This window comes from Strigops habroptila, chromosome 13, assembly GCF_004027225.2.
Source record: "Strigops habroptila isolate Jane chromosome 13, bStrHab1.2.pri, whole genome shotgun sequence".
NCBI lineage: Eukaryota > Metazoa > Chordata > Aves > Psittaciformes > Psittacidae > Strigops > Strigops habroptila.
Window position 1 is genome coordinate 9818923 of NC_044289.2, and position 504506 is coordinate 10323428.

A 504506-nucleotide genomic window follows, 5' to 3' on the forward strand; every position below is an offset into this window, starting at 1 on the left:
TACCTAAGCCACAAATAAGTGTCCTTTGACACCAATGGTAGGGTGCCACAAGTATTCATATCTGTAAATACTACTCAGAATTTTGCTTTGCTTGATTCTGGCTTCATCGCACAAGAAGTTTTCAGTCTAGCGGCTTAGAAGAGAAAGCTTCATTTTTCTTTTAAACTAGAAATAATACTATTGATATTCTGTAGGACTGAACAAGGATTAACCTTTGACATTTTTAAAGGGGTCTTTTCAAGACTGTAGTGACACTACCTTCAAAAAACAACAATCAGGCTGGGCTCAGTACAAAGACCCACCCAAACTAGAGCCTTGTGGAAGCCAGGGAGCCAAATTTGCATGAAATGCCAAATTCTTTGCTGCTGTAAGCAAAAGCCCACTGAGGTCAATGGAGCTGTGCCCCATTTAACCCACTAAAGAATTTGGACCCATATCTCTAAAAGCTAACAGAAAACTAAAAGCTCTGTATGACCTCAGGGCTGGAGGTGTCTGCCCACAGCACCTATGAGGAAACCAGTGGGGTGAGGGAACTGGGAACGGAGACAGGTCAGTGAAAGCCTGGGAAAGGAAAGAATCCTTTAGGCAAGGAGATGATAATCATGTCATCCCAACCTTGACTGAGCATCCCTCCATGTCAGCTCACTCTTCATGGGCTTGATGCCACAAGTGGCATCCCAAACTCACAGATGACTGTCCCTACAGCAGGACCACAAGCTCAGCCACATGGTTCAACACTCTCAGCTCTCAGTCCAGCCCTCAGCTGCAGGGAGGACACTATTGGCAGAGGGGCCATCAGTTATCTTTGATTGTGAGGCAACCTCTGGACCTACTGGTAATCTCCATTTAACACCATTTTAGAATTCCTCAGTTCTTCTCTACTCTCTGTATTTCATTTAGGAGCTCTGCCCTTTCTGCCTCTTCTTGCTATTATGTGTCACTGCCTCGAAGTACCATTAGCCACTCATTGGCTCACACGACCACTGGGATTTATTGTTTGTATCGGTTTTGTTGGCTTGTGGCAAAGATGGAGAACATTTTTTTACCCATTCTTTCTGGCTTTTTGGTGGTGGATGCAGAAAATTGCTTTTGCATTGAAACATTCCCCACTGGTGGGTTTGGGTGGGAGGGTGGGGGGAGAACAGCATCTCCATGTTATTTTGAACTCTGAAGCCATGATACTGCAATCAGAAAGGCCAGCCACAGCTACCAACCAAACTCACTTTCCAACTAGATTAGCATTAAAAAATTACACCCCAACTTACTGCAGCAGAATCCTGCTTTCTAATCCGGCCAGTGAAGCAGTTCCTGAATGGGGAGAAAACACTTACTGAGGCACTGTTGAAGTGCTGTTTAATAACAACTCCATGCCCACAGAAGGATGCCAGGCGGTGTGTCGCTGTGCTGCACATTGTGGCTGCTCAGCGCTTCACAGGGCCAGGGAACAGCTCAGGTCTTCCTTCTCCAAAAGCACAGGATGGCTGCTGGGCCTGAAGAGTGGCCCCTGAGCCCTGAGCAAGGGCTTCCCAGTGCCATCTCCAAAGGGCAGCAGTGAGCATCCATAGTCACTGAAGGATAAGAAAGCTGTGGTGCTCCCTTTAAAAGAAAAATGTGATATTTAACAACAAATAAAAAACAGGAAAATGTAAGTTGCCTGTGGCTCTGCTAGTACATGTTGATTGAATTGCCTCTGTATCTGGAAATTGAAACTGACTGTGACCCAGCTTGAGAAAGGGCAGAACATGACAGGTTGCCTCGCACTTGCACTTCAGTTAGTTTTTAGCCTGTGCAATGGGGAAGCAATGGGGAATCCAGTTCAGTGTGTCTGTAATGAAAGGCAGTGCTTCATGCCTCTGCCCAACAGCCCAGCTGCTCCTGCACGTCTTGCACAATATCTTCATTGGGTTATATTGGATCAACCCAAGGTGCAATGCGTCAACAGATGTTTTCTCCCCTTTTAAGCAATGTTTCAATACCCTGGCACTTTGGGGTGATTACAGCAACATTAGCCATATACTAGTGTACTTAGAGTCTTACATTTTTTGTACCTTTGATTTAGTCATTCTTTGTTGGAGTTTATTGACCTCTCCACTTGTTTCTGTAATCAAATTACTAAAAAAAAAAATAAAAATCAGTGTCTTTATATGCATGTAGTAGTATAAAACTGTGATCAATGTGTGACATTCAGAAACTGTACTGTCTTGTAAAATATGTCCAAATGTCTAAGGATTTTAAAGCAATGGTCCCTTACTACAGACTACAGAAATAAATAAAAAGGTATGGATAAAACCAAAGCCTTTATTTGCTCTGTTTCACGGTCATATATACTGGCCAAAAATACAACTACCATCAGCTGGCACTGAGTTTCTGCTTTAGCTCATTGCAATTGACAGCAGGTTTAGACATATGTTATTTGCTCACGGATAAGACCATGATTCAGGAAAGCAGTGCCAAGCTTGACACCTCCTGTTTTGTCTAATGGATTCAATGCATGAACCTGTGGGCTTCAGCCTGCACCTTACACAGACAAAATCTACCTGCACCTCCCATGGCCATGGCTGGGCTCAGGGATCGGGACACCTCCCAGCTTCTCTGTGCACGGACCAGAGGTGTGTTGCACAGGGAGATCCCTGTCACACACACAGCTCCTGGAAATCAGCATCTTCATCATGTGATTGTGCAGATGCAGAACCACGTGCAGATGAGAGAACAGGCAAGGTTTGGAGACAAAGAGCTTTGGGTGTGAAAACTAGACAAACAGGCTGCTTTTGCTGCTACTTGAGGCAAAAACTTGGGCTTTCTGCTAGAGCCACTGTGGTTTTCTTCTCCTTTAGATTAAACATTGGGTTGGTTAAAATATGTAAGTCATCAGAGCAAAGGTATTTCAACTGCTCAGGAATATTTTCTTTGAGTCGATTACATCAACATCTTTTTATACTGGAATGTAGCTTATGTAAGAGTCTACAAAGCTCTAATCTGAACCCACTGATTTGTGGAGATGTTAGTTTATGGCCATTTAAAAACGAAAAAAAGAACAAATAAGCACAAGGTTCTTCCCAGACCAACCACTTGTTTGTGTGGTTCTGCCTTCCACGGACCCTTACAGGTTCCTGCGCATTCAAATCAAATGAAAAAGATGAAGTACACAGTTCTATATCTGATTTTACACAGCCACCACATTTGCAAGTGGAAACTAGACAGTTAAATGCACAAGTGGACAAATCTCACAGAAGTCCTTGGCATTTTAACAGAATGTTTCTGCATCTACTTGTGTTCATTTTCACTTCAGTAAGATCTTTTTAAGAAAAATCTAAATGATCATTAGAGTGTTTCACAGCAGTGACAATGACATCTAATAAGATTAAAGCACTGAACTTGAAGGGAAGTTTACAAATGAAGAACTAGAAAGTGGAGAAATTCCTATGCCATATGTCTTCCACTTCCGCTTTCTGCTAATGACTTTTCTTGTTATTTGCCTGCCAGCCTGAGCATGCAAGCTCCTGAGTTATAATCTGGTATCTGTAATTATACTGTCCAAGGAGGTATTCTCTATGAATTGATTTACTTTATCAAGTCAATTAAAATAATGCCTATCTCCTGAGGCCTTGTGGTTCATTATTGTGTACCAAATCTATAGACATGAATTATTTATGCCCTATTTAACATATACTACAGAAACTTTTCTTTGCCTTACCTAGACCCTAACGAGCAGGTTAAAGTAAACCACAAGGCAGAAGCACCATGTGGAAAGCAGGATCCCCCGAGCCTATGTCACTGGTGGTCACTGCCTGCTCAGCACCAGCCTCAGCATTACCTCAGGCGCCAGCTGCCAGATGTTACTGGGCCAACATCAGTAGATTCAGGTTTCTACCAACAACATACAGCATTTTCCGGACTTTATACAAATTAATGAAATCCAGCAGCTTTTTCACATTTCTAGTCTCCCTCATCTCCTCCAGCCCATGATGTCCTCAGGCAATCTCTCCTCTCTGGCTCCATCAGCAATAACCTCACTATTGCTTCCTTCCCACCTGGATGGATTTTCCTGTGATTCTTATTTAGGCTAAACTATGCACCTTTCTGTTTCTTTCTTTGTTACACACCATCCTCTAGAGCACCTACAAAACCACTGTATCTGTTTTCCAAACACCCAGAGCAAGCCAATGCCCGCCTTGCACCGAGCAACACAACAGCCAATAATTCCAAATGTTCATCAAACAAAACCATCTGGTGAGGGAGTGCACATCCTGACTCAGGGAAAAAGAGCCCCAGGGACACCCCCCCGCAGTGCTGGTGGGGCTTGTCCAGCCCCACCACCTGTTGGGCAGAAGGACCCAAGAAGAGCAGCAGGGCCACAGGGACACACCACACCAAGCACAGGCAGCCCTCACCAGTGCCTGAGCGCTCCTTGGTGTGTCTACGCAGCCTCATGCCACAGCACTGTGTAGAGCTTTACTTCATAGTGTTAGACACAGGTGTTAAATACGCACTAGGCAATGACTTTGCAAGTGCTTAGGCCACAGGCATTTTATCGGGTTACTTTTAGTTCTCTCTTTAATAAACCCAGTGGAGTTTTTCCAGAGTTTAACTTGGCGTGCAGTGCTGGAACCTGTGCTGAAAGCACAGATGGTGCAGCATGGCCCTTGCTCCTAAAGATGCCACTGCCTTCTCCAGGGACTTCTCTGCTCCCATGTAACGTCATGTTGTGGCACCAAAACCAAGGAGGATGTTTAAGCATTTCAACACAGATGAACATGAGGAAAGGTTCAGCTTTTCAGTAATCATTTCAGAAGAGTAAGTAATAATTTAAATCATTTACAAGGGGTTTTTGCACGAAAAATCTCTGCTTATAAAATACGGATTAGATTCTTCCATACTGTCTCTTTCTACTTACTTATCTTCCTTCCTACTTTCTGTTAGGAAATTGAGCTACTAAAAGAGATGTGACATCATTATTATTCAGCAAGCAAGAGCATTTAGAGGTAACTTTGCCCCAGAGTATCATCTGCAACCATCCAGGCAGAAGCTGAGACTAATGTGTCACAGCAGTGAAAGTTTGTGGTTTCTGGTTAGAAACACAAGCACTGGGCATTAACCTTGGCTTTGGAAAATAAGAGCAAATTTGTGCAACATTGCATCATTCAATTTAATCCCTATATAATTAAACAATGAGCCCACATCTCTAATCTAAAGGTAGGCCCATGTTTTGCTATACCCAGTGCTGTTTTTACAATGTTGGCAGACATGTGGTTAACAATAATTGACGCTAAAATGAATTGGTCTATGTGCTGAACATAAAAAATACATAATGTAAACCACTGTTTTCACATCTTGATGATAATTAATCTTAAAATGAACTGCACAGTAATGAAGTTTCTAGCACTCTCCTGAGTGGTGGAGAGGCAAACACAAGGGGACAGTGAGATTAAGACTGATGCAGTCATGAAAAATGTAAATTTAAATTATTTAACAATAATTAATTCCCATGGATATTCATGGTCTAGTTTTACTCCTCTTTACAGACAGATTTAATAGGCAGCTGATTGATACAATAAATTGCAGACATTATTTTCTGAATTATGAGAGACTGGCAAAACCAAAAATGCCTTAAAAAAAATCAAGTCCCCAAAGTGCAGGAGTCTGAGACTGAGCTTGTCAAATGCCTACAACTCTACACAAGCATGTGCTTACCTTCTGAGCATATAATAAGACTTAGTGCTTGTGTGGCTGTGCAGAAACTGCTGCCTTTCATTGCTGTGACCACAGCACAGCCAACATGGTGCAGATGACACCAGGCATCTAGCTGAGCCACAGAGGAAGGTAATAGCGGCCAAGCCAAGGGGAAAAGCAGATCACAGGGTTTACCATTGGAACCTCCTATCCCCAGCACAGCACCTCACGCAACATTAGTTAGGAAACAAATCCCAAGAGAGCGTCTCTCTCTCTTGGCTTAGTTAAAGCATGGGAGGATGACCTCTTCTCTAACCTTCATGGCTAAGGTCCAACCCTGTACAACGGTAACGAGGGGCTGGGAAGGACATGCCACTCCTGCTATGGCCAGGTCATTCATTTGCATCGTTATGCAAATGTGCAATCTGCCTGCCGTGAGGATCCAAGCACAGGGTCCCATTCCACCTTCATGCTGACAGCGTCTCTCCAGCCTCAGACCAGCTGTGCCCACCCCACTAATGGGAAAGACTGGATGTCCCAGGAGCTCCAAAGAGTTTAAACTCTAAATGGCAACTAAATGGGGAAGAAAATCGTAGTACAAGACAAAGAATAGAAGATATATAAACCCTTTGCCTAATGGTATAAAGCAAAAATTGTTCATTTTCCTCCATGAATATAGCAGCCAGTAAGTTGTCCCGTATAGCTTTTCTTATACATCTTCCCCAGACAACCAGTGCTGACCAGCTGGGCTGGGTAAGGTAAGTTGTTATAGCAACTACATCCAAACTCTGAAATACAAGCTCCTGGCAGATGATGTGGCCATAGCTTTAACTCTGGTTTGTTCTGTTTGGGTGTTCTTTTAATGATTAGTCATTAAAAGCCATGAGGCTGTTGGAAGACAGCTATTAAGTGCTATCTAACAGTATACAAAAGATTGAACTTTCTGAAGGTCTAATTGACCAGAAGAATCTGTGGTTTTCTCTATTTGTTTTTCACATCAGCAATATTGGTTTCCACTAACATCTTCTAGCAAACAAATATTTTTGAGGCATTTCAGTGAGGAATAGGATGGCTGCATGGAAAAAGCAGACCACCCGCTGCTCCACTGGGAATCCAGCAAAAAGGAACAGTTGATTTTCCATTAATATAAATGAGCTTGTTAGCTGGGTTGATTTCAGACTGAGTTCAGCAGTTTCAGGAAATGTAGAACTTATATAACAAAAATTAAGAGAAAGTGAAGGAAGGATTTTGCAAATGCCTGTTTCCTAACTCCATGCTTTTGGCATTCTGGTGTCAGCGTGGATGCATGGAAGCTGAGATGGGATACTCTGCTGACTGGACCATACCCAGAGCTGTAGGAAGACTTTATAGACATACTGGAGTTCCTAAAGATTTCCAGGACAATAAGCATCTTGTAATCTGTTGCAGTTTTCTTAATATATGCCTACATCATGGTTTGTGCTATTGATACTCTTGTAAAGATCCAGAATAAACTCACTGAACAGCATTTCTTGGACTTCTTTATGTAAAGCAAAGACCTTGAAGCATGAGCAGTCATTACCACCAGTGTTGCTACTATGAGCTTCCAGGATGACTTGATGGCTTTAGCATAATGGTGAGGCCTGAGAATGCCTGAGCTCTGGTCCTATACTTAACTCTAGCCCTTTGTTCCTGAGCATCCTTCAATGGGGAGAAAACTCATATCTATTTCATAAGAGTAACTTACTAACATTACTTAGTGATCTGAGAACTATATAGTGTATTCAGCAAGATAATTAAGAGTGCAGTAGGAGGTAGGAATACAGTTTCATGGGGAAAAAAGTGCTCACAGTGAGAAAGAATAAACAAAAATACGTTACTTTTGCCATATCTCATGTTAGTCAGGAATTACTTTTCTGATTTTATTCCCTAGCTCTTTTGTTAGGGAATAAAACCAGAAATATGTTGCTCTTTCTTGCTTAATCACTTTTTCTCATCCTGCTCCCAGAACATGTACCCCGTTCCTTAAACAGACACCTTGCCCTCCTATAAATAGCATGCTTCAGTACACACTGTGCAGTTCACCTGCAAAGCAACACCAGGACCAACTGCAGGGCTGCAGAGGAAGAAGAGATGGCTTTGACAGCAGATCAAGCATGTGGAAGTTAGAAAGATCAGCACAGCAGTCGTGCCTTTGCCTGCTCTCCCCGTGGCTGGGCACGACTCGGGACAGGTTGCAACAGTCATGCTCCAGCATAATGCATCAGCAACGCGATGACAATGCAAGAATCACACAGGAAAATACAAATCGGATGTTTTCTGAAATCCAAGGTTTTCATTTTGCAAGTTAAATAACACCCAGATGCACAAATGGGTTGGGGAGGGGAGTGTTTGCATTTTCCCCCCACCTCTGGACACATAGAGCTGCCTGTTCAGAACAGTTTCCCTTCCACAGTCACTGTCCCAGCTGGTTTTGAGTCCAGCATCCCCCAAGCACTTGCTGAGAACATGAAATGTGCTTTTTTTAGCCTTGTCATCGTCTCTGGACTCTGAGAGACTGTCCATTGGCTTTGCCACCTCGCAGGGAGGAGCGTTGCCCTACGTGCTAACACCCTTTGGTCCTCTCACTGCAGGGAAGCGCTTGTCACCCCTCTTCAGAGGCCATGAATCACACCACAGCAACTCCTGACATACCCAACCCCTCTGAGCTGGTGCCTGGCCCCTCTGCACAGTAAAAACTTTCAAACTCTGTTTCATAGATGAGGAATTCTACATCAGTTGAGGCTGAGAGGTGCTGGCTGCCCATTAGCTCATGCTAATGCTCACTGCTTCTGAAAATCAACTTCTGAATGGCCAAAACAGGGGTGCAAGTTACCCCAATGGCACTGGGTATTTATGCCAGGAGGGGCTGGGGGTATTCCCAGGGGTAGGATTGTAGACTTCCAATTCCCAGGCTGCTGTCTTAAATATTAAGTATCCTTCTAGGAGGGGAAATGTAAAAAATACTCATTGGAATAATGAGCCCACATTCTGGATATATTAAGTCCATCTCCCCTATTGTATCTCTCTTACTCACTTGCCCTTCAGAGAATAATCTCTCAAAAGCTTTGCAAAAGCTTTTTTCAACATCATTCTCTGCCTGAAACAAGAATTTTCCCCACCATGGGTGAAAAAGCTGGGTGCCTCTTTTCCTGGCTGCTACTTAAGGTATAAGATCCATATCCCTACCACAAACCATGCTGGGACTTCTAATTGGGTTTTCCTCCCACTGTAACTCCCTCTACCATCTGTTTCTCTTTTTCTCTTGGATGACACATCCCTCAGTCACTGAGCAGTGCCACTGGGATGCCAACCCAGCCCTGGAGACTCAGCCAGAGCAGCACCTTCCCTCTTTCCCATGCCCCCGACGGCCAACAGCCTCAGCTCCAGGTGTGAGGGAGGACTTCAAATCACCACCTTTCCACCTGGGACACAGACAGGAGCAGACACTGGTGGATCACTGTATTCCACTCCATGTTCCTGGCTGGGTTTGAACTCCAGCTTGCCCATAGGTTTTCTTTGAAGAGGAGGCAGAAACCCTAGGGTCTCTGAAGCCCAGAGCAAAACTTGCATTGCTCTCAGCAGGGCTGGCATCCCACCCTGCTCTTTTTAATAGCAGCAGAGCTGCTTGGCCTGTGACACAATTGATTTTTCTGCTTTGCTTGAAATCACCGTGGTGCTTGCAGCAGCCAGAAACTCCCCAGTGCTAACGAAGGACTCTGGAGCCTCTCTGCTGAGATAATTGGTTGCCCCAGGCTTCAATAGGATCTGGCCACTGTTTTCTACTGCTGCATCTAAGGAGATTACTAAACTGTTGGAAACATGGCTACTTTTTCTGGCCTCTTTCCAGACCCCCAGTCATGTTAGAGTTGAGCTACTGCGAATGAAAATACATTAGAATTGTAAATCAGTACATAAGTGATGCTTGCTCATTGGGAAACTGGAAATTTATGTTGCCTGCAGCTATTACTAGTGTTTTCAGAAATAATTCATTAACTGCAAAAATCTTCTTTCATGTCTCAGGAGATGAAACAAAAATTAGCTATTTTATTTTTCTTGTTAATTCTTCCTTTCAGTCTCCCTCATCACCCTCTCCTTTCCAGGCTGCAAAGTTGAGACGCGAAGTCTTAAAGATAAAGACCATGGAGACACATTTCAGATGAGCTCTTGGCCGGATACCATAAGGTGGCAGCTTCCACTGGTTCCCCTAGTAATGCTTACTCATGATAGGCTTTTCTGGGCAGCATTTCCCGAACCATCAGTCCTCACCTAACAGGAGCAGCAGCTACTTTTCAGTGGTGGCCTCTCCGTATCTCAGCAGCTGAATATGAAAAGGCTGGTTGCATCAGCCAGTCTATTCTGCTAAAGCCAGAGTCACATATCCTAGCATTAAGCCACAAGAGACCAATGCAGAGGGACTTCTTTTACCTGCAGTAATTCTAACTATTCAATTTTCCATGCAGTGAGGAAGAGAAGGAAAATTATTTTCTCTTTGCACTTCAGCTCCTCTGCTTTTCATCCCAGAAGAAAAACAACACACATAAATGAACGATAGAGGGAGAGCGCAGAGTTTTGTAGATTTTCTTTTAAAGAAAATACACCAAGGGTTGAAGTCAAGTCCTATTGGTTACTCTGCCAAAAATGGGGGGTTTAACCTCATAATGCCTGAGGAATGTGAAGTTTACTTTCTTGCAATTTCAGGGCTCTGAAGAATTGAAGGCTTTTCTGAGAATCTTAGAGAGCACCAAAGGGTTCTGAGCTGGACTTACTCTGCACCCACCCAGGCTCCTTGCTGCAAGCCTGGGTGAACCTCCCTCTTTCTGCACAGAAGGTTGTCTGAAGCCATGCCTGTCTAAGCAAGAGAGGGGAACAGCCACAGAGTTCATCTGTCTCTCTCATACACATCTCAGCTTTGCTGACAAATTCAAGGAACACCTTTTTTCCCAGAACATGGAGTTGCTTTAACATCTAAGCAAAACGAGACAAAGATGCGGGTGATTCACTTATTGTCCTGGAGGACACTTGGCTGAACTGCTCTTCTCTAGCAAACTTAATGCACTTAATGCCATCTGCAAAGAGCATCATCATGTGCTGTTCAGCGTACCTGTCATATCTCCATCTCAGAGCAAGGCAGCACTGAGGGGTAACAGATCAGGCAGAGACCACAGCCTCTGCTCATCTTTGGTGGGTGCCCACCTGCATGCTCAAGCACTCCTGTATTAGGGCTGCTTGTCCCACCCGGTCCCATCCAAGCTGTGCACACTGCTTCAGGCTCCCGTTTCTCCCTTCACACACAGCGGCTGTGCCAGGTGGCATCTGGAAGGGAACTCATTTTTTCTCCTTAGCGGTTTGACACCGAAATTAGGTTGGGTTCAATTGCTGGGACATTACCACCTGTGCTAATAGCCAAAATTGCTTTCAAAGATAGACCACAGTGTTTTCCATTTGGAGAAAGATTGCTGTCCCTTTTAATTACATCTTCTGTCCATAACGAGACAATTACAAGCATTTCAATAGCTCCCAGTCATCAGCCTTCCACTGTATGAGAGTGCAGGAGTAAAAGGCAACCCCACCTCCCCCCTTCTCTTTCCTCTTCCACCCACTAATTTCTTTGAGCAATTCACAAGCATGTCATGTATATTCATCTCCATTCTGGCAGAGATCCTGGCAGCACTTAGGCTGCCCAGAGCATCTTCATGTAGCCATTGCACTACTCCAGCAGTGGCACTTGAGGACCAAACTCCCATTTCAGTGACCTTCAGTGGGCAGCACATGTGCAAAGTACAGACACAGCCCACATACTCCTCTTTTTTGGCTGCCCCATCCCTCGCAGGGTTCAAGGCCAGGTTGGACAGGGCTGGGAGGAACCTGCTCTAGTGGAAGGTGTCCCTGCCTGTGGCAGGGGCTTGAGACTGGGTGAGCTTTGAAGTTCCTTCCAACCCGAACCATTCTAAGGTTCTATAACATTTACCAATCAGGAGTGTTGAAACCAAAGATTTCATTTATATGCATAGAGAGAGAGAGAATATTGTCTCAGAATTAAAACACCACAGGAATACAGAAGCTGCCACATCAGACCAGTGCTGGGCTACCCACTCTGGTGGTCTTCTCACAAGGGTCAGTAGCTTCAGTGCTGGAAATGTTACTGGAAAATGAACTGTTAGCTCAGGTCTGTGCTATATGGTATCTGAGCACTGGAGAGCTGATACCTTCCAGCTAGAAATCCTTTCAGTTCTTGAAACCTGAGCCTTTTAATCTTAAGCAGCATCAAATGTTATCACGTAAGATTGTATAGCACTGCGAATAAATACTGCATTTAAAATACCAATGTAATGAAGTACAAAGCTCTGGTAAAAAATGAGAGCTTATTTAAGGCAATATAAAAATATTGTCTTTATTCCAGGGTTCTGGTACCCTACAAACCAGGATGCTGGAGAGCAGCCACTGTAAGCAGGATAAATTTAAAGGCCTCCCCACATGCAGGCTGCCATGATAGCTCTTTGCTGAGCCACAGGGCATCTTAAATGAAGAATGAAGATGCTCCCGCCTCCCATGGGTCTATCTCAAAGATCCCAGTCAATCAAACCAGCTGAATGGGGGGGGGGGGGGGGGGGGAGGGCAAGTTGTCTATATGGATTCATGAAGCCTTTGCAGAAAGTTGGAGAAATTCAAAGGAGGAGGCGAATTTCAGGTGCAAATCTGTAATAAGAAGCATTATTAACCCAGAAAGACATAAGAACCTTGAAGAGCAAGACCTGATCAGGGCCTAACCTTCTGCCAGATCATAGGCTGAGCCCCTTTCCTCAGCCCCAGGATTTCCAAAGGCCAGACAAGACCTTGGGGCACCTTAACGTAACCCTGACACATGCCCAGCCATCCCCAGGATCTTCCAGCGTCTCCCTAATGGTAGGGTCAGCAGCGTACAAGAAGGAAAACAAGTACTTGCTGGCTGGATGTTACCAGCTGTTTGGGAGCTGGAATATATTGAAATATCAAGGACTGCAGCTGTCTGGTTACAACAGATTGAATGGCCATGCATTGGGTGCATGGAGGAAAAAGAAACCCTGCTAGGAAAGCAGCCACACTAAGCAGACTTCAAAGGAACTCAAGACTGGTTTATATGTGGCTGATGCTAGGCTTTGTGATGCTGAGAGACTGGGGAACAAAGAGCTGGGACTCTGGGAAACAACGAATTTCCAACCAAGCTGGAGGGCTCAACCAAAATAATCTCTTTAATGTTTCTTTTTTTGTACAGCTTCTATAAAATAAGCCTGAAAAGAATTACCAGGGCTCAGAGCTCCCCAGCTACAGCTCTGACACAATGACAGAAAGTGCATATTAAATAGTTCCCATCAAACCCCCAAGTGGTGGGGCCTAGACAGTCGTGTAAAACTCTTAACAACAGCCTGTCCTTGGGGAAACTTCACTGTGAGCCAGCTAGACCTAGGACTTACCATCTACCCTGTTAAATATGAATCACCGTTGTCTGATTAAAGATGATGTTCCCAGTACTTTTCTGCTTCAACCATGATGTTTTGACATACTAGTTCAAGAGCTGTCACTTAATTATGAGTAGTGGTACAGAAAACCAGCAGTAGCAGCAACAACAACAAAGAAATTATAAATCCCCAACTCATAAAAACAGACTTTTAATGAGATTAGTGGAGACAGCTGGAGGAGACTGCACACTCTATATATACACAGGAAGAAATGAGCATGCTGCCTGCATCCAGAGCATCTCGCTGAGGGACTCCGAGCCCTTCACAGAAATGGTAAAGTTTACAACCCCCCTTTGGCAGCTGAGAAGATGAAATGGCGAAGAGAAGAGCTGCAGTCTCAGGGGTGTGCAGGGGGCCAGGAGCTAAACCAGGATCACGGTTCAGTTCTCCCTGCCATGCTGCAGCTGGCAGCACTTGTGAGATACCAAAGTGCTGAGGCTGATAACAAATTATTGACATTTCCAGCTAAGGCAGCAGGTAGCAATAATCAAGATTTGTTGCTCAAACTTTTTTGGGGAGAGGAGTTGCTCTTTTCAAAGGAACTGGCTTCTTACTAGAAATAAACTTTAAATCTCCATTTATCCTTCAAATTTCCTTCAATGCCTTTATTTAAGGAAGTCTTCACAGACACCAAAACTACCCAGTTTTTGTAACACCTTTCAAGCTGACCCAAGATTGTGCATTCAGGTTGGGGGGGGAAAGCCTTGGTTTCGTGATTTGCATTTAGAAGAAAATGAAAAACATTCATTCCCACCAACCTTTCTCACTTAGGAAAAACCTTCACCATGACCTCTATCCAATCCTACTTCCTAAAAACAGAGGTGAGAAACAGAAGTGCCCTGTACCCATATAGCTCTGGGTTTTTAGAGCTCACCTCTCTTATACCACCATGACCCACCACTTGTTTTATGATAGTGTGATTCCTGCAACTTCAGGCAGAGAACACACAACCAGACCAGTGTCCCTGGTACTCTAAAGCTAAACCTGTTACCTAAGTGAATGAGCTGGGGAGGGGGGAAATAAAGAGGGGCCCTCACAGCAATGAGTTTGTGACACCAGGGCTCAGTGACAGGGGTTTGAAACCCTCCACAGCTTTGAGTTAAATTTATAATCCAGAGCTCGTATTCTCCCAAACCTATTTACTAAAGCAATAAGAAATTGCACTTCCCATGGCACCCTGGGCATATTATTATACTATGTAATTTCCTTCTGTGAAAACCCAATTAACTGTACATGTCTGTACCCATTCTGCCAACTATATCATTTTATAATTTCAGAACAGCAGCACAAACTGCCTGGGAGTTATCATTAAGAACTGTTCTGCAATAATTAATAGATGCAAAGATTAAAAAAAGGAGCAAAAGAGGCACACAAATTAAGACAGTCAATTATAACGTAGCTATCTACAGGCGCAGGATCTTGTGTAAAATGGATTTCCTTATTAAGCTTTACCATCTCCCCCCCATGACAGAGGTCAAGGAGGAGACTGAACATGAGCTGATTTGAGAACTGGTTTTGATTTCACTCTGTTTGTGCTCAAAGGACAGGGATCTGTGAGCAAGCAGGGTTGTGATTGTAGTTTGGGATCTTAAATCATCTCTGACCCCCTTCTCTCTCACCTTTGATCAATAGGTATTGAGTCATGATGACAAAAACTTTCCATAATTGATGTTTCTCTCTTATCTCTTATGAAGTCTTTTGTGGATCTGGCCATTTTATACCCTTACAGCCCCCTTGTGAGTCCACCAGGGTGAACACTACTGGCCCCACCGTGAAGCCATCTACAGCCCCCTTGGAGACCACTGACTTCCATTGGGTTCTTGCCTGCACACCACCAGCTGCTTGAGGCATGGAAGACAGTTAAACGTTCAGCTTTATCTGACTTGCCTCAGAGCCTTTGGAAAATCCATTCCTACCCCATTTTGTGGAAAGCCTTTGGTCTAAGCAATTGAGATTCTTCTGAGAATGGTGGGGTTTGCTGTAGGATGGGAACACAAAGCAGAATACAGACTATTAAAGAAGAAATTCTGCCCCACTCGAGAAACTTCTGCAATTAGTGCAGAGTGTGAACATCTACTTGTCACACTGACTCCACATTAGACTTCCACCCCCCCTATTTCAAGTAAAGGGCTGCTTCTCCTAATCTTCTCAACCTCCTCTCCAAGACCACAAACACACTGAAGTGATAGGCTTTTTAATCAAATCCTGCACACAGCAAGAGAGAAGGCAGCCCAAAAGATAGACCAAAAAGGGACCTCTTCATGTACATTGTCTCTCAAGTTTGGCCCAAGGCCAAGTTTGTGGAGAGAGTGAAAGGATTTGGCTGGTTTTAAAGACACCTCAGCCTGCCATGCACTTTTTCATGAAAGAGGCTACTTTCCAGACTAAAAAGAGAGAAAACTGCTTTTGCATATCCATGAGCTAGAAGGAAAAGTCTGTATCTATGCTACCTCTACCCACTTCTTACCAAAGGCCACAGGACTGAATAAATCCATTGCAGGCATACAGAATATATTAAAAACTTGATGATCATAATCCTGGAAAATGCATTCACTTAATTGCATAGCTTCCACATTTCCCAATAAACAACTTTGATACAGTCATTAAGCCATTTTTACTGAAATGTACTACCATAAAGCAAACATATTTGCCACTGCATTCACACAATTACAGCTGTTTAATAAACCATTCCCAGTATGTGAACGTAGCAACCATTCCAGTTTGTTGCTTTGGAAGCCAGTGCTTGAAATGCCAGTCAGAAGTGCATTTGGAGATACATTATAGAGTGCTTCTCTTGCTACATATTAGCAGAGAAGCTCCTCTCCTCTCTCCTGCCCATCCCTACGTGCCTCTTCCAGCCAGGCATACTTCCTACCCTCACCCAGCAGGCAGACAACACTGCCCGTCACTCCTTGTGACACTTCTGACTTGGTGGATGAATTTACTTCCATGATTACTTATGACTCGGTGCTGCTCAGTGAAGCTCAGGGCTCATATGGCAGCTGTGTGGTGAGGAACCCCTGAACGCATTTGTTGTCTGTTTGTCCCATGCACCAGGCAGTCAGCAGACGTGATGTCCTGCTTCAGCCCCAGCTCTGCTCCCTTCTCCTTCAAGGATGCAGGTGACACGCTGCAATTTCACTGCTTCCTTCAAACTCCAACTCAGGGCAGCTGTAATGATGCTGACATGTCAATGTCTATATTAGTAATATCAATTATTATTGCAGTATTATTATGGTAAGCACTCCCTCTCTCTGATACCCACAATCACATCAATTTCATTGTACTTCGGTTTTTAAATGTCATCTCTGTTTCCAGGAAACCTCTGTTAACCACCATTAATATTGCAATTCTAAATGTATAGATAATAAGTAAATAAATCTTAATGAAGCTGAATGAATGCTCAAATCCAAAAGCTCCCATCCTGCCATCAGTCTGTGGTTTGACACAGAAATTAAGCCATGCAGCTGATATACCAGAGAAACCACCACACGTGCCCTGTGAGCCTGCGACAAAGGTTTGATGTTAGATGTTCATCATGCTACACAGGTAGGACCATTGTTCACAACAAGCAGTATCAACCCTGGGGATCATCTGCATTTGAAGGAAAAAAACCCATCCACATTACGAATAAACCAAAATCACAGCTATTCCTGAAAAGCTGCTATCATGATAGGAACCACAAGAGATATAGATAGATACAAATGCAGCTGCACAGCCAAGCAGGGACAGACTTGGGAGATGCCCTGTGCCACCAGCCCTTCGCCCAAGCTCAAATACAGCTTTTCCTCTCCCACCTTCAGCTGGATTCTGGATCCTTCATCTGTTGAGTTTATTACTAACTTGCAGGCCAGCTGCTCCGTATGTAATATGAGATGTACACAATAAATTCTGCCTGGTACTTTATGGATGAAGAGTAATACAAATTTTGAACTATTGCTGGCAAGTAGAGACCAACTAAATTCAGAATTGAGCTAGCTCAGATTTAGTTACCTCTGGCCACTCGGGAAGGGCATCTGCTTCGTCCTCTGAGCTGCCACCAGCCAGGGCTGTATGCACAGGAGATGCTGTCAAAGATGGACCTGTGCTTCTGTTGATGCCTGATATATGGTTACCTTTACCAGTGTAGGCAGTCCTGTTGAAGTCAAGGAAACTGCTCTTAAGAACTGTTCTAGAAATTCCATTAGGTTCAAGGCCTTTATCATCAAAATTGAGACCTTCAAAAACTAAAACCAGGTAAATATCTACTGGATTATTAAAACAATGACTCTGGAGTAACAAAGCAGGAGTGAACACTGGTTTACAGGACACAAAACTGATCTGCCTCTGTGTTCTCCAAGTATATAGTATTTTCAAAGAAAATGCTCATATAAGGAAGCGGTGTAAGTGGGTAACGAAGACTCTGTGAAGCCCACAGGGGCACTGCTAGGGCTGGCTGTGCTAGCAGATATATATATATACTCACTTCTTTGTTTTGACGTTTGCTGTTTGACTGCAAAAGCTTAACCAGTTTTTGGAAGCTGAGATGTTTGTGTTCACCAGGTCCTGCAGTTCACGCTCCACTCTTCTGTGGCAGAAGGTGGAGATTTTGCAGATTCTTTTCCATGACTTCCTTCTTTTTCCTGCCTTTTTCTTATCAAGCCTTGTCTCGCGGGCCGGCAGCCTGCCAGGGAGGTTTTCTCAGGCCTGCCAATAACACCCTGCCCCTGTCAGGACACAGGGGCCATTTCACGTGCCTCCTAGCAGCCAGACAGCTCTGAAGACAAGAAGAAGAAATTATGTCTTACATCAAAAGTGTTAATATCTCATAGACCCATGCTGGTAGCAGGCTTATGGCTACAAAGGGTCATTTTGTACAGAGAAGACTGCAACTCACTTTAGCACCTCCTAACTGATAAGTTCATTTTTAGGGGAACCTATTCCTGCATAAAGCCCTGATATACCCCCACTGCCTGGAGATTCTGCCTTTCTCACAACACAGCTCCTTTCCAATGTATTTAGTTATTAGAGGTACAAAGAGGCAGCTTTATGCTGCACTCCCCTGTATACAAGTGTGCTGCCTGGGTGGTAGCTGTGCTCCAGGGGCTTGTGTGCTTATGTCTTTTGGGGTTAGCTGTCAGTCTTCAGTACACGCTGTAACTAAGACTTTCCAGCCTAGCCAGCATAATAAACAGTGGTGCTTTTCTTGGAAATATTTAAGCTTTTTTCCTGCCTTAGAAATATGAATGACTTATGACTTTGTTCCTAAATTCATTAGCAATGATTCCTAAAAATCCTAAAAATATTAGGCATTAATACTCAGAGCGCAGCATGCAGAAGAGCTCAGCACATGAACTCATGTACCTGTCACCTCAAAGAGACAAACCAAGGCGGAAAAGCCCGGCAGAACACCAGCTCCATGGCTGTGGGATTTCATAACTCCCTGTGATCAGCTCTTTCCACCAGTGATCACAGGCTGCATTTTCACACTGCTGTGCCCAAACAAGCACAGTCCCCGGCAGGGACCTGAGGGCAAGAGGTGGGTGGGGAAACTCACGTGGTACCTGAGCATCGCTTGTGAAACTACTCACTCCTTTATGCCCTTGAATTGAAATTGAGCCTTAAGCCACCCTCCTTGTTAAAGCATTTCAGGGATCTGCGTCCATATTGCATCCAGCTGCTAAGCAGAGCTAGAGAAAGGAAAAATAACAGCATCCTATTGTCACGTCAGAGAAACCCAGTTTCTCCAGCTAGTATCCTTCTAACACAATCATAACTGTTCCCTGAAGATGTTCTCCTACATCCCACCGTTTGTCCCAGCAGTCAGGATGCTGAATTGGGTCACGGGTGCTGCTTGAGGGGAGCCCACATGGATACAGACAGTAAAGTCTCTCTTGGAGGTGGAAGATGTCCAGTCACACTCTGTGCTCTCAAACAGGAGCTCTGAGCGTTTACAGATCAGCCTTAACTTGTGGGTGAGCAGCAAGGCACCCACAAGTAAAGATTTGGATTAGGCAAGCCAGAGCAGCATTGGCTTTCACCAATGACATGACATTGAATGAGCTGAGCAATTCCCATTTTTTAGACAGCTGTTGCTCCACCTGTTAATGGCTGAAATATGGCACAAGGAACAAACCAAGAATTGGTTAACTCGTCTTGAGGATTGTTACGAAAGTGGAGGAAGGTGGAAAGCCCGTTAGCACTGGCATCTCCCTGCAAACACCCTTCCAGTAATTCAAAAGCACACAATCAGTAGTATGAAAGGTCACAACAGAGCTCAAGTAACAAGCACTGAGCACAGCAATAACAGCAAAAAGGAAGATGCACAGAAACATGGTGATGCTGACCTCTGCATAGGATCAGCTCTTTGATCCTGAACATTTGGGAATTGTGATAAAAAGAAACCTTGCATCTCCTTTCCAGCATTAATCAGGGTGTGGAACTCATGGTTTTGGGGGGGAGCACGGGAACAAACGCTGTACCTGAACTCATGAAAAAAAGGTAATATTATGATATTTATCAGCAGTCATGGACAAACTGCACTATGGTTCCACCTTCACCCTTTCCAGTACCAATTCAAGATGTTTACAAGATGCAGCCAAGCACATCCTGCCCTGAATACATGTCTCAGTCCCACTAGTGTCACAGCGAGTTGTGCACATGTGCGACAGGAGAAGAGCAACTGGGGGTACCATGAACCAGAGCCTGAAACCCCTGCATACCCCTGTGGGTTTAAAAAGGTGGTGATTTGCAGAATACCTAGAACAGTCTTTAGTGCTTCACCCAGCTTGAGAATGGGAGAACCAGAGTATTTAAAAATGAAAGGGGGAAAAAAAGTATCTTGCTAATATTTGGGTTTGTAGTTTTAAGCTGCAGGAGACATATTTAGAGAACAGAATAATCTCTGCTGGTTCAGACTCTCCTCTCCTTTCTCACCTCTACTCCTCCACTTGCAGTATCACAACTATCACCAAGCAACTAATGTTATAACTGGAATAGAATTAAAAAAAAACTTAAAAAAAAAAAAAAAGGAAAAAAGAGTTGATGATCCTCATATTTAAATGGCTCAAGGATAAAAAAAAATAGGTTTGAAAAGCTAAAGATAACAGAACAGCCTCATTTCTAGGGAAGTATTGCTAACTCCTACCATTCAAGAAAAATGTGCTCAACAAGAGCAGCAAAGCTATTTCAGAAAATGACTTTTTTTGTTGTGTTCTTTTCTTTACCCTGGTTCCTGGCTTTCTGGGTGCATTTTATCTCTTTTCTTTTCTCCAAATGCACAAGTGCTTTCTCCTTAAGAAAGAAGCAGATCCTCATATATTCAGATGACTGATATCCCAGCATCATGACACTGCAGGGAGCTAATAGGCCTAATGAAGATCTATGGTAAACAAATGGTTTTTCACCACCTTCTATTTCAAATGCAGAAGAAAACATTTGAATCACAGGGTGGACACTACAGGGTTAGGATAAAGAAAAGCAGAATTCACCAGGGCCTCCCCCTCTCTCCATCCCATGACAGTGAAAGATTTCTCTACAACAGGGAAAATCACATGGCTTCTTCAGCAGTTTGTAAAATGGCCTGGATTTTTTGCTTGGCTTTTCATCATTAAAAATTGAGATCCTCAGCTGAAGAGCAGAGGGAAGTGCAGTCGAGCTTAATTTTCCTTTTACATAAATCCAGCTTACCGGCGCTTTGGCTTTATTTGCTCTTCCTTTCATCTGAAGCCAGGCTGGTGCCTAGAAGGTGGAGCTGCATGTGCACAACTGGCAGTTCCTCATTATCGGTCCCCGACAGAATGATTTATGGAAGATGAGGACTAAGCTCCTGGCTTCATGTACTTGCTGTGGGAGATGTTCTCCTGTTGATACCCAATGGTGAAAGGTTTTTAGCGTTGTCATGGGAACGGCTGTCATCTTCAGTGAACAGCCTCTCCTCAATGTGAGCCTGCCTTGCTTGTTTACTGAACAAAGCCATTTTTCAGGAACATTTTGCCTTGGATTTCCAATAGTCTTATATTTCCCAAAACTCATAGAAATTATGGAGGTTAAGATAATGGACGGTAATAAAGCCCCTAGAGGGAAACAGGCAGGACCCAGCATGTGTCTACACCATGAGCTAATCTTCATTCACAGGGAAAGTGACCTGACAGCTTCATTATCTTCCTCTACTTAAAAGGCTGACTCATGCTCTCTCTCACACACACTTGCATCTCTCCTTCCTTCCCCCAGGAATTTACCAATAGGATTTGATTGAACAGTCACCCAAGGTGTGGAGGTGAAGCCAGGACACTGCACAGCCCTTTTTAGGATGTGCTGATGCACTGAGACATTTGCAATGTCTTGTTTCATAGAGTGACATAACCTGTGTAGAAGTATAGCTGCTATAAGGGTCTTTGGGGGCTAATTCTTTCATTACTCCTGCATCCCCATGCTACGGTGACAGAAGCAAAAGACTGGAAGTCCTACCATGCCACCATCATCAGCTCTTGTTAGGACCTCATGTTGTCAGCTCTCAGGGATGAGGCAGCAGCAAAGAAAACCCTGACCAACAAGTCGTTGGCCATAGGAACAGACTGTTATGTGCTTACTAACTTAGTATCACAGCTGTCTCACAAGCAGGACCCAAAAGAGAAGACTATTGATAATACATCATTCTGATCAATTCAAAATGAGGTTTTTCCTCAGCATTTTCCACGAAAGAGAAACTTGAAAACAATGAGGGGGTGAATGAAATATTCTGTTTGACTCAGATTGTTTCAGTCTTGAAAATAAATCCCCAAAATCAAAAAATCAAAACACTTTCACTTAGGAGGTTATAAAAATGCCATTTCACCACTTCTGTAAATCCCCCTCTTTCCTCTGTCGTCCATTACGAGGACTAATCATCAATGTTGGATGAATTCACAAGCAGCTTCAGTCAACCTATAAATGCGTTTTAGCAAGCCTACCCCCAAGGTCTTCAAGAAAATAATCAAGCCCAGATTTCTGTAATAAACTGACCCAGAATTACTATTTCTGAGCAGCCTATTCTCAAACTTTTCAACTCTCACAGCTACCTTCACTCGAGAGACTGATTCTGCAGAATTCCTACACATCAAATTTGTATCAAAACTGGCCCAGAGTTTCCTGCTGTTTCTGCCAGAATAGGACCAAGTATTATCCAAAAAGAATCCTCTTAAGGCTCCCTTATTCTCCAGACAGTTGAAGCAAGAGGGCAGTCTTCTACCCTGAAAGGTTCCCAACCGGACTGACTAAGTATCTGTCAGGACTAAAGTATTCTGACAGCAAGTGCATTTAATAAAAGTCTTTTCACATAAATATAGTACAGCTAAACACTTAAGTACTCAGTAAATTAAAAGGATTGCAAATTGAGGTTACTTTAAGGTGCCACATCGTTTCATTGATGACAATAAAGGCTTTTTCCCACTTGACTATCATTTATAACTTTGCAATACAGCCTTTTCCTACCTGACTGGTTCTGATGTTGTAGGAGAGGGGCACTGAGGTGAGCACAACTTGTAGAAGACTCAGTTTTTAAAGCATTATTAAGCAAATTTTATAGCTTCAGTATTCAACTCAACTCTGAAAGCACCTGACAAGAGCAGGGTTTCATGTTGTCAAAAGTTTGAGCAGATTTTGAAAATGAGAAATGTTTCCAATAGCTGGCTGCATTCTGCTCCTGAAAAGAGCAGCCGCCTATTTACAGTCCTGGTGCCTAATATGGGGCTCCTGCAGGACAAAGAAAACCTTCCAATGAATAAGTGCTACTATGATTGCATATCTCCACCAAGAAAATGAAACTGGCTTCCAGCTTGACAGAAATTCCTCACTGCAAAAACTGAAATGGTGAACACTAGTTATTTATTCCCAAGCCATCTCTCAGAGGATCGCATCCCTCTGCTCGCAAACCAGCGAGTACTCCTGAGCAGGCCACAAGTTAGTGACAGATTATGTCAGACCATGAAGCACAAGCCTTTTTTTTCCTTTTCTTTAAATCTTGTTAGTCTGGAATGACATCACCCCACTGTGAGTCATTAATCCACAGAGACAGCTGGTAGCATACAATGAAAATCAGAGCCTTGCTCTCAAATCCCTACTGTACTGGCTAAGAGGCATCAGACACTTTCTGACCTCTCATCACTGCACTACACACACCTCTGAGCATCTCAAGCATGTAACCACAGCGCCCTTTAATGTTTCTGTAAAAGACCCTCAACATGGTCACTAGATGGGTTTCATGATCCAAATCTAGACAGACTTGAGCATTAAAACTCTCTTCTAGAGCCACCCCCAGCCACTCACCTGGGTTTTGACAAATCTAATTACCTAGCTGCTCACCACTGCAGCGCTCTACCACAAAGTACAAGTCCTTTCTGTAACTTTGCTTAAGCAGATTCAGAAGTATGTGTATATTAAAAGAAATACCACATGCACTTCTGCATAGTGGTGGGTCATAGTGCTGGACTTCCACCTGTAAATCTGGATATCCTGGAAACCCACCTGTAAGTTCTGGATCTGGACAGCAGCAACTTTTCCTCTAGTCTTACCTCCTGGAGCAGAGGAGTCAGCTGCAACATTGGCTGGAACAAATTAGGCAGGTTCAGGAACTAAAGAGATGGAAGTACACAGATTAATCAAACAGATACACACTGGGAGAATGTCTCCAGCCTCCTTTATTTTCATTTATAGAAAAGTATGAATATAAATCAGCAGAATATAAAGAAAATACTTCAAATATTTTCCAGTCAAAAATACAAGGCTATAGCTAGCCCTCCTGGTGCAGCTGGGATGACCTCCAATTCATAGCCCCAGGACTGCACTGTATTTTGGGGCAACTCAGAGATGCTGCTTGAAACCTGAAGTCCAAGTCCAATTTATCCCTGGTACCTTCTATTCTCACAGATTTGAACTGGCTCATTGCTAAGTTTTGCCATTATCTCAGCAGCACAAAATCAACCATCAACCCTCTGTAAGACTGAGGATCAATATGAAATGATGAGACCAGGGAGCATGAAAACAAAAGGCAATGACATCTCAGTACAAGCAGGAAGCATCCATGAAGAAGTGCTATTGCCATGAAAAGAAGGCACTTGAGTTAACTTATTTTGCATTGTTGATTCTTCATTGAGACTTCAGAAAAATAATAATTAACCCTGGGTTCATACAGCCTTTTTTGTCCTTATTCTTATTTGGTGAATTCTTGTTCTTCTCAAGAAAGGGGGAATTTGCAAGATGTCATCAGGGTCAGACAGACCTCTCTCAGGGATGCGTGGGCACAAAGAGATTGGCACTTCACAGCCAGTCCGATTTCTTTGGAAACCAAGGAGTATACACAGACAGAAGGGATTCAGGGTGCCCCAGTCCAGACAGAAATCTCTTGAAAAGTAAGAGGCATAGCCTCTGACATGGAGAAGTCATTGTTTTGGTTGTGGTTCCTAGTGCTGCCGCATGCTGGTGCCAGACAAGCCATCACAACACTCGCTTGCTGAGACTCTCAGGAGAAGTTAGATGAACAAGAAGCTGTGACAGAAAGGACAGGAGCAAGTGTCCAGCTGGCGAATTCTCTTCCAGGTTCCCTTGCACCGAGGGTTCCCTACTGCCTGCCAGTGCAACAGCTGATTCCTGAAACAGTCATAAGAGGGGAAAAGTTAATGTGCTGCACCAGCACTGCAGGGCAGTCACTTGTACTTAAATCTGGCTTAAATCACCCAGTAAATCCCATTCAGTTTGCTAACATCCATTTTCACTCCATGGACCCAATTCTGCGTTTCTACTGCTGTAAAGAAGCAGCAACCACAGTGACCCCCATAGGATTATAATAGTGTAAAGTAAAGCCAGAGTCAGTCAAGAACATTGGAAGAACCCAGAGCAGCGCATATTGTAGATGTCAAGTCCAAAAGGATTCCACAGAAACATCCACTCGAGGTTGCACAGCATTGCATGAGCAACTCACAAAGCACATTGACATCCCCACAACTCCTGTATTGAAACGCCTGACAGGTTGCAAAGTGAGCAAAACACCTCTTTCTCCCATTTTTCTTTAAATAATACCATTGTTTCATCTCAGCAAGGCAGAGCTTCTATTGGCCACCCATTGTCCATTTGAGATTTGCTGGAATTATGCAAGCAGGCCGGCTAGACATACAATAGCGCCTCTGGCTAACCAACGTTAGTGAAATACTTGCCTAAGCTTTTCCCACTTGCTGAGGCTACCACGCAATAACACATGTTCTTGGATGACAGGTTGGCCGGAGGTTACCAGACCTCACAAGCCACTGGAACAACCGTTACTTCACTAGGCCTCTGAAAGCCAAAAGGCAACAACCCAATCCAACACCTCTTTTGCTCCGATGGCAGTCCATCTAATATATTGAACCAGAAACTGAACAGAGAAATATCTTATTAAAACCAGCAGATCCACAGGCTATCTTTCACAATCAATGGCTGTCCAAGCAATGGTGGACCTAACAGTGGGACAGAAAACTGAAATTTTGCTACAGCACTGCCAGATTTAGCATTAGTTGGGTTGAAGGGAATTCCTCACATCACTGTGACCCAGCCCTGACCTTTGGAGAAGCATAAATACCACAACTGGATCAATTCTTGCCCTGTGCAGAGACCCTGCTCATAGAATAGCCAACAGACCTCTGACTTCTGCTTGTTTTATAGTTCTGTGGAAACTGGAATTATTGATCTAGCTCCACAAAGATAACCCTGCCCTTGGTTTAATGAGATGTCATACTCCAGAGCAGGGGTTTATGCATCACACATGGTTGGAGAAGGCTTACTGCATTTTTCTTCTGCTGGGGTCATTTCAAGATACCAGAATGTGCACAGAGAGGATTAAGATCCCAGATAAAGCAGGCTGTGCACAGAGCAGTCCCATATCCTTCAAAGCTCTGGACTGCAGTTTTACCTTTAAAGAGCTTTGCTCCTTGAACACATAAGCTAAACTTGCATATTCTCATCTTGCTGGTGGGGAAGGCAAATAATGACTTTGCTTGCTATAAATCAAGCATCCTTTCTCTCCCTCCACCCCATGAGCATGGGCATAAACTGCTGCAGTCTGGATATTCTTGTGCTACAACCACTACATCTTGCCCCAGATGATGTAAAGCAATTGATGCTCCTAGACACAGGCTGAGTAACAATTCCACAGATGTCAAGTCTGTGCTTTATTTGTAGATCTTTCAGAAGATGATCCAAAATTAACAGATCCCTTTCCCAGCTCAATGCTCTGCCTTGTTTAATCTCATAACCTTCTGGAAGAAAGAAGCCAATACAAGCTAGATTATCCTAGTGCCCTCACTTGATGGCCACAGATCTGGCCATAAACCAAGGTCTTTGGTAAACCTCCTGCACTTGCATAGCAGGGGTTAAAATCAACTAGCATCTTCTACAGAGTGGGAGACAGGTGGAAGGCACAGATAACAAGCATCTCTCTTTAACTTGGAGCATTTATAAAGCCAGACTCCACTTAGACACAAGAAGATAATTAGGAAATACTCATCAAAATATACCAGCATTGCTGAGTTTATTTTAAACTCTGTCAGATGTTTTCCTTCCTGAGAGTCACTCTTGGAACAATATCTCAGGGAACTAAATGCTGGCACAAGCTGCCAAACTGACAGGGTGAGAAGCAAAGCACAGGCATGGTGTGAGTGGGACGGCAGCAGCTGTCTATGCTTCCACACACAGCCCCAGAGAGCTGGGGTCAGCAGCATCACCACTGCCCTGGGGCCACCACAAACTGTCCATGTCTCCTGGCAGAGTTACACCAGCAAAAATTCACAGTGAGGGTGAACCGAGTACACAGCCAGAGACTTGTGAGCAGATCCGGGCAGCCTCAACACACGCTGCATTCTAGGCTCTGGCACCATCCTCTTTTCTCAGGGGCAACAGCTGCATTCCCATCCTCTTCCATCTTTCTTTACAAACATCACATTTTATGCCTTCCCTATCTGGCCAGCACACCCCAGCCTGAGGAGCTCACCATGCAACCCCCTCAGAGAACTGCTCCCTTTGCAAGGCTGCATGCTCAGATATGGCCACTTACTCTAACAGAAGGTAGAAGCCTTTTCACAGACATTTCCCTCATCCCACTCAATGGCTGTTCCCACCAACAGTACAATTATTTCCTCAGAGATCAGAGAGGTCAGTTTTTTCCTCCATGCAACCTAATGAAAAAAGATTATTATATCTGGGAACAAATTAGGGGATAGCTCTGTTCACATAAAAGAATACCTATAGTAAATACTTGCACTTGAGATGTTCGTATCAAGAAAATCAAGCAAGATACCCAGCCCTGGACAACAATCAACCCCACCACAGTAAAGGTCAAATAGTGATAAAGAACTCCAGACCATGCCCTGGAGGTTACCTATTTAGGGGATATGTGGGGAGTTATCCAAAAGATCCATGTGAAATGTAAGGGGGGCTTCACACACACACATGATGAGAAAGCTGCAGACCAGAGATATCATTCCTGTTCCACCTGCCAGTCACTTACTCATCTCTGACAAAGCTGCCCAGAACTGCTGGTTCAAGGAAGCTTAAAGTGCATCTCCATTGCCTTTTGTAGATGGGAGCTTTGCCCACTGCTCAGGCCAGCCCAGGCCAGCCCTGCCTATCCTCCAAGCCTATGTTACTCCCCTGACAACGAATCCAAGTGAACACACACAGTACCTCAGCTTGGCACAAACATAGAAAGCTCATACCTGCCTAGAAAATGACACAGACATGACTTCATTTAACATTACAGGCAGTAATACAGGAGGGATAAAAGCTCACTGTGTTAAAGGTTGGCTTTTCTGCTGGTTTTCACATGCCTGTAACTAAATGGATCCAACAGTTCATCTTACAGACGTCCGGCAAGGCTCTGAGAACTGTTTCTGGGCTCTGCTCAATTGGGATGGATTTAAAACATCTGCTGAGATGTGGGCTGAGTCCTGACTTCAGTGAACCAGTCACCACCCAACTCCATTATCACTACCCATAATCCAGCCTTCAGCCTGCCAGCACCTGGTGATCAGATCATCATTCCTAAAGGACAGAGTCCCATTTCCTTTGTGCTTCCATTCCATGTGCAGTGCTGTTCACCAGATCAGGTGAATGAAAATGCCTCCTCTTTTTGCAGTCCAATGAGGAAACGAATTCCTGAATCTATTTTTTTATTTTGCTTAATCTGATGTTCCTGTCTGGCTCCAGGGTTTTAGTAAAATAACATTACTGTAAGCTATTATAATTATTTATACATTGAATGCAGGTAAGAGCTACTCCTGGCCACACCAGCTAATTTTTTCTTCGTTATCTTAAAGCTTTTGGAACATTTGCAAGTAACAAGCTGAGGCAGGGAAGGAAAAGCCTCTAACATGACTTCCTCTTACCAAAAGCCTGAGAAAAGCCCTGCCTAAAAAGGCCATTATTGGCAGTCCTGGTAGTGCAATACATTGTGAACTTGAGGCCTGACAATCCTAGTTTAGTTTCTAATTCAAATGAATGTGCTTGTTTCAACATTTATATAAGTTTTAAAAATATTCCTGCCTAGACTGATTGGCAATGATTTCTCAGGCAGGGACGCTAACCAGTTTCAGAGGATGTCTTTAATAAACTAACAATGGGGTTAAAAGTATCAGGATAAAAGCAGTGCAGAAACTGTGCCTCCAGTGACCACAGCAGAGGGTTGGGAGCCAGAACTCTTCTGTTGTAGGCTCTATCACAGGTGTGTTTCAGAGCTTCAAGCCATTCCCTTCATCTGTGCTGGAGTATGCCCAATATGTACAACCTGTGTGGTGCCCATCAATCACCTCAAAGCTTCTTCAGCTTCCCAGGGAAAGGATGCCGAAAGTGCAAAGATTTAACAGTACTTCCATCCAGCCTCAGGTGCCAGCACATACCCCAAGTCCCTGAGCCAGCTGCCACTCACCAGAAACACTAATAAAGGGTCAATTGTAGAAACAAAATCCCCAGTGCTTAAAAATCAGAAACAGATTTGGTTTTATTTGACATCTGACAGAACTGCTAACCTTAGAAGCATTGCTGGAGTGTCTTTAAAACAAAAATGCTCCACAAGTGTACCACTTAAAACTCAGTGAGATTTAGCAGACTAAGCGCAGGTACTCCCACATTTCAGTCCTGGCTCTGCCACTGGCTTACTGTGTGAGCTTCACCAGGTCATTTTATCTCCCCAAGAAACTCACGGTATGCAACAAAGACCAGTTAATATATGTAGAGTACTCCAGAGACCTGTGTGCTGAGCATTACGAAACTGGGACAGATCAAGAGAGAAGAATTAAAAATTTTACATGAAAACAAAAGCTAAAACTCTTACTTTCTGCTTCCACTGCCATCGCCATAACAATGTAGACTTCTGGAGTCTAAAGCTGGGTGCTGACACTCCACGCAGACAGTGTGGCCCTCCCTGAGGTACTGCATCCAGTGAGTGTATGAGTGGTGGCTGTGCAAGCACCCTGGCGTGATGGCCACAAGCTGGAATTCAACACAGTACCTGAAACCAAAATAACCAAGTAGGTTAGTTCAGTAACCGGATTAGAGCCCACCCACCCACAGGACTGGGTGAATAAACTGGGTGACCACAGATCACTAATTAAGGAAAACAAAAAACAAACTAACCCGCACACAAGGTCATAAAAACCAGAACATATGGTGTATCTGCATTTGACAAGGTTAAATGGGAACTAAACCTACTCTGTTGGTGTTTTCAACTAACATATCAAAAAACATCAGGTATTACTGGCATCTGTTTTTACAAATAGAGACAGAGTGGTCAAGCATTTGACTAAAGCCAAGAAAATCCCACAGATAGATTTTCTGATTCCAAGTCTGGTATCCATTTGTTGCACCACTTTGTCATCTGCTCTGTTACTTGTAATGGGTTTTGTGCAGCAACTTGATACAGGAGCTAAAATTCAGGTTTTCCTTGTGATGATCTCCCTCCTAAAAGGCAGAGTAACGTCGTCATATTTCAGTGGGAGGACTACCAGATCACATAGCACTTCTGCCCTGCTCAGACTTGTTTGTGCTTCTGCCTTTAACCAAACCAAAACCAAAGAGGACAGCCCAAAAGAACTGGCCTTGTTTGGAGGGGAAAACCAAGGAAGTTCTGTAATCATCTGTAAGCCCAGCAGAGAATCGGGTTCTAGTCTAGACTGGTTCTGTATCAATCATCATGAGGATGTCCAAACACCTTCAAGGAGCACACTGAACCATGTGAGCAGTTTGCTTCCTTGTCTTATCTGAGGGAAGGACAGCAAGGATGAATACACATGCAATAGAGCTGTGCTCACATTTTTGAATTTTAGAGGGAGAAGGCTCAACTAATGAAGAGTACAAGGGAGGCTTAGGTTGAACAGATGTTCTTCCCTTCAGACACTCTAGTGAGGGGGATGGATGCATCCAAGCACTATGGAAATGCTTACCCATACAACAGCATGTGGGAAAATAAATCAACAAATGCATGGCTGCTTCGTGCTGCAAGAGCAGCTCTGGGAAACTTCACACAGTGTTTACAGGAACGGCAGCTCTCAGCAAGAAACAGGCAAACCACCAGGGACTGCAATAAGAACCCCTGGGAACATCTAGCTTGCAAAGCTGTGTATGAGGGGCTACAGGGTGGAAGATAACCTTTCCCATCACCACTGTGTCACTGCTAGCAATGACCCCAACTGGGAAAGAGGAGAAGAGGGAAGGCTGATGCCAGCTCCCATGTGTTTGGGGCACCAGTCTGGACGTAGAGCAGCCCACACAGAGATGGCTGTGCCTCACAAGATAAACTACAACAGAGCTTTCTGCACAACCCTGCCTGTACATGTGCTGTGCAACAGTGCTGCAGGGGAAAACAGGCAATGTTACAGCAAGGGGGGTGAAATGGGAAAGGTGCTTCCCATGCAATCAGAGAGCAAATTCTGCCCCCTGAGAATTCAGCCCATTTATTTTAAAAAGTGCAAACTGCACCAGATTCCACATTGGGAAGAGCTGAAATGAATGGTCTTTGGCTTATTGATCACACAACCTTAAACAGCAGTGATGCCATGAGCCAAATCTCAGCCTTGTACTGGCCTTACATCAAAGCAAACCCACAACCTTCAGACACACTGCAGGTCCTGCTGTGCCTGAGGGGAGAGCAGCATCCTGCTCTAGTGAAGTGCTGCCCTTCTTCTGGGGAACACAAATTCTGACCAGCAAAAAGCTGGACCCAAAACTGCAACCACAGAAACACTGAAGGTGGAGTATAACTGAGCCCCTGTGCTGAGCCTCTGACTTACCCTGCTCTTTCGTTGCCATCAGCTGCAGCTCTTTTTTTCCTCGCTTTTCCAAACCCTCCTGTTGTTATTAACGCTGGGACTGTGTATATCAAAGAGAGAGTACATAGTATAAGTGGTAAACACTAAGGCTATTTACGCCTGCAAAACAGCAAAGATGGGCCTTTAATGTCATATGGTTTTATCTTCAGCAGGAAATAAAAACAATGATAACTTTGTATTTTCGTATTATCCATGACGATCAACCGTTTCACTGAAAAAAGAATGTTTGTTGCCAAATATTTGCATGAGCAGTGTAAGCCTACTTAGCAGGCACACTAAAAAGACAGAGAGGGGAGACAATATTCACTTAATACCAACTCTCAACAGATTTGAAGTCAGTTGTAGCCAACATCCAGACTGGACAGATTTTGACCCCAGAACAACAAAAATGACAAGCAGTTCTTCTAAAATTATTACAGGTGTGTCATGAAAACTGGATTTGAACAAACTGTAATCAGGCTTTTTCTCCAGAAACTAGCTGGGAGTCCCATCTGCCTGCACTCTGCTCTAGAACAGAGAAGTCTTATCATGCCTTTGATGGGTATTGCTCCTTCCTGACTTTTTGCAGGTGACTGATAAAATTTAAAAAAGACATTAAAAAGTGCTCAACACCCACTTAAAACTGCCAGAGATTCACACTTGTATACAAGAGGCCTGTAGTATAGGCCTCTACAACAGGCCTGTAGTATTTCACTTTTGAAACACAGCAGACCACAGCAAACAGCAGGCACTGCCTTCAAACACTGTCCTGGGAAGGACATCTGTAAGCCTCAGTGTGAAAAGCTCACTTCTCAATTACACCAGACAGGCCCAGAGCAAACATGCTGATGTCTGAAGACAGCTCTTTTCAAATACAGTGAAGAAAGATCAGCTCTGCTGACCCAAACAAGAGTCCTTCCCCTCATTATCCAGACACTTACGTTTTCAGTGGACTTACTCAGGGACTGTTTGCACTCTGTTCCTTGCTGAGTCCAGTACTCCACGCAGCCAGCCCTCTCCTCCAGAGGAGGGCATGCCTCTCCTCCATTCCTCGCCTCCTGGATGACATGTCTCCTTCGAACACGATATGTTGTCTTGCAAGGCTCTGCACAGCCACTCCAGGCACTCCACTGGGACACGACACAGGGGATAACTGGAGGAAGAGTAACAAACAGGGGTGTGGAAGGTTACAGAATTGATACCAGCGACATGCCTGCTCCAGAAATGATACTTTTCAACATACCTCAGAACAATCTTCATCATTTCACACCTGTCCCACAGTTGTATTGGGCAGCTCCCAGGGGGCTCTGCTCCCAGAAAACTACCTGCCCTGAAGCTCCAGCCATCCAGGGGCCAGTCACCTCCTTCTCCTATACCACTGCAAGCCCCCCCTGCAAACTGGGACTTCCACTGGGTGAACTAAGTTTTAGAAGTAAATGAAGTCAAATCCATTAAGAGCCACTATGCCCAGCATCTTACAGTAACAGACATTCACACTTCGATTTACAAAGGTATTCAAAAGCCTGTGTCCCACTGATTTCACTGGGACATAAGCTCCTAAATGCTGCTGCGAATCCCAGCTTTTCTGAGCAGCTTAATACTTGTCCCACAGGACACAGATAACCCCTAATTACTGCATTAACCTCAACTGAAACTGCCCTGGTCTTCAGAAACTTTAGGAAGATCTTTCAAATGCTATTGCTCTTTGTCTAAAGTAACACAAGCAGCTTTTTTAACCTATTCAAGTATTAGGCATTAAATCAATTATCTGAGTAATTGAGATATTTCTTATATGCAGCAATGCACCACAAAAATATAAAAAGCCTAGGGCTGTAGGCTACCCAACACTAGATTCTTCTTGTGCATCTGATTTATTTGGAATGTTCTCCTCTCTGCAGTTTTGTTTGGTGTCAGATATTAATGTCTTTGCCTTAGTATTTTGGTTTACAAGTCAGTTTATTAAAGTAACTCTTCAGTGGTGGGAGAAAGAAAACTACCAAAAAAAGGCCAGGTAACGAAGGCAATACAAGGCAAAGCAGAACTATGTCCCTTACATCCAGCACAACGAATCACAAGAAATAACGCAGAAATATCTCCTTCTGCACAAACCCAGCTTCCCCGCCTGATCTCCGTAAGCAAGATGCTGCTATTCCCCCGGTGAGCCACAGGATGGCACCGGGCTGAGCGAGCACAGCCAGGGCTGCAGCTGGGACACTGGCACTGCTGCCAAGGTGCCCAGCACAAAAAGGGATCAGTGACTGCCCTCTGCCAGCCCCTCACAGTGCGCAACAAGGGCCTGCGAGCACGTTTGTCTTAGTACTCTTCCATAACATGAAGAACAGACACGAGGAGTCCCTGTCTATCCCAGTTATCCCTGATGACTGCCGAGAGCAGCAGGATTCGGACACAGTGGTAATGAAGGAGTACCCAATCATGTTCCGATATTAAAGGCTATGAGGCATCCAGCCCCAGCGGCAGGACAGCCACGCTGCACCCCTGCACCAGGACAGAGGTGAGGCAGGTTTATGGGATCCCGTGGGCACCCCTTCGATGCTCTCTGCTGCACTTAGGAGTTGTTGGTCTGCAACCTGCCAGCCTGTCCTCATTCACAGACACAGCTTGTTGAAATCACTTTGCAACAAACTTATTTTCCACCCATTTTCCAGCTCTCTCTTGAAAGGAAAAATGCAATTAAATCGCAGGAATGTCTGCCCATCTGCCTACAGCAAAACTGTGCTAAGGCACAGCTTTGTTTGAAAAAAGATGCATGTTCGAAAAAAGAGAAAAAACCATTATGTGAGCAGGTAAGACACTTTGAGGATGCTGTTTGTGGGAAGGGAATATGCGATTGTACCACTCGCTAAAATAACTCACCTCCTCAATTCACATCCACGCTTTAACAGAAGACGCTTACGGAGGGAGTGCTGCTGTGCTCCCGGGAAAGGCAGCGCTGCCCAGGAACCCCGGCACTCAGCTGCACGGGCACTGCTGTTGAGGCTCTGACCACATGAAACGCTGTGGCTGCTGCTGTTGATGCCTTTTGCAGGGAAGCATGGACTAACAGGAGCAGCAGATCTGATCCGATCCACAGTAATTCAATCCACAAGAGGAAAAGGGATTGAGAGACTCTGACTCAGCCAAGAAACGTCCTGTTTCACTTTCTGTCCTGCACAAACACGCTGCATCCTGACGTTACGGGGCAGCTACCTGCTGCTGGGGACCTCACATCCCTGAGAGCCACAACCCAGGGGGGAAGCACAGTGTCTGCAGCATCGCTCTCTCTGCCACCTGCACGCTGCCTGCCCCTCTGCTTCTCCCGGCAGCTAGGCAGCATGAATACAGCCAGAGCCCCTGGGCAGCCCCTGGGGACGGTCACAGCCCCGCCGGCCACTCACCTGGGCAGGCCTCGGCGTAGTCATGGCAGCAGTCGAGGGTGCGGGCGCAGGCCTGGTCGCAGTAGCAGGGTCCGTGGGAGCCGTCGGGCCGGCGGCCGGTGCTCAGGCAGGCGGGGTCGCGGCCCGGGCAGCACAGCCCGCGGGCGGCACAGCCGGCGGCGGCGCGGCGGGGCAGGGCCGGCAGCACCAGCAGCGCCAGCACGGCGGCCCAGCGGGGGCAGCCCGCCATGGCGGCACGGCGCCTCCGCCCGCCTTCGCGCCCCGCCGCCCGGCCCGGCTGCCGGCTTAAAGGCGCTGGGTGTGGGCGCTGAGGGGGAAGGAGCCGGCCCGCCTACCCCGCGCCCCGGGGGAAGGCGGCGGAGCCGACCGGGCGGGGCCCCGGTGCCACCACCCGAACGGCTCCTCGGGCCGGGCCACCGGCGCGCCCAGCCCGGGCAGAGGCAGAGCCCGGTCCCCACGGCTGTACACGGGCAGGTGTGTGAGCCGGGCGGCCGCTCACCCCGGCGCTGTGCGGTGCGGCAGCTACACCCTGTGCCCCACGACGGGCTGACAGCCACGGGAACCCTTCACACAAATAAATGCCCCTTGTTCTCCCGACCACAATGCTGCTTTGCCTTAACCCTCGTGGCATCGCCTAGTGCCCGTGCATCAAATAGTTCCATTTCTGCAGACTTTTAAAGCTAAAAGGTATCATTTCCTCACTGCTAGCACTTACCAGCCAAATTATCACAAAGATTACCATCAAAAACAAATTATAAGAGACCATTTTTTGCCAGGTTTGACTTCAGCATGCCTCAGGAGCCATTCAAAACCTGAAAGTACTTCACTCCCAGTATAGCAGCTTTTAAGAAACACAATCCAGCTGGCTATAGTGCCTCTCTACAGAATTACTCCAAATTTTTTGCTTACATTCGAACACAAGAAGCTTAAAGCGATTAGAGCCACCTCTGTGAATTATTTAGCTATTCACTAGGAAGCTGAAGGCTTTACTGAAACTTTTTATCAAACAGGCTTACTCTAAAATATTGATCACAACAGATGTTATACCTTGCTCAACGCTGAACTGGGATTTATAAAACCCACCCACCGATTTTTTTGCAACTGATGATGCTATTCTACTAACAGTGGGTATGGGCAGAGTGTTCCCACTTCAGAGAGACTGCAGCAAAGATGCTTCTAGAAAAAACACAAAATAATATTAGAGGACAGGCTAACACCATCATGTGCAATGCTGGAGGCATGGGAGCAGAGGAGACCTGGCACCACACCAGTTCAGGCATAACATGGTAAAGTATTTCAAAAAGATAAGAAATAAAAGGAACTTTAGCTTCTGAGTATGTCAATAGAAGTCTGTAGCAAAGGGCATACGTCTCATTTTCTTGGCAGCCGTCAGATATTGTCACCTTGGAAATCGCACATGTAACAAATCCTGCAGTGGGCAAGAGGCAAAAGGGCCAGGAGAGGAAAGAGAAGCGTACTTAGAAATAAGAGGCAACGGGGTCTGGGAAGCAGGAATTTAACAATACCAGGTGTTAACTCCTGCCTCTGCCAATGAGTCACTCACTATGTGACCTTGGCTAAGTCATTTAATCAATGTATGTCTCATTCTTGATCTAGAAGAGAAAGAACGTTTAAAAGGAGATTGCATTACTCAGCTAATTAGTCAATGCAAACCAGAGGCCTGTGCAGCTCTTGTGCAATTAACAGAGGGTCAGTAACAGAGCCCCAAAGCACGTTTCCCAGGTGCTTCTGTCCAACTGCCATGCTCCAAGTCCCCCTGCCAACAATGGTTAAGGTAGGAGGAATACCTTCACATCATTCTGAGTCACAGAGAATTGACTGTATCAAAATTAACTTTAGAAAGCAATGTGTCCACATAAAGACTGCAATTTTGACTGGCCCTGTGCTGTTTGGAAAATTGGATCTGGGTCCATGCATCTCAATAGGGTTTATATTCAATCCATCCACACCTAAAGGTCTTGGGAGCAAACTTTGTTGCTCATCTTACATTCCCAGCCTGAAAACAGTTCTCCCTTGTTCTGGTTTGACATAGCCCTATGGGATTTTTTAGGGTTTGTTTGGGTTGGGTTTTTTCCCTGACAGGCTCTAAAGATGGTAATGTTAAAGAAGCCAAGGAAAACACAGCCTAAGCCATGCTGGACCACGTCAGCCCAGCAACAGATTTCTTACAAGACAGTTGCAGAGCCTAAAAGTGGGACTGTTGGCCCTATGAGGAATACTAGAGCCAAGCAAGTGTGCTCTGCAGAAAGGAAATGTGGCTAGTCCATCTTACAATGAGAGCTTCAGAAGTAGAACAGCTTACAGGGCTGTCCTCTGCAGTGGAGATTGTGTCTTCCAGCCTTCGGGAACATCGAGAGGCAGCTTGGTAGAGCAGGTGGAAATGCAGCTTTATCTGCTTGCTCCAACGCAGCTGCTTTCCTGGATGGCCACATAGGGGTCCTGCCCTCTTGCTTATTTTCCTTCGCTTAATTAAGCTGCACTGTGCTGGAGCTGCCACTGACCCAGTTCCCAGAGGCCCTCCTACTCCCTTCATTAACTCTGAGGGGTGGGAGGATGTTGCAGATGGAAAGTCCCTTCCAAGGGACAAAGGGAACCTTACTCTCACTTTCACTATGGATAGTTAATCCGTGATGGCTGATCCACCCATCTGTGGAATGGGGAATGCTGTCCAATACCAGCCCCTTCTTAAACGTTATTTTGCCATAACTTTCACGCTTCCCCTCATCCCCCCCAAAAAAATAATTATGTATTTGGGGCAGGATTTAACAGGTTTTTAAGTAGGATTTACCCTATTCCCAAGTGTTCACCCCTTTGCCTCTATGCAGGACTTGGATTCCTGTGCATTCCAGCACTAAGGAAACTAGCAAAGCTATCAGTATGGAGGATCCCCCCAAAACCAAAAAAGATTCTGGTTTAGAGTGTCTGATTTTACTTTCCATTGTCACAGCCAAGTCTGTAAAAGCATCAGAGGAAAGCAGCCAACCAAGTGCTCTGATTTCTTGGAGCTGATTTCTACAGATACGTGAAGGCCACAGAAGAGCCGGCTGCCACTTCATTCAAACCCTTCTCCCAGGCTATCACAACAGCTGCTTTGCTTGTTCATTATAATTCAGCAAGAAGCACCACCAGTTCACGCAAGTTTTCCAGAACATGACGCAAATCAACAGCAGTGACAAAAATACTTGCCCAAAAGAAGGCAAAGGTCAATATTTCCACCTACACTTCTGCTGCTGTGAACAGGTACTAACTTGAAAAAACAATTTCTGCAGCACAGTCTGTTCTGTGGTCTGCTGCCTTTCCTAGCTCAAACCCAGACCGTGCAAGGACACACTTTCCCAGGCTTTACTGGTGAGAGTTTTAGCACACGTGGTCCTAAACCAACAAAGTCCTGCTGGGCATAGAGGTGCACAGGAGGAATTCCAGTTGCACAGAGCAGCTTTGTTCTCAGCTTCTAAATATCATCACGGAAGTAGAGAAATCCTCAGAAACTTTAATGTTGTCAAAGAAAAGCTAGGGCAATGCTCAAGCTTCTTACAACTCACTTATCTAATAAAAGCAGCAAAATTCCAACACGAGGAAACCCAGCAGATGCTTCAGCATCCTCTGAAACAGGTCGTTGCATTTTCAACAATATTTACATTGACACAAGCCCTACATTTCCTCTTAGGCTGGTGCTCTGGGTAAGCAGCAGGATTTGCTCTTATGCCCTGCCTGCCTGAACTGGAGACAGTGCAGCAGAGGAGAGGACCACCAACATGCATCCAGAGACGGAACTGCCCTACATTACTCTTAACTAACTCTCCCTTTCAGACTGTACATTATGCTTGTGCCTGACTGATCAGGCAGCAGAGGAGTAAGCTGGCCTCATGCCAAGGCCAAGGGAACTGCTGTGGTTTTGTGTTCACTGCACTTACCCGATTCTGCAATTTGCTGAATGTTTTCCCATCCCAGATCCTTCCCTCTGTGTGGCACATAGAAAAAGTGCCTCCAGCACAGGAAAAGCAGGGAACACGTGCAAGAAACACCTGGCTGTCTCTGAGGATTTTACCCTGCCTGGCTATTCCATTGAAGCCATTCAATGGCTCCATTCAAGAACATCCACCTGAGGTTTTACTGTTTGTTTCATTCAAGTGCTTAACTCCCTTCCCCATGCCTTGGCAATAGGAAATCTTTGAAGCATCTCAGCCATTCATTACATCCAAGACCCAGAGGATTCTGCTGTCTTAGTCCTGCCAGACTCAGCTCTCAACAATCGATCTCAGTGCACAGCTTTTTCCTAAGACACGTCAAAGATGTCCTTTGCACAAGCTAGTGCAAAGCGTCGTCTTACTCCTCCTCAGAACTGATCTAACCATACCAGTGCAGAGAGCAGAAACTGGGTTTTGAACTCAGACTACAGCTGATAAATGCTCAGCTTTTTTTCATCCACTAGAAAAGCTGCATTGAGTCAAAACAAAGACCTATCTCCCCCCAGCATCTGTTTTCAATAGCGGCTAACAGCAGATGCCCAGGACAGAATATTAGATAGGATAAATGTAGAGTAGTATTTCCCAGAATACTTTCACATTTCTGGTAATTTCACCTCCAGGATTTCCTAATAGGTGATACCTTTGCCTCAGTCCATGTCTTACACAAATTCTCTCCCATCTCATATTGAGCCGACGTGAACTTTCAACACCCACAGTCTCTCATGACAGAATGCCACAGAGCACAAGGCACAAAGTTGTTTTGAACCTACCATCAGCTAATTTAATTTAAATCTCTAGTTCTTGTATTGGAAGAGACAGGGACCGATCAATTCTCATTTACTTTCTCAAGGCCACTCAGGATTTTATAGATCTCCATTGAACTGTCCCTTAACCATCCACCCTGCAAGCTGAAGAGCCACCCTGCCAGGAGGGGCTGCCTGGCCAGTGGTTTGAGTCACAGAGAGGTTGGCTAACCTTTGACAACAAAAGAAATCACTGCTGTGGATGTGCTCTTGCTTTCTCATGCACCCCACTCACAGTATGAATTCATGCACTTAAGGCCAAGATGAAACAAATTCACACAGGCAGATAACAAGCTCTTAGTGATGAGAAAAAGAGAAGAGTCTCATGTATGAAAATATTGTAATACAAGAATTCAGTCTTTTCCTTTCTTTTGATAAACTCAAAATAATAACAGTAAGAACTAGAGGAGCTGGCTTATTTACTTCCATACCTGCTCCAGCTTTCTTAAAATGCCTGTCTGCCTGCTTCCCCAAGGCACCCTGTGCAGAAAGCCATCATTAAAGAAGTGTTGGGAGGAAGAGGGATCAGGAAAGGGATGAAGGTGGAGCATTGAGTCTTAAAAAAGGCTTATTTAAGAAAAGATTCAGGTGGAATTTTCTTTTGTCAAAACCAGTAAGCACAGAATACATCTGCAGGGGTCCTAACACCTCTTTACTTGGAGGAGTTTCAAACTCTGTACTGTGATACTTTCCTTCAAAGTGTTCTTTGAGATCTTACAATAGAAGTGGAAAGACCTTTTAGCACCATTCCCCTTCTGTGCACATCTGCTAGTTTTTAGAACACAGGAACATGGGAGAAGAGTTGATTCCAAACAAGCTTCAGATTTTCCTAAAGAAAATTTAAAATAAAATCAGATTACAAGCCCATGTATTTAAGATTTTTCTGTCTTTTGCCAAAGTAAAGAACCAAACAGTCCTAAACTCCACCTAGGAACAGTCTTATACTCTGACAAAGGGATGGGATCGCATTAGGACTCAAGGGAGTTTTGGCCAGCACACCTGAACTGAGCTATTGACTCATGGACCAAAAAGCATCTCATCGAGAAAAAAAAAATCCCTTCTTGTTAGAACTGAACTTTTCTGCATCAGGAGGCCAGCAACTGCTGCACACCTCTTCAGATGTGCCATTGGCACCCTTGTAAAACTCACCCTGAGCTGGCTCTGAAGAGGAGAACCACATCAGCTTTGCAGAGGGACCGCAGAGAGTGCACTAGCAGAGGGCAGCAGTCTTCTCTAGAGGCCCACTGAATGACCAAATAGGTCCAAAGCATCTGCTGGTTTTCAGGTCACCAGTTTTGTCCCCAAGGTACTGCCAAGAGAATCCACACCTTGGCAGAGCAGTTATGGCTGAGCAAACACCTTCTTGGATTTAAACCCCAATAGCATTCACCCTTGATAAAGACTTCATCTCGACACAGCAAAACTAGTGTCTCCAGCAGACTCCAACACATGGAAAGTGTGATCTGCTTATTCTGCCTTCTCCTCTCTCATATATAATGCTGCGTTATAAGACCATGGGGGGAAGTCAGGCTGGAAGAGAAGCTGGGAATTCCCACTCATTCAGATGAGGCCATATGCACAGAGAACACAGGTGTTGCCTTCTCTCTTCTGCCAAAAGCCACTGCACAACCCCATCACATACTGCCTCTCCATAGAGAGCAGGGCTGTGACTCATCCCAGGGCATAAAGGAAACAAACTTGTTGTCATTAAAATGCTATTATCTTTAATGAAAGCTGGAGAAGGTTCAAAGTGACCAAAAGTCTTATTTAGAAAATAGGAAAGATAAATACTTTAATAAAAAGCTTCTAGTGGTTTTCTCTCTGGGTCTTTTGTTTTCCCAATGAAAGAGAAAGAAAATCAACCAACTTTTATGAACCTGGTACTTTCAGTTAATCTTTTTCTTTTCCTAAGAGAAAATAAATGAGTAGTTTGTGAGAGTCTGAGCCATGAGAGGGGACCCTATGAACAAGATAAGGCATATTCCTTTCCCAAAGCGGAAGAAAAGCCTTTAACAGGTTTGCATTCAAGTCAGACCTGGAATTTTTCTCAAGTCTTTGAAGGCCCATTCCACAAAGCATTACTGGGAATCTTTTAAATCCAGAATGACAAGGCACATTCTCTAGCAGAAGGAACACCATGCCTAAAATCCTCTATCAATTCCATAAGCTACATGACCCTCTCCCACATTAAATCAAAACCAGTGCCTCACTTTTCAGATTCCTCCCAAACTAGCTCCATTCTCATGCTTTCACCAGCTGCCTCCACAGACAACTGCCTCCTCCTTCAGCCCTTGCACCTTTGCATCCTCCTCCAGCAATGCTTCTCCTGCAGCCCACGCCATGCTGTGAGATGGCTCCAGGAGCAGCAGGCAGCAGCAGCAGCCTTCCCTCCCTTCACTGACTTGGGCTGCAGCTCAGTGCCTCCTGCTTCTGTAACCTGTGGGATTTTGCTGCTGGTGTTTATGGATGAAAGAGATAAACAGGAACATGTATAACACAGCCAGAGACTTCTCTCAGCAGGCATTCCCTCACTCCAAAGAACCTGTGGCTCAACAAGAAGATGAAACTTTCTATCTTCTTTAACACAGACTATTTTATTCCCTTCCTATGAGGAATCTCCAAGTGTGCATGAGATGCTACTCCAAGAAACAAGAAGTGCACACGTACCCCACAAACAGCAGCCTGGTTCACAGCCCACAAGATCAGTCTTCCCAGTCACCATCAGATCGTTGTCTCACACAAGTTGATCATTTTGGCTAATGTGTTCTCAACATAAGAGCCTGGCACTCCAGGAAAAATCTCCTTCTCTTTAGTCACAAGACAACAGTTACAACTGTACAGGCAAGAATCCAGGCCCCCTGATTTTTTCACAAGTGGCTATTTATAAGATTAAGATGAAATGAAGAAAACATCTTAATTTTCTGGAACTGATAAATCTAAGAAAAACAAATTATTTTTTTTTTACAATGGGTTTCCTAAAAGAGACATAAAGTGGATATTGTCCTTCCATGCAGCATAAGACACCGGATAAATGAATCCACCCACAACTAAAGGAAGCCGCATTTATTTGCTGAAGTGTCATGTCACTCAAGCTGTTCTGTGAGTCAGCAATTGCAAATGGGTCATATGCAAGTTGAAGCATTAGGCTCCAATGTGTCACGGCACCACTTGTCCCCTTGTGACCCCGTACAACACAGAAGAGTTGGGAACAGTCTTCAGTACAGTTTCTTCAATGCAGTTATCCAGGCCACACATTTGCCCCTCTGCTAAATCTCTCCCCAGATTTTAGAAAGAAAAGCAAAGCAAATCTTGAAGTGGCATATATGCTGCTTAAACAGGATGCTGAGAGGTCTCTAAATTCAAGAGCATGCTTAAATATGGTACTTAAAAATATTACACTGCACCCAGACATAAACTGTTCTGACTAATCAGGCTCCGTAATGAGCTATACCAGCCGCAAAAGAAATCAGATACACTTACTATAACTGGTCCTTAAACTACCAGTTTTCTGCACATCGTAAGAAACCTTGGCTTTAAATGAATCTCTCCAATAAACTGAACATGCTTTAGGATCTGACTGCAACAGGTGAAACTTGAAACACAATTGGTTTAGTACCAATATACATTTCAGAAATTTCAGTTGCCCAGATGGAAAACAGATTGACTATTGCCAACATTAGCCAAGCTTTTAGCTGACACTGGTAACAACATTAAGAGAAAAAGCAACTGATTTTTGATTACACTGTCTGGATCTCTTCAATCCAAGTGCTGCCTGTATCACACAGTCACACTGACTTTGCTTTATACATGGCAATTATCAAGAAGCCAAAGAGGTCAGAGAAACAGACCCCAGTTTAATCTCTGCTGTGCAGAGTTCCTGAAGTCCACAAAGGGGAAGACTCCTGGTCTGATCCACACCTCTGCCTGCCAGAGATAATGTGAGTGCATTACAATCTCATGGATGCAATGAGTCAGACACATCTGGTGCAATCTGACTACCAAGTGGCACAGAAATCACTGTTCCAGTGTTGTAAGCAAAGCCTGGTCCTCCTAAGTCCTATCTACCAAATAGGACTCATTTGTGCTGGCAGTTCCTTGTCCTCACTGGGTCTTTTCACTTGACTAAGCATTTGTAGGACTAGACCCAGAACAAATGAGTCCTACTTTCTGGGCCCCTCCTCAGCTTTGGAACCACTGAATGTGGTTCCTGAAATGTGCCCATTTCCCCTTGTTTTAACAGGAAAAAGGTAATAAATTGACACTTGAAAATTAATAAAGTCACAGCTAATCTACAAAGCTGATGTTTATTTGCAGTTGGGTATCACTTAGGTGATGAAACCAAAGGCCTTCTCTACAATTAATATATTTCCACAAGAGATGCAAGGTCACCCATCTGCACAAATCCAGTCTAAACACTTCACAGAACTTAAGAAGCAGCACAGAAATATGACACAAAATAAAGCTAAAAACCAAAGCACTGACCTAACCTGTCAGAAGTCAACTCTCGGCACAGAGACTCCTTTCGTGCCTGGCATTTCTGAGTGCAAGTAGGAAGCAGCATGCAGCAATACCAGGGATTACAATAAACAGAACCTGTAACTCTGCCTCACCTATTTAACAGCTTTATTCAATTGATGCAATTTACATGACATAAATGGTCACATTTATTTTCTTAGATGAGAGCAGAAGCTGTCATGGGCGTGGAGAGGCATTGACCAGTCAAGCATTCATGTTCTGTGGGCAAAACCAAGCCACAGAGTGCTCTGCCCTTTGCAATGCAGTAAATGCAGAGAAAAATAGTTTGCTTTGTTTTACTTGGGATAAGGTGCATTGATTTTTTTTTTCCCCTCTCCTCTAGAAATTAACTTTTTTTTTACTATTTCAACACTATTTCAGCTATACACAGGTTTGAGTTATAAAACTCTGGGAGAAACTTAATTTACATCCTTAAAGCACATTCCTCTCTTCAGCTGAGCTCTTCAATCTTTCAAGGCTCCTACTCAGATCCTTGAAAAATGATGCAGTAAATCAGAACATGAAGAAAAATCTTGTAAACAAGATAAAGAAATTAAGTACAGGAGGAAAACGTTTTTCCCCCCTTCACTGTTAAAGTGTGTTTTATATAAACAAGCTGTAAAACTCCACCAAGGTATTTCCACTGGAATTTAGTTTTCATTGCTCAGAAACGTGCTGTATTTTTCTTATGGTAACTGTAGGAGGTAGCGTATTGGAGACTTGATTACTAAAGACTAGTGGCTCCTGTAAAGATACAGGGTAAAAGAAGTTTGATCTCAAACAATTCAGCAGATGGAGATGTTTCTAGACAGCCTGTTCAGAAGACTGCAGTGTGCGAGTCCTTTATTTCTTATCAGTAAGAATAATTGCATAAAATAGGAGTTTCCTGTTATTCTCTTATCAGGAGGTGCGTTCTTTTGTTGATTAAAATCACAATTAGTCACTGTGGAAGCTTTGACAATGATACAAGCAGAGGATGCAAAGATTTGGGAAGAATGGGTTAACTGCATCTTCTCCTTTTCTTTTTTCCTGGATTGTTTTTGCCCTGGGACCTCACAGCAAGTTTACCCAGGCAGACTCCCAAGTCCAACTCTCCAGGTCTTCTGTTAGGATCTGCCTTTTAGTCTATTGCCTGCAGGATGTGGGCCACAAGTCTACAGTGTGGAGATCATTAGTAATTTTTGACAAGTTAGATTAATTGTCCTATGGATGGTAAAAGAATGTGTTTTGCTGAATGACCAGAGCTGCCTACAGACCTCACAGCTATTTTTCAGTAGCCAGACCAGGATTTTATCCTGACACATTGCAGAGAAACAAGTTAAGAGCTTTTTTGGTTCCTTTTCCTAAAACTTTATTTCCACAGACCTGTGTGACCCTGCCAAATTAAAAATTAATAGAAGTGCTGTACATTTCTGTTCCAACTGCAGCACAGCATTGCTATTAACACTGTCTGACTCAGAGCCTTCAAGAAAACAGGCAGCAGCTGACATCTGGATGACAGAAAAGATCAATAGGCTTTAAATAACAACATTTTGAAGGGACTTTTAATAACATCTCTAATGAGTCCAGGAAATTGACATTAAAAGCCCAAATATGACTATCACTGAATATTCCCTTTTGTATCTCTGCTGATAATGAAAATAATGCTTAATAGTACATTGGCAAAGGGAGCCACAAAAGCAGCTCACAAGCACCAGAAAGCTAAATCTTGCGGAAACTTCCATGTGTGAAATTCAGATTTTAAAAATGATAATTGTGTTGATATTCATGTTTTAAATCCAGAGAGTTTTGGAAAGGGAGATGGGTGAAAAATGATCCACAAAAGCTTTTCCAATGCCTGGCCTCATCCATGCAGGCAGCTCATAGCCACTGGACATCAGTCATATGCCATCCCCTTGCTGAAGGGGGTGGAAATGGTGATTTGGATGGCTGTGGCCAAGACACTGAGGAATCCTTGCTTATGGCAAAAAAAATCTGACAGTTTCTGCCAGCCCTGATGAACTCAATCGTTGACTTCAACTCAGTTCTTAACAACTACACAGCTCCTTCCACCTTCATATACCCTCATGACAGAGAGCCTGATGAAGCCTCAAGTCACCCTGGATGTCAGTGCTACATCATCTAGAATTCAAGGTCCATTCACTCCCATTCCAGGCAATGAATATGGATTATATTTTTGGAAAGACATTGCATTCTTTTGTTTCCCTACCTGTAGGTAAGATCTCCACCAATACAGAAGGAACACTTTCAACAAACTGGTCAATCACAGACACTTAGAACACAACTGGCTTCAACTACTTCTTGGTCAACCTCGAAATCACCCTTACACATCCCCTTTCCAGGTAGGTCTTTCACTTGTGTACTATGTGCTCACATTTCATGCATAAATACATGGACAATCAAACACCTAATTCACTTGAATTATTGCCAGCTATGTGTATGCTGTGTCAAATAATTTGGTTGACTCTGCGATAGCAAACAGACTTACAATGCATGTTAGATGTACAATAGGTGACACCTTTCACTAGGCAATATTTGGCCTATGTGGTCAGTCTGTTGGATAGGAGTTGTCTGATGCTCAGTTTTGCTTCTTGCCTTATAATTTATAGGACTCAACTCCAGACTACATAAAATCATAGAATGGTTAGGGCTGGATATATTCCCGTTCTGAATTGACTTACTGCCTTGAACTCTAAAAATTGAAAAGAACTGAAAGCACAAGGTGTTACTGTTCAGACTAAAAGCTACAGCTTATTTGTACCCTCAGTGGACTAGGATCAGACAGAAGAAGCCACCACAGGAAAACCCCAGGGATTATATTTGCCCAGTAAAACAGATTATCAGCATTCAGCATGAAACCAACCCTACCTACAATCACTGCCTTGACTTAGGTACAAAAAGCTCAGCTATGGGAAAATTGTGTAACTGCTGTTTATTTAAGCACTGTCTTGAAGGCAAAAACAAAGCAATGACATCTTTCCACCTCCATATGTTTGGTGCTATGATAATAACAGGTCTCTGAATAAGATGACCCAAGTAACATCTCTTATGAGGACTACACAGTCCAGTTGCACAGTCTTTTGCAATGTGGTCCAAAGGGAGCAAAACCAATTTTTGCTTCTGCAAGAAAAGTTAGACTGCCAACTGATCTGCTTTAGACAACTCACAACTAACTGTGACAGCATCTTGGATGAGTTACAGCTGCAGAAGCCAAGAGCCAGAGCACCATGCATATGCCTACAGATCTCACAGGACATGGGAACCATTCCTACTGTTTTAGCTCCCAGGGTCTTAGCTCCCAACGTGAGGGAAATGAAGATGCATAAACCCTGTGATGATGAAGATGAATAAATCCTCTTACCACTCCCATCGCTACAATTCTCTCTACAGGGCTACTAGCTGATCTCTCAGGGATCCTATGCAGGTTTAAGGATCAGGCAAACCTACAGGGAACCACAACTCACCAAGCAGCCTCTCACCTGTGGCTGAACCCAGTGATGCATTCCTGAAGGCCTGAGAGATTCTGTCTTCTGTTAACCTTGTGGACCTCCCATACAGCTTTATTATCTTCCTCCTTTCAGTTCTTGAGCCACAGTCAGGGAAACAACAATGATGTGATGGATAGACAGACTCCCATCATCAGACAGAGGGAATATCTGACAACAGCCAGATAAGGGTGAGCTTTCCTCTTCAGTGTGAGAGAAAATCATTAGGCTCATCCATGGATAAGTGCCTTTGCCAGATTCCTGCCACAATTCAGACAGGGAGAAGGCAGCTCATGGAAGACTGTGACCTTTCCGTTACCATTTTGGTACCCAGCCTATCATCCAGAATCAGAGGCAAGACTGGCAGGGAGTATGTGCCATAGTTCAGAAGAGCAGCAGAGAGGGTTTACAGATGAAATCATGACCAGGAGCACAAGGTACGTGTGCTCTCATGATAACAATAGCTGTTGCGAAGCATGTGCCTGATGTACAGGTTTAGGGAAGCTAGGAACAAGAGATGCACATTGCTCTTGGCACCTTTGGCAACCCCCTTTTTCTCCAGACAGTTTTCCCAAGCCCTACTGAGGTGTTTCCACAGCAACATAAATTGCTGACTAACAAATTTTCAGACACTTCCAGTTCTCTCTAAATTTCCAAGAAAATTACACCTATAAATATCCTGCTGAAAAAAAGTGACAGTGAATACTCAAAGTCAGTTTTGAGCTGCTGGTGTCAAGGGCCTGATCCACATCCACTGAAAAATGGATTCACTCTCAAGATAGACTTTCCCCCATGAGCGCTATATCTCAGGGAAAAATTAAGTTTTCATCTCCTCTTGGTAGATGAAATTCTTGCAAACATGAATGAAGACTAAGCCAGTGTAATGTGTAACAATTACAGCAACACTCTCATGAGCCTGCAGATGGTTTGCATCCATCTTTCTTCATCAGCAGGCCATTAAATTCTCCAGATTGATTTGGAAAAATTGGTGAAGGCAAGGCAACATCTACCACTGCTGCAATTACATACCATAAAGGAAGTGCTCCAAGCTGCTAAACAAGGGCAGAGGTAGAGCTTAGTATTTCTCCTCATTGAGGAATGGTATCTGGAAGTTAGCTGCTGCCTACAGGCCAGGCTCTACCTTGGACCAGTATGCAAGCATTCCAGTATATGTGGGAGGATCAAAAGCACAAGCCTCACCCTATCAATTAAAAAGCAGCCCTGAACCAGAAGCGGTAAGCTGTTGAAGACATTATGACCACCCACAGTGGGAAATGCAAGCATGTGTGGAGCAGAAAGCATGTGTGCTACTCTGGGCCAGCCCCTGGGTGCTGACATACCACCCTACCTTCAGAGAGCTGCTTTCAGGAACAGGCTTCAGGGAATCCATCTGAGCAAGCAGCAGCACATGGGGCTGCATCTGCTTACCTACCACCCTCATGCACCAGATGAGCCTCCTCAGCCCTCTGGAAGGACACCTGCCACCCTGCTGGAGGTGGAAAACATGCCTTGCTTCTTTGTGCAGCCAGTGCTGAGCCCGCATCTCCAAGTATTTCTGGCCCTGGACATCCTCACTGAGGAAGGTTACATGAACTCAAGGGAATCTGCATAAAGTAGAGAAATTAGGAGAGCCCCCAGCTTTAGTATTTGCTTTGAGAAAAGACTAGGGAAGTCAAGCTTATTCTCAGTGCTAGAGGGAAGACTTCGAGGTGACCCAGCCACAGCATTCAAAACTGAACAGAGCAAATGACCAGCGCAGTGAAGTGTAGACTATCCAGTGGAAACTTTTCTAACTCTAACACTGAATAAATCAGGCAGATTCTCAGCTAACATAGAAATGGTCCTGAACCCATTTCCATGAATGCAAATCAATCTTAGAGAATAGAATGGAATTGCTTTGAATCATAGAATAGTTTGGGTTGGAATGTTCCTTCAAAGGTCATGTAGTCCAACCCCCCTGCAATGAGCAGGGATATCTGATGTACACCATGAACATGGTCTTGCATAAAGAACATTTTTACTTATCACCAAGACAACTCTGTTACTACCTGCAAGCTGCCAGGTGTTTCCCATCTGCTTTATAAAAGACTTGAGCCCATTTTAGTCACTGGAAAGCCTGCGATGGGGGCTACATCCAATCCTTGGCACTGAGCAGGGAAACAGGTGAGGAGAATTTCTTTACCTGTTTCTGTAAACATGAAGAGAACCATCTCCAGCACTTTTCCCCAGTTTAATTTACTGTGGCACAACCTAAAAGGCTTTAGCACCAATCTCTGATAGCAAATCTCTGGGGCAAAGGGGAGATTTTGGTGGCGTGTGCTGGGAACCTCAGCAGAAAACCAGAGCTCTCACTGTCCCCTCTTTTCACCCTGTTGAAAGCACACTTTCAAGTCCTCCCTTTACAGTGAACTGAACCTGAGCATCAGCCAGGTGGTCTGAGCAAGAAGTCATAGCAGCGAGCAGAGGGACATAAACTGCAGTTTTCTGCAAGATGAAGGCTGCCAGAAGACAGCCAGTCAGTGCCCAAGTGCCTCAGCCCTACGTGCACCCTGTGTCCAACACTTGGATGGGAAAGTGCCTGGGAACCCTACGTGCTATAACAAACCAGCATTTCCCACAGCACGAAAACAGAGACTCAGGCTGAACCAAGACACTTGGCTTCACCCCACTACTGCAAGGGATCTGGCATAAAGGGTGGAAGAGGAACAGAAGCCTACAGCTGCAGAACATCCCTTTAAAACACTGGATGCTGGAGGAGAAAGAAGCCCTCTGCTTCAAAAAGAAGTCTTCCCCTTACTACCTGTGTGGCAGCCCGAGTGCCCGGAAATCTGGGCCTTGCTAGGGCGATCACAAAACCATGCATTGCTTTATTGCTATCCATGATAACATCTAGCCTGTCAACACAGCTGATGTGTCAGATGACTTAATCCATCACTGAGCAGAGAGGGAGGCAGAGGAAATAATGCAAAGAGTAGAAGCAGCAATGAGTAAATGGACCATGCTATTTCATAAGCTAATGCAGCCGCTTAACAGATGGATCTGAAAAGAAAAATCACCATGCAGTCAAAATGATGCCTGGGTCTTTGGGAATATAAATGTTAAACCTCTCACTGTGTATGAAAACATGTCTATTAAAAACAACATCAGACAGAAATAATCTGTGCTATTTTCCTCTCAGATGCTCATGGCACCAAGAAACAGAGCTGTTTGAGAAAAGTAAACATTTGTTTAAACATACCAGCCCAGCAAGTGACTCCAGATTTCAGTTTTAGAAAGTTACACTCAAGTATGTACAGCATTGTCTGTTCCTGCTAGAACTGATGGAATTGACAATTCTGCCTTCATCCTCACTGCCCTGATCAGGCATTTCACAGCAGCAGAATATGAGCTCGGGACATGCTGTGATAACCCTTTGCCAGCCTCTGAGAGCTAGCAGGGAGCTCTCAGTGCAGAGAAAAAGCTGTGAATCAGCCTTTGTCCAAAACATACCTTCTGGCCTTCCTCTCCTACCCATGTCAGGAGTTCACCAGTGCCCGCAGAAGCCACGCAAGCAATGGGGCAACAAATGCCAGACAGTTCGAAGGAGGAGAGCTGCAAATTACTTTAAAATTCAGTGTTAACACCCTCCCCTCTCCATCTTTTATCAAAGGGCTATCTATGTTAAGAGATCTTCAAATGGGGTGATCTTGCCTTCATGCTTGGTATAGACAATAAAGTTCATATGGTGGTTTCTATATTGACTGGGAGGCCTACTTCATTGCTTGGCTGTAACACAGTTGTATTAGGAAGTCCACTGCAGCTCAAGTTTTTGAATAGATTATGGTTACACACAGAAATCATACTTTCGAGCATGGTATGTGGGAGTTTGGAGCAAAGGTGCCTAACAAGTGTCAAGGGATGCTCTCTAGACCCAAACTAGTTCCAGAAAAAAACACCATAGAGACAGATATAAAATGAAGCCACATTTAAGGAGCTCAACTGTTTGCAAGTCTATCAGCAACTCCAGCAGATGAAAGCTCTGAAATGAAAGCCTGTCAGTATGGAAGACCTCATCCACCTCTACTCCTCTAAATAAAAGACTTGGACAAGTTCAGATGGTACTTCCAGGGTTTGTCTCCACTTTGTCACCCTTCTTACAGATAAGCTAATAACCACTGGTCCAGAGGTTTATTAGAGCACACTGCTATAGTCACAAGGTGAAAGCAGCCCGACTATGTATACACAGAACAACTCAACAAGCAGAGTTTGATTCAGAAACTCCATCTGGCCCTCAGCTGCGGGCAACGCATGCACACAGCACCCCCTACAGCTGCCAGGTCAGGACAGATCGAGAGTCGCTCCTTGTCATGCAGTGCAGCCCCCGCATCCAGACGAGAGGTTGCCTACAGTGGATCAGCTATCAGACAGTTTTGTCTTCCATCCCTATGCACGTATGCAACAGCAGTGCTTGAATCCTGACCTGAGCAACTCTTCTAGGAGAGGTAATAAAACATGCAAAAAGCACGTTCCAGCTACATCTGTCCTTACAGCTCCCACTGCACAACCAGCACTCTCCATTCCCTAAAGCATGCTTGCTGGTAGGTATGCTCATTAGATTATGAAAGTAATTATATTAGCAGTTCTGGTCCCTCATCAATATGTTTTTTCAAGACATCATGCTGCTTACATTAATTGAATGAGAAAAATCTCTACCCAGTTTAATAGAAGACTGCTTTGAATGCTAATAGCTAATTTTCCATCACTGCTGTTTCCTACTAAACAGACATGCCAAAGGCCACTATCAGCTCAGTTTCCCTCCCCTAACTACCGAGACTGTTATTTATGCTTTTAAGTAGCAGAAATACCCTCTAAACTTGGAGTTGCTGTAAATAATCTCCAGTCCACTACAGTATTAATTAAGCTGTTCCTATCAGGCAGTAAAAATAACACAGCAATACTTCAAATGCTGCAGGACATCATTCCTTAAACATTTCCTCAGCCTATTACCCATGCCTCACTTTTGCTCTCCCACTACATCAAGCCCAATTGCCCCCGTTGGTGTAGCTAGTTCACCGCACCCCCTGCTGCTTCCAGGCAGCAGCCCCTTGGTAGGTATTTACCATGTATGACCCACCAGAGAAAGGCTTCCACAGGCTCAGAACTAGCAGCACAGGAACCTTCAACAGCTGCCAGATGGCCCTACTCCTCAGGAACCTAAGGAGGCTGCAGGGGAATTGGGTTTTAACCCCTTCCTAATGCACATACCTGCTTGTGCTGCTTCCCTCCAAGAGCACACGGGGAACAGCTACTTCCATCATTAGGCCCAAGGTTTGAATCTGAACCCGCTGTCTGAGACACCGCAGGTTAATGTATATTCCAGTTCTTCACAACAGCTTGATGTGAAGGGGCCATTTACTCCATTTGCATTGCCAGTGGGGTCTACAAATGCTACCAGACCAGGACCTGCATGAGACATCTGCCAAGGTCCATTTGTGCATCAGAGACATCACTCTCGACTGCCAGGCTAATGGGCACAGCAGACTGAGAATGCCTTCTCCCTCCCTGCAGGACAGACTCACACCATTCAACACCTCTATGTGTGCAGACATCACACAAAACAGCTACATTTACACAGAATTTTCACCCCTGCTGAGGCCAGATGTGTACAGTCAATTGATCTGGGATATGGAAGTCAGAGGTACAGGAAGCAATGCATCTTGGGGCTCTTGACTATCTCTCTGGCATAAGAAAAATCTTTAGCTTCCTCCTATTCAGTGGTTCCCTACTTGAAGCACATATGTGCAGTTCATATTTCATTCTCCTTCTTCGCAAACCTGGAAGTTTGCCAAGGAGCATCCAGGGGAATGCTGCAGGATCTGGATGAACATCTGTCACCAAGTCTCTAGCCAGCAGCAGTCACTCCTGCTAGATGAACACATGGCACAAGGGAAACGTCCAAATCCTCACAGCAGCTGACATCAGCTTCCCTTCCTTCCTAGACTGCTGTCACTTCTCTGTAAGACTTCTGTATGGAAAAACGTGCAAAGCCAGTGACTCACCTGGGAACACACTGACCTACACCTTTTACCAGGCCAGCTAAAATCACCACTGAACCATGTTCTACTCTAAGGGAGAGCCTTTGTGCAAACATAGTGTGGACTATACCTCTCCCTCTGGTCCAGAAGACAGACCTGTTGTCAACCTTTCAGCATTCAGCTGTTATGTGCAGACAACTGTGCCCTCGTGATGCTTCCTGCAGCACAGCAGCAGCCAGAAGTCCCAGCTAAGCACTTGTACTTCAGGGTATGTGAAGCTATACTGCCATGAGGTCATGCCCCTTTCCCCTAGCTTGAGGCAGCAGACACCTCTATGTAAGCAATGATTACACGAAGCATTTTTGCCATCCAACTCCCAAAACCAGTTAGGAGATCCAGAAATTGGCTGTTAAAAGCACATAAAGAGAATTTCAGTCACCAGCTGAATTCATCTAGTACTCAGATTTTATTAAAAACAGGTTCTAAACAGTACAGAAATGCACACTGTGCTGCAGCATCCAAGTGCCCCTTCCCTGCTTTACAGGCTGCCAATGATACATTACTAAAGTGTCCTGGATGACAAGGGAGAGCCAAGACTTGAATCCCACCCCTCCATACACATGAGGCCATCCTCCCCAATTTGACAACTGCTCTCTAAAGAAAGGCTTCCTTACTTTTAATGGTTGTGGTAGGGTAGCATTAGCTGTCAGGTGGCAAATGCAGCCCTTGGAGACAAAAGCATTCAATTATATTAAACATGCAGCAAGTTTCAGAATCCATGACAGTTAAATGCCTCATACCAAGAGAAAGAAAAATGTAACACTCTCTGTCTGTAAGTTGGCAGGACACCAATTTATCACTCCTGCTAGCTCTGAGAAAAGACCAGAGCTGCTGGCAGGGTGATGTGAATGCTGTAGCTTGGACAAGTGATCACAGGCAGCAGCATGGAGAGGGGCATCATTAGCAGAAGACAGCTTTCTGCTAGTGCACTGAAATCACAGCAGGTCCCAGGACAACTTCTGACAAATCTCAACCTGTCAAGAAAACAGCCAACATTTTGTCAGTCCACTCTACTGCAAACAGCAAACATACAGCTTTCAAATAGCCCCACAAAACCAGACAGCAAGCATTCCTCTGCAAAATCAGCAGAGGAACAGCAAAAACTTCTTCACAGCCAGGCAGCCCAAACAGGACACACTTAAAACTGTGGGAGCTTTTATAGTACTTGATAAAAACCTGGGAGAGCTGAGCAGAAAATGCCAGAGTACCATATCTGGTCAACTCTACCAGCTTCACCACCTGACACAGACCACTCATACTCTAAAACTTCTGAATTCAACAGTGCTATATAGCTCACATTTATACTCTTCATAGACAGAGGCTACCAAAGAGACTTTGAGATACAACAGCTGCACAAGAGGCACCTAAACAGCAATACAAGGCTGTAACTGAATGAAGCCAGTGACAATAGCTGCTTATCCAATGAAGGGAAGTTCTGTTAAGCACATTTTCTAGAGCATTAGTGAAATCCTAATCAAACAGCTAAGTTTTCAGATGTCACATCATTGATCTTCTATTAAAAAGAAAACAATAACAAAAACTGAAACAAAGAAAAACACCAAAAGCAATCCTCCTGCTGCAAATAGACGCACTGCTGGAAGCTGATTTTCATCCATGCTTCTGCAAGGCATTGAGAATCTTCTACTGAAGGAGGCAAGGGGAATACATCAAGAAAAGCTCCCTGGATCTCTGTACGAAGCAACTCATTTAAACACTGCTTAAATGGGGCAAAAAAGCTGTGCCCTTAAAGTTAAACTGAAGCCTGTCAGAGCTCTCTGCCATTTACTTAAGATCTTTTGAAAGAATTCTTCCACTTTTGATCCTCTTTTACGCATGTCAGATAGCGTTATACAATCAGTGTTACTATATGTGCAGACAGTACCCTCCAGTGCTGCCGACCCTCAAAGCATGCAACGTATTTCCTTGTGATAGGGGTGCAAGTGCATGTAGCCTCAATATACAGCCACATGAGGAACTGAAGCATCCTGCATCTGTGGCATCAATCGATCTGGCCAAAACAGAAGATGCATCAGCACTGCCAATCTGGTGGGGTAAAAAAAACCCACAAAAAAGCTTGAAGTCATTATGACAGATGCTCTTCAGCTGAGCATTAAAAGGCAATCAATTACATTGTGAGAAGCCCTCCCCCCCACCTTTATTTTTATTTAAACCAGTGAACATAGGTGATCAAAGACTTACCATTCAATCCCCCTGCTGCAGGGTCACATGTGGTGAAGTAAACCAGGCAACTCATCACACAATTCATCGCTGCCAGCTACAGCCACCACATCTGGTCTCCAGGAGGTTCAACACACCTTCTGCCTTCTCAGCACCCTACAAGTAAAACCAAAGGGAACAGTTAGCACCAGGCCCTACCAGGGGTGTGGGACACAGCCAACACTTCCCCACTGGTGCATCAGACATGATCTGGCTTGGAACAGCAAGAAATCAACACTGTCGCTCTGATGGGGAAAAAATTTAGTCATCATTTACACCAGCAGGTCCCATGGGGTTATGTGGCTGCACACCCACAGCAGGCGTGCCACACTCCCACCTCCTGTGGCAGATCTGCAGGGAGGGAGGTAACTTAGAGCAGAGGAAGTGGCAAAGCCATGCACACATATGGCACCACTGAGTGCTGAACATCTGCAATCCCCTCACATTCCCTCAAGTCAGCCAGCAAGGGACAGAGCAGAAAAGACTTAACAGCACCTCTCTTCCAAAGGGACACACTTCAGCCAGGATGATTCCTTCCTGCCCCTTATGGGGGCAGCTGCTCTGAGCAGCAGATCATCCCCAGGTCTCCATGCAGGGTGTTCTTAAAATGAGCTCTCTGATCTGAATGCATCAGGGAAAACAAGACAGACCTGTACTCCACCATCCTGCTCCAGCTCAGCCTGCACTGATGCAGCTTGCAGATTCCTTGCCCTCCTGATTCCTGTTCACTAGCAACACCTGCCACTTTGGGCATGCTGAACAGGAGCAACACAAGGCACAAAGGACCTAATTGCAATGCTTCCAGATGAGGGAAACCTCTATGCTTTTACTTCTACAGTATCTAGGCTAATGCTCAAATTTACGTATCAGCCGAGTCTCTAGTGAAAAACTGGAAGCAACTCCCTTGCAGAAAGGTGTATCTCTTTTTTTATTTAATTTAAACCAGCAGTCAACAGTTATTCCAAGGACTTACCATCCCTACTTGCTAGCGGTTCAGCCATGGTGGAGCAAACCAGGCAACTGCCCTCATGACACACTTCATTGCTGCCATCTACAGCCACCACATCTGGCATCCAGGAGGTTCAAGGCACTCTCTGCCTTTGCAGCACCCTATTAGAAAAACGAAAGGAACAGTTAGCACCAGGCCATACCAGGGGTATGGGGCACAGCCAACACTTCCCCACTGGTGCATCAGACATGATCTGGCTTGGAACAGCAAGAAATCAACACTGTCGCTCTGATGGGGAAAAAATTTAGTCATCATTTACACCAGCGGGTCCCATGGGGTTATGTGGCTGCACACCCACAGCAGGCGTGCCACACTCCCACCTCCTGTGGCAGATCTGCAGGGAGGGAGGTAACTTAGAGCAGAGGAAGTGGCAAAGCCATGCACACATATGGCCACCACTGAATGCTGAGCAACTCCCTTGCAGAAAGGTGTATCCCCCACCCCCCTCATTTTTTGTTTTATTCAATTTAAACCAGTGATCAGTTACTCCAAGGACTTACCATCCTTACTTGCTAGATTCAGCATGTTGGAGCACACCAGGCAACTGTGCTCATCACACAATTCGTCACTGCCAGCTACAGCCACCACATCGGGTCTTCCAGAGGCTCAGCAGCCCCTCTGCCTTTGCAACACCCTATTAGAAAATCAGAAGGAACAGTTAGCACCAGGCCCTACCAGGGATGTGGGACACAGCAGCACTTCCCCACTGGTGCATCAGACGTGATCTGGCTTGGAATAGCAAGAAATCAACACTGTCGCTCTGATGGGGAAAAAATTTAGTCATCATTTACACCAGCAGGTCCCATGGGGTTATGTGGCTGCACACCCACAGCAGCCGTGCCACACTCCCACCTCTCCCAGCAGACTCATGGGCACTGAGTGAATTCATGCAAATCCTTCCCCCAAAAGAGCTGGCTGATTGGCATGTTTAACAGGCACATGGGATGGAAATACTACAAAAACCCAGAGAAAACAGTGATGTATGGGGCTTCAGCAGCAGAGCACAAGACAGATGTAACAGAAAAGGAGGAGGCAGGAAAGAGGTAAGAAGTTACACATTCCTGCAGGCGCAGCCTTTATGGCCATGTGAGGCTTCCACCTTCCAATGCAAAGGTAGGTCAGCTGGGCCATGAACAAGGCACAGGCCATACAGTGAACACTACTACACACCTACCAGCAACGGGCAGGGCAGGAAAACTCCAGAAGCAGCCCCTCCTCCGAGGGCCCACTGCAAGCAGCCCAGCTCTGCCCCATGCCAGGCCTGCAGCACAGCCCCATGTGCTTCCAGCAATGCCTGGTCCCCAGCTCGCTGGCCACAGGGCACTGAGCACTCAACCCACTGCCCCTCCCAGGCTGTGGACTTCTTGACCTGCTGGATCTGCCACCTTGCACACAATGGGAGTGAGACGAAGCAAAAAGGGCCTGGTGGCAAGGCTTCTGCAGGAGAAAACCCTCTCTGCTCTCAACTCCACAGAATATGCGCTAGTGGTCATACCTACATATCTAAAAGAATCACATTATCATTAGGGCTGGAAGAGACCTCTAGAGATCATCTAATCCAACACCCGTGCCAAGGCAGGGCCACCTAGAGCATGTTACACAGGAACGTGCCCAGGTGGGTTTTGAACGTCTCCAGACAGGGAGACTCCACAACCTCCCTGGGCAGCCTGTTTCAGCGCTCTGCCACCCTCGCCATGAAGCAGTTCTTCCTCATGTTGAGGTTAAACTTCTCGTAGTTTAGTTTATTGCCACTGCTCCTAGTCCTGAAAAGAGTCTAGCACCATCCTCCTGGCACCCACCTTTGAGATATTTATATGCATTAATGAGATCCCCTCTCAGTGCTCTCTAGACTTAACAGGCCCAGAGACTAAACGTCCCCAGGGACACCAACCTGACAAAGCATTGCAGAAGCAACTCATTAACTCTTCTGAAAAATAATTTAAGAAGTACCTATTTTTAAGCCAGTGAGGCACAGTTATTTTAACGACTTACCATTCCCCCTTGCCAGAGGCTCATGCATGGCAGAGTAAACAAGGAAACTGCTCTCCTCGCACGCCTGACCCTGCGGCATCAGGTCTCCCGGAGGCCCTGCAAGGGAAGCCGAAGGGAACAGTAAGCACCGGGTCTCACAAGTGCCTGGCACCCAGCGGCGCTTCCCGCCGGTGCATCAGACACGACCTGGCTTGAACAGTGAGAATCAACACTGTCGCTCTGACGGGGAAAAAACTGTCATCAGCGGCACCAGCGAGCCCCCGGCCCGGCCAGGGGAACCACCATCACCTCCCCGCGAAAGGCGGCCAGGCGATCGCTTACCGAGAAGCGCCGCAGGAGCGCGGAGCAGAGCCCTTGGGGACAGGGCCCCCGAGGCTGGACGGGGAAGAGGCGGCCATGCCACTAGGCCTTGCGGCCCCGCCGCTCCCTCAGCGGGTGGGCATGGAAACGAGGCCGGCGGCCGCCAGAAGCCCGCCCAGGCAGGATAGGCTACCAGGAAGGGGCAGAAAAGAAAGGCCCAGGACCCACCAACCCGCCGACCGCGTCGGGAGCCTACCCACGACCCACAATCACCTCAGTCACGCCGGAGCAAGAGGGCGACAGGCCCCACGCGAGGCACTTTATAGGGTCCTCGGGGCCCGCCCCGGCCCCGCCCGCGCCGAGGCAGGAGGGCGGGCTCCGGCGCCATGTTGGGCGGTGCTGCCCGAGCTGCGTGAGGGGATGGTTTCCTTTTTCATCTTACCTTCGTCTGCCCGTGGATGGGTTCCCGCTCCTCTGGGAGGCCGTGGGCAGAGCCGTCCGCTCTCCACTGCGGGAGGCTCGGAGCCGGTGTCCCGGGGTGCGCTCGGCAGCGCGGGCGGCCGCGGCCGCCATTTCGCGGCGAAGGGCAGGACGGGTGCGGGGCGTGCTCGGCCGCGCCGCTGCGCCCTGGCCCCGCTCGTCTCATGGCGGTGCGCGCGTGTGGAGTCTGCAGGCCCACCCCGCTGTGCCCGGGCTTCATGTGGGGAGACGGGCTGATGCCGGCTTAAACAAGTATTTCATTGTGTATAAAGATGTGGACAAGGCTACAAGGTCAGGCGTGCAACAAGAGGACCACATGTTTTCTCTCAAATAGATGTGGGCCTTTCTCCTGTCAATAAGGCCCGAGAAATAGGTAAACAGCTGCAAAAGGAAACAGCTAAAGGAGCTTTTCAGAGTTATAAACTAGCCTGTTTGTAACTGTAGTTAATTGGCAAGACTTCCAGTGTCCTTAACTAACAGATTTCTATAAAAGGGTAAAAATGAGTAGGGGTATTTCTCACCAAGTGACCCCCAAAGACCATTCCTCAAATTCACAGCGTTTGCGCTATGGCTTTATCTACCAAAATTACCATATGCTATGAGTAACAAGAATTGCGTGGGCATTTTCTGGAATTATGATGAATATGCATATAATAAAGGTATATAAGCTGTAAACTGTCTCTTCTGGGTGTGCATGGTAGGCAGAGCGATCCCCTCTGCACCCAATACCATAATAATGTTGGCTTTCTAACCTATCGTTCTGCATAGAAAGTTTATTTCCGAGATTTCGGTGACAGGGTGAAGGCGGGAGGGTGCAGCCATGTGCCTGTCCCTGCACTCGGAGTTGGGTCCTGTGGCTGCAGCCTCCCACCCAGATCTGGCACCAGCACCACGGGGCAGCCTTGGGTCCTGCTTCAAGTGCTGGTACACACCATGTGTCACACTGCAGGGGGGTCCAGAGACAAACAGATGCTTGTGGCATCAGTACATGTAATGTGCTTTGCTGGGATGGGCGGGTATAGCTTTGGAAATTAACTTTTTTTTTATTTTCCTTTTAGAAAAAAATTAGGTTCAGAGGCGTTTAGTGACTTGTCCAAAGGCATGTGCAAGTGCAGTGGCAACATCAAGCCAGTGATCCAACCTTAATCCAGAGCAGGAGCCCCCAAACAGGTAACTGAAGGACTGGCTGCTATACCACTGTCCCTCTCCCAGTTCAGGCTCCTGCTGATGCGCGACTGGTTCTGCTCAAGTTCGTGTCACTTAGAGGATGCCCACTGCAGTTTGGAGAACACAGCACAGCAGCAGTTACCTTGCTTTTAGGTGGCCATAGACAGGCAATTTGTGTTGTGTTAAATAGGTTGCCACTGAGTAATGTGAGGAATGGAACAGAGAGCAAAGGATGTGTCTTGAATGAGAACAGCCTGGCTTGTAACCCAAGCACTGCTGTGCGCTGCGATTTTATAGCTATAAATTCACCTCGGAAATGGGGCATGAAGGTCAGCCAAGCACAGCGTTTATCCCTCACCAGAGTCGCTGCATAGTAGAGGGTGCCACCGTATGATTCAGAAGTGTTCTCCAGCCATGGGCCCCCCTCCCAGCACCTCCTGGGGAAGGTAGGAAATTTTGTCACTAGAGTAAGACCAACTAAAGAGATGGAGTTGAAATGGAGTCAGAGTGCTAAGAGGCAGGAGGACAGGCAAGGGAAGGCACAAAGCCATATACCAGTTTTCCATTGGCAGGGTGGTCTTTTGGGGTGAACACAGGAGTTGCAACAACCCTGAGTTACGCAGTAAGCAGCTCTGGTCTAGACTAGCTCAACATCATGTAATTGCTCCATGCTTTAGTTTTTTCTCTTTGTAAAATACACACTGGTTATGCTGAGGCACCAGGCATAGCAGTTCAGTTGCTCACTCGCTCACTCGGAGTTGCATGAAATGGGATGTGGGATTTGTCACCTCAGTGCTTCAGCAAACCAGCCCTTACTTTGGTATCAAGCTTCTACTAACTGAACAAGGATTCAGTGGCAAGGGAACCAGATCAGGCTGATTGCAAGGTGAATATGTCCTCCGGGACCAATGGAAGGGGTAGTTCAAGGATGGTGCTTGAAACGTGATGAGAACAAGAAAAGGCACGTGGTCAATTTGTTGGCTAGTTTGCAGGCGTACAGCTGAGGCTCTGCAAATCTGCCAAGAGAAGCCACGTGAGGTATTTTAGACACTCTGAAATGAGTAAGCCTATCTTGTTTAATTCACCTCCCTGTCTAGTAGTATCTACAGACATAAATACCACAAGTACATATATAGGCCTTACAGTGTGTTTGGTGTAACACTGCATAATTCAGCTACCCATTAAAATGCTTTTACCAAATTAAACGTGCTTGTAGGCAACTAATTCTTGAAAGCAGCTTATCAAACAGGACCTGTGGAATAAATCTCAATCCCATTAATCCAAGTTCCAGAACACCAAAAGATGAAAAGACAATCATGAAGGACATTTTAAGAGGATTACAGGGAAAACTAATCTTGTTACGCTGCAAACCCATGTCACGTGCAAGAGGAACTGTGAATGTGATTTGTGTTGCCTAGCTTGGCAAGGAAGGAAAAATGGGAAGATCTGGGATGTTAAACAGCTGCAGCAGAGCTTAGTATCAAATTTACTTGACTTCACTGGGTTTTATTCTCCGTGTCAGAAAATGTTGAAAATCTCTTTAGCTAGATGAGTTCTTCAGCTCAGTCAGGGCTCGTTGTAGCGAGACTCATTTGAGTGAGGAAGTTCCTCAAGAGGCAGCAAAAGTCAGAACATACACAAGTCCCAGTTCTCTTTATTACTTACTTGGGGAGGGACCTCTCCTGTGGCGCATTGCTGGCCAGATCAGGCAGCACATGAAGGCTTCACAGCCGATTAGCAGGACTTCTGGCTGCAGGACTGCTCTGTGCTTTTCTTGCACAGGCTGGTTATTCCCAGCAGTTATTCCCTGTGCGTGCTCTGGTAGGAGTCACACACTCTGCCTAGCCTTACATGAGTGGCTAAAGCCAAGGAAAGAGGTTGAAAGGCAGTTTAGTCACGTGCATTGTTTTAAAAGTACCACGACTTCTGAAGAGTGCTTTTGCATTGTATGCCAGCCTTCACAGGGACATGTTTTCAGCTTCTTCTGAACGCCAACACTGAGTGCTAGCAGAGAATCATTCTTTTCTGTAGGAAGGGGAAACCTGATGAAAGAAGAAATGTTTCTGAATTGCTAAACAAGACCTTGTTAATCTCATGGGATGATTAAATATTTCACATGCCGGCATCCAACTGCTACATTGTTGCGATTCAGGGTTTTTCTTTTCAATCAGAACTGAATATTGCAGAAAGCCAAATTTTAATTGGGATGCAACCTCTGACTTCCCAACATAATAACCTGAACTGAAACCCCCGTACCAGATGTCTCCAATATTCAAGAAAATTCTAATACAGATTGTAATTTTCTAGCATAAAGTTTTGTAAGATAATAAAAATAATAACAAAAAACAAGCTGTGCATCACAAGCCATGAAAAGATCTCTCTGAACTGTTGTGTCAGCAACTTCACTGTGGAGTATTATAGTAATAAAATAGTGCACTGACAGGGTATTGGGAAAAAAAAAGTGTGAGCATGTGCCAAATCTCACACCCTGGTCTTCTGGACTATGAAAAATTCCAAATACAAAATTCACAGAATGGCTTAAAGGGCAGTAAGAAAGAAACTGCCATAGTTTGGTTGTGGAGCCAGAATTTTTCCAGCCTGCAGCTACAACTAGAAACAAATGAAGACTCTGAATGACCCAGCTGAGTTTAAGTAAGAGACCCAACAGGGAGATGTATTCAGATTTACCAGTTTAATAGGCCTAGTTGCACAGACATTATGTTCTCTTTTTTTCCTTTCTCCAGACTGTCATGGGTTTCCATCCAGAAATGACAGAAATGGATCACAGCTGCAGTGCGACTGTAGCAGGATCTTCAGGCCAGTTTGCAGCAGCAGGTTTAGAGGTCAGTAGCTATGGATCACAAGAGACACAAAGCACTCATATGGAGAGATCCCAACATTCATTTTTTCATGAACACAAGTCTTACCTAGGGACACTGCACTGAGTCAGGGTCAGTGCAGAGCACTACACCTTGCAGGACTAGGTCCTTTGCTGATTTTTATGCATCTGCTCAGGTTTAGTTTTGTTCAAAATGTTATAACAGTATTTCCAAGCTCAGATAAACCATTTAAAACGTGGAAACAATAAATGCCTGTTGGACAAGCAACTGCCTTGTTAACAGCTTTGTACTGAGGATACAGCAATTTCTGATGCTGCATGACACCAGTTAAGATCTTGCAAAATTACTGGCTAATCTCTACAGAAAACATTTTTGGAGGGAGAAGGGAGCTTTGTTGGCTTACAGATTACTTTGTGATTATTAGCAAATGCATTTTACATAGGCATCGATGAAAGACACTGCTCTGTCAGAAAGAGATGGAACAAAAGACAAAGGAAATGGTAGACTAATATGGTACTACTTAAAAGTTACTTTAGAAATGTTTATATCCTTCTTTATGTTGCAAAAATAACTAAGTGGTTTTAGTCCATTTACATGGGAGAAGTGTTTCAACTGCAGCATGTTGAAAGAACACGTGCAAGAACACATTACAAGACTTTTCAGCTTAACACAGGTGGAAATGCTTTGGCTCAAGAGGTAAACAGCAGTTTAGTTCATCTGAACAGTGTGTTATTAGCTACGATCAGAAAGGCACCACATGCCTTGCTAGTGGCTTCTTGAGATCAGGGGGTGTCAAAATAAGCAGTACAGAATAAAGAGAAAACACATCTAGAAACTGAGTTCCCAGAGCAGAACCTGGAGCTATCTTCAAACAGCTCTATTTTTTGCACTGAGTATGACAACACTCCAAGGTAGTCAGGTGAGGAGCACAGGACCTCACGCAGCCCTTATGGCGAGTACAGCTTGCTCTGTTTCCCGAGTTTGGAAGAACACCTCATAGAACATTTTGTTGAAATGTGTTTCTCTCTAGGGAGAGGAAAGATACTTCATATGCTTCAGAGATGCAGGAATCTGTCCATCACAAGTGAGGTCGTCTTAAAGCCTGCTTTAACAGATGTTACTCTTCTAGGAGTAGCAGGAGTTCATGGAGAGGAGAGGAGGGGAGGGGAAGAGAGTAAGCATCTATAAAGTAAAACCACTAGTAGAAAGGGAGGAGTGAACATACCATATAGCTAAAGGCTAAAACAGGTTTTCAGAAGAAAGGGCCAACAAAAAATACTGATAGACAAGAAACAAGGAAGTAATGTCAGCATTTACAGGGAATTTGGAAACGCTTTTGGTCCATTCCCTTGCTGGATGGACCAGAGGACCGTGGGCTCAAGTGTGTGGAGTTGCAATATGTGCAAGCCTGTGCATATTCACGGTTTGAATACTGGTTGTGTGCCTGTTTGAAGGCGGACTAGCTTTGTTTAATGTCCAGCCTAAACACAAACACCACACTCCGCATGCGGCACAAGACCATTAAAACCAAGAAAGTTACATGCAGCTGACTGATGAATGACAAGACGTCTGCATTTGACCCAGTTTAAGTATCACTTTAATCTAGGTACATCTTCCCTGTCTGCATACAATAATGGACCAGCAGAATGGGGAGGGGATAGACAGTAAAAGCTCTTAAATAACATTTTTTTCTCTTTTAAACAAAAATCAGCTATAATTTCTACATCAGTCCTTTAGAGATGGAAATACAAGAAGTTAAAACGCTCACTGAAAACACCACTTAGCTTTGAAGTCAGTACAGTACAAGAGAAAGCACAACAGAGTTATTGCTAGAATGCTTAAAGAGACAATTATTTGAATGTAATTAGCCTTTGTGAGTTTGAAGTAGCACATTTTCTTCAAGTTTTTATCCACTTTAGTAATTAAAAGAACTTGGTGGCTCAACATTTTAGTAAGCTCCTCTACCTACTTACGCTTTAAAAGGAATTCACAAACTTCTTATGCAAATGCAGTGGCAGTTTGTAGGACAGTTACACGGAATCTTATTTATGGCAAACTACTGATGGATTTATTTTTCCAGTGATGCTTTCCTTTCCCAGTTGTTTTTTCTAGGCAAGAGCTCAATGTTAAAACCAAACTGCTGCGTGAAGCCAACTATGAAAGCAGTGCTTAGCAACCAGACACAATACATATCTGTACTGTGATGTGCTTGGTTGTGGCTTTAAAATGGGAGAACAGCAATTTGGGAGACTGCACCCACAATAAAATAGGGACTAGAAATTAGCATCTCTTGTCCCAAACAGATTTTGTATTTGGGCTTTGACATAAAACATATCAGAGGTTTTGTCCCTTAACATAGGGTTGGGATTGCCGCCTTTGGGAGCACTCATCTCCCTTCTGAGGGGGGGACAGGGAAAAAAAAAAAAAGAGGCATTTAAACATAAAAGACTATCTTTTGATTGGAAATAGTAAAGATAAATGAAAGAATGGTAGCAGAGGATGAAAGCATTGAGAGCATACTCTGAAGAATATTTTCTGCATCATTAACACAGGACACTTAAAATCTAAAGCATCCCATATTAGCAGGTTGCTAAAAACACTGACATTGGAAGTGGGAGAATGACTGAAGTTTAAAAGCACTATAATTTTTTCATTGCTAATCAAATTTTATTTTTTTGCATTAGGATACTGCCAGTGGTATAACAAAATAGTTATACTGGAGAATAGAATACACTCTTGATTAAGGTATTATTCACCATCTGTGTGCTTTTATTCAGTTCTAATCCACAGATTAAATGAATACCCTAGAGATTTTCATTTGCTCCAACAACTTATTTTTTTCCCAGCCTCTTTCCACAGGATGTTCAGTTCTTGCTCAGAAGTTCCTGAGTTTTAAATAAGTGTACGTGTCCATTTGACAGGTAAAGGGAAGCAATACGGGATGTCACAGCCACAGAGATAAATATGAGTGTTTTCAGATTTGTAACCACCTCTGAAGCAGCATTCCTTTGTCTGAGCTTAAACAAACAGTCTAAATAAAATCACATAAATATAGAAGCCCTTAAGGAAGGTATTACATCAACTCACACTTACTCTGTTGGTTTCTATCTGCAGACCTTCAAAATAAAAGAGCAAACAATTACATGGTTGCCTCACAAAAGATGATCCGTGAAGTGGTATACACACACCCTCTCCCTTCCTGCAGTTAGGCACTTTTGGAACCTCCACCATTTGTCTTCATACATTCAGACAGAATAAAACAATTTTTAACTTTGATCAGTGGGTTAGAACAGAATTTTGGTTTCATCCTTCAGCAAGGCAGTAATTGCAGTGGAACTCCATGTACAGCTACATTTTGTGTTACTGAAATTTGGCCAGAGAACTGACAACACAGATAACTGCCCTGCTGGCTCCAGACTCCCTAGCTGACTCCATTCACATAGGACTTATCCTAAACCAAAACAACAACAAAAAATTACAGGAATGTATTTTAATGTATTATGGAATAAACGGGTATCACAGTGAATCCAGGCTAATTCACATTCTATAGGCACATTATAGCTATCCTACACGTCAACGTTCCCCAGAATAAATTTTCCACAAATCCTTCTTTTCTGTAAGATCTCCATCCTGAAACCAAGAATGATGCATCATGAAAAGTCATATTTCTTCTTTTGGGGGGTCAGGACTTCCCACTAGTGAATAAAATATTCTGCTTTAAAAAAATTCCCTGACCAATTTTCGTTATTCCCCTTTAACTTTTATGTAATGCAGTTGTTTGCCTCAAGGACAGTAAACTGACCCATTCAAGAAAGATGATACTCCAAAATCCCTGGATGAACATGGACTACCTTCCTTCTGGTACACCAACTTCAGCATGCAGCATGTTACTTCATACAGGAGACTTTTGAGCAGCAGTCTTCAAGCTCAGTAACAGAGCACTGGAACAGGCTTCATTTGCAGCACCATCTACTAAGCCACTCTTCATGTTCTTATACAGGGCATTAGGACCAGACATTTGCCTGCACCTCTTCAAAGAATAGTGGCACAGCACCATTCTTCTGACAATTACATGCAGCTGTATAATTGTATGAATAAGAAAAGGCTTGAAGGAAAGCAGTGCAAAACCTGATAGAATTTAGAGGTTGCCTTAAGGCTTTGAAATCTGAGAGAACAGTCATAAGTGCTTTCTTTCCAATACCAGAAGATAACATGCAGACTGGAGTCTGTCAAAGTCTAGACATGTGAGGGAGTAGAGGCAGACAGGACATTTTCTTTGGTGAAGGAAAATGTATTACCTACACTGTCAGGTCTCTGCTGATCTTAATTACAAGCTGACCTGCTGGAAAATGAACATCAGTATTTCCAGAATCTGGTTTCCAAACTCCTCAGCTACTTCCTTTGAGCCTGTATTCTCCACATGGGGAAGTAGGATGGGCAGGCATTAAGAAAGGTCCAAATGAACCTTTCAAGTTATATATAAGGAAGAAGTTCGTTACTGTGAGGGTGCTGAGGCACTGGAAGAGGTTGCCCAAAGAAATGGTGAATGCTCCATCCCTGGCAGTGTTCAAGGCCAGGTTGGACAGGGTCTTGAGCGACATGGTCTAGTGTGAGGCATCCCTGCCCATGGCAGGGGTGTTGGAACTAGATGATCTTAAGGTCTTTTCCAACCCAACCCATTCTGTGATTCTATGAACAAGACTGAAATGCACTGAAGTTCAGTCTCATTCTGCCATATCACATCTTCCGTCCCCCAGTGACCTGCCTCCTCAGGAATCACCCTCACAGTGCTAGCCAGCTGGACTGCTGCAGTCACAGAACTGCACCTTCACCTCAGATTTCTCGTATTTGTGTTCTTTGTAGAACATTTTAGTATCTGTGGAAGAAGAGTGTCATATAAAACCTTCAGGGGATTACATACCATACCATAATCATTCTTCCTAGCCTTTGCTGCATCAAGCACAGAGGAGACAACAGAAAAAGCAAGTGGTTGTAGTGCTCTAGAAATAACACATTTTATCTAGAACTCCCTTTGGCTTACCTAGAATCCACACAGTGACCTGAAGTCTTCCATAATGCAGCTGTGATTACAAGGCCTTTGACAAAAGAACCTTTTCTGATGAAGCACCTCTAAGATGACAGATGCATGTAAGAGTACTGAAACAGAGGGATCTACAGCAAAGTACCTTAATTCAGGATCATAGGAAACAGCATTCTCAACAAATGAATGCTGCAAAACAGTCAGAAGAATAGGCTTTAATCCCATCCGGAGAGAAAACTAAGTAGCAGCAGGTAAAGCTAGGGAGACCATTTAAACTGCTGTCCATGTGGTACCTGTTTTCCAGTATAAATTGTTTTGGTAAGTAGTAAGAATTTGCAATACAAAGCCTCAGCCTAGCAAGTTTCTTTTAATTTTTAAATGTACAGCATTTTAGTTCTACAAATGTAAAAAAAGAAAAAAAACCAAACCAAAGAACCCAAAACCTTTACAATGTTCTTCTTTTTTCCGCTTATAATGATCAAACCAACCTGATTCAATAAAATTTGGTATGCAGTTAATGTGGCCCAACTGCTTTTGATAATGCAAATAAAATAGCAGAGACATTCAGCTTTGAGACACAGCGTATGCAGTAACTGCCTTCTGTGACAGGCACTACCACACGCACTGCAGACGGGTGCTTACAAGTGCTGCTGTAGGTGACCAGTTAAGCACACACAGAACCTAGTTCACATCCAAATGATACACTGTCACGTCGTCAGTCTATGGTGCCAGTTTCTGTTGTTAGAGGGAAAGTTCTGTTTTGAAAGTACTACCCTCCAGAAATTACCAGGTGCAAGGCAAGGTTGTGACTCAAATTACAAGCAAACAAGGAAACTTAAAAGTAGAGACTTAAACTTCGAAATCATACCAACCTGTTGTGCCAGGTTTCTTGTCATAATCATAACTTTAGTTTAAGCTCCCATTAATACAGTTGCACTAACACACTGTGGCACAAGTAACAAAATGTACCCACGTTACTTTTGAATTTCCTTGACCCTGCCAGGTTTTCACATCCTCCACATTACTAAATAGTAGTTATTTATATGTAATTGATACCCATTGTACAGTTACTCCATAGCTTTACAATACTGCCCATACTATATCACAAGCATTACAAATCCTATAAAAAAAGCAGCCCCTGTAGTGGCATACAAGAATAAATTAACCAAAAAAAAAATTTAGTATTACCATTTATTGGTGACAAACACTACGTTTTACTTACATTCCATGGGGAGAAAAAATTCCAGCGTAAACAATGAACTGAAGCAGTACTTAACTTGCAAGGCTATCGTGCTTTACCTGGACCATATGCAAAAACTTTATTGCGCACAGTCCGGTGCGCAATAACACAACATCAAAAGCAACACAGTTTATATATAAACATAGGTAATTTTTTTCAGCCCTACATGGAGATGTAATTAAACAGTATAAAGCACTCAAGGAAAATCAATCTGCGGTTTTATATGCACTACACTGAGATCATATCCTGTAATGTAGTGAGCTGTGCGCCATCTATACACACAATCTTTAAAACATAGATCAGAGATCATTTAAAGTCACGTTGCATTCAAGTTTCCCGCCCCCCCCCCCCCCCGAAAACTAGAAATTAACCAAAAATGATCAAAGTTTAAAATTCCTAAAGTGTTTTAATTCATTCAGCCGTTGGATAATTAAGCTAAATGCGAAAATCCTGGACTTTTTAAAATGGTGGGCACACAATTTGTTTCCAGTGAAACTTCGCTATTTCAATAAAAACAAAATAACCACATACATGGATATGATCTTCCCAAGTTAGTTCACAGATAACATGTCAGTCTCAGAAGACAAAGTTTCTAAACTGTGCTATTGTTCTAGATACAATTAAGAAACTTTTAAATGAAAAATTTATAGTGTCATTTCAATCAAAACAACATAATGAAACTAAAAATTTATCACTGAAGAAAAAGCAACGGTTATGATTTAGACACTACAGTAGGTTGTAAAGACTGTAGCACTCTAAAACAGTTAGGTTACATTAATAGGAAGCATTTGATTTTCTCTGGTGCTTTCAGGTTTGGGTCCAGTCAAAAGCCATTTTTAGGCAGTGCTGTCCAGTGTTTGTCCCAAAGTGTTTGAGTTAGCCGGTTTGAGAAGAGGGTCACTTTCCATTTCTTGTTTCACACATCTACAAATGAGAAAACACCTGTTACTTAGGAGATAAAACACTGTTGCCATGAATAAGGTGCTTCTAAATCACATACAAAGAATTTGAGAGGCATCTAACAATTTGTTTCCACATAACTTCTTTCCATTTTTAATCAATTAGCACATTGTTAATTCCACCATTTTGACAGTTTATTATCTAAATGGGAGGTTAAGCTTTTTCTTTCCCCATGGTCAAAGGGAGTAATTTGCAACCCCTCCATGTTTCTGCTGAAAGCAAGCTGTGAAACCTACAGGTTGTTTACATGTTGCATACAGATTTCTAGAAAGAGAAGAGCAGCTGTATCACTTAAACACACCGAGGAGTCACACTATTTACAAATACACATAAATGAATAGGTGAAGAGAGGGATCACAGGCAGAACTGCTCTGTGTCACAGCCATCACATATTAACTACTTGCTTCTGCTTAGTAATTTGCATTTGACAGGTGAAAATGACAAGCTTGATCATAAAACCTACCCTCTGATCCTTCTGAAGAAGGTAACAGCCTTTGGCATTTTAACTTTTCTGTCAAAGGAAAAAAACCCTCACATTTTATTTGTTTCTAGAACATCACAGGGTTAGAGGCTTCCGTTAATGCAAGGGAAAGTCAATGGGTCACACTCACACAGACATTGGTCCATTTCCCGTTCTTGGCATCTCTGTGGTTTGTTGGTCCAACTCAGACAGCAATTTTAAAATATTCAATGCAGCCTAAAGAAAAGAGAGAGCACTCAGCAACGCAACCTGAGCCCCTTCTGTTAACTCAGTGAAAGGACCAGGGCTCACTTAAAGTAAATATTCTGATTTTGGTAATATATTTCCTAAGATGTGTAATTATGGTGGCAAAAAAATGCAGTGGTGTAGTTTCATCTTGCAATATTAAACAATCAAATGGTGCTGTGGCTAGGGCGTTCCTTTGTGTTTGTTTTAGCAATGGGGAAAATTAATTACTATTACTTATATATAATTACTACTAACATCATAAATTAAGTACTACTAACATCAAGGAAAAAGACGCTAACTTAGTAACGGCTCAAAAACTGTACAGAGCTTAAGATAAAGGACATTAAAATACATAGAACCAAAAAGTTCTTTGCAGAAGAAGAATATAAGTTACACAAGAACCAAAACTACAAAACTAATAGGGCATGTGTGACTGTGTAAAAGAGTCAATGTGACGTGACTACTGCAAAAGTAAGTCACCTCCTTTGAGAACTGAAGTTTTGTCACCTTTATTCAGATCAATTTCAGGTTTCCCTTTTCAGAGCACGCCTGATGCATTATGGCATGGGCATTAGCAAAAGCTGAGTATCTGAACAGAGGCAGTTCTCACACTTACAGGAGCTCTTTACAGCGGGATGTAGAGATGGGTGGGAAAATGTCAACATTAAGTGGCAAAGATCAAAGAAATTTGTATCAATTATAGCCATTAGAAAACTGCTGCAAATTTTTTTTAGTATAAATTCAGCAAACGCAGGTTCTCCTAAGTGCATTTATATATTGGAAACTATTACTTTAGCCCACAGTCGGGGCACCACTGGATACAAAAAAAAAAAAGAAACTCTGCTACTGTTAACAAAAGATGTTATTTATAAAGGGGGCTTAACAGATGTAGAGCGTCTCCTGCTATTTAATAGTGAACTGCATTTCTTCCATTTTTGGATTCTGACAGAAAGTCTGGTAACATGAACCCAGGTGTTACAGTGCCCAGTGAAATATCAGCCCATTTTGTTACAGAAAATAATCTGATAAGCTCTTCCTTTTTATACCTTTTCTTTAACATGTGCTCATGCAGATAATATCATGATAAAGCAAATGTATTTTTAATAGACAAAAATTGTGAGCATGTGTTAAACATTTTAAAGGTTATTTAGATTCGATTTGGATACTGTTAATCAGTTGTTACAGCAATCTGTGAAATATTAGACAAAAATTAGCCAGGGAATTGTACAGCATTTAATTCACTGCTGTGCAGCAGTAATATGAAACCTTGGTCTATCAGCTGCATCCCTCAGTTCACACTGAAGGGCAAAGAAAAGCATTTCAGCAATATTCATCATACCATGTCGTGGCAAGATTCTACATCCTTTCCAATCCCATGGCTGATCAGTGGTGGCTGAGAGGAACAGTTTATAAGAGATACAAACTCATTCTTGTTATTTTTTGGAAAGTCTTTATATTCAACCTGAAGAAAAGAGAAGGATTTAGCTCTTTTAAATTAACCACGTACAGGAAATATACCACAACTGCTACAGATTATTTACCCCTATATGAAGCTGAACCTTACTTTTAATCATTCTGTCAGCCTAACTAATCATTTTGCCAGCCTAAACTTTGTATTCACCTGCAATGTTTTTTTAGTAATCAGGAGAGCTTTGCAAGTCTTCTGATTACAAGTGGCTACTTAACAATGATTGTTGCTGGGACCTTTTTTCTTATTATAGCCACCTACATTTAAAGGTTTCCTCATTATACTTTTTAATCCACTGAGCTCATTTAACATATCAATATAGGAACTTACACACAATTCTGATTAAAGGGACCAAACACATGAAAATATACTGCTTACAGTAAATGTTAGTGGAAGAAAGATTATTTAAAAAACCTTGATTTCAGATCAGCCAAGTTCAAGTTCATACTATGTTCCTACATCATGACAATCAGAAAATGCTGCTTTCAATTTTGTTCTTCCAAGACTTCAGAGTAGAACTGAATTAAGGCTGAGGATGCGGTACAGAAGCGCACAAATGAAAACTATATAAGAAAGCTGTGAAATTCAGTACATTTCATAGGTAAAGTAAAACATTTACACGAATTTCAGCTTCACAGGCAGCCTTGGAATACGTCAGCCACCAGCAAAACTAAAAAGCTTTAGAACAAGCAACAGGCTGGACCAGTTTGGGTAGCTTTGGAAGAAATCTTGCAAAGCCGAACGTTTACCTGGATTCCTTGAACATTGGAAAGATAGTCCAGCTGCTCAGAGGGCCGAGTAAGTGGTCCGTGGGGTACGTGGCCTGATGAGTTGTTGTTCTTTAGTATGGTCTCAGCGGTAGGAGAAGTGCCACCATACAACAGCTCTCTAGCAATCATGGCTGTTACTGTAGCCTTGGCAGGATTTGGGGCTGCCCTGTTGAATTCTTTGGTGTGGTGTCCTTGATTGGCTCCTACAGCTTGTGCGACCTCAGGGACCATGGGAAGAATTCCAGCAGGAAGCTGCTGATGGCTGAGATAAGGCATCCTAAACTCATCTTCTTTATTACCTGAGAAGAGAGAGGTGCACACTAACCAGATGCTAGCCATTTCTGTGAGGCCTCCTGCAGGCACGCAAGGGGCATAGATAGGCATCAAAAGCCACTTCCAAAAAAACCAATGTGTTTCTGATTACTTTTGAAACACTAACAAACTTGGTGAGCTTGATTTGCCTTTGGTGGGTCAGAGATTCAGCATCAAGGCACAGTTTTCTTACTGAATAAATAATTCAACTCCTGCTTCTGCCAAACATTCTTCTGAGCCAGAGGTGGATCTCACGTCCTCCCCTTACCTTCTTCCCCCCACAGGAATTTCCCCCGCTTAAATCCTGCTGTTGGTTGAAGGAGCCTGGTCCCTGGATCAGAACCAAGCTCAGTCCTGAACATTAGTTCTTGTACACCTCTGCTCATTGCAGCGTGTTAAATGACATTATTGGTGGGACTGAGAACCATATCTTACACAAACATATGCCAACAGGGCTGTGCTTAAGCTAGGTTACTTACTAGTTGAAGTCTCTTCAGATCCTGGCTCAAAGAAGGTTACTTTTCTTCCATCACCTGGTTTCTTCACTGGTGTCTTTAAAATAAAAAGAAAAAAGCCAAACACACAATATCCCTTTAAAACTTTATCCCTCCACCCCAGGTTTTAAAGTTTTCAAGACGTAGGTGATCTGACTAGTCAGAATTTTACTGAAAAATTTATTATTCAAAAACCTCAATTACTACACGGTTACTAAGGAGAGACAAGTTCAGTGATTCTTACCGACTGAATGACAAAAACTATCTACAGAACAGTGAAGTGGTATTAAGAACACATACTGAGAACTAGATACCATAATAAAGCCGGTTAAACTAACATTAGTTATTGGAATTCCTGAGGACAATATACTGGACACAAATGAGCATATACGTGAAAAGGATATAACTAAACCCAAACTTGCTATTTTAACTCCCTGGTAAGATATGCTGAATCAACAGATTCACACAAGGTTCTTTCCCCCTTAAGGGCCCACTAAAGGAAGAGATCTGTAACAAACTTTCAACTGCAATTGCTGCTGAGCCTATGTAAAACCTATTGCTACCACAAAGTCCTATAACCTAGGTTATCGGCAGGTTTCTAAGAGCAATACATCAATTATCACAGGTTCTGAGCCATTCTATAAAGAAGAAATACGTTAATTTAGCCTTCTTTGATTTACTTGCAAAATCACACCCTTAATGTATCCAAAACACACTACTTTAGAGAACAGTCACCTCAATACAACTGCTTCCTGGCTAGGGGAGGAGGCATGAATTTACAACACTGTTGCTGCCTTGCTGTTATTTCAGTTCAACTTTTGCTGTAGTATTAAGCAGCAGCTGATTCTTAAAGACTCTTACCTTCTCTTCTGTCTTTAATGCTGGCTTTGGAGGCTGAGGTTGAGGGATTTTGAAACCTAAAATTTCCAACATGTTTTCAGCTGCATTGCGTTTAGCAACTTTTTTGTTCGTGCCCATTCCTTCAGCTGTGTGTACCCCAACTTTCACCTAGGCAAAGAGGAAGAAAAACCAAATAGATTCTTAAACAGTAGTGTAAGGATTCACCTATTAGTGGTCTGTGTCTCAAGCACTCCATGAGTCACAAAATAGTTCAAGTGATCATTATTCTAAGCAAGTTGTCATTTATTATCAATGATCACTGGCTTCCAAGCACAAAACCCCAAACAGAAGTCACACAAACCACTACATTTCATCATCTCGCCTTGACAACAGCTTAAAGGCTCAAAACTGGTAACACAGCAGATATAAATTTTCCAAGCTGAAGTTAGAGGTTTAGAAGATTTACTAATGTAATGGAAAGAAATAAACTGTCTTGGCCAGGATAGGCGAGAGGTCTGGAGAATGCACTTAATTATTAGAGGCTAGTAGATACTCAGTATTAAAACCACTGCTATGCTATTGGGATTTGCAGTACTATGATCAGAAAGCACTGCACATACAAAAACTCAGGGGAAGGAGGAAATGAGGGATACTCAGGTTCATGTTAATAAATACTACATTACAAAAGGTAAGAAGCTCAGTATTTCTTCACAGAATATTAATACTCCTGTTAATTAAAAGATTAGGCAGTTATAACATAGACTTCTGGTGCCCTATGCCATTTTTCTCAAAAACATGACTCAGATCATCTTTCTTGAACCTTTATCCTCTTTGAATGTAGCCCACTAAATATTTTCTTAATAAATCTCATGGGAATTTGGCTCTAATACTCTTAACTTTGTATATCATTGTGACAACCTGATTACCATAAGCCAAAACCCAAGACATCACAGCCATGGAACTAGATTTCTCAAATCAACATACAAACCTGCATGACAAACTCTCTGCGCCTTGGAAGACCACGTTCTGTGATGAGCATGTACTCTGGTTCCTTCTCTTTCTTGGCCTGCTGTATCTGGGCAAGTCTGCTAATGGGATTCATTCCTTGACCATATTCTGGACTTGTCTGCAGCTACGTAGAACAATGTTTAGGAAATAAGCCAAAAATTCATGAATATTTGGTTTAATAAACAAAATGCAGCATGCCACTAAATTCATTCATCTATAGAATATAAAAACCCTACAATAATAGTTGCTTAATGAAACACTGTCACAGCCAAAGAGAAACACTGAATTTATTTGGCTCTGCTGTCACAGCTGACCACATTTAACCTACCACTGGTAACAGTTTTACAAGTCCTAATCCTGCTATTTTAGGAGGGACAGGGTTACGGGAGAATTTGCACAAGCAATACCATGCAAACCCGAAGCTGTAAAGTCTAAAGCTTGAAAGTCAGAGCTTGATTTTTTTTGTGCCACTCATTCTTTTATAAGGTTTCTCTTTCATCCTGAATTTACTGATAACTGTTGTAAACGTGGTGTCAGAACCCCATTTAGAGTGGGAGCAAAAGATCATCTCATATGTAGTATCAGACTGCTGATTAACGCTGAGCAGTTGAAGAGTGTTTATAATTAACTCAGAAATGCCTCTCCTCTGCTGATTATTTATAACAGGCAGATTTCCAACCTGTTTGTCTCTTACCTTCACTATTGATTTCGTTTTCTTTTTGATTCGTGGCTTCATTTTCTCAACTGTAGGAAGGGGTGGCAATTTTTTCAGTTCTTCTAGGACTGCTATTGCAGCATTTTTCTTCGAAATCTTCTTGCTCTTTCCTTCACCTTCACCCATAAATTCTCCAACCGACACCTTGGTTACAAAGCTCTTCATATGGGGAGGACCACTTTCCTTGGTCACCTGTTTCAGAGGGAAAAACTGAGTGAAAGCGTGATAAACACTTATTAAAAATGGTAGGGTACGTTGTTTATAGCAAACTTCTCTCAAGAACTACAGATCATGACATTTCAGATTCTCATACAATCCATAAAGTAGACATGTAAATCATACTCATTCTAATAACATAATCCCACCCAAATAAACAGATACTTTAAAAAGATCAGATGCAGCAAGCAGTAAACAATATTTACATGCAAGTCATTAACCCATCTCATTTAATTTACTGATTTACTCCTTCGGTATTAAGATATGACTGTTCTATCTCATCAGCATGTACTTTCACACAGTTAACATCACCTCATTAAATACACCATCTTGTGGTAATAGAACATTACAGAGAATGCAATTCTTTAGGATCCAGCATTTTAGTTCAGAAACCAGAAACTCTGGAGACATCTAAGAGATAGATGCCTACTACAGATTTAGTCTTTTAAGTCCACTCATAACAACACATCATACTTCAAAATAATCATAAAGTCAAAAAGTAAAATCAATTAAGAACTTCCACCCACAACTGGCTTTGTGTGACAGTATATTTTTTATCAGTGATGCTCAAGCTAATCTGCAGTAATTGAAAGCTTCATGTAAAATTTCATAGAACAGTTTTAGAAGCAATTTAGTTACACACAATTGCATTTTCTTACTATAATAATTCAGATAGTCGACTTAAACATTACTCTGCCAGCTCAGGAAAGCAGCATGATAAATTAATATTTTAGTGAAACAGAGATGTTCCTATGGAAGCTATTGATTTAAGATAACTAAAATGATCAGGGAGGGTCAAAGAGGCAGCAAGCAGCCAGGCCAAAAGGAAAGGAAAGATGCACATGAGGTCACTTCATGGCAAGAAAAGAAACCTATTTGTGAGATTCTGCACCTTGTGGGTAGTCCATATCAGTGCTTAATTAAGCAAATACTTCCATAAATGTCTTTTAGAGTGAGCTATCCTCATTTGCCTCAACTCTGCACTTCAATGTTCTAACCATTAATGTCGGGTTCTGTTTTGTTTCTCCACTGTAATACTGATTTCTCAAAAAGCTTGGAAAAAAGATTGCACAGACAACCACAGCATAGCTGTTCACTCATGGCATGGTTTTAGGGCATGAATTTGTGAACAGGTGAGTTTTTCTTTTTTCTTCCCTTTACCATATAAACCCCAAGACAATCAATCAGTGTGACTGTCAAAGGTAAAAGTGTATGCACAACTAACAAGACATGTTAAAAGTCAGTTGTTTGGGTTATCTAGAAGAGACTCAACTTAATGTGTACCCTTAATATTCTAACAAAAACAAATCTAGAGCTTGTAAAATAAACATACCTCAAAATTCACAGGCAAGTTCCTTTTAAGTGCAATCTCAAAAACTTGGCTTATTTCAGATTTATTGAGATTTTCATCATCTGGTTCTTTTCCGTTAACCTAAAAGAAGCATACTCTATTTAAAATAAAGATCCTATTAAATTGAATTTTATCCATCCAACCAGTTTACTGAGCTGTCAAAAATTTTAAGTAGTCTAACCTTGACTGCCATTTTACGTGAATGTGTAGAAATGCAGCACACATACTACGGAATTGAAACTTAGGAAGCTCATTTAAGGTGTATGTGTAAAAGCTAGCAAACCTTCATATTTTCATGTGCTCGTTACAGGAAAGAACAAATGGCATAAGGGCCAATATAAAAATCTATTTATAGAAAAAACAAACTGAAGTGTTAAATGAACTGATTTCCAAATGGAAGTACCTTTATGAAATGCAATTTTCATATACTGATTGGACATTTGTACCAAAAGCACTAAGACAGTATCAGATAAGAGAAAGGGCAGGAAAAATAAAGAATTCTGAGAATGGGACCAATGTGAATAAAGGATGGCTAATTAGAATCTGGCATCGTCCTGTCTTTAATATGCTCCCTTGCAAGTGCTTCATCTACAGACTGTTTTCTCATCTGAAGAACACACTATCAGGAACTTGCCTTAAATCAAATGTACGTCTCTGAAACTTACACCTGCTAGGAGGACAGCAGTGCCAGCTGAAGCTTACCTACAGGCACTTCTATGTACCTCCAGGTAAAATTTTGATTGTGATCCCAAAAATGTCTTCACTGATATTGGGATCAACATGAACTAAGAGGCATGGTAACAGCAACAGAGAAATTTTAAGACTAAGTGTCCAGCAGTGATACTGGAAAGATTATGATAAAGATGAACAGCAACAATTTCACCAATTATATCATGCCACAACACTAGTTATGCAACCAGGTGACAAAAATTATTGAAATATTTTATTGGAGCAGCAGAAATATGCCAGAGAGCTCTCATTGATTGAAACTAGTTTTGATGGTAACAAGGATCCCCAATGTCTGTTACTAACAACTTAGATTAAAACATGAAGGATTTTTTTTTATCCCCCCCACCACTTGAAGCAGCCTCTTCCCATCTCAGAAAGAAATACTAGTAAAATCAATCTGTGGTTTTCACTTCTCCCACTGTCCCATCAGATTTTACACTGTACTTATGGGTTGACCTTGTATTTCAGTTCGAGTTGCAGCCATTTCAGAAGAGCGCATATAGCCCAACGTCCTTTTACAAAGATAACATCTAATACTTCTGATCCCACTACTACATCCAGTCTCCAACCTCGACGTGGAGGTGTACTTAGGGCAATCTTCAGGTCTGTGAAAACTGAGACCACACGATGGCACCACTCCCATGGGAGCACGGTAGATGCACTGTGACTGCATGAGAAACGAGGAGGCAAAACCTACACTAGAGGAACCATACTATACCTCAGCAGAAGGAACGACGCAGGTAAAAATTGGGAAAACCAAGACTGAATACAGGAGTCAAAAGTCTTGAGCATCATATTCTAAAACCTATTTCAAATGCAATTGGTAAGTTCAAAAGGAATAGCATCATATACCTGGAAAAAAATATGTGAACTACTAAGGTCTTATTACGGTCTAGGTGTTGCAGCAACTTTACCACTAGCAGCTCTAGGAATAATCTGTCATTACCCTTACTGTCAAAACATTAGCACAATTACTTGAATTACAAGTATTTTTCCCCTCCTTCTAATTTCAGATATATCCTAGTTTTTCAAGTGCCATGTTTTTTCCTTGCAAAGGTGACAAGGACTTCTTTTATGGGATTAGATTTTTCCCATTTAATATCCTTTCAAAAGAATACAAATAAATAGTATGGAATGCTTTGCTATATTACAGTATGTATTCTTGACATATTCCAATTCTGTTCACACGGTGTTAAACATTGTACTTTTCTTCAATACCTCTATCTAAAAAGAGTAAATCGATAGCAAAGTAACAATTAACAGACCTTTGCTATTTTACCAATTATTTTAGTAGAGACCTCTACTTTGGAGGTCTCTACTTGAGTTCTGGATCAGTTTATTTTATAAATCAAAGCTAACTATACACACACGCTCTCCCTCTTTCTCTTTCCCTGCACACCTCAAGCCAGATGACCTATAAAGTTTGCTTTCAAAGTAGTTTGCATGTGTGCATAGACTAAACTCACCAAGGACTAAATTAGAACAAGACCACAGCTATAAGCATTTACCAGACTCAGCTCTAACCAAATTGTTCAAATCCATCTCTAACAAGTTAAAAAAAAAAAAAAAAAGTCCCAAAGGAAACAAAGCAATAGATTCAACAACTCCCAAGCAAGCTGCAGAAGTAATATACTCTTTCAAGAGGGATTTGCCCTTCTAGGAACGCCTTCAACATGCACTTCCTCAAAGACTGCTTATAAGCAAATTATGAAAACCAGTACAGTTGCTGATGAGAACTACACTGATATCAACACAGCAGTCAGTGTGACTGCTTTCTTCCATGTTAAGGGTATAAAGAGCAGCTAAAATTTACCAAATAAGTTTGCAAAACACAAAGAAGCAATTCTAGTTTTAGTATTTTCAGGCTAAGGTTAGAATTTTTGACTAAGAATTGTGCTAGAAAGCATAGCTTTCTATGTTTTCTAAGTGTTAAAATCGATGCTTTATCATCTCTGTCTTTGAATATGCAAAGTAACCCTGTTCTGCAACTTTGTCAGTGTATCTTCAATCAGACTAACTGAGGTTGGAAGGGTCTTTTGGAGATCTCTTACAACAGCCTCCCTCTCAAAGCAGAGCAAACTTTTAAACTAAATTGGAGTTTTCAGGCAGGGCTTTGTCCAGTTGAGAGCTAATATTACTCATTTTTTTCCTGCCACTTGCTTCTAGATTTGCAGTCTGAGAAGGTGTGGGAAAAGGTCACATTATCATAAAGTCTAATCATTTTATTCAATGGTTTCTTCTTAGAATCATAAAATCATTTAGGTTGGAAAAGACCTTTAAGATCATTGAGTCCAACCATTATTAAGCACTGAGTAGTTCCTATTTTGAAAATACAAGAGTAAAATCCTGTAAATACAAAAATCTGTAAAATAAGAATAAAATAAATAAAAAGAAAAAAATTACTGCCCTAAATACAAGAGTTCAAGCTTAAGCATATTCTGTTCACACACACACAAATGGGGTACACAAAAGTAAGTAGATTTAAAAGGAAAATTACTGGCAACATCAACTGACAGGTAGGAAGCATCAAGGATTATGTCTGCTTCTGAAATCCTAATTTGCCTCCTCTGTATATGCCCCTTATAATAGCATCTCTTATGATCTGACACTACTGTATCCTTCAAGGACCTTGCCCCACTGAATGCAAGAATGAACCGTGCTCGCTCTGTGTTAGAATCTTCCTTATATTATCTTCATCTTTTCTAGTGCAAAATGCTGTTACAAAATCAGCAATTCCCTCAGACATTTCTAAAACTACAATATTTGAAAGCCATTTAAGACCTGATTTATCCCAGTACAGACTGTACTCTCTGTTCAAAGGACTGCTCTCCTTAAGCATAACTGCAGTTCTTACTGTTCTTTTTGTAGACAAGTTAAACAAATAGAAAAGTAAAATGATAAATGCATGTTTCTCATGAAAGTGTAAGTGAAATGCCCAGCATATATATAGCAGGGTCAAGACAGCATTCAGTTCCCAGTGAGCTTGCAACTGGTTTCTTCATGAAGTAATTCTCCCTTCTTCCAATGTCCTGCATCATTTGCAATAGTGTTTCCCTTATGATGTCCTTACAAAAGAGAGAGACTCTATAGGTTTTCTTCCTTTTCCTCCTGCTTTACACCCCTTACACTGAAGTAGACATCCTACAGGAAAGGATACGTGGTCATATAAAGACAATTGCAGTGTTTGTTCTGAAGACCTCACATTACTCAACTTTAAACACAACTCTACAACTATTCAGAAAGTCATTTGTACAGAAGCATTTCTGAAACAGTGAAGAGAATTCAGTCACATGTGATCCTATTATGTTCCTCACAGTTGGACTGCTTGGGTCCAGTACGTGGAACTTTGCTATCTGACATGAAAAAATGGCTGATGATGGCATGTTATCTTTTACAAGGGTGAGTGCAAAAAGATGATGTTGTACATCACTGGCACAGAACAATACTCAAGAATTTGGGGTCCCCCTCAGGCTTGACCTCTCCTGCATGAAGGCTTCCAGCTTGTCTTTGACCACACTCCACCTATCACCAGTTCTAGATCTCAGTGCAGAACTCATCTCCACTCTTTCAGCTTTTATTCCCTGCATCATTCTCTTCTCCCAATAGCATTTGTAATCCCTGGGCTCTTGGTACCCTCCATCATTCAATAATCCACATTCCTCCAGGAGAGCTTTCTGTTACCCAAAGCAATACCATCAATGCCTCCTAGGCCTCTTCCCTGAACCATCAGATGCAGTGTTTTGGCTTAATTATCTGAGCAATACTCCCTCCCACAAACACACTTGGAAGTTTTAAACTCAGTCCCTTGGATTTACAACGCATTTCCTCAATCCTTTTGCTCTGCCATTCCTGGTAGTTCCCAGCTATTTTTTGTTCCCAGTCTGAGATCCCTTGTTACCTTCTTGCCTAATTCATGTTCTTTCTTTCTCAGCACACAGCCAGACACTATATCCATGCAAGTTCTCAGGATTGTAAGTTACCAGTCTGACCTCCACTTCCTCCTCACCTCTCTGGCAGTGTCCTAGTCTCTCTTGCTTCTAGGTCTGTATAGCATGTCCCCCACCTCCTCAACATGATCTAGATGCCAGCATGGAGTACATCAATGGGTCTCTTGCTCTTAGCTCTAACATCATGCCCTCATAATTCAGGTATAATGAGACCATAAAGGAAAGACTAAATATACTTTTTGTAGTAGTCTCTGTCCAAAGCAGTCAGCCAACACCTAGAGAGAGGTGCACGCAGTCAGCCAGCCCCAGAAGCTGTAACTCGTGTGTGCACAAGACCTTCTGCCTAAAGCAACCTAACAAAAAAGCATGAAAAAACTCCCAGTGACAGGGTCTTGGAATGGAAAGTGCTGGACAGCCACAAATATATTGAGAGACAAAAATTTGCTGCTTATATTCATATTAAAATGTGTGAACAAATTTACTACTTCCAATTTTAGAAATTCCCTCTCTTCTAGAACTTCCATGGTTCTTTCAAAAAAATCATGTAGGAATTTTGCCCAGGAAGCAAACTCATGCGTGACTTCTAGGAATGCAAGCACCCCATTTACACACTTCTTCAGAAGGTTGTATGTGATCTGTACCTGATAAGAAATTAGTTCCTATCTATGCTTCCAGTGCTCATATCTGACAGAAGTCTATAGCATTGCTGTAGAAAAATGACAGCAAAAGAATTAACATAAATCCATTTAGAAGAACTCTAGTTTCATAGAAATTTATGTTTTTAAATCAAACTGTTTCTATTGTCACAAGTAGGTCAATATTACTACACAGAACTAAATTTCACAACTGTCATTTTCCTCTTAATAAGGAAAAAAAAAAAATCTACAACAGTATCTCAGTTTATCTGAGTAGTTTATGCTTACAACACTAGGATTCATTCCCACCTCTGGTTTCTCAGGCAAGGGCTCATTCTGCAGAACTTTCAGTGCTTTTGCAGCTGCGTCATGTTTAGCAGCTTGTCTTGTTCTTCCTTTCCCGTGAAACTGCTGCCCTCCGATTGAAAGCTCAACTTGATAAAGTAAGGGCCCAACAGGAAATGGGTAAAAGTACCTGCAAAGAGAGGGATTTAAATAAGCAAATAGTTTGGCCTACAAAGTAAACAGAAACATAAGTTATACGTGGATGAATCTCTCAGATATTAGTAACCATGACTCAGCACTGAAGCCCAAGTTTTAAAAAGCCAAATTTTGACTTAAAAGTCTATAAAAAACTTTAGGGAGAGATTTCTGAAACAAAATATCAACATTTCTTGGTTTGAACAATTGTTTAACCAACTAGAACAGAGAAAGACAATGTAACCACGCTTTTATAGACTTGGCAGGCCAGGAAGTTTGGAATTCTCAATTCCTATGTCCATATAAAATTCTTTAAATGGAAGCTTTCATTTAAATAGCTTTAGAAATAGCATCAAACTGATTCCTTTACTTTTGCTTTTACATAGAAAGGAAATACAAGAAATATTTAGCTAATATGTGGCTATTCATTTCATGTAGCTGGCTGTATCTGAATGCCCTCAAAAAAGCTTCATCCTTTGGCTCAATTCCCTTTTTCCTCCTCTTGCCCTACCGTGAAAGAAAAAAACCCAACTTAAATAAGACAAATTACAGATATTAATGGGGTGTACTTATCAGAACCTTTGGCCTCTTAAGATGGCTGTGTTTCAACCTGAATATCCCCTTAAGGGACATGCTATTTTTAGCTACTTTTGAGAAGATAGCATCGAAGCACTCGGATGATGAGAGTGGAAATGAGATTGCAAACCCAAAAACTTAAGCAATACATACCGTGGAGGATAAGTACCACCTCTCATAGTATAGTTGTAAGTGGATCTCATCCCCGTGTAAGGATCGATGGGTTTGTACATAGGTTTCTTTCCCAGTTTCATGCAAAGTGCATTTAACTCCACTGTGGGGGTTACGCTGTCTAAATAAAAAGGAATATAGAGTTGTCCAGCTGTCACAGGAACTGAAACAATCTAAACTCTTATGCTGTCTGAAAGCAGGGAAAAATAAGCCCAAGTTTTGCCGCATGCAGTATCTTAAATTAATGAATTCTGAATAGAAATGCTAATGAACACAAAGAAAAAAGTCCATTTGATGCATATTAAATTAGCAGTCTGGAATTAGTTGTGATCAATCCTGATACAGAAAAGTGAATTTGCTGGAGGCTTGTTTTATTTGTTTTGCTTTAAAGTTGTGAAGCTACCAATTAATTGATTTTTACAGGGTATCTAACAACGTGGTCTGCAGAACAAAAACTTCTTTCCCCCAAACTATATTTAAATTAAATTAAGAGACATGCTACATACCCTTTGTGTCTGTTGTTTACCAAGAATGATCAAATGTTTCTCTTTGTACTTTATGACCTAACAAAGGGGTTTATGATTCTTCACTTTCAAATTGCAACTGGCCTATTCAAAAGGAAGGTATATTGCCACCGAGGGCTATAAACATTTCTCTCACTGCAGATATCATATGGATGAAGAACTGGCTCCCTGGCTATTCTCATTTGAGAAAGAACAGTCATGTAAATGGTCATTTTTTTCTATCATAGGCCTCACTGGATCAAAAATCCATGTGTCCTCAAGTATAACAGCGCTTTGTTGTAGGGCAATTGCCAAAAAAAGAAAATGAAATTATGGGACAGATTCACACACAAAACAAGTAATTGCTAGCTTCTAATATTTTCACTGTTGACCGTACAAAGTGTTTCTAAAGAAAGAATTTAGGTAATATCAGAACACAACTGGCACAAAAGATTAAAGGTTTGAATCTCTGCTGAACATGCTAATGCTACCCCAATAGCTTTGAATTCAAGTTACTAAGAGTAGAATCATAGAATAGTTAGGGTTGGAAAGGACCTTAAGATCGTCTAGTTCCAACCCCCTGCCATGGGCAGGGACACCTCGCACTAAACCATGTCGCCCAAGGCTGTGCCCAACCTGGCCTTGAACACTGCCAGGGATGGAGCATTCACAACTTCCTTGGGCAACCCATGCCAGTGCCTCACCACCCTTACAGTAAAGAACTTCTTCCTTATATCTAATCTAAACTTCCCCTGTTTAAGTTTGAATCCGTTACCCCTTGTCCTACCACTACAGTCCCTAAGGAAGTGTGCCTCCCAGCATCCTTATAGGCCCCCTTCAGATACTGGAAGGCTGCTCTGAGGTCTCCACGCAGCCTTCTCTTCTCCAGGCTGAACAGCCCCAAATTCCTCAGCCTGTCCTCATACGGGAGGTGCTCCAGCCCCCTTATCATCCTCGTGGCCCTCCTCTGGACTTGCTCCAACAGCTCCATGTCCTTTTTATGTTGAGGACACCAGAACTGTACACAACACTCCAAGTGAGGTCTCATGAGAGCAGAGTAGAGGGGCAGGATCACCTCCTTTGACCTGCTGGTCACGCTTCTTTTGATGCAGCCCAGGATATGGTTGGCTTTCTGGGCTGCAAGTGCACACTGAAGCTGGCTCATGTTAAGCTTCTCATCAACCAACACCCCCAAGTCCTTCTCCGCAGGGCTGCTCTGAATCTCTTCTCCGCCCAACCTGTAGCTGTGCCTGGGATTGCCCCAACCCAGGTGTAGAAAAAAAAAAGTCCAAGACAATCTCATGTGCAGCCGAGATGTGAAGCTAGTTCATACTGAATTTTACATTTTAAATATCTCTTGAAAGCAATCTCAGTAAACTAAGAAGTTCCCTAAACATAGCAAACTACAATTTAAATGCCTTTATACAAATCAACATCTATGTCTCTTTAAAGAAGTACAAATGAAGCAAATTCCAAAGTTCTGATCCAATCCCTCAACACAAATTTAAGAGGTTGGGGTTTTGTTGGGTTGGTTTGTTTGTTTGTATTGGGTTTGGGTTTATTTTGTTTGTTTGTTTGTGTTGTTGGGGTTTTTTTAACTAAACATTTCCAAAGAAATCTTTACTGTCAAGCTCTTAAATCATCATATCAGAATTACCAAACACATTCATCTGCCCATGCAAAAGATGATTCTTTGCTGTGACCGAATCTGTCATGTGTGGTTGGTTGGTTTGTTTGTACTTAGGGTTTGGGTTTTTTTTAAGATGAGGATAATCATCTTTTCCAGGGTTTCACCAAGTGTTACAATACAAAGCAGTAAGCTAAGTAGTGGGTTCTTCAAGCCTGAACGACTTGACGGAAAACTCCTATACATTCATTTGTTAATGTGATGATTTATATCATGTCGCCTACAACTATCAAAGATTAAATCAAGAAAACCTAACAACTGCCATTGTTAAATATGCAGAATTGCTGGGTTTATTCATCCTTATGCAACTTTTAAATACATACCAAAACCAGAAAGGTGTATTCTGTGCACTTTTTTTCAAACCAGTTTGTTGTGGCACATTACCTGGATTCTTGCCTTCACTCCGAGATGGACGAGCCGTAGGCTTAGGGAATTTTGTCCCTTCCAAAGCTTTGGCAGCTGCCGCATGTTGCGCTTTTTTAATACTAGTTCCTTCAGCTTCCCAGTGCTGGTCCCCAAGGGTCAGTTGCACTGTAAACACCTCAAAAATAGAAAACATGAGTTTTATTATGAACTGCTTTGGAATTCACGTAACTTACTAGACCCTCTTACACAAAACAGTGAGTCTTTTGGTGATGCAAAAATTAAGAATATGATAATTAAAGCTTTTTTCCAGTACTATGTCATCTCCAGACTTTAAACACCTTGGACAGAGACAGGATTTTCCTGATTCTGAACTAAGAATTTCACAATAATTGTAGCTAGCAACTATCCTTCATATACTGCATGAGATCATACAGGCTAAAAACCAAAAGACACTGTGTGTATAGAAGTGACAACTATGTGGGCAGCTGGCATGCCAACATTACTCTGAACAGCAACCTTGAAATTCAAACTTTTGTATTGCACATAACTCAATTCTTGCTTTAATACTGTGTTTTGGTTGGGTTTTTTTTACTGTATTTTTCAGGAGTTTGGAGAAAGATAAGTTCCCATTGCAGCATTAAAGCTTCTACATGCCCACAGGTGAGCACAAGCCTATTTGATTACCAAGCAAAGCTCTGTGGCACTTTTTAAGTATGTGGGATAAGGAAGAATATATATTGCCCTATATTTTCACAAATTAATCAGACAACAGCAAGCCAAGGTCTCCCTGGTAATTAAATGAAGTTTAATTTCAATCAGAATGAAAACACAAGTGAGCAGCTGCTCTGAATGTTATTTCAATACTTTTTTAAATGCAAACCTTGTCTCCTTTGCACATTGACACTGACATTTTGGACGAAAGGTTTTAGTTCTTAATATTATTCAATTCCAAGTTACTGGAATCTAACATACAACAAACACTGTTCCAGGTAACACCTTAAAGAGACAATGTCAGATTAGACAGACACGTCCCAGGCTGATTTTCCTCGTATGCCTGGACCTCACTTCTCATACAATAGAGCTCTTCAGTAAGAATTTAAAAGGTTAGTAATGCTAAAACTCCCTTCCTTCAGTGTTCTTTAAACTAACACAAACTGCTTGTGTATTTGCTGTATTCCTGACAAGCTCTCCCTACATAGGAACAGAACACCAGAGGAATTGTATATTACCAAGATTTTTACACACTGTAAAGGATACGCCATGATATGGGATGAACAGTGCATGCTGATCTATCCTTGGCATTCTTATGAGAACTAAAGATTCTTTTCTTAAAGTAACTGTTCCAGAACAGATGAATGTTCAGAGCTGTTCAATCATCCTGTACTTCAGGCATTAAAGAATATATACCAAGATCCTTGTTTCCCAAATATCAGGCAATTAGGATAGAAAGATTCATTTTATTTACAACTAAACCAGAGCAACAGCAAAGCAACATTCAGTTAAGACGTGCACAACATAGAACAACTCTTAAATACTAAAATTTAATCCAGGCATATCAACAAATACAGATTTGTACCTTGCCAGCTACACAGACACAAAACCACAATACCTTACATAGCATTTTTCCTAAAGAAACATAACTGCCCTAAAACTTCCTGCATCTCACAAGATAATTTGGACGAATAAACCATTTTAATATTTTAAAGATTGGTGGGATTAATCTCAAAACATTAAAATGCACCACAGGAATAACAGAAGATTTGCAGAACAGGCAAGATGTAGAATAAAAGCTTAACATCGTACTAGAAAATGACTGTAAAACATCATCTATGTTTAATACATTGTTTTTTTTAGTAAAGAGTGCAAGGGACAAACCTTGCTTTATTTAATGAAACCCAGGCATCTCATAATGGAGCTAACACAAATAACTCTTCAAAAAAGCTAAGCAGTTTTAGGTAACAGGTGAGTTCAACCTCTATGGACTTTGGGAAGCCAACTTTTTAGTACACATGTGACAGCTTCACACTTCCCTACCATCAATACTTTGGTGAGCTTCCCATTCTTCTCTATTATTCTGTATTATTCTGTATTATCTTGCACCAAAAACATATACTTCCCTTCTCCACTTATGAAACTGAAAGAGCACAAACAGCAATAAGAAACTTCTGTGACTATTTACCTTAGAATGAGCTGGACCTTGCTCACTCAAAAGCTTATACTCAGGCTGAATCTTGTTGAAACGGGCTAACTCATTCACAAGACACATTGGGGTTTTCTCTTTGGGGTTTGCCATGTTTGAAGGAGCTGAAAGATTACACAAATCAGATGAATGAACAGGTAGCTACGAACTCTACTGCAATTTTTTAGTAATAAAAAAATCTCATTGGCTTAGAATTTAGTTGTCTGCAACACACCACTTCTCAGAAAAGACGTGCTGGATTGGGATTTCCAAGCAAATCACATGCCTAAAAGACAGCATCATTAAATGTAACATTTTAATGCAAGCCGTAATTATGAGGTTAGGATTGTCCTGCATTTAGCTTGCATTTTATGTAGAACATTTCAAGGAGCAAATCTTCTAAGTATTCATCATGGTTACTTGCTTTGTGTAATTTCAAAAAGTACATTAATTTCTTTTTCCTTCTATTTTCCCCCAGTATCTACTTTTTATCTATTACTTTTTACTTGCTTTATTATATTTTATTGGCACAATATATTTATCGCTACACTGCTCATAAAAGAACTAAAGATAATAGAACTAAAACGATTTCAAACAACATATTTTTTACATTTAAAACAAGCCACTTGTAGAAAAGATGGATAGCAATGTTTTAAAAATTTAGTGTTATACAATGTTAAATCTTCTTTACTATTACAAACACTTCAACTGATTATTAGTACTTCATGGAAAAGTATGCTTGATCTGTCTCAAACAGATTTCATTCAATAGGGAGAAAGCATTACAAGCTACTGCATTTGGGCAAATATTAAAGTATTTGTAGATGCAAGACATCAGGCGTATATCATGCCAAACTATGAACACTAAGAATACAGAAACTTATTAAGAGACACTCGATCTTACCTGCAGCTGCATTGGTGGATGTAACTGATGCAGAGGGTAAAGCAGAGTTTTGGATAGGTCTACCTGCGTTTTCAGAGGGCAAAGAACTAGTAGTAGAAGGAATACTCAAAGGCTGTGAAAGAGATGGGTTTTTATTCAATATTTGGTTCCCTGCAAGGGCAGCAGAAGGATTCTGAATTTGAACTTGAGACATGTTGACTTCCAACCAGAGCAAATTACTGTAGGTAAACAGCTTTGAATGCAGGCAAACTCAGTGTGATGAAGCCGAATTGCTGACCTAAAATGCAAACATGAAGAAAAAAAAAAATATACTAAATATTCAGCATTCTCTAGCTATCAATCTCTTGAAATTATTTCTCCATCAGCAAAACGGGGAAGAAGTGTTCAATCAAGCATCCACTTTCCATTTTGTATGCAGTAAGTCATGCATCCAGTTTTAACAGTATATTCAACCTATACATCCTATCGTCTAAGTTTCTTTCATTTATAAATGTAGTATAGAAGCTTTATTTATGCTTGTTCATTTAAGAAAACTACCCATCTGTTTTCTCTATCATTGAATCCACTTACAACACAAATCCGGGTACTTAAACTGATAGCCACAGCTTATATACTAAACAAAGTGCAACTTTCATGAACAGATTACATTTTAGGCATTCTACCACTTGAAGTTAAAGTTCTTAACTTGGAATGGCAAGCAATAAATGCAGTCTTTACAAGACAACTATTTAGAGCATGAATCTTTTATTATAATCATATACTTCCCCCTGCCCCAGGATGACCAAGAAGAATGCCCAGCCATTTCTGAGGGGAGCACAACTGATGTCCAGCAGAAAATGCTGAAGTAGCTACGACTGGAAAAAGCAAAGGTGCAAGGTTCATAAGTTTTATGAACTACATGTGTGTTTGAAGGTTACTTCAATTTAAGTCAGAACATGTCTCAGTGACAGTTCAAGCATCAATTCAGATTTATTTGGCCTTGCAACACCACGAGCAAGTGCTGGAATTGCTCATAGGCATCTATGTTCATTTAAGAAAAAACACCTCCAAGCCATGAACTTGCACCAGTCAACATGAAGCACTGGGATAGGTCCTTCCTCCACCAACAAATTAGTGTTGGATTTCTCTTCCACATGGATGCAACAGTATCTTCCTGCTCACACAGTTATACCTAAATATACACTAACAGGTTGCTGTTTTGAAGGCTGCCAGAGCTCAGCTGCCCATATCTGCTTACGATCCACATATCAATTTATTTATTAAAAATAAATTTTACAGCCAATTAAATACATTTCACACACAAACACACACACACGTGCACACACACACACAGGTCACTGACAGGTTTTACTGGGGCTGCAAACAAAGGTTTATTCTCTCATAATTTGTAGATGAAAAGAAGAAATCACTGCTCCAGATACCACCAGGGAGCTATTAGTAGCAACACAACTCCACTAGTGCTCTGTAAGCTTCAAATTCTGAACCTGTGAATGGACTTCCAAATGTAAGAGGAGCAGCAATGAGTCAGAGTGAAGTTTTTAGTTAGTTACTGACAAAACAAACCTAAGAGGAGAACCTAGGCTAATGCATTCATGGATACAAAGATTGATGTATTTATTTACTTAAGAGGAAAGAAGCTATAGGGAAACAACAGATACACCAACAGATCTACCATCTAGAATATTTTTACTTTGAAAAAACATCATAAACGTGAGGCTTCTCCTACTACTGCTTCGGTAACTCTGTACTAGAGCGCAAAATCAGTTCAGATCTCATTTGTTCAGAAGACCTCTATGTAGATTATACTCAAAACAAATCTGCTATTTGACTACTAAATTTGCAGAAATTACACACTGGGTGCATTGTAACTGTGAAAACAGTATTAGGGAGTCAATCTAAAGGAACTCCAAGAAGTTGTAAGGCAAAGATGAGAGGGATGTAGAATAAGACTCCAGGGTAATAATTTTATAATCACCAAGTTTCATTCCCAGGAGCATCACTAGAAACACTGAAAAATTTCAAACATAATACAACAATAATAATTGCCTGGAAAAGACTATAAAGTCTTCCTGTGCAATAAAATAAAAGCTAATTTCCCTTTCCTGCTGAACTGCAATGCCCTTCAAAGTAACTGAAGTTAAACAGCTTCTAACCCACATGTTTTGAGAAGACGACACCAAAAGTTTTTGTTTTGAAGCCAGTAACTTCAGGATCAGGCTGGAAAGGAAGTCTGAAATTCTTTTCTGAAAACTGCCTGCCAGAGAACATGGAATTTCTGCTCAAAAATGCATACATTAAAGTGGTTTTCTAGTCATACAATGCAGAGAACAGCACACCAATCCCTAGTACGTTTTCTCCCCCAAGAAGGGAAGTCCCTGACAAGGATATTGTTAGTTCACTTTCTATATTTATGGCAGATCACTACGGAACCTCACAGCGGTACAGCTCAGACCCCTCTCTACTCAGCTCTCTCTCCATCAAGAGTTACAGCCATCAATGTCCAGCCTGGAAAAGCTTTTCTTTAAACACCTCTGGTTAGAGTAATATTCAGGATAGACAAGTCAGCTGTTAGTCACAAAAATCTGTGGAGACTTGAGGTCACATCCTAGTGCTTGAAACAATAAGGTTTTGGAAATTGATCCAATTTCTAACAGACTTCAGCAATGCACATTAGATGACCAGCCCAGAAAACATTGCTACAGACACATCCATAGCTCATAATCTCCTTATTCTCAACATAGAGACCAATCACCCCACTTCTTCAGCAGTCTGGCTGCTTGGTCACATCTAAACAGACAAGGAACGACCCAGGAAAGTGTTTGAAGCACACCTCGCTGGAACCCACCACGTGCACTCCCCAGCCCTTCATCAAACTGAAGAGGTCAGTCCCCAGGTACCTTCCAGGAATCCAAAAGACTTCCAACCTCACAAGGAACCAAGTATGAAGAGTTTAAGCTCAGCTCACTTCATGCATCTGTAAGATAGTAACAATCCCACCCATCTTTCTTTGCAAAATGCTTTGCAATTAGAAATGTAACCATGATTTGATAACCAAAATTACTGTATAAATATGTGGCCTCTGGAGCCATTAATTTATCACGACAGAAAAGACGTACTCCAGAAGATCTTGGGAGTACTCCTTTCTATGACTGTTTCTAAAGGTGGAGGAAAGATAAGCTGCAATGCCTAACCAAAAGAAAGTTGTAGGGAATTGGTAAGCTGCATCTTTACTTGAAATATTAATCTGAAACCTGTAGAACACACTGCTGTTCAAGTTTTGTCCCCAAGACATTCAACTAGCTGAGTATGTGGCCATGCACAGCTGAAGAGAAATTTTTTGTCAGGGAAAGAGTCAAACTGCAATGAAAGTAAAACTTCCCCAATGAAGGTATCATTTTTAACCTAAGCAAATATAATGCTTTTTTCTTCATAAATTGCTACATCATTTCTACATAAATTGCTGCTACATCATCATCATCGTGTTTCTCTCTCCTTCACCAATCTCACATGTTTTTATATTCATATCAGAAGTTGGAACCTCCATCCTGTAAGTCATCAGCAATTCAGAACTATTTCAGATTATGTTAGATTGAAATCAGGAGGAACCAAAACAGAGTAGGCATTAAAAGCATCTTGTGAATTGCTGAGATTCCACTTTACAAATTTCTGCCAATTTTACACACCACATAGTAACTTACAAGATTATACCTTGTAAGTTTATATACACAAATATATGTTTTCTTTTTCAAAACATTCAGCTCATACTTTAACAAACATCTTCAAAGAACAGGCTGACAAGACAAACAGGAATTATGTTTGTATTTTTTCAGCTACCTGTGAAGTTTATTGCACTATAGTTGACTTGTGTGAAGTGTTTCATTAGAACACAAGAACAGTCCATCCTTGCACATTTAAGTATAGGTCGTTTGGGGATTCTATTTTGGGTTTATAGTGCTTTTAATGAAGTAATATGCCTTCTACCTTACAAAATCTTAACTATCCAAGAAAAGTGGACCATAATCTAGAAAGCTGAGCCTAACAACTTATAAAGGCTGTTTCAGTGGGTATAGAGAAACAGAGATGCCAGAACTTTGGGTGGTTTTCCATGTAATTGGGGTTAGCTAATTCAAACTTAACAAGACAAATACTAGTACAAGTAAGTGGCCCCTATACTACCCTCAAAGAATGGTTGGAACTTAAAACCACTCACAAACATCAAAAGGTAGGTGAACAAACAAATGTTCTACTCACACCGTCTTAGCCAGCAACTAATCACAAAACCTGCTCCTTTCCCACCTTCCCACACTTACTTTTTGCTAACTCAGATGTTAATATTTTAAATTTTATTGAGACAGTGTTGCACTAGAGCATTATCCTCATGATGGTAATGACTGCATCAAACAACTCAATGAGCTATGGAGGGTAACAACCTCAGAGAGATGGATTTTCAGATGACAGAGCACTGTTCCCCACTCCAGTTTTTAGATTTCTATTTTCTTTTGGCACAGCATTGCCTGGAACATTCCCAGAAATGTTGAATACATTAAAATACAAAGTTTGGAAGTCATTAAGGTAACCAAAAGGCAAGCAAAGAAATGCACAAAGACGTGAACATAGCCTCAGTCCACTCAGCCAAAAGTAAAATCTTCCTGTGTAAAAGCAAGAATCCAGCATTGTCAGATAAAAGTTCTCTTGGGGCTTTTTTGCGTTATAATTCTCAAAGGTGTTGCAGATAGAAGCCAGAGGATCAAACAAAAACCAGACACTTCCTGTGGATAATCATGTTTTACCACAACTTGTGGTTTATTTAATATGATGCAAATAAAAGGTAAGAAACTTTAATGTTTTAAGTAAGTTTCCTGTACCTTTAGGAGATCCGGGGAGTGCAGATTTGGATTTAGTTCTGAATAGGATATTTATGATGGAGAATGCCTAAAAGGAAAAACAGAGAGTTAGCATTTTGCTTCCTAAAGCTACAAAAACATCTGTATCGATGTCTCACCACTACATCAAGTTTGCCTCATCCATTCGGATGACAAGAATTTGTCTGACCATCAAGCCCTCACTGACAGACTGCTCAATGGAGCTGTGTTTTTCCAAGCAGAATTTCCAACCTGATCCAACAATCATCTTTCCTTGCTTTTTCCCCAAACCCAAGTCTTTTTTCTTACACAAACAGTGGCATCTCACAATAGTGCTCTTTGCAGGATTTTAAGAGACACTGGCCAGTTCTCTTTCTGTAGTAAGGCTTCCAGTTCTGCTGAAGTTAACCTTCTTCCTAACAGCCCTAGAGATCAGCTACTGAAATCAGAGCCAGACCTTAATTCACAAAGCCAAACCAAAAGCAAGCCACTAACCTGAGAAACTCTGGCAGCTATTAACTGCAAAAATCTGATACAAATTCTACCTTCTGGCTACATTTCCAGTCTAATGATTTCACTCATAAACACGCATATAAAAAGAAATCAACCTAGTTAAATCTGTTTTAGAATAAAGTTGTTTCAGTACTGAGTCTGAAACCTGTCACTGCACGGACTGCTCTAAATGGAAATCAAAATGTATTTTATTCTGCTTACAAATATAGCACAAAGTGTTTAATCCTTCTTTTCCATGACTAAAGCCAACTGCGCGCAGATGCTAGCAACATTACTACCAGCAACAAAATGGGCAAGATCTCAGTCTTGATTAAGGTTAGAAGAGAAGACAGACAAACAAGCTCTTGAATTTCCTTCAGTCATTTCAAAACCCTACAATGAATCTTAGAACTATAACCAGTTATCTTGGAAGAGTCCTGAAGAACAGATGAGGACAGAGAGCCTGCAAAAGGCAAACATGGTGCCTAACAGTTAAACAGGAGACTGAAGAAGGAAGAAATGAGGATTATAGTCCCATCAGTTCAACTTTTCTCCTGTAAGTTTTTCTGGAGGCTTAATTAAACATCAGGAAAGCAAGGAAATGGGTAATATTCCCAGGCAGAATCAAAACCAAGTTGTATAGAGAACTGCATTTTCTCCAGCCATCTCTGGAGGTTAAATCAGGCTCAAAAATGAGTCACTTGATGTCAGCAGGAACAAGTACAAGGTTCTGGGCAGGAGCTGTCTGCAGATCAAACACAGGACAGAAAAAGCACCGACACCAGCAGAGTGGGAGAAGAGTTACAACCAACATAACACCATTACCTAACACAAGCTCTTTTAGAAAAAGTGATCATCATGCTGAGATGCAGAAATGGAAAAATAACCTGAGAGATACCTGCAGAAGTCCTCCTACTCTGCACTCAGCATTACCAAGCCCTCGGCTGGAGCACTGCATCCACACAAGCATCACACCTCAATACAGATGTGGACCCAGTTAGCAAAAACAAAGTAGGAAAAGCACAAGACACTCAGCTTTAGAAAAACACAACCTTTAAGGAAAACAGTAAAGGATTTGAGCTTGTATATGCTGAAGAGGAGAGGGCTGGCTGGGGCCTGACAACCAGCAGTCTTCAAGCACATAAAAGGTTTTTGGAGTGGAAAGGAAGAAACTGTTCTTCATGCTTATAGTGACAGAATTAGAAGCAAGAGGCTCAAAAGTGCATCAAGAAAATGCTTTCCAATAGTAATGGTCACAATAAACTATACTGCTTTGGGTGATAGAAGTGACTTCACTGTTGGCAAACTTTAAGTAATTGATAAACATCCATTTAGGAGGAGGGTGGCATACCTGACCCCACAGAAGGATGGACTGCTTCACTCCTTCGAGTCCCTCCCATCCCACATTCCCATGGCTGTGAACACACTGTTGTGTACCTGACTGTAACAGCACGTTTCTCTCTCTGACCAGAGGAAGACAATGGCCTTGTTGTTAAGCCAAAGGTTTGGTAAAAAGGGGATCTCACGTGGGTCCTACCACAGACTTGCTCGGAACTCCGATAAACCACTTGAAAATACAAAAGAGACTAAATCCACAAAGAAATACATCCTGGAGACATTCCAAACCTGCCTGGACGCGTTCCTGTGTAACCTGCTCTAGGTGGCCCTGCCTTGGCAGGGGTTTTGAACTGGATGATCTCCAGAGGTCCCTTCCAACCCTAATGATTCTGTGATATAGGTTTTATTCATTGTCAGGACGAGAATATGGAAAGGTGTCCTATTCCTTAGGAGGCGCAGGTTCGGAAGAATAGAAGTTACAACCTTCTCATTATGCTACTTGTTACAAACTTGCATGTACCCCATTTAAAGCCTTCTCTGCATTCATTCATGACTCACCTGCACCAAGCAGGGAGGGCTTTTTATGGAACGAGAACAAAGCAGAATGAGAAACAGAACAGATACCAGATAAACCCATCAAGATTCAAATTACAAGGACTTCATGACATCACCAACTAAAAACCATGTCATAAACAATACCCAAGAGAAAGTTGTAGCTATAGGAAATGAGGTTTTAAATTAAGCATTGATTTCTTTCTGAAAAGCGGATTCTTCCCAACATAGTGCATCTGAACAGTTACTGACCCTTCAGTCACATAACAAGGAAGATTAATTGCTCCTCATCAACAACAAACTCTGTTCCTAAAGCAGGGAAGTTCATTTATCCCTGTTTCACAGATGGGCAACTACAACACAAACCCCAATCAGCACAAAAGGATTTAGGTATCTGAGGTGGGAGCTAGGCAGTACTGATATACCTAAACAAACAGTGGAATGCACAACATTGACTCATTAATCCCTTTGTCACCTGTATTTTTACACTCCTGTAGCTCTATTGCCACTCGGTATCAACCGACCCTCATCTGAGCATCACGGCAGCGCTTATCTGCCATGCAGGAACAATCTGCTGAGCTGGTCTGACAGAGGCCAGCCCCCCCCCAGCTCAAATCAGAATTTACAGTCATGGCAAAGACAGACCCACTGTTCAGCAACAACAGTTTCACCTGTTGTCTGCAGCCTGTGCAATACTACAGAGCATTCATCACCCAGACAAAAGATTGGTTAGAGATTCCCTCTCTCCTCTCTTTTTAAAGGGGGTTTTAAATAATTCAAATCTGGTGGCTGAGTCTCTTTTGTCCCACACTCAACCATTTTGGAGCACGAAGAACAGATTTCCACAAATTCCAGGAGGCTTGTTGAGATGGTCTCTTTCCTAATACACCTTAAAAACCCTCACGTCAGTGGTAGCTTTGTAATATATAGCATAAAATAGTAAAGTGTTTGGCTGCTACAAGAGTGTCTAAGAACATCATCGAACTATTTACAATTGGAAAGACTAAATAAATATTCACTACAATCCAGAGAAAAAAAGATGACAAATTTTACAGACTTGAGGCTATTTACATGACACAAAGCACCAGCTGAACAATGCTTTCTTCTTAGATAAATCTTTTTCTACAATATTTGGGCAAGACAAGGTACATCTCAAAGGCAACAATCACTGCAGAAAAAGATGATCTTTTCAAGTACTGGTAAGATGAATTCTGAAGGGTGGAAACACTAAATATTAAGCAAATTAGTGGGGAGCAAAGACAGGGATTATTAATAAGAACAGGTGATGAAAAGCTAAAATTTGAAAGTAAAATCTGAAGGAAAAGAGGGAACTAACAGATGCACACACAAAACAGTTCCAAACATAATGCAAACTATGAAACCAGAAAGTGATAAGTCAGTCATGAATAAAGATAAATGCTTCAGTGCTTACTTCGAGCTGAATTAGTTAGTACTGTGACAAAACACTTCACGATTTAGGGTTTTTTCCTGCAGTAGAACAGGTCACAAAGCCACAGCTACTGATCACAGCTACCACGGCAATCAGTGCACGGATCAACTCTGTTGTTGCAGTTGCATCTTCAAGAACTCTAATAAAATCATCAACCCCTTGGCAAGGGCTCTAGATGAAGCAGTTACATTTGTTTTGTAAGTTCCTATATCCTCAGAACAAAGTTGCTGTTCTTCAGCAAGGTGTGAGAGGCACGGAGCAGACTGCAGTTTTGCTCTGACTGTACAGTTACATCACCCCAACTGTATTTCAACCTATGAATACTTTAATTTTGCCACAAAGTACCTAATCCTGATACTGAGAGTGATGAGATGATTAGTGATAAATGTTATGGAAAATTTCAAACAAAGAAAGAGTGGCTGCTTACAATAATAAATGCATCTTGCATGTATCCTTTAAGGACAGTTCTGAAGTGAGATTCTGATCCAGCATCAAAGAATCAAAAATAGAGTAAAAAATTCAACCCATGAGTCCTTTAAATTTTCATCTCTGTAAGCCTGAACGTACAGATTTATTACGTACATGAGATGATCAGCAGATAAACCAGAGATCACTTTATTATCTTATAGCTGCAGCATTAAAACTCAAGTTTTGATGTTCAGTAGTATTAAAGAAAAATACACTTTGGGCAGGTTAAGCAAGGGAACAAGAGAGTGCACTTGCATGGTCTAGTTAGAAGACTTTATAAAAATACTATTCCAAAAGCAGACAAAGGACTTCATTCAGATATTTTATTGCACTGCTATATATACACCTAGCCTTCATTTACATTCCAAATGATGCTCCTCCCAGGTTTGCCTTAAACCTGCCAGAAAAGCAACGACCAAAATACCCAACAGATAAATAAATCAGAGAACTGGCTGTAGTATCACCTACACGGCTAACCCAACCAAACCAATCCCTGTATCACCTCTAGGACAGACAGAAGCAGTGTAAAGATTTAAAAGGAACTTGTTGCTGTTACATCTCCTGAAAAACTAGTGTTGTGCTCAAAAAGCAGTGAAAAGTGAGCCCTGTGCAGCAATGGCTGCCGAACCCAGTGGGCAATGAGGAGAAAGTGGGATGATGCCAGTGTTCAGAAAGCGAGCTAAGGCTGCTAATGCCAGCTGTCTCAGTGTTTGCACTGTAAGCCGTGCAGGGAGAAGGCTGGGGGTGTCTCCTGCTGTTGTCACCATACCTACACCTCTCATCGGAACAGTCAGACAGTTCAGTCGCGGGAGTTTTGCTACCAAAATCATGTGCCCCGAGACTCTGCAGCCTGTGACTGCTGCCACCCGCTCTGGGCAGCCTAGAGAAGTAGGACGGCTGCAGCCACCTTCTCCGCGGGGTTCAGAGAGCCTGACCCAGCTGTGCTGGCACCAAGCCCTGCTCCCGAGGCGCCGGAGCCTCCGAGCTGAAACGGGCACACCGGGCAGAGAAGGACTACCGGCATCACCTGCCCGGGGACCGGGGTGCCGGGTGCTGCCCCGGCCCCGTCCCACAGCGCCCGGGGGGCCGGGCCCCGCCGCCGTCACCCCCCTCGCGGGGGCCGGCCCTGCCACCTGCCGCTCCCTCCATTCGCCCCAGGGGCTGGGGCCACCGCGGGCGCTCGGACTCGGATGGCGGGCGGGGACCCCGCGCTGCCCCCACCAGCGGCCCCATCGAGGCTCGGCACGGACGGCCCCGCGGCTCGCCCACCGCGACCTGCCCCGCTCCCCCCGCGCCGGGCGCTCCCCCGCACCGGGGCCCACCGGGCGGAGGGGACAGGGCTGGGGGCTGCCCCGCCACCGCCCCCGGGAGCCGGGCTAAGCCCCGGGCGGGGCGGGAGCGGCGGCGGGAGGGGAAGCAGGGGGGGCGGGTCTCCCGCCGCGGGGGCTGCCCCCTCCCCACAGCCCCGCCGGCTCGGCCCCCGCTAGGCCCCGCCACCGCCACCCCCCGCCCCGCCGCCTCGGCGCCGGGGGGGAGCCCGGGCCGCCCCCCCCTCACCTGGCTGCCTGGGCTGCGGCTCCCGGGCCGGCGGGTGGTGCGGGCCAGCGGGCGGCTCAGTCCATGGGCCGGGTCCCGGGGGGGGGCCGGGGGCGACCGCGGCAGCGGAGGGAGGCGGCGGGCACAGGGCAAACACTAAAGAGAATGAGCGGGGCCAGCTCCGGCCGGGGAGGAAGTGACGGCACCGCGGCGGGGAGGCTGGGCAGGCGAGTAGCCAATCGAGAGCTGCCGAGCCCCCGTGGGCACCGCCCTCCTTGCGCTCTCAACCAATGGGCGCAGGGGCCGGCTGGCAGCACCGCCTCCTTCGCGGCGACTACAGGTCCCGGCGTGCCCGGGAAAGAACCGCAGCCCGGCAGGGGGCGGGGGGACTACAACTCCCGGCGTGCCCCGCGCCGCGCCGGCCTGCCCGGCAAGATGGAGGTGCGGGGGGGACCCGGGGCCCGGCCCCCACCCGCTACCGGCAGCCGCGGCTCTTCCGCGGGCCCCGCAGCGGGCGGCGGCGGGAGTGGGGCCCCGCGGGAGCGGAGCTGCTCCCTGCACCTCGGTTGTGCTCGGGTAAAGCAGAGACACGCGTGAAACACCCGCGTTCCGGTGGCATCGCTGCGTCCATAGCAGGAGAACAGTCGGAAGCGAGAGGAACGCAGGACCCGGCTGGGTCCCCCGGGAGCGGGCTGAGGAGAGGGGAAGGGCGGAGGGCGAAGGCGCCCTGCGGGCAGCAGGGGAGCGCTCAGGTTCAGCGCTGGGTGAAGCTGGTTCCAGTTAATGGCGAACGGCAGCGGAGTGGGGGTTTGAATAGAATAAGAAATCCCTAATTTCAAAACACGTGTGAGCGGGGAAGATACACAAGTAAAACCAGTAAGCACACACGTACATGTCCCTTCAACACACACTGCGCAGGAAAGCATTCCACAACTTGTGTGTAGAGCTGCACACAACAACGTTTTTAAAGTCGGCAGCTGACTGGGGGATGCTTAAATTCGAGCTCTGCGTTTGAATCGAAAGAGGGTATGTAAAAGGTAACTCTGGTTGTTCCTGTGCACGGCTTTAGTTTGCCCCCATTGCATCTATCCCCCAGTTTCCCAAAGTCCTCCCACAACTGCCAATAATTAAGCGCCACTATCTCAACCCTGGGATTGTTCCTGCTGGACTCTTGGAATCACTGCCCGGAGTGAATCAGTACATCAGTGAAGTCAAAGCCAAGATATGAATGTGTGTTTTACATTAGGAAAGCAAAAGTTCCAGCATGCCACTACTGACATCTGTAATTCCTAATAACTGTAGACTTCTTGTACAAAATGAGCCTTTCAGTACTGTTACATTGCTTCAGACACCACAGCTCTTGAAAGAAAACTGGAAACTACATTAACAGTAGTGTTCGGCTGCCCTGTTCACCTCTGACACAGCGGGAAGTTTCCCTTCATGGGTTGCTGTAACAATGGAAATGCCCTACAAGATTTAAATAAATGGCATCATTAATTGTTTTAAAGTTAAAAAGCATTAACTAGATTAAAGACACCACTTTTCCTGTATGGTTTCTTAAAGCAATACAACTGCTTTACTGCAAATCTGCACTTGCAAAGCAGCAGACAAAAATCACATTGCAACATTCAACAGTTCCCATTGTGCTGGAATAGGTCGGTCCATTCTGTCAGAAAAAGATACTATGAGAGCTTTTTGGTTTAGAAATACTTTATCTTTCTTAATAGGTAAAAATACATTTTAAGTCACAAGGTTGCATTTAAACCCTATGGCATCATTAAACTGCACGTTGGTAATTTCTGGCATTGTTCAGCAAAACAAAGTGGCTTTCACAAGCCCACAACATTTACTGACCAACACATGGAACTTAATTCTACAGAAAACACAAAAGCCTTCAGTCAGTCAGTGCAGAGAATCACAGCGACAACATTTCAGCAAAACAAATCAGAAATAAAACCCAATATACCTAAAGCTCCATATCCACTTCTGTATTTAACACTGATATGGATTCCAAAGATACCATAAAGAAAATACATCATACACTTAAAATCAATTGACAATAGAGCATTTAGAAGACATTCTCCAGTATATAAGTATATAGATATATATCCCATATCACATTTACACACCTATTCATATGTTCTTGTGGTCTGTTGCATAACAACGTGTGCTGTTAGATGCTTTAAGTATTCCAAGCCAGCAACAGTTATATTTCAGAAGGAAATGAAATTTCAACTGTTGTGTAATGGTTACTGCAAAGGCTTCAGGTTGTCTGTAACAGAAACAACATTGGTGCAGGTTTTGTGTTGAAAGTTCAATGGAGACAGGGAAGCCCCAACTTCACTTTCTGTTCCCAGATTGAGTTCCCAGATTAAAAGTTCAGGTTTATGTTCTCTTTTTCCAGAAAACTGTGAACTTCTGGGTTAGTGTAAAATCTGCAGGATTGGGACAAAAATGTGTCTGCAGCCAGATTACAAAATTGAACATAATTTAAACAAATACCTATGTAATTCAGAAGTCCAAGGAACACTCAAATACCCAACGCATTTGTCCTTTCATCTGAAGGATATTTGCTCCTCTATTACATGTATGATTATTAATTATTCAAAAGTGTTACAGAAGACTTTTCCACTCTTCTCTATGCAGCAGCTTAAACAAGGACAGAGACTTATTTCTAGCTAATAATTAGGAAAATATTTGAAACTTTCATTGTCTTTTATGCAGCAGTCTGCAATTACACTAATCTCAGATGTTCATGTAGAAATCTGCTATTTGTTATTAATATATTTTCTTTGTTAAATACTTACTTCAAAATACCCCTATATCAGGCACAAAACCAGTGTGAATTTCTCTTCACAGCTTTTGAAAATGACAACTTTTTACTAGGAAGCTAAATATAAGAACTAGCTGTGCTAAACCCCCTTTATTTTGCTTTTCTGACACATTATTCACTTGTAACAAAATATCTTTTACCTTCTATTAAGATTTATTACTTTATTATTAAAGCATTTTCTTTTATTCTCATCTTGAATACAATACAGCAAGTCCAGCATAAGCTTTGACCTCGCGTGAATTAGATTATTGACAAGTTTTAAGCCTGTAGTCACTTTGCAACTAGCTGTCAATGGAAGAACTGAGCCTTTCATGTACTAGCTGGTACCTGGTATTACTGCCCACATCCCCCAGGAACACCTCAGATTTCCTCTAAATTATGTTAAAGGCAATAATGACTTCATTTAAATAAGTAAGTGTAGAAAGCAAAGGGAAAACAAAGCATTTACCCTACTGTGAGAGCTGGTAAGTTTATAGATAGATTTAAATGTTCACAGAGAACTCACACCCGGAGCCTGTCTTTGTCAGTTCACAACTGCACGATTCTAAAAGCAAACACCTGAAGCAGGAGAAGATGCTTTGGTAATACTTCTGCTGAGGGCTAAAAGCACAGGCATGACTCTTAGCTTTATTTTGTTGATGGAATCAGCAATACAGGTAACAGCTTTTAAGCAATCCTGTTGTTCCTATGAAGAAAGGATTAAGCTGTTTTAAGACAAATGTCAAGGTTTGGTGCTGAGGAGCTTTGGCACAAGGGAAGTACGAGCCATTGCAGCGCACGGGGTGTAGCTGTACCCAGACCAGCTTCCCGTGCAGCGCTGTGTGCAGCCTGGCAGAGGCAGCTCTGTTTGTCAGGTGAGACAATTTACTCCCCCAAAGGCAGCTGGATGCTGACATCCCCATACTGCTGCAGCCAAGCTGGTTTCATTATCCAAGCTCGTGCAGGTGCATGGATCCCACACTCCAACCTTCTTCCACAGTTTTGTCAAAATGTTTTCCAAGTGATTCACCAGCATTTTTGACAGTTTGAAGCGTGCAGGGTTGGGACTGACAAAGGGAATGACAACCCTTTGCTGTACAAGGATGAGTGAACTTCAGGGAAAGGTATAACTGAACGAACTGTAAACAAAGATTGCTGTGACCAGCATTAAGCCAGAATCTTACACGATGCCTTATGGTTACAGTACAAAGACATGCTCTGACAGCTTCATTCTGGCCTACCCTCCACTTCTTGACAATATTACAGCTCTCAGGAAGGCTGTTCCTGTAGGAAAGGTGGTGGAATGAGTACAGAAGTACACACCACAGTCGAAGAAGTGCAGCCCAATAGAAGAGCCTAAAGAAGATCAAGTTTTCTGAAAGCAGAAATCAGCTGAAAGAGTGTGCTCTGGCCTCCTCAGAGAATTTTCAGAATGAAACATCTGACTCACTGAGAGGATGACCCTCATCTTAGCATGTATTTGTATGAAGAAAAATAGAACTTTGCTTTAGTATGTGCTGCCACCACTGCAGGAATGCTGGTCATATCGTGGCCCAATTATGACCCAAGAAAACAAGAATATGACTCGTCTTGAGGGTGGTGGTGACTATCTTCCCCCCCACCTTAAACCAACAATAAGGTATTTCTTCTGCTACAAAAGCCCCAGGACGTTATCTAGAAGCTGACAACCCACAAGTCAGTCAGTAGGCTCCAGAAAAGGACAGCAGGTTATAGAGTTATGTGGCATCAGAAGATCCCAGAATAGGTGTCCCTTTGCCCATTTCATACTCAAAAAGGAGCAAGTAATCTTTTTCCTCTTGAATTTGAATAATCTGCTATTATAGTTGCAAAGGAGAATTGGCTACTTATTTTCAAAAGTGTTTCAGAAGATGATCTCAGGTGATGGGCAGGAGTTAACGGTCTAACAATGAATTAGATGCTCCCAAGCCTCAGAAGATCCACTGACACCAGGTTGTTTCCAGCCTGAGCTTTGTAAAGAAACTCGTATTTGCCCAACTACTTAACAAGGAATACACTGAAGGGTGGCCTAGAAAAGTTCAACAATCGGCAAAAACACTGTCATGACATTACTTGCACCAGTTCCCACTAAAATTAACAGATCAATGTAATCAGAACATTGTGTTGCCTTCTGAATCTTGAGAATGGGAGGTGTCAGAAGCAGCAGTAAGGTCTCCACCTAAATGAAGACGAGGGCGCAGCCAATACCATTTGCCTGTACCCTGAAGCAGAGATGCATCTGCTTGCCTGCATTACACTTGAAAAGTTCATTTCCCTGAAAGGGTCAGTGCTCTATACAAACACTTGCATGCCTTACGAAATGTGCAGAACATGTCAGGACTAAATAACATGTCACTAACGGTGCCACAGCCACGTCTACAAAGTCTAAGTTACTCTGAGTGAACTAAAGGACAAGTATGCCACTAGTATTTGTTGATCTGAAGTCACTTAGGCACTTACTCACACAGAATGTCTGTCCAACAACAAAAAGTCACACGTTGCAGGAAGTGCAAGATCGTGAACATCGAGATTCACCCATATGTTTCCATTCAGAAGAGCCAATTTTTCTCTGGCTGCCTTTCAAAAAGGTTCTGGGTTGTTGCTGTAAATCCTGTCCAGTTCCATCTATGTTGCTACTGGTAAGATAAGAAACGTCTGTTAACTTGCATATCTCAGCAACCTGACCCTTACAGAAATCTTGCTTAGAACTGCAGAACTAAAATGGCCTAATACAAACCCCTTAATAGTGCATCATGCTGAAGAACTCATTTCAGCACAAGGTTGTCTAGCACACACGTGTAATAGGCTGTCTGCTTGAAGAGATGCAAAGGTAACATGTCACAGCACTGTTACAGGACCACCAGTACCAATTTAATTCTGGTTTTTCAAGGCTGACAGGAAAAAAAGGTCTGCAAGTTCTCTGTAGAATTGTTCTCCCCACTATCCAAGGAAGAAGACAGAGCTGCAGAGCAGCTTTCTGAGTATCCTTTCAGCTTGCAGGTTTTGAATGACCACAGCTCAATTAACACTGACATTCGAGGTAGGCATTCAGTTCCTTGCAAATGTCACACATCTCCCATGTGGTTTCAGCCTGTCTATTGACATTCATTCCACAAGGCGCTTCGGCAAACTCGTAACACACATCACAGTCTCTCTCATCAGCATTAAGGCAGATGTTTTTCTGATCACCACTGTATTATTTCACTCTTGAGAACTGCTTTCATTTCATACCTAGGAACAAAGAGGGTCTTACACTGCATGACAGACCAGATTCAAGAAAACCTGTTGACACTGACTCATTCAACCCATTTTTAGGCACTTAGTAGTTTAAATCCATTGTCTAACAAGCAACTAATTTCTTTATATATTGAGATATGGCCAGCGTGTGCTCTCACATGGCAGCCACAGATACTAAGAAAGAACAGCTGATTCTGCCCTATGGTTCACCCTCAGTAGTTTCAGTAACTTTCTTGATACAAGGCCCAGCTTCAACATGCATTTTAACTACAACCAACCAGTCCAGATTCAAGTCACCTGCAGCATTTCTGTGGACAAGTAACTAAAATCTGTCATGTAGGACATGGCTTAATATGACATTAAGCCTGAGACTTCACTCTTATTCAGGAGTTTTTCAGTCTCTATAATTAGATCTATTTACACCCCTGCAGTACCAGTGCTCTAAAAGCCTGTGTGGTCTAGTAGCTTGCTGCCCAGGCCACCTAAGAACACAGTAAAGCTCAGGCATTTAGTCACTTAAATAGCCATAACTACAAGGTAAACTGTTGCATTTAGAATTCAAGGTACCAAAGCTAATCAGTATATTTATGAGGAGGCAGAGAGAACATCTGAGTTAACTCTAAAATCACTGCTTCAGCTTTAATACATCACTAAAAATCCACTTGGAGACCGATACCCACTCTAAGAGGGTGTATTACTTGCTTTTACTGCACTACACTGACATATCTTGTTCAAAGGAGAAGGGGTGCACCTGTTGGTGGGTATCAAGAGCGATAATAGCTTTGGATCTTCTGCCAAAGTTTAGATTTGCTCCGTATGATCCTACAATGTATTTAAACTATTACTTAAGAGATTAAGAAAAATCCTCACAGTCCCACTATTCTACATTCTATCCTAAGTTTAAAACATTAGCCTCTTTTTTTAAACCAACTACATTCCTCTAAAACAGTAAGCGCACAGTGACAGGCATTTTAAACAAGTACTTCTTATTTATTCACAATTTAGATAAAGTTTAAGGAAAAGACAAAAGAAATACAAAGGACAACATCAAAATGAAAAGGAATTTTAGTGACCGAAGTGAGTTTCTACAGCCAGTGCTCTCCATACATTTCAAAATGTTATCCAAACACTGCAGATGCAGATTTCAAACAAATCCCATAACAAACCGCTATGACTATTCCCTTCAAAATTAAACTGGGAATGGAAGTTAGCCACCTTTTATCTATGAGTACACAAACCACCAAATTCTTTCCATTTCAGCTTAAAGCCACATTTATCTTGTACAAGATGGATTCTGCAATACATTTTCAAGTAGCATTTTTCATTTTGTCTGAGCTCTGCTATAAAAAAGTCAGTGTCAACCTTCTGTATAACAAAACCGCTTTTGATCTTGCTTGTGGAATATATGCAACTCAGAGCAGTGTCACACTTGCAGCTTGGAGGTATCCTTGGAGATACTGCAACGCTTCTGCATTCAGACTAGTACTCAGCATTGATGGAACCTTAAAACATACGACAGAGCAGAAGTGTCAATGTGTGTATACATTAAACTACTGCTACAGCCTGTTAATCACTGTGTCAACATACGGCATGAAGTCAAACGACATCCTGAGAGCAGCAGTTTTTCCACTGTGAAAGCAGTTGCTGGAATTACAATTCCTGATGCTGACAGTTTTATGTACTACTTATCTGAACCAAATCCAAAAGAAGAGTAGAGAATACCTTCAGTTAGTAAAGCAGTATTTGGATCAAGTGAACATCAGATCTCAGGCAATCTTTACTTACCAAAATCTTGACAAAACAAAGGCACCTCGGGTTAAAACAGTTAACTGCAAACTGAACTTGTTTAAGTTAACGTGAGTTGCCTGAAATTTCCCAAGTACATACAATTGAATTGGAGACAAGTGTTAAATTACATAAAAGTGGATCAATTTTCATTTAAGAAATGGCATATTTAAAGCTTATTGCTAAATTAGGTAACGTGAAAATACTTCCTAAGATTACTAGGCAAAAAGCCTTACAAAAGCTATATTCCTGTAAAGAAAGAGCAATACCTTGCATTCTGGTTACGATATACTTCGTTTTGGTGATTATCAACCATCAGTAAGAGAATTCCATTATCAAAAAAACATTTATTCTCTTTAAAATTTAGCATTAACATGCATGTATAGAAGTCACCTACCCTGCCTGGGCATGCTGTAGACAGTTTGTGAAGAGACTGTGCCAGATGGATTCTAGGATTGTTCACCATTTGACCTACAGGATCGTGTTCTTTTTTTCCAGCAAAGGCTAGCTGAGAGAATGCAGTCTGATATCCTGGAGTATCTTCGATGTCAATGAAGTGTTCTTCATCAGGGATAGTGTCATCCTCAGGCAGTTCGAAGAGGCCAATGAGGGCCTGCAGCAAAGGAGTCCTTCATGGAAAGAGGGGAGGATAAAATTAGAGTGCTTAAAATACAGTAGGACAGAGGGTATTTTACAAGAATGTTCAAATTACTTGGAACCCTTTACAATTTAGCCCTTGCAGGTACTTGCTTAGCTAATGAAATGGTAAGCTAAGCTAAAAGAATTCTGAATCTATGTATTTTACAGGCATAATGTGGGCTCCTATTAAAAGCAGGAACAATATATTTATTTATCAGGTTCAATTGTCATGAAGTATACCTAAAAAACTATTTTCCAGATTATATCTTTTCTCTTGGTACATTAAAAAATAAAGTTCCAATTCAGGGATGCAATTACTGTCATTAAATTCAGGCTGCCTGACATCCCAGCCAGCCACACTGGCTTACAGTATTTCTAGAGAGCTTTCCCCAAAACTCTACTTTCAAGCTAAGATCTTGCTGTCCCTCTGCCAGATTGTAAGAATGCTCACGTCTTTTGACTAGTAGAACAGGAAGCAGTATGAAAAGCCTGAAACTCAGCCTCATAGCAATAGCAGGGGTGAAGAAATCACACTGGAGTTTATTTGAAGAATATATTTTGATGATAGTTTACATTTTCAAAACCTCAAATAGCCTCCCTAACAGAACTTGAAGAAGTGTTCTACATACCAGAGCTTGGTGTACTCGGTGTCCATCATAGCAGGACATTCTGTTAGTATTTTTGTAATGCCAACAGCACAGATTTTCTTTTCAACTTGCCCAGAAACTTTCTGGATTTCGGGAATTATAATTTTATCCAAAACCATTCCAAACATCCTATTATGACATTAAAAGAAAAAGTATTAGAAAGCCTTATCAGACTTATGGTGAAAAAGAAAACCAGAAACAATATGAATCACTAGGGAAAAGGGAACACCAGATCACTTGTTAAGATGCTGCCCTGCTGCAGTGGATGCCTAGTAGAAATTCGAGCGTACAAACTTTTCACAAAGGGAAAGGAATAGAAACATCACTCTTTGCTTTTTGTGACTTGCTTACGAGATTAATATCTTGAACTATCAATGAGGAACTGTGGGCAGCAAATCAGAAAGAAAAACTGCAAGACAACCACATTGGAAGCAGCACTTGGCCAGTCAAATCAGTGACATGCAGTTTGCAATTTCATCTGAGAACTATTTCCTACTTTAACAGATAAAAATTACACAGCAGACTTAAATTAAAAAAACAACCATACTAACTTTGGCTGTATGCCATCAAATATCTCCTGCAGAGCCAATGCCCCGTATTTTATGCAGTATAAGTTAATGAAGACTAGGAAACCTGTAACAAGAGAAAGGTCAAATTAAAACTCAACATAAAAGCAAAAGAACAGCTTCAGAGCAAGCAGCAAAATACACTCTAACAAGTTTTTCAAGGGGATAGAAACAGCAGTCTTTATAAATGTTCAGTGAAGTACATTAACTTGCTACTTTGAAGTCTGCCTAAAAACTGCTGATCTCCTCACATACTGTAAGGCAACTAAGTCAAGATTCAGTCTTTTTTCCCCTTAGAGCCATTATAAAGCATTAGAAAAGCCATTTACAATTTTGACCAAAAGAACTCTTCAATACTTTCAGCCAAAACCATAATGCAATGCAATTTTTCAGATCAGTTGTGAATTGCTTTGGTTGGCCTTTGTACCAGAGCACAGATGCAATGCAATAATAGCACCACTTAAATTCTGTTTGTGGAAGACCATTAGAAGCAATCCTATCGTTCTTGCTGCTATCAGGTGGCATTAAGTAATAGGATTAAGTAATAGACATTGCACAATTTGTGTAGTGATAGTATCATTACATTAATCAGTATGACAATAGTTCTCTTGTTAGAGCAGGAATAATCAGTATATATATTTCAATCATTCATCACAGCTTTGCTAGTTTACCATAAAATCTTATCAATAACTTAAGTAATATGAAGGCAAGATGACACAAAAGGATAAAATATTTAACAATAATAGCACACAACTATACATAACAAAGGAAGTGTGGTCAATACTACTGTGTTGTGTGAGTTTGCTGGTATTAGTGGAAGATTAAAATGGAGACACTTCCAGATAATTGATGATATCAAAGAGTAAGAAAGTAAGAGGAATACAGAAGCCTTTTTCTGTATTTTAGTTCCATTCCTTCAGTTTTCATGAAATAAGTGTCACGTCCTGTGGCAACTGCCCTATATGCCAGCCTTGATTACACAAGTCGAACCAAGTCATTGATGTTAAGAGTCACTAGTATCCCTCCACCTGCACAGTCACAGAACACAACAGGATACTTATCGAGTACAGCGGCACGTTCAAAACTGTTGAAGCTATTTATATAGCGAGGAACTTACTTTTAATAAATTTTGTTGTTTTGGAATTTTGAAGTCTTTGGAATAGTAGAATGAAGATTTGTTTCCTGTACTGGTCAACTGATTCACTGGAAATGTAAAAGAATAGTTATTCAATCCATACCAGGATTTTACTAATGTCACTTCACAGAAAATGTATACAACTGAACAAATCTATTTTACTGATGTACCATTTTTCAGTTGTTAAACATTAAATATGAAGTGTACAAACATACCAAATATTAAACTCTACAGAAATTAGTTCTGAATGTAACTTCAACTCATACTTACGGAGGCATATGCTCTATGATACTGTTTAGGAGATAGAATCCTTGATGGTCGTTAGCTTTAGAGGCAATCAACTTCTGGAATACACCTAACAATCCAGGCTGTAAGCAAAGCAAATATAAAACTCTATGCAACAGTTCTTTATATGTGACCTTCCAGAAAGTTGGCTTTTACCATCTAAGGCATACACCAAGGCAAAAGCTTTCATAACCTAAACCGGGATTCTGTTCCTGCAGTTAAGGACGTGGGCGGCAGATTTCTATAGGACCAAGTGATGCTGCTTTCAGCATTAAGATTAACCTTGATCAAATGAACACCAAAGCCAATTTGAACACGCATGTCTGCTTCATCAATGTCATGGTCTAATCAAGTCTGACTATAGCAGATCATGCAGCAGAAATAACAGAAGTTAAGTACGCAGAATAAATCTCCCACTGAATTCACTAATCCTCAGATCTCCCAAATTTTGGTTCCTCCTCACTCACTCAAGACTGTTCTGAACAGAACCTCTACGAGCTTTCCCAATACACAGTGTTCAACATGAGGCAAATGAGGTGGGAAAATTGTGGAAACTTACCTGCTTGCAAAAACCAAGTGCAGGAATATTACATCTTAATTGGCAAAAGCATGACAGTCCAGGATTTACCTCATCCACATAAGGAAAAAGCATCCAAAAAAAGTCTGCATGCATTGTGGTTTTTGTCTTTCCATGTAAGCACCATTCATTTAAAGTACAAGTACAAATTCTGCACAAATCCAGCTATTCACTAAAGGAAATAGTTCCTCATAATTCTAAATCTTAAATCAACATGTGACTAAGTCAGTCCAACTTACAATTTTGTCAGCAGCAGCACTTGCTATTGTATTGGCACCCCGCTCTAAATAAGCCTGCAGGAGCCGGACCAAAGGAGGAATGTTTCCTGTCCTTTCCCATAATACTGGCTGAAGTAGATGAGGAAACAATGCCATATAGGATGATGGGATTTCATTTTTATGCATTTCTAGAAGTAGGGACATCACTTGAAACACATATGGAATGAACTCTGGAAAAGAAATTATGACATTTACAAATTCAGCAAAGAAGTCACTGCCAAGTCCTGGGAACCACAGATCTATTGACTGAACCTATAGTTTTATGATATTAATACAAAGATTTCAACAAATAAAACCCTGGAGAAATGTATCACTTCCCAAATATAATTATTCCCAAAATATGCAAACATTGTATATATACAATTTCTATTTCCTCTATTTGTTAATGTTTCAGAACATGGAAAACAAACTACTAGAAATAAGGCAATATAATTAAGAATAATAAAAGGCTTTGGAGTAGTGATCGTTAAGTATTTTTAAAGTAGTTTGTTTTAAGAAGAAGTTAATACAGTTGATGTACTCTACAGAACAACCCAGATGCTTCCTAGAAGTGGCTGTGAACATGCTGTGTTCTCACTTGAATTTCCTGTGTTACAGAAAATCTGCCATGAGGTAAATCATAGCAATCAATTATAGTAGAGAGAGAGAGCACAAGCACTTACTGATTTTAATTTACCTTGCACATCATTCTGTAGTATCTCAGTGAACACCATAAACAAAGCCTCTTCAAAGCTTCCAACTGCATCAGGGTTTGCTTTGCATGTTATCCTTATCGACAAGCATATTGACTCAAACATGTAATGGTTAAAGTGAGGTTTGCTTGGATTCTAAAAACAAGTCATAAAGAGATAATTGACCCAAACTTGCAGCCAAGTCACTTATTTCACAAAACACATTTTTTATTTCAACTGAATTCTAAGTTAGCCATTAAGAATAAGGATATTTATGACTTATTAATATGCTAATGACATTAATTTCATAAAAGCAAACATAAAAACCTTTAAAGCATAAAAGAAGGGTGGTTTTATAAATATTTTCAAGACAACAAATGTTTTTCAGAAGCTCTACATAAACTAGCAAACACTTAAAGTAACACAAAACCTAAAAAATTATTTTTTAATCCTGTGTCTAGTCAAACCTTTGTTGAACACTTCTTATATGCTGCAGTGAAGTTTAATCTATACATAGTAGAAGGTTTCTGGATAGTTGATAAAGGTATTCTAAAGCATTCCCTAATGTCAACATCGAAGGCTATGAGTCCAGTCTGAACAAAAAACTAAACTAAGAATTTTACCCACCAAAAGTAAGAGGGCAATTTATTTAATTTAATGCCACATTTCAGTACCTACATTTAATATTCAGCTCAGAAGCTTCATGGACAAAGGAAAAAGGAGCTGTGAGAATGACTGTGAGATCATTGTAAAGGTGGCCTCTGCACAAGCAAACATCCATACTAGAACAAGCTAGTACTACAAAAAGATTTCATATGCCGTTTCCAAATTTCAGATGAGAGCAAGGGAGAATGATTTGAAAGTATGCCCCAGAAGCAAGACAATACTTCACTGAAAGGCTGTTTTAACTTATTTTAGCCAAAAAATATTGAACAGCATTCTAAGAGAACACAAGCAACAAGGTATACATAAGTCTGTAGAAAGACTGCTCTGAAAGGTAAGAAGTGAACACTTTGCTCAGCCTGTTTCTTTACCTTACTGACAGCCAGCAGTTTCTGTGTAAGCTGTGTGATGACAGAAGGGATGTATGGAATTATGGTTTCCTGTAGCAGAGAAAAACTCCTCATGATGGCTGCAAATAAATCGAAACTATTATCTTCTGAAGACAAACATATACTTCTGCCATCCATCATATGCCTAAATCCTTTACCTTTTACTATTAAATCGAATCCCAAGGAATTAGGTACAATAAAAAAAGAGCACTTGCTGCAAGAACAATCAATCTATAAGCATGATAAAGGATAAAGCAGAACCTCATTATCTCCATTCTACAGACAGAGCACAGAAGATTAACCGACTTTGCAAAGACCATCATTTGTCTAGGGCTAGTCTCAAATCTTGGCATACTATTAGCCATAACTCACTTGGATCTCCTACTGATGCTGCTCAGGTAGCTGTCCTAACTACAGAGAATACCATTTGAGAAATAATTTGTCACAATACTGTTATGTTTAGTGTTTCACCTTGGTACCATAAATTCAGTCAAAGATGACTTAATACAGGCTGGTAAATAACTGTAGGCTGCACAAACCTCTTTAGCATGTTTATATAAATTAAGTTTTTTCAAGCAAAAATTTCAGCAGCCCGTAACTGTAAGCCTTTACCTCAAGTTAACAAAAGTTACTCTTATATTGCAGAACACAAAGCATTTACCTTTCATAATGTATTCATTTTCAGATGAGCCAGGAAGTGTGAGCGCTTTGAAAAGGTTTGTTAATAGCACTTCCACAAATGGTGCCATTTCTGCAGCTGTAATGCTGTTAAGTAAAACACAGCTCTTTACTGATGAAAGATATTCACAAACTTCAAGCATTTTACAATATTGTAATACTAAGAAATAAAAGATCCCCTGCAGATATTTCTCTGTTCTTAATGGACAAAACCTATGCAGCAATGAATTTATTTCTGCTTGAAAACTTACAGGGTGGTATTATTTGTCCCCCTCATGGTAAACAGTCTTTCAAGAGCATGGGCTGCGTAAGTATGGACCACAATACTTTCTGCTTGAAGATGATTGATTAAGAGAGGAATAGATACCAACAGTTGTTCTTTAGGTACCTACAAAAATGTAGCAACAAATTATACATATGTTACATAAAAATACAGATGGTTCAACACTAGAGCATAACCACACTGAGCTCATCAGCTACAAACTGAAAGCTTGGCAGAGGAAGAAACCTTAGAAGGCTCCTCCAGTTGCTAAATCGCACCTTGACAACCAAGAGGTACCTATTTCTGTCAATGCTTGTATATTTTCCCTGAACATCAATGTTACATTTGTTCAACAGTAAGTGCATATATTCCAAATGTATATTTCTTTTTTTACTTTGTCTTAACAAGCAATTAAAAAAAATAGCAAGCTTAAAAAAACCCCACCCCAATCCACAGATATTTCATAAGAGATGAAAAAAGGTGATCTACCATTTAGAACTAATATTAAATTTTCTTACTGCATCTCACAAATGGTAAAGCACAAAGTTGCTGTACTCTCTTTAACAACTCCTGCAATGATACGAGCAATCAAGTATATTTAGACTAACATTCACTTGGAAAAGTCTGAGTGTCACAGAACTAAGCATGCTAAGATGTTCAGTGCTCCCACAGCATATGGACAGCATATAGACTACATGTTAATTGGATATTTATAACAATATCATTCACTTTCAAAACTAAAAATGCATCTTGAAGTGTTATATATGACTATCAAACACCTGTTGAGTTAACATATGGCCAAGTAAGATAAATTAGGCTTGGCAAGTATAAAGTAACAAACTACAATATGTTTTTATCATAAGAGTAAAGGAGAAACTTACTTGGTTTCTAAAAATCATGATATATTTGATACCATCTGCTTTTAGCACAGGGAATTCATTCACTGCAATAGAAAAAAATGAAAATTTTGTTGATACTTTCATATATATGTGACTACTGAACATAAACTATATATAGAGGTGACATTAAGGCATGATTTTTCCCCTAAAAAGTAATACACACAGTGTTTTTCAACGTTGCTTAGTTTCAGCATTTCTGCATGGGCGCTGTTAGGCAAAGTCTCAGCTTTAGGTACAAACCATGCCCTAGTAACAGTAAGCGTACAGTCCAACACTCTCACATGACATTTCCCCTTCTGGCTCCCATTTTAACAGCCTCCTATTACATACTCCAAGACAACCCACTACATTCCAAATATGATAATTGCTGAAGCATAAAATAAATCATGTGGCTTAAATCTAGACATCCATAATCTCATCAATATGGGCTGATACAAGCTACGACCTAAACTTCAGTATTTTAACTTCTCAGGGTTTTGTTTAGCACAGAAGTTTGCCATAGTCTCTGATACAGAAATCAAATCACTTTGATTCAATTAGTTTAAACGTGTAGCTAATAGCAACCATGTGTGTGCATGCTCTGATCTTGAAGATAGCATGTGGCAATCCACCTTTGTTTGAAAGCTCATTCATTGCTCACCAAGCAAATCTGAATTACATCTGTGTGCCAGGTGACACAGCCTTCTGTCTCAGATTATGCTGATATGAGATCTTGAGCCTCAAGAAACAATGGTCACTGTCAAGACTGTAGCTGTATCATAAAAAATGCCATACCAAAATTAACATAAACTTACCACTTGCAGACTTTAAGTCAGGTTGAATGTGATTCACAAAGAATTCTGTCAGATTTACAAGTTCGTTGGCTTGTGTTATTCCATGCTAGAAAAGCAAAAAACAAACCAACTCTGGTTTTAGATGTTGACATTCAGCTAGGTTTCCTACTCCTTTTTATGTGTTTTTAATAAAAGCATTCTAAAGTGTGCACGCACATGATGAGCTCATTCAAATTGCACCTATGGCAGAGAGCCATCCAATTTCTTTTTCTTACTGTTTTTAATGTCTAGGTTTCAGCTATAGCACTACTGAGGTTTGAGGTTATCAGCTCTGAACTGAGGAACAGCAGCACTTAACATAGCAATAATCAACCAAAATTTTAGGTAGAAAATATCGGCATCTTATTAACTTGATACTTCTTTTTAAGATAGGCCTTTTAACACGGGAAAATTTAGGAGTCCAACTCCAATTCTGAATTACAGCCACAAAACAATGACTACTTAGTTTGCTCTGACAGAAAATGCAACTAATTTTTAAAACAGGGTTTTCGGATGGATATTTATCAATCAAGTGTTCTAAGTGATGTTATCTCATGTTTGCCACTAAATACCACAGAAAATGAAAGTTGTCCAAGTTAGCAGTTCACTAATTGCTGGGAGACTCCGGTTGCCAGTACGCAGCACTATTACTGGCAACTGCTGTGCAGTGGTATGTAACGACAGTTTCAAGACTGATAACCTTCAGCAAAACTGCATAACAATGCAGTGTAACAAGTTTTACTATGTTTGCCTCAAATCTGTCTTGTAAAGCCACTAAGATTTGAACTGTAATAACATTTAAAATATTTATTTTATTTGGTATTATTTGATGCTCTGAGGGCTAGAGCATATCTCCTATGGAGACAGGCTGAGAGAGCTGGGCTTGTTCAGCCTGGAGAAGAAAGGCTCCAAGGAGACCTTAGAGCAGCTTCCAGTGCCCAAAGGGAATGACAAGAAAGCTGGAGAGGGACTTTTTACAAGGGCCCGTAGGGACAGGACAAGGGGGAATGGTTTAAACTGACAGAGGGGAGATTTTCACAGGAAGAAGTTCTTCCCTGTGAGGGTGCTGAGGCGCTGGCACAGGGTGCCCAGAGAAGCTGTGGCTGCCCCATCCCTGGCAGTGTTCAAGGCCAGGTTGGACACAGGGGCTTGGAGCAACCTGCTCTAGTGGAAGGTGTCCCTGCCAGTGGCAGGGGGTTGGACCTGGATAAGCTTTAAGGTCCCTTCCAACCCAAACCATTCTATATTTCTATGATTTACAGGTGTATTAAGATCTGTCCTGTAAGGTATTTGATACAATGCTACTATTTCCAAATACAGTTCAGCTCAGGTGTGGCTTTTCAATGTATCCAGCCTATTAGTTACGTTCTCCCAAACAAGTAGTGAGATCCATTTCCAGACACCATTAGCATTCACATGCCATTTCCAAATCATAAACACTCAAATAACAGGAAACATCATGACAAGAACTCTAAGAGTCACTTACTTTCCTTCTAGTCTGCTTAACACTTCTGATCATCTCCTGTAAAGCTAAATTTGGCCATCCATGGCTTGCAAACTCTGGCTCAGTACCATGTAAAAGCTCAGAGATTCTAGACCCAAGCTAATTGTGCTGCATTGTATAGCTGCTTCATACATGCTAATAAGACCCACCAAATGGTCACAAATGATTGTTAACTTTGCCCAATCGATCTGAAGATCAGACACCAACAAATTAACAACTGTAATAAGATTGTATAATGGGCAACTTTCAGTCTTATCAACATTAAACTACTAGAAACACAGTTACTCCCATTCTGAAACAGCATAAAACAAATCACAGTCCTCATGCACACTGTAGTATTTGAATATGGATTAAAATGAATAGAATGTGAAGGTACCTTCTGTGTTTGAGCTTTGGATGCCAAAGACGTAACAAGGTAAATAGCTGCATCTTTGTGCTTCCAGTTAACAGATGGATTCTTTGCATATTCTTGCAGCATAGAATTAACATATCCAGAAAAAATCCCTGTCACAGGTCCTTCAAAAAATCTGCACAAGCCTCTGACCAGATCACAAGCTGCTCTGCGCCTGGTGTCAATATCTGCATGAGAACCAAAGATTCTTTGGATATAAGAAATACACAGCTTTTCATATTAATAAACATAACAATAATAATAATAAACAGTATACAGATTCTCAAGTTACAGCCACACCTTATGTTTATTATTGCAATCCTCCACACTGATATATAAGACATTAAGTCTTCTTACTGTCATAACAGGGACTATATGTACAACAAAGAGAGGAATGGACCCCCCCCAATGCTGCCTCTGTGTTCACAGGTTTTACTACCCTCTAAAGAACATTTCTGTAGGCATGCAGGGGCATGACAATTACGCACCAGAATGTACTGGGTCTGGTTGGGATGGAGTTAAATTTTCCTCATAGCAGCCCATATGGTGCTGTGTTTTGTACTGGCGACTAAAACTGTTGATAACACCCCAGTGTTTTGGCTGTTGCTACAGAGCGCTTGCACAGTGTCAAGGCTTTCTCTTTTTCCCTGCTCTGCCTTCCCAGCAAGTAGGCTGGGGGAGGGCAAGGAGTCGGAAGAGGACACAACCTGGACAGCTGATCTGAACTGACCAAAGGGTTATTCCATGCCATGTAACACCATGCTCAGCAATAAAAACTGAGGAGGGATGTTTTTTTGGGTAGGTAGCCATTGCTCAGGGGCAGGCTGGGCATCAGTCTACTTGTAGGAGGCAGCGAGCCATTGACTTCCTCACTCCCCCCTTGTTTTTTCTTCCTCTTTCTTTCACTCAAACTGTCTTTATCCAGGAATCTTCTCACTTTTACTAATCTTATTCTCACCCTAATCCCACTGCACCAGAGTGGGGAATAAGCAAGCTGCTGAGTGGTGCTTTTTGCTGGCCCACAACACTGAACCAGTGCATTTTTGAAAAGAAAAAAAAAAGAAATAAAAATCTGTGAAAATTTCTTATTTCAAGAAAGGGGGGGGAGAAGGGAGAAGTCAGATGGCCTTTAATACAATTTACTAACAGAAGGGAGAGAAGGAAAATAAAGCAAGTCAGTTTAAATGCAGCAGAGGACATTTCTAAATTAAGCTCTGGAGAACACAAATATTCCTTGCCTCAATTTTCTTAAGAGCAGAAGTAGCTAACAAATAAAACCTTCACGAACACCTAAAATGCAGCTAATCCTGCACGCATACATCTATTCGTAAGAACAGATTCTTAAATCCATCATGAAGATTATTAAAGTGTCAGTCAGCAAACTATTAGCAGCACAGAACAGCATATCCAGAACTGTCACACAGATCGAGATTGGGTTCGTTTGTGCTCTGACCTGGCTGAAGCCCAGACAGCTACACTCAGAAGATCAAGTAGCTCTGTTAGCAGAGCAGTGTGTTTTCAGGGTGGTTACTGTATTGGTTTGAACACAGTGCCTGTGTACAAGGCCTGGCTGGTGTCCAGCTGGCTTGATCACAGATTTGCATGCAACACCAGTCAGAATTTCAGTTTAAACATGATAGACTACTAAATACAGGCACAGTCTCTCCACGTTATTTAAAACTCTATGCATAGGAACTAAACACACAACTGTGGCTACTATTCCGTGTTGACTTACAGGCTATATTTGCTGAAATAAGAATGTGTGCAGTGCAGGAGACATACCAATCCAATTAAGGAAAAAGCCCTATAGGAACACTGATCAAAACAAAAAGACACTGTGATGGGAAATCCTGACAGCAGACTTGATCAAAACCTGGATAAAATCTCTTGTAGGAGGGGAGGGAACCTTCCCAATTTAAAAAATAAGTTATAAAAGCTTCAGTAAATTGCTTCAACTCTTCAGAGCTATATTTAAAGACCAAGTATTCTTAGTATAAATCTGTGGATTACCAGATCCTTCCAAATCCCTTCTTATATATTCTTCAGAATTATCTTCAAATGCTTCTTCATCAGCCGCTGAAAATATAAAATGCAGAGAAGTTTAAGTACTGAAGTGTCTAGTGGTTTTTTAGGATAAAAAGGTGTATTATCATCAACTTGCTATTTCTTCCAAGTACTTTTCTATAACACTAATAGAAATTAATCAGAAGTATCAAGACTAGCCTGTTTAGCTTGCTGCTGCCTCACAAATTAGTCTTTCATACTCTTGAGCTGATGCATTCCAGATTTAAAAATTAGGAAAAGCACAGATAAAAAAGATAAGACATATTCAACACTAAGTGTATTTAAAGACGCTTCCTGACTCACAGACTTAGGAAAGAGGAAAGCTTCTTATCACTGCAATACATTTTCACAGCATTTTATACACTAGGATCAATGGGATCACATCAAAACTTGGATAAATAGATGTTACAATTTAGTAGGCTTGATATCCACACCTATTTACACTCCTTGATACTCACTTTAAGCATGAAAAGTTACTGGTGGTACATGAGCTAGACTTCCTATACTGGCATCTCAAATTGAAAAGTAAGACAGAAAAATTACTAGATATATTCATACAATTCTACAAAGCACATAGGACAGCAATCAGTTACGGAATCTTGGTTTTCAATCTCGTATTACAGTACACAAGAGGTAATCCTCAATTCTTAGTCCAGCAAAGCAACATATCATAATTAGTTAGATTTTTTTGTGTCTTTGAAAACTTAAGTCTCAAAGAGTTACCTCTAAATTCCATATTGGGAACAATAACTTTTTCACAGATGCTTGTCAATGTATTCTGGTCTTCAAACAGATGCTTGTAATGGGGTCTCTCACAAACAGAGGCCAGAAACTGGATTGCATTACTAACCAGCTAGAACAGCACAAACAGAACACACACAGTTTTAGCATGGCTGACCAATTTATAGTTTGCTATTAAACTTGACAAAATCCGTTTACAACAACTTACCAAGTCATATTTCACTTCCTGGCCTGTTGTGACTAACAGATTCCAGATTGCTGTCACAAAACGTGGCAGGTAAGGCTGGAATTCTTCATCGTATTTTTGAGCATATAGAGCAGCATTATCACAAATTTGTGATTTCAAGAGCTCCAGTAATCCAGCTTCCTCTTCATCCTCACATAAAACAGAACTAACAACTTAAACATCCAAACTTCAACACTACTTAGATAATAAAAGTATAAACATATTTGAAGGAAGTATTTACACTATAATTTTACCATGTTCTAAGTAGGTGAAAGAAATCCCTCTCACGTCCCTACAATTACTATATTTTGCTGATGTGTACTGGAACTGCACTGCAAGTTATAAACCATACCTACATTTCTAATGAAAGTACTATGCACTTTAAACCATTTAGACCTGATACAGTTTGACATGAAATTAATTACAAATCTAATAGGAAAAAAAGACAACACAAGGCGCTGAAAACAATACGCTGAGAGAACACTGTATCTTGCTGCTTCAAATGGGAGTAGTTGTAAAGTACTCTCCTTCCCCATACCAACACAGGTGCCCATGGAACCACAAGGCAAAGTGAATTGGGAAACTGAGCTGGTATCAAAACAAACAAACAAAACCCCAAAACACTGAACAACCAACCACCACCCTAGTCCCCACCTTTCAGTTTTAATGCCTACCACTTCCTGACTCAGTTCAGCACACAGCTGCATGAATGTCTGTGCTGGGAAATGGCCCACAGACACCAGAGAAAAGAGCAACAAAGCTGCTCTCAGCAGCAGCGTTAGACTAAAACAACTGTGAAACTGTAGCACAGGATACACTTAACACGCCTCTTTACTGTAAAGAAACTTACAGCCTTGCTTTGTCTCCACCACCTGGCAAACTATTGTACTGCATCTCGAAGACATTTAAAATGGAGAAAGCTTGCACGAAATTCATTTGAGCTTTGATGACTTGGTATCATCTTTCACGTGTAAAATTACTATTTCTTATAACTAGACAGAAAACGCTAAACTAAAGTACTTAACGATGTCATGCCTTCTATGTTCAACTGTTTCAAGTTAAGATACCCTGTTTTCTAAAACATAGTGCATTGAAATACCTGAAAGATAAGAGAAAACCTGAGCACTCTGACTCTAAAGATCAGGTTACTTCAGCAGAAGTCCCTCAAATAATCTACTCATTGCTGAGTATGTGTAATTTGCTTTCCATGCACAGCTGTGTATACCTGTAACTGAGATACAACTTCAAGAACTGGACTGCAAATTTCTTAGACAACGGAGCAACTTCTCTTAAACCCCATCTCCTTATCATCGTTCCATTCCTTTGTTTACCCAGCAAAGGAAACATTGCATTATTCAGAGTTAAACCTAAGTTCTCCCTCTGCACTACACAGAAGCAAACCAGGAGGTTTATGCAGTACTTACATCAGTCTGCAAAAGTTTATTATCTAAAGTTAAAAGACTGTGAAAATTTGTCATCCACGTTTCCATGTTATCTTCAAAAAACTCAGGAAGATCCTGTGAAGGAAAAGCATAAATCTACATTTTAATTTCTGATTGCATTCCTCAGATAACATACCTACATTGTAAGCAGTAAGTATCCACCTTATGATCTAATGAGGGACAACAATGTGTGGAAAACAGTCTGCAAAACAAAACACTTCTCCCTCCTCCTTCCAAATGAAATCCCTCCAGACAGAGGCTTTGGAATACAGTTTTTCCAAATAAACTAGTTGCTCACACCCAAACAGCCTACAGTTTTGTAAAGAAGGAACATTATTGCCTCTGATTCTCTGAGCAAGAAAGCACAAGCCTCCCTTTTAACTCCAGCTTGCTCTTTTGCCCAATATGGAAGAACAGCCCAAGCAATCAAGGCATGATTACCACACTTCAGAGGCTTATGTTCACGTTGAGACACTACATATATGTCATCTCAAAGTAGCTTTTTACCTTTTTTCATATAGTGCATTTATTTAATAATGTTAGAAATTAAGATCCAGTTTCAAAACAAAAAACCCCACACTGCTACCAGAATTACTTGCTGTTACAGTGCTACAGAGCTACTAGTTTTTAATTGACTTTCAGCTACATGACTGAGTTAATGTCAGTACAGACATATTTATAAAGGAGCACAGTGAGTACAAACTCAGGCATTTGACTTCTGTCCTTCACAGCTCATACTCTGAGAACTCCTTGTACAACACCTCCTTGCTATGACACCAGCTTAGACTCTCTTGAACTTTTGTTCAGATAGGGCCAAGCTAATGTGTTAATTAACCCCATCCTTACTGTGCCTTTACTCCATCATTGATGCAGACAGTCAACTGTTATTTTTGTGATAAAGCATGGCCTTAAAAGCTGCCTCAAACGGTTCCTATAAATAAAAGCATAAAAGCTTCCTGATGTCAAAGGAGAACTATTAGAAGAACAAGAAAATTCACCTGAAAATTTAAACTGTAGAACAGCTTCGCAATTAGAATGAGGGAAGAAAAGAGAACCTTCAAAGCACTAGCATCATTTGCATGTGTGCTGCAAAGTTCAATAGTTGCCTGGAAAAAGACATAAGATTCAGTCAAGTAACACACACAAACCACATTGACAAGTGCATTGAAAAGTGTCATGTAACTTTATTTCTTTTTTAAACCAGAAAACACAGTTCTTTTTCCTCCCCTTACTTTATAGTTTGAACCTCATTAAAGTTTCAAAGCAATCATTCCTAAGTTCTCATTTTACAGACATTCACAATAAGCATTTCAGAACTTTAAACTTGTTTTAGAAATGACTCAACAAGAAATACCTTAAAGAGATTTGTCAAGGGCAAAGCAAAGCCATCAAGGACAAGTTTGATCTCTGTCCATAATTCGTTTGACTTAAATTCATGGCGGTACCTGAGAAGTGGAAGAGAAATACATGAGAAAATAGAATAGAGTCTTCACATGCAATACCAAATTAACTTGCATATGATTCAAGTGCTGAACCTTGAAACAAATACTGTCAAGTAAACAAGAACTAAACAATATAGTTCAAGACCATGCAAGGTGTAAATCTGTCAAGCACTTAAAATCTTACTAAAAAAATCAGTACGAGTAGAAGCCACAACTGTAGACTTTGTAAATCTACAAAATTCTAATGATAAAAATATAGAGTTGAATAGCAATTTTACAATCCACATACTAACTCCCTTATTTCTAATACCTTTTAAATAAGGAGTGAGCAGTGCGAAGTACCCCATTGATGACATAGAAATCTCCACTTTGAAAGCGGTTCACCATTTCTGTCAGCAAGTCTGGCCATTTCTGAGGAAAGTCTTCCCGACCAATAATACTAATAGCATCACTTAACTGGAAAGGAAACATAACCATTACATGATGTAAAGAGTGGGTCACTCACAACAAAAAATGCAGCAGTCATGCAAGATGATGCAAATATCTGAGAAAATGCTTGTTATTCTTGTCAGATTCAAAAATCACTGGGTTAAATATCTACTACTTTTCACCTCAAATGATGTATTTAACTGCCTAATACCAGAATTTAGCTATAAGATTATATTTTGATTGCCTTTTTAAAAAATAAAATTAAAGCAGGTAGAGGTAGCTACGATATACACCAAATTATTTGGATCAGGATGACCTCATTGGTAAGAGAACTGAGCTCTGCTGATAATCAGAGCCTCCAGACGTGCTTAAAATACTCAAAAGCCTCATGAACACAACCAGGAATTGACGTATTACCTGCTTTTGAATTTGTTCTGGGCTGCTAAGCATCAAGGGCACTATGTTGGCTTTAATGGCTATCCTGTCTGATTCACATATTTTGTTCGGTTCATCCTCAACCTGAAATTAAACCAGTAATCAAGTCAGTATACTCCAGGCAACGAGTGAATATCAGCATTTCAGAAACCAACTGCTCATACTGATTTATGTAACTATTACATTGTTAAAGAAGATCTGTTTAAGACATTGCCTACAATGAATCTGTAACAGTAGTACCTGAAAAAAGCTGGAAAGAATTAAACCCTTCTGTAAAACTTTGAACTAGTTTTTTCTCCTTCTCTAATGGAAACTTTTCAAATCAACAATTCAGCAGAAGCAAGGGTGGGTGCATATGCCATTAACATACATAAGTTTAACCAAGTCTCCTCTTCCACCACAAAATCACATCTCTGTCCTCACTTCTGCTGACATCGAAGATTTATTTTGTGCAAGCTGCCTCAAGCCATGCTTTCTAGAAACTGTACATGAAGATGCAAGTTACACAACCAAAACCATAACATTGACTTTAAGAGTTATCCAATCAAAGTATCAACCAGGCAGTAGTGCCAAGTGGTAGTAAATTACAGTCCCTGCTAGGGAAATCAAATAAGGAGGCTTGTCACCAACCAGTGACAGCCATGATAGCCACATTACTTGTGATGACAGCACTGAAGTTTAGAAACCTCGTAATTATCCAGCAATTAAAAGAGGTAAGCGCCTCCAGAGAGCAATTCAATGACCTTAAGATGCCTTAAACCAGATGACACTACTACCCTCTTTGTCACCCCCCTTTCATCATCTTCCTGTAAACTTAAAAAATAATGTAGCAATTTCAAAATTTCCAGTTATGCTCTGGCTCTAACACCAGTCACAAGTGGTGTTCCCCAGGGCCCAGTGCTGGGGCCAGTTCTGTTTAATATCTTCATCAATGATCTGGATGAGAGGATCGAGTGCACCCTCAGTCAGCTTGAAGACAACACCAAGCTGGGTAAGAGTGTTGATCTGCTGGAGGGCAGGAAAGCTCTGCAGAGAGATCTGGACAGGCTGGATCCATGGGCCAATGGTATGAGGTTCAGCAAGGCTTGGTGCTGGGTCCTGCACTTGGGTCACAACAATGCCATGGAATGCTCCAGGCTTGGGAAGAGTGGCTGGAAAGCTGCCTTGCAGAAAAGGAGCTGGAGATGTTGGTCAACAGTCAGCTAAATATGACCCAGCTTGTGCCCAGGTGGCCAAGAAAGCCAATAGCATCCTAGCCTGTATCAGCAACAGTGTGGCCAGCAGGACTAGAAAAGAGGCTGTCCCCCTGTACTCAGCACTGGTGAAGCTGCACCCCAGATACTGTGTTCAGTTTGAGGCCCCTCACTACAAGAAAGACATTAAGGCGCTGGAGCATGTCCAAAGAAAGGGAATGAAGCTGGTGAAGGGTCTGGAGCACAAGCCCTGTAAGGAGTGGCTGAGGGAACTGGGGTTGTTGAGCCTGGAGAAAACGAGGCTGAGAGGAGACCTTGCTCTCTACAACTACAATATCCTTTCAGCTAACAATGTGCGGGTCAGTCTCTTCTCCCAAGTAACAAGCGATAGGACAAGAGGAGATGGCCTCAAGTTGCACCAGGGAAGGTTTAGATATTTAGATTGGATATTAGGAAAAATTTATTTACTGAAAGGGTTGTCAATCATTGAATAGGCTGCCCAGGGAAGTGGTGGAGTCCCCATCCCTGGAGATATTTAAATGATGCGTAGATGTGGGACATGGTTCAGTGGTGGACTTGGCAGTGCAAGATTAACAGTGGGACTCAATGATCTTAAAAGGTTTTTTCCAACCTAAACGATTCTATGATTATATAAACAAGCAATTATAACAAGACACAGAGAACTTGCTTTTCCTCTTCTATCACATTGCACTGAATCAGAAGAATGTACAGAATAATTATATATACATTAAAAACCACAAAAAGATGATGATCTTTAAAACGTAAGGTTTACAAGTTCATATGATGTGAAAGGCAGCAGTAAGAGTACAAGGCAAGCTCCAAGCAGAGAGGCAAGGCTCACTGTTATGTATTCTGATAGACAAGGACAGAGAAAGCGGAGAGATCAGCAACAGCAAATCCTACTCTGCAGTTCTGTATGAGATTTTTCAAAGAAATGAGACCTTTTAGCAGGACATGAGAGGCAGCACAGAGCTGACTGTTCTGTACATCCTTAAAAATAAATTTAAACAAAGCAAACTCTTTTCTCTCCCCAGAAATGCCCTGTCCCTCTGGCTCTCCAGGCTCTACCAAATTGAAGCCCTTGAATAGGTAAGACTCTTTTTTCCACTGGGCTTTGTATTAGTCAGGTTCATGGCTGCTGAATTAAACCACGTGATCTAGGTAAGCCAGCCTTACAGCTGTGTTTTATATTCATGCAGCTGCTCTTGAAATGAAAGCTTCAATTTTGGACAAAACAATGTGCTTGAAGCCACATAGCAATCATAACAGCCCTCTGGATGCGCCTACTGCATAGCGTATCCACCTACTCCAAAACATCTCATCCTGAATTGCATCAGCAATCCATAAGAAGGAAGCCACTTACAGATTTTTTCCATAACAGAACATTATTTCTACTTACAATGTATTACAGATAAAGATGCAATCTAGGGGAAATGACTGAGAATAAAGGATTACAGGGACAAAGCTCTAGAAATTTCATGCCAGACTGAATGTGCTGATCTTATCAAACATCACCAGCTCTAGAACTGCTACAGCTTCCTAATGTTGGTATGAGGGGCAGGGGAGAAATCACCTGCAAATCTGTAAGTAGGTACCAACTAAGATGTAATGACAAAATAACAGTTTCCTCACAATAAAGCAAAGTTATACATTTGCTATTTTCCAGATGCAAACTGTACTTTCAGTGAGACAAAGCATGAACAGAATATTAAAACCTCTTATTGCTGACGGAGCTGAGCTCTTAAACACAACACTTTCTACCACAAATTAGATTTCATGAATGTTAAAAGCTGAGTCAAAAACGTTTCTGAATTCTTCAAAACAAAGGATAAAAAAGGATTAAGCAGCAATACTTCTGTTTGATGTCTACAAATACTTCTAAGTGTTAAACTGGTAAGGCCACCAAAATAAACTGTTCCACACTATTCTGTGCCCCAGAAGCATTAACATGAAAGAGAAACTAATATCATCACATTCAGCTGCAGGGCTGGCTTGAAATCTTTGTAACACCAGAACAATAGATACAGGCCAAATTGGCCAGCTCCTCTACACAGACACTTCACAATCATTTCAGTTTAAATAACACTATTGTTAGTTAAATGAGCTTTAAATATTCTGCTTCTGCAAGATATACACATAATATTAGCGAAAATTATTTGTTCACCATTTTATCACACAGCTCTAGTTCTTTTTAATAAAATGGACTCCAATAGTTCAGGTTTTAGTGCCTCATCTGTAAATTACACCTTGTGTTTGTTCTCTGCATGATCTACTTTCTTTCAGACTACAGACATACACACATTCTTCAAGGTTACTGTAGAATATCTTATTGTACCTTAAAAGGATTATTAAATCTTAGCACAGTTATTTGCTAGGATACCTACAATTCTCCAGTTCCTTTTAATATAATTCTTGAACGTTACAGATGCACAAACTTTGATGACATTTTCCTGTGATTTCTCCAGCAGCGTTAAGAGTAACAATGGATAATTCTGGTTTCCTTCAACTGACTCCAGAAACTTTTCCGCTGTAAGAGGAATATATGAAGGTTAGCAAAAGCTGAACTGATTTTTCTAATGGGAGTCCTATGATTCCTCGAGTGTCTATTTAAAATAATCAATACATCAACACTTCCCCAGAGTTTCACAAGAACAGAAACACAGAGCAAGTCTGACACGAGGTACGGTACCTTCTTTACTAATAAGCTCTTTATAATGCATCTGCTATTAACAAAAGCTCACTTCAAAGCAGGATGTGGAAATATTGCCTCCCCACCGTTTTTAAAGGTCATAACCTGGTAGAAGTAAACCTTGGAAGAGGCAAAAAGAAACCAAACCTTGTTTGGCCAGTCATGAGAATCACTTACCAGGACGCCTTATAGCAGGATCTGGATCTAGTGTTTTCTTTAGATACTCAGTTAAAGTCTGTAAATTGGCATCACTCAGCTCCATTTTGGCAGAACCTAAAACCCACAAGTAGTTTAGTTACAAATACAGATCTGGAAATCTATCCTATAAGCTACATCTATGTACATCAGTTCTTTCTGACCACACCTCATAAAGCATGGCCCTATCTTCCCCATCTCATGCACTAAAACAACAGTTAGCAGGCACCAAGCACAAACCAGAACACATTCCATTTCTTCAATGACAAGTAACTGCTATTTGCTAGTTTACTGAAACCAAACTCCTAGAACAAGATCACAAATAGAGCAAACCAGGTACAGCCAAAGATGATCTCTTGCCCTTTCAGGACAACAGGAGTTTGGGCTTGCTTTTGAGAACTACTGTCAGCTACAGAATCATATTCTTGGTTGAAAAAGCTGAATAGTCCTGCCCTACATAACTGTAAATAGAACAATTCAAAGTGTATTGGAGAGTCAAGGCTTGTTTAGAATTAAGTACTCATTATTAAAGAAAACACTTAACAGAAAATTAATTTTTTATAAAGAGACAAAAGACTGTGCAAAGCCAGAGGGTTTGTCCACCCTCTAAAATTAACTCAGAGCAGGGCGGGAGTTAATTTAAACTGCAATTCCTATTACAGAATAACTGTGTGCAATAAGTCTAAATTACTCCTCTCTAGTAACTCTCCCACACATATTCTCACACTAACCTCAGTGATCTATTTACTTCACAGCTTTAACTGGAATAATTAAACTTACAGTAACACTAAACCAGCAGCAAGACATGCTTTAATGGACATGCTCAGGATATCCTCATCAATCTGCCCACCAATCTTACCACCAGCAGCACAGTTCACTCTCTACAGAGGCAATGAGGAAGCAAAGATTTCCATTTTTAATCTGGAGTTTCTAATTAGCAAAACAGACTGAAGTTTGCCTGTGCCACTTTTGATTTGTTTAATGTTGATTATTAGTGCAATAAATACAGTTTCTATTTAAGCATGCTTGCAAAGGCAGTGAGTTTTAATGACAATTTTCATTTGAACTATGGCTTCTGCATCAGCAAAAGCATCCTGAAATTAACTGAATGTTAAACGAGCAATTCAAATACCAACATATTTTGCAAAAAGTCAAAAATCTACCTAAAGAGTCCTGTCTCCCATGTTTCTCTCCCTTTACCTTTTGGGGGTTTAGTTGTCTGTAGTCCTGTTCACCAGGTCACATCAAGCAACAAAACCCCAATAAAGTTCAGCATAAGCAAAGAGCACCAGTAACAGCTGGCTCATCTGTTCTACAAAATGGCCTCATGCATCATTACTGTGATGTTGAAACGAATACTTAAATCTTTCATAATAAAAGAAAAAGTAAGTTATCTGCTCCAGGGAAGTTTGTACAGCTGAGATGCAAACCCATGCAGAAATCGTTTATGGAGACGAATCTTGACTCAAATGGGAAACCAAACTCAAAGAGATGACAGCCCTCAATGGCCTTTTACAAATACCTCACACACATGTGTGACCCAGGGGGCCCATGTGAAAAACATACACCTCCAGCTGACCGTGAGATCACTCTGAAGGCCAAATGGGAGGATTTGAAATCATCACTCAACCTTTCACACAAAAGGATAAATATTTTCACCTGCTCCCTACTTGCTCATTTCCTTCTCTTTCTCTAGCTATTCTTTCATTTGGTTTGTTTTCCACTACAAAAACGTGGTGGCACTTGCCAGAGTGATACAATGCCTTTTGCTATGTTGTGACATACGCCTCCCAAAAAGGCCACAGGAAATAAGAGTATTTTTGGACCATCTCCCTAGACTAAAACCCATAAAATGTGCTTAATGCATCAACTCCTTCAGTCACATTAATGACAGACCACCTATGGAAAACAAAAAACCCCAAAGCCCGGCTGTCCTCCACACCTTGTGAAGAACTCCACACAACTCTGTTCTTGCATTCACTCATCACAACACTTGCCAAACACCATCTACGCGGATGTTCGTGGTCCAGATTTGGCGGGCAAGGTTCTCTCTACACCGCATTGAGGATCCTAACACTCACTTTCCAATTCACCACACCGCAGGGCAGGGGGGACCCACCAAACCCCCACCACCACCACCACCACCTCCTCTCCGGCCACTGCCCGCTCTCGCCGCTCCCCCAGACGGAGGCGAGGCCACTGTGAGGCGGGGCGGGCGCCGGGGACAGAGCCAGGCGAGAGGAGCCCTCCAGGCCCGGCCTCAGCCCGGCTCCAGCTCCCCACGGGGCGGCCCAGCCCCTCCTGCCGCCTCAGCCCCGCACACCCCGGCGCTTCCCCGGCCCGAGGCCGCCAGGCGCTTTACCCGAGGGACGCAGCCACTCGTCTTGCCCGCCCGCCACCGCCGCCAGACTGCGCCTGCCCCGCGGAGGCGCTTACGCTACCTCATGCGGTGGCGGCACGGCTGCGGCCCGCGTCGTGGCGGGCCCGGGGCACCCCTGCCCGTCCGCCCGCAGCCGGGCCCGGCACAAGGCGGGCTGCAGCCGCGCTGGGGGAGCCCCGGGCAGCACCGACCGCCCTCACACTAACTTGCTCCCCTCCCCCTCCCCGTCGCCCCCAGACTGGCAGCAGCGAGAGCCAATGAGGAGAGCAAACCGCTCAGCGCCAGAGGACGCGGGCCAATCGCGAGCTGAGGGAGGCGGGCCGAAGCACCCCAGCATGGTGAGCTGCGCCTCTCGCTGCGCCGCGGGCCCAGCGCCCGAGCCCAGCGCGGAGCAGAGCGGAGCGGCGGCCAGCTGCGGGCCATGCGGGCCGCCACGCTGCGGGGCCACGCCTCCGCCCGCATCGCCGGCCGGCGCGGCTCAGCCTCACCTGGCGATTCCCCCCCGGCGCTGGCGACGGCGGCTCCGAGAGCTCCGGCTGCGCTTCACATTCAAACCGCGGTGAGAGGGCGCGGCGGCGGCACCGTGACCGCATCACGCAGGGCGGTGACACCGCTCGGCCGACGGACTAATCAGCGAGCTCTCCTTCGCTGACGCTCTCCGCTGTGAGCCAATCCTTGACGCCCTCCCCGCCACCAATGGCCAGACTCTTCCCACAAGGCACCGGGGCGCCCCTCGAAGCCGCTGGGGCGCCGCCGGGACCGGCCTGGAGCGAGCGGTGGGACCGGGCCGGGGTACGAGGGGGTGGCCGCGGCCGGAGGGACCGGGCTGGGGCGGGTGTGCGGCATGGGAGGGCAGAAAGCGAGGAAGGCCGAAGGGCGAAGGCTCTTTTATTCATTAAGCAAGGAGACATGGACCCCGGGGAGAGCAGCGGGCAGGAGGAGGGAGGACGGCGGGTGAGGTGTGTTTAAAAACCACCCCAAAAACAACTGAAAACAAGCCCTAAACGAGAAAGGCCCGTGATTACCACCAGCGATCCGTACTCCTGGTGAAAGCAGGCTGCAGGGTCTCTGCCCTTCAATAAACTACATGAAAAAACGAGCAACACTTCTTAAAACTTTATTGATTTACCACTTGATTAAAGCATGGAATATTATAACAGTATTATACACAGTATTTTCATGTAGAAAACTTTACATAGGTTGGTTTTTTTTCATATTATATAATTTTTGTTATTCTCTCAAAAATGTATACATCCATTGGCAAGGAATGCTCCTTAAATTACTCATATTAAATGCACTTAATATGGAAATCATCAAAAAACAAAAGACTTCAAGATTTTAAATATGTGAAGACATACATTTTACACAGAAATAAAGGTGCTGAACAAATGGAATTTACATACTAAAGGGAGCTGCAGTTCTGACAGAAAAAGCTTAGTTCTACTTCAGAGTGAAAGTTAATATTTTTAATCTTTCTCATTCTTCATAGTAAGACTGAGCTAAAGTTTGGGGGGTGTTTGCCTGTATTAGTGAACATTGGTTTAGATGGTTCTGGTGACAGGTGGGAAAATGAGATACGAGACATGGATAAACCACTGTAACTGTTTTCTTGTACTGTAAGACACGAGAGTCAACATGAACAAGAGTTTCTGAGGTTTCCTCAGCATCCTCCCCCTGCCTGCCTATGTCCTAGAGGGTTCCAAAACAAGATCAGTAACAAATATCATGCAGTCTTCCTATCTATACCACTGCAGGTAAATCAGTTTATAGTTTCATTTGTTGCATAACACTACTTCAGAAGTCTAAGCAGTTACTTTTTATTACTCCATGTATTGCACTGATGCCTCGGTCTCCACCAGACTGTGCTGACACAGAGCCCTGCTCTCATTCACAGTCCTAGTAAAGCCAATTAAACCACTACAGGCAGATAGAGTCGATGTCAGCAGAGTCAGGACAAGACTGGGAGCAGCAGCGAGAGTTTTGGCTCAGCAGTTCTAGCTTCATTAAGGTGTCTATGGGTTATGATGTTTCTGACTGCATAAGGGAAACCAAACAACCAATGTGAATACAACCATCTTGGGTTATCACACTTAACATACCATTCTTATTGCTTTAGCATGTATAATAAATTCCAGACAATTGACAGGATTAAGGCTGTTATAATCCAGTTGCATTCCAGTCCCCCTTCTCCTTCATGCACTACAGTCTAGGATGTTTTGATGTCACACACCTAATTTCAGCAGTTTATAAATGGTATAAATACAACAAAAGCTTTACTTAAATAAAAGAACAGTCTTAGAACTAAGGCTGAAGGCAAGTTTTGATTAAACACCCTTAGTCTATACACAGAGATAGTACATATGTTGCACATTACAGTAAAGAAAGCCCATAATGCAACTAATCTAAGCTCTGAAAATTGGAGAGACTTGTTTCAAGGCATGAATTGTAAGGCTTTCAAAACTGTAAGATGCACAAAAAGCATGCAACGTCAGAAGTTTGTGTCTGGATAGGAGATAGGGGTATACAATGAGGCAGTGACACATTCAAATGCTGACAAAGTTTCAAATACTTTCCTTCAGGACTATCTAGGACCAGAAGAAAAGGAATAGCCTATTCGTACAGGTTTAAATAGCATTAAAATAAATACTTTGCTTTTATTACTGTAATGGATGAAGTGACATTACCAGGGAATGAACAACTATACTTAAATGCAACACAAAAGGACATTTCAAAAGCAGCAAAGTTAAATATCAGCATTGCTTATTTTTTCAGTCTTTTCCTATTGTAAAATATAGCCATATATTCCTTTTACTAAATACTAGTGTATGGATTTAATCTAATGGATGTTTAAAAGTTAAAGAACTACAACCACCATTTATTTTTCTTTGGTTAAAAAATAAAAATGTGAAAGCCTTATCATTACTACTGACTGCAAAATCCATTCTCAAACAATGCTTATGTAGAACAAGCCAATTTACTGGAGAGCACCATATGAACCCTTTGGAAACAGCTAACAGAGTAAAAGGAAGGAAAGAAAAAAATTCCAACAGCTCCGAGAGGAATAGCCCAAGACAACCTCAACTAAGACCACCCTACCAGGAAACTCAACTTAAAAGGCAAAATAATAAGTTAATACCATTCAAGTAGGTTGGTTGGTTTGGTTTTTAAATACTGTTGTATTTTAGGTTTGTACTACGGATAGCACAGCAGTTAATATTTAACACCTTTGTGTACATTACTTCAGCCAGGACTCCTCCCATCCTACCACTCTTCGAGTTCAGAGAAGTCTTAAAACTGGTTATTAAAATTACTTCAAAGGACAGACCTCAGTCCTGCAGTGCTTCAGGTGCAAACTGGTATTGTGTCACGGCAACAGTTGTCATAGAATACGAGTGCATTTCAAAGAAAGAAAGAGAAGTCTCTAGGGTGAGCAAAGCTGCTTCACAGAAACCATCAAAACATAGACATTGTATTTGTAACTCTTACAGTACGTGGATGAACTGGTTTAGTTTTGTTCTAGCAGTTTTGTGGGAATTCAATTTTCTCTTTTTAGCTCACAACAGGAACTAACAGTTGAGAACAAAACTCATTTGCAGAAAAAGACAGAAGTTGCAAATCTGCAGTAGAGGCAGAACCTCATACGTATTAAGGACAGGACTTGCTAAACAGACACAGTTACTACTAAATACACTGTACTCAAGTGTAAAAAAGGTGGTTTTATTTGTTTTGAACCTTGTTTTTAATATTACTGTATATGCCCTGTCCATGATCTTGCAATATATGAAAGTAGAGGGAAAGTCTAAAAGTTGTTTAACTCAAGACTAACAAGCTGAACAGGGTATTAAATTGTTCGCTATTGTGTGCTCCTGATGTAAAACCTTCCATAAAACAAGAAGCAGCAGCACTGGTATTCAAAGAAGTGACTTTAGCTAAACAGGAGGAAAACCCTTTCCCCAAGTATCCTACAGGCTGTCCACTTCAAACACCATAACACACTGCCTTATCTAGTCATGTACACACAAAGAAAAACCCAGAGTGATCTTAGGTGGTCGTCAGCCACTGCAGTATAGTTTATTATGAACACGTGTGCTAACATCACAAGGCTACACAACTATATTCATTATTTCCAAGGGGCATAATTTCGGTTGAGGAATCCAGCTGATTCATCAGACTTAGCTGGGGTGCAAGACTGAACAATTGATAAAAGACTAGAAGAGACAGACTTGATCATAAGGATGCCTAGCATTGAAACAAAGAGACTTTACATCTACTGTATTAACTCTGTAAGCAATAAATTAAATAAAACTGCTGATCGTTTTGTAGGATGGACAGAACAGGATTTTATTTTTCCTCTTTCCCAAATGCAACTGTGGTAAGAGTAACTTGCTGCTGTGTTGATGCACCAGGGTCCCATTTTTCCCCCATCCACTTTAATCCATCTCTGGAACACAGCTTTATGTACAAGCCGAAGTAACCAACCCTACACTTAGGGCTACCATGAAGGTAAGTTCATCCCAGTTGTCCGTATCTGCTCCTCTGTTATGCAGATTTTGAACACAACACCTATACGCAGGAAGAACTTCCGCAGCACAGCTCGAAGCTCAGGAATCAGGTCAAACTGCATGATTTCACACAAGTATGGATAATATGTTGAAGCATGTGCCTTAAACTATCAGAGATACAAAAAAAGAACGTTATTCTCTATTACTGTAGGAAAGCACAGATTTTTTCTACGTACATGGCTGCAACAACTCGTTAAAACACAAGTTCTCACCCAATCAAAGGCCCTCCTGGGTGGCCAAAGGGCCAGCAAGCCCACTGTCTGTTTTCTGCTGCAGTCTTAGCAGATGCCTACAGGAAACCACCCACTGAGCATGCACTTGGCAAGACTTCCCTAAACAGAGTCAGACTGTTTTGTGGCTCAGGGATTGCTCAGGCTGGAGGTGGTAGCAGGGACTACTTGTAAAAACACCCACTTCTGGTGTTATTTTGTCCCAGCTGACTCTTTAAAATAGCCACAGTACATCAGAAAGCCTTCCACAGCTGAAGCAATGCATGAAGATAGATCTCCGTTCTATGTGTATTTTGGGTTTGTTTGCCCTTCAGTGACTTGCTATCTGCAGAACTCTCATTCACCATCTCTCTTCCAGTATAACAATTACCAATCTTTTCCCTCTCTTCATGCTAATAGTGATTTTATGGGCATCATTTTTCTTTCTTTTCCAGGAAAAAGATAACTGAGTAAAAGTCTAACCTACATACAGTTCCATGTATGGGAGCCAGCCTATGCCCCTTTTTCCTGTTAAATTCTCTCAACCCTTTTCCAGCTCTATTACACTCTTTTCGATATGGGGGATCAGAACTGCAAACAGTATTCAAGATGCAAATCTGTCATGAATTTATACGACGACGAATATGTTTTGTCCTCTATCCTTTCCTAATAATGCTCAGTATTAGTTACAGGGGAAGTTAATGGAACACTTTCACCACAGAGCTTTTTATTATAAAAAGATACTGGGACTGTGCTAAAGAATGGCCAAGTTGCCACTGTAGCTAAAAAGAGTTAAGACTATTCTCACAACACACTGTAGCCACAGGGGTATCACCAAATTGCTGCAACATGGACAAGCCAAGCCGCCATAAATATTAGTAAACTGCAATAAAACATTTTAAACTTCACAAGAGTGCAGTGAAATTACACCCTTTGCAATACAGGAAAAAGGGAAAAATACACTTTAAAAAACAGAGGAAGTTCAATAGTATTGGAAAGTTAAAAAAAAAAAAAAAAAAGGAACTTCCAGAAGTTTCTCTGCACATCCTAATGTAGTGAATATTTGCATTCCTTTTCCTCAAAAGGGCTGAGATCCTGAATGTTATTTTTTGCCATCACTGTCAAGGAACCAGAATTGAGTTTTATAGTAGTGAAATTTACCTCTACCCTTCTTGTGCAGCTGTAATGCAGCACAAGCCCATCCTTTATTGCACACTCAATGCGCTTTTATATGCAAGTTCTACAGTAATTCCATTAATGTTTCTATACAGCTGTGAATTTCATGGATGCAGTTTGATTTTTACAATGTAGAACACTTAAAAAAACCAGAGATGTAACGACTGCTATATTTCAAGGAGTACATGTTATGTGAGTTAGCAAACTGGCCACCTTGCATTATGGATGATAAAAAAGACTGAATCCAACACAAGCAGAAATGAAAAAATACCTGAATGCAAACAGACACGACTTCCAGGCTGCTCTTACCTTTTCATCACTGATTTTTAGTGTTTTTGTTAAAAGCAACAGCAGGAGATTGGTCCAAGCTTCTCTGTGGCTTTCCGAGTTCACGGTAATAAAATATGCCAGGGCTTCGCTGCATACACTGAAGAGAGAACACAGTTCAAACAAACCATAAAGGAAACGCATAAAAAGATTTTATAATATGTATTTTTTGTCCTCTCATAGTGTATTTTGTTTCCAAGCAAGATGCATTGCCATGTGAAGTCTTGGATTTCTTGCAATAACTTTAATTAAAAAATTTGTCTCAATGACTTTTCTGTCACAGTAGTTGTTACAGATATTGGAACTGAAAGTTTTCATGTTGTCAACAAAGAACTGGGGAGTCAGAGATGGAAAGGAGTCTGATTTTCTCATTCTGTAATTAAAGTGGTGTCATCTTCAACCTGCCAACGTTATTTGAGATCCTTACACTGGGACAGCTTAGGCAACAGCAATGGGAAAGAGTTCTCCCTTCACAACTAGGCTGCTTTATTAAAGATCTGCAGAGCTCAGCATCACGGATTAAAGAAGGATTACTATGGTATTAATAAATTTTTGGTCCTTGATGTAGACTGTCAACAGAAGGTACATACTGTAGTACTTAGTATGGCTTTTTTGGGGTGCCACTTTAACTGAAGGAGGAATGGAACCTCCCCTCTTACATATGAAAAGATTAGTATGTCCACAGATGCTGATAAATCAGAACGCTACTGAAAGCCATTGCACTAGTGCCAATAGGGAGTTTAAGAGTTCCTCACATCTGATTAGAGATTAATGCTCTGGACTTTTACGTACCAGCAGCTCCTCAAATAAAGGGGACCCCAATACCTTTTTATACTCATTTAATTTTCTACATTTACCTATATTCCAGGTATACAGCAGCTTACACTGCACTCTGTATGCCTCTGAATAGCATTATGTACTCAGATGTGAAAAGCATTCATATACCACCACTTTTGTACATATATACCTCACATGTACCTTGCATGCTCTGCTCAGCAACTCAAACCAGAACATTTGTATCCAGGGATGCACCATAGTGGCTGAAACCAGATGGCAGCAGAACCAAGCTGATGCTCTCACCTCAGCAGCCGCTGCTGTATCGCATCCCAGGAGTCTCGGCGGTTTTCATCCACGTACATTCGAAAGAGTATTCTCAAGCAACAAGCCAAACTGCTGGTCTCTTGTTTTAAGAGATTGGGTTTTGATTTACCCTTGAACCCTAGAAATCAGTTACAAATAGGGAGAGAGGGAACATTCACATTTGTGGTTACTTGCCAAGAGGTGAAGTTTATCAACAATACCTCCACTAATGTACAATAATGATTTCTTATCCAGATAGTATTTCCTCCTCCTTGATTTTAATTGAGATCTAATCTATTTATAAAGATATTTAACTACAGTGGTACCAACTGTGTATCTCTACTTTAATCAAAAAAGCAGATAATTTAGCAAACAGAATTATTCACATCATTAGGAAAGAGACAAGTAATAAAAGCATGCAATACTGTCAGATTAACAGCGGAGTTTATTGCAATGGTGTACTTTTGTATCTCCGTAGCTAAAGCTGTAAGTGAAGCTCTGTATTTTCATCAAACTCAAAATAAAAATCTCACCTGCTCTCCATAACACAGTTCGCTGCTCATAATTTGAATTAAAGGCTTTTGAAAATGAATGAGACTCTTGCAGACAATCTAGTAACTTAAAGAGGTGATGTGAGGACATATATTTATACATTCCTTGGTCTTCTGTGTCAATGTGGATATCTGCATCCAATGCATCTCGCTAAAGGGGGTGAGGAGGAGGGAAGGAAGGAGGGAAAGGAGTGTTAATAACATTCTTTTTATATAATCTTTAGAGACTTTGATACTTCACAGACCATATACCATTAACTCCATTTTTACGTACAAGCAAAACATCAATGCAAGATGATATAACAGATTGGCCCTGTCAAATATAAGTTACACTCTTTTCAATAGGATCTTTTAAAAGAGAGAAGTTATGATCTATCCTAGTTATTGATAAGACAAAAAAACCCTCCAAAACCTAAAGGACAACAAGGGAAGAATCTCCCTTATCAAGGCATGGAAAAGTCCTAGCAATACAGTATCAAACATTTCCTCTCCTGTAGGAGCTGAGTAGGTCTGCTAAATTGTGAAAAAACATCAAGATGAACCACAAAAATAGTGCAAGTTTAAATGTTGCATGTAGCCATCTTTGGCTAATGTCACGTTGCATTAGTAATGGTCAATATTTTTAGCTAATTTCATTAGCAATTTAGCTATACCATCCCCAAAACAGTACCCTGAATGCACAGCTTAAGAGCAGTGACACGCACATTCTGGGTAGTGCTGAAAGTCAGAAATAGGGAGAGACTGTATACTCTATTTTGTGAACACACTTCAGAGCATGCCATAGTCTTTGTACTTTTATTGCCACAAGAAGGTTGTAAATAAGTCTGACAGTACCTGAGCTGCAGCCATGTGCTCAGCATCTTCCTTCTTGCTTGTTGCTGGATAGAACACTATATTATCAATGGTCTGTATCAATTCCAGCTGTACCACACACTTTATAAGGAGGCCAGCAAATAGTTTCTGGTCTAAGGAAATGGAGTAACACAACTTTCAGAAGCAACTTATGACAATTCACTTAAAACAGGCTAGCAAAACACTACGTTACCATTAGCATTTTGATATACAGAATTATCTTACAAAGAGAAAATCTCTGCAAGGCATAAACACAAGTTATACAGCTGTACCCCAAGCTTAAAGTGCCCCAAAACTTTCTCTAGAGAACTACAAAAATGGACTAAGAGTGGCTATGAAAGTTTATTAAATAATCTTGAATGTTTTCCTTACTTGTATAAGGACCTCCTTTCCAGCTCTCATCTGTGGGATTTGAAAATTGACTTTGTCCTCTTTCTGAAGCATTCTTATCCATGCTGCTTAAAGATTGGCGATCTAGGTCTACATCCTAGAAGAGAATGCAGAACAATTCTAGCAATCCAAAACACTGACTACCAAACAACTATTGGTTTTCAGATGCTTTCACTCATCTTAAATTTAAAGGGTTCCTGCATCCATTCTTCATGTCAAATACAAACTGATGTAAACTCCAGTGTTTGTTGTCAAGTGTATTTTCTACAGTAAAATATTTTGAAAACTAACCTAACACAAAACCCTTCAAGTTAGTTTGTTGCACTGAATTAACTCTTACCAAGTGTTTTTCACCTACATCTTCCTCCATTCCTGCAGGCCTCCATGTCAGCAAGCTTCAGAAAGTAAAACAAAATAAAAATAGATAAATATTGTTGCTCTGGGATCAAGTATTTGTATGAGAATTAAGTTTATGAACTTACACATGAGGAATAGTAGTTTTGAAGATCTCTAGCATACAATTGCATGTCTGTCCCCAGACTTCAGGGCTGAATTTCTGTCCATTTAGTATTACCAGGTTTTCTAGGCAGTTTGTACCTGATCGAGCCAACTGCTCATTATCTAAGAAAGAAATGTTCCAGATTTATCACCTTCTACAGTATCAATGAAAAATTAAACATTCTCTATTACTGCCCCATTACATATTTTTACCAATAGTGTGAAATTAATGGTATCAAAGCCAAATAAAGCGTATTACAATAGTATCAAGGTTGGAACCTACTGAATAAAAAACTGTGTTTAAAACTAGACTTCATGAGATTGAAATCCAAACAGGGAAGACAAAGGACAGAAGAGAAGCAGAAAGCAAGCATACAGTTAGACAAATGAAGGAAAAACACCAATTAGAAACTCATGATTTCCTGAAGGTAGTGCCCCCACGTTCCCTGTTGGCAATATGCAGGATTTCAGGCAGAAGAGTCGGAGCCCAAAAGAAAGCACATTCTTTAGGAAGTCATATTTAAAAGTACTAGACGGTTTAGCGAAGGGAAAGGGGAAGAGGGAAACCAAAAAAAGAGGAAAAAAAAAATCAGAATGCATACGTGAATAGATGTGTGTGTAAGTAAATGAGGTATTTTATCCATGCAGCCAAATAGATAAAGGTTGTTGGGAGAAGATTAATGCAACTCTTCAGAAGCTTTTGCTTTGTACAATAGCGCAATAAACAGAAGCACCATTAACAGAAGAGCTGCCAAAATGATTAAATAGAAAGATGCTCGAATATTTAGGATAATGCATTCATCTTTACATAACATATTGTCCTAATAGTAGTTTTTACTCTTCCAAAATTCAGTTAACTTTCCCCTTCTTAATTAATGGTCATTTCAAAAAAATACATTAATCAAAAGATAAAAGTAAATAAGCTACCTTGTTTTACACACCAGTGTAACTGTGCAAGTATATCAGGGAGAAGGATCTCATTTAAAGCTTCATAAAACTGTGTAAATACATCACAGATTGCATAAAGTGCATGGTTGCATGTCGTGGTCATCCATTCAGATTTCTACGAGGTAAAAACAAGAGAAGTCTCTGTTTTTATGTGGAATCTTCTGTGATGATAGCACTTAGCTTATGCATGCCTGTTCAACAAAGGACGTGGCCTCCGAGGAGCAGAATTTAGATAAAACTAAAAAGCTTCAACTACTGCAGATGTCTTGTCAGAAGCATTTAGTTGGCCACACGAATGCTGTTCAGAAAACTATACATTTTCACAATAAAGTGTGAATATTCTCCTTGCAAATATTCAGACAGATAGGTCACTGGATACTATGACGATTTCATACATATCACAGAATATCATTATTTTTGGGACAGTATAAGTTGGAAATACAATGACAAGATAAAAAATACAAACTGCTGCTTTGATTGTTTGAGTTCTTAAAAAACCAACTCTAACATTTGCTTGCTTTTTGGGTTTTTGTTTTTACCTCTGTTTGTTGTTCAGGGAGCTTCATATTATCAAAAATCCGAAACACAATTCTGAACAGATCTTGCCACCAGTGCTTTTCAAAGGTATGGCCATAACTCTTCATTATTTCAAACATCACTGTTAAGCCTCTATAAACAAACCCACACAAGCAAAGGAGGAGATGTTAAATTGTGCACCTGTGGTCTCTTCATTAGCTGAATAATAATAATAGTAATAATAATAAAGCTTTATTACCTTGTTCGAACATCTAATTTGCATCGATTGATGATACAAGAAAGTTCAAATAAAATGGGAAACCATCCTCTGACCCATGCTCTGTCCCCAGGAGCAACACTCATGTCATCACTTGTGTATTCTCTTAACACCTTGAAGATGAGCAGGAAAATAAGAGATAAAAAAAAAATATCCTCAAAAATCTTTAATTCTGACAGATTTAGATACTGCTAGTGGCACAGAGAGACTTGAAAAGTTAGCTTAGTTTCCTCCATAACACTCTTAATCCGGTAAAACGTAAGTATAAATCTGAGACACAACTATTTGTGAAAATACTGGGGGGGGAAAAATACATGGAAAATAAGTATTTAAATCCATTTTAAGTCCTGCTAAAGGCTTTACAAGTTGCAGAGGTTTGGAATTTAGGAAGCAAGTTTAACAGTGACAGGCAACAATTCTATAAATATAGGTAATAAGGAAATTTAAGCTTGGCATAAACCAGTTCAACACTTTTCTGGCATATGGAATACAGCATGCATGTCTTGCAATGGCAACATGCAACTCCAATCTAATGCCAAGCTCTTTCCAGCAAGGTGATTATTCTATTAAATATTCACACAATAGACTGATGTAGAGAAATATGCGTGTTGGTAACCAACTTAACTAAACATAATTAGGATGATAAAACAAGTATTGTTTTCCAGGTCATCCTAAAACCATTAAAAAAAGCCCAAAACAAAACCACAACTATTTCATTCAGTTATTTCAAATTTGGACTGATAAGACTCAATTTTTCAGTTAGTCCTAGTTTCCTGATTACATAATACCAGACTGACTCCTAATTCCGAATAAGCTTTTAATACATATACTTGCTGCTGGAAGACTGAAGTTTGAGTCCAAAAACTCTTTCTTAGTTAGAAGATTAGCCTTAGTTTAACAGTAGAAGATAACATGAGAATACACAAGGGTAAAATTAAAAGAAAATACCTGGGGTCTTTCTGAAACATATTTTGCACAATAGCGAATAAGTCTGATGGCTTCCATGCTGGTGTCCGGAAACGCAACGTTACAGGCAAACTCAGAAAGACATTTTACTGCATCCTGAAATGAGTCAATTGCTGCTGGAAAGTGCTGTTGGAAAATATTTGCTGTGAAGAACAAACACACACACTTTTAAAAATTTATTGGTATTGACATCCGTAGATAAACTGGCATTGAGCTAGGTATGTCAGCCATGGGGTATCACTACCGAATGGACAAACATGAAAGGCCCAGATCTTCTAGATTAAATACGGGTCTACCTTCCCTTACATCTTTTCCCGTCCCACCCCACTGCCCAAACTGGTCAGCATAACATTCTCCCAGGTTGGATAATTACAAATTTTATAATCTAGGATTATTTCATGGCTTCTTCTATGGTTCAGTTTCCTCCCACCCCATATGCAACCCAAAGCTCCTAAAATATTTTGAGGAAATAATAGGAGTAAAGCTTGATGTTAGCTTCCTGCTGTGAATGAAGTTGCCTAAATATTCCTTAAATTATCTAAGCCTGTAATTACTCATATTCTATAGCAAGAAAGGAAAACAAAATCAGTGTGGAAGATCATTAAATGCATTCCTTAATCCAAAACAACTTATTGTGACAGATGGAGCAGCATATGAACTTACTGAATCTATTCCAAACTTCCAAAGTTCTATAGCAGGATATATGTATCTAAGTCTTCCTGTCCATAGCAATCAGGAGACTTAACGGGTAAGACTTAGCTGCAGAGTTTAAACAGTCTGGCTGCAAGATTTTGTGTTTATTTACCTGGAAATATCAGTCTTAATTCAGATAGGCCTTTTAAACCAGAGTCATAGCAGCTAAGCTAATTTGGGTACTCACATCTGCCAAGCATTACTTACTAACTATGTGCGCTGTAGTTTGAAAGGCCAGCTCCACAATATTCCCATCATTGTCTGATGCTGCTTGATGGAAGACTGCAAAGATATTTTTCCAGCCTGAACGAATATTACCAGCTTGAGAGTTCACCATCTGAGCAATACAGCGTATTACCATGTCCCGAATAGTTGGAGATCTTAAAAAGAAAAAGGGAAGCAAGACTTTCAGAAGTGGCACAACTTTACACAGCACAAAGTAACTGTGCCACTTCCACGACCATCTAACCCACACCAAGTAGCATCTTTAAGTAGGACTAAAGCAAGCTAACACACAGAGGGCAGTGCATCACACCTGTTTTTCTTCATAATATGCTCAAAAGGCCTTAGGAAGTCTTTCTGGAAGCGGAAGTTGGCTAACTCTCCCTTCTCAAGAAATTTCATTGATAGCTGCCTTAATGAGTCTACTGCAAAGATGGCGACATCTTCATTAGGGTTACATCCAACCTAGAACGAAAACATACCTTCAAACACCAGCTAACGTATTACTTACATGAGTAACAAATTCATCATTCATCAGTCTACTAAAAATCATTAGCACATTCTAGTTTTCAGATTTAGAAAAATCTGAAAATAGATTAAAATTTAGAAAAATTTAGAAAATAGGGGGTTACTTTCATAGAGGGCTTTCTCAGTCACTTGACCCCACTAAACAGACCCATGGATTTTGTATGCAACAAGTGCAGAACTATAGTAGCCAGCTAGATACTAAAAGAATAACCTTAGGTTAAAAAAGCCACACGCAAACACGGTCCAGTTTCCAACAGAAAATAACTATAATGCCAGGACCATCTGTATATATTTTGCAGGAAAACTAACTTGGCATTTGATCAGAAGGATAAGACGATGACATAAAGAAAACTTACAAATACAAAAATCATGTATTTTTGAAGTGATGAAGTGATAAAGATCGTTCCCATAAACATTTCTATCTGTACACTTTAGATTTTCAAATCGGTGCTTCCTTTAGATGCCTTTAATGGATTTTTTAACACCACATCCTACGCCACTTAGGACATAAAACGTAAAAGCTAAGTCCTGCCATTCATGTATGTTCTGTAATTTGATTTAAAAAAATACCTTATTGAAGTGATCTCCAATCACATGCCAAATCCTTGACCACTGCAGCCTAATGCGGTTCATGTTGTAATAGGATATCTCCACTATCTTCTGCAGACTGAACATCCGCGGGTGGTGTGGGGAAGCCAGCTCATCCATGGAAACAGCACACAGCCATCGGACAAAGTCAACTGAACATCAGAAGACCCTACTGTAAGTTCAGGATGTTACATTGCAAGAGTTCCTGTAACCCACAAAACGGCCAGCATACATACCGATTGCATTTCCATCCAGCCGTGTTGATCCTGTAAATATCCTATGGAACAAATAAGTAAGTTGCAGTTTTAGCTGCACATCCACAAGAGTCAATCACATTTTACCGCTGCAGGCAAATATCAGCATATCTCCTGGAGGCACTTTACAATCCTCCGTGCCATAAAAGGCAACTGTTTTATTCTTACTCCTTGGCAGCAGTTCATGTCCTATGTCCTATCTCCTAGTCTAAGCATTCTCTTCCCTGCTGCAAGTCACAGTCTCCTATGCTGCTGCCCCACTGCAGGCAATGGGCGCAGGCTCACAATTTTATCCAGAGCAAGTAGTGCTGGAACACTCATTTTGGTGCCAGCATGTTAAATTTCATAGGGAGAATAAAGACACTAAGAAAGCTTTGCTGCAAGACGTCACTGGATGCAGCCATCTGCTTGACCTTTATATGGTTCAAAAATACCAAAGTTGCGGCTGTCAAAACAAACAGCAGACTGTGGACGCACCCTTGTCCTTTCTCCCTCCTCAACAGTCTTGAGGGGAGTTCAGACCACTGATAGTGGTTCATATAGACCACTGGAAAGTGAAGAATGTTCCCAAATCTTTTAGACTTTGATATGGTAACAGACACATTTATGTTACAATGAATACTGCAAGTCTGAATGTATGATTCTACAGACTTGCCCAATAGTTTCAATAATTATAAAAAAAAGTCCCCTTCCAACACGTGGTTTATGATAGAAGCATCTCTTTAGACAACATTTTTAGGAGTACAGTTAAGAAAGATAACCATTTAGACAAGAATGCAGTGACTAATAAATAAAGAGCTGAAGAAGAGCAACTAAAGAAATGCAGAAATACTGATGTTCACAAGACCAAAACTGCACAATTTAATAGGATAAAAAACAGATTTGTAAACCAAAAATAGCTAAATACTGTAACACCAACCTAATTCTGGTCTTCACTAGCTTACTCCAAAAACACATGCATACAAACAGTGTCCCTTCTCATAATACACTACATTAGTTGTACTACTATTTAATGACAGTCTGTTGTTTGTGAATATTACATGCCTAAAGAAGTCTACTTATTGGTTCCAGAGAAAACATCTAAGTATCAGCATCTGTCTCAAGAGAAACAGGCTTTGAGAACAAAAGCCTCTCTCAGAGTCTGCAAATGAAGTGAGGATGGTCAGTAACTTCATGTCACATTCTCCCCAGAAAGAGATGATCTTCCCAGTACCTGTCTACTGCTACCACTACGCTCTGTGAACTGGTCTCTCCCACAGACTCTTGAATGCTTGCCATATGCCGTTTATCAGCTCCGCTTCCAACAAGGTTACCTGCAACAAAAGCCATTAAAACCCAGTATTTAACATCGTGAAATCATTACTTTATATTAACCCCAACTTTACAGAAGCAAAGACAAGTGACTACTGTTTCAAATTAGCTTGTAATTTATACGGAGCAGATGGTGCCTTTGCTAGATCTCTACTAGATTATTACAAAATTAAACATCCAGTAAGTATGGGGGTTTTTTCCCCTTAGGGCATTGTGTTTTGACCATCATGTTTATTAAGATGATATAATGTGTTAATAAGATTGGAAATTATAAAATATTGTTTTAAAATATGAACTCTGTCATATACAAGTAGTTCATGCTGGGCACGGTTATATTCAGCATCACCATCATGTCTAGCATCAACTCCAAAGTGTTTTCAGATGAAAGCAAGTAAATATATATTAATATCCCATTACACTGATCTTTCTTAGCCATCATACTTGATTTATACGTGCATCTTTGTGAAGTCCAAGATTATTAATCTCACCTAATCCCAGGCCCATGAACTCTTCCCCTCCAGATGTATAGCCTTTGATGCTTCCTTCCCTTTCACGCCCAGAGCCAGACAAATAACGAGTTTTCACGCCAGTTCCTATCAGTTGTGCTAGTTCCAGCTGGCTAATACATTTCAAGATCTAAAACCAAAAATATTTAAACATTGTGTTTCTGGAAACCATCATATTTTTATTAGTAACATGTATTTATACTTAATATTTATAACTTTCCCAGGTTCTCTAACATTTAAACCAACTTTGACAATGGTAACAGTTTTGATGTAGCTGTAACATTACTAATACAACTGGAAATAAAGTCTGGTGATTCATTCAAGATCACCAGATGCCATGAATCATTCCAACACAAGAAAAAATAAACAGCACCCAAAAAGTCTAACTTGAATCTCTGACAGAGGAAACCTTTTTATTACTTCTCACAGCATCAACTTCCAAAACTATAAACAATTTGGAGTTGATCTTCGAGAGAATTCATTGTCCCAGGGAGGTGAAAAGACTGAATTACTGCAGCTACCACTTTGAGTAACGATGTTCCAACGTAGACAGTGGAAATGCCAAAATTGTGCCCTCAGCACAAAATTGACTTCCTTCTTACTCCCCCACATCATCCCTTGGACTCACTCAAGCATTTGTGATTGTATGCTGTAAGCCAGGTTCAAGTAATCTGTCAGAGTACCTTTTGGCTCATATTGCCATGTAGCCAAAGAGTGGTGCCACAGAACATAAAACAGCAGTAGTAGTAGAAGAATGAAATCCTGCAAGTTTTCAAAGGACAACACAGTTGCACTATTTAAACTAATGAAGATTTACCTCATGCCAAGAGTTTCCAAGATAGTTGCCATCTGTGTGAGCAACTGTAATTAGTGTCTTAATGGTATCTATGTTCTTCTGTTTCATTTCTGTAATACTGGAACTAGCAGTCAACAAGGAAAAGCGAGCTAGGGCCTGTACATAAGCATCTCGTTCAAGCTACAAAACAGAGAAACAAGCATCATAATCCAGTCCTCATAGAGCTAGAGAAAGCTACTTGTCCAGCATGCCTACACAGTTTTCTAGGTATGTGGCACTATTAGAGCACTTTCCAACTGAAGGAGAGTAGGATGCCAGTTAGCAAACGCTCTTAATAGAAGACTCAGCAATGAAAGGAAAGCAGAGATGAAGAAAAGCTTGATGGTATATCAAGATCTTAAACTAAAACAAGATGGTAATATTTTATTTTACCATTTCAAGCAAGTAGATGAGACACCTCGTTTTCTATGCATAAGCTTGTAATTCTTCATCTGCCTCCCAGAGGCTACACTGCCCTTAGCAAGCCCCATGCCAAATCTTACACGAACCTGCATTCCAAAGATACAGGCTATTCTGATTGCACAGCGTATTCCTTCCAAACAAAGGGATGCAACTTCTGTGTCATCACAGTTCTGCAAGCCAACACTGTAAGCTGCCAACAATGGAGTCCATACAAGCTAAAGAAAGGAAGAAACTAAGTTCAGAAGTCTATTAAGTTTTTAGCCCAAAATGAGGTAACTGAAACCAAATATATCCAAAAAGTCCACCCGTTGCAGTACTTAACTCTTCAGAGTAGTTTTCCAATTTATTTTTTTTCCATGCTTTAAACTCTTAGCAATGATGATACAAGGAGAACCTCACACTCACTTTGAACATGGGTCTGACGTGATCCAGATGAGTGGCACTAGTAAAAGGAGCCTTTGCATGGCTTACTGCCTCCATGAGGGCTTTAGCTGTTTTAGCCATTTGCTCCATTTCCAAGTTGTACAACAACCTCCGCTGCTTCTCATTAGCTACACCTAAGGGGAACACCACACAGTTGCATTGGTTCCTTTTTTATATAAGAGTACTTCATGTCCTCGTATTGAGCATCACAAAATGTTATAAGTATTGCAAATAAAATCTGAATATAAAAATCTTCCCGAATGTTAGAATTCAGGAGGCTCTCATACATTAGAAGTAAGGAACTCCAGCACCAAAACCCACATCCCAACTTAAGACTTCATTCTATAGAAAGCAACTAATTCAGCCCTTTATTATATGCCACGTGTTAAGACTTATCATTGGAGAGGCAATACAGCATTAAGTCACTCTGCCAGCTATTCTGAGTAAAAGCAGAGTACAGCTGGGGATACTGGTTTCTAGTGTACACTACACAGAGAAATCCTCATTTGGTCTAGATGAGAAGAGGTTACTAGATCATGATGAACTCTGATCTCTCCCTTTTTCAAACATTGTCACAAGGACTGTGGCACTTGCCAGCCTCTGAACTATGACATGCTACTGACAGGGAGACAGAAAAACCAACCCTAACCAAAACCCCACCTGTTGTCTAGCACATGAAAACAAGAAGTTTACTTGCAAAGTGCCACCTTCAGTTGTTCCACCATTTTCCCCTCTGTTTAAAAATAAAACAAAACCCAAATCTAGTTTCTAGTGCTTCTGTGCAATGGTGCCAGATGCACTTACACAGCTGTTTCCATCACAGAAGCAGCACTATTAAGTAATAACTGAGCCACTTTCATTCCCAGTATCTGTATTAGCCATTCTAAATGTAATTTACGTATCACACAAAGATGTTTTCAAAAAGGGATCTGAACACCACCATGCCACCCTGAAAGTTACTGCACCAGTTCAAGAGCACTGTGGCCTTTCCAGTTTCTAGTTCCTTCTTACTTGGTTTACTACTCTTGGTTGTAATTGCATATTCTTTCGTCTCTTTCATTGCAATCTTCTTTCCTTCTATTTCTTCATAGATTGTGGATAAATACTCTACTGGCAGGTCTTTACTGTCATTGATTCCTCGGTTCATTTTAATGTATTGCTCCTTTGTCATTTTATTTTTTACCTGTAAAAAAAGAAAGGAAGTTGGATATCTGATTTTGAACTCAGTTCCAGGGAAATTTGAACATCTCTAAGTTTGGATTTTTTTAAAGTCTACCTGTGGACTGTGCAAGTCTGTAGTCAGCATTATAATAGAGTAGGCCAAAACATAAGCAGTGTCAGCACTAGCAAATAGTGTTTGCCTAAAGGAGAGAAAAAACAAAACAGGTTTTTAGAGCCCTAATTCCTTAATCCGTTAGCTCTATTTCTACCTGCAAGAAGAGTACCCAGAAGTGCTGTGCATTCAACCAAAGAGCTAACATGGCCTGAAATTAGTCTTTAGAAACGCATGAAGCCCCAAGTGTTTTAAAATGCAAATAAAAAGGGAAATAATATAAAAGCATCTTCTTCACAATTTTGAAAAATAGCAATGACTGGAATTTTCAAGTGCATTCTCAAAAGATTATACATTATCCTCTTTTGGATAATCCTACAAAAGCTGAAGAACAGCTTATTTTTCACTGCCAGGGTTTCATAAAGAATTATATAAAATCAACCCGGTGATGCACCAACTGGACTAAGGGAGTAAGAATCAACTAAGGCTGAACACGTAGCTAAATCTCAGTGCTAGTTTTACTTGCGTTAGAAACAGCAGCAACACTGCCTACTTGATGTCAACTAACATATATACATTTTGTTTAGCATCTAATGGGCAAGCAAAAATGTGTAACATCTTATTAGCTATTTATGCCATGTATTTTCAACTTTAGCAATTGCTACTGCTTATTACTGTTGTTTATACTTGACTGATCTACATTTGTTTAAAAACTGAACAGCTAATACAGACACAGTTTAACACACTTGGGGCTTCCTCTTCCAATAATGCTTCTAGCAAGTATTTGGGATTTAATGAAATATCTGCATCAGTATACTTTCAATCCAAATTTTCCATTTTGCCTAAGTTCAGCACCAATATCAGGAACAAGATGTGCTCCTCACGACAGCCTGTAGAAGTTCCTGACCTGAGTACAAGTTGCATCTTGCCCCTAAGGACCACAAATACAGCCCTTCTTCAGGCACTTATCCAGTACAAAGGTTTTGAATTACCGTTGGTTGCATTCAATATATCTAGCAGCAAACTTCTCCATTAATCTATCAATCTTCTGGGCTTCACCTGGCAGACGAAAACCTTCCAGAAATATACGGAGAGCAGAGACAAAGTCTTTCCCACAGAAATCAAGCTGGTCTACATAGGCATACATCACTTCCTTGTTAAACTTGTTGCTTTCCCCAAGAAATTCCCCTACTTGAGTCTGAAAACACAAGGAACAGTTATTACTGTGCAATCCAACTGCCAGCTTTGCCAAGAAAGGCTTATAGTAACAAGAATTGCATAGCTGTTCAGTTTTGTAAGACTGATATGCTTCACTGAGCAGGCAGAGCAACCGTTAGAGGGAGGACAAGGAAACCAGTGTCATTGGAAATGCCTTTAGTCTGCATATTGTTGCTTTCTCCACTTGCCAAAGGCAAGATCTGCATTACTGTAGAGCCAAGGAAAGCTGAACTGCACCAATTTCACATGCAGTAGAGAATGCTTTGCCACTGCCAGTACATGATATTCCTTTGTTGGCAAGATAGCACTAATGCAGGTATAGATAAAATGCATATTCCCATTTATGGGGAATCCCTCCAGTGCTTTATTGTAAGCACAACTATTTACTAAAAAGCCTGGGACAGGAAGTAATAGAAAGTAGCATTGTTATCAAATACCTTCATTAAAACCCTTACGCTTTCAGTTATCTATTAATGAAATAGGAATAAAGAGAAAGTGCATACAGACATCAGAGACAGGGAGAAGATGATGGGGCAAGAGTATTGTATTAACTATAATGTAGTCTTACAGAACAGGGCGCTCTTCTTGGTGCAAAAATTGTGCAATGTCCTCTGCCGTTAAGTGCCAAGCATTCCCTGCTCCTGAAGTATTGTATTCCTCTCTTTGGTTTTTTATTAAACCTATTCAGACAAAAACATGGGGAAATTGAGACACAACTGAAAAACTATCACACCCTATAAAATGTTAGTTTTGCTGACCTGTTATAAACAAAGAGAGTAACAGCAACAGAATATTTTTTCTTTTTTTAGTTAGAAAAAAGTCAAAGAATGTTCAACTAATGTATTAACCATATCACACCATAGGCTACATCCCTTAAGGTACATTCAGTTGCTGATAAGCTTTAAAGTTATTGCTGGAAAACTCACTTAAAACCTGACCTTTTAAAATATTAAAACTTAAGACTTCCCGTTAATGTTAAAAAATGCTGCTTTCAAGACCTTTTTATAGCATTTATAGACAAAAATCCTGAAATTAAGGAAGAAGTAAAGCACAGCTGGACAAGGATTTAATTCTCCAAAGCATTTCAATAAAAGACAACAAATGATGTAAGAGCTGTAAAACAACATTAAGCTGCCTGCTCCTATCAGTTTTTCTCTAGGTATACACACACTTTCCTCTTGTGCGGCTGAATCAGCACAAGTGAAAGCTGTGAGAGCGCGACCTTTACTCCACTCTAGATTTTATCAAATTCCTTTTAACTACAATAGCCTCCAGCGTAAGCTTTTGACTTAGCAGGCAAGTGTGTTCAGCATTAAGATCAATTTGTAAGTGTCCCTACAGGTCTGACTCTCAAAAAAATATAACAATATGGTTGTACAGAATATTTCGTTTACTAGTGAACTTTTATTTTCTTGTTATGAGACTCACAGTTCTATCCCATGTTCAATTATTTCCTTTTGTTGCTTGATGACTTCAAATTGCTCAGGATCATCCTGGACAGCAGTCTGAGTACCAACACTTCCAACTCCTGATGAGACCGTGGAGTCCAAGGAACTGACGCTACTCCGTCTCCCTCCACTCTCAAGGCCTTTACCTTCAGCCATTTCCTGTTCAGATGGTTTATATGAACCTATTTATAAAGAGGGTGAGACTTCAGTTACCCTGTTCAGTCAGAAGCTTTTAGTTATAGTACTTTTTAGTTGAAACATATCAATCAATATTCTTATTTTACCACATCTACTTTTTGGCAGTCTACACTACATGAAGGTGCTATATTGATGCAAATCTAAAATAATCCAACAAAAGGCAGGAGAACAGCAGCAGCCATGGAGAAATTCTTGTATTTCAGCTTAGGAACTGCAAGATTTGTTATGTTTTGTTCTGCATGAGCCAGCTTTTATAGTGTAGCCAATGACCTGGCTAAAGCTCTTAAACAGAACCTGGTTATTTGAACCAGACACTTGGAGTGCTGGTTATTGCAACAGCATTAACAATTGTTCATAAAACATTTAATCTCTGTAAATGAATTATTATGTAAAAACCTAGCATCCACACTTCTGAATAGCTTCTAAACACTGAATAAACACAAGGGCAAACTTATTAAAGGAATTAGTCTCTCCATAAAGAAACAACCTTACCCAAGCTAGCCTGATGATTGGGGTTCACATAAAGGTCTTTGCTCCATTCTACCATACATTTTAAGATAGAAACCAAACATTCAAGACCTTTTTTCCTCAGGCTTAGTTCCTAAAAAAAAACCAAAAAAAAAAAAAAAAAAAAATCAAAACAAAACCCAACACCAAAACCAACAATTAAAAAAATGCCAAAGAACCACCAAAAGACACCACACCCCCACACCCCCCACCCCCCCCAATATAGGTATAAACAAGCTTCTAGAACATTACATGACACCATTCAAATCTTAGGAAGTTTCTCACTTGGGGGGAAATCTATTGGTTATACAAAAAAGTTTCTGCCCCTTGACCATTTAGGTTGATACATCTGGGCCAAAAGCAACCATAAGCCATTACTGACATCAGAACACATTCCAGCTGCTTTAAGCAGATGGTCTACTCATAACTGATGAGTACAACCAAGGGGCAAAGACCAAATCCTAAATGCAGCCCTTTTGTCGTAGGAATGATTACGACGATCCAGTGAGTCTCTATAGTGTCAGATCCCTCCACAAGAAAGATAAGAGTCTTATACCTCGACTGCACAGTAAACAAGTTCTATTCAAATCTGAACAAAGGTGTCCCTGGGTTTTACTCCCATTTCAGATCAAAGAACCACAGTAAAACTTTAAAACAATTCCAATCAAAGGTGTGAGGTGCCCTCAGTTCTGAAGACCAACTCTAGGCACAAAGTTCACTTTCAGCCCTGAAAGCCATTAGGCTGGGCTACAGACATAGTGCTGCAGGACAAGGCCAACATCAGAACAGTGTGTTCTTGCTGAAAGCAGTCTGTACTCCACCCTCCCCCTAAGGATTGGGAAAGTTTAATTTAAAAACAAAATACTTGTGGTGGAGATATGGCACAAAAAGTTTGTACAAAGCAAACAAAAGATGAAGGTACTGAAATAAAAGGTACAGAAGAAAAGTCATTTCAGAAAGGCAGAGGAAGGCTCATCTGATTCTCAACAATAGAGCCCAGAACAAGCCTAGTCTCGCAATGCATCAAAATCACCAAGGAAATTAATCGTACTGCTTCAGCATCCAACTGCAAATTAACCAAGTAATAAGAACTACATAACATCAGTAGGTTACAGACTGGAAACCACTGGAAGTATCAGTGATGATGCAGAGACAGCACCATTTATGGAAAAAATAGTACTTTTTCTTCAAAGCTGTTTTTCTTACCTGTAAAGGTGTCATTCCCAACTCATGCCCACTTCGTCCCTGTGCGATTTTGGACAAATCATTTACAAGGCGTTCAAATATATTAGCAGCGTTTAAATCACAGTCATAGTTAACATAAATATCCACTACACACTGAGCATCTGGAAAATAAAAGTGTGAGTATTAGGATTCAGTGTAACTGCATTTTTAAAAGGATTCAGCCAGTTGGAGCAGGCGGTGGGGATAAATCCAGACATTTAATCCAAACGCTATGGGATCAAATTCAGTTTTTCACACTTAAACATTATTTATGGCATTTGTCTATGCAATAATTTTCATCTGCTGCCAGAGGAAGCGACTGCTTTTCACAACAATGGCAATACCTGCACAAATCCTAGTTAAAGTCTGAATCACCATCCATTTGTGTTCAAAGGAGCTTGAAGAAGTCTCTAAAATATTCAGGAAGATCTCTTTGAAGAATACCTGCAAAATAAATGAAGTAAAGGACTTGGTGATCTGAAGCTTATTAGAACCATGTCAAATGTACAAATCCATTTCTATTCACTACTTTCTCTTGAAGAGTATCATCCCATGCATATTAGAATTTGAATACAGTAGTAACATACTAGTTTAAGAAGCAAACAAAACTAAGACATTAACTTCTAAGTTCCAGTTATCTTTTTATCATTGTAGTAGTTTTATTTGAGAACTAGAGCATCATACAAATTATAGATAAAAAAGTCTCTCACCTCAATCTGCATTTTTAAATGGGTCTTAAAATTTGAAAGCAGCGTGAGAAAGATGGCAAGAGAGAGCTCAAATACATCAGGAACAGAAGAGACTCCATTTTTAGATAATGCTACACAAAGATATTGCTTGATTGCATTGATGAACATTTCATGTGTCCTGAAAACTGGACCAGCATTCTGCAGTACTGAGAGAAGAAGCTGCAGAGACACTATCTTAGAACGCAGTTCATGGGATCTAGAAAAAATTCAACATTAAATACATTTTTATTGTGTTTCTGAATACATACTTGTATTTAACATGAGCGCTACAGCATTTGTTCCCTGTCAAGAAGAAATGAGGGCTATTTTAATTCATTTCAGTGGGGGGGGGCAGGAGGGGTGGAAATCAGCCTGCAAGTGATTTTGGACAACATCCACCATCTTAATTGGGAAATTTTCCAGGAGTATTAACATCTTAGACTAGGATAATAAATGCAACCCAATGCTACCGAGAAGCATTCCCTCACTCCCCCATCAAAAGCATTACAAATACTATAGTCAAGGCCACTTCAACTGGTAAGATTAATAAACCCATTACACAAAGAAACCCTCAAGTATTTAATTTTTTAATAATTTGAAGCAAATTTCAATCCTAAATTTACCAAGGTAACTAAAACAAGGGCCTGACAGGTGAATTTTGAATACCTGCTTTACTCTACAACAGCTACTCAACTGTCTCCAAAAGCTACCTGTAGAGGGCAATGTAATAAATAGTGTCTCATTACTTGGGATCTGGTGGTCCATCACCAAGTGGTTTCATGGAGAGTTTGCACAACGACCTGAACACAAGGAAGGCATCCTTTTGTAGTACATGGGAAAACCTGGCAGCAGCTTGATGTCCAGATACATCTGTTTCCTTGAGAGCAAGAAACACAACATTAGATCCTCAGTGAGACAAAAGAAGGGAGCAATTAGGAAGATCCCACAACTCCTCTGAGGATTATCTACAGATTTTAAAAAAAGGTACATCTGGCAAAGTTTAAACTAAACCTACACAGGACTACAAGCTATCCAGATCTTCTCACGTGTTAACTGACTCCTCCCTCTGCCCTCAACCCTTACCAAAATACAACCAACATAACCAATTTTAGAATAGTTGTTTTCATTTCTACTTAAAATTGCAGTTGCTGTTTCAGTTTTCGAACCCAAGTGGGACACATACATTACAGCTTCTCTTCCTTCCCTCTCTGATATCCCACTGTATTAGCTGGCTTGATAAACACATTCCTTCTTTCCTAAATCTATGTTAGCATCCAGTGAAGTTACTTACCAGATTATCAGTGGAGGAAACAGACTGCCCGTCATCTGGAATCCCGTTTGTTTGTACATTTTCATTACTAGAGCCAGAAAGAATATCTGCAGTCTCTAATGCAGGTAGAGCCTTAACTGTTTCTGTTACCTGCTTTTCTTCAGCCACTAAAGGGGAAAAAGGAAAACTGATTAAAATCACCGGCTGAGCTTGTTTTATCCCATGACTTTGTGAAGCTCTACAGCCAAGTGGGCCAGAAGCAGCACTGGTAAGCTAGAAAGTTTATTAGCTACCAGCAAAGAATAATATTGAACAAAAACCTATTCTTCCTGCCTTAGGTGTTCTTGACAAAATACTTAGTAACAAAAAATAACTTCTATGCTTTTATATTCACAGGAATAAAAGGTTGTCAATACATGCATCTGTTCTATTTTAGGAGATTTTGTTACCTTTCACAGCTGACTTGACCACATCTTCCAAGATGCCTTTAACCATTTCCTTTCCTCCATCAGTTGTGTCCTCTAATGAAACATACAAAGAGATAATTTTGAATTTAGTACTTTTTTTTTTTTTTAAGGAAGAAGATGAAAAGGAGAAACATGACAGAGGCAGAAAGGTTAAAAATTACAGATTTTCTTTAGCAGTCCTCCTTTAAAGCCACTTCTAAGAAGTCAGACCAAAACACTCATTGATGTTATTTCCATTATTTAAATCAAAGCACTGATATTTTTAATGCTGTGATTTTGTCATTTGTATTTATCAACTGTTACAAACTTCTGGTTTTGGAATATCTTACATTCCCAATTTGGAAATGGTATATGCTTATGGTAAGGTCTTCATAATACATATTATTTTTACCATACGACTTCAATTACCTCAAAGTGATTCTGTCACTTCCCATGAATTGCCATTATTTTCTTCCTTTTCTTCCCTTTATCAACCTAATCAAGGCTAATTGCATTATAATTCTAAGTAGATAAACCATATATAGTTTAATAGAATTCTAGGGATAACGTGAGCCTTTCTTCAACAGCTATAAGGCAGACATGCACTAAGGAATGGCCTATATACTCCCAATAACTACTAAGAAAGCCAAGCACGATTTGAGCCAATAACCCCAGTCACTTCTCCCCAAGGTAGCCTAAAAGAGCATTTTCCAATAGAGGGTTTGTAACGAAGCAGGAGACACAACCTATTCTTACTCACCTGATGCTGAAAGAGTCAGATCCTGCTCAACTTCAACGTCTCCGTTTTCCACCCTCTCAGGCTCACCATTTGTTAATTCCACACTTACAGGAACAGTTGGTTTGCCTTCCTGATAGCTGTGCTTTAACTGACCCATCTTTGGAGACTTGGACACTGCTTGAATTGCAGGAGACTGGGATTTCTGCTGATTCGTTTTTTCTACTTCTCTAGATTCTTGTATCTTGAAAAAACAATATGAAAAATTTAATCTAAGGCACAAAACATGGTAAGGGAAAACAGATGTCTGTGATGACTGATGTTCCTTTGAGAATTCGCATGTTAACAAGAAAGAAACAGTAAATATGCAACCACTTGGCCAGTCAAATTAAAAAGATGCATTTCAAGAAGCTTATTTTAAAAGCATCCCATCATTTGTTTTCACAAAGCCATTTGGCAGAAAACTACAGTGTGAAACCTTGTTATCGGCACTAAGCTTCATAATTTAATCAGTCAGTATGATTCATTGCAGGATTAACAGAGGTTTCTGAAATTACAAATCAATAGATATCCAAGTCACATGGCAGACCCATTAAAAAATAAGGAAAACTCTTCTGTTCATTTGTCAAGCCTAAACATTTGAGATGAGCAAAGTAACAGTTACTTACAGCTTGGTTTCCATCCGTGTAAAAATGACATTTAACATCTGTGTAAGGGTAGCTTTGGCAGTTGTCTGATTAATAAGATTTTTACTGGCCAGATAGATGTTGTAGCAGGTTCTAACAGTCTGGAAGAATTGTTCCTTCATGGAATTTCTATGTACGGAGATGTTACTGCAGTGAGGAGAGCCTGAAAAAGTCCGTAACACAGTAAAATTAAATCTAAGCAAATAGGCAGAAATACACTTCATGCAGGTCTGCCACAATGATCAGTGGGTTTGTTATGAAACACGTATCTGTTCATAAGGTACTAGTATGCCTTGTCGAGAACATACACTGCAGATCTCTCTAGAAAAACAGGAGAGCAGATAGCCTAGAGCAGCAGTCCATGATACTGCATCACAGTTAGTGCCTTCAGTTGAAGGCTGATAGCAATCCATTGGCTTAATGAACATGGACATTACTAGCCTAGATGAAGAACATCCAGCTGTCTGCAAGATAAAGTATCCAGGCCATGGCTTACCCCAGAAAGAAGGACAAAGTATTCCCCTTATTCTGCTTCACCAAGAGGAAATACATTTCACATGCCAATTCTGACCTGGTGACAGCCTCCATGAATTCAATGACACATGTAACAAGGTAAGAAATGGAGAAACTGGGCCCTAAGTAATGCTTCCCATTATTTTATTTTTCCCATTACAAAATCAAAGACAGAGAAAGCAAATCAATATTGTACCAAAATGAACCAAATAAAATACCTTAATTATCTGCAGCTGTACTCCTTCATCTGTTTGAGGACCCTGAAAGCAATTGCAAATGGTTTCAACTATTCGGTCAATCAGCCGTTTTCCAGGAGCTCCACTATCTGGAGCATTGCCAGTGATATGTCCATATGCAATGAGTTTCTAGATAGAAAGAACGCAGGTTAGACAACCACAAATACAGATAAGTACAGCATAAAAAAGAGGTTTTAACCAGCATACCTCACTTCACCAGTTTTAACACATAAATTTAATACCCTTAACAGTCTGGCTACCAGATACTTGGACTGTTCATACATCTGGTCAAACAGATTTAGTAACTTATACATAAGCTTTTTCCACCCATGCCATTTCTTATTGCCATAACCAGACAAAATTTTTATACATCCATCTTTATACCTATTCACAACAGGTAACTGTTCTGCCCAAGTAGTTAGCTGAGATTAAGCTGTGTTTGTTTTTTCTTTAAGAATCTAATGAGGAACAAGGTAGAAAGATTCCAGAGTCAGACCTCTCATCTATAAGAAACACCACAGTAAATACTGCTTTTAGAGCACCACAGATGAAATACTTTTACTGAATAATGTAAGCATTCGTGAGGTTCAATAAAGACTTACTTCACTGTCAGCATTTCTGACTATGACAGGACACGCTTTCAGCCAACTCTGATGGTAACCTATTTTGTGTGGTTTATGCATCTAGATCTGCACAGCTGTGTGCACTCTGGACAGCATTACTGCTTCACTCCAAGATGCACACAAGACATTTGTAATTGCATGTTTCTCCATTCCACTCTGCCAAGTTTAAACAGAACACTTACCTGTAAACAATCCAGTGAAGTGCTGACAATGCGCGGAGACTTTGACTGGCAGGCTAGTTCAAACGGAAGGAAATATTTATCTGCTTCAATGAAGTTTGCTTTTGGTGGAGCAGCAGTGCCTTCTCTAGGTCAGATAAGAAGAGTTATTAATTTTTCTAAACATGTACATCACAGCAAACTACATTCCCTCCTCTTCCAAATTTAAAGCTGAATGGTACATGGCAGCATACAGATGCAATGCAGGTTTACCTCACAGATACTTTCTTAAAGGAAGTTCAATCTTAAAAAGCCACATAGAAAACATTTGACATTTATTTAAATTGTATTTGATCTTTTTCATATGTTCTTCAACTTAACTCTTCTCTTGCTACACTCTAATACTGTCCCACTACCTGAAATACTGGGGAACTCCTACAACTTAAATGATAAATCTATCAAAGTTATTCTGAATTAATTAAACAGGGCTTACATGAGGGATGCTAAACCAACAGAAACACATTTGGGGGCTCATTTTAAAATCATAGCACAGTGCTGGAAGAGTGTTTTAAAAATGTATTCTAGATCTAGGTAGTTAAGAAGATATACTGTCAAACAGGGGATACCCACTGCTGTTTGTGATTTCCTATCAGGCTATATTAAGCCCAGTAAAAGGAAGTGAAAACTAGCAGCCTTTCGAAGTTTTGCAATTTTTTCCATAGTGAAATTCAGAGGCAGTTATGGCTTGAGGACCCATAGCCACAAACGTTGTGTAATTGGAACACATGGGCCGTATGTTTTTGTCAGACAAGTGTGTAACTGAGTATTCACAAACTCACTCCTGTAATGTATATGCACTCTTAAATTTCCACTATTGAAATTATTCCACTTGCTGTCTTCACACAGTTTACAGCAATTAATATTACCTTTGCTTTTCCAGCTCAGTTTTTATTTCATCTGGAAGAAAGAAAAAAAAAAAATTCAAAGCATTGAATACCCAACACGTTATCATTATCCATAACACAAATAAAGCTGTTTTATACCAGAAGTCTTACACGTCAGTATTTGCTATTCTTTTGCTGTAACATCTTCAGCTTCAGAGATTACAAAAAGTTACTGGAAGACGTATGTCAACTTTTACATGGAAAAGTTAATTTTCCAAACATTCTTAAAAAAAGAATACCTTTAGAACACACAGGTATAGTACACAATTTTTTATTCAACAGTAAGTCTACATCAGAGTGCTCAGGTCTGCAGAAGCCTAAGCCACTGCATAAACCATTAGTTCAATATATCTGACCTTCCTGTTAACTACAATGCTAGTTAACCTGCTTTTGTTATCCCTCACAATATGACATCAACTTACAAGAGAGAAGAAATCTTACATGCATGCTGTCATTTTGCCACCAGAGACTTTTTTTGGTTTTAATTACACTTTTAGGGAGCTTTTCATAAAATCAAATACAGGAAAAAACCATAAACCATAAACCATAAAGGTTTCTTGTTACTCCTATCTACAGCAGCAAATCCCAAAGATCCTAGCATGGCTTTGTCAGGATTTCTAACATATCCCCATGATGCACAACACAGGCCAGAGCTGCACTATACCACACCCAGGATAAGCACTTGCTGTGAACGCTGACAAAACCCCAGTCAAAATAGCACACGCAGTCAGGGCTGCACAGCCTACAGTCATTTGTAACACCACATGGAATCCTCTCCATCTCACCCTGCATTATGTGCCTGCTCAGTATCACGCCTACAGAACTTCTTCCAATTGCGAAGTTATCAGAAACAGATCATTCACTCAATACTTGTTTTCCACAACTCTGGAGAGGCGCCACTGGTTGGGATTAGATGTTCACAGTTCAGATGATTTCGGTGTTCTCTGTGAATCTCAACAATTTCTTCTGTTTCAGAAGCACCAATACACAAAACATACTAATGAACAAGGACACATTTACCAAAAGCCACCTGTGCAACAAACACATATTACAAGTTTTTGCACAGTCCTGCTGTTCAATGGATGTTACAAGAATTAATCCTTGCAGAATATGCCTGTTTTGTAACATCCCTACCCCTATTTTACAGACGAAATGTAAGGAAAATGCAGAGGAAACCTGTATAACTACAAGCTGTGAGTGGTAAGCTACATCCAGGACTGGGATTTGCTATTCTATCTGCCATATTCTCTCATTAATGAAAGTCAATCTGACATCCATTAGCAATAAATGATGTAACAAGACCTGAAGCAACAATATCCACCCTACAGTTGACAAAATGGACAACAGAAAATGTGAAGAGTCACAGATCCACAACAATCCAAGGCTGTGCTCAGAAGCCCACTATTTCCTCATCAAGTCCATCATGCAAACAACTGTCTCCAGCAGTTTTAAAGGTGAGACAATTTTCACTTGTCAGTATTGCACATGCCAGCAGCAGGGCACCGAGCCGAGCCCATAGCCCCAGTGCCGGGGATTTCAGAATCAGAAGTAACTGCAGCTCTGTGACAGTGCAAAGACAGCATCATCATCCCCTCATACTTCAGGCTTCAATGGCAAGGAGAGTGAACAGAATGGAGACTGTCCATAAGAAATAACCAAGGTTTCCCATGCCAAAGAGACTGACACTGTAAATCTTAATACAGCACCACTTCTTGGGTCACTGTTTAATTCATTTCAGCATCCAAGTTGGTTTATCAGCAATGTGTCTATTCAGAAGTTCAATTCAGCAATATTTTAATTCAGTCCTCTTGTTTTTATTAGTTTCCCCATCTTTAACACCACATTATGATCCACAGAGCTACCGAGAACACCCCATATTAAAGGACCCACCAATGTATTGGAAAAATATTTAAGAATAGCATCCCACACTAGAGCAACAACCATTTCACTCTCAGAGATACTCCATAGATTAAATAAATAAATCTAACCAAGGCCTAAGTTCCCCACAATTTTATTATCTAAAGGTTTTCTAAAGCCATATAAAAACATCTGCACCACAACAGTATTTTAGTAGATAATGATGGCGGAAAAGAATAAATGAAAGGACAAAACCAAACTGCAGGCACACCTCTGCAGTTGATTGCATCAAACTAGTTTGGAAATCTCCACATTTGAAGTGCTCATTTGGTGGTCTGACAGTGAAACAGAAATTGTTGCCTCATTGAAGTCCGTTGCCATGAACACCTTGCCAAGCCCTGACCTGGCACAGCCAACTTCCACAAACCTACTGCCACTCTCCTCTTCCAGTCATAGGAAGCACAGCTCAACTCCCTTCCACAGTTACAGAAGAGAGTCTGAGTTTCGATCAGCGGCTGGTCACCACAGCACAACACTGAGCCCTCACCTGGTGCTTTCGGTACAGGGCTACCTGCTACTCTCAAGGCCAGAATGCATCAGTGTACATCCCATATATTCGGTCAGAAACATCTTCAACTTGGCCACTATGTGTGCTGCATACTCAACAGAAGTCTTTCAGCATTCCTACCAGGCAACAGAACTGGAATAACAAGCAAGGCCTTGCAGGAATTTCTTCCAGAGCTTCTGGCCATAATAAAGGCAGGATGAAGCTCATGCTGCGAGCAACTACCTTTCTATAGTGGATGGATGTTTTAAGTATGCTTGTACTGAAAACTACATATTAAAATGGAGGAAATACTTGCCTGCCTGCAACTATATGCATCCTATGCTAATGTCAGTCAAGTTTTTCTCAGTAGAAGCAAACTAGTTCCTGTGCAGAAAATGATATAGCTTTTGTTAGCACAAGGACACAAGCAATGTCTTCCCACAGCTTGTCAGAACTCCAGCCAGCAGTGCCAATACAAACACATGGAGCAGCAGCAAAAGCTTTCTTCCCCCTCAACCCGGCCAAGTCTACTGCATTGCCTAATTCCAAGCCATCTCTAACTTCAATAAAAAACCCCAACACCGCACATTTATTGATTCTATTGATCTATGGAGAAGCCTTTAGAAAAGGCTGCCACAATGAAGCAAGACTATTTCCTCTGCCCCAGAGTTGTCAAAACATGCTAGCCAAGAGGCTAGACTAAGAAACACAAACTTACTTTAGACATCTGTCATCGATATCCAGGGATGACTTAAACACACAACTAGATTCCCAAGTGAAGGCATTGTTTAAGAGATGATTTTTTTAACAAGCTAACTAAAAATCTGTTTCTATGAAGCTTGTGGAGGTGGCTAGACAATCAAAGAGGGTCACATACCCAGGTTGGCTGCACAGCATGTCATTAAAAATAGTCTTAGTAGGGCAAGAGTAGTAGTTTATGAGACACTCAGGCGCACAATTAGCATTAGACCAGTATGAACTGCTGTGATACATACTGTGGTCCACTGTAAAGTTTTCAAGGTGGCAATTATTTCAGTAGATTTACTAAGAACCATGTGTACCTAGAGCTCCATGTAAATGCTTATTAAGCAACTATTTTCATACAATACACTGGCTGTCTGCTAAAAACAAGTTTTCTTAAAAACAGTTTTCTAAAGCAGAGCAGAAAAGCTGCTCTGTTTAAAAAACTCCATTTCTCCCAGTGTCTCCTGGGGCTTACTGGCACTGAGAGTACAGGATACAACCGTTAGACCTACTGATGAAGCAAGAGACTGAATGACCTATTCAAACTCTGCTTGCTCAACATTAACACTGTATATTTCAAAGGAGGGGGTGGACAGAGGGAAAAAGAAAATCCCCCAAAACACCATATGTTCCTTTTCTTCCATACTCCTTGTGTTTATGTCCTGTTTGAGCCTATATTATTCCTCATGTGTACAAAATCATGAAGATATTCTGCAGTCCTAAACTGCACAGCATTAGTCCAGTGAAAGATATGTTACCGGAAAAGGAAGAGGAAAAAGGGCAAGAACAGTTTAAAATTAGAACAATTAAAATTATTAGATCAGATTAAAATTAGAATGAAAGAATACGTGTATTTCCTTCATAAGAAGGACAGCAATTTTCAGTAGTAAATTACTTAAGTTCTCAGGAGTTGAACACATTCAAAACTATGAAGAACTCGTGTAAAAGAAAACAGCAGCATCATTCCCACAGTTAGAAATACAGTGCTCTTCCTCACCAAGCAATACATTTAAAGCACGTGCAGTTAATAGAAACACTCCTGCAGTAACACTACAGCAGAAACTGTAGAAGTGGCTGCAGGTTAATTTGTATTAGGTAGTTGTATAATACACCAGTTCCTCTCTATTTAGAAGATGCATCATAGACTTCCCTATTACCAAGAGCAGATATCATTCACACATGTGCTGTGCCTGTGTTGACTGGTTTATAAATGGTACAATACCTCAAGGCTCCATTAAAAAGACCATTGTATACATATGACAGCACAGCAAATGGAATTTAGTAAGAGGCAGAAAGGAATTATTGATAGCATGGCATGGAGAAAAGAAGAAAGAAGACAACGGCTGACACAATTACCAGTTTCATAAAGTTAACTTTACATTTCTCCCACACCGAATTGATTTTACTCAGAGTTAACTGGATTTATTATTATTCAAAACACTGAAGCATCTTTCATCCATAACAGTGTGTGTAGATTATGAAGTTTGGCCTCAATTCCTCAGACTGCAAGTAATGTTCTTCCCACATTTCTTAGCATGTTTACAGGGCTGGATAATTAAGCTAACACTTTTGAAACTGAAATCATAGTCTGAGTAAACATAAAGTATAAACTTAACTAAACTTTATGCAAATAAATCTGATTTTTTTCATTTGAGTGAAAAAAGAGCTTAAACAGAACAAAATTGGGGGGGAGAATTACATGTAAATAAAAGAAACAATATTCATGTTGGCAACTTAAAATGATGCAACATTCACCAAATATAACAGAGACCCTTTAGTACAGTAATCGGGGCCCTGCTGAGCAGGACAGTTGGGCAACAGCAGGTTATCTATTCATGCTGACCTCTGCTTGTTTTAGTCCAGGAATGCACATGGACCTTTTTTCCAAGCAAAATTAGCAAAAAATGAGTCCATCATCACAGGCATTAACTACCCTCAGATGCACTGTACCTTAAAACATGCAGACATAGAATAGTTACAATCCAACATGCAAGTGCTAATAGGTAGCTGTTGCACAATACCCCCCTCCCAAAATCATAACCTTTGATGTGTTAGCAAACATAAAGACCTTCACCAGGAATCTTTAAAGAAAGTTCCCTTTCTCACCCTCTAAATGTATTGACATAGCAGCAACACAGTTTCCCCATCCTGTAAACGGTTAGGTTCATGCTGGAGGAGCTAGGGAAGATATCAGGAAAAGGAAGTAGGAAAAGGAGTCTCTGAACTGCTGGGGCACATGTGTTATAGTATTGCTTACAATGTCAACTTTAAACAATACTAAAGAATACCCTTCTATCTAGTTACCTTTCTCTAGATATCTCTACAACTAGCTCCTGCAAATTTCTTGAAGGTAAGAAGGAAAGAAGATGAAAATGACAGCTGTTTTTCAAGCTTGCTTTCACAGTGCATTGGACAGAACTCAGTTCTCCCCACTTTCCCTATGTACTCAACCTGTCTTTTCCTTTGTTCTGGATACAGTAGGCATTTCCAAATTAAAGGAAAAATATTGGTGCAAAGCAACCAAAACTGTAAGGGTTATGGCACTTTTGCAAATCAAGAAAGGCCACAGAGAACTCCAGCTGTAAAAACTACACTGCTTTAACCAGCTTCCTTTTCGCCCCTTCATGACACACCGTATGTTTGCAGGAACTTTAACATAGAGATCTGTATCACCAGTTTTGTACTTGCAGATTTCAGGACCAGTCTGCCAACTTCACAGAAAGTGTTTTCAGTTCTGCACGACACCACGGACACTATATATATTTGTCTACACTGCTGACAGTCTTTAGCCACTCCAACCATGGGTTGGAGATAAGAAGTCAGTAGATTACCAGCCCTGGGAGACTTGAGATGCCACAAGCCGAGGGCCTTAAAACACCTTGTTTCCTAGTTTAAAAGTTTATAATTAATTCTCTCAAAACCAGTAGTAAAGTGACAAGCCAAAATCCCTTTTGTTTCATAGCGAGACCAGAACTTAACAAAACAGGTATTTGGGGTTTTCCCCCCGTATTTGCACGTCTGGTATTAGAGAGAGAACTTTCTCCCCGGTCCGAAGTCCCGAGCCCCGCCGGGGCCGCGGCCGCAGCCTGTCAGCCGGGAGCCCGGGGCTCTCGCGCCCCGCCGGGATCCGACGCGGCGGAAGGCACCTCCCACCCCGCCTCCCGCGCCCCGAAGCGGGCGCGCAGGGTCTGTCACCCCGCCGGGAGGGCTGGAGGCTGCCAGCCGGTGCCCGGCGGAGGCGGGGCGGTCCCGCGGGCCGTGCCGGGCGGACTCACCCAGCGCCACCTGGCAGGCTCTCCGCAGCTGTCCGTGAGGGGGCCGCTTCGCCTCCTTCTCCGCCAGGATCTTCTCCAGGGCTCGCGACACGAACATGCTCTTGGTGCGGGCATCCTGCTCGCGGGCCGCGGGCTGCATGGTGGGGCGGGCAGCGCTTCGCCGGGGCCGGCGCTCACAGCCCCATCACCCGGAAGAGACGCGCCTACCCTCAGCGGCCGCCACCGCGCCACCGACACAGCGCCGCCATATTGGCTCCGTCACGTGACTCAGGCTACCACCCCGCCTTCCCGCGACGACCTCCGACCCCTTCGGCGGTGCCGGGAGCGACAGGCGGCGGTGGGGTGGGCGGGGCTTGTGGGCGGGGTGGGCGGGGCTTGTGGGCGGGGTGGGCGGGGCCTCCGGCGGTAGCGGGCACGCTGCTGGGAGCGGGTTGGCGGCTGTAATTAACCGTAATTAACACCGCCTCCCCGCAGCCGCGCGCTCCTGGCGGGCTGATAAGGGAGCTACGGCCACCGGTGCGCGCACGGAGGGTGCTTTTCGCCCCTGGCTGCGCCAAAACGAGCCCCTTCCGTCCCCGCATCTTCAGGGGCAGAGCCCCACTGGCGTCCGTGCTGTAATACAAAACGCTGACATGGAAATCGGTTTGCTGTGGTTCGGTAGGAATTTCAGGATCAGTAAGAATTGCAAGTGCGGTTACTGCTGCAATTATGTGTAGTAATTAAGTTACAGTTACTGCAAGGGATGGCACGTTAATAGAATACTCATTTTTACAGTGCCTCTAGTCTGAGAATCTCAACATCTGCATCATCACTGTTAACTTGCACACGACGAGTCCTATGAAGAAGCACCCAGAAAGTCTACATGTGAAAAGTTGTATGTTAAAGTCCACATGTCCAAAGTTGTATGTTAAAGAAGAATCATTAGAAATTAAATTTCAAGTCCCTGAAATTGAGTCTCCTTTAATAACCTTATGCCCAATTGCATCTTCTCCCTTTACCCTTAGGCCTACGTGATAGGTAGAATTTGGTTTGGACCTCACACCGCAAACCAAATTCATGACTCTCTGAAAGCCAGTATAAGCTTTGGAAACAATCTGCAGAGTTAATTCACTCCATTGACACCCTTCACCATAATGTGGCAGCCACCATGGGGATGCAGTCCTCTCTTCTGTGTCATTCATAGTGAACATAATCAAATGAAGACAACCACACCTACCTGAGAATGCAGGGGCACATCAGGTTGTCTAGATTGTAATATTATTTCCTTGTTTTCTAAGCAGCAGGACTCCAATTCTTTAAAATTAATGGATCGTGTCAAGTTGTCAAGAGCTGCAATTTTTTCCCTAGAAACCACTAACAAAGGCTCCAAACCTGTGCAAAGCATTAGCTCAGTATAATTTCACAGTAGAAGTGGGCAGGTCCTTCGTGATCACACCCCCTGTATCCTGGGGTTTCTGTGGAGTGGTTCACACAGAGCTGAGGTCTCCACTTGTATGGAAGGAAATGAGTTAGAGGATGGAAAATCAGAAATTATAACATAAGAAGCAGGGAATGGTCTCTATCTGGAAATTATTTTTAAGGTTTTTTAGTATCTGAAGACTTGGGCTTTCTTTGGAGATCAGCAGTTCAAGTATGGGTGGGATGTGAGTGTGAATTCAAGGCTCATCATTAAATCACTATTTATCAGTGTGTAACTGCCTCAGAAATCTGCTAGTTGTATCTGTGCTCTTGACAGCAATAGTATGTTCTCCTCTTCTGCCAGCAGAAAATGTACCACATAATAAAGGTGAGACACTGTTGGAAGGGTAAAGTCCTGTGGGTTTATCAGCTGAAACCGTCATAAGGCAACTGATTTGAACTTTCCTCTGCACTAAGTGAATAATGCATGTTCAGAATGAATCGCTATTCCAAGTCAGAGTCACAGAAACGGGAGGCTGGGAAGCACTTCAATAGATCATTAGTTCATCTAAGCACAAAGGCAGAACGTTGCCTCTTCATGAAAAGCTCTAATAGAGGAGATTCAGCAGCTTTTCGGTCAGCTGCCTCCAGCCTTTCACTAACTATCCAATTAGGAAATTCTTCCTAATCTGGTCTGGTTGTTAACTGCTGTCCATCAGCAGATGGAAGAACTATTATCACAGTGATGGGAATATCAGAGAAATAGAGAGAAATAATGTAGAAATCCAGGTATGAAATGTTGTTTGTTTGGTTGGGATTTTGGGGGGTTTTGTTTTGTTTTTTTAATGAAGACATTTCTATATCATGACTATAGTTTCATTTTTGTTTTCTACTGAAAGTGTTACACAGTCTGGTTCTTCCTGTATTTTGTTTGAATTTCTGGTCTCCTATACAAAAGACATCCATTCCTTTTAACTTACAGATGTCTGGTTTCACTCTTTTTGTAGCTTCAGTAACAGAATTATTTTTACACTAAGAGTAGGTTTCATCCTCAATCTTTGTGCTGATACTTTGTGTATTAATTTCATTGCACCATATAGTGAAACCACGTAATGTATGCTGCTTTAGTAGCAAGAAAATCTATTAAATATTTAGGAAAATGCAGCTGATTTCAGAATGTTGAAGTAGCCCATATATTTTCCTGGTGTTTTCCTGGCAGAATTTAGTATGCTACTTTTAAATAGTGTAATCAGCTGTGTAATAATTTTATATACTCTTAAAGTATGTGAAAGTGTCGGGTATTAAGTCATTACATGGTCTAGTGTTTTGTATGGGGTAACCAGTTTCATGACATATTTCATAATATCCTTTGGGCTTGCAAGCATCTTAAGGTTTTAAACTCTATTTGTATATCTTCATATGCCCCTGATCACTTAAGTGTGCCATTTCTGAATAAACCACTTTGGATATTGGGGTTGGGAGGCAATTTCAATGCCAGGTGGTTGAATTCATTTGCATTAAAGACTAAACTACAGATAGTATTGTGGGGTTTAATTATAGTTTTCAAAACCTTGTTCCCAAAAGGCAAAGTCTGAAAAATAGGCTTTTCAGGTTGATGCTGATTCAATGTGTCTCTGGGAGGGAACTGGGAGGGTGGCTTGCTGTGTACCTTGTGACTCAGCTGCCTCCTTTAATTCCTACTCTCAGCTCCACTGTAGCTCTGCTATACTGCAGGCTCTCAAATCCTCTCCACAGAGTATATCATTGACTGTCTGACTGACCAGGCAACATCTAATTGGGTTTGTTCTGTTCTGAAGGGCAAGAAATTCAGTATAAACCTTAAGAGCCTCATTACTGACCAAAAAAGTGACAAAAAGGAACAATAACAAATTTCTTCAGGCTGGTTTAATTTAGCACATCCAAAGTAAGAAAAAGTTTAGTATGTCTCCCTAATAATGCCTGTCTATTAGTAATGGAGAGATGGAGAAATAGTACATGAAAAAGAGAGAACAGGATCACCTGTCACAGAGTCAAGTACTGACATTGGGAACTCAGAAGTCAAAAGACAAACTCATTGTGCTTGGACTCAAGAGTCATTTTATTTCAGTGCTGAAATCTATAGTCTCAGTATGGGTAAGATAATGCCTTGGAGAACATGATGGCCAAGTTAGAAGGGAAGATTTGGCTGATACAGGTTAACCAGTAGTCAGACTTGAATGAAAAATAGTTGTGTTGGGAAAGTGACAATGTTGTTGCTTCCATGAAGTTTTTATTCCAAGTAGTAATGGTAATGAAGTAAAACCTATCTCCTGAAAAGCTGTGAGTTCAGCCATAACAAGATGAAGTGTGTGGTTATTTGAATAAGAAAAGGAGCAGAGAGCCTGGGAATTAAGGTATGCTTATTCAAAAAGGGGGGCTCTCATTCTCATTTGCACTAAGAGCTATTATGATTATTTATATTCCTACCCACGGGTCCTTTTTATACTCTGAAGCTCCCAAAGAGCCTCATCCTTTCTTGTTACAGAGAATGTTCAGATAAGTCTCTGCAGATTTTTGTTAGCATCTGGGATGGTCTTGCCTTGACTGCTTTTTATTATTGCAGGATTTGAGGCAAAAGGAAGTGGATTCCTGACACAGGCTGATTGTGCATAGACTAAAGTGTGCACAGTTGCAATGGTTGACCACACTGTTGTTTCAAATGTACAAGATTATCCAACACAGCCTGAGAAATGCATGAGTATGTCAGAGCTAGCTGGGTATAGAGTGCTCCATCATCTGCTAGTAGTAGCTTCTGAAGAAGGTGTCCAAGGAACAGCCTCCTCCCTTCCCTTATCGACACTGGGTCCCGGGCACAGTGGCAGACTGTTCTAATTGCTAACCCTTTTTTGCAGAAATGTTCTTTTCCCCTTGATTAGGCTTAATGCCTGCCTTTGATTTTTGTATGCTCAAATGTAATCCATATGCAGAACACAGATAGCTTGTCATCTACGCTAACCTGTCTCCTTGCCAACACGAATGATCTCACACTGCCCAGGGGGTCTGGAGTACAGACAGGATCTTTATTTCCCATCTGTAAATGCTGATGAGAGACCTTTGCACATTCTTGAAATGTCATGATGCACTGCAGTTTTTGGATAGGTTGAGGGGAAGGATACAGCAATACTCTGCTCCGTTTGGGTGAGCAGGCAGAAAGGACACCAGTAAATGTACAAATTCTATGAAGAAAGAGAGGGTGGAATACCTTGCCTGTGGCATCTGTCTTGTTACATGACAGGAGTTGGAAACGAATCGTGATCTTTCTTCTTTCTTGTAGGTGCAAGCATACTCAGAGATAACCTGATATCCCCAAACCAACGGAGTCTTGGAAGATGACACAGGATGTTATATCCATGAGAAACCAAAACAAAAGAAAACAAAAAACGTTTTTCTCAGAGAAGAGAAAACCAGAATAGTGGCTTGAGGAACTGCCAGCAGCTCAGTGCCTCTGCGTTTGATGCCTCTAGTCAAGGACTTTTACCAGAAGGTCAAAATATACTTTGGTGACAATAACCTGAGATGCTGCAGCATGTTCAGCTCACTTCAAGTGCAATGATACCAATTCTTGTCTATCAATTGGTAGTAAATGGCACTGACAGGCATGACTTCATGTAAGAAGGGAAAGGTTAATATGAGAAGCAGTGAATGTCAGGACAGTTTATTTCCAGGCCAGCAGCATGAAATTGATATCCTGAAGTTCACATTTCTGCAGTGAGGCTTAACATACCACAGTGATCTGTTTCTCTTGGCTGAAGTAATCGGCTGTTATTAGGAAATGTAAAGTTCTAATCAATCATGTTGAAACTGTCTGTTCTCTGGTGTTACCAATATGTGATAGCAATACTTCAAATATATTTTTCCAGCAAAACAGTTAACCCATCGACAATGGATGGATGTTCTGTAGCCTAAGACTAGATTTTAGGAGAATTCACAGAGAAGAGACCTCTCTGAAATGTACCAGTGCAAGTGGCCAGTTCATTCTCAGGATACCTCCTCAAAGAAACTTTTCTGTTTCTCTTTTCATTTTCCCCAGTCAGTGCTCTGGGATGTAAACTGATTAAGTCCTCCCACTCATACACTGTTTTACTCAGATGCTACTTCTGTCTCGACAAAACCAATCCAGTTCTTCTACAGAAGAATCTGTGTGTAGGCAGTGGTAAAATAGGAGTAAGACATTAATTTTGGATTCTATCTCCTTTAAAGTGCTTGTGTTTGGAGCCTTTGTTATCAGAGTTCAGATTTCTCTTAGCTAAATACAGGAGCTTGGTTACTGAAGCCCTAAATCCAAATCCTTGCTCAAAATAGTATAGGATCCTCATTTAGCCATATCTGTTAAGTGCTTAACGACAAGTGAGATGAAGTGAGGGACTCCTGGGTGAAGTATAGTTTGGTTTCTTATTTTGTTTTCTAGGTTTTGTCATATCTAATGGGCATGGAAATGATCCTATAACATTTCAAAATTTATTTTAATTTAGTTAATACATTTAAAATGAATTTTAAAAATCTAATGATGAAGAAAGAATGGAGTAGTCTAAATTTTCTCATGCAGTACTTGAAACTCAAACAGCACAGTATTACACTGCAAAACAATGAAATTGGATGTAAATAGTAATAAGCAACATCCAAAGGGAAAGAAAATTAGTAGATTGGAAAGATCATTTAAAGCATTAGAAATACATAACAATTTGGTATAATTCTTTAAAATATTTTTATAGTTTTGTCCACAAACTTTTAATCTCTGCTAGAATTATTTAACTGGAATAGCAAATCTAAGACAAATTAATAAACAGACTTTTTAAGTGAGTGGAATTTAGCAAACTTACCCCCAAGCTGTTGGAATTCTGATGGTACTTGTCTGAGCTCAGGGCCGAGTCTACACAAGAAGTGCTTTGGCAGTATAAATGTATCAGGATACTCTGGGGGTGAGTCTGGAGGTGATATTAATGGTGAAGGTCTGAAGCCATGAATCTGCAAAGCCTGGCCAAACAGCTTAGAGATACAGTTCCATGACATGAGGTATCCATTATCCTCCCTGATAAATTCACACCCATGTGGTACCAGCAAAGCATTCTTAGGATGAACCACTAGAACTGCTCTGATGGCAATATGTTTGAGCTACCAGCAAAGTATAGTTTTGTCTTTACAATGTTAACCACAGAAAGAAATTCTGCCAGCAGAGCTACACTAATCCCAGATCGTATCTCACTGCAATTTCTGTTGCGCACAGACCTGAACCATTTAACAATCAGACTGCTGTATAGCATCTCCACTGTCTTACACACTGAAAATTACATTTAATTCAGTGGACTTTGAGTTTCAGCAATATGAGTCAGAGTCAAATTTAGCCCAAGGAGATCCATTTTGAGCTTTCTTGTAACTGATGTATGTGTTAATAGATTCAAGTAGTTGATTCCCCTCTGGTTCTCTAACTGTTTTCTGGAATTCACTCATTCATTCATCTGTATATTCTTTTAAATTCTATTTTATTTTGGTTTGGATTATTTTATTTTAAAGGAACTGGGACAGATCATCACTTGAGGTAAACATATATATATATATAGTTTGGTGTCCCTTGTACATACTTGTTTGTTCACCTCCGATATCTGCAGTAAAGAGCAAGCGTATTTCTCTGGAGTTTAGTTGCTGCCTGTTAGAAAGACAAGTTCTGAAGCCAGCTGCCCAATTTATACAGGATTCTGCTTAATCCTGTACAGGAATCTGCAGTATTTGTTTTATTGTACTGATATATTACACCTCCACATACTAGTATTTTTAGATGCATATTTCTCAAATATGTGCACAATCAGAAACGTGGCTGCCAGATCCATCCCCCAAGACCTGCCCGCATTTGCTGTTGCTGTCTATGCATTCAATTCTTATTTCACTTCCATTAGTGTAAATCATGGGTAATTCTACTGTTATCAGTGAAATTACAGTGCTGCAGAAGTGGCGTAACTAGAAGGCTCCTGAATCTTTTTTGAGGGATGCTGACTTAGTTGTTGACACAGAAAAAAGCTGTAATTACTGTCAACAGCATTGCAGAGCTAATTAAGCGGCAGAAGCTCTTCATATTTGTCAGCCAAATTATCACTTCTGATTTTAGGATTTTGATGTGGGACAGGATTAATTTTCATGGGAGAAGCAAAATGGACACAGGCTGGGTTTTAGGAAGTGGATTGGACAGTTTTACTGAGATTTTTTTAAACTTGTATATAAATCAAAAAACTTTTCTTTCAAATCACAGCAGTATCTGAGTTCCTACATGTAGAGTTACAACTGGGGTTATGGTCTTAGACAAGAGTCAACACTAGGCTTCAGTTGCAATGGGCTCTTTGATGGTTAGTGGCATATGAAGAACATGAAGCTGGTGAACGGCAGGCCCTCCTATTTAAAGTTTGGTTATAGGTAGGCTCGAGTTTGAGGTTGACTGAGGTTAAAGAACAGTTATTTATGGACTTCAGCTAAGTAACAAGTGCTCCTACTGGGAAATGGAGTCTATTTAGTTGTGATGTGCAACAGAATCATTACTGTGCTTAGGATTAGGGTTGTGGAGCTTAAGTTAGATCTGGAGGAGAAGGCAATCTTGAGGACAGTGCTTTGTATTAACAATACATGGAGGTTCAGAGTTAGGGAAGAGTTAGTAAGAGAGAAGAGCTACTTTTTATACCTGGTCTCCAAGCATGTATTTGACTAAATTTAAGGCAGGAAATGTCAATAGGTACTGAAGTATATTTAAACTTTTTCACAGGTTGAGTTTTGTTAGGACTGAAACTAACTGGGTTCTTTTGCTAGGCCTATTTTATAAAGAAAAAATTTGTATAAATTGAGGGCTGGTATCACCAGTGGCTACAGACATACATACATTTGTGAGGTGGAAAGCAGTTGCTTTCTTCAGGTTAACAGAGGAATTGAGAATAGGTTTAGGATTAGGATGCAGATTAAGCTTTGGGTTCTGACTCCTTAAGGTGGGTTAGGCTAGAGTTTATAATAGGTCTCTGGGATCAGAGTAACACTCATACCACTAAGTCTTTGAAGGTGATAAAGGTGTTTTCTTAGCATTAGAATTACAGTCAAGGTAGAATTAGGGATAGAGTTTGGACTTATCAAGGGAAGTGAATTAAGGTTAGGCCTGTGTCTGAAAGGGATGGCTACATGAAATTTACAGCAGGGTCTACTGGGACGACACAGACTGTGTTCAGTTCTGAGGGGCTGGAGACGTGTTTCCTTCTTAGGTTTAACATAACAGTCAAAGTTAGGAGTGGGATTAATGATTGCAGTAGGATTAATGATTGCAGTAGGGTTCTGATTCTGTGGAGTATAGAAGGAATTGTTCAGAAAGGTATTAAAAAAGCAGACAAGTTTACTGTTGATATCATCAGGTGTTGACTAACAAGTGGTTTTTGGTCACTAGCTGAGAGCAAAGAGGGAGCTTAGACTTAGGGCTAGGATTAGGGTTAGATAATAAATTTGCTAGGAAAGCTGAGCTAAGAACATGCCTTCATTTACTGGGATAAAATAAGAGATGTTTGGAAAGCAGTATTAATTTTGTGGAGGAGGACTGCTTGCTTAGTTATCAACAAGGAGGAGGGAGCTTAGTTTAAATATCAGTAAGGCAATCTCTTAAATGTCCATAAAAATGCATTTAGTGCTGGAGCTGGAAAATGAAAAGGGACTTAAAAGTTTTCTGTACAGTTAGAGTCAGAGCTTACAAGGGACAGCTGAGTTTAGTCCTAAGTTTAGGTCGTTAAGTGTTACAAGTCAGCAAAACATGAGTGGTTCAATGACTCACATCCTTTTAGCTGTTTCTATTATGCATGGCACCAACATCATCATTATTTTAAACCAAGAGAGACAGTCAGTCATCCATGGCAAATAGAACATTTTGCAGGAAACAGTTTCACACATGCAGAATAATCTGAAGAAAATACTATCTACCACTCCTTACCGGGTGCTATGTGCTGGAAATGCCACTACATAGAAAATTCAGGCATCTGAAATGGATTTGCAGATTTCTTTTCTAGAAACAGGCATAAAAAATATTAGATGTTCTTTTGTCCCTTGCAAATTCTTTGGACTTGCCCCAGGAGAGTACAACTGATCCTGTATGTTGCATACAGTTTGTTTATGGGACCTGTTCTTTCTGCTTCACTTCTCTTAATTTCTGTTCCATTTCCTCACCAGTTTGCTTTTGTATTACCTGTAATGGCCTAAGAAAACTTATTGTGCTATTTACTCACCAAACCAGCATACTCGGTAAGAATCTATAGCTCATTCTCACAAATGAAATGAAATAGGAAATTTTAGGAGCAGAAATTTGATCAGCAGCAGTACTTAAAGGTAGATCAAACCCTTTCTGCAATACCAGTAGCTTACAAAACCAGGGGGTCAAGATAGATCTCCAGCAGAGAAACTTTCTGACTTTGCTCAGCCACAATAAAAGTAACTCAGAAATACTGGTATTATTCCATAGCAAGGCACTCCCCACCATGATGATATTCTGCCTGGATTGGGGTCCGTGACAAAGAACAGCAGGTCTGTTATTTCCATGCTTTCCTATTTTAATATCAACCTGTCTTTCACTTGTTTGGGCTACTACAGGTCTGCCACTGTGCTCACATGTGACAGGAATCACATGCTAGGAACTTCTACCCACAACCCAGACCCACTCTCATTTCTGTTTTCTTGAAATAGAGCCCTCTTCCTCTTTGTTTCTTTCTCTTTTTTTTCACTTTCATAGAAATTTGAGTATTTTTAAAATACAAGCACATTCCTTGATAAGTCAGCTCAAGAGGAGTTAGCATGCAACTGGATGTAGAGGCCAAGGATACCTGAATCATTTGTTCCAAACTAATGAGTTCACTAGATGAAAGACTGCTTGAGGATTCAAGAAAGAAAATGTGAAAGAGGTGGAGAATAGATCTTTTACAAATCTGTAATTCAAAAGGAAGTGCAACCCCATGGATGAACCCTTTATGAGAGATTATGACCTTTTTCCAGTACTCACATACAAAAAAGGTTAGGCTGGGTATCATTCTGAGGCATTCCCTGAGGCAATCTCTCACTGGGTAATATTCTGGGCACACATAACTGGAGACAATTCCCACAAAGCATTTTCCATGCTCACTTAATATAAGGACAACAGCTGCAGAAAGATGCGTCAGTTCTGAGTGGGACCTTGTTGCAGTGTCAGGAATTTAAGACTATAAGCTCAAACAGCCAAGCTGCTAGTGAATAAAAAATGGTGTCTGCATGCAACATTGGCCTTTCAAAAGGCTCAGATCTTTCTTCTCATCCTTGTTTGAAGCATCACTTATTGCTAAAGAAACTAGTGCTTGCTCACATGTTTAGATAGTTTTACTTTGCCCAACTGTAATCCATGGGTGTCTCTAGTTTGTATTTTATGGGCCACTTCATATCTTCTTTCAAAACAGTTCGTGCTGCGCCAAGTCAGCAGGACTGCTCCAAATGTCACCTGGAGGGAATGTTCCAGATTACACAGTTCCCAGGCAGACTGAGTGGTTTAATATGTCCTTAAACAGTCTATGATGGCGGTGAGGCAGCCATGGAAATGGAAGGCTACAGCCAGTCTTGTGGCTGCTATTCAGAGGCCACACAGATTAAACCATTTAGTTTTATTTGCGCAAAACACTCAGAACCCCTTTTCAATAGTCACACTGGGAGCAGTATGCATTTTATTGGAAAAACCTTTGCTAGACACAGATAATAGGAAGTTTCCCTCCAGCTTCTTGACTAGAATGCTTCAGCGGAGGCAATTTGATGGTACAGGGGGGATCTGCCCGCAACTTTGCAGGTGATGCTACAAAACTGCAATGAAACAAAGGGTCTGAAATGAGAATAAATTCCATTCCACGTTGTCACAAGCCAACAATCCACAGCATGGCCTGATTCTCTAGGGTCCAGAGGGATTACACAGTGCCAAAAGGAAAAGCCTTCACATTTTCTAAAACACTTTACATCCTTTTTATTTGCTAGTTGTGCCTGAACTGCCCTTACGGGGTTTCAAACCACTTCTGCTGAGTGCAATCTATTCATCCAGCTAGGGAATAGAAACATTTCCATGTGATTTACATAACCAGCTCACATCAGCAGCCTGAATTTCAAACATCAATTGTCAGATGGAGACAATGACAAAAAATGATAGACAGAAAAATATCTATAGACAGAATATACCTATTTTTTTCCTCTCACAAGTGTATCATCATGAAAAAGATGCTTCATTTATAAATCACAATTCTTCAGGCACCATAGAGGAAAAAAAACCACATTAGAGAATCAATACATGGAGTGAAAACCAAGCTCCCAAGCCGGCAGAAAACAAATAGAAGAATTTGAAGAACTGCCTAAAATCACATCTACTTGGGAGCGTTCTATGGAATATAAAAACAGGCACCACCCATGAGCAAAGCAATCCCTCTGACCTACTTGCTAACCCTGCTCAGAGCTCCAGTTACAAGTAACTGGCTCTTTAAAAATCAAGCCTGTTATTTAGGTGGTCATATATTCTATTTGAGTTTATCCTATAGTTAGATGTCATAGCATTCGAAGTATTGTTAGTAGCTGGGAGCACATCTGCATTGGACTTACTAATCTGAAAAAGCGAAGAGAGCTAGGCGCCCATGCTGAGTAGGATGCACTGTTTCCGATTATACCATTGTTCTCCTTTGGAATTGTGTTCTGAGGTTGGTTTATGCTTTTTCCAATCTTAGCACTTGTTTAAAGCAGTTTTCCTCACTTGAGGGCGCTAAAGGCCTAGCTCCGGCAAGGGAACGCGCTGCCCGAGTTCGCAAGCAGTGCTGCTCACAAGTGTATCACAAGGCAAAACCCCCCCAAAATAAACAAACAAACATAACCAGAAAGGATCACCACAGTGATTACAGTAATTATTTTTAGTTACAAATTTTAAAGTGATGAAGTCTTGGGTGCTAGAGATGGAAAGAGACTACTGTCTTACAGATCATAACAGATGGCCACATGCTGCTGACTGCCTTGGATCAGCAGCTGACCAGGAGCTCATCCAGGACAAGAGTGTCATATCTGCTTCCCTGTGATCAATACCTCTTCCACACCGGCAAGCAGACAGACATATGCCAGAGTCAGCCCATTAAGCTAAACAGGGACCTGAAGCTTTTGTTTGTATTTGCCTCCATTGGATGTGATTCTAGTCTCCCCCAGTCCCTATATGTCCGAATCCACAGCTCATTTTAGTTCCAGGAGTTACCACTTAATTCAGCAGCAGATCTGGTCCTCTCACAGACTTAGAGTTCACTTCATTCAGATTATCTTTATCTTCCCTCTGGCTTCTCCTTTTCAAGGAACTTTTTATGGCATTAATCCACACAGTAGTCTTTTTATTTTATTTTAAAGATCTATAAGCAGAGCATCTGTCATTTCTTCACAATTGAATTGTCATTCAAGCTGTAAAGTACTAGCTAAATTCAGGAAATAATGTCATAAGCGAAGCCACTTTTCGTAGCTAAATCACATATGACTAATAAATTGGTCACGCTGATGTGTCGGGTTGTGGTTTAAATGTTTCTAATGACGTTCTGGAACTATTTATATGACTCCTGCTTCACAATAACCTGGCAGTTCATTTGCAACATTTACAGTCTGTTCAAGCTAGAAGACTACTTCCCACCATGGGTTCAGATATTTTAAACCCGTCTGTCCTCCTGGAATTTTTCAGCTGTAGCTTGATTTTGCTTGCTACATAAATGAGAACACAAGACAGGATCTGTTCAGGATTACACATCCAAAATCAGAGCCTGAGTGAAGGGCTGCTGTAAACTGTGGTCCTTTCAATGTTGATTTCATTGCTAACATCCTGCTGGTACTGATCACAGCACTTTAGCCCCCCTTCCTGGGCTAAAGGCAGGCATATGTCCCTGGTGACCTGCCCTCTACTGATTTATGCTATTAAACACTAGATGGCTCAAGTCCCCATGAAGTCCAGCACAAACCCTGAGATGAGCAGGCGGAAGAGTAAGTCTCCCTCCTTCACTGCGGGGCTTTAAGTTGCCTGTCCTACTGACTTTCTATAGTAAACCAATTTGTCTTAGGGTAGTTTCCCACCCACTATATAGGAATGAAGGAGCTCTGTGAGGTCACCTGAATTCCCAGGTTTCACTGAAGTGGACCTGGAAAGCCGGTGGGAGATTATGACCACAAAACCTGTCAAAACTGAGAAGCAGGAAGGCCCCTTCTAAATGTGCTTTTATGGCCTTTGACAGGCAGGAGGGTTGTCTGCATTTTTTACTAGGCAAGGCATTTCCAGAATGTGTGATTATGGATGATGATGAAAAAAACTGTAAGGGCAAGTGGCAAGAAAAGGAATGAGCTAAATTATCTGTCTTGGGTCACCTGGGAAGAGAAAAGTGAGACACTGGATGAACACGTCCTCCTGTACTGCACACAGAGAATTAGGACAGCACTGTCAGCACTGGCTGTGTCTATGATACTGATCACAGTGGGGAACATAAGCAGAAGCACGACCTTGTCCCTGTTACATGACATGGAAACCACACTACAATAAATGAAGCCAGAGAGGCAGCTACATCCCCTTAAACCTGCTGTATACTGGATCCTGTCTCCTGTGGGTTCATCTAATCAACATTCCTTTTAACTCCAGTGTTGATCACTGCCTTGGATTCACCCAGTAATTTTAAACCAACTGAGCTGTTTTCATTGACACTTGTGTCAGCACGTATGAAAAAAGGCAAGATTTTCAGAGGAGTGTAGCTCTGGTTGGCACACACCTTTATGGAAGCAGCAGAAGTAAATCACCAAAATTGACCATCACTGGTTGCTTGTGACACATCTGCCAACCAAAGAGCATTGAGTGCCAAACCTGAACCAAATGCCTGTTAGATATCTTTCTTGGGGGAGAGAAAAAAGATGTGGAGACAAAAAAAATATTGCAACTGTGTACCCAAATTGCGCTGTGCTCCATGCCAGGCACTATAGAAATACACAACAAAAACCAGATTCTGCCTCCAATTACACGTGTGTAATAAAAACTGTGATCCCTTCCCAGTGTAATATGGCTGCTTTCTTACAGTAAATTGCATAAACTCCTGCATGGTAAAGCACTTACTTTCATATGTTTCTAAAAATTTTACCAGTTCCCAGATAAACAGACCCTTGTTCTCATAATAACAGACACTTAACTTTTGATGGTGTCTTGTCCCTGCCTCTTTCAGACCACTACACATCTATGATGTTTTATGTATTTGTTATCTTTATAGAAAATGTCAAATGCTTGCAGTGGCTTCATAAGCTTGTCATTCAAAATGCAGCACTGGGAATTTAGAAATCCATTTACTACAGGCATATGGTTAAGTAATATTTTACTATAAATAATAAAAAAGCAGAAGGAGTAAGAGATCTAAAAAAAATAGAAGCATTACTTCCTTTCTGCACCAGCTAACTCAAACAAAGGCAGAACACAACCAAGACATTCAGAGACAAACAATTTAATTGCATTATGCCTTTTAGTATGGTCAACGAAATAGGAAAGACCTTGAGTAACCTGATTTTCATGTGCTCAGGAAGCACGGGTGCATTGCCATGCTCTGTGAAGAGGCCATAAGCCAGGTCACGATATAAATCACTGCTCTGAGAGCTGTGAGGTCTGAACAGAAAGAGATCCACAGTTACAAGAACATAAGGTGCAGAGTGGTTTCATAAGCAGTGAAATCCCCAGTAATTTTGTTGCATGCATTCAGCAGCTGAGAAAGAGGAACTCTGGGGATCCTCTCACCACCATTCCCACAAATCTGCTTAGTCTCCTACACCAATTGCCAGACTGAACATTTTGCCAGCAATCCAGCTAGCCAGAGAGAACTACAGTGATCAGTACAGCTGGTTGTGAGTAAGGACCCACTGCCATGTAATGTGAATTTGCCTCAGCCCAATACAACCATTTCCAGGCTCTGCTGGAACATAGCACGCACTGCAGTGCTGCTAAACAATGGAGAGAGCTTGGAGTGAGGCAGAATGGGAGAATGGTTTATGCCAAAGAATTTGTTGGCCAGGGCTGGTTTAAATCTCACTCCTATTTTGTCCAAAACCTCAAAATTTGTTGATAACATGGCTTGGATGAGTTTGATTATGGCTTATCCTCATATGTCAATGCCCAGCCTATATGATTATCTGTTTCAGCCCTTAGTGGTTTGGGTGTGTTTTCCATATGCCACAACCTTACACTGATACGTCAGTCTGCAAACTATTTTACTCGAGATTAAGGAAGGAAACAGAAAACAAATACAGGTCTCTTATGTGACCTCTTCTCTAAAAGATACCTGTAATTTATGTGTAGAACAACCTACAGCTTCTGTCAGCAGGTGGCAAGTTGGTCCATTAAAAGATACAGAAAGCAGAAAATACGATCAGAATCTCTTCCCTGCTCGCACACTGCAGCACATACGAAAGTTTAGCACCATATACAAAGACGTTAAATATGTCCCAGGCTTTTGCTTTCTGTGCCAATGCAAGATTGAGTCAACATGTCCTGGTAAGATTACCGTGGTAGCTGAAGAAGGTACTTTTCCATGGTGAGAACCTGGCAGCCCTGTTCTCTGGTTAGCTTTTTCTTCAGTGCTAAATCCAAGCATTTGTGAAGCAGGAATACAGCTTCTCAAACTATCAGATTGCCTTAAAAGGCACAAGATTTCACAGAATTCACAACTGGTATGTTTTCTATTAGCCTTCTGATTGTAAGTATTCCTGGTTTTACAGTTTTCTCTCCAACCTCAAAAGCTATGCATCCACTTGAAAACGTAAGAAATGTTCTCACAAATCATGGCTACTTTCCTAAAGCAGTAGTGGCATATCCTCAATGACAGGATATGTGAAGCCAAGCCTAGAAATTGCTTGTTTCTATCGAGAATGTCACTCAAAATAGCCCTGGCTAGGGAGAGTGAATTAGAATGATTTTATCCAGAGATCTCATAAAGTGATCACACACTCTTTTTCCTCTACTCCTCTAACATCTCTGTATTTTGATGAGAAAACAGGAAACACATTTATTTTTAAATGACCAGGACAGATAGGACAATGTTATAATTCCCACGGTTAACCTCTATGGAACTTCAGAACAAGCAGGATAGGGAATCAACACATGAATCTTTGCAAATAGCCATTTACGATCTCAAAAAAGGGAAGAAATAATACACAGCCTTCAAACTTAGTAGCTACCAACCAGGCAATTAAATTGCTAAGGACAGGACTGTGAATATGGCAGATAAACATATATTTCCACAGGAATGTAGTATTTCTATCTTACAGTCTTCTAAAATAAAAGCAAAAATGTCAAAATGGGGCTGTGAAGTTGGGCTGTCAAGGAAAGAAGAGCCATCAACGTGGTAACAGTGGAAGAGACTAAGAGCTCAGCCCATTAAATGTTTAGAAGTGCTTCTGGTTGGGGGTTTGACATGGTAGTAGTGGAGCTCCTTTTCCCTCGTGAGAAGTCTCCACCTGCTTGATATATCATTAAAACCAAGTTTTAGTCTACATTACACTTGAACAGTGCCTCACTGAGGGCTTCTTTCACCTGAGCACCAAATACACCTGGGCTTTCCAGCACATGGCATAATGTCTTAATGTCTTCCAGCCCACGTAATGTCTTAATCTCCCAAGACACACAGTTCTAGTGTCAAATTAGGCACACTCAGCAAACAGTGCTGTCATCACACCGAAATGAGATTTTGCAACTAACTGCTGTGAAAGAATAATGGGTTTGGTGTCATTCTCAGAACTATTTTAAAAGTTTGGAAATTATTTTCCTCAAAATATTTCAGGATCCCATTAGCTGATTTTCTGAGGGGAAAACACGAGTTATTTGGCTAATTCAAAAGCAACACAGACTAGCTCAATGTCACCACTGAATATAGCACTGTGGTGCATACAGAGTTTAATTGCACGATGTGTATTCATGGTTGGAGGCATACCAGGAGAAAAAGCCTTTCAAATAGAACAGAAGGCAGATGAACAGGGGAAGAATACATGTAGCTGCATGTATGTGTTTGCAAGTAAATTCAGTGCCAATTACAAGGATTACTATTAAACTGATGTAAAGAGCTAGTTGTAGCAAATATGTCGGTAGTGTGAGACATAAATCAAGAGCATACAATGCCTAACAGGTGGACACAGTTCACAGTTTGTGTAAGCTACTTCCTTGGCAAGAAGCTTCTCTGGATTTCTGCCCGGGGGCCAGGTGCTCCTCACTGACTGACAGGGCTAACATCACAGCACTTCCCCCACTGGCATATTGCTATGTATTTTGCATTAGGAAGGAAACCTCACCCTCAAACAAGATGCAGAATGGACGGGGAAAGTCTTGGGAAAACAGCACTGGTCTGTACAGTAGCTCAGTTCCCAGTCCAGCATTAGCAGAAATTCCTCGTAGAACTTCTTTTCCTTTGCACTGCCCATTTTAAACCATTTCCATAGGGACTGATTCTATTTATTCTGCTTGGCTTCTAGCTGTTTTCTCTGCTGTCCAGTAATGTACTTACTAGTGGATTTCCCAGGGGACACCACATTTGATTCACAGTCTCAGCTCTCTAAATTTTTCCCAGTTCAACACTGCATGCCCTAAAATCAATAAACGCAAATGGTAAAGTGTTCTCCCATTGCTAACAGTGTAATTGAGGTAACTGAAGGATTACTAAACCAAATTATTAAGTGGGTATTTATATGGGTATCCAGATGGTATTAGCAAGACATTTCATCATGAAGTTTATGTACAATTTTCTGCCTCTCATTCCCACTGTTTTGTTCAAATCCAGATCTCAGACCTTCTGTACCTTTCTGACCAACTTAACTGCCAGCAGCCTCCTGCTGAACTTGCATTCCTACCCAGCGAAGCTCTGTAATTTGAGGAAAGGACGCTTACAATATATCTAAACAGCACCAGGCAATGTCGTGAGATGAAAAAAATATCATTTGCCAGGAGAGGCAATGTAGCTGCATTTACACAGGGCTCTGCCAGACAAATCAGACCAGCTGCTTCTGTAATGAGTCCACACACAGCACTCCACTAATGCAATGATCCTCTTTACCTCCACAGTCAGGCCTCTGAAACTAATGTCACTATTTCAGCACAGTGCTGATGTTTTACCTTTTACCTTCTACCTTCATATTTTGCTTTTTACAACAGAGAACAGCCATGTATGGAATATGTGAGATTTATACAATTCTAAGACAATAAAACTTAAATTATTGTCCCCTTATAAAGCCAACAGGACCGATCAGATTCTCAGCTCTCTCTCACAAGAGAACTTGGACTTTCTTACAAAAAAAAAAAAAAAAATCCCCAAAACTAATATGTTGGCTGAACCCCAAATGTGCAGTTTTCATATTTTTCTCATTTCCAAGGATCAGCATCATGTCCAAAGAAAGCAGACACGTCTCCCACAGAATAATTTTGTTAAAATCCCACATTTCAATCAAAAACAAATTAGATGTGTAATTTTTTGTAGTAGTCCTGGCAGAAGAAGCTCCTTACTAAAATCAGTAGTAGTCTGGTACCTATTAGGTAGAATACAAAGCTCACATGACTTAGTACTGTAAACCACATCTTCAGATGTGCCATACAGAGGCACATTAAGACACTTTGATCCTGAACTGCAGCGTCTGTTCATTGTCACAATAACAAATAATAATAGGATCTGCTAGGAATGTAACAGTGTTTAGACAACCAGGGATGCAATAGAATCTGAAGATCAGATTTTAAATCCAAGTGTTCATATACCCAAATATGATTACCTTCATGGCCTGTTTTACTGAACACCCACTGCTCCCACTGAGTGACTGATATCAGTGTGTGTTTCTGGTGGTTAGCAGTCCTGAAACCAGTCATTTTAAGAAGCTTAACATAGGCTTGAAATTTTGAGACTATTTTCCTTTTATAGTCTTTAGAACCATACCTAGATCAGAAAAGCCTACAATTACCTAAATATATAGAAACATTAGAAATAACTTGTCTTTAAAAAAAGTATATTTATTTTTTAAAAATAGCAGCCAGAGTGAGAGAGCAGATGGGAAAAAATAGTTTTGCCAATCACTGCTTTTGACTGCAGAGTGAGAAGTCTAATTGAGTGGAAAGATGCAAATGAAATTGAGTAGCTCCCACACCCTGAAGTGCCTGTGAGGTGGAAGACTCGGGGCTGAATAATCACTCACTTCCAATTTTTCCTGTCTGTGAGGTGATAATTAGACTTTATTCGCCATGCAAGCAAGTGTTAGAGTTGCATGTATGTGAATACCGCAGGACTGATTTGTTACACATTCTATCTTGTGCACAGAAAAGCCTGTTTTGCAATTGTGTTTTGCATTATATATGCTCTTCACACAGATAAGAGTGTAACTATTCAGATTTTGTTGACAGAAACCTTGTGTTCAGTCCAAATTAAGGAAATGAAATACTAAGCTACCAAAGATCCTGGTTCACAATATAACAAAATCCTGTAAGAATTTCTTAAACCAAAATTAGTTTGTGGATTTATAGGGGTTTAGCAATTGCTCTCCACCTCTGACACACATGCCTGGACATCAGCCCTGATTTTGCTTACTAGTGGGATGACTTCAGTTACAAGTAGAGCTATTAGTAGCACCAGGAATTAAATTGATAAATGACCTTTTCTCTGACCTTTCATCTGATCTTTATATCTCATCATTTCTTGTAAGAAACTCAGAGAGTCATTAAGAAATGTCCCTGGCTTTTACCATACAGTACAGATTTTATTCATGCATGTGCAAAACTCTTCATGTTTTTCACAAAGCCAGTTTAAGACAGTTCCTTGGCTCCTTGGTTCAGATTTAAGAAGACTTGTTTCCTTTCCTCTCAGCAGGAAAGGCTTCCTCTCTCTGCTCATTACTGTATTCATTTATTCTCGATTTGCTGTTAGGTATTCTTTAGAGAAATCTTCATTTAGACAAAAGGGGCTTTGTTCTGGTTTTGCCTCTTGTATCTTCTGACTACTGGGCCGGAATTAACATGTGCAACCCAACAGGTCTCATGAGCTCTCCAGTCACCCTTATTTTATTTAAGGTTCATTTTCTTTATTCTTTCAGTGTTTCCCAAATATTTTATGAGACTAAATATTACTGGAACAAAAGAAACATATTGACAAAACTGAAGTATGTGTATGTAGAGAAACTGGGGGTATGGGACTGATTCTTTCTCTCTCCTTCCAGACTGGTTCAGTTTATAAAATGCAAAATTATTTTCCTATGCTGTTGTCACTGGACACAGCCTTCTTGAATGTCTCTGTCTCATCATTACGTTGGCTCTTTTGGCCTTCTTTTTAAAACCGGAATTTCAGTGCTCCAATTTTCCCCTGTATCTCTGTATTTCATCACTTAAATCCCAGCTACCATTTTAAGGAAACTTTCTGTACAAAAATTTAGTTGCACTATGTTGTACTGACATAGAGGAAAGAAGCTGGTAGCTCCTGGTGTGGTGGTGTTAAGAAGTGTGCTTTATTTGAAATGGAAATGGTTCTGCAATTTGTTCAGCCAGTAGAGTGGAAAAATCATTTCCATATCAGAGGTCATTCAAATGAAATGTGGAGGCTTGGATTTACTGATCCCACCCCCCTCCACCCTTATGGGTCTTGTCAATGACTTTAGTTGGCTTATTTGTACAATTACCTTGCACAAGCTTTGCTGCTGTGACTTGATGCATACTGAAGGGAAATCTAGCCAAAGCCCAAACTTCACATACAAACCACTGACTTCTGCCTTTCTAGAGGGCCACAGGAAAGATGGTGCTTTCCAGGGATTTTGGTGCTTGAACAATAGAAATACAGCTCTAGTGCAAGCCCAAAGCATGAGCCATTCAAAGACAAGGCTTTGTCTGCCTTCTACTTCTAAGGACGTGCTTCCTCTCCTTATGCTTGGGAGAAAGCAAACATAAAAGGTATTTTGCCTTCTTCCCCAGGGACTCAGGGGAGCTCAGGGCTGCTCTCTGAAGTCTGCAAGTCTGAATTGTGCAGGTCCATTTCAGGGCTTGGGACTGTTCATGTAATAAATCATCATAGAGATCAGCAATGGATATAAAGCTGTAAAATCAGTTGTACAATCTAGTTCAAGTCATTATCCTCAGAAAGGGGAACAAAAACCTGCTTAGTATTTTATACTTTGTAGTTACTTAACACTAGGGTGCACCTGTGAGCTGTAAAATCCAAACCTCCTGCACGCTGAAGACAAACACCTTAGACGTCGGTTAAGTACTTTTTGTTTAAACAAAGCATTCTGCAGCATGTTAGCTACGTTCAGTTCAAATCAGCTTTCCCCCACTCCCCCCAAAAAGCAATTCCAGCATAGCATTGAGTCTACATGGTGACCTTTTTCCTCAGTTTTGAAAAGGAAAGAGTATTTTTTCACTTCTACTCCTGTCAAGCATTCTGAACAAAACTTCGAATTTTTTACCTCTGGGCTTAGATTAGAAAGTTTTGGCCAAAATGGGGATTTCTCAAAAGTACTGAGCTTCTGAAAGCAAAAGTGCCACAACTGACATGTGCTGTCCTTAATGCCCTTTGGTTGCTACTAAAAGCTGCAAGAAACACAGATCTGCCCTGTTTCCTTCCATCTTCAGTCTAAGACCTTCTGCATGCTGTGTTCTGAGCCATTAGTGTTTACACCAAGTTCCATCTTCTGTGGCAAAGCATATAGGCCTCCTTCTAACTGTAACTTGCTATCACTGGCTTCCTGTTATGACTTGTACAGCATTTACACTGCAATTCAAATGAAAGTGTTCTGTGATTTCACAAGTGATACTGTGAGGTTAACAGCATTTTTATTGCTATACCTGCTTTTAATGTTTCTGCACAAAATCAGCAAGAGTAAAAAGAAAAAGCCCCCTTTGAAAATATCTGTAAGGCAAAAAAAGTCTGATTCCCATTCTCTAGTGGGGCTGCTGTAGTCAATTAGTACAATTCCTGTTAGAGCTGGGTGATGATTTCCCAGAATATGTCTTTCTACTCCTACACTGTGACCTCACAGCCCATGCACTGACCTTATATCAGTGGTTATAATCGCACGGACTGCACCCAGCATTGGTGCATGCAGCAGCGTAAGGCTATAGTTTCACAAATGGCTTTAAACTGATCTGCATGAGAGTTACTGCCAAAGGAGGCAGTCCCATCCTTCCCCCAGCCCTGCCCTTACCACAAGAGCTTGCGCCTCCTCTCATGCCAGCAGTAGCTCTCAGGGGGTTGCATGCTGAGCCAGTCAGGGAGCAAATCTGACTAAAAAAGGGCCTTTTGTTTGTTTGCCTTCCGGTTAATTTTCAGCTGGATCAGCTGATCAGTTCCTGATCCTGTTCACCACAGTATCACAAAGGAGGTGGTGAAAACATGCATCAGCGTTGAAAGGGGAAAAAGGGTAGCTAACACTTAGATTGACTTAAGTCCCACCATAAAACCACAAGCTAAGCTACATACAGGACTAATTTTTTCCCAATTCAATTAATTCAGCCTTATGGATATAAAATATCTTCATTATAATAACCATGAAGAGAGTTTTACTCTGAATACAAGATGCCCAGGGAGACTGTAAATGGAAAAATAATGTAATATGACAAAGCTATCTATTTTGTGCTAATGTGATATCTCACTGGCTCATCCCATCCTTACTAAAAGATCTTTAGTTTATCATATGCAGACCTCCCTTACTCTTAGTATTCAGATTCACATATCATCTCACAAATGCATGTTAGGATTTCTTATCTGTCTAAAATTGCAGGTGCAGACAATAAAAATCAGAAATTACATCTCAGTTCAAATCCATTTGGAACACTGAGTGTCAAAGAAGCAGCTGATGTGTTATCATGTTATATGATGTCTGGCTCCTTTCTCTTACACCAGCACAGGGAGTAGACCCCAACTGAGTCAATCACTTAAGCATGATCTGAACTTACGCATGTGAATGATCCATCAAACCTCTTAAGCACATGTTGCAGTTGAAAGCCAGCAGATGACAGATTGCTAAGCTAATGCCAGTGTCTAGCCCCCAAAATCAAGATCTACATCTTCGAAACCACTGAGGAGATGAGAGAAAGCAGCGAATAGAACTGGAGACAAGAAGAGCGGAGGGATGGATGTCTGCTGCATAGATGCATTTCATAAAACATTTTTTCTCAGATCCTCAAATCTCTGTTCCATGAGGGAGACTTTTTTTTCCAGCTCTAGTTATGAAAACCACACGAGTTTAGAAGTGGCTGCATAATTGTAGTCTCCACCTCTCCATTACTTCATTTATACACATTGGTTGCGCTGACACAAAGGTAGGTGGCTTTTCCTGTAAGATGTGTCAATGGTTGAAAACAATTCCCATCCAGTTAGGAAGAAGCAATTCATAAACAAAAACAAGCACCATCATTCATGTTGTTTTTAATTCACGTACTTACAGAGGGAAAAAAAATACAAGAAGTTACTTTTGCTTGGTTTGGTTGTGTTAGCTCAGGGCAAATACTTACTTGCAATACAATCTGCAAACCTTCCAGCAGCCTCTCTTAGTACTCCCCCAAAACAATACATTTCATAAGACTGTTAATTTGTCATCAAAAAATGTAAGGAATTGTAAACTTGTAAATAGTTGCATATGGGAAAAAGAATCACTTGGAACAACCCCAGTTTAACTGTTTCCTCAAAAATTGACAAACTTCCAAGTTGGGAAAAAAAAAAGAATCATCCTATTTCAAGCATATTTAAGTTTAATGCATCTTTTTTTCCCCAGCCCTTGTTCTGGTGCTTTAAAGAAAAGTACCTAAGCCTGCTGTCAAGACAATGTTTCTCTATTGTTGACTTTAGAGGGTAAAGAGTATATCACATAACGTTATATGTCAGGAATAATAGAAATTCTTTCTGCACATTACTTTAAAAAAACCCTTGCTTAAAAATATCCTGAATTGAGCAAGACCTTTTGATTAATTAAACCAAAAATCTTCTCTCAGTTCAAGAGCCCAATGAGAACCCTTAATTACATAATCAAAAATTATGTCAGGAAAGAGCATCATGAAAATCTAATTATGCACTTTCTAGTACGTGATTAGTTTTAAGTAGGTGGGTATGATTGAGGAAGAGCAAAAGAGGGGAAATATGATAAAAGAGGTATTTGGCAGTGGAAAGAAAAGAGTTATCAGAGAATTGAGTAATAACAAATACAACCTCCTCCCAGAGTGTCTTCAAAAATTGGATGTCTTGACTTGATTACAGAATGTATGAAATAAGACATGCTTCTTCCTTGATTATATGCATTTACAATTGACACAAAGCTCTCTGAAGCCTATGAAAAGGAAATAAGCTGCATTTCCAAATAATTAGCAAGTTCAACACCAGGAAGATGTTCAGAAAGTTTTGTCCATCTCACCTGACCTTATGATGGAAACGACTGTTCATTCTCATTGTGCTGTCCCTCTGCTAAGTGAAACTGCAATACAACCCTTTACAAAATGTTGTGTGCAGGTCCCCTGAAATACTTTATAATATCTCCCTCTTTCTTCTCAGATCCTGAGCCTTTTTTGTCATGAAGTTGTGTTAACCTTCAGTTTTTCTAGCATATTAGAGATATCAAATAAGTAGGTACATGGGGACACCAAGGAGAAGCATAGGCTTCAGGCTGTCTCATCATGCTCCAAGATGGCCTGAACAACAAACACCATAGTTAAAATCTGCGTTGCTGACTGGCAACTGGAGAGTCTTCAAGTGGTCTATGTAAGTCAAACCCAGGAACCATGAATTCCTGAATTGCAGTTTTGCACATATTGACTCTGTGTTCTTGGGCAGCCACTTCACCTATCTATATCTCAGTTTCCCTGTTTTCAAATGGACATAATAATACTTACCTCCTTCTGCCACACACTGTGAGTCTAATTAAGTGCTTTCAGAGTTTAACTGAATGTGTGTACAATATTATCCTCTAATCGAAGAGAATTCCACCCAACCCTGCCTAGCAATTCTGTTTCTTTGTTCTCCACGTTCACTCTAAGCCTCTATTTGTTCCGAGTCACTCTGCAGTCAAGTTACCTGAGTATTTTTATTCTAAAATGATTTTTATGCTGATGTTAAAAAGGAAATGCAAATGCTCGATAGGCAGTTTGGGTTCCTGGAGGGTGAGAACCTAAGAAATTATTTCTGCAAAGCTCACTGCAAACTACCTCTATATATCTTGCTGGAAAATAAATCATTTGTAGAAATCAAAGGGATTAATTCTTAGCTAGAATAAATCAGCAGCGGCTTTAGTGAAATCAGTAAGCTGCAATGAATTATATAGGGAGAGGTGAAAGGTGATTCATGCCCACTACACACAGGCCAGAATCTGATTTCAATTACACTGATGGAAATCTCTATTAACTATGTTATTTTGACTGAAGTTTCTAGAATTACTCTGCATATCTACAGATACATGACAGGTTTTAAATTAGCTACTGCCATTCAATCCTGGAGTCAGGGTTTATTCTCTGCTCAAAAGCAGCCATAGAAGCAAGCAGCATTTTAGAACCCATATGGAAAGAGCACATAGACCATCACGGTACCACTGAACATACACGTACATCTTTAATGCATTGCAAAAATCCATTACTTCCATCTCTAAAAGGATATAGTAGAACTGCTATAAGTGCAGAGAAGTGCATTAAAGATGCCATGTAAAATGGCTTCAGTATGAGGAGAGTCTAACAGATTAAGGCATTTTAATTTGATGTGGAGACCACTGAGGGGAAGTAAACTAAAGGTCTGTAAAATCTCAAATGGTGAGTAAAGCACGGACAGTGATTAGGCTCTATTTCTTGCAATAGTAAAGTTAAGGTGCAACCATGGAAATTAACAGGTCTGAAGCAAAAGGATTTTTTTTTTTTTTTTCCATACAATACATCATTAAATGTGGAACTTTGCTAAAGGATCCTGGAAAAGCCAAAAGTTTTAAATGCGTGCAGAAGGTTTTAGGAGCATTTATTGGGCAATAGGCCCACTGATGACTATTAAAAACAATGGTCCAGATACAACCTCTAGCTCCTTAAAGTACCTTGAGCCAGGTATGTCATACCCAGGGTTTGAATGCCAAATGCCAAAATTGTTTTGGGGAACCACATTTCAACCAACCTATTGACTTCCCATGAGTCCTTGGGCATTTCTATACTGCTCAGTGAAATGGGCTGTGGATTAGTAAATGCTGAACTGAGTGGTAAATTTAGGGTGCCCCATGGACACCATGTACCACATCTGGAAACAGCGTAACAGTGTTGACGTAAGCAGTACCTCTGTGACGGCCTACCTTTCTGCAGCGCTTAATAGCTCCTGTGCAGCTCCACACAAAGTTCACTCCCAGCTTTCAGCTTCTCTTGAAGTTAGCTTGCTATACAAGGATTGTTTGAGACGCGTATGCACCAGAGATACAGACAATCCACTCTGTACACTAACATGCAAGAGTCTATGATTCAGTGGCTCTTTTTACACAACGATAAGAACACAAAGAGCCAGTGGAGATCATTACAGGAGAGTGATGTTCAGATACCTTGTCTCTTAGGCACACGCTGTACCCAATACCCTTTAGCTGTCCACATGCTTTTCACCACAGAGAGGTTCAATAAACTCTGGTATTGTGGAGTACTAAATTCCACTGAAAAGCTGTATAAACATTTTCATAAATCAAAGCATGTGAGGCTGGAGTTTAGTTAGCACCACAAAAAATAAATAAATGTATGGGATTGGTTCATATAAATCATATATACAGTGTGTGCAGAGACAAAGGGTCATGCGGAATGTGTAATGCACTTGAACATCTGCCTTTGTCATCAAGTCACTTGGAAACTAAGCATGAGTGGCAATTTTTTGATAAGCCAGAAACAGGGTCTTGATTAAAAATTTCCTAAAGTTAGCAGAAAGAACATCTGTTAACTTCAGCAAACTTCAGAACAGAATCCTTTTGGGAAGCCTGATGAACAGATATTCCTTTCAGAAAAGAATAACAATGGTTAAAGGAGAATAAAACTACAACAACCAAGAGGCAGGTGGGTGGTTTATCAGATCTTCCTTGCTGAGGCTCAAGGGTATACCAGTATAAACTGACAAATTCTACAACAACTCTGGATTTCTAAATCTTATTCTACAGTAAGTAAGGTCCCAATCACATCCCACACAACTTTCTGGGAGCTTTCCTAGAGCCTTCAGCAGGCAAACAGTGAATAATGTTTTCTCCTACAAGAGTGAATACAGCCCGTATGCAGACAAACACATAATTGATGATTATTTTCTTTGGAATTGCGATACCATGTAGAGACCTTTCCACCTTGGTGCCACTGTGGTAGACAATGTACAAATACAACAGCTCTGAACAACTTACAAGCACATGTAAATTAATTACACCTTTATGAAAGATGGTGAATCTCATGGTAATTGATACGTCAGCCTCCTGATAATTGACTCCCTGGTTTACACAGTACCAGCATTTTTTGTTTGCTTTCGAAGTGCTCACTCGAAAAAAATATTGGCAGTAAAAATTCTCCTCAAAATGGAACAGTGGTTGTAAAGTACTTCCTTTTTAGAAGCATGAGGGAAAAAATAAAAGAAAAAGAAGCAAAAAGAAAACAAGCTGGAAGGAACATACATTCAGTTCAAGCTTCATTCAGTTAACACACAATATCCTTTTAAAAATAAAAAAGCTGGCTAATTATAGATTTTTGTCTTTAAAATGAAAAGCCATGCTAGCAACTAATAAAATAAGGATTATGTGTATGTCTGAGTCAATTTGGACTTTACCAGAATTAATTTTCCTACAGCTGAAAGCAAGCCAGTTCTAAAAAGAGCGAAAAGCTCACTTTAATTTTACAGTAAACTTTTTTCTTCACATTTTAGTCTTCGCAGCCACATCAAAGACTCACATCACATGTAATATCCCTTTAAAAATCCTTACAGCTTCTAATGCTGACAATAAAGCTAGAAAAGTATTTTGAAGCAATGCAGCTCATACACAATGTCACCAAAAGGGCACACACACCACAGTGGTTCAGGCGTTGCTCAGATAACATCCTACTGATTCTGCGATAGGCTCCTGTCTCAGCATTTGCTACGGAAATGAAATTACTGTAAGACTTTTGAGGCAAATACAGGAGACAGAGTTAACAAATTAGCAACTTTAAAACTAACAGCTTTCATATTCAGCCACAGGGTGGGGGCGTAGCTTTAGGGATGCTGGTATTTCGTAACAGTGTATTGTTATTTAAACAGTTGGGATCTTTTAAGAGAAAAAAACATTTGATGATTTTTAAAAAGACATCAGACAGAGACACATAGAGTAAATACATGAAAAGGCTTTCAGGAAAAAACCAAATCAAAACAAAACCCCCAAAACATCAACAGAAGGTTTAACATAAACAACTTAAAAGAAAACCAGTGAATTTAGAGTCTAATCTGACCTTCTGAAGACTTTGCTTCCCTCTCCTTGTCTCAGGCCTGTGCTGTGGTACTCTTCCATCTCCCATAGTGCTCCTCAGTACAGCTGAGATCTGCATAAACCCCAGAATTACCCCTTGCTATTCCCTTCCCCTCCATGCTTTTCCCTCAGACCCCCTCCATTCAGAAACAAGAGCTTTCCCATGTTTTCTTCACATTCTGAGCAATCGTGTTTCAGACCAACTTAAGGAAACGTTTCTCATTGATAAGGTTGCAGAAAGTGGTGTCACAACGTATCATGAGTTGTGTTTGTGGAGGTGCAGGTTGTGCACCTTGACCCAAGGCTACATCATAAGGAAATGTGGCAAAGTAATGTAATACTTGATAAAGGCAATTTCCCCCTTGATGAAGGCAATTTCCACACTTAGGACTGAAAGCGTCTTAGATATTTTCTTTATACTGCAGACCTGCAGCAACTATACCTTGACTAAAGAGCTGTTTTTTCATTTTGTGTAGTATGATATCCATGAAGCCTTCAAGATGACAATTGTGCATGTTAGACTGCCATCATTGACTCTGAATAGAAAACTTAATGTCTAGAATAAAGAAGGTCAGTCAAGACAGAAAAAAAGTCACTGTTTAGTTAAAATACCCAAAGAAGTATTTTGTTTTAGCCTGAGAAAGATGATTTATTATATTATTTGTGTTAGTGTTTAAGGTAAGAGTCAATAAGCATCTCTACCCTTATGCCACTTAGAAGTTCACATTATTAACGTTTTTAAACTTCCCTCTTGAAACTTTTTGTCTTAACTCAAAATAAATAGGAATTTGGAGTTTGACAAAAGCCTGGCAGCTTTCTTATGGTGTAATGAAGGCGTTTGGGAGAACCTCCACTGGTACAAATGGAGTCATCTTTGTGGAAGTTGGGGAGCAGCACTGCACTGCAAGACTCAGTCTGTTTTCGTGTGGTTTGCCCTCCTCGCACTCATTTTGTACAACCAGTTACAACCAACTTAAAAACCCCAAACATATTTTTGATTCACAGCAATGAAAACACTTACATTTGTTGTATATATTCTCTGTTGGCATAGAAGTCTGCGAGGGTTTATATGTGCGTATTTGTTGTGTTTGTGCACCCACCCCTCAGTGCCTGCAGATGAGGGGGGGGTCCACAGACCCGGGTGCAATTCTCTGTGCGTGCAAGCAGCGGTGGTGCGTTCATCACCCTGTGCTGTGTTAACGTGGTGTGTGTGTGCGGGCTCTGAGTCCAGTGTCCGGATGTGCCGCGTGAATGTAGTGTGCGGGATGGGGGTGCGAGTGCGTGAGGGGAGAGCGCGTGTGTATAGCGCAAGTGAACGGGGGCTGTGTGTGATGAGTGCGTGCAGGTGTGAGGTGGCTGCGGGGCAGGTGTGAGGAGCGGCGGGCTGTGGGAGGGGATGTGCTGCGGGACGCTGAGGCGGGATGAGGGCGTGAGGGGATGCGGGCGGGCGCGCAGCCCTGAGGGGAGCTGAGCCCGCGCTCCCGCCGCCCCGCCCACACCCTCTGACCCCCTCCTCCCGCGCGCTCTCTCCTCACGGCCCCGCTGCCCGCCGCTGCCCCGGCCAGGCCAGGCCCCCAGGGGCCGGGCTCCGCCGCCTTCTCCCTCCCCGCCCCGCCTTCCCTGCCCGCCTCTCGCTTCCCCCCCCCGCTCCTTCCCCGCCGCCGGGGCTTCCCTTCTCTCTTCATTCAGCGCTGCCTCGCTGCTGAGCGCTCGTCGCGCCGCTAACCCGGCATGTCCCGCAGCCGGGTTCCCCTCAGCGACCGGCCCCTGTAGCGCCGCTACCCGCGCGCGAGGCAGGGCCGAGGGGCGGCAGGGGGGCGCCGTTGCCCAGCCGCGCCGGGCACCGCGCGGCCATGGGGGGCTCCTGAGGCGGGTGAGGAGAGCGGCGGGGAAGCGGAACGCCTCGCCCCGTGGCCGCCACCATGGAGGCACCACCGCCGCCGCCACCCGGCGCCCCCAGCGCGGCGGATCCCGCCGGCTGCCCTAAGGACACCGACCGCCAGCTGCGCCTCCGTCTCTGCGTCCTCAACGAGATCCTCAGCACCGAGCGGGACTACGTGGGGACCCTCCACTTCTTGCAGTCGGTGAGCGGCGGCGGCGGGCGGGGGAAGCCCACTCAGGGGCACCGGAGGGGGGCTGGGCGGGTGGCCCGGAGCAGAGCGGCTCCTCCCCGGGCGGGCCGGGGGTTGCGAGAGCGTCCCGGCGGCGCGGCAGCGCTTGGAGTAACTTGGGGGAAGTGCCTGGGGCCGGGCCCGCTCCGCTGAGGGGGAGTTCTGAGGGACGGGGCGAGGGGCCGGCGCGGGCTCGCCGTGGGCAGAGCGGGACCGCCGGCGGCCGCGTTTTCCCCTCCGGTGAGGGAAAGCTCTGCGGCCGGGGCGATGGAGGCGCCGGATCCCGCAGCATCCCGGCGGTGCCCTGGCTGCTGGGCGGGGGAGCGCTGCGCGGGTGGCTCCGCCGCGCTGGGGGGTAACAGGGACCGATCCCGACATGAAGCTGCTTTTCGGAACGCCTCTTCCCTTTTGTTGTTATTGTTTAGAAGTTGCTGTTACACCCACCTGGAAACTCTACCCTTGCTGCCTGTTATTTATAAATAAAATTTATATTCTTTTGTTTTAATGGTAAACATAAATATGTGCATGGGCCGGGTGTGTCTGTGCATGTGGAGACAATTATACCCGCCTCTGAAATTATCCACGGACTAGTTCAGAAGTAAAACTCCATCTGGATATTTCCTTTTTCCTATATGGGCTCTAGATGTGGAATTCATCAGCATACCACCATACTGCTGCAAATAACTAGAAGAGCCTGCAGTAAAAGTTACTAGATAACAGATATGCCATAAAAAAGAAGAAGAAGAAACTATTTGATCACATAGAGATCAAGAATCAAAGCAAGGGAAGTCTCTGCAGAGATTTCTAAAAGATTGGACAGGGCAGAAATTCTTTCTGGTGTTTTGCTAGATAAGTACTAAACCCTGATTTCATCTAAATGTGCTTAGACCCTGGACTCTTTTTGACCTTTCTGGCAAGGTTTTTGTTTGGTTTTGAAAATCAGTTTGTCTGAAGTGTTTTTCAGATTCACCCAAGTGGCAAACTGTCCAGCAGAAAAGATAAATGAAAAGGATGTGGTTGCTTTATGACCTAGTCTCTGCTTGAATCCTCCTTTTCTCTCTCAAATAGTTGAACTTAGAGTCTTTCAGAAAGCTTCCGACTGAAGTGCCAGTTGGCTTTCTTTAGAACTGGGATTCTGTCTTTGTGTGAAGAGATTGTTAAAAAAAGCTGCAAGTTGCAGAAGTGCCCCACCCTGGAGACAAAACAAACCAAAAAACCCTCAGAAAACTCCTCTGTCCTAAGTACTGAATTTGAGATTTTCTTAGCTGCAGGCTGGACTGCGGATTTGAGCTGTGTGTATTTTTAGCTTCAGTTCTTACAGCAAAATGCATTCACAGTGTTAACTAATGGGATTTTCATATACTAAATAACAAAGCAAGTCTTTATTTATATTCATTAACTTGGCGGTTTTCATGAGAGAAGTAGTGAGTAATATGCCTTAGGTAGTTGCAGGAGAAGATGCTGGCAGAGTACCACTTGATTGTGGTCTCAGGATGGCACTGCAGACAGTCAGAGCCCTTCACAGTCACTTTGTTACTAGCTGCTAGGTGTGCGTTGCCTATGGTATTGTCTTGGTGGGGGTTGATTCTGATAGTGCAGCTTTACCACCTCATGGAGTTTGTGTTTTGGTAATTGTGTTTGAAAAAAGCACTGAGGGATAGGATCTTACCTATCTCCAGGCCTTGGTTTGGAACAGCATTCACACACAGGCTTAACTTTAAGCATGTGTTCAATGTTCATGTGCCGTTCTAAATGTCACTTTCTTCAGTCATTGACCTAGTTCTTATGGGCTGAATCTCTCTACAACTCTGTTCAGATAGTTGAATGGTGTTAGCACTAGGGAAAGGAGAATGAGGGTCTACTGAAGTATGTGAGGGTAAAAAGAGCAGTAGTGGGATGAAATTTTTAAAAATGAAGTTTGGAGGGAGAAACACTTTCTGCACAAATTTGATGGATGGCCATAACTTAATACCTTCTAATAAGGTAGCACAAAGGAAAGAATTCTGTCCTGCCTCTCACATTGGACAGCTGACATGACACGTAAGGATAATATCATTATATAGTAACTGGAATTACAGGCAGTTATAGGGCAAAAAATTTGCCTTATGACACTAATAGAAGTAATGCTGTAGCACTGGGACCCTGTAGTCTCAAATCTACTTGGGCCTCACAGATAAAGTCCACTTTACACCCATTAGTTTGTTTTCCTGAGTGCTCTGATGTTACTGCATAGGAACTGCTGCTCCTGCCCCATGGGTCTCTTTCTTACCATCTCATGTTCTGTGTGAGTAGCACTTACCCAGCACAAAATAAATGTGAACTATTACACTTTCTGGGGTAATGCACCTAGTTAACACTCAAATGTGGCTGGTGTTAAGGATTTTTTATATAGTGTACTGAAATTGATTGTCCCAGATCTTATGGAAACTCGTTCCTGTCAAACATAAGAGGAGAGATTTGCAGGGTGCAGGTTCCTTTGCTTAAGAAACTTTAATAGCTTTGATAAATAAAGGAAAGCTAAATCTCATATCTTTCTATCATCAGAATGAGTTTTCTGTAAGGGGGGTGGGACACTTGTGCTTTAGAAAAAGGTTAAGTGAGGGAATTTGCGCTCTTTGTTAAATATTTGCTATTGAAGCCCTAGTCCTCATTAAGTATTCTCAATAAACAATGTTTTAAAAAGCAAACAACTAAATTCTATGGGTTTCTTCACAGCACTGAGGTTGCTTGCTCGCAGCAGCTTGCTGTGTTCCCTGGTAATGTAAAAGAATCTCTTAAGTATTTAATACTATGGGTTTGCAAATAAATCAAAGTAACTTTGACTTACTGAGAGTGTTTTGGTCCTTTTTAGAAGACTAATATGTGACCATGTCAAAGGAAAGTTTTCCATTTTCTTTTCTTTTTGTATGCTTAGCAACATTTTCTCCCTAAGCCACAGCGAAAGTAGGTTTGCTATAAACATAAGGACTCTATGCTTATTTGCTTAGCTGAAAAGATTGTGGTCCTTATTTTACTTCCATAGATTAGTAAAGTGGGTATCATTAAAGTTATAAAAGGTGGAGTTCTCTTCTTTCACAATAAAAATTGTGTTAGTCACCACAAAGAATACTTTGCTATGAGTTTTGTACCCATTTAATAAAAATACTCCAGATACTTACCTATTTAATGAAAATTCATCTCTAGAAGCTGTTATATTTCATACCTTAAGTAATTCTTATACGTATGGAGTTTTATCTGCAAATTTAACTTGGATGTCCAATGCCACTACAGCTAAGTTAGGCTATTCAGTCTGTTAGGTTTAATACAGTTAACTTTCAGTGTGTATGTTGGTTGTAACATTTTTATTCCATTGAATTTTGGACACAAGAAGGCATTCCTAGTCAGTTTTGCTTGTGTTTAGTTTCTGGTACTCCTGTTGATAGGTTACCTTACAATATCATGTATCAGAACTGTGAGAGAATGAAACTGAGTAGCTTTTCTCTGTGGTTTATTCCAGATCTCACAAGATGAGATGATCATTTTGAAGGGATATAGCTATTTTTGTAAAGCAGAGTCTGGATTTTATGTTAAGTGGTAATACAATACAGATATGATACTCAGATGCATATCGTGATTTTGATAGCCCTACTTTTCCTACATTGAGCCAAAAAATGAGGAGTTACCATGCTGAGAGAGGGCGACCCCTTTTCTACCAGCTCACAGGTGATGATCTGAAGTTCCTGGTTTAATGATGAATATGCACAAGCTGTTTTGTGTCCTGTCTTGTCTGCCATTTTGTTAGGCAGGTACAATGCTGCAAATATGGAATCTTCCTTGAAGAAATGCTGTGTAGATCAGGAGTATTAATAGATAATTCTGCAGCCGTGCAGATATGTTACTAACTTTACTAAAGGTTCATTACACAGCCAAACCTTTTAAGCAGCAGGGAGAACTACAGGGAATGGATGAAACGTACTGCTGCCAATGTTATTAAAGATCTACTGGTCAAATAAGAAGCAAAGTGGAAAGTTATTAGAAGCTAATGGAACTTTACTAAACATTACTGATGCAGTAAGATAAACTTCAAAGAGATAAATGCAGATAATTCTGTTACAAGTTTCTGGTGAGATCATAAACCATAAGGATTTTCAGTTTCCAGACTTCATGATTCAGTTAATCCTTTACCTCCCTTTGGCCTCTTACAACTCTCTGCAACTATGCAGAAATGTTTGTTTTATATGTGATCTTATAAATATTTCTTTTCTATGTGCCAAAATTAAATCAGGTGATAATTTAGTCTGAGTGATCAGTTGGGTAAATGTCAAAGCATCTCTCTGGTGGCATGCAGCCTGGCACATGAATACGTGGCTAACAGTAGTCTTTGGGTACTGAGGTGCAATGTCTGTGTATTGTAGCCCTTAAGCTTATCCATTTTCTAGGTATCTGTTCTTGCCTGTGTTGTCAACCCATACGGAAAAGTCACAGAATTCATTGTAGAAAAGAAAGGCTGTGGTTTGTTTGAATGCTGCATGGTCATTCCACAGAATCCCAGTCAAATCTGTGATACTAATACTGCAGTAGTTAAAGACCAGCTTTGAAGTAAGGAGACACAGGAGCCCTGAGCAATTTCAGACATACTAATTGACTAGCATTCTAAAAATAGATTGAATAATGGGTCCACAACAGTGGATGTCAGTATTTAAAAGTTTGGTTTACCAGTTTGCAGATATAATCATATGAATTACATGAGAAGGTGTAGTAACAGTAATTACCCAATACACCAGCTTGCAAAGGTAGGTATTTTGTTGCATACATGGTTTTTTTCCCATCCTCTAATTTCACTGAACACTTAGCTCTAACCTGCATATGCAGCTCCCACAACTTAGGTAATTGCAAATATGTAAAGCCAAATTGTTCTCCACATTGTATATAAACATGGATCTTTCATCTTTCCAGAGACAAACCACCAACTTGTAAATTTTAATGTCAGAATGCCAGGATGTACTTTTAGCTTGAGCAATTTGTGTGGTCTCTGCAGACATGAAAACAGTATGAAAGCTGAACTGTCCTTATCAGACTGGTATCAAGTTAGATAAGTAGTTGCACTAGGACTGTGTTTAGGTTTTAATATTATGCTATCCTTTACTTTTATATGAAGACTAGGAGTCATTTTCCATCTAATCAATATGTTATGTTAGGACACGTGCCATCAGATAAATTAACCCACATCCTACAGACTCAAAATATTTATGTTATGCTCCCTTTTCTTGCTTGCTTTGTAGTTTTAATAGATGTAGTATCTCTGGAGTTCGCACTCCACCCATCTTGAAATAGGATAAGCATCACAGGCTTCTTTTTTTTTTTGGCCATATTTCACAATGTTGTTTGCATCCAAGATGAGGGCTCTGGTGCTCAGATAGAGCAGCAAGCAGACCATTTGTCTCAGCTGCAAGGTGTGGTTTCCTGTCCTACCCTGTTCTCTGCCTGTTTTACCCTCAGTAGAGGCAGATAAACTCTGATTCTGGAAGGTGAACCATATGGTGGGAGAATGTTGCTCCTTTATTATGAGACAGCTAAAAGAGCAATTGGGGAGAGGAAGGAGATGGAAAAGGAAATTTATTTGGAAGTGATCTAAATTAGCTTTGCTGTTCCGTGTTTTGGGTCAATTGGTCACATGCAGTCAACTGTAGGCAGTTGTTAGATTGCAAATGATCACGATTTTCTCCTGTTGAGTCTTAACACTTGGAACATCTTTCTTAAAAGTCTGGTTCCTGACATATGTAAATTGAGGAAGATCGCAGCTTTCATTTTACATGGTATGTTTGTAGCCCTTCTGGTGCTAAAGCGAAGTTTGAAGATGTAACATTAGCAAAACGTAAATGCTAATGAGTTTTTAGGGGCTTGTGTTATGACTTGAATATTTGGGGTTGGCAATTCTGCTAGTAGGGTTTTCTATTCAGACTAAGCGTAGTGCAAAATTAGCTGCTAGAGGCTGAAATGCAAACAGATTAAAAGGTTCTTTTGCTTTGGATACAAAGAAAGAAAACAGTCTGGATGTGTAATGTGAAGCAGAAGTGAAAAACAGAAAAGCAGAATAAAGCAAAGAGATAGCTCTGAAAATATTTATTCATCTGAGCCTGTAGTCTGTAGAACCCGGTTTATGAGCCATGGGTCTAAGAGCAGGGATGGAGAATACAGTATTCCCAGGTTCTTTTCCACTCCGAGATACATGTCTGAGCTTCATTTTTCACTTGAAAAATTGTATGACCAGCCCATGGCTTTTGCAGTGAGGTTTTACAAATCAACGGTATATAGGAGTACAGCAATCTTTCATATGAACAAAGCTGTTTAGTTATTTTTGCACTCAGAATCTCCACAATGAGAAGAGATCAAGAAACCCCCTATGTAGTTTCACCAGTTTACTGCCACACAGGTGAAAACTAAAACTCCATTCTCTTTGTTTCCCTTAGCTCATTCCTGCTCACTGTGCATCTGACCCTTGTTAGCCTTTATCTCAGACCTACTTTGGTCTCGTTACATCCTTCAGAAGGAACTGTTTGACCTGCCTCTGTCTCTACATCTCTCTCGCCTCTCAATTGCAGCGATATCATCAATCAGCCCTTCTGCCATTTGTCCCTCCCTCTCACTTTGGGGATGCCAGTTGTTGTCTGAACATGTGTTGGGATCTCTGGGGGGAGGGAGAATTTGGCTGCCTTGTGCTTTCCCAGCGCCATGCTGGTGCCTCTGCAACAAAACTTACTTGCAGTAGCAGTCATGGAGCTCAGTGAGGGTAAGGGAGGGACGGAGACTCTAGGCTTTGGTAGGAAAGGGCATGTGAATCAAAAAGTGAAACAATCTGCTGTCACAAATAGCAGAAATTGAGTTGCTCCACACATAGCTGAATGCATGTTTTATATTGCACAATTTTTGACTGGTTTTTGCAGGAAGCAGACTGATACCCATTATGGGAGCCTGTTTGTCCCTAAATATAGGAAGAGAAAAAGTTTGAAAGCTTTGCTAATTTTCCGCTTCCCAGATCACATGGTGTTTGTCCCATGGGCAGGAATACTGCTTTTCACGGGCGGGAAATGTGGTTCTGCATTTTTGTATCAGAATCATGAAAAAGAGTCTTGCAGAGGATCTTGACAAACCATCCCATCATGTTCTGGCCTGAAAGGAGGGTCATTTCTGGTGGTTTATCCTGGTGTTTTGATGTCCTTATTGGAAATGTCCTAATGCCTAATATAATGTCTAATCTTTTTTTTTAGTGAGCTCAGAGGTGATGTCTTTCTCTTTGCATCAGTCCCTCAAACCCATTTCATGGGTGTTTCCACATTTCACCTCAGACTAGACTAAATTGTCAAAATACTTAGTTTTTCTCAAAAAAAAGATTAATTTTGCCTCTGATAATTCCTGTGCTATTATCTGGATTCTCTAACCTTTATATTTTTTGAACCGTAGTGTCCAAAATACAGGCACAAGACACTCCCAAGGCGGTGCTGAGGGAATGGATTACTTCATATATTTTATATGGGAATATTATTGTAGCACAGGAGCCTTAAGAAAGGTTTATCTGAGTTGGTTCCTGTATTTGAGGACAACTCATTGCTCATCCCAGTGACTGTGGCTAGGTGTCTACATAGAGGATTTATGGGAGCAATCTAGTATTTAGACTTCTGGGATGTAACCTGGAAGGGCAACACTGAGCCCTCCTCCAAGCGAAGAGAGTGATGTGTTTTCAAGTCAACTTTCCTGTGTTTGGATCCTGGCAGCCCCAGAGGCATCCCACTCTGAGAGGGTATCTGAGGCTTGAAAAAGCAGCATCTCCCAAGTGCAGCGTCTGCCTGCGAGCATCCAGATGGGTCTTGACAGATGAAGTTTTTGAGAAATTACTTGTTTCTGTGCCTGCCCACTGTTTCCTTCAGGCACTTGCAAAAAGATTTAAGGGACTATGTGTGAATTTACCTCTTCTTTCCAGCTGTAGAATCCCTTTTCTGTTATTATTGTTTCTGGCCTTATATGGCTTCACAGCCTGCAGTAAGTGTTTTCTTGGTAAAGGCCTTGTGCAGTTGTAGTATGTTTTAGGATGTAAATGGTGATGTATGTTTTTACTTTGATGCTTGAAATCACTGTGGAATGGCAGTCTATACTGGTCACCATCAAGAGAGTACTGCTGGCCCATGTATACCTGCTTATCCCCTAGGTCTTCATTATCTGCAAAGGCTACCATCAGTTTTCTTGCGCAGATTGGGGATTTAATGACAAAGCTTTGCAGAAACCATATTTGACCTCTTGGGTCTTGTTGGACCAAGTCTTTCCTGAGGCAAAGACTTTCAAATCTCCTGCAGTTTGTCTCTTTTTTTTGAGATACTCTTGAAATTGGGAAATGGAAATATATTCTGTTGGTGAAGATTTTTCTTTCATTTGCAAATAGCAATTGCCACGATTGCAGAAATCCTGTTGTGTGGATCAGATCTGTGAAATTGTCCTGAATGGTTCTCTGACTGTATGGCAAGGTTTCTTTGCAGTCCTTTTTTAGACAGGCCATTTTATGTCATGCTTTAGATGACATGAAATCATGCTGCTGGTTATTACCATTGTCTTTGTATTGTGGTGGGATACTTAATCCATATTTACACAGCAGTATTCCCATTAAATGCTCTGAATTGAGAGATAATCTCTTGATTAATGCAATCACAGGTGATGCTGTTCCAGAGTGCATGAAGGCTGTTTGAATTAAGGGTGTAAAAAGTAGGGTTGAGCTTGTGGCATGGAGTGGCTGCTATTTCCTCCTCTGTTAGGATGGCTTCAATCCATTCCTCCCCTGCATCTCTTTTTGTCTCTGTTTCTGTCTCAGTATTTTGTGCTCTCTTTTCAACCTGTGTTGAAGCAACCAGTCCTGTCTTTTGGAAGGATGGACTGGAAGCATCGCTATCTTATCACATTTCTTATCTATTTTGAAGTTTCCATTTAGCAGTGGGAGTGACTGCAGCATTCTCAGCCTTTAACAGCTAAAGGTAAGAAAAAGATTTGAAATATGCAACAATGTAATTTCTCAATCAGCTTCAGAGACTTCATTGTGGAGCAGTGCAGATAATGCAAAGCCATCTCTCGTACAGGCACTGAATGCTACCTTTTACTATTTTTGCTTGCTGGATCACAGACTAGGGGTTGCACCCAGCATGCCTAAGACCTGAGCAAAGTCTTGGATTTAAATACTACTGTAGATGAAGATTCCTGCTTGATTGCCTACCCAGCCCAATCAAAGCTTTAATATTGCCTTCTACACATGAGGTTGAGTAAAGCTGTAGCGGACATCCAGAACTGCAGTAGATAGGTGTTAGGAGAGAACCCCAGGGTGGTTATCTGGGCTAAAATGCCTGGCTCTTGCATATATACTCTCCTTCACCCTTCTGTAGAAACCACTCATCTGAAGAGGCCTTGTTTCCCTTTGAACTGCAGATCTCAAGACCAGAGTAAGAGAAAACAGCTCTGTGGTGAGAAAACAGTTCCTTCACTCTTCCTAATGAGCCTTCCTCCTTAGAAGAATAACTCATTGCTTACACAGCTGATAGCCATATGTCAAGCCTTGAGACAGTGATTGCCCAAAGCTGAATGGGAGCTCTGATACTGACCATTCTGGGCATCATGATGCTTAGGTATGAAAGCCCACCTGCTTTTTCACCCAGTGCTATTAGCACAAGAACTTGTCACAAGCTGCCTGGCAATGTGACTTTGTACAATGCTGGAGACAGCTGCAATTTCATGTCATGCAGCTTTGAGTTGCGGAGAGGGCAGTAGATTTCTACATTTTGACTATTTCAAGATTAGGGTGGTTACTGAGATGACAGGACTGTGGAACTGCGTTAAAAGGAACATTTATGTTAATGTAAAGACATTGGGTCAATCTCACGGCTCTGTCATTGCTATAATTACTTTTATGGAAGCATATCAGCCACTCGGATAATACCTTGCTGCAACTTATCTGATGTCTTATGACTCATGGAGTAAATTTTGTGACCATTCTCAACCCGACTTTCATTTGTACTTCTCCTTTTGCTTGTGGTCAGTTCCTGTGCCAACAGGTTCCCAAACCACTTTCTTTCTTTTTAACAAGCACTGTCTTTTAGTCATTAAAAACCTTTGTAGGCTAGTCATCGTTTAGTTGGCTCAGTAATACACTTTAATTAAAAAGAAAAAGGGGAGCAAACAATGTCATATGCAGGGTGCTGAATATATATTCCCTTAGGATTTGTCAGTTGTGTAGTTGACACTAAGTGTTAGGGCCAACATTTTCAGAGCTCCGTCAAGCATATATTGGGAACTGCTTGGCTGTGTGTTTTGGGTGTGAAACTTGATGTGGTTGGGCTGAGAGTTTGACTTGCACAAATTAAGCTGCTGGTTTAATTGTGAACCGGTGTCACTACTGGTGATAGCAAACCCACATGTTTTCTGCTAACATGTCGTGCCCTATTGTGTCAGAACGAGCAAACGTTGATCGCTGAAAGGTCACACCGCGCACCCCTTCCTGAGTGGACTGCTTTTAGAGAGGCTCACCTAGTCCCTTGCAGCTGCTGACCCTGACCGCTGAGGTTGCCAAGGAGTGATGCTTGTCTTTGTGATCTCTGCAATTTATTAAGAAGCGGCTTTGAACCTGTGAGTTCTGGATGGCTGTCAAATGTTAACTACCTTGATAGAATGGGCTTACATAAAAGAATGGGCTTGGATTTTAAAAAAGCCTAGCAACATCATCCACATAATCTTACAGGTTTTCTTATCTACAGTAAGTCATTTCAGCGATAACACTTGTGTCTTGAAAGTTTTGCCTGCTCATGCTTCCAGCATCATAGTGTGGTTTGAATAACTTGGAACAACCCACCGTGGGACACATGAAGGTAATACATGTCAGGAAAGAGTGGAAAACATGAAAGGTTGCATTTGGGGATTATTTTGGAGGCTGAGGAAGCTGACAGTGAGAGGAGTTCCCTGATACTCGAAGTGTCCTGTCAGTGGTGGAGGGCTTTGCTTTGGGGACAGACTCCTGATAAGAATTTGCATTTTAGTGAGTTCTTATCTCAGAGAGGTGGGTGGGTTTTAGCTCCACAGCAAAGTCCCATGGGCCTTTCTGTCTAATCTGACAACTGCTTTGAATTCATCACCTCACAGGGAGCCTTTTGCTGTTAACCTCATCACTAGGTGGCTGAAGAAGCCCCTTTCATTTTGTTTGAAGGGGCAATAACCGAAGGCTGTAAAACTTTTGACCTGGTAAAATGTTTTGGACTCCGAAACCTGATTCTTAACCAGAATGCAGAATCCAGATTGTTGTGGGAATAATGGACAAACCTAATGTAGGTATATATGAGTAGGCTGTGTGCTATTTAATATGTAGGTCACAAAGGAGAAGGCATGGAGGCAAAAGTTTATCTGTCTTGTTAGATCTGATCAGTGGTTAATGCCCTGTATTGTTAAGCAAGAGACTTAGGCTACAAATGTGGTAAACAAAACAGTGCTAGGCTTTATTCTCTGGCCCTAAGGCCAACTGGCATGATATGGTCTTGTCTTGTACCACTGAACTGTCTGAGTGTCAAAGTAGGATGGCTGCTTTCAGACTGCCTATTGGGAATGGTCCTTGGCCCATCCTAGCTCTGGCATCATGCCTGAGAATTGTTTAGGAGAATATGAGTAGGGCTGGGCTGAAGGGTGCCAGGAAATATTCTGACAGTTTTCTAACAGATTTGCAAGGCTCAGACCCATGTTCTGGCACTCTTAGCTTATGAGTATAGGCAGAGCCCAAGGCTCCCCCCAGGCTGTTGCACATCTTGCTAAAATAGGACTCTGGTAGAACAGTGATGCCTGTGGCAGAGTGGGCGCCCAGACCCCGTGCTTTTCCGTGTTGGTGGCTGGTGTGGATGGATTCATAGGCAATGCTTTGTTGTTACGTGAAATTTCCAGGTGCCAGGCCAGAAATGCTGGAAATACATTTTTGTCAACCTTCCTTAGATTTTTGTCATTAGTGACTTTATTGTCCCTGTTACTTGAGGTCTTCTAGATCTGTGGAGGAAGAGACAGAAAGAGGCACTTTAGGACAGTATGAAAAGGAACTGGATGTTAATTATGTAATTCTGAGTGTCATAACTAACAGTTGTGAGCTGAGGTAATTGTAGACTGAAAGCACTTTAGTCCTTTACATGAAGTGCTGCTTGCTTATTTCTGTTTTATTTACTTCCCTTTTTATTGTGGAAAATCAAAGGCTTCAAATGATAAGCACTGGACACTTGCATATAATCTTTTAGCTCCTATCCCTCTGGGTGCTGGTGGTTCTGTCTCTGTTATGTTACTGACACTGTGCTCAGGAACCAGCTCAGATGGGAAGCAGCTGTTTGTGAGGAGAGGGTGTTGACAAGACGCAGAATAAGGGAAGAACAGTGGGGGAAGACTTCCAAAGAGGGCTGCAGATGTGTTTGCTATGAGCATTCGGTTGTCAGAAGCATAATCCCTCAACAGGAAAAGGAGAGATGGGTATTGGAAAGACACTTTTCCCGGAGTTTGGCTCCTTCATTGGCTTATAAAATGTTACAAGTAAAACTATTCCTGTTGCAAATACACATCTCTTTCTTTGCATTGGCATGAGTGTTTTGTTCACATATGAGGAGAACCTGTTTTGAAAACTTGTCAGTAAATAAATAATGATTTTCAAGCTGTATGGACCAAAGGTGATTTTTTTGGGGGGAGGTGTAGTTAAAAAGTGAGATTTACCAATTAAGTTATTTGTCCAAGACAAAAGTACCACTGGAGTTTGCAGCTTAGTCATTAAACAGTGCAGGGCACACAAAATTCAGCCTATCTAGTGTTGCGGTATCTGTTTTGCTGGGCTTTTTACCGAGTCACACCTCCAGCTTTGCCACCACTGAATTTCTGGAGTTCTGCTGCATTCAGTCCTCTGGCCTTTACATTACACTCACATTCTTGGTTTACCATCACCTTCTCTTACAGTGGTTTGCAAAGCCATTGCACAAGGACAGATAATCTTACTGCACATGGGGTTTTTTTCTTCACTTCTGTGCATTCTTCCTTCCCTGTTCAGCACTTAAAAGTAATGTTTGCCAGAGTAGCTGCACTTAGAAGTTAGTGTGGAAGCATTTAGAAGCAGAAGTGGACTAAGGCTTTTGATCTAAATGCAATTGGAGAGAGTATTGGTTCTAGAAGAATGGAAGAAGTCAAAAAGGACAGACCAGTATTTCTGGAATTAGAACAGATTATTGCAGACATACTACATCATTACATAGTTTTTATTCACCAGCTATGATGATTCTCTAAAGAAGTCATCTGTGGGCAGTTCCTATTGTTCTAAATTAAAAATTGTGCACATTTTTTGTGACTTTTGTTGTTGTTTGGGTTTGGGGCTTTTGTGTGTTTGACAAATGGGGCAAAGCTTTCTTATTCTTTACTCTTGACAGTAACCAAAACATTCCCTGAAGAAATGTGTGTTTTCCTCTTTTTGACTGTTAGGTCTCTCTTTCTTTGAGTATTTAGTGTACTGGGCTGCATCTTGATTCTGACATGGTGAACAGGTCAGGCTGATAAAACTTTGCTTTATAGATGGATTTATTGATGAAGGGTGTTGGGAATTTTATGCAGTTACACCGAGTAGCAGAGGAAAAGGAAAAAAGAAAGATTACTTAGGATGATGTTCCATTTTGCATTGTGTCTGTCTGGTAGAGCTCCTTTTCAGGACTCTATGTCTGACTTTATCCTGTGGGGTGCTGAAGCCAAGAGGATCTGGCAGTGCTCAGCCTGTTCTAGCAGGTGCCTATTGCCTTGCAGTATAAGCATTTTCTACATATAGAATACGAACATCATGGATAGCAAGGTACATCTGGAAATTTCACTCTGATCTCTGTTTCCTTTCCCATTTAAAAACAGCTTAATGTGCATCTTGTCATAAAATAAAGCCAGCAAGAACAGCCAGCCTCTTGACTGGTTTTGTCTGTTACACTGTATACACAGCATATCCATGTGTCATAAGAGATCCTTTTGCACCATAGAGCCAATGCATCTATCTTAAGCAGTTGCACAAGAAAAGCCACAATATTTGGAAAGTAAAGTATGAATCAAATTTTTTACAGGACCCAACCAGAGGAACTGAAATTTGCAATCAGCAAGAATTAAACTGCAGCGGCAGCAGTTGCTGTGTCCAGGTGGTGTGTGTTTGGAGGCCAGGCTGCATGACATCAGTTCTCTTTTAATGTGGGTGAGCTGCTGGGGCAGCATGGTCTCAAATACAGCTTAACCCAGGGAAAAGGAAAGTCTCAGGCTATTTTATGTAAAGAAAAAGAAAATTTTGCTTTGAAGCACATGAAGAATAAAGATACTTGTCTGTGTATACACAGCACTATTTTAGCTGTATTATCTCAGAATAGAAAACCAGTATTTAGTGAATGGAGAAACTGAGGCACAGAAAGACGAAATGGTTTGTCCAAAGGTTGCAGGGGCAATAGCTAACAGAGCCAGCAACTGAAGCTAAGTGTCTTGTCTTTATCCCTTACCTCTTTCAGGAGACAAAGCTGAGCAAAAGCTGTCACACAAGCTATACATCTTTTCAGTGGAAAAAGTGCAACAAAAATTTTAATTCTTTGATTTAGTCTTCTGGCAACCAGATGACACATCCTTGGCAGTTAGTGCTTCATGAATTGGTGGTCTTAGCTCAATTCCAAGGGGACTGTTAGGCATAGCCAGAAGCAGTATTGACAATCTCCGTGCACAGACCAAGAATCATCAGGGATGGGAGGCATTAACAGTTTTCTGTTCTGGGAGTGCCTCTGCTGGATGCAAGACTGCTGTAGGAGAGTTTGTCGTCTTGTAGTCCTATGTGAACATACAGTGTAGAATGTAAGTCTTGGCTCATCGGGAATTGCCAGTCAGCAGCTTCCCATTACTCTCAGTGAGTAGTGAAAATGTAAATAAAGAAGCTATGTTTTGTCTCAGACTTACTCAGTGGCAGTTGTCTGAACAGTTGTGCTTATGCTAGAATCTGAGCAAGTGCAAGTGCAAACACAGACATCTGGTTGTTTCACACTTGCCTAGTCTGCTTGTGTATGTCTTAGCTGCTGAAACTAACTCTTCTCAACACTATGCAGAAGTACTTTTTAAAGCAGTAAGTGCAAGCCTGAGTTCCGCAATCAAACACACATCAAGCACAAAGGGTGTGAAAGACAAAAATGAAGTGAAAATGTCAGTGGTTTGAACATAGTGCTGGTGCTGCCCCTGTGTTCACCAGGAAAAGCCAGTCTGTTGAAGCAAAGTAAAACTGTCTGAGGCCAAACTGAATCCAAGGAGAGATTTCAAAAAAGTTTGGTTATAGAAGGCAGTATATAGAACATTTCATTTCTGTGGCTGCTCTGCACTTCTTGATTTTTTTTGAGGAGCTGCAGCTTCAGAGGTGCCACGCAAAGGAAGTTTCTTCTCTGTGATTTTTTAGCTCCAATGTTCAGCCTTAAAGTTTGAAGATGAATTAAAGAAGTAGTTGAATCCTGAAATTCACTGCACAAACCTGTCCTTTGGGACAGGAGGGTTTATTTTTGGTATATTTTGCACTTCTCTGAACACTTCTCATCTTTCAAAGCTTCAGCTGCCTCCTTTTCATTAATTTTGAAGATATATCTTCAGTGAACACCCTTGTTGGATGTTGTCCTGATTCTCCTTATTTTCACATAAAAAGGCTTTTGTTCACCAGCTGATTCTCTGAGGCCACCACTGCCTTGTTCAAACTAACACATACCAAAATAAAACCAGTGGCCATAATGTTTCTCTACAAATCAGGGTACTGTTGAACCTTTTGAGATTGGTGAGATTTTTTGAGGGAGAGTGGTTTGGGGAGAGGTGAAGCAAAGCCCTGATAGGAATGTTACTTTCCTTTTGTCTCGCTTCAGTTGATGTGATCTTTCTAGAAAGCCAAGACTTCATGCTTGAGACACCTGGTACGGAGGGTACTGTACCCCAAGATGGTGTTAGACTGTTTTTCCCCTCTTAGTTCAGGATCCCTGCACCAGTACAACCTCCTGTCATGTCTTGTTTCCCACATCACACATTCTTGGTTATCTCCACTGGGACTGGTTAGTGCAGAGCAGAACACAACATTAATATTGTGGATACCTTGGGATTATAGTTTCAGTATTTCCTGGCCATTGCAAACAGTTTGAAATGCCAGTGTGTGAGAGATGCGATTATCCTGGAATTCCTATTTCACATCATTATCTTGGAGTACAGTAGAGCAAACCAGAAGATATTCCCACCAATTTCACTCCAATTCACTGCTTAGGGTTTTGATTTATGTTTGTAAGCATTTTTAAGTGAGGTGAGCATGACAGTTACCACCATGTCTGTTAGCCCTGCCATGTTCCTAGAAGGTGAAGTCCCATGGTATGAACAGATGTGTGGGGTTTGTATCCTCAGCTGCTGGAGTTTACAGCTTTATGTATAGATGCAGACTAAAGACTGCAGTGGTTTGATTAAATGCTTAGATGTTGAGTAGTATAAAGCAACAGATGCACATTCTGTGCAGCTTTGTCTGAAACAGAGGTGTAGGAACAGAGAGTGGAGGACAATAATTGCTTCAGCCATCTCATTTAAATCACTTTGCAAATGAGAGTCACAGTCCGTAGCCTAAATGCATAAGTAACGGTTTATAGTTATCTGTAGGATGGCAGCTGGAGTGGCTGAGGATTAGGCACTTGCCTATTTTGCCACATATATGTCAGAGACAGTAAACACTCAGAAAGTGGTGGGGAAAACACCTTGGGGCTTTCAAACAGTGTTTGCCAGAGCTCCTCTGTTGGAGTGCTGTATAGCCAGGCTGGCTGACAGTCTGCTGTGGGTATTGGTTTGATACAGACCGTGTGAAGGCAGTAGCTGTGAGGGTGGGTAGAATAGCTCAGGCATGGCCTTGCAGCATGACTGCTTGCAGCTAGACTGAGCTCTGATGGCTCTTCCAACCTTTGCTGGTCACCTAAGTCAGCTGCTTTTTTATTTTTTAGCAGTGTTAACTGCAGATGATATTTGAGTGGCAGTTTCAAAGGAGGAAGGGAAATGTGCTGTCTTGGTCTGCTTCTGTTTTCTAGGCTTACATTATTTTCATGTATTTGCTGTGTAAGCAAGTTTCAACTAAGCTGATGGAGTTGGTCAAGAGGGCTGAGGCTTGGAGATGAAGTGAGAACAAATTCCCTTGGGGGGGTTTGTTGCCTGTTGTTTTGGGGGGGGTGTTTTTGGTATATGGGTGTAATTTGGGCTTGAGTATGCTTTTTACTGACTAATGATATGTCAACTGTGGTGGTAGTGACAGAAACCTCATGATCTTTCTGTTGCAAAGCTTCCTATTTAGAGATGTATTAGCTATCCATTCTAACGGCATTTAGGAATTTGTCTTTTCCTAAATTAGGAAAATTTTTATGGGTTCAGAACTTGACAAAAGTAATTGTACAAAGGTCTCCTGATTCAGGGTTATGGGAGAGTGCTGGAAAGGTGTTAGTATAATCTGCAGAGCTATGGGGCAGGGTGTTGGGTTTTTCTCCTTGGTGTTGCTTGCACAAACCCCTGTGTTTTCCTGGATTCATCTGCCCTTACTGTTCATTTGCCAGCTCAGATTAGAGCTGCCCCTATAGTGCTTATAGTATGGCTATTTTCAAAGTGACTCTAGAACTTATTTAACTTTCAAGGTGATAAACAGAAGGATGCGAACACTGAGAAATAAAGTATCTTTCTTTTTTCCTTCAGTAAAGGTTCTCAGTCCTTTTGCTTATAAAGGAAATACAGACCTGAAGATGGTAAGAGAGCAGGTTAGAAAAATAACGTCTATTACATGTTTCAGATTCAGCTGAATTTACAGTCTGTGTATGTAGGTAGAAACTTAATTTTGCAGGCAATATTACAAAATACCACATATATACTTTGCTCATTTATTAATGGGATGTACCTCCTAGACTGTAGTGGAATTATGGGATTCTTGTTTGTTGGTAGTGAATTCTTGACTGTTACTGATTCAAGTGGCATCTCGATGAGTTTACATAGCAGTCACAACTCCAAATTCATAACCTACTGATGTGTGGTACCAACTGCTAAAGCATGCATGAGCTGGAAATCTTGGCAGAGTCTGGAGTGAGTTATGGAGGGTATTCATGCATAAAGAGTGTGGTGCTAAATATTAGATGGTGCTGCTCCCCAGCAGCTCTTATCTGCTTTCCAGGTCTTGAATTCTCCAGTTGCAGTGGCTGTTTCTTCAATAAAACAACAACAAAAAATGTGCTAGTTCTTCATATACTACTATGTAAATATTTCATATATTCATATATATAGATTCTTTTCAGTGGTAGGAACACATTAGAAACTTCAATCCCTGCTGCTCTGAATTTTAAGAGGAAAAAAATGGAATCTACAAATGAGTGGAGGAAACTGAGGCCAGAGGCAGAAATAACTTGAACAGAATTACATGATTGCTCCAAGGGCTGGGTATGAGGGAGCCACAAGAAAGCATTTCTCTTCATTTCTGCGTGATAGCTTTCTTTGTTGGAGAACAGATGAGCTCGCAGCAGAGCCAAGAGTAGGCACAGTCAGGCATAGGCACGCCCCTGGAAGAGAACTGAAAGAAAGGATTTTTGAAAAGAGAAGAAAAAGGCTAAAAAAATCCAATCAGAAGACTCAGGAACTGAGATCTTTTCCCTTATAAAGCAGCTGCAGAGCTGTTAGCATGAGAAAAACTAAAAAGCCATTTGTCTGACATACTACTTCATGCCCTTTCCTGTGTGCAGACCCCATGTGTTCCTATACAAGAGCAGGGAGTCCATCCATGTTTCCCTGTCCGGCTTTGCCACCTCCAGTGTACTGCCTGGATGCTGTGCCGGTCGGTGTATGCAGCCTTGGCTCTGCTCCTCAGAAAATGAGCGTGGTGGTCATAGTGCTTACTGAATAAACAGCTCAATACCATAGTCAGCTTTGTTTATCTGTGTTTGGGACAGATGTAATCATCATATATGAGGACAAAGAAGGCTATATGGGAGACAATGTGGACATGAGGAAAGATTGATGGGCTGTACAGCAAGAATGACTAATTTCTGGAGAGCTCTTCTGAATTAATCTGATACTGTTGAAAATCAGGCAAAGTAATAAATCAGACAAGTAATAAATTCTTACACCTGTACAGCTAAAATAGGAAGATTTCTTGAATTATCCATTTTGTTATTGAAGTTCTTAAGAGGACAGTGTCTAGCTTCGTGCATGAGCTTCCCAAGCTGTCAGTATCCAGAAAAGGACAACAGGAACGTTCTAAAGCAAAACTTGAAAGAATTTGGATTGCTGAGGCTGAAAAATATTGAGATGAGGAGTAACTCTTTGTATCCATAGTTGATAGGACAGGAAGTAATGGGTTTAAATTGCAGCAACTGGGAAAATTAAGAAATGCTTTCAAAAAGTCAGGATAATGAAGCAGTGGAATAGATAAAGGGAATGTTGTGAAGTGTCTGAAACTAGTTCTTGTTGAGAATGAATGAGACAGACTGCTGACAGGAGTATAAAACATATTGTGCTCCTGCCTTGGTGTACAGGGTGGTATTCTGATCTCCTACAGTCCTGATTTTAAACAGTGTGGAGGAATTAGTCAAAGGCTTTTAAAATTGCTTTTACGCTCCTTTCCTGTCTGATTATTTCTTCTTACCTTACTTTATGCATTCATAACCTTTATCCTTTTGGTCTCATTGGAATTTGTGAGGGCTCTTTAATGTATCTGAGTAAAAAGTTGGGGAGTTTAGCGTCAAGTGGTCCCTTGCTGCCTTGAACTAAGCTGGCTGAGAGCAGGCACAGTAACTTCCATTGTGGAGTGGTAACCAAGTAGAAGGGGTGGTAAAGTCCTAAATCACTCCAGTCCTCAGCGAGTAAATGTAACTTAGCTTTATAAGCCACTCTGAACAAGTTACCCTAGCGTCTTCAAAAGCCAAGCATATTTAAAACCAGAACAAATCCCTAAAGACACATAAAGAGTGTGGATTCTTTTTTGAGAAGTAACAGTAAACTAAGTGAAACAGGAGTAAGCTTGGAATTACAAATTTCCCCAAAGTCAGAGTGCTAAATCCAGTTTTATGATGCTGTTACCTATGGTAGGAAGGGGCACCATGGGGGGGGGACATCCTGTGATACTGGGTAGATGTTTCACATTTGGGAGAGATTAATCATGTAAAATTATTGCCTAGATCCTCCCTTTTTGCCAGGGAATTTATTTTCTTCCTGGTTTCAAACATATCCTGCAAATATGGTGACCCGATGATTTTGTGGCAATCTGTATATTGTGTTTGGAAGCTCTCACCTGGTATAAAATTAGCCAAAGTCTCTTTACATGACCTGCTTTATATATTTAAGATTCCAAATGTTTTAGAAAACTCCATTCCTTTTCTATTTCATTTTACCTGAAATAAAAAACCCCTGGATTTAAACTATCTCAGCATCCAAAAGACAATATAAATTTGTGACATGAGTGTCAGAATACTGGTATCCTTTATCATATGAGGAACACAGTTGGTTTAAACCTCTTTGTAGCTATGCAAAAATCCCATAACTTGATTAAGAGTTTTTTCCTTGTAGCTGGGACAGTGTGCAAGTCCCTTGCTTTTCTGGCTAGTCACTTGGGTCAAAAGAAGAGCAGCATGTGCCTGCCTGGATTTTCAAAGGTATAAATCACTGAACCATTTTCAGATGTACACTGAAATTCTCTTTCCGTGTTCTCCTGCGGGAACGAGTACCTGCCTGCCAGTTTTCCCTACGTGCCTGCCTCTGCTATCTCTGCACCAAGGAGCACAATAGTAGAATGGAGGCTTGCTGTGGAGATGCAAGAATTTTGCCTCTTGTTCACGAGTTGCAATTTAGCTCCAGAACCTGGCTGGTTTCACCTTTTTTTGAATGTCCCTGGCGTGTAGCTGCCTCATTTCCAGTCATCTTTGTCCTGCCTAGTTTCGTTTTGCTGTGAGGTGGTTCCTCACACCACTTCCTTAGTGGTACAGCTGTATTTTTTTACTCTTGTAGACAGCATTTTCCCCTTAGCACTCTTGCCTCTCAGCCTGATATTCCCACACTTTATAAATATGCTGGCAGTGGTGCCATAAGCTGTCCCTTCTTATTTATGGGTAGAGTTGCAAATTTGATCCAGATGGTGCCGTTTTCGAAAGTCTGCTTCTGAAATCTGTTTGCAAGACAGGATCTGCTGGAGCATATGCCTGATCGGCTGGTTTCAGATCTCCTTTCAGGACTCCTGGTTATTTTTGCTCTATCAAAGTTGTGCTGCTTTCAATGCCTTGAATCAGTGGGATTTGATCTTTTCGTTTGCCACCACAGCACAGGCAGTGTCTAAAAGCTGCTTGTACTTGTTGTTTTGCCATTGTTTCCAAGAGACTTTGTGCTCTTTGAGCTTAATGAGCACAAAATATTATTTTGATACGTAGTAAAATGACAATTAATGATGCCATTAGTAATAATTAGTAGCTTTGTATCAGGAGGCATTTGACAGTAGCTCTTGCTATAATAGGGGATGTGGTTTCTCAGAATGCTTAGCAGAGTGCCAGCCACATTTAATGGTACACGTGCTGACTGGGTGTGTTCAAGCTACCCAAGATCACTCGCAGCTTGGATGCTGTCCTTAGGTTTCTCTTGTGGACTTAATCTCATGCAATTTGGATTGCCTCTTCTTCTTTTCTCTCTGTCTGTTGTCCCTTTAGGTGCTTACATTCCTTTGTCCTCAAAACCAAAAGAAAAAAACCCAATCATCTTTGGGGTGTAGTGTGCCTTAGCGTTTTTTTTCTTAAGCATGCAGATTATCACAGAAGGCCTTGAGAAGGTCTGTGGCACGTTGAGTTTTACAAAGCTGTATCTCTGGAGAGCAGAATAAAAACCCCCACAGTTGTACAGCAGAGGTGTGTAATGAAGTGTGGTGAGGTTGGTGCTTCAGTCAAATTGAGACCAGCTTGTTGAGTAAGAGTGCACGAGCACTGAAAGGCTCAGAACTCAAAAGGCAAAGAATTAAAATATGACTCTCCCCACCCTCTACTCCCGCCAAAAACCTCCCCCAAACCCCTTTTGATCTAGAGCATTCCTAAACTCTTATGGTTGGTAGGCCTCTGCTCTGTATCATTTCTCATGTAGTTCATTTGTTGGTCCATAATCATCAGTTTACACATTCAGCTGCTTATTCTGATAAGTAGAAATCATGCTGTCAGTTTAGCAGGAGGAGCATGGGTGGGATTATCTTCTCCCATGGTGAGCCTGAACTGTGCTTCTTCATGGGACAGAGCACAGTTTGGTCCATGCATTTAAGTCCATTAGTAGCTAGCTTTGAGGAGACTGCATCACTAATGACTGTGGGGGGGAAATACTGCAAATGGCTGTTGTTCAAAGCTTTCAAATCACAGTGGTTGCATTGTGAAAAAACCTTGCAAAACGGAAATGTTTTACCGTCACCTTCCACAAATTCAGGCTCAGGGGAACTTGGCAAACCTGCTTCTGTGTGTTAGTACCACGCTGCAAAACCCATGTAGGACAGTGACCCAAAGCCTCTTTCAGGTGACCACCAGCTGCTGTTGACAACTACTGAACAGATCCATGCTCTGATGTGTAGAATTGATGGGGCAATTTGACATCTCTGTTTTAATTAATAGAAAACCTCAACAGTGTGTTAAGTGCTTGGTAAAAGAGGCTGGAGCAGAAGGGCAGTTGTTCTGTTACCTTGCATTGGTATTGCAGCTTTTGGATAGTTCTGTTTCCGTAACCTCCAAATACAGAAGCAGTGCATATATGTTCAGACAACATGTTAACAATACTTGCCTCTGGAGAAAGTTGTGGCACCAGAAACCATTGATACTTGTGGACCACTACTTGATTATTTGGCAAAATTGATGTGTAGGGCTGGGAGAAGACTTACTCCTGCCTCATCTGTCTTACCAAGAGCCTCACTGTCATCCTTACATCAGAGACAAACTTAGAAATTCCCTCTTTTGACAACAAAATGATGTTAACTGAGGACAGTCTTGAAATTTGTTCCTTGGAGGGGTTTGACTTTGCTGTTGTCACTGCCCCTCTGCATGCACCTCTGGGGGTGTTGTGAAGACTCCTGGTCAGAAGAGCATAAGGAGGACGTAGGAAATTGGTAAATGAAGTGGTAAATGCTCCATCCCTGGCAGTGTTCAAGGCCAGACTGGACAGAGCCTTGGGTGACATGGTCTAGGGTGAGGCATCCCTGCCCCATGGCAGGGGGTTGGAACTGGATGATCTTAAGGTCCTTTGCAACCCAAACCATTCTATGATTCTATGAACAAACAAGCAAACTGGTTTGTCTGCCTTCTGGCGTTACCCTGTTGTTCTTACAGCTCTGCAAAGAGATAACTTTACTGCTCCAAGTCATCTTCATGTTAACAAACTGCTGAGGCAGTTATGTACAACATGAACTTGTCCTTTCTTTGTATCTTGTGCAGTGTACTGCTGAGCAAACTTTGTAAATGTTTGTTTTAAAACACATGAATCTCCAAAATTGGAGAGAGTTCTCCAATTCCATGTCAATATTGGCTCAAACAACCACATTAAAAATAGACAGCTGTGTTTTTTTCACAGCAGAACACACAGTATTGTACTACTCCTTGCTGAGAGAGCCTCCTCCCTTCTGCACTGTTTTTAACTAATAGGAATAAAATGGGTTTGGCTTTTTTTGAGGGGTGTGTGTCCTCAAACCAGATTTGCTCATAGCTTTTCTAAGTTTTGTTTTTAATACCAGGGGAGTCGTAACTAGTTTCCACATGCTGTGTCTTTTCTTATCGAGCTGCTGGGGCAAAGGCTGAGTTGTCGGGGTCTGGAGGATGTGAAAGAAAGAAGGGGTTAGAGAGAGGTGCCTGGTTTGCCCTGTTTTGACTGATGTGAAAGAGTAAGTTGTCTCCATTTCATTAATATTGTTGAAAACTTTTCTGAAGGTCTGAAAGAAAAAATGGATGAATTTTCTCTGCTCTCTCCCACCCCCCTTTAGGTTTTCTTTTGGGCGAATATTCATCCCTATGCCCAGAAAGTAGATTATTCAATTGCTCCTTCCAAGTAAGGCATTTGCAATGAAACATCCTATCATCCCATGTATAGCTTAGTTGAAAATGAAGTTGTTTTCTGATTTTTTAATTATTTTTTTTCTGCAGATCATAACATTCCTTTCTCTAGATGAAAATTTTCAACCAAACCCCAGGAATTTCCTACAACACAGTTTCATTTCAGACTTCTGCTTCAAAGCTTTGGGTTTTTTACACTTTTGTGTTGAAAGAATATTGTAAGTAGAAGACAGCATTTTCCTGCTGAATTTTTACACTTCAGGAAATCCAGTGTTTTCAATGGGGAAATTTTTTAATCCCAAATTGGTGAGATAACTGCTGTCACATGGCTGTCCCTAACACTGGCAGCTGATGGTTTAGGAGCCCTTTCTAAGAGCTGGCTCTGCAGCTAAATGCCCTGTTGACAGTGGCTGATGCAGGAGCCTGGAGTTTCAGATGCTGGGGGGGGGGTGGGTGGGAGGGGGGCTCCCTATCCTCATCTTGCAGAGGTTAAAAGAAGTTTTGTCACTAATTTAGCAAACTGTTTTGTGATCAGATTCTTTTCCTCCCTCACAGTGGTTCACCAGATGAATTCGGCAGCTTACTCTTCTGTGCCTGCTTCTGTAAAACAGGGCTATCAGAGACACTGGTTATAAAGACTACTTAGATATTAACATACTTTTATATCTTTGCAAGTCCTGCAGTGGGGAAGGTTTAACATTAGTGTTGTGAGTTTTGGGAGCCAGAGATGCAGTGAACAGGCGTAATCATGAGCAGAGTGACAGTCAAAGAGAGCAGTGCGAAGTTAAATGTACACCATGAATTTGCCTTTTGTGATGTTTTTGTGTGGATTTTCAATTTTTGCATAAAATCATGGCATTGTAGGTGTCTGGAGAGCTTGGAAAGAGGGGAGATGAAAGAAAGAAAGAGGTGAGATTCTGGTTATCATATGGCACAATTAACTAATTAGGGGTTTGTGTCTTGGGCAGTGGTGGTTTTACTGTCGCTCTTGGTTTTGGCAGCAGATTCTCCCCTTTTTGACATAGCAGCTGTCCAAAAAGAATCCAGGGTTGGCTCTAGGTCCTTTCAAACTGACACCTGTTTTGGGTTTGGTTTTTATTTTGCACATCACAGAGTGTTAATAAATTAGTTTTAGTTAATAAAGTTTTAGTTAATAATTAGTTAATAAATTAGCCCAATAAGTAAGAGCAGAAAGTGACATCACTGCAGTTGGAATTCATTTTGCCCTGAGGAAATGAGTGTTGTTCATCCATACTGCTGCTTCTTCGCAGTTAACTGTCACAGAAGTTACAACCTCCGTTTACATGTTTTCCTTTGAAACTTCCTGGACAACACAAAGCGTATCCCACCTTTGCACAGGTTAGTTATCGGTGAACTGCTGTTCAGGTGTGTTAACACAGAGCAGTCTGCCCATGCATTTAGCATGAGGGGTGCCACTGGGTTGTTTTGGGATGTTCTGATGCAGACTAGAAGTTCCTGCAGAAGCCTGGAAACCTTTATGAGAGGTGCCAGCATTTGAGAGCTTTGGCTTCCCTTCCCTGCACACATCAACATCTCTGGGAAGCACGAATTATAGGGAGACAGGGAAAGACATGTAGGATGGGAAAAGGAACAGGAAAGAGAAAAATTGGAGAGGAGGGAGGGGCAAGAGGAGAAGTGGCTAAGGAAGGGGAAATGGAGGCAGAAAGACAGAGAAAGAACTGTTTCCCCTTTTATGAGGAAAGGGAGCCTTCAAATCAAGATGGCTTAGTTCAGCTGTGCAGGCCACTTTATACCCATGAACTTGCAATTAAATGCGGAAGTGGCAGACAAGAGGCAAGCTAAAAGAAGATATTGTTAAATACTCGGCATTGGAGGATGCAGAGAGAGACTCAGAAAATGGACAGGGCCCAAGTAATGAATAAGCACTCAGTTTCCTGGGATTCTGCTGCTGGCGGGAGGAGTGCTGGAGGTGCTGGAGGCCTCTGTCATTCAGAAACGCTGCGGTGGCGGAGGCCCTTTGTCCTTGTCCCCTGGATGCTGCCACAAAGAGAGGTTTTATTCAATTTCATGGTGCTGAGTCGACAGGCCTCTTTCTACTAAGCGAAGGGTTTCTTCCCCAGGCCAAGCTCTCAGCTTTGCAGAGAGGCTCTGTGAACCTCGATTGTTGTTTGGCTTGGAAGTACATTGTTTGCTGCTTGAATTTTTCTTGATCTTTTGCCTAGATAACCTCAACTGGTTCCTATTTTGCTTTGGAGAATGTGCCTGATGAATTTTTTTTCTGGATTATTTTACAGTATGGAGATACCCAAAAGGAGTCAATGCTGTTACTTTGTAGGTTGGCCAGAAGGTTCTAAAGTGTTTGGTTTTCTTTTGGGTTACAGGTTAAGAGTTTACCTACTCTTCTATTGACAGCTTGGTTGTAATTTTGTGTTTGTAGTTACCTCTGCTGGCTGGGGAGACATAATCCCCACTTCTTCCTGTAACTCTGTTTACCTCTTGCTCCTATGGCCAGAAGGTAAACTCTTAAACTTGAAACATCAGCTAAAGCTTTGAAAGTATTTTGGAATTCTTTAGGCTGGAGGATGCTGTTTGTATAGGAGATTCCTGGGAACCAGGATCAGACAGTGATTTGACAGGATAGGATAAAGCCATCATGTTTGTTCCCCTGTCATATATCTTTTGAGTATTGGAATGGTAAAAGGTTTTCTTAATATTTATGAAGACCTTGGAACATAAAGGATGCTTTGTTGACTTTAACAACATCTGATCTACAAAATTCATAACCTGTGAGAGCAGAATGGGGGTTCTCATACCATGATCTGCCAAACTCACTGAAGTAAAGGAGATTTAACTTCAATAAGAGGTGAACTCATTCTTTGGGATCAGACCTTATCTCATGAGTCTGTGGCAGGCATCAGAAATGCTCATGTATTAAAGATGTTTCTGTAAACTAGGTTCTTGGTTTGTTTGGTTTTTGTTACTCTAAGGACTACAGCAATATTCAGATTGTAGCACATGATTTAAACTGTAGTATGTATATTATTAGTAGGGACTAGGATGTGTCCCAGCTTGTAGAGAGTGAAAGTAGGTCATTCTGATTCCTCTGTAGCATGACAACTCCAACACCAGTTTGCCTCAGCATATGAAATGAGGCTGAGGGAAGCCCTTGAATGGGGTGGTTATTTTGATAGCCTCTCTGACTGGTACTGTCATAACATTATGCCAGTTCCTTTTAACTTGATTCTCTTCCCAGGGTTGTGTCTGCCTGATTGTTTGGAATTGTTTAGAAGATTATTTTATTTCTTTCACATGTACGGGGCTGGGTTTGAGAGGCTGACCTGTGTTGGTGCTGCTGTGGAAGGGACAACAAGCAGGTTTTCCTGCTGTCATTTGGCAGGGAAGAGATCCAGAAAGCTGATGCAAAGCTAGTAGTTCTTTTTGTTACTACAGTGCTGTGTGGACTAGGCATTGTTGTAAAGGAGGCATTTGGCTGCCTGATACTAGATGTCTGTAAATTGTCTCTACAATGCAAACGTAGCTGTGAACTAACTCTGTTGCATTTGTAACTTCTGCCGCTGGATAACATACTGCACTACCTGCTGTCAAATATAGGTTACTAGTGATTACAGATATATGGTGGGACCAGCTTTGTGTGCATTTCCCACTCTGTGCGACACACCTTGCTATCCACATAACATGCTCTCACACCAACAAGGTGCACCCAGGCCTGACTGGGAAAATTTATTGAAAACTTCACCTCTTGTATCGATAAATGCAACTGCTTTGATCACAAACCATGAAACGATTGGAAGTCTGGGAATGACATCCAGTTTTAAGCATTTTCTTTATATTTGAGGAGCTGCCCAAAATTTTACGCAACATTTCAGGTCTGCAGAAGAACTGGGTTGGCAATCACAGGGTGGGATGTGTCTGAAATACATGCTATCAATACATGCCTGCTGCTTGTAGTCAACACCGTCAGACTTGGATGGAATGTGAAATAAAACAGCTCCCCAAGGGAAGACTGCTCGTGTCTCCCAAACTTTTGTTTGTGGTTAAGGAAAGCATTGCTGGAGTTTTACTCGGAGTAGTTCATCTCTCCCATCGTTTCCAGTTTTGAGTACTCCTGGCTAAATTGGTGATTTGGACCTTGTGCAAAGATTTCTGTCTAAAGGAAGAAGTGTCTGTTTATAATTTTGATTTCTTTCCTCTCTGTTTTCAAGCATGTGGAAAAGATGTAGAATAAACAATGTTGAATAAATTTACTCTGCACTGTCATCTACATGATTTAATCACAAACTACTGGGGCTGCATTGTGCTTTGCCGGCATGAACGTTTTATTCCGTGAGGCCTTTCAGGCTGCTGCGTGAGTTATCTTTGCTGCCTAAACCAAAGCCCTGGAAAGGATTATTGCCCCGTGGCAGGCAGCCATTTGAGTGTTTCTTGAAGCACTCAATTCCGGTGGCTAGTTCTGGTTATGTTACTGTGACCAGCTGGCCAGCACATAACCTGGGATCCTTTGCTTGAGCAGAGAGAGACTGGTGGAAATGGACAGCGGGATTATGGGAGGACAGGACAAACAAAGGACAAGACTTTAGATTCAGGTGGGAATCAGAGGAAGGTAGAGGAAGTAAATGTTCCTAGTAAGATTGATTACACATTAGCAGCTGGAATTGACATGTGTCAAAGATCTCTTTTGTTGCAGTCCTGCACCAACAGCCATATGGTAGCACTGGGAAGGAGTTATACATCAGACAAACTCCAGCTGTCCTTACCTTCAGCTGAACTCTCATACTGTTTGCCCCCATGTAAACAGATGCCCCTTTCCCCTCTTATTCATGTTTCACTGGGATTTCAGAATAAGGAGACAGGAATTATTTTCTTAGTTTGGGCAGTATTTCTTTTTCTCTGTAGACCATAAAGCTGGCAAGAGCTCTGTGTAAAGAAATAGTATCACAGTAACAAGGAACATTGTATATTAGCAGGACTCTGAGCATATAGTGTAGAATACAAGCAGATGCAGCAGCTATAATGCTCCTGTTAACACCACCAGCATTTTAAAAACATGTACACATGTGCATGTTTAAATGGGGAAGTAAGAAAAGATGGCAAGGAAAGCTGCCTAGTGTCAGCCAGCATCTTGGTAGAGTCTAGAGCAGGTTCTCAAGTTGGGTTGGGTGAAGTGATGCCATGGAGACAGATCATCCTTTACTGTAAACGGGTTGAATTCTCTGTTGGATCCAGTGCAGACAGATGATTCTGGCCCATGCTTTTCAGGAAGAAACTATTTCTGTCAGAGGCCAAAGCACAGTCATAGCATACAAGGAGAGATACCCAGTGCTGCAATTTAGTGTGGCTGAGTACCCTGCAGCCAGGACGGGCAGTGTTAAAGAGGAAATGCTGTCTGTTCATGGAACACTGAGCAAGGGACACATCTGCATCCTAACTCAGCGTAACTGAGGTGGAATAAGTTAGGTGATGGACTTTGTGTGTAGCTCAACTGCAGATTCAGTGGAGCTTAGTAATATTGCCCCATGGTGTGTGTTACGTCTTTTCCTGTGCTCTTTGTGTTTCATGACTATTGCACCTCCCTCATTTTCTCCTGGGAGTTTGCATCCTTTTGCCTATGTAGACCTTGCCAGCCCCACTGATATGGGATGTGTGAATAAAGTCTTCTAGTTGAAACACCTTAACCTCAATTATCTCTAGAAGGGTGATCCGCTTCAGCGACTCCTCCAAATGGTCTTGACTAGCAGTCCTGTTGGGATTTGTACACAAAGTTTAGGCTATTGTGAGAACAGTCATCCATCTTTCCCTCTGCAGGAAGGATGCAGGGCTGCTGCTTGTCGGCTGGGCAATTGTAAGATCTCAAGTGTAAGAGGAATGAATCTTGAATCCCCTTTTGATGGATTGAATTTTCTAAAGTGTGAATCCAGGTTTTTTATCAACACTTGAATCTTCCCATCCCCTCCATCCCTCAAAAAAGGAGGGGGATTTTAAAAAATCTTATGCAGTCTGTCACCAGACAGAGTGTTCTCTAAGGATGAACTAACTGAGGGCAGTAGGGGGGGTTAGAAAGGGTCAAGAAAACAATTTCTTTCACTTTGTAATAGCTGGTGCAGGTTCTGGAGTCACCTGGGTTTTAGCTGGGAAAACCCAGCAGAATGGGATTTGGTAGTTTTGTTTCAGTCCTGAGTAAACTATCAGGTGTCCTTTGTTCTTGCAGTGCATGTATTTTTAACAATCTGAATCTTTCTTGACTAAATCTGTGTTGTTCTGATACCCTCATAATGCTTTTGAAAGCTGAAGCCCAGCAATGGGCTCCCTTTGCTGCTGTTGGCTGGAGCTCCCTTGGCACTCACTGTCGCTCATCTGTTGTTGTACATTATTCAGAAGCAGTCGAGTGGAGACAGTTTTATACAAGTTCACAGGAAGAAAATGAGGGCAAATCTCCATGAGATGGTTCTGGCTGATAGTACCTTCTCCCAGATGAGACTGCAGCAGAGGGGAGCTGCTCAAAATGATTGCATTTCCTTCTCCTAAGTTACTTGTTACGGGCACCAAATCAAAGTGAGCTCAGGAATAATGCAGAGGAGTTTTTAAATCCTCATATGTTCCTTGCATCTTAAAGACCTTTTGTAGTTGTTTAATGCAACATTTACAAGTTTTAAAGCTGTGTCTGCAAAGATAATAATAAATAATAAAAATACTTAGCCCCAGAGTTTGGAACTGGTTCACTGCTGCTCACAGGATTTATCTATCTACAGTCTAAAGAAGTATTTAAGTCTAGAGAGGAACAGAAAAACTCAAGAGTTAACCCTGATTACAGCCTGAGATCACCAGGAAGTTTTGGCACTGATTCTAAGGGCAGCTATAGGAGATCTTAAGGTGAGATGTACTTCACGTCCTGGTCTAAAAACATCAGAGGTGGGATGTTGTTTAATTGTTTTTTCTTTGCTAATGCATATTTTCTTTTGTGAGGCTCCACAATCATGTGCATTCATGTATCTCACCAGAATAATTTCTGGATCAATCATGTTTCCAGGGGCAGAATTAAAAAAGGTGCTTTGAATTCTAAATCGTATTGTGGCCCGCAGGCTGCTTTTGTGGATAGCTTTGATTTCATATATGTCGATGTTCAGCACTTGATTTGACTGCTGTATGTCACTGCTAAAGAGTAAGAAATGTTCTTTGCAGCCTAGAAGCCAAGAGAGAGGGAGACAGACAAAGACAGATCCTTTTCATGTGTGATCTTTAGCAGAGCGCTAATTGTTACTGGAAACAAAAGAAGAAACTTCATGTGCTCAGTAGTTCAGCAAGAGAATTGTACCGTAGTTTGGATCACTTTTTGTGCAGAAAAGTGCAAGGCTTATCCAGGCAATCTGCTGAGGAGCTGCAGCCCCAGCTACTGACCAGCTGGAGGTTTTCTGTTGCCACAACAGTTTAGGAATTGGTTTCCTGCACCCTTCCCTCCTGTTTTGTGTGACTGATTACTGCGGTAAAGCTAAGTCCTCTCACTCTGAAGGGTTAAAAACTGTTTTTCAAGAACTGGTTTGTATTGAATCTCTGCTTGGGAGAGTCTGTCTTTGTGATTTCTTGCAACTAGTAACTCGATTAAAATGAAAATAGGCCTGAAATTCAGGGCCCCACACTATCAGATGAGTGCTACGGTCTCCCCCACGGAGCTCTGTGTTTGAAATTACTCACAGCTTGGCCAGACTCTGCATACAGGGACCAATGCTATCTCTGACTTGGTGTCTATGCAGTGTCTAGCAGTCTGGCTCTCTCTGTGTCACCTCTGCTGATAGATCCAAATGGCCTTGGAGATCCTCATCACTTCATTGGCATTGCAGATTTCCTGCTGAGGCTTCTACATCACTTCAGCAGGGGGTGGAGTAGGTTGGGGGGTGTGTGTGTGTGTGTGGTGGTGGGGAGCGCACAGGGACTGTCCATCTCACAGCTCAGTGTCTTTGCCTCCTTTTCCTCCTGTTCCTCCAGTTACTCTGTAGGAGATATCACAGTGCCTAGTTGCTGAGGCAGATGACTGGGTGGAACCAGCCTGAGAGTGCCTTTAGTGTGCTTTTAGACCTACATGTATATATTTAATGCCACATCATAGACTGTGATATAAATGGATGTGATGCTGGAGTATCCTGAGAAGCTAACCCTAAATTAGAGATGTGGTTCTGAAGCTGTTCCCATGGGTGGAAAGAATAGGGAGAGACTTCCATAACATGTACTTTCGTGCTTAACCCCAGCAGTACTGGTTAATGTGTTGCACTGGAGGAAACAGGGTGCAGAGTAAAGTAACTTTGCAGTTTGAGGGAGGAGGAAAAGAGGAAGATTTAGATGATATTGATCAGTGGGCTGTAGATCACAGGTATCTATCATCTGTTATAAGAGTGAAAGGAATAGGACACTGCTAACTTCTGGGGCGTGCAACTGGCTGCATGGCTTGGGCATCTTTGGAAGGAGTTGGATTCAAAGAATGCTACAGCATTGGTTTTGTTCTGGTTTTGAGAAGATAAAAAATAAAAAAGGAGGCTAAACGTGAAAGAGCCGAGATAAATTCATCTAGTCTGTTATGGGACAATAAAGAGTAGTTATACTGACTGGGTAAAAATTATCTTTGGGGAAGTCAAGAGCAGAAGTTAGCTCAGAATGATTTGCCCAGAGAGGTTTGGGCTTTTGTCTGTTGGGGCAAATCTGTTCTGTACTTGGGCAAAAAAGCAGCTCACACAGCTGCTGTTTGTGGCTGTGCTGGCAGAGCACACACAGGGTGCAGGACATAAACCACTTTTTTTTCCTGTGTAACTCCCCTGGGATCCTTGAAGACCCCATGAGCAGAATGAAGTGACATAGGGAACAGTCAGCCCTGGTTATTTTCTGCTTATGAAGTGAGAATTGAAACGCTCCCTGCCTTGCTTGGTTCAGAAGAATGGTTGTGGCTGCAGTGAAGAAAGTTGAGGCGTGTTGCAGTGAGTGCATGGATGTTACTCATTTCGGGAGGCCTTTAGGCTCACTGTTCCCTGCTAATGCATTTAGGGCTGTGATGCATTACAGGCTGAACATCTGGCTTGGTTTTTACAGGCATCACTAGAGTGTCATCTTCTCCTGAAGTGTTAAATTCCACAAAACACTGTAATTCTAGCCAAGCTGGGAAGTTAACCTCTACAGCATCATGAAGCTTGAGCTTCACATGGCTGCTTGCCTAAGGCTTGAAAGCCAACAACATTAATTGTGATGCCATTAGGAATTGCACAGGACTTAACAAGTGGAGTAGATAGTAACTCTCCTTCACTTCCTTCCATAGTGATGGTTTAGATGTGTCTGAAAAAATATATCCCCCATCAAACATTGTTGTTGGTATCTTGCTTGTTTCACTTCCATAGAGTTTTGGTGAGGCTGATGGGCTTGAAGCTTTTTGAGACTGAGGCTGTCTGTTGCAGCAAGGCAAAGACAGGCAGCCACAGCACACTTTAACCTTCAGTGCAGTACACCTGCTCTGTGCTTGAAATGAAAGTTGGATTTCTCTCTTAGACCACCACCAAGACTGCAGATGAGTGCCCACAGCAGTGGTGGGTTTGGAAGAATTATTGTGGCACACAGACCTTTTTTCAGTTGCCAGATAAGAAAAATACTAGGACATTACTAGAATGAGCTAAACTCAACTTGATGACCAAATTTTTATATAACAACATTTAGATGAACATATTTTAAATATTTTTTACCAGCTTCAAGCCCCTGAAGTACCCAGTTTTCTCTTCCCTCTATTGTAGTGGATTAACAGCAGCACCATGTGTCAGATTGTGTCTTCTAGTCCCGTGTGTCTTGCCCCAGGTGAGAATTACAACTGTCTTGCTGCTGAGATGTCCTAGAGTTCCTATTCCAAAAGGAGTAGGGAGATCAAAGTAAAATGTTGGATAAATGATGCTACAAAATATCACTGAAGGTTTGCTGTACTTGGATAACGCCAAGGCGATCAATTGATTGTTTGGTACAAAGCTGGTCTTGTCTACCAGAACATGGGAGAGTCATTGAGAAAAGGTGGCACTTTTCATGTATGAAAGCCATAAGTTTTACATTCAAAATAATTGAAATTGTTTTGGCCATGGTATTCATGGAATTCTGATCCTTACTAAGGCAACTCATGGCATCATCTTGCCTTTTTCTAGATAACCTTGATTTTTTTTCTCCTGCCTAAAGTCAAGCCTCATGTTTCTGGGAGTATGAATTTGGGCTGAGCAGTTGCGTATGTGCAGCCTTTGCAAATGTGTGATTATGCACATAATAGGATAAGGATGAATCCATTTTGTGGATCTTTGGGCCTCTCCAGTTTCCTCTCAAAAGTGATTTCCCAGGAGCTGAGATGGATTTTAGTAAAGCAGAGAGAATGCTCGCAACAGGGAGCCACTTGAATGGGAGCTTTTGTACAGGCACAACGTGAACAAAGCAGAATGATAAATTGACGTAAGCATGTCTTGTCTGTCTTCCTCAAAGGATGACTTGGTGTCATATTTACCAACACATTCTGAGGTCAATTCTTTGCTAGAAACAATGGGGCTGTTGTTCAAAAGCAACTTCTATAAACCAAAATTTAATTAACAGTTGCAAATGACAGAAATATAAAAAGATGTTCAACACATGTATGTTTAAATCAGTGAATTAAGGAACCTAAATTAGATGGAGAAATACATAGATCCTTGAATTGTAAGCCAGAGGAGCCACCTGAACAGGACAAGCAAAGTGAGGAGGAAGTTTTGCTCAGTTAGTCAGACCTCTTTTGAGAACTAATGTACCATTGGACAAAGCTGTATGAGTCTGCATTGGCTGTGAGAGCCGGCATCTCACCACAGCCCTGGCTATCCTGTCCTGGCCTAGACAGCAGCTTCCATGTTGTTTAAAAATAAGCCACAACTTGCCTTTTGTGTGACTAAAAAGAAAAAACCAGCACAATTAGGCATGTCTGTATGAGAGACTGCCTACGGTATGATCAACTTCACTGAAAAGCATAAAAAAGAGTTTGAGGTTTGTGACTAGACTGATGATTGCACTTATTAGTACAGTTTGTGCAGGTTTGGCTACTCATATGTTGCTAAATGCAGTATAGACATACTTCTGAGGCTGCAGAGAGCCTGAAAGCATAACATCTGAGGACAGGAGTTATGTTGCACATCTAAGTGCTGCACTAACTGTGAGAGCACTCTTGATTAGAGCAACTCTGTTAACATGCTTCCTGAGATGTGATAGAAGGCGAGGTCTATCTGCAGTGTTTAGTGTGAGCAGCTCCTTCGTGCCATGAGTACATCACATGTGGAGATCTCTCCCTTTATTTGTAAACAAAGTATCAGCTAGTTATTTGGATGGTGTATTCCAGTGTAGCCTTTTAAGAGACAGAAACATGCTCTTACTCCCAAGGCAGTATGGAAAGGCACCTAATGTCTTGCACTGGTTTTCTCACCACCCCCCGCAGAAGTGTCCCCAGTTCAGTTATCCAGGAGGCAGTGGGTAATGGGGACAGATCGTGTAACCCAGCTCAGTGAAAGCAGAGTCATACAAGGTGTTCCATATTAGAAAGGAAAACCATGCAAGATCTATCTGAGTGACTCCCTGAGTTTCAGAGCAGTTTGGTGTCACCTGGTGTCACCAAGCGAATGCATGCTCAGGATGTGGGAAATCAGATTTCTGAAGGTTAGAGCAAGTCACTGTTAGTTTTCTGTTTTGGAAACTGCTGGCCTAAACCCTTGTTTCTATGTTAGTGTTTGTTTCGCTACTAGTACAGCTTTGAGTAGTAAAGAATAAAATTTACAGATATCGTCATTAATACTGACTTTCAATATTTTTATTATCATGGAAACAAGGTTTGCATCTTAAAAATAGCTTTCACTTCTGAAGTGCATAGTGAATACATACATTTAAGAATGGGGTCTTGTTGTTGGCCAGTGAAGACGCTTTCAGAGTAAAATGGAGAAATTTGCACTAATTTAATATTGATTAAAAAAATGTATCTTCTTGCGGCCTGATAATGTTTTTAATTATGAAATTGTTCTATAGCATTTACTGACAGATGAGAGACTGTATGTGCTTTCATGCGGATCCTCTACAAAACATTGTGTCCTCCACTGCTTGTTTTACAGCGTTTGCTTCGCTCTACACTAACCTCATTAACTTCATTATGCAATCCTCATCTCCCCAGAGACTTGCCCATTGTCAAGGGCAGCTGCATTTGCTTATTACAAGAACCTTGGCCATTAGTAGCATCAATACAAAGCAAAGCTCTTAATAGAACCCCAGATTACAATTATAAAGCAATCCAAATTTCTTTTTAAGTGCTGTAACAATATATAGCTTTTGATGCATTCGCCCTGACGGCTGCTACTTTTATATATGGTTAATTCCCCCCTCCCCCCCAAAAAAAAACCCCAAAACCCAACCCAACTGTCTTCTGTCCTAGGTGGAAGAAGAAAGAGAGTTTTGTGCCTTGACAAGTTAGGTCTTAATTACTTTCAAGATGAATGGATAAAACTGAGAATCCTACAACTGTGTGTCTCAACATTTCTAGTGCATTGCAGTGAAGCAGACTGAGTATCCTACACACAGAGCTGGTTGAAATTCAGATCCTGCAATTTAGATAGATCCTCTTCTTTGTTAACTTCTGGTACTTCAGAAAGTCCTCTCACCTCAGATCAGGACTAATTGGCCAGCTCTAATTAGGAGTGGAGTGGGTGCTAATATGAAGGATGAATCAAGGTTTCTTTTGCTCATTTTGGAGATGGGTTACGAGTCTGGGCTGTCCAGGAGCTATAGCTTTAAGGCTTTTGCAACTTGATTCCATATCTGTTAAGGCCATAGTTTATTTTTGAATCATAGTAATTCTGTTTGGCAAAATCAAAGTTATTGCTACAGATAATTGATGCACAGAGCTAATACATTGTAATGCTTATGTAGTAACTAGGACAACAGAATGTGAGAAGCACGCGATGCAATGTAAGGCCTTGGTCTCAGTCCAGGACAGTGAATTGTTGTGTTAAGGGGAAAGCCGAAAGTGCCTCGCTATTACACCAGCCCGCTGGGTCAGAGGAAGTTTCCTTCTTGCCCACTGTAGAAAGAGGTGATAATGATTTCACCAGTCCTCTCCTGGTACCACATACTGGAATTCCTTAGGTCCAAGCAAATGTAAAATCCTTTGGGGAAGGAGACCCCTCACATCAGAGCTGGATTCAACTTTCTAGGCATGTTTCCAAGATTTGAGAGTTACTGAATGCTTTGGGAAGAACTCGGAGCTGACATTTCTCTGGGAGATGTTAATGAAAGGAAGAGGGTGAGAGGCGGCTGGTTTCCTTAGGAACACAAAGACCTTAATCATTCCAGTTCTGCATTCTTGTGTCGGTTGCCTGTAACATTTAATATTGATTGCAGGATTCTTTTATATTCACTGTACTGCAATAATTAAGAGATTTGTGAGCATTTGACTAACACTTTGTCATCTCTGTACCTTACAGTTAAAAATCCCTGGATTGTTTTGCATGTCTCGGTTTATTATCAGAACAATTTATAACACTGCTTCTTGAAAGTAGAATTGATTTATTTTTTTGTGGGGGACATCTGTGCTGAATCAGTTGCTCATCTTATTTATAACAATTCAAATAGCACGCACACTTCTCCTTTTAAGTCCTCTGAGCACTGGTAACTTTGCTTGCATTTAATAGTCAGATTTCCTGTAGCTTCTTTTGTGGGTACTGAAGTTAGAAGTGCATTTTTGTTGATAAGACTTCAGAAATAGAAAGAAATGCAAACCATCAGTGCAAGTGTGCTGTGTGCAGGAATACTACTAGGAATATCACTTGCAATGCGATACTTGCCTCAGTCTCAGTAGCTGCCTCATTGTAGTTACTGCAATGTAAAATTGATGCTTCTGGGTCAGTGACAGCTTATGTTGCCATGTGACACTTTGGTAACAGAGCCTATCTTCCTTTGTGAGGGAGGCTTTCAGCTCCTCGGATTTCCTCTTAGTGGGTGAATACTGAAGAGAGCACTGTTTAATGTGGCAACAACTTTGGAGATTCTGGGGAATCCTGGAGTTACGATTGGATTGTGTCATCCTTCCTCTAGTGTGCAGAAGGGGCAGTTGCTGAACAACCAGGCACACTGACAAGACCTTAACTTTGATACATTCTGCTTCCAAATGAATGTCCAAAGCCAATCAGGCATGTCTGATGCTTTCATTTTGTTAGTTAAATGGCCTAAATCCTGGGAATGCTGGAGATTCAGGAGTGAGACTTCATGAACTTCATGAGTTCTCAGATTTTAGAAATGAAACAACATGCTTTTTCACCATATCAATGAATAACAAAAGAGCTTCGGAACAAAGAGGAAACAGTCTTATTTTTTATGAGCGGTTTGTAGGTAGTGTCAGTTATAATGGTTGCTATGTGAGAGTGAGGGCTGGAATCCATCCCTGTGTTGCTATGTGACATCAGTGTCACACTCAATACCTGAGCAGTAAAATCACGTATCCTACTTAAAATGCATTTCCAGATTTCAGCTCATAAATAGAATCTTTATGGGGAATTTTAGCCTTGGAGCTCCTCGGGAGCCAGCATCCTTGCAATCAGTGCACACCAATAGGTTACTTCAAGCTCTGAAACTGGGCCTTGAGGAGAAGCTTGAATCAAAGGAACTGTTGGCACTGTTATGCAAATGTTAGCCTGACAAAGGCTCTGACTTTTTGGTGCTCTCATTCTGACTTGAAGCAGGCATTGAAAGGATGGCTAGAGCTGGAATGTGACTTCTTTTATTATTTTCATGTAGCCTGTGTGGAAAAGTATTCATTTCTTCCCTGAATTGTTTCCTCCTGACCTCGCTGCCACTCTTTCTCCTTACATACAGGCTGTCACTTTAGCCCTTACACAAACAGATAGCCTGTACACAAACAGATGTGCTCATGTAACCTGAGAAGTGATTTTAAGCCAAATCACTACTCTTGTGCAAAGCTCTTTTAGCAGTGGTTGTTTGCAGTTTAGTTTAGATCAGCTGGGAACATTTTAAAGCAAGCCTGATGTAAGATACTTCCCTAGAAATCAAAGCATCTACATAGAGGTTTGCACCTGCTTAACTAAATCCCTTTAAATCAACAAGGTCAAAATACTGTCCTTTCCCCACATTTGGGAAATCTGATACTTCCTCATTGTCACTTGAAGTCTAGGTAGGAGCAATTGCTTCAGCTCAGTTATTGTAACTGCCTCATTTCTGGCCTAAGTGATAACTGTGTTTTCTTTCCTGCAGATTGTCCAGTATTTGTCAAAGTCAGCTTAGTGCATCAACAAAGCTAAAGCATTCCCCTTAGCTTCCTCAGCAAGCCAACAGTGAGACACTAGTTTTGGCTTGGTGAAGGATTTTTACAGATTTAATTAAGCTGGTGTAGACTTGAGTACAACCAACTCTTTACATTCACTGGATGAGCTGGGGAGGCATAGGATTTTGATCAGCACTCAGAGTTCAGTGGCTTCTACCTAAAGCCTCTTTGGACCTTCCTCAGTTGCACAATTTTACTAGCAATTTCGTGAATTATTATTTGCTTTTTGTGATGTTGCCATATGTCTGTAGTGACATTTTCAGCACTGATGCTCAGAGATATGTGAACTAAAACAGTTAAGGAGGGGGAAAAGTAACTGAACTTCATGCAGTCAGAAATAGCGCTGACCACAGGCTTCATCTCAAAGATGAGATCTGGTGGCTTTTTTGGTCATCAAGCCTTAATTCCATTCTCTCACCGCTTTTGGTTTCTGAGAAAGCTGTCCTGTACCTGCTTGTTGAAGGTGCAGCTGTTTACAAAACCGGCTTCGCTGGGATGCTGGTTCCTTTCTGGCATTTTAGTGTCACCTTTTTCTGGATCTATATTATTTAAAACCTTATTCACAAAGGTGTTACCAAAATTCACTGCTGGGGAAAAAGAAACTGTATAAGTTGCAAAATTGTGTTTTGTCTTTGGGTCTTCTTTCTTTTTAAAAAGTGACATCTACTCAGAAGGTTTATTGGAAATTTTACTATCAGATCTTCCTGCAGGAGATGCGTTTCTCTGAATTCTCTGAAATGATTTCAGCTGCTTTTGCTTCATTCTGGAAATGCTGAAGTTCTTGTTCATTCCCTTCTCTCCCTTTCTTTTAGAGGGGAAATGGCTCCGTGTTTGATACCTCCTTGAGGTTTTTGGGTTTTGTCAAATAACTAAGCCTTTTGCTGTAATTGATTTAAAAGGGAAATGTTATTGAGTTGTAAGGCTGAGAGTGACAGCTAGAATTCATAGAGATCTCTACAGAATCTTCATAATAAATGCTAAATTTATTAGCATAATAAATAATTATAATCAAAGCTAAATCAGGATTCTGCCAATTTCTTGAGGAGCAAAAGACCTCTCTCACAGAAGGATCACTTCCCCTAACATGAGGATGTGATCTCATGTGTTGCATGAATGTACCAAGGATGGATTTCACCATTGCAGAGCAGACCTCGTGTTTTCCCTTTATAAACTTAGTGTGAAACCACTTGCAGCAGAAAACCGCAACTCCTGTAGAAGACCTGTGAAGGTGGAATAACAGAAGTAGCAGCCCAGAAGGGCTGATAACTTGGTGCTGTGCCAATGAATAAAATGCCTTGGAACTATTCAGACAAGAGGAGCTGAGTTTGTAACAAAGAAAGTAATTTTTCTGGCTTTCTGCATAGGACCAAATATGGAAGGAATATGCTAGGCGGGTCTCGCTTTCATTCCTCTTTCATATTTTGTAATTGTCAGGCTGATAGGGTCCATGCTGATCTCTGTGATCAGCTTAATTGCGTTCATTTGGGTAAATGGTTTGAATTTTCTGTACCTTATTTGAAGAGAAAAATGTATCTATGGTTATTATTTTGTTGTTATTATTGTATTCATGCTTTGAAATCCTTTTCCAGAGGGCTGGGGGCTGTAAAAACACGATGACTCAAAAGAAATAGGGTTGGGTTTGGTTGTTTTTTTTTTCATTGTCATGGAATTGAAGTAATTCCTGAAGTGTCAATACAAAGCACAGAGTCATTCCAGCAGCTGGTGTTACCTCTGAGTAATAATACCTGCTTTTATCTCTTCTGTTTTCCACCTAGATCATAGATAAGATATTTCCTTCTTCATTACAGTGGAACAAGGTGTGAATGGAGTTTGATGCTACGTTATCCTACCACTGGTATACTTCATGGAGGAAAGAATATAGTTGGCTTGTGGGCTTAGCAGCCAGCATGTTGATAGTACCAGTAAGAATCTAGGGATATTGTAGAACTAGTGATTTTAAGAGCACCTGCTTTAAACAAAGAAGCTGTAAACATCTGCAGGAGGCTTGTAATTTCTGGTGTACATTGTGCACAGGGTTTGGGTGTTTTGCAGAAAAAAAATACTACTTTCCTGTTCATGGAGCCAGTTCAGAAGCAATGTGTCAATCCTGAAAGGTGATTTACAAGAGCCGATTGCAAGTACATTGTGAGATACTCAGCCAGTCACAGAATTGTCTCTGGAACGTGCTTACATAGGACAAGAGGTTCTATGGTAATTGTAGTTTTATCTGGTGAGTCTAAGCATTTAAAACATCCTTCTGTGACTCACTAGTGTTACCTGGCATAAACATTCCCATAGTTAATAGCCACCATAATGGGCCTTTGGACAACAGAGAATGTCTTTTTAACCATTTATTCTGTGGCTTACATGATGGAGGCCAGCCTCCACTAGTATAGGTGAACAAATCTTTGAAAATCTGTTAACATGAAAGGTTTTTTGAAGGAAAACAGTTGGAAAATGTTGTTCCTCCATTCCTACTTCTTTTGCTGAATTTGAAGGGTGTCAGTGACTGGTGTGGTGACTCAAAAGGAAGTGGCACATAGGAGAGGGGTTTTTTATAAACCGTGCTCTTAGTTCTTGAATGCCAGGTGAGAGTTGGCAAAGAAGGTTCACAGAACCATCATAGAATCACGGAATGGTTGGGGTTGGAAGGGACCTTAAAGATCATCTAGTTCCTACCCCCTGCTGTGGGCAGGGACACCTTCCACTAGCCCAGATTGCTCAAACCAACTGTCCAACCTGGCCTTGAGTATGTGTTCTTTTAATATTTATATATATAAAAGGGGTAAAACGTGGAAAACCAAGATACTAATGCAGTAAATAGAAACTCTTCATCGAAATCTAATATTCATTAGAAAAGAAAACATGTAAAAACCCCAGTGGGGACTAGGTCATAGATGCAAGGGGTAAAGGAAACAGAATAGTGGAGATTTAGAGTTGAGGCTTTCTTAGGGGTGATACCTAGTACCCCATTGACTTGATAGGATTTCACCTATATTTCACACGTGAAAGCAACTAATCTATCCCCAAAACTTCCTCTCAGACTTCCTGAAGCAACTACTCCTTGCCACTCTAAGCGATAGGAAGCTTTGTCTATACAACATTTATGTTGTCACAGTGAGGGTGCAGACAAGTTCCGCTGTTTTGATTTTACAAATGACGAAATGGAATTGCAGAAGTTGAAGTGATTTACTGCAGGTTTCAGGTGGTTTATTCCAGGTTATAAGTGGCAATGTTTTATTGGTGGGATTTGAAGTCAGGCATTGCTAGTTTGTCATTTTGTGTTTAGATTTAACCAAACTGAATAGATTGTGACTAGAGAACAATAAAAATTAACCCTTGACACTGCAAGACAATGACTTTTTCATCAATGCAAAAGTTTTTTTTCTCTAAACCATCCAGTGTATTCTGGCAGGGGGTGAAGTAATTCCCTTCTGTTGGGCAAGTCATATTGATTTAAGAAGCTGAAGTCTCTAGAAACAATACACAAGAAACACAAAGGGTAAGAATAAGCTGGACTCTCAGGAGAGAAGCAAATGAGAAAAGACTCTCTTGATAATTCCCGTGAAGTTCTTTACACAAACAAAAGTCTTGAGCAACTGAAGAGAGGGAAAGTGTAAAGAGGGATAGAGAAACTGAAGATATATACGTGTTTGTGTACTTGTCACTACAAAATACCATAAGCCTCGGTATAAACCACAGTGTTTTGGTTTTTATAAAATCAAAATCCTTTCTAACCAGTATTTAATTCTGACTTAGGCAAAAATTAATTTATTTCTGGGACAACATTTAGGCATGTTCTAAATTTTAAGCCAGAGCTCTCTGAAAGTCACTCCACTGAGATGTAGACTAGTTTGCACTCCAGTGCTGTCTTATGCCAGGGCAGTGTGTGAAACTTTGTAAGGAAAAGTTGGCCGTCTGTTCACATACCTCACTTCTTTACAGGTCTGCCTTTCTCCTTCACTCATGTTCTCTATTGTTCCTTCTGCTGGTGCTGGAAAAGGCTGAAGGAAAGAAGTTTGAATTCTGGGAAGGAAATTGTTACTTGTGCTGTACCTCCTTTTAAAAGACCCTTTTGGATAACTGTGACTTCAATGTGAAACATGTATATAGGTGTCATGAAGCTATTTTGATAAGAACAGTGGGCTTCAGTATCTATAATATGTCTTTGTCCATGCCTAGCTGTACTATGATTTCTTTTTCACTTTATCTGGTTTCCGATCGAAGTTCCTCTCATAATTACCTGAGAAGACTTAGTTCCTACCTATTTTAATATGATCAATGCTCTGTTTGTTTTATAGAGGGGTTTGAAATATTCCAGTGTTTTGCATAGAGTTTGCTTGAACCACACCGTCCTTCCCTGGCAAATTAATGGTGAAACAAAGAAGCACTTAAGAGAGATCTTCCTGTAATAACCCTGTGGTTATTCTGTGGCTTCAGCATTCAGAACTCAAAAATTAATTCTTTGAATTAAATGGAAATGATTATTAAATAAAATACTTAGAGAATAAGAAAATGTCAGCGTCTTCTATGGTGAAGAAAGGCATCTCCTAGAATTACTCTGGGGAATAAGGCTTATTATTATTTGCTGTAGTAGTGGAGTTATGATGTTATTTAGTTAAAAGCAATGGATTTTGAAGGGAATGCTGGGATAATGGGAAGGTTTTGTAAGCATGGGACTGTAATTAATCATCTGGATTCTGAGCAGTCATTGCCGTTATTTTCCTTCCTCTCATATAAAGTGCCAGCAGCACTCAATACAGAGGAGGACCTTGAATCCAGGGCCATGGGTTACATCTCAGAAGATTTGTAGCATCCCTGCATGCCTGGTTCATTCCTTTAAGAGTTCTGCCCTAAAGATGAAGTTTGGCTTGTGACATTTCTTCTGTAATTAGAAGCACTGCTGGCAGCTCCAGGGTAAGGGGTGAGATTAAGATGAGGTAGCAGCCTTGCCTCTACGTTCAGTAATTGACGAGGCATGAGGAGTGATGTGATGAAAGCTATGTAAATCAGCACTGTGATAACGAGCCAGAAACCCCATCAATAAGAAAGGACCCGTCACCTTTAAGGCTGAGGTCAACTTTTCTTAATTCTTTAGAATTATGTCACAGAATTTGAAACACAGACTGATCCTTTATTACATGGTGCCAATGAAGGAGGAGCAACCGATTACGTGAAAGTCAGTGCAGTGAGTACTGAGTAATTCACTTTCTGTTGTGCTTCAGTTCATGCACATTCTGTACTGATAATTACCCTTAATACGTTCTTCCATCTGACCAACACAGCTTTTCCAGCTAACAAATAGTATGTAATTTGGTGACACTTTTACCTGCCAAAAACACATTTCAGACTGGCGGTTTTATGCTGCTGGCAGTAAGACACAGCAAGATTAGGAGAGCACCAAGTCCTTTGTCAGAACAGTGAGAGAAAGTAAACTGGAAGGGAAAGGAGAGAGGAGAGAAGCTGGAAGACTCTTATTCCTAAGAATGTCTTGGGATCTATTTAATGTGTACGTCACAGGCTGAGCCTTGTTTTTATGTATTGGAGAGAAATCCCCATGTAGGAAGTGGTGTGCTGCCCTTACTGTGTTTGTAGTGCTGAAGGGCTCAAACAGCATGGCTGAGATACCGTGCCAGCATGCTGAGGACTTTCTTTGAAAGAGAGTGTTCACTTCAGCTGAGTATGATGGGTGACATCTCTTTGTCTTTCTCTCAGGAAATTCTCCCATTCTGATGGAGTTATGCAGAAGTAACAGCATGTTGTTCTTGAGCCCAGTTTTCTTGTTTGTAGCTCACACGAACTTGTAGGATAGATGCTCGCTAAAGATCCCCCACTGCAACCAGTCCACCTGCACTGACCGTTGAAACTACATGGTCATGCATAGCTTTGCAGCAGTCTTAAATATAGAGGCTCGGTGTAGTTTCTCTCTCTAGCAAGCAGTAATAAAATGCTTTGCTTTTACTGTTTTCTGCTCCAGTTGCTAGAAGTCATTACACAAGAAATACATACATATTTTTGTGGGTAATCACATGTTGCCTTCTGTTGCTTTCCAGAGCAGTCAGTGAAGCCAGCAAATGTTTGGATTCTTAGCTTGGAGGGAGCCAGGAGTCACTGGAAAAGTATTAGAGCAGGCAGCAGCCTTTCCCATTGAGGTGTCTTGCATGCCCTCGAGGACTGTGCTATGGGATGGGGGAGCATGACAGACCATATTTTCTATTAAAACTGAAAAGATAGCAAGCATCAGAATCAAATTGTATGTAGGCACCTAGCTATAGTGCTGATGTGTTTCCAGTTGTGAGGCTTTTTCAGTAGAGCATGGAGGCACGTGCATTGCCCTGAAGGAGGTTTTAGTGTTTTTGGAAGGGAATTAAAGAATAAGTAAAATAAATAAAAAGACTTCTAGTGACATCCTGTGCTTACGACTTCCTGCTGTGGTTTCTTGGTGTTTTGTGTTGCCTACTTTCTGTCTTTAGGAGGTGGCTGACAGCAAGAGCAAGCCACTGTTCTTTGGCATGGCTGTTTTTATGTTGTCAGGAGTATTGGTGTCAGAGCTCTGTGTTGGTTTTTCAGGGTTCAGATAAGTGTTCTGGAGACTTTTTGTTGCTATTAATTCTTGTTTTGCTTCCCTCTGCTTCCTTTCTGGGAGACCAGCAGGGAATGTTTTCCCTCTGGCTGAGCTTTCCTCCGAAGACATCCAGCAGAAGTTATGCCTTTGGCCACACTGAGGCCGTGACTCTGCCTGGCTCACAGCTGTGCTGAGTACACACAGAGCTGCAGCAGTGTAAGCCTTTTGCAGAGTGGCAAAAGTTCCTGTCTGCACTGGCTTTCCTAACAAAAGGGGAGGGAGGGATGGATGGATGGATGGATGGATGGATGGATGGATGGATGGATGGATGGATGGATGGATGGAGAAGGCTTGACAATGGAGCCATATGTCTTTGTTTTTGAACATTTTCAGGAAAAGCCCTGTGCCCTCCCCCTCCCTGATTATCAAGCCATGCTTGTTTCTTACATGTACTTGCCACTCAATTAGCACATCTGCTCATGCACACAGCAGCAGGGTGTTAGCCACAGGATGTTACAGTGAAACCCTTAAGCCTCTGTTATTTACTTTTTAATCCAAAAGTGTACACAATAGATTAGTGTAGCAAGTTCTCCTGTTGCTTTGGGCTTGATACATGCAGAATGATCAACTGCCCTGCTCTACTGGGCTTCGTAGACAGGATGTAAATCTAAACTCCAGTTCAGACCAAGCATTGCAGTCCCATCCTGTCTCCCCAGTTTAAATTGAGTAGTTTACTGTGTTCTAGTGGAAGATGAGTGCTCTCCGGAGTACTCTCCAGGGTAAGATCTAGACAGCACAAAGAGAGCTTGTGGGTACAGTAGCTTTAGCAGCTCTAATTTGTGTGTAAGTTGCTTACGTATATTAGCAGTAATGCTCAGGTGAGTGGGCGATGAGGCAGTTCAGGAAGCTAAGGCAGCTGTAAGGGAATTACTTTTTGTGTGGTTAGTGTTTGGCTGTTTGAGTTACCTCAGCTGGCTGCAATCAGGCTGCAATTGCCTAATTGCATAAGCAGTAATGTTGGTACAAGACAGAGGAGAGGAATGTGCAGCCAGGGAGTGGGTGCAGAGGCAGTTTTGGTTGGTGTAATTGCCTGTGGAATCACTCCCTTATTTCCAGCTTGTATTGCTTCTTTAATACCTAGGCTGGAGAAAACCACAGGACAGCTTTCAGTGTCAGTGATTGAGGAAGATGGGCTCTTTCCAGGTCAGAGTGATTCCCCAGACTACAGCGAGCAGGCAGCTCTGCTTGGGCTGTTAGCAGAGAAGAAATAGTTGCAGTCCCACTTTTACTCCTGTCTCTGTTTTGTCCACCATCTGTAGTGCATTTAAACACAGTTCCTTAACTTGGTACAAAGCTCAAATAAAAATAAAAAAGTCTTTAGTAAAGGATGCTATATGAAGGTGATATTTGATGGAGCATTCAGATTTCTTGGGATCTTCATTGTACAAGAAGGCTGAAACAAACTCTGTAGAAAAGATTTTGCCTCTATAACTCTGGGGAAAATTTTTATAAACACTTATTCCTAAAAAGCTTTTATACCTATAGTATTTACTATGGGAATGACCAACACTTTAGAATTCAGGTGTCTAAATGCAGTGTTGTATGTGTGTTTTGCCTTTAAGTTGGCTTATGCCGTTGTGCTTAGCTATGCAAATTGGATGTGTTTCTTCTCTGAACAGGCAGCTATTTAGGCAAACTGTGTGAAAATACATCCACAAATTGAGCCTGTTTACAATCCAGGACCTCACACTTTATTTTGTGAAAGTAAAATTGGTTACTGTTTTAATACAAAACTGAGTTAAATCAGACATTTATTTAATTGGCAGAACTTGAAATTCCAGCTTTATTTATGTAGGGAATTCCGAGCATCTGAATAGATGCACCACAAGTCATTGGCAACTGAGACTGTTGCTTTTATTAAATTCTGGGGTGTTTTTCCACTCTAAATATTTTATTACAAATAAAAGCCCTGCTATGTGTGAGCACTCAGTAACTGGCAATCAGCTGACTTCACAGATGCGGTTAGGACTCTTGCAAAGGCTAAATTCAATCCAGTGTGTAAACGTGGTGGATGAAGTGTTAAATAAGCTATTTGCTTTGGCCCAGCATGGACCTGGCCTTTGGCAGCATATTTAGAGGTTTGTTCTGTGGACTGGTAGGGATGGGTCATTGGGGGAAGCAGTGCCAGCAGTGTCTGAGGTGACTGATGATGGGCTTGGATGGAGAGCTGCTGCATTGACACATAGGATGAATGGCAGGAGTATCGGCTCCAAAGGGAACTCCTTGTGTGAATTTCTTGGCTAGACAGTAGGTGCTACTATGCAGCCTCTGATGAAAAGGCAGCTGAGGGGAAAATATTTGAGAAGAGAAAATGGCAGCTGGAATGAGGGGCTGCTAAATGCCCCGCTCAGTACACTGGCACGTAGGCAGTGTGGTCAGTGTCCTTCTCTTACCAGGAACAGTTCCTATGGCTGGATGGGGCTGCTAGGGGCTGGTAGGCAAAGCTGTATCTAATCCTGGCTCCAGGTCTGCAGATATGAAGTACCTGCATTAAAAATCATTGTTCCAGATTTCAAGGGACTGTCCTGGTGATAAGGCCTTAAGCTGCTTTAATCATTCTTGCAATGCAAGGGAGAAGTGGTGTTTTTGAGAAAAGGGCAGGCTGCAGAAACATTAAGTTGGATTGATGTGCTTCAGACCTCACAGCAATGTAACTCCATTGACTTCAGATGAGGGGAACTCAAATTTTAGCTGTTTTTCATTTAAAACCATCAGAATACCTTGAACAAACTGTTTTGATCACAAAGCCACTTCTAGTAAAATTAAAATTTTAGTAATTCCTTGTAAGTTTTTCCATCTATTTGCACCTCTATAAAGAAAGAGCAAATGGATACCAAAGCTATATTCTTAGGTCTGCTTGAGAATATACATAAATTAGAAACAGAACTGCTAGTTCACTTCAACAGCACCCTCCTAACACAGCACAAAGCATTTCACCCAGCACTTCTAAATAGCTCGAAGTGAAGATGGCTTTTTAACGTAGCCTATAGCTAAGAGAGCCCTGTCCACCCTTATATGTATCCAGGCAGTACTAGTAGGTCCTCTCAAACATTGCAAACAAGTCAGAGGCCATGGGAATGCTGGGCAGGGCAGGCTGCTTGCTGGAGCCATCCAGTTCAGGGCCTGCTAGCAAGCTTCACTCGCTCTCAACTTCCCCTTTATGTTTAAAATATAATGGTCTAATTCTTTGCTCTGATTCAGAGGAAGCTGGGGTCTAAGACTCTGTGTGATATGATTGTGTTCTGTGAGAACATGTGTGCAGAGCAGAAATGCCACAATGAGAGGGGGCTTTTCTTTAGGCTGTCACAACAAAATAAATGTACATGAAGGGGAACTAAGAAACCAGCTCTTAGGACAGGCAGTATTTTTAGACTTGTTCTTGTCTAGCTCTTTGACCTGGCAAAATGGCATCATTTTCCACTTGTCTGAGAAGGAATGGGACAGGTTACTGTTGAGTATTGGATGCAGTAAAGAATTTAGGTCTGGCTACATACCCCAAACTGGTGCTTTTTTTAAATAGTCCAAATATTTTTAGTCTGTAAAACTGGGCAGGAGCCCTGGCAAGAATAAGCCTTCGAGGATGTTTGAGGTGCTCTGTGGACAGAGGTTGGCTCCAGACCATTCTGCATTGGCCTTACACTTCTCTGTAGAGGTTAGGAGTGTAGTACTCTTTGGGAAAGAGAACTAAAAAACCCAAGGCCCATAAATGCCATTGTTTGCCTTCAGGGAGATTTCTGGTTTGGTTAAAATTTTGACATTCTATTTTATAATTAATGGAGGATTTTCTCCTGCCTGTTTGTGTAGTTCAGTCTTTGCTTACTGCTTTATTCCAGTGTAGGTAAGATGGCTGGAAAACATGGTGTGCCACCACCACGAGCAGCTGCAGTCAGATAATGCACACTTTAAAGTGGGGTAGATGCTGTTAGTCTGGGCTCAGTTAGGAAAGCGAGCTCAGATCTGCTGCTGCACTTTGGCAAGCAGCTTTTCATCAGCTGAACTGTGTTCGTGCTCAGGGCTAGGGTCAAAATAAGTGTTTGTGAGGTAAATTTTTCTAATTCCTCTTTGAAACCAACATGTGAAAGACACTCTTTCTTTTTTTTCCTCTTTTTTGTGTGTAAATAATTGCAAATACATCAAGGCTGAGTTTTGCAAGGTGCAGCTGTGTGTGCGGCCCATCTTTCTCTGCATGCAAGCACAATCAGCAGTTGTGTGTGAGCACCCACAGGGAAAGCACATGCAAACTGGCAGCTCTGAAGCTGTGTTCCTTTCTTTTCTGTGGGAGGAAGTTTAAATGCATTGTGTTTCTTAAAAAAAAAAACAAACCAACCCAAAATCAACACCCCAAAACCCAGCTCTAAATTAACAGGGTCTTTTTGACTATAGTCAAAGGTTGAAGTACTTCGTGCCATGTTGCCTGGAAATACCTCTCCTGAGGTGAATTCATGGTGTAGCTGAAACCAAAGCTCGCTGGTTTTAATCTTTTCTGTTTAATCAATGTGGAATGAAAAAGCCTGAGTGCTTGGCTGGAAGAGGTGCATCAAGTGCTGGATGGTTTTTGCAAACTTATTCCCTGTACTTACTTATGGAGTGGTTGGTGGTCTGGTCAGAGACTGAGGATCTTCATTCTTGTTTACAGCATTATTCTTTAGTGAAGTATGAAATTGTAATACAGACAAATACTTACTATGTAGTCAAAATATAGAAATGGATATCTCTGTAAACAGATACTTTCCTTTCTCAGAAGATAGGCCTAACCAGCAGTTTGTATAAAGACAACAAACTGGAGACTAAACTTTGCTGTCATTGATTTCACGGGGGTGATGTGTCACATTGCCTTGTTGTCTTTGTGTGGGGAAAGCAAAAATTCAGATCAGTGTCCTTTCTGAGATTCATTTTCCCTTCCATTTACCTGTGGAAGATTAATCCTTTAGCTCACAAATAAACATACCCTAACTGCTGGTTTTATGAGGTGGGAGAATTCATAGCAGGGAGAGCTTGACATACTGTTTGCTTCTTGAAAGCCGCCCAAGCTGCATGAACCTCACATTATCTGATGTACTCCAGTGGGAGGGGGAGAGCCGAGCCCATGGACATCAGCCCATCCTGCCTTTAACAGAAAAGCCTTGGGGCAGTCAGAGTTCCCTCCTTTTTCCCCCCTTCCTCCCCCTCCCCTTATGGGATTCCACTCCTTTTCACCAAATCACATATTTTTCCATGCATTTGAAGTTCTTGGAAACCTTTCACAGGCTACGGAGAAACAGCCGCTCTCCTTAGGCTCCAGTGGTGAGAATCCCCGAACGTCACAGCCTTTTGTGGAGCTTGTAGTGACTCCATGGAAAGCTGCGTTCCCCATTGTCACACCACAGGCACTTAAGCAGATTTCTCCCAGTAGGAAATGTCAAGCTCCAAAGGCCAGGAATGCTAACGCTTGTGTGGTGCACCAGAGCCCCAGTTGCTGGTTATGGAGGAGGAAAAGTGCCATCAGAATTTACAGCCCTTACAGACACTGCTGCTTGTAAGGAGCCTGAGGGGAGCTGACTGCAGGTGCTGCACAGGCAAATGCCAGGATAGTCTCCTAAGCCAGAAATAACTTTGGGATTTAAGTCCCTTGACCCATGACTGCACCTGTGTCTAGTATACCTGCATGGAGATTCTCAAATGCAGTTATTACTACTTGCTGCCTAAAATCTGGTGGCCAATATGCCTAAAATCAGGACAGTTTCACTGGGATTTCTAGTAGTTGCTGCCAATTCCAGTACTAGTTTTCTGCAAGAGGCGTCTACAGATTTCATTGCTTCCCATTTTGCCTTGGCTATGAGGACTGATTAACATGAAACCTGTAAGTGCGTAAACAGAGCTGATGCAGATACTTCTGAGGACCTATCTAAGGTGAAATGTCTAGTTTCGACATTGCATATGGTTCTTCTGTAGCTCTGAATTTTATCAGTTGAGAAGGTACAACTCTGTTCAGTCACCTTTGCACTCTTGGGTCCTTTTAAACTTAATAAGCACAAATATTTATCCAGTATAGGTGCATTTGAGAGTTTGATTTGGGACACAGCCCGATAGAAATCCAGCATGTCTAAGTCAGTGCATGGAATACTGTTCGTTCAGCTTATTAGCTACTTACATACACATGAATTGAGGTCAGATAGACATCTCCTTGAGAAGATGCCCATTGAAGCAATCTCAATATTTAGATCTGAAGTCTGACGTTAAACTGGCTTATAAGACTCTGAGTACTTATCAGCTAGGCATAAATGTTCCTAGTGAAATAGGATCCTGGGATTTTGTTACGTATTTGCAATGTAGATCAAGTTTACAGGTCACCCGAGATCATGGTACTTGGGCCCAGTGTAGATTCGCAACGTAATTTAGCACAAGTATCAGTGAACCTGATGGTGGTAAGCTGAACTGGTCTGCTTCACTTAGCTCAGAGGTTCAATCTAAGCTTGAAAATTGATATTACTCAATATCATCACATAAACTTAGTTGGAAGATTAAGGGCCAGGTTCTCGGGTGGGTGCACTCATATGCAAATTGGTGAAGTTATGTGGGTTTTCCCTTGCAGGTTTGGACAGCTCTGTTTGCCTGACCATTGGCTGGAATTGTTAACTGAAATGATCAGCTCATTACACATACTCAGAAATTGAGTACATAAGACAGGAGTCTACATTTCTTTTGAGCTTTTATCCATGCTCTGTGATCTTTACCTGCTGAGGGGGTAACACTGGTGAAGTCTTTGCCTGTGTTGCAACTGATGTAAAAAATGCCATGGACTTTACTACATCTCATTTTAAAGTTTTTCTGTCGTGTCTGTTTAGTGTTTCATGTATTAAGGCACCGTCACTGGGAAGGGAGAGTAGAAAAGGGAGATAATATTTTTTTCTAATATAAAAGTGCCTTAGCTTAGATTGGAATCTTGAAATACTAATTGAAGAAGTTCCAATTTTTGCTACAATTACATTCAGCATCTGGACTTCACTATTTTTGGGGACCACTTGATATTTCTAGTCACTGATGCCTCTACCTCCCTCTTGAAATAGGAGTAGCCGCGTAGAGCCTGAAACCTGATTAAACATTCCCTGGTACTGATAGGATCTTTGTAGTTGGAGACATCACTAACTTAGAATTGGTTGCATTCTGCAGGCTTCTCTCTATTATGGACATACTTAATGTAAGTAATATGGGTCAAATCCTGAAATATGTTGTTTACTCGGCCCTTACTCCTGAAGCAAACTTTTGCTCAAGTAATATGAAGGTTAAGCAGACACAGATTCATTTTTTTACATAAAAGAGGAAAAAAGTAAAACATGATATTCAAACAGACTATGTCCTGAAAATGTTTTGAAGACTTACACAGTGCACCAAGATGATCCAAATCATCTCATGATTGCAGAACAGGGAGAAAGACATGAAGAGGCCAATAAAAGGGAGAATATTCCAAAGGCTTGAGAGAATTAGGCACATAAGTTTCTTAAGCTCCTTTGAAAATCCAAACAAACACATTTTCTGTTGATATTAAAAATGGGCTGGAGTCATGGAGGGATAGATATGCACAGAAGAACATGCTGAAGCTGTGGGTCTGCAAAGGAGAAGAGGCCGGGGTTTTCTGTTGTGTGGGGTTTTTTGTTTATTTGGGGTTTTGGTTGGTTTTTGAATCTGCATTAGTGAGAATATTCAGTGATTTAGGGGTAGTGTTGGAGAGGAGGGAGGGCATGAGGAGGAGTCCGGAGAGACAGGGTACAGGACATATGAAGAAATTAGTAGAAATGAGTCCTAAAGGATTTCAAAGGTGAAAAATGTAGCTTTTGTTGAGCCCTGAAATGAACTGGGATCTTCTGACCTGCCTGAGGATGCAAATATTAGTGACCAAGGGGAGGAGGGGATGGCAGAGGTCAGGGAAGAGACAATGGACGCTCTGCAGCACAAGTCACTCTTTCACTTCACAAAAAGTTTTTTGTAATTCAAATGAAAACAAACCCCCCTTAAGAAAGGGATCCCTCTTTGGAGTGAGAAACACTGCAACATATTTTACTCTCACTTCCCTTTGGTTTCACCTTCCTTCATCAGTCAACGCATGAATGAATTTGGTCTGACCTTTTTTTCTGTTGTTGCAGAATTCTGGTGTAAACATCAGTACACTGGAAGCACAGATACAGTCCAGCATCTTTTTGGAGCTTGCTTTGTCAGTTACTTTTTCTGGGAAGTGCTGCTAGATCAATTCACTTGTGACGAGTCCCAGAATACTACCATTAATTTTGCGTGTGTCAACTTGCAGTGCCCCCCTGGTCATAGCATCCATGCTGACAGTCAGTCACTGGCTCGCTTGCAGAAACGAGTCAGTAATGCTCGTTGCCCTGGAACTTTGTATTTGCAGATGCTGTGAAACTGGTACAGGAAAGGAGGGTGGTCTAATCTAAACCTGCCACCCAGGCACTCTCTTGATGGGAAGAAAAAGGCATTTCTAGGGAGCAGTTCAGCCTTTCCTCTTAAATGTCTCTCCTAGAGTGCAGTGACTCATCCCCTGAATCCTGCCCAGTGCTTTGTGTTGTAGAGGGAACCTGTATCACTAACTTAGGGTAGGCTTCAACTTTTAGGTGGGTGCAATTAGATGAGGGGAATCCTGGCCACAATGACAGAAACTGTTTTGTAGTGGACCCATGTCAAAAGAATCAAAGTAAGTAAAAAGCAGTTGGAGTGTCTGACTTCCTCAATGTGCTATGCACTGAAAATCCCAGTGCTATGCAATGCCAGTATTTTGCAACTGTTTTTCATTAACACTGATGTCATAGACAGTATAACACTCAATGGCAAGACAAATGACATAAATCAGCCATGCATGGTCATAACTGCATGAGCCTTAAAATGCAGGATTGGTTAAGGACAAATCAGTTCAATTTTCAAGGTGTCTCAGGCATATAGCTTACATAAGCAGTGGCTATTTCTCTGATGTAGTATATGAAGAATGGATACAGTTTATTTATTCAAGCATTTTATTCATACATGCACTTACAGAATTTTTAAACAGCTGAGTTTCTGGACAGTTCCCTATATTTCAGTTGGTATTTATCAGGATTAACTTATGTCAGACCTAAGAAGTGGGGAAGAGGTTTCAAATTGCCATGCTCAGTGCTTAGTTAATGTTTCTTGTCAGTGGCAGTTTTGTAATAGGTGTAGATCTACTTATTGCTTATATTTATATACAATTACTTTAAAAATACCTGTTGAAAGTATGCTTCAAATAAAAAGATCTCTGCCCTGGGATACATCTGGATTTTGCAGCTGAAGATGCAGTTGTGTTCTCATGATCTTTCCAGTTTCACCTGAGAGGGAGTCTACTCTTTCTTTGCAAATGGTCATGCAGTCTTCTGTGGGAAGCGATGATTCATGCTGTGACATCCATGCTTCTGTGTGTGTGAAATGATTGAAATATTTGAAATGACAACACTGGAATGAAAAATGTCATCTTAAAAGAAGGAAGAGGAGAGGGTGGGGGTGAAGTTGGGGCATATGAGCAAGAAAGACATTTTCCCCTGGGATATGGGAGTAGTAGGTCTGAAAACAAAGGTCTTAGTATTTGTTTTCAAAGTAGTGCAGTGAGTGTCAGCAGAGGCGATTGGTAGAAGCAGTTCACCTAATTTCATGTCTAACATAGCCCAAGATGGTGCAAGGGCTGGAACCTTTGGAAAAGCATTTTAAAACCTGTACAGGAGAGTCTATTTGACCTTCTGCTTAGCAGCAGGCAGTGGTGAGAGTTTGCAGCTCAGATTGCTTGAGCTGATTGCAGAGAATGTTTGTTATTCTGTAATGTATGTGACTTTCTTTTTTAAATCATCTTGGTTAGCTAATAGTTTAGTTCCTCTTCAGGGGATAGATCAAAAAATAAATATGTACCAATAAGCTCTGAGGCTTTAAAGCCTATTTGATACACAGGAAGCCTGAAATTAGGGCAATAAAAGATATTTCTGATGCTATTTCCTCTTACTAAACACCTCTGCCTACCAGGCAAGTCCCTGTTCAGCTGTTTGCTGATGAATTCATTTGGCTGTAGAGCTGAGCTACTTTTTGCAGTGTTGCTCTCACAGCTGCGGCTCTTTACTGTTCTAAATGGATCTAGAGAAAAATATTCTTCATAGGTGGAATACTCTATGCAGGAGGTTCAGTATAATGCACTCATCTGATGCTTAAGTTCTTTATTCCTTTACCAGACACTAATAATTTAAAATGTGTTTTTATAGGGATCTTAAAATAGCATTCAGTTGAGCAATAAGTGAATACGGGATTGCCAGTCTACAGTGCAAGACATACAGTAATACACTCTTTAAAAGTAGGAGAATTGCTTCAGTCTTGCACCATTTTGCATGTGTAATGTTAGTGATGTCAAAGGAGTTGCTTCTGATTTCCTGTATTCTAACTTGAATTTCACAATTGAAAACCTGAATCGGGCCCAGTGTTCTACATGTGTGTGCTGGCCTTTGTCCAGGGAGGTAAGAGATGGTTGAAAAGTAGTTGTCTGAATTTAGAGAAGAAGAAATCCATCTGTCTTTAAAATCCAGCTGGCTCTAGGGTGGAAGTCAGTAGATCTCAGGTAGTAGTGCACAGTACTGCAGACCACTCTAGGAACAATAGAACTGAAGTAGGTTCACCTCAAGTGGAAGTGACTTGCTTCCCAATTGGTTGCAACCCAAAGCTGTGCCCACATTCAGTGGAAGATCTGCATTTGGGTATTTACAGCATGCTTAGAGGGCAATGCTGAAAGACTTAGTTTTCCATAGAAATGCACACTTAGTTGTTATTAAGGGCGGGGAGGAACTTCTTATGGGATTTTATTTTGTATAAATTGCTCTGTGCAGTCATTGTTATGTTATTCTGAGATTATTTATTGCTTTGTCTTTCCGTCTTCAGTGCAGGTGATAACTGCAGTTCACATGTAGGATGCAGGATATTGATGTTTCCTGTCATTTGTGTAGAGCTTTAGCTTAAAAACTGCATATCTGATAGAAAGCAAAAGAACATGATCTGGATGACAAGATTTAAAGCTAACAATTGAGTAACATGAGCAAGGATGCACCTGCTTTTAAAACACAAACTTCAGCAAACGTTCATTTTAAATCATCAGACTATTTCAGTAGAGCCATGTTCCCACAGGACTTTCAAGCTGCTTTGCTAAAGACAATGGAGTATTTTGGTATCTTGTTTGTACTTCAATGGAGGCAAAGGCTTATTTAACAGCCACATTTAGTGGCAACATTAATTCAAGTGATGGAAAAAAAAGAAAATTAAAATTACACTTACAAGTTCAAATCTTTATGGCAAGTTTTTCTCTGTATTGTCAGAGACAGGTTAAGGCACAGCCCCTATGCTGCAGTTGCAAGGTGAAGATGCCAGTGGTGGTGAAATGGCATTCATTGTCCATGTCACCTCTTCCTTTCTGACTGTGAGCACACTTTCTTGGAATCAAAATTTCTGCACTTGCAAGAAGCTTTAAACAATTGATTTCACAAATGTAAAGCAATTTATTCATTTTAACACTAAAAGTACTAAGCTGACCTAGATTCCTGTGTTGTTCTGAATCTGTCCTGGTCACTGACACGTTTAACAGAATTACCTCACTTGTCTCTTAAGAGCAATATGAAATTCCAGTCACCTGTTGAGAAAATGGGTTTCACAGGATTGTGCTTTCAGATGTTGCTCCTCCTGGATATGGTCACCAGTTGCCTCATCATTTGGTCTGTTTCTGTTCTCCCTTTCATTTCCTTCAGGGTTATGCACAGTTTGCCTGCCTTGCTGTTTAATCAGAAATCTCTTGCTGTTTCTGAACATTTGAGGAAGTATCTGCCTTAGACATGAATTTTGAGAAGGGCATGAGCAATCTATCACTGCCTTGTCCCTAGTATTTGCCATGTGTTGGCTAAAAGGTGGTAAGCACTAATTTTTCCTAATGAAGTTAAGGCTACAAGTAAAAGTTCAACAAGGGCCATTTGAAAAGCATTTGGGAGAAATCCCAGTTGCTTCAGCCTGTTTCATGTGAGAACAAGTCACAATTAGGAGATTCTTTCCTTAAGGTATGCTTTGTGCTGTTGTGGTTCAGAGCTGTAGCAACGACACTCAAAGCAAGAAGGTTTTGTTGCAGCAGTAGATTGTAAGGATAGTGAACTGAAGAGCAAGCACCTTCATGAAAAAGGGGCCATTAAAAAGTACTTATTTACTGAAATTAACTTTTATACATAAATTGCATTCTAGATTTGTAATGTGTTTCTATTAGTATTTATTGGATGTGACTTACCCAACATGACATGGTGCAGAAAGGGAGCATTTTACTCTTCTCATTCGGATTTGTCATAGATCTGCTTGAATCCTGCAAGGCATTTGTACTGTAAGACAAACTATAAACTGTGTTTATGCATGACATGAGGAGCATCAGACATGGCCTGCTGAGCTTGGAAGCAGCAGACCTTGAGGGCAACAAGTCACAGTGCACAAATACATGTTATGTTGATGCAGCAGCAGAATTTTAAACAAAAACAAATCCTGTGGGCTGTTTTCCTAATGATTAGCACATAGTCATGGAAGATGAGACCTTCACAGACCTTTATCAGGAGAATGAAAATTTCTCAGCCTGGTTTCACATTTTTTTCCCTACATTGTGCTATGACCTGTTTTTTTGTGGCCTCTACCAGACCTTCTCCCCACTGTGTATCACAAGCTGCCATCCTTCCCTGGATCCCTGATTGTTTGTAAGTGTAGTAAACCAACAGCACACCACAGTAGAGAGTTCTGCTTTTGACTGCAGCAGAGGGGTGATCATGATCATCCTGCCGTGTCCTTGGAATGATTTTTTCAGATTCCCCAAGTCTTAGGAATGTTTTTCAGGAGCTCCCAAGAAAGCTGACCCTATGCTTCCACATATCTCTGCAGGATAGGGATTTCATTTTTGCAGAGATGGAAAATGTTGCAGATGAAGAGGGTTATATTGAGGGGTTCCTGAAAGTTCCTCATAGGAAATATCAAGGACTGGACCCCTTGAGTTTGTGAGTGTATAGAGTGTAAAGAGGTTGGAGCAGCCAGAGACAGCATTTGCTTCAGTAACTTTTTAGGTGGCCAGAAAAGCCTTTACCCCTTCAACTACTTCCTCTTTAATAACAGTATGTTTGGGATTATAAATAAGATGGTCATGGCAAGTTTTCTAATACTCACCACCACCACCTCTCATTTTTCATCACCTTTGTCATGTCCTCCCCCAAATATCTGTCTGATTTTTCAGATAAATCAATAGGTCTGATAAAAGTTCATACCACTCCCTGAGCTGTTTCCCACAGAGAGCTGCGTACTACTTGTATAATGGATCTTCGAGTCTGTGTCACCACGTGAATAGAGGGATGGTGCTGGTACGGATGAGCTTAGAGCCTAGTCAAACTAGTAGCACAAAAAGTCACTTGAGAAGTTTGGAAAACACTGACCTGAATGTCTAAACAACATCTCTGGGAAAAGGGCTGCTTTTTCCAAGTTAGAAGTGGTTTGGAAGGAAAGTGGTGTTGTCATGTGAACAGGGCATGCAAGGTTAGCTCTATGAGCTGCTGTTTAATAGCTTGTATTTATCATGCTTTTTAATTTGAATGACTGTGTTGCAAAAGATTCTGTTTGCACGTGAGAAGGTATTGGAAACTGGGGAACAAATAGTTCTTCATCCATGAAGTTTTGATATTTTGGAGGAGATTGCATTTTAGAAAGCATTCTACTAAATTTCTAGGACCAAAATCTCTTGTAACTGTCTTGTTTTATTATTACTGGAAATACTGTTGTTCATGCACATCAGGACAAATCAGAGGCTGTAGGAGATTTGACAGATGATCTACAAAGTTGACTGCCTCTTTCCCTCTTATGTCTTTCATCCTTTCTACTCTCTCCCTGCTTCTGTGCCCTTCTTTTTTGTTTGGTTTTCCTTCTCCTTTTCTCCCTTTCTCACGCGCACATTAAATGATCTTTTCAGACAAGCATCACAGAAAAGCTGTTTTTTAGATTAACACAGATTCCACTTTTTTACTGACTAGCCTGTAACAGCTAATGTGATTTGCACTTCTGTTTACCAGCTTTCTATTATTAGACTCACCATACTGAGACTAATATGCAGGTAACTATTAGTCACCAGTGGAGCTGCTAATTGTGTAGATTAATGAATCATTCCAATTGGATTTGTTGTCTCCAAACAGACATGTGATTAAAACAAGGAAAAGTCTTTGCCTGGCTTATCTTTGGAGAATGAGTGACTTTAATATGATGTGCTACCTCATATAAATCAGATGCCTGATTATTAATGCTCAGATATCACACCCAGAGCTGAAGTGGGAGGGCAACAGCTATTCCTGTCAGTCCTCCTGCCATTAGTCATCACGCTGAACACTTCATCTCAGTTCCCTGACTGTTGCCAGGGTGCTGGGCAGTACATTAACATTGCAGCAGTTCCTGGCCAACTTATTGGCAAAGTGGACTGGCTTGCTCTTATAAAGTGCCTCTTCCACCACTGGCACACGTGTCCTGTGCCTTTAATGCAGGAATCTGTTCTTCAGACTTCTTAGTCCACACAACCTGCTCCAAGCTCTCCATATCTAGCTGGAATCTAGCCAGGATCTCCTTCCTGTTTAGCGATGCCAGAGGAGCAATGTGGTTATAGTCCTTGAAATTTGCTCAAAAGCAGGGCTGAAAATAAATGTAGGGTCTGTGTGCCTCATTAATTAATCTCTTCTTTTATGGATGCCTGTCCTATAAAGTGTGAATGGCTGACAAGTGACAGAGCACCATGGCTAAGCAGAAACAGAGATGTGCTTGTATTAGTGCTGGAGGTCAGACAGAGAGACATGTTCCCTGTCTTCCACCCAAAATACCAGAGGAGAAGGCATTCCATAAGTTTTGAGTTTGGGTCAGTGCCATTGCTTCTTATCAGGTTGTAAACTGCAGCCAATCCCAACAGGCAAAGGGAAAAAAGAAAAAGCTGAGTGTGCATCAGCTGACATGGGCATTGCTCAGGAATAGTTCAGCTTTTAAAAGCTTTTTATTATCAAGCTGTAACAAAGCTGCTTTGTACCATAAATACAAAGAAATGACCTGCTTCCCCTCTGTCTCAGGTGGATAAGAAAAGTTCCTTTCTTCGTTGCTCACAGCACTCCCCAAGGTTCACTCTTTTGTGTGGGAGGCAAGTTAGAAACCACGAACAAGAGCAGAGAGGAAAGCCCTCTGCCCTGCTGCACATGGGTCACGCAGTTTATCACAGCAGGTTCTGTCCTCACTGGCTTCCCTTCAGTCTCACCTGCACGTATTTGCATCTCTCTGTTGATGTCTGTAGAAGATAAAATTCCCTGCCCTCAGGTCAGAAGTGCCCTTTAGCCAGTAACTGCTAGAACAGTGGAGACTTGAGGTAGAAATCCTATGCAGTGTGCTTTGCTAAACCCTTCCCACTGAATCAAATGTGTCATGGCTAAGTTCAGTGCAAATGCAAATAGGTCCTGACTTCCAGTAGCCAGAGTTATGCTTTGAAGGCTAATATTTGGATCACTGTCCATTTGTATCTGGCCTGGAGCTTTTTATTGATTTGCCTTTTAAAGCCGGAGTTATGTGGAGCTGAGGGAAGGGGAAGCCTGGCCTAGGTGAAAAGTTGCTGCATTGTTTTGTCTGTTTTCAGCCAAGTGAAGCACAGCAAACAGCAGAATGTGTCCCAGCCACTGTCTGGTGATTTCCATTTCCCTTCCCTACATATCTAGTCCATTGAACTTGTCCATAACCCTGGCTCATAGCTCTGTCATACCTCAGCTCCAGCAGCATGAATGTCCTTTTGTCATTCTTTGCAGTCCTTTTTGCTGACATGCATCTTGCTGTGCGTCAGGCCCGCTGCCTCCCGAAGTCAAAACAGCTGCATCTCAGAGAGGGGAAACCTTCAAAGAAAACCCAAACAGACCCTTGCTGTAGTCTGTTGATAGTAACAGATAATTAAGTCTAAAAATTTCAACAGAGGGAAGACATTTATTGCCAGGCAAAGCCCAACAGCGTTGTAGGAAATGTCTTTTGTGCGGCCCTGAATGCATCCCTGAGTCTGGAAACTGTGGTGGTGATTTGGTGAATGTTTACATTCTTTTAGTCTTAAAGGTAATCAGTCACACTCTGTTGCTGGGAACCTAGAAGGTATAAAAGAGTGAAATCAAACTGTATCAAGGTGTTTGAACACAATCTGTTTTATCTCTGCAGGCATTTCTTCACCGGATCCGTCAGAATGCTGTGGACAAAGCCGAGAAGTACATAACAGAGGAGAATGTTAAGGTATTTCTTCTATCTTCCTCATTTTCTTGGCAGGAAAAATGATATGTAATGAAAAGCTAGTTTCAGGGATATGAATATCAACTATCCTCATGTCATATTGATGTTTATTATTAAACTGGTTCCCTAAGGAGAAGAGGCTCGTGTTGACAGTTTATCTGTCAATCTGTTTGCCCATTCGTATAGCTGTCATCTTCCTGCAATTTTTCATCCCACCAGCTAATTTCAGTAAAATTTGACAATGGCATAGTGTTGTCAGAGATACTGAGTTTTGGCAAGATTTGTGAATTGGTGGGTAGAGGACAGAGGAGCCTTTTCAGTCTCTTAGAGAGGAAAGGCAGGGAATGCACAGCCCTTGTCTGTTTTACTTGACAGTATTCAGTTAACCAGTTTGCATTTGCTGTCTTTTACAAATGTAAAATTGATAGGGCTTATGAGGAGGAGGCAGGAATATTCCTTGTGGTCTAGTGGGAAGGAATTTGTGTTCTTGTGGAAGGACTAAGTAGCGTGAGGTCTGTGTATGAAGCGGTTTCTGAATGAATTTTGCACTGTAAAGAACTAAAGGATGTAGAAGACAGAGCTGTGAGGTACTAGCTTCTCTAGTGCCTGTGGTCACAGGAGACCTTGTTGTTCGTTATTTTCATAAATACAAGCAAAGCTTTCTTGTAGTAATTTGGCTTAAAAACTCTCCTTGTACACATATGCATGTGAAACCAAAACCCTCTTTGTACACACATGCAAATGAAACCTGATGATCAGTGGTACAGAGTGTAGTTTGTTTGCCATTAGAGACTTACTTACTGAGCTTGCATTTGCTTCTGTAGCTTCTAAATCAGCAGAAACTTTGCCCTTTACACTGGTGGGAGTAGGGCACAGCAATAATAGCTACTGCACTATTTCCACAAGGCTGGTTCCTCCATTTCACATACTAGTGTTACCTGAATGTATAGAGATCCTAGCAGAGCTCTAGGCCTTGTTTTTGCTACTTATTCCACAGGCTGGCAATACTGTAGTATTGACTGACTGGCATCAGAGGGGACTTGTAGCAAGATGGCTTAGCAGCTTTGTGGAGCTAAGCTTCTCTCTGTCTTCAAATATGGAAGTCCCCACTCCCCCCAGACTCACCTTCTATAGTCTAAAGTAAGCTTGGAGGTGGCTGAAGAAGTAAGCAAGTGATTAGTGACAGTGGTGTCCCTGCCTGTGACAGCAGGGTTGGAATTAGATGATCTTTAAGGTCTCTTCCAACCCAAACCATTCTGTGAATGGATCTCATGTGCAGAGAAGTGTGTGAAAAGTGAGCTCTGCATGAGAAATAAACCTACCCAATCTGATGAACAGCCGCAGATGTTGATGAAAGTTATCAGTCTATGATTATTCATATATGATCCAAATGAATATTAATTGTGACTGCCACATAATCAGATGCAGTGCCCACAAAGCCTGTGCAGAAGAATATGTATTTTTCTCTGCTGATTTAAATGTATTTGTATTTGAAGTTTCATCACACTCCTCTGGGGAAGTACTACTTCATTTCTGTGTCATTCTTGAAGTGCCTGGGGGATCTTTTTGAGGCCACCATGAGACCTCATTTGTTCTTAATATTACAAGACCCGACTTTCAATAAAAGAGCTTCTCTTCAGTGATAAAATGCCTATGCCTCTTCTGGTGAAATAGAATCATAAAGGCACAGTTTCCTTGATCAGAGTGAATATTATCTCCCCATCCAACTCCCCTTCTTCCCTACCCCAAATAATTTAGTTCCTTCCTATAGTTGAAAGATACTTGTTCTTTCTTTCCCTCTCTCCCTCCTTGCTGGTGGAGGCAGGACAAGCAAGGTGATTTTGGGACTTGGGATAATTCTGCCTGTTAATATTATGTATCTTGAGTCACCACAGAGCTGTGAGGTGGCTGGTAGCAGAGGCTGTATAAATGGTTTGGCAGCTTGTGTAAGGAGAAGCCTGTATTTTCCTTTCTTTCTTCATGCAGCAGAACCGTCTAGAGGAAAATACAGGTTATTCTGTCAGTCGCCCACCTCTGAGCTGAAAGAGAAAGCGCTTTTCAGGATAATTTGGATTATTGCTCCCAGTATTATTTTTGCAGGTTTCTCTTACAGCTGGTGCTAAGCACTGGAGATTTTGGTAGTCTGTGGCCACTGTATTCCCTTCCAGAAAGACCACACTGAGTCCTGTGCCAGGCCCAGATTTCACAAGTGCTCCAGTGACTTACAGCTGCAGAAACGTCATAAAGTGCTTTTAGTTTATTCACTTTTAGTTTATTTAGTTTATTTTCTAGTTTATTATGTGGGAATAACTCCATTAATGTGTTAGTGTTGTGCTGCATTCACAGCAGGCACTGATGTCATCTTACAGTAGATTGAAGGCAGCACAATTTGAGGACGTGCACAAGCTGCCAGGCATGGATCCCTCACATGAGGTTTATAAATGGTAACTGTGTATTAGACATAGAACCACATGCAGTCAAGGTGTCTCCACCGTCTTGATCTTCAAGTGACTCTTAGCTGTGAATTATGCTGCAATCAGAACTCTACTGACCACCACAGAATTCGTTAGATTACACAGATATTCCTTGGATCAAAAATTACCCCCCAAAGACTGCTCCTGAAGGATAAAATCATTCCTGTCAGATGTTTTCCTCTTCCTTCTTAATCCCCCTTTGGCACAGCTTCTGGCAAAGCTGTGAAGACAGAGGCTACCATGTCATCACATCAGTTTCAGCCATGTGACAGAACCGTTGGATGCTCTGCTTGAATTAGCATGGGAAGTTTTCTGGAAGCAGTCAAATGGTCCTAGCTCCCTGTCCTTTAATTTGGTTCAGAGCCCACCAGAGCAAATTCAGTGTGTTGGAATCTTTTAGTTTATTCAGAGCTAGAAAGGGGCCATGAGGCACAAATATGCATTAACGATGGTGCATACTACCATATCTCAGTATTCTTGAAGTGAGAGGGGAGCAAAGACAAGGCAGATGCAACAGACTCTGCTCTCTGTACCCTCTCTGTATTGAGGGAAATACTCTGCCCATCCTTGAATAACGGAAGATGTAGCATTGAACCTGGGTACATATGGAGAGGAAGGCTCCTTGGATTCCTGATTCGTCTACCCCTGCAAAACCAGAGAGAAACTGGTTTTAAACCAGGAATGGAAGTTTTGTTCCTGTCTTTAATGATTCCATTTAATTTATAGATTATTGTTTTTCTGAATCACTGCAACATCACCAGCCACCAGGCTGAATCAGTGTCACACCTGGTGAATAAATTCCACTGCAGAAAGTTGAAAAGCTTAGTGTTATGATAATGTGCTTTCCTTCAAGGGCTGTCAATACTGATGGCTGTGTCACCATGCATCAGGACTTGTCCATGTGCATAGGTACCATTCCATCCTCCTATATGTGTATTCACACTTTCTTCTCATATTTTGTATGAACATTAAGACTTATAAAAGCTTGTGTGTTTATAGCAGCTCTCACTCTGGCAGTTCATTCCCCTTAGCACATGTATATTCACATCACTAGGGATCATTTAGCTGTGACATTGCACAATTACCTCTTAGTACCTGTCTAAACCTGGGGCCACTACCCCATTACATAGGCCTTTTAGAACCACTGAGGTCAGTGAAAGGGAACTCAGAAATGCTGCCCTTGTGGTTTGCAAACATTTTACAGTGTTCTGCACTCCTGTCAATGAAATGCTAAATCCCACATGGCAGAGGTTTGGTCTCTAATTTACAGGTACATCTTTGTGTGTGATAGCCTTCAAGTCCCTTTCTTCCACAAAGTGATTTCTAACGCATGGGAAGGAAAGTCAAATGACTTCCTGCTTCTGCCTCCTGGAAAATGGTTTTGGTCCTTGTGATTCCGTTCACTTGGTTGGTCTCATAGGAAATCTCCAGACTTGAAAGAGGTTGCTCTCATTCATCATGCTGAGGTATCTGGAAAGATAACCTTCATTTACAGCAGGTACTTCAGTAGCAATAAAGATTTCGGTAGGGGGGCAGGAAATGGACAAGTAAGTGTAATTCATTCTGCATGAGTCCTTGTCTGTGCTTTAGATCCTATCACCACAAGTCTAGAGTCACAATACTTTGGTGCTACTACTTTAAAAGAACACTCTCAGGTGTATTAACAGCTCACAATGTTTTTCACTTTATATTTCAGATCTTATTTTCTAACATCGAGGACATTCTTGGTGTTCACAAGGAGTTCCTGGCTGCCCTGGAATTTTGTTTACAACCAGAACCTCAGTCTCAGCATGAACTGGGAAATGTTTTCTTAAAATTTGTAAGTACAATGACTTAACGCTATCTGAAAATGCAGTTTCCTGTCATAAGCTCCCATGCCCCTTAGCTAGCCCTAATCTTTAAGGCTTGTGGCAATACTATGACAATGTGTGTCTTGTATGAAAGTTGTAGGTAGGGTGGGAAAAAACTTGTGAATGAGGTTAGAACAATGGAAACCACATCGAACTCGGCTAAACAACAAGGTATTTTTAGAAACTCTTCCTTTTCCCATTGAATATTTTTTGTCCCTTTTTTTCCTCACCCACCTGATCATACTTTGTTGGGAAGAATTTGTCTGCTTTGGTTCCAAATGTTTCAAAAAGGCAGCAGAATTTCAAGTAAATGAATAATTTTTCTGTGTATTTTAAAATTTAAAAAAACTGAAACCCACAAAGGTCAAAGATGAAAATTAAAACCAAAGGTCAATGCATCATTTACAGTAGTTAGTGTCTGTGCATATATGTTCCTTTCAGTAAGTGAAAAGTAGTGTGAGATGGCTTATCTTGCTGAAATGCAGCACAAGTTACAACACACAGCCTTTTACTGTGGAATAGATGAGCACCTGCATTCTGTAGCTCAAAAGTAAATAAAATTTGGCTTTTGGACTCATAATGCTGGCTCAAGAATGCCAGAGATACAGAATGTGAAGTAGTCATATGATACAAATTCACTCTGCCAGTTCCAGGTTGTTTAGAACATTTTGACTTACTTCTGTGTCATCTGACTTTGTGCCCAGTAGCTGTATTATTTGTTCTCCTACTACATCCATATTACGATCATGTGTGCCAGCCCGATCCAGTCACACTGGTACTGCTGGGTAAGGCAGGAAGGCACAGACCCATACTAAGGGTTGTGCAATTGCAGCTGGTGATCCTGCCATTGCTTCTCTCATCATAATTTGTTTCTTATACTGTGAAATTCTTCCTGTGGTAGATTTTTGTTTTGTTTTTAACTTGGCCCAATTCTCAATCATTTATGTGTGCCATCCTCTGACTAACGTGTATATAGAGCATAGTATATATGCAGGATCAGTTGGTATATATACACCTAGTCAAAAGCTGGACTCATTTAAATGCAAAGTTACCTCATTTACATGTATAATACTTTGAAGTTGCACATTTTTTCACTCGGAGCAGTCCTCCTGAGATGTTTGAAAATGTGAAAGCACGTACATAATAGCCATTGCTTCAAATTCTTATTAACTGCATTAAGCCACAGGCCAGCTTCCTGTCAAAATATGTCCTATTACGCTTTCCTAATCAAAATTCATGCCTTCACAGTTCATCAGGTTTGAGTGGACAGCAATTATACAGCCATTCATTACTTGTAGAGCTTTACCAACTACCCCCCCCTTGTTTAATATTTATTTATGCTGTGACAATTACTAAAATAATGTCAGAAAGTGTTATATTGAGATCACGCCCCAAAATTGTATCAGATGCGAGGACTGACTGTCAGCTGCTGAAAAACATGGTCTTAGGTAGAGTGTTGAATACCCGCTAGAATCATTGCCTGCCACAAGATGTGCTGTACTGATACATTAGTATTCATTAGTGAAGGTATCAAAATTAGAGGGCTTTTGAATGATGCTGTCAAGTTGTCTACTGTGTTTGAGTGGCACTGAATAACCAGAAATGTTAATATCCTGTCACTTGACTGAATTCAAGCCTGGTATATGTAGTTGTTGGTAGTGTTTTCTTGTATATGAGTGTATTTTGTAACTTTAGTGTTGTTACAGTTAATGATTATGTAATTTTTTATTTATCACACATACAACAATACAGAAATTCTGAAACTATAATGCTGGTGAGAATTTGTCTTCTGATAGAAGCAGTTTGACTGAGAACATCTTACATTACATTGCTGTTTATGGAATGCATTGGAAATAATGTGTACATCAACTGTTTCATGATCCCCTAGGGAAGAAGCATTTTATACTGAAGGAAGTAAAACATACATTTGATTCAGAATATATAGAAAAAGCTGGTTTCATCCATAATTACCTTAAGGAAATGCAGGAATGCCATTAGGAGCATTGTGGTCCCTCAGGTCTGAATAATGAACAGTCAACAGAAGATTATCAGGAAAGGAGGAAATAATCTGTCCTTGCATGCATATTGTGCATAGGTTTTAGAAGACAAGCTTCACTGTGGTTGTTTGAGAAGGGAGGTGGGATTTGTGCTCTGTCACAGCAAGGGGTTCTATAGTGAAGCACTCCTGTACCATGGCTGAAGAGCTGCATGTTGTTAGCCAGCTTACCCAGGGAAAACATGGGTAACCTATGTCTTTGGTCTTTCATTTTGGGTAAGTAACACCTGAAGCAAGCAGGCAGATTTTGTAAGCGTTCTGAAAGAGTAATCCCTGCACATTGACTCCGTGAAGTATTTTAACAGATGATGAAATGCACTTGCTCTCATATTTAGTTGTGAAAAATCATTTTACTTCAGACGTTGTTTGCTGTAATGTACTCCATTTGATCAGCTGATCATGAGTTCATAGTCTGATGTGGGATGCTAGGATTTCTTTTGGTGTTATAGTTCAGTATGACCATAACAGACAGTAAAGAACATACTTCATTCATTCAAAATCAGATCTGCAGCCTTAAACAAAATGGCATGGAGAAAAGTCTGTAACATCAAAGAGAGCATACACACTGAGCTTGGAATAATCACACCTCATCAGCTCAGGCTCTTTTGTGCAGGTCAGGAGAACGTATGACTGTCTGCAGAGCAGAAGAGCAGGGAATAGACATATGCTTCATTTCTAATATTGCCATATTGCAGGAGGCTTGGTGGCGTAAGAGCTAGAAACTTGTTCAAGGGACACATGTTTTCTTCTCATTTTTAGGTGCAGCGTTGCATGAGGGATCAGTTTCACTGTCTAAGGCGTCAGGGATCTTGTTTTGTTGAGAATTATCTCTCTGTTTTGTTTAGGTTTTTCATGTTGACAGAACTGTTTCCAGCCTGCTTTGAAACAAGAAAATGCTTTGTTAAAAATGTGTCCAAATAAAATTGTTACAATTTTCCAAATGTCTTATTTGCTTTTTCTAGTCAAAACTGTTTTCAAATCTGCACTAATTTGTGGGCAATTCTAATAGACCCAAAATAACATATTTGGAGAATAAACTATTGGTTAAAGATTTATTTTAACCAAACTAAGAAGAGTATAGACTTATTTCTGTCACCAAAATCAGGACTAACTGTGTATCCAGCAGATTTGCTGAGTAAGAAGGTGCATTTTTATGTGGTCACATTTCTGACCATAATTGCACTTTAATTTAGAATAACTGCAGGTTCAGAATTCCTGGGCTAACATCTGTAATTATGTAACTGATAATTTCCTCACCAGGGCATGGGAGAGTCCAGGACTGAATGTCACCCAGAGAGGAAATTAAACACTTCAGACACTGAGTAATTTAAAGCATAGTTCTCATATTTGTGGGTCTCATGCATGAAGGACAGCTGGAGAAGACTTGATGAAAGCACTCTGGTGTGTGTATAATTATTGTACTGACTTGAGCTTTAGCAAAGGGATTTTGTCGTGATCTAAATATAACCTCCCAAAACTCCAGGCTCTCAAAGCTGCAGTCAGAAACCTGAGCAATGACATTTTGTGTGCATTGATGTAACGGATGCTGTAGTGTTAATGGTTACTATTTTTAGTTTCGAGCATGCTGCTTGTGTGCATCCAGGGAGTTGAGGGGAGGTGAGAGGAAGAAATGTAGGAGAAACTCGTATATCTGTCTATTCATTCTGTAATTCTTCAGTTTTTATGGTTGAAAACAATCCCATGCCTCCCAATTGCCTCTTTTCTATTGTGCTATGGACCCAGCCCTGCCTTTTCCTGCATCTGGTGGTCAGAAGCCTTTGTTTCTTTTCAGCTTCCCAGTATTAAACTCCAGTACTAATATGAACAGCTGTAGATGAAGGATAAAAGTCTTGAACATCTGCATTCCAGCTCTTTGCATCATATTCTTTGGGGCTGTTGTTTTATTTGCTTTGTACCATTGTTGCGTTTGGACATTCATCTACTTATTCTCAATTCTTCCTTTGGAAGTACAAGAAGGGGAAAATAAAAATCATCAGATTAGTGATAAACCAAACCCAAAAGCATTTTACAGTCTCTGGGCATGTCAATCTAGCCATTGAGTGTCTGACCAGAATGTCGAATTCTCATAAACTAATATTAAACACAATTTCTCTTCCATGTGATGATAATGAATGCCCAGTGAGTGCAGCTGTATTCCCATGGATTCATGTTATTTAACTCCTTCAGTTGGCAGTAGTTTTTTGTTTGGATCACTGTGAGCTGTCTTAAAAGGACCTAGATGCTGCAGATAGCCTCAGATAACAGAGGAGGCTCTGAAGAGTGATACGAGTCTAACCAAAATTAAGAAAAATTAACTTCCTAGTTCAGGGGAGATGAAAAGATTCAGATAGAATGTTTTCAGGCCAGGATCCTAAAGAGAAAATTAATGATGTGAATGCCACAGCAACTCTGGAGGGCATTGTCTACATGGCATGGTGCCCTGAGATGCCTTTCATATTACCCCTGGCAGCGGGCCATGCTAATGCATCTAAATTACTTCAGATATGTGAAGTAGGATGTCTGAGTACCTCTGCATGGCACCTCTGTGTTGTGGTGTAGGAGCAGACCTGAACCAGGAAAGAAACTACTGTTGTGAGAAGCTCCCAATAAAAGATGGGTCTTTTTGGCTTCGGTCTCTTGTCCCCCCTTTTATTCCAGTGAATGTGTTACTGGAATCTTGTAACATAGCTGCTGCTTCAACAGCTTTGAAAGGATCAACTCGCTCCTTGCCTGATCCGCTCAGGCATGGAGATGGTTGTTACTGCTGCTTTTGTGAATCATTTCAGTGTTTCCAGAGATCTGACGTTTGCAATGGGTTGAGCATCTCTGGTCATTTTAGACAGAAGAAGTTGCACCGTCTTTGATTCTGGAGAGCAGTAAAGCAGAACTTGGTGCTGCCAGCTGACCCTTGTTTCTTAACAGGGGATTTCATTCTGCTGCATGTGCTGGTTCGTGTGACATGTGCAAGTACCTCAACCTAGTTGTGAAGCTGCCTTTCCCTTCCTTTAATTTCTGTAATATTCTGTTGGTTATTTTGTGTGTATTTGATGAGATCCTTTCATTTAGGGAAACAGCTGAGCCACTGTTTAGTGTTGCATTGAAATAATGAAGCCTGCTGCTTGTTTCAGGGCGCGGGGTGAACCAGCCAACTCACTGGGGGTTCCCGCTTAGCCCTGATAGGCAGGGGATTTCCAGCTGCTTACTTTGTGATATAGTTCCCTTCCAGATCTCTAAGCTGCTTCCAGATCTTGGTTCTTCTCAGCCACCTCTGTTTCTTCCTCCTGCAGGAGCAGGCAGCACAACTCAGAAATGTCAGCCCCTTTGCTCCTGGCTTTGCTCCGCTCCTACCTAATCCGCTGGAATATCCTGACACACGTGCAAGTATCCCTGAGATAGCAAAATCTCTTCTTTCAGCAAAGACTATATTATTTCAGTGATGCATTGAGAGGAAAAGTCATGGAAGTCTCTGTGCTCAGAAAGCTGATGTTAACTTAGAGTAAGCCGGGAATTAGTGGAACACCTCTATACATTTTTCACGTTAGAGCAGTATCACGCACTTCATGTAAACTGCAACTCTAATGCCACTTTGTGTGCATACCTTTTTGTAAAGAATTTGGTATTGGACTGTGACAAAACAGCCACTCCAGTTCTGTCTGAGTCAATAAGTTGCTCTGTTTTTCCTTGCAGAAAGACAAATTCTTTGTGTACGAGGAGTACTGTAGCAACCACGAGAAAGCACTCAGACTGCTGATGGAATTGAACAAGATCCCAACAGTGAGAACATTCCTCTTGGTAAGCACCTTGTCTAGCACTCTTGACTTACTGATGTGACTTTGCACTGTACTCATAATAACCCTTTGGTATCCCAGGAATGCTGGCCATTTAGCAGACATTACTCATTCCAGGTATGTAGTACTCGGGATGGATGGGTATTGAAATCACTGATGAGTTGAAGCACAGAACTAAGCACAGCTCTGGTATGAGGGATTTCAGTGGAAATGGATTTTTATTTATTTATTTTGTAAGAAGCAACAGAAAATTTGAGCAAAGATTGTGAAAGGAGTAATGCAGTAAGTCAGCAACAGGGCTGTGACTAGTTCCCAGTGGATGTGATTCCCTGCTCAGTTCTCTGACCAATTCACCATCTGCAGACCCACCAGAAAAACGTGGCCTGCTTCTGACACCCTTTTCCCCAGGAGTCCAGTTGTGGGCAAGAAATGTACTCTGGATGAATTGCTTTCACTGCGTCATTGCTGCTTGTATCAAAAGTGACCTAACTCCCTGCCCAACCTTTGATGTATTAGTATCAACTCTGGGAGGGACTGTGGCATGCAGCCTTCAAATGCCTCTTACAGAGGCTGAGTGGGAGAAGAAACAACCAGTAGATAGTGCCTTCTGCCAACATTCGTTAATTTTCTTTCTTTCTTGGATGTTTCTCCTCCTAGCCTTCACCCCAGTTCTGCTTGATTCTTTTGGGGTATCTTGCTTTCCTGGACATGGACACATAGCATTTGGAATGGGGTTGCATGTAGGTGAGGGACTAAGTCAACACATTAGCTTTTTTCCTTAGAAAATGCTATGAACTAAAAGGAAGGCTGTCTTTCTGAAAAGGACCTGCTCTTCCCTTTGCTCTTCCCTCTTCTCTCTTTTTCCCTTGCAGCCAAGGTTCTACTCTTTCCCAATATAGCACAGCAAAAGAGAACTTCTTCAGAAACGTCTGTCACAAGCAGAGCCAGAGCATTCTTTTAGCCACAAAATATAGGTCTCGGAGGGAGCAGCGGGGACAAGCACTCATGCTGTTGGGTAGTCAGAATCTCTTTGTCATGTCTGAGTCTTAATGAATCTTGCTAAACCATTAGTTTGAGTCACCAAATGACCTTTGTTCTTGAGTTCTTCTGGGTGCTTCTGTTGAGGAGAAACCAATGAGAAAGAGGAGAGACAAAAGTGCATGTAAACACCATCCTTACCAATATTTCGTGTTCTCCACTGCTACTGGATTAGCAAAAGCCTCCTGTCTCTTACCAGCAGCTGGAAAACTGATTGCGAGGCGCATAAGAGATGTCACGCTGTCTGCTGTGGCTTGCTGCAGTACCTGAATCCAAGAGACTCTCAAAATAGCAGTAAATATAGGAGGAGAGGCTACACTGAAGTGCCTGCTTTGCTGTGGCTGCTGTAATTTCTTCCAGGCCTCCCTTTCCTTCTCCAATGCCTCCTAAAGCCAATGCTATAATGCCACCATGCAGAGAAAGTTGCATTAAAATACAAAGCTTTGCTTGTGAGGATGGATTTGGCCTGATTGCCCCTTCACAGCTGCTGAAATACAGAATGTGGGAATGTGTTTGAAAAATCAGTAAGTGTTAAAGGGCAGTTTTGAGCCCAGAGCTAGAGAGAGGGCTGAAAGAGGAGATGGGAAGGACTGAATCACTCGAGACTTGGAAAATTGGACAGGGAGCATTGTGAGCTGGTAGCCAACGCCATGGATCTAGAACAGCCTGGGGAAGGGTTATTTTACAGACGATTGTCTGTAAAAATACCAGTTAGGAATAATGAGATTTATGTATGATGTCTGTGAACATTCCTTGAAGAGCAGGATTGTTGAACTACAGCCAAAAACCTACTAAATTTCAGAGTGTGTCTGAGCCACAATGCACATTTCACAGGGGAAAATGTTATCAGCGATGCCCCAAAGCAAGCACATCTTGGCTGAACTGAATTTAAACTTCGGCTTCTGATGACAGGACAGGTTTGCAACTGGGGTGATTTTTGGAGCAAAGTTGTCCAGATTCACAGTCAAACATAGGAATGTAGCCTAGTTTATCTGAAACAGATTTGAAGTCTGTTTGAGTCCACTACCTGTCTCTGGCAGAAGCCAAACCAGAATCTTCAGGGAAATGTAGAAAAGCTTATAGGAGGTCAGTACTGGTTTATCACACAGAGAATACAGATTATTGTAACAAAATAAGGACAGGTCAAGGACTGTAGATTTCTTTTTCCTATGCCATTCCCCATTCTTATACGCCCTTCCATGTCAATCCTGATAAAAAAGTTTCCATAGCAAGTTGAGCACCACTTGTTTGAGGCAGTGTGCACAAATTTATCTGTGAAATTATTCATTTGGAATGCAGGACCCCTCCAAACTTGTGTGAACTCGTTGTGTGGGTATTGCAAGGGTTGATCAGTTGCTGCTTCTGTTCCTCAACCTAAAATCTATTTGGACTTGGATTTCTTTGGTGTATTGGTCCGATGCTTGTTCCCTTCTTTACTGTGTTTAACCAACACTTGGAGAGTAGTAATTTTTCTAGGTAGAGAAATGCCCTTCACCTTTTTGTTTGGAAGCCACAGCTTCACAAAACTAATGCTGAAACCCTATTACTATTATTAGTTTTTAATGATGATCCGAATTAATGAAACCTGATTTCCTTAAATTTCATTGCCTCTTGCTCCTGCTGCCTACCAGCTAGCCTTGCCTGCATGTCCCATAGTTTTTTTTTGCTGGGCAAGCAGCAATGTGTACCGAGACTGGTTGAGAGCTCCATGTGTGCTGGTTAGCCAGCCAGTGCACCCATGCTGTTTGTCCAGCTGTGATGAGACATAATGTTTTGCCAGAGAATTGGTGGATGTGATGAAGCTGACTCATTTATTTCAATTCCACTTTGATTTCCTTCAGACGTAAGGGTTGGACTGGAGTTAATGATGTGTTTACTAGGTAGTAAGCTTTATATTAGCCTTTGAGTTTTCTGGACCAACAGTACAAACTTTGCATAGTGAATGAAGACAATAGTCCTATGAATTGTTGGGGTAGGCTGGATTCTTCTGTATTTCAATGGTGAATGAAGTCCCACACCTATATCTTAGGTGTGGCAAAGTGTTTTCTGACCATAATATGTGTTATAGGAATACAAAATCATGTTAAAGAGCATCTGAAAGCTTTGTATCTGAGGTAACATTTGTTTCCTTTTCTGATTACAGGGTTGCATGCTTTTGGGAGGCAGAAAGACGACAGACATTCCACTAGAGGGTTATCTGCTGACTCCAATTCAGAGAATTTGCAAATATCCACTTCTGCTTAAGGTAAACCAAAGAAAGTATTTCTCCAGATGGTTGTTTTATTCTTGGCGTGATTCTGCATTTTTGTAGCCCTGGCTTTTGTTGTCACTGCTACCTTCCTGGCTTGCACTTGGAAAAGTTGGATCCTCTCCGAAGAAAATGGCTTTTTATGGGTACAGTCAAAATGCTGCCTGATGCTGACAGGCTGCTAAATCTCATAATGGTGTGGCTAGACCACATAGCAACTACTGAATAACTAATGCCTTTTGACTTCAGTTCTGTTCAGATGTTTACTAAGGCTTGAGTGCTATTTTAGCCACTTCCTGAAAAGCTGTGTTCAGAAAAAATAGCATCAGTGTTCTGAGGGACTGGATGGCTCTGGGGACTCTAAATGGGATACATCTTTCATCATGAGGTCTTTAGTGTGAGTGTGTTCAGGTCAGTAATGATCAAAATCCTGTATCATCTGACAGCTGTTTGGAGGCTTGTTTGAAAAGTGGTTGGTTGTCTCAGAGGAGTTCCCAGCGGATAGGTGTCATTGCAGAAATGACTACTGCAATTGGCACTAATTGGCTGCCTTACGAATATTCTTGCCATAGGAGCTAAAGAATAAAAGACCTAAAAAGAGCCAACTTCCTTCTCATCCCTCCAGGTCAGGGCTGGGTCACAAGCCTGCTGGGGATGAGGAGAGGGGAAAAGGGGAAAGCAGTTTCTGGGAGAGCTTGCATCGCTGGTGGCCGTGTAGCTGCTCTGTGGCGAACAGCCATCAGTCTTCAGTGGTGGCAGTCTCTTTCTCAGTCAGTAACATTACATTTACTAAAAGAAGAGTAATTAATAAAAAATATTGGAAGAAATTGTGAATGAAATGTCCCTTCCTGAGTTGTGGAAGAAGGTAAGAATTCTCTGGTGAGTTGGTGCTCTTGGTCACAGACTGACCACATTGATCACCTGTATGTCATTTAAAGCTGTTGCAGTGCTGTGTCCCTACATTCAGCGTGATTAAAGGTTTTCATAGGTACAAGCTGGTTAACTCAATACTGATCTGTTGTTCCATTTAAAATTGTTTAAAATTGTTTATTTCATCTGATAAACGTTGAAATCATTTCTTTCTATTCAGTCGGAGCTTTCAGAGTCAAATTTTCAAATTCTTTCCTAGAGGTGGAATCATTCTGTTGTCTGTGCAGCTGTGCACAAACCCATCTCAGAGCAGACATTCATGCACCATTCCTTATGGATGTAGCTACTGGGATTTATGTGCATACAGCCAGTTTATCAGTCCAGTCAATCTATCCATGACTCCACTTACAGTTGGAACAAACAAAAGCACATGCAGTTTAGGCACATAGCAGGAGAAGCTAATGTGTGAGATGGCTACAAACGTTTCTTCCACAGTATTAATGATAATCAAGATAGGGTAAAGGATGCCTAGATCAGGAAAGCACATAAGTGGCTCCAGCTTGGATTTATCTTCAGAGAGAACTGGTTCTGTAGAGAGAATTGAAAACCTAATGATGCCCCAGTTTAAGTCCATTGTGTTTATTTGGGGTTAGTGTGGGGAGAATTTGGTGCCTGTTCAGTCTGTGGCTCTGTGTGATGACTGTGAGCAACATCCATGTGCACAGAAAAGGAGTTCCTATGGCATCCGATACTGTAAACAGACCAGGGGATGTGAGGACCCTAGAATGTGCATTCCTGACCAAGTGTTTTGATAGTGATTATGTTTTCTTGTTTTCACTCTGTGGTGTGTTCTGTGGCTATTATCTGGCTGTATGTTCAAGACTGAAAATCAGTGATTGTTTTGATTCCTTACAGGATTCCCTTTTCTGTTTTCCAAGAAACTTCAACCAGAGGAAATAGTGGCTGGGTTCTTAATTTTGAATCGCTCTCTACATTTGTGCTGTTACTAAAAGATGAAGAGTTAATCTTCTTCAGATTTCCTGTCATGGTGACCCTTTGTATGAAGGGAGTCATTAACGAGTACAGAGTCTGGAGACCAGGTTTCTTCATCTATTTATTCCATGTTGGAGATATCTTAATCCAGTTAGAGTGGTCAATATCTGGTGTGCCCTTGCAATGCTTATCTAAAAGTGATCTTTAATCAGTTTTATCCCAATATTTTTCCAAACTTTTTGGACCCAAAGATCACTGTTAGTACTCCATTTTTCTTGCATTTTGCTCTGTGGCCTTGTTAAGCTTGAAGCAGTTCTGAGGTCAGTGTGGTTTCATTTAACAGATCTGACCACGCAGTTTGTGCACCACCAGTCATCTTTCAAGCACAGTTTGGGGCTCTCAGCTCTAAGCCATGCATATGGATGTCTTGGAGAACTCCCTATATTTCTTCTGCACCTCAGTGCCTCTTCTTTTTCTGTTTTTAGTCTGACGTTGTTGCTGAATCACCCATTGCTCATTAGACCTGCTCAATTTCTAAACTTTTCAGAAAGCATGATTGTGATTTGTAGACTTCTATCAGTTTGGATCATCTGTAGACTTTTATCAACTGACAGAAACTTGACTTGCAAATTAAAATCTATGTTTTGTTGTAAAAGCTCTTAAAAATATTAGAATGACAAAGCCTGCCAATACTATAAATTGTCTGAAATATCAGGGCTTTTACTCAAATGCCATGAGGATGCTGGCTGCAGAAACACACTTAGAAGAAAGGCACACTTTTGATTACAAGGTAGTAGCATAACCATGCAATTATGCTCCATGTAGCATAGATAAATAGGTAATTATAATGGATAAATAATTAAAATGTTTTGGTATGCTTCAGCTTAAGTTTTTCTATTCTTCTGTACAATTTTAGGCTAGGTGTTTTGGCAAGTCTGGGGTTCTGTATCAGGGATTGGAAGAGCTACAGATGGACCAGCTTATCTTGCTTTTTTTCAGGCATTTGCTTTGCAAGGGGGTAGTAAACAAAAGACTAGAACAAGATGAATAGTTCTAAACCATAATTCCAATCTTTCCAGGTTCAGTGGCAGTTAAAGTCATTGGGCTCTGAGGATCAAATATTGGCCTGTGCAAATAAATTGGTAGTTTCCACTTTCTCACACACGTACAGCTGTAAATGTCAAAAGACCTGGTGGCACAACCCTTTGTTCTTTGAAAGCCAAAGCCAAGACCAGTGAGGCTAAGACTGAGTCAGTGTTTCTTGCTTTCAAGCCACAGTGGAGTAGAATAAAGGTAAATTTGTCCTCTGACACCAACACTGTGCCTGCCTTCTGCGGGGTGGGTACTTGGGTGTTTGGCTCTGGTGCAGTTGACCCAGACCCCCGTGTACTTGTCAAACAAACAGCATGAAGGGAGCCAATAGGAGGAGCTGCCATGAGGCATCTCGTGATCTTGCATTCCATCTTTCTATGGATTTCTTTTTGTATACATGCTGATATAAATCACACTCTGTTCACTACTTGAGAATTTCCTGGACCGGAAATAAAAGCTTTAAGAAAAAGCTGAGGGGAATGTCATTTTGGTTAGGCAACAAATCTGCCTCAGTCAGTGAGATTATGCCATTACAAGGAGTTGTTCAGCTCGGAAACTATCCATGATGATTAGAAGGTGTAGTTAATGCTGATTCTCAAAGGTAATGAATTCATAGTGAATAAATTATATACCATTCAAGACTTGACACTTGCTAGCACAAAATTACCAGAGTGGACACAAATGTTTCAGACATGAGAACAGCCAAGGGAAAATCCAGGCTGATTCTGTTAGTGCTGACCAGGAAAATGCAACTCTCCAAGCCAGAAAAAAGTAGATTTAAAAATAACACAACCCTCAAATTAAGTGTTTGCTCTCCCTTTGCTACTGAACTGCAGTTATTGCTCCTGAAATAGCTGGTTTGTATTCATGGGGATTGGATCTTATTTTATCTAATTCCCAGGGCAAACAGATACTACTGTATTCCAACTGATGAGAAAAGTCATCGGCCAGAGCTATCCTACTTTCGTGTTTTACTTTGTTTATAGCCAGAGTTTGTGATCATCCAGGTTTTGTAGTAACTTTGATATGACCTTGTTATAGTGTAAGTATTTTAGTATGGCTAAGCAGTTAGGTTTGGTAAAGATCATATGAACAAAGTAATTCAGACTGTGTTTGAAAGTCAACCGAAGTAGTAGGGAAAGACACGTGTTCAAAATACTATAACTATTTTTTATTAATACCATATGTGAGTATTCTTCTTCAGAATAATAGCATCTAGCATGGAGTTAATTTGAGTTACTTAATTAGGAAAAATATACTGGAGCATCTCCAGGTGCAGATATGCTTTAAGCATATATTACAGTTATTTCCAATCTCAAGTATGGCATCCTGCAGTTGGGCATCTTATGTTACAGTCACTGACTGTAAACAGGGGGGTTGATGGTCGTTTTAGTTTGTTTTTATTTTTGAAATCTTGGTTGCTTTCTTTCTGTCTGATTTTTCAAGACTTGTGTGGTTTGAAGTGTGAGACTCAAGCCTAGCCATGGTGTTTCATAACACCATGCAAACAGAGAAGTGATTATATTAGTATTTTTGTCCCTAATACAGTTTTTGTCTACTTCAGCTAGCATGCAAGAAAATTAGCACAGGATTTGTCGGTCAGTAAGTTAGTTTTATCCCCAGTCCAAAGCCTCTCTAATGTGACCTCCGCTTCCCTTTCTTGCTGTGAAACTTCAGCAATGATTTGAAGTCTATTAGAGGATGTAGGAGTTATGAATATTTGTTAGCAGTAAGCTTTATTGTAAGACTTCCTTGAAAGTGAGAAAGAGGCGTGGACTAGGTTTGAACGAAACAAAACTGCTTGTTCTGATGGGCATTCTGATTTGGTGAGAAGGAAAGCAGCGAAGAGATGCACAGGCCTTGAGAGCATATACTGTGTGAGCAACTTAAAACTCCAGTGCATGTAGCTTGCTGCGTATGTATTCCTAGCAGAACATTTTGGACTAAGGCAGCTCTGTCTCACCACTGATAGTTGTATGACTCTGTATTAATTAGTGTGAACCACACTACTTAAGAGGAGAAGCAGCTGTTTGTGTAAACCAATCTCTGAACAAAAATAACCTTTTTCCCTGAATAAAGAGCATTTATGTCAGCGAGAAGAAAACCCTAGGGGAGTGGTGATCATGAGTTAATCACACCGCTGGGGTGGGGATTAGGAGCAGTCATTTCTGCCTCCGTCCTCCCAGCACACCGGGAATGTGCAGCACATGATAGCTGCACCCTGATGGCTCCCGGCAGCCCAGCGCATGTCACTGAGGTGGTTTCTTGTTTGATGTCTGTTCTCTTAAGGAATTGCTGAGACTCCAGCCAGAAATGCACATTCCACTTCTGGTCCTTTAAAAATACCTCATAATGTACACAACTCCATGGACAATTTCAGGCAGCAACTATGTATTGCTTCATGTGGTGGAAGAGTCCTTGACCCTAGGACAGGAAGAAAAATCTGGATGCAAAAAGCTGCGTGACCAGATTCAGAATCCTCTTGAGAGGGAAAGCCCAACACTGGGGCACACACAGGTCTTAACAATAGCAGTGCTGGGACTTTGAAAGGGAAAGATGGGATGCTAGGTTGGAGAAAGGTTAATCCACTATCTCCCTCTTCTTCCTCTCCATTCCTCTTAGCTGTTCAAGGAACAGAACCTTCCTATAGGCCATAAGTGAACAGATTTAATCTTTGGGGATTTAGGTTTTTGTTGTGGGTTTTTTTGTTGGTTCCCCCTTTTCCCCCTTCCTTTTGCCCCCCAAGAAAAGTGATGCTGCTCTTAGATTCGTGACATTGCCTGGTTGAAATCCAGTTCTATGTAGCACAGCATTAAAAATGGTATATACCCTACAGAGTTGTCAGGAACACTGCCAATTTATAAATCATACTTCTGTCTTCCACACGTTCTATATATAATCACAGATAACTGGTAATATTTATAAAACTTGAAACATGTTTTAGTTGCATTTTAATTTAGCATATGTCGTAGATTTGATGGCACATTGAATGTAATCTGTTTTACTGATTTATTGTTGCTTGTCTAGTCTTCACCCTGCAGAAACATTGACATGAATTACAAATTTTAATTATATAGAGTATAAAAAACCCTGTTATGATTGGCAGGTACACAGATAGAGCCTGCTGTAACATTTTTTTTCTGGTTAGGTTAAATGGAAAATAAATTTTAATACAAGCAAATATTCAAAACTCTAAAATAGGAAAATAAACCTCCTGGAAACAGTTACATTCACAGAAAGATGATGTTTAGGTTCTGGGGTTTGGGTTTTTTTAGAGCACATTTTGGAGTTGAACTGTTTATTAACACAACTTTTTGAACTGATAAGCAAAGAAATGCGTTGTCTTTGTTATCTCTGTAATCTTGAGATGTTCAGTAGGTAACCAACGGATGTACCTCTGAAACCATCCTTTGTGTGTGCCCTGGTTTGTAGTGCAGAGCGAGGCAGCCTGGCAAGCCATGATTTGCACCAGTCAGTGCACATCGTTAATGTTCATTGCAAAAATGCATGTTAAGCCATGTCTGAGTGCCTTATACTCCTGTTCTCAGGAGCATACAGGTAGGAGGAAGGAATTTAAAATACAGTGGCTTGGAAATTTCAGCTGCAAAACCTGTGTTGAGTTGTCAGGTTTAAGAACACAACCAACCATTTTTATGTGGCAGGGGAGGGCATGGGGAAGGATGAGAGAGATGTCTTTTTTTAAAAAAGATCAGTTTAAAAACATCCTTTTTTCTAGGAAATATTAAAATTGTTTCTACATGTAAACCCCCCCAGTTTCCTCTGCCCGCCTGCATTGTTCGCTGCTCATCCCTCCTGCCACCTCTTTGCGTCTTCCTGTGTCATGTTCTTTTTGCTGAGTTCTCTCCTCAAAGTTTTTTTGTTTGGTGGTTGGTTTTTGGGAGGTTAAGCACAATAACGAAGCGACAAATGTATGAGCAGCTGATGTGTCTGTCTTCTTCTGTGATTTAGTTCTTATATTTAGATTCTATCATGTTTAGAACTCTTCTAACCTTCAGCTATTTAAAGCTACATCTGAGATTGAAATACTTAAGGTGGAAATCCTTTTACTCCATTGCATAAGCAAAACCTGACATTTCTTAGTAGGTCAGATGCAGATGTCCTATCCTTCCTTTCTGTATGCTGTTCAGGAGGACACTACAGCTTGGAGTCCTCTGTAACTCCTGTTGTAAAATGAGTTGTGTTCTGTGTGTAGGTGTTACGAGTGGCATAACCTCCAATCTTTGCAGCTATAGAAGAGGAGTGAAATAAAAGAAAAATTCTGTGCCCAGAGGACACAGTTCCTATTTCTGTCTTTTAAGTTCTTTAAAGAATAATTTTTTTTCCTCCCAGCTTATAATATGGAATACCTTTGCAACTCCCCCGCCTTCTGAGAAAGAGAGAAAAGTCAGAGGATAATGGTGAAGAAGTTAGAGGCACTGAAAAATACCAGATTTTCTGTACACCACTGGAAAATTATTATGAATCAGTTTAAGAAACTCCTTGCAAGGAATAGTTTTCTGCACGTGGCATCAACCTCATTTCCTGGACCTACTAGTGTGTGAGTTGCAATACATAAGATAGTAATTCCAGACAACATACACGAGCTTTGTGGAGGACAAGACAGTCATACCCAAGGTTTGCCATCTGGTCTGTTTCTCAGCTGCTTTTCAAAATGTTGTCAAATGCTCTCAGAGTTTACACATCATAAATCTGTCACTAAAATAAATAAGTGCCCAGGGCTCCTCGACTGTGTTTCAGAAGTGCTAGGCTCTGCTCTTTTGGGGAATGGCAGTGTCAGAGCAGCATGGCTCTTCCTCAGAGGGGTTAAGACTAGGCAGTGGTGAAACAAGTTCTCTGACTGTCTGTGCCACTTATGCAGCTGACTGCCCCAGCCAGCACCCTTCCTGCCTTTTCCAGCCACCTCTCTGGCTCCTTGGGCAGAACTGCAGGCAGCAGGAGTGGGGAAGATGAATTATTGAAGCAGAGGCCTGCTGTGAATGAAGAGTTCTTTCTCTGTGTCTTGGTGATATTTTGGAAAGGGATGTTTAGACAGAGCTAGTGTATACGTATCTGTTTCCAGAGCAGCGTGGGAGACACTTGAGCTGCAGAACTTCATTGATTTTTAATGAGAGTCATTTAACAAAAATTCTGTACTCTGCTTTGGAAGCCTGGAGCATAGGTTAGTGTCACCAAAGTGCAACATCCCTCTCCTGCCTTTTCTTCTTGAACACTTACTTTCCTTGGCCTTTGCAAAAAAAAATCCATAGGGAATTTCACTTGTGATATAAACTGACATTTGTAGCAGCCAGCCCCTTTTTCCTGTGCATGTGTTACTCTCTAAATCAACCAAGATCATTAACTCCTCTCTCTTACCGGGATTCCCGGCTGTCAGCACATTACCCATCTCCTCTGTCATCCATCTGACAGAGCCATTGTCAATCTCCATTTATAATTTTCTAAAAAGAGAAATTGTAGCTGTGAGTAAATTCTCAAAATACCAAATCTATGCCAAGAACTGAGTAGTTATATTTCATTGGACAATTGTCAGCATTCCCGTCCATTCATTTGGGCCTTTCTGTCTCCAGGGTCTGTCTGTGTGGGAATGAGAGCACCTCCCATTGCCATATTTCAGTTCTCAGGAGACCTGTCTCTTGCGTTACTTAAAGGAGCCTCGGTCACCAAGTGGTTTAATCTCAAGATGCAGATGTCACTTTAAAAGCTTCTGCAAAATGGAGAAGTTAATAGATAAATAATTAAAATACTTTGAGTTTCTCTAACAGTGGGTCTCAAGATAGTTTACTAGTGCTAGCGAATTAAGTCTTGCCAATGTGAGGAAGCAGAGGAAGCACTGAGTCTGTGCAAAGGTTGAAACAAATCTGTACTACTTCTAACTCGAGTGTCCTCCTTTCAGATGTGCCTTCCAATTTTGCTGGTATCTGAGCACCCCAGTCTATTTATTCTACAGTTACTCCTACTAGTAGAAAAGTACAGCTAAGTATGCACAAACCTGCCACATGCTGAAGAAGCTGTCTGTCTAAAGAACTCTGCAAAGCAGATCTGTGAATCAACACTAGGACAGAGAAAGTTCCTTGATTTAGTAGCTCCGAGTGTCTGGATTAGCAGCTATTATAGCCACTGTAAGTTAATGCAAGCTTCAGCAGAACTTGAACTTCAGCCCACATCTCTCCTCTCTGTGACAGGCCATGTAACTTGAGCCTAAAACTACCAGTTAATTTGATCTAGAGGCTGTGTGTGGACATGAGTCAGTTGAGGAGCAGTGCTTGTGTTACAGGTTGTGTGACCAACTTGGGCAAGGTGAGCGCCCAATATCAATATTTTGTGTGGTGAAGAGACACTTGCTGAGGTTAATGTGCTGATGTGGAGAAGCAAAAGACAAATCAGACCACAGAGTAAGCCTAGTTGGAGCCCAGTACAGGCATTTGGGGATTGTAATCACTTATCTTGGATGAACAACAACTGTAGCAGGCTGTCTTTGCCCTTAGCTGTGGGAGCTATGGATTGAAGCAATCTAGTTATGTTCAGACCACAGTGCTGTGCAGGCTGTCTGGTGGTACTCAAACTCATTCTGGTGTCTCATACAAAATGATGCAATTCAGCAGCAGTTTGCCATTTAGACATAGGACTTTAAAACAACCAAATAACATGTTGAGGCAAAATAGAACATAGTGAGAAAGTTAAATATTCCAGGCAATCTAAAAATGTGGGCCTTAAACACCATATTATGTATCAAGATGAAATTACCAGCCTTAGTTAAGGTTTCTTTAATGTATTTTTATCCAATTGTGGCTGACTATAAAATACTGTTGGTTTAAAAGATGATTAATTGTGAATTGACAGTGGTTACCCCTTTTGCCAAACTGGTTAATATTGTCAGGTGCCAAGTTTTCCCACGGCTGTTTTTCTGTGGGCAGTGTTTAACTGGGTTGTTGTGCATTGAATCAGGTGAGTGGAGTCTCTTAGGAACTCCTCCAGAACAGAGATGTTGTTCATCTCTATATTAATCTCTCCTCCCGAACATGATCTGGGGAAGAGTCCCTCTTATCCTGCTGTTCTCTTGGCCTCTCTGTTTCTCCACCGTTCAAATGCTGAACTGAGTGCCAGAAAGTCTTGGTTCTGCAAGTCACTTGCCATTGGGAAAGTTACTTACTTTCTGTAAATGAATTTCCTCTTTCATAAGATTGTTATTGTACATACAAACATGGGACAGCTGTGGTTAGTGGATTTCCCTGCAATTTCTGGACAGTCATCATGTACAGAGCTGTAGGTTCTTATCCACATGTGGTGGTTGACCTTGGCTGGCTGCTGGCTGCCCACCCAGCCACACTCTCGCTGTGAGTGTTCAACAGGGAGAGAGGGAGAAAATAAGATGAAAAATGCTTGTGGATCGAGATAAAACCAGGAAAATCACTTAGGAATTACTATTACAGCCAAAATGCACTCTACTCATTTTATTGCCAATTATAAGATATTTGGATAGTGAGAAACAAACTCACCTTCCCTCAAGCCCCCACTCTTTTCCTTAGTCTCAACTTCACACCTGCATTCCCAACCCCTCTGCTTCCCCCCAGCCCTGCACAGGTGAGGAACAGAGAACAGCATCTACAGTAACATGCTCACAACTCCTCTTTAATTTGCAGTGGTTCTGGCATTTTCCTATGGGATTGCACCCTAACACTTGTGCCTTTCCATGAGCTGCCTCTAAGCTTACAGTACATCTTTTCTTTCTTTTTTAAAAGGAATTAGCTAAGAGGACTCCCTCCAAGCATCCTGATCATCCAGCTGTCCAGAACGCATTGCAGGCCATGAAGACAGTCTGCACAAATATCAACGAGACCAAGAGACAGATGGAGAAACTGGAAGCCCTTGAACAGTTGCAGTCCCACATTGAAGGATGGGAGGTATGATGTAGGACTGCAAGCTCCCCAGAGGCAGTTTGCTACACAGTTTAATGGGCTGGAGTTTAGTGACTCATTCTGTGTACAGGGATTTTTGTTTCCTATGTGATGTGCAAATGCTCTTGGAGGTGTGGGTGGCATCACACTGGTGAGTTTAGAATTTATGTTTATTTTTGGTGTGCAGGCTGCTGCTAAATTGTAGCAGAACAAACGGATTATGAAAGAAAGGAAATTGTTAGAGCTAGAATGGACTGAAACTTCAAATGGGTAGATCTCATCTGAAAATCAAATAGGTCTAGAAGATGAAATCAGGGTTGGTCTAAATAACAGAAGTTTCTCTTTCTGTTCCTACAAGACTTTATTTTTTCCAGGAGCTTTGAAAAGTATCTCACTTAGCTTCATACAGATTTCTTATATAAAAGGTAAAAGTTAGATTAGCAAGTATTAGATTAGAAAGCAACTGGTATATTTGTCTTTGGTCCAGTTAACTTACTCATGGATGTGTTTCTGTTGATGTGTTTATCACTAGGTGGATCTGTGTAGGTAGAAACATTTACTATGGAAGGGAGGAAAGTAAGAGAATGAGAAAACTTGAGTGAATCTGGGGGGAAGAGGAAATCTGGAAAAAGAGCCACTCAGGAGAAATACTGGGAAGTCAGAATGGTGTGCGAAGTGTTGGCAGCTTATCTGGTGATGACTGTAGTTGAGGCCCCTGAATCAGTGGAGTTGGAAACCTCTGGGACATGCACCATAGGGAGTCAGGGTGTTAAATGGTCTCCTGGAGAGATTGGCGTCGGCATTTGGTGAGACTGATACTCAAAATGTCGAGGCTGATCACTGCCAGCTGAGGATTTCTTAGCTGAGGACATTTTGTTAGAGGTCATGTAAACTTCCTCATGTTCGGACTCTTGGGTGCTCTCCATGACTCTCTTTGGGGTTGTTTTTTGTCTTTCGTGTATGTTTTAAACCTTGCTCATTTTTTCCCTGAAGGATGTTCTTGGCAACCAGCTGAAGACATGAGAGCAACCCAGATATCCAGCTGTGTAATTTTTGGATAGCAAGCTCAGCAAACAAAGTCATGTAATGTTCTATATAGCAAGACTTCTAGAAGCAGTTGAAACATTTCAGGTTCAATGCACTCATGGGTCATCTGGGCAAGAGGCATAGTTTGAGCTCTGGAGCCTGAAGCAAGTGTCCATGATGCCATAAATGAAGTGGTATCCAAACTTACTGATATTTTAGGATTTTTTTTTTTAGGGTTTAACTTATCTGCAGTAACATTCTGGGACTGAAAACCCTTTCAGGCTTGTTTATACACAGTTTTGTAACAAAGTCACCTAGGTCACTCAGCTCAAAATGTCAAAAAGGAAGAAGTGTTTTCCCTCCCAGCAAGCTGTGGACGTTTCTGAATTGTTCTAGTGGCATATTAAAAGGAGGAAAATGAGCTTTATGCATCACAGATACAGGCCAGTACTCAACACGATGGCATTTTTTCATTCTGTAAATGTAAAGAAGTTTGAACCTCATTGACAGTTTCCTATCTTCACAGTGCTAGGGGTCTTATAAATAATGACTCTAGAGCAAAGTGCTATGTTTGTAAGCAGCTGGTTTCAGTTCTTTCAAATGTATTTCGCAGTTTATTCCTAATGAGAAGGGCTCCTAACTTCTATCTATGGAAAGCTGCAATTGCTGAATTTAACTACTAGCTCAAGAATGCAGTGCTGTAAGCCACAGAGCTGGCTGTAGGAGTCTATAAGATAAATGTATGCCTATTTTTAGTTTATCTAATAGCAATTCCTCCTATGAAATAGAAAATTTCCCTTTTCTGTTAGCATGGATATGGATTCTGAAACACTGGTGCCCTGTATATATGGTTATATACATACATATATACGTATGGTGTATACGTATATATAACCATATACATATATATATCTTTATATATACATATAAAAATACATATATAATTTGACAATAAATTTGGCATACTAATTTGACAAGCCCTATAGCTTCCAACAGTTTTAATCCAAGGCATCTAGATTGTCAAAGTGAAGTGGCGCTCAGCTTACTTATGAACAAGTATTTTATGTTTGTAAGGGATGTAGTCTGAATCTGAGGAAGTGTGCAAGAAGCCCAGCATGAAGGTTGGTGTTAATTTGTTCACTTAATTTGGAACAGGCTTCACCTTGTCTAATGTTTCTCTTTAACCACACCAGCAGTTTCACTTTGCACTTCCTTCCAGCTGTCCCAATGGACATCCCTGGTCTGATCTTTATCCTACTGCCATCAATGCCACCCTCAATATTTCCAACATGAACAGCAATGTGACATCTTTTTGCTTCTGCAGAGTCTCCTCTTCTTGCTCTTGAGAGTCATCTGCAGCTTCACTAAGAGCAGGAGTTGTTTTTTAGAGCAATTTCCTCAGTTCAACATATTTTCTTCAACATGTCCACCCACCAATCTGTATCTCCCTCTCTGATACAACCGTCACTATCACTGTCATACACTGAGCGTATCCTGGCATCATCCTGTCAGTCTCTTTCTGAGATTATAATGAGGGGACATGTTAAAGGCCAAATCTGGGAAGCTGCTGAAGGCCTGCAGCTTAGTCAGAGGTCTGTTCAGCAAAGTGAACTCTGCTCGGATTCATTCTTATGGAATGCACAGAATCCTTGTAGATGTATATTATGGATTAACCTCAAACAGGACAATTTGATACTGGTTAATCCTTTTGGGAAACGAAGATTAGCTAAAAAAACAAAAAGGGGGGGAAAGAAAAGTAGAGGATGCATGTATACAGTTTGTATGCTTTTGAATACAGTGGTTTTGCTTGCTTAGTGGAGAACAAGTTAATATGCTGTTTCTATTAATTATATATCATTTTTTCTTTGGGTTGTGCTCCTTCTCATGAGTCATTATGAGTGATTTTTACACAATTGCTACATATCCCCAAATTCTCCAAGTCTGAAATGCACAGGGAAGCAAAACCCCCATCACAGAACAGTGTGAGTTTTAAGAGACGTGTTAGTGCTTAGGCAGATCAATCATTTTATAATGGGCTGTAATTTGCATTTTCACCAGCTATGTTGTTTTCGTTCTTTCCTCTCCCCCGCCCCAGCAGCTTGGTCCCAGTTAGAAAGGTGAGAAATTCCATTTTGTCACTGAAAACATTAAATAAGTCTTCTTACTCTGTTTCTTACTATTGAAAAACCTCTCAGATTGGTATAAATGAGAAGTAGCGAGGTCAACAGCAAACAGGAAATGCATTAACAGTGTTTAGATACCATCGTGATGGGTCTAATGGAAAAATAAAGATTCTTAGATTTGAAAGTGAGAAGCAACCGTTGCAATCGTTTGCTTTACTTCCTGCACAAAATAGGGCAGATAATATTACCAGTGATTCCTGTGTCAGTAGCAGCAGATTGACTCCAATGTTGCTGTGCTTGTTTCTTCTGCTGGTTTTGGGTATCTTTTGGAAAATTAAGTATTTGATGTTGAGGTGCTCTGAAACCTTGATTTCTCCATCGGCAAACCATGTGAGGAGAATGCTTTTATGTTGTATGATCAGTTGGTTTCTGTTCCTATTTGTGTATGTGCTACTAGGCCTTTGGGATCATGATTTGGAGATACAGTGATTTCTCCTGGAGATAGTAACAAGTCAAAAGAACAAGTGGTTGTTTCTGGAGTTAAATAGGAAAGATGTACTGTAGTGTATGAGGACTTCAAAAAATATTTGTAAACCAGAGAAAACATGATGTGTTTAGCCACATTAAGAAATCGAGGACTTCCTTCTTCTGAGTGCATCAGTTACTTCACAGTTTAATGACATGCAGATAAAATAACAGTGTGTTAGTAAAAATCCTTCATGGTGCACACACAAAGAAGTTAAAAATAAACAATATCTCTTTTTTCAGGGGTCAAATCTGACCGATATCTGCACACAGCTCTTGCTCCAAGGGACTTTGTTAAAAATCTCAGCAGGAAACATCCAGGAGAGAATGTTCTTTCTATTTGATAATCTATTGGTCTATTGCAAGAGGAAATCCAGGTGAGTCCCTCCATGCTTATGGACCATTCAGAAGTTTTGTGAGTAGAAAGTATGATCAGTTACTGACCACTCACTGTATTCCCTGTTGCTCTGCAGGGCTGAGTCACAGGTGTGACTTCCCTCTGTTCTCCAATATTGCTATTATTTAGACACCATGAGAAAGAAGCCACTCTGTGGTAGGATGAATATGCCACACAGTAATGGGGTCCCCACCCTGAGAAATGCGTAATCTAAAGACAGAAGTTGATACAGTGCAGAAAAAAACCAGAGTGAGTTCTTACAGCTGGAAAACTTCCCAGAGCAGATGGGTCTCCAGGAGTGATGTGTAGAAGGAGGCCTTGCCAACTTTCATTGTGAGGTTATTCCAAGCAGACAAGGGTGACGTGAAAAACAATACAAAGCCAAGAAAGGGGAAAGTGGAAGACTAAGAAAACATTAAATAGATGCAGGACACAGAGGAGTGAGGAAGAGATGAAGATTAGCAAGTTGCTGTTCAGTGTTTGCAGCCATGGGCTCTGTGTGTCTGCAATTTTTACATCATTCCACCTTATAAAACTCAAGTATTACTAACACCTACTGCTTGTTATTAAAATACACTGGCAGAGTGGAGGGCAATTGCTTCTGCAGCAGTTACACTGTCTTTCAGTCCTTAAGCTTTTCACCTGCACAGCTCCAGTCTCATTCTCTTGGTCTTGCCTGAATTTTCAATACATTCTCTACGCTCCAGATTCTCCTCCTCCTCCTTCAAGTTATATTTCTTTAATGGTGGTGACCAAGTAGAATGGCCAACCCAATTAGGAGTACCACAGGGTTCTCTCCAAATTCTCATATTTCAAAATTGGGGTTTGTTTCCCAGTTCAGGAGAAATTTTGGAAACATTAAGCTGGTAAATATAATTTCAGTGATGTTCAGACTTTTTGTGTGGACAATGCTGGAACGATACGACATAAATAAAAATTATTATTCTACATTAGAAGTTATTAGAATGTAATATTAACATTTAAATCGAAAAGAAAATTGCACAATTCACTCTTGTGTGGCTTTTAAGAGTGTCTAAGTGAAGCCTTTTGACTCTGCTGAAATGAAGTAAGAAAGATGAAATGCATCGTTTTGACTCTACCAGATTTGTCAAAATCCAAACTTCTGCATGAAACAGTTCATAAATTTGTGTCTTCTAACAGAAAACTATTCCTTAGGGAATTAAAAGAAAAAAACCCAATTTGATATCTAATCTTTTACTTCTTTAAAGCTCCTAGAAACTGGTTTTCTCATCCTGTTTGTAGTTCAGGTTAGCAGAGCCCGTCCCGCGCTGTCCAGGCATTTTTCCCGGAATACTAAGGTTTAGAAAACAAAATGTTCTACTTTAAGCAACTCTTTTTTTATACAGGAGACATTACTGAGCTACTCTGTAGTTTGGCTTGATTTTGGAGGAGGCTGCTGTAACACTTTGATTTTCCCAGAGGATTGATATTGTTTATCTTTGTCTAATAATGTAGCTTGAACTGATGAAATGTTCAGAATCTGATTTCCATTAAAAAGTAGGATACTTTATGAAGTCTGCTGGGAATTGCCTAGTGTAAAAGATATATTTAGGAATCACTGAGTGACTTTAATGTTGGATATTTCTCCTGTCTAGCTGCTATTTATAATTAGTCCAGGATGGAAATTAGTGGCTATCCAGTTGTGCTGATGTGATCATTTGGCCAGCTGCATGACAAACAACTGACATGTCAGTGGGACACAGCTTTTGGAAAAACCAATACTCACCAAAAACCTGCCTGTGTCTGTTCCTAATTCACAATTGAATGACTTGGTTCTCATCTCACGCTGCGCTTATCTTGTAGAAATCACTGGAGCTTTTCGTGACTGAAAAATGCAATCAGAATTCAGACCTGTCTTTGATAAGCAGTCAACAATGCAGCCGTTCAGAATTTAGGCATCATATCTTTTCACAATAGCATAAATTAGGAGTAGCGTTGTTGAGACCAGTTTAAGATGCGTCTTAGAATAAGATCTGTGATTTTCAATCTAAGAGTGCAATCTCATCTTTTGCAGAAGCTTTGGGAAGTCTGACAAACTGATGACATAGATTTTCAGGGCTGACTATTGTTTTGTGTTTTTAGCAGGATCATAGACGGCTGTTTAAATTGAATCCTGATGTCAGGAACAATATGTTTCATGTGGAGAAATGGGCTGAGTATTTAAAGGGTTTCGCTAAGGCTGCCAGGATGGCTTTTCTTTAGATTCCAACAGTCGTCTTTAGGAAATGATCTAATGGCTCCAAGATCTCCATCCCTGTCAGTCTGATTGGATGTAAATATATGGTCATCACTAAACATGTATTTGTCACTAAAACTAGTTGTAAAAGGAAAAATTGTTCAGGAAAACTCGGTGATTCTCCCCTCACCTCAGTTCATCACAGTATTTCACTCTGACAGAATTTTTCTCTCCAGCTGTTTTTTATTGCAATATTTCTTGAACCTTATGAGCTCCTGGCAAGCTGCCATAGCAATCCCTTCACTGCACAGAGCTTGGACACTTGCCACCCCAAATGATGATCATTTGACCGGTTGTGTTTTGGTTCATATAGCAGGGTTGTTCTTAGATATTAAAGCTCAGCAGGTGTTAGTTGGGTGGTTTTAAACCTTTTATAAACATAAAAATCAGAACACAACTAGCAATGGAAGTGCTTTCCTGATTTTTTTTTTTTTTTATAAGACATTTCAACAGAGACTCTATAAAGCTCATGGATAAAGATGTAAACTTTGGTGCAAAGTCGCCACAGCAGCACTTTCACAAATGCCCCCTACAATGACATTTAACGCAAATATGACAGGCCATGTGACACCAGCCTCTTTACATGTTTTATTTCAGATCTGAAACTTGGTATATGTCCCAGAAATTTACCCAAGCTGTAGGCAAAGAAAGAGGCAAATAGAACATTTTGTCAGGGGATATTGCAGGTTTCATCCCAGAGCCATGTGCAGTTCGGTTGGACTGGCATTTCAGTCAGTCAGCAAGAATGTAAAGCTTGAAGGCACCCCAGTCTTCACATGATCTTGTAAAATATGCTCTATATCACAGTACTGACACTGTTGTACACTTATCTTTCTGTGCTGATGGAGTATTCCAGTTTTTCAAAATCAGAGGTGTGGTCGAATACCACAAGACACTATATCAGAATCCTTTTTTAATAGTCGTATCTCAGAATGATTACACTATTTATGTGTTGTTAACAGTCTAAATCCTAATTGCAGGGTTACTGGGAAAAAAGCATCTAAACGGACAAAGTCAATCAACGGGTCCCTTTATATCTTCAGAGGCCGAATAAATACAGAAGTCATGGAGGTGGAAAATGTGGAAGATGGAACAGGTATGAGACCAAATACTGTCTTCTAACAACACAGCGAGTCCAGATCTTATTTTGGAAGGTGGTATAAAAGTACTTTTCTGTCTCCTTTAATGAAATCTGAAGTAAGCTATGCAACTTCTGGTACCTTCCTTGTTAGACCAACTTATATTTGTTGAAAGACTGGACATGCTTTCAGGCACTAGTCCTTCATTCTGAAATAACCTTATGAAGAGTTTGTGTACCCGGAAGCTTGTCTATTTTTTCCTCCTAATCCAAGTTAATTTAGTAAAAGATACTTTATCTTCTTTCCATCCTTTCTTTTCTTACATCTTAAGCCATTACAGCTATAACAACAGAACTTCTGAATCATCTTCTTATTTAGATCACTACCAAATATTAGTCTTAGCCTCAAATCAGTAGCATGGAATGTGTTCCTGAACAAAATGTGGGAACAGCAGTTGTGTTACGATTCTCATGTTCTGATTTCATCCACAAAGGCCACACCAACCACCAACCCCTCCTCCTACAGTAATAAGACAGGAATTAATATTATGTCCTTTAAACAGTTGACACTGTTCCCATGTCCAGTCGACAAAAATCCTTACAGTGCAAGAAGTTAATGTGTCCCCAGAAAGTTCAGATAGACTGTCGCACTGATGTAATTGTATTTTAAATATTTTAGTTCTTCTGAGGTGAAATTACAGCGTCACCCTTAGGACTGAATCAGTCAGTTTAACATCCTATGGATACTTCTATTAATATGTGTACTTCCAGGTAAGTAACAACCAGTCATATGGACAGTCAGTAAGAATGATGCTCCTCAGAACACCTCCAGAAGTCAGGCTCTTTTAATTAAGGTGTCCCATGCTGATTTGATTGAAGTAGCAGGCCTTCTGTTCACTGTGTCCATTGTGCTTTGGGTTTTTACAGCAGATTACCACAGCAACGGCTACACTGTGACAAATGGCTGGAAGATACACAACACAGCCAAGAACAAGTGGTTTGTGTGTATGGCCAAGACTGCAGAGGACAAACAGAAGTGGCTGGATGCTATAATCAAGGAAAGGGAGCAGAGAGAGAGTAAGTGGATAATGTATTTTGTAATGCGCTGAATGAACTTGTGTACAGAGGTGTAAGGTGTAATGTATATGTATGTGTAAGTATCTGAGAGAAAAAGGTTGCAGTTTTTCCTCCCTGGGCAGAATTAAAATCAATCCTTAATGAAAAAGAAAATCCATTGATTGAAAACAAGTATTTCTGAATGTGTACCTTGGGGGGTTTATGGACTTGTGTCAGTATATTTATCAAACATTTTTATTTACCAGAGGCAGTTTCTTTGAGGCATTGAATTACTGTGGAAAAAATAACATTTAATCAATTTCATTTTTCGGTGTTGTACTTGCTAAGGAATAGTGCTTTAGATGTTTGAGAAAGTTACAGATCTGTCACTGAAGATTCTTGAAAGCAGAGAATCCTTTAATGTCCTTTGAAGTCCAAACTTCGTTTTTGTATTACAGTACTTTGCATCTAGTCTGCTAAACACAATGCTCATTGCAGTGTTGTTACCATACAATATGAACCATTTCTAACATACTTTGTCATGTTTGAAGCCCAGTGCACATTTTGATAATAGCAAGGATACTACCTTCAAAATGTAGATGGGCATGGTGTAAATTCAGAACTACCCGAGGCAACAGAGAGAATTGGTTTTGATTTTTGCTCATTGGTCAGTTCTGAATCCCACTCTACTTTAAGGATCCTGATCTTCCACATGCTGTATTTTTTTTTAATAAAATACATTTCTTGGCTCTTACTTCTACCCTCAGAATGCTAAATCATGTCTCTAAAACGTCCCATGAGTCTCCATTTTGTAGTGAGTTTTCTTTCTGAGGTCACTTACTGCTCTGCGGAATTTCCTGTGCATCAGGTAAAATGTGTGAGGAGAGAGAAAGTTCAATAAGAAGTAAAACCAGGATTATTAAAACAGACCATGTATAAACAAGGGAGCTTGAGAATATGGGGAGGTGACTTAGGAAGGGAGAAGAACTATTCCATGATAGAAGGTTTCCCAAAGCTTTCCATGCAGCATTGGCTAGTAAGATTTTCTGGTGCTTTTTGTCATACTGTTTTATGATGTGGCAGCTGATGACAGGCACTCAGGATAAGCACAGATATTCTGGCAGACATTCCAGGCCTTACTGGAAAATCTCCTTTGGATCAGAGTACTTACAAAGTCACAGAGATATCAGTGTTTGGATTAGAAAGTAGAAAGCTTGGTGAGATTCCCAATCCTGTAGGATGAGTTGGGTAAAATGTGCATTCCAGTCTGCCATTTACATCAGAGCCTGGGGAATTCAGTGATGTAAGACCAGCAGGAAGCATGTATACTGTTACACAGGCTGTTTTCTATCACAAGTTCACGTTGCAAATTAGCCTCAGCTACACGTGTCAGCATTCGCAGTGAGTTGGATCACAGTACTGGGGGAAGAAGAGGGTGGAAGAATAACAGCAGTAAGCCATGGGAGTTGTGGAGCCAAAACTTTTAGCCAGATATTGGACACATGAAAGAAATACTGTATTTGAAAGACAAAATGTTGTGCAAGTCTAATTTCTGGGACGTGCCTTTCAAGCCTCTAAACCAAACACATGAAGTGTTTTCAAAAAGCTAGAAAGCAGCTCTGATGACACAGAAGGCTATTAATTCATTTCAGTATCTTACCATAAAGCAATAGGATTTATGTCCCATTAGGGTGAACTGCTCTTCCCATAGAGTGTGTACAGTTTTCATGTCTAGCCTTACGTTGATCACTTATATTCTACCCAGTGTAAATCTGTGTAAAAATTGGGCACATAAGTACAGGACCAATTCAGGCTGCCTGGTTTCAAAAATGATAGGTGCCTAAAATATGTGCCTCTGTTTTGGACTCCAGAGTTGCCTAGATTTGCAGGTTCAAGAAAATAAAAGTATGTGTGCAGGCTAGAAGAGACAAAACTTACACAACAGCAAACCAGCTGTCCTTCTAAAGCAAATCTCAAGTGAGGAGCGCCAGCAAATGCCAGTTATGACGATAGCTGTAACATAGACATCTCTTGTTTTCAGAGCTCGTCCTCCTGACTGCAGGAGTTTTCAAGTTAACACGAGCTATGTGGAAACTCATACAAAGTGGTCGTGAAATTTTCTCTCTATCCAGTTATCTATCATTCCTTAAATCATTTGGTATTTCTTTCATTGACTGGATAATATAATTGTCGAAATGTATTTTTAGCTTAGGGTATTAGTAAATACAATAATTAAGAAAGGATGAGAAAATAATGTTCCTGTCTAGTTTTGATTTATTTAAGGATGTGAATTTGAGTGGTTTTGTGGTTTTGGCTTCAAGTAATAGAACAGTCAAAAAGTCATCTGCTCTGTCAAGCATTTTGATGCCTTGAACAAGTCTTATGCTGGCAGTTATTTTGGGGCCAAAAGTGGAATTGCAACAGGAAATCAGTTTCAGAAGATATAGAATCATAGAGTGGATTGGGCTGGAAGGGACCTTAAAGATCATCTATTTCCAACCCTCTGCCACGGGCAGGGACACCTTCCACTAGAGCAGGTTGCTCCAAGCCCCTGTGTCCAACCTGGCCTTGAACACTGCCAGGGATGGGGCAGCCACAGCTTCTCTGGGCACCCTGTGCCAGCACCTGACCACCTTCACAGTAAAGAATTTCTTCCTAATATCAAATCTAAATCTCCCCTCTGTCAGGTTAAAGCCATTCCCCCTTGTCCTGTCCCTACAGGCCCTTGTCAAAAGCCTCTCTCCAGATTTCTTGTTGGCTCCTTTAGGCACTGGAGCTGCTCTAAGTTCTCCCCTTAAGGAGCCTTCTCTTCTCCAGGCTGAACCAGCCCAGCTCTCTCAGCCTGGCTCCAGAGCAAAGCTGCTCCAGCCCTTGGAGGATCTTCATGGCCTCCTTTGGACTTTCTCCAACAGCTCCACGTCGCTCTTGTGTTGGAGACCCCAGAGCTGGACACAAGACTGCAGGGGGGGGTCTCATCAGTGCAGAGTAGGGGGGAGAATCCCCTCCCTCGACCTGCTGGTCACGCTGCTAGTGAAGCAGCCCAGGACACAGTTGGCTTCCCGGGCTGTGAGGACACACTGCTGGCTCATGTTCAGCTGCTCATCAACCAACATCCCCAAGTCCTCCTCAGGACTTCTCTCAATCCATTCTTTGTCCAGCCTGTATTTTTGCTTGGGATTGCCCTGACGCAGGTGCATCTTTCTTTGGAAGTTCTCCATGTTCTGTAAACCATTCTACTTCATGTGATATTAAGGATCTGAAGGAATTTTTGCTTTGTGTTACAGGTTTGAAACTGGGAATGGAGAGGGATGCATACGTCATGATTGCAGAGAAAGGAGAGAAGCTCTACCAAATGATGATGAGCAAGAAAGTGAACCTTATCAAAGACAGGAGGAGAAAATTAAGCACTGTTCCCAAGTGCTTTCTTGGCAAGTAAGTGGCATTTGAATTGAAAAAGCCTTTCATTCCAATCAAAAGAATGGACTCTGGATTTTCTGAGAGTGGCATTGTGAGGTCAGATCAGATGTGCTTTGATGCAGCTTAATTGAAAAGGCCAATAACCCCCATTACAGTTGTGATTTATTAAAATTAATCATTGATTCCTATTTATGCTGTACAGTGACAGCTCATTCTCCTCTACAGTAACTCTTAACAGCTGTTTCGAATCAGCTAAAGGAATAAGAAAAAATATCTTAACTCCCACAGGCTCAGGGCTGTTGGTGGCCGAACCTGTATCCTCATCTGTATACAAGCAAATGCTTACCAGGTGATGGTTAAATCCAGTAGAACTGTCCAAGTCTCAAGATTAAAGTTAGAAGTTTCCTGTTTGTGAATGTAACATACACAAATGAAATTTTGTGCACCCTAAGGCATTCGTTGGAAGTACAGGGCTTTAGTGCCTGGAAAAGAACTTTCTCAGGATAGGTATTACAAAATAATTCTTAAGTATGACACATACGGGGCAGTAGGCAAGAGACCCCATGGATGAATCGGACCACGGATTAGATACGGTAGCAGTGGGGCTGTTGTAGGGAAATATCCTGCATGGCACAGAGGGAGGCACATTAGTTGACCTGAGAAGACTTTTCTGCCTCAGCTGTTTATGATTGAAATGATCAGCTGTGGGAGAGGCAGATTATCCATTCATTTCCTTTCTCTCCCCCCCTCTCTGTAATGGCAGTTTGCAGGCAGCATTCCTTGTGTACAGGGTGTGGAAATGATGCATTGTCTTTCTGGCTGACAGAAGGCAGTCTAGTAGCACAGGCTGGCCATATTTCAACTATTAAAATCCTGGTTTTTTGAAATTTGGATGTTTTTTTTCTTCACCATCACCCCCCCACCCTTCACCCCCCCCAACTGATTTTGCTGGATTCATATTGAAACCTTTAAGCTCTGAATTTGGAGGCATGATACTGCATTTCTTATTTCCCATGCAACAAGAAGTACCAGATCAGAAACTTATGTTCTTCCAGTGCTTTTATATACGAGTCTGTTGTGGAGTCCTGGCTATTTTGCTTGATCTCAAGTCATACCTGTGATTTCCTGCTACTTCTTTTTCTTTTAAAATGTCTGTAGTCTTACATGCTCCACAGTCTGTCCTGCTGACATTCCGGTAGTGAGGACTTGACCTAACTTTGCCAATGGGTAACTGAGCCCAGACTGGGATACCTACAGCTATCCTGATCTCTGACAAAAGCATTATTTCTGCTCATGTTCCAGCCCTTCCCATAGAAAATAACTCTGCTGCTATCTTTTCACCAGTCACTTGTTGGTACAATTCTGGGCAAGTCAGCTGAGTGCAACTCAATCAGTACAATCTAGTCATGACTCACAGATGTTCTGTATCATTCCTGGGGCTTCTCCTGAGCAGTATGTATTGGCTGTGACCTGGTCATTTCTTCAGATATTCAGGCCTAAGGGAGTCACTAATAACTGTGCTGAGATGTACTTAGTGGTTTTCTGCTACATGCTGCTGAGAGTAACACTAAGGCCACAAAACCCAGTTTTTTTCTTGGCCTTTGGATATCAGATAGCATCTAGTAATTCAAGAGAGAAAATGTGGTTGCAGGAAAAAAGGGTAGGAACTAATCCTAATATCTTCAGAAACATCACATGCATTTATTTATAAGGCTGTGTATTGAACTTAACTTCAGCAAATGACTTGCTGAGTGCAAATCCATTTTCCTAACCACTCAGGTGTCCTGGCATTTAGGCATGTGACTAGTTATGCATTGGGAAAGATGTCTGTTGATGCCAATATCTGCAAATGGTATGCTTGCCATGCTTCTTGTCAGTACTGCCCTAAATTGATTGCAAAACCTTGAACGGTATTGAGCTTGTGATAGAGAGGATCTATTAACCTCAGAAGATTCCAAACATATCTGATCGGATTGCACAAACCTGATGGGCTGGATTTTCCTGTGTATTTCTTGAGTGGAAACCCAGCTGTTCTGAGTCCCTTACTTTCATCTCCCAACTACAGTTGGGAGGTGGTGTCCTGACTTGCATGCCAGCTGAGAACTGAGCATGGCAGCACTGGGCAGTGAGGAGACTCTCAGTTATACTGGAGAACTGCTTAGGACAAGATGAGGAAACAAATCAAGCTTTGCCATCTACTTTTTGAATTGATGCTTTTTTAGCAACCATCCAGCATGTACCTAAAAACCCTCTTGGAATATTTCTGGATCATGCACTCTTCAGTGCTTATAAAGTCTTCAGAGCAAATGATCACTGATTTGCTTTAAATCAAATACCACAGAAGTCTTAAAGTAACTCTTAAGAAAACCATTCCATGGTTGTGATTTTCAGGGCTGTGAGAGCAGCATTCAGGTATTTTCCTTTCCCAGGAAACTGAAAATTGCAAACTGTTTTTGCAATTGCAGACTTTAAGAAAACTGCCTTACATTTACAATCCGAATAGGCTCCAGGGACACAGTTCCAGATAAAAGAAGCAGGAAAGCTCACAGGGTAGCATTGTTCTGCTGAAGTATTGTACACTGTTTAAATGCTTTAAACTGCCATAGACCCATGGCACTTGATGGAAGAATATGCAGCAACTGGGCACCTACCCTGGGTACTTAACAGGATTACAGTCATTGTCCAGCAGGTCTGTGATGGGGCACTCCAGAGAGGGTTTGTCTTTTATTCTCAGTAATAAGTGAAGAGGATCATTCTTACTACTTCTCCCTCTGCAGTTGATATTATGTTTCAGCTTTTAAATACTTCTAGAAACAGTTCAGAATCACTGGGAAATTGAGAATGAGCTTTCCTTAGGAGATAGAGTCTAACTCACCACTCCAGTACTCTGGTTTTAGGAGTTTTACAAAACTCTGCTGGTTTCCATGGGATTCCCCTGGCATAGTTGAATAGATTCTGCTGCTTTTTCTATGCTATGACAGTTACAGAGTAGCCCCTCAGCAAACCAGAGTTTTCAGTACTGAAGTTGTTGTTGTTGTTGTTCTAAAGGCAAAATGCAAATGCTACCTACAGCTTAGATGAGTCAGGTCTGATAAACATGAAGATACTAAAAATACTTCATTTAGAGCCCACAAGTGGAGGCATGGATACTGGTTTTGATAAGCAGCAACTCTCTGCACATTGGCAAGCACACAAGGGTTTTATTGAACTCAGATTTCCCATATGTCACTCTACTTTCATATATTCCTTTTGTTCTTCTCCATGAATTTAACACATTTCTAGTATAATCACTAATTAACCTGGCAAACAGCTCAGCCCCTTAGGGCTTTGGCAGTGCTGGATTCATCAGGCTTGCAATGTCTGTTTTTCTGTACTTACTGTTTCTAATTGAGTAACATCCTACATATCTATCCAGTTTTGGCTTTTATTCTGCCCATATGTGCAGCTTTGCCCCTCTCCATAGAGAGGTTTTGTTCTGTGCTGGATGAGCAGACAGACTTGGCACTTTTTGTCTATAAATTAGAAGCATCGTGTATGTATCTGCCAGGCACCAGCTCCAGTAAATGACCTTAAATTAACCTGTCAGTGGGACTTGTGCTCTCTCTTACTGCTCTATGCTTGAATTAAGTAGGTTGAATCTTCTGTCCTAAGTCCTACTGTGCTTCCATTAAAGCCAATGCAATGCAGGCCCAGTGAAGAACAGTGAGCATATGTAACTAAGACCACAAACACTGCTTGGAGGGATAGCTTGGGTAGAACTAGCTGTTTTCTCTACTGTTCAACTCGGTTTTAAGGTCATCAGTTAATTTTGCCTTTCTTTTCCCCTTTGGATGTCTGGATTGCTCAATAGAATAAGGTTTTGTAGCATCTTGATAGATCCAGCCAGGTCATTTTCCCTTTTGTGTGCATGCTCACTATAATGAACAAAGGGGGGAATAGTGGGAAGAGTCATGGATAGGAGATCTAGATCTTGAGCAGAGCATTTCCTCCAGAAATGTATGAAATCAGTCCACCTACTAGAGGTATCACGACTTCAAACAGTTTTCACACTTGTTTCAAGGAGAGAGTCTCCTGATGGCTTGCAGAGGTGCGTGTCTGCTTATATTCAGAGTGAAAAAGCTAATTGTTTCTGTTCTGCTTCCCTTTGCAGCGAGTTTGTATCGTGGCTCACAGAGATTGGAGAGATAAGCAAACCGGAGGAAGGGGTCAACCTGGGACAGGCACTATTGGAAAATGGAATCATTCATCATGGTGAGTGCTCCATGCCACAAAGAGATGTCAGATTTCGGTAATGCCCTGGAAATGAGGGTGGAAAACTGACTGCAGCTGTTCCCGTGATGTTCAAATACTTTCCTGTACCATTCCCATCAGATCCTCAAAAGGTTTAATGACTTTTGCGATTCATGAGTGGGCAAATTTATGTCATGAAAACAGGACTTGCTGGGTATCCTGAAGGTGTTTATGCCTGCAGTTGCTTGATCTTTGTTGCAGACTGTATCGGGTGTGTATTCCTTTGTACTACGTGTTTGAAAGTCTGCACTGATCAATAAATACAGTTTTCCATGTGAGACATCAGCAATACAGAAGATAGTTGAGCAGTGCTCTTTTAGAATGGGGCACAGGTACAAACAAAGGGAGAGGCTCCAGATGATGGGTCATTAGTCTAATGAGATTGCTTGTCATAAAGAAAAGAGATGATGGAGGGTTTGTTGTGGGATTTGATCTTTCCAGCTGATTAGGCAATCAGCTAGCAAACAGTGATGCACCATATTTCTTCATCACACCCAGCAGATGACCTTGAAGTGTTGTGTTGAAGGGCATTTTAGAAGGGTAGGATAGTGCGCACGAAAGTGCTGCACGACCAAAGTAGCACAAGATGCTTGTTCGGAAACTTGAAAGTACCAGGATTCAGTTTGAGATTTATTCTGCCCCTTGCAGAGTGGGCAGGATAATTGTTGAGCAAACAGAGACCAGAAATTGTTAAGACCTTCCCTCATTAAATAGGACGTCCTGGTCTTTAATTAAAATTTCTGCTTTGGTGATATACTCACAGAATAAAACACAATTTGCAGGATCTGGTGTATATCCATTTGTGTACAGTGAAATCTCTAAACTGCATAAACTATCGACTTCTTTGAATGTCCGCATGCTCTGGATTTTGTATATCTAAATCCAATTGAGAATCAAGTCTGCAGAAAGTGTCTTTTGTGTCTGGCACACAGCAGCTCGGGTTCTGATCACTTCTGCTCTCTCTGGCAGGTACCAGAACTTGCACATCAGCAGTTCAAGCTAAAAAGATAAAATAGCCAGAATTTAAGGAGATACTGAGGAAATTGAGTGATAAAACACATTGAGTTCAGCACTTAGCACAGTGCTCAGGGTTTAGCAATCTTCTGTGGCCCTGTTTCTCAGGCAGGCTGAGAGATAGAACAGTTTCCACCTGACAGTAATGTTATGCCAAGTGAAAACGAAAGATAAAAGATTGCCTAATGTAGAACAGGGGTAAGGCCTTCATGATGGTGCTTAAGTTTTAAGTTCTTTCTACACTGGGAGACACATAGTGGGATACTTTAATGTTTAATGATTTACCAAAACCTCAAGGGGGGTATTTCCTTAAGTAAATGCAGCATTGCAAATATCTTTCAACGTCTAGCTATAACTGTCATAGGAGACACTAACATCAGGAGCTCTAAAGGTGACATTAAAAACAAACCGATGCATCTTGCTCAGGGTATTGGAGCAAGTGTAGCCTAATTAAATAGCTCCCCTGTTTAAATTGGTTGCCAAGAGATTGTACAGAAATGTAGACCACTGGTGACTTAAGGCCTATATAACATATTCCTTCGATGTGCATTTTGCAGCTAAGCTCACCTGAATGTTGAAATTGGGGCATTTGCTGTTTAACTAGAATAGGACTGTGTTGTGTCTTCAGGAAATTACAGATATCAGCAAATACTTGGGTGTAGATGTACCAACTGGCCTATGCAGAACATGGCAGGGGAGAAAAGACTAATTATCATGCTGGTGTGTTAGTTTCAGATAAGCACCAGTTTAAGAATGAGCAGGTGATGTACAGATTTCGCTACGATGATGGAACGTACAAGCCAAGAAGTGAATTGGAAGATATCATGTCCAAGGTTTGTATTACCATTCTTATTTGGAACCTTGTGATTTGTATCAGAAGAGTTTGCTCTACCTCTGAATGCCAGTGACCTGTTGTATAGGAGATCCTTAATGCTGTTAATCTTCATTGTATTAAGCTATCCATCCTAATGCCATAGGAGACATTCACTCCAGGGAGAGGAAGCAGAGCTTAGCAATAATACAGTTGTGACTGCACACGAGACTGCTGATTACAATCCTAATATAGTAAGAAAAGGTCTTAAAAGAAAACAGTAGGCTATAATACAGCATGTCTGCTGAAAATCTGGGCATTATGGTTCAGGGAGATAGAAGAGATCAATATGTAACTGCTGTTCCTGATAATTGTATGTCAAATGAGTTCTGTCGATCCCATATCTATCCACATACCTTTTAATAAATTGGATTTCTTCTTCTGGACATTAGTTCATGGGTTAATTGTGAGGAGGGATTAATGGAAAAAAATGTTGGAATGGAAGTGATTAGAGATAAAAGAACAGATTTTTTTTTTGGCTTCTGGAGGCAGAAAAGAAAAAAGAATGTTTGACAGAGAAGATAAGGGAACTGTTTTGAAAAACAGTTAATCAATAGATAATTCCAGCTGAGTAGAGACATCAGTGTCCAGGTTTTGCTAGCTTTAGCTAGTCAGTGTTTCTTTGAAAAGGAAAAACCTGATAATACCATGCATCTTTCCTTCTTCAGGGTGTGAGGCTCTACTGCCGACTACACTGCCTGTATACTCCAGTGGTAAAGTAAGTTCACCTTCATGATCCTTCTGTATATATTATAAGGCTTTGCTAAAAGGATGACATGTTACTATTAAAATCTTTCTTCTGTCTTACTATAAAGAGTAAGTTTCTGCATTTGCTTAGCTCTTTTACTACCCTTCTATCTCCACAGTTTAGATCTGTAGTTGTACTTCTGCTGGAAGATGTTGGAACTGGGTTCTGGGGGAGTGAAAGGCCAGTGTTACAGTCTTCCTGACGTTTGCTTCCCCTATCAGTTCATAAGAGCTGTTAGCATGGCAGTAGGTTATTTATTTTCTCTGTCATTTTCTGTGAGTTAAAGTGGGTGAGATTAATAAGTGACTATTGATTCAGGGCAGATTGCGTGGTGTGATTGTAGCTGCTGCATTATTTGAGTTATAGAAAATGTAAACAGATGCTAAAGTGATGTAAACAGATTCCAGTGTGATTCAAAGCACCCTAAACAAAGAAAACCCATTCTCAAGTGGAATAAAACCTGAAGCTGTAATTTGGAAAACCCCTGAAAATTCTGGATGGAATCTTCAGAATTTGGCTCTGTATAAATAAATGCTAAAGACTGAGATAATCTGCAAGCACTAGTTAACTCTCCTCCCACATCCTAGGAGGTGATTTCAAATGTTGCCTTACTGCAACATCAGATGAACATTTCTGGCCTATAATGGAAGCTACTCTAAACCATGTATGTGTTCTGTTTAGCTGTTTATGATTGAAAATTAGGCATTTTCACTTGAGAGAACTTAATTTTTACATACAAAAACCTGATGAGGAAGGAAAAAAAACCTCTGGCATGGCTGGGGTCCCAAATTCACAAAACTGACCTCTTGTCCCTGATTTGTACAATTGTTTCACCGAGCATTGTCATGCTAAAAGGAGCTGCAAAGATAGTTACAGTTCATCAGTTATAAATTTGCCTATTTAGATCTCTCTTTTCTTCCCCAGAATAGCTGTCCTATAATAGCAGAGATTTCAATTAGCCTGAAGGGTATGGAGAGAGCAGGAAAGCATGATGCAGCCCTTGGTAGGCAAAATGGTTATATATATGCATGAGCGTATTTGCACATACACATCTCACTCCTTGAGATGGCAATTCACGTGCAGAGTAGGAATAATGGTAAGTGAAGCTCAAAACCAATTTTGCTGCCCTCAGAATACCCACAAACTGAAAGGGATGTAGTCTTATGCTTTAGGGAATCAGCAAAGACAAAGTAACTGCCATAGGACTGTCTTGTGGTGTTTTATCAGTGTGCTATTTTTGTAATAGAATCCCAGCTGGAGAATCTTCTCATACCAGGATTAATCTTTGTTAGTGACAGCATGAATCTGAACTGTGTATGACCACTGAAAAATAGCAGACCCTCAGAAGTTTTAGGGTCCTTCTGGATAGACTTAACGTTCTCAGTATGTTTAGGCTCTTCTTCCCACTGTTCTCTTTCCTACTCACTTTTCCTTCTATCTCCCTGTGAGAAAACTGAATCTCCTAGGCTGTCATCCTTTCATGTCTTCCTGACATGTCTTTTTGCCTCTGACAAGCCTAATCTTAGCCTAAAGAGCTAACTTTTAGCCAAGTTAGTTGTGCCAAGCCTATACTTTCTGCTGTGCCTTTGGACCACTGCTTTACCTGTCCTCTTTGGACTGCTGATCCCTGCAATCTTGCTAAGCAAGGTTGATGAGGCTGACTGTTCTGGTGCAACCTTCCTTCTAGTAAATCAGCAGACCTGCTTGGAGTAGCAGGTGCATATGCCAAGAGGATCTGGAGGAATCATGAAGTTCAAAATACAGTTATTTTGTGGGCAACCTTGGGATGTACTTTTGCTTAGTTGTCTTCCCTGGAAATGTGGGAGTTTCCATATAGCCTTTGTCTTTATTTTCTTTAAGTAAGTTCTGACACAGATGTGCTTTGAGGACAAGATAACAGATCCCACTGGAAACAAAGCTACTTTGGGGATTGGTACAGAGAAAGTAAAACATTTTGAAAAATCTTAGATGCAAAGAAGGTTCTGAATATGTCGCTGATCTACTTCAGGGAAGTTGTGAGGATGGAAGAACTTGTCCCCACTTCCACATGTGATGGACAATACTTCACAGCGTAGATGCGCTAGACCCTGTGAAGAATATTATATTACTCTAGTTCCTGTGAGGCAGCAAAGTTCTGCTAAAATTTTAGTGGTTCCCACATCTATATTTGACTATTCACCTGCAGCTCGTGGTTCTGGATAACCCTCTAGATCATGCTCTGCTCTTGCTCAGGCTAGATTGAGATGAGGGGAAAAGTCAGTGAACTAATGTTGAAATATTTATCCTGCAAAGCATTTAACTACAAGCAGTGAAAGACTGGGCCTTGGACCAAGATCCCGATGCCAGCTTATTCAGAACTTTAGCCCTATGTCAGCATCTCTATGAAAATGTTGGGAGTTGCTTCTCACAATCTGGAAACCCCTACTCATTAGTACTCAATATTTTAATGCTTTTCCTTTATTGTTCTGACATTTCAAAGCACATTTTCTCAAGATAAGAGTGTGAGAGGGAAAAATTGCGCAGAAAACTCCCACAGCTTTGTGCTGGGTTTAGCACATTACTGGAAGAGAAGTCGAAAAATGTGTGTAAGCACTATGAGGGAAGCTTTTGTTCTGAGGACACAGATTTCTGGAAATGCTGTCATGGGTTTTTTGTTATGTTTTTTCCAAGTTCTAAAACTCCTGCTTCCCTTTCTAATTTCTCACACCCTGCGTTCTGCAAACGCACAGGCATCTCTGCTGCTGTTATTTACAAAAGCCAGTCACAACATATTTGTATCTGTAGATGATTAGTAAAAGGGACATGAGTAGGATGAATTTTAGATGGTGGTTTGATGTTAGAAATATAGAAAAAAGGAAATATCAAGTAGCGTGGTGCTAATGAAAGAGGTTGATTTGACAGAAGTGAAGAATGAACTCTTCCCTTGAGCTGCTGTATAGATACATCCGGACTGTAAAACACTCACAGTGGCTGTGAAAGTTTCTTTCTACAGCCATGCCAGTGGACTTCAAGCTTGAAATAGAAGGACCACCTCCAAGGGTGAGAGAGGAATTAATTCTTCATGGCACATTCAGCATTTGGCCTCACTACTGAGACTCTCAACAAGAGAGAGCCAATTAATGCAAATTAATTGTGGTAATGGCTTTTGTGATATGGAACTAGGAACTGGATCAAGACCACTAAACTTGTTTCACACAAGCCAGTAAACAGCCTTAAAATGGAAAGAGTTTTTCATTCTCTCATGAGCCTGGATTAAATCCAGTGACCCGGAGGTGAAAGGTGCTAGAGCCCAATGTCCAGAGCCACATAGTCCTCTTATATTTGTATCAAATTCTTTACAAGTATTTTATGAAAGACTAAAACCATCAATTATCTCCATAGCTCTGAGAAGAGGAATGGAAGAAAACAGCAAAAAGCAGCAAGTTACAATAGGGTTTCTTTTCCTTGTTTCAGGAACAGTGCTGCTCTGTACAAGGGCAGTGTATGAGATGGTGCAAGTTGTGTTACAAGGCATAAATACAACACATTTTTTAGTTACAATGGCTGAGGTTATGTAATGCCATAAAAGCACACTGTGTACTCTGTGTCTGGCCACTCTTTGGTATTTTGCTAAAGGAAGTAAAATGTGAACAGGTGACAATCAGGGGAATCTCTATTTGACACAGCAGGCTGAAGGGTGCTTAATTCAGTGAGCCCAACAAAAAAGGGACACAGAGAGAATATGTAGGGTCACTGGCGCATATATATATATATAATATCAATGCATTGATGGGTAAACACTAGAGAAGAACTGTTTATGCTTACAGATGAGGCTGGCGTTGAGCCAGTAAATGTAAGCAGGATGCAAGTGGATTTAGAGTAGAAACTAGAAGATGACTTCCAGCTAGAAGAACATGACTTTCAACAGAGCCAATGGTGGCAATATTCTGACCTGAGTTAAAGCAGCGGTTCAGTACATCTGTGAAAAGCATGTCCTGGTTGCCTCTGGCAGGAGTATGAGCTCACTGAAGATGGCTTGAAACAGCATCTAGAGAAATTTGAAATAACACTGCTCTGTATTGATCTGAAATACATTCCTCATTCAAGTTGTTAGAAAAGTTTAAAAGCTAGGCTTTTTTTTCCAGAGGAAAAGGGTATCTGCTTGTTCATTTATTTGTGACTGGGAGTCTCTTTTTTTTTTTTCCCCATCTGCAGTTCTTCTTTCCTCAACTTAATAATAGTAGGTTACAAGAGTATGTGTGGGTTTAGAGTGTAAAAGAAATGTTTACCTTTTTGTCCTGATTTTTCCTGAATTCTCTTTCTCAATTAGAGACCGTGACTACCACCTAAAGACCTACAAATCAGTAATCCCTGCAAGTAAACTAGTGGATTGGCTCATTGCACAGGTAAGAAAATGTTAAGATACTGCTGTCTTTGACAAGGAGCTTAATTCAGCAGTTCCATTTAAAATAAAACACATTTATCTAGAGAATATTACGACATAATTAAACATAATCTGATTCTTTGAACTTATGCTTTCCGTTATTGTTCATTTGGTGAAAACTTGGCGTTTGGCAACATAAAGAGGAAGAAGGTTCTTTGTTAGCCTTAGGAATGGTGAACTGGCTGTTCTTGGGGATCTTTTCTACTTCTTGTGATTTTTGGAAGACGTTTAAGGCAATGTTGATCTCTAATGCAGTATAGGTGTGGTACGATTTTAATGAAAAATGAATCTAGAGTTTTACACCAACAGCTGCACCGTTGTCTTTAGAAATTGTAGTTGCCCCACATTTACTTTGTAATGACAGAGAAGAGCCTCTAGCTTGGGAAATGAAAAATTTAGCTTTGATAGTCTAAAGCAGTCTAAAGGGAGATTGTGCCGTGTTCCTCACCATCACTCAGCTGCACGTTCTGGTTTTGTCTTAAACGATGCTGTGATTCACAGTCACACTAAGTTCTGTACTGCCAAAATGACATAAAGGGAGACTGGTTTCAATGAGAATCAGGCCTCTCACAACAAGGGATGTTGTCCTTCAGAGCTGTTTCCTGCAATTGCGTTTGACATCCCCCTACATTAATAAGATTGACATGATTTAAGGTTGTTCTGTGCCAAATAACTGAATGAGAATGGAGTAGTCAATTGTTTTCCTGTTAAGAGCATGGAGGAGAGAAGGATATTAGTATTAAGGTTGTCACATCGGTTACATGTAATTTAACTGGGTCTTCTTCATGGAAAGCTGAGGGGGTGGAGGGGGAGTTTGCTTTGGCCAAAGAAGAGAGATGTAATCAGGCTAATTTGGCCAATATAATAGTTAATCATAGAGCTGTAGGCCATAGAAGGACTCAGATAGCAAAGTAAAACATCAGCTCTTGGTCTGGAAAAAAGGTAGCTCATTTCCTTCCCCATTTTCCTTCCTCTTCATTTCTGTTTGCAGTTTAGACTATAAATGCCACTGAGAGCCCTCCCTAATAAGAAAAATGTTTTTCATTTCCTTGAACCTTTACAAATACCCATAAACTGAACAGAGCAAAAGACTAAGAACCATTTTATAATCAAAGAAATTGTGTCAATTGTATTTTGTACCCTTATCCTCCTAACTGGATATTGTTGGTTACTGTACGTCTGCAAGAGTTGAGTTGAGTCCTCAACGAAGCTTAATCTTGTGTATGTTTGAACAGTTGTATTCAAACATGATATATGTTATTATCCGCTATGTATTGTATGCACTCAAAGTCTGGGGCTGGGTCGGCATTAAGAGCCCTGTCATGAAAATTGCAGTGCATTTGTGGCTCTGTGGGTATCAGGGGGTCTGCAGGAGCTGAGCATCTCTGACCGTTGGGTTTATTAGTAAGTACCCTGTGATATGCTAGCACAGATTATTCACTACAAGGGAGTTTTTGCATGTGAGAGAGGAAGGTCAAGTGATTTCCTAATGACCTGGAGATTTAATACTGAATTTGATTGATGTCTTTTTATTGTTTAGAGCTCTTAACAATAGCTGAATCCTATTGCAGTTACCTCTATAGTATGTCTTAGGCCAATTGTGCATGAGACACTAAAATAAGCGTTAAATATGATGATGGAGGGAAGCACATATGAGCATAAGTGCTGACTGGAGATGGCACAAAGTCAAATCCCGGAAAACAGTGCTGTATTGGAGTTCTCACAATACTTTAGCGACCCTTTGAATGTAACAGGGAATAAAAGGAGAAATATCTGATACATATATCCATGGACTTAGACTGAAAGTGTCTGCAAATTATATTATAGTTCCTATATGTATTTAGATGTAATCCTTGAGGGAAAGGGCTTCATTCTTTCATTGATTCTGGACCCTCTCAAACTCATTTTGCAACCTCTCATTGCCAGTAGGCTGAGAACGAAGAGGAACAGAGATCTCACAAATGTCAGAGCACTTGTATTTCACAGAATCTTAGGTGTTACTGAGAGTGCACTAAAAGACTGCACAGCCCCAATCCCAGTACTTCTGTCATCTGGTTGAGGATTTATACCCAGACCTCCAGAACTGAACTGTGATAAAACACTACCAGTTGAATCCCCAGTCCTCAGTCTAAGAAACTTAAAATGGCAATTTTATGAAAGGTAGAATGGAAGTAAAGGGACAAATGCAATGTAGAAACCTGCTGGTAATATTCTTTAGGACTTTTGCTCTAGTGGGTGTCTTATCTCTTCCCATTCATCCATCCTTCCATCCACTTGTTTTTTCTATTGCAGGATATATTGCATCTCTGTGCATTGCATTACCTTAGGCTTCCTTCTAAGTGAGAAGGAGCACTTCATAATCTTAAAACTCTTTTTCCATGATGTCAGCAAAATATTACAATGTGTTTTGGTTGCTATTCTTATCTGTGTTCATCTGCTTTCTTTTCTCCTGCATGTGGGTTGTAAAGAATCTAGGTCATAGATCATCTTAATTGCTGGGCTTATGCATCTCAAAACAATCAACCATGGACCATGATTAGGGCTTTAGATATCATATCATCACCAGAACTAGACAACAATAACAACAATAGTAATGGTGGCTGTAGTAATAGTAATAATAATAGTGTGCTCTGGACATGATTCTTCATTATGGTACTGACTGTAAACTATATACTTCTGCTGACTCAAATTCAGTGATTTTGTTTGAATAAACCTGAATTATCTTGTCAAAACAAGTATATCTAGTTTCACATTCCATTTCAGAATGGAAAAGTTATGAGACACATTCTGTCAAGATTATTGATTGTAAGTGGTTGGTTTTTCTGAAGATTTTTTTTTTTACTGGTTTCATTGTATTTGGACAAATTGCTATATTACATTTAGAAGTACTTATGGGTGAGCTGAAATATCTATTTTAAGCTGTATTTTATAATTAGAGAATGTTGTTTTGCTAGGGGAAGATTCTGAGGCCAAGTTAACATCATCAGGAGTAGCCAAGTCTGGTTTAGAGCCTTCCTACACAAAGATTTTGTTGCCAATAAAAAAAAAAGGTAGATTCCTAAAGCCTAAGAGAGTAACATTAGGAGGCATTTCTCTTCCAGTTTATTTACAGTTGAAAGAATAAAAGAGATTTTTAAATCCCAGCCTCTATAAAATAAACTACCCTTTTATCCTATAAAGTAATAGAAAGCGAGTGTTGAAAATGAGGACTTATGAAGACTTGAAATTAGTTTATGGTAAAAGTTTAAACTTCAGGTTTATTAAAGCCCTTTCCTTGGCTGTCCTTGTGCGATCACCTAATCATGCACTTCCTCCAGAACTGCCTTGGTTTTTTGTCCTACCAAGACAACAGTATTTAGTTCTTAATGTATAAATGTCATGCATCTCAGAAACTCTCTTCAAGAAGAGCCAGTAGTGCTGCTGATTGGCAAGGGCTGACCCTATTTTATCCTGTATTTAAATAGTATCTTTACACCATAGCAATGTTGTTTGCCAGCATTTGCCTGTCAAACAGCTATTGCTTTCCTTAGTAGGACCTGAAGTGGGAGTGTTGTTCCACTGACAAGATCAGAGGGCTCTCAGTCTTCAAGCTGGTTTGCTTAAAACAAAAGTCAGTGCACTGCAGTTCTGCTAGAGCTTCAGGTATCTAGTTCTCCAGGTGGAGGGAGAAAAGGAAGGTGTGATACTTGTGACAAGGTGTGATACTTGTGTAGGACAGAGCTTCTAATTTAGTAGGACTGACAGTATTATGCTGAAATCGTTCCTCTGCCAAAGCAGCAGGGGACCTGCTGGAATGAGCCGACCTACTGCTCGTAGAGAGGTAGCAAATTCCAGCTTCTCCTGTGCCTGTCTGAGGACTGGGAAGGAGGTAAACTTGCATCAAGTGTCCAGTGTTAAGAGTGTTTTTCACCCATAGTACCTGCTGATTTTCACCAACACTATTTAGGACTTATATCTCTGCCTAAAAAGTACAACCAGCATGTTTATAAAGTCTTCACTTCTGGCTGCAAACTGGCAGATACATAGATAAAACTGGGTGTTTCTTCTGTTTACCTGAGTCGTAGATGCAAAACTTCATGCTGCGATTTCAAGGAATTTTGTAAATTTGGAAGTCACCTTTGGTACCTGTTTTGCAATACTGCAGTCAGGGCTTCAGATAGTGAGAAACTGAAGCCTTTGTTCTTAGGTCTGCTGTGTAAAAAAAGAATGCCACTGCAGTTTTAACCAGCCTGACCTTTGGAGTTCACATATGCTGGGTTTACTCAGGTTTTTCTCCCTTTGGTTGAGTACAGATAAGACCTCCCAACTTCTCTCTCTCAGAATGAGTTTTATTGTCTGTGACAAATAGGTCCTAAAGTGCGACACTATGACTGCAAATGAAAAGTCTTTAAATTGAGATAACTTTTTACGTCCCTTTGTGGGTTAAACAACTACTTTCCAGAAGCCTGGTCTTTGTCCTCCTAGTTCCTGTAGGAGGCAAGAGATGCTTTATATAGAAATGAATGGGATTTGGGCAACGGGGTAGCTCTTTTAATTTCTTGCTATTGTTCCTTACAAGGAGTATCCTGTTAATTTCAGAGCCACAAGCTACGTGGTGGGGAAGGGGAATAATTTTGCTTAGGAAGTCATTCTGAGATGTAATATTTATCCTCTTGTTTCTAGGGAGACTGTCAGACTCGGGAGGAAGCTGTCGCACTGGGTGTTGGACTCTGCAATAATGGCTTCATGCATCATGGTAATGCATCAGTATTACTTCCCACAGCCAATTAAAGGAGCTTTTGCCTCAGTCAGATTAGCCGACTGACTGAAAATCCCGTTTCTATAGGCTGTGCCATACATGCTGATATGTACCTAACTGCAGGCATCCCAGCAGGTCCTTCTAAAAAGCAGTTTTAGAGCTTACACAAAATGTCTAAGCCTACCTTCCTGCGTGAATGCCCTTGCTAATCTTTATGATGAGCCCTGAAGTGATTAGACAAGCTAGAAGGGGTATGTTTTTTCACTGCTCTATTTCAGAGCCATCAGACCAATGCACAAGCCAAGTATTGTCCTGAAATATCACCAAGAAATGTCAGGTACAAAGTAAAATCACTTATTTCTTGCCACTTGGACCACAAATACAATCCTCAGTGCTGAATGTCTGAAGCTTCCAAATCTGAAGTGCCAAATTGCCATGTTAGACATCATCCACCCTCAGTGCTGCTGCTGCTGCCAAACTGGGGAAGTAAACAAACCACATCTGCATCAGTATCAAATAACACATACAAAGTCCTAAAAGTAAAACACAGTTGGTCCAATAAAGCATCCAGTGGTAAAGAACTTTGTCACACCTTCAGAATTTTATAGGTCTCGTTTCCTTCTCAATTCCTTTTTAGGTTGAAAAGCCTCGGTCTATTTAGCCATCTCACCTTTAAACAGCCATTTTACCCCTCTTTGCTCCTTTTATAGTTTGACCATATTCATTTTGACATGGAAAAGGAGCATAAGGTTTTGAGTAGCATCTTTTATCCAAGAGGATCTTTTGCATTTTATATGCATTCTACGTGCCAGGGAGGTCAAACATCATATCCTGAGCTACTACGCACTGTGAAGAAAAGTATACCCCTGAAATACGGTAGTAACTTAAAAATTCAGAGCTGAATAGATGGGTAGGGATGCATCTGGTCTTTGTTCTGTAAAGACTGGGGAAATATTTATGACTTCCTTTAACTACTTTTTTGTTTCTCTCTTTCTCTGTAAATGCATGTATGTATTTCATATATATTGTTTGCAGTCCTGGAGAAAAGTGAATTTAAGGATGAATCCTTATATTTCCGCTTTTATGCTGATGAGGAGATGGAAGGCACCAGTTCCAAAAGCAAACAATTACGTAATGACTTCAAGCTCGTGGAAAACATCCTGGGAAAGAGTCTTCTGGTAAGAAATATGTTAAGTAAACCTGAACATTTCTGTGAAACTGGTATTGTTTTATACTAGAGGAGAATGAGAGGGAAAATTATGATAGAGTCGAATTAAAATGGGGAATTGCACCTGTAGGTAGATTTTTCTTCATTGCATAAATAGTAATTCTTGAGCTACCTTCTTGTAGAGCTCTGACTTCTGTAGCTCTGACTTTCCAAGCTGGGCAGACTGCATAGCTTATTCTAGTAGCAAGGGAAATCTGTAGGTTGCAGGCTCCCTTCTCTAGCATGTGACCATGCTACAGCACTGCCTGGAAGCTTTGGATTTACACAAACACACACACACACGCAAATGCATGTAAGTTCCTGCCTATTTCTGCTAGGTCTTAAGAAAAGAAGAGACTCAGAGATATGACCACTTCATCCAGTTCACAGCCCAACCCCTTTCTGTTCCCATGAATCCCTTGAGAGAGTCTGGAAGTGAGCTGGGAGCTGGAGATGTTGTTCTAGCAGGCTAGGCTAGGCTAGATGTTGTCCAGTGTTGGGATGGCAGAGGAGAAAGCAATGGGCACTACTGTCTTGGGAGAGGTCTGCCACCACATTTAAACACCATTACATGTGAGGTAGATTCAAATGCAAGTTAAAAGACTGGTAACAGCACAGATATTTCAGGGCATCATTGTCTCAGTGATGTGAATAATGCAGATAGATACTTAGATGAGGTATCGGCTTTACTTTGTTTATGGAAACCATTTTCCAACAATACTGTTCTTTCTGTTCATGCTTTTGCAACATTACTGTTATCTCCAGATTCCCACCTCACTGAATGCCATCAAATTCCTTACTGCACTGGGATTATTCTAACTCTAGTTGGATTTGATAGTCGGATTGGTACAAACTGTGTTCTGAGATCCTTGTTTACTGCCAGTGGCTCCAGGCCCATGTTTTCCTCCCTTTGAACACTGGCAGAAGGCAGGAGCAGGATAAAAACTTGGGTCAGAAACTAGAAAAGCAGAATTGCTGGAAAAGATCCAGAGGTCCATTATATGGGCAAATTTTTCCTGTGTTTCACAGAACCTTCACTGCCTCATGTTGTCTTGTCTCCCAGGAGACCAAATCTGTGTGTCTTAATGGCCAGAAGTAATATTCAACACACCATGGTACCTCAAAATTATTCCCCTCTGCATCCAGTGCCAGAGACTGGAGTGTCAGGTAATGGGATTATCCAACAGCTCTCCGTGACGATAACGGGAAGCAGTTACAATGTGATACACTTTGTGGGGTTTTTAATTGTGATTTTCAAAGCACTCGGAAATCAGTTTCATGGAAGTTGGTGGAACTGCCATTTTTCAGGTATTTTTAATTTTCCACCTTATCAAGACAACAGCTTGAGGAAACACATTGACTCGTAGGTTTCTTTTTTGTCAGTTCAAGGCACTTCTGTTAAAATGCCGAAACTCAGTTGACGATATAATAGCTGTGAAATGAGGGATCTAAAGTTTCATGATTCTGTTTTCTGTTAATGCAATAATCATGTATTAGTATTCACTAAAGAGACAGAACAAACAAGCAAACCTTGCACATGGACTATTTTCTAGTGATTAATCGTAATCTCTAATTGGTCCTTCCATGCTTTGGTAACTGAAATATTTGCAACAGGAATAATTTTAATATTACTATTATTGTAGTTCTGAAGTGCCTCAGTCAGCCCCTGTCACAATACAGCCCCATCTCAAAAAGTAAATGATCTGAAATCAACAGCACATGCTGAGTAAGAATTTCCTCCTTAGAAGGCACAGATTTTTGTCGAATGAGCAGTAGTCACGCTGAAGTTATGAGTTGCTCTCATGTTCACAAATAAATCAGCCATCCCCTGAATGTCTGTGGAGAAGACCCCACAAATAGCTGTGCAATAAGGGCATTACACCCACAAAATAAATGTGCCCGACTTCTGTTTTATTGTGTGTTTAGCAATTATGAGCAGCTGGAATCCTGAGGCTTTGCTGTCTGTGGAACATCACTTCTTGCCTCTTTATGCTCATTGATAGGGCATTGATCCTTCTCATCCCTTGGTCCCACCATAAGAAATTTAAGGGAATTTCTTCAGCAGTGGCTTTTGAAACATGCTTTTCTACTGCCACAAAATCCTAGCTGTTTAATGGATAGCTTCCCCCACCCTTTCATCTAAGTTTATCACAGGAGGGGTTGCTCTTGAAAACAGAAAAGAACAGAAATCTTGGCAAATACGGCAACAGAAATGCCAAAGGAAAAAATGCTTTTACTCTGCAAAAATGCACTTTAAACAAAATTTAGTAATTATTTATTTGTGCAATTGTTTCTCATTGAAGGACATAAATCTTGACAAACTGAAAAAATATACAACATTCTTTGCATAGCTGAAGAGAATTTGGATTTTGGATTGACTCCAAGCATTGGGACTTGGTTACTGCAGTGTGCTGTTAACTTGTGCTCAGCATCTCTCCCTGTCAGTCCAAACCAACCACAGCATGGAGTAAAGCTGGTAGCTTGGAGCTGAATGTCACACAGAGAGCTGCCCACAGAGATGGCCCTCCCTCAGTTACCAAAGAGGTTTAATGCACACACAGTGCTGGAGTCCCCAGAAAACTCCAGTGTTTCACTTACCTGATCTCGAAAGAAAAGCATTTCCAGCAATTTCTAAAGATGATGATGTTTAGATAATAGGCAGTATTATAATTTAAGTTCACGTCCTTTCCGTTTTAAAGCAGCTAATCCAATAAACGTGGCATTCACCTTAAAATTCTTATGAAAGTGTAGAATTCATTTCTCCTAATCATGAATAAATTATAGTAATTTGTATTACTCAAATAAAGCCATACTTAATAAAAATCTCTTCCATCTTTAGTCATTCCAGGAGAATTATTTTTGTGTGTTGTACCAATATAAAATTACCTAACTCTGCAAAATCTCAGCAGAGAGAGAGAGCAAAAATGAGCTTTCCCTTTGTTCTTCATTGTACTAGCATCCCACAGTCTGTCGTAGCTTGGGAATTCAAATCATTGATTTAAAACACCCCTGGGAAGAGAAGCACTAATAAGAGCCCATCCTCTAGGGACTCCTGGTCTCCCAGGGAGACAGGCTGGCCAGGCAGTAACGAGAAGCATCCATCATCCAGGTGTATGTGGCCAGATAAGGGCTTTGAGTGGATTCAGATACTAAAAATTACAGTGAACTCTGAAGTGAAAAATATTCTTTAGGCTGTAAATCTTCCACTGTTCAGAATGAACAGTTCAATTGCGGTGCCCAATTTCAAAGTTTACAAACCAGAAGAAACTTTGAATTATTTTGTACGTATTAAGCCTATTTTGCTAATGTGGCAAAGCATATGTTTAAAGATAAGAGCAGTAGGAGTGGCTCTCACTGCAAAGAAATACTGTCTTTTCATGTTTTGTTTTAGTGCCCCAGAGCTGTGGACTTTTGAAAGACTGGGGAGACTGGGACAACGTGGGGGATGAGGTGGTAGGAAAACAGCTTCTGTTGAGGGCCACAAAAACCTCACCAGTTTAGTGAAGCATCCGAACTTGATGTTATCTGTTACGTGATTAGTCACTGCTCCTTAAGAAGTTCTTAACCAGCTCAGGCTCTTCAGGTGTGTCCAACAGAGAAGAGTTTATACTGGAGAGCTGTAGTGAAGGCTGTGAGACAAGGATGTGTGTCCTGGACCCTAGTTTAGGAAATGGTGGTTGATCTGCCCATGCTGCCTCTTCTGCTGCTGCTGTCCCCAAGAGTTTAGGCTGAGAGTTCGTGCCTCTGTACGATACAGGTATAATAGACTATTCTATGCGTAGCTTGTTGTCATGTTCTCCTCACCCCCAATTCTCTTTGAGTATGTCCTGACTACGTGTGCCCTCTGGATTTGATTAACCATGCTTAGTTTTCATATGGTCTCATTTTTGACATGGTTGTATTTCAAGATGAAACAGCTGCTGCCTTACATTGAAAAAACTGATTGGATTTCAGGGGCACAGAAATAATTCTTGTAGATGGCAAGTTAGTTAATTGCTTTGGACTCCTTAGGGATGAATGGAGTTCAGCTGCAGAATTGCAAGGTATGACTACTTTATAATAAAGAATGAATCATAGCCTCCTCCAGGTATTGCATATTGCATATTATCCACAGTCTACCTTTACATAAGCGAGTGTCCCCAGCACAGGAGTGCTGGTATACAGAACGTGAGATTTCTTGCTTTACAACATGGTGATAAAGTTCCCGATGTTGATACATACGGGGTTTCTTAAAAGTATCTTGGTTCTTCGCTTTCAAACAACACATTTTTGCAGTAGTAATGAACAGAGAAAGGCAGGTTATTAAAAATGATAGCATATTACAGATCTTCATGCATAGTAATGGTAGCTGTGCCCAAGAGACCATGTCAGTTTGTTTCGTTGCTGGCTTCTGAAGTTTGGCAAATCAAAGCCTCTGATTTTTTCAGTATCTTTTTCACATATGCTTTCAGAATCCAGCAAAAGAAACTGAACAGTCCCTTCAAATGTAAAATGAGATTTGGGGGGCAGAGCTAGCCTAGAAATTTTCTACTTAATCCCTAATGGGAAGTGATACAAATACATATTGTATTGGGCTGAAACTCACTGCACTTGCAACACTCAGAATCTAACCAGTGATGTACCAAATTTTCTAAGCTGTCCTTTTATTAAACATGTATAAATAGCATTGTTTCTGAAAATGGTTTGGTAGAACTATCTAGGAATGGCAAACTTCCCTTTCAGTCTTTTTACTTTCACCATCACTTAATCTCAGCATCACCTCGTGAGGATTTCTTCCCTGCACATATCCTGTCACGCATTGTTTTAACACGGCTGTATGGCTCCTGCTGGGAAGGATGATTCCATTTCTCTTTTTTTTTCTAAGGTGAACTCCTGCAAAAGGACAAAGCTTATGAGCTGCTGGCACTGACTTCCATAGAAAAGGGACAGTGTTTTAAACTAGTGCAGGAATCATCAGAATCAAGGGAATATTTCTCACTAATTTTTCCCCCAGTGGCATGCTAGATCATAGATAGCTTTATTTTGCCTTTTAACTCACTTCTAATTTATCAGATGGTTCTTAAATGGTTTCACTTGTCCATTTACCCAGGGCCAGGCTTGCTTTGGTTTGGTTTTTGAAATGAGAAGTGAGGCGTTCAGCTTTTTTTTCATTGTTAACAAACCATGAAGAAAAGGACAAGTGAAACCTATATTTGCCATGATTGGTAGGGTTTTAAAAACTATTTATAAGGCAGGTCTGTGTGACCTCAGTGCACTTAAGAGGAAGCAGATTCTCAGTAGCAAGAACTACCAAGTCTCATGTCAACCATAGAAAATGCAAACCGAGCACAGGCCATGAGTCTCGTTTTTTCCCTAAGTCAGATCTCATGTGTCTGCTCTCCTGGGCAGGAACCTATAGATGTCTGAAGTTGTTCTCTCGCTGGCCACCCAGAATTTTAGCCTGAATATAATGATGCAGATTCATGCAGTATGTAGTATTATCCATAATAGGCCTGAGAGCCCCAATTTCTCTGAAGCTGATAGCTGAGAAGGACTCGCAGATCGTTCCTTATTGGCTATGTGGGATGTATTTTAAAAAATAAATAAATCATTACACTTTGATCTGTAACTACCTTCATCAATGGAAAACACTGCATATTGATGAGTTCTGTAATCTAAAAGTGAAAGACCTAATGACAAATGAAGGGCTAGAAGTTAAAACCAAATTCAGTTTCTAAGAGAAGTGTTAATTGAACTCTCAAGGGCAGGAACAGATTCTACACTTCTTAAAGACTATAGATCATAACTGGATAACTCTGAAAATTCTGCTTGAGTATAGAAAGGGCTCAATGCAGAAATAACTAGATTAGATTTTATGGCTTATATTATGTAGGAGATAGACCAAAAGACCTAGTAGTCCCATTCAGCCTTTAGATCTCCAAGTCTGTGTCAATCATGGCTTGCAGTGAAAAGTCCAATTTCTCATCTCCATCCTCATCTTTTCAGCTAATCTATATTTATGAAGCATTACCTTGTGCTTTTTTTAAGATTTTACCAGAAGAGGATGACTATGGGTTTGACATAGAAGAAAAGAACAAAGCAATTGTGGTGAAGTCAGTTCGACGTGGGTCTTCTGCAGAGGTAAGACCTGACAGTCATAAATATTTTGGGTTTGGTACCTAAGAATATTTCAATGCTTTGAAAAGGTACAAAACCATCCTTTGACAGTCTCATTCAGTTTAATGACAGCTAATAAAAAATTGGGTGTCTTCTACAATTCCTGTTCATGTAAATTGCCAAGTGATTTGGCATCTCTGGATGACTTGCTGAATATTTTTGATAAGTGATAGGATCACAGTATGTGTGTGATGATTGCAGGAGCTACTTTGGGAATATCAGGCCTAAAACATAATGACTTAGAAATGTATATAATAATTATTACTTTATAATAAACTCACCAATGTAAGTAAATTCAAATAGCAGAAACATTTCCATTGAATTATAAACCAAAGTTTTTCAAATTCAATCTTAAGTTAAAATCTCTGTTGCTAGAGTAAGCACTTAAAGCAGAAGCAGTTTTTTATCACTGCTTTAGAACAGGTTACATCTGTGACTAGGTACAGATTGGGTTTGCATGGTTGAAAACTACGTCCTTGGCTCCCTGTGCCTATAAGCTGTAAGCTGTGGGAAGTCACACTTCTGTATCTCACTGGTCATCACAGCCAGTCTGTTACAGTCCCCTATTCTTTAGTCTGTCCATGCCCCCCACCCCGTTTTAATAGTCTTCTATTAAAAAACTATAGCACAGAAGTGCAAAGGCAGATACATCTGTGGAGTGGCATATTTATTCAGATATTGGTGAAATCTCTGTTTCCTGTAAATGCAGAAGACTTTAGGGTGACTGAAATGATTCGATGAACCAATATTGTCTATACAGTATTCCATATGACAGTAATCCTAGGAACATCCGTAAGTAGAGAACTGTTGAACCTTGGAGCCTGAAAGTTCAGAGATGCTGCCGGTGATCCCAAGTTTTCTGTGGTTTTGTTCCATTGCAGATGGCTGGCCTGCAGATGGGAAGAAAAATTTATTCCATCAACGAGGACTTAATATTCCTGCGCCCATTTTCAGAAGTGGAAACCATCCTGAACCAGTCCTTCAGCTCCCGAAGGCCACTTAGGCTTCTGGTAGCCACCAAATCAAAAGAGTAAGTACCAAGATGGGCAGAGAGAGAAGATGATCTAGAAATATCAATTACTAAATAATTATTCTACAGTTTATAGTGAAAACTGTGTAAATACTTTCCTATGCACAAGCTGTTCAAGAGGAAAGCAAATGACATAAATGAAAAATTGGTTTTAGTGATGAACTTTGTGCTTCTAGAAGAGGTTGGGATGTATGTTCTTTATACTGCTGTTAACTTTTGGCTTCCTTTTGCACAAACAGAACTGAAGCACAAGGATTATCATTGTGTCTCAGGTGTGAAGCTTCTCAGACTCCGATATACATGTGAGGGAAAGCAATTTCCACCCCATTAAAGCTCAGCTTATTTTTGGACGACTCTAACGATATCAGTCCTTACAGTTTTTCAGTCCATTATTGTATCTTATAATAAGGCTTGGCCCTGTTAATCTCTTGAGCATTATTAGATTCTGTAATCCCAGAATTTGCCATAGAATTGAATGTCTCAATGAGCACTTGATGCTGAATTCTAGTCCAGGACCTCTTGTCCAGTCTACTTTTATTTTTTTTAATGGAAAAGATGCTCAGCTGGTGTAAGTCAGCACAGCTGCACTGAAGTCTGCCTAGAAATGGGAGTGAATATAAATAGCACAGAAAGTCTCTGTCCTGTGTTACTCACAGAATTAATAAATTTGGAAGTGCCAAATTTTAATTAACAAAGAGAATCTCCCATCTGCCTTGGGGAACGGCAATGGAGTGGATGATTTCTTCAGGTCTATTTATTTGTTACTTATTTGTAAACTACATGGGTGCTTTATTTAATCACACACACAGTTGTGAGTGCTGGGGAAAGATGCTGTTAGAACTGCCCAGAGCTCTGGCAGCCTAACTGAAAATGCTGCTTTGTCTTCTCCTTGGTTTACTTGCAGGATTATTAAAATCCCAGATTGTCCTGAAGCACTTTGCTTTCAGATACGGGGAGCAGCACCACCATATGTTCATGCAGTAGGAAGAGGTAAGCAGAAAGGCTGTTGTACAGTTAAGCTTGAAGTACAGCTAAATATATATATACACGTATGTATATAAAGTGTGTGTGTTTATATATATGTATCTCAATGAAGACAGATCTAGGTTTCATTGTCAAACTTTCTAAACAAGTTCCAACAACTTACTTTAATGCCTGTAATGACAAGGGGAACCCCTGTCGCAGAGAAGGATCACACTCATATATAAAACCATAGAACAACAAGAAAGTTACTGCCTCAAAGTGCTTATAATTTAAATGCAGTCTAAGAAAATGGTATCATTATTATGAACTGAGTGTTGGATCACTAAACCCATCAACATAAAACTAGGAATAACTTAATTCTACAATATAAGAAACTTGGTGATTCTGCAGTCCACAGTAGTGTGGAAAGACTCTTGAGAAAGCATTATCACTTGAGCTCTTGCAGGCTAGAAACATGCTTGCTGAGTGAACTAACCTTGTTTCTTCTAAGACTACTAAGATACAGCTTCACAGCCCCGGGGAATGAAAATGTAAAACTGAGGTGGCTGAGAAAAAGTTGAGGTGTAATGCGGCTTCCTCAGTGGTTTTGCCTGTGGTCAGGGAGAGTTTGGATCACTGTAGCTCTGAATGTGCTGTGGGATCAGCAGAATGGTAGACAGATCATGTTTCTTAGTCTTGAAGTCTTTTGTTATATTATATTTTGATGTCCACTATTACCTTTACTTTGGCTTATACTGCTGTAAATTACCAATATAAGATAGAGGTGAACTGCTTTCCTCAGTCTTTTGAAAAGGACATAACACAGTTCAGCAGAGAGATTTAGTACTTCCGTAACTGAAATGTGAACTGAGCTACAAATAAAGCACAGCTCTTACCTTTGTTTTCAGCAGATGCACAATATATGACCTGTCAGACACTTCCTTCCCTCACAACAAATACATACATCTAGATATGTGCAGTTAGTAAACAGGCAGCAGGCAGCACCCAGCTGCAACAAACGATGTTCCCAGGGCAACACATTTATTACACTCTTTCATACCACTTTTTACACACTTTCATAACCACTTTTTACAGGCGGAAGAGTGCAAACTGGAAGCACGAGCTGGAAAGATTCTCCTCTTTCAGGATTTTGCTAGCAAAAGAAAAATTGCATTTGGAATAAACCTGTAGGAATTTTAAATGATGGTACCTTACAAAAGTTAAGCACCTTAAGTGTAGATTTCAAGGAGATGGATTTGGGCCTGAGCCTTGTTCACGTGAATCTGGAATAAATCCACTGAAGTTGGTTATTGTACTCTGGACTTAGTCTAGTTTTATGTGTATCACAGGTTTGGTTTTTTTCTTAGACCACGGCAAATTGCATGATGTGCAAGTGTTCTGTATCTTTCAAATGCAAAAGCTGAAACAAATACAACTGTTTGCGTTTAAGCAAGACCTCAGTTAACATAATCATAAGGCTAGAAGGGCCCTATAAGACTCCCAAATGATCTCCCACAGGAATTTCAATTTCTATCAGGAAAGCATTTACATCTAGGAGGTCTCTGTTTTGCTCAGCACTACTGAAAATACAAACGATAAATGCATGATAGTTTCCTTATACATCAAAGCTCTCAGAGTAAGTACTTAGCAGCAAAAGCGTGGCAGCATCCAACTAGCTCTTCTTACTCTCTTAACCAAAAACATTTGCAGACTTTCCTGTTTGCCCTTCCCAAGTCGATGGTTTTACTGTCTAACTCCTCTCCTGTTGATTTTTCAGGCTCTGAGGCTGCAGCTGTAGGCCTTCATCCAGGGCAATGTATTTTGAAAGTTAATGGGAATAATGCAACGCATGGAAATTATATGGAAGTTCTGGAGCACTTCACAGCCTACAGGACCAGACAACAGGAAGCACTGGTATGTGTACAAAACCTCAAAGGAAGTACATTAATTCCTGCACTTCTTCTGGCCTCTCCTACTTCTGTGCTTTTATGCTCACTAAATATTCAGAACCCAGGACAACGATGTATATGTGTCTCTCTTGACTTACTCACTCCCAGGCCAAGGTCCTGGTATAACTGAGGAAGCTGATTACAGTTGCCTGTAAGTACAAAACGTCTACAAATAGCATGTATGCCAGTTCATACACTGCGTACAGTACTAAATATTATTAACTATTGCTAGAACTAGAAGTTCACCCAGATATTGGTCTAGATTTTATATTCTCTGAAGTTCAGAGGAAAGCTGGGGGGATGTTTCATATTTCAGCCAACTTAGAAGATATAAAATGGATATCTTTTGTAGACCAAACATATGAGATTGGGGATTTTTACTGGAGTCATAGCTGAAGCCTCTATCTCTTGAAAGGGATTATACCAGTGGGTGTACAGAACACATGAAGATGCTGAAGAGGACAGGGTTCAGCAAGCAGCATCCACTGCATATCTGAATGGCAGTCATCCTGGCTCCAGCAAAGAAGACTCGTCACTGGAAGGAGGTGCAGAACTGGATCCTCTTCAAAACAGCCAACAGGAATCAGGTGAAGATTCTCCTAGGGGAAGGAAGCCTAGGGATGATTCACAGGCTTCAGGAAGGAAAACCGCAGTAGAAATATAAAGTGCGATTATTATTGTAGGATATCTTTTGTCTTAGTAAAGCTTTGTAATAGAATGAGGTTTGCCAGAGGAAGTACTCTTGGGCTGCAGTTTATTCAGGAGAAGAAAAAATTGAGATACATAGAAATCATACCCCTGTGACTCTCTGATGTGTATAAGAGAGACAGTTTCTGGAATGAAAAGTCTCAGCATTTTTAGAATCATTTGGTAACCCCTGCAAACCAAGAATATAATCCACGTTTTCTGTGATTTAAGATGAAAGATTTTAAGTTACTTTGATCTGGAGCAAGTCTTCAGAGCATGTTACCACTGTATCAGCAAAAGGTGTGAGTGTATTTCCTCACACTTAGAAAAGTGTAACTCAAAAAACATTGCTTTACCTTCATGTTGAGAGCTGATTTGGAAAAGTATATGTTAGGGGAGAATACTGAAGGCAGATTCTGTCCAAGGGACTGAGCCTGGATTCTTTGAATGCCATTGGCAACTTCTCCAGGAACAGATACACATCTGTGCGGATCCTGTCTAAGGTCCAGTGAGCCTGGTAATCCAATGGTCAAACAGTGCAGCTCCGCAGCGGAACTGCTGGATCAGTGCCCCGTAGAGGCATGCGAGCAATTCTCTGGCAAATCTCAATCTGACTATAACTTACATCTGTTCTGTGGTGACAACAGCATTGCTGTGTGTAAAAAATGTTATCTCCTCACCCCACCCCTGCCCTGCCATCCCACATTGTCTTTGCGGCTCTAAAACTATCTGGAGCATTTCCCAATATTGGACAGAAAAGTGGCAGTCCTCCAGAGGGTTGTTACAAACAAGACCCTGAGGTTTACATACTTCACTGTGCTCTGAAAGCTTCTGCTGGGCTCTGTGTGTCTGAATGCTGAACAGAACTAAAAGTAGTGTCCTGTGTGTGGATGTGTGCACGCACACATTGAAGAACATCAGAATATGTGGACTGGAGCATGTGGATTGTCTAAACTTCTGTCACTGTCTCCAGTAGTGGCCGACAGCAGATGTCTTCCTCAGGATATTCTCTCAGCCTCTAGCAGCATTATTTAGTTCAGAGACTCCTGGAGCCGAAGGTTGTGTCTTCGTGTCTTTCCATTTAATAATACCTCTCCACAGGTTTCCCTTCCCTATGCATGCCTGTGCTCAGGTGTGCTCTCAGGTACCTCTAATGTCTTATCTTTGTTCCAGCCCAGTCACCACAGACCATCAGCTCTCCACTGGTGATTGGTGAAGAAACCCCTCTCATCAGCCTGACTGTGGATAACACCCACCTGGAGCATGGGGTGGTGTATGAATATGTCAGCAGTGCAGGAATCAAATCCTTTGTCCTGGAGAAAATTGTGGAACCAAAAGGTTGCTTCAATCTCACTGCAAAGGTACTGGAAAACATACACGGGCAGCTTCATTCCTAAACAGAACAGGGAAGCCAATAAGTAGGCATTTCTCTGGTCTTGGCTTGGCTTTTCAGGTGAGGTAGCACATGGTCTTCCCAACTCGGTGCTTGGAGTTTTCTTCATTAGAATGCACCAAGTTATAATAGCTTGTTTGTACGAGCAAGTCAGCAACTGCTTCCAGGACTTCAGCTGCTGAGGTGGAGGGAGGGAAGCCCTCAGCTCTCTGGTAACATACTCTTTTCTCATTCTCAAGATTAATATTTTCAGGCAAGAATTTGCTTTACCTTGGAAGAAAATCAAGCAGCTTTTTCCCATCTGATAGGCTGGATGGGTCGCTGTAGGAATTGAGTAGAACTGCTGCTATCGGAAAGCAGCAGTGCACTTAGTATTTTGGTCATCTATGACAGTAATGAGCTAATAGTAAATGTTTCTGTCACATCCCAGTAATGTTACAGTTATGTCCCATGGCAGTACCGGGCAGGTAACCTTGACAGTGCACAGTGGATATTCTGATGCACTTGAATTATTCTAAAAATTTTTGAGGAGTGTTTTTTGACTCTGGGATTAGACATGACAGTGGTTCTCAGGCGGTCATAAAGGCAGCTTGTTCTGAAGGCAGCTTTATTCAGCCGTGACAGCATGGGGGCTTTGCCACTTATTCAGTGGAAGAAAACTGTATTTTCCCCTCGCTGTCAAATCTCATATCACTGACATCCTGTCTTTTTGTTCAGATTTTAGAGGCCTTTGCTGCAGAGGACAATCACTTCGTAAGGAATTGCAAAAGACTTATATCCCTGAGCAGCGCTGTGGCCACCATGCCCCAGTATGAATTCCGGCAAATCTGTGACACTAAGCTGGAAAGCATTAGCAGGAGGCTCACCAACTACCAAGAGGTACAACACTACTAGTTACTGGTGAAGTCTCAAGATAATACTTCATTGTGATAACTTGGTCTTAGTGTTCTTTATTAATGAATCCCAACTGCTAGAGGAAGGTGTACTGAAGGCATGAAAACAGCTCTGCAAGTTGTTGAAATTGCAAGTTTGAGGAAAAAAGCCTTTATCTGTAAATTATTCCTTCCAGCTTGTCAGAACTGTGGGTTATATTTGCAGGTTCATTTCCAACATATCAGTGAATAAATATGACAACAGAATGATCAATGTCTGATTTGACATGAACATAAGTACAGTGTATCATGGTGTAAACAAGCTATGTGTGCCTTTTCTATGCAGTTACCTCAGATGTTTGAAAAGAGAGTCCTAGAAGGTATAGCAAATTCCTCTCATATATTGTTTTATGAGCTTTTTAAAAAAATGTGGGTTTCCAACTGCAGCAGAAATGATGTGATTCTGGAATAGGAGGCAGGAAAAGGATTGTCTGTATTGCATCAGAATTTTTTGCAGGTGAACTAGCACATGCTTGCTTTATTTCTCCCAGTTTGCAGATGAATTGAAAATAAAGGTGAGCCCAGCCTTCAAACAAGCTGTCATGGAACCACATTCTCTCAACAGCATGGATTTCTGCCCCACCAACTGCCATATTAACCTCATGGAGGTGTCATACCCCAAAAACACTACCTCAGCAGGGAGGTCGTTCAGCATTCGCATTGGACGGAAACCCTCTATCATTGGTCTTGATCCAGAACAAGGTGATAATTAACTTTCAGATCAAACTGATTTTATCTAGTTGTGCTAATGCTGTGAAGACAGGCTGCATTCAGGAGAGAAAACATGAGTCAGATTGTAGTGCTGTTTTCTTTTGTCATTACTAAATAAAGTCCATGCACTGGAGCTGGTAACTTTACTCTGTCAAGAGAATCTATTTTCTGATAAAAGCTGCTACATAGCATTTGTCCTACAACAACCTGATTATTTCAACATTTCTTCATCATGATCTTACCTAATATGCTTCTAATTCATTGTCTTATGAAGGTCAGAGTGCAGGAATGTTTGGAAAAGACACAGGGAAGTGTAGACTAACCAATCTTCTGAAGAATGGCAGCGACCATTCAAAATGAGGTCGATAAAGAAGCCCTGCTTGCTTGAAGTTATTAAAACTCCATAGTATTTTTGATGCGAGCCAAGGTGGTTAGTAATGTACCATGCCAGAACTATCAGCATTTTTAAATGAAAGGAACTTTATTTATATTCTGTTAGGACATAATCCTATTTCTTTGTGTGTGCGTGTGTGTGTGTAAAGCTGGAATAATAACACAGACCAACCCCTGAGAACCTGAATTCATTAACATTTCAACAAATGCTTTTAGATGCTATCCATGTTGTCTATATATCTGTGGACAGCTGCTGTCATTACTTACATAATTTAACCTGCTTCTGGACTGCAGTAAATGCAAACCATCTAGTTGGCATGCCAGGAAAAAAATACCTTCTTTTTTTTTTTAAAGAATATTTTTGTCACAGAATGTAATTATGTACAACAATTCTGTGAAATGTTATTTTTTCCTGTTAAAATTCCACCTGTCTTAAACTATATTAAACTTAAATCATTAGTGGGATGGAGCAAGGAGAACCGCACTAACTAGACCCTTCAATGTTCAGTAGGTACCTTAAATCCAGTCTCATACACTCAGCATTGCATCACCACCATGGCTGCACCGTCCTGGAGATGTCTGGCCCTAGAGGATGGAGATCTCGACAGTAGCTTTGGCCAGCAGAATGGAGGAGCAATTCAGGAAGAAAGGGGACTCAGTTTTCTGCTGAAACAGGAAGATCGGGAGATACAGGACTCCTACTTGCACCTTTTTAACAAACTTGACATTGCAGTGAAGGAAATGAAGCAATATGTCATTCAGATAAATAAGTGAGTAAAGCATCTGTACGCATTGCAGGGAGCAGTGCTGAGAGAATGGAGGCACTAACCTCAGCCAGCCCCTTGTGCCTGTGGGCACCGTCAGACCCTTACACTCACCCCTTCAGACAGGCGCTGTTACAGCTCCTCACTGGCTGTGTCAAACCTACTCCTCTCCAGTCCACCAATGTATATATTATTGTCCTTTGCTCCTCAAAGTCTACCTGAGTTCAACAGCCATTCATTTGCTTACTATATATTCCAATACAAGAATCTGTTTGGTGCCAAGAGCAGGTTTGGAATTCCATATAGACACAGTCCCTACCCTTGAGATTTTGTCTGTTGTAAGGCAGGCTAAACAGAACTTGTGAGTTCAGGCAGGTTTCTCTATGGCACCTATGTTTTCCTTTCCTCTGTTAATCTTTTTCTCATTGTGGGTCTCCCAGTAGTAGTAATGAAGGATTTGAGTAGTGCATCTGTGTATTGTGCAGTTTTGCTGGCAGGGGCTGCACAAGTGATCTGTGCAGGAGGAGGCCATGACATGCCCTAAGCCACTCCCAGGAATCCCAGTTACAAAAAAGAACAGCTGATCGTAGTGGGCTCAGAACACTCTGTATGAGTGCACGAGAACTTCAACTGACTGGAAAGCACATGAGGCCTTGGCTCAAATATACTTAAAGAAGGGTGGTAGTTGCTGGGTAGAGCCAGTGAGCTGAGGCACTGCCCCAGAAGAGAACCCAGTGCCTTGGATGGAGAAAGTGAGGACTCTGGCAAATTAAACCGAGAGGCCTTTCAGGCTACCATGGTTACAGTGATTAAACTATACCCTGTGGAGGTAGGGTACCTATGGAAACAAGACCTTTTGTGAACCAAGCTTCATGGATTTCAATGAATCCCTTTCAGAGCTCACAACTTCATGTAGCTGTAGTCTATGTAGGATGCTGGCAAGGTCGCTTTTGATTTCACAGAGGTGAATTCCAGCCTTAGTCATTATACCCACCAGTCTCTGAGAGCTGTATGTTCTACTTCTGCAGACTTTTGTCCACCATAACAGAACCTACAGAAGGTGGTGCCTGTGAGCCACCATCTACTGAGGAGACATCTCCACCTTCCCTGGGAACAGAAGAAAGTGATCCTGACAAAGCCGAGCACGGTGGAATCAAGAAGGTCTGTTTCAAGGTTTCTGAGGAGGACCAGGAAGACTCTGGCCAGGACACAATGAGTTACAGAGACTCCTACAGGTTAGTCTAAAGATTGTGCCACATTTCTCTTACTAACACAATGTTTTGAAGTTCTAATCCATGTATTGATTCAACAAATGGGGTATTTCCCAGTCAGTCATTCTATATTCACTTAGTAAAGTATTCACTAGCTATAGTTATTTCATTACATTTATTGCCATGGAGACATACACAACAACAAACCTTTCCTCACAACAGTGCCAAAAGGCTTAATGCTTCTAGAAAATAGAATAAAATGAAATAAGTAGATCTAGTGTGACTTTCCCTTTCTGTATCGTGTAGCTGGAAAGTACAGAAGCTCAGCAGTTTGCAGACTGCTTGGTCCTGTAACAGCCACTGTTGTAAGGGGATGTTTCCATTCAGTTCTGCAGACAATTTTCCCAAAAGCCTTAAGACTCTGAGAGCCAGGAATGGGCACTGAGGTTTTTATTTTTAATGGGCCTTTGAAACCATAAATGCAAATATTTATTCGGGTGTCTCAAAATCTTATTTTTGGGACATGATTGACTGCTGCTTCTCCAGGAACATTTGCTGCCAAAGGATCTCTGACACTCCAAATCTGTATTTCCTGGGAGGCAACATTCGGAAACTCTTCAGAAGAAATGGAATAACAAGTTGCAGTCATGTCTGACCATTGCAGTTTTACATCCTTAATAGACCATTATAGTAAGGCTGTAGGACTTTGCCTACACAAAGGAGTGAGGACACTTCACAGTGAGCTGGGAGGATTACAGTAACCTGCTACAGGCGTGATTCTTTACTTGCTGTGGGTTTTGTGCTAGTACAAGTAGTAAGATGTTACACTCCTGCAGGACTGCAGAAATGACGGGATCAGAGTAGTTTACATCGAAGGGCTCTGGAGCCCATGTGGTCCAATCTAATCCACAGCAGGTCCAATAAGATTGGGTTGTTCAGGGTGTTGTCCAGTTGAATACTGAACATCTCCAAGGGCAGCAAATACTAAGTCAGTGAAGAAACAGAAGCAGCGATCTGCCACAGAATGTTGCAATCTGTGGCATCTATTTCTTGTGCCAGATTAAATCTGCACAGGTGCTCTGAAGGGTTTTACTGAAATGTGCTGCATTTCTTTTGTTGTTAGGAATCCCATTTCTGAACAGTTCAGTTTAAATGGCTAATTGAGGCTAATCTGTTCTGGATAACAAAGTGACACCACAAACAGTCTCTGTGGGGCTGTCACTTGTTCAAAAAATCTACACATAAATGTAAGATGATAAAGATTATTCTGTCTTACCTTTATTAGACAGAGGCAGAGAATGAAGCATATATTACAGATAATAGTTACTCAAGGGGCAGCAAAATGTATTTTGATGGGTTTTGATCTGAAGAACTCCTGAGGAGCTACGGAACCAAGCAAATTACAGATAAGAAAAACACCTTGGTTGCATTAGCCATGCTTCTTTATATGGGATGATTTGGAGGTGTAAATCAAATTTCATAAGGGTTCATACTGTAGAGTAGTTACCATAAGTATTAATCTTCTTCAGAAAATACACATTTCTTTGATACTATGTTTAACGAAAGACAGGCAAGAACCTTGATTGGGGTCTCTGAATTGCTCTTGTATTTTTCTCTCATCTCAGTCTAAAGTGAAAAGAGAGTTAAAAACAACATGGAGAATTTTCCAGGCTTTGTTTTGGGCTTTTACCATTAAAACCACTGTGTCACTTAATTGGAGGGGGACTGACTGAGATCCACAGCTTTTTTGATTACTTCTATTAAGTTATAGTTAGTGTAAAGTGAACTCTAATCAGAGGCGATTCGTGCTAGAATTTTCCAGGTGTGCATGAGCCAGCACTGGTATGAAGCCAGCTGTAGTGACTCCTCTGCTTCCTGAGGTGGTTTTAGGATCTGCAGTGCCCATTTCTCTGATGGTATAGATTCCCTCAATTTCCTCTCCCATCTCCAGAAGCTGTGCTACTACAGCTTCAGTACATGCTGCAGTTGGATGATGTAATATCCTGAGGATTGGTAACAAACGTGGAGTTTAGTGGACGTTCAGTCTCATAGATTTTAATTATTTCTCCCCTACTCCACACTCACAGAGCATGTTTAGTGACATGACCCAGGTGAGGTGGGAAGCCCATTTTTGTTATTTACAGGGTCCAGGTGATAGATTAAGCATGGAGTGCTCACTACAAATGGAACAAGACATCCTCTTACAGTGGTAGCCCCAGAGGCTTTTAATGGTTGTTCTGTAAATAATGGGCTTTTCTATGAGAATAACTGAATTAGTGTGGGGGATTGCAGTGTTAATAAAACCAGAATGATGGTATATCAGAGACAGCTTTTTTTCTCTCACCTTCTTTGCTTTTCTTTCTAGTGAATGTAACAGTAACCGGGACTCGGTGTTGTCGTACACCAGTGTGCGGAGCAACAGCTCTTATCTGGGCAGTGATGAGATGGGATCAGGTGAGTGCACTGTGTAGCATATGTGCATCTCTCACACCAGACTCCCTGAAGAGTTGAGAGGTCTTTGCTGATTATAAGCACTTGCATGTTTCAGTTGCAAATGTGGTTTCTTCAAAACTAATCACAAGAACATAGAGATGTGTTCTTTCTCTAATGAACCGCAGTAAATTTGGAGTATGGAAGAGGTACTAGGCAGGGATAAGTTCCTTAGTTATTGGGCATTTGCATTATATGAAAATCATTCATATTTTATCTATGAATTAGAGATAAAGCAGTATCATTTTTCACCCACTTCAGTGTGAACGTGTGCTTGTGTCATATGTGGCCTCATCTCAGGTTATGTTTGTAAGACAGTTAAAAGCTTTTCATCTTGCATTTATTAGGAGATGAGCTTCCCAATGATATGAGGATTCCTTTAGACAAGCAAGACAAACTTCATGGCTGTCTGGAGCATCTGTTTAACCAGGTATGTAAAGCATTACTCCTACTCAGAATTACTTTATCAGTGTCAATACAATAAATTGGAAGTATCAAATTGTTTAATGAAATCATAATTTGAGGGAAGGCAAGCTATCAAGATTTTGGGGCACGGTGTAAGCAAGTATGTTGTTGGGCAGTTGAAGGAATTGGTCTTGTCCATATTCAAGTTCCCTTGTGTGATTTAAGCAAGGTTGACCTGCCTTACCTCAGGCATTAGATTAAGGGGAAAAAAGGAAAAGGTGAACAGAATTCTAGTACCTTGTGTGGTCTAAATGGATCACATTTACTGATCTCAGGAGAGTCCTCACATGTTTACATGTCTTCTATAGATGTATAGCACCAGATAACACTGACTGAAAATATTGCAATTATAGGTTGATGCAATCAATGCACTTCTAAAAGGACCAGTAATAACTAAGGCCTTTGAAGAAACCAAGCACTTTCCAATGGACCACAGTTTGCAAGGTAAAGAAAAAGGCTGATTGTATTGAATGATGTTATTTGCAAGGACTTAAGAGCTTAACATGAGTGCACGTATGTTGTGTGGCCACACAGAGTTACTTAAGGATGCTGTCTACCCAGTCTACACATCCAACAGCAGGTATGAGTCTGACCATTGAAATTTTGCATCCTTAAAAGGTCATTTTCATATGATTTCCTTCTGAAACACACAGAACACTTTTCTGTTAGATGCTGCTGTATCCTCTTTCGCAAGTCTCCAAATCTGTCCTTTGATGTAAACGCAGATATGCATCTCAAAAGGTACAAGGTGAGATAAGTCAGGTACAAGGTAAATGAGCGTTCTGATAAGGTGATGAGGGGCTGACCACTGTATATCTGAGGCACCAAAAGGTTCTGCCTGAGTTTGCTTAATGACTTACTCTGCTTTTCTTCAGATGGATAATTGCCAGAGTAAACTCATCCTCACATGACACTTATTTTGAAAACAGATTCCCATAGAGAGCAAACAAATGATACCATGTTTTCTTTTGCCTCAGGGAGCATGATGAGACTTCAGTCTTAATGGTTTGGGGGCCCAGGATGTGGTTTCTTCTCTCACTGAAACACGCAGGACTTTGTTTTCTGAGCATTTGCTGCATTTCCTTTCCCACTTGAAATCTGAAATGTTTCCTACTATTCCTACTGCACTTCAGGTGCTGTAGTCACAAGCAGAGAGCTGCTGCTTTTTCCTTCTGACTCCAGAAATGAAGTCCTGTTGCATGAACTCATCTCTACAAACACATTCATGTTTATGTAGCATATCTGTCAGTCTTTCCATTCACTGTTTGGATGAAGTGAAGAAATAACAGACACTTCCTTTATTTTATTTTCTTAAACAGAGTCTCATTTATTAAAACTAGATTAAGTACACTGCAAGAGTCTTTTCATTAAGTGATGATCCCACCTTCATCACGCTAAGGAACAGAGGCACCCTGCTTACATTCAGCTGGAATCATGGCCTCAAGTGGTTGTTTAATAGCTGCCACAAACATCCATCCATTCAGTGATGGATGGGGATTTGAACGCTTTCTGTCCTGTTCATGAGTAGTTATTGGCACAGTCTTTCTGTGTTTCTCGGTCTGCTTATGCATTTTACCACTAACAGTGGGGGTAGTTGGCTTAGCTCCATAGCTAAGTCATGGAGAAAAGATCTTCTACTCTGTAATTAAATAATAAGCTTCCATCAGGTGAAAGGAGAATATTTCATAACTTTTCATCAGGATGTGACGGCTGCAGCCAAAAGGTTGATCCAATTCTGCACAGCCAGAGTCTCTGGATGTACCCAGAGCAGCCGTGTGCACATTATTAAAGGCAGAGAGAACAGCAGGGAATTCTGTGCTGTGTGAGTGGTGCAGAGCTCCCCTCACTGCTCATGTGGTCACCCACGTCCATAACTTGTAGTCCATACCACTGACAACTGTGCTAGGAGACTGCTGATCGTGAGATTATAGGAGTAGTCTGTCTTTCCTTCCATATTAGATATATTTAAGAACCTTTTTCATTCAAAATCATTGTTGTTTATAAGGTATCTCTGCTTTCAACTGTATACACACTGTAAATGATAAGCCACTCTCAGCTCTGTAGCATTTCCTCAGTGGCTAACAAACTCCATTTTTCCTAGAATTTAAACAGAAGGAAGAAACCACTGTAAGATGCCGGAATAATATTCAAGCCAGCATTCAAGAAGATCCATGGAACCTTCCACTGCGCATCAAGAACCTTGTTGAAATCATACAGAAGCATGTGGAAGGTCTGTAAATAAGAAAGAAAATGTTTGTTATTGGCTTCAGGGAGAAAAGATCTTGATCTAATCAAGTCTAGCAGTTCATTTTATCGTTGTATCTCCGCTGGTAATAAGGCTGTGCAAGGCTCTAGAGAACAGGTAGAACAGGTTACTGCTTGCAGAGTCCCAGTGCCCTATGGTAAAATCTCACCTGTGCAGCAATTCCAAAGAACTTTCTCTCCCTTATTTTATTTCACCAGCCTGTTCAGACAGAATGGTATCATCAGACTGATCTATTTCCCTGTGCTTTTTTTAACCCCTTTAGAAAATGGAGAGAGATATGCTTGGTATATTCCAAAATGAAATGAATGCTAATCAGATACTGCAGCATCCTAAAGCATTGCAGTCTGGGTGAACCGGAACAGGAGCTCATCTGATATTTATAGTCCAGTGCAAAGCTCTGGACAGGAATCACCTCTTTAGGGATCCATCCATGTGCAATGTGTTTCCAATACTTCACAGCAGTTAGCAGAGCATTTAGCCTGTAAAACTCTTTGATTTACACTTTGTTTCTTCTTCAGTCATTAACATCTGTGTAAGGACTACTAGAGTAAAGAGAAATGGGCATGTGGGGGCCAGGGATTGTGGGGAATGAGGAGACTGTTAACCAGATGCATTCAAATCTCCCTTGAGGCATGTTGACTAGAGCATTCCATTTCTTTACTATTCTAGATGGGAAGAATCAGCTGCTCCTGGCCTTGTTAAAATGCACAGGTAAGGGGTTTTGATTTGTTGCAAAACATCATACATACACAAGTCCCTAACACACACACATGCATGCATGTGCACACATCAGAACGTTATGCTCTTCCTTAGCATTTAGGTTTTTCCCTGGCATTTCATGCTAACGTTTCTCATGCTCTGCACCTAAGGCAACCTTCCTGTGCATCTGACATCTGTTCTTCAGTTTACATGATTTCAGTCACTGCAGGCTGCTTGTGTTACCTGCCTGGTCACTGATGTTTCTTTCACAAGCACTGTTTTTCTTCTACTGTCTTCATTTTTACCTTTGTACAATCCGTCTTCCCAGATGGCCTTTACTGTTTCCTGCTGTGGTGAGAACATGCAGCAAAAATGAGACCTATTGCACAACTTTCTGTGAGACTGTGGACTCTGTCATCTTTCCAAACTGAGCAGGCGCGGTAGGAGTTAGAACTGTGTATACTGAAAGCACAGCCAGGAGCCAGGAGCAGACTAAGAACCTACGTGTGCAGCAGCACCTAAATCCACTATGAGCATCATTAATCTGTTACCATGCACAAAAACATTGTGCTCGCAGCTCAACGGACAAGCCTTTCCCAAGGGCAAATGTGTGGTTTTGTAATCGAAACACCTACTTGATGTACTTTTGTTTGAAAATGAGGTAACAACTAACTAGAGTATGATGTTACTTCACTGTGCCAGATGTGAGTTTCAAGTCTGCACAGAGTGATGATGAGAGATTTGTGTGGCTTTTGGTCACCTCTTGGCTACTGCCAGGGCTGGTCCGAGTCCATCCAGGCCAGTCTGCTGTGTCAGTCTCATGGCCACGGAGGCTGGTTTTACTTATGGCAACTGCAGTGACTCCCTAAGCCTCTAACTGTGCCCCATCTCCTGCAGCGTTTCCATGGACATCCTCTGGAAAGAATGGAGGAGCAGGTGGCACTGAACTGGCAGCTTTATGGCACCGGCGATTCCCTTGCCTTGTGAGCAGCCCTAAGCTCTCTTTGCAGTACTTCTAGCAGCACAGAGGTGTGCTGCTGGAATGATTGATTGTCCTTAGGTTGAGAATATGGCCCAGGGCCTGGCGTGTATTAGTGCTCTTCAGTGCTGTATAAAAATAATGCAGATCTTCAAAGCCCCTGGGTGATGTTCAGCCTCTTTCTCTGGGGAACACTGCCTTGATGAGAGACTGCTGTGCTGCCGTGCCTACTGGAGGAGCCCCGGGTGCTGGGGAGGGAGCTTGTCACTTATTCATGTGCCTCTTTGGCCTGCAATCCCCTTAAGTGTGACGAGGTTGCTGTGACCAGCATGTGGCTGCCTGGCAGGCGGACTGGAGGCAAAGTTAACGCAGGGGAAATTCTCCCAGGAAACATAAACCAATTGGTACCGTATGGGCAGGCCCAGTTAATGCATTAAGCATATGGGAAGCCCACAAAATACAGATGGATGGGGGAAGATGAATCTCTAATACCCCAGGAGAGAAGGAATGGCAGTCTTTCTTTCAAGAATTCTCTTGCTTCTGTAAACATAAAAAGAAGGGAATCAGTCCAGACATGGCACGAAGGAAGTACAGCTCTTCCCAGTCAGAAGAATGAGCTTGCAGATGGCAGAGGTAGTAATAAACAGTCAAGTGGACTAGAAAATGTTCAAACATGCATGTACTCTAGCTGTGCTGTCTTCATCCACCCACCCAGGTTGCACAGCAAGAAGAGGTTATCTGTTAAGTCTGTGCAAAGCTACAGCAGAAGCCAAATGTCTCACACGCACAAACTGCGGCTTTGGCAGTGAGATTAAAGGCCAGTGTACTCATGACTTCTTTGTGCATCTCTCCCCTTCTCTGGCAGATACTGAGCTACAGCTGAGACGTGATTCCATCTTCTGTCAGTCTCTCGTGGCTGCTATTTGCACCTTCTCAGAGCAGTTACTGGCTGCTCTCAACTATCGATACAACAACAACGGAGAGTACGAAGAGAGCAGCAGAGACGCCAGCAGAAAATGGCTGGAACAGATAGCAGCCACCGGTGTTCTACTGAACTACCAGTCTCTTCTCTCCCCTGCTGTGGTAAGATGAAGACCTGTGGCCCTCTTGGGTCCACTTATACTTGCTGTATGCATCCCTGCCACTCACAGCACAGCCGGAGCCCTTCATTCTAGCAGCATGTGTAGCCTCTCACTGCAGCCACCTCCAGAGATTCCTGCTGCTGACAACTATGTACCAATATTCCACATCCCATCATTTTAATCTCCTAACAGATACTGGACCCACTGTCACACTAGAACACTATAGGAATCTGCCTGCCTGCCCGTTTGGAGTAGTGCTGCTGCATTTAGGGAGGTTTTACTGCTCAGCTGGTGGTGATGCATGTGTGGCCTGCCATCTCCTGGTGGAAACACACATTGCCACAAATAGGTGGAAGAGGTCTGAGTATTTCAGGAGTTCAGAGAACATGAAAATCTAGGCTTTTGTTGATACCCTGTACCTGGTACCTGTATAAATGTCTAGAAAAAAGGAGCATAAAAAAGGCAAGTAGCTCTGACATGATAAGAGAAGAGACCTCTTTTTTTTTTTTTAATTACTCTGTAAGCATTGTAGGTTAAGTGTGGTTTGGAGTTTTTTAAATGCACAATCTAAACTATATCCATATGTAACTACAATTTCTTTGTTGCATGGAATGTGTGGACATTTATTTCACAGTAACCAACAGGCTGTCCTTCACACTTGTAGGTACAGAGTAAAGTTTGGAGAAAGAGATCCTTTCAAACTTACTCCTTAAACCTCTCTACTCTCCATGAACGGCAGCAAATTACATCTAGCAAAGAGTAGCTAAACTCGTATCACAAAATTAGACCCATTAGTAATTACCTGGCTGGGACTGAGTTAATGGAAAGCGCCACATTCTATTCTAGGTCTCCTGAACCAAAGCATGCCCAGAAAATCTCTACCTTCCTGCCATTGATCTCACTCTGGTAGATCATAACCTGTTTCTATCTGTTTCTTTGCTCTACAGAAGGAGGAGCGCACTATGCTGGAAGACATCCAGGTCGTTCTGACTGAACTGGACAAAGTTGCCTTCTATTTCAAGCAACTGGATGAAAGTCTTGTAGCAAGTGAGTAGTCTCTGTTTCTTTGAAGCTCTTTTTTTCTTGTTTGTTTTATGGGTTGATATCCTTCATGACTGTAAAGTCTCTGCAGCATTGTTGCATTCCCTCAGCAAACACACAGCATAAAATGCAAGATTGATATGACAGGGTGTTGGTTGCATGTTCTGTGATTTTTAACTATGGTCTGTTACCTCACCTGTGTGATTACACACATAGGGAGGGATGAGAGACTATGAGCAGTTCCTGATGGATGTTTGTAATTCACCACATCACCTAAGGTAGAAGGACTGTCCTTCCCAGCCCTTCTGCATCCTGTCCCCTGCCCTGCCAGATCTCTCTCTAAGTTTTCTACTATGAGATGCCATGAAACAAGGTGGAATTTTAATTATTAACCATGTTTATTGTATTAGTGTCAAACACTGTGCCAGGTCATGCAAACTGTGTATCTTTTAAAGTGTGATATTTCAGAGCCTGCATTCCCTCAATAAAGCCTCTCCCTTACGCGTCTTATGGTGGAGATGTGAAATGTCATTAGATAATCCAGCAAGCTCAGATGGCAGTGGTTTTGTGTTTCTCCTGCTGTGGTAAAGCAGCAAGTGTTTTATCTTTATTTCTCCAGATACTCATGTCTTCTACCACATCGAAGGAAGTCGCCAGGCCTTGAAGGTTATCTTTTATCTTGACAGCTACTACTTCTTCAAACTGCCTTCTCGGTTTCAGAATGGGGGAAGCTTGAAACTGCACATGGTGCTCTTTACAAAAGGTGTCTATAAAAAGCTTTCTTGAGAAAAATAAGTTATCATCTGATAATGTTAAAAGACTCAAAATAAAGAATGACTATAAGCTGTTAACATAATGCAGCTGAGAACTGCAGATGAGAACTATTTAAGAAGCAGATGTTTCTGTTCTAGGAGGACCTGGGGAGATATTAGAATTAGATGCAGTTATAGGAACAAGATATGCCTGTTTAGGACTTTTTTGTGCCTTCCTGTAATGGCCATAGAGACATTGATACAGACAATCTGTTCTACTATGGTATCAGATGTTCCTAGGCCACAGAGAAGTGTTTTTCAAAGTATATACTATGGCAGAATCATCTGGGCTGGAAGTTGGCTTGATAAGCAAATGTTCACACCAAAATACAGTACTGGAAATTTCCTTCCAGGGGCTGCTAATATGGAATAATTGCTGTGAGGTGGTACTGCGTTTTGTGAAGCTCACCATAGGATGCTACCACTATATTCCAATACTGAGAAATGCATTAAATTTAGAATCAGCCTTGGCATGATCCAGCAGTCATTTGCTGAGCAGTGAGATGATATAAATAAATTATTAAAATGAAAACTAATAGGTTTAGTAAAATGTTGTCTTTTTCAGCTCTGGAGAGTACAGAGGGGCAATCACAACTGGCTGGCTCATCTCTAGAAGAACTTCCACAGCAAATTAATGGTATTTCACTTGACAAAGTGCAGCAATACTACCGTAAACTCAGGTATTTCACACTTTGCCTTAAAAGACATTGAAAAGAGCACTCCTTGCTAAGGACCTTAAAATTTAATGAAAAGGAGATTCTGTTGCTGGTGTTTCTGTACAAATACTGGCTTTGGAGATCCTCATTGTGTGGGAAACTAGTTTTCTTCACATAGTTAAGCTTGTTCTGAAGCAGTGTAGTGAGTGCACTGTACAGGATGAAATTCCCATCTAATTGAACTTCAGAATTTTGTGCAGAGCTAAAATTACATAAAAAAGGGGATTTGGAATATTTTAGTACAGACTCAGTGAATTACTGCTATTAAAATGGTGGTTCAATAAGAAAACAGATCTTGAAGTACAAGACGTCTAGCGTGTACTTCTAGCCTTCCCCACTGTTTGGTACAAGATAGTGTATGTTATATATGTATGTGCTTCAAATGAGACTCACCAACTAATGATGTCCTTGCTGGCCTTTTTGCAGGACATTTTACCTAGAGAGATCAAACTTGCCCACTGATTCCAATACTACTGCAGTGAAGATTGACCAGGTATTGTTACTGTGTTGATTTCTACAATACATTCTCTCACATCTCTCAATCCAGTGGTGGGATACCCATTCAGCTGACCTGTACAAACCCAAACATCATTTAACCAATCTTCCATACCCTAAAAAGTGATGTGAGTTTCTCTGAAGCTTGGCTACAGTTCATTTGTTTAGAAGAAAAGGTGCAGAAGCAGGGTAGACACAAACCCCTTAACTTAGGCACTAATGAGACTCCACATCACCCTGACTGCCCCTGCTAAAGATGGTATCTGGTGTCCGACAGAATGAATTAATTGTCCTTCTCTATAGAAGAAACCTGTAGGAAAACAGCACTTCCCAGCATGCCATGTAAAGGCAGTCTAGCAGGGGCAGGTGCCATATGTGAATATATGCATGTAAGGCATTAAATGCTACTGTAGGGAAGACAAATTCAGAGACTAGCTTTGCAGTTGTAATACACAGTGTGAACACTCCATGTGAGTGGTGATAGTTGCAAAAATGAGCCCCAAGCTTAAGTAATTGTACTTCTTCACTTCTAAGTTCATATATATTCCGAATAGTTGTTATTGTGCAGCAGTTACTCCAGTGTAGATGACTGTGCTTAGACATAGGACAAAGAATTGCATATGTCTTTATAACTGAAGGTATAAGTATGCCACTGATGCATTTTATTATTGCTTTGTTTAGCTCATTCGTCCCATTAATGCAATGGATGAGCTCTGCAGGCTGATGAAGTCTTTCATTAATACAAAACCAACGCAGTCGGGATATTCCAGCAGTAACACATCAGGAGCAGGCCTGCTACCCATATCCTCTGAGCTCTGTTACCGACTTGGAGCCTGTCAGATCACCATGTGTGGCACTGGGATGCAGAGGTGAGATTTAAGAAGCCTTGGTGGTAGTGCTGTGATAAGAACTTGGTCCTTTCTAGTGCTTTGAGCAATATATTTGATTCTGTGCAAAGCAAGAGGAAGGTAGATCATAAGGGAATATAATAAGGACCTGAAGCCACTGCCATCTTTACATTAGGGTAGTGCTTTTCTTAACAAGTGTACTGACACACAAACTTTTTATGTTTCAGTGCATCAGCTAGTGCAACTGAGTGATCTCATTGCATGTAGCTTTCAGTCCACACTGCCTTCAATCACACACTGAAAATTGAGAAAGTTGCTCAGAATGACCTTTAGAATCTTGGTCAAAAATAGCTTTAGAATCTTGGTGTGTTCAAGGATTGGTTCTGAACACACCACTGCTCTTCCAGTGTCTCAAAACCACTGAATAAAGGAAAGATTAATTTGTGACCAACTTTATATGAATCGATGCAGAAGAGCAGTGAAACACAGCCTTGTAGCAATTGCAATACCTGGGTGTAACAAAGACTGGGCATGCAGGACCAAAGTAATTTCCTAAGTAAAAACTCCTAAAAAAAGTGAATACAAGAACAGTAGCTAACAGACGTTATACTTAACAGGTAAGTGTCCTGTACATATCTATTTATAAATTTTAAATATGATCTGTTATTGAGTATCTATCTCCTGTCCCCATGTTCAGGAGTACATTGAGCGTGTCCCTGGAGCAAGCAGCCATACTGGCTCGAAGTCATGGACTTCTGCCCAAGTGTATCATGCAAGCTACAGACATCATGAGGAAGCAAGTAAGTACCTGGCTGTGTGTCTGCTGTGTGCCACCAGTTTCATTCCACTAACATCATTGCATAAACACCAGTTTATTTTGATGGGGCACTGTATTTTGTGCACTGCAAACCCATATAGCCGAACTTCTGTAAGTGAAGAGCCTACACATATATTTGACAGGAACAAATTAAGTTTTGCATGTACAGCCATTACAGCAATTAAAGTATATGACTCAGTCTACATTATTTAAAGTGCGTGTCTTGATGGTTAGAGAGACTATGCAGCATATTCAAGACAATTTCTGTATATAAAAAACCTAAGTCTTAATCAGAGTGTTAAATAGCAGAAATTCCCTAGTGTCAGACAGCCATGCTTGTAAAGTGCTTTGGGACTAATTCCATCTTTTAAGTAAACACAGATGACTAATGTATCCACCCAATGGATTCCAAATCTTCTAAAAGTAGTTAATGGATTCGCAAATAGAAACCATACTCCCATTATAATATTTTCCCCTAAGGATAAGATGCTTTATCGATACTGTCAGTGCCATAAATCCTCTGTTTCCTTAGGGACCAAGGGTTGAAATTTCTGCCAAGAATCTGAAAGTGATGGACCAAATGCCGCAGTGTGCACCTCGGTAGGTTATTATGTATCGTGCATTTTATCTGAGTGCTGGGTTTATGTTTCTGTAACAATTGTGGAGTTTCTTTTACAACCAAAGATCTCCTTAGTAGCAGTAGGAAAAAAGAACAAATTCCTGGTTTCCTTCTCGCTGTACTGAGTGCAATGTAGATTAATCAGCTTTGCTGCTTCCCATTTTCAGATCATTAACTTCAAAGGTTTCTACATCTTTCTGAATAGAACATAACCGATTAGAGAGAAAGGTCTTTTTTGGACTGTTGCTGTGAGTTGGCAAAGCCAGTGATTGACAGCCATCTGTGGGCTGCTCGGAAAGCCAAAATCCAGAATGTCAAATCTGACAGCAGATAAGCAGACATAATTCATAGGCTAACACTGTTGTGTGCTTAGCAGAGCTCAACTGTTTAGTTATGGCAGAGCAGGTTGAAGAGCAAGTGCCTTGAGACACAGTAACCACACAGTAACCCAGCTCTCTAAGGAAGATCAGTGGCTCAGGGCTATGTATGTTTTTGTCTAAGAGAACTTTGAAGAGCACTTTAGACAGAGTGAGTGTATTTGGTAGTGCTGGAGTTCTCCAAAGAACATGTCAGTCCAGTGTCAATAAGACTTCCTTAAAACACTGATATCTTATTCACCTCTTAAGACTTCTGAGTTGGGCTAAGCAAGCCTCACCTCTTTGCTTTTTTTCCCCATCTGCTCCTCCAAATGTTTATTGGAAATTGTTGTAAACTTTGGGGACTGGAATGCTTACTCTCACAAACAGTCCGGCCTGGCTTTATTTTCTCAGAGACCTTAAAAAGAACAATATTTGTATTTACAGACTTATCCGTCTGTTGGATAAAGGGATAAAATAAAAGTCAGTGTTGGGCTCCTGTGCCAGGTCCCCAGTGTCCTACATCAGCATTTTAGCAGCACAGTTCTTTTGCCTTATTAATGGCTGTACATCACTTTGGTCCATTTTTATGACCATAACAGCACGCTATGTTCAAAAAGAAACAGCTTTACAAACAAATCCTAAGACGAGGCAGTTCTTTCATATACACTCTAAATCACAATGACAAATTCCAGGACTACGCGCTTGGATTATTTCAGGGCAATAAAGCTCAGATACATGTGTTCCTACTGGGTTCCACTGTCATAGTGTAAAATAAAACTGAGCAAAGTTAAAAGGAGACATGGTTAATTCTCAGGATTATATTTCCTAGACCTGAGGTTAGTCAAACGCTGTAACAGCAGTCTTGAAAGAGAAGTTATAAGAGACTGGAGTTTATTCAAATGTAAAGTAGAAAAAGCCAAGAAAACCCCACCACAACCAGTACTATGTGAATGACAGGTAAGAAGACATGCTTAGGTTTAACCCCTGGTCTCAATCTGCTAACCTGGTGATTCAGAAAGTTTCTCTAAAAACACGACTGAATTTAAAGTTTGTTCATGTCAACAAGTAGATGTGTTTTTATTGGTTTGGTGGCTCAGTCTGTGTAAGGGGTGAGCGCTTTTGTCCAAGAAAATGCTGAACTGGGTTTAAGGCAAAAGAAATTAAAAAAGGGACTGTTGAAGACCCAAACTGGGTCAAATTAAAAGGGAGTGATGGAAAGTCCCAAATAGTATTTAAGCAATGACTGTAAATACTTTAGTTAATAAATCACTAGTGGAACTTCTAAATTTGCAATTATTAAAAATAGTGGTATTCTTGATATTGGATTAGCTCTAAAGCCTATAGAATGATAAAGGAGCAGTTGTTTCTCATATACTACGCCAGTAACTTTATCTTACCCTCCTTGTGATATTTAATACCATACTAATTAGTTACTGCCATAACTAATACTGACTTCATCTGCCTTAAAGACTCTATAGGTTGTGCCAGCCACCTACAGATGGAGATTTATAAAGGTGAGGGAGGCACCTGCCTTGCAGCATCAGTGGAGTGTACAGCCAGGAGCAGCCCTGCCTGAGGCCCCCACTCACCACCAACACCAACGGTGCTGAACCCAGAGAGGCGCCGCTGCTGCTCTGGGTTGGTCAGGGATGAACCTGCTGGCCCCAGGCACCCGCCTCTGAGCTCCTGCAGCATGTGCAGGGATTCTTGTATTTCCTTGACTTCTTGAAGAAATCCATGAAACAAATACCCCGGAGCTAAGGTGGGTGTTACTGCCATCTCCTAGATGCCTGGCAAAGTGACGATTCTTTCAAGACAGCGCAGGTTTACTGGTGACTTGTTTGTGCTGCCACCTCAATGTAGTGGACTTCAAGATACGGATTGGTTATGCCGCCTCTCACGCTCCTCGTACTGCATCTGGCATCCGTTTAATTGCCAGCGTAATTTTGGTCAGTGTCCTGGAGCAACAGCCTCAGAAACACCACTTTTCATGAACTGACCTGCACTTTTGAACGACGAGTAGCACAATCCATGGTTTATTCAAACATGAACATCAAGAATTTCTTCTAGAGTAATTTTCCACTTCGGCCCCGTAAGAAGTGATCTCCCGATGCTGCAGAGTATACATTCCATAATCCTTCCTAACATTACTTCATTTTACTTACTGTAGCTTTCAGGTTTTTGATTAACTCTTTTTACTAATGCCCTATTATGTACTCTGGAAATACAGAACTATTTAAGAGGAGAAATTGGGAGTGAAAGATTTTAAAGGAAACTTCACAAAGGAAAAAATACCGTCTTATAACCTGATTATTTGAACAGATGTAGTTTTTAAAACAGGTCAGAAGAACTATACTTATTTATGTGGAGTGGCATATGTGTTTTCGATCATGTTATTATATATACAAGATTTAAATAAAAATTATATTGTTTAAAATGGGACCAATATGCTGGCAGTTACACAGCTACTCCCAGTTTACTGAAAAAATCTACATTATTTAAAATCTTTCAGTATTTAAGTAGTCTTTAATACGGTTATTAAGATGTATTAGGGGTGCTTCTAAGTTAAAAGAAAAAAAGGAATCATGTATATAATGTACTTTATTTTTTTCTTGTTTGAAGCATTGTTCTCCATCCTGTCAGTATTATCCTAAGCACGGTAATTTTTCCCAAATTACTGGCTGAAACGCATTGAAACATGTCAGCAGTCTCAGGACAGACATAAGGTTCTTTTGGAGTGAGTGCCTTAACACGACCGCCCAGCCCCAGGGAGTTGGAATTGCAGCCGGTGCAGGCCAGGGTGTGCAGGGGACTCACCGTGCCTCTGGTTCTCCGCAGCCTCCTTTGGAACAGTTCCGAGTCAGGACATCCCGAAGCGCTTTGCAGTGATGTATATTCTAGAAAATAAAGGTTTGGGGTTTTTATTTGTGACGTTGTTTGTTTCTTAGCTGGCTTAATTTGATTTCATTAACATCCAAACCAACTCAAATCCTAGAATTAGACTTTTTCCCTTTGGATAGGAAGTTCTCATGATTTTTTTAATCTACACTTCAACACAAAATGGCTTGTGACAAGTTTGGAGATGCAGATTGTTCTGAAACTTTGTTTCTTAATTTTTTTTCCCCTTCACTCACAGACTGCTAATTTTGGGGAAGGACCATGTTTTTGCTTACTCTCTTACTTTTATCCATTTCCTCTGACCTATAGCAGGGAGGTAGGACAACCCACCCCACTGGCTGTCGGATGCACGGGTTGTTACCAAGTGTCTATTTGTACTGCAGCCAGAGCAGCAGGTCATTATTTCAATGCACTTTTTGTTAATTTTGGAGAAGTTACTCTTGCCATTTGCTGTTTGAAGAAGCAATGGGTGTTTCTTTACTGAATCCTCAACTTAAAATGTACTTAGTATTAGAAGAACTGTAGGAACAGTTCCAAAATAAAAAGAACACATAGGCCAAGGTCCTTGCTTTGGCTGCATCATTGGCTCTGCTCAGCAGAACTGCAGCAATCTCAGAGCCTGTTCAGGATCCCAGCCCAGGCTTACAGTCACTGTAAACATTAAAGATGTGTAGCAGAGCAGCTAAGGGCATTTACACTGTGCACTGTTTTCCACTGAAATGTATGTGATAGAAGTTTTTATTATTAAAAGTTGGTTTATATTCTAAGGAAAGAAGGTATGATTTTATTTTTCTGTTATACGCTTTAGTTCCTTAGCGCTAAGTTCTGCTGGACAGTTTAAGTTCTGCTATTTGCATGGAGCAATGAAGAGGTGGCAGTTGAAACTGTGAGGGAAAAGTGGGTTTTGCTGTCAGCCCAACCTGGCAGTGTAGAGCTAAACTCTTCCTGTTTGTGCAGTGTTGGCCACAGATGTGGTTTCACTGCAGTCTTCCTATTAACATGGACAAGAAAACCTGTTTTGATGCTGGAAAAAACCAGGTTGAGGTGGAAAATGAGAGCGCAATGCACAAGCCTACCTGCAAGTGAAGAGAGTCGATAAGGGCTGCAGGATTTCCATGGCCAAAAGCAAAGTGAGAATCAGGCCCTCCACACTGAGCAAGTCCAATGGCAGATTTGGAGCATCCGATACACTGGAAGTATGGAAAATGTGGAAAACAGTCAGATGGAGAAAATGGAAACTAGCAGCGTGATGATGAGGTGTGTAAGCAGCTGGCTAGAGAGGAGGAGGCAACACAGAAAAGAGGGGGGTGGGTGGCAGCTGCAAGTGGAATTTCTTCTGTATCAGGCTTGTAAGTGAATTTCTTTACTGCCTGAAGTGCAGGTACTGTGAGGCTGGGGTTGATGTTAAGCTGGGAGGCACTGATCTGAAGGTGGGTCTGGGTGCACACAAAAAAACCCTGGAAGACTTTGCACACTGAAGGGGATGAAATGAATGGGATGAAAGTTAACAGTAGAAATACGAGCTCATGCCCTTGAAGACTGAACAAAGTATTTTGCTACATGTCTTGTTAATTGATAACAAAAAGGACCTTGATTATAGAGTTTGTCACAAGATGACTCAGATGCAATTGGGTAGAATTATGAAAGCTCAGCCTGCACTAGGAGACAAATTTCCAGTTGGGATGGAGATGATGAAGATTCAAGCAACTGTGCAGAGGCCAAATAATTAAAAGAAATTGCAGTAGCTAGATGGTGAGGATAGATACTGAAATGGTATCTGAACATAAATACAGGCACAAGGAGAAAACGGAGTACAAGCAAGCAGGGAAAAATATGGCCCTAAAATTGTTCTGGGCCTACAAACTTTTTTTCCCCAATGAGGCTCTGATGAAAAAAGAAATAATGTTGACAGAGGGGCTTGTTACAAGATGAAGCAGCAGTGCCCAGTGGTGCAGGACACTGGGTGGCCCTTCCCCATCCAGCCCCATTTGGCTACAGCAGATGTGCACAGGCCCCACTTTGTCTGATTTTGTCCATGGCATTTGCAAAGGTATCAACTGCCATTCACATCCTGGCCTTGGCTATCTGTTAGCATTGGTCATTTTCATATTCCAGCAGTCATTTTCAGACTGAAATAGTGGGATTTTTAGATGAGAAACCACAGTTTTAGACATATACATCTCATTTCCATTTAGAATAAAAAACATTGGAAAGAAAAATCCACCTGGACTCTGGCAAATCCTTTTTCCTCTGTCATACTGTCTTATCACCAAATAGTGCTGATTTGGGAATATTTCCTAGTTCTAAAGCAATTGGAAGATATAAACCACACAGGCTTAAGAAGCAGAATTTCAATGTAAAGATAATTTGAGCCATTCCTACAGCACGTACAGTGTTTCATCTGTCATAACCCTTGGCATTATGACTGCCTAACACGGCTTCTAAGCGCCTGGTTCACTGGTAAAAGGGCCAAAACCCCAACCCCTAACCCAACAAAGGGCTCATCAAACCAGCTTATTCACAAATGCACACAGACATACTGATATCACTGATTAATCAAATCGCCCAGTACAATTTGTAGCTAAAACTGGTATTTGTGTAGCACGAGAGCATTCAAAGATGAAGCTCAAATCTGCCATTCAGTGGAGTCTGCAGTAGCTGATCATCTTACGGGGAAGAAAAGCCTTCAAACAGCAAAAGGAATTTTGCAATTCCCTTTTCCTCCCTGCTGCAGTCTGAGGAGGGAACTAGGGAACTATTTTCTTATCACTGGTATTGTGAAGATTCAAAGGAGAAAAATTATCAACTGCTTTGAAAACTGTCAGTGCTTTACATATATAATACAGTTCTAATGACTTGAAAAACAGGAAACTAGATGGAAAAAAGGGTAAACATCACAATAACATATGTAAAACTCTCTGCTTCTCATTCCCATAAATATATTAATTGAGAGCACTTGGTATAAGGAAAGGCGACTGAAGTACTTGCTCTGCCCCATTTCAGGATTTAGAAGGACAATGCATTAATACCATCAAGGAAACTCGTATTTATATGTGAAGTTTCTTCAGACTCCCTTACCTTCAGCAGTTCCTACTCCTTGAGTTAAAGAATATCAGAATTCAGAACATAGGTGAATACTATTTTAAAAATATGGCCTTGGCAAGAAGATACTCAATCTGGATTTCAGAGAAGCACTGTTTAGGTTGTAAAGTAATTGATAATTCTTTTATCACACAGTTTGGCATGAGAAGAATCCTGTTTATTTAAGGTCCTGCTAATTGTCAGCGTATTTACTCTGAGAATCAGGCTGTGCTGCACAGTTGCATTCAAGTGTGCCAGAAGAAAGATCTGTTGGCAGCTGGCCCCTGATCAGCTGGATGGGTTTTGCCTTCGCATTCCGAAGCCTACACTGGCTTCAGTGCAGAATTAAAGACAAAGGACCTGATTATCTTACAATAGTAGGTTTGCTTTTTGCAGTGCAACTTTCAAAGCTGTTTCTAGATGAGCTAAGACCACACGATGAGACTCGCTGCACTAGCATACTATGGAACAAACAACTCAGTGCAGAGGACAGAGGACTGCTGAAAGGCCTTCATTTTTGCTCATTTACAAAGGGGAGGCATGGCCACAGTAGGCTGACCATTGGTTAGGCCAAATTTCAAAGGCTTTTAACAGGTAACTGACGATCAGCTATAGGAGCTCAAGTAGGATTGCTACAGCACTACTGCATTTACAGCTCATTTTGCACCTAAGATCAATTACCTCGTCTGGGCAGGGGGAGCAATGCCGAAATGTATAGTATGTTTTTGCATGAAACAGAACTTTCATTGGTTTTAGGAAAATGTTTCAGAAATGATATTTTTATATCAGTTTATAGGATTGGCATTTTCAAATGTTTTGTAAAAAGAAAAAATGTACAGAATATTTGAGAGGGTTTTTCCAGTTACGTTTGAGGGACTCTAGTGTACTAATAGTGTTACCGTTTTCTTCATGTTTCTGTATTTTTAACTAAGCATGTGTATCCTGCATTAAGATAAAAGTCTTAATATAATTTGTGCAACTTTTTGTGTTGTATCATGTAATCCATGTGGTCCTTTTAGCACTACTGGGCTGTTTCTGGTGTGCTGTGTTCTCTGTGTCTGTCAGAGTTGAAATCAAGCCATTCAGAAAACACTGCCCAGGTGGTCACAGCAATGTGTCTGCTGTCAGACAGGATTCAGAGCACTCGGGTTTGGAAGGTTGAGAGAGCTGTCTGAACTGGAGACATTTCTATTGGGCTATTGCTTTAAGAACCTTTCGAACTTCAAGAAGATTGAGAAAGTAAAAAGAAAACTACTTGATGTTCAAATCCTTTTTGGTTTTGTGGGATAAGGGACAATTACAAGAGCTCTTTCCTGATGTGTATAAACTGCATTCTGCCTTTACAGGGCATGAACTGAAGATCTAGATCTCTTCCCCCTCCTCTGCAAAAAGAAAGATAAAAATTGGAGCCAGGAAAATGCATTGCTGCCTAGCTGTGCATCTGAAATGTCCCTTGACCCTGAAATGGGTCCCGAGTTTCCCCTCAGAGCATTAAACTCAGTTTTATATGCTCTGACACTTGGTCAGAATCCCAAAGATGGTTACAACTTCTATCATTTCCATCAAGTGTGTGTTGTTTCACTGCATCCAGCAGTTAAGAGTGAGGAAGTTCCAGACAGCCAGCCAGGCATACCTCATCACCTTACTCCACCCTTTGATGATACAACCAGCTTATCAGTGCTCTCAGCTGTCTTTAGAAGGGGAACTCTTCATTTTCCTGTCTATCCAGGGGCTTACACTGGGGGAGACTTTCCAATCACTGAAAGAATCAACCAAAGAGATTAAATATCTACACCTGAAAGGGTTCGATAGGTTTCTAAGGGAGAAGACAATAATGCAAGAGTTAAATCCCTTCACTCATGCCTCTGATCAAGATACTATGATTTGGGTTTCCTTCTCTTCATAGCAAAAGAGAAGAACAAGTCAAAGGAGAGATTCAAGAACAGCTTTGTTTGTGGCTTCCTGTGTGGTGAAAACTGATCGTCTGGTTTATCCCATTATTGCGTGTAGAGACATGTTAAGTTTTATTTCTTAGCCAAAATCACCCTGTCAAATTCCCTAAATCCCCAAAGTCTAGTAGCCTGAACATTATTATAAGGCAAGGACAAGCCTCTAAGTTTTTAATAGTGGTTTCATCTCCACCTCCTGAAGAGGTACTGAGCAAGAGACCTGCTTCAGCCTTGAAAGAGTTGAATACATGAGACCAGGACAGAAACCCAAGAGAAACAAACTAAGCCAACATGCCATAGATAGTAGCAATAATGGGCTACTCTCCAAGCAATGTTTCATGCTGGAGAAAATGACAGAGATCAGAGAATAAGGCAGTTGGTACATGTCTCACCTCTCTCGCTGACAAGTTATGCAGCGCTATGTGGTCACGACTCAAGGTTGAGGAGAGACACTGTTCTATTTCAGAAGCTACTTTTACATAAGAGGAAGAGAATAATCATAAAAATAAGGTAAATGAGCATAAGGAATTCAAATTAAGAAACAGAGACCTCAACTAATAAGCTTTCCTCCTGAGGGTAAGGTAGATCATGAAAGGGGCACTGAAGCAGTCTTACAGAGTGCAGTAAGATCCCTAGCCCAATGTTTCTGAACACTCCAAGAGCCCAACATTTCCCATGTCAGTAATCAGCATCATTTTTTATAAGGTTCCTGTCCTTTCCCTGGTAAATCTGGCTGGCTTTCTTTCTAGCCTGCTTTCTCCTTTGATCCTAATCACCCGGGCAATCAGCTAGTCACGAGAAAAGGAATTAACTGCCTGCTTTTTGGAATCAATTGAGATTCTGCATTTTTTCTATTTGCTGTTCAGGAAAGATGAGGGGCATGGACTGGGACTGTGCCAGTTCTTTTCCTTAGAATCTTAACAGCATGTTCAGTAGCCTGGACTCATAAACTGTCCTGAGCAAAGAACAAATAGCACCAGGGAACCTTCAAATGAGAACATGTGCTGGTACTCCCAGTACTAATCCCATCCATGGCTTACATAGAAGTGATGCGAAGTGAAATTCTGCTGCCTTAGAACAATAGGGCAAAAGAGTAAATAGTCCCCGTTTAAGCAATAGGTACTATTTTTAGAAGGTCTCTGACACTTCTTTCTCCTTGTACAGCTACCAGCAGCAGTGGCTCACCAGGGGGCTGCTGCTGCTGCTGTTGGGAGTGCCAGGGGCCGATGCCGAAGCCCTGCTGACAAAGCGCGCGCTGCGCTTGCTGTCTGCTCTCAGCTCACCGGCTGCTGCCATCAGCTGCAGGGAGACAGCTGCAGCTCAGCCAGGCCAGGCCAGGGCACCCCTGAGACCACCAGCTTCCAAACTGGCCCTGCAGCGAAACCTGGGCTTTCAATTTGCCAGGACAGGGGCTGCCACCTCCTGCAGGCACAAGTATACAGAGGAAATTTGGGAGGAAGACACAGAACTTGTGCTCTTTGCCCAGTCTCCACCTGTGTACTACATGATGATAGGCAGTTTTTGCTACAGCTGACATATGGCCTTAATCTTCAGTGTTACTTCCAATTTTCTTGGTTTTTTGTTTTTAATTGTTGTCCTGTGCTCATTAAAAGGCTGGGACTGCTTTGCAGTGATTAACTGTCTCCATCTTACAGATAGCTTTCTATTAAAATAAATGTCTGTCTGTCTTGTACGGGTTGTTCTGTTTTACACTGACAATTTAACAAATACATAATGATTTTCCACTGCTAAGCAGTAAATAACAGTTATTCCAGGCTTATCCATTGCTATGTACACAGCTCCAATAAAACACACACCTTTTCAGGTCATTGCATTTGAGAGAAAGGTGATGTTTGGACAATGTGTTGGCTGTGTTGAACATCTCAGTTTCTATTTTCAATCATGTTCCCTTTATCCCAAGATCTAGTGAATGGCTGACAGCATTCTGAGTAACTACAAAATAATACCTTCTCTATGGAACGAAAAGAACAAAGAATACCTTTTTGCTGGTTTTCCTTCACAATTTAAATGATTCCTTGTTGAAGCTGTAGTTCTGTTGATTATTCAGTCGTGGAAGCTGTGTCCAGTTCTGCTGCGATTAAGACGGATTCTCTGAAGAGCAAAAAGATGAGAAGGGTGAAACTAAGTATCACAATGTGGACTATAAACAGGAAGTGTTCCTAAAAGTATGAATGGAATTCTTACTCATTTGGGTGGTGAGACACTGGAACAGGCTGCCCCATCCCTGGCAGTGTTCAAGGGCAGGTTGGACACAGGGGCTTGGAGCAACCTGGTCTAGTGGAAGGTGTCCCTGCCCATGGCAGGGGTTGGAACTGGATGAGCTTTAAGGTCCCTTCCAAGCCAAACCATTCAGTATTTCTATGAAGTATCATTAATGATAGCACAGTCCCTTAGGTAGAGTCCTGATCACCCGGGACTTACAAAGCGTGCAACCTGAGTGAGCAAAACTGAGCTACTGACTTACCTGCAGGAACAAGGGGTAAAACCAATGGGTTATACTAGTCAGTATGTTACAGTATAGTTATAATAATCCCACTGGGGCTTAAGATCTACTGTTAGAAAATTATATATTAATGTATTTTTTCTTACTCTACCATATAGGACCACTTAGCCATTGGGTTAAACTCTTTATAGTTACATATTAAAAAGGCAGTCCTTTCCCAAAGGAATTTACAATCCAAAAGTTGATCAAGTTTTTGGAGGGTGTTAGCATTCTCCCCAGCTCCTAACACAGGAGGCTGGCTAGTGTAGACAAGCTAGACAAAAAGAAAACCAACAAACCCAATCCCACAGTTGTAAGGCTGAACAAATGGCTCAGATTCTCTATCTATTTCCAGCTTGATTGGAAAGAAAGCAGTAAACCTCCTGATCCTGACACTTCTAAACTGACCTAAACCATTGCCTATCCCGTTCCACTTTGGCTTAACCAAGCTGTTGGTTTGCTTTAAGGAACTCTCCAATTGCCAGTAATCGAAGGTAGGTAGCACCTCCCTGGCTAGTGTGAAGAGCAAAGAGTTACAACTACTTTTCCAGTCAACCTGGAGCAGCCGAGCTGCTCTAAATAGAGCTGCTTTTTCTAAGAACTCAAAGCTCCCTCGGAGCTCTTTACCGATCCCTCCTGGTAGTCATGATTCACTGTTTGAAAAATACTTCTCCATGCCAAAATAATGACTCATTTTGTAAAATGTCAATTAATGCCCTGCAGATGCTGGGGGGGGAAGTCTGTTTTTAATGAATTAGGAATAAAATTAGTAATTAATGTTTGAATCCAGTGATTATTTTCTTGATCCTGCTTAAAATTAAATTTGGTTGTAAGCACTTTGAAGGCAATGAGCAAAGACTCATTATTATTTAATCAGCTTTAAATGACTTACATAATTACTTACATCAGTGACGTATTTTCATCTTGAGATAATTAAAAATAATTAGTATGGCTTTATCCCAGTTTTAATGTGCAAAATCAAATTCATATTATTAGTGGTGCTTGAATACTTGCTTTTTTGATGGAATTTATCTGGAAATTATTGCACAGAAGTTAATGAAGCTATCACACGAATGCAGCATTTGGAACGGATGCATCATTTATTTCTGATCCCACGTGAACTCAGTTCTATTTCATTTTAGAGGAGCTTTTAATAAAGTTTTGAGAAATAGAAGCAATTTTATAGCTAGTGCAGCACATAGCGTGTCTTGCTGCAAGAAATAATAAGCCTCAGGCCTTGTTCTTTTCCTACTCTGGTGTAAATCAGATGTAGATTCCATAAATCCAGTGGAATCACAATGCTATAGAGCGTATATAACCCAAACCCAGCAACAACCAATGGGTTTGAGTAGGTAAGTCAAACCCATCATAAGTTTTCAACTTTTTCAACAGTGTGCACCAAACATCCATCCTAATTCTTGCCTATCTATGTACTATTTCACAAATTATTCTGCATTCTTTTACTAACTGCATATCACCAGCTGAACTATCTAAAAGATTTTGTGCTTAAATGGGAAGGCAAGATTAGGAAAACAGTGGAAGTATTTTTACCTTTCAAAGCAATCTGACTCTAAAAGCCAATTTAGTTGCCTTTAAAAGCTCTTTAACAGATAGAGATAAAAAGGAGGAGCCGGTATAATGCAATTAGCCAGAAGTGCTTTATGGACTACATTTATTACCATACCTCATTAGAGCATTACAGGGGGGGTTTGAGATGCAGTCTAGACCACGGCTGTGGTTCACTTATTTTTATAAAGAGGAGATAATTACAAAGTTCAGAACAGAAGTTTGCCAAGTTAGAATCTTTGGGGTTTTCACACCTACTTCTTAAAACAAACAATCCTGATTCACCAACATCCTCCTCTAGCTTTAGCCCTTAGTGAGTGCCTCAGCTGAATTTTTGCCACCAGGTAGTCAACATAGGGCTGTATTTAGTGGTAATCTCATATTTCATCTGCTGTTACGCATCCTTTTGACCACACTACTCTCCCCAAAGATGCTGCAGTGAGATAAAACAATTTCCTCCCTTGCTCACTAAGGATATTACCTCTATTGCCAGGCCTAGGAGGGGCTCCCAGCTCCCAGTCTGGGTGACTGCCAGCTCTGGGATACAGCACTTGCTCTATCTGCTTCTCCTCTGACTGCAGTTTCTAACTAGCTTCCAATAATATTGAACTGTATTGATGCCCACAGCATGCCTCTAAAGTAAGAAGCACTGTTTCCCCACTGTACAGTTGGGAAATGAGAACAAGATCTCAGAGACTTAATTCTAACTGAAATGTCTGCATTAGAATTGTTAAATGACAAAAAGTAGTTTTCACACTGGATAGGTGTGATCAGCACTGCACTGCTCAGATCTGTCTTGAGATCTGCCAGGACTTGTTCACCAATGATTTGAAAAAAGGGATAAATAGTCCTGTGAAAAAAATTCAAATGATAAAATGTTTTTTAGGATAACAAAATCCAAAGGCAAGTGAACAGAGCTGCAATAGAACGTTGCAGGAATGAGTGGCTGAAGTGATTAAATGGCAACTAAAATTCACTAACAATAACTGCAGAGTATTGGTCACACAAAAGAAATGATGAGGCATTGGATGTACAAAGTCAGGTTTTAAATGTGGTCCCCAAGCTTTGGAAAATCTTTCAGAGTTTTGTGGATCATTGCCTGGAAACATTAGCTCAGAGTTCTGTGGCAATCAGAGAGAAACTAGAACAATAGAAGTATTAGAAAAGGAAAAGAAACCATTGCAGAAAACCTGCATGGTGCCCCTGAGTCTTAAACACTACAAGAATTATTCGTATGGTTGAGGCCTCCCAACACTTTTGAAGAACTTGGAGAACCTGCATGCAAGCAATATGCCCAGTGTCATACAAGAAGTTTCTCTTGCAGCACAGAAATAACTGTGTTTCACAGGAGCCTAGGCTTCCTCTGACCACTGAACCATCCTTACTTTAAATTCTGTGACTGTTTTTCCTGCTCTTCCTTTCTATATACACCTCAGAAAGCTTCTTGTTAGGCAGCTCTGGGCTTCTCCCTCCACCAAGTGAGTTTCCTTTAGTTTGGAGGGTTCTCCCCATGAAAAAAAGAGTCAGCAATACTGTTTAGAATCTGCATTAACTTGATAGTTAAGACCAGAATCTCATCTCAAAGTGATGAAAAAAAGCCACAGGAAACAGCCTATTTTTAGCTTCTTTCCTCATTACTAGATAAGTTTTATTCATGGATACCCATAAATTCTAAAATACATTAAATCTCATGGAAATATCTGTATTTAGCAGCAGTAAGTAAAAACACTGCTGGTTTCAACAGCCTGTTTCAGACATAAAAGCAGGTAGGGGGAAAGAATTTATGACAGGTAGCCACAACTTACAAAACCACAGTCCCATTTAGTATGTCTCTTTTTGATAAAGGTTCCAGGAAACTTCCCAATTTTCAATTGGCAGTGGAATTTAAGCTACAATTCCAGCATACCTCTGCATTAGCAATCTGTAGCAACTACAGGGGCTGTGCATTTACTGGCTGTTAAATAGCCACTGCATGGGAAGAAATATAGAGGAGGTAAATTACATGGCAAGAGAGCAAAGGAGAGAATAAGACTCATCTCTTCCTCAGCCTGAAACTTCTGCTGGGCCAAGCCACCTTGCTTATGGCTTCCAGATAGTTGCTGGTAGTCAGCACACAGTCTGTACAGGCGTCTTCTCCTCCCAAAACAGCCAAATACCAGCTAAGCACCAAAGCTGTGTTCTTATCACAGTTGCAAATGTACTTCTGGATTCATGTTCAAGGAATTCATAAAAGGACACAAGCACTGTTCCAAATTAATCCCTTATTAGATGTGAATTTGTACTGTCAGATTTTGAAAAATGGCAGGGGCTGTGGAATTAAAACTAAACCACCCTGTTAATCAAAGACATTTCCAGTATCTCTTTACAATTATGCTGTCCATACCTAAAGCTGAAAGGAGAATGCATTAAGAATACTAGGCTAAGTTTTCAACACTGTCTGGAGCAGTTGGATCCCCTAAAGAGAGAAAAGAATTAAATATCCAGATAGCTCCACTGGGATTAATTGGATGGTTTTGTCAGTAGGACATTTCAAAAGAATAATCCCTATAGCTATACACACACCCCTAAAATAATGAGCTTTCCAAAAGAGATACATATAGAATTTAGCTTTTCTATGCAGAAAGATTCAACAGACCCTGTCATGACAAAGCAGGTAAGTTAGTTGTAACTGCTGTAAACTGGTCTTCCTGGTGATATTCTTTACTGCAGCTCAATGACAGTCAAACAGATGTGAAATTGTTTCTCACCTTTGAAGGCCAAAAGAAATGAAGCCTCTCCCAGGCTTGCTCTCTCCAAATAAATTTTCCCCACTTACTACTATGAGTAAGAAGCAAACATTCCAGGAGTCACAGGAAATTGGTTTCGGAAAGCAATTTTTGATCGATATAACTGAAGGATCACTATTACGGGTGATTACTAAAAATGAATTTCACTGATCATACCTTTTTTCACATTATATCATCCACATGATTTGTTGCATATCACTCCAGCAATATTACCTCCCACCCCACCATTGCTCATCTGGAGAAACCACAGCTGATGGACTGCTATAGAGACTCCCCATAACTAGCTTCAAACATGGTCAGCCTCGCTAGCTTCAGACAGTCCAGCCCATAAAAACCTTCAAACATACTGAGAGGTTCCATGTGTGCCCCAAAACCAATATACACAGCAAACTGCCATCTGTGTAAAACTGCAAAATCCCTCAAAATAGATCTAAAAGACAGCACAACCCTCTACTCCCACTCCTTGCACATTATTGTAAAGTACATTCAGCACAACCTGAATGTATTCATAGGAGTATCACCAACAATGGAAGTTGATGCTAGTAGGTGCTGAAACGTAATGTCTTTTCCAAACACTCCAATTACATTAAAGTGGCAGAGGTTTGGGATTGTCAAACTATTCAGTTATTGACTGGCCTTTAGAAAGAGAGCATTTGTTTCCAGTTTCTCACTTTATCCCTGTGTTCCATTAAACTCACTACAGTTAACACTCAGAATAAACTGCATTTGGAAAGATTAACTAAGTCAGATGGTAAGACTAAGTGCACAATCTGTGCTCTCTCTTACCAATCACAGTTCATCAACTCTTGCAATAATAAAAATGAAGAAAGGTAAAAGAGCAGGGTTAAAAGGGAATGTTGTGTTTTAATCACCAGGGGTTCTTTTTCCCCTTTTTCACAAAACAGTGAAGAACAAGGGACTGCCAAAGGGGAGACTGAGGCATTCTCTCATTTCCTGACTGAAAGTACCATAAGAGATGATTGTTTCACAAAACCATGTCAGGATGCATTATTTCCTGTTTAAGCCTGCTTCCTCACAGGAAGAATGATTATTTGATATTAAAATTAAAATCACTGCTAAAGGATCAATGGCTAATCCTACAGATGAATCCCATCAACAGGACCTAAAAGGCTTTTGGCTAAGTCTTTTAAAAATGTGTCTCTGATGGAAGCAGTGAAAGCACAGTCAGTATAAGGGGAAGGAGAATTTGGCTCCCTGCATTCATATCACCCTGTATACAGCTGCTTCAGTCCTGCAGTAAGTGCTGCAGTATGATTTAATATGGGATGCTGTAGAACAAAGATGAAAGTATGCCAGATTGTAAACTAATAAATTCTTTTTTGCTATTTATAGTTTCTTCATAATCTTCTAGCTTATATGGAAGAGATTTTTAATAAATGTCTTTGCAGAACCACAAAACATCATCACTTTATACACAACAAGAAGAGATAAGTTGGCATCCACCCATGTGATTGACATGTCCCGCAACACTGAAATCCTTAGCTCTTGTTTAGTCCTTCCCTAGACAAAACTTCTACAGAAAACAGCAGATTTTTATTAATTTAGTTCCCTAAAAATCCCTTCCTTCGGTTGTAGATGCTGCTTGGCAAAGCAGTTAGTGTATGCTTAAACATAAGCTCAAACAGGCTGGTTGCCTACAAGCAAGGGTACACAGTGTACATGGAGAACCCCTGCTGGAGCCAAAGAGAAGAGGTCCAGCTGCAGGGTTCCAGCCCCATCCCGTGCATGGTTTGGCTCTCACTCGACTTTTCTGTGAACTGATTCAACTTGCTAACTCAGCAGAAATCTATTCATTCTTTCACTGGTGTGTTTCCTGCTCAGTTAGCAAGCTGAATCAGCTCACAGCAAGGTTCAATGAATCAGTACAAGGTGATGGAGGAAAGCACAGAGTGAGGAGTGGGGGAAGCCGCCTGTCCTCCTCTGAGCAGAAATGAGCTGTTGCACTGCCTTCTCCATGCTGCGTAACTCCACTCTGAAGTACTTTAGTCACATCCGGTATTCACCTTTCTGCAACCCTGGACACAGACGTACCTAAGAAAAGATTTTCCTGCTGGCCAGTTGAGGAGTGCAGCCACAGGCGCTATGACAATGAAGACTACTGCTGGCAGGTAAGGATGTCAACCATTGCCAGGGGCCGACCATCACCTCCCTGCTGCCGCTCCGGGCCCTACATCTGAACAAATGGCTCATGCCAGCATTTCTCCCCTGTTTCAGTGTGAAGTTGGAGGACTCACTTTATCCCACCATTGGCTGCTGTTTGGTAAACACACAAAGTTTGTGATAAAGCACCCAATGAGCAGCTGGCTAACCTACCCTGTCAGCTCTGCCTGTGCCTCCACCAAAGGCATAGTGAAAACTATCTGGTAACATCCATCATCTTTTGCATAGGGATCAGGGCCTTCAGTTTTAAACCTCAGGGGAGGGGAGAGGGAGATGAGGGGAGATGAGGAGGTTAAGTGAGGTGAAGGACCCTGTGAAAAGATGGAAACAATGATGACTTCTTTTTTAGTAGAAAGGAACACGTGATTGTCCTGTACTATTTAGAGATTTAGAAAGTATAGTCTTGACAGTAAACCCGAAGGATGAAAAACATTCAGATGCAAACCACTGCTGTCTTCACTGGGTTCATCTTTTGGCTAACAGAAAAATCGGGTGCTGTACAAGAGAACAGGAAAACAAGTGCAATCTTTCACTGACTCCCAGCTCAGAGGATTGGCAAGTGTTTTTCTGAAATGAGTCTAAAGATCAATTCCCAGGTTAGAAGTGAAATCTTTTGCAATTTCTATCATTGACGAGGTCCGGAGAGAATTCCTTTGTTAGTGGCACCACATCAGATCAGAACACATCTTCAGATGCTGTCAGTGAACCAGAAAGCAGGCAGAGGATTACACAGGGAGGAAAGAATAATCTTATGAGTCTCTGAAATGAGTGCCCTGCTGGTCTGCTGAATGTGGGCAAAGCCCATGATTAAATCTGCTACCATTCCTGCTTTGCTTTCTGCTGCTGTCAGGCTTTATATCAAAGACAGATCAAAATCTTAATCTGCATTCATCTTGTATGCCTATTGAGGATAATTAAAAAATAACCCAAAACTTACCAGGGTAGGTTTGATTTTTTTCTAAATTATTTCCTGGTGACAGGCTCTTCACAATTATCTGTTCTGCTGCATTTGTTTTTTTCCTGGACTATGGAACATTTGGCTAATACATATGATACAAACACGCACATCTTCAGGGCATAACAAAATGCTCTGAGATCATTTGTTTACCAGAAACAGTTAATGGGATGAGCAGAGGCCTACTGAGCACGGGAAAGAATTCCATAAATTACTCTGTGCTCTTGAAGAAGTAAGAACATGAAAATCATTAAACACAAAATCCTTTATCCTTAAGGCCCCTCAGACAAGGTGGGGAACAAAAGACTATTACACTCCATTGTAAATATAAATGGAAAATATGAATAATGAAAAATAAGATTAAACGTTGCTCCTGGTCTTGTTGTAGAGAAGAACTGGCGAAACTATTTCTGGCATGCAGAGTCCATTGAGAGCGCTGTGGAATTAGAGCACCGAAAGGATAGGAACGAGCACTGTGTTAAGCCAACACTGTGCATGGCTGCAGGCCTCTGGTCTCAGGCTTTAAGGATGACTTTTTCTTGTCAAACAAAAGCCAAACTCTCAAAATGCTGTAATGGTACTTTCAGCTTTGCTTCCTTATTATTAGTATTTTCCAGACACCACAATACACAACACACAGTAGCATATAGAAGTTCAACCTTTCTATTTTACTAGCTGGTGGATTCACTCCAAAGGTGGCTATACTCGAGTGGGCTTTTTTAATTAATTCTGCCTATGAACTCAAGGTCACAATGAAGGGAAGGTGTTGGAGATAAAAATTAGGAGTGATCATTCCAAACTCATGTTGGGATAAATAAATATAGAAGATGGCTTACATATACACCAGAATTTTCTGATGACAAAAGATCACAGAAGATATAATCATACTAAAGATTAGATTCTAGGGCGAACATAAATGCCTTATAGAAATGATTCTTCCCAGTAAACAAAAGGCAATCATTTTGTCCCTTTTCACATGCAGTTGGCAGGAATGTTATTTAAACAGTAAAGAAAACAAGGCACTTACTGGCAATATATGACTAGTTGAGAGGATGATGATATTCAGCTGTGCTTTTAGCCATTCAACCCAACTGAGTTTTAAGCTCTTGAATGGCCTGTGCTGAAATAGTCACTCCAGGAAACAAAAATAACAGTAGAGACACAATTTATGTTGATCTATAGCACAAAGGGGTGTTGTTGATCTGTAGGGGTACTGTTGAAGAAGTCTAAGACATTGTCTAATGAAAGAATGTGTAAATTGTCCTCCTTTTACAGAACAGATCATTGACTTGTCTCCACTCACCAGTGGAGACAAGACCATGTTACACCACTGATGGAAGCACGTCAGGACCCGTTGGACCCGGCTGCCAACCTACGATGAGTTAAGTTCTCTGAATGGTCAGATAAATAACTGGTATAAGAATAAGCCTGCACCAAGTCTATGGGGATCCGCATTGAAAATCCCTGCTTCCAGGGAGCAGGTGACTACAGCTCCTGAGAGGGTGGAGATGTTTCGTTATTCCCTGTCGCTTGACCAGGAGATGGCGGTAATTCCCTTTGCATAAGTAGGAAAGCTTAAAATACATACTCGGAAATACAGACAAGGCATTTAGGGGAGGGGGAAGAAATTCAGAAAACAGCTTGCTAGAGCTACGTGAATAAAATTACATTGCAGATAACAGAAGGAATAGAGCTAAGCTCTTTTTCTTGTTTCTGTGACTATTTTTACTATTTCTTTGGTGTCTAAAAGACAAATTATTGGAAAGATACACAGCTCCCAGAGCTTTCACTGAGGTAATATTTTTAGCACTAATCACATCTGCATATTGCAGAAAGAACAACGCATTTCTAGCTGGCATTCAGCAGCTGTATGTTAATGTTATTTGTGAAAATATGCTCAAAAGCCTGTACATTAGAAAGAACTTGAATATGCAAAGAGAATATGCACCTTCCCCCAGGCACCTCCACAGCGAAATGCACAGTATTCCTGTACCATGGCTGGTACATTCTAAACACACAGCTTAGAAGCACTCCTCCCTGCTATTGCTCTTTTGTGTTCTATCCCTTTTCCCCCCTTGCAACTTCACAGATAGAGCACATCAAATATTGAGCTATCCTTTGAGCATACCCAGGGTACGTTCTGTAAATCCTCTTCTGCCCCCGCCAACCCTTCCACCCTACTCGCATCGCTCCTGAGCTTGCCTTCTGAAAGAAGCAGTAGGAATTGTGTGCCTATGTGTGAACCTCTTACTCTCTGGCCTGCAAAAAGCATGTGCACAAAAAATTCTTCTGAAATGGTTTATTCCCCTCGTTTTGCTCAGGTTCTATAAATATTCTACAGAGGGAACATCCAGGCAGGACTGCTGAAAGATACAGTGAATCTGGTGTGGCTATTCAAAGGTATCTAATGATAACCACATTTCAAAATCATATTTATTCTGGAAAGAAAAGAGTTATAAATTTATTAAATTACCATGACAGATGCATGTGTGGTATAATTGATGCTGGCCCATTAATCTCAATCCAAAAGATATATGCTGATTTTTACCAACCAAGAACCTGGCAGAACGAATGGAGGAATGTAACAGTCCCCCTTTGTCTGTGCAAAAGAGTTAATATCTCATAGGTAAGGATGAACGTTCCTGGCAAACGGCTCACGGAAGCTCCCAAGAGAGACATTTTTACATCAAATATTCATTACACCGTTACAAATACACACTACCAATTAGTTAACAATGAGCTGTCACTGTAAGACAAGGTAAGGGACTTTCTGCAAATCATGTCTCATGGGTTTTAAACAACTTCTGCAAGACTGATCGTATAAGTAAGGACTGTTGGAATAGGACCTTCTCTGCATGTTTGTCATTCTGCTTTCTATAGGTATGTGTGATGACTCCAGTGGTCTGACTGAGCCATGTGACTCTGTTGCCATCTGCACCTCAGAGAAAAAGTATTTATGCCTGCCTTGTCAGTGTAAATTCCTTCTACTACCTTGACAGAACAATTCCACAAGTTATCTTTTTGCAGGCTGGCATTAGCTACTTCCATTATCACCCTATGCATCCAGTCCCTTCAAGGTTATGGTATCCTCCAGGCTTACACTGAAGCACTGCAGGTAGTACACCCTAAATTCAATAGCTTTATGCTGGATCACGCTATGTCAAGAAGGTATTTTGCAAGTAAACACAAGCATACTCTGTGTGTGCTCCAAGCAAGCTGGCTGAACTTTATTTCAAGCCAAGAAGCTGAAAATTCGCATTAGCGCAGCCTGGAGCATTGTGGAGTAAATTCACATCATCCAGAGGGTGAAGGACAAGTATGGCAATTCTTGTGCATCCACAAAAGCCAGTCCACTTTTAGCTAGTTGCGGATGCACAGTCTCCACTTAGGATCTCTCTTTATCTTAAGGGACAATGAAGTTCAGTGTGATGGCTACAGAGCAAACCGGTCTAGAGAGACTGTCAATGCCTTCAAATGAGCTAGACAAGAAGTGGCACTGAAAGGGTTTTTGAGAAAACTTTTGAACAGTTCCATTAGCTTCAAAAAGATTGCACTGGCATTTGGGTAGCTGTTGCAATCTGTCACTAAGGAGGAGTGACAACTGCTATTTCAGTGATAACATCTAATTAATTGCAGCCTTTAGTCTCTTAATGAATTGAAAACGTATGTCAACACTGGGTATCTCAGTGTGTCACCTGGATGGAAGCACACTGCCATGGCATAAAAGAAAACAACACAGAGGAGGTTAGCATTATATCTCCATCAGCCTTTTATCATCCTGTCTTAAAGCAATCCAAAGACAGAAATAACAGACTTTGAATTAATATTTACTTGCTTTATAGTGTATTATCATATGCACATCAAAAAAGTGTTACTGTTAAACGTTACTGCACTATTTGATCAAGAGAAAGAGTGAAGACTTTTATTTACTCACACAGTTTACTTTTAGGAAGTTTCTTTAAAAACTTCTTACATTCTTTGTTACTTCCCTTCTATAGCTTTGCTGTGAGTATATTGATATATATAACAATATTGTATTATGGGTTATATATAAGTTTACATTTATATTGTAACCATCTGATGAAGCTTTAAAGATTCATTTCTTCATTGCCAGCTTGCTGGGTTTACCCCCATACAGCCACAAAATCATCAAAGCAAATACAAGGCTATTTGCCTGAATAGGCCAAACAAATTATGAGTTAACTGGTTTTAGTGAGAGAATTGCTTAGTTCCAACAAACACAAGTGCCACAGCACAACTCACATCTGTGAGATAATATGACTAGCAGGCAAAACAAGAAGGTCCAGAAAGCCACTGACCATTGCAGGTTTACTACAAACTACTCTGCATATATATGGTATGTATTACTGATGATAAGCTTGAGAAGTTGTGGTTTTGTTGGACATGATCACTGTAAGTGGAGCAATGTGTCACAGTGACAGTAAATCCTGTTTATTTAATCTCAATCTAATATTTTATCAGTAGAAGGAACTACTTTTTCACAATGTCTTATCTAGACTACTCTTCACATTTTCCTTTAAAAACACCAAGTTTTTCCCTTTTGTCTAATCAAGACAAACAGTGATTTAAATTGTGCTCCAGGCCTGTCATTTTCCAATATTTTGCAATCTATTCCCCAATTAACAAGCTTAATTGTCCTTTTTCATCTTCCTTTTGCAAAAGCTAAGCCTTGGCAATTTTGACCAGATACCTGCTGTTTCCTTCCTTGATTCTAGTCAGAAACTGTATTTACAGCAACTGTATATTCTTAAAAGTTTAAGACAAAACCCCCCAAGTCCCACTAGGGTCAGTGATTTCAAACATAGCTCAGGACAGACAGCCTTAAAAACTACTTGGTATGTCATTCAATAAAAGGACATCCACTGCCATTCACCCACAAGTTACAGCTCCTAGAGTACAATAGAACATGGAGTTCCCCACATCTGGAGATCAGGATCAGGCTCATGCTCAACATCAATTTCCTTCCATCCTGACTTTCAGCTGATGTCATTCCAACCTGAGCACTGGCATCAGCAGATGTGTTCCTTCACTAACCATTCCAATTTTTTCCAAATGGCCTCTAATCTTGTAGGTTGTCAAGCTGCAGGATAAATAAAATCTGTCAATAAACATAGCTTCAGCATCCTAAGTCCCTCCGTAATTCTCATTCCAGTCAGTGTCACAGTAATTGCAGTTTCATACGATCAATGTCCTAGCCCAAGTACAGTCCTCCATCTACATAAATATTTCCTGATCTGTCTTTTCACCTAGCCCTGGGAGATCAGTAATTGTTTTCTATTATAATTATTTTACCATTTCAGTCTTTACCCTCAAGTTCAAGGTGTCTCTGAGTTGCTACCCATGTGAATGTTATTCAGTTTTCAGCATAATGTCTTTCCTCATTCACCCTGTCATATCTCCTTCTCCTTCCTCGGTGAGAATTGCCTGTCCTTAAACTCTGTATCTGTAATGTAATATTACAGCCTATTTCCTGAACTGGCCCCATTTCAGTTACTTCAATTACACCAGATTTGTCTTTAAGCAGCAGATGTCCTTGCTCTTCCAATCTTGTTTGCTGTTTCCCTCCCTGCCTCATCATGCCCTCCAGCACACAAAGTATTCACCTGCTAAGCAGTAAACAGAAGCTGGTCTGCCTCATGCAAGCATTTTTCATAACTGTCTAAATGGAAAAGGAGGTTGTTTTGCAGTTTATCTCTGTGAAATAGAAACCCATGATCTTAGATGAGATAGGGTTTAGCCCCAGTTTCAGCAATAGGAGGTGCTCAGTAAAACCCTCTAACATAGACAAGGCAAAACAGCATTACATTGGAAAAACCTTCCCCTATTTGTAGCTCATGTAAGCTCCTAGAGAATCAACACTAACTTTTCCCAACTAGTGGGAGGCCTGTATACCAGTTGTAAAAGAGCATCTGTATCAGCTCCTGGCCACTAGTTGCTAAAAGCTAGAACATCAGCGCACCTGTGAAAAGCCAGGTCCGAAACTCACAGATGTCTGTGAAGATCTTCACTTCACTTGAGTGTTTCTGAATCTCCAAGCCGGGGTCCTTGCCACACAGCTTACAACGTTCGTTTTGCTGTGTATTTCCACACCTATGTCTGCATTAGCACAAACACCATAATACGGTCTTCCATTGTCCTCAGGCTGGAACAATTAGAGTCCACCTGTCACTCTGCCTTTTATTCCCCAGGGAATAGGCACGTAGTCTTATACACCTCCAGAAAGCCTGACTGTACTAGTGCTACAACCCTGAACACCAGAGGCCTCTTCTGCTCTAGGGAAATCCAGCTTAACACCCAAGCTCATCAGCGTTAGTCATAAAAATGGCATAAGGTTTTCTAGCTTACACACTCACAGCACATTTGATTTCATTTTTATTTTACTTGAATACATGCACTGCATATGCATTAAGCAGGCTATGCCAGAAGCATCATTCCAGAAACATATTTAACCCGACAGCCTGCTCAAGTGGAACAGCAGTGCTACTCATTACATATTGGACTGAAAGTCCTACTAGGGCAGAGACTTCCAATGGAAGCTTTCCTTCCCCTCTCGACCCAAGAACAGAGGAATTGCTGTCCTCTGACTCGGTTCTGAGCAACACATCGCCTTACTGGATTCCAGTGGATGGAGTCAGGATACGACAACCCAGATAAAGGACAATTTTGTTTCTCAGAATATTCAAATAGGAGTGAAATTATAATCTGCTGTGTGCAAGTTCAATAAAACCAAATCAAGCTGTCTGTGTATACTTGCTCTCACTGGTATTACTTTCTGACCTACCATGGGTTAAGTTTAAATTTATGATCTAACCACATTCAAATTACAGAGCAATGAAATGTATGACTTTGTCCTTCAAGAATTTCTTTCATATAAAAAGTACATTTTGTGTCCATTTTCTTGCATTAAAAAAAAAAAAAAAAAAAAAAAAAAAAAGAACATTTGGTGCCTACAAATAAATTGAAAGGATGCAAAAAACCTCCAGAACCATGTTAGAAGCATGATTAAACATTCTGTAACAAACACGTGAAGTATCAGTGGCATGAGAGACTTCCCAAAAACACATCAGAGGGTTTTCATTGTGTCATCTCTGAGGGAGCACTAAAACATCCTGAAGCCCTGAGAAAGCACAGTCGGGTACGTGACTACTTAGTAACTTGAATTCAAGTACAAGTGAAAAAAGAGTATTATTAGAAACACCTTTTTCCTCTACTTTTCACAAGTCTAACCCATTCCTAAGGCTGAAGAGCAGCATAAGTTAGCAAGGTCACGGCTGTGGTGCATATAAAATGTCTAACTCGTATTCGCTCTTCTGTACTCTATAAATGGTAAATGATCCTCACAGCTCCCAGGCTAAATAACTAGCCCAATTTCACAGTGGAAAAGTGCCAGCTCAGGTACCCAATCTGACACGAGGTTAGCTGTTCGTTTTCACTCTGCTACCTAGATTGAAGCAGAAGATACCTTGCCTTGCTGAAAGTCAGATGCAAGAGATGGAAAATAGCCAGGCCTGAAATACCCATCTTTCTGCTGTCTTACTCGCAGAAGAGGAGGAAGAGAGAAGAAATTTAATTCTGAGAAGTCTGCTGGGGAACAGTGTGCTGTGCCCCTCGTGTGAGGCTGGGCTGCTCACCAGCAGTTAACTCAGCTTTCCTTTGCTCTGTTTCGTTTGTCAGACTTGCTGCAGAGACCAGGGACATTGCGGTCCCACTGCATTTATATCATTACAGCCCTAATATAATTCTCTCCGAACCAGCTCTCTGCTTAGAGCAGCACAAGACCCATCTGAAACAAGAAAAGCTTGCTACTGTTAGTTTTATTTGTGCCACAGGTGCTAAAAGCCAGATCAGAAAGACAACTGTACTGTACCCAAAGCTGCCCTGGCTCCACAAGAACCTTATCCTGTCCCCTCAGCTCCCCAAGCTGCCTAGTTCAGTGCAGGTCTCTGCAGTTTCCCTGAAGGTCATCAAGAGGCAATTTTGTACCTGTTCACTCTCAGATTGCATCCAAACCAAAAATCCTTATGGAAAGATTTAGCAACCCTGCCTTTATGGTTTATAATGATCATTCTTAGTCCTAACTGACCAGAAACAAAATGGCAAACATCGCTTTTACCTCAAGCTTACAAGTATTTTCTGTTGCTAGAAAGGAGATGTGATTTCCCTCCTCAGGATAGGTGGTTTCCTTGGTTTCCTGGCAAGAAATGCGTATATTTACAATACTAAACTCTTAGTCGAGTATATGTTGCCAAACATTCGTGTCCTAGAAATACTGCTGTTTCCGATTAGTTATTACACCAACTATGCATAATGCCATATGGCCTTAATAACATGCCTGTCACTTTAGGGAGTAATTACTTCAATTTTGGCAGCATTAATCTGCAATATTTGCTGTCTCTTTGGATGACATCGTAATGGTGCAATGCAAAAGTGATCAACATCTTCCAGGCTGTGAGAAAGGCAGTGTCTGAGCAGATTATGATTTAAACCAGGCAAGGGCATTTTTCTTGAAAAACAATAAATTATCTGCACTAGTGCTATTTTCAGGAATATTTGGGAAGGGAGAAACGGACTGCATTACTCATATAGAATTGCTAAAATCCCCCAAGCTTCGAAACTTGAATATAAAAAAGTATGCAGAAAAATCCCTGCCTGTTTCCAGATAACTCCAAAAAGTAAAAAATACAATTGCTAAATTAGAGAAAATAATTTATTATTCTCTTCTGTGGTCAACAAACCAGCTAAGGACACCAATTACATTTGTAGGTTGAGGAGAGATTTTAAATCCTTGTACCAATCTAGTTGTGGAGGATTCTGATTTTAATTGCTTGATGAAAGAGAATCTGTGGCTTTTGAACTGATGAGAGATCCTCTACCAGAGCCAATGAGCTGGCTGTGGCCACCCTCTAGGTACTGCAAAACTGCTTCACCAGTTTGTGAAGCGTTAGTTCACATGTGACTAATCATATATATCAGTGTAGTCTCAAATGACTTATGACCTGATTTGGTCTCATTACCCATGCAGTGATGTGATGTCTGCCACTATTTTAATTACTTGCAAGTCTGAGAAGTGGAAACAGAAGTCAGAATTTGTTAGCCTGCACAAACACCAAGTAAAATGAACATGCTGAAAGCCTGGACTTATGTTCCCTTCATCCTGTGCATACATAGACTAATATCCTGTCAAGACCTACATATGTTCTTAGCATTATTACCATCAGCATTCCTGCTGATGTGAATGGAAGTAAAGTCAGCATAAGAGTCTGAGCAGAACAACATTATCACAAGGCAGGACAAAAAGCCCAGAGATAGTACAGGACAAAAAGCTCAGAGATAGTACAGGGCTGTAGCATATTTATGTCTTTCTTGTCGAATCACTTACAAGAACCTGTGGAAAACCAGTGGTATCAATCACAGCTTTGATATATGATTGTACTTCAAATGATCATCCTATGATTAATATGTAAAATGTCTTTTCTAGGCAGAAAGAAAGCCCACCTGCTGTAAAAGACCAACAAAGCCTTCACTTGCCATCCTGTCATCTGCAGGTGCTTAGTCCTGACCATTAGCACAACACCTCAGTACACCTGAGCACTTGTAGAAACTGCATATACCAAATACCCTAGATGCTATATCCATACACTTACACCCATGTAACAGACTCTGTATGTTTGTCAGTGCATGGACCTATTCCAGATTGTACACAGTTTTTTCTTGGATAAACACTTTCACAGTTACAGTTCTATATTAAATTTGGATAGAACCATGTGATATGCTACACTGATGTCATAATAAGCTATATACATAGCAACACAAACGATCACATTCCATCGAAAAGAAAAATGAATAACACTGTATCTGGTATTAGTCTGTCAATTGGACATACAGGTAGAGGAAATCACAAGCAGAGATATGATTAATGCACTTGCATGGAATCCAAGTCCTTATTTGCCATTACCAGAACACTGGTTATTACTCACCAGAGCACATCTCTACATTGAAAGGCAGGGAATTCAGCTATGCAACAAAATCGCAGTGTTCCTAATAAGAGAAGTCTCTTTGGATTTCCAAGGATTCCACTGAAACAGAGTGGCCTCTGTCCCTACAGAATGAGAAAGAGACTCACAACAGAATTTGAAGAGAGTGATATCAGGCTTTGCCTGATTGCAGAGAAGGCCTGGTAGCTGATTGTTCTGTATGTCAATCGTCTATCACTATGCACAAGAATATTCTGATCCACCTTTACCTCCCTCCACATATTTCATTGTGAACAAGGAATAGAGACATTCCTTCAGCGTGTCCTACTTTTCACAAACTGACACTCATGTCTGACAATATCATTACAGAGTAAGGGTTTTGTATAGGACAGAATGATTAATCATTTTTGTAAAACCACACAAGCTGATAAATGAAAGGCAGAAGGTACTTTGGTATAAAAATCCCATGTCCAGGTGGGCACAAGACTACAAAATAAAACAGCATTGAAGATTCTGAAAGCAGTTAAGGTATGACCATGGCCAGTTCCAACAATAAAAACAGGAATTAGTTTTATGGGATATACCATAACATTCAGAGCAACAGAGTCTCTCTTTGGTGGTGTCTGCTACCAAATTCAATGTTAAAATTCTTATTTATTTCACTGGCTGAGTCCAAACCCAAGCAGAATGCCTATACTGCATACACTCCTTTGCTTCTGCTTCACTGCTCTTGTCTGAGCACTACAAAACACTCAAGGACACTGACCTGCTTTTCATATCCTTGGATACAGTCAAGCAATTCCTTAGCAGTCTTTCTATGCCATATGATCTAATCCTGTGTAAAGATTTTAGGTACCTTTGAGCAAGAAATCCTGCACAGCAGAAGTCACATAATCGTATTAGCGCAGCACTCCACAGGGGCTAAATAGCCTTGTTGAGAAGGACTTTGCCAAGCAGGGCTGCTCAAGTCAAGCCTGGCAGCTCCCTGGTGGTAATTCAGGTGGCTGCTTTGTGCTGTGCAGACACCCCTTCGTTTTCCTTTACCCACGACCTGGATCACCCACAGCTTCGCTTCTGCACTTTCTTTCCCCAGGCTGACCAGTTCCAGTGTCTTTTACTGCAGATCAAGAAATACACTTCTGATGTATGTCTGTCTCCTTCATTGCAGTGAGAAGAACTGCTGGGTAGCTAGATGAAGATGTTTCCACACTCTAAACAAGCAGGGACTGTGTTTTCTTACTAGCACTTTGCAGAAATCGTGGCCACCACTTGAGAACTTTAACGCAATTAAATGAAGTAGGAAGTGTGCTCATCACTGCTCAAGGGGACATCTGAGATCTTCCATTGCTAATGGAACTTTTTTGCCCCTCTGATCACTGAAGGTTAGTCTGCTGTCAGAGGCAGCATGATTTTTGGTGCTACAGATTTATTATAAAAGTATTGGTGAAATATTCCAGTCTGGTTTCCTGCTTATACATGCCCTAGAGTACACCTTACCACAGAAATATGCTGCTGAGACCAAGCCTGAATTATTTGTGCAAACAAGAAAGAACAACCCAAAAGAACAGAGTGATAAGTCTTCTATATGCAATAAGCCGCATATAGTGCTCTTCACCAGAGCCAGGGAGGAGAGGGACCTTCGACAAGAGTTCACAGGCAGAAATGAAAAGGTAGAAGGGATTTGGGGTACCTGCAGTTGGGTCCCAGAGTAACATGAGTCTCAGCAGCTTCTGCCAGCTCACCTTCTCTAACACAGCAAGGATTTGGGATACCTATCAGATCTTATCCAAGAGCACAGCTGTCAGCTCATCAGGTAACCCAGCCCAAAAGGGAAAACGTATTTGAAGTGCTCAGGAACTGCTTAGGATTGCCTTTACTATCCTTATGGAAGTACCCTGTACTTCTAAGCCTTATAGGAAACCTGTGAGTTATATAAACTATACTGGACTAGCATCCTTCGGTGTTTGTATAACACTGATCCTGAATGATTCACCTGCATTGCTGGGAATTTGACATTGCTCAGTTCTAAGAGGCTGCTTAGATTTAAATAGCTCTAATTCATTTGAGTTGCTGGGACTGATCAGTTTTTTCCTCCAACAGATTTTGGTAGAAGTTTATGGTGTGAAAAACATTTGAGTTGTCACCAGCAAAACAGCTCCTCCAGCTGAACTGCTTGCCATTTGAGAAGGGTGGGAAGTCATTATATACCAAAAAACCAATCACCAGGACATTCCCTTTTCTTTGCTTCCCTGTTCCTTGCAAAGACAGACAGCAGCATCTACTGATGCAGAGAACCCAACAAATGGGATTCCTCATAAGGATGTGACTTACTGAAATGGGGAGTAATGAAAGCACGTTATTTTCTCTGTCCTGTTCCTACAGCTGCTGAATCTGAAAACTCTCCATTGGTCTCTAGTGTAGAAATGAATATAAACACAAGGCAGCAAGGCAGGGGGGTGGGGACTGCAAAACAGCATTTCCTTAAGAAAAAACCCCTAAATACAGCAGAACAAAGCTAAATATTCAGAAATATTTCAGCATTTCGGGCATCCCCATGGATTTTGCAAACCTTGCCATAAAGACAAAGTCATTCTGATCGAATCACTGCACTCCAGAAATGCTGGAGATAAAACACTTGTCAGAACTCAGACACAGAATCAATTCTCTGTGATTTAATTATTCACTGTGCATCAAATATATACCAGACTATACGCATCTACACTATAATTATCAAATGCATACTTTGAGCCAATGTGAGATAAATCAGTTTGAGTAAATCTTGGTGGAAGAGACTTAAGTTAATTCTTTTGAGTCCATATTTAGAACAGGCTAAAAGAATGCATGTAGTTTTACTATTATTCAGCTGTCATGCGGTAACTCATTGAGCCACAGTAATTCAATTGTGTATCAGATCTTTAGTGGCTCATCTAATTATGTAAACAAGTTTAAAAGCATAATTATCACTCTTTGTATGTTGCAATTGCACCCAACTTTTAAATTAACAGTCCTTTTATCTTTCTCAATAGCCAAGTGATAGAAAATTACAGCATATTTATGTAACAGGCTAGATCATATCTAAGTTTTGTTGTATTTTTCTTGTACAAACACAAATAGTTTAAATGAGAATTCTACATCTCAGTAAAGAAATCCTGTCCCTAAATACCCTTGTGGTTCTGTACTCAAATTGTTTTCAGCCGTACTGCTCAGCCTTCCTGAAGATGGATGGGAGCACAGTGACTGATTGTTTCAAGGTTGCTATTAAGAAAGAACAAAATCAATCCTGTGGGTCAGCGCAGGAACTACTGGGGGAATGCAGCACCTGGATGCAGGGTGGAGTTCACAGCATTTATGCTACCAGGCTAGTCATTCTCTATGGCAGTGTGTAACTATAATTTCCCAAGACAGATCTGCCATTATACATTACCCAGTGAGTGCAAACAGAAAGATTTATCAGCACATTCACAAATGTCTTTATGAAGAACAAGCAAATATTTCCCTCAGTGAAATTAAGTATCAGTGGTGTGGCTGCCAAATGTTCATCTGCACTCAAACAGGTCTGTACTGAGATGAAGGAGCAGAGACTTTTTCAACAGTTCTAAAGCTCGCGAGGGTCGAACTGTGGAAAAGGGACCCAAGGTTGGACTGGAGAGTAAGCAGGGAAGAGCAAAAGAAGAAAATAAATGAACTATTAATGGCATTAGCAGAAATCTATTTGTTCTGCAGAAGATTTTAAGATACCAGCACCACTTGTCTGGTTATCACTGACAAGCAAGTGACAAGGAGATTCAGCATGGCCGCTGCTGTGAATACCAAGGAAATACACTCAGTTACCTGTGATCTCCAACAATTCTTTCCAACACCATAGAATATGGTTACAGATAAATGTTCACAAAGACTGACACAGAGGCATGACGTTGGATGTAACCCCAGCCTAACTAGTTCAGAAACATGCACCCCTTGTTTAGAAATATGAACACCTCTTTCTGCAAGCTTATTCTTACATACACATACAACAGGAACAAGTTAAAATTTTTTTTCCTTCCCAAGCTTATAGTATAACTAGAAAAGAAGTAGTATCAGGTGTTCTTAGCTGTCTATATACAATACAGTACCAATAATGAACCCTACGGATCCTTCATAAAGGGATCATGTCCCTCCAGTTTCTGTGTGTGAAAGCTTTCGAGTAGCTGCATTGCTGGAAAACTGATTTTCTTCTAAAACTGCTGTAAAGTGCAATGGGTGTTTCAAAAGCAGCAGTGCACCATGGGTGCAATTTAACTTACAAAATCCCAGCTCTCTTCATAGGCATCTATAAATCTTTGCCCTTTAGACCAGAACTATCATGCATCCCAGCTTGCTAAGCCCTCCTAATTTAATGACACACATTTATTTGGAAATACTGTAGCAGAACAGCTTCAAAAGCATTACTCTGGCATTATTACACTGTGAGAAATTATGGTGGTTTGGGGTCTTCTAGCCTAATTAGATTCTATTTTGTTCAGTCATCCTCAAATGAAACTTCTGTTTTCAAAGGATTTTGTGAACAGTCTGCTAATGAAAGAGAATTTATAGTATTTATGGGGCAACAGTATAAATGGAATTTAATAGCCAACTGCCAGCAGGGAACCGTCTAATCTTTATCGAATGCTGATTAACAACCAAGGATTTCTGGTGAGATAATGAGCCCTGGACTGGCTTCTATCCAGTTTTTGACACTGGCACCGATGTATGTCTCCTAATTGCTAGAGGAAAACATATAATAACTGAACTTCAACTAATTAGTGGAGATTTAACCAAGTCATTGAAGTTTATATCTTTGAAATTCACAAAAATACCAGAAGTCAGCTAATCACCACAGGCACTTAACAGACACCTTAGTTATCCTATGCAAATAAATCAAGAGACAAATTTCCAGAACTGGTGACTCCTCAAGAAACTTCGCACTGCAATGAGGATGATTGCAAGAACTTCCATCAATCCAGACACAGGAACTATAACTGGTCTCATAACAAACTGAATAAGCCCTGCACCTGTAAAGGGATTGCAGGGCCCCTAACCAGATCTGCCTGTGAAATTCATTCCCAGGTCCAGAAAGTTCAAGTGATCGAAACAAAATCACTCTATTCTGAGAAATTTAACATTTAGATCCATTTTTTCTATCTTCACAAAGCAGACACCACACTGAAACTTCAGAGCTTAAGTTAGACACTTGCACTGCCAAGCACAGAATTTTATGCATTTCTACAACCAGGACCCCAATTTTGTTAAGTTTTTGTATTTCAATGGAATTTTGTCTCCATTCCCCAGTCCCCAAAAGCTCATTTCCCTAAGAGCTAATACACATTTAAAAACTCCTGACTACTTCTGTAATTGCTTCACTACAAATCTCAAGGTCTGTAAAAATAGGAGTGACACTGAGTAAAATTCAAAATATACCAAAACCCAGAAGAACCCAACAAACAAAAGCCACCCAAATACTGCTTCCCTTCTCCTGGTGCATGAGGAACAAGATGATTCCACGAAAAGCCAATAATTTGTGGATGCCAGGGGATAGGTGTGACTGATAAAAGAAAGAATAAGACTGCTGTCAAAGAGTTGGGTACAGCAGAAGATTGAGGGGATTTTCAAAACAGTTATTTGACTAAATGAAATGTGAAGTTAAAAAAGGAAACAATATATGTTCCATCCAGCTAAAAAATGCACTTCCAAGATACATGTTGTTTGGCTTCCGAAACATGCTGTTTGGCCTGGAAAGGGGAAGCTGCAGAGATAATCAACTTACATAACATTTCAAACCTACTCTATTAATGTCATAAATACACACACCTTTAATGGGTGGCTACCAATTGCACTTACATCTCAATGAGTGACAGAAATAGTTACATCAGATTCAACAGTAGAAATCCCCCAAGCTGAAATGATGCATTTGAGAAATCTCTTGCTATTACTTGCTTCTAGACAAGTAACTCAGGTTGTTCTTACCCAATTCAGAATTGCAAAATCCTGAGTCTTTACAAAATGACAGTCCTGAGCAGGGAGACAGAAACACACAAGACACGGGAGAGCAGTGACATTATCGTGAGATTACCAACGGCATGAACTGACAACACCTGAATTACTCTGTAGAAGTTGCCCATATGGAAATGTTCAGTATATTAGTTGCAAAGTACTTTGAAGAATAAACTGCACTAAATTCACTATGGACTGGTGATAGTCAAGCACACATGTACGGAAAATTACTGGAGGATTGCTGATGCCCTGCAGGTTTTTCTTACTTGTCTCTCCTTTTCCTTATGTACCACCATTCCAGAAACAGAGAACTGAGAAACCAACTGAGTAACATTATGCAGAAGATGGGTAAATAATTTCCTGGTTATTAGCAAAAAAAAAAAAAAAAAAGAGAAAATCAACATCAGTTTTCTGGAAAGTTTTCTCTAAAATCCTTTTGCAGCTTCAAAAGCTCTGCAAAATGTGTAGTGATAGCATGATTTAAGGGCATCTCCCATAAAGAATCTGTCAAGCTTTGTCTCCTTGAAGTACTTCATCCAAGAATGAATAATAGAGATATAAGAATTAGTATTCATCTGTATTAAAAAAAAATCAATGAAATTCTATTGCCGCAATGACCTGCCTAGCGCAGAAAATGAACTTTGCTTATTATCTACATATACTGTAGCTTGCAGCTAACATAACTTTTCTAATTATTTTATTTTCCATAAGGACTACAGTGACTTAGGAAGTGATCCTTCATCTTCTTCCAGCTGCAAGATGATGCACACCAGGAGATCTATGTGAGCTGTGCTGCTGTTCTGGACACCACAGAGATCTGTGCTCTCCTCCCTCTGTACTGAATGGGGTTTTTCTTGTTGACTTCTCAGAAGAAAGGGATATTTGTCAAGGACTGTAACCTGTTGCCTCAGGAGTTTCTCCTAATTGTCGTGTTTTAAAAGCACAATTTTACAATTAGGTTTCTCCTAATTGTAGTGTTTTAAAAGTACAGTAGTTACCATCATTACATGTAAGGACTGTGGGTATGAAAACCTTCAAGAAAGGAAGGTCTTTATCCTTTCTATCTCTCTGTCTCTCATGAAGAAAGAAACCAAAAACCACCACAACAAACAGTTTTGTACAAAGATAGGTACTGTGTTGTTTTGCACCAAGCAGAGGAGTCCGTGTGCAGACCACTCAGCAGTTCCTCTGCAGAGCGCTGCTTTGGGACCCTTGAAGGCAGATGGAATGAGTCAACTATTATGGCCAGAGATAATTATCTCGTTGGATTACATTGGCTCTGCTCTCTTAAATGCAGCTCCCCTGAAACATTTCTCATGATTGGAGGGTTTGGACAAAATCCACACTAGTTCTTTCCTCTTTATAATTGAGAATTAGACTTTAAGTGGGCATGAATATTCATCCATAATGCATGACGTCTTCTGAAAACTCTTTTAATTTATCAAGCAGTATAGGGATATAACTGGAGACAGCAGGTGGCAAAAAGCTCAAGGCAATGGGTAGCTTCACAGGCTTTCTGGGGGTTTTTGAGCTTTTATGACAAGTGAGAAACACCCCTGGTGTAGAAGAATATGCATATAAGACACTGTTTCATAGACTTTTGTCTTTTTACAAAAGCAGAAAACCAGAATGTGTGAAGAACTTGGATGTCCCCATTACTGAACACCATTCCTATTTATACCCTGTTGGATATTTGCTTAACAAGTTAAAGTTGGCAGGTGGAAAAGCTACTGTATTGTAGCTAGTGCATGTTCAGAAAGTAATGGCAGGGATGTAAAATAAGACTATCACAGTATTAAAGGACTTCCAGATTAAAATTAATTCCATTCTGTGTAACGTGTTTAAAGGCTATATATTATGTATCTGTAGCGGACCTAAGAGCACAGAAAAAATATAAACCCTTGACACTTCTAAGAAGGCTTTTCTAATTTAGGTCCAGGATTTCATTCAGAAATAAGAATTCTCACCACTTCAATCTGTCCCATTCCATCTGTATCTAGGGTTTTTAAAATGGAATCTTTCTCTACAGTTTGGATTTAGATTCATTTTTCCCATAAAAGTTTTGCAAACCACTTCCTCTTACACTTAGTGCTGAGATCTAAGGGCCGACAGGATCTGGGTATTGCTGGAGATGATATTTTTGGTTAGATACACCTCCAGTTTCAGCCGGCCTGGAAATTCCCATGTTTCATGTTCCTATTGCCTTAAGAGATTAGGGGGACTTCAGCAGCTCAAAGAGAAAACACCAACCGGAAACTTGGGACACACAAAATGTTAGGGAAATGACTGGAGCAGGCAGAGTTACACAGTTGTGGGGTTTGTAGGTTCATCATTGATATTCTAGTATTTTTTAAAACATATCTTTGCTGTTCACTGCCCAAGGAAGGCACAATCTTAAATTACAGTTCTGGCCCATCTTGTCTTTAAAGAATTGGATTGTTGTTTCTGATTTATTTTTATATATATCAACATACCCAACTGTTTTCCCTTCAGTCTGTCAGCAACCTCCAGTAAGGGAAATGCCGTTAAAATCTCATCAATATTCTTTTAATGTATTTTCCTATTTTTACTGAATCTTTCTCATCAAAAGGGAGAGACTGTCAGAACAATGGATGTCTCCTGCATTTTCTGGTCCTGCTAGAATCAGTTGTGTAACAGTATGTTATCTCCTGACTACATGATCACTGATATTTCCCTGCTCTTGTGGCATATTATTATGACAAGTGGATCAACAAACAGTATCAGCAACATCCTATTTCCTTGGCACACTGAAAAACACCGAATGGAAATGGAACAACATGAACATGGACTGCTAAAGGCTTGGCTATCATACCTCTGAGTTGTCATCTTCCTTTAGTGCCCATCTAGACTTACCTCCTGCCCTACACTCTACCTGCCATGAATAGCTGGATAAACATTTTATCAAAGAATGAAAATTTGCTGTGTGTTGCCCAGCCTTTAGGCTGCATTTACTAATTTCCAGGTCTTACTATCGTATTCCTTCAAAGTTAAAATATATTTCAAAAAGTGCAAGATAAGGTAAGAAAGATTCACCAAAATACTCCCAAGTAATAGTTTTGAATGTTTCATGAGTATGTCCTGAATGTTCCACTTTTGTTACTGAGTCTTTTCCACACTAACTGGAAATCAAACTGTTCTGAACTTATTTATATATTTTGGAAGGAGAACATGGTGGGCGGGGAGGAGGATGAAGACGTGTTCTTATTCTTCAAAAAGACCAAATTTGTGCCTTGCTCACATCCGAGTATGCCTGCCACAATGTACCCCAAATAAACCCAAAGATTATTATAGTGGATATAATTGAAAAGCTGACATTTAGAGACCAGTCCCCCATTTCTGGCTTCTCATTCTTCCAAACTTCCTCTGCCTTTAAAAATGATTTTGATATTTTTGAAAGCAGAGGGTTACATTACTGTAATTGGACACAGAAATAGACTATTGATTTGCACAGACTAATTGGACACTGCCCATCCATTTACATGAATAAGTGTCTAACAGGCACATAAAATTACAGCAACTGTGCCTGAATATTGGGCACTTTATTCCGTTCAGGCAGGCTTTCGCAGTGATGGAAACCAGGGCTTTGCATTGTAAATTTCAGTTTCTCCAAAATCTTTTTTGCCTTGCTTTAATACCATTGACAAACCATCTCTGCTTTGTTTATAATGTTCACTGAGTAATACAAAAGCCTGATACATATTATACTTGAGATAGGCAAGTTACATGATAAATAGAGTTCATTTTTCTTATGTTGTTAATTTAAAGACTAGTAATATATTGCTATTTCGAATAAGCTGCTGTGTTCTCTGAGTCTTTGACCATAGATCCTTTGTGCAGAAGTTATTTATTATTTCTACTGCACCACTGGTATACACAGGCTTCTTACAATTACCCATTATATGACAGGAGAAAGATTTCAGTCAATCATGGGCAAGAAGAAAAATGTTATTTTCCCACCTCTGCTGATAGCTTTATTAGCATCGGGCTGAATTCATTCCCAGGTAACATTGATTCCAATGGCACTTCAACAGCAATGAATTACGTGCTTGCATCCCATTTATTTATCTGCCCTTTCACAGTTAGCCACCACAGCTTATCTCTTCCATGCCCTGAAGATGGACAGCCCAATTTTTAGGGTGCCTTATTTAAGGCATGGAAGACCTCAGTTCATTTCACTTGGTACTGAATTACTTCAGTCAACCCTTTCAGACTTCAGCCTCAATGTCAACAGGCTAAAAGCCCCTCTTGTACTCTGCATATATTGTAGCTACTTCCATTAGATGAAACAGCCTCAAAAGGATGCCCGTACTCCCAGAGTACCCAAAAGCCTGCCAGCAGGTCATTCTCCAGCCACGTGGAATATCTGGATTCAAGACCCTGTTACAAATCAGGTTGAGTCTCTCACATCATAGAAGAGTGAATGCACTACAGTAGGCTCTTGAGCTTGATGAGGTGTACATTCCCCAAATATTATCCTCAGCTGCTTCCTCTGCAAAGCTCCAAGACAAAGCCCTGCAAAAAGCTATCAGACTGACTAACAGAAACACTGGTTTCAAAGTCCCATGGGGATTATTTGTGTATTGTTTCTTTAGCACAGTTGACAGTTTCAGTAGTTACAAGACACAGGCTTCCTTACTTGCAACTAAGCTCCAAGAGGTTTTTGCTGCAGAGAAGCATGTGTTTGGGGATCCTACCAGTGCTAAGTGATACCTAGGTGCTATCAAAGAAATCCAGAGACTTCCCTGAAGAGCAACAGTATTTGTAGGTTGGAGTCATGGCTTTACTTTAACAACTAACTACAAAGACTCTTAGTTTCCCATCCTCAAGTAACAAGCAATCTCCGGAAATTATTAAACAACAAAGACATTTAGGAGACAAGATCTGGTGTTTCTTTGATCTGGTCAGAAGAGCAAAGGTCCCTTCCTTTTATTAAGGCTAATACCTGTTAGTTTGTGGTTATTTCAGGTTAATTGCTGCTTAAGATTTGGAATTTCCTATCTAATAAATTTGACTAGCTGATGAACTGCTTATGGCAAGCTTAGAAATCTGGATCTGGGTCAGCGAGAGCAGAAGTTGCTACTTTTAATAGCAGCTTTTAGAATGCAGAGCGTTAAATCTAGTTCACTTTGGGTTGTCCCCCTAAAGGTGTGGTGTCCATCCAGCTCTTTCAGCAAGAGATATCCAGCCTTTTTTCTTGAGCAGCAAAGTACATCAGTATCTTTTTTACTTTACCTGATTAATGTAAATGATTTGCCTGCAGCAATCAGACTCTGTTTGCCAGGATAGTCATTATACAGTGACAGAGATTAGTGAGGTACTTAATCAAAACCAGCAGTGATTGATACTCCGTCAGTTTTGGTCTTTAATCAGCGAAGCTTTCATCCAATCATCAGCCATTAAAGAGTCTCATTTATCTGATTACTTTTGGAGTATTGGACTTAAAAAAGAAAGATATAAAGGTAATATGTAGCCTTCTCGTGACATACCCAGATATACAACTGCTTTTTCAACTTTCTGAAGTAAGGAAAAAATAACCTGTATCAACAATTATTTCTAAAGGATGGTTTGTTCTGATGGTTGGGATGAGGATAGGGAATTTTTCAGTTTAGCTATAGAGCACTAGTAGAATTTAGCCTCAGGTCAACAATGACCAAAACTCATTTTCATTTTATAGCCCTTTGGAGGCCTACTGTAAGCCTGTTGGTGGTCCCCGTCCAGATCCTAGAAAGCAGAAAAGTTGCCAATAAATGTGTCACTTTTCATCTCTTCTCCTAATGGCCAACCTAGATTCCAGGATGGAGAAACCAACTGAAATAACTGACACTGCTTTCAGAAGGGATATATAATTCAGTATGTGACAGCAGAAGTGAGCCAGCTCCAAGACATAACTTCCTCTCAACTTTCTATATTAGCAACATGTCTAATCACTACGAAGTGGAAGATGTGTTTCACGCTGCGTACCTAAATCCCAAGCAATTCTTCAGGAGCTTTAAGAATCTCCCAGCTTTGACGAATTATGATATAAACAAATTCTAAATTGAACTGTCAGGTAGAGTTATTAAGGAGAAAGAACTTACTGCCAATTTTGATGCATAGAGAGGTGCAAAACCAGCTGGTGATAATTATGCAGTTGAGGTAGATCCCCTAGCAGGTAGAAAGGTAAATAAAATCAAAATAACAAAGCCATGAGATTCCACTTCCTCTCAATAGTCACACTGGAAGGGAATGGAAAGACAAAACCCATCAATTAAACAGCTGTAAGTAGAAAAGGTACTAAAAGGACAGGGTACAGACTGACCTAAGTCAATCACAGAATTAGGAAAAATATTCTGGTTTCACATTCACAGAATTGCGCCTTTTTGAAAATGCAAGTCACTGTCAAATTCCATGTGTACTCATAGACTCACCCAGCAATACTGATACATGGGAACATATGTACTTTTCACAAGTGGAAACACATGGACGGTTCTGAGCCTTTAGCCAGAATAATTGAGTCCTAAAAAATGTACCCTCTTACGCACATGATTGGTGGAACTGCCAAACAGCAAATGAATTTACACAGGTGGAAAATCTGAGTATTCTGGAAAGCTTGGACATTAGTATTATTTAGGAGCACTGGAAGAATTTCTCAAAGCAGCTTCTTCAGCTGTATATCCACGTCCAGCAATAATTTGCCTGAGAGAACACAGTCTATTAAAAACATATCATGCTCTTACTCTTGGCTCTGTGTTAATGTAGAAGAGATGCATGGTAAGAAAGCTTGGTGCTTGAAAAAGGGAAAAAGGGTGTATGTGTGGCAGATAAATCTGGTGGTTTGGAGGTGATCACGTTGAATACAGATAGTCCACAAGTTATGGAATTGATTCCCACCCGTTTATTTCTACTGCTGGGACAGAAAATGTGCTTATGTTTACAAAGGAAAGTATGATTTTTCTATCACTACAATCCTTCCAAACAACTTATACAAATTGGTTTGAAAAAAACCCACAGTTTTTATTTCACTATTTAGTTCAAAAAGGGTATACTGTGTGCACATACTCTTGACATCTGCGATTAAAAGCAGGCATGGTGACAAGAGTGACTGTAGCAAATTGCAATGGGACAGTAAACCCGCACAGTGCTACTATCTTGGGTTGAATTTTAACAGAGATAATAAGGATGAGCAGTGACTGAACATTATTTTGTCATAGACTTATGAAACAAAATTGACGGAACTCAGGTCTACTTCCCACATGAGACCTCTGAATCACTGAACACCAGAGCAAACCAGGAGAAACTCCAGTGAAGTTGGCAGCACAGTTATGCTATAACAAAACTGGCAATCAGAATACTTCCAGACTTGACTGTCAGGAAGAAAATCTGAAGTCAATAGTTAGACTGATTCATACAAACTACAGGCCTATCCCAAACCATCCTCATCAAGTGAAGACAAACTCCCTACTTTGTACAAGTATGTGGCACAAGACTACAAAGCGTTTCTGGTTTTCTGCCTTCCCCACATATGGTGGGGGACTTGGGACAGTTTTGCAGACAGTACATAAGGAGTTTACCATTGCCAGACAGCTCTTCCCAGGTAAACCACTCCTTTCCTCTGCTGTCAGACTAGCCCAAGCACAGTATCCTGTAAAGAACTGCACCTCCTTCAACAGGCTCATTTAGTAACCTACCAACGGTCTGCACTATTACTCATCAATGCCTCATTTTCTTGCCAAGGCTCAAATGAGATACACAAAGTGACAGACTCAAAATGAAACACACAGAATTATTACGCATATAGCAAACTAAAAAAGCAGGGGAAAACACCTTTCTGTCATGTAAAGAAATCCTTTGTATAATCTCAGTCTTCAGATTTCTTTCTCAGATTTCTTTAGCAGCATGTACCAGTTGTACAGAACTTTTCATCAGCAGACTTCAAATTGCTTTACAAGGGAGGTCAGTGTCATTACAGACTGGTCAAAGCCAAGTCTCAGGGGAACACGCCAATTTTGAATCACTTGACACTAGAACACTGCATCTGATGTTTCCATTTCAAAGAAACTTTCCATGCTGTTCCCCCTACACACTCCCATTATACACTTCCTATGTTTTCCTCTTTCTCCTTGAGATATGAGCAGTTAGTACCCTCTTGTTAATCACCTGGGTAAATGAACTCCACAAGGTGATTTACCTTGAACAGGCTGTCCCAAAATCTTAATGGTCTACCATGTTACCTACCACGCCCAGAACCCACCTTCCTCATGCTCTTCTGAGAACAGCCTGAGGTGTGCAAATAGCAGTGTTTATGTCAACAACACTGAATTTTCAGATTCCTAGACCACAGAAACTCTTCCTCCCCATTTCCTCACGTTACATTGCACAAGCACCCCAAAGATCACAATGTGATGGCCCTTAACATCTTACTTTATTGCACAAATTAATTAGCTAAAGAATTTTCTACTTTGCTTAAATTATTATATTTTTTATCATCATTATTTCTTATACTATTCTTAAAGGATTGTCTATCATACTGTTGCTACATATGGATAAAAAGAACACAAGGATTACACACAGATGCTCTCCAGGATTCCAATATACAACACTCAAAACTTGAAGAAAACTAAAACTTGAACAAGCTGCTTGACCCAGCGTAAGAACACTCAGGTGCCATCAGGAGATGCTGTAATGGGCACGGTTAAAAGTAGGGTTAGCAAATTTTCCCCTCAGCTATCCAAAACCGCTGGCATTTATGATTATTGGCACAAAAATTAGGGTTACTTCCTTTATGACTCTCACATTTATGTAGCTTCAGCAGAATGATTCTGAAAGAGTAAAAGATTCATAACATTCAAACAACTGGTTATCAACCAATAGACTGGATGAATCTGCACTGGGGCCTGTTCCCAGCTGAACTGCTACAGCTTTATAAATAGTAGCAATAACCATAACAAATCCACTTCAGCAAACAATGTAATTGTATGCTCAAACTCCTTTTTACTGAGGAACTGTACAACTAGCACTGAATCCTTAACATTTGCTTTTAAAACTGGTGGTGAAGCTTCTACTGGTTTCCAAAATTAGGTTAGTTTGGCTGGGATTGAAAATCCCATTCTTATATATACCCTTGAATACAATTTTATGAGAGACTTCAAGTTAAGCATGTGCTGAAGTATCTTGCTGAATGGGCAAAATTATATGACATGATTACACAGGATATGGAATCCTGCGGGTCCCTAACGGTCTTAGTTTATACTAATTGAGGACAATGATAGCATCACAGCTAAATAAATCCTATCAGCTTTCAAGTTGACATTCTGACATCAGCTTCTCTTGCTATAGAGAGAATGTTGTTAATTTTGAAAAGAGGGAACAAAAGACAGAGTTTCTGATGTCACAAAATGGCATAGGAGAGCAACATATCATTTCACATTTGTCCTCTTTGAAATGCCCATACACAACATGCTAAACATCTTTGCATATGGCCACACACTGTGTACATCTCCTTCAGTGATATTTCCTTCTTGAGCCAGGGGTGGCATAAATAACAGCCTTGCTAACCCTAAATCAAGACATTTACAGATTTCAAGTAAGAGCATCATTGGACAAAGAAACTCAATGTTTCCAGCACTTAATGTACACATGAAGTAGTACTGACCTCATTAAATCTCTCTGCTAGAAGTGGGAGAAATTTAACCTGGCATGAATAGTACAGGTTTCACTGAGTTTATGGAATTTCCTAAAATTAGGTTTGCACTAACTATGGGATTTACAGGGTTTTCCTCAAAAATTAGAATAAGATAGGGCCTTTTTAAAAAAGGACCAATTATGTCTGCAAATTCACTTCATCATTTGCAATTTGAAAGGCATTTCAAAGAAAATAAAGGTGGATTAATCCATGCTTTCTGAGATTTATACCTTAATACATTCTGTTGAATTGTTACCCAACAGCTAAACAAAAGGTACAGGTTTTATACAATATGCAATTCCAAAAGGAAGACAACTTAAGATCATGATCTCCGCCCCATCTCCTCTTGATTCAGGAGCTATCTTTCAGCCTTTATACCTATTTTAAAAGGACTAGTCCCAGCCTATTTTACTAGATATGAAATGCGTAGATCTCAAAGGCAGAGTAAATTTTCTGGACTTTCCGAGAAGAGGATAGATTTTAATCAAATGGCACATCCCTCAGGATGTGGTCACAAGCATTCTTTTAAGTGGAAGAAATAAAATACAACGTCTGCTAAGCTTCTTGTGACTGGGTTTCTAACTTTCATGGGTCTGGTAGAAAAGAAATGAAAAACCACTAAATTAACACACACAAAACAAGTTCAAAGGCAGCAACTCATGACATCATGGACAACACAGTATTAAATTTGTTCTCCTGAAAGCAGCCACCGTGCTTACCCCCATAACAGGTTCCTAATAAAGCAAAAGGAAAAGACTTTGCCACGGTTCCATATGAATGTCCAGTATGTTAGTAATTCAATAAGTTATTGTTTCATCCACAAATATATGTGTAGAGTTTTTAATTTGAGGTTCCTCAATCCTGAAAAATAGCAATACAATTCTTCCAGAAATACCTCCTGAATCTCAGTAGGGATTTTCAGTGCTAACAAAGGATTTTCACTGTAGCCTGAAGAAAAAAAAAAAGGCACAAACTACAATCTCTGGCCACCACAAAATATTGCTATCCGTTACTACCACTAGAAAGTATGAACTTCACTGGGGAAATAATGTAAGCTGCTGAACAGCTGGGACTTCAGTTTTATCGATTGTTCCTCTAGACGCATTTTAAATGCAGTGGAGATTTTACTTCAGCCTCAAACTTAACTGTGGAAAATATCTCAAGGTAACATATTGAGAACTTCAAAATATGTGCATAGAAGAATGATCCTTTATGAGCTCATAGTTATTGTCATGTGTATATTTTTAATTTACTCTTTATAAATAGACCCATACCAGAATTCAAAACGTAGCCATTATACAAAGAAGTTTCAGATGGAATTTAAAGGAAGGTGGGAGTATGCAAATACAAATAGAGCCAGAGATGAAAAGTGTTCACTGTGGAGCCCAAGAGCAGGCATCTACCAGGCCTTGAGAGACAGAACTAGACTTAAACCACATTTCTTAAAAAACCCCTTACTCTCCAGTTATGCTTAAAATAAAAAATTAAAAGAGAAATGGAAAAAATGCTGCAGCACCAAATAAGTATAACAGCTATTTAGAAGAATATTTTCAAACATGCACAAAGAAGTAACAAGATCGTATTTTCAGAGATAGCTTAAAAGTGGCAGCCAGATGTTTGACTGAGAGCACAGTGAGGTACACATTCCTCAAAACAGAAGAGAAAGCTCTAGAAGTGTTTGCTGTAAGGAAGGAAGGATCTTCTCAGAGCAGGAACTTAAAATGCCACACCTGTATCTCTGAAGGATGCATCTCCAAGACCAAATATGCTTGAGCTCAGACATCTTGAGGGCAGAGTGCATATCACTGAAAAATTCTATGTACAGATATAATTTAGGAAAGATCACTGGTCAACTGCTGTAATTTTTGAGTGTTCTTACTATGTGGCAGTTCAGGACTGTGATGAGACAAAAACTACTTCAGCCTCCCCAGGTTTCTGCTTGTGTGCTGCACTGTAAATACTTAACCATTCAATATATCAAGGCATACAGAAAGGCAAGGAAAGCACAAAGCTCGCAATAAGGTTTCCCCAATCTATGCAGTTCTTTGTGATTTTAAAACTGGAACACACAATTTCACATACAGAAAAAAACTACTAAAAACCTATTAAAAACCTGTTGGGCTGAGCTCAACCGGAACTGCTGTGTGTCTCTTGAATGGAAAAGCACATTCCTTCTCCTAACAACCTGTCTCTAGTATTTGCTTATTCTGAATACTTCCCTCATGGTAAGTCACTTGTGCTGTACTGTAGAACAGTTAAGACATGACATCTCTTTTACTAAAGCCATTGAATGGTCATAGGATCATAGGATAATTTAGGTTGGAAATGACCTCATTTAGTTCAACCTCCTATCTGAGCGAGCTACGAGGTCAGAACAGATGACTCAGGGCTTTCTCCCATCCTTAGTGCTTGACTTTATTAAAGCAGGCTCAAAAATTAAAGATAAGTGGGGAGATGGAAAGTATTCTCAAAAGAAATCTTAAATTAGCAATCTCAGAGCAGAGGACTCTGGATTTAACTAGATTATGACTGGTAATGGCTTGAGTGCAACATCTGTAGAATAGGCTGAGTATTAAAGCTACGAAATAGAGGAAAAAACTCGTTTGTCAAGTGAGTTCTTATGTTTAGCTGTGAGGCCTGTGAAGCAACTAGGTAAGATCTCTGTTCATTTAACAATCTGAGAATGACACTCTAAGCTGTCACTATTATTCAGTTGAACAGAGACTTCTTAGCTGAGATTTTGAGAAGTGATTATAAGAGCAAGAGAATCTGAAATATGTGACTGGATGGACTGAAAGCAGAAGCCAGCTACGTATACATGATCGCACTGACACAATTTTGATTGACTAGTGCCAATTGCTTTCTATGTCAAAAATTGAGGAAGTTATGCCAAATAAATGATGACCTATGACCACAAGAGATAGACTACAGCATGCCTGGTGATGGAAGCCAGACTTTTCTCTGGAATTCTCACTTTTGTATCATAGCTGACATCTAGAAATAAATGTGCAAGGCAGATGCAACCAAAGACCAGTCTTGGGAGATTAATACCTTTGGGGTTAAAAAAAATGAACATTGATTTCACAGAGAAACCAGACAAAAGTTTGGAGGAAACAATGGCTAGGCTGAGCAGTAGTGATACTGAACTCTAATCAAAGAATAAAAGCAGTACAGAATTCCAGGATACTGCTGACATTAAAGGTCCTTAAAGACCAATACAACTGGTGTGAATAGTTTAAAATTTAACGGATGCAAAGAATCCAAATGAACCATAACATTTATTTCATACACACTGCAGAAGAAGAAGAATCTCCATGCTGAGACGATTAACTGAAAATGTCATAAAGTTGAACAACAAACTGCTAAGAACAGGAATATTGTGACTGTTTGGACACAACCCAAAACTTCCAGGGTCAAATTTTTATATTTAGCAACAGTCTGTGATGAGAACTGATTAAATGTTAACACAAATCTCCTTTATATTGCCAGGTCCCTCTAAAAGAGAGTTTGTGTAAATGAGAATCATACACTTTAAATCAAAGGAACAGTGGACTAAGTAAAATAACTTCCATCGCATCTCAGTGAAACAGATCTGAGCACTAATTGGAGACTCCATTCTGAAAATTAACACTCAGAGAGAAGTGAGGACTGCAGGAGAAGCACTGCAAGTGTCACACAGCAATTTCCCCCCTGAAAGTCAAAATTATGTGGGAAATAATTAAATTAAACAAAGCAGGAGAAGTGGGGGGGAAATTGAGTGCCCTAGGCTTATATAACAAGCCCTAGGCTCATATATTCCACAACCAACAACAAATACACTAACATTAAAAAGGGTCAACATTTACAAGGACCATTTGCAAAGACTAACCAAGCTTTTGAAAGAGGCTTTGGGAGCAATAAAATATGCAACAGTGAGAGGCCTGAAAGGACAACAAAATGAAGATGAAGACATATTCATGATAGGAAAGGCTAAGGTAGAAATTAAAGGATAATTACACACTGTTTAGAAAACGACTAGGATATTTTCATTGGCATATAAAGAATGAGATGTCAGTAAAAGAGAAAACTGACACAGACAGTCTGAGTAATTTATTGAGAGTACAGGATGATTCCACTAAAACAATTACTTACTCATTTTTATCTACGCTTGCAAAAAATGATTTGTTGAAAACTGCCGAATAGATCTCTCCCAAAGAAACAAAACTGAATTGTAAAGGAGATTATCAAGACAGAGAGATCCCAGTATTCACATTTGGCTGTAATGCACACAGCAAAAAGCTTCATGTGCCAAGCAAAGGTGTACTTTGTCCTTTGCTGCTGGGAACTGATTATAGCCCCCTCAATGTAAAATAGCATGGCTTCTGGGCAGCAATATTTGTAACAGCTTCCAGGAGAAGTGAAGAAGTCATTATGACAACAGAGGGTGAGAGTACAGTATATTCTATTTGTATCTCTTCCCTCTTTCTACTTCCTTGGCAGATAAAATTAATGCAATTGATTTCATACCATTCCTTCTTACCTCATTTGCTATTTCTGCATGCCAGTGGAATTCACCACTGGCCAGGAGAAGAAAGTGCAGGCAGCTTCATCGGATACTAGCTGCCAGTTTGTTAAATTATTAGAATTGTGTGTCCAAGTCCTAATTCTAAAGGAAGTTGCAGGGGCAGGAGGTATTGATTTTCAGTGTGTTCACATATTAATCTTCCTTCTTTGAGGGAGAGAAAGCACATGTGTGGAGACATAAAAATACATCTTTGCTGGTAGCAGACTAGTTGTATATCCAGTTCTACAGCCATCCAGCCAACGCAAATTTCCAGGGCTGAATGGCATTCCAGGTATAATGAAATAATCATAACCATATCACAAAGTATCTTCCCATTTGGTGTGAGTTTGTCACACAGCCAAGTTACATAGGTGGAAATGCTGACATAATTTTCCACCCATTTTTACTTAAGTCTACCCATGACAGTACTTATTCACCTCAAAGGGTGTTACGAGAATTAGTTTGTCTGCATTTGTAAGGCACTTCTGAAGAGAGGACACAGTATCCAGCATGAATGCTGTGTTCTGTCATTCCTGCTGCATTTCAGTCTTAGAAAACAAACAAACAAACAAACAAAATCACTGCAGGGGTTTGGTGGTTTTTTTTATCTTTTAAATGTGAGTGGTGAAAATTCTCAAATTGCTTTCTGTTAATTGCCTGCAATATTTATATTCAAAGAAGCTATATTCAAGGACAGTCCAGGACAGTCCTGCTACAGTTCCCACACCTGACCTACACTTTTACTTACACCACTGGTATACAAGCCATGCCCCCTAAATATTGGATTAAAAGTACAGCCTATCATATTTGTCTCCTTCCTTCTGGCTTAAATGATCCCAGTCTTATCTAAGATGTCACCCTGGACTAACGCATGATCAGGTGCTGTGCAATGTATCTTAACCCCTTGCAGAAATGAAGAACTGAACCAGTCTGCAAATCTGCCATGCCTCTGGGCTATCAGGAAGAGCTGAAAAGGACAGGAGAGCAGTATAAACAAATCTCAATTATTCAGCACTTACTGCAATGCTTTTTAGCTATAAATAGGAATAATACATGACAGCTTTGGGAAGAAGTGGATTATCAGCCATCTCAGTAATACCCAAGAGGCAACACAATCTCTGATCATCATTTATTAAAAATGAGGGTGGCTAAAGGGAAATTTTATCCACAACAAGGTTAGCGCAGTTTTTGCTCCTTCAGCAAAAGGAAGTTTCCTATTGATTTTTCAAGTGGCCTGACTGATCACAGGTCTAGCCTGGATCACCATGATAAGGGCTGGGACAGAAGTGGACCAGATGCTATTCCCACACCAACCTCATTAACCACAAGGAGGATAGTAAAGACTTTTGCTTTAGCAGAATTACACCAGTGTAAAGTAGAAGTGCAACAGCTCAAACAAGCCAGGCCAGCAGATGGCAGATCATTAATAGTTTAAAGCCTGTTTGGGGTCTGGTAATTATTTCACATGCCAAAGTTTCATGCATATGAAGAGGTACAATTCCATTTAATAAAGCAACACTGGCTTTACAGAAGAATGGACTGGTTTGGACAGAAAATCTTAGATTTCTGAAATCAATCTAAATGAAGAAAAGCCTCTTGACTGTTTTCTATGCAAAATCTATGAAATACAAGTTTACAACTACCTGTAACTGCTATTTCTTAACTGACATTTGACCATGCTGCAACCATCATCAATTTGAGAAGAGACTGAGAAACAAGACCCAATCAAAAAGCTTCACTAGAACTTCATAGTGGAAAAACCAGGCTGAGAAATACACAGTGAAGCTGTATGTAATATTTAGTACAGACTAGATTGAATGGAGGTACAGCCTCCCTGCTGTCTGTCATTAACAGTTGTAGTTAATGTGCTAAGGCTCTTATATTTTTTTATCACCTTACTGCTTTATTATTATTACTGGGCAAGACATTTATCATGTGTTAATTTAAATAGCTTAATTTATTGTAATGAGGCTAAAGCAACAGATGCAGGCCAGGGTTCCAGTTACTATTTGCCAAACAGATCAGTAGCTTTCTTTTCTGTGGTGTAGTGTGTAAAAAACCTCAAGCAAAAAATTCTTCCTAGTGACCAGCTAAGCAAACTGGAGTACCAGGCGGAGTCCATCATCATTCCTACTGGGGGACCAAAGGGAGTTTGGAGCTTCTAATCAAACCCCATCTCCCAACAGCAAGGAAGTTTCTACAACCCTTAAAAGTCCTTAAGTTTAATTGGTGTCAGCAGCAAATCTTCCCTAGTCTATAGGTAAATCATGTTTTACCATTCTTGTTTCTCGAATTCTAATAAGCATATTTAGAGTCTGGATTCTGAACAGCTAAAAGAGAGCTTTAACACAGCAGAAAAAGGAAGATTGTGCTAACAGTCACATCTTACATTTATTTATTAATAGGGGCAAGTCAAGACAAAATTTGGGATCTAAGGCTTTTTTTTCAGCACTTTAAAAAAGAAAACAGAGCTGCTGTTCCCTAAATTCTAAACCACAGCCATCAGTTTCAGTGAGTCACTACTCCCCAGGAACTGAGGCTGCAGCAGCAAGACTTGCACAGCATGCACACCCATAAGCAGTAGTTACAGGGGCTTTTTCTCAGAGCATCCTTTCCTTTGTTGTTACAGGCAAAGGTATAAGTACTAAAATACTGTACAGACTCCCACCTGTGACTTTCAGCAACATGCTCTTCTGCTTTGAATTCAGTAAGAGGCTGGAGTTAGTCTTGCTAAGATTTTATCCGAATACCCAAAGAGGGAATGGATCATCTGAATCTATTCTAACAGAGCTGGGAGCGTCCCGTGTCTGTAACCACACTATACTGTGCTCATGCATACAGCAATCTGATTTATTTAGGTATCAAAGTATCAGGATTTTCACCAGCCTTCACCAGAGCTGATGTTCTAGGCTGCACTTCAGAAGCCAGATTTCAGGAAAAGTACTTCTAATGGTGCAAAGGAACAGCAGTGAGAGGTTTTGCTCAAAAGCTCAAAATAAAAAGGCCATTGAGCAACCTTTCACTGACACAGAATGTACTTTTTCCAGAAAGGTTTTAAAACTTCTCTTCTAACACTGAACCACAGCCAAGCTTAGATAATGAATACACTATAGAGTTATATATTTTTTTGTGAGTAGCTGAGTTCATATAGATACACAAAGTATGTTATACGTACCATATACAGACTTGCCCTTGTGATGACATATTTGAAACCTAGAGATTAGAATCCAGGAAAATGTCATAAATTTCTGAAACTTAATTTAAAAGTATATTTTTGGCTAGATTTCTCTTCATTCTTTAATAGAACTAATTCACTAGGAGCAGTTGAATGTTAGAATTTGGTTTTTTGGGACTGACATATATACTCTCTGCAGCTCTGGAGACAAGGCTTTCAAGACTTGCTCTGCCACTCTATTTGAACACCAGGACTGAAATAGCAGCAGTGGATTTACAAAATCCTGACATGCCAGGCAATGAAGTAACTCTTTTCCTTGCCCCTTGGGGAAATCCAGTGGGATTAAAAGGAAAATAATTGACCATGTTCTTATTAGGCTGGCAAGCATGAATCTCTGGAATGGCATCAGACATTGGCTGTCAAGGCTTTAGTGAAGTTGTGTAATACTCCAGAACTACACAGCCGTCTCCAGGAAGGATAATGCAATATGAAACTTTTTCAAAACAAGAAGCCTGCAATTTAAAATCAGGGTCTGACGTAAATCCAACAGGCTTCTGTTGGGTGTTACATGAGGGATAAAATTGGCTCTGATACAGTAAGTGGACTGCTCATTTTAAAACAACCATCATAATTTGGAGTGAAGAACACATGGTCCATAGTTGGTTAATTCTAAAATAGTTAATACTGTGCCATTCACGTGAAATTAAAACCTTGATGTTGGCTGATGCTTTCAGTTATGTCATTAATTATCGCCTACTTCAGAATGGAAAACAGTTCTCAAAAAAGCAATCTAACATTATACAAATCTAAACTGAACTTATTATTGCACAGGATTTCAGTCATATCTGGTTTTATTCTCATTCCTAGTTAGATATAAAGGAACAAACAGCTTCCATGCCCTCACCAGTGTTTTTGAAATCCGTGAAAACACTGAAGCAGCTTGTTAGCACAGCGATATAACATATTCATTACCTGCCATCTCAAGTATTGCAAAGATTGCATCTGTTGTCATGAAGATAGATTGATATTAGATAGGATTCATTACAATTTTACACCATTCTAGCCTGTATTGTCCCTTCGTTCAAGCTAAGTAAAGAGCTATTTCCACAACAACTACAGAACAATTCATTGCTATGCTTTCAGAATACACAACATCATTATCTCTGCGCCAAAACAACCTTCTGATGGAAGGCCCTTCTAAATGATAAATTGCACAATCAAGAAATGTAGTTTAGAAGACTACAATTCCAAAACTGTTCTCTCTTGGTATTCCTAACCCATACGGGTCGATTAGCTGATGAGTTTCCATTTTAGTAGCTAAATTTTACTACTGAATGTTGTTATGCAAATACGTTCAATAACAGTGCACAGATACCTTGTTGTTACTGTTATTAACTAAGTAACTGCAATCAACTAAGCAGGTACATTTGCATTACCAAATTTAGCTGCACTGAGCCATGGGGAATGTATATACAAGTTCAAATCATACTTTCCTGTATGTATTTGCCAAGTTTTAAAAAATGTACCAAAACCCGTGCAATCTAGCATAACCCAAAACATGGCCATACTTACAAACTCTGCCAATACTTATGAATACCAAGTACCACAATCAAACATTAGTGAAACTGCCTGCTCAGCATGCAGCTGAAACTGAGGAGTGCTGAGCATTACCTGTCTGCTTGGTGATGCTCTTAAAAGTGTCAGATTTCCTGAATACACACATACCCCAAGATGAATTATCTAATTGAAAATATTTAAATCCCCCACTATTTAAGGCTCTCTATAGAGTAACAAATGGTGATAAAACAGAAGTTCATCAACATTTCCATTAGGAATTACATTGTTCAAATGTCTAAAAGTAATTAAACCCTAAAAAGTGTTTTAGTTATTTATTTGCATTTTTACTCGTCTCTAATACAAGAACATCATTCAACACCCTACATGCCCTTGGCTGTCTTTAAGAAAGCAATAAAAGATGATAATACCTAGCTCATACACAGTGTTATCACTAGTAGACCTTCAAGTGCTTTACAAAGGAAGGAAATCTCTTTATAGTCTTTCGTTGCAGCAAGTGAAAATCATGTCTATATATGTGTACACATATTTTTGTGTACACTAACCATATATGTTATGATTATATTAGAGATAGCTCAGTTTAAAAATACACCTACTCTAGCTTGTTACACTCCTTCGGATTTGTTTTCCTGAAGACTGGAAGAAATGGTGAAAACTGCGTTTCAGGACTGTCAAGTGTAACACATGATGAATTCATATTCCTGGAGGAGATTTATGAAAGTCAGCTAACATTCAGATGTCCATCCCCAGATGGTCATTCCTTGGTGCCAGGTAAGAAAACAACACAGAATCACAGAATCAACTAGCTTGGAAAAGATCTTTAAGATCATCAAGCCCAACCATTACCAGGATATAAAGGAACTAACTACCAGGATTCTCAAGCCCACCACTAAACCATGCCACTAAGGGCAAACTGATCTCCCCTCACGGCTGCCCCTCATGATCACAGCCACCCCTCATCTGCCCCCTCATAGTGGCCCGACATTATACAGCTGCCACCCCTACCGCTCATGCCCACCTCATTTCCCCCCAAGATCTCCCCTCATGGCCACCCCTCATGGCCTTCCCTCATGGCTGCCCCTGCTCTCACCTCACTATCTCCCCTCACAACCACCTCGCCACTCCCCTCATGATCTTCCCCTCATGATCTTCCCCTCATGGCTGCCCCTCCTTGTCCCCTCACGATCTCCCCTCACAACTGCCTCACCTCTCCCCTCACGATCTGCCCTCTCGGCTGCCCCTGCTCTCCCCTCACTATCTCCCCTCACCCTTCATGGTCACTTTTCCTGTCCCCTCACAATTTCCCCTTATGGCCGCCCCTCCTGTCCCCTCACGTCTCAACCGCCCTCATGATCCTCCCTCATGGCCGGCCCTGCTCTCCACTCACTATCTCACCTCATCGTTCATGGTCACCCCTCCTGTCCCCTCACGATTTCCCCTCATGGCCGTCTCTCCTGTCTCCTCACGATCTTCTCTCATCCCCCATGGCTGCATCTTGTGTCCTCATAATCTCCCCTCTCGACCACCCCACTTCTCCCCTCATGATCTTCCCTCATGGCTGCCCCTCTCCTCCTCCCCAGCATGAGCCTCTCTTGCCTCCAGTACAGAAATAATAATTAAACTTCTTTAATGGATGCACTGTTGCAAAATTTCTACACCTTTATAGTTCATAACTCTAATTTCTGTCCTCAGTGACCCTGTGGGTGAGCTTTATGCATTAAACAATTACTGCGATCACAACGTAGTAACATTCTTGAAACGGACCAAGTTAGCTTCGTGAAAGAGAGAACATGCATCAATGAGGACAAGATGTTTGGGAGTTGTCAAGTAGTATTTCAATTTTTAAGAGAAACAGCAAATGTGCTTTGGGTCCTAGTCTATTTTTACTTATCTGTATGTTCCCCTTCAAATCTCATTCAAATGTATACACAGTTTGAAATACATCTCCATCTGTTGAGAACTATGAGATGCTGAAAACAGTGCCTTCACGATGACTGAACGAGCTAATTCAGATCTCAGCTAAAGACCATCATAACTACTCAGGAATTTAACTCCAAGTTTCCTCAACTACTTGTTAGGCTTCGACATTTTCCTTGTCTCACATTGGGCTGTGGGTCCCAGCATATGAACCATGTTATATCATTTTGCCTGATACGTGCCTGCCCTTTCCTCCACAACAATTTGGATAATAAAAGAGCCCTTCCTTCAAGCAACAAATTCTTAATTAGTAGAAAGCAAACCTGTCTCACAAATAGTGAAAATGCTTGACGCACCCCTCATGTGCTTACCAGTGCCAGCGTACTGGGTTAACCAATTCCTCCAGAACCTTCACAGACTATCTTCCGTGAGTGTACCCTGAGAGTGATGCCCATGACACCTCCTCATGTTTGATAGTTGTTTTTCTTCTTAAAATCACTAATTATTTTACATCCTTAAAATCTCCTGCTTCCTAGCCCCAGGCCTCAAAACCTACACACATACAGGACTACCTTATCTGGCAGCCATTTTTACCTCCCAGGCGTTTTTCTTCAGGAATCCAATGTAAGTTTTAGAGCAGCAATATTCCATCCACAACTTTCGATCACAGACCTTGGCTCCATACTCATATCACAGTTGCTGCCAAGCACCTCACGTTCCCTACTTCCTATGTTTCAAGAAAACTTTCCACCTCTGCCATATTCCAACTCTCTCCCATGTTCCCTCCCTCCTCTCCAATGTCTCTCCCTCTTGTCCTCAGACACTCCCAACTACGTGTTCATACTCCTATCCTCTCCCTTTTGCAATAGCAAAGACTGAGCTTTTCTGTCTTTTCCCTCTTTTGCAGTACCTCCCTGACAACCCTTTCCACCTGCCACCTCTTTTCAATTACGTTTTGCTGCTCAGCATCCCAAAATGCAGCAAAAGACCTGTCATATACTAGGTGACTCCACATACTTTGACAAATGTAGTGCACCTCCAGAGGTAGCACTGGCTGTTTGGCTCATTCAGAGTTCCTCATCTCCATCGGGCAGCTGCTTTGCTCAAGTGGATGCACACCTTGGCTATTTGGCCAACCAGCCTGAATGTATGTGCTGGTCAGTCAGACATTTGAGTGTGGCACTGACTGTCAGTCCTCAAGTGACACAAATCATGCAAACTGCTTCTTGAATGGTTATACATCAGAGAAACTGTCCTGCAAGGCACATGCTGTGCAAGTCTCTCACAGAACTAGGTGACATATCAATATTTTAGGTTTTTACACAGCCTTATCCACGGTGTTCATAACATTATTACATTTCAGCTCCCCTTCTGTCACAATCATATGTGACGTGTTACATTTTATTTTAAAATATGTACTTGCCCTAACTTTGCTTGAGAATTCTAAATAGAATCCTTGCAAAGCTACAGAACATATGTTTGCTTCTAATTGAATTAAACTGTTTTCCTTTCTAGAGAGCTCTGTTCAAAATAATTCCAAAATAATTGGATTTAAACAAGAAAATAAACTGTTTCAAGTTGTAATAGATGACAACAATGTGCTGTCTGATCGGCCCATTACAAAGGAGGGATCCTGAGGGATCTAGTGATGGCAGTTGTTGCTCTGTCGGGATGTGACTGTAAAAGCACAATGCTTAGTTTCCCTGTCTGCACAAATGGTAATAGTATCTGCAAGCTTCCCATCAGATTCCAGCACTTTTGTATAGTGATGAAAATTACAATGAGCCCACATTCAGATGGTTAAAAAAATTGTATGCATCAACATAGGAGTAAGATTGTGCTATGAAGAAATGTTAACATGAAAATATGGATGAAAGTTGACTTAAACAAATCTGCTAATGTAAATAAAACATGCCTTACAGAAAGTTAAATACAACTGCACGGCACGGTTGGAAAAACAGCCACCAATGCAGCAATAGCGAAGGAATAACTATCTAGAAGGAGTGAACAAAATCTTGGTAAATGATTAAAATCTCCACTTGAAACAGACTACATGGTTTTTTATGCAACAAGTCCTTGTAAAGCAAGTACTTATCAAAGGAATCCTCTACCAAGTGTCCAGAGCTTTAGCCCATCTTCTCAAGCAGAAGCTGCGCTGGAAAGGGCAGTGGAATCAGTGAGGCCAACCAAATCCTGACAAGAGGCCACTGCTCTATATAACTGCAGTCCCTAAGGCTGATAGAGCGCCTGTCACACAGCAGGAGCTATAGGGAACTTTAAAGATGTATTATTGCAAATGAGTTTTTCAGGTTGGATTCCAGAAGAAAAGGTTATAGCAGGAGCAGTAATGAAACACAGAAAATAAATGGCCTCATAGAAACAAACATTTTACACATTTGTAAGCTTGGTACTATTAAAAGGACTATGATAATCAGAGATTAGATTTTAAAGGGAAAAAAGGTGAAGAAATATCCCTGAACAATGCCACAGATACCTGGAGCTGAAAGTGTTAGAATCTGCTGTGCTGTGAAAAGTCAGGTTCAGCTCCCATGTAAATCAGTAGGATTTACCTTGACTAGAAAAGGAACAGGATCATAATCCTAAAATAAAATAAGATTACTCACCAAGTCTCTAAGCTTTTGGAGAGCTGATAATTTAAAGGAAATTTTAATTACAAAACAAAGACAAGATGTCTAAACCAAAACACTGTACCTGTGGCAGGGGGTTAGAACTAGATCATCTTTAAGGTCCCTTCCAACCCGAACCACCCTGTGATTCTACAACCTGTTTTCTCCATTTCCCTCATGATGTCTCACTCCCTCCTTACTTCATGTGGTTCAAATAAGATGATTTAAGATTTGGTTTTGCAATCAAAATACAGAGTCACTTGAAACCCAAGGATTAGGGCAGGAGTAGGAAGCATCTGTACGGAATCCTTTCTTCCACTTACTACTCCCCAAACCCAAAAGGAAAACTAAAGCAAAACCCAAACAATTACATTACATGTGCAGATTTTCACTTACAAGGCATTAGTTCCATTTTTTTCCACAGTTGGTACTTTTAAAATAATTGCTAAAATCTACTTCGTGTCTACAGCTAGTGAGCATTTAAACTGACTGTTCGTCAGTTAAACTGCTAGCACGTTCGTGCTAGCAAAGTAATGGAAATCAACTTTCCACCTAACAAATCCCATCTCCCCAAAAGATAGGGATTTCTGATATAAGTAAGATTGCCTACAAATGCAATAGAAGAGAAATACTTATGAAAGCGGCAAAGGGAACAGTCTGATGAATGATCAAAAGATGTCAGAGTATCCACAACACAGGAGCTGAGATTCTCACTCATATGGAAATATGACAGAAAAATATTTTCTTGGGGATATCAATCACCTCCAATCATCCCATGGAAATGAACACAGACAATACACTTTTCCACGAATGCTTTTGCTTTAGATTAGGAAGAGTGTTTCAAGGTAAATGACAAAATGAGGAAAAAAAGAGTTTACATATTTTTCAGTAAATGCGTATGAGCCTATTCCCATTGGACACAACGTAAAGCATGTAATATATCCCAGGCAACAGAACAGCACACGAATGGGGAATGCATCTTGTTTTATCTACTCAAATATTCACAGGCAAGAAAAAAAAATTACAGATGAAAGATAATTTACAATAGCCTGGAAGCTGTTAATTTCAACTGCAAAGAAGAAAAATGTGTCTGAACAGCAACAGTGGGTCTTCATCTAAAGCTGGGCAGCGTCCCACCCTGGATCAGAGGAAATGGCAAATTCTAACTCTCCCTCTTTCCCCACCACAAGGAATAAAAGTTTTCCTCAGAATCTATTTTGACACCAGATCAGACACAAAAGTTGCAATGTGAGCACTAAACTTGCCATCAGACCAATGTGCCTTTAACACAACTTTATAGCAACACAAATGCACACTCCATGAAAAACTGAATACACTGTGACTGTGGGCATACGAGGCCATGCTTTCTGCAGATCTAGCACATCTGAGATCTCATGGTATTTAAACCTAGTTCAATCCAATTTAATCCAATTTTCACCAATTTCAGTGATATCTGACACTCAAAGATTCCTTAAGAATAAGTTCCTACAACCTTCATGAAATTAAAGATCTCAGCAAAGGAAAGAAACTGAAACTAAGTCTGTCCTAAGGGGTGAGACCATCTCTGCTCCTTTCCACTTCAGGCCCCTTAGGTTGTTTTGTGGTTTCCCAGTCACCACACGGAAACCAGCACATGTCGTTTAGCATCAGCCACAGCACATGGTGTGTCTCATGGTACAGACAGCAAGGAAATGGGAAGGACCACTAGGTACATACGAGCTGAAGAGCAGGAAAATGTGGGTCGGAACTGGAAGCACTGTGGAGAGATATGTGTTGTTGCACTGGAGTGAGTTGGGACACAATGTCATTGCAAACTAGGCATCATTAATTCTAGTGCTGATGAAAAAATTGTTTTGCTGTTGTTTTTAACCAACACAACATAGACATTACTGCAAAAAACACATGAATATGGAACAGTATGGTAATAGATTATTCAAAATGTATCACTACCAATGCAAAAGTTTTATGCCATTAATCTTACTCCTAGCAGCCAGCTATCCTGTCTGAAGAGGGAATGCAAAGTGTTTTTAAAGTAGGCAGCCTTTGTCCTACAACTCTACCTCAAAGTAGATAAAGAAGTTTGAAACAATTTGATTAATCTGTGTGAAACAGCCTACTTCCAATGATTTATCCACTGACAAACACATACATAAACACATGCACAGATTCTATGTCTATACTCTTATAGCAGGAACAACGCAGGGAATTCAAGTCCCCATCAGTATTACAGTAAGCCAGCTATGGGTTGTTTCATCTTTTGGACTCACATTTGCAAGAAATCAATTCCAGTAACAAATCGCCAGACAACTCTGCTAAAAGATAAATATTTAAATACTTTGACAGTTCATATCATATTCCATCCTTTGCTGTTAAAGCAGACTAAGGAGTGTTCTGGCAGATCATGGACTTAGAGACGTAAACTAAGTGTTAATTCTGTCCTTCCTCTGCTATGCTTCGCACAGTGGTGGAAATACATATCATGGACTGTACCTGTAACGTGTAAGATAGAAATTACTGGATGGAAAGCAGAAGTTTGCAAAGTGATATTCCTCCAACAGTGTTTTGCACAGGTCAGAGCATAGCAAAGCAACTTGATATGGGGCAACTTTTCATTGTACATTGTACAGATGACACACACCAGTTCTGGATTTGACTTCAGAACAAAACCTTCAGAGCTTTTATTCCTCTGCATCTTATTTCTGAGTTGAAAATCCAGTTCTACATTAGATCTTTACTGGACATTTCTCAATATAAACATTCCTGTGTGGGTGCTTTGTATTGCCAGAGACAGAAGACCTTTTGCTCTAAGAAAAATACAATAAAGCTCTCTACACATAGGACAAAGCATATTGAAATGCTGACATTTTGCATGTAGAATATCAACCAGAGCTCTCCAAAATCCATGGACGCAGTGTTATGAGTCAAGCACGTATTGAAGTGCTTCTAATGAATCTCTGCATACACTAAGGTCTTACATGATGCACATGGATAACATCTGTGCTACTTCACTGGGAATTTCACTTTGATAATGTTTCTATGACAAACATATGTTATATTTTTATAATCATTCATGAGTTGTAAGTTTTAAATGTGACTCACAGAAAGAATATCTAGTGCTACAAAGACAACAAACCAACGCAAACAGCTAATATGCAATATGTTAAGGCTACCATGTCCCTTTATCTTTACCCAGACAAATGCTTATTGAGGCGAAAAAAGGAGGAATGTCATAATACATTTCTTTTGCCATTCAAAGGTAAAGCAGAGGAGAAGGAAAGCAGGCATGCTCAGGATAATCAGTAACAGTAGCTGCCATTTTATAAGGAAAATCATATTGGAAAAATCTGTATGATCTATCACACAGAAGAGAAGAAACAAAAATCTCAGCTTTATCATGGAGTAAAGAATACGTGACTTTTTGCTTTTTGAAGAAAAAGGACTTCCGTGGTTTATTGCTATAATCCTCACCGCCACCACCACAACCCCATGGTACAAATAACTCTCAGGGTTTGCATGATCAAAGTCGGGTTTGGTTTTGGTTTTACTACCGTAATGTGTCTCCCTGGAATAGTGACATGACCAAACTTCCTGGAAAGTGAAATATCAAATTAACACTGACCTGAAGAAACACGTAAGAAGCGAAAAGAGTTACTGGAAAAAATTACTTGGAGTTTATGTATTTCTTTAGCTTAAAAAATATATCAGTTGCAGGAATTACACTATCAGTCTGACATGCTGCCAGAGTAAATAATTCAAAACACTGCTCTATACTCATGTTGCTACCAGTAGAGTTTCTGAATAGTAAATTACTTCTGTATTTAATTGATAGTGAAAAAAGAGATGTACTTGCTGATAGGTGAGAGTCTTTCTTACCTGTGATTTCATTGCAATTCTTGTAAATGAGAAGATGAAGTCATGCCTTTTAGAAACCTGACATATGACTGACAAGACCACAGTTTAATGGTACGCTTCTGCAGACAGCAATCCTGACCAGCAGGGGCAGAAAATCCCATCTTTTTTTTTTTTGTTGAGAGATGTGAAAATCTATTCTGCAGATGCTTTTGCATTTAGGAACTGATTATAATATTTATAGGACAAGAAACAGGATTCTAAGCCTAAAATAACATTAATACTGTGTATGTCTCTGTGTCCATTGGTCATATAATTTAAGCTAAACATTTTCATGATTTAAAACCTTTATGATGCAAAAACAACTGTACTTTCTTTTCAATAAATTACTGTAAATTCATAACCAGATTCACCACTGCTGTAATGAAACATGGCATTCTTAAAGCATGCAATGAAAAGCACCCTAAGTGCAGTGTGATTTGCAGATTTTCTTTGGTGTTGATTAAAATCTCACAAAAGCACACTGAATTCCATCGCTTTTAGCATTTAATGTGTAGCTGCCAAAATATTTACCCTGATTTCACGATGACTCATTGTGAACAAAGAGTTTCATTAAAACAATATGGCAAGTAACAAAAGAATACAATAGCATCAAAAAAATCTCATCGGAAAAGAATGAGAGCCAGATTTGCAAAAGCAGGCACACAAAACATGCTTATGTACACTAATACATGGGAACTTGGGAAATGCTGGCTCTGAAAAATAAAAATTGCATTTAAACACAGTTCTCAGTTCTACAGCTCATGGCATAAATCCAGGGAATATCTAGAAATGAAGAAATAATGTGATATAGTTTAGCTCAGACTTGTAACTATGAAGCTTTTATCCTTTTCAATGTGTTGCGATATATTTACCTACTGTGCTACACACTTGTATCAAGCATTTCCAAAACACATGCCATAATCTTCTGCGGAGTTTGAGAATGAGAGAGCAGGAGGTGATACCAAATCTCTACAAATATGAGTTTTTGAAGACACAACAGGGTAAGATGGGTAAGCAGAATACTTTCACAGGAGACACAGGAATAGGATTATCCTGCCTTTTGAAATGTTTCACATAGGTGGAAAGAAAGGTCTTGTAGGCATAAACTAGTTACTCAGAGCCACAAGGATTGATATTCAGGTCAATAATCCTGTCTCCAACTGAAACTTTCTGGCAACACTAAATATTTCCTAGAATAGATACCCTCAAAACACACCACCGTCAGTGAGACACACCGGCATAATTTTAATCTTGGCTTGTAGCTGTTCTCTGTTGATTGTATTTAAACTCCTTAATAGAGATTATGAAACTATTCTGATACAGAAAAATCCAAAGAAACTCGAAGCATAAATTATTCAAAACTTTCACACCTAAAGCGTAAAGCAAATTGCTCTATGATGTTTTCTTAGTCCTTTTAATGTCATTTACCAACTTAACCAAGGAAATCTGAAAAGCAATAGGCAGGCAATGTATTTGTACATCTGGAGCCCCAGGGAGCTCATGACAGTTATGACTTCATGTCACAGCATAATATCCATTTGAAGTCATTACCATACCAATAGCTAAACTGTACTCCAAAGCTGCAATGGCTTTTTATTAGGAGACAAACCAAAGAGCTTTCTGTGATTGGACCAAGTAATAATTTCCTTATCCACCACATTTCACGTATCTTTGTAGACCACTGATATAAAATCTAGGAGATCTGTCTTCCTGTTTCCATTTACTATATGAGGTACTGACATGGTATTCAATTATATTGTTACCACAGAAAATCTTTATACATAATAAAATCTACAACAGCAAACTACTGTGCTGATATGTAGTTTGGTGCTTTTGAAACTAAGAAGAATATGAAAAGACTGAAATCCTGTAGGACTGCTACAGGTTAACAGACTTTTAGACTAAACGTGCAATTAAGGGCTTGTGTACATGTAAAATACATATTATGCAGTAGAACACAGAATGCAATGACTCACACCCCTAACTGGCTCACGTGTCAGGTTTTTGATCCCAAATATTACACACCTACCACACCCACAAACAAGGCCAAGAGGCACAATTCTGTGGAAGGAGATGGTTGCTCCTCTCTCTCATAGGGCAGGTAAAAGCAACTTTTACTGCATTATCTGTAAACATTTTGAGTACACTGAAAAGATTCTTCTTTCACTATATGATTATTTAATATGGTATTTGGATAAAATGAGTGTGTGTTTAAGCCTAGAGCTCTTTTTACATGCCTTTGCCACTACTCAAGTGAGTTACATGCTGTGTCTGTAACAGAATCAAATGCCTAATACATCTCAATGCCGGTGTAAACACTGTGGGAGAAAAAGCTGTATTACACATGCTGTGCCTATGGCACATTCTTTTTAACCATGTCCTTTTTCTGAGTAGCTGTAGCACAGCACCGACCACTTGGAAACTAGTTCTACTTGCACACACACCTACACAAACATCATCTGATGGTGACTATCTGCAAAATGCCAGGTTCTGTGGGGGTTAAACCAAGTAGTGGTTTTACTAACTGACAATACTAAGTTTTCTTCACTGCAAACAACAGTGACATACAATATTATGTACAGTGACAACAATATTAATTTGCAGACTGTTTGGCATTTTGAGCCTATCTTTCTTAAGCTGATTTTCTTGTACGAAATTATCTTGATGGCAAATATTCCAAAGAGATTCACTAACTGCAGATGATGGGGTTTAGATTTGGTTGGATCCTTGATTCTCCTTTTTCTGGGGATGCTTTACTATACAGCCACTTGGGTCTCCACTAGACTAATTCTGGAGAATCCTTACTGCTGTAGATAACGGGCCTAACAGTTACTTGCACTGGATCAGATAGCTTGCAGTACTACCCATCTTTTGTAGCTTACCTGCCTTCTCAATATCTGCCTATGCCCCCAGTTTGCATAGCATTTGTCATTCTGGATCCTTTGCTGCTTTGTATTTGCCTAGCTTTCCTTCCTCTCATCCACATTAACTTAACGCTCTGCATTCCAGGCTTTTAGTGTTTATAATTGAGCTTCCTTCAAAAATATTTTTTCCTGGCATATTTCCCTCTGTCTTTGCATCCAGATGGAATTTACTGAGCACTTATCTCACTTGGAAGTTTTTAATTACGAGAAAAACAACTTATTTTTTCCTCATCTTATTATTTTGAATTCTACTTTAATTAAGAACTAATGCATGAAAACATTAAATACATTATATTCAAATGAAGATGTATGAACCAACAGTGTTAACGTTCTCTGTGAGGTCTGTGGGGTAGAAGAGTGGGAAGAACCCTCTGATAAGAGAAAATTCTCAACCTGGCACCAGGGGACATGTGCATGCTCCTTGGCATTTAATTAAAAATGCCATTGGAGACCTGCTGAATAACTTCCATCTTTAACAATTAAGCCTACACAGTGACTCAGGCCTCTCTAGACCATTTATTGGAAGTAGTTCTCAGTGACTAGGTACAATAGACTCATAATGTCAGCTGCAAAGTAGTGTTTGTGGTATTCAGAGATAGGAAAGTTAAGCAATGTATCAGAAGACTGCTAGGAAGTTGATTTTGTGGAAGGCACTAAATGTAGAATTGAAACATAGTTATGTTGCTGCGCTGCCATGGAGAAAGTGTACTTAATGAAAGAGTAAAGAGAAAAAAACATGAGGACAAGAGTATACTAACAAAATAGCAATGCAGGTGCTTAAACCGATGTGGGCTTCAGTGCTTCAACTATAAATCTGAAGTCTCTTGGCTTCAGTTTCTGAACTTCATGCTTCTGACATAAGTATTTTCAGAAGATGATAAGTCCATATAGGACAGGAAAACATCTGGTCTTTAATAAGGATACTTGGAGCATTCACTGGTGGAGACTGGGTCCAGAAGGGAGAGTACAGCCCTAACTGGTTACCTCTGCTGGAGAAACTCTGCGTGACACCGTCACTCTTCATAAGCCAGGCAGGGGACAATGGCAAGGACTAGACCGGCTGGCTAGTTTGAAACCACCCAGGATTCTACAGTAATTAGAGACTGGGCTCCAGCTTAGTCTTCTGTTTAAAACATTTTTATATGCATATTTACATGCCTATATAAACAAAGAAAACACTTCCCGAGATGAGATCTCCTCCTAACATTTTGAATTGTATCATGAAGTACAAGAACAAGACTACTATTTTTCTCTTTCTTCCTGAGATTAATGGAATCTCTGGCTAGAAAAGTACATTATAAAAATTTTAAGGCTAATTTTGGGACATTGTCTATTTTTGGAAAGGGGTCATGGAAAATATGGCAACAAATTATTTACATTATTCAAATAACTTTTTGGGGTAGTTCATAGAACAACAAGCTCAAAAACACATTCTTCCAGTATTCCAAATCAATTTCTTTGCAGAAAGTGATTACATATAAAACAACTGATGCACACTTGAGAGCACTAAATTAGCTTTTACCACTCAGGACTAAGTCCCATATGTCACTGTGGACAGTTCAATAAAAACTTCTGTTTGTTGCAGACAATCCATCAGAAAGATCAAAGGTGTTTAGAAAAGCATTAGGAATCAAAGAATAATCCGCAAACCTAACACTGACTTCAATTAAAAGAAAGGGGGAGGGAAGGAGAATTTTCTGTGCCTATCTGTGTGAGAGAGAAAGATAGACGGGATCCATTCCATTCTGGTTCCACAGCTGCTTCTCACATACCACAGACCTAACTCACATTTACTGCTGAAAAGCTGTAAGATTGTAGGTGAACTTCCTCCTACAGATAAAATTGAAGCTCTAGGATGACTTTGACGCCAAGTCATATCTTTGCCTTCTTACCCAGATATTCAATCCTCAATGCCACATATGTTTAAGGAATTCAGTAGTGTTTCTTCTCCCAGAGAATGTGGAAACACTGGATAAGAATTTTAGATGAGCTATGGCTCTTCCCCACTCCCCAGCCCACGATTTTAATTGAAGAAACAAAAAAAACTTTAATAAACCTCATGAGAAAGGTGCAACAAGTTTGTAGTTTCACTGAGGATTGTTAGTGCTACACTTTCATACAGTCCCTGCTCCCACTTCAGCAAGGTCTGAGTTACTGTCATGGTCAGTTAACCCCATGTTCTTCAGTACCAGAAAAGAGTGTTGAGCTGAGCAAAAGAACAATACGGAATATGAGCGAGATGTAACGAATAAGCAGAGAAAACATTGAAAGCAAACTAAAAGCCAGAAGCATCCCTGATGTCATTTCAGGCAGGTTAATGGATTGACAACAAGGATAAATTAGAGACTTGGAAGCAATGCACAGATGGCTGAAAACGTTCTACCTTAAACAAAAATTGGGCTGCCCCAACCAAACACTAAGAAGGGAGGCAACAGGTTTCTGTAGGATTGAAAGCTGCCTTCTGTTGGTTTCCTGTTTTCATCTGACCCTTTAGAAGAGCCATTCAGGGCCCATCATTGTCCACCTAAAAAGCAATTCTAAGCACAAAGCTTTGACTCTGTGAGCAGATGGTGACCTTATCCCCAAATATTAGTTACCAGGCTGCATGCAGCAGGCTTTCACATTCAAATTTAATCGAGATGACCGTACAGATGTAGAACAAAGCAATTTCAAACAGGCACAAAGCAAACAAGGAATGTGTCTACACTGGGCAGGTTTGAATGGCTGAAAACAAAATAGCTTCTGACTTTTTCTTAACAGTCTTGTTCAATTGTCAGACCTAAAGAAAAATTCCCTCTGACAGTTTAATATACATAGCACTAGCAATATCACATACTCAGCTTATAGACACATCAATTGTTATTCACTCTGGCATTCTTCAGATGATAGTATTAAGCTGTGTATTGATACATCCTGCAAACCCTGAAGCCTAGAAAATTTTCCCTCTTCAGCTTTTCAGAATTAACCTTTTGACAAAACTATCAAAACAAATTTAAGGAGGAGAATGGCCATAAAGTCCTCTGACTACAACAGGTACAAGGTGAGCTGGAAGTGTACTACACAGCTTACGAGGTCAGATCAGCACAAGTGCAGTCACTCTACAGCAGAGTTCACCAACATGCACAGTTCTCAGGTGGTACAGGGCTACACTACACAGATGGTGCCCTCTGTGAAATCCCCATCTTCCAGGAGACAAACTCACACCCTCCATCATAAATATCAGAACACAGACACACATACGGGCCCGTACTTCCCACATGAGTCCCAACAAAGGTGCAGGTGGAATGCACATGAGTCTGCCTCCTTGCCCATCACCCAATACAGGAAGGTGGGTATATAAACTGTTTATGACTAACCACCAGCAAGTATCTTCATATACTGATCACAGACAGGATTATAATGCAAAATAATGTTGGAAAAACTAGATAAATAATTAAGAGAATGAAAATGAAAACAGACCAGAGCTATACATGACATGTACAAATATAGCTATGACATGACAAATTGACTTGACAAAGAAATGAAACTGTAGGAGGTATCTGTTAATAAAGGATGTGGGGCTTACAGTGAAATATCAGCCAACATACATTGAAAATGTCACACTTCTGCAAAAGTACTGTGTAATCTGAAGAATAATGCTACCTGCAAGACCGGCAAAATAATTATTGTGAGCTATTTAGCACTGCTACAACCTCACCTGCAACATCAAAGCTGCCCACAAGAACACATGAACAATCTGGGGAGAATGGAGAGAAGAACAAAAATGACCAGAACACGACCTATAATAAGATATTGAAATGAATTGTCTTTAGGAGAACAAGGGGAACCATGGGTACAGCTTTCAAACCTGTGTAGGGAATGGATGGGACTATTTTAACAGTAAGCGAAGGGAGTCAATGTGACAGATCGTGAAGTGAATGTTGTGATGGTTGTTAAGTACAGGTCAAGCAAACATATTGCAAAGGACAGTTGTGCCAGGGCTGGAATTCGGGAAATGTGCTGATGATCTCTCAATGTCCCCTCCAGCCCTATCAGACAAAGACATCACAAGCTAAAGAGCCACTGGCTCAGTTTAAATTCGATGCAAATCTCAGGAATCCACAGCAGAGTTACTGAAGCTGAATCTTTTGTTTATGATTATTTTCTTTTTTCCCTCTCTTTAACTCTTGAGAATTTTTCTCTCTCAAGTTTGTGCTTGGTTAAGCCAGTTTTGGAACCAGCAGAAGTACATGGCTTAGAGTTGGGCTTTTCATTTTTTTTCTTTAATTCAAATGTGATACTTGCACAATCCTTACCATTAGACAAAGATTCTTTACAGCAGTATGGCAAACCTTCTTTCCATAGAGGAATAGCTACTGGAATGTCATGTAATATGATAGCCATACTGCAGCAGCAGCACATGCCCTGACAACTTAGTCTGTGGCAAGCACGAGAATTCCAAACAGGTACATCTGACCTTCAAATAGGAAGATGCTTTTATGGTTCTATCCAGAACCACATAACATCATCCAGAGATTCCCAAACTACCATCTCTTGACTTGACCTATCAGACCAATGTCTCTGTTTCACAGCTACCCCATACACAGTTTTGGTGCATTTTGCCTTTTAGCATTTTGAGATAGCACCTGCACAGAAATTAATAAGTAGAAAATGTGCAAATAGCACACGGCAAGAAAAATATTCAACAGCCACAAACTAGTCTCTAGACCTATAGGTATAATCTGAGTACTTCCACAAATAATCATACATGTGGTGGCCACTGCTGAAAATCTGATCCACAAGACCAAGCTAAAAGGTAGTGATAGGCTTATTTTTAGGTTTCACAACTCAGTGAGATCTTTATATGTGACAACCTTTCACGTCTGCTCTGGTTGGCAGCTGAAGGTTTTCATAAACAAATAGATTTCATTTATTTTTTACAACTGAAATAGGTCAGATGCAGAGAATCAATACCCCGAGATTGGGGAAATACTCCAGAGACTAGATAGTTATATGAAATGTCCTTTTAGTAACTGCTCTCCTCAGAGATGCCTAAGAAAGCATATTCATCATACTCAAATTGAACTGACCATGGTACAATTTGCATCATATAACATAATGTGACAGTAGAGAAACTCTGAACTGACACAAAAGACAAAAATCAATTTTAAGAATTTTCAATTAAAAAGGTAGCCTATAGACCTGCAAAGTGCCATAAACAAAGAGGAGAAGGATTATGGCTGGCACTGCTCTCAAAGACTTCATTTACATGTGAAAGAGCTGAAATTCTAGTTAATTATACTGCAGGCACAACCCTGGATATCCAGAGTATGGATATTCACTTCCCGTTAGAAAACTCCAGCTTCTCTCTCAATCAATTCTCTTTAAAGATTCTTCATCTCACTGGTGTCCACAGATCTGCAGAAAACCAGCCAGCTAAGGTATACCAGTACAAGTGTGACAAATATTGATATCAAAATTGCTTTCATATGAATGTTTTATTCATTCCAAGATTTTTTAGCTAAATACTCTGCCTATCTCTTCTTCTGGTAGATGCTCCCATTTTTTCCCCCAAGCTTTCTACTTTTAATTCATCATTTACATAGAAATGAATAGGAATTCAAGAAATACACACATTTGGCAAAAATATCTGTGGTCATGCCCTCCTTTCTTTCAAAGTCTTTCCATCTCACCACAGCACGTTCTGTGGAATCACTAGAGCAAGTGGTTTAAAATCATCTTCTTTCTCCTCCTCCATACCAAATTCCACTAGACAGACACACACAGTACTTTTATGAGTCTGTAAAAGGCATATTGGGATATCAAATTTTACAAATCTAGATTTGTCGAAGTGTGGTTTGTGTGTATTTTGTGTAAAACCTGGAAAAAGAGGAAAGCTATTGCTCCTCTTCCTTTGATTATTAATTTCCCCCACAAAAAAGCCCCATAAATCCATCACGGTTCTGCTGCAGTGCTGGTCTAGCTGCCATTCTTTACAAACACAACAACCCTGAGCACTGACACTGGATACTCCTCTAGGCTCCTTACCCCAGCTACCTGCTTGCAGTCAACAAAGCCTGTGAGAACCACCACAAATTGCTGTTCTCTTTCCTTCTCCTAATGTCCTGAACAACAGATCACCAGTCAACACAAACATCCCACTGGAAAAACGAGGGTAAATGGGAGGGATTGGCATTTTCTTATTTTTTTTAATGGATCCTCCTCAGCACAGTTGCATTTGTCAATAAATGACCACAAAGATGGAACTTTCAAAGGACAACACTGTGCAGCTTTAAGGTCCTTTTCACCTTTCTGAAACACAGCTTAGGCTCCCAGTGTAGCTGGGACCAGGTGAGAACCTACACTGCCAGTTTACAGCATGTTCAAATGGACTCCAAGTATAAAAACCAATGTGAATTAAAATGAACATTTTTTACTTGTTAACAATTCAAAAAAAAACCTCAAAACTGTGAGTCTGTATCCATCCATATGCACCAGCTCTAGGAAAATCCACAACAAACCTCAGCTGAACTGAACAGCTCTGTAAAAAATAATGGCACCCAAATAACATTCACTACTCTATGTTTCTTAAAATTATACTTGCATCTTCTGTTTGATCTTCTGGGCTTCCACTGAGACACAGAACTGATTCATTAAATTTCTCAATAAATGCATCTACTGATGGAGGAAGCTCACTTCAACAACAGCTACTTCAATGGAGTCATCCAGCCTTTGCAACACACATAAACCTGAACTCCCAAATCGCCCCTGGCGTGTTTCTCGTGGGCACGTTGAGTGTTCCCCAGTTTCAGCAGGATTCTGCAGGTACTTAGAACATTTCATATACAACTCCACATACGGAATTAGGATCCCCCATCTATCAAAACATCCAAATTCTCTGTCCCTTCCAACTTAACAGCTTTTCCTACTTCAAAATCAACTGCAACAAGGATTCAAATTTATTAATACAAAGCCTGGTGTTTGATATTGTTCATGGCTCTGCTCTGATCATACCTGCTGCAGGGTGATAGGACACATGACTGTGTGTTTACCCTCAACCTACAGCTGAAGAGGAAGGACTTCTGGCACTGCAAGTTATTTGAAGTGCTATTTAACCTTTCCTGGTATTGACATCATTTCCTTTGGGAGCAGAACAGAGCCTGTCATAGGTTATAGCTTTCATTCAGCACAGTAGATCTCATCTAGTCTGGCAAAGGTTCTTCTCTGGCAATTAATTCCATGTTTTATTCATCCCAGAATTCTTTAAAGCTGCAAATCAAAATGCCACTCTGTGCATTGCTAACCACATTATGAGCCGCCAGTATTGCAAATAAAGGTGCTTTCTGAATAGCAATCAGATTGCCTCTTTTCAGAGAAAATGAATTTAGCTCTGTATTTATCTCACTAATTGCATTCACAGCATTACAAAGTATCACCCGCCTCACATTTACATTATGCAAAACCTAATCTCCGTAAGTTACTAAACCAAAAGTGAGCCATACGTTTCCTCCTGAGGCTTGGGAAGCACATTGTTTGAACTGTCAATCCATATGAATTAGATTTATCAGGAATAAGTTTAGATACCATAAAAGATAAGAGAAGAATAGCCTCAGAGCATGTGCGTGCTGCAAATTCAGTGCCTAGGAGAAAGCAGGACAGCTGACCAAGCACATGTTGCTGATTTTATGTCCCTCCAATTATTATAAAAGTGAAGAGACAGTGTCTTGAGTTCAGTTAAATTCAAGAAATAACATAACATTCAAATGGAAAGCAGCGAGTGCCCTTACAGCTCCCCCTGCCAGGCATCCCCAGGGCTCCATTAAGTTTATGGGTAAGGTTATCCAGTTTTCATTGTTCCACTGCAAGCTTGAGAAAGGAAAATCTTCCACAAAGAGTTATATAAATGTGTGTCCCAACTAGCAGGAAAACTACGTTACACAAAGAGTTACAATTCAGGGGCCAGAATCTGCTGTTCTTATTTAGGCGCATCACCCACTGACGTCAATGGGTTCTTTGCTTGAAGCTGTTCTCAGTAAAAACCGAGAGACTGAACCCCAGGTTGAAATGCTGAAGCTTAGAAAAAGCCTATAGGGTATGTTATTGCAGCTAAGTATTGCCAAGGGTTTTTAAGTACTGCTTTGTGCTGTAATTAGTGTTCCACCTCCTGTTCTATTAGCTCTACCAGTGTGTAAAGCACTCTTCACAAATTTCTACAACAGAACAGATTGAGGGAGCGCATTAGAGACAGTGTTTTCATACTACGGATTCTTTTCCATCTTTAATTCTTTGTAAAGGTCCCTGTTCACAGGAACGGCTCACAAGGTTGGTGCATTATTACTCCACAGGCTTTCTTTCAAAATGCCAGTGATTCAGACTTTCGAGATGAAACCATGTCACACAAGAAGCAATGAGTAATATTTGTGAAGACTAATTGCATCTTTTTTCAGAAGGACTTTGCCTTGACGTGTCTGTCTGGTCATATTAGGATATAAACATGAGACTGTAAGATACTAAGGAGAATCTAGTGCTTTGGATATCTGCATATACGCAAGACAAGGCAATAAAGCTGATCTATGTTTGGACACAAAGAGAAAAATAGCAAAACTATTATTACAAAGCTAAATGAGTAAGAATGACAGTAAGGGTCAGACCACAGGTACCCTGGCACCCTGCCTCAGAGTGTGGGCAGCAGCACAGGCTGTTACAAGGACACCTTCTCAAAGTACCAGTTTACCATATTTAGATTTCCTGACTAAGAACGCATATCTTGGTATTTAATAGCTCTCAGTGGGTTTTTTCTTTCATTAATTTCTCCACTCATTTTTAAACGTACAATTACTTCGCCTCCAAGTATCTTCTAGCAAGGAGGGCAGATTGAGTCGCATATGCAAATGAGATTTTCCTCTGTATAAAAGCGTGAACTTCTTCCACAAACGTTTTAAATGTGGCATCCTTATTTATTGCTGTTGCAAACTCTGAAGTTTTTGCTATTTTCTGTAGCACTCAACAAAATGGAGAGAAAACACTAACAAATTTACTTTGAAACATCTGAGATAAGGTAGATAAATATCTGAATATTATATTAAAGCATAAGGAGTCTATTTGCCTCAGTATGTCAAATGCCATTGGCAGCATGTGGCAAATCCAAGAGCAGAATTTAGGGCATCAGCTGCTTTATCGTCTCCCTAAAGTACAAGATAAGGGGAAAAAAAAAGGCACAAGAAACTACAGAACAAAATCAATACTGAAGAGCTTTTAAAAGCTTCAGAATAAATTCAGATGTGACCTGAGTTAATGAAGCTGAAAGGAGCTGTACCTATTTTTCTCATTTTTCAATATTTGTATTTGTTGTGGTCTCCACAGCTTTGCAGATGAAATACACAGTGCTGCATGGTGCTCTTACAAAGGATCTGTATTTTCCTCTGTACTGACTTCTTTCATAATATGCCTCTCTTTCTGAGTAAACCATATGGCTTCTGCTTCATTATTGGCTAGACGGAATTTTAGAATGTTTCTGCTTGTGGAATATTCTGCCTATGGGATAAGCCTAATGGTTGGAATCCTTTGCAAATGGTTCTCTGCGGAACAGGAACAAAACCATGCCTTCCCAAATGCAATAAATATCTTTAATAATCCCTTGCAAGCTAAGAAGGACACTAGAAAAACATCGTTCTTCTCACCTGCTTTAAAAGTTAAAGGGAAAAAATTACCGACCTTGGACTCTGATATGCTAATTCATGGAAGTATTTTTATGGGCCTTTGTTTCTGTCTCCAGAGCTTCAACTGGGATAGGGGAGAATGGGACATGGCAGTGTGTGGAGAAGGCCCGAAACACTAATCTGCATGTACTACTTTTCACAGAAAACCAGGATGGTGGGAAAAGGGGATGTTATCTCTCCTCAATGGGATTTGTGATGTCCATTTTTGTCTCTTACTTATGATCAATTTTGAACAACTCTTCAGTGATGCTGCGTGGTGCCTTGTTATAATGAAAGCACTCTCTGATCTTACAGAACAGTATGATGGCGAATATTTTCTCCATCATACGCTGCTATCACACAAAAATGCACAAATACACATACTTAGAGGGAATAGCTGCTTATCGAGCAGTACTGAGGAGAAATTACACAGGAGTTTTTAAATCAAAGACAACATTGTCTCAAATGGACCAGAAATACATAAACTCAACCAGGAAAAGTCCTGACTAGTTGCTGAATTTCCTTCTCTCAAATGTAACATCTCTCTTTTGGTGACACATGGATATATATATATAGGAGCTGTGAAGCACTAGGGTATATTTATATTAACAAGAATTTTCTCTTTCTCACCCATTTATATGTATTTTATACACACAGATTTTTTTAGATTTTGAAGAAGAATCAGTAGGGCATTCTTACCTTAAAAGAGATGGATGCGTTCACCAAACCACAAAGAGAGAAAGAGAAAACCTTCTTTGTTTTATTCAAGTGATTTCTGCTCTGAATAATCTGTCACATCATCAGTCAGACCTCAGCTGGGCAATCCTGAGAACCTGTGCATCAGATTGTGTGTTGACTGGTAGAGCTACAACCCAACACTGCATGTAATATGTTTCCATGACCCTACTTGAATGTTTAAATGGTGTAGAACCTGCAAAAACTCAGGAATGAAGTTCTGGCAGAGAATCTAAATGCAGAAAGGGGAGCTAATGCTCTGTTATCATTTCAAGGCAAGCAGCAGCTGGCAGTGTTCTGGAATTTTCTCAAGAATGGCACATTAAATTGGCATTACTAGAAACTGGCCCTGATGAAACTAAATGGCTTATAAAAGCATTAATAAAAACCTGTCCTAATGATTAAGAGTCCACCATTTTCTTTCAGGGATTAAACGTCTAATATGACATTAAGAGGTTTAATGACTTCTTCATGAATACTTCAGTCAAATCAGTTTACTAGCTTTACAATATAAATTTAAAATATTTTTAAAAGCTTTCAAGAAGTTCTTATCCAGCTGCTGTAATGGGGATTCAGGTGGCAACTGTATAAAAATCTATTGATTTTTTTTGGCAAACTACAGTAGAAAAAGAAGAATTTTTCTATCTGGCAGAAGGTGCTGTATGAAACCACTAATTTAAAGGTAACACTCACTGCAGTTTGATCCTCCTTGTATGAACTGCCTGATTTTTTTAATGGCTTATCTACCAAGTCCCATGTTTTCTCTTTCACAAAGTTTTAGAAAATTCTGGTAAATAATGAAAGATCAACTGTGCCATGTAAATATGATTCAGTCTAGATTTGGGGAAATGAAACAAATGTATTTGTGAACATCCTCCATTGCTTTCAAGAATAAAGCTGCAAGCAGTTCATTACTTCACACATACTCTCTGAAAAGATTTTATTAGTCACATACAACAGTTCTGAATGTTCACAAATATTCAGAGAACAGCAAAAGCTGTTTATTAAACTTCAGAGTTCAAACAAAGACTGACTTGCATTTAGTGGACCATTTTAAATTGTGTAGGCAAACTGTGTAACTGAAAGACAAAATTTGTTGACGCAAACTACATAGGAATGAGTCACAAACAGCTTTATGATGTGTTTAGAAAAGCAGCAAAAGGCTGAGTGTGTCAGGAAGATGCTGCACTGGAACGAGTTCATACAGCTCCAGCTCAGCGAGGACGTGCTTTGAATGGTGCTGAGATCTGTGTTCTCACTGTCTTACCCGCTGCTCTCGGCACCTACTACAGCACCAGTGGCGTGACTGACACTTGTCGCTATAATGAGTGTCAGAAAGACAGAGCCAAGCAAACACAACTTGAATTAGCTTGAGTGCTGTTGCCATGACTTGGTGCAGATACTTCAGACAGCTCATTATATGAAGCATCACTAATTTCTGCACATTCAGAAACATGTTTGAAATAGGCACCTTCAGAAAGACACAGTCAATTTTTCCTACACTCATTTTCAAGTGTACTCTGTATTTTCAACATTGTGTAAAACTTTCTGTGGATGTAAGTGGAAAAGGACAAAGAGCTATGTGCTCTAGTAATCTCCATCAACTTTTTTCTGGAGAACAAGCTAAGAGCACTTTGGAACACAGTTCCAATTCCTCATTAATTCCCTTATTTAAACATCATGTTTGCTAGTGATATCAACACTGTGATATGGAATTCTGGTCACTGCTCCCGGTCATCCAAATTCCTTGCAAGAATATGTAAAATGACCCGTAGAACTCAGAATTAACTTTAACAAGGCTTCAAAAGACTACAAAGCATGAGGTTCATTACCATTACTGCAAACCTTTTGTTAGATTTCAATGTGTTTGAATCACATTTTGATGAGTAAACAGAGCCTCTGGATAACCTGAAATCAAAAGGTTACAAATTATGAAGGCTGGTGACTACAAACTAATCAGCAGCTGAAGAAAGACTCTCCCCTCCTTTCCCTAAGGATTTCCCATGTGTATTTCACAGATATCACACACACACACCAGGTGAAGACTGCATTTAAAAAGCATAAAATGCCAGCAAAAAATGCTTTTTACTTTAATAGATTTTCCTTGTATTGCTTTTATTTATTTGACAGCCTTTATTTGTTAATTATACTCTTCATTTATCCTGAGCAATATAAATCCGATTTTCTAGCAAAGTGAGGAGGAGATACATGTACTACAGGCCTGTGAAAGCATCTCAGTTTACTACTAACTTGATACAAGTCTGTAACTTCTCAGGGATCCCCGTTTCACCTGCTTAAATGATGCTGTCCACAAAAAGGCCCATGTTCTCTGTAGTAATCTGGTGCTGGGCTAAGAGTTGAGGCTGGAGAACATGGAATTTCTGTCTCCAGAATACCTTCCACCCCCTGCTCCTTCTCTGAGTCCAGCTTCAGATGATATCACTTGCTGTGGGCAGGGTTCCTCTCAACTGGACCACTAGCAAACAAAGGCAGAGCTAGAGTAAACCATGTCCTGCAACTGTACATGTTGTCCCATCTGACTGCTTTTGGAAAATGAGGACATAATATTTATCAGATGCTGCTGGCAATGTCGTTGAAAATTAAAGAGAGTCCTAATCAGGTCTGCCAGAGGGTAGACAAAAGGCACACAGCCTCTCCACCTCTTTGTTGAGTCATTTAGAGGGACGCTTTGACAAAGACACCAAAAGGCCAGTTCAGTGACCACCCTTTAGTTGCAGAAGACAACATTTAATACTGCAGCAAATGCCTGGCTCAAAAGCTTATTTTCACATATTATAGATAAGGCAATACTGAATCAGAGGAGCTACATTTTGGTGCGAGAGTCTTATTTTCTACCCAGAGAAGTAAACTTGGTGTAACAAAATTACTTTGTAGGTGTATATGACAATTTTACCAGGGCAAATAACACATATAGTGAGTCCAGTAAAAGCAAGCAATAGGTCTTATGCTGTTACTAAAATAAACTGAACAATTTCTTCAGCTTTCAGAAACTACTTCTAAATTAATTTCATTGTGGATATGGACCCTGCTGGGATAACCGCAGTGATTAAAGAATCAATATAGTATAAGCTAGCCTGAGGGAATTAGGGCCTGCAAGGATACACTAGGTCCAGAGCTCACTCTAATGGCATGTATCAGCATAACAAATCTCTTGACAACCAAGAGAGGAAAACCAGATGTGGGGAGAAATACAGAGATCACTGCTATCCCATCCCCCTGACCTGCTGCTGCTCTGTTTTGTCTTCCCTGTCACTCACCCAGCCGAATTTTATTTTCTCTGTGCCTCTCCCACCAGGTTTCCAGTTCCATTCCCTGGTACAATACATGGTACCAGAAGCTTATATTGCAGACCTTTGGGCAGAGTCTTCTCTCCTCTGAGACTAAACAGAGAAAAACATGAGGCTGAACTTTTCATAATACACCTTGAGATCCAAGATTGATCCTTCTGCTCTGCAAAAACAATGTTCTTCTGCATCTCACATGGAAGACATCTATTCCATACATATGGGTTTTCCAGACATAAACCTGCTGTTGGTGTGGGACAGGGTAAGTACTACCCAGATTTCATAGAACCGTTTTAGTTGAAAAAGACCTTTAAGATCAAGTCCAACCGCTAATTCAGCACGGCCAAGCCCACCACTAAACCATGTCCTTAAGTGCCACATCTACACATCTTGTAAACTGAGAAACATAAATACTTCAATCTAATTGTTACTATTATCTAGTAACATGGTCTGGATTATTAACTATATGATTAAATGGATTAAAGTAAAAAAACCCTAATCAAACCTTACCTCACACCTTACGTTTCTCTAGCAGAGCACTACAAATAATCACTGATGAATCCACTATTTTCACTGTAAAATATTTCTGCCCAGTTTCTGCTTTGCTTTTGACTCCTGCAAACACTAATAAGGTCTTCACATCAGCCACTGGTGTCTTTCAATGCTTGGGAAAGATGGCTGATTCAAAGGCAAGAATGCCAGTTGTAAGGGAAGAAGTCTCACAGAGAAGCTTTTGCTGAAAGAGGCACAATGAATCAGAATTGCCTATTTCACACTTCACCCACCTTTTGCTTTAGGATGTGAAAACAACATTATTAATTTTATCTGACAAAACAATATTAGTGCTACTGGGGTCACCTGGCAAAGAATAGGGTGTATTAAGTCCCTCATTTGGAGATAAACACTGCTGGTGTAAAAGCAATCCCTGACCCTGCCTGTGACCTGCCTCAACAAGCACAGGGAAAACTGAACTGAACTGATTTAGTGTTGGGGCTTTTTTACCCTTTTAACCTTTACGTAAGTTACACCACTGTAAACCCACTACCTCTTAAATCTACACCTCTTCTCTAGAATTCTCTTAAGAAAAACGATTGATATGCACCAGCAGTTACAGATCAATACAGTGTTTATCACTCATGGGGTAGAGCTTTTCTCTACCTACTGTCTAATGACTGAGGTTCATTTTCTAATCAGACATGCATTCCTGCTATAAGTATGTTTTGCTGAAGATAATCATTTGGATGATGAGACATAACAAATCAGTCATTTTTGCCATGCCACTTTCTAAGTTAACGTAGTGACTTTGAATCCAACAAGTGCCTTGCACCAATGCTGCCCATCTGATTTTGTTTTGCAAAGTTTTGCATTCTTACAGTTAAACGCAAAACCAGATGGTTCAATCAATCAGCACCTGGCAGGTGGATCTTGCTTACAAAATCAGGGAGGAAGCCAGCATTCCTGACAGCATGGATGTTCCACCATCTCCATCTCTTGGCTTTAAATTTATCAGCAGTGAGAGGGAGCAGAATTACACATGAAGTCTGCACGCAAGCGGTTTTGGCATTGTATCACAGCTACAGGAAAACAGCCAGGCTGGAGGCTTGAATTATGACCTTGTTCTTTCCCCTCCTGCCTTAAATTGCTAACTTTTTCTTAATGTCCTCTCAAAAACTTGGCATCATAACAGAATGTAAGAAAAGTGGAAAGAATGATGTTCAGATTCTCTTGGATGTCTCTTTGGTTGATCCCATCCACAGTGAGGAAGCAGCCAGTATGTTTGCCCTTGAGGCTCTCGAGTAAAGAAATAGCTTCACATCACCTCATTCTCTTATCTTTATTATTTTTAATAAATTAAGGTGTGCTTTATCTATACTTTTTGTTTTGTAGTGATTTGAATTATCAGAAATCAAAACTAGGAGAGGTTTATTTCCTCATTAACTCAAAATGAGCCATTGCTTTTCAGCTCCAGGAAGCATCATGAACTGAAAGGTAAATATATATGATTTGAAAGTTCTGGTCCACATTTGGAAAATGTAGTCACTGGAAGATTGTTCTCAAGAATACAGAGCTAGAAGATGTGTCAAAAGATTATTAGTTTATTACCGTACCTCAATCCAGGACTAATTATCTATATTGCACAGGGACTTACTTGCTTTCTTTCATTGCTTAAATGAACAAGGGCTGAGACAGGCAGCACAAAAGCCAGACTCTAAGCAGAGCCAAGCTCCACACCACCCTCCTGCTACCCTGGGCCCACAGGGGATGTGTTGGCCATCACCATAGCCTAATAAAGTTTACTGGCTGCTCTAATTTCTGGCAGTTGAAGGTTTGGTCTGCCCTTCGTGTCCCTGGAGTATCTCTCTTGTGTTGGGAAGAGAGCAAGAAGTGAGACGTCAACTTAGCTGGCTTCCTAACAGCTGAGAAACATCTCCGTCACCAAAAGTCTTGATAGGCTGCTTTGGTTTGGTGTCGGGTTTTGCCATTTTACATATCTGGACTGCTCCAGCTGTACAAATGGAACTTGGAAGCACAGGATAATGATGCAAATAAATTGTTCTCAACAAGGTTTTTGACAAGAGACTCAACTTTTCCATGGCCTAGTCTATGCACAGATGCTCTTATTTGGTACTGATGTTTGCCATCAACAATAGTAAGCCTTATGACATTTGTTTGCCTTTATTGTAAGCTCAGCTGTAACATCCCCTGTACCATCACTTTACTACTTGAGTACTTAGGTTCCAAAACCGGATAAAGAAACATTTATATAAAAGCTATACTGTAATGAATGTAACTGAGACATCATGATGTATTCACCACTTGGTCAGAAATACAACCTTTTTTAATCTTCTTCCTTCAGCCTACCTTATGAGGCAACCACAGTGTCTAAAAGCTGCTTCTGTTAAACCTAAAATTAGACATGATTCATCCTGACAGAGTAGGAACGAGATTCATCTCCCGCACCTCAAATCCTCTAGAAGGCAAAAGGCAAGTTACAGACACTACACTGATAATAAATTGAAGATTTTCAAACTTACTTAAAGAAAAAGACCAGAAATCTGTATTTCTTGGCTTTTTCCATCCTTCAGAAGCATTCACAACTGGCTGAAATTAGGTACCCAGTGCAGCTGGGTGCCTTGGGAAGCTGGTCTCTCTGGGATCACAGAATCATCAGTGAAGAAAAACCAGGCTTATTAGAATTCAGAGGACAAGTTTGCACATCCTCTGGGGATCTTCTGAAATAAACCGAGTACAATCTGAAATTTCAGTGTAGTTTCTTTCTCATAGATATTTCTCTACAATGAAGAACCCACCCCTCAAAGAGAGGCTCTGTGAAAACAATTCTGTTAAATAGTTCCACAGGAACAGTTCTACTACTAGTAGGGCTTTCATACAATTAGCCCACTCTCCTTCAGAGGATTACTATCTTGCTGGCAAATACAGTCCACCATAATTACATCCCTCACATTCTCAGACACACAAGAGAACAAACACCACAGAGCAAATCTTGCTATTGGATATGCAGGGGTTTTATCTGTAATAAACTATGGATGGCATGACTAAAACATTTGTTCATAATTTTCCACAAACAGTTTTTGGTATTTCTGAAGCTGCTGGTTAAGGATTACTTTATTCCTGAGTATATCACAGCCTGGCAGGGTTTACCGAACTATTGCTTTTTAAGTTTATTTTGTCTGTTTGGTATTTGGTGAAGCACTTGTGAGGTACGTGGTCAGTTATGGTTTCCTCCAAGCTGTAAATAAATAACTAGCTTCTTTTTCTTAACTGCCTATATATATGCAGCCTTTCCCAGGAACTGGCATGAACAAAGGCCCATACACATGAGAGCACAATGAAAAGTAAAAAGGAAAAAACCTAAGTGTGGTTGAACTGAGTGCATTTGAATAACTATCCATGGTACAGCTTTACAGTATTTACTTAGCCTCATCCTTTAGCTTGTTTATTTTCCAAGGACTAACAAAAGGCATGTGTTCCTGCACTACAACACAAGGGACACCAGTCCTGCTCCCTTCCAGAAATTATCTCCTCCTCCCAACTTAGTCTTCATAACCATTTCAGATACTATGACCCAAAATGCCTCACTGTAGCTCTAAAAGCAGAATGAGAGTAAGAGGCATAAACGCTTCTGCCTGCAGTAATTTGAAGTGGAGCCTGTGCTTGAACACTGGCCTCCAAAAGCAGACTTGCCAGCCAACACTGGCTGTTCTGTTCCCACCAAGAGGTGTGCATGCACTAACACATCGGGATGTTCCATCAAAAGAATTAGGCTTTTGGCTCGAGCTGTCCCGTCAGTATAAACATATTAGCTCCCTAATGTTTGTGTATCTGCTTGACAACTCTCTAGCCCTGGTGATGGAATTCTGCCAACCAAAATGTTCTGTTTCATCCTTAATGTAAACAGTTGCTTTGAAGTGCTCCAGGTTATTGAATGAACAAATAACTGTTTATGTAAAATATTCAGGGAAAATTGCCACAACCCTTCAGCATATAACTGCAGTTTGCCTTCAGATTCATACAGTATATCAACAGGCCTGGTTTTATATGTACTCCTATATAGTACTACCTTACAACAATGTTTATTCTGAAAGAGTAGGAAAAGCTGAGGAAAACAAAGTGAGCTGGCTTAAGCCAAAAGGTTCAAATCTAGATGCCTAAGGTCATACCTGAATACCACTCACACCATTATTATTTTTAGAAGTGACTAGACTTTTAGAGGCATAAGTGGCTTTCCTGACAAAGACCGCACTGACAGATCAGGTTTTGCAGTATATAATATTGATTCTTAATAAGAATATAAATTCATTAAATATCAACTGTGTAAGAATCAATTTTACTTGTCTCTATTGGGGCTGCCTCTTCCAGGACTGCTCCTCAACTGCTGGTTGAAGAAATCTTCCAGCTCCAGCTGCACGTATGTGTCTGTTCTCTCCTCTGGACAGTATCTGCAGCTTTTGTAACTTGCACCATGTTTATTTTTCTTATTTGAAAGTCAGGTTCCATTTATCCTCTTCTGATTAAAATCATCTGCTTTGATGGTCAAACGTCATCAGTATATAAATCCAGTGTATGCTTCTAGAAGTTACTATGACTTCCTTAGCTTCTACTAATTTTCTTCATCTGGAGGAACATACACTGAAATCAAAGAAGTCAGACCTATTCTGTTTTTAAGAAGTTCTTTCAGTAATTTATATTAATCAGATGAAACTCTATCCTTAATAGTGCATCTTTCAAAAGCCTTTTTAAATTCAACTATTACTAGACTGTAGGAAGCATTTAGTGTGTGAAGTTAGCTGCCACTGAAGTCTGAAACCCACAGGTATTCTTGTGCAAGCCTCACCTTCTAAAAGTTTGTTTCTAAGAAAACATCAGTTAACCAACTTCTGTTCCTATGCATCCCGCTAAAGTAGGCCTGGAAAATTTATTTCACCTCTGCTAGCAAGGCTGGGTTCCAGTGAGACCTGGAGGCTCTCCAAAACTTGGGAAAGAAGCCAACGGGAAGTCCCAAAAATAGGTCCCTCTCAAGCAAAAAAGACAGTGGAAAGTGCATCTATCTCCCAGCTGATAAACACATGTAAAACCCTAGCACATAGGAATACTGGGTGTGAGGACATTTGCTTTGTGATTTACACACACAGTTGTTAACTTCTTCTCTAAGAATTTTGTTTCTAGCACTTGGGATACCAGCTACAGGATAAGACCGTTCTATAAATCTTGTATTTCAGACTACTTTTATAAAAATTCCCAGTAACATTCTCATACAGCTTGTAACTACACTTAGGAATGACTAATATGCTCTGTTAGCTACAGTAAATACATTGATCTCTTACTAACAGTAGCATTATGCTCACCCATGTTACTCGAAGAATCTCTCAACCACTTTAGAATCAAGAATCTGAGTTAGATTAGGCTCCTGTTCTGTATTGCACCTGTAAATCATAGTAGAGGAACTTTCTCTTCCCGCTGACTATGTAAGAATCCAAAGGATAATTAACCTGTGTCTCTTAACACAGGTTTTTACACCAGATGCCTAATATTAAGCTGTGTGAGAACAACCATCTTACATGCTCACTTTCACCCACAGTAAATTATCTGGGTAGGAATCCTCCTTGCTGTGCTCTGTCACTCTCATGAATCACTAGCCTGAGTTAGATCTGAAGTCATATATTACCCTTTAGTTTGCTTAGTATCTGGGCACCTCATTATTTAGCCACATGATGGATAGAAGGACAGTTGTTGTCATCAGGATGCCATTCATTCAAACATTTCAGACAGGGTTGAGAAAAGTGCTGGATAATGTTCTGACCAAAAGATAACTGCACAGTCATGGAAGATTCTGATCAGGAAAACCAGCATTACAGCTCAGAGCTTATAGACTCCCTTATCTGAATCAGTAGCTCTGCACAAACCGAGGGGAGAACAGTAACTGATTATCCTTTTAGATTGTTTGTCTTCCATTAAAATGTCAGGAACTGGGCACAGCTTGAGACAGAATGTGCTCCACATGGATCAGGGATCTCATGTGCTACACTACATCCAGAAATCCCAGAACAATGTGTGTTACAACATTATTAAATAAAGGTGGTTTGAATAAGTGTGAACAGCTGACTTTGTTTCACTACTGCCATGGAAAACAATTATTCAAGAAATTAGTTTCACACTCATTTCTCAAAGCTTCTCCCCTTTTTTTGCTCCAGTGAACTAACATTTTTGCTGACTTCAGACTTAACATCTTTTTAGGTCACTCAAATAGAACATGGTTGAGTTGTTTAAATTATGTCTCATTTAAAACACTGAAATGCCTTGGTTTCAGAAGAATCACACAACTTCCTTCTAACCAAAACAATTCTGCAAGCAGCAATAAAATTATTTGATCGATCCAAATCTACATTTTACTAGGGGAAGTTTTGACCAACTCACACAGTTCTAGCTTGAATAGTTTTTCCCCTCTTAGGAACAGAAGGCCATTCTCCCTTCCCGTACCAATACTGATTCTTACGTTTTTCTGTTCATTCTCTTTTCTAACCCTATAGCTATCACTACAACCTCAATCTTTTTCTTTCCTTCCCTTCTGAATGTTTTCTTTCTCTTTTTCACATATTCTTAACCTCTATGGGTTTCCCCCCCGATATTTTTTTTCTCCTTCCGCCAGTGATCCCATTGTTTATTTCCTGGCTTTGATACTATCCTAAATCCCTGCATAAACAAGATGCTTCTGTGGTCAAATGCAAAAGAAGTGATGGCAGGAGGAGGAAGATATATAGGTAAGAGAACTGTTCATCTCTGTACTGACTAACTGAAGCCAGTATTTCATCAGGAAGTCTGCTCCCATTTATTGCCTCACTCAACCCATCTTTAATCACTGCCACCTTTCAGTTTTGGAAAAATTGAAATCACCTCTGCAGTGGAAGTGCTTTCCAACATCCCCTGCATCTTGCTGCTGGGATGTACCCCAGGTCTCCCTATCACCAGAAGAATGACTGCTTTGCAAACCTGTTGCTGTTTCTTCCTGCACAGTTCAATTCTCATTCTTCATAACTGAATCACAGCCTATCTGCAGTGGTTCAAGCTGCCAAGGACTTTTCCTTGCTTTCCGAAAAGCACCCAGACAAATGCCTGAGTTCCTAGCATACATCAATGACAAAAAGTTTGGGCAAAGACTGGCATCTTTTAATAACCAGAGGACATGTCAAAGTGAGGACTAAATATATGCTCAGCAGTGTGAATGGCTGCTCAGCCAGTGTCAAAGCAAGCGAGCTCCACTTCAGCTAGCAAAGATGCTGCACACAAAGTCCAGCTTACAAAGGTCTTTCATGCCTTTGCTAAGCCCATAAAATAAAGGCACTCCATAACATAAATCTGAAGGAATTCAGAATCTCTCTCAAGCTGTTAATAAAGGCCCCATTTCAGTTCAGCATTCTGTGCAAGAGCCAAACATGGCAAAAAACAAACAAGAGGAAAAGAAATGCATTCTCCCTCCCCATCACCTTTTATACTTGGGTCATTTTAATTGATTCTTACTCCACAGCCTCATTACTGGATTCTCTCAACTGGCTTTACTTTGCTTGCTTATCTGAAAGGTAGGCACAAAGTTCCCATTCCTCAGAAAGACTGAGCCTCTGCCCTGCCAAACCCTGTGTTGAATTCGTCTCCTCCTTCATAGTTGCAACACTGACTTCAGTTTAAGATGAACTCAGCTGCTTGGGGTTTTTTCACACAAACTCTCCCCTCTCCCTCAACGATGACATTCCCTCCTTGACTTTAACTTGCCCTGACTGGGCTATAAACAAATTATTCAAATAATTTTAAAAGCCAGTATCATTAAATAGATCTTTTCCATTCATCACTCTAAACTGATCTGTTTCGACGTAACTGAACCATGCTGACTTTACATGAGAGGACTGTTGCATGGTTCTGCCTTTGTGCAATTTCTTCCCCAAATATTTGCTCTTAAATAGCTCAATTGTTTTCCTCTGCCCACAATGAGTCTGTCAGGAAGGTAAATGCACAGCTAACCTTAACACACACCTTCCCAGGAAAGAGAGTAATTTATCATCACAAGAACTACAGCATACGTAGGATACATTAATAGCTTGCCAGCCCAGCGACATACATATGACAAGGTAAGGCTAGAATCAGCACAAGAAATCTTATCTCCACAAAAGAAGCACGACTCCATCTGGTTTGAGTTGCCATCTTGCTTTTATCTCCTTTTGCTGAAAGTTTTGACTACTGCTTTGACTGTGCATCTCTTGATGGTAGATCCTAACAAGAGGGCAACTGTATGCAGCAATGCAGCATTCGCACACTGTTATGATAATGTGCTAGTGGGAAGGTCTGGAAAACCACTAGGGGTGTGTAAACAGCAATAAATTAGTTCCACATCCATTAGGTGGCAACTGTAGACCTGGGATTTTTCCACTCATCCATCATGGCAATGACCACTGTTCTTATCATGTATCAACCATCACACAACCGTGGGCTTCTCAGCGTGCACAAGGCACTGTGACACTTCAAACACTCCCTCTAATGTGCTGTTTGGACCTCTCTTCCTGCTGACAAACACTCTCCATGGCAGTTATCACCAGGTGGCACTACTGCACTGTCTGCCAAGCACTTTTCCCAGTGTGTGAGCAAATGCCCATTCTTTGGAAGACACAGTGATAATAGAATTGCTGATTATATTTGTTAGATATAGTTGTGTCAAAGGCAGAATATTTTGCTCTTCAATGGAAATCAGTCCTTTCAGTCAACATTACTCCCTGGCAGTGCAATAGAAGAGGGCACCTGTCTGCTCTTTGTGACTACTTTCCCATGACATGTATGTAACAAAAGTTACATTTAGAACACATCCACACTAGATCACTGATTGCTCCTCCACTGGAAAGTCAACCTAGACAGTCCCATAGATGTTTACCACCATTCTACAAAGGAAAACTGCTATTGTGAGTCAAAGGTAAGGCTTCCATTAGTCTGAAATATCAAGTAGACTGAAGATAACTTGGATGTAACCTGCACCACTGTGGCTGCATTGAAAAACACGCAGGTAAACAATGCACACACACAAGACTCACTTTGAGGCACTAAGTTCATTTCTCTTAGTTCAAAATGGGGAGAGGGAGAATTCACACTAAGTTTTGTATGTAACTCCAACAGTCACTGTAGGTTGCTTAAAATGACATTCTGTTAAATGACCGTCCACATACTGGTCACTTGCTGCGACCTTTTAGTATCTGATTTTCTCAACTGTTTCTGAATACAAGCTATGTAACTTATATAGCAGCTGATAGAGCACATAAAAAGACTGGTTATGCCACTGTTTCTTTGCTTTTCTTGTTTCAAAATCATTTTGATACACTATGTTGGTTTTACACTTTATTTTCAAGCATAATTTAGAGTTTGCACTTGCTGACATGTAATACAACTAGCACTTATATAGCATACCCTGCAATAGTGTACTATTACACAGGATTAAACCCAACAATTGCTTCTAGCCTGTTATCGCTAGTGTGAGTAACAATATTTGGTACTCACAAACACGCTAAATAAACAGATTCTACCCATAAAAGAGGCATCGCATCAGCAGCCTGAGGTTTAAACATTCACTGGCCCTTACCAGCATGCCTCATGTCTGACCTGGAGGTGGTTAGTTCAGCCTTCAAATCCCACTCAGCCCTTGACCTCTACACTGACACTGTCACCACAGGTGCCAATTAGTGGCAAAGCATTTTGCTGGGGGGTTCTGTGAGTGCCATGAGCACAAACCCCATTACCTCTTCCTGCACAAACCACCTCCCCTTCTCACTTGCTCCTTAACTGATCCTGCTCTGATGTGCTGCAGAGATTTAATTATCTCAACTGCCCTGTATTTGTGCAGTAGTGACAGTTCTTCACACACTACTGACCTGCTCACTTCTCTACAGATCTCTTAAGTAAAGCAGTGATTAGCTTCAGCCATATCAAAAAGGGTATTACTTGACTTTGGAGAGGCTTCAGAACAATCATTTTCGGAAATAGTCACACTGGGCCACATGCCAACTTGACCCTGAGGTCTGGGCCCATACAATGAGTTGGAACCATTAATGATTTTAAGATTACTATTGCAGCAACTATCACTGTTCTTAGGGGAGATTCTGACTTAGAGGTTTCCAGTTAGAATCCTGCAGCCTTGTCCAAGTGCCTCTGCAGCCAAGCACATAATGTAGGTCAAGAGCCAGGACCTGGGGTTCCTCTCATATTGAGTAGGAGCTTGTCTGTGAGGAAGTCATCAACAAGTTGGAGTTAGGCTTTTTGAAGCCATATGTGGCTGTAACGCAGTATTCTAGTTGTCATTTAATGAGTGCCAAGCACTGCAGTGTAATGCATTAACACAATACTCAGCTTTCCATGGGTACCCAAAGTGTCCCATCATTAAAGTTTTGGAAAGAATGTAACAATGAACCTCTTTTGCTTGTGTACCCAGGAACTCACCAAAGACAAGGTCTGAAGCAATTAATTCTGTATTCTAAATATTTAATGAAGTGAAGAATATCTTGAAAGAAATTAAAGATAGTTTCCATTATATTCTCTACTTTTCTTCCCCTACATACTAATGCAACTACTCAGTTGCCCTCATCAGCAACTTATCTTCAATCGAAATGGTATATGACCAAAATATGGGCAACTTTCAGCAAGAAAATTGGAAGGCTGATGCAACATTGTTTGACCTTCAAAATCAAATCCATGGACTCACGGTGCTGGAGTTACCCTTTTGACTGACAGCAAAAGCAATTGTTCACAATCAATCCCACCCAGTCTTTTAGCTTTAGCTGATCTCTATAGTGACAGCAAAAGACCAGGTGCATACCAGGACACAGCCAGAGACAAGACTGTGGTAGAAACTAATATCCTGGCTATAGTGTACTTCAGGGAACTAGATTCATCTCAGTGAATTCTTCCTGCAAGATCATTTAAACACGCAATCATCTTTTTTCCTTTTCTCTCCAAAATACTGCACAGACTGTTAGAAGATTATAATCCTGTATCTGAGATGGCTAAGAGCCACTGGATGTGTTGAGTGAAGCACATGCTAGTTATGATTTACACAGCCCAAAGCTTGTCCTTGAATAGTTGTATCTTTTTTACATTCAAAAAATGACATTAGGAACACCCCAGTAACACCCTCTCATTTGTAAGCAGACATAAGGATGGCATTAGCATCCCTGTGTGGCAATTGGTGATATAAATCTAGCTTTTGGAAGACAAATACTTTGTATCATTCCAAGTAGGTATTGAAGGAACTTTCAGGGTAAGATATGACACCCAACAGTAAGTTACACCACTGTATTTGTTAAAAAGTAAGGCAGCACAGCTGCAGACACTGAACTTACTATGCTCCAGATAGGTGTCTTGTAGCTAAAGTACAGATGCCAGCATCATAACTACTACAGCTGAGCGCACAGGACGTGTATTTCAGGAGTCTGCAACACCACATGCTGATTTTCATATTGTTCCTAATTGCTCATATCATCTGAGGTTTGGGGGTTTTTGCTTTTAAAATATATTTCCTAACGTCTTTGATGTTTTAGGTAGCCTGTATCTAGGATAAAGCCATATTCATAATGCCCAGCAAGATGTACTTGTGTATAATCTATCATCTTTTTCATTTTAAAATTAACATATTTGCTTCACTAACCAGAGATGCAGAAGAGCCTCATAAAAGCTGGGAATGTTGCAAAGATGGGAGGTCAGAGAACTCCCTTTTCTCTTAAGGGCTCAACTCCAGCCTAGGTTACTCCTGCACAAAGGCCATTAACAGCAATAGCTTTTGTCTGGCCTCTTGTTTTGGCAATCCTGCTGCTGGCCCATAGCCCATCTGTATTTATACCCTATCAGGCCCAGCAAAACTAAAGCAAATTGCAAGGGCTTGAGGGCTGCAAGCCTTCCAGATTGTAATGAGGTTGTTGGGTCTTAACTGAATGAGGATTATAGCTCTGTGTAAGGACATGTATGAGCAATAACCACTGTTACTAATCCAAACTTTCTGCAATTGTTAAACACATGAGATTTATGACTAAAACATGATGTCTTTCAGGGCTCTCCATCTCATTTTCAAGATTTAATCCATGAATTCAAAACCAGATTTTTTTTTTATTTAATGCCATCTATAGTTCTTACATGATCTTAGGACTCCAGAGGCTACATATTTAAGGAAAAGCATACTGTAAAATTACCAATATCATAATAATTCACAACACTGTACATCTAAATGTTAAGGTCAACTTCCCCTGCAACTTACATCCTTGCATTTCATCAGGCAACACTAGTATCTTACCAACTAACATCTACCCCACTGTGGCAGCTTTTATAATGGTGTAATAGTTTAATAATGGTTATAACAGGACTGCAGTAATTCCCTTCTAATCTCATGGACTGGAATTCCTCTCTGGCTAGAAAGGTACACCTGTTAGAAGAAAAGGAGGTTTAGGCAACAGCTAGATCTAGAGAGCTAAACTGAAATGGACTAACATCTACATACCCAGTTCACTTAAAAGCTTTACCACAACCATCTGAATTTCTCATCCAGAAGAATTGCTTCTATTAACAAGAGCTTTCTTCTATGCTTTTACCTGACCAGAACACTTGCTTATGTAAGAAGGCTCTTTTGTATCCATAACCTGTGTGCTGCCATGCATGAGAAATATGACATAACTAGAGTTCAGCACCCACACAGTCATTTGGAACCCTGGCCAATTCACATATAATACCCTTCTTCTCTCACTAGCTCCTTTAAGTTATTCAACTAACGTCCCCCAGTTTAGCAAGAATACCACATAAATGTGATGGGAGACACTGGGGGGACAACAGGACACTCTGAAACACCACTAGAGTTCAGTAGAAATAGATAAATAACAGCACAGATTCACTGAGTAAGGGACTGGTAAGTTACATTGAGCAGTGAATCAGCTCATAGCTGGAATCCAACTGCCCAGCTAGCCACCCCACTGGAAACAATCCAGCTCCAGGTCACACTTCATGGCAGGATAAATACTAGTGTAGAATGCTATGGGAGTGGGAAATGTTTCATAACAGCGTGAGGCAGAATAGGATAAGACCCAAGTTCAGGGTTGCTGCACCAAGACCCTGGCACTAGTATGTCTGGTGGCTGCTTCTGTTTCTGTAACTTCACTAGAGTTCAAACTTTTGAAAGTGATGTCTACGGGGCAGCATAAATCCTCAGGATTTGCTTCAAAAAGCCTGGCTTCAGGTATGGAATTCACAGGAATTTTCATTTTTCTGTATTTCATTGTTAAAACATTTTCTATGAAAATCAACATCTCATTGGTATGTATCATTTTACAGATTTATAACAACATTCCCAAGTAATCCAAAGAGCCTACAGACAGTTTGTAGCAGACTGCATGAAATGTAGCAATAATCATATTTAGAGCTTGTACATCCTCAAAATCACTCCTCGGAAGTTGAAAGAACAGAATTATTTCAATGAATGGCGCTTAGTCTGAAACGTCTCTCACCCCATGAACCTGCTGTAGGAAGTGCAGCTGAGTGCCAACGCAGGGCTGCATCAGTCTGAACCCTGCCTTATGGACAGCAGCCAGGTTTGTGGCATCTCGGATAGGAGACTATCAGGCCAAAGCCCAAGCTCTCCATTTCTTACAATGATGCCAAGTGGAAACCATCCCAGTGCAGAGAGCCCAAGGAATGCTTTATGCATCATTAAGCCTTGAAACAGGGATTTAAAATAGCTTTAGGTCCATGTGTGGGTCCTCTGTTGTGGTGAATTACATTTCTATGCACAGTCCCTCTTCAGTTCATTCAATTACCAGCAAAGCAACGTGTGAGCAAAGAGAATAATGTGTGAAGTATAAAAACAAAACAGGAAGTCCATTTTAATAGTGAATTTTACTACAAATCCAAAGATCTCACTATTGCCACATTCAGGGCTTTGATACAAATCAGAATATGCCTTTGTGGATGGACTTGGCTTTTGGATCTCAAACAGCTGTGATTATGCAATGCATATATATGTGTATATGTACATGCACATATGTGTATCTCTATGTGTGTGTGCACTGATCAACAGTGTCTCTGACAAGTAACCAGTGAAAACATTCTGGACATTCCTATTTTATGCAACCTGCTGACAAAAGAATCCTTATGACAGTGTGTCTGTCTTGGGCCACGCTACCACTGACAAGCAATGAACACCAAATTTGATTGCACTGCTTCTACAGGAGGAAAATAAAAACAGCAGAAAGAAAACAAGTTATATTGTAGCCTAAGCTTGAATTGTGTTATAAAAATAGAGCAAAGCTACTTGTTTCATGTTTCAGTTCTGACTACAACAATTTTGAGATCGGAAAAAACAGAAGAATCCCCAAATGACAGAAGTATTATTGAAAAATGGAGATATTTCTGCAGTATTTGCTAAAATATTTTTTTCTATAACCATTAATGGAAATATTTTTTCATCAAAACTCCAGCACAGTCACTAAAAGACAACAGGTTAAATGAAAATAAAGACCAAGAGACAAAGCAAGTTTACGGCAGTTTGGGTCCTAAATTAAGTATCTGCATTTCAGCGTCATGAGAGCATTTACTGACATTTGTAGGTATCAGAATCCCATGCTTCCTCTCATCCCATTGATCAGGGTGAAAGTCTCAGATTTCAGACTTAACTGAGCATTGTTTGCAGACACTAGAAATCTACGCTAGCTCATACTGCGAACGAGAGGGGGAAGATTGGAGATCAGCTATTTAGAAGAGCTCTGACTGATTTTTCATACTGCAGGGGAAATACTTCGGAGAACTAGCGTGAGAGTAAGTGGAATAATTATCATATAGAAAACATTGCCAGTCAAGTAACCCTACATTGTAACTCAGATAAATGCACTGACATTTATTCAGAAATTCAGCTGTTAAAGACCTGCTGTATTAAAGATCAATGTTGAACGGTGCACTTTTTCAACTCAGGCAGATTTTATCCCAGCACAGATTTGTATTCGACAGACTTTAAAACATCTTCTGGTGCAGATCGGGCTCACTAACATGACAAGGATTTTGTTACACATACTCTACCTAGCTTAAAGCACTGCAAGCAGCTCAGCTGCTACATGCATTGTACTAACTGCTGCACAGTCAGCAAAAGTCAGCTGAGATGTCGGGTAATTTCTTAGCAGCCATTGTGTACAAGCAACACTCCTACCTGGCCATTTGGAAAGAGGATTTGGTAATGCTTTGAGAGCTGCAATTACATTTTGGCTACTGCATAGGCATATTTATTTACTTCAATCACACTGAGGAGTACCTTACTCTGTAGGTAGTCTCAAGTAAAAGAATGAGACCATTTGTGGAGTGAAATGTGGCCTGATTAGTGACTCTGAATTACAGAGCAGCAAGATCTAGTGTAATCACCACAGAATATATGTGCTTTAAAATTAAATTTGGACAGATCTAGAGAATGGACAGTACAATGAAGCCTATAGGAATCACAAAGAAGGTCCTTACAAAATGTTTGTAATGACAGAATGGAAAATACAGATAATAGGAAAAGTGAAAGGCAACTACATGTGTCTGAAGTGACACGAAGTAAATGTGTTAAGGAAAAGCAAAGCAGGAAACTTTGAATTCAGACCAAAAAAAAAGCAATCCTCCTTTTCCATCCCTTTCAAAAATAGTAACTTCTAAATAGTAAGTTTTAAACTTAAGAGGCTGAAAGGCAAACTTCGACTAACAGTGGATTGATAATTCAAAATAAACATCACTTCTTGCGCTTCAATGTTCTGGATAAAAAGCTGTGCCTGCTCATCTTTATAAACAGTATGAAGACTTGCTACCTACACAAGGTCTCCTCCAAACATAATGAGTTACTTTCTTGGTTAAAAGATTCCTCATTATTAATTAGATTACACAGAGATTGAAGAGTTTGTCATTTCTCTTTCAGAAGTACACTTACTCAATAATGTTTTTCTGGTTTTGCTGTGCAACATCAGAACAAAAGATATCAACATAGATTTAATAAACGCTCTCTGAGAACAAACTGTTAATTAAAGTACCAGCTGCATCCAGCTCCATCCTTTCAGTGTAATGAGCAAATCAGTTCAGCATTTAAAAATCTATTTATACTTGATTTAAATGTTTTGATGGAGACAAGTGAAGCGTGACTTCAAAAATGTTAATTTTGTTAAACAATTGGCTAAAGCTTGAAAAGAATCCGAGACCACTGCAACAATAAACAGATCTCATCATACTGTATTAGCGGGAGACACAGCCAAGTTCAAGTGAACAGTAGGTGGCAAGAGAAGTTAATGATGACAAGCCAAGCCTGAGCAGAAGTCAGTTTGGAGCTGTATTAATTTTTAAAAAAGCTACTCTCCTTTCATCAGCAGAGAATGTGTATGGCTTTTGTTTTCTCTTGCTTAACCTCAAGACTTGGTCCTACCATTGTCTTGGAACTGAGATGCCACAGATTGTTTGAACCAACGAAGTGTCATCTGTGTTTTCCCTTGGTCTTTGTAGCCACAAAAATAAGACAAGCTGATAGTGTCTGCAGAAGTAATGGCCTCTCTGTAGGTCAGTTGTTCAAAATACATGTATATCATTTGCTTCCTGGGAAGGGTGAACACATCAGACAAAAATAAACCAAACAGTGGTTGGTGAATTTCAAACGCCATTGTTCAGGTGAGTGAACTGGTTAAAAGAAGTATTTTCTTTTTGTGTCTAAGTTTCAGCTAATTCTGTCCCTTCTCCCATTTTCTGATAATTTGTTCTGTATTAAATAAAATCCCTGGTAGCTTGTACCTCAGCAATGCCCTAAGACCCCCAAAAGTCATCCTTTAACAGCAGGCAGCAGCAAACTCAATTGTCAGTAGAAAAACCAGAAGGAGCAGCTAATGTACTAAGAAGCCTGTCATTAACAGCAGTAATGTCCACCCCTGTGATTGCAGCAGAAATAAACCATATTCAGTAGATTTATAATCCCAGTGATCTACTAGACAGCCAAGTACTGTTGGGTGAGTGGAATATGGAGCTGCACAAGGATTCATTTGACACCACATATATCATAACCTATTTTCCTCTCTCAAGGTAAGGTCTCTTCTTCCTTCAATAATTAAAATAGCTAACTTGAAATTCTCTTTTTTCTCCTCTCCCCAGAATTAGAACACTGTACTCACACACAACCTGTAGCTCAGATTCCCCACTGAAAAATATAACTGCCTCCAGCCTGCAAGTGGGGAGTTTCTAACCACTGTGAGAGCTGCACTTGAAATCAAGCCTCTTGCCAACAGTTCTTTCAGTTTGTCCTCATTAATTGAGCAGATTCTAAGGGATTGAATCTGGTATCTTGCCACAATGGAATTAAAATTCACCTAGAGAGGAAGAGGACTGCACAAACCTTAACAACACAGCTTATAATGTCTTGCCTTCCAAAGGTTTTGCACATTTTAATAGCTTTCTATACCGAAAATTCTTCTTGACATATTGCAAAATCTGAGTCCATTAAAGAGGTCTTATAAATTCCAAATATTGATTCATTCTGGATGGTAAAGGAAAATGAAGTGAGATGTCTGGAATGGCATTTGCAATACTTACTAACAGGTTATAGAGAAGGAGATTGTTCCAAACCGAGAAAAATTATTATACAAGATAAAATATTTTCGGGATTAACATACAAAGAATAACTTTAGGCCAAGGTTTCTACTCATGTGGCTTCCCTGTGAGTTATGTGTTAAAATAAACCAGTATGTCCTTCTTACCTGCTAATCTTAGCAATAGATATAGAACTGTCAGCAGCTTCTTTGACTCTACCAATTCAGCGTATTTTTCCCCATCTGTCAGCAAACAGCAATGCAGTAGAGAGATAACAGCCTTACTTAGCTATGAATATGTAACAAAGTAAATCACCCAGATCAACTTAAGTTAAATTGTTATGATTGGCAAAAAAGGACGACATTAGGCAACCGCTAGATTTGACTTGAACAACCAATCTTTCATGGCAGCATGAAAACACAATGCCACAATCCCTGGAGTTCTAGGCCTATCAGCATGACATCCTGTTAGGTACGCAAGTAATGATCATCCTCTTGGGAAGAGGAACAGATCAAACAGCACTAACAGTGTAACCAGCTTCTGTAAAAGGAAAGCTAAAAAGGAACCTATAATAGTTTTCTGGCCTGAGTGTGGGAGAAGCATTAATATGAGCTCCTGTTTGCTATATAAGGCAGCATAACTTATGTAACTTCTGTAACTTCCAGTTAGTAACCACATTAACTCGAAGCATGGGTTGCAGAAGCTAAGATGGAATTGCCAACCACACCACCTTCTTTGGAGGGACTTAGAGAAGTTGACCTATTCCAATTTTCAGATCATATGGCTCAGAACAGTTTTCAGAACTGTGAACCTCATTCACAAAAAGAAGCCTCCCTTATGGTCAGAAAGAGTACACAAGTCCTGATTCAGAAGCACATGGAACCTTCCTGGCACCTCTTACTAACTGGATTTTTGTATTAATTTGGCTGCTAGGCAGATGGTTAAGGCAGCCTAAAGATACATCTAACAGAGCCTTTTGCATACATAACATCATATCCTACTTGCAGTACGGACCAACTAAGTACGAACTGGCTCTGAAAAAGAAGTCATGCAGACATAGCAAAGAGAAGCCAAGCTCATTCATTAAAGCACCATGACTGTGCTGACAGATAGAGCTAACTCAAACCTGGACAGCTTACATAAGTGAGAGTAAACTTGCATCTGCTTGCAAGTGTGCACAGACATACCCTAAGTATGTACCCAGCTACACTGGGCAAATGGACATCAAAGGTGGTCCTCCTACAAAGCTTGGAGTTCTAGCACTTAACATTCCTTTGTCATTGTCCTTATTTTCCCCTCATCTCCTGTGTGCCCATCAGTGCAAATACGATGAGAATATTCACCTCCTATAGACATGGCTTTTAGGTTCAATACATTTAAATTTCCAAAGCATTTCAGAAGTTTTCCTTACATTCCTCCCCCTTTCTCCTCCCTCTTTTCAATTAACACTGTGCCTTTCTTCATAAAAATATCCCACTTTTGGCTCTGCTTTTCTCTCCACCCAGTCTTTCCCAAAAACACTGAAGGCAAGAGCAGAACTTTCCAATTCACAGTGTCTGGAATGGTTCATAATTAGGCAAAATGTGTTCACTGACACCTCCAGCAATTGCTCATTATGAAGAAGCTGAGAAAACAAATGAAGGAAAAAGAATTAGGGAGGTCACTAACCATGGAGCCATTTGAGACTTAGAGGCGTAATGAATACCTGGAACAGGAGACCTCCGGCCACACAGACTGCTGCTGCCTTTGCTGAACTGTTGACACAGTTTATTTCTGTCATTCCTCTTGACCAAAACCAGGTAAACTAATGGCTTTCACAAGGTGGAAATATTTTACATGTTGCAATTAAAATGACTGTTTAAACATTAAATGGGTGGCCCGGACAGACTGTGAAGATGGGCACAGTAAGGATTTACTTCTTGTAAACTTCCCCCTGACTTGATTTTAGTTAAGGATATATGCTTTCATGTGGATTGTGTGGTTTCTTTTTCAAGGGCAGAGCCAAAGTTTGGAGTGCAGGAAAGTTTCAAAACCTGTAGTTAGGGAATCCTTTTGAAAGAGCAACACAACCCTCACTGGCTTTGCTTTTCCAGAAATAAAGCAGAGTCTAAGCAAAGGAGAACAGAGTAGAAAAACAGAACGCAGCTCCATACTAGCACAAGTCTCATCATAAAAGTTTACATAGCCATCATAAAAGTTTACATACAGGCAATAAATAAAATCTTGCATCAGAGCCAAGTTACAATTCAAGCAATGCAAAAATGAAATGGAAGAAACACATTCCAACATGTACCAGTTAATAGCAGTATTTCACAAAGGAGGAGGTGGGGAGTGTGGAGAGTAAAAATATCTTCAAACTGTATCATTCTTTCCAACACAAACTCTATTCATGTCTTGTATTCTGTCAGGGCTCAGCCCTCCAGAACAAAGAGCAAGCACAGCTCTCAGAAAAGTACAGGACACTTGCTGGCTTTTAGCACCTTGCAGAACAAAATGCATATTGTATTGCATTTATGAACAGAAACATTGGCTTTTCAAACCCATGGTCCAACATAGCTGATTTCTGACTGAGGTGTACAACATGAAGGCTGTGGAAAATGAATCTGACCCCAAGTCAATTGAATGATTCCTATCGGGTTCCCTGGGACCAGGATCAGGCGTTTATGTGTTTCTGAAAGAGGCCAGATTGGCAGCCCTGGAGACCATAAATTCTGTTTATCCACATAACAAGCACAGCACAGGCAGGAGCATGTGATCTTAACCCACACCAAGTCCCCTGACGGGAGGCCCCAATCACTCACTGGAAGAAGAGCTTTTCCAGGTGAAAAGGGAATTTACTGTGGGTAGCTCCATTTACCCGTTGGCCTCTCTGCTGAAGCTGCCAATTATAGTCAAATGTTGGCAGCTTATTTCTCCTTCCTCAAACTATTGTCACCTCCAGTGGTGCAGATTTAATTGAAACACTTTTTGCTGCAAGTTGGAAAGAGGATTTGTAACTGACTCCAGCCACAGCTGTAGCTAACTACAGCAACTGGCTCTGCAGACTTTATTATGTTATCTTACAAAATCAACTAGAAGTGTCAACAACCTTGAGAAAACCCTGACCATAAAGTGAAGGTATTACCCCACCTCTTAAGTTTGCATTTCTTTGTATGTACAGCATGGCAGTGAGAAGTCATCCCTGAAATCTTTGGTCGGGCCAAGGGGATGCATTCCTGTGCAAAGGGCCAGCAAAAGCACCAACAGATTCCTCAGCAGAGGGGCACCTTACAGCCCTGCTATCACATATCACATACGTAAGCGCCACACTAAATTTATCTTTTTGAAGGTAATATATGAAATAAGGCATTTCAAACATGTCAACATAAAAATTACCTCTGCTAATCTGCTATATTTTTCCATCTAGAAAGTATTTCACTTTCTGATGCATATGTATTTCCCACCCTATGAACTTCAGGCAAGACTTATAGAAAAATCTAAACAAACCAGGCTTTACTGAAAGTTAAGTCAACCCCAAGAAAATACTAAAACTCTCATAATTTTCTTTAAGTTCTTTCATCATCTAAGTGTTCCAAATACCATTCCTGCTGAAAACCAAGCCTCTTTAATTTCCTCATTTATCCACCCCACACCTTCAGCACACTTCCACTTGCCCTGTCCCACATGGCTGCAAACATCAGCTCAGAGGTGAAGAATGAAGGTCTTGTCTCTGTAACCCACAGCAGAGCTGACAGTGCTCACGTGAGGTTTGAGAGTTATGTTCCCTAGCTCTGCAAGGGACTTTTGGGCAACCGACATGAGCATCAGCCCTGCACAAGGGTATAAGTGGTTTCAAGAGAGGGTCTCTGGTAATTTTCAGGATGTCAACTAGCTCTCCAAACACTTACCTCATGCTATCCAGCCTTTTACCACCTAGCTTTGACACAACACACACACACACACAAAGCTGTGCAGCTCAAGAAACTCTTCAGCACATACAGATGAAATCAGTTGAAATGGTTTTCACCCTCTCTGACTCCTTACTGGGGCTACATTGTTCTGTCCTTTAAGAAAGCTACAGAAGAGGAAAATGCCCATTTGGAAATAAGGGAGGTGCAAAAAAGTTCCAGTCTATCCTCTTCTCAGTTTACAGAGATGTCAGTCTCTCGAGAATGAAGGCCAGGAGAATTTCACAACGCAGAAGGGTCTGGTTCAGCTCAGGATTGCTCCAGAAGCTTCCCCTGATGTTATTGCTCCACTATTAGCAGCATTGCCACTGTGCACTTCCCCTCCCCTCTCTTCCCCACACTGGCACACAGCAGAGGCAGCAAAAGAGAACTTGACTATGGCTAAAGTAGTCTTGACACCTGAGCATAACACTGCCTGCCAAACTGCCAGACTGCAGTACCACGTACTGTAGAGATTGTCTTGCATTTCTCCATTCCCCAAACTTTTGATACTCACACTTCAGGTCTTATAATACATGAACATGGCCAGCACACAAAATCCCAGCCGCCTTCATTATCATTATCCTCAATGCCTCAGCATGGCAGGACAGTGCTTCCATGCCCATTTTACAAGAAGAGAAATATAGCCGAGAGATTTATGTTCAGCTCAGACAAAACAAAACTGCTTACATGTCTGACTCCTGCTGAAATCAGAAGCATGTTAGTCAGGGGCACTGAACATCTAGGTCTAAGGTTATTTGCATTAACCCTTGTGGGAGGTCTGCAGACTCATAACTTCCATTCTCTTCCACCTCTTGCTTCAGCCCCCATGTGCCTGCTCATTGCTTTAACTACGCTTATGACCTGGGCCACAGGCATCTGTGTTGTTCTGAAAGCAAATGGAACCACAAGAAAAAGATACATGTTCTGCCTCATTCGATTCTTTGCACTCCCCACATCTGCTTTTGTGGCCCTTCTCTGGGAGATCAAGATGAGCTCTGACCCCTGACATCTGTATGGAAAGTGCATAATTTTAATATAGACTTTTTGTTTACTTTTTAAGTGTGGAACTAATTTCTAAGCTTGCAAAACGTAGGTCTGCAAATACTTGTTGAAATCCAAACTTCGTTTTCTTTGCTTGTCTGCACCGCTGTGAAATTGGAATTACCATGCCACAGGAGCACCCAACTGAAATCCAAACAGATTCCCACTTCCCTCTCAGGATACTCAAATTTTCCAGCATCCCTGACTAATTTAAGGATTAACAGATCTTTGGGATCATGGCCCACTCTAAGGAGGAGGAGGCCCAACACCTAAGCCAGGCACAGCAGGCAGCTGTGAGTCAGAGCCTAGAGCAGAAGGCAAACTCTAGCTGGCATACCTCACGGCCAATAGCTGCTGCCTGGCTCGAGGCCCCATGTTAAGGAACTATAATTAGGACCCAAGGGGCTATGGAAGGAGACTTAGAGTATCATCCCAGACTCTGCATCACTTTAACCTGAGGGAAAGTCAGAGGCTGAAAATGATCTCACTTGAGGGATGCTACATGGATGCTACTAGAGGAGAAGAGTCAGAAACAGAGCCAAAAATATCACCTTGTGCTCACAATACCAAGTCACGTACAGCTTGTAAAAGCCAATGTGCTGTGACATCTCGGTGACTATCACATGCCTGTCACCAGCCTAAAAAACCCGTAACTTTCTGCAGTCTCATGTATAAGCACACAGACCAGGCAGGATTTCTTCAAAATTAATGGTATTATATTCTAATAAGGGGATCAGAATAAGGCTCAGTGCTTCTGAGGAGGCATGGGTTCAGTCAAGATGACCAGCCTTCAACAGAAGCACATTATCAGTACCAGACAAAGAAAGAAGAAATAATCCTACCTAAAGTTCATCCCTAGAACGATAACTGCTGCCTAAGAAAGATGTCCTCTCTGCATGTGGTGAACATATGCAAGGACTTGTTGCCACTGAACTGCATTTAGCGTAACTACAGAATTCAGTGATTTTGATGGAATTGTCTTATCTCTGTTCCCTGCTCCTTGGAGCCCCATAATAAAAAGTCCTGTTCTCACATCAACCCCTTTCTACACAATCGCCTTTTGATCATAACACTACTTAAAAATATGGCTATTTTATCAAACATATAGATTTAACTCTTAAGGTGACTTGTCTATTACCTATGCAAAAGCAAGCATTTGAAAACCTCCTCCATAACAAGGGCACAGGTACAAACTTGAATGTTCACAGTAGGTCCCCAATCCCCTGCTTGTCCACACAAGAGACCTGGAAAAGCGCCTGAACATGGCAACCACACATCTTCCGACAGACCTGCAGTGCCTCTGACCTTGGCTTTTACCCTTCTATTGGATGTCCTTCAACCACTTCCTCTCCAAGGGGAAGCGCTCAGCTACAGCGTAGATGTATATAACACAGCTGGCAATAAACCACATCATGGGACAGAATGTGACACACAAGTGACCTTTTGGCTCAGTGAAATCCCAATTAGCTCAGTCAGCAGAGAGAATTTAGACAAACATGCAGAGGTCTGATACCTTCCATCCAACAGAGACCTACAAATGCAAGCACACATCAAAACAATGCAGTGATGTGGTTGCCTTGGAGCAACAGTGAATTCCAAGTATTTCTGCATTGCCTGAGAATACTCAGGAGCTCCATTAATACTCTGTCACTATCCTTCTGGTTTTTGGCAACTGATCTTTTTACTGCTTCATGTATGTAACTCGAGTTCTTAAAGCTACAGTGAGACCGAGTGCATATACTCCAAAAACAGCAGATGAAATCACCGAGGTTGAAATATATCTTTCATACAAGAATATATGTGAATTGTACTTCAACCCAAAAATCACTGGACTAAACTAAACAATACTCTTTAATATGTTAGCATGAGCAAATGACAGAAGATAAAACTTTGATCGGAGACTAAATCATGCAGGATTCTGATTGAGCTCTGATTTTGGAAGCCTTGTTTCCATCTCTCTCTCCAGCACCACCCTCACTGGAATCCGTGTAAAATACAGAACAGCTCTGAAGATGCCAATGGGATTTTTATTGTCTGAAATCAGCCCTTTTTCAAATGCAAAGACAGAATGTCTGAGCTTAGGACAGCAAAGAATAAATAAAATTCAGGATACCTCTTCTAAAGAGAGCCACCAGCACTGGCTGTATTGTTCTCTTCTCTGGCACTGTCACTGCCCTTCAGTACAACACAGGACATGAAACTCTAAACACTCATCCTGCAGATCATCACAATGGTGCTGTCTCAGGATTCTCTTGTTTTCATTATCTCCTTGCTCTATGCAAGCCTGAGAAACTTCTATAACAGCAATCCCACTTCCAAGTTGTGGTCTACAGGGAGCTGCCTTGCTCTCCTCATTTCCCCAGAAGCCCTTGGAAATAAAGAATATGCACCAGCTTAGCTCTTGCAACACAGTAAAATAAGGAGACTGGCCAGCTGGAAGCTTTCCCTAGAGATTAAGCAAGAAATTAAAGTAAATCAAATAAGCACCAATTTAAGGCCTGAAGCTGTCAGCCATAAATAAGCAGCAACAGCCTTCAAAGGAGAAAGAAACAAAGAGAGCCAACTGGCCAATCATCAGGGCAAAGAAGAGAGAGAATAAAGTGAAGTAAATGGAGGACAAAAACTCACACCATTTATTTTCTCACTTCAAAGACCCGACTGTACAGAAACAAAACTATGACTCTGCACAAGTGCTGCAGGCACCTTCACAGGGGAAGACAAGGTGGTATCCACATGGCCATGAATGGCTGCCCTGAAAAATCACTGAATTGAGCTTTGGAACAGAAGGTTGAAGTAAAGAGGTAAAGATACAACATGAATTTAGCAACAGTTGATCACACCAGGCTAATCCAGTAACTTTTTCCCAAGGTAACTGATGGTCTAAGGAAACACAGCAGAAAAAACAGCAGACAACCTAGCAAAACTTCAAGGAATCGTTTGATAAAATGCCAGATCAGAAATATCTTAGTAATAAAAATAGCAAAGATGGAGATCAGACTGGTGAGGAACAGCCTAAAGCTTGATTTGTGTTCACAAAAGCTACAGTTTTAGACCGGCCATTTCACTTTTCGTTAATATACATAGCTGAAGTGTGAGGAATCAAAGAACAAAATCTGCTGATGACAATAAGACAACTGGGGTATCATACAGGAAGAAGTTGGTAAGTAGTGACGGGAATGACAGATCTAGGATGTAATGCATCTTGAATCTGGTATTTATTACATCTGCCATGGGTTTTCATACAAAAAGCTTTCAAGTGGTAATCCCAAATGAGTGAAAAATGATAGGGATAGATTCTTTTTCAGCTTCCCTGGCACCTTAGTGCAGATCCCATGAATAAAAACCATCTAAAGCTTCAGTTTGTATCTTGTGATGCAACAAACAAAATGTTTGCAGAAATGCAAGTTACACAATAGCACAAGAGAGATTGATTTTACAGCACAAGGTTTTGCTTCTTTCACACTAGACAAGTGTAGCCACCCTGGAGCTCCACACTGCAGAACTAAATTCCAATAGGTAGGTATGTGTTGCCCCTGGACATGCTAGACTTGTGTTCATTCACCCCTGAAGCATGGAGAACTGCCTTGAAAATGAAGCTAGCATGAGTTGAAACCAGCTTGTGAACCATCTAAGCTTAGGCAAAAAATCCAACAAGGCTTCAACCCTTGAGGTACAACTGTGAAAGTTAGGTTGCAATAGCATGAACTATTAGGTTGCAGTAGCATGAAGAGGCTTTTGAAGTACAGGGAATGATGGGGGAAAAGACAGGTGACAGTGAATGTTGAGATAGCTCTAAGCATCATATGTAATAAAGCCATTGGTAGGTCTTATTTTATTTTAGAGGTTTGAGTTTCACCTTTTTCTTGTCTGTGGAGACATCAGAAATTGGCAGAAGAAATCATACCACCCACATAGGATTTCCATTTTTCATGGGGGCAGAAGTGCCAAGATATCTTTCATAATTTTAATACCAACTCCACTAAGATTTTATTTAGTTTAGCAACAAGATTAAAAATAACTGTTCCACTATTAAATTTCAGTGTGATTCTCCACATAAGCCTACCATTTTAAATCCAAGATATGGTGGTATAGGACTGATAAACAATGATTTCTTATCACCAACAGAAAGGTGAAAATGAAAAAACGTTCTGTAAAACTGCTCTTCAAAATACTATAGTTGAGGAAGGAAAAAACAACCTCCATATGGCCTCATTCTTCTCTGTGGATCTGAGTTTAGCTCAGGCTGTTTACTACACTGCATCTGTCATCCCTCTGACTGAGCTTCATGTGCATCACAGGAAACCCAGGAAATCACAGACTATAGAAAACTAAGTCCAATTACAGTTCACTGGTTCACAGAGATGACTGGAATGTCTAATATTTTAATTTAAATTTGTGGGAGAAACCACAGTGAAATGCAAACCTAAGGTTAGGGGCATATCTGGTGATCTTTGACAAGAAGGCCGAGAGTGTATGTAGAAGGTGGATCCTCTGACCGGTCAGAAGAAAAACTTCCTGGCTGTTAGCAGCAAATTTTTGAGGAAGAAGCCTTGTTAATTCTGGTTGCAGACGCTTTTATAAGTATTTTCTCTGCTGAGTATTCCTCAAAGAGAGACTTAACATACTGTTGTTTAACCCAGCAGGCAGCTAAACACCACACAGCCATTTGGTCACTCCCCAAATGGGATGGGGGACACAATCGGGAAAAAAGGTAAAATCTGTGGGTTGAGAAAAAGACAGTTTAATAGGACAGAAAAGGAAGGGAAAATAATAATAGTGATAAAAGAATCTACAAACCAAGGAATGCACAATGCCATTGCTCACCCCCCCCCCAACCAATGCCCAGCCAGCCCCCGAGGAGCAGCTGCCACTCCCTGGCCAACTCCCCCCATTTTACTGTTCAGCTTGACATCCCATGGTCTGGAATGTCCTGAATGGGGTCAGTCAGGGTCGGCTGTCCTGGCTGCATCCCCTTCCAGCATCTTGTACAGCCCCCCCCACTCCCAGCTTCCTCACTGGCAGGGCAGCATGAGAAGCTGAAAAGTCTTTGACTTAGGGTAAGCACTGCTCAGCAACAAGTACATCAGTGTGTTTTCCACATTATTCTCATCCTAAAACCCAAACACAGCACTGTAGCAACTACTAGGAAGAAAACCAACTCTATCCCAGCCAAAACCAGAACACATAGATGGTGTTTATGGCCTTGATTCTGTAAATACTTACACACAAGAACAATTTCACATATACAAAAGTTAGCTTCTTGTTTAATGGGATGTTCATTTGCATGAGTTTATTCATTTAACTCTAATATTGTAACTAAAGCTAAACTAAAACTACAATGAGACCTGGAGGAATTGCATGTATTTAACAAGTTAAGCATGCTAGCTTTTTCTCTTCAAAAAATTAATTCACATCATGTTCTGTGAAGAATTCTTTAAAATACATGTTTTGTTGAACTCACGCCTGCTTCTTGATTCTTCCCCCACCATCTGCGCTGTTCCTTGCTATTCACTTGCACTATGGGACTGGTCATCCAAGTCACTTATTTTTGCTGTTTGGTTGAATGCTTAGGCTTTTACAACAAGAACAAACCTTGAAAAGGCATTTCAAGATGGCTGTGCACCGTTTCTGAATGGAATGCATTGACACGCATGTTGGGAAGGCACACTCAGCCTAAATACTGAGAATAAATGTTTTCTCAAAATAATTTTTTTTTTTCTCCGAAAAAATTGAAGACATCACAACATTGTTTCCCTCTTTGGAGTTAAATTTTCTTTAAAATGTAATTCCCAGAAATACTAAAAAAAAAAAAAACCCCAACGCTCTGTCCATTAGCGAAAGGTTTTGAAATTAGCTCTAGTTTAGGGAACATTTTCCTAAAGAGCCCAATGCACACAATGAACTGAAAATTCTTATTTGGCTTGGCATGAGTATCTGTGCGTGCTCAAACCTTGCTCTTTTGTTTCACATTACTTATTTGAAAACTGCACCACTTTATAAGGCTATATCCAGCTCTGTGTCACTTGTAAACAAATCATGGTCTCCAGAGAAAGAGCAGAAAAGCGAAAAAGCTTCTCCCTTTCCCAGTCATTATGAGCCTCAAAACATTCACACTGAGCTCTTGTCACACACATCATATGGCCAAACTGTGGTTGCTCTGAGAAACAAAGCAGTAGATTGTAAAGATTCATGAAACAGACAAGTGCAAAGGGATAAAAATATGATAGAAATATGTTTTCCAATTAATGTCTATGGAAACCTAGTCAGTGATCCTCCAAACAAGGAACAGAAGGAATGTCATATGGTTCCACTGCATCTCCTGAATGTTCCCAACTAGTAAACACGTGCTCACTGAATAAATTGAAGTAACTGGTGTGTTTGAAACAATGGAGAAAGTAGTTGTAGCGAATTACCTGTTTATCATTACTTAAAATGTTAATACAAAATGGAATATTTTAAACTCTTACCGAATTCTTAGTGGAACTACAAACATCCACCGCAGCATTGTGGAATCTTCACTGACAGATCACACAAAGACTCCTTTGCTGAAAGGCAAGAGAAAAACAGTCTCTAGAGAATTCTGTCTGGTTTGCTTCAAATATTCTCCCTGCAATTCTGCATCTCTGGAAGACAAAGGAGGGGGGATCTTCCCCCTGATGCTAGTGTGAATTTAGCTTGTGTCTTTGTGTCTCCATGGAGACAATGTAAACACATCTGTTTTCTTTTTGCGCTTGTGATGGAAGCATTCTGCACAGCATTCATCATCGCAGGGAACGACAATATTATCTTAGGGCAGAAACAGGGAGAGTTCTTTACCACAGTGACCAAAGTCAACCTGGTTTAGTTCATTTCCATCAACAATCAGTGTCACCAGAAGACCAGTGAATGTAAAGTCATAGCTTAAAGCTCAAGCTTTGTGCCTCTTCATATCTGAATTTAATATTTAGTATAGTAATAGATATTAAGCTCATCTTGCAAGGGGAGAAAAAATATAAATGCAGGATATCCAAGGCCATAGGTGAAACCCAACATTCCAGAATACTGAAATGTCAATATGATATTCCAAAGCTGCCACAGCTGTTATAGATTATTGTCCCTTTGTGTATCCACTACAAATGAATAATTCCCAGGACCTGACAACAAAGCTTCATTGTTGAAACTGTTCCATATATACATTATTTGCAACTTTATTTTACATTTCCCCCAAGATTTATCCATTGTCCGTTAATGAAAGAGGAAAGCTCAATGCACTGCAACTGTGTCAAAGGTATTTCTTCATTGCATTAAACAAATTTCAACTCCAGAACTGGCAAAGGAAAGCAAAAGTTTAAACCAGCATTCGTTGTTTCAATAGCTGCATGCTCATTCAAGCGCCCGAAGCATGTTAAGCTGGTTTTTACCAGTCATAAGAATGCCCCATGTTCCTTGTTAATACACGAACTTAACAGAGTATACAACTCTCAAATACCATTGTCTGCAATGGAGCAAATATGAAAACAAGATATCCTACCAGAACTATTGTTTTTAACAAAATTAAACCATTGATTTTAGAAAATACACCACATTTGCCACAACATGCAATATGCATTCCTAATATTCCAGCATTTTCTTAATCATTCCTGCTTGTGAAATCTTTAGCCTTCAACAGGAAATAGTCCCATGATGTACTGACCAGTTTTTGGCTGTGACTGCAGGCTAGAAATGAGAAGTTCATTCTGTAAAGTCCCTTCTCAAGTAGAAGCAATCACTCTGCCACACAAAGTCCTCACAATATTAAAGAAACAGAAATGTTTGAAAGACAGATTGGAAAATGCAAATATCAAACCCTTTGTTATGGACTAGTAAAGTACTAGCAGTTTGCTTTAAAAAAAACCAGTTAATGCGTATGCTTTATAGGGGGAAAGTATTAAGAATATGGAAAGTAACTAACTTGTATGTTTAATAGCTTATCACTTTAAAGGCCCTTGACAGGACTATGCAATAAACAATATAAGGTTATCCTTTTAACACTCATGATATAGTATTCAGAGCTCCAGATTCTGGTAGCTACAGTCTACCTTGGGCTTTTCCAAAACACTAACTGAAGATGGGATTTTTGATAGCTTTGCTTTGTGCTACTAAATAACTACCATTTCCCAGACCTTTGGGACTGAAAGAAGTGTATACCTGCATCTCTTACGTATAATGGTATATTCATTCATGTATGAAAACTCTAGGCCCTTTCAATAAAAACAGAAGTATATTTAAATAAATCACATTCATTTGTCTAAATACTCACTTCTCAGATAAGCACAAAAAAATAGAGCAGACATCCACCTATTCTGTGCAAGCCTCTAAATGAATTACACTACCTGACAGTTTTGCAATGCTTAACACTTTGGTCGTAATTTTCTTCCCTACTAACGTTACAAAATGAAGATAAAATTATGCAAAATTACTTCTGTAGCACTGCAATTACAAAAATAATTCCCGTACCATGGAAGTCTCTTTGCTTTGCAAGACAAGTGGCGGAGTTCAACATGCAAAAGGGAATAAATCATTCAAACCTTTGGAGCCTTATCCCCCTTTTCTCCACCCTAAGCTGCTTTCTGTTCATATCATATGGGTAAGATAATAAAACAACTCATATGACAGAGTAGAGAGAATGATAATGATAAAATAACAACAAATTTAGAAAACAATACTCAGTAGCTACTCTACATTAGTTATCTACAGCACAAAAGTCACTTCCCTAGAGAGCTTCCACCTGCAGCTTTTTAAGTCCTTGCTGTTCTCAGGGTGTATGTATTGTTATGTTCACGTAAGTTTTAAATAAGATGTTCCACATTATGATTTAGCAAGGAAAGTAACTGCAAAGAACCTGAATGTAGAGAAGTATACTTGAACAACACCCTCTAGTTGAGCAGGGCAAAAGGTTGTAAACCTGTTCTGCTCCTACATGAAACGGACAACATCTCTACTGACTTCAATGGAATGATACACTTAATTCTTGGAATTTGTGAGTATCCTCCTTTGCAAAAAAACCAAAACTGTAGGTACGTAAAACTTATTTCCAAAATCTAATGAAAATGAAAAACTCTCATTAACTTGGAGAGATAACAAGTCAGACTCTGAACCATTAGCACACACGCCTGGAAACCCAATAATTAGATCCTTATCGTTCTGCATTTTAATTTTTGAATGATTATAATCTGCTACATACAGATTACAACAACTCTTCTTTGCTCAGAATTCTGTTCTACAGTGTTCATCTCAATGTTTGTTCTCCCCTTAGTGACAGTGTTTATTAAATGATGTATTCTGATTTATATCTAGCTCCATCTCCTACTAAGCTTGTTACACGCTTCATTCAATAAACTTTATAGCCAGCTCTCTAAAAATAAATACGTTTACTTCTGAGATGTCACCTTAAAGGATTTAAATTCATCTGGCAGAGCAGAAAAAGAGGTAATTGCAGATAAAAGCTCAAACTTTGATTTTGTCCCTTTAAATCTCAATCCGTCAAATCATCCAGAAACTCACACAAGATCAGGGTCTGGGCGCTACAGACATTTGTGTGACCTCCATGCACAACTAAGGCTGAACAGAGAGGCATTTGTGGGAAGGGTTATGCCTTCCTGGCAAAATAGCTACCGACATCATGAGGAAGAATGAAAGAAGCTTAAACAAACTTTAAGACAATAATAAAAATGATTTATTTTTCTTTTTAGCTGTCTGCAAAACACCAAGTAACTTTAAAACACATGACTTGGAGCCATTTTGGTGAGAGGCACAAATGAAGAAAAGGCAGGAAGCAGTAATGTGAAGAAATTCACCAAGAAACATCCTTGTAACTATTTCTGGTTCCAGCATAAATCCCCCTCTACCTCTACCCTACTCACCTAAACCTTACTCTCTTTCACAAGTCACAGACAGAATACATCCACCCCAGCTTCCTACTCTGAAAGTAAAACTATTCCCATGACAATATATGTTTCTAACGAACAGCACCTTACATTTCAGCTTTATGCAAAACCTACTGCAATTAACACAAAAAGGTCTTTGACATCAGTGGACTTTGTGAATCTTCAGACTCTAAGCCCAGCATGCAAGTGATGTGGGAGCAGAACAAATACCTTAAATCCAGGAGCAGGCAACAAGAAAATCAAGTGTCTGGAATTATACAGCACTGAGGCTAATGAGGAGAACCTCTTCTATTCAGGGAAGAAAGTATCAGGTTTGTTGTTTGCTAGTTTTCCGATACGCAGGCAGGTTTCTAAAAATAAATTGTTGCTTCAATTTGTTTTCAATTTCCTTAAAAGAAGAATTTTAAATCATATTACAAAGGTTTAGAAACAAGCTTCTGCAAGCAGCAGAAGCCTGAAGAGCATCCAGCTTCTGTCTAATTAGCTCCAGGAAAAATTGGAAGGTGAGACTTTGCCAGTCCAACCTTAACATATAAAAGACTCTACCTTTCCAGAACAATAAAAAGACATTTTATGAAGAATTGATACTTCTGTTTCAGAGCTGGGCTTATCCATTTAAATGTTTCACATTTATTAGCTGCACCACAGTCATGGGATTTGTCCCACCAAGTTTCAGCAATGGCAACTAGGCTGGCACCATGGGTTTCTAGCAACATGGTGGCTTCCAACTCCTCCTGTTTGTTGCCCATGCTGCATACAGCATAATTAACCCCAGCTGGGCTGTTGGCCAAGTCACCTTCTTAGAGGAACACTCCTTCATTCCTTTGAAGTATTTCACTGGCGTTTCTCTGTCAGCTCCTATTACCTCGGGAGCTCCTGGCTTATCTCATAAGACTTCCAGTGTGCTGCAGAGCATCCAGCATGTCTCACAGCAACAGGCTGATGGCCCTCGCTACCACCCACCCTTCTAACCTTTACACGTCTTCTCACAGGCAAGTCTGATATTATCCCCTTCCCCTTCAAGTCTAATTTAAATCTCTGTCAGTGAGTACCACTAGTACATGAGCAAAGACCCTCCTCCCCCTTGGGGAAAGGCAAATCCCATCTGACACCAGCAGGCCTGGTGCCGTGTAGCCATCCCATCATCAAAAAAAAACAAAACTGTGGCAGTGACACCAGCCAGAGCCACATCCTGAGAGACTAGGCCCATCTGTTTCTTGCAATGTCACTGCCCACAACTGGAAGGGCAACGAAAACAATAACCTGTGCTCCAGATTCCCTTACAACCACCCCAAGCCCATTAAGTCTCTTTTGATTGTACTTGGACTACATATTGCAGCTTCACCACCACACACATTAGAGCAGTAATGGGTAACAGTCTGAGGGCTGTACCAGGCCTGGAATTTCCCTAGTGATGGCCTTAACCAGGCCACAGGGAGGCAGCAAGCTTCTCTAAGAGTAGGATCTGTCTGCCATACTGGATCCTCTGTTCCCCTCAGAGATAAATCACCAACTGTAACTCTTCTTCCCTGTGGAGGTGACAGAGGGAATAGGCCTTTCTGACCTTGGCAACACCCTGGTGTAGACAGACCACCATCCACTAAAGGGCCTTCCACATCCAAAGCCTCAGACCTGCTGTACAGAGGCACATGGGAGGGCAAGGAAGGGATCTACCTGCCACCAGAACACAGCCCTGCCTTTGCTCACTCCTTTCCTTTAGCTACTACCTTCCACCTGACAGGAAGAGGATACAGGATCCCCTTGACCTCGCTTTTTTTTCCTAGTGGCTGTTCCTGTTGCTGCCTCAGAAAGGTCGGACGATGGTTCCACCAGTCCATCCGTTCCTCAGACTCCCTGGTGCTCCTTTACCTCTCTACTTCCTCCTGTAGCTCTGCCACCTGGTCACACCTCACACAGCTGCTCTCACTACCGCCATCCTTCACTGGTGAAGGGCTCTGGCACACCCTCCAGCCTGGGGCCTCTACAGCTAGCTGCACACTGCCCTAGGAGCTCTGTCCGGGTTATCGCATCCATCCACCGAGCACAGAGAACGCGGCTACCACACCACACCACACCACACCTCAGCTCAGCTCCGCTCAGCTCGCCCGCGGGGCGACGAGCACCGGCACGACTCACCTCAGGCGCTAACCGCCGACGGCGCGAGCCAAACCGTCTGCCGGCACGAGCTCCCCCGGCGGCTATTTATAGGTTTTGGGGGCGTGGTCGAAGTTGCCCTGGCAACGCCCAAGCCTCAGCGGGGACTCTCGCGAGAGTCCGGTGTGTCAGCGGCCCCCGAGCCTGCCCGCCGCAGCAAGCCGCGCGCGCCACGGGGTTTCTGCTTGAGGGGAGAGTCGCCATCTTTGTGCGCGTTAAACACCGCGACTTATAGCATGTGTTTTAGAAAGAAAAAAGCGTGTATTTATCAGCTGCCTCGCAGCAGGCGCTGCCCCAGGCTGGGAGAGGTGCTAGCGTCCATGCTGCAACTAAAACTGTGTAATTGCTAACTAAATACGCACAGTGTCTCATAAACATCCAGAAGTGTGTCACAGGAAAGATGCATACCAAGCCGTGCTCTTGCAAAGGACAGGTCGGATGATCACAGCCGAAGCCATTAGTCATTGCACAGCCTGTTCGGGTTGGCGGTCATGTTTTCTGTGTTCCAGAATCCTCAGCTGAGGAATTCCATGACATGACAATACAAGTGAAAAGGGCACTGTAATTAGTTCAAAGCATGAATGGAATTTGATTTTACAATTCAATTTTTTGACTGCATAATTCATAATTAGGGAGCTTGTAAGGTTTTGTGTGACAAAACCACAAAATTATGCTGTGCGATGATGTGAATTTTGAGTTTAAGAAGGAAGTCAGACTGCCTGGGATACTTTTCAACACACCAGACATTTCCTGTTGTCAAATGGACAGCTGTGGGCTGTCAGGGCAGAAGGCTTTAGTGTTCACTGACAATACTGCTCAGTGGCGGTGGACAGCGCGGGTCTGAGGGTGCACAGCTCAGGCACACGCCCCCTGGCACTGCGCGTCTCAGGAACTCTTGTCCCATTCTCAACTTTGCTGGCAAAGCACCGGCACAGATCTTGGGGATGAATAAATCTACTGTATATATACCTACTGTGGGATCTTCCCTTAGGAAGAGAGTCCATGTTTGCAGAGGACTGGCATTCTCATCGGAAGTTTCACTGAGGAGTGGTATTTAGGTACCATTTAAGGCTTTTGTTTGAATTTATTACATAGGTTGTCCAAAAGGATGTCCACAAAAAATGGCCTCCAACTATCAATAAAAAAGAATATAGAATGCATATTTTCTTGGTATATTTAAAACATTTCAACATGTCCGTGTTTTTATATCTCACTCTTTCAAAAGGTCAAAATAATACTAATTTGAAGGAAAATCTAGAATTAAAAAGGAGGCAAAAGGACCAAGAAGACTTTTGGGCAGTGTGGTTTCTTCTTTTTCTCACCTTATTCCCCAGTTTTCATATGGAAAGAACTAATATGTTTGCTATTCAGAGATTTTTAAAACAGCAAACAAGTATACCAAAACACAAGACACTTCTCCTTCCTACTCAGCCAAAGTATCAATGGCTGGGTAGGAAGGAGAGTAATTTCCTATTTTCATTTATAAATAGGAAAATTGACATAGAATGTGGAAAGAATACAGTAGGTCTAGAAAAAGAACTCAAAATTCTTAGCATTCTAGCTCAAATCCATTAGCCCAAGTGACACTGCTGCTTATGAATTTCAGACACAGAGAATGGAAAATTCCAACTGGGCATCTCGTTTGCTAAAGCAGTGCTTTTGGTGGGCAATCAGGTATGACATTGGTAATAAGCTGAAGAGCCTGTCTGTGTGAGAATTGACTGGTATTCTGAATTACTTTTCTAATCACAGTGAAAAATGATGACATGCGTATGTGAAGTGTGAAATCCATGATTTTCTAACAGACATTTGTCAAAATAGCTATTCTCCCATGCAGAAGTATAGACTGGCCCCACATTTTTCATCACCCTCTTTCAAATGGGATGAGCACATATTTGGGAAGTTAGTTTTCTCTTGACTCACCACAGAACAGGCAGCAGAACGCAAGAAAACAGTGAGACAGAGACAAAATTAACCAAAAATTAATGCTGGGTGTCCAAAGCCACAGAACAAGAGAGAATGCTCTGAGACACCATCGGGGACAAGAATGGCACTGTTGGGACCCTGAGTACATCCTGCCCCTCCTGGGGGTCTGGCTGGCTGGCTGAGGGCCGGGAGACAGTGCAGCTGAGGGCTGCCTCTGTCCCTGGAGGTGGAAGCCACAAATTCCATGCTCAGAGCTGGAGGTTCAACAGCACACTGGACTTTTGAACCTGCAAAGCCTGTTTCTGTGAAGCAGGATCAGATGTTCCTGGTTGAAACGCCATACCAGAGAGTGTAGTACAAAAGTTATTTACTGGACATTGCTGAGATTCAAATGCGAAAAGCAGAAAGTTTTAGACGCAGGAAATGGTGGTGTCCCACCGAGGTTGGTTCCTGTTAGAGCTGTGCCAAAGCATTTCTATTTCAGAATATCTTGTCATTGCAATAAAGGGTGTGCATCAAATCCTAAGGACATTAACGTCAACTATGTATACCAAAGTAGTTCTAAATGTTACCTTTATGGTAAATGGATATCTATTATGGATTTTCATAAAACAAATAGCCCCCTTACTTAAGACAATTCCTGCCATCTTGTAATGTTTATAGAATATATCTTCTGTTACTTCCAGTGATACTCAGAATGACCTGTCATCTCTCCAAAGGCGGCTAGCCTCTGCCCCAAAAAAGCATATGTTATAATTACACAATTAATAGTTACTGTTGGTGAATATTTTGTTTTAAAAGCAAGACTTCCCTTTTCTTCCAAATAGGTCCTGCACAAAATCAGCATCCAGTTAATAATAAAATGTAGTAAATATTTCTGATCCATGCAGGGTAGAAGTTAGTTTTGCACTGAGATCTGAACGCTCTGTGTACTGTTCTGCAGAGCTGCTTGCACAGCTGCATCTCACCAGCTGCTGTCTGGATGAAACCTTCCCAAAGTGACTTTCTAGCAAACACTTTGCAATTTGGTACCCATCTGGCAGTCAGCACTATATTGTCGTCAATTCCTTCTTCTCTGAGACGGTTTTCTCTTGGAATTCAAAGCCGTCACTGTAGTATCATTAATTTTAAAAACGTGGATCTCCAAACCTCTGGAGAAAAGGTTCAAGCAATTTTTTTCGGTAACAGGCCTGTGCTGAGCTTCACTCATAAATCAGTTGGGTATGGCTGCACTGCTTGGAACAGAAGTCAGGGCAACGAAACCGTATGTTCCATTACTGTAAATCAGCACTGTGAGTTAGATTAGTAGATCCAGCCAGTACAGGTCTAGTTTATATCAAATCTAGGTCTTGATGATGAACATTACGCAGAGTGTGTGCAGTGAAATGCATACACTACTATGAAAATTACGATGAACAAATAACCAATTTTGGCCTTTTGTGTACATAATTAATTCAGATATTCAGTTGCATACATAAATATCTTTTACATCCATTTAGCTTATTGTGTAATGAAAACCCATCTGTCATATAATTAACTAAACACTTCAGGAATACGAGAACGATGCATAGCTCTGCTACTGCAGTTAATTCACAACCCAATTACTGCTGCATCTTTTTTAGGTCATTTTCTTGGTCATGAAATTGTAATATTTGGTGTTCTGCATATTCTCTAAGGAGCCTAACCTCCTCAGTATGCATCAAGACATGATGTACATTTTTAGGCAAGCCACTTTTTCAGATTTTCACAAACCACAGTTTGTTTTGGAGTGGTTTTTCCATTGGTTTTTTTTGGAGGGTGGGAAGGGAGGGGAGAGCATAATGCATTTTGTAGTGATCTACCTTTCATCTCCCCTGCCATCTTCTTGTGCAATGACATTGTTTTTGCAGCTGTTGACCTCCTGCACCCTTCTTTTTAAATGAGTCTTGAATTTCATAAAAGAAATTGGGAAGTCCTAAGAAGTTTGAGGTACACCAAAGTCCCATGGACTCAGACAGATACTGTTCATCTAAATTATGATCTTTTGTCTCAAGTATGCATGCAAACCAGGAGAGTGTAAGTGCAACTAGTTAACTGCTGAAGTATCAACCTGATTGATATCTTCAACCAGAATTAACTGCTGATGCAAGTTGGGCACCAGGCAATTTATAGAGAAAAGAGCCCTCCTTTCACCCCTTTCAGAATCTGTACTCCACATTCCAAAATAGTCCTGATTTTTAAAAAGCAGTTTTTGTCACAGTCACAGAAGCAGTACAGAGGGGAGAAATGAAGATGAAGCTAAACAAGTATCACAGAATTCAGGCTTCAGCCTTGGGCAGATGATGTCAGAACTGCTAAGGTCTGGCAGAAGTGCCAGTATGGAAAATAAACTAAAGAAATAGATGGATCTACTCACTGACAGAGCAACCTTTCCAGAGGGAGACCAGCTGCAACACACGTAATGTAATGTTGTAATGTATAATCCTGCAGCCGTGCTTCATGCTGCTGAGAGAATCTAACTGGAGGTGTGAAACAAAAGAAGGATACTGACTCTGACATTCCACACAGATCCCTCTCCATCCAAATTAACATTGACCAAAACACGCTACTGGTCAGTAGAGACTGCACCATGATGAGGAAAAATTACTTCCACCCCAGTAAGCTGATGTACTGTGAACACGACTGAGAAATGATGACCTTGTTCTAAGTGACAGCAGTGGCTTAGGGAATCAGATGAGAAGAGGGCTACTGAAAAAGCCACACAGTCCAATATGGGAATTCAGCCCTCAAAAAAGTTCTATGACAGACTGATTAAGCATTCACAATGAATTAATCTCTTGGCTCCAGTACAGAATAGTGTAGGAAATGCTTTTCTGCCCTGTAGAAATCCAGGATTTAACTTTCATCTTAACTTAAAAATGGAAAAAAGAAAAGCAGACAAACACCCCAAAAAGAGCCCAAGGCTGAAGCGTGGCCAGCTCTCAGCTCCTGAGCTACAGGCAGTTTGCAAGACATTCACGGATCACATTCAGTACTAAGTCAAGTGGCAGCAGTGAAGCCCTAACAACACAGGAACTGCTGAGGAATTCATATCACTGGACAAGTAAGCCGAGTAGGCTGCTGAAACCAACACCAGCAGGATCAACCATTACCTACAATAGAGCAGTAACACAAAAACAAAAAATGAGAAACCTTTAAGACCTTCTTCTATAAACTCTTCAAATAATGAGTTGCAGAGTTCTGTAGCTCTGTTTTGTATGTAAGTTTTGGTAGGTGGTCCAGAAGTCAGAAGAAGTCATCCACCCTACAAAAGTTCATCAATTTAATTCAGTATGTGGAAAACAAAAGTGATATTCAAACCTACTTGAGCAAGAAACTCAAGCCAGGCCTCTCCCCTCTTGGAGAATAGGCAGGGAGAACCCTGCCCATCGGGCTTAAGGCTTATTTTGCTCTAATCAAAAGTATTTCTTCTAGTTTAGAGATAAGTAGCTGAGAACTGCAACAGTTCAAGAAGGAAACTTTTCATCTATAAAAGCTGAAGGCTAGAAATAAAGCCAGAATTCCCTTGATTTTAATTTTGTTGCATCCCTTGAAATGGGAATCTGTAGCTTTCTCAGAGCTCAGTTTGCGAGGACTTGCATGTTGCTTGCGTTTAGTAAATCTGGGTATTGAACCTTGTTGTGCCCTGGTGGCTCACTCACATTGCACTCTTGTGTATTATTACCCTCTTCACCTTTGATATGAGGAGCTAAAGATAAGAGCCAGCACCTTGGCTCGTTTCCTAATACAGGGATATACCAACACAGAGTGAATGCACAAGCCTGCTGTTTTGAAACTTGAAACTTCAGCCACAGAAAGTGCCTCAGCTGTGTGTTTTCACCTGTACTACAGATACCCTGGATTATCCTCATCTCTTCAGAAACACTTGAAAGAATGTTCTGATATAGTGCACACTTCAGGTAAATTACAATTAAAAAGAGAAGTATAAGGAACATGATGTTAGGGTAGAAGGAGCAGGCAACGGAGGAAAATCAGGACACAAAGAGCTGCTAAGGGATGCTGGATTCTAGGGGGCACAGGCGGGAGGGTATCAAGGAAAAGGGAGCCATGGAATAAGCAGCCCCAACGCACATATTACACCTACGCTGATACTGAACTGCAGGTAGCTTGACAGTTCGTTCTTTTTCTCTCTCCTTAGTTTGTGAACACATCATATTTTTCATACATAAACCAAGAAATAATAGATTTGGTTATTCTAGATAAATGTCTGGTTGTTCAGTTGAAGAGTAGTGCTCATGAGGGCAGAGAAGAGAGGGAGAATCCCCTCCCTCAAGCTGCTGGTCACACTTCTTTGGATGCAGACCGGGATACAGTTGGCTTTCTGGGCTGCAGAGCTCCTCGTCAACCAACACCCCCAAATCCTTCTCCTCAGGGCTACTCTCAATCCAGTCTCTGCGCAGCCTGTGTTTGTGCAGATAAGAAAAAAGAAGAATTGGAGAGATTCTAGAAGAGCAAGGCCAGCAAGAGACATGGACACTGTCATGTCAATTGTCAGAGAAAATAAATATGGGACTGTCTAGAATGTCCCGTAACACAGAGAGTCAAGAGTTATGTAAAAGATGCCCCTGCAAAAGAGATTTCACAACAGAAATGAATCTTATTTAAGGACACATAGTCAGGAGATCTTTATCCAGACTGGCAGAGCAGAAATCGGCTATGTATATAAAAGGTTACTGACTTTAACTCAACTCAGAAACTAACTGAACTTCCAGACAAGGCAGGCAATGTTTTCCCTCATAAAAGTATAAAAGTAAAATGCCCTTAAAGAAGGAACAACCCCTACACTTTGCAAAGCCTCTTTAGTACAAACTGCAATATTTTCAGGGAGAAGGCAGTTTAATAGAAAGGAATGAGATACTCCTAAAATGCTAATAATCAAAAAGAACAGGACTCTTCATATTTGTGGCGATTCCAAGGTTACCGTTATCCAGCCATTGTCTGACATGTTATTTCCTTTTTGTAATTTAGAGACTGGCCTTGCCCCTATTGCTTGGTTAACGTCCTTTCAGTCTCGGTGAAATCAGCCTCTAACTTATTCCCATGTTGGCTTTTAAAGAGGAAAGGTAAATAAGCAAGTAAAGGCATTGTGGGTATTGGGCAGAGAGCTGCAATTCCCATTCCAGGGAACGTGCCTGCTGCATTAGAGAAGGCTAATGCAAAAGCTGTGGTCCCTGTCCTGCCTGCTTAAATCTGTGCCTCATTAGGAAGGAATCATACAGATACAGGAGGCTCCATCTAATCCTTTTAACTAACTAAACACAGAATGCCAGGCTTAGCTCCGCACACATACTGTTATGCCAGCAGCCTTCTTAAACACAAAGATAACACTTAGAATTCTGCAAGCTCTGTTGAAGTATTCTGACCAGTTTTATTATCAACAATTGGTCACTTCAGTGTTGGTTTGGTTTTTCTTTTGAATCCTAAACAAGCCAGTCTCTTCCACAGGCAAAGCAGTTACATGAACTGGTATTAAGCATTAAGCTATCTTTTCATTTAATTCCATTCCTGCTTTGATCATTTCAGGGGAATAGCATCCATTGACCTGTTCAAGAGAAACAGAGCCCAGGAACTCACTGAAACTTTTCAGTTTGTGATGGTGACCAGCACTGAGATCAAAGCTGTTTCTGGCTAGCGCAGGGACCTGGGGAAAAAAGGAATTGTATGTGCTGATGCACATTTTTTGATAGTGGAAAAACAGATGATTGCTGTTCCACTGCAAGTGGATTATTAATCTTCCTGTGAATTAACAATGCTCAAAGAATGACCAAAGAAACATTGGAGATATTTATGAGCATATAACTCTGGAGAAAAATACGCATTTCATTGCCAGGATCCAGAACACACGCCTCCCCAACGGTTCAGCAAAAGAAAGAAGTTCCTGTATCTTCCTTTTTCTCTGTGTCACATTCACCTGTTTCTATACTCTGTGTCTCATCACTTGGGTTTTAATTTTCCAATGTCTTCTAGTGCATTTGTGACACTGAATGATAATACAGCAAAAATACTGGTTTTTTAGGATCGTACGTAAGAGACAAATGCTTCTTTGCTCCAAATCACCACATCACCAACAAGAAATTATCCTGCTACTATGTGTACTGCAATGGGGGGAAACGGGAATTATTAAGAATCAGTCAAAACCTCAGTTTAAGACCCTTTTCCCCTCTACCCACCCGCTTCTCATTCTGCTCATGGAAAAAATAACTTTCTAAAGGCTGAAGGGATTCTCTCAGGTAATAGGGATGGACTTCACTCTCCATTTTCTCTTCAGCAATAATAAAGATTTAAATTAACTTCAGAATGTACAAATATTACTCCTGTGATTCTCTGGGAGCAGCACACACAACATCCCCTGAAATCTGCACTCCCCAAATTCGAAATATAATTCATAGCACAATGCCTACTGCAGGACAAGATGCCAGACTCCTGAAAGCCTTAGCATTCTCTCTGCTCTGCTGCTGAAGGCTTGCTATTCCTAGAAGAATTCAGCTCTGTAAGATAAGTATTAATACATTATTTCTGCGGGTCTCCAGGGCCTGAAGTTTGAATTTAATGTGAACTGAATAAAATCATTTGCTTTTTATCAGCGTGGTCCATGAACCATGGTTTGAGGCCAGTATGTGACTCTGAGGAAAATGAGTTTAGCTCCAACTCCCTAATCCCTGGATAAGATCACCACACATCACTCAGTACTGTTTAGCAAAAATGCCTGCCTCTGTAGTAATAATAAAAAAATGGAATTACAGTCACTGGCTCCTCAGAGATGATGGCTCTTGCATGTTCAGGTGAAGGATGTGATTGTGTGTGGAGAGGATGGAGGGCAGCCAGTACAGCACAATGACCTCCATCTCACATTGATGTTTGATTTTGGAAAATCTATCCAGAAATCTACTTTCAAAAATGAACCGTCCTCTGGCCCACTCTTTCTCTCTTACACACACACACACATACTTTTATGCATAATAATTCTGAGTTAAAACTCATGCTTTGCTGTAGGTATAATTCCAGAATAAACGTGGGAGTAACTTCTGATGTAGACTGCTGTAATAACGAATTTAGTTATGATTTATTCAGTTTATTCACTTGCAGTCACAGAAACGCACATATAGAGATAGTTGCTGAAACAATTAGTGTTCTTCATAAAATTCATAGGGTTACACATGCTAGGGAAGTAAACGACTCAAGTATGTAACAGGCCAGGTGTACTAGTTCATGAATTTGCTGCTATTTCAAATACTGGTGACATCTCTCTTGATTAGATGCAGCTAAGCTCAGTAAATAGAAAATTTAGTAGCAAGAACTAATGGCAATCGACTGAGAGCAAACCAATAGGACAGAGTTCACTAAAGTAGGCAAGTCTGTCTACGTTTCAACTCTCTGGTGTGCACAGATACTGAACAGTCAATAGCAGAAACCTGACGGTCCGTGTCTCCTGGCACGAAGCAGAAACAAACCACTACAACCAATTACAAGTAACCCTCCCATTTGATAGGTAAAGCCTAACCAAATGGAACACTTCTGACAATTTGATGGAATAATCTTGCATGACAAATATCCCTGAGAGAAAACGCAGAGGAAAAATACGCTGAACACATTATTTCTTAAAATTTCTTCTCAGAAGCCTGTGAGATCCCTTAAGATCCTTTGCACAGTGAAGGATGAACTCAAGAGAACATTCTCAATTTCTTTCTCTGAAACAAGCTGAAATATTTTTTTATTCCATCATGAAAGCTTTTGAAGAACCTTTTCTTCGAGCTCCATAACCAAACTGTCAGTTAATAGGGTGATCAGAGCTTAAAGAACAGCTAATAAATAAACATAAGCCAATAAACTAATGGACCCCAACACTGCTCAGGTATTTCTTGTCCAATTGAAGCAACTACAGTAAAGCACATTCTCCTCGGTGTAGGTCTGAAGTGCCATTCTTAAATTCAGAACCATTCTTCTATTTAGGCATAGGCAGAATCACTCCAGCTTTACCAAAAGCAGAAGAGAATTTCTTTTGTTTGTTCACAGCAAGTGACTTAATTTAAGATTTGGTTTAGCACTGGTGCTTTGAAACAAAAGGGCAGGATTTGCTCGTTTGTCCACAGTCCCATGTTGATCTGCACTACCAGCAAGCTGATTTAGAATATGAACAGAGCTAGCACACAGCTGTCCACATCTGACTGTGTCTATTAATTCAAAGGTAATTAGAAACATATTCAAAGTAAACATATTAATCAATGAAATCTGAAATAAGAGTGGATATGACAACAGTTACACCATTTAAACTAGTACAAGCCTGATTCGTGTGTAGATCAGTTTTACCAGTTCCTGCAGTTTCCATTTGAACTCAATTGCAGTGAATGATCTGACTCCACCTCTCATTAAAAAAAAATATAATAAAATTCAGTCAAAAGCAGTTCCCATTTTGCACAGGGTTTTTTAGGCAGGAGTGCCAGGTCCTGACAAGAACGTGTTGTGCTATCTGTGCATACATACCTATCTTAAGTGGTACTAAGTAAAATAGAATCTTTCTTTGAAAACCAACCAACCAATCAACCAGACAGTGATACTCAAACAGGAATTCAGAGTTAGACAGTGCTATTTTTTTAGAATAGATTTCTTTATGCTCTGGATTAAAGTGAACGTATACTCATCCGAGACATGGTCATACTCAATAATTCATTAGTAATTATGAATATGTTATTGTCATATAACTGTATTGGAGATCTCTCAGGCGACAGGAGGAAATACTTTTCAATCCCTGTTTTTCACAGATGGTGGAAGAGCTCCTGTTAACACAAAATATATTGACTGATTTAGATACACCAAACTGTCAGTGACCAGTGACAAATGGAAGCTAATGTCTCTAATGGGCACTCCAGCTCAGAGATAAAACATTTGTGACACCCACCAGCAGTTATACAAGAAGTTATATTAACCCTGCTAAAATAGTTTCTTCTACATGTGGGTGTGGGAAGGGGAAGAGGCATAGAGATTTTTTATATGTTTGGGTTTTTTATATAGCAGGAACTAACTTGGTCCTGGCTAAAACTTCAGCCCCACTGAAATTGTGTCAGGGATGCATTTGGATCCCAAAGACATCAAATCCTAACTGACAAGAAACAACCTCGCAGCATTCAGCTCAGCCGTGGCAGCAGAACACAGACTGCGGGGAATAAGAAATATTTTATTTCAAATGCAAATCTGTAGCAGGTAAAGTTTTGTCATCTGATGAGAGACCTCTCCTGCCATTCAGTGCATGTTTCTGTAAATAGGCAAATTTTCCTGCATTACCTTTTGGGACAGTTTCAGTTTATATTCATAAGGATAAGCAGAGGATGTGTATTTGTTGACTAACAACACTGGGAATAGCAGCAAAGCTACCCTTAATTCCCTGCTGGTTTAAACGGGACCCACACAATAAAGGGCACACTATTCAGTGTGACTGTTTGTCTGTGGAGCACAGTGATACTGCTGTGGTGCTAAATCTGCACTGGTAAACAGGTAGGGCACAGTCTGGGAAAAGGACCCAAAGCAATGGGAAGGAGAAACACTGACAAAAATGGGATGCTTGGGCTGTTATTGTAATACCTAAAAAATAAAAATTGTCCTGATGGCAAAGTTAGAATTAAAAAATATTTAATTGCACACAAGAAATACGACCCTCTGCTCTGATTTTCCAGGACTGAAATCAGTTCATGCCCAGATGTGGATATTTAAGCTCCTACACAACAGATATTCAAGGCAGCAGTTACGTACCTAAAAATGCAGAAGCCTAAAGGCTTTTATTGTAGCTGATAAAATGGGTTTCAAGGATAACATTTGGGTCTTGGGTACATAGAGCGAAGTCCTTTGAAATCCAAATGTAACATGCTTGGCATGAAGACATGTAGTTCAGTGACAGCCCAGGGCAAACATAAAAGAGAATCCTTCAGCACAGAAGACAAGGAAAAACATAGGGAACACTCAAACCCAACTATAAAATACTTTCCTCAGGAAAAGTATTTAACACATTATCACTGTAGATTTACAAGACAGTTTAAATTATTAGTAGGAATGATAACGCAGAGAAGCCATCAGAGTTATGAAGAAAGCAGAATGATCCATGTGAACTTTTCTGCTTCTGCCATGAATGATTTGAAGCAACATGGAATAACTGAGAGTTCTCTCTTTTGATTAGGATTAGAGGCTTACCTAGTTATGGAATCATAGAACCCTTTGGGTTGGAAAAGATCTGTCAGATCATCGAGTCCAACAATTATGAGTGACTATGAACTATGAATGATTTTGCCTCAAATGAGGCATCACAAACAATGACCAAAGCTAAGCTAGTCAGGATAAATGGCCTCTGTGGATGTCCTGTTTGATTTGCATATTTTCAAATGATAAAAAAAACCCAACATTCGGCTCAACTCTGCTGGGGTTCATCCCGTAAACCTTCACGTTTAACAAGGTTGCCCTCTATAGCCATTGATGTATTCCTGCCTATCAAAAACAAACACCTTACTGAAACTGCACCCACACAAATGCTTCCAGAGCCACTCAAGAAACAGAAACTGTGGATTGAATCTAATCAATAAGTGGATGCACCCTAAACTCATCTTTAACTGAATTGAAATGGAACCCTCATACACTTTGCCAGCCTCTGTGTAAACACCTCATACAAAAATACACATCAGACTCTGAGCTGGCAGACGTGACTGAACTGAATGTAAATTTTCTGGTGCGCAGAGCCAGCTCACTCCTTTCTTCCCATGTTACTGATCCTGTTGCTGCCTGATAAGCAAATTAGATTGCTCACAACTGCTAAGTAAAACATGTCATTAGCATTCCAGAACACCCGATTGCTGCCAGCCCACTCCACTGGTTTGAGAGGAATACTCAACTAAAAATAATGCTTCCAATACTGATGTTGGACCATCCCTACAATTAAGTTGCTGCTTCACTATTTCACAATGGTGGTATAAAAGCTGAGTTACAATTTGGAAGACAGAAGCCTAATAAATTAGAGCTTTGATGGGAAATATGAGGGAAAGGTGATTTACCCTTGACTTGGCCAGTGCCCATCTTTGACAAATGAGGAACAGCAAAATAAATCCAGTGAAGTCAGGGACCTGAAATGTCCTTGATTCTTTTTTCTTAATGCTGGATCACCATGTTAAAATTGGAGTGTGTTTTGCCCAGACAAAACAGTTTCATTTTCATATAGAGAATATCAGTGTGCGGTTAAGTAAATAAATTAGCAACATACAAACTATGCTAAAAACCAGTAGCAGCAAGACCAATGTCACTAATATGCTTAAATTGTTCCATTTGGATGTTGATGAAAGTTTATGGAATTCTATCCCAGCTGACCGTTGTGGAGTACTTAAATCACCTGATGGCTTTGCAAAAAAACCAAGTGCACAACAGATCAATCAAGCCAACACAGTACTGCTCTCCTCATTAATATGCATTGAAAATGAGCCTGTTCTAAACCTTGACGGGACATTTAGCAATCCTTGCATTAGCAAATACGTGCCTGGTATTCCTTTTGATTCCTGTTACATTAGTTTAACAATTATTAACAATTCCCATTCTCACATAAGGGAAAATAATTTTATTATTCATGTTGGCAGGTCAGGGTGCAATCAAAACCAATTTGTTACCTTTAAGGGTGAGGAACCAAAAGGTCCTTATTGCAAACATATTAAGCATATGGTGAAAAAGAAGGAATCAATACCTTCTTTAATTGCACATGCGTGCAAGGCTAGACACATTTGCTTGTAAATGAAGGTGGTACTGACTACTAATGTCACACCGTAGCTACTACAATTCATACTAATGGTAGGACAAGTTGATCTTATTTCAATCAACTAAGATCCAATCTACCAAGTAATTATATTTTACCAAGTATTGCAAGAGTATTTTAAAACACCGGGGAGTTCAGAAGAATAGCATATACCCTATCAGTTCCAGTCTTTGGACATACTAGAGCTTGTAAAAAGGACAATTAAGACCAGCAATTAAATGCTATAGAAGCTAGTGAGTGCTAATGGATTTCTTAGCTTCCTCTATTCTAGTGGCACACTGGGCCCTTCTAACTGCTTCCCAAAGGAAAGCATCCTTTAAGGATAAGCAAAGCACGCTCACCTTCACCTAGATATCTGATAAGGAATACTGATCGCTTTCAACTGAAGAAGGTAGAATTAGAAAGTTACTTGCAATTCTTACAAAAAACATATAAATGAGATATATTTGCATGTAGCTACAAAACTGAAAAAATCAAAAGTTAAAAAAAAAAAGCTCTTGACAAGGTTCAGCAAGAAAATGACAGGAAGGTTAGAGTTCTACTAATGTTACAGCTCTGCAGTGTTCGAATCCAAGCTGAGTCACCAATAGAATAGCCCTTAATGAATTACAGATAAGTTCAGCTCTTGAATGCAGAATTAGAATTTCTGAAGGAAAGAAACCAATATATGTAAGCTACTATACTTCCCAAGTGAAATCATGCACGAAAAGGACCACCATTTTCAGAAGTAAGAAGATCTTCTGATGGAGGAATAGAACGATGGAACTGAACAGGAAGATTAAGCTGCATTTTATATTTAGAGGACTTTTTGTTGTTGTTGTTTACTTCTTTTTTTTCCAAATAACAACCTGATTTTAATGCCACTGCCCTACCTGTTAGAAATAAGCTGAAGTCTTTGTTTAATGGTGATGGGTTAGGATTGTATAAGGGGTTTAGGATGGAATTTGGAAGTATAGAAGGGTTATACCCTAAAGTAACACTGGTTTGATATAAGAAAACAGTCTCTTCTAAACGAAGTACTAGGAATCGCTCAATACAGAGTTACAGACAATTTTAAACTAATTCCATCAGTAGACATGCAACAGTTTAGCTGTATTAATATGAATCAACAGAACCTGATGATTCATCAGTTGCCAAAACGTGTACCAAGAATTTCTCTGTTGGTAGTTTGGACAGCAACAGGAAAGATGAAAAGATTTGTGATCAAAAGGACTCTTCATGTAAAAGCATTTAAAATCCTGGGTACAATAATCGGTAACCATCGAGAATTTCCAAGAATTCCAGCCCAGTGGCTGTGTAACAGTATCTATGTCTGGATCAAATAGTGATCAAAAGGTTTCAAGGTGGTCCCGTGGCATGGGGTATATTTACATTGCATTCCTTTACATGTCCCGTAGCAGACACGCTATCCTATCCAGGCTTTTCCATATCTGGGGAGGGATCCTGTTCTCCTATTACCCAGCAGGTAAGAAGCTAACTGTACAGATCTAGGTGCCAGACCCAAGTGTATTCAGTCACAGACTGATCCAAAGGCTCCTGATGCTGAGTCGATCTCTACTTATTTTGCATTAGTAGCATCCCACTGTTTCCTCAACTCCCACTGAATGGACTGATGGACAAAATGTAACACAAAATTCCACTCCAGCCTACATGGGGTGAAATCACCTTGGTAAATGCAACACATGGTTTGTGAGTTTGGTGGCTTAGGCCCCTGCTTAGGGGCTCCGTAACAACATGTTAAAAGCAAATCAGCAGATGTACCTGTGACAAACGTCTGCTCAGTAGCAAAGGTTACTACTTTGCCAGGGAAGACAACCGCTTCAAAAGAAGCAATCTTCCTGCTGGAGAGCCACAGCAGCATTGTGCTTTTTCCAAATTAGTACACATTTTGTCATATCAGGCTTCTACATCTGTTTAAATGTTGCAAACAGTTATGAATATTAATTACCATTTGTTCCAGAAGAGCTGTAAATCAGTTAATTAGGAACCTGTCATCATGTTTATATGGTCTAAAGGAAAATCCAAACCACAACAGAATCTGAAATTAAGCTAAAAATTAGTCTACAATCACCATTTATAAATACATAAATTGGTGCACTTGAAGCCTTTACATAACATGAGGTGATCTTTTTTTTTCCCTCCATTAGTCATATTTTGATCTAATAAATAAATAGAAGAGCTGAAAGATACATTGTGATGACATTGCGTTACCAGTTATGCAAAGCACAGAACAAATGGGCCAGTTTAGGACTCTGAGCTCAAAGAGGCCAGAACTTCAGAGGTGCTGAAAACTGAGAATGACAGAGAATGAACTCCTAAAATCACCAATAAAAAGAAATTAGCCATAAATAAATTATATACTAACAAATAATAAAGGCCCAACTGGCAAATATTTAATACTGGAACTTTCCTTCCTATAAACCTTCTTCCAATATTTATTAAGCTAATCACTTCGGTGTTTTATGAATGCAAATTGCTTTTCTTCCATATTCAGTTGATTTTGTCTCTAAACAATGAAGTCTCTTCACTGATTCACATCACTTCTACTCTGGATCATTCATATTCTCCAGCCAGCAGGACTTAGGATTTATATTCTTCCCTCCCAGTTTGGGGAGAATATAGCACATATAAAACAGCAGCACAGGTGTAACCAAAATTCCCTTGAAATATCTGCCTGACTTTGACCCTTCAGTAAATACGACGTGTTAAAAAGAGGCTCTGCAGACAGGCTCAGCTATAGACAAACGTTGTTTTCATTAATATTCTAAGATCCAGGAGTTTTACCTGTGAACCAGACTCCTGCTGGTTGTAAGATTTCCCACTGAAGAAAGCACATAGTGTAAGTCTGTTGATCAGTGGGTGCATAAAAAATCAGCAGTGCCTTTAGTAAGCAGCAAGGCTGTTAACACTGGCTCGGGAACGCTATCTCAGTGCATAGGAGAAAATTACTTGTACGAGGGGCAAACTTGTAACTGTTGAACACTTAAACACACACTTCTCTAGTATGGAAAGTGGTGAAGGAGACAAAGCCAGCCACCGAGAAGAAACATATTTCACTACACAATCTTCCCAAGGTAAGCGGTGTTTTGACTTTAAAAGACTACTGATGGATACTTCTTCACTCCTTTTTTAATTCATTTTCAATTAAAACTTGTATGCATTAAGTTTCAACATTATCAGAAAAGCCTGAAAACATTTCCAAAGCTTCCTTGCAGCTGACAGCTAACACTCAAATGCCTAAAATTTTACGCATTGCTTCATGAGAAGTATCTGCATGTAAATTTTACATCTTGTTTTCCACTTTCATGCAAATTAAATAATGTAGGGCATGTAAGTTAAGAGAAAGGTTAATTCCTTCTCATACATTTTATCCCTTTTATGACTATCATGACTTACGTGCAACAGAAAACAATGTCTGGGGTGTTGCCCCGTGAGTTAAGGTCCAGCTGAAGTTAATGACTGCTTTCTCTTTTCTGGGGCCACCAAGTCTCAGCTCAGCGGTCATCAATCCCCAGGAAATGCCTGGTTCCTGAAATCATTATTGCTTAATTGAAGGGATAGCAACAAACACAGTGGAAAACATATAGCCTTCTACTGGGAATGTATGAAGTACAGGCTCACATTGAGGAACTCTTTTCTTCCATACTCTCAGATCAGGAGTTGAGAACAACCTGGGAGGGGAAATAAATCTGTGGATACAAAGAGCTTCAGCAACAAACCAGCAGGTCATAAATAAAATCCCCCCACAAACACCAAGCGGTTTTGTTTTTCTTTTCTCTTTTTTCTTTTTTTTAATCATTATTCACCCTGACATGAATCCTAATTAAAATTTTACACAGTGTGTCTTTTAATTAGCCGTGGCTGGAGTGGTGAAAGCTATCAATATTTAGCAGGATAATTGTACAAAATGACTTTTCAGAAATGAACAGCAGGCATGAATCCACTCAACAGCAGGGGGTTATTCAGACACACACTGTGCAAGATGGGGTGCCTCAGATAATGTGTGAGAGATAATAATGCACGCAGGGAGTGACACATGCTGCCATATTTTGTGCTTCATTGGTTTTCTGCAAACAGCATTTGGCTCTTGTTGCACTCAGGACATCAGGGTTCACACAAGCTTCAAGCTGGTGATTTTCATCTTTATGTTGTTGATTTATTTTATCTTAAATAGAAGGATGTGTTTAATAGCAACACACACAAACAAAAGACTGAGATACAGCTCCATGCATGAACTAGTTTGCTTATGCTTTGCAGAGGCTAACAATGGACAAGGTCAAGAACAGAGGCTTGGTTTTTGTCCTCCTCTTTTTTTACCAAAATGAAAAGGAGAAAGCTTTGCCCATCCTGGCAAGGACAAAACACTACATTAATTTCTGTTTTTGCAAAAGCATGGTGTAAATGTACTCAGCTTTATTTCAAAATAGCTTTCTAACAGTTCACTTCTCACATCATTTTTATCTCCTTTTTTTCATAAAAGAACTGGGACAGGCAAATTGCAGCATGATGTGCTTGATATGGCAGAGCAAAAAATGCAGGAAACACCTGCAAATGTTTCCCACATGGTCCCAGGAAACAAACATTCAGTTACATCACATAAAATAGGGGGTCTGAGGCAGTTATTCACAATGAAATCAGTCTGTGGGACAGAGTCCTTGGGGAACTATGTATTCAAGAATAAGGACACAAATCCCAACATATAAATTCCCTGCACAGAGAGCCAGATGTAAAGCCCAAGTGAGAGCAGCAGTGTGCACATTCAGGTGACGTGTATGCAAGAACCAGCTGTTTACTTCTGGAAGATGTGTGTATGCATGTTTCTACCAGTTGCCTGCAGAAAGCCTCTTGCTTTATCATCATGGCAAAGAAGATTCTCTCAGCTCCAGATGGTTCCCTCAGCTCCTGTAACTAGGCAGGTAGAGCAGAACACTGGTGTATGTCCAAGGCTCTTAATAATACTGGCATTAAATGCACAGGGCCAAACTGGAAATTTCTGCTCCAGGTGGCAGATTGATGATTGAAAACTGTGGGTTCTGTACAATATGATGGTACCTGTATGATTTCAGCACACAAACAACCCACAGTGCAACAGACCCCTAAAATGCCCATAACTTCAGTATCCTCCAGCCTTCCCTTTCTTTTCCTTTCTTCTTTCATAGCACAAGATGAATGGAAATAGCCTGAGCCCACAATGCAGTATTTCAGCAGAAACATTCACTATGTCTTTGAGATGGCACATAATGCAGCATCAACTGCATTCAAATCTTTCCCATAATTCTTCACAGTCAAATCAGCTATAAAACTCAGAGACCAAGACATATAGCCACATTGTATATCATCTCAATGCACTGCATACCAGCAACAGAACAATTAAAAAGCTGCTAATGGAATCAGATTGACAGAAACATGAGAAGTTTACAGGGCGAGACCAATAGGAAAGAGTTTATTTCACAAGCTAACAAAGGGTAAAGCACTGAGGCTTCCCACGCAGCAGCCATGTGCAGTGCTGCACAGCTCATGAACCACCCTTTACAGGCTCCCAGCTACAGCCCTGTGGTGCTGCAGGAGTCCCTCGGCTGAGTTCAATGACTAATGGAATGGGCTCCCAAGTTAAGCTTGTGTGCAAGCCTGGGAATCCAAAGTCTTGTTCTCAGTGCTGCAAGAGATTTGTTGAGTGACTTCAGCCAGTTCATTTCACCCTTCTGTGTCTTAGTTTCAATTTAAACTGTGAATCACAGCAGTTTTTACAACCTCCATTGAGTAACAGTTGTAAATCTCTCTCAAATTCCTGGAAGGTGGTACGTGGGTGCTAAGTATTTTTAACACTAAACACATTACCACGTACCAAGTTGGCACTTAATGGTTAAGGAGGAAAGGCGAGAGGCACGAAATACCCAGAGAAATGGAAACAACACATCAAAGTATCCTAAAGTTAAAAAAACCCCAAAACCCACAGAAATAAACTTCAAACCCAAGACAACTGATTTACCAAACTAACTACTTTAAAACTTTATACTCTGGAATAAATACCAGAGTATGCCCTTCTCTGAGCATGAATCAGATTACAATCGGAATTTGTTTTGTCAAAAAAAAAGGGGGTGGGGGGGCAAAATATGAACTTTGGGAATTTCAGTTAATGTTTCAAAGTATGTTACGTGGCATAGTATTTCAGTGAAAGCTCTTTCTTTTAGCTTTAAAAAACTGAATTGGTTCTTATTTTTTAAACAAAGAGCTACATTTGGGTTTTTATTATTACCTGGTGTTATTACCTTCAGAAAATAGAACCTCTCAAAGCAAGATTGAATGATTACATTCTGCTTTCAAGACAATCTAACCTGAGCCTGCAAAACCTGCAGACAGGAATGAAAACAATCCATTGCTTTAACTTGCACTGGCTGTTCTACCAATACCTTCATTTGCAAATGTATATTCTGTATAAAATACACATATTGAAGACAGCTATTTGGTGCTGTGCAGATAAAGAATGAAATGTCTCTCCTGTCAAGAGTGACTCCAGAATGAAAGACCAAAAAGGTATGCTGTGATCAAGCTGGATGGAGAAGAGAAGCAGCAGTTTTAATCTGTTTCATATGAAAAAAAAGAAAAAAAGTAATCCATTTTAAATTGCTTAAGGGGAGGGAAAAGGTTGTGGAAGCAAAATAAACAGCCTTTCTGATTAATGTGGTGGATACAGTGAATTTACAAAAAGCGGCTTGACATATGATTAATAGCCAAAGAGTGTTGGCTGGAGTAATTGCATTAGAATGACAAAATCAACTATTTTGGCTTTCAGGCAACAGTAGAACAGCAGTTTACATGTAGTAACTCTTCATGTAACATGCAATGGAATGACTAACTGACAGGAGGGTAGTAACAAGACAGTCAAAAAGTACAGGCAGACTAACTGAGTGGTACAGCAGCTACAATAAAAGAACTAGTTTCATGGTTGTATGGAGTACAACCATTAGGGAATGACCAAGGTTAGCACCAGCAGCAGGCTGATGTTGCCAAGTGTTTTAAAGAGAGGCAGCTCTGGCTGGGAACTGGAGGTGGGTGGGGGCACTGGTATCACAGACTTGCTCCTTCAGTGAACATAAATCAGCAAAGGAATGAAGAGCTCTGACAGTGCCTGTTACATACCTCAGGGGGCACAGCCTGGTCTTCAACGCTGGTTGCACACTCTTGTCCCCCTGGAGCTCCTACAGAGCATCACCCTGACTCTCCCAACTCCCACACAAATAAATTAGAAAAATAATTACATGCAATAATCTATCCAGAGCCAGTGGCATCTGGATTGGGTGAGTAACCCCGGAGATCTTGTTACACATTCACATCATTCACAATACATTAATCTTGCTGCCAGTAAAAGTAATTGCTTAAGAATTAGCTTGGGCATTTATAAAGGCACCTTACCCTTCATGCAAATGAAAGCTCTGTCATTTAGTGAGCCTTACAAAAGATACAATATCTGAAGGGATGTTTGGATTAAACAAGAAAACAGTGTTGGACCCTAAGGAGAAGAATCTGCCATAAGTTAGAAAGAGGTCTAAACATAAAGAACTACGGTAATTTATAAACTGAGTGTTTGTGTCTCCACAATGTTAATGGGTAATGAACACCAGAATCACTTGGAGGTTTTGGAAAAAAAAAAAGTTACTAAATAGTAAGGCCTAGATTTCAGCCAAATTAAATCTGTAGCCCTGGTAATCCATGCCTGGAACAAAAGGTTTAACAGGCAAGCGTACCTCAATAACAAAATAGTTGAGTCTAATTTTCTGGGAAGGATAATGTGAGACTACAATGCTGCAATAAAAAAGTCAGAGTTGCGTGTAACGGCTGTCTGAAACCTTGGCAAGTTTGCCATGTTATACAATGCTGGGCTTTCAATTGAGCTTTGCTTCCACCCAGAACTGGCGAATGGTGCTGATGTGATGAATGAAATGAACACAGATTTATTTCTCCTTGGGTTTTTTTAAATACCAATGTGCGTCATTATCCCTGTCACAGCCACCAACATCTTGTGCTATGATATGCACCCTTGGTCTTTTAATAAAAAGCAAATGTGTTACTAATATTCCAAAGCACAATTTACAGACCTCCAGTCTAGGAAACACGAGGGAGAAGGGAAGTGAATGAACAGTTCTGTCAGTTCCTCTTCTCACCTGTTTGCATAAATGTTCCGGAGGGCACTGTGGGCCTCATGTCAAGGGGGAAGATGGTTGGACAGGCAGGCAGTTGTCTGTGAAAGCAAAGACGAGATAGGGATGGGAAAACTATCCACTGGGAACAGAAAGGAGATGGAATCACTGATGTGAAAGTAAGTTGGAACACCCGCTGGGGAACCAGGAATCACCATGGGCAAGCTGAAAACTATAAAGAAGTGATGAAAACAGGATAATCTTAACCAAAAAGGAAGATAAGCTTGGAAAGCTTGGAAAAGAAAAACAGCTGTCCCTGCAGGTTTTACTGTATCTAGAACAAGTTCAAAAGCTTCTTTTCCTGCATAGATAAAGCCATTTCAGATCCTTAAGTAAGAAGTAAGCAGGTAGAGGAAGTGGTGTCTCCTGGCCCTCACTAGTCTAGGGAACAAAGGGCACTGCGTTCAGTGAGCGTGCAGCCGCTATGGAAGTAGATTGCATGGAACTTACGGATTTGAAAGACTCAGCTTTGGAGAAAGGCAAATAGATCTGCATGCATGGATGGTCAGACAACCTCTCTGCTGCGAACTGGAGAGTATGTATGTATTAAATGCATTGGTCCTCTTGTATCTTTGAAATCTAGAACCAGGCTTTACTGAAAGTTTTGTGCTTTGACCCCATTTTATTACAAAATGAACCACTGCTCGGCAAGAAATCATGTAAGGACAGCCTGTGGGTTATTGCCAGCGGGACATGACAAACTTCAGAAGTTCTGATAACAGTAACTCTTCAATTTGTCCAATATTCTGGTTCTTACCATATCAGTTTTAATCAGTCACCATAACAGACTGCAAAACATAGCAAGTCACTTGGGAATTCTTCCATTTAAGGGATCAGCAGGAGATGTGCAGGAGCAACTCTTGGAACTATTACAAAAACTAAGCAACAATCAACAAAAGTCTGGCTTTATTTTTACAATATTCCAAAATCTCTATGATATTATAAGCGAAGTCAAGATAGCTGCATTAAAACACACAGCTGAGTGACAAAAATATCCAGGGAATGTTACTACTAAGCTTTATTGGAGGGATTCCTAAACAAACATTGATTTCCAGCACTGAATAGAAAAATCAAAGCTAGATTTTCGTTTACAAATACTACCTGTGATAAAATTCCAAATCATGAATGAATCTCCCACTTCACTGTAATGAGCAATCTTAAAAGTCAAGGCAAATATTTTGAGATTCAAGCGTTGCCAGCACTGATTGCAAAATTCTATTTACCAATATGTACGCTATTGCAGCCACATCATCTGTGCACGTTTCCCACATACCTACAAGCAGTTTGTATGTAGTATTACTCAGCAAAAATACCCAAACAACAAAAAAAAAACGCAACCAAACAGTGAAGACTGAATGAAAAAGGAAACATTTATTTGTGGCAGTGAAAGATTTTATCATAGGGTCACAGAAAGCACAGATTGACAGAACCAGAGGGTACTGTTAACCAGGCTCTGCGTATCTGGTGCAGATGACTTTTAATTTCACAACAAATCAACAATTCAAGTCAAATTTTTCAGAATGGTTTATACATTTATCTAATAAACCTGGTCCTAAATGAAATAAATCTGGTTTTATTTATACCTTCCTTTCAGAATGATCTAATTTCTAAATTTCATTTTACTGCAGAATAAGTTAAAGCTCCAGGACTCCAGAAGCTCTAGAATTTCCTCCTGCAAAATGGCTATTCAAAGTGGAAAGCGAAAATAAAAACTCCAACAATCAAAGTCAAAAATAAAGAGTGGAAGTGCTCCAAATTTCAGAGTCCTGACGACCAGCCTAGGAGCCAAATGCTCGTGTGCCCATTTCCATCCACAAGCAAATCCACCCTCCCTTACAATTAGAAAAATAAAGAACTAAAAAATGGAGGAGGTTGAGAAGGGAGAGATTCTTTGATATCATTTTATCACCATGTGGCTTTTTTAGTGAATAATTGCATTTTTTCTCCTATTTCCCAGGAAGATGTTTTCAACCATTCTAGAGGACTATTTTTTTTTAAATGTCATATGTTCATAGATAACATATGCAGGTTCCATATATTAGATAGCGTTCTTAGATCTTGAATTCCAAAGGTAACAATTTCTGTTTATCCCAATTCAGAGTCTCCCAGTATTGTCCCCAATAGTTTGGCTTACAAACCCTGACAAATGCAGCCATCCACATTTGACAGAGGCACAGAGACAACATGGACAGTTCAACTAGGCAACACAGGGATTTAAACCTCCTCCCAGAACATCTTCAAGAGAATCATAACAACAAATGGGGATGAACACCCAAATTCTTTAAGCAGCTTCAAAGATCTCAGCCTGAAAGTCTTAGAGTCATTTCTTCATAGTCCTGTTAAATCACTCTGCACCCACAGATTTGTATCTGTATTTCAAAGAACACACAAAACTTTACCTTGATTTTCAAGCAAATGCATTTTACCTGGAAAAGACCTGCAATAATAACAATTTTTCTACATATACCGTATCAATTCACAACTTTCCCCATCAGATAATAACGATGTACAGTCTCTGAACACGTCACAACACATTCTAAATAAAATTTACACTAGGGACAAGCATACATAAGAATGAACTGTGGCATGCCAAGTCATGGCACATGGTTGCAACTACCTGATTGGTGTACAGAAGAGATTGACATGCAAAGTGTTGAAAATTCTTCCTGCCTACTACAACCAAACATGACTCTTAGCTTTTTTTTCCTTTAAATTAAATCTTATGGAAAAATATTTCACAACAGAAGTGTGCCTCTCCAAATCCTTGAAAATCAATGAGGATCATAATTACAGTCATTATTTGTAGCTTGACACCTGAAAAATTTCAAGAACATCTGTTTTACTGTTGTATTAACTGAGGCACAGAGAAGCAGTTAATATAAAATCAAAGTAAGTCAATAGAAGACTCCTAAGTGACTTCTTGATGACCTTAGGGCTGTACGAGTCATTACTCCTCATTCCCTTCCCAGCAGTAAATTATTCCTCAAAGGGTAAAAAGTTAACTTTCAGCTATCGTGTCCTTGACAAGGGTAATATCCTTTATGTAACCTCTTCAATTTGGCTATCTGTACCAAGAGTGCTGTGTGCATCACCGGAGCCTTAAAAGAGACAGGTTCACAGAAGGTCAAGACCTAAATGACGTATTTCCCTCTGGCCTGCAGATAAAGAACAAGTCTTCTCAGCACAGGCTTAACAATGAGTCCTTTAACATTTATCCTTCATATCAAAACCAATATCCATTTATAGGTGGGACGCAAAAATGAAAGCAGGTCAAAAATCTTTCAAGCATCTCAGGAAAAGAAGAAAGTTCTTCATGGACTGTATTTACTGTCTGAAATAACTGTCACCAAAATATAAAGTCATGGGGGAAAAACATGAAACTATTGTAAGAAGTCAGTTAAAAACAAGATTACAGAAGTGCAATATTTGGCCAGGTGAAGATATTATTTAACACCTTAATAAGAGCTTCAACCTGTTTCCAAAGATCCCATAGGAAAAAAATACCCTTTATGAAACAATGCACCTAAACCTGAGCAAGTTGTGACAGATTGAATTTAGAAAGTATTTTTAGTAGCCACAGAATAATTTCTATTTGTACATTGGTCCAAAATTTCCATGCCAAGTATTCAGAGAAATAAGAACTTCCACAATTTCACAGGCATGTTTTGACTTTAAAAAATATCTTCTGGAGAGATAAATAAGATGCACATTGCTTTCTTTATAGTAATTTTCATTAGCTGGTCAGTTGCAGAAGAGCTCCAACACTAGATAAGTATATGTATTTTTTTATTTTAAGGTTAAGAATAACTTTTTTGCTTCCAAATTAATATTGCACCTTTAAGCAAAATTCTGCATTAACTTTCTTCTCTGAAAGCTTTGCCATGATCTAAAAAAGAACAGGATCAGAACTACAGTATCAGCTTCAAGAAACTTACATGTATTAGCTGCCTGTGTAGCACAGTTGGTTAGAAAAACTATATAAAATTGTGTTCTTTCAGCCATATGAGGTGAAACTCACTCCAGAAGACTTGAATGACACCAGCCCTCTAGACGGTGGTGAGTTGTACCCACTTACAAGTCCCACTTACAAGTCCCGGCTGATTTGCAGCACTGTAGGTTTCTTTCTTCATTCTCAGTGATTCTCATACTTGATACCTTCTAGCTGATTGCTTAAAGAGACTTCCTTCACAAAGCAAGAACACTTGTGGAGAGGCAGCTGAGGAACTTCATTAGAGCCCTCTCAGGAAAGACCATAAAACGTTTGTATCAATTCAAGTAATTTTGCTGGAGTTTCAGTGCTTGACTGAAACGGGGATGGAATGAGGGTGTAGGGTGGAGATGACAGGCAGAAAACAGTGGGTGTTCTGTTCTTTCTTCTTTGCAAACATCTTCAAATCTGAATGCACAAAGATTATAGTTGAGTCAATAAATTCTTTCCCTCCTTATATTTGCCAGATAACATGTTTATACTAGAATTATCATCCCCAACAGCAGAGCACACCTGCCTCATAGCATCTGTACTGCTGCCATGTACTGTTGCCAAATGGTGTCACTTTTAACATCAGTGTGTCATTACACTTAAAATAAGTGCAGTATCAGGATTCAAGTGTTGGTTCCAGATGGAAAAATTCCTAGAATTGAGAAGTTGCAGTTCAATTTCCAGAACACTCTTTTTGTACACTCTAATTTGCTTTTCTTCTATGGATCAGAAAAACAGCAAGTGAGGTAATAAATATTTTTGACCAATGCCCAGTGTAAAATTGCTGCATCCACTGAAGCCAGTGGTAACTCTGCTTTGGACTTAGAGTTACCATGGTCAATGCTTTGTGAGCCATCTAATAATAAAATGAATCAGCTTACAAGCCTTGCACTTTGGAAAATGTGAGAAATAACATTCCCATCACGTGCTTTTTCACTTTAGTTGTCAGGTAATTTTGGATGTCATCTCCAGAACCATTTTACCTGACACTATGTGAAAGCCATGTGAAGTAAGTGCTCAGGAAACCCTTGGCATACATTAGAATTACAGCCATTTATCCAAAGGGAGGGCAGACATCTCTCCAAGAATATCTTCTGAAAATCTGGAGCCTGATAAATTCCTAAGCCAAGAGTTGTTGATGAAAATGGCACAGATCCCTTCTGAAACATTTGCCCTCCTTTAGCTGGGCAAACTACTAATAGTGTAGTCGTGACAGAACAAAGTTTCAACACAACTGCCAAAGCAGTGAGCCCAAGCTGAACCCCCCCAGCACCACCACATCTCCAGTGGTTTCATCACCCAACAGGCCAACTGGCAGTGGCAACAGTGTAAATGCAAAGTTTGTCACTAACTTCAAAAGAAACTGTCTCAGGCTCTGTAAGATTCCACCAGGAAGTCAGATCTTCTGCCATCTGGCTCATTACTTTGAAGACCAATATTTGCCCTGATTTTTCAGAAAGACTTAAAATACGCTGAGCATTATTTTGCTTTAAAGTGCCAGCGACACCTTCCTGCAAAAGTATTAAGGATTGGACATGGCTTTTTGTCTCAGAGTAACTGTTCACTTCAGCAGGAAACAAGGGAGATGCAAAGGGGGCAAGGGAAGGCATTAACTAGAGACTGGCTATTTCAGAATGCTGAAACAGGCTGGTCACAGGTAACAGGGGATTGGAATTAAATGACGCTGCTTTTACCATGTAAGCTTAAGTATAGATGAGCTGTCATTACCCCAGCTGGAGTTTTTATTTCCTAAAATAGCTTCTCAAATGGAAACACTTAAAATCCACTTTAAATGCACAGCAGAGTCATGAGTGTGTTTAGTATTATTATTTCTGCCATAATGTACCTTAAATTTGCAAAATGCTTGTTGAACTATTTGTACTGGGATAGAAATAAAGAAATGCCATTGTTTTTCTTTGTTCTTCCTATTCTCTCTGGTGCCCAGCATATCCCAATTTGGTGCTGCAATCCCTCTGCTAGTGTATCAGTATTGTTTCTTTCTAAATGAAACGTTTTACTTGTCTTCCTGGGGGCAATTAATATTTTTCTTGTTTGGTTGGTTTAAATAAGTTATTGATTTTATTTTCAAGGTAATTTAAGGTGGGAATATAGTTCTTATTTGATAACTACCAGCCTAATGTGCTTTGAGTAAACAAATTTTATGGTTTCAATTTGTTATTTTTGTCATCAAAATCGACCAAGCAGCAACTACTATTCATATGGTTGGATTTGAAGACTAACTGTTGTGTGAAGCAATAAGTAACATTCATAATTCGGTTACGTGTTACCCGTGGCTAAATAATTACAAGAGATAGGACATAAACCACTATAGTGGTCAAGAAGGTTGTCATTAAAATATACCTTAAAGCAGGTGACAATGGGGTAGCTGCATAAACAAAATTAAATACCATAAATTTTGAGAGGCCATACTTTTATTATAGGAGACTCACTTCTGCTACAGCTGCTGGCTGAGAACGGCCACCTCAGTGACACAGTAATATTGCCATCAGGTGCTGGAATGCACAGAAATAAGAAGTAGTTTGTAGGAGCTGTCGTGTTGTACAGCTGATGTTAGTTGTACCCAAAAAGGGTGGAGATGGACAGAGATAAACTCTGCACATTTTCAACCTCCATCTTTTCTACAAGTTTAGATATGGAAGCTTTTCACATTTCCCTAATAAGCACTCCTAATAACCATAGCTGTCGGTAAAGGACATTTATAAAATGTATTACCAATTCTAGGACAGGTCTTTTTTTAACTGCCTGAAGCTTTTACATGTCATAGGATGAAAATTAACACCCTTCCCCACACCAGACTTTCATACTGAAAAACAGTAGCAGCTCTTTAGTCCATCTTTAACAACACATTGCTCAGTTTTTCAAGGGAAAACAGTATATTCCTGTATTTCTTGACACTAAAGCCTAAATGAAACCAAACACCACCAGTAAGTTTTTTTAGGTGCTATACTTGTATATTAAACATTGTCTTGTAAAATCACATTATTCAAAATATTCATAATTTAGAATGAAAGCATCCATAGTAATCATTTGTATTTTTGTGTGTGTGTGTAAAATGTTGAAAAGCCTAGGGAGAACCAGTAAACAACAAGTAAAATAGTGATTGCAAAGGGTTGGGCATATGGTTAAGACAGAGAGCCAGCTTATGGCTAAGGAGTAGATAGAGGGGTAACTTTCAGGAAGACTTGACAGGTTTCAATAGGAAAAATCAATAGGAAAAATGTATCTTCAAATCAGTAATGAACTGTGGCCAGAATCATCTATTAAGAGCAATAATAAATTAGTACTTACTATTCAGGTACACTGCTTCATTTCCTTTAAAGATCAAGATGTCACTGCATATCTTTTTCAACCAGTTGTTTTTCTATTCTGTGTTAGGCAAAAGGACCTTGAGAATAGAAGCCATAAAAAAGACCAAATAGATCTTGAAAATACTATTGCAGTGCATTAACACTACCTGATTCCCTTTCTGTGTTAAAAAGCACACAATCATCAGCCTGCATTTGTTTCAATGCAAAACCAAAAACTATCCAGGGCTGACAGCAGAAGAAAGGAAGAGATAAGGTTTGTTTTCAATGTTGAATGTGATTGAGCTTCTATTGCTAAAAGGTTATTTGGTAAATTTGAGGGGAGGGCAGAAGGGGGAAATATTATGGCTGCTTTTTAAAAGAAAAAGGAAAGGAATTTGACACTTGATGTGGAAAGGAAAATATTAAATAAGTTGCAAAGCATAAGAAGAATGCAAACTGTAAGGACAGTTTCAATACAAAAGAAATCCCCATGATACAGCTGTTATATGCCAGGTCACTAGAACTTGCTAAATTGAGACATTCAGGTGCCATAGCTCAGCTGTGTCTGAACTGGAGGCAACTGGTCTCACAGTGCAGACTTTGTAAAACTGTTGAGCTTTGTAACAAAATCTTTCAGATAAAGATGTTTTTCTATGTCTGGACAAAGAGACCTGCCGTTTTATTCAGGTGGCGCCTTCAGGTTTCTAGGTCCAGACAGTCACAGAAACTGGCAACAGCGACAGGCTGTACGACACCAACCACTGGATCTATGGAGATGCAGTGTTCCCAGTACGGTAGACCAAGCTGTAGTAGATGTGACTTTGCTGCACCTCAGAGTAGGTAGCTTTTATTAAATAGACTGAAAAGCAAAAAGAGAGAAAAAGCTTTCTAAAGTAGTAGTTGTGAATTTTATTGTCCTTTGATAAAAATTAACTGAGATGACAAAATCTTTGATTTCAGGGAGATTGATCTTATCATCATCTTACCCCTACCCGACACTTGTCTGGGAGAGTAAAATGCCTGAAACATAAGTAAACCTGCACACTGAAGTGTGCCTCCTTTCAAGAGAAAATTCTGTTCCTCCCAGCATTTCTTCCTTCTATTTGGTAACAAAAAAGCAATAGAATTTAAGCAATAATCATACATTAAAATTTTAGAACCATTTCAATAACTAGCTTTGCATTCAAAAAAAGAAGAAAAGCAGCCTTCAGTAGGGTCACTGCTATTTAATGAATTATGAAGTGGTTCTTTCAGAGCATCCCAATCTGGTTATCTTGCTCGCCTCATTAAGATTTTTCCATCTAGAATACCAACCCTTTGATAATATCTACTTAATCTTGTTTTCCACCTGACAGCTGTCACAGAGGAATGAATGGAATATTTTAAGATCTTTACTGGAGACAATTTTCTTCACATCATTTTGGTGACATTACTTGATATGTTGGGTAAATCCTGTGCTCACTAGGTTCTTTAAGAGATACCCCGAGCCAACGCAATCACTGTAAGCATGCCATGAATGAACTAATGCAATTTCTCTACAGTGTTTTCAAGACCAGATCTTTTGCCCTACACTGTATACTGTGTACTGTTCATCATCAGACATAAATCTGGAATGGTTCTTTGTTATGCACTGAGCTGCCAGCAGACAGTAGTGACCCAGAGCATTTTACTGAGTTTCACTTATTCATTGTCCTTATATGTAAATATAATATAAAAGTTAGAATAAAGATGGTAGCTAACATCCTACTTACAAAGATCTCTACAGCCATCAAATCATACTTTGCTGTAATCACTGCTCAACCCCCATCAGCCCTAGGCATACAGATCTATATAACAGTGTTTAAAGGAACACATGCACTGCACACATTCACACATCCCAGACTCAGGCTTTCTAGTTAAAATGCAGCTGCTCTACCTGAAAACTATAAGTCCAACTCAGTTTACAGTAAAAATGCAAGAATTACATATTTCTGCATTAATTTTGCAGCTGGTATTCTAAAGAAAGTGTTGAACGATATCATCGTGCCTCAGAGAGATAAGGGAAAGCACCATGTGAACCTGGAAAGCAAGTAAAGACAACTGTGGATGGTGGGTTCCCTCCAGCACACAGGTTAGAACAACAGAAAAGGCTTGGTTTAAACGACAATCTGTTGGGAATTCTGCTTAAAGAAGAAACAAAGCATAGGCTGAGGTTCATCTGTCATGGAATGGGTAAACTGCACGGAAGAAACAATCCAGTTCCATCAAATAAGGTGAAAGAATAAACTATTAATGAGCAGAATGTTATGAAGGCAATTCTTTTAAAAGCTGTACTTTGAAAGGAACGTTCAAAATTGTTCAGTGCTACCCATGATTTCATAAAGTATGAGTTCTATTTAGCTGAAAGAAAGCCAACTGACCACTTCTGAACATTTCAGACTGATTTTCTTAAAAGAAATGGGTTTTTTTTGACTGTCTATTTGAGTTCCTATAGCTCTAACGCTAATAGTATAGTCTTCATCATTTTCTGGAATTTTATGTACATACTTTTAACATTTCTCTAATATACAAGTGCATATTCTTTCTTTTATTATTCATAAATATTTTAAACAATCATAAAGAGGTGTAGAAAGACCACAACCTATGGCTGACTATTTTACCAAGGGATGCTTCAGTTGTGGAGTACCCAAGATAAAATTAGTTATAATGTGGAAGATGCAGTCTGGAAAAGGTTGTTCAGACTGTAGCCATTCTTACCCAGGAGACTTTCAAGGATGGTTATTAAAGTCACTGCAAAGGAAACTAAAAGCATCAGGTAGTTCTGCCTTATGTTATTCTAACATGCTTTAATAGAGAGGAGAAGTAAACAAAGGACAAACATCAAACTTAGTGTAGAAAGTCTCGCTACACATACTTCTGTAGGTATTCAGAAGCATAAGCTCCCTCTACTGGTACAGCTGAATTACTAGACATTGATAATGGTCCTGGACACTGTAGTTTTAGCCCCAGCACGTAACATTATTGCTTCTGCATTGTCACAGACAACATTAACTTTTCACTTTTACAGTATTCTATTAATCCAAGTAATAAAAAAGAAGTAGATACAATGTCAGTTTAAATCTATTTCCTTAGAAGACCTATAAACCTTCAGCATTTGGGCTAGCTATCAATTTTCTTTTTAATAATGTTGTTTCCAGAGATTCTACAATGTTTTCTCAAATGCTAGTTTCAAGTTTGGCAAAAAAAAGGTAATGCTTGTCAATGATAAGACACGTTTTTGCTATTAACAGTACTATTGAAAACCAGAATCTCATCCAAATAAGCCATAGCACAGAAGCTGACCAAGGGTAGCATGTGATTAATTCAGGTCATTAAAGTTGGTGAAATGTTAGTCAAGCCAAAGGGCAAAAGTGCCTATTAAAAGAACCTGTAAAAAGCTCAGGCAGCACCTTATTTACATAAGTGTATGTTGCACCATGATCAGTCAACCTTAAACCAAGTTTTTCTCCAAACTTTGCCCGCTACAGCCACTCAAGCAATTCATTCACACGGAGGGAAAAAAGCCCCCACATTTTAAAAAATAACTTCTCGTAGTACTTTTTGCTAAACATTCTACATGTTTAACCTGTAAGTGAAGGAATGTGGTCCAGCCTTGTTAGCCTTACATTTTCAAAAGAAATTCTAAACTTACCTTTTACTCCATAAAATAAGAGGTGCAAAGGCTATAGGCTGTCTGATCCTCTAGTTTATGCCTGGAGTCTTTTGGGAACTAACATGAATGATTGTGTAAAAAGATGTATGTCCAGTTTCTATAGGTTAGCCATGCTCATTGGATCACCTATCTTGTTCTCTACATATAGACCAAAGAACAGTAACTGAAGATTTCATTGTTTATAAACAACTGAAAGTTACGCATTGCTAAGGATTAGCTGAACTGAGCAGAATGCCAGTTCTCCTTCTAAAGGAGATGAAATAATAGTTGTATCTCCAGATGCAATAATAATTGTATCCCAGACAGCATTCTAAAGCATCTTTACAAATTACAAGGGGAATGACAGGTCTACCACACTGTAACAGTCATAAGACATCAGTTCAAGCATCATATCTGGCATCAATACAAGCCTGAATAAGGGTGACTATGTTTGGAAGTGCCAGGTGAGCTGCAAATCAAGAATCAAAAGCGCAAGAGCCATTGTTACTATGCCAGACTGGGAATAGCAGGGAGGTTTTGCAGACATGGATCAGGTCTGGGTTTGTTGGGTTTTGTAGCCTGTTTTGACATGCTGGAGCTGGGTCCATTTGAGTAGATTTCATTTCTATACAACCCTCCAGCAATGTCATTTTGACTTTGGTGTGATCTCTGCGCAGCTCCTGTCTGGGAGCCCATTAAATGGAAAGGAGTTCAATAATCTCTTCTCAAACTAGCAAAAGCACAATTAAGTATTTCACCCCAGGATGTGAAAGGCGAGGCTTCTACCTAGTAGCATGTGCTCAGTGATGAAACGCAAGTCTGGAAACACCACCAGAAGGTATTTACTGAGATCTAAATAGGATCATCTCAACAGGCTTCACTCAAGTGAAATTTGCTAGCGAGAATTTTTTCAAAGCAATGCAATTTTGGCTGTTCAAAATGCCCTTTGGATATCCCCTGTACAGCACAAGCACAACACATGAGCATCAGGAGTGCTGCAGCACAGGAAGCGGTAAGAACACTGCCATTTTATGTATCAATGAAAACTAGCTCTGCCAGATCCAAACCACAACAACACACTACCTGAAAAGCGCTACTCATGAACAAGATAGGGCCTTGGCCCTCAAATCCCTGTTTTGACAATGGTTTGATGATTACCATAATCCATTTTGATGAAAAGCAGTGGAGCTGAACGGAATTAAGCTTCTGTACAATGAGAGGCAAGAGAAAAAAACCCATAAGGAATTATGTAGAGTTTTTGGCACCAGCTGAAGTCAGGTTTACAGCTCTTCCAAACCTCTCCAGAGCAGCACACCTGGCATCCAAAGGCCCTGCTTAACAACACAACAGACAAAAAAATCTAGAAAAGCAGGAAACAGCAACAAGTTTAGGTGGAGGATATAATAGTCACTCCAAATGCAGGGGGTCATGAGTTGCTATCGGCGCTCAAAAAACCTTCCACAGACCACACACAGGGAAGAGATAAAATATAGCAAAGCATTCTTTAGGAAAGCATAAAGAAAGCATTCAGATCCTTCAGCAAACACATACACATATTGCTTTCCGTGGCTTTACAACGCAGCCTGATTATAGGGCTTTGGCAATAGTAGTGCCCTGAAATAGCATTCTCTACTGAGGTGGTTTTCAAACAAAGTGAATTCTTTCCAGTGCCCACCAAAGAACGGCTGGGAAGGGCTTGCTTGACATTACAGCAGTACTTAATGTCATGTTGAAGACCACTTATATACCTTATCATGTGTAAAGCTATTGTGTTTTAAATAGTTACTTTATTCCCTAGAAAAATAATTTATGAAATACAGCTCATCTTAGAAGTGATTTCCTACATACTGAAGTTTTACACAAAACCTTTCCCATTCTAGTGTGGATCCTTTGTGCGATGCTAGCTAGAGGCTGTAGTCATGTCCTTTGCTTTCGTCTGAAAGAGAGTGGAACTCCAATTTTTTCTTTTCTTAAAGATAATGACAAGTAGGATTTGCACATGTTTGATCACTGGTTACAAGCCTTTTTTACGGAGGATATTTGGCCACTTTAGGTATCACAGTAACAAAAGACCCACACACTTCCCTCCAGATTGTAGTAGAAAATGATAGGAGTGCTCACTACATGCCTCCGTGATAATGAATTCAGCTTTGGCATGGAAAAGCAAAGCATTTTAAAACGACTTTTTGAAATGACTTTCCCAAGATTGCACAGCACATCACTTGTGTAACCAAAATTAAGACTGAGAAGAAATTTTTCACTCCTAACCTTGTGGAGCATGCGTTTTTGTGGTAAATGGTGTGACTCTACAGCCTGCTTAACAGTTCAGAATGGTGTCATTTCGAGTGTTCTGACATAAATAGATTGGGGTTTGCTATATTTGCTATATTACTTCAAGAAATGTTACACGAAAACCCTTTTCTCCAGTCTTAATTCACTAAAGAAAACATTCCTTATTACCAATAAGACATGATCCCAATAAGATAAAGCTTGTTATCTCATAGGAATGCATTTCTTTTTTCTCAGAGATAACAGAATTCTTGGACTTCCTATTGATAATGACAAACAGTCTCTAATTATCAGTCTAACATTTTCTCACTCATTTTTCTTCTTCCCTTTGCTACAACAAAGTTGGTTGGAAACAAGTTGGTTTGAAAAGGTATCTCAGCAGATGTGAATTTGCCAAAAAAAATTGTAAAAGGAAAAGATCCCTAAGTCTGTTTTCACTTTCCAAGTCTTCATATCAATATTGCCCTTACTTCTATGCTAAATATGGCTTCATTTGCAAAATTCTATTTTCTTAAATGTTGCAGAACTGCACAAAGCTGAAGTGTTCTTAAGTTGCACAATTTGTAGGAATCTTACCTGCCTTGATTCCAGTTTAACTCTTACTCGCTGTGTCTTTTCCCCAGCATCCCTGTCACAGGACTAAAAAAGCCTGGTAGGTCAGGTGGGTTTTGCTTTATTTTCTACTTAACAGGTAAAACTAATTGCACTGTGAAACTTGTGATTTTTATATGCGTTTCCAGAGTTCTAGCACACTTCATATTCAAAATCTTCCTTCTGCTGTGGAGATATATAAAAATAGATTTTAGCAGGAGGGGCTCATAATACCAGCCATTTTAGTCAAGAGGCAGGAATGTGTGGAAATTTTACAGTTTTAATAGGCCATAACGTCAGGAAGCACATACTGCCTTAGTTCCACTGGCTGCATTACAGTGTTATCAATTCACACCTGCAAAGACTGTAGCCTAATTTTAATTACTAGCGACTGAAGGATGCAAGGAAACAAGACTGGCTAAAGAACTAGTGCTTCACAAAGAGTGAAAGACATCTGAAAAAAAATCAGGAAACCTACAAATGCTTTGTTTCACTCTTGCATGTTCTAGCTTTAAGACATTTTTCTGCTCCCATTAAACATCCTGGCCCTCGATGCTATTCAAAGTGATTAGTGATTTACTCCAGAAAAAAACCCACAAACTCTGTTTTAAAGTTGTTGTCATCATGCAGCACCACGAGAAATGGCTCCCAGTGTGTACCTAAGAAATAATATGCAATCCTTGCTTTCTGCATAATTGGAATGGTAGTTGCAGATCTAAAGAAGAATTAATATAAACCTCCAGTATGAAACAGCTGCTGGTACCCATCAGTATCTCCTGGCATCCTCCCCATCTCACTGTATGTGTATTGCTGCCTTTGAACAAATCACTTATTGTTGTCCAGCAACAGAAGACCTTTAATAAACTAGAGCTAACAAGGACTAAGTATGCATGAATCCTTTATACCCTTTAAAATAGACCTCAGGAAAACCAAAAAGAAGTGCAGCATTAAATATGCCTTTCCCATCTTTCAAACTTATTCACTTGACTTCCCATAGCTCAGCAGTCCCAGATCTCTAGAGGTAATTCTGAGTATATCTCTGACGCTCACTTCTCTAAGAAAATCCTGATTCGTGACCCCAAGACCAAACACATTGTGTGACTACCAAGAATGGCACCATTTACCTTTAAAGGTCCCTGGCCATAACCTGTTTAGAATGTGTTTCATTTATACCTAAACAAATCAAAAAATCTCCAAAAGAAGATGCAGGCTTGGTTCTCCTGCTAACAAGTGAAACATTGAATATTTAAAGAGTAGGATGTGGAACAATAAAGCCAGTATTCAGTTCCTGTCTCTGACACAGAGAACTAGCTGGTTGCTTGCCAATTTGCTTGAATCACATGACACTCTCTTAAATTATTTCATGTACCCTAATTTTTGTTGGCCTTATTTACTGAGATAGAGAACACATTAATTTGGGTAGGATCTTTGCTCACCAGCTGTCCACACTGAGTCTAGCACAGCAGAGCCATAGCATTCTGAGGTACCACATATCATTATCCTAGTCTGATACTGTATTTCCCATGTGGAAGACTGTAAAAGCTACCACCGTATTAATTTAAAACCAGTATGTGCAACTCAACAAGTAATTTATCAGGCTTGTATGCACATTGACTACTATATCTTCCAGTCACTTTTATACCCTGCAGGTACCTTTTTAATTTTCTTTCAATTTTCTTATTGCAATTAGAAAGAACTTACAGGGTCAGCTGGACATAGCAAGTATAACCCATCACTTGTAGATCACCTGTAGAACACAGTGGTTTGGTTACAAACGCAAATCTTCCTAAGCTGGAGTAGCAATCACCATTTATTACTCTCTAAAGCACCACCCCAAGTAAATAGGGTATCTTTCTAGAAGTCAGAGCTAAAGCCACAGCTGAAGCAAGTCCTTAGCACCAACAGATAGACTTGCTCAGACTTTAATTAAGAACTTGCTGATGACATTTAGCAAATAATTTGCTCGGTGATACAATGCATTTTAAATTCAGACTGCATATCTGAAACTGATTTTGATACACAGTAACAGCAAGACTTTCTATAGTTTCCATGTTCCTCTCAAACACTGAAAATGTCAGACAAATGGAGAATGAATGCTATGGTTATGAATAGAAATCTGAAAGACTACATAATCAGTAGCCTTAATGATGACAACCATACCCTTTGGGAATCAAAACCAGAGCTCCTATACATACCCTTGTCACTTTTCCAAGCAAGAGTCTGAGTCTGTGGTTTAAACAGCAACATTCCCTGGAGAACACTTACATGAAACTGAGATCACTGGCATCCTAAAGGGAAACCAGAATAGTGCAGTAACTGGTTTTGGTAATCACATACAGACTGATGCAGCAAGCAGATGCTGCTTGCTCGTTTACTTCACAGTAGAGGGTACTTGGGACTGACAGAGTACTGCAAGAATCTTGGTCTTATATTGCCTCTTTGATGGCATGATATTGCCCATCAGGTAATAGCTGGAGGAAAAAATAGCAGAAAGGCTAAATTTTGCAGCTATGTGTATCATAGCAGAAAGTCAACTGCCAGGGTAGAAGGTAAGTGTATGACTAGAAAGGCATGGACAAAGCAGCAAAGAACAGAGGAGGAGTCATGCTCTAAACCATGATGGCTGAGCCCTGAAAGAAGCAGAAAGAATGGTGAAGCAGTAGGGAATGACCTTTTGAAGAGGATCTGCATCCACCACAGCTTCTGCCTGTGGCCATACCAGTGACACAGAGCAGAGGTACAAGGGAAAGGAGGAGAATGCCTAAATTCCTTTAGTGCAACAGTACAAAGGCTCCCTATGGTTTCTGAGCAAAGGAGATGTTGAGATGAGGAGATCTGATACTTACTGCCATGAACACTGGGAACTTCTGAAAAATTGTCTGGCTCAGAGGCAGATCAGATTGCTACAGACCTACCGACTACTGGCTGCTCCCGCTTCTGCTTGGAGATATGTTGACACTTCAGACTGGCCAGAATCTGGACCTAATGATATCTGAATTGTCAGTCTCCAGTTATATCTTCTTTTCAATGTCCAAAAAGATGTAATGAAGAAAAGTAATCATCAGAGAAAGATTCATTAATGAGTTCTCAAAACAAAGAAATAAGGATATAATTCTATAGTGCCCAGCATGTCTTACAATGTGTGTTCACAGAACGCTTCCAACTTCAGCTTTTCTCAACAGAAAAGGGAATGTCAAAACAGGAAATCTTCTCAAATATGCACTGTCCAATTCAAAGAGTTCAAATAAGTATATATAAAAAATTCATGCATGCATATTATACATATATCTTTTTATAGTTGCACATATTACCTCTATTTTAGTAAAATATCGAATTTTTTAATATGATGATGAAAGTTGTGACCTCATTTTATTAGACAATATAAAGGGGAAAAAATAGTACATGTCAGAATTTTCACAATGCTCTGCATCAATTCCCTCACACTCCTTAAATCAATACCGAGAACATTACTTGAATCCTGTGAGGAAAACTGTCTTTAGTTTCACAACAAAATGCCTTCCTGAATGTATGTCACACTAATATAATGCATGACTCTGCAGAAATGCTTGAGTGAGCTCAGGTGCCAAAGCTAGCACCATTGCACTCCTCACAGATTAATTACCTCTGCTGAAAAGCTGGGAAAATATCTCATTTGTCTAATATCAGCCAGCCTTTGATATGTTAACTATTCCTAGACATATCAAGTGAAAAATCCAGGCACTGAGCAAGGAGAATATCATAAAGTACATAGGTGGTACCACTTCATTGCAATGACGAAGCAAATGATGTATGTAAAATGTGAAATTAATTGGTTTTAGTAGTAGCATAGATTTCTTCAGAGTTTGACCTGTGCTGTATAAGCCGATAGAGCAAATCTAGTGTGCAACAGCTTAAGGAGGAAGCCATAAAAGAACCTGCTACTTCAGAAGACATTTTGAAAGCCTATAAACTAGTAAGACTATAAACTAAAAGTAAAAATCTTTAAGAAAATCCAAAAAGCAACATAGTCCTTTTGATAGTCCTGCTGACTGTGGCAGCTGAAGCTCTGCCCACAAAATGAAAATAATCAATTTGTGCATCACTTTCAGATGCTGCACATTTTCAAATCATTTAACACAATGGATGTGCCACTGACACAGTGAAAATGCCTTCGACTAGTGAAGGACGAGTTACTGTTGGTTTTTTAAACGATGAAAACTTCTAACAGCAGCTAATGTACGAGGTGTAGAACTTCTGTCTTTTCCCATCTTTTTAGCAGAAAGCAAGGATAAGGAATTCCAACAGCTGCATCTCGGCCCCTGAATGCCCAAGGGGCAGAAATACCAGCACTCAATTCTGAGTAGGATAAAGTATTTAACTGCATTGGCTAATATTCATCAGTTAACAATAGGAAACCCCAAGCAGTTCTTCAAAGCTTGATCATACATAACAAACTAAGCTGTCGTATGCAGCATAACTTGACAGTATTAGCCTGAGTTTTACAATCTACCTATTGATTTAGGGAATTAATCTGCCCATACATACAATCCAATAGGACAAATCTCTGCACTCACAAGGACCATTCCAAACAGCTGAATGACATCCATCAACAAAAACTGACTTTTTTGGCACACAGGTTTGTGGGGGACACCTGTCAGTAGGCAACATAGATTTTGTGGCAATACATGAGCAAGAAACCTTTGAGTATGGGTAAATAGGCAGAAGTTTCATTCCCTTTGAAATAAAAAATTAAAGCGGTAAAGGAGATGCTGCAACTGGGAGAATGCTGGTATCCTACTGGGAATGTATTCTACAATTTAGTATCTTGCAATCACTCAAAGATTTTTTTGAAAGGCAGTAGAAACCAGCAAAATTACACTGAGGGGAGGGCTGGGTGGAGAGATGTTGCCCACTCATTATAGAGCAAGAAACGACGATACTCAGATTTTTAGCAAAGCTGGAGCTTGGCACGCCAGGTCTTTAGTTGTCATCAGCCAAGATCCAGTTTCTTCTTGCCTTAAACTATACTGTTGCAATCTTGAGTTCTATGCTCTGGGCCATGTAAAGTTATAAACAAGATATTACTATTGAGGGGTTGGGTTGTTTGGGTTTTTTTGCTGGTAGATACAGGTTATGATCCATGTTTCCACTTTTCACATAAAGATGAATAGATAAAACAAAAATCAAATTCATCCCATTATCTGAGCCGAATGGTATGCGGCTGGTATTATGCTGATTATTACACAGGCACATAACAGGACAAGATTCTTGGTCCAAAAAGATAATAATCAAATAGAGAAATTAACAATATGGTTTGAGTATGTGGTAACTTACTCAGGTATTGGGACCAAATTGGAAGATTCAATCATGAAGTTCCCAAGTCTGTTTGTTTTCAACGCTATAAAGAATCTTCATCCTAAAGTCTGACATTCTTTTATGGCAATGATCCAAAATGCTACAGTTTAATTTCTGAGCACTGCACACATCTGGGATGATTGCTGGAACATATTGTCGTGATTTGGGGGGGATGGGAGATAAAGAGGTTAGATCTGAAGGATTTGATTTAAAGGCAAGTGAAAGGAATTTGGAGTAAGCAACAGATTAAGGATAATAATTCATGTTTCTTTGCAATACTGCTTAAACTTACTATGTTATAAACCATAATTTAGTCATAATATTTCTGCTAATGTTAGTAAAGTGTTAAATTGTAATTTAATGTTATAAACTGAAGTAAATCATCTGACATAAAAAAATTTCTCAAAGAATAATGCTGCAGAAAATGGATCCTTTGAAATAAATTCCAGAAGAGTTTCGAGCTGCACAACATCATGTCTGGCAATTTCTTTCTAGACATTTAACCATCTTCCCAATATGATTCAGATCCTAACGTGCCTTTTATGTTAGAAAATGTGCTTACAGGCTCCTTTTCCCCGAGTTAAACTCTCTTTTTTTGCATTTTGAAGTTAATTTCAAACCTTAGATTGATAAATGCCTCTGCACTAAGTCAGTAGAACGGCAACAACAAAGCCTACAATTACACCATGCTTATTTGATCTTCAACTGCTAGAAAAACAGCAAATCTCAGCACATTTTTAAAGAAATTTGAAAAAGTCACAAATATAATCAAATAAACCTGAAAGCTGTTCAGCATTCATCATCATCTCCATCCTTTGATGTTTTCATGCAAAGGTATAAAGTCTCATTTCTCAAAACCTTTTCCAGCACGGTGATGTCACCCACTCCTCCTGCAGCTCTTGCACTGCACTTGCTGCTTTTTAAACTTCCATAGAGTTTCTGGCAAAAGGATATTCGCACATCCTGTACACACAAAATTTCACTTGTGCTTTGTATTGTTCCTATTATGAAGTTGGTGCATAATTTACAAACAAATGTTATAAATCTAAATATTTGGAGAAACTGGGAATCTATCTTCGACTTGTCTGGGACAAACACATCAAGTAGTTACACATATGCCAAATAAAAACTGATATTTGATGAGCAAATAAATATTCCTGCACTCTTCTGTATCAAACATACCAAATAGATACTTTCTTTACAGATTTTTAAGAACTGCATTTATGATTCTACTTAAACAGATACTTTTTTGAAACAGGTTCATATTCCATATACAAAATCCAATTAGCATACATGGTGTCTGCTCAGCAATTTTTTGGCCATTATGAGCACTGAAGTTCAGTACCTACATCCCTGACAGACACTTTTCTTCCTTTGAAACCGAACACACGAAGTGCAGAGGTAGCTTGGTTCAGCTCTTTATTACATAGTCATTTTCCCGTTAGCTTGTTTCCCAAGGATTACCAAATAGTAAGAATCATTGATGCAGCCAACTTGGATCAAACGGATTTGCTCCTACAGCCACATATGAACAATTCCACATCTCATTCCCAACCTCTTGACCCACATACTGGGACTTTTTTTTTTAATCCAACACAGATGATCTGTAGCTCGTATTAATCCAAAAATTCAATCTCTCCCTTTCATTTTCATTTCTTCTCAATCGAACACCTCTGCAAAGGGAATATAATAGGTTTCCAGCTGTGTAATTGTGAAGAATAATATAGAGACTATAAAAACATGACACAGATGAAAGGCACAGTGAAGTTACCCTTCTGGGTCCACTAGACAACATTTTAAACTATTTTAATCACAAAGTGGACTATTTGGCTGGAATGTTAATGATGAATGTTTTAATGGATTGGGACATTTAAAATAACCTTAAAACTACAAATACATGTTTAATTCAAAAGACTGGCAGGAGATATTAAACAGTAGGTCACGTCTTTATGTGAAAGACTAAAGGCAGTATAAAAAAAAACCCTTATCATTGCCCATCTTTTTCCTATAGGTTTCTGAATGTTTTGACCTGTTAGTTAGAAGTTTATTTGTGCCCACAATTAATATGTAATGACTTTTAAATTTTGGACCAGTACAAAACCCAATAAACTACAAACATATATGTAGTGAACACTAAGAAGCCTTGATTAAGCAGCTGGAAATGGGCTGTATTAGTTTTAGGTAGGGTTACAAGAACTCCTACTCTGCATATAGCACTGTCCAGGGTAATGGCAGAGTATGTTTGTTTCTGTACTTGGAAATAATTATGAATGTTCTAAACCGCTATGTCCATGAAGGCCAAATTTCCAAATTTCTTGCTTTTTTAAATGAGTGTTTCTATACAGGAGCACTCCTTTTTCCTGCCCTACAGCTCTGCAACAAAATTATTCTAGACTGATATCTCTACAAGATTTTTATCTTCCACAACACCCAGACTTGGTCCTTGGCACTCTGGGTTTCACTCGACATGTCATGAAGGATAAGATGCTTCAGGGATTGGTAAGAAGTGAAGAAATTTTTCACCTCTGTTACCAGAATATATCAAAGGCCAAATCATAAGCAGTAACATTACCAGTGTCCAATTTAAGGTGGAATATAAAAAAAAACAACCTACAACACAGATCAAGAAAAGCAATGTTGTATAAATGGAGCTACATCAACATCCAGGAGCTGAGAATCTGGCCTTAATATCTCATCGTGTAATATGCCACAACCTTTCTACCTTTCACAGTAGTTACATCTACAAAACAAATCAGTTTATCCATGTTACAATGTAATAACATCATAAGATATTTATAGAACATAAGACACTATTATGCGAGTCCATTCTCAGCAGTCTGGCCAGACTGGCCATCAGGGAGCAAGAAGTGTAATTAGACAGCTCAGCTGGGGATACTGAAAGATTAGTGGTAAACCACTAACCTACAAGCTAGGATAGAGTAATGCCACGGGCTCAGCTCTGAAAGAAAAAGCTGGTAATTCCAAGTGAAATAATTTCAACTGAAATTTACCTCTACCATATGTGCACTGACCACATTTAGCACCAGTGCTGCTGCAGTACTAATGCTGTACCATCAGGAAAATTCCCAGTGTGGTTCAAATACATCAATGCAGTCACTGCTGAACAGCCCCGTGGAGGTGAAGTGGCTCTTACTGTGGTGGCTGAGTGACCAGCAGGAATGGTGATCACTCAGCAAATAGCCTGGAGGCTATTTAAAATGTGGGGTTTTTGGAGGACTGTGTTAGTTTAGTAAATAAATTTAGTTTAGAAAACTGGTTTAGAGAGCTCTTATTTGGGGGTCATCTAAAGTTAGGAATTCTCTCCATTGCTATCTCCTTGCTGGAGGGACACGGGTTTACAGTTACAAAGAAGACATCTTTCACAACACCTGGTACTTGAAAATGCCATTTCCAAAATGTCTTCTGAATCTCAGTGACAAACATAGACAAACACTTGAAATTCTCAAACATGTTACCTGAGTTTTCTCAGAGGAAATGTATCCAGTTTTTTCACAGTAATAGTGAAACACTCACATAAAGGAAGAAACAGCTTTTC

General features: G+C 40.7%; 6 protein-coding genes, 3 long non-coding RNA genes and 4 other non-coding genes across 31 annotated transcripts; 2 read left to right on the forward strand and 11 right to left on the reverse strand.

Annotated features, from left to right (window-relative positions):
- Nucleotides 1-23824: 23824 nt before the first annotated feature.
- On the reverse strand, nt 23825-49673 carry LOC115614990 (somatomedin-B and thrombospondin type-1 domain-containing protein-like). Of its 2 annotated transcripts, XM_030502556.1 has the most exons (7): nt 49087-49673; nt 44602-44705; nt 32742-32890; nt 32430-32624; nt 31454-31532; nt 29500-29676; nt 23825-24791 (listed from the first exon to the last, which is right to left on the reverse strand). In XM_030502556.1, exons 3-7 carry the CDS (start codon nt 32815-32817, stop codon nt 24674-24676), a joined length of 645 nt encoding a protein of 214 aa, XP_030358416.1. In that variant the 5' UTR covers nt 32818-32890; nt 44602-44705; nt 49087-49673; the 3' UTR covers nt 23825-24673. The 2 variants fall into 2 exon arrangements, with proteins under 2 accessions (XP_030358416.1, XP_030358415.1); XM_030502555.1 differs by lacking the exons at nt 32742-32890; nt 44602-44705; nt 49087-49673 and adding an exon at nt 34867-35146.
- A 4442-nt stretch (nt 49674-54115) lies between these two features.
- LOC115614991 lies at nt 54116-59848 on the reverse strand. 3 transcript variants are annotated; one of them, XR_003993921.1, is made up of 6 exons: nt 59693-59848; nt 58951-59046; nt 57459-57592; nt 56923-57059; nt 55932-56066; nt 54116-54706 (listed from the first exon to the last, which is right to left on the reverse strand). It is a non-coding gene; the product is annotated as an uncharacterized LOC115614991 (long non-coding RNA). The 3 variants fall into 3 exon arrangements; XR_003993920.1 differs by lacking the exon at nt 59693-59848 and adding an exon at nt 59524-59605; XR_003993919.1 differs by lacking the exons at nt 55932-56066; nt 59693-59848 and adding an exon at nt 59524-59598.
- LOC115615434 lies at nt 56140-56231 on the reverse strand. Its single transcript, XR_003994052.1, has one exon. It is a non-coding gene; the product is annotated as a small nucleolar SNORD12/SNORD106 (small nucleolar RNA).
- LOC115615436 lies at nt 57132-57223 on the reverse strand. Its single transcript, XR_003994053.1, has one exon. It is a non-coding gene; the product is annotated as a small nucleolar SNORD12/SNORD106 (small nucleolar RNA).
- On the reverse strand, nt 57664-57755 carry LOC115615437. The gene has a single exon (XR_003994054.1). It is a non-coding gene; the product is annotated as a small nucleolar SNORD12/SNORD106 (small nucleolar RNA).
- On the reverse strand, nt 59117-59204 carry LOC115615438. Its single transcript, XR_003994055.1, has one exon. It is a non-coding gene; the product is annotated as a small nucleolar SNORD12/SNORD106 (small nucleolar RNA).
- A 10107-nt stretch (nt 59849-69955) lies between the features above and the next one.
- On the reverse strand, nt 69956-101947 carry STAU1 (staufen double-stranded RNA binding protein 1). 9 transcript variants are annotated; one of them, XM_030502566.1, is made up of 17 exons: nt 101757-101925; nt 95903-95969; nt 91038-91314; nt 90135-90259; nt 87974-88130; nt 85382-85520; nt 84482-84647; nt 78844-78942; nt 77274-77504; nt 76560-76703; nt 75593-75739; nt 74717-74789; nt 73905-74224; nt 73027-73149; nt 71590-71675; nt 71442-71489; nt 69956-70942 (listed from the first exon to the last, which is right to left on the reverse strand). In XM_030502566.1, exons 3-17 carry the CDS (start codon nt 91228-91230, stop codon nt 70855-70857), a joined length of 2139 nt encoding a protein of 712 aa, XP_030358426.1. In that variant the 5' UTR covers nt 91231-91314; nt 95903-95969; nt 101757-101925; the 3' UTR covers nt 69956-70854. The 9 variants fall into 9 exon arrangements, with proteins under 9 accessions (XP_030358426.1, XP_030358420.1, XP_030358418.1 ...); XM_030502560.1 differs by lacking the exon at nt 71442-71489 and having other exon boundaries at nt 77274-77486; nt 101757-101936; XM_030502558.1 differs by lacking the exon at nt 71442-71489.
- Nucleotides 101948-103427: 1480 nt separating this feature from the next.
- Nucleotides 103428-139581, reverse strand: CSE1L (chromosome segregation 1 like). Of its 4 annotated transcripts, none has more exons than XM_030503494.1 (25): nt 133729-133847; nt 130843-130938; nt 130361-130503; nt 126745-126846; nt 126209-126354; nt 125811-125901; nt 125455-125562; nt 124439-124531; nt 122997-123164; nt 122771-122900; nt 121994-122059; nt 119969-120171; nt 118071-118155; nt 117259-117320; nt 116367-116503; nt 116099-116202; nt 115420-115517; nt 114391-114541; nt 113676-113884; nt 112845-112942; nt 112557-112642; nt 111425-111506; nt 110856-111002; nt 109985-110216; nt 103428-109304 (listed from the first exon to the last, which is right to left on the reverse strand). In XM_030503494.1, exons 2-25 carry the CDS (start codon nt 130925-130927, stop codon nt 109215-109217), a joined length of 2916 nt encoding a protein of 971 aa, XP_030359354.1. In that variant the 5' UTR covers nt 130928-130938; nt 133729-133847; the 3' UTR covers nt 103428-109214. The 4 variants fall into 4 exon arrangements, with proteins under 4 accessions (XP_030359354.1, XP_030359355.1, XP_030359358.1 ...); XM_030503495.1 differs by lacking the exon at nt 133729-133847 and adding an exon at nt 139497-139581 and having other exon boundaries at nt 108775-109304; XM_030503498.1 differs by lacking the exon at nt 133729-133847 and adding an exon at nt 133223-133293 and having other exon boundaries at nt 108775-109304.
- On the reverse strand, nt 134342-161168 carry ARFGEF2 (ADP ribosylation factor guanine nucleotide exchange factor 2). 3 transcript variants are annotated; one of them, XM_030503490.1, is made up of 35 exons: nt 161092-161168; nt 160448-160667; nt 159691-159762; nt 159263-159408; nt 158718-158848; nt 157954-158188; nt 157588-157687; nt 157226-157365; nt 156005-156113; nt 155295-155496; nt 154435-154546; nt 153641-153846; nt 152652-152736; nt 152387-152558; nt 151358-151509; nt 151039-151167; nt 150512-150670; nt 149677-149824; nt 149091-149190; nt 147860-147900; nt 147606-147775; nt 146821-146972; nt 146493-146665; nt 145575-145735; nt 144609-144739; nt 144373-144502; nt 143813-143948; nt 142870-143008; nt 142728-142782; nt 142370-142484; nt 141980-142110; nt 141128-141296; nt 140595-140733; nt 139497-139614; nt 134342-137909 (listed from the first exon to the last, which is right to left on the reverse strand). In XM_030503490.1, the coding sequence occupies exons 2-35, from the start codon at nt 160581-160583 to the stop codon at nt 137733-137735; spliced, it is 4671 nt and encodes a 1556-aa protein (XP_030359350.1). In that variant the 5' UTR covers nt 160584-160667; nt 161092-161168; the 3' UTR covers nt 134342-137732. The 3 variants fall into 3 exon arrangements, with proteins under 3 accessions (XP_030359350.1, XP_030359353.1, XP_030359352.1); XM_030503493.1 differs by lacking the exons at nt 157954-158188; nt 158718-158848; nt 159263-159408; ... (1 more) ...; nt 160448-160667; nt 161092-161168 and having other exon boundaries at nt 157226-157264; nt 157588-157926; XM_030503492.1 differs by lacking the exons at nt 134342-137909; nt 139497-139614; nt 140595-140733; ... (1 more) ...; nt 141980-142110; nt 142728-142782 and having other exon boundaries at nt 142392-142484.
- On the reverse strand, nt 161148-170301 carry LOC115615409 (brefeldin A-inhibited guanine nucleotide-exchange protein 2-like). The gene is made up of 5 exons (XM_030503499.1): nt 170007-170301; nt 163566-163596; nt 162664-162787; nt 161841-161987; nt 161148-161272 (listed from the first exon to the last, which is right to left on the reverse strand). The coding sequence occupies exons 1-5, from the start codon at nt 170143-170145 to the stop codon at nt 161228-161230; spliced, it is 486 nt and encodes a 161-aa protein (XP_030359359.1). The 5' UTR covers nt 170146-170301; the 3' UTR covers nt 161148-161227.
- Nucleotides 170302-200569: 30268 nt separating this feature from the next.
- On the forward strand, nt 200570-350402 carry PREX1 (phosphatidylinositol-3,4,5-trisphosphate dependent Rac exchange factor 1). Of its 2 annotated transcripts, none has more exons than XM_030503500.1 (40): nt 200570-200977; nt 263295-263366; nt 267534-267656; nt 273431-273535; nt 276713-276814; nt 287530-287691; nt 291603-291736; nt 294994-295109; nt 296019-296168; nt 299432-299579; nt 303715-303815; nt 305598-305701; nt 306408-306457; nt 310797-310872; nt 315573-315645; nt 316684-316826; nt 322883-322975; nt 323893-324041; nt 324946-325031; nt 326782-326918; nt 327369-327540; nt 328814-329001; nt 329751-329912; nt 330457-330667; nt 331578-331839; nt 332862-333068; nt 335410-335498; nt 335882-335964; nt 336353-336443; nt 338101-338229; nt 338935-338976; nt 340809-341026; nt 341973-342072; nt 342686-342829; nt 343444-343558; nt 344021-344087; nt 344771-344958; nt 345635-345737; nt 346287-346354; nt 348202-350402. In XM_030503500.1, exons 1-40 carry the CDS (start codon nt 200816-200818, stop codon nt 348242-348244), a joined length of 4968 nt encoding a protein of 1655 aa, XP_030359360.1. In that variant the 5' UTR covers nt 200570-200815; the 3' UTR covers nt 348245-350402. The 2 variants fall into 2 exon arrangements, with proteins under 2 accessions (XP_030359360.1, XP_030359361.1); XM_030503501.1 differs by having other exon boundaries at nt 331581-331839.
- Nucleotides 223121-230478, forward strand: LOC115615412. Its single transcript, XR_003994044.1, has 3 exons — nt 223121-223335; nt 225777-225784; nt 230468-230478. It is a non-coding gene; the product is annotated as an uncharacterized LOC115615412 (long non-coding RNA).
- LOC115615411 lies at nt 323597-459879 on the reverse strand. Of its 2 annotated transcripts, none has more exons than XR_003994043.1 (6): nt 459823-459879; nt 454249-454326; nt 356660-356772; nt 350707-350820; nt 349550-349629; nt 323597-323901 (listed from the first exon to the last, which is right to left on the reverse strand). It is a non-coding gene; the product is annotated as an uncharacterized LOC115615411 (long non-coding RNA). The 2 variants fall into 2 exon arrangements; XR_003994042.1 differs by lacking the exon at nt 323597-323901 and adding an exon at nt 337288-338231.
- Nucleotides 459880-504506: the final 44627 nt, after the last annotated feature.

Excerpts from the sequence above, each read along its gene's own strand:
- LOC115614990 (XM_030502555.1), bottom strand. The coding sequence starts at position 35,095 with ATGGCGGGCTGCCCCCGCTGGGCCGCCGTGCTGGCGCTGCTGGTGCTG. Across the intron at positions 31,533-32,429 it reads AGAGTGCAAACAGTCCCTGA|TCCCAGCGTTAATAACAACA; the intron begins GTAAGTCCACTG and ends TGATATACACAG. Across the intron at positions 29,677-31,453 it reads GATGGCAACGAAAGAGCAGG|GTACTGTGTTGAATTCCAGC; the intron begins GTAAGTCAGAGG and ends TTTTGGTTTCAG.
- STAU1 (XM_030502566.1), bottom strand. The coding sequence starts at position 91,230 with ATGTCTCAAGTTCAAATTCAGAATCCTTCTGCTGCCCTTGCAGGGAAC. Across the intron at positions 88,131-90,134 it reads AAGGTCCAGCTCATTCTAAG|GTGTTTACAGTGCAACTGAC; the intron begins GTAAATAGTCAC and ends TCTATTTTTGAG. Across the intron at positions 85,521-87,973 it reads GAGTGAAGGCAAGAATCCAG|ACAGCGTAACCCCCACAGTG; the intron begins GTAATGTGCCAC and ends CTTTTTATTTAG.
- CSE1L (XM_030503494.1), bottom strand. The coding sequence starts at position 130,927 with ATGGAGCTGAGTGATGCCAATTTACAGACTTTAACTGAGTATCTAAAG. Across the intron at positions 126,355-126,744 it reads CAGAACAAATTCAAAAGCAG|TTAAGTGATGCTATTAGTAT; the intron begins GTAATACGTCAA and ends TTTCCTTTCCAG. Across the intron at positions 125,563-125,810 it reads CCTTGACAAATCTCTTTAAG|GCAACTATTGAACTTTGCAG; the intron begins GTATTTCTTGTT and ends GTCTTTTTCCAG.
- ARFGEF2 (XM_030503490.1), bottom strand. The coding sequence starts at position 160,583 with ATGGGTCAGTTAAAGCACAGCTATCAGGAAGGCAAACCAACTGTTCCT. Across the intron at positions 153,847-154,434 it reads CAAGAAGAGCGCCCTGTTCT|ACTCAAGTAGGGGAATTTCT; the intron begins GTAAGACTACAT and ends TTGTGTTTTCAG. Across the intron at positions 142,485-142,727 it reads ATGTAGGTGAAAAACACTTG|GATGTAGACCTAGATCGCCA; the intron begins GTAAGAGTTAAT and ends ATTCTCTTCTAG.
- LOC115615409 (XM_030503499.1), bottom strand. The coding sequence starts at position 170,145 with ATGCAGCCCGCGGCCCGCGAGCAGGATGCCCGCACCAAGAGCATGTTC. Across the intron at positions 163,597-170,006 it reads AGCCTGCCAGGTGGCGCTGG|ATGAAATAAAAACTGAGCTG; the intron begins GTGAGTCCGCCC and ends TCTTTCTTCCAG. Across the intron at positions 162,788-163,565 it reads ACTGAGCTGGAAAAGCAAAG|AGAAGGCACTGCTGCTCCAC; the intron begins GTAATATTAATT and ends TATCTGACCTAG.
- PREX1 (XM_030503500.1), top strand. The coding sequence starts at position 200,816 with ATGGAGGCACCACCGCCGCCGCCACCCGGCGCCCCCAGCGCGGCGGAT. Across the intron at positions 295,110-296,018 it reads AAATGTGGAAGATGGAACAG|CAGATTACCACAGCAACGGC; the intron begins GTATGAGACCAA and ends GGGTTTTTACAG. Across the intron at positions 345,738-346,286 it reads CAGACATCATGAGGAAGCAA|GGACCAAGGGTTGAAATTTC; the intron begins GTAAGTACCTGG and ends CTGTTTCCTTAG.